The 543,894-nt window shown below is 41.7% G+C and overlaps 2 protein-coding genes and 2 long non-coding RNA genes across 8 annotated transcripts in view; all 4 read left to right on the forward strand.

Annotated features, from left to right (window-relative positions):
- Positions 1-708, forward strand: part of LOC142827916 (uncharacterized) — a 15,408-nt gene extending 14,700 nt beyond the window's left edge. The window contains exon 3 of the long non-coding RNA XR_012902723.1: positions 1-708. This exon is cut by the window's left edge and continues 7,353 nt beyond it. This is a non-coding gene — a long non-coding RNA (uncharacterized LOC142827916).
- Positions 709-18,321: 17,613 nt separating this feature from the next.
- On the forward strand, positions 18,322-26,456 carry LOC142827638 (uncharacterized). Its single transcript, XR_012902337.1, has 3 exons — positions 18,322-18,952; positions 19,033-19,071; positions 24,861-26,456. It is a non-coding gene; the product is annotated as an uncharacterized LOC142827638 (long non-coding RNA).
- Positions 26,457-30,076: 3,620 nt separating this feature from the next.
- On the forward strand, positions 30,077-232,596 carry PLEKHG1 (pleckstrin homology and RhoGEF domain containing G1). Of its 3 annotated transcripts, XM_075924430.1 has the most exons (20): positions 30,077-30,842; positions 66,906-66,982; positions 90,428-90,502; positions 145,484-146,022; positions 173,879-173,979; positions 178,810-178,879; positions 195,422-195,468; positions 195,898-196,048; positions 198,025-198,156; positions 201,317-201,499; positions 201,598-201,693; positions 201,912-201,998; positions 204,681-204,714; positions 206,325-206,420; positions 209,023-209,061; positions 210,210-210,232; positions 211,963-212,181; positions 213,692-213,796; positions 215,005-216,691; positions 225,499-232,596. In XM_075924430.1, the coding sequence occupies exons 2-20, from the start codon at positions 66,958-66,960 to the stop codon at positions 226,596-226,598; spliced, it is 4,809 nt and encodes a 1,602-aa protein (XP_075780545.1). In that variant the 5' UTR covers positions 30,077-30,842; positions 66,906-66,957; the 3' UTR covers positions 226,599-232,596. The 3 variants fall into 3 exon arrangements, with proteins under 3 accessions (XP_075780545.1, XP_075780546.1, XP_075780547.1); XM_075924431.1 differs by lacking the exon at positions 66,906-66,982; XM_075924432.1 differs by lacking the exons at positions 66,906-66,982; positions 90,428-90,502.
- A 3,390-nt stretch (positions 232,597-235,986) lies between these two features.
- Positions 235,987-482,826, forward strand: MTHFD1L (methylenetetrahydrofolate dehydrogenase (NADP+ dependent) 1 like). 3 transcript variants are annotated; one of them, XM_075924433.1, is made up of 28 exons: positions 235,987-236,398; positions 239,082-239,166; positions 241,409-241,459; positions 241,543-241,596; positions 246,891-247,015; positions 247,948-248,048; positions 249,480-249,616; positions 263,227-263,338; positions 272,161-272,249; positions 274,103-274,200; positions 282,635-282,808; positions 302,045-302,181; positions 303,386-303,432; positions 305,491-305,598; positions 307,063-307,137; positions 312,635-312,737; positions 319,010-319,086; positions 331,935-332,075; positions 344,395-344,463; positions 351,761-351,872; positions 386,552-386,691; positions 392,229-392,270; positions 401,254-401,354; positions 402,385-402,562; positions 416,564-416,671; positions 420,535-420,687; positions 476,176-476,283; positions 482,537-482,826. In XM_075924433.1, exons 1-27 carry the CDS (start codon positions 236,214-236,216, stop codon positions 476,263-476,265), a joined length of 2,892 nt encoding a protein of 963 aa, XP_075780548.1. In that variant the 5' UTR covers positions 235,987-236,213; the 3' UTR covers positions 476,266-476,283; positions 482,537-482,826. The 3 variants fall into 3 exon arrangements, with proteins under 3 accessions (XP_075780548.1, XP_075780549.1, XP_025036418.1); XM_075924434.1 differs by lacking the exons at positions 235,987-236,398; positions 239,082-239,166; positions 241,409-241,459; ... (6 more) ...; positions 274,103-274,200; positions 282,635-282,808 and adding an exon at positions 288,809-288,949; XM_025180633.2 differs by lacking the exons at positions 235,987-236,398; positions 239,082-239,166; positions 241,409-241,459; ... (15 more) ...; positions 344,395-344,463; positions 351,761-351,872 and adding an exon at positions 377,546-377,685.
- The last annotated feature ends 61,068 nt before the right edge of the window (positions 482,827-543,894 follow it).

Below are 543,894 nucleotides of genomic sequence, written 5' to 3' on the forward strand. Positions count from 1 at the left end.
TGGCCATATCAGATCAATCATCTGTTTATCCCAGTAGTCTCTTCTGATGGTCACCAAGACCAGATGCTTCAACAGGAATGAACAGAACAGGGCAGTTATCAAATGTTCCATCCAGCTCCTGTTGTCCAGTCCCATTATCTGTCAGTGTGAGGCTTAGGACACCCAGAGCATGGGGTTGTATCCCTGACTATCTTGACTAATAGCCATTGCTGAACCCATCCTCCATGAACTTATCTAATTTATGAACCCAATTACCCTTTTCACTTTCACAACATTCCTGGCTACAAGTTCCAGAGGCTGGCTGTATGCTGTGTGGAAAAAGTACTTCCTTCTGTTTGTTTTAAATCTGCTGTCTATTGATTTCATTAGGTGACCCCAGGTTCTCCCGTTTCCTGACAGAGTAAATAACACTTTTTCTTAACACTGTTTGACTTCTTGGCTCTCTGTAGCCATGTCTTCACTTGCTATGCCAGAGATTGCTCTTCTGGGATTAAATTTAGCGGGTCTAGTTAAAATCTGCTAAATGGAACACTGAGGATGGCCCCAGTCAGCACCTATACAGCTGACAGTGGCAAGGAATAAGGGAAGCTGACGGGAGTATTTAATCCCATTGGCCTCCTTTTGTGAAGATGGCGCCAAACTCTGCTTAAGATAAGCCAACTCCAGCTACGTACTTTACGTAGCTGGAGTTGTGTACCTTAACCTGACCTGGCCTCTATAATCTTCCCTCTCAGTTGTCTCTTTTCCAAACTGAACAGTTTGTCATTTTAATCTGTTCTCATAAGGAAGCTGTTCCTTATTTATAATCGTTTTTGTTGCCCTTCTCTGTACTTTTGACATTTCTAATATATTTTTAGAGATGGGATGTCCCGAACTGCTTGCAGTGATCAAGGTTATCAGTATTGATTGGCCCTTATTCTCATATTGTATATACAGTCATTTTTCATTCCTCTGTGATACTCATATGGGCTGCAGATGCTCAGTAATATAATGGGGGTCTTCTGAATTCTGCACAATTTGGGTGGTCTTCAAAACCAACCACAGAAATAAGAATTTCTGAAGTCTCAGTAGAATGCACTCTTCTCAGATAGTTCTCTCTCAAAGAAAATCATAATGAAAGCAGATACTTATTGCTCTTTTGTTTCAACCGTAGAGTCTACACAAACCAATTTGAAAATATATTGTGTAAAAGTCATATATAATGGCTGTCACTTCCAGTTTGGAATAAAGTATTTACTGATCCAGATCAGCGTAATAAATTCAAAGTGAATCTCTTTTTTTTTTTTTAAAGTTTGAAAGAGTTTCACATTTTAAATTTCTATCAATTTAGTGCATCTCTAAAGTTCTGGATTCCATCCAAGATCAGAAGCAGAAGTTTTAAAATGCCCTGAGAATTTATTCTTACGTCATTTGTAGTTTGACTGGCAGTAACAAGCACCAATGGATATTTGAAACTTGAAACAAATAGGCCTTAAAGGATTCATGTCTTTAGCTGAGACAAAAGCCTACAAATCTGAATATATTAACAAAGAATAACCTGTTCTTATCAGATCTCTGGCCAGATTGTTCCAGGTTTGAGAGATCATTTTAATGTTTACGTTGGCATTCAGATTCATAGGTGTTTATGTGAACTGAACGTTGGAATCCTTTGAGAACTACCCAACTCTAGTTACTTCATGATTCTGTGATTCTTAGATAGGACTGAGTAACCCACGTTTCTCCAAGTTTTGGTTGATATTATGAAGTTGTTAGGAAATGTATCATGGAATGCCTCTCTCTGTGGAGACAGTGTTACATGCAGATTTCCCTCCTCCCCCATAGTTCCCTGTATCTCTTGTGCTTTGTCCGAATAAAGTATGATTGGATAAGAGATTCCTCTGCTAAATCCGTTTTGTGAGAAATTTTGTTTCTGCATCAATATGGAAACTAATTTATTAAAAAATTTTGTGAAGAGCCACTAGACTGAGACTTCCCACCACCAACTCCAACCTAAAGTAGCTAAAAGCTGGTGGACAGGGCATTCACCTGACAGTGGGAGACAGAAGTTCAACTGCCCAGTCTGCCTGATTCAAAGCCAGTCACTTTTGAACCTCAGTGACCCACATCCCAAGTTAAGTTCCCACAGCACTGAGCTATCAGGTCAGTATCTCTTTTATGTGCTTCCCTGTTAGAATTGTTCGATTCTAAGTGTATATTATTCATGGGGTCAGAAAGGTCTGATGCTTTAGCCTCGTGGTTACAGCACTGGAAAATGTTTTGACCTGTGCTAGTTAAAATGACTCAATGTGATTTCTTGAACCTACCACAGTTACATGTAGGCCTTCAAACCCCAAAAATCTGGAACAGAGGAAACTAAATTCCAGCTTGAATGATTGTGTTCTGCTCACCTAAAAGATTAAACTGGAGAAATTATTTTTTACTTGCTGCTTCTTCCTCTTTTCTCTATTCTCCCTTTCCCCTTTCCCCTCCTCCCCCCCAAAAAATTCTGTGTAACCTTGCTGAAGATAACTGTAGGTATTTCACACCGGAGGTAAGTGAATTTCAGTCATCACTATGGGTTCAATTGTGATAGACATAAATCTAGACTAAGGGGTTGTCTTTACACTAGGAGCTAGGGTGTAATGCTCAATTTGCATAGACATATTTGCACTAAAACTGCAGGGTAGCTACACAAACAGCAGCAAGTGGCAATATGGGCTAGCCATTCTGATTACAAATGTGCTTAAACATCGTGGGTGCACATGTGGGGTGGCTTGCTCATGCCACCATTCACGGCTACCTCAGGTATGCTCTTATTTTTATCATGTTAGCTTAAGGAGCAATAGTGCAAGTATGTCTATGCAAGCGGGGAATCACATCTCAAGCTCCAACTGCAGATGTGGCCTGAGAGGGACATTGATTCAGACAGCAGGGGCAAACTGTGGCACCATGCCATGTTCAGCATATGTTCCTCGCACATTGTTGATGCACTGGACTCTGCTCTATGCCCACGCCATACTCCCCATTTTCATGAGGGAAAACATAGCTGCTGCTGTTTGCCTGATTCCCCTCTTGTACTGCTATGCAGCACCATATAATTAACAAGATCAAGACCACAAGGGCCCCTTGTGATAACCAGGCCATGGTTTAACTCTCTACATAAGGTCCAGTTCTTCACATCTCATATAGGTTGTTACTGAGGCAAAATTCTTGTTATCCCAGAGTAAAATCCACATGAGGATTTCCTTATTTGTCTACAAAGCTCAATACTTCAGGATGGCTTCATCGTGATGTGAATAGTAGACTAACAGCAAAATGTAAATTATTGCAAGAAGCTGATTTAAGCAGCTGAAATATGAATCTGTTCTTTCTTCAGGGTTAGTGTTTCAATAATACACACAGCATCCCCCTATGGGGTGCAATTTTAACTCTGCCAACCAAAACATGTATTTAACAGCTGTTCTTGTTATGAGTAATTTAGTGATGAAAAAAATTGAACTAATAGTTGACTTGACTTCATTATTGAGGATTACAACCCTGCAGTTGAGAGGAAAAGTGGCAAATTATCATATTACACTGAAAATGGTTAGCGTTTCACAAACTGCCTCTAAGTGCAGCTATTGCTCCACAATCCAACAAGTTGTTCTAGAACGTACAGGTTACAGGAATCAGCATGCACTGACACTCTCCCAGTCTGTGTTCTTTTTCTGGAAGATTGAGTCTTATTGGTTCATAGTGCACAACTTGGTTTACAAAATACAACATATAGCACAGGAAATTGTGAGCAGTGGTAACTGAATTACAAGGATGTGTTAAGAGGAAACCATTTCAGGGCCTTTTCTGGGAAGACTCCACCTAAGTCCTTGATGTATGGGAATTTCACCAGAGCCTAGTTGTTAAAAATGATTTTAAATATGATGAAGGATTTCCATTTTTTTCTTTTTTTAAAAAAAAACCCTGTATCTCTCTATCAACAATTATCTTATTAATTAAAAGGCCTTGTCTGCACACAAACTTCTCTGTTTAATTCAACTGATGCAAACTTCTGTGTGGAGACTTAGTTTGGTCTGAGTAACTTAGCTTTAATCACTCAGGACTAGGTTTAACTCAAAATAAACCACTCAGACTGAAATAAGGGTGACACACCAGCATATGCAGTGGTTCAATTAAATCCAGGGGTGAACGGAACTTATATTTCTTACAGGTATTGTCTCTGCCACCTCCTTAAATAGCACCCTGCTGGATTTTGCTGCAGCTCAGCTAGTTCTTGCCAGAACTACACACTGGGGTGTACCCCCTTACTTCCACCTCTGATTAATCCACTTTAAGATCTTCTTTCATGTGTGCCAAAAATCTACAGCTAGATTGTTCAGCCATCTCACTGCTTCATCAAGGGTAGTATGGTGTTAAAGTCCATCTTCTGATAAAGCACTCCTCCACCTCATGGTTGACCATCTGCATCATTGCTATGCAGTTACACCGTGACACCCAGGCTAAGCCAAATCTCTGCATTGTGGCAACCACTCTAGCCATTCCAGTCAGCAGCCTGTTAAGTCTAGCTCAGGATCTGAGTCCCAGGTTGCAAAGAGGTGGCTATAAAGACAGGCATGCGAACAAGCCCTAATATCAGAGTTGCTGCCACAATATGAGGATGGAGCTGTCAGCACAAATGTGCCATTGTTCACTTGCTGAGCCTGTAGCACTGCATGTAATTGCATGGGCTGCCACTGCAAAAGCATTTTGCAATGTCATTTTGTGGCAAATCGGCAGGAATTGTAGGTGTGGGTGTTTCCATCTGGAGGTGGGCAGGTCTTCATGTAGGAAGCGTGCACTACTCATTGTTTTCATCCATCATAGCTCTCCATGCAATTTTAAGGGTTATGGCATCTCATCAAAGTTTTGCAGGAACTATGAGCCAACACATAGATTATATGTTTATGTGTGGCTAAAGCTACCACTATGATATGGTTGGATGAGTTATGCTTTGCATCTGGAGATGTGCATGCTGATTTCTGCCCCCAAACTGCTGCACCATATTCCACTAGAATGACTACCAGTGCCAGGACTCACATGTTTAAAACACCTGCCTTTTAATGGATTCCTCTGAGCATCTGGTTCAAGGCAGTCTGGGAGGTGATCTTATTTTTTTAAGTGTGGTAGGTGGGATCAGTATGTTAGACTGCAATACAGTTTGACATGTAAATAAGTGAATACTGGCAAAGGAAGGGGATGATCCTCAACACAGACTAAATGGTTGTTTAGATGGGAGGTTGTGGTTACTATCTTAGACTCGCGTAAGTCTCTATGATACTATGTAGTGTGTAGGGCCACCTGCCAATTAGTTGCAGACTATTCCCTGTTACCCCATGTTGTGGTTCAACATGAAAATAATGGATCAGATCTTTATCTTGCTAGCTGAAGTCAGTCAGACAGCTTAGCTTCAGACTCCCTCAAAGATCCATTCTAGCCTTTCTCCTTTTCTACATACCTATGAGCCACCAATAACTCAGGTTGATATGTACATACAGATGACATCTTTCTCACTGGTGTGTATAACGATCTGCATGATAGCAAAGGCTCACAGGCAGGGATATGCATGCTCTGGCCATTGATTTGTATCAGTGGAGACTTGTATAACTTCAGTTAAATTGGTACAACTGTCCCTCTAGACACGCCCCTACGTGCTGCAAATACACTGAGCACTAAATATTTTGTATTGCTGTAAATAAGCTAGTATGTTCAGCACCTGTGATGAAAAATTAATCCTTCTGCTCTTTATTGTGTTTATTTGTCTGCTTGCTTTTTCATACCCTTCAACAATCTAGCTAAGGGTATGTCTACTCTACTACCCTATTTCGAACTAGAGTGGTTAATGTAGGCAACCGAAGTTGCAAATGAAGCCCGGGATTTGAATTTCCCGGGCTTCATTTGCTTCTTGCTGGGCGCCGCCATTTTTAAATCCCCGCTAGTTCGGACTCCGTGCCCGCAGCTACACGTGGCACGGAGTAGGTAGTTCGGATTAGGCTTCCTATTCCGAACTACCGGTACACCTCGTTCCACGAGGAGTAACGGTAGTTCAGAATAGGAAGCCTAATCCGAACTACCTACTCCGTGCCGCGTGTAGCTGCGGGCACAGAGTCCGAACTAGCGGGGATTTAAAAATGGCGGCGCCCGGCAAGATGCAAATGAAGCCCGGGAAATTCAAATCCCGGACTTCATTTGCAACTTCGGTTGCCTACATTAACCACCCTATTTCGAACTAGGGTGGTAGTGTAGACATACCCTAACCGAGTCTGTAGTAATTATAACCTTACAAATCTTCAAAGGAGCAATAGTGGCTTCCACTCTATGGGATGAGATCCTCTCTGTTACCTTTTCTGGTGGCAAAAGGATCCGAATGCTTCTCACTAATCCTGGTCTGTCTGTTTTGTAGGTGTATATCAGATATAAATGTGGGTTGGATTGCTATACAGCACAATGGAACAGAGACACACTGAAAGGGAGGAGGAGGTTCCTATCCATACAGTTGGCAGGGCTGGTTACTATTGTTCCAAATCATATACAGTTTGGCTCTTTAAAATATTTTTTTCTGAGTCTTATTCACAGTACAGGCTCTCTTTAGAAGCTGTTACTTACATAATGCACTCAGTTCAGAGTGGCCCACGGAAATACAAGAAAAACTCCTAGGATGAGGCCTCTCGGCAGTTGAAATAGGGGCAAAATCATTCCTGGAGCCATCTGCACCATGTCTCTCAAAGACAAAGCTGCCACCTCCACTGCATCTGACAGCTGCAACAGTCAGTGCTCTGTCATGCTTGCAACTGAAAGCAGCTACAGCCTTATAGCTGGAGGTCTTTTTTCACTGTTTAAAATATTTCACTCTTCGAGCACATTTGAAGTCATGTTACAAAAACACTTGCATACCAGGCTGATTTGCTAATCCTGGTTAGCCAGGACAACAAGGAAAGTGTTTGAAATACAGCCCCTCAACCTAAAGTTTTAAAATGTCAAATATACCAGGGAGTCTGCACTACTGTGTTGTTAATCCAGGCCTCCATTAAATGTCGAGACTCTCATAAGAGGGAGAACACTGAATGGATATGGGGTTGAGGGTGAGGCCTTTAGAAGAGGCCTCAAAGCTGTAAAAATGTTATTAAATGGTTGAATTGTTTCCAGATAGTTGAAGACTTCCATGGCCTGAACAAAGAAACAGCAAAGCTGGGCATAAGTGTGCGCACAGGTCAGCTCCCCTAATTAACTAAGCCCCTGTTATTAAAAGGTATCCTTGCTACCCTGTGTGCTCCCATCAGTCTGTATCCACTTATTGACTTTTGTCTTATATTTTGAATGGAAGCTCTTTTGGGGGAGGACTGTGTTTTGGTCTGTGTTTGTATAGCCCTTAGCATGGAGTAGGGATGTTAAATATACAGGCAGTCCCCGGGTTACGTACAAGATAGGGACTGTAGGTTTGTTCTTAAGTTGAATCTGTATGTAAGTCGGAACTGGCGTCCAGATTCAGCCGCTGCTGAAACTGATCAGTTTCAACAGCAGCTGAATCTGGACGCCAGTTCTGACTTACATACAGATTCAACTTAAGAACCCCAGGCATCCACAAGTCAGCTGCTGCTGAAACTGATCAGTGGCTGATTCCAGGAAGCCCGGGGAAGGGGCTTCCTGTAGTCAGCCACTGGTCAGTTTCAGCAGTGGCTGAATCAGGACGCCTGGGGCAGAGCAGCTGGCGTGCTGCCGGGTTGGTCCAGTAGCGCCCAGAGCGGCGCTACGGGACCAACCGGCAGCGCCCCAGCTGCTGTGCCACAGGCATCCGGAGCAAAGCCGCGGAGCACGGGGGCAGCGGGACAACCCAGACGCGCCATGGCTGTCCTGCTGCCCTCGGGCTCTGCGGCTTTGCTCTGCTTTGCTCCCCGTCTCCCTGGTCTGCAGACCAGGGAGACACGGAGCAAAGCAGAGCAAAGCTGCGGAGCACGGAGGCAGCGGACAGCCCAGACGCGTCTGGGCTGTCCGCTGCCCGCGTGCTCCGCTGCTTTGCTTCCTCTCCCAGGTCTGCTGGAGACCAGGGAGACGGGCCCCGTTCGTAACTGCGGATCCGACATTAGTCGGATCCGCGTAACTCGGGGACTGCCTGTAGATTAACTAATCGAATAGTTGATGGAATTTCCATTGACTATTTGATTAGTCGATAAGGACTAGCATGTGTTCCGCCTTTGAAATGCATTTTAAAGATTGGAATGCCGCATGGAGCCTGGTGCCAGCATGGGCTCTTGTACATTTCTAAGATTAAAATGCCATGTGGAGCCCTGGGTCAGCGGGGGACTTGGTGCCCCACTCGGGCTCTTGTACATTTCAAAGCAGAAGTGCTCACATGGAGCCTGGGGTAAGTGGGGGACTCCCCACAGGCCCCAGACTCCATGCGGCGTGCTCACTGAAATGTTCAAGAGTGCCTGCTGGGGCTCTTGTACATGTCAAAGAGAAAGTGCCACCCCTGCCCCATCCCACAGAGCTGCAGCTGGGGCTATCTGGCTTTTAAGCCGGCTTCCCCCAGTATACTGTCCTCTTCCTCTCCTTGCTGCCTCTTTATGATAGGCAGCAAGGGGGGGGGGGGTGAGTAATTGACTAATCTGTCAACTATCTGATAAGCTTTTGCTTATTGGATAGTCAATTAGTGCTTACATCCCTAGCACAGAGGTCCCCAAACTGTGGGATATGCCCCTAAGGAACAAAGGGAAATGTTCGGGGGGGGGGGGGTGAGCGAGGGGGTTGCATGCAACACAGGAGGTGGGCAGGGAGCAAATGCCACTCGGACCTACTCTTCTCTCATCTCTGCCCTAGCCCTGTCCCCACCTTCATTCCCTGACTACAGCCTGACAGGGGCTTCACACCTGGCCCTAGTCCCTGGTTATGGCTCTGTTTCCAGTCCCAGCCTTTTCCCCCTGCTTTCCCTCTGCTTACTATTAGCTATTTCCAGCAGTGATCTCTGGGGTAAGCAGGGGTACCTTGGTTCTGGCATCTGCTAATTCCCACTGTTGGTTCCCTAGCTGATTCACTGCCTATAAACAGAATTTGCCTAAGACAAGAATCCTTCATGTTCAGCTTCAACCCTTTCACACACCCCATGGAAAAAAGTACCACATTCAAAAAAGAGTTCCTGTGTCAGATGACCTGGTCACATGTTGTGGCAGGACCAACCACATTTCAGGCTTACAGGAAAACTAACATTATTCACAAATCCTTGAGCACTGGCCCATTAAGTTTCTTGAGTACATGTTGGACCTCCCTGGTCCTGCACTCTCAGGACCTGACCAGTCCCTAATGAGGCAATTTGCTGGATTGGGGAGATCTTCTGCCACTGTCTCTCAGGACACTGCCCCTCCCTCCGCATGGTTCCGCTCCATCCTTGCTACTACAGGGCTTGGCTCTGGCTCACTTCTGACAGCTGGCTGGGCCTCTCCAGGACAGATCTCTCCAGCCTCTGTGGTCCTGCTTCTGTCCCACCTGTCCAGGGCTTCCCAGGAATGGGCTCAGCAGCTGCCCTGCTTCTGTCCCGCCCAGCTGGGGCTTCTTGGGGATGGGGTTCCATAGCTGCCCCGCTGGGTTGGAGCTCCATGGCTGCTCAGCTGCTGCCACGCCCTGTGGGGTTCTGTGGCTGCTCTGCTGTGCTGCACCAGATCGGGACTCTCCAATGACAGGTTCCATGCCACATTTTCCATAAAGCATATGCAAATTAAGAATATTCGTATGCAAAAATATGTTTCCATAAAAATATGGTGGCACGTTGAGCCTGTGATGTCTGGGTCATGAGGCTGAATTCTTTGGCATTACTAGGCAGCCTGAGCAGTGCATCAAGTTAACTTATTTTCTACAAGTCAGTCGTGTCACCCCATGTTGACAATGACTCTAGCAGATCAGGGACCAGCATTGTTTGAGTATAGTTCATCACAAGGACAACAAAACTACTTCATGGCCAATTTAAGATTGCCTAAGGAAAAGACATGAATCACGGTTCCTAGCAAATAATTAAATTTCAAAATAGCACACTTCAAAATTTGGCACATCTACACAATGCCAAATTCTGAAATAACGTGCCATTTTGAGACATTCGTTAACCCTTGTGGAACCTATCTCAAAATAGCAGGTGCATTCAAAAAATAGGGGATAACTATTTTGGGATCCTTCTGGTATCCTGTAATAGTCCCACTAAGTAGACATATCCTAAGACTGTTTCAGCTATTTTAGTCCCACCTCTGTAATAAGAGATCAGCTCCAGGTGGTAAATATTAATCCGGTTTCTGTAGTCCACACTGTAACCGTCAGTATATTGCTTTCTTTATCATATTCATCCCAAATCCTGACATCAGCGATACGTTGTCATGCAAGTTAGTTACTAGGGAGGAAACACAGGGCTAGCAGTTAGAAGGCCTGTGTTCTAGTCCAGTGGTTCTCAACCAGAGGTATGAGTACCACAAGAGTACATAGAGGTCTTCCAGTAGACACATCAGCTCATCTAGGTATTTACCTACTTTTACAACAGGCTATATAAAAAGCACCAGTGAAGTCAGTACAAACTAAAATTTCATACAGTGATATGTTTGTACTGCTCTATTATACTATACACTGAAATGCAAGTACAACATTTATATTCTAATAGTAAGCACCTTTTCAGTAACAGTGTGCTGTGACACCTTAGTAGTTTTATGTCTCCTTTGTAAGGCAAGCAGTTTTTCAATGAGGTGTAACTTGGGGGTAACACAACAAATCAGACTTTTGAAAGTCTGGAAAAATTGAAATCCACTGTCTCATCTTTACTACCATTAATGGACTTGTTCATGGTATGAAGTTTGATGACACACAATTCACTATAATTGAATTTCCAGAAGTGGCAAGAACTGAAACGTAGACCATTACCACAGAGTAATCTACCACGTCTAGGTGTAACATTAGACAACATAGTAGTGTTTTGGTGCCTCTGATGGATCACAGTAAAAAATTCCAAACTCAGGACAGACTGACAGAAAACAGGGAAAATGCACCCACACTGGTGGTACATTCTACAGTTAGATTTAATGAATCCAGCACTAAATGAGTACTTCTCTATTGGTACTCCAGTTTAACATGGAGTGACAGTCTTTCCACAGGCAATCTGACTCCTGGTTTAGCACCCAGACAAACTGGATTTCTGTGATAAATGATTATTAAAAGCAGAAAACACACATGAGGTTCTTCCAACTCTAAGAAACTGGCCACATACCTCAGGTCAAAATAAAATTCAGGCTCTCACTGCACTCTCTGCTGCAGCCAATCTTTAGTAAATTTAGAGGCTTAGAGGTAGAGTTTCCATGAATCTCCATGAATTTTTCTGTAGGTTTTGCAGAAAAGCGTCCGTACCAATTTAGATGCGCTTTTGCGCAAAAAAGTCCCGATCACCATTTTTGCGATCGGGGCTTTTTTGCGCAAAACAAATCTGAGCTGTCTACACTGGCCCTTTTGTGCAAAAGCTTTGTGCAAAAGGACTTTTGCCCAAACGGGAGCAGCATAGTATTTCTGCAAGAAGCACTGATTTCTTACATGAGATCGTCAGTGTTCTTGCGGAAATTCAAGCAGCCAGTGTAGACAGCTGGCAAGTTTTTCCACAAAAGCAACTGCTTTTGCGGAAAAACTTGCCAGTCTAGACACAGCCTGTTAGTTTGGCTACTGGGGGGAAATCTTTCCTAACTTCCAGAGAAGAATGTATTAACTGTGACAGAATAACTGTGGCAGGGACTGACCAATTAGATCTTGATAGAGAGTTTAAAAGTGAAGGGATTGGAGAAAAGTAGGATAGTTAAAGAGATTTAGTGACAGGAGACAAGGCCCTTCCTTCTTGGGTTAGCAACTCAATCTCAGGCTTAGATCAGAGCAGCTAAACTGTGATTAGTTTATTTTGTGGACCTTGTGATGCTTCCCAGGCATATCCAGGGTTGTGAGGTACTTTGCCACTATTTGCTCTTAGAATGAAGAAATCTTGTTGGTGCCTGCTATGCGTGGATCAGTTGCCTGGGGCCATGGGCCTTTGGCCATACATCAGCTCTGATACTGCAGAGACTTTATATTTTATACTTTAAAAATGGCCTTGATGTAGAGGTAGTGGTTAACTATTATGCCTTTGCCATGGCTGACTTAACTTGTATGGCTTTGTCTGTGAAGAGATCAAGGATTTCACAGAAGATGTGCTAATTCAGCTGAGCACAGTTACAATCATTTATTCAATTAATTGGTCCTGAAATGACTCACAGTGCAGCTGCTCTGATTTACATGCAGCTAATGGATTTAAGGAGTTGTTGGCCTCCTTATCAAGTGAAACTGGTGAAATGGGACAATTTACTGGGTATCACAGTATTGAAAGAATCAGAGGGCAGGGAAGGAGAAGTTGAACCTCAAGCCTGAGGAAGCAGCACATGCCCACTCTCTCTCTTTCTTGCGTGAATCATATCATGTAGTTTTTAGGGCAAGACCGTTTTAACCTTCAATTTCATGGGCTAGCCAATTCTCACAGTAAATTGATAATAGTATCAGTATAAATTAGGCACCCTTGCTGCCAAAATGTAGTATTTCTTTGGAAATAGCAGACTAAAGACTCAGAAGGCTATATTCTTGGAAATAACTTGATTCTGAACTTCTTGCAAGGACAGTAAACTGTCAGTCACTTACTAAACCAGTGGAATTCTGCTGCGGAGGGGGATTAAGCATTATACAAAACAATCCCTAAGAAATAACAGAAAATTTCATCATTGCTCTGCTTTCTTCTAGACTCCCTTAGAAATACTGAATTTGAAAAAAAAAGCTCTAATCAGACCTACCAAGCATAAAGAGAGATTCTACAAGGTGGCATTATGACCTTCTAAAAACAGAAATCCAAACCTTATTTTTTTAGAATCATTCCAACAATGACCCACACTCCCCTGATGCTGCTCTAAACTAAACAAAAGGAATTAACAAGGCATACTATGCCAAACCTGCAACCATTGAATTTTTTGATATATTTTCCTTTCTTTCCCTCTGGTCTCATGTCATTGTCTCTCTCCATGTTTTGTCTTGTACTCACCTTCCTAGACTGAAAGTTTTTGCATCTGATTTTTCCGTATTTAAAATGCAATGCACACCCGTTGTGCTATATACACTACTTAAACTATCAAAAACATTTGTCTTTACTGGGATTTGAAACTAGGATCCTAAGAATGAAAAGAGCATTTTTTTCACTTTTGCAAGAGAAAAAAACTTCATAGCTGTAGCAATGCTCATATCTTCTCCTTGGGTATCCAGCTGCTAACCCATGAGATTACTTCAAGTTATCATTTGGCAAGTAACAATCCTGATCATTACAATGTCTGCAATTAGTCTTGGGGCTGATTCTGCACTACCTTGCATGTAGTTAGGGTTGCCAGATGCTTTAACTAAAAATACTGACACCTCCTCCCCAACAAAAAAAACACCGGGAAAAATTCTGTCAAGGGGGGTGGGGCGGAGAGGGGGGAGAGACCAAGGTTGTCAAGCAAAAAAAAAAAAAAAAACCAAAACAGAATTGTGGAGCAAAACCAAAAATGTTTAAAAAGGAGACTGCCCCTTTAAGACGGCCACCATCTTGGGCGCCATTTTTAAAACCTCGCAGCTCCCATCTCCAATCCGGTAAGCACAGGTAGGGTTGCCAGGTGTCCGGACAGTCTGGGGAAAAAAATTCAGAAAATACCAGACACCTAAAATGATTTTTTTCCTAGCCAAGAGGCGAAAATACCAGACACCTGGCAACCCTATGACGCAATTGGCAACTGGGCCCAGCCTCTGGCTTCCCTCCCCTGGGCCCCCGACACCCCCAGCCCCCGGACTCCCTGATTACCTGGTTCCACAGGGAAGCTGCATTCTGGCTTGATCAAGGAAACTAAATGGCCTCCAGCAAAAAGCCTAAAGTCCAAGGGGAAGCAATGCCTTCCCTGGGTCTTAGCACTCAACCACTCCCCTCTTCCTATCCGTATTCGGACTCTGCAGGCTCTCTGAAAGGGGCCATGCTGTTTTAATGCTGTTTTATTATTTAATTTTGAGGGGTTTTTTTTGGCTTAATAACTCTGAGTCCGTTTTTTTATTATTTTTTGTTCAACAACTTTGGTGTCCCCCCTTTTTTCCCCTCAACAGAATTTTTCCCCCTATGGGTTTTTTTTTGGGGGGGGAGGGTTCAGTATTTTTGGTTAATCCATCTGGCAACCTTAAGCACAGGGAAGCCAGAGGGCAGGGGGGAGCTGGCGGGGCACAGGGGCCATTGGGGGGCATAGGAGTGGCTTCAAGAGCTGCACTTTTGGGGGGCAAGAGCCACATGCGGCTTGCAAGCCATGGGTTGGCCATGGCTAGTGTTGAGTGAGGCATCACATGGCCAGCTCCTGGCTCTCTACTGGTCATGTGGGCCAGAGCAGCATGCGCTCCACTCCCACCCCAGCCTGGTGCCCTCCTAGCGTGGTGCCTGGCAAGTGCCTCCTCCTGCCCCCCTTCACTACAACTCTACCATGCTTCTCACTCCCCCGCATCCACCAGACGTGTCAGGAGAGAACTGTCCCCGCCGGGCTTCCGTCCGATGGAAACAGGAAATACCGGACATTTCACGTGTCCGGTATTTCCTGTTTTTTTTTTTTTTAACCATACAGAGCCTGCAACTACCAGACTATCCGGGTGAATACCGGACACCTGGCAACCCTACATGTAGTCACTTATATATGTGTAAATGAATCCAAAATTGGTATAAATAACCCATGGGCATCTGGTTTGCAAGACAAAGAGAGGCACAGCCTTCTGAAAGCAGGAACCGTGCTGGCCCTGCCCAACCCTCCCTGCCTCTGTCTGCCATGTGAGGTTGCTGCGGAATGTTTAGTGGGGGTCAGGCAGGATCCAGGACAGCTGGGAAGGCAGAGTAGCAGGAGCCTTCTCAGCAGCCCACCCCTGAACCTACATGGCACAGACACAAGGCTAGAATTACAGTCACATGGTTTCTCCCTGCTGTTGCAGCAGCCTCAATTGCATTCATCTCTCCGGTTCAAGGAGGATTGCTGGCCCTGCTCTGCAGAGACCACCGCACCCAGCTTGCTGTGTTCCTGGTGCTGCTGCTGCTTGCTTGCCAGTTTCTTCTCCTACTCAGCCCCTCACCCCATCCAGTCCCATCCTCTGCACCATGACCCAGGGTGCGCAAGCAAAGTGGGCTTCCTCCTTGCTACCTCCCTTTTCCTTTGAACTCTCCCTGCTCAGTTGGCTCCCCCCACCCTTTGTTAGGGTGTGAAGTAGGGGTGGGCTTGGTTTCAATTTCCCAGTCCAGCTGCTACTGAGCTTGCTGTTGGGGACTCTTCTCCCTTTGCCCTCCCTCCCATGCACACACACTCCCCATTGTCCCCCTCTCCCTTACTAGTGTGTGGATGGGGGGGGGGAGGTTGCGTAGGCCAAGGAGCCCTGCAGAGACAGCTGCCCGATCTCCTCCCCTTCTTGTCCTCTCCCCACATGCTTCCTGTTTTCTCTGCCTTGCAGTGGAGTTGGGGAGGGGGTGAGAATGAGGGAAGAGGGTGAGGAGGTGCAGGGGCAAGAGGCGGTGGGGGAGAAATGGAGAGTGTGGGGAGAGGAGGGATGGAGAAGAAAAGGGGATGAGAAATTGGGATGGGGGGAGCAGGAATCCAGCATATAGTGTCCCGTCAGCAGCAGCTGGGGCTCCCTGGTTAAGGAAGCCCATCTGACCCTCACCCTGACAAACCCTTCTCTCCTAAACCTGGACACATCCAACAAGTTCCCCACACCCAGACCCTCACCTCCCTGAGCCCCAGCAAGCTGCACCTGGATCCCCCATCCTGTGAAGTCCCACTTCCCCCGCACCTGGACCCCAATCAAGCCCACCTCCCTTTGACTCATCCACAGAGCTCAACCAGAGTCCCATTGTCCCTACTCCAGAACCCCGCAACAAGGCTTTGTGCATCCAGGTCTCCCATTGAGCTGCCCACACCAGGATTCCCCCACAATAATCCCCTCCACACTTGGATCATGAGGACTGAGCCTGCCCAGCTCCACCTGGTACACCTGGCAGAGAGGGGCAAAGCCAGCCCTTACACGGTGTCAGGGTCAGGTTGAGCCTCACTGCTGAGTTCCTGTATGGGGGGAAGCTGGGATTTCAGGGTGATCTTCCCACCTCAATGCAGCCAGTGGCCTGTGCTCTCTCCTCTGCTAGAAATGTGAAGATCAGGGGTTTTTCTCAATGGCCTTCCTGTCACAGACTTCCAGTATGACATTGGACCCATCATTTAAGGCTTGGACTCAAGGGGAGTTTTTCCACTGATTTAAAAAAAAAACAGTGAATAAGGAACTTGATTATCCTGTGCTTCGGTTTCTCCATCCAAAAAAAGGTATAATAATAATACTTGCCTGCCTCACAGGAGTTTGTGTAAATTCATTGGTTTTAGTTAGGTGTTAGCAGATGGAAAGCACTGAGAAGTGCAATTTTGCAAAGTGTTTTTTTTTATGATTTCAAACACTTTCTGCATTATTCATGCATTAGACACTACTCCTAGATTATAGGAGAATTTCAATTTGGGACTTTATGGGATGACTCCTCCTCCCTTTGTGTGATACTGGAGGAAATTGCCAGAAGAGGCAGTGGTAGTGAGAGCAGGGCTCCACCAGACATTGCCCATCATCACTTTTCAAAGGGCTAATCAAAGATGCACATAGGCCAGCCAGCCTTATGCTGTCTGTGTGCTGCAGGGAGAGCTGGATCATTTGTGGAGGCAGGTACCCTGTGCTGGCCTGCTAAGTGGGCAGAACAATAAATGGCCAGAGGAGCCCACAGGTAAGCAGTGGCTTGAGCTGGGGCAATTTAGGATTTTTGTTGTTGTTCAAATTGTGTGATGGTCAGGGCAGGGGGAGCACTTGCTTGGGGAGGGCAGTAATCTTGAGTGGTGGGATCCTGAGGAGAAAGTGGTGTGAAGGGAAGGGGGGGCAGAGGGAGGAGTGACATGGTGGCAAGGAAGAGAGAAGTCATTAGTAGAACAGGTCTCAACTCTTTTCAGTGATTGGAAGATGACATTTGCCTGGTGAGAACAGGGCTGGAGATTTGGTTCTTTTACCCCTGGAGATATTGGGTCTATCAGTCTGATATATAAAGCTGTTACTATCATGCTGCCTCAGTGGGACATTTTACCTTCTTGGTTCTGTGAGCTGAATGGGTTAAAGCTGCAGCCAGCCTGTATTTTTACTGGCATGTCCTTTGGGGCATTTGCAAGTTGCTTGCATGTCAGCTATGAGGGTATATAATAACCTGTAACTCAAATTTCTTATTCCCAAATTTAGTGCTGTTAATTAGCTATCTTCTGCATATCTGGCACATGATACAAAACATGCTCTATTTTGTTGAGAAAGAGAAATTGCAGAAAAATTGAGGGTTTTTTAAAAAATAATTTGCTTTGGGATTTGACTAGAAGGGGATAAGCCCGCAGTGAGCAGGGACATAGGATGTGCATGGAAGAGACAGTGGAGGGGGGAGGGGGCCTGGGCAGGGAACAGGGCAGAGCTTAAGCTACTGCCTCCCCAAGTGGAAGCTTCACCAACTGCTCATGAAATTACCATTCAGATTTGGTAGCATTTAAAATATCATTCTGTTCCTGCACCCTGGGCTGGCTAACTGCCAGTCACTAAATGTAATTTACAGCAGTCTGAGAACTGCTTTAAATTTGCTAGCTTCTAGTGACATGAATGGTCCATTATAGCAGCAAGGGTTCACCATTGAGCAGGCAAGCTTTGGCCAGTCCACGCCCCCTACTCTAGTAAAAGGGTGGTATGGCATAAGAGCCACTCTGCTGGCTTTTATCCAGGATTAAAAAAACCCTTTGCTGGTTAATCTTCCATGCATACCTGTTCACCTTGAGGATCTTTTTGTGCTGGTAGCACAAGGCAAAGCAGCCTGAATGCAGGGGAGAATTTAAGTCTATTGAAGGGTTTCCCAACCTATGGCTCAGGACCCAAATATGGGTCACCATTGTATTTCAAAAGGGTTGCCAGGTGTCTCCCCAGGTGGCTCTTAAAGAGCCATTCACGCATTTTTTGAATTGCCCTGGGTCACCAAGTCTTCCTGAATTGTCAAAATGGGTCCCCATCTGGAAAAGTTTGGGAACTGCTGGTCTATTGGGATATGTCTGCACTGAGGTATGTAAACACTGATAGCGGGCTTGTGTCAGTTGACATGGGCTTATGGAGCTCAGCTATGAGGCTGTTTAATTGTGGTGTGGATGTTCTAGGTTCAGCTTGGGCTGGGTCCCAGAGATTGGGCTGTAGCCTGAACTCAAACATTTACACCACATGTAAACCATCCCCTGGAGTGTGGGCAGTCTTGGTGGGCCCCTGGGCATGGGGGAGGAAGGGGCGGGGCTGAGGCAACTTGTCTTCCATCCTGCGGCGAGCACAGCACACATACCCAGCCCCGAGTTCTGCCTGAATGTGTGTCACAGTGCTCTGGGTGGTGATTGAGAGCATCTGGGATTCTGGCCACTGCTGCTGTTACATTAGTGATGGCAGCTGGGAGCTCCAGGCCCCTTTGAATCAGCAGCCCCTGGAGCAATTGCCCCCTTTGACCTCCAGCCCCCCTGTTGACAGGCCTGACAGTTCCATATCTCAAGCTCTGAAAACTTAAGTCAGTTGACATGGCCCTGCCAGGGGTATTTAGTTGTGGTGTAGACCTATCCTGGTATCCATAGAAACTAATACTTGGGTAAATACACCGGAATTACACCAGCGATGAATCTGGAGTTAGGCCAGGGACTAAAATTACTCTATTATCTTTTTTTTTAAATGGCTCTTACTCATTATTCACAGGGTAGTTTAAAGCAATTACCGGTAGTCTAATTATAATGGAAGATTGCAGTTTATGAGACACAGCTTGAACCTATGGACCCACAAGTTTTTAATTTAAATGGTAAAATTTCTTTTAATAACTTAGATGAGCAAGGACAGACCTGTGGTTGTATATTCTAAGATGTTTCTTTTTAATTACAGTGGACCCCTCTCATCAGGCTCATTGTTCCAAACCACTGTGTGAGTAATTTGTATTAACAGTGATGAAAGGTAACTCATAATTGCATTTAAAGAAACACTGCCTTTTCTTAAAACTTCACGCTTGATCCCCCCCTGTTTGTTTGGCACGCTCAACAAAGTCTATGGGGAATATTCAGTGGATAGCAATGCTAGGGAAAGCCCTAAAGCCCTATTACAAGACATAATCCTGAAGTCCTTAATAAGTCAAAATTCCAAATTAAGTCAATTAAAAGTTTTGTCTTTTCCTTCTTCCTGAAGTAATGACTGCAGGATATAGCCCGTGGCCAGGTTCCAGAGTGCATGTTGTTCAACTCTTTTGTGTATATCAAGGTGTTGGATGATTCATTATGGGCTAGATGTTTTTTAGGTTTTTTAGGCCTGGAATTATTTTAAGTTAAAGTTGTAGAAGCTGTCAGAAGCCTGTATCCCAAGAAAAGGGAAACAATTTATAGGCAGGTGTGTTAGACTACGCTGGATGAGCAAGCATCTCAGAGAGGTGATTAAGAAAAAGCAGAAAGCATATAAGGAGTGGAAGATGTGAGGGATCAGTAAAGAAAGCTACCTTATTGAGGTTAGAGCATGTAGGGACAAAGTGAGAGATGCTAAAAGTCAGGTAGAGTTGGACCTTGCAAATGGAATTAAAACCAATAGTAAAAGGTTTTATAGCCATATAAATAGGAAAAAAACAAAAAAAGAAGTAGGACTGCTAATTACTAAGGATGGAGTGGAGGTTAAGGATAATCTAGGAATGGCCCAATATCTAAACAAATACTTTGCTTCAGTCTTTAATGAGGCTAATGAAGAGCTTAGGGATAATAGTAACATAGCAAATGGGTCTAAGGATATGGAGGTAGATATTACCATATCCAAGGTAAAAGCCAAACTTGAACAGCTTAATGGGAGTAAATTGGGGGGCCCAGATAATCTTCATCCAAGAATATTAAAGGAACTGGCACATGAAATTGCAAGTCCATTAGCAAAATTTTTTAATACATCTCTAAACTCAGGGGTTGTACCATTTGACTGGAAAATTGCTAATACAGTTCCTATTTTTAAGAAAGGGAAAAAAGAGATCCAGGTAACTATAGGCCTGTTAGTTTGACATCTGTAGTATGCAAGATCTTGGAAAAAAATTTGAAGGAGAAAGTAGTTAGAGACATTGAGGCTAATGGCAATTGGGACAAATTACTACATGGTTTTACAAAAGGTAGATCATGCCAAACCAACCTGATCTCCTTTTTTGAGAAAATAACAGATTTTTTAGATAAAGAAAATGCAGTGGATCTGATCTACCTCAACTTTAGTAAGGCATTTGATACAGTACCACATGGGGAATTATTGGTTAAATTGGAAAAGATAGGGATTAATATGAAAGTTGAGAGGTGGATAAGCAACTGGTCAAAGGGGAGACTACAGCGGGTCATACTGAAAGGTGAACTGTCAGGTTGGAGGAAGGTTACTAGCGGAGTTCCTCAGGGATCAGTTTTGGGGCCAATTTTATTTAATCTTTTTATTGCTGACCTTGGCACCAAAAGTGGAAGTGTCCTGATAAAATTTGCGGATGACACAAAGTTGGAAGGTATTGCCAATTCAGAAAAGGATCGGGATATCATACAGGAAGATCTGGATGACCTTGTAAATTGGAACGATAGCAATAGGATGAAATTTAATAGTGAGAAGTGTAAGGTTATGCATTTAGGGATTAATAACAAGAATTTTAGTTATAAGCTGGGGACACATCAGTTGGAAGTGAGGGAGGAGGAGAAGGACCTCGGAGTCCTGGTTTATTATAGGATGACTATGAGCCGCCATTGTGACATGACCGTGAAAAAGGCTAATACGGTCTTGGGATGTATTAGGCAAGGTATTTCTAGTAGGGATAAGGAGGTGTTAGTGCCATTATACAAGGCATTGGTGAGACTCCATTTGGAATACTGTGTGCAGTTCTGGTCTCCCATGTTTAAGAAGGATGAATTCAAACTGGAACAGGTGCAAAGAAGGGCCACTAGGATGATCCAAGGAATGGAAAACCTGTCTTATGAAAGGAGACTCAAGGAGCTTGGCTTGTTTACCTTAACCAAAAGAAGGCTGAGGGGGGACATGATTGCACTCTTTAAATATATTAGAGGGATAAATACCAGGGAGGGAGAGGAATTATTTAAGTTTAATACCAATGTGGACACAAGAACAAATGGATATAAGCTGGCTAGTAGGAAGTTTAGACTTGAGATTAGACTAAGGTTTCTAACCATTAGAGGAGTGAGGTTCTGGAACGGCCTTCCAAGGGAAGTAGTGGGGGCAAAAGATCTATCTGGCTTCAAGATTAAACTAGATGGGTTTATGAAAGGGATGGTTTGATGAGATAACATGATCTTGGTAACTAATTGACAATTCATTATCAGTGGGAAATAGGTTAATGGAGGGATGATAGGAGTTACTATAGAGAACTTTCTGGGTGTCTGGCTGGTGAGTCTTGCCCACATGCTCAGGGTTTAGCTGATCGCCATATTTGGGGTCGGGAAGGAATTTTCCTCCAGGGTAGATTGGCAGAGGCCCTGGAGGTTTTTTGCCTTCCTCTATAGCATGGGGTACAGATCACAGCTGGAGGATTCTCTGCATCTTGGGGTCTTCAAAGTATTTGAAGGCTTCAATATCTGAGATATAGGTGAGAGGATTATTCTAGGAGGGAGTGGGTGAAATTCTGTGGCCTGCACTGTGCAGGGGGTCAGACTAGATGATCATAATGGTCCCTTCTGACCTTAAAGTCTATGAGTCTATGTGTCTGTACAGGGGTGCATTTAAGAGTAAGTACTGCGTGTGAACTTGTGAAAATGTCTGTATTATTAATTATGCTCATTTTCAATTTCATATTGCTAGCTGCCTAAATGCATAGTTCGATCAAAGAAAATTGTTAAGAATCAGAATGTAAAATCCCATTTAATCAGTTAACCGGTTAAAAGTTATGTTTAATCAGTTCACCACTTAAATGGGATCCCAAGGATGGGGGGCTGCTTCAGCCTAGTCGGACTAGAGCAGCCCCCTGCCTGCACCACAGTGGGCTCAGCCAGGCTTGAGTGCTCCCCACCCGCAGCATGGCGGGTCTGGCCTGCGTTGGGTGAGAGGCTGCTCCATCTTGTCCGGGATGCTAGTTAACCTGCAACTGCTAAGAATCACTTAATAAGTGTGATGCTAACTGGTTAACTGCTGACATCCCTAATTAAGAAACCCAGGAAAGGTAAAACAATGACAGAGATAGAGTAGACATTTCTCTGATTCAAAATAATTAAGACAATGGTGTCTGGGTCATTATTGGAGGCAGAATTTACCTGGCTGGCACCATTCAGATTAAAATGTGTTTCTTTTCCCAGGGCTAGGGCTAAGATTTTAAGATCCCTGGGGGGTTAAAAAGGTGTCCCCTGAAGAAAAGGAGGAGGAAAGTGATGGCTCAGCAAGTAGCTGACCTGGATATAAACTTAGCATGCAGCAAGAGTGACACACAGATTTGGGAGATAGGGTCTGGAACTGGCTAGCTGTAACTTGGTTCCCAGAAAGAACAGAGGACACTAAGGCTAAGTCATATCCACCTAGGGGCTTGAGAAAAATGCCAAGAATAGGTAATACAATATAGGTGTAGGTCAGGTTGTTATTTTTAAGTCCTCTTTTCCCAGTTCTCTGCACCAAAACATACTTTGGTAGGAGAAATTACGCGTGTAACTACTAAATACTAACCACGGGACCTTGAAGGAGAACTCTAGCAGGGTCCAAGCCCAGCTGAACCTGTTCAGTAACATGGTTGGCTGCCAGGCAAGGGGTAACCCAGAGTTGGGGAATGATGAGGTTGTCGGATCCCAGCCCAGACAGAAGTAGAAGCATGGGCCTGTCACGTGAACGGAGAGCACTTGGGATTGGCAAAGGGTCTTAGAAGAGGCAACCGACCCAGGTATCATGACACCTTCCCTGCCCAAGGCCTGTCTGAGTTAGGGCTTCTTGAATCACGGTTTAAGTAAGGGGAGTGGATGGACGGAGAGAACACAGATGGCAATGCCTAGTACCTGCCCCTATGAGCAAGTGAATGGGGAAGGGAAATAGGAAGGTCAGACAATGTGAGGTGCCATGGTTCTGCCTCTCTATATGTGCCGGGAAGCACAGCTGGTCAAGCATGAATCATAGAAATGCAGGGCTGGAAGGGACATCAAAAGATCATCTAGTTTATCCTCATATGCTGAGGCAGGATTAAGTATACTTAAGAGTCTAGATCAGGGCTACTCAACACGTGGCCTGTGGACGGCATGCAGCCCACAGCCCATTTGTTTGCGGCCCGCGGTATGGTTTGGGTGTACGCGGGGCTCAACACGTGGCCCACAGGTAGGATCCTTTGAACATGGCCTCCATTGGGAACACATTCCACAACGGCGAGGTGTCTCCAGCCGGGATGAGCTTTGAAAGACACAAGTGGACTGGAACAGAGAGGTATAGGATGTTGGTGTTTCTAGCCCTCAGGGAGGAGGTGCCAGGAGCGCCAGGGCATTGTGGGAAGTGCTCTGTATATTCATGCCTGTCGGTGTGAAAGAAGCTATTTGCACGTATATGCAACCACTCTTAAGTTGCAGCCCTCGGCATGTGCTGTGAGTATCATTGTGGCCCCTGGTCTAAACCATCCCTGACAAGTTTTTACCTAATTTGTTCTAAAATACCTCCAAGGATGATGATTCTACAATCACCCTATTCCCATGAATGGTGTGTCAAGCTGAATTCTGGAAAAGGAATGAAGTAATTTACTATTTATCTCACACACACTTAATCTGCAGTGGAAAGTAGCAGAAGAGAAATTGTGATTACCCAAGTCACAATTTCTTCCTGGAACACTTTGTTCAGCAATGTAGCATTTCTCAAATGTGCCACCCACAGGTTTTCCTAAATTCTTGATAGCCTCATGGGCAAAGATAGCCTTTTCCTGCAGCCCTATACGCATAGACTACGTCTAGACTGGCATGATTTTCTACAAATGCTTTTAACGGAAAAGTTTTCAGTTAAAAGCATTTGTGGAAAAGAGCGTCTAGATTGGCACGGACGCTTTTCCGCAAAAGCACTTTTTGCGGAAAAGCGTCTGTGCCAATCTAGATGTGCTTTTGCTCAAAAAAGCCATTTTCGTGATTGGGGCTTTTTTGCGCAAAACAAATCTGAGCTGTCTACACTGGGCCTATTGCGCAAAAGCATTTGCACAAGAGGGCTCTTGCCCGAACGGGAGCAGCATAGTATTTCTGCAAGAAGCACTGATTTCAGACAGTAGGAAGTCAGTGTTCTTGCGGAAATTCAAGTGGCCAGTGTAGACAGCTGGAAAGTTTTTCCGCAAAAGCAACTGCTTTTGTGGAAAAACTTGCCAGTTTAGACACAGCCTCAGTGTTAGCTGTGAGACTCCAGCAGTAGGCTTCAGTTCAGGGCAGTAGGGCTGTATATTATTTTTATTGCTGAGTTTGCAAAAGGCACCCTACGTAAATTGATTAAAATTATTTGGATATGTATATGTGCATATTTATTTGTTTTTCCTAAAGTTAGTTAAGTATTTTAGGAAAATTGGTAAGAGCGGCTACCAGCAACAGTTGGTGGCCATACTCAGAGGACACGAAAATGTAAGAGAACCCCATGCCATTCAAATTAAATATTCCATGGGAAAATGTATACTCTTACATTAAGTCTTTGTGTAACTTTAACATGCTTGGGTTTTTTTAAGTGTTTGGATGAACATGTTTTCAGAAATGCCAGATGAAAAACTATTTTTCTTTTCATAGAAAAGAAGTATTCAGTGAAAAATACAGGAGTTTGACTACTGAGAAGTGGAACATAAAACAATAATGAAATGAAGGATCTAGACTCCTGTGGAATTATGGACTTGGGCTAACAACAAAGTACAGTGTTTGACCTTGATCTTATCATGGATTATTTGAATCTGAAGTTGATTTTATATATGTATATATGTATAACAGCACTTACTGTGTTCCGTTGTGGAGCATATATGTTTTTGGGAACTTTTCCAGCAAATCTGTATATTCAAAAGACATGAAATATTAAAGAAAGCTTACTTGTATAGAGAAGTAGTCCCTGACAAATACAGTGTAAGGCCTTGATTCAGCAAAGCCTTAAGCATGCGTGTAATCTTACACAAGTCTTGAAGTACTTTCAGCATGTTTTAAACCTTTGCAAGATTTTGACATAAGTTGGGGCTGACCACTTAGAGCCCAGATTGCTCTTTGAAGTGACTATTGATGCTATTTGCATCTCTTCCTTTAATGCAGATCTTAGTGACTGAACTGACCAGAATTGTCAAATATTCAAGCAGTGCAATGAGTTTCCATAAAGCAACTGCTGAAAGCACACATACTATGGACAGTTGCAAAATTTCAAAATAACCTCCACTGCAAAGATGAACAAATATTATGCTGAGACCATTTTTAAAGAAAGTATTTTAGGGGTGCACTAAAAAAGGCAAGGAGAAAAAGATTCAAAAGTTTGATTGTATTTAGAGAGCTAAACATTAGACATAAAAAGGATATAGTGAAAAATAAGGGATAAATATAGTTTTGGAATGTAGTTTGATGACTCTATATGCAAAAATTTGGCAACTCCTATCTAGCCCTATTAACAATTATTTATGAAAATATTGTTCAATTTATCAATTTGAGAAAAAAGTTATGTTGCTGCTTAATTAACCTAAAAGGACCAAAATGTTCAGTCCTAGTTCCCTGCTGACATTTGAAGAGTTGTGTATCCTGACATAGAGCTAAGGATAGCCACCACTGTAACTATAAACAAAATTCTTAATTTAAATTAAATAAAGCCTCTTTTGATGTCAGATTGCTATTGACTAGCTCACGATAAAATGACACTACAATCATCCTAAAGCAACAGCCTCAACTCAGGAGAACATGAATTACTTTTGAACTGGTGAATTAGCATAAGGGCAATATTTTTCTAAACAACTGTTAATTTAGTTATTTGAAATCTGAAACTTTTAAGGATTGATTTTGAAAATCTTTCTCTTTTTGTACAAAACTGAACCCACAACTATTGCACATGCAAACACTAGGGCTGCATCTAGACTGGCAAGTGTTTCCACAACAGCAGCTGCTTGTGTGGAAAAACTTACCAGCTATCTACACTGGCCGCTTGAATTTCAGCAAGAACACTGACTTCCTACTGTCTGAAATCAGTGCTTCTTGTGGAAATGCTATGCTGCTCCCATTTGGGCAAAAGCCCTCTTGTGCAAATGTTTTTGCGCAAGAGGGCCAGTGTAGACAATGCGGTATTGTTTTGTGCAAAAAAGCCCCGATCACGAAAATGGCTATCGGGGCTTTCTTGAGCAAAACCGCGTCTAGATTGGCACAGACTCTTTTCCGCAAAAAGTGCTTTTGCCGAAAAGCATCCGTGCCAATCTAGACGCTCTTTTCCGCAAATGCTTTTAACAGAAAACTTTTCCATTAAAAGCTTTTGCAGAAAATCATGCCAGTCTAGAAGTAGCCTAAGCCTTACTCTATGAAATAAGGGATCTTTCGGAAAAGGCTTTATTTTCCGCAAGATCAGCGTCTAGACTGGCGCTTTTTTCCTGCAAAGCTCCGTGCCGAAAAAAAGCGGCAGCCATTTTTATGCTAATGAAGCGGGGGAGATTGTGATACGTCTAATTAACATCCCTTTTACGAAAAAGGGATGTAGTCTAGACATAACCTAATATTTTGTCATCTAAATGTCTATACCAACATAATTTAATGGTAGTATCTCTACACACAATTAATTGCAGATATAATTATAGATATACAATTGTGTTTACAGCTAAAGAAGACTTGTCTGCTTTTAAGATTTGCCATTCAATGTTACTGTGTGAGAAATACAAACACAGGATTTTATCCTGCAAGCACCTATGCAAGTGCTTCAGGGCAGTGTTTCTTAACCAGTGGTACGAGTACCCTAAGAGATACTTGAGAGAACTCTGCGGGTACTTCAACACAACTGAAATTTGGAGAAAACTGATTTTTTGTTGTAAGTTTTACAGTGCTGTATTATTTTTGTACTTTTTATACCCAAAAATTTCATCGCTACGATTAAGTCATTTAAACAAATGTGTTGCAATGGTAGAAAAAAAATTGTGTGTGTCTGAAAACTGTAGGTACTAGGGATAGAGATGCTGCCTTGTTAGTCTGGTCTAGCTGAAACAAAAGTGCTGCATAGTCCTGTCTTTTGTAGGTACTAGGGGTATTTCTAATTTTTTTTAAGGGGGTATTATAATTTTTTTTAAAGTGGCACTTTATAAAAAAAAGTTGAGAAACACTGCTTCAGGGTATGTCTATACTACAGAGTTTATGTGCAGAGTCAGCAGTTTTAAAATATAGCTAATTAATCACAAATCAACTTTAGCCATGTCTTTCCAAGTCTGTAATATGTTTATACAAATATAATTTAAAATCAATTGTGGCTGAAAATGGCTTTAGCTTTTTTTTTCCCACTTAGGGTGGACAGCCTCCATTTTTGTTAAGAAATTCAGTCATAACTAAAAGCATGAAGGCCAGATAGCCAAATATAATGGAACTTGTTTCAATAACAGACATGTTTTAAACCTGCTCACATACTGTTACTAAATTATGTTGAGGGTTTTTCATACAGCAGCAACCTTAGTATATTTTTCCAGGGCTATGGAATATTTTTGCACAAACTGTCAAAATATTGACACCTACCTTTATCACAAATAAACTTATGTATTTATTGCCTATGCTCATATTAACTCACTCTTCATTAACTTTTGCAATAGTAAGTGTAGGCGTGGCTCCAAAAACCTGTTTAGCAATTTGTCCCACAAAACAGGTAAGTATCCTCCACATGCCTGACAATGAATCTGTTTCAGAGGTGAAGTAGTTGACTTCGGATGTTATGAGGAAAATATATCATAGTGTTTGTCCATTTAGCATGGTTAGGGAGTGACCATGTTTACACAACATTCATTTTCCAAAGCCACACCCTTATTCATGGAACACATGCAGTTTTTTGTTTCTGCAGACATTTTTTTTTCACAAACAGAATTATGGCGCATTTTTTCCTTCTGCCTTTTTCATGTATAGTGGTTTTCTGCTATCAGAAGATTGCATATTTGTAACTTTTGTGTGTACATTTATGTTCATTTGGCTCTCCTAAGAACATTTGTTCCACAGACCCTGATTCAGCAGAACGCTGAAACGTATGCTTATCTTTTGGTGCAGCAAGGCTGAAGCAGGATGGATTTATGTACTGGGTTTAAAGATAAATGAATATCTATAACTATTTTAGAATCACTTTAGCAGCATAGGAATACTATATAAGCAAAATATTCCTAGTGTAGACACAGCTATACCAACAAAGTTGTGCACCCTTATGAGTAAAATAAGCTATTCCCGAAAAAGCAATTTTGCCAGTACAACTTATCTTCTACAGTAGGCCCTTGTGCTGGTACAGTCGGAGTCAGATATCAAATCCCTGATATGGATGTTAAAATGAGGTTAATTCTCTAATCGAGTAGTTGATAGAATTTTGGTTGACTACTCAATTAAGCGATAGGCAGTCAGCTCAGTCCTGGCTTGTGCCAGTTCTAGAACCAAACCCTGCTGCAGCTCTGAAATTTAAAAGGCAGTAAAAGCTGGGAAGCCTGCCTCCCACCTACCCTTTACCGTGTTTTAAATAGCAGAGCCACAGTGGGGTTTGGTCCTGAATCCTGCACAAGCCAGGACTGAGCAGGGCTGTCTACCCAGCATTCAAACACACTCAAAACTCCTTGGCCCAAGACCAGAGCCTGCACTCCAATCCCCTACCCCAGCCTGTTGAAAGCAAGTGAGAATGGTGAGGAGTCCGAGAACAGATGGAGCAGGGTTGGGCCTCAGAGAAGGGGCAGGAAGGAAGTTGGGCAAGGGTATTTGGGTTTGAGGTAGATCTTACATTGCTCTTAAATTGAAAAAATGATCTTGTGGTTAAGAAGTTTGGCGACTACTGCTGTAGAATGTACATTGCAGAATCCAGGTATTAGGCTACCATTGGCTTATATGTTTTCACAAGGCCTCCTCTGTTTGTGTTGCTTTGAGAAAAAAGCAACATAGAATTAAATTTAGGTTGCATAAAAACAAATTTTTACTAAACAAAAGATTAACAGGAATATTTTTAGGGACGAACAAACATTTCTCCTGCAGTATTTGTAAGACACATAGCATATGCCGGTGCATAAAGCTAGTGTTATCAATTATTGTAATTTTATCACGTCGTATTTGGTATTTTTCTTAAACCATAGCTCTCGGAGTCTTGTGATTTTGTAAGAAAATCAGTTTTCATTTTAAGTATGTTTTTTACCTTCATGATTATGAAGAAATGATTGAAACATAAAGTTTAAAGACTGAAAAGAAACAAAGCAAATATAAATAACACAAAGTTTATTATTTTAAAAAAATCTTTTTTAAAGTCAGTTGGGTTTTTAAACCCTTGATGGTGGCAAGGCTGAGAAATCTGATAGCAAAATTGACTAATGAAGGGTTACTAAAAGTATTCAAATAGTTTATTTAAAAAGTGAAAATGACTGATTGTCCAAGCTGAAAGATACAAAGAGTAAACAAATATAGCACAGGTAGAAAGCTATCAGTATTCAGGCTGAAGATTGGCCTGCTATGATTATTATACCTAAAATAGTATAAATGGAAAAGGATTGCAAGAAATCTTTCTCTACTTATTTCAGTTTATTAACTTTGTGCATTTGACCACAATGGTTCAGAATCAATTTTAATTTTTCTTTGTATGGTTAGGTTCTGATTCCACATCAGATCTTGATCCCTGTGCTCCGTGAGACTACTTAGCCACAGTTACAGGATTAGGGCTTTTGTTAGGCAGTTTCTTCTGTTTGGCTCTTTCTTAAAGCAACACAACATAGAAAAGCATGTTTTATAATAGAAAAATATTGTTATAAAGCCACAAAATTGCCAAGAAAACTCAAGGAGGCAGTCCGTAGAATGCAAAACTACTTTGAATTTTATAAAAACATTGACTATATTTCAACTTGACAGTGCCCCCTTTCTTTTGTTAATGGCCTGAACTAAATCTCAAGGGATGCAATTAGTCCATTAATCGCTGTCTTATAATAATTTAAAGGGACACGGGTTTATCATCATGTAATATGACCGAGGAGTGCATCTTCAGAAAGTGAGCTTCCTCTTGGGCTACAGACACTAGTAACGCGCTTTAAGAAGACGCTTGTCACTCCCATATCACTGGAGTTTCCATCGGGGGGATGGGGAAAGGCAGGGAGAGCTGTAAGTGTAGCCCAGGCTAGGAAGGAAGCCCCAGGAAAGTAGGGAAATGCTTGCTCGTGTGTGAAAACAGTAGCTGGGTTTTTTTTCCGCCGAGCTGTAGTTTGACTGTTCTCTTTGGCTTCGCTCCAGCGCCAAGTCCAAGCGGTTAATCTCACTCCCACCCTGGGCGGAGGGTAGGAGTCAGCTGCAGCAGGGCCTCCCCGGGGAGGGGCCGAGCCCGCAGGCAGAGCCGCGGCTGGCGCTGGAGGAGGGGAGTTTAACGAGCCGCACTGGAGGAGCAGGAAGTTTGGAGGCGCAGCTGCTGCCTGGGAGCCGCGGAGCGCGCTGCGGCTTGGGCACCTCGCGTCCGCAGGAGACCGGCGCTGCCCGCCCGCATGTAGCCTCGCCGGGGCGGCGGCATCCCAGGAGCGCGAGCGCTTTGTTCTCCCGAGCGGGCTGGTCCCCGGCGCTGCCGCTCGCCCTCAGGTACCGCGCCCGGGCACAGCGGGGTGCGGGGAGCTGGCGGGAGCGGGGCGCGGTCCGTCTGTCTGTCCGCGGCGCCTCGGGCTGCTTCGGAGCGGGCAGCGGCGGGGCTGGGAAGCGGGGCGGCCTGACTCCGTGTGTGGCAGCCGCTCCGCAGCCTCCCCCTGCCCGCTCGGTCCTGGGCGCCTGGGGCCGCAGCCGGGAGCCGCTCGTGAAGCGCAGAGGGAGGCGAGGCGCCCGCTTCCCCCTCAGCGGGCCGGGGCGGCCCCGCGGGATCGGGCCCCGGGCAGAGACGCGCCGCAGCCGGGAGCAGCTCGGAGCCCGCAGAGGTGCCGGTGTCGCCGCGCGCGCCCTCGGGGGTGGGAAACGGGGTGTGAGCGGGGAGGTGGCGCGTGCGGCTGGAGAGCTCCCAAGGCTTAAGGACTAGACCGGGGGAAGGCAGCAAGCGTGGCTGCCGCTGGAGGGAAACACCTGGCGGTCGAGCAGTTGCTGTAATGGGACGGGCTTGCCTAAGAAGGTAGCTGCTGCCACACTACGGCTGCTGCCACTCGGACCCGTGTAAGCCAGTGAGCCTACAGCGTATCTGAAACGGGGGGAAAAGCCCCACGGCTTGAAACTCCACCCCGTCCCTTCAGTTATGTTGGCTTTGAACGAGCAAACTCCATCAGCCCCAGAAGGTGGGACGGCCCCTCCCTCTGTGTTGCTCGTCTCGCTCTGCTCCGGGACTGTAAGAATCTGCGGTGTGTGAATAATGCACTGCAGGCATAGCCCAGCAGGTCGGAAAGCACGCTGTGTGTGTAAGCTATTTCTGAAGGGCACAAGCAATGTTCAGCTGTTTTTGTCCACGAAAGTACTTTTATGTTGGGCTACCGTTAAGTGTGGTGGTCTTAAAAAAATCGGAGCAAAGGAAATATTTTGTACCAATAGAATCTCAAGTAGTTTTCATTCATATCTAACATATTGCACTTTCAAATCTCTCAATATTGAATACAGGTAGCATAATGCCTCTGTATTTGAACACTTTACTGCTAAAAAGCTATGTTTAATTATTAAAATCCTACAAGTTTTAATGTATTTTATTAAAGCTGATTTTTAAAAAAATAAATGCAGTTAATATCATTTTGGTTCTCGTGGATGTTCCCTAAAGCATCTAAAATGTGACCATTCATATTCATATATATTTTCTTTTGGGAAAAGGGGTGGAAGTTGTCTTCCTGTTTCCCTTTTGGAGTTCTGACAGTTTCCCTATCCTTGCTTTCTTTTCCTGACCCTGAAGTCCTTATGTTATAGCCATTATCCTTCTGGAAGAACAGAGTAGATGCCCTGCAGAACCCATCAACTCCAATCTTTCAGTAAGCCAAAGGGTCACTGTTGAATTAGATGATTCACTTCATTTCTCCTTTTCTTTGTTCAGGGCCACAGCAGTCCTAGCATGAGGACCAAGGGGCTTGGAACAAAATATTAACTTCACATTGTGCGGGCATGTGGTATCTCTCTTTCCCCTTTAACTGTTAATTGGGATACTGATATAGTTGTGATTTAATTTATTTCTTGCCTTTCCATTGCTAATATTGTTAGTATCAAAAGTGTGAGGAAAACAATTACACGAAACTACATAAATCACAATGAATGAGTGATTTTAAGATAATTAATCCTAACTCTGTCTCAGTTTACTATTACTAATCTTCCTTGCCTTTGTTTCCTTCTTGGAGGGACCTGCCTAACACTTGTGGTTGTTGCTCAAGCCTCTAGCTAAATTTATAAAGGAATCCTGTTAGCTTGTACATACCTCAATCTGATTGTAGCAACTACTGAGTGTATAGATGGTTAGATAGGTACAGTATATAACTGCCTTATGCTTTATTTTGAAGCTCTGGGTTTTTGTGCCACTCAGTTGTCTTAATTCTGAAAGTTTTTAAATATATTCATGGATGCTTTGGCTGACAATATACACAAATAAATGAAGTTAAATCTCATTAACTTCATAGATACTTTTTAGAATAGAATGGGGGAGAGGAGAGCGGATCTCTTAAGTAGTTCCCTTTTACATTCAAATACTTAGTTATTTAACTTTCGCTCTTCACTCCCTGCTAAAGTTGGCAAACCGGAAACTATACACAGTGCTTTGAGACTGTTTCAGTTAGGGATGTTAACATGCATTTGTTAAACAAGTAACCACTGAAGCTTTCAGTGTTATATGCAGGGGATTCAATTGGCTCCCAAGGGAGCCAGTTCGTATGGGGACAGCCCTGGCACTGTTGCCTCTGATACAGGGTGTGTGTTGGGGCGGGGGGGGGGGGGGGGGAGAGGGGAGGGAAGGAGCATTCATGTAACGATGCATGGTAACCAATGAACGCAGGTTCATCGGTTAATAGTGTAAACGGTCACTCTCACATTCCTCGTTTCAGTAGCTTTAATATTGTCACATTCTCATGGTGTTAGCACATAAATATTTCTAAAAGCTCAAACAATGTATAGTGGGATGTTGACAGGTTTATATATATGTTATAATGTTTAGAACTTCTATAACTTCTCTGTCATTAATATAGTAGTGTTGTTCTTAATTATATTTATCATAATTCTTTGATCTTCTTTAAAAAGAGGATCTGTGTTAGAATTAAAGTATGGAGTATGCTTTTTCAAACTTCTTTGAGTTTGGGGTCAAATATTTCTTTGAAAATGCTATGTAACTCGTGGAAAGCTTGTCACAAATTTGTCTTCATTTTAATAGATAGTGCAACAAGATTTCTTACTTAGAGTGCCTTTTAATTGATAGAATCACATTTATGGAGAGAAGTTAGAAATGTAGCTTCCAAAGGGTTAATCTCTGTCCAAATTGGGGAGAGGATTTATTTAATTTGCATTTTTATATGCACCTTTGAAGTGAAGGCCATGTGGAAGATGATTTAATACATGGTTTTTGAGATCTTTTTAGTAGAGGACCTCTGCTTCCGTTTAACCTTTTTATGGAAATCACAAAGCAGTATCATTACTAGCTATGAATCATCTTCAACTTCTTTCTTTCCTAGAACAGGATGTAAGGATGGGAGCTGTGAAATGATCTAGGCCTGGTCTATGCTAAAAGGCTAGGTTTACCCATCTGTGTTGCTCAGGAGTGTGAATGGTGAGGCAAGGTTAAGAATTCTTCCATCAACCTAACTCTCACCTCTTGAGGAAGTAGATTACCTATATTAATGAGAGAACCCCTCCCATTGGCGTAGGTAGTGTTTACACTGAAGTGGTACAGGGGTGTAGCTGCAGATGTACTATTGTGGCGTTTCCAGTGTGGTCAAGCCCTTATGTGTTGCAGTGCTGAGCATCGTAGCACCTTGTAAATAGTAGGAACAATGTTGCAATTCACAAAGCTGAATTAGGCACCTATGATCTTTATATGATGAATGGGGAAAGAGAAACGTGCTAGACGGAGAGTTAGCTAAGCTAGCCAATGAGAGATGCTGATGAGAGGAGTGTATCTTAACCTTTACCCCTCTTGCAGAGGTAAATGACTTCCAATTCCCTGGATTTAATCCATGGACTGGTAAGCAAAGATAGGTGCCTATCTGAAGTCAAGTGTTCACAGTGTTTCTTGCAGGAATGTGTTAGGCAGCTGCTTTGCTTCATGCAAAATGGTAGAAGAGGAACTGGTGGTGCTCTTGCCCACCTTTGAATTTGAGCCTAGCTGTTAAGGCACTTGTTTGCCACTGTGGGAGAAAGGAGATCCATGTTCAAGTCCAACCTCTCAGGAGAATGCTCTAACTCCTGAGCTGTGGGTCTGATGTCAGGATTCCTTAGTCTCTCCTGTTCCAGGGTGGATAAGTAATTAGAGTGATTGAAGCAGGGGTCTCCCACTATTTTCATTCTTTTACTCTGCCCTCTCCCACTGTGGATAAATACATAAGTAGTCATTGGGCCAGAGAGAGAGAGTGACTGTATCCCAGATGATAGGGCACCCACCTGCAGTGTGGGTGATGCCTATTCAGAAAGGATGTTTAAGCCATATTGAAATAAATTGCATATAAGCATGTTTTCCTGCATTTGGGCTTTCAACTGCAAACTCTCCAGTGCAAGAATATTTTCTCTTCTGTATTTGTACAGTAGTTGGCACAACAGCGCTCTAATCCTTACTGTGGTCTTCAGATGCTATCGTGATATTGATTTACTGTGACTACCAATGTTCTGAGTGAAATCTGATGCCACAGCGGTACCCTGCCTACAGTAGCACAGCCATCGTCGGTGAGGCTATGTCTAGACTGTAAGCCTCTTTCGAAAGAGCGTCTAGACTGCAAGCAGTACTTTCAAAAAAAACAAGCCGCTTTTTCGAAAGAGAGCACCCAGGCAGTCTGGATGCTTTCTTTTGAAAAAGCACAGTTTGCATTACATAGCGCCTTTTTTTCGAAAGAGCGCTTTTGAAAAAAGGTGTTCTTCCTCGTAAAATGAGGTTTTCCGCGGTCGAAAAAACTGACACATTCTTTTGATTTACTTTCGAAAGAACGCGGCAGCAGTCTAGACGCAGGGGAAGGATTTTTTTTAGAAAAAAGGCCACTTTTTTCGAAAAAACCCCTGTAGTCTAGACACACCTTTTGGGTTTGCCAGGTTTTTGGTTTTCAATCCCATTTGAAAGGGACCCTATTGGCTCCGGTCAGCACTGTCAAAAAGGCCATTAAAAGTCTGGTCAACAATGCTTGTTATAGCTAAAACAGACTAATCCCTTCCTGTCCTGACTCCACACTGCCCTTGAAAGGTCTGAAAGGTTTAGCTCCTAGGCAGGAGGAGGGTCAGGGTGCTCTGCGCACTACTTCTACCCTGAGCACTGGCTCCGCACTTCCATCAGCCAGGAACCATGGCCAGTGGGAGCTGCAGGGGCATTGCCTGCAAGCGAGAGCAGCATGAAGAGCCTCTTGTCCCCACCCCACAGCGTAGGAGCCGGATCTGCTGAAGACTTCCAGGGTGCAGTGCAGAGCCAGGATAGACAGGGAGCCTGCATTAGCCCCTCTGATATGGAGTTGTCCTAAGTAAGTCGGTGCTCCAAGCCCTTGCCCCAGATCTGAGCCCCCCCAAACCTACAGCTGCCTCTTACACACCATCCCAGCACCTGCATCCCCAGCTGGAGCCTCACTCCCCCTTGCACTCTAAACCCGCCCAGAGCTCCCTCTCATACTCTGAAATCCCAGGCCCTACCTCAGAGCCCTCACTCCTGCCCCACCTGGAACTTTCATCTCTACCTGCACCCTAATCTCTTGCCTCAACCCACAAATCCCCTATCTGTATCCCTTGGTCCTCCCCCCACTCCCTCCCAGCTTGGAGCCCCCTCTCACATCCCAAACCCTGCACTGCCACTTCAAGTCTTGCTCTAGCCTTGCTCCTGCCTCATGAGCCCCTCATTTCTGGCTCCACCCTGAGCCTGTACCTCCAGTTAGAGCCCTTACTCATTCAAGTTCTCCAACCCTCTGGCACCAGTGAAAGTGAATGAGGGTAGAGGAAAGTGGTCCACCAAAGGAGAAGAAATGTCGTGTGGGGAGGGTGGACTTGCGTAAGGGGCAGGGCATGGGGTGGGACTTTGGGGAAGTGGTGGAACTATGCTAGAGTTTGTAAGGATGCCAGTTTTCTACTCACAATCAGCATTATTGCTGGGTCTGCATCACTGTAATCTCTGTCTATATAGTGGCTTCATCTGCAGCCTACAGTTAGGAAAATTGTTGAAGTGTAACCAAAGATATCACAGACTGGGGGTGGCGGGGCGGGAGGGAGCATAAATATAAACTCTTATAAGTGGTTTAAAAGAATACGGTTACAGATTATACACAGCACTTCAAAGTGAAATGAGTTTGTTGTATTGCATTTCTCTTTATGAAGTTCATAGGTGGCTGCTCTAAAAGACTTAAGAGTGCAGCCCTAAATTTAAAAACACACTTCAGAATAGATGTTACTAAATGTGTAATATACTTCACCTGAGGTATACAACTCTAAAAAACAGTCTGAAATACAGAATTCCTATTTTCTTCCTTTTTAAAAAAGACTCAAATCAAAGCATTTAGTAAGACAAAAGAAACGGGATTCCTCCTTTGAAAATAAGTCTGATAATGAATCTATAAATCAACATTTGTAAATTGGTTACTTTAAATGCATTTTTCCTCTGCATACAAACTACAAATATAAACAGTAACCTGCAACAGAATAATTTATAGGTTAGTATTAGAGGAATATGGCACTTTGTTATACAACAGATATATTGCCTGACACTTTTCAGTCTCTTCATACCTGTTGATGGTTTAGTAACAAAATAAGATTTTACTATTTATACTCACCATATGTTATTTCTGCAATTTTAAGAGAAAGTGAGTAGGAGTCACTCCTCCAAATTTGAAGAAAATAACACTGTAAGAGTGTCATTGAATACTTAGTTTGGCATGGAGAACCTATGGTGGTGATGAATATGGATTGAATATGCAGGACTGCCAAATGGAAAAGACACTGTTTTACTTTCAGGGTGAGAAACATCTGATAAGGGGATCACTGAGAGAGAACACACAAGCATTCCTATAATAACATTTAACTTATTTTCTTACGAAAATGTTTGAAGTCTAGTTCTTCTCTGAAAAACAGACTTTAAAAAAAATGAGTCTTTTGTTCTGGGGTCCCAGAAAAACTAGCGCGCGCACTCTCTCTCTCTCTCTCTCTCTCTCTCTCTCTCTCTGGGGTGTGTGTGTGTGTGTGTGTGTGGCTGGCTGGCTGGCTGGCTGGCTTATGGCTTAAAATTTGTGAAATTTCTCCTGGTCCCTTCTGAGTCTTGAGCCTTGAGGGTAGGTAGTGTTATATTTTCCAGTTTTGCTCTGCAATCATGATGAATGGGATTTTTTTTTTAAAAAAAAGCTTAGATTCCTATGTATTAACATGATTGCAGGACTTGGGGCTATAGGAGAAACATCAGAGCTGCAAGACTGGTAGGAAACAGGATCTCACACTAATAAATATGTTGCACTGGATAGCAGCCTTCGTGATGGCAAGAGTGAAATATCAGCATTTGAGCTTGGAAGTGAATGTGAGCTTTGTAAATGGTGTGTTAGAGGCAGACCTCAATAATTTAGGCTTTTACATTATTATTTAAACCAGTTCATGTTGCATCAGTTTCAAGAAGGTATGCTTAGTAAATCTGTTGGTGCCATGTCAGAACCAAATTCTAGCCTTTTTAAGGACTTAGCTAGAACTCTTTTATTCAGACATGATTCTGTTTTGGATTACATATGACAAGCTAGCTGGCTAACCAAATTTAAATGGATTTAACCTAACAGAGCGTTGATCCGTGACTTAAATGGTTCAGTTTATATTGGTAAAAGGTCTGTGGGATAAAACTGTTGCTGCTAATTTAGGAGATGTGAAAGCATCCTATGAACTGTGCAGGCAAAGGGTTAATCCATGTCTATGACATGCTCTGTTGATGAGTCAATCACTTTTGAGGTTCTTGTAAGGCACTCAGATACCACAGGTGTCAGTATTATGCAAATACTTAGACAATACTACCTGCACTAGCAGCTGTTTTGCAGATATGCCTACCTCTGAAATTGGGTGTTCCTTAAAAGGCTTGATCTTACAGGGTTCTGGGTGCCACACAACCACGTGGTCTCTGGTTACAGTTGATGCCTCACATCCAAACAATTCCGTCCGTAATATTGGATTAGCATTCCACGAAACCTTTGTATTCTCGCCTATCTGAGGTCTTAAAATTTATTTCTTAAATAAAACATTAAAGTAATTGGATTTGCAGAATTTTAGACTTTGCAAGGCCAAGTCCCAGTTGCTATTGTAGAGGTGAAGACAAAGATGCAATTCTACAGCAATCTGACAAACATACTGAGCACAGCCAAGAAGTGAGTTGTTGCAGGACCTGTTGAATTAGGAGCACAAGTGTCCAGTCGTAACTTTTGTAGATTGAAATCTTTTGATAGCTACAGCTGGGAAGAGGAGGTGTAGATTATTGTTTAGTTTATTCTCCAGACATGAACAACTTTCTCTGCGGGAGAGTGGTTCTGAGAGAAAGGGAGAAAGAGAAAGGACTGGCAGTCTTGAGAGCTGATTTACTACTGTACTATTAACCACATGTGTGACCTTAGATAAGTCACTTCTCTCTATGCCTTGATTTCCTATACCAAAAAACAGGACTATGTAGCACTTTAAAGACTAACAAGATGGTTTAATAGGTGATGAGCTTTCATGGGCCAGACCCACTTCCTCAGATCAAATAGTGGAAGAAAATTGTCACAACCATATATACCAAAGGATACAATTAAAAAAAATGAACACATATGAAAAGGACAAATCAAATTTCAGAACAGATGGGGGGTAGAGGGGGGAAGGGGAGGAGGTAAATGTCTATGAGCGCTCACAGACATTTACCTCCCCCCCTTCCCCTCCCTCCACCCCCCTTCTGTTCTGAAATTTGATTTGTCCTTTTCATATGTGTTCATTTTTTAAAATTGTATCCTTTGGTATATATGGTTGTGACAATTTTCTTCCACTACAGGCAGTCCCCGACTTACGCGGATCCGACTCACGTCGGATCCGCACTTACGAAAGGGGCTTTCTCGCCCCGGAGGTCGAGGTGGCGGATTGCTACCTGCGAGCTCCGGGGCGAGAGAGCCCCGTTCGTAAGCTGCTCCCGTGCCCCTGGTCTGCTGGAGACCGTCTCCAGCAGACCAGGGGCACCGGGCGGGTTCCCGCGCTTCTGAGGCTTTGCCAGAGCAAAGCCTCAGAAGCGCGGGAACCCGCCACGGCTGCGGCTTCAGTCCCGGTACCTGTGGTCTGCTGGGGATGGTCCCCAGCAGACCACAGGCACCGGGACTGAAGCTGCAGCCGCGGCAGGATCCCGCGCCTCTGAGACTTTGCCAGAGCAAAGCCTCAGAGGGGCGGCACCCTGCTGCCGCTGCGTTCTGCTCCCCGTGTGTCCCTGGTCTGCTGGGGGCGGGGCGCAGCTAGTGTGCCCCCCCCCAGCAGACCAGGCTTTTGTTTTGGACCCTGGGGCAGAGCAGCTGGGGCGCTGCCGATTGGTCCTGCAGCGCCGCTCTGGGCACTACTGGACCAACCCAGCAGCATCCCAGCTGCTCTGCCCCAGGTCCTGATTCAGCCGCTGCTGGTCAGTTTCAGCAGCGGCTGAATCAGGACGCCTGGGGCAGAGCAGATGGGGTGCTGCTGGGTTGGTCCAGTAGCACTGAGGAGCGGCGCTACTGGAGCAACCCAGCAGCACCCCAGCTGCTCTGCCCCAGGCGTCCCCAAGTCAGCTTCTGCTGAAACTGACCAGCGCTGACTACAGGAAGCCCAAGGCAGAGTTGCTCTGCCCCGGGCTTCCTGGAATTAGCTGCTGATCAGTTTCAGCAGCAGCTGACTTGGGGACGCCTGGGGTTCTTAAGTTGATTCTGTATGTAAGTCAGAACTGGAGGTCAGTTTCAGCAGTGGCTGAATCTGGACGCCAGTTCCGACTTACATACAGATTCAACTTAAGAACAAACCTACAGTCCCTATCTTGTACGTAACCCGGGGACTGCCTGTATTTGATCTGAGGAAGTGGGTCTGGCCCGCGAAAGCTCATCACCTATTAAACCATCTTGTTAGTCTTTAAAGTGCTACACAGTCCTGTTTTTTGTTTCAGCTGCACCAGACTAACATGGCTACATTTCTACCACTATTCTTCATTTCCTATGTCTGAAATGGGAAGAGTGATACTTATCTTCCATTGTAAAGCAGCTGAGAGTTAGGGATGTGAATCGACTATCTGATAAGCAAATGCCTGTCAACTATGTGATAAGCTAGTTGGCTAGTTGCTTTCCCCTCTTTGCTGCCTCTATCAGAAAGAGGCAGCAAGGTGCGGGGAGAGAGAAGAGGGTACTTCAAAGCGGCAGCACCACATGGAGCCTGGATCAAGACTTTGGGCTCCATGCAGCGCTGCCGCTTTGAAATACCACGTGCAGCCTGGGGCCAGCTGGGGAGTCCCCAGGCTTCCTGTGGTGTTTCAAAGCAGCAGCGCCTTATGGAGCCTGGGATCAGCTGGGGAGTCCCCCACTGACCCTGGGCTCCATGTAGCGCTGCCGCTTTGAATTGCCACGGGGAGCCCAGTGTCAGACTCCACGCGGTTTCAAAGTGACAGTGCCATGTAGAGACTGGGGTCAGTGGTGGAGACTCCAGCTGACCCCAGGCTCCACATGGTGCTTTTGCCTCTGAAGTGTCAGGTGCCTTATTGACTAATCGAATAGCCAATGCAAAATGCCTTGACTATTTGGTCAATTACTCGCAATTTCACATCCTCCTGATAGTAGCATTCTGCAACTTGCTAGTATTAATGAAATTGAATAACTCAGTTTACTTAGTTAATTAGTTTATCTGATTTGTGATATTTCTAAGGCAATTATGACATGTCTGTATCCAAATAGCTATATCATGGACGTTCACTCAGGAGCGCAGAGGTGGGTGAGAACAAGTCATGTGTAGGTTTTATGTTCCCTCCCTACGGGTGGTCAGTGAAGGTAGGGCTGGGGAAGGCAAGCCCCACCCCTTCTGCTGAAGCCTCGCTCCCACACAGGAGCCAAGCCACCCCCCTTCACTCTCCGCTCCCTACAATGGGAAGGACTTGTGGCCCCAGCTTGGAGCATGTGGTATGTGGCCCAAGTCTCCCTGGCCCCAGAGCACCTACAGTAGGCATTCTGGGGTATAGTGTGGGTACGGCCAGGCTGCGGGTTTAGGAACGCAATACCTTCCCCCACCTAGCATACTGGCTGCCCATGTCCCTCCTCTCCCCGCTGATGCCTCCTTTATGGTCCTCCCACTAGTTGTCCCTGCTTCTGGGCTGGGCCATCCTGCCTTGCAGGGTTCTAGAATCCAGACTCCAGCCGAAGCCTGGAAGTCTATACAGCAGTGAAAAATCCCTATAGCCCTGTGAACTCGTCAGTGGGCACAGGCCAGCCACAGGTGTCTAGTTGGTGTGTAGACACACCATAGAAATCTTCAGAAAAACCTGCTGGTGGCTAATTTGATTAATTCGCTACAACAGGGGTAGGCAAGGCAGCCTCCACAGGCTGGATGTGGCCCGCCAAGCCAGTGGATCCAACTCATATCTGCCCTACCACTCCCCCATCCCCAGACCAATTGAGACCTGAAATGGGGGACCACGCAAAGTCTCTCTAGCCTCTGTGTGTCCCTGGCAGGGCGGGGGTAGGGGATGAGGGACTTCACACACCACTCCCCACCCCCAGGCCCTGATTGGCCTGGGGGCAAGGGCAGCGTACAAAGTCTTCTCCTGCTGCAGTGCCTAGAGGGACCTACCAGCTGTTATAAAATAGCTGGTGATTCTCTCTAGGCACTGGGGTAGGGAGCAAAGATTTCATGTGTTCCTCCACCCCAAGGCCAATCAAGGTCTGTGGGCGGGGGAGCATGAGAAGTCTCCTGGCCCCGCCCCTTCCGGGGCAGCCCAGTGCCACTTCACAAATGTATGGAGTGGCCACCTTTTAAAATTATTGCCCACCCCTGAGCTACAAGCTCTGATGAAGATTGTCAGCAGCTTAACCCCATCACAACTGGCAGCTTCTGAAGACTTCTCGGTGTTGTCTCAGGCCTAAGTTACGAATGCACAACCTTCTTGGAGTTTACTTGTATTTTGAAGGAGTGTGTGATGACGACATTTGGGCTTCGTAGTTGAGAAATAAAGATGACTTTATTTTTTAATGTTACTCCTATATTTGGTTCTGTCAGGATGCCAGTTTCTCTTTATTACCATATAGCTTTGTGTAAAATAACCTAAACTCTAGTGCCTTTTTATAGAGTGCCATTAACTATCACTACATATGGGTTTTGTTTTGTTTTTTACTTTACTGCTCAATGCAAATTAATGAGCCTGCACTGTTGCTCTGTCTACCTAAATTAATTTCATGCATATGTAAGTAATATTAGGTGATTTTAAATATCAATGTACATGAATTGTCTTAGGAAAAATATTAGTGTGTTTAAATATTAGTATTTTCTTTAAAATTGCATTAGATTCTTACACCAAGGTTTTTTGTGGTGTGTGCAAATGAACCAAATGTGTTTGGACTTGTCTGCATATGAGACTTAGCTAGGGATTATATGGGAGTCTGGATTAACAGGCTGGTTTGATGGCCTGACATCCTATTTGTAGGAGTATTTTGAAGTCCAATTAAATTATTTGTAAGACTGTAGAATATCATTATATTGGGTCAAAAGTGACACAGTTGGGTTGTCTCAGTTTGGGGGGTGGTTCTGTTAACCACAACATATTAAAGGATCTCTCTTTCTAAAAGCTCTGCTTTTTAAAATCATGTATTGTGTTGAGACAGTTTACATGCTTTGGGAAAATCTTTTGAGAATATCCAATATTTCATTCAGCACCAGAAGTCTGGCCCATTTGTGTAGTCCAGTGACTATTTAAGTACAACATCTCAATGCTGATACTGGCAACAAAATGATGATTTTAAAGAGTGCTGTGAGAACAGTATATAGCACCTATAATCGTATTACTGGAAATCATTTGGGCTGTCATCCATCCAGAAAATATTCTGAAAAGAAAACTTTGTCCTGACACGTTTTTGAGAATGCTAGTGAATGTGTGTGAAGTCTTCCAAGCACCCAAAATATTTTACATAGTAGCTTCCTTTAGGTGTGTGTGTTTAACTTGGTCCCCATATAACGCTTCTTTTGGGTTTAAATACTCCTACTTAGATTTCAGCTCTAAGGGATTCTAGCGATATCTGTTGCTAATGTCGTTTAACTGCTATGTTTTCTAACAGTAAGTTTAGTTTGCGGTTTTTTATTAGCTGTAATGAATTTCCAGAATAACCATTTTAAAAATGAGCATGTTTATACATTTTCTAAATTATGTAAACCACAGTATCAAATTCTAATGTACTGGATGGCTAACTGGTTTAAAGATTCAACCTCCCAGCTACATTTTTTGTGCAATAGAGAAGAATGGCTTTTATGCTTGTGTATAAGAAGAACTTTATACCTGTTCACAGCCTAGCCACTACTAAGATGCTCAAACTGTCTCATTCCTCTAGAATTCAGAAAGAGTCCCTTATTTACTGGAAGTATTTCTTAGGAATAAGAGAAACACAGACACTAAATAGAAAATTAGGAGATAAAGTGTGCAGACCATTTTTTAATCTTGGTTTTACTTTAATTACTGCCAAAGTACAACCCGGTACTTGGAAACTTGAAAGGTTGTGATTGATTCTTTGATTATATTCTACCTTGTGAATTACTTTTGCATTATTGTTTTCAAACTCAGAGAAACTTTACTGGCAATTAGTCAACATATATAAATGTTGAAAGTAGAAAGCTTGCTGATGTCTTTGGGGCTAAATTTAAAAATATATTTTTCTCTTCAGGTAATTTTTACTTAAAAAAAATGGAAACAAGACTACTTTCTTGAGTGACATGAACAATGTGAAGTCTGTTCTGAGAGTAGTTTTTGGAATTGTGTTACTGCTGTAAGTTTAGTAATTAGGTGATGAATTTTTTTATTAGTGCCTTCTAACTAATGTATCTAAAAAGTTGGTATAGTTTGCTGGCTTTTTTTGTTCTTGTTTAAACAGAATGTCTTTATTTTATATGGGCAGCCTAAGTCTTTGGTAAGAGTGAATAGAAAGCAATACTGTATAACACAATTCAAGTTGGGAAGGCAAGTGTGGGTTTTTGTTTTTTTTTTTTTTTAAAGATGTAGAACTTTGCCTGTTTATGGTTTGGTTCCCCCTAAACCAAAGTAGCTTAAAAACTCAGCAGGGATTCTATTTATTCTGGCATAGACATAAGCATCATGCAGAGCTTTCTGGTCTCAAGTACTGGTAATGGTAGGAGGCCTCTGTAATATTGCCAGCCAGCTAAATGCCTGCAGTATTTTGCCATACAGGAAATCAATTGCAGCTGAATGTGCACAGTTTCTACTCCAAATATATAAACATACCTTACAGTGATTTTTTTTGTGTGCAAATCTGTTTTATATCTAGAGTCTTATTTAATAGTTACTTTAAAGTTCAGAGTCAGAACACTTGGTATTTTGTTTCCAAGGACTCTACCCACTCTCTGGTATCTTGGCCTTGGATCATGGTGGGATAAAACTATGAAACACAAAATAAGAAGGAGGGAGAATATCACTGGATTAAGAAATCTAAAAAGCAGGTAAACCTTAATGAGTGGCTTACTGATCCTGTATTAATTAAAGGAGGTACTTTTGTTATACCAGTTCAGTTCCTGATTGCATAATTGCCTGAAATATGATAACCTGGAGTTGACCAAAGATGGAGGAGTTGCTGAATGTGGATATACTTCAAAACCAGCAGTTTTTGGGAATGTATTTTCTCCACAAAGTCCACAATTCTACACTGTTGGAGGTTAGTAGTCAGTTGATCAGAATTTGTTAGAAAAGGCTGCAGAACCATTCTCTGAAAACAGATATCCGATCTGGCTTTTGACAGCATACCAGAGCATGTTGGTATTGATGTGTACAGGCCCACCGACAGGGAGAAACGGAGCAAGAAAGGTGCAGCTGTGCTGCTGGACGCTCTCTGTGTGTCCATTCTGATGTGTGAGAGCTTTCCCGTTGACTTAATTCATCCCTGAGGAGCAACAGCAGCTATATGGCTGGAGAAGCTTTCCTGCTAGTACAGCACATTCCACACTAGGACATACACTGGTGTAATTTACTTCACTCAGTTTGAGAGAGGTAGCCATGTTGGTCTGTAACTTTAGAAACTCTGGCACCTGTGGTCCTGTGGCACCAAAATATATAGGATCGTGAACATTTGTGGGTAAAACCCATTTAATCACTCCAACCCATCTGATACACTGGGTTTTACCCAGGAAAGCTCAGGATACTATCTATCGATTGATTGTCTCTAAGGTGCCACAGAACTACCCATTTCTTCTGTCACTTAAGAGTGGTTTATTCGCACCCCTAAGCAACTGTAAATTGTAGCAACATAAATGGTAGTGTAGACATAGCCAGTGTAACATCTGAAGGGCTAGGATGATAGGCACTGCCTGCTCAAGGACAATAATTAATTGCAACAACAGGCACTGTTGCCAGTCCCACATCTTCAAATATTGTGCTTGTATCTCCCATCCTCTCCTGTTCCCCCGAAATCATAGGCAGGTTCAAAAATCGAAAACAAAGAATTAAAAATGGAGGTTTGCTTTTATGTGCCTTCTGGGTCTAGAGCAGGGCTAGAGAAATGAAGGCTTGCATGGATCCGGTCCCTAAGGCTCGGGGCTCCCCCTCAGCATTGTTTCCTCCATAGGGCTGGAGTACACAAACTCTATTAGCCTGGGCCCAGCTGATTTTTCTGTGGGTCAGCGGCCCCTGACCCAAAAGAAGTCTAGAGCAGGCATGGCCAATAATTTTTAATGGGAGGGCCACGTCAAGATTTTGCAGGTGGTCAAGGGCCACACTTCTATGGAGGGGAGGTGCTGTCTGGGACAGAGGTTGGCTGCAGAAGGGAGCTTGGGGTAGGAGACTTGATGAAGGAGGGAGTGAGGGGTCTGAGAGGAAGTTTGGGCAAAGGAGGGGGATGTGATTTGGGGCAGGGACTTGGGGTACATGCTCCAGTATGGGTGCAGAAGAAGATTCTGGCTGGGGGGGAGGTTTTGGAGGGGGCACAAGGTCTGGGAGGGAGTTGTGACCTGGGAGAAAAGGGGTACAGAGGGTTTGGGTGGTGGCCTGGGGCAGGTAGTCAGAGGGGAGAGAGAGGATGGGGTGCCAGAGGCAGGCTCTGGCTAGGATGCACTTACCTAAGCAGCTCCCAGCCAGCAGCCCTGCAGAAACCTTAGGCAAACTGTCTGCTGTGGGCTGCTTGCTGATCCATGTGGCTCTGCTCTGGGCGTGAGGTAGGGAGAAGGCTTCCCACGTTGCTCTTGCCACCAGAAAAATTTCTCAACTCCTATTGGCTGGAAACTGGCCAGTGGGAGTTGAGAGTTTTTTTTTTCTGGGAGGTGGAGACAACGTACAAAGACTCTCTCCTCCTTCCCCAGCTGTCCAGAGTGGAATGCAGCTGGCTTTTTAAAAAGTGTGAGCTGCTCTCTAATTAAGGGTTCCAGTGAGGTGGCTGAATGCTGGATCCGGTGGCGTGGAGGGCTGGATCCAGCCCCTGGCAGCCTCATGCCCACCCTTGATCTAGAGAGACTGTAGGGAGCATTCAAGTAGTCTTTGCCTTTTTTTGTTTTTCCAGATCTATGAGGGTCGCTAGTATCTTAGCTTAAGAAAAAAAGAGGTAGAATCTTTAAATGAAAACTTAGCTTCTTTTTAAAGTTCTTCCCCCCCCCCCCGCCCCCCAACTGGCATGAAGTCTTAAGCACCTGTATCACAAGAGTTGGCAACCTGGCATCTCTTTGGTATTAAATTTGGTTGAACAGGGCCAAACGACATTTTAACCATGTTAAAAACCACATAATGATGAAGTACCAATGAGTACTGGTGCAACCAAAATGGGATGTAACCTGGTTGAGTCACAACAAAGCTTAATCATCATGGTTAAACTCCTCTGTCTTAATAGACCAGGGAGATTGTGTTCTGAGTGATCAGAATTGAGCATAGGGGGATGCATCAAGAAAGACTTCAGGTACGGATAGTGTGATTGAATCTGCTCAGGAGAATATGACGAAATATGTGCCTAATGGGAAAATGTGTGATTACTGATGATATTATGATGCATATTATCTGCATATTCCTCTGTGTCCTAGAACTATAACAGATGAAAACAGAGTGAAGAGGAAGTGCATTTTCTTACCAAAGGAGAATTAGTCCTGTGCATAGCTACATGACCACACTCAGGAGATCTGCTTTCTGTTCCTATCTTGTCCCGAAATTTCCTGCATGAATGAAAAACCAAGAACAAACTGATATAATCCTAGAGGGAAACTGTTATCATAGACCTAGCCCTGGTCTACATTAGGGAGTTATTTTGAAATAACAAGCAAAGTAACAATAATGCTACCATTATTTCAAAATAAGGGGTTGGTTATTTTGAAATAACTCCTGCTTTCCACGAGGAATAAGGCTTATTTCAAAATAGCGGTAGTGTGGATGCTCCACTGCTGCTATTTCAAAATAACTACTCACCAGAGTCATTCAAAGTAATTACTCCCAAGTGCTTCCTGGGACTCTTAAGTTGACATAGCACGTCCACATTAAGGAAACCTGGCTAGGACTAATTTCGAGGTTTCCCTATAGTGTGGACACACTATTATTTTGAAGTAATTTCCTAGTGTAGACATGCCCCTAGAGAGTCTATATCTTTGTGATAGAATTCTGGTTATTTGAAGGTCTTGGGGGACCTTGCTTCTTTTTGGATAGGAGGAAAAGTTGACTCAACAGTGTCTGAATCGGTATGACCAGAACAGACAACTTGTTCCCCAACTATTCAAAAGGTTCTGATTGTCCGGAGACCTTTGGCTTAATAAGGACGGAGATTCTACAGTAAACTTATTAAACATGGCAACAGAGCATAGAAATGACTTCACCCCAATTCACAAATTTATCTGACTTGATTCCAACAAAAGAGCCTTTTATTGTCTTGGAAGAAAGTGGGTATTCAGTGATAAGCCTTGTGGGTAACTCTAAGGGTACTGTAGAGGCAAAATATTTGGGGAAGCCCAGTTACTTGCAGATCTGATTTTATTCCTTTCAGCTAGAGTTGCTAAAGCTGAAACCAGTGGAATGTGTCTGTATGTAGAACTTTAATAGCACATCCTGTTTGTAATGCAGTGTTTTGGAAATCAGAGTTGCAAATAAAATATACCCAGTAACCCACTTCTTCAGATCAGGTCTGCCCCACAAAAGCTCATCACCTAATAAACCATCTTGTTAGTCTTTAAAGTGCTACATGACTGCTTTTTTTTTGTTTTGTTTTACTAAGATCAGACTAACACGGCTACCTCTCTGTTGCTTTTTAAGATGGTGGTGTTACAACATTAATTTTAACATCATCCATTACCAGCTGATGTCAGGATTTATAAAATATTTCTGTGCTTTGTTAGCAATTCAAATACAATTGAAAGCGCTCACTGAGAATTGCTTACAGCAGCTTCCTGGCAGAGCTAGTATATTGAAGAGGAATTGAGCGTCTGCTATGTTTTTGATTGTATCATATTTAATTAAAATAAATTCTTTCCATAATTTTCACTTGAGAATGAAAAAGGCCTCACGCTCTGATGAATCAAAAGAATAACTTCACTTCAATTAACAAAATATTTCATGGAGGCTCAAGAATAACTAGCAGAAATTCTTTGTCAATATTTTACTAAAGTAGCAATGATTAGTATGCTGCATGTTTTAATCTTCTGGCCTAAATTGTTGCTATGTTTTGTTTTGCTAAAATTCAATTACAAATAAATGTATTTGACCACAACTGTTCTTTTATAAACTGTATAGAATAAATAATTTTATCTATGTTCAGTATAACAGTATACACAAATGCAAAAATGCAAATTGAGCTTTTGCTTTAGATCTGGAAAACTATTGATTTTCATACATTAGTCAATTCAACGTGCCCATTCAAATTCAAAGCTGCTACTTTTCAAATGCTGATGTGTTTAATATGTTCCAATGCTGAACAAGAAATAAAACTGGCAAAAACACTACAGAGGCTCTGATATTGCCCATCTTTGCTGCTTGCTGAAATAGCTGTGCTCAAAGAAGCAAAAAGCTTTCCGAAAGTTCTTTGGGAAACATGAAAGGGACATTATGCAGGTTGTTAATGAAGCACAGTGATTACTGATATACTGAAAAACCTGGAGTGTGGGAATTAGGGATGTCAATGAGCAGTCACCTAGACAATTAACCGATAAGCCTAGGTTTATCCATTAATCCAGATTCTAGTTGACTGTTCACATTTCTCCCCCACCCCTCTTTGCTGTAAATGAGGCAGCAACCGGGGGAAGCAGGAGTCGGTGCTGGCGGGAGCTGGCTTAAAAAACAGTTCCCCCCAGCATTGGCTTTGCAGGGCCTCCTGCCCTCCCACTCGTGCTGCTGCCAGGGGAGGTTGCTGTGAAGCATCCCTGGCACTCCACAGGGCAGGGATTGGTTTCTGGGGGGGGGGGGGGGGGGAGGCAGTCTGAGTTCCCCACAGATGGAGTCTGTGGCCAGCTCAGGCCACTGTGGACAGAGGCTGCTTTGCAGTGGCTGCCTCCTCCCTCCCACCACAAGTAGCCTCTGACCACAGGGAGCTCGGACCTCCCCTCCTCCCATGGACAGTGGGTGCTGCTATCCCGCAGCAGTTCATGCAGTCAGTCAACTATTCTATTACCTGCTATCAAACATCCCTATTGGGAATATCTTAGAATAGGTTGTAAAAAAAGAATGAGGGGAAATATAGGGTTTAAAGATTGAAAAAAGAATGAATGTCTTGTGAGTGTGGGAGAAGAGCACGGAAATATGGTGCATTGATCCTACATTTCTGTAAATGCTCAGCTCAGTAGTTGGGTCTGAAATTGGCCCTTTATGGCTCTAATTTCTAATTAATTATATGCAAAGGTACCAAATAACTATTTTGCCAAATTCCTTCTGGGGAATATGCCACACACAATTCTGATGTTTTTGATGGCATTTCTTCTGTAAAAGATTGGGGTGGGGGAGGGGGAGATTGTTTGTTTGTATTCTGTCATATTAATTCAACTATTACATCTGCACTGTGGATTTTTTTTCTGTTTTTCTGAGTTTCTAGGGTTGATTCCTTTAAAAATTGTCACAATGTAACCCACACACCTGCTGGATGTAGTGTACTGTCCCATGTAGTGGCGCTCAGAGTGAGAGAGAATGAGTGTGCTCTATAGTCTTAGCTGAGAGACAGCTGGCATTTAGTTCAAGTGGAAGAGGAGGTCTGACTTGGGAAACTCTTGGGTTGGGAGCCCCTGACGCACAGAAAAATCAGTCGGGCACCATACGCAAATGAGAAGTAAAAAGGGAAAACCAAATCTTGACAGATGTACCCTCCCCTCCCCCCCCATAGAGAAGGAGAAAGGCCCTCCTCACTAGGAATGTAAGGGAGTAGTTGAGTAGTACTTGCATTTCTCCCCACACGCCTTGCTGCCTCTGTATCAGAGGTAGCAGCGTGGAGGTGGGGAGGGGAGGTTGCTGTGGAGCAGCTTCTTCCTGTGGCAGGTCCAGGCTCACCACAAGCGTAGTGGATCCAGCATAAGCCAGGACTGAGCGGCTTTTCCCTTAAGAACTAATCGTGTAGTTGATACAAATTGTAGTGACCACACAAATAGCCAATTACCTGTCTCTGAACATACTTAACTCCTCGCACACTAGAGCCTAGGGAGGCCCATGCTAATAGATTTTGTGTGCTCTAGCCCTACAAGGGAATTTTTGTGGGGGGCTGATGCATCAGTGCAGGCTTCCAGTTCTGGAGGGGGGAGCCCCAAGACTCGGGTCAGATCCAGGCAAGTTGGGGTCATAGCCGGCACTCAAGTTTCCCAGTTAGGTTCCCCACCCCTGTGATAGTCTCATGCACTAAGTTCCAGAGGTCCCAGGTTCGTTTCTGTCTGTCAGCACTACAACAGCAGTTTTGATGTGTGTGTATATATATTTTTTTGAGGGGAGTTAATGGAAGCGGCTAGTGCTCAGAACCTCTGAAAATCATGCTGTCTTTGTAACAAGAAGGAAATATCAGATCTATGCAGTTGCTCTGTGAATTTAGAGGACATTTAATATGAAATGTGTGTGTTAAAGTCAAATGCACTTTTTTAAAAAAAAAAGTTCACTGCTTATCTGTGCATCATTGTATTCTTTATTTAGGCTAGATGTAAGATTTATACCTCATACCTTAAAATCAAATGCATAAGGAGCTAGGAAAGCTGCATGGGAAGGGTGCTGTACAGATGTATGGAAGTTGGTTCTTTAGAGATGTGATCTGTCATTAGTATGTGGGAAGGAATATAGAATATGCAAAAACGGTTCAAGCTGTGGTGATGTCACTTTGTGATGTGGAGACCTTTTTTTAACTAGGACTCTACTCTGGAAACATACTTAACTTTTTAAGCACACAAATACTGTTTTAATGCTGTTTGAATGTTTATTTATTTATTTATTTATTTATTGCTTATCTCAGAATCCTTTTTAAACAACTCGCAATTGTCCCAAGACAATTTTTTCGTGTGTGTGTGTGTGTGTGTGTGTGTGTGTGTGTGTGTGGTGAGGGGGGAATAGAGTGGTGGTCGGTATTTTTGGTTCAACCATCTGGTAACCCAACTTGGGACCTAAATTTTTGGACTGCTTATTTACAATAGCCATCAATTGTAAATGATATACAGTTATTACTGATTCTGGTCAGATTGAAATAATGCCATTATAAACTGCCTAATCCATTTTGGCTTATTACTTCTATTGAGCCTGCAGTATTCCACTGATTAGACGAGCACATTGTATATACTTTATTTTTTTAAAAATAGGGTTTCTTATTCTGAAATTGTACTGAAATTCTGTCAGTGATCTGCATTTAAAGCTGATGATCTCAAAGAATGTAAATGAGAAAAATAAGGTGGTTTTTTTTTTTGAGGGGTGGGGGGAAAGAGCAGCGAATTAGGGACTTTCACTGTTTTGCAGTGTTAATAGTAAGACTTAAGACATTTTTTTGATTTTAAAGAAAAAGGCACCCTGGAAAAAAGTCACTTGAGAAGGAGAAGAAACCTCCTTCTCAACTTGCCTTGTTGCAAATAATGAGTTGTTAATAGAGTGACTCTTGTAAATTTATAACCCAATCCAGTTCGTTCGGTCCGTCATTCTACAGCAGGGCAAGAAAGACTATGCACAAATAAGACCCAATGTATTAGACCCACTTGCACCAGAACGATATTCTTTCATTTTAAAAAGGTGACCAATGAACATGACCCTTTATCTAAAGTGTACACTTACACAGCTGGAATTCTAAAGAGCAATACAGTGAGAAATGTAATGGTCAGATAAATACTTGTACATGCTTGAGTTAATAACATGTTCTTAGTTTTGTTTGGCATATATAAAGTAGAATTTTAAGACCATTTTTGTTTTAAGTCTGTTAAAAAATTTGTTTGTTTGAGACATCCATTTTTACTATGTATCTTGTCAATTTTAGTGAAAACAATTTCTGCCTTTTTTTAAAAGTAAATTCAGCAAAACAAGGTGGTCCAAATCCAACCACCATTACATAGTGAAAAGGATAGTTTGATAAATTCTTGCACATGAAAATGTCAAATAAAATGAATTCAAGCAAAACTGTCAAGACACACGCTCTACTTCCCTGCATACATACAAGTAGAGAGCGCTATCCCTCTGACATATCTATTGTTACAGTGAAATGATCAGGGAAAAGTGTACATTTCCTTTTATGTCCAGTAGATGGGAATTCTTAACTACTGCCCATTACTTTTTTTTCTCTCAAAGGAAATGAATAAGCTATTGTTGATGACTGCACATCTGTTGCTTTGTGTTTAGCATCCGGTACAGTGATGAAACTGTCTTGAAGATTTTTTTCTTTGTATTACTAGTTAATAGGAGGGATATTGGTTACATCTGATTACATTGTTTCATAGACACAGGTGTTGCCAGAACACAGGAAAATAAAAAGTAAGCTGGAGGATGATTTTGCTTATACTTTTCCAAACAAATATATTGTAAATAAATTCCAACATCTTGCAAAGACTTCAAGGGTATATACTGAGTTATGTTTGCGTGTCATTGTGTGGTGAGCCATGTCGTTGCAGTGTTGTTGATGTATTGTTTGTATATTGCTTCAAATCACAAACTGACCCATGTTTCCCACTTAGGAAAATATGAACAAATAATTATATTATGTCTCATGCAGGCAAATAACAGTGTCACATCACTTTTCACATAAGATTTTTAAGAATGCTATTTTTAAACTTACCAGGCTGTACAGCTGTATATTTCTCTGTGAAACTTGTTTTTTGTTTGACATTTCTGAAGTGTTTTAAAGTCTCTCTTTAAAAACCTTGTGGTTTGTTTTTGTGGAGTACCACTCACAAATTTGGATCTCTCTGGAAAGAGCTTAAGCAGAAATTATTATAGTAAGCTCCATGGCACTATCCTTTGAAAGCTGTGCAAATAATAATAGTGTGGAATTCAGTTGCACTGGTTGAGGCAATGTTAAAAGTAGGAAGTGTTATAGAACAAGAATTCTTATATTGCGCTTTCCATATATATGGAAAAATAGCTTCATGAAGTCCTCCATAAATAACTTCTGCTACAGTTAACATCAAATTGTTTTATTTGTCCTTGCTGTTCCATCAAAACAGGGATTAAATGTAGATGCAGTAAGGAAAAGCAAAGCAGGAAATATTTGTGTAGTTAGCACTCTGGAAAGTCTACTACAGTTCAGAATAAAGCTCAGATTTTTCTTTATTTTTACTGTGAAACACGGGTTCTCCATGTAAAAATGTCATCGTTTGCCAAGAGTTATGAAATAGAGGTGTCTGGTGTTACTGCATTTCCCTATCCTCTTTCTCCAGTAAGTTTATATGAGAGATTAATGGTCCTGTATGATTGCAGTTTACAAATATTGACTTATATAGTGGCTTTTCTTATTAATTCATACTGCCATGTTGGGGGTGGCACAGAAATTTTGCATGCATACATGCACACATTTTTGGCCTACATGTGAATTCATTTTCATGCCCACTATTACTTCAAAAGCCAGGGTTCAGAATGAAATGTCTCCGAACAACCAAATGTGATGTCAAGTTTTGTATGAAAGGTATTCTCTTAACTTGCTTTGATGCAATCATAAACTTTAATTTCCTGATGCTTTGTGATAGCAAGAAGTAAAAGTGGGGAGGGAGGAGGGGCAGAGGAGTGGTATCATACTAAAAGTTTATCCGTTTCTCTTGCTATTTACTTCTAAACAGTGGCTTGACTCTTTTTTTCACCTAACATAAAATTACAGCCAATACAAAATAACTGGCCCTATGACTTACTAGTATAAATAAAGTCTGTTATCTTGACCTCGTGCTCCTGCTGATGTGAATTATTATTATTGTTTCAGAAATATTTTTATGGCATTTATGGCTGAATGCATTCAAATTGTGATGAGATGTGGGTGTATTTTGAGCTCAACCTTCATAAAAGGGGAAATTCTCATATTCCAGGAAAAACGGAAACTGCAAAAATATGTAGTTGTTTTGTTTTACAGAAAACTGGGCCAGCTTTACTACTAGTAAACTAAATTGTCCATGAGTAGTTTAAACAATTAAATAATACCTTTGTTTTCTGAATGCGAGGTATAGATTTTCTATTCATGCCTCTCAACTGTCAAGACTTTTAAATATTTAAGTTATCCCCATAGGATTTCAGACTTACCTTGCATCTGTTGGCAAGTGTTACACTGTAGCTAAATATTTGACATGGCACCAGTCAAGTAATACAGGATAAACCCATAGAATTATCTATCTATTTGTACAATTTATAAGTATGGTAAATTACTTTTCAACAGTCACTTAGAGCCACTGTTAAACAGTGAATTCTTATATGGCATCTTAAAATTAATTTCTTTTTAAAATGTGAGAAATTTGTATCTCATAGATTGGAGAATACTCAAGGAAAATGTATTTTTAATTCAGAAACATTGTGTTGGATTAAGCTTGGTTGTTAGCTGCTCAGCCAGTCTGGAAACAGAAACATGTGACCTTGGAAGTCCAATCAGAATGAACCAGCTCAGCTGGTTTGAGGGGGAATATGATAGAGGTATATAAAATCATGAGTGGTGTGGAGAGGCTGAATAAAGAAAAGTTATTTATTAGTTCCCATAATGGAAGAACTAGAGGACACCAAATGAAATTAATGGGTAGCAGGTTTAAAACTAATAAAAGAAAGTTCTTCTTCACACAACGCATAGTCAACCTGTGGAACTCCTTGCCAGAGGAGGCTATGAAGGTTGGACTATAACAGAGTTTAAAGAGAAGCTAGATAATTTCATGGAGGTTAGGACCATAAAGGGCTGTTAGCCAGGGGATAGAAATGGTGTCCCTGGCCTCTGTTTGTCAGAGCCTGGAGATGGATGGCACGAGACAAATCGCTTGATCATTGTCTTCGGTCCACCCCTTCCGGGGCACCTGGTGCTGGCCACGGTCGGCAGACAGGCTACTGGGCTAGATGGACCTTTGGTCTGACCCAGTACAGCCATTCTCATGTTCTTATAGATATAAATATGAGAGAAAGACCCTAATGTGGTTTGTTTGTTGTTTTTACTTTGTCAAACTCTAGCTAAAATGCCCTTACTTATTGTTATGGTATCCTTCCTTCAGAAGCAAATGAAAACTTTCCTTATATATGGCAAAATAAAAAAAATCATCTTGTAGCAGTAATTTGTATCCTTACACTAAATGTGGTTAAAAGAAACTATTTTAAACTGATCTTGGATGGCATTAATTTACACTATGTATATAATACATTTCTTGTTCAAAAAAGTTGCATCAACTTTGACAAAATCTTGTCTTATGGAGCTGTAACAAACATGTGATCATCTTTAACACAGTAATTAATCTCTACAAAATATCAGTTTGGAGAAGAAATTAAATAATTCATTTTCTTTCTGGGAAACTGTTTTCTTCTCTTCACCTTTAGTAAAAGTAAACATATTTTATTTTGTTTTAGAGAACTTTTCAGAAAGTATTTTATACATGGAAAAATAAAACTACTCTGTCTACATATGCATAGCTGCAGTACCTCAAAGGTTTGCTCATAGGGCTCTGTGGTAATTCAGAATTATGCTAGCATGGAAGTTGGCAGAGCAATAACCACAGGTTGAAGCTCTAAAATCCAGGACACTCTGGTTTAGCAACATCCACGGTCTGGCAGAAGAGCAGACTTGGGCTGGGATGGCATGGTGGCGAATATAGCCCCGTTTGGGGCTGGAGGCAGCGGGGCTCGTGTGGCGGGATGCACAGCCTTGGCTGGGCTGGAGGCAACAGGACCAGCTCCAGTATAGGGATGGTGTGGTAAGGAATGCAGCCTCAACCAGTTCTGGCACAATGTGGGGCTGGATTCAGTGGGGCTGGATTCAGCAGGGCAGGCAGGAGGGAGTGCAGCTCCAGCTGCACAGAGAAATGCTGATAGCCAGGAGGCGAGTCTTGACCTCTCCTGGTCCAGCAAATTCTGTGGTTCAGGACCACTCATGTCCCAATGGTGTGTCTGACCTGTATTGTGTTCTTCAGGTGTGGGTAACTTCTCCCTTCATCCCTTAAACATTATGATGATGAGTTCAGCCTTAGGTGCTTTCCATAAGCTGTTAAAAATTTGAATTTAAGCCAGTGCACATTGTATATAATTTAGATACGTGAAGTCACTTGGTAAGAAAGATACTATATTCTGTATTAAGTTTTGTTGTGTTTTGCAGTCTAAATATACAAGAGTTTTATGGGAAATGGACAGCTAACCCTGTTATCAAGGCAGATAAGATACCATATAACTACTTTAAAAAACAGAAAGAGACACACATTACCAAACAATATTTTCAAGTTTTCTTCTCGTATAGACATCATTTAACCCTTCAGATATATTTTCTGGTAGCAGCCCTGCTGGTGTTTAGTGCTGTTGTGAAAATTCTCTTCCATACATTTGGAGAGCAGATTTCAACACTGTGATTGGTTTATAACCTTGGTCAATGTGTGTTTGTATGTGTATTTAAACTAAGGAAATGTATTGGCCTTTGAAACATAATTTTTAAAGAATATATCAAACAGCTTCTTTAAATAAATATCAATGCATATTTCATTTTAAGAAGAATTTTTTCTTTTTTATATACTGTAAATTGTTTCTGTTTTGAGTTTAGAAGTCTCCCTTTCGTACAATAAGCAAATATTCATTCTTTTGAATTTTTTGTTAAAATGCACTTTAACTGAGATTTTTTTAAGTAATAGGATTTGGAACAGATACTTATTTTCTTAGATAATCAAAGAGGGATTGGACTTTTAAAAGGGGATTTTTAAAAAAAAAGTTGTATTATGCCTAACCGTATTCTCTATTGACTGACTGGTGAGCACCAGCGTTTACGGTTCAACAAATAATACAGAGAAATAAGCATACTCCTGTCAAAAGAACCTGTGCGCTATTTATAGTTTGGAACAGAGAACTTTGTGTCCAGGATCATTACTGAAATATGATACCAGTTATATTTAAAATAGGAGCAAAAACCTGGTCAAATTTTTGTTGCATGTTTGCATTGGAAACAGGTTCACAGTTTAATTTTTGGCTTGTATAACAATACTCAGTTCTGGCCCCCTGCCCGCCTCCACTCCCGGCCTCAACTGCTGGCCCCTTGCACTGCCACCCAGAACACTCAGGGCTCCCGGCCACCGGCTGCTTTCACTATCTGGATGCCTAACTCTTGTGCTGCCACCCCTGCAGGGCTGTTGTCCCCTGGCTGGGCTGCCGCTGCTCCCCTGTGGTTGCTGGCCCCAGCTAGGCTGCTTCTGGCCCTGCTGGGGCAAGTCATCCTGGTGCTGGTGCCATCACCCTGGCAGAGCTCCTAGTCGCAAGCCTTCCAATGCCCTACTCCCAACCACTGAGGCTCTCTGGGCCAGGAAATCTATGTCCTGTTGAACCATGGATGTTGCTGGGTCAGAGTCCATTTTTAGAGGTTCAACCTGTACTGTATTTGTGGGAGGGTAAACGTTAGGTCTCTGCTGCTACCTGATCACATACTTCCCATTCCAGATGAGGTGTGTGTGATTGCCTCCTCAGACTGTAACTCTGATTTTTTTATTGGATATTTTTTGTACTCAAGCTTTAAATGGAAGGGGTTTCCTTATCTGTAATCTGGGATGGGAGCCTTAAAGACAGTTGATACAAAGCAGCAAACATGTTGTGTATGTAGTCACATTGAGATTTTGAGAGTTGTTTCTTTACTGAAATAATCACACGCAACTAAAATGTGTTTGTCTTTCTATGGAAGAAACGTGTAATGCTTAACTATAACGTGTCTTAAATCATTAAAAGTGAAAAATCAAATTTTACTTTCAACAATTTCTACTAATTTTTTGCATTTTCAGATTGGATGATTAAAATAAGATGGCGAAGTTAAGATGAAGTTGGCTCTCCTGGACAAGTCCAGTGTTGCATAAGCTGGATTGCTAGAATGCTATTTACAGCAGGCATTATAAAGGTGCCAATGGCCATCTTTTTTGGACTTGATAGTAGGGATGTAAAATCCTGCTTAACTGGCTGATCGGTTAAACATATTGGTTAACTGATTTTAAAGGAGGGCCAGGATAGGGCCTCGACTGCCACTGGGCTAGAAACCCCCTCCCCTTCCACTGCAGGAAGGGGCTGCTCCAGCCCAGCCAGAGCATCCCTTACCTGCGGGGTGCTCTGGACAGAGGCTGTTCCAGCAGGTCAGGGCACCCCTCAGGCAGGGATGCACCAGCGTTCTGGTCAGAGAAAGCCCTGTCCGTCGCAGCCCTCTGCCCACAGCAGGTGGGGAGAGCCTTCAGCCTCACCAATTAACCTTAACCAGTGAGCCTTAACTAGTTAAACCTTCATATCCCTCTACTCCATAGTAGAAATAAGAGTAGATGAGAAAATTCCCAAAGGGGTGTATTCTGTACTCTGCACAACATGTTGCTATTACTCAGAGTGTTTAATTTCTGCTGGTGGAATATTTGTTTTTCTTACAAACAACGTTCTACAATGGTAGGTTAGGTCATGCAGCTAGGATATTTTGATAACTGAAGCTATAGTTCAGAAATATTGCATCTTGAGGCTGGAGAGAGGAAAATACAGGAGTGTTTTAACTGGCTTTGTTATATTTGTTCAGCTTAGCCTGAACTTCAAAGAATTTTAGTGTAGTAATGTCTTGTGTTTTGATTACTTAAATCTGCTGACATTTCATGATGAACTTTGGGGGAAAAAAATAAGCAGACTTGTCTCACTAGAACATCACATTTTATATTGCTCATCTCTTTAAATTGTTATGGATGTTCAGATGAAACCAGAGTTGTCTAACTCTCATCAAAATCCAAAAAAACAGGAGGCGAGGCAAACTCCAACTTAGTGGACTGTTAAGGTTTTATACTGTTCCTTCTTAGCAAAATACAAGTTCATATGAGCATGTACATATATTATATGATATGTTTATTAAGTGTGTGTGTGTTTTTATGTTTATACTGTGAAGAGAATTGCCAGTCCCAAAAGTTAAAAAATCATAAGTGGCCCAAAACCCTTTCCCGGGAAATGGGCAAATGAGAAAGCATTCAAATAGAACTTCTCAATTGCTGCATACAGTAGTACACTACAGGTGACAGTGTCACTGTACTGTAGATAACGTGTGGGTAGAAAAAATATGTTCACATTTCAGAATACACAAGTGCCATATAAAAGCAGACTTTACACGATAAGTGCTTTACATACTTAAGTACATATGTACAACTTGTGTGGAGGGGAGCAGCCAAGTGGATGAACGTTGCATAGTATGTTGAACAATAGTGAGGATTGAAAATAACACACATCCCTGTTAAGACTATTGCTATGGATTCATTAATGTCCATGAAGAACAGACAGGACATCTGCTGCTCAAGTTCTAATAAAAGAAACAAAACTTTTTGTATTGTGCCTTACTACATTTTGTGTATCTCGGGCATAACCTGCACATGTGGCAAACTCTGGATCCAGATCTGAACTTCACATGCATGAATTTATGTGCATTACATTACCTGGAAGGATGAAGCAAAGAGTTATCCCTGCTGGGTTCTAAGCCTTTGGTTATAGGTTATATAGTTATTTCAAGTCTCCTAACCAATGAGTCACCCCAAACCTGAGCCTTTCATACACTGGAACCCCCCGTCCTGAGCTTCTCACATCCCCAAACTCCCACATCCCCGGTCTTCTGCCACAATACTGCAAATCTGTGTCCTGAGCCCGTCATACTCGCAGCCTCCCTGCCCTGAGTCCCTCATGCACCCCAGCCCAAACTCCTGAACCCTCACAGCCACAAGCCTGTGGCTTGCTCAGCACCCCTACCCACCACCTGACCCCAACACTCTCCAGCCTGGAGCCCCCTCCCTGAGCCAGCATCCTCTTCTCTAATTCCTCCTGCACCCAAATTCCCTCCCAGAGCTTTCACCTCTCATCTCGTCCCAGTGTTTTTTTTTTTTGTGACACACAAAAGCAGTGGAGACAGTGTGAAGAGTCTTGGCAAAGTTGTTGAGGCCCCCCCCCCCAAAAAGGGCAGGAGCACGAAGACCTGAGGAAAAGTTGTCCCTCTCCCTTCCCCCCCCCCCCCCCAAAAAAAAAAGCCATGCCCTGGGACGGATGTACCAGTACCTATTTTCCTCCAGCGTGGCGCTTTTTTTTTTTTTTTTTTTTTTTCCTCAACAACTTTGCCCTGGCTCTTCATGCTGTCTTCACTGCTATTGTGGCTCTTTGTATGGAATGGGTTGGCCACCCCTGCCCTAAATGAATTGTCCATTTGAATGTTCCACTTTTAAGTCTGTAATGCTCTTTAATGCTTTCCATACGTGCTTTTTCTCAGCTGAAATAAGCAGCATGTGATGTTCGTGAGTTTTGTGGGTACACTAATGGTCAGTCTCTCTAGATGTTTGAGAGATTCACTTGGAGGGGAAAAAAAGACTGAAGCTGTAGTAACACTTTGTTCTGTTGACATTTAAATGTTGAGATGTAACAAAACAGATGGTTTTCTTCAGGTTTAATGTCATATAAATCAGTGAACAGCTTCTTGTTCATATGATTGTGGAACCAGTTATCTGAAATGTGGAGTCACACTATTGTATTTGCTCAGAAAAGTCTAGGATACAGATTTATAGAGTTTGATTTGGTTTCTGGAAAATGATAGATGTTAAGGAAAGATGTTCTGAATTGTCCTGTTGAATTTAAAAACAAATGACTTCAATAATTAGCTAGATTCATCCAGGATATTGTCTGTCTTGTCTGCAGTTGACTTTTAATAATATAATAGCTTAAACACATCTTTTAGCTAAGTAAACATACGTATGATTAATGAAATGTGGAAAAAAATTAAGGCTCAGATTTGATTTATAATTCATGCTTTCTTATTAAATAAAGCCAAGAAGAACAGTTTCACTGATGCAATGTACTGTAACGATTTACAACATTGGGTCAGGTTTTTTTTGTACAAGTGACTAGTTAGTTTGGGCATCAAAATCAGTCCCTTTCAGATGTCTTATATTGAAGAAAGTGCTGAACATCCAGCCTCTGCAAATGTGGTCTTGCAAAGGTATAGCAAATCGGGCATTCAAAATAGCTACAGGTTGGACATCTATTAAACTGGACTTTCATCATCTGGCAACATCGCTGATCCAGCATCCCTGTGGATGCTCTGGGGCTGGAGAACTCACAGGGAAAAGTAGGGAGCTTGCATTCAGTAACTCCTCCACTCCCCCAGAGCTTCTGGAGTTCTGCAAATAGCTCATTTGCAGCATTCAATCTTGGGAGCGGCTCTTGGGGCTGTGGAGCCCCATGGCTGGTGGTGGGGGCTGGAAGTAGGGTTGCCAGATGGTTTAAACTGAAAATACCCTCCCCCCCAAAAAAAAACTTCGGGGAAAAAAATCTGTGGGGGGAGGGGGGGAGGTGGGAAAGGGGGAGACAAAAGTTGTTGAGCAAAAGTCAACAGAGTCAGAATAGGGATAGGAACAGGGGAGAAGTTGAGCTCTAAGACCCAGGGAAGACATTGCTTCCCCATGGTCTTTAGGCTTTTTGATGGTAGCCATTTTGTTTTCTTGATCAAACCAGATCACAGCTTTCCTGAGGAACCAGGTAAGCAGAGAGTCTGGAGGCTGGGCCCAGTAGGTATTTTTGCCTCTTGGCTGGAGAAAAAACTGGACATTTTAGATATCCGGTATTTTCTGAATTTTTTTTTACTGGAAAGGAGGCAAAAATACTAGACTGTCCGGGTCAATACTGGACACCTGGCAAACCTAGCTGGAAGTGCAGCCCAGCATCCGCAGGGCTCTGCTACTGGCCTCTGATCATGAGGCTCTGTAGCCTCTTTCCCCAAGTGATGCTACTGTCCCTGCTTTGTCGAGGCCAGCCCCTCTGCTGCCACCAGAGCGGAGCCATGTAGCCAGAGACAGCAGAGGGTGTGGTATAGACCTCCCCTGGTTCAGCAAATTGCTTGGTTCAGGGTCAGTCTGGTTCCAAGAGTGCTATACCACAGGAGGCTCAACCTGTAGTCACTTGAAAATCTTGGCCTTAGTTCCTTGTTAGAATGATAATGCATGTTAATGTATGTATGCACACTTAAGGGAAGGTCTGGTCCTTCATGGCTCTGTCAACGGGAATTGAGAAGCACTGAATATCTTTAAGGGTGAACATCATTTGTGCAGTGTTCTGAATATGCACATGTTGAGAAACTTTCTCTTCTCAGTTGGCCACAATAAACTGCCATCTGTTTGAAAATAGCATGTGCGGATGACTGACATTTCTGTATCCCCTGCTGGTGTTTAGCTGAAATGCAAACTTGTGACATTAGTGGTGTCTGTGGCCATTAAAGAGACTGCAAACTCATTAATCTCTTACTTTAGGAATTTTAGTGCAGCGTCTTAGTTTAAAAGCTGTGTCACAGGATTCTGAACTACATCTTAATGAAATTATTTATAGGGCTGACCTTTCTACCTTCAAGACCCTCCTCTACACTCTAGAATTGCCCTGTTATGAATAAATAAAACTGCTTTTCAACTTGTGTTACTGTAGACAGCTCCTGGGGCTCTTATTATGGATGAGGACCTCTTTATGCTAGGGGGCATACCAATGCAGAACAAAAGCTGAGGGAGCTATAATTTTTAACAGAACTGTTAATGGGACCATGTATATTAAATCTGTGTGACACGTACGCAAACAGCATTTCTTCTCATTCTTGCAATCCTAGTGGATTGTAGATACCTGTAGTTTCCAGCCTGGGTCCTCAAAGCAGGGATATGTGGCTGTGACAATCCAGAGTTGAAGAGCTGTTGTAAATTACTTTTTCCCTGCAGCAGTGACTGCAGTGGTACAAATCTACTACAATTACAACAATTCTGCAATTACAACAATTCTGGGAATAGCTGTCCATTTCAGCTACCTATTCTTCTGTAACATAAGGTGTGTCTTAAAAGCATTGCAGGCAGGTGCTTGCAGTTTTACCTTTCAATCTGAAACTTGGCAATGTGTGACACCTGCATTCCAGATTTGTGGCAAATGGATCAAATATGGAACTTGTTTATTTTTCTGCATGACACACCACAATTGAATGATTGCAATGGTTTTTAATTGTAAACAGTGTTTTGTCACTTTTTGTATTAAATAAACAATTAAAAGAAAACCCCTACTTAAATCCACTTGTATGTAGACATTAAAACTCCTTGTATGGATCATCAGAAGGGTTATTCCCAACCCAGGCCACTACTGGAATAATTGTTACCCTTCATATGCTGCAGGTACTAAAGTTAGTACTAAAGTTAGGAATTTAACTGGGCATTACACAAATATTTACTAAACAGCACTAAAATGTTGGCGATTAGGAAAGCTAGCTTCCTGTCATGGGCTTTGGGAGGTGAGTGAAATACAATGCCTGTCTAACTGACACATTCTTTCCAAAAAGTAGTGTGATTAGACTGACTTTGTCTCTGGATTCTATTACCAATCTTATCTGAAATAATCTTGTGCAACCTCTCTCAGCATCGGTGTTTGACTGCCTGCTAGGACTGGTGCATTGTGTCTTGAACATTATGAAGTGTGTAAAATACTTGAAAACAGTCAGTTAAATTTGAACTAGGGTCTTCTGGCCCCTGAAGCCATAGGGTGTTTTGTAGTGCAGAAGAACAGATTGATTCAACCAAAATGAAAACCATCTTTCAAAATCTAGTATGTTTGAGGAGTCTGTTTGCAATACCAAAATTCTCTAGCGCAGAAAAGACTGTGCATGGTGCAGTAGTTTGGACTACATAAATGCAAGGCTGTCTCTCTCCTCCCTCTGCCTCAAACTTGATATTTATACTTTCAAATAGAAATATTACTGAAGTCAACATAACTTTTAGCTTTATGAACTAGTATTGCCACTGAGGTAAATACCAATGGAAGGATCTGTGCTGTCTCAACAGTCCCAAGTTGGCAGTCTTTGCTTTTGTCAGCAAAAATAGCTGCAAAACTCTGTAAAGAGTTCAGTGCATTACTGAAAAATGAGTGGTATGCACTGAAAAGAGGGTTGAGACTTGGACAGCTGGGGCATGTGCCTCTTTAGTGGCTCCCTTCACATAGGATAGATGTTATGCTTTCCTCAGAGGTAGCTTTGCTGAAATTGGTTCAGACTTTGGCACAGATACTATAACACTTTTAATAGCGCTTCAGGACAAGTTTAATACCATTTTTTATTTTAAATGGTATTGGAATTGATTGGTTTGTTAAAATTCTCTAAGAAATCCCATGACTTGTGGAATGCCAAAGGGCCCCTGTTTAATTTTTGATATGTAGGGCTTTTCAGAGAATTTGCACAGGCTTTAGAGGGGGGTGAACTTTTAAACCATATGTCTTCTTGAGACATTTAAGTCCTTTCTTGTCAACAGTGCATGAAAAAATGGGCAGCATTATGTACTTAGTGTTACCTTATAATCTGACACTGGGCATGTTACAGATCATGTAATGGACTAGTTGTGTAACCGCATGAAATCTTAGCGGTTACACAACTATTCAATACCCCCTGGGGGCTGGGCTGGCAGCCAGTGAGCTTTCTGCCCCACTCCTAGCGCCCACTCCCGGGAAGTCCCCTGCCACCTCATACTGTTGCCTCTCTATCGGACCACCACAAACTGCTGCTGTGGACAAGCCTCTGTCTGTGGTGGACCCCGGCTTGTGAAGCAGCCTCAGTCCACGGGGAGCAGGAAGGGGAGAAAGGCGGAAGAGGCGGCACCACAGCTGGTGCTAGGGGGAAACTGGCTTTTAAGGTGTCTTCCGCCAGCACCAGCTCCTGGCTGCCCGTTCTTGCTGCCTCTGTAGGAGGCTGGGAGGGACGCAGGTCTACTGGAGCTGATAAGCAAATTTAGGGTGGGAGCGATTCCATTCACCCTCCATACATCCCACCTCTTTCTAGAGCTACTAAGGTACTGGAAAACTCTACATTTTTTGGCAGATACATTGCTCCTGTCGGCTAATTACAAAGGTATCTTATTCCCACTCAGTTCTAATATTAACGTTCTTACATCTTGTGGCAAGTCACTTACGGAGACACTGGTTAGCCTTAAAATTTTAATATATAGTCTTACTTTCATACTAACTGCAGAGAGAGACAGACAGACTGTCAGGGCTCCTGGGCTCTGTCTCCACTCTGGAAGTGGAGTGGGGTATAGTGGGTCTCAGCAGGGAGCAGATACATTTGGGCCGTATGTAAGATCAGAACGGCCATACAGGATCAGACTAATGGTCCATCTCTCTCAGTATCTAGCCAGGTCCTTCAGAAGGCATCAACAGAAGAGGCATTGGTCAAATGATCCATCCCGTCACCCATTCCCAACTTCTGGCAAACAGAAGCTAGGGACACTATTCCTGACCATTCTGGCTAATAGCCATTGGTGGACCTATCCTCCTTGGACTTATTTAGGTCTTACGGGAATCCTGTTACAGTTTGGGTCTTTCCACTATCTCCCGGCAAAGAGTTCCACAGATTGACTGACTGTGAAGAAATAATTTGTTTTAAATCTGCTTCCAATAAATGTAATTCTCGTATTATGTTAGTGAAGGAGTACATAACATTCCATTATTTTGTTCTTCCATTCCATTCATGATTTTTTAGACCTCTAAAATATGCCACCTCCTTTAGTCATTTATTTTCCAAGCTGAAAAGCCCCACTCTGGTTAATCTCTCATATGGAAGCTGCTCCTTACCCCCTAATCATTTCTGTTGCCTTTTTGGATTTGGAAGAAGTACAGAATATATCTTTTTTTAAAGATGGGGTGCACAAATCTGCAGACAGTATTCAAGATGTGGGCTTACCATGACTTTTTAGTGAGGCAACATGGTATATTTTGTCTTATTATCTATTCCTTTCCTAACTATTCCCAATATTCTGTTATTTTTTTAGCTTTTAGACTGCCACTGCACATTGAGCAGATGTTATCAAGGAACTATCCACAATGATTCCAAGATCTTTCTTGAATGGTAACAGCTATTTTAGTTCTCATCATTTTTGTATGTATCGTTGGGATTATATTCTTCCATGTGCATTACTTTGCATTTCTCAACATTGAATTCCATCTGCCATTGTGTTGCCCAGTCACCCAGTTTTGTGAGATCCCTTTGTAATTCTTTTCAGTCAGCTTTGGACGTAACTATTTTGAGTAATTTTGTAGTATCTGCAAATTTTGCCACCTCACTGTTTATCCCTCTTTCAAGAACATTTAACAATTTAACAGCACCAGTCCAGATTCAACTCCCAGAAGCACAACACTCATTGCTACTCTTCTCCCCTCCCCCCCAAAAAAATCTTTTAAGTATCTAGCAATGTTTTCACGATGCTCTAACTATCCTTTAATTACTTGAATGACCAGTCTTTTGTTAGCCTAATCATCTGCCTCCCTGTATAACAAACTCCCTGCCCCAAAGGCAAAGCCGCAAGCAGCTCAAATTCTGTTGTAGTTAAGAGCTGCCTTTGGAGCCAAGGCATGCAGCTTTAAGCAGACCTCTAGTATGAAATCCAGGGGTTCAAACTTTCAAGCCCCCCTAAACCTCCCATAAATGTCATGCTTGGGGCCAGGGTTAGAAAAATTAAGGAAAACGAGATGAGTTGGTAACTGATATAACTCTTGTTAAATTGGCATGCCCTATTTCGGTCAGCACTTCAGAGGCAAAGAGAACTTCAATAAAGTGACATGTGATACATCAGCCCATTGATATCATGGGAAGTATTACAGTGGATGTGGGGATGGTATGGTTGCCAACTTTCTACTTGCATAAAACCAAACACCTTTGCTCTACCTTCAGCCCCACCCCTTTTCTGGGGCCTCATTCCTACCTATTCCACCTCCTCCCTCTGTCGCTCAGTCTCCCCACCCTTACTCACTTGTTCATTTATACTGGGCTGGCTCAGGGGGTTGAAATGCAGGTGGGGACTCCAGCTGTGGGGGAGCTGAGGAGTTTTGAGTGTGGGAGGGGGCTCCAGGCTGAAACAGGTGGGTTGGGGTGTGAGGATTCTGGCTGGGAGTGCAGACTCTGGGGTTGAGCCTAAGGATGACAGATTTGGGGGTGTAGGAGAGGGCTCCAGGTTGGAACCCAGCAGTTAGGCAGGCAGGAGGAGGATCAGGGCTAGAGCAGAGGGTTGGGCAGGGGGTGTGGGCAGGGGGCGTGTCTCAGGGTGCTGGCTTCTGGCAGAGCTTACCTCAAGCAGCTCCCAGAAGCAGCTCCATGTTCTCCCCTCTGGCTCCTAAAAAATGGTGACACCTGGCAACCCTAGGGATTTGTAATGAAGAAAAAGTGAAAAGAAACCCAGAATGCTCCCACATCGTAAGAAGGTAATAACCTCTCCTATTCGAGTCTGCCTGATGACAGAAGATGCATTCAACTGCAGTTTAGATTGCAAGCTTTTTGAGATTGAATGTTAATGGTGTAGTGGTTCTTTGTTTTTTGGGTGTTTTTTTTTTTATTGTTTAGAGATGAATATACTGATGCAGTCTCACAAGTGGTAGAGGACTCTGTGGTCTCCTTGTAGATGTCAGCTCTGCCTTCCATTGATTAATTTAATGTGTACTGAATATGCTGAAATTCTTTGTAGTACAAATGGTGGAGTAGATCAGAAAAACTAGAAATTTATTAGGCTTTCCTATATACCAGCTATGAGATTACACTAGAAGCATTACTGGCATTCCATTGTGGTTAACAAATCAGTGCTTTGATTAAACTGTAATGTGTGAATAAACTAGCCAAACATGTAAAAACATTTATGTAAAAATTAATATGTACTGTATTTAATACCATAGTTAGGCTTTGGTTTGTTTGTTTTTCGTTCATTTCTTCCTTACTGATTTTTGGGTAGCTACTTGAGTTGCTTGTATGCTGAAAAATGGAAGAAATGCTTTCATCTGAATTCACTAGGTTTAACTGTGGGACATTAATAAATGCTGCTGGCAGTAGCTAAGATAAATCTCTTTACTTTTCTCAACTCTTAGTTTTAGTGCTGGAAATACAGTAGAAGTGGAAAATCATAGCTCATGTTACTGATTAAGATCTAAAGCATGTTCTCTCTTAGGAGTAGATGTTTCACGTGTTGTTGAATCTGAACCTTGCATTCTAATTCTGTATCAGATTTGATGGAATGAGTTTTGCATACAGCCCTGTGGTACAGCAGTATGCATTGTGTTACCAAGTAGAGAATGTAGAGTTAACCTATTGGCTCTAGTTGTCTTTAGCGTTTGGCCTATGGAAATATATGTTATGAAATATGACCTCTTTAGCCTCTGAAAGATGCATGCCAGATGGTAACTTATATATGTTTGGCTCTAGTATTCTATATAGTTCTATATACAGAGACTTGATGAAGTTAATTTCCTTGGCTTTTTTTGTAAGTCTTGTATGTATACTTTTTAATACAGTATGTGCAAACTTTCAAGGGAGTATAAATATTGATACTGTTCTCCCCCCTTTTTTCGCCTGTTGCCTAATTAGGAAATATGATTTTTTTCCCCTCAATGTTTTGCTTGATATTAACCTTTCTCCTGTATTTTTCAAGATGCAAATTAATGATCTGTGTGACAGACCGGGCTGGATCTGGGCACAGCTGAGGGCATCCGCTCAGGGCGAATTGCTCAAACTTGGGACTCCTTACAGCCCCAGACTGGAGACCTTCCCAAAGAGGCCACAAACCAGTCACACCAAGCGCTTCAGCTGCCAATCTGGCCAGACAGAAGCTTCACGAGCAAAACCCCTCTGACACCCCAGCTCCCTCCATGCCGCAATCAACCCCGGCCCTAACACACAGCTGAAGGGTTATAGAACCAATCTCACCTACCATGAATGGGTTCTTCCGGTCCAAGAAACCAGCCACAGTTCCCGGTCAATTTACACTCTGGACTTTACCCACAAGATCACACTGGCCCAATCCTTTAGAATCTAAAATCTAAAGGTTTATTACTAAAAGAAAGAAAAGCACGAGAATAAGGTTAAGGAGAATACATTACATGCATCGAATCACCCAGTTCTCAATACAGGCTCTTAGCAGAGATCTTATAAACTGCTATCTTAAAATTCTCTGGTGTACATCCTATGTCAGGACGGGTCCACAGTTCTTTCTAGCTCACTGTTCCTCGCAAGACTGCATCTGGAAACAGTAGCTGAACTGAAGACACAATGGATATTGCCACATGGCATTTTATACCCATCCCTGGTCTCTTCCAAACTGGATCAGGTCACATGGCCCAGTAACTTATCCTTGTGTCCCAAGCCAGCAATCACTATTCTGGCTGGTCTGCAGGTGCCAGACACATTCCTCAGGTGTGTATTGGCACCTATAGATTCATTGTCTCTGGAGCCTTGCTAATTAGCACAGACACTGAACGAACATTCCTGGCACATTGCTCTGCCTCAGACAGACAATTTTCCAGCATGAGCACAGAGTACATATTTATAACTCCACATACAGATAGTATACAAGCATATAAATAGCATATACAGATTCAGTGGAACATAAGCTTTCATTTGACACCTCACATGACCCCCTTTGTATAGACTTTGGGGCAAACACCCCTCCCCCCTGTGGGTGCAACAGTGATCTTTAAAATCCAATAACATGACAGCCTGTTTTTTAAAGTAACCCTGTATACACACAGCTTTGTTGATAATGATTTGTGCATGCTTTGCATGTCTTTAAGTTAGGTTCAAATTGCATAGGCTCTGGGTTAAGTGTCTGTAATGAACCACATGGAAAACTTAGTGTGACACATTCTGTATATGGTAGGCAAAGGAAAAGGCAAGGCATCCTTGTTTCAATAACAGCAACCTTGCAACCCCAATCAATATAATACAATTGTCTGTCTAGTTCAAGGATTATCTCTGGACTGATTAGGTAAAAAGGAAGGGGGTGCAACTCTGAAGAGGATGAAAACTGAATTGGAATAAAATTGACATGCATACAAATTGGTGCAGAAAAGAAAAAAATGTTTTGGGGTTAAAGATAGGACCAATTTTTCCTCTTTGTATGAAGTAAAGAATATCTGTTAGTGAGTCAAAGAACAGACTAGAGAAACTTAAATCCTCCAAAAATTGTAAGGTGAAACAAGTTTAAGGATGCTTTGTTACTGTCATCCAGCAATATGTCCACAAAACCTAGTATTCTGTAATGAATTATCAAATCACAGTGCAGAAAGATTTATTTGGCTTGGCTGAATATGGATTTAAATATCAGTATTAATAAATATTTTGGTATTCCCTATCTGCTAAGTGATGCACTTTACAGCTCCACTAAAATGATTAATTTAGCTTTCCTAGTACAGTTGTTACAAAGGTTTAATTATTTAACTATTAGTTTCAAGAACTTGAAGAAAATGATAAAACCCAAAAGATGTCCCAAAAAAATGAGTTACTTAGATACCGTCTATATAAAATGGAGTAAGCAAAAGATACTTCTTAGTTTGAACTTGATTTTTTTCTTTTTCTCTTTGTTTTTTTTAAACTGATGTGGGGAAGAGAAAAGGGCATTCAGCTAGAGGAAATTACCTTCACTAATACAACATTTTAAAATGATGTAATTTCCCCCCTCATGTTTTCTGAATAGAACTAGTGTTATCAATGCTGGGCAAGTAACAAGTCAGATTTTAACCATACAATGTTAAGCAATAGCTCTAGATTTTCTAGGTAAGCATATTGAAATAAGAAACTTAATTTATGGAATTAAAGTTTGTGCTTTTTTTTTCTTTTTGCTTTTTCATTAGTCAAATTTTATTTTCTACACAGATACTGGATGTCTATCGAGAGATTACTTTTATTCAACTCCCACGATGTATGTGGTTATAGTTTTATATGCAGTGGTCCTTAAAACTGCTTGTCAAAGATCCTAGAATGATGGAACTATGTCTTTAATCAGAAAGTTGAATGTGGAACACTGCCAAGTTTGCATTAGTTGTAAAGACAGCTGAGTATAGCTCTGGTTTAGCAAAGCACTTAAACATGTGCTTATATCCCTCCCCATTTAGCAAAATACTTCAGTACATGCTGAAGTACGTTGCTAATTTGGTAACTCTAGCACTGGATTTTTAATTGCAGTGTAGATGTCCACTGTATGTGAAGCTGATGCTTACGGAGGGAGCTTTGGCTTCCCCAAGAAAATCAGTCAGTGAATTCTCTAGATAATTGCAAACTTCAGCTTCAGGAGATAGATTATTTTCAAACCACATGTCAACAGTTGCACTTTTGTTGGAGTACAGGCAGTCCCCGGGTTACGTACAAGATAGGGACTGTAGGTTTGTTCTTAAGTTGAATCTGTATGTAAGTCGGAACTGGCGTCCAGATTCAGCCGCTGCTGAAACTGACCAGCGGCTAACTACAGGAAGCCTGAGGCAGAGTTGCTCTGCCCCGGGCTTCCTGGAATCAGCTTCTGATCAGTTTCAACAGGCTGAATCTGGATGCCAGTTCCGACTTACATACAGATTCAGCTTAAGAACCCCAGGCGTCCCCAAGTCAGCTGCTGCTGAAACTGATCAGCGGCTGGTTCCAGGAAGCCCGGGGCAGAGCAACTCTGCCTCGGGCTTCCTGTAGTCAGCGCTGGTCAGTTTCAGCAGCGGCTGACTTGGGGACGCCTGGGGCAGAGCAGCTGGGGTGCTGCCGGGTTGGTCCAGTAGCGCCCAGAGCGGTGCTGCGGGACCAACCAGCAGCGCCCCAGCTGCTCTACCACAGGCATCGGGAGAAAAGCCTGGTCTGCTGGGGGGGCGGGAGGGGGCGTACTAGCTGCGCCCCCCCACCCCCGCCAGCAGACCAGGGAGATGCGGGCGGCGGACCGAGACGCACCATGGTCCCGCTGCCCGGGTCCTCCGTGGCCTTGCTCCCGGAGACCAGCAGACCAGGGAGACGGGGAGCAAAGCCTCTGAGGACACTGGCAGACCAGGGAGACAGACAGCAAACCCCGTTCGTAACTGCGGATCCGACATAAATCGGATCCGCGTAACTCGGGGACTGCCTGTAGTTTGATAAATAACATGTTGCATTTACAGGAAATGCCCAATTTAAATTGAGACCATTTATTCAGGCAGATTAGAAGCTCGTATACAGTGTGGTGTTAGTCTGTTTTTTATTTCCTCCTCTTTTAATATACATCTCTATATCTAGATCTATAATATCCAAAATACCTTGGTGAAGGAAAGGGCATGAACTAGTTCACGAGTGAACTGCCCAGATTGAATCTGGGAAGCAAACGGTATCAACATTTCATTTGGATATTTGAAGCATATCTGAAGTTTTAATCTAGGATGGTTTTATGTTCTCTGTTGTGTATAGTTTTTGATATCATACAATTTGTGATCAACAATCAGTGGTACAACAAAATGCCAGAAATTTTTATGTGTCATTGAACATAAACAAAAGGATGGATAGTTATTTTTATTTCACTCAAATTTATAAATGTCTCACTTAGTCCATCTATCCGAATATCTATATTTGACTTTTTTCTCCTTTAATTTAGTTGATCAACACAACTGTTCTTTGGGGAATAATGCAAAACAATTATTTCTGAAAAAGGCTGTTTGAGTACTACATGAATTTAGTATGGCGCTCTAAGCCTTTTCAGAATACTGTACTAGTACATTACTATCCTTAATAAAACAAATCCATTTCAATTATACACAACTTACAAACCAGTCTGTCTGTGTAAACAATTTCTCTGCAATTTATTTATTTATTAAATCAAAACTTTTTACACTTCCTATCTTGAACATTATGTTAGGGAGAATGAATTAGTAAGTAGTGGAGTATGTGATTGTAAAGTAACAGTTTTCCATTATTACAGTGGTTTTAGTTATGAATAACCATTGGTAATGCCAAGCCAAATATTCCGTTTCATCCTTTTGCTATCGCTTTCCAAAACAATGTACAGTTATAAAAAGAAAATCTGTCTTACTCACTCCACAACTAATTCGTTTAGGAAATGGAGTAAATGGGCCTTCTAGACAACACTAATTTATTGGTTTGAATCAGCCTCTGCTGGAGGTTCCATAATTTTCCTAATGAAATAGCTGTGAAATTTAAGAACAACACAACACAGAGGGGAAAATACAACCAAGTAACTGAGACATTTTTAGACAGAAGAGAGAATTAAAACCTTGTCCAATGCATAGCTTTGGATGAATGTTGATTAAATATATAGGGTGATATGCTAAATAGTACAGGTTGAACCTCTATTAACTGCACTCCCTGGTCTGGCAACTTCCAGACCACGGATATTTCAGGACCAGAGAGTCCTAGTAAAGGGCTGCCCAGCTCAACTACCCAGCCAGAAGGCCGACAACTGGTTCAGGGCTGGGTGGAATGGTAGTGGGGGGGCTGGTAGCAAGGGGGCCAGATATGACCTCCCTTGGTCCGGCAAAATCCCTCATCTAGGACCAGTCAGGTTCCGAGGGTGCTGGATCAAGAAGGTCCAACCTGTAATATCTCTTTATTTTGGCTTGATGCACAGCACTAATTTTGTTATGAGTCAAACTACTTTTGAATTCTTAAAATGGTGCACAGGTGTATTCCTTTTTTATTCAGATGTTAATTCATTGTATTTATATGTCTTTAAATGTGTGGAATTTAATTCATAATACTTTGTTGTAAAAGCAGCATGCTCAGTGTTGAAGGTTGGTTAGTTCTATTAAAAGTCCATGGGCTGATTAAGACTTGTTGAGGCTCAGTAAAGGAGTCCTATTTCTCTCCCAAAGTAATGATGGCTTTAATACATGGTATATTATTAAATAAGGCATGTGAAGGCCTAGGGGAGAAAGCCTTTTACAACCCCATTTCTCAGTATTTCTGGCCTGAAACATTCAAAAACCATGAGGTACTCAAAATCAAGAGATTTGGTTCTAAAATCATGACCTGTAGCATCTGCCCTTCTACTCCCTCCTTGAAAATTGAGTTTTTATTGTCTTCTAGATCTTTGATACATTTCCAAGCTTAACACAAGTATTTCACTGAAACCATGAGGGCTAGTAACTTATTTTAAACAACCCAGACAGGAGAGGTATTTGGACCAAGAAATTGATCTGGATAAGTGGGTCTTTACTGGGAAAGGGGATATACATCTTCAATTTGTGTAGCAGCTTATAAAGGATTTTTTAAATACATTTTTGTATAGGCAGCATTTGACTGAAGGTAAGATTCTTCATAGTTTTGCTACTTAGGAAGTGCTTTGTTGTACGGTTAAGGGAAAAGGGGAAAATATGGGAGTTGTGTACAGGAATAGGTGATTTGAAGAGGAAATTATTAAAGAGGTTAATTTTATGGCAAAACACCAACTTCCCAGGCATCCCCTCATCTGCTTATTTAATGTTGTGGTAAAGCATTTGCATTTTTGAATGTATACAAATGTATTCTTTATTGTACTGCAAGACTCACAATAAAATCACAAAGTTGGTAATGCTTATCTGTTCCATTACATCAAACAAGGATATAGAAGCCTTACATGCTATAGTAGGGGTTCTCAAACTTCATTGTACAGTGACCCATTTCAGGAAAGAATGTTACTACCTGACTCTAGGTAGGGAGAGGGGGTGGAGCCCAAGCCCTGGGAAGAAGGAGGGGCATAAGAAGGGGCCGCAACTGGGGCAGTCTGACCTGGATGATGGTGGAGCTTGAGTTGAACTTGAGTCCCATGTAACAGGAAATCTAATGCTCACCTTGGTGATTCCATTAAAATTTGGGTCGGAACCCAAAGCATAAGAACTGCTGTTCTATAGTTTCAGAAATCTGAAGCACAAATGTCCCATGTAGTGTTAGCAAGTGGATTGCATTAACAAATAAATGTTTTCTTCATCATTCTTAAATCCTTTATTTACATTCTCTCTGTGTTTTTTACTGCCACATATCATTGTAGCATTTCACAGCCAATATATTGGACTCAAAAGCATTTAACATTCAGATACATTCCTGTATTTATTTCCATTTGTACATTTCCTCACAGCAGATCTTTTTCCTACTAGTGAATGCTGTGGTAAAATTGTCTGGTTGAATTTGTCTTGAAAGTCACTGTAGTGTCACAGTGAGTTGTGATGGCTTAAACACTGGCTCAAGCAAAAGGAGAAGCTTCTGTATTAAACACTCCCACACAGCTTTAATAATAGGAAAATAATCAGCAGAAGTCTAATCTGCCTTAAAAGTAAATCTAGGGGTCATCTTCCACATATCCTACCTCGCAGAAGTCTGGGACTTCTCTCTGTTTAAAGCTGTTTGCCTAAGATTACTGGGCAACTGTTTGCCATTTGTACAGGCAGTGTCTGTAATCCAGGATTTGCCCTTGCTGATGATCCCAACTCTTGACTCTGCTTGTAACATCAGAGAAGCAGCAACAGCCGCCTCTGACTAAATTCAGGAATCTGCGGTACAGATGCTGGGAATTATAAAACTGTATTTAAAATTATTTCTGAAAATGAAATGAGCACTCTTAAGTGTCTCTTTAGCCAAATCTGAGGTTATGGGAAAAGTTAAATGTTTTTTTTAAAGTATTTCTGGTATTTTGATATCAGTGAGACCCATTTTCCTTAAGGTCTCTCTACTCATTATTGCTGAAGGAAGTGACTTCCTAAATTCTGAAAGACATGTTATACGCTGGCATAATTTGTCAGCAGTGGTGGGGTCTTATTCTTAGAGGTATATTGTCAGTATGGATTTATGTGCGCCACACTTATTAAATCAAGATTAAATTGCAATCAAGCTTGAATATATACAATTGTTCTCTGTGTAATTCTGTCGTCTTGCATAGGCAGTGCATGTTTCGTCAAGATGAAACGCTGAAGATCACTTAATTTGAAATGTATGGTTTTGATATCAAAATGTGTGTGTTTAAGAAATAAATAAACTACTACTCTGCTTGTGTGTGTGTGACATTTTAACTCCCTCTAGTGACTGACTTCAGTTGCTATACTTCTAATTATGGTATTGTGGAGCTCAACAAAAATGGATTTGTGCCTTTTGTGTTCAAAGTTTCAGGTTCATGTCCAGATAACTGTCATGTATGTCTCCAAAGCTCTTTACACAGAAAGAAGAGAATGTATTCAAAACTGATTGAATACTTTCTACACTAGAGTTCCTGGCTTTCTTCTTTTTGAATTAACAGTAACAATCTATTTAGGCTGAGACTGAGAATAGATTGAAATGTGTTACAAAGCCCTTCCAGTCTAAAAATTCTAATGACTCTCTTGGAAAATGTCAGACCATTGTGTGCTAATTTTGCTTGAACTACATCCTTTGAATGGGTTTGTAGATTAGATTTTTAAATCTGATTTTCCTGATGTGGTCCTACATAGCATCCAGCAGTAAAATTTACTTTTTGTAATAAGCAAAGCCAGGGAACATAATGCAATAGAAATTTTCAGTGTGTCACAGTTTATTACCTTGAAAACTGTGTCCTAGGAAATTTTTATAATAAAACCCACATTGTTTGGATGTTACTTTGGAAGCAAGAGTCTGATGCAGTACATTACACCTCGTGATATACCTTAAATCCACTCAAATAAAGTTAACGCAGAGCACGCTTCCTGTTTGCTGGCCAGTGTATTTCTTTTTGAGCACATCAGGGGTATTCTGTGGTCTGCACTGGGTATATCAACTATGAAAATACTAAATTCTGAGAGAGTGCTTCTAGAAATTGTCAGTTGTGTTTTGTGTTGTGATAATGCCTTGGACCTGTGTTGAGGATAGTTGAGTCCATTAAATCAGTTCTTGCTGACAAGGCTTTGAAGAAATAGTATCAGATTTGTGGAAATTTTGTCAATTCAAAACATACAGCATGGAAAGAAAAAAAAAATCTAGGAATTCAACATGGTTTCACAGAGTTTAAGGCCACGAGCCATTGGACCAGCCGTGTATTTAACCCCAAAGATCAAAGGTTCACAGATTGAGAGGTAAAAATGGAAACAATGCCAGCTGAACATTCCTTTGAATGTAATTCACCTCTATGTAACATGACAGTTTGTATGACCACTTAAACACCTCTATTGTTAGAACTGTGAGGGAACTAGAACTTCTGTTTTGGTGGGACATCTTACAATTTCGAAATTGTTTTGTTTCAACTCAAAATAAAAAATATTAAAATTTCAAAATATCCTGTAAATTGCATTTTCTTTTTTGTTTTGTTTTTTGCTTCTTGCCAATTTTAATATTTATAATAGAAAATGCTTAATGAAAAATCAAATGGTTCCATTCTGAAAATGTTGAAACGAACTTTTTTACCTTCTCAAAATCCTTTTCACTTTTGTCTGGCAAAAAAATAATCTAAATCAATCTGCTCTTCCAGAAGTCTTGGTTTCAATGAAACCACATTTTTCTGACTAGTTTTAGGGATTCTCAAATTCCTATATGATAATGTAAAACTAACATAGGGTTGGTTAGTTTTTTATTTAAATAAGAGCTAATATGACCTGCCTACCAACAGTAGCATTGTATCTTGAAAAGTTTAATTAACCTTTTCTTCAATTTCCACATACCTCTACTCATCCTTCTTTTGGTCTGAAGTGCTGGTATACCTTGGAGAAATTTTCTTGGAATTCTTATGTACTACCAAACTGAACAGAAGCAGGAAGTGCCAAAAATGTCATAACATTTTCAGGCCTTTTCTGCAGACTCAATATATGTGTTTAGTTCAAATAAAAATGCAGACATTGGGAAGTGTTTTATTTCAAACTGTTGACCCTTTCTGGAGCACAGTTAGTGATCAATACTTTTATTTAGTCTATGCTTTAAGAGAGTTTACTTGCTGTGCTATTTCCTTTTGTAATAAATTAATTGCATTTATGTAACAAAAGCTTCAAAGGGGTAGCCATTTTAGTCTAACTGGAAAAACTTAAAGAACAACTAATAGTCTTGCATGACTTTAGAAACTAACAAAACACATAGATGGCATCATAAGCTTTCGTGGGCACAACCTACTTCTTAGGGTTGCCAGGTGTCTGGTATCCTACCGGATAGTCCAGTATTTGTGCCTTCTGTTTGGTAAAAAAAAAAAAATCTGCATGTGTCCGGTATACTCTGATTTTTCTGGCTGGGCACCGGTCGGAAGCCTGACGTGGGCGAGAGGAGTGGCTGGGACTCCCAGGCTGGGAGGCGGGGCCGCAATAGATGCTGGGAGCCTGTGATTGCACGGAAGCCTGGCGGGGGCGGGGGACTCCCAGCCACTCCCCCTGCCCCGCCAGGCTTCTGTGCAATCACAGGCTCCCAGTGCCGATCGCTGCCCCGCCTTCCAGCTGGGACTCCCAGGCTGGGAGGCGGGGCCGCAATCCATGCTGGGAGCCAGCCTCTGGTTGTGTCAGAAGCCTGGCGGGGGTGGGGGGAGTGGGTGGGAGGCGGGTTGCGATCGGCGTCTAGGAGCCTTCAGCTGGTTGTTTCTGGCCTAGGAGTGATGCCTTGGGGAGGAGAAGGAGAAGCCCTGTCCCTGAGTGCCGTTCAAGTACAGTGCGGAGCCGTAGTCCAGGACAGAAGCCCACAGGTGCTTTGTGGTTGTTTAGGCACTTTCCATGGGCTCCCAGCCAAAACTGAGTGGGGTGGAATTCCCACTTCTTCCCCCCTGGGACACCCAAAGACTTGGCTATGGGAAAGTCACTTTCCTACCCATGGTCGTTCCGCCCTGCCATTATGTTGCCCTGGGGTCTGCCTCTCTGCTTTGGGTAGCAGGCGGCTGCTTTGCAGAGCAGGCTCTGCTGCCTCCCCCTTGGTTCCCAGCTTGGTGGCTCTTGGTAGTAGCCACATATGGTCTGACACCTGCCCACTCTGAGTTGTGTAATCTGGCCGTGGGGAGTGGAGCTGGGCTGGACTTAGGTGCTTTGTGACCCAGGCTCCCTTCTATGGGCAGAGAGCACTGATAAGAGCCAAGCTATATGCAGAGCTCTTCTTCAGGTCAGGGTTCGGTTTTATGTTACACTAGTGTTGCACCAGCAGCTCTTTAGTAAAGGTGCTTGGGTGGTACCAGGAAGTATCTAAGTTGATGGGAGAAGGTCAATGTCTATACCAGGATTCCCAAACTTTTTGACACGGAGACCAGTAAATCCATTCACGAACTTTTGGAGGACCGGTAACATTCATTTGCATATTTGCATATTCATTAAGCAAGTGATGAATATGCACATAAGTTGTTTCTGGTCCTCCCAAAGCCTCCAGTGCCAGTTTTAGCAAAGCTTTTGATACGGTCACCCACAGTATTCTTGGCAGCAAGTTAAGGGAATATGGATTGGATAAATGGACTGTAAGATGGATAGAAAGCTGGCTAGACCAGGGTTTCCCAAACTTTTTACTTTAGTTGGAACCTGTTTTCTTTTCAGTACTGTTTTTTGCAGCCCAAAAATATAAACGCATATAAAAAAAAAGAATGAAAAATGAATAATTTTTCACTGTTTCACCCGGCTGCATCCTCTGCGCAGCCTGGGCCAGGGCTTGGGGGACCTGGCGCCACACGAGCACTTCAGGAGGCAGAAGCGGGAACAGATTGGGGGTAGGGTATCGGGCTAGGAGGGAGAGTGCAAGGAGGGGACTTGGGTAGAAGTTGGACCTCGCTGGTCTGGCACCCTCTGGACCTGACAGAAAAGGGATTTTTTTATACCAGGGGAGGTAATTTCAGAGCTCCTGATTCCCCCCCTTCCCACTAGGCTTCTTTGCACCTTGCTCCCCTGCAACCCAGCTGAGCTGTCCACCCCCTCTGGTTCCTTGCAGCTCCCCGAAAACCATCCCCCACAATCCAAGGGAGTGCAGCACCAGTGCCCTGCAGCCCCTCACGGCCCAGCTGAGCTGCCCTTCTGTTCCCTATGCCTTCCCCCATTCACCTCAGCCCAGTTGAGCCCCGCACTGGTTCCCTGCATGCCTCCCCCACAGCACAGCTGAGCCCCGTTTCCCTGCACCTCCCCCCAAGCCCCACAAAACTGCTGAGCCCAGTTCTGATTTCCTGCCCCTCCCTTCCCTTGAGTCTAGCCGCGGTTCCCGGCACCTCCCTCCTCCTGCAGCCAAACTGAGCTCTGAACTCTGCCCCTCTCCCCGGAGCCGAGCCCAGCCCAGCCCCCCGCACCTCCCCACTCCCGCAGCTCAGCCCAGCACCCCGCATCTCTTCACTCTCGCAGCCGAGCTGAGCTCCGTTTCTCTGCACCTCCCCCCAAACTGCGCAGACATGCTGAGCCCAGCGCTGATTCCTTGCCCCTCCCTCCCCTTGAGTCCAGCACTGGGTTCTCGGCACCGGCCTTTTTCTACAGCCCAGGTGAGTCCAGGGCCCCACACCTCCTCCCCCCTTTGCAGCCCAGTGCCCCGGAGCCCCCGCCCTCCCCCTGCTCCCCCCTCACTACGCCTCTTCCGGGAGCCCGGAACACCTGGCTGCATCCTCCACCCAGCCCGGCCCAGGGCTTGGGGCACCCAGTGCCGCACGGGCACTCCGGGAGCCTGGAACACCCCGGAAGCCATGCTGAGGCCCGGTACTTTTTCCCCGTGGACAGGTACTGGGCCACGGCTCATAGTTTGGGAAATGCTGATCTATTCTATCCCCCACCGCTGCCTCTGCATTAGCAGGGCTTTTTTTCTTTTTGCTCAACAAATTTTTAGCCCACGTGTTCGATATTTTTTGGGAGACCATCTGGCAACCATAACTTCTTCAGATGAATGGAGTTAAGTCTGCCATTAGAAAGTTTAAGAAATCTTGTTCCTAGACCTCCCACTGGGCCCATTTGGGTGGCCTTGGCTGATTATGGCATATAGAAATGCATGGCCACGGATCTGCATGCCTTTGGTTACTGTTAGAACCTTGCTTACTTTACTTAAGCTATACTGTTTATGTTTCTCATTTATTTATACATTTATCCATGATATTATGGTGTGTTTCACGCTTCTTAACTGGGTGATGATAATATTGAGCTCCTATGTAGCATTTTTCAATATTCCTACAAAAATTAATTAGAATCACAAATACTCTACCTTTGTAAATTGTAATCAACTCAGGAATTTTGTGTCATGTTGTTTAATAATTATAGCCACGAGGGCAGAAATGATAATGGCTTTTTCAATAACTGCAGTTCAAATAAAAAATGTTCACCAGTGTCATGTAAGATTATTTTTAATGAGGTCCCTTGGATGATTGAACTCTCAACTGTTTGTAACCCAGAGGTTCACAGTGGAATTATTGTATAACTGAGTTACTTTGATTAGAAGGTAAGCAGCGTTTCATTTTTCTGTCTCTTATCTACTGGTCATCTACATTCTACAGGCATATAACCAAGCACTACTTACAGCTATTGCAAAAAGAAAGGATCACTCCCTTAATTTGATTAATAGGTTTTATATCAGACTTCTGTTGGTATGGACAACACCAAATGATCAATGGTCACTCTAGCATCCCCTTTCAAACACCAAACAAACATGAGACTGGCTGAACAATTATCTACTATATATTTGAAAATTGTGAGTGAGTCTGTCTGTTCAAGATCTCCTCCTAAACGATAAGAGCTAGAACCACCAAATTTGGCATAAAGCTTCTTATCATAACTTAAAGGTCAGGGTTTGGTTGGGAGGGGGAGCCTGAAGCTCCTCTCCCCCCCCCCCCCCCAATATGTCTGAGAGCACATAAAACCGTATAGAAAAGAGACAGAATCACCAGGCAGGTAAAAGAGGCTGGGTAGGGATACACACTCCTGTCCGGAACTGTCCCAGCCCCAAACCCCCCACCATCCTGCTACCCTGGAGGGAGGACTGCAGTTCCCCATTCATATGGGAACATTGCTGGCTGTTCCCCTTTGTCAGGGATTGAAGGGAAAGTGCACAGTTTGCACTGTTCCTTGGTCTGGCTGGAGAGTGCCAGGGGCAGATAAAACTGGACCTGCCCCAGCCAGAGGACATGCATCCCTGACCCCAGCTGTGCCCATTGGAGGTGCAGTGGCCATGCGGAGGCACTTTTCACCTGGCCCCAACCTACTGTGGTGAGAGAGGGCTAGAATAGTCCTTTCTTCCCCCACCAGGGTAGCCTGCATACTGAACCATCTTTCATAGTTCCACCCCAGAGCAATGATTTAAGCAAAGAAAACCAAAAAATAATTGGCTTAAGGACCCAACCAACACCAGGTAAACCTTCTAGTTATGAATAATAAAAATTTTAGGATTATTTTATTTTAGTCTTTCAATTTTCATCCTTTTCCCCCTGTAACTATGAAGTTTAGAAACTTAAATTATTTCCTAAATGAAAGCTAAGAGTCCCTTCCTTCCAGGAGCTTTTAAATAGGATATGTCCCTGTTGATCCCTTGAGGTTAAGGAAGATACCTTTCATGGGTTTAATTTTTATGGGTCCTTTGATTCAGGAGTCTGATCCCGAAGTCTAATCCACAGGTTTATTTACAGACATTTCATTTGGGGTTGGAACTTGGGGTTGGGCCATAACTGCTGTGTGATGGTTATCTTTCCTTTCTTTTCTGGCATTCTTATTGTGACCAGGGTGACTTTCCTCAAGTGTCCATTCCCTCTCTGACAAGTCTTTGCCTGTTATTCCTGTGATAGACTGCTGTCTGAGGTCAGTTCCCCCATCTCTTAATGTTTACTTTGAGGATATCTTTAAAGTATTTTTTTGGCCTCCCTGTTTTCTTTCTCCTTTGGTGAATTGGGGATGGGGGGGTGGGGACAACCATTTTGGTAAGCATACATCAGGTATGTGTGTGCAGGAGCCTTCAGGGAATTCTGCAATCTCACTATGGCTCCAGCTGCAACAATTGCAGAATTCCCCCTGCACTAATACAGTGCCCTCTCCCAGTCAGATGGAGCTGAATAATCAGTGCCTCAACACTGAAGATGTTGGCTTCTGTGAGGACACTGACTTGAGTGCGATGATTTTATTTTGAGTAGTAATAGAGAGGTAGCCCTGTTAGTCTGATCTTGCTAAAACAAAAGGAAAAACTATGTAGCACTTGAAAGACTAACAAGATGGCTTAATAGGTGATGAGCTTCTGAAGAAAGAACTGGTGCTGGTGTTCTTCAGGTGTTTTCTATAGGTCCTCCAAGTCTCATAGCCATAGAGGAGAGTTGAGATTACCACTGCTTTATAAACAAAAGGTCTTGCCTGTATTCTGATGTGATTGTTGAACACCTGTCAAGACAGTCTGGCAAGGGCAAGGTTGGCATGGCAGATTCTGTGCTGAATCGTGACATCCACGTCTGCCCTCGGTGAGAGATGTCTTCCAAGATACAGAAAAGGTTCTATATTGTGCAGTTCTTTTATCAGTGTAAATCTTTCTTACTGGGTCTGATGATTGACCGGGGACTGGCTGGTGAAGAACTTTTGTTTTGCCAATGCTCAGAGTTATCCCTAGGCTTTGTAAGCCTCAGGGAAGCAATTAAGGGCTATTTGTAGATCCTCTTTTGAATGTTCAACTACAGCACATGCATCTGCGCACTGGAGTTCGGTTATTGTTACTGATATTACTTTAGTTCTGGCAAGGAGACAAGGAAGCCTGAAGAGGTTGCCGCCAGTTCTGTATTGGATGCCAATGCCCTGTGGCAAAGGATCTTAAACTATTGTTTTCATGGCTGCAACGAAAATGAAGGAAAGGGTGGGTGCTAGTACGCAACCTTGTTTTACCCCAGTCCAGATGACGCAAGGCTCAAAGGTAGAGCCACTGCGCAGACTAGAGGCAATCAGTCTGATCATAGAGGAGTCTTATAATAATAATTAGATTTGCTTTGGCAGCCATATTTTGATATGATTTTCTACAGAGATTTGCGGTTGGCAGAGTTAGAGGCTTTGGTCAAATTGACAAAGTACACAGTACCTAGTGATGGTCTTGGCATTTTTTCCTGCATTTGGTTGGCTGTGACAATCGTGTTGGTTGTGCCTCATGGTGATCAGAAGCCACACTAGGACTCTAGAATTAATCACCTGCTCCCTCTTGCAGAGGAAGTAAGATTCCATCAAGAATTTTCATAGCAATTGAGAAGAAGTAAATTTCTTGATAGTTGCCGCAGTCAGCCCTGTCTTTTTTTTTTTTAATAAGGTAATGTTAATGTTATATAACACAACATGTATAATAAGACTCACAGTAAACGTAGGTTAGTTGGAGCACCGTGTATACGTTCCTGGCTCAAAAAAAGTCTTAAAAGTGGGAAACATTTAATTTTATGACAGAGTTCATGCTATGTATTAATCATGATTTTAATCTAGTTATATTAACATCCTGTCCTGCAAGAGCTTGTGCCAGTAACTTTACTCATACAAAAAGTCTTATTCAGTTTGATCTGTCTGTACAGTACAGAATTCAGAGTTAAGGCCTTTGTACAATTCTCCTTCCTCCAGTCTTGGCATTCCAATATTAAAAATTATTATTAATAAGCTCTATTTTCTGAATTCTGTTTATAAACAGAAGTGATCTTAACTTCTTGATGTGAGTTGGAAAGAAAGAATTGCCTTTCTTCATGATCAAACTTCATTTAGTCCTGGTCAGTACTGGTCAGAGTAGGTATAGATAACGTTGGAGTAGAAAGGTAAAGTGTGAATAAACCGATGTTGCCACTGTGCTAGTACTGAAGTAAAGGGGGGTAGATGTCTTTAAATTGTCAGTGTGGAAAAATCTAGGGTGAAAGGTAGTGCATTTGATTAGATTTACTGGTTTTATAAAACAAACAAGTTTTCTAAGCAGTGTTTAGAATTTTCTTTTTTTCTACAAGTGGGTTTTCTCAATGTATTGCATATTTATTTAGGTAAAAAAATTTAACATTGTAGCAAATCACACACTTTATCAGCGCTGTATTATACTTGTATATTGTGAACTGGTAAATAGAGGAATGGTGATGTTGAAATTCATTTGGATTATCCAAATGAATTCTTCTTATAGACAGACATTAAAGCTGTTGAAAATACAAATAGGTGAAGTAAGCCCCGTTTCTTGTCTTGGCTTTCAATTTAGAACTCTATTAAGAAAAATGTCAAGGTCATTCAAAAGTTAGCTTGAATCTTGTTTGATTTTGTACATCAAACAAAAGGGCATGCTTAGTGAAGAGATGAGCATATACGAGTCATTACAATCTTAAAATGTGAAAATTGGCAGGTGTCTCATTTTAAATGCAATGTGTTCTGGTAATAGATTGGGGTGTTGCAAAAGCAAGGTTGTGACTTCTTTTTAAGATCAAACAGGTCTGCAATGTGAAGGGGCAGTGGCCTGAATTTATACTTTAGAAAAAATGGAAAGAAAAGGAAGACAGAAAATGAGGGGCCAGCAAAATAGTTTTATTTTGTAAAGCTTTTCTTGCTTTTGTTTAGTCCCTGTACAGCCCTTAAAAACCCCCATACATTTGTGAAAGAGATTAGGAATTTTATTTATTAAATGGTCCATCGGTATGTTAGTGATGAATGCCACTTGAATTCCATTTTACTCAATATGAAAAGATGCTGATATATTTTATTTGTAAAAATGTTGTAGGAGTTTGCATTTGAATATGAAACACGTAAAACATAGAGGTTATAAAATAGTTCTCTGTAATTCTAAAAGGAGTAATAGAATTTAAATACTATGTCTACGGGGGGCCGATGGGCGGCGGGCGTCAGTCAAACATACAGTGTAACTGACTAGTACCATTAGGCTTTACTGAATAACTACCATTTGACTCTGACTAGATTGCCTACAAACAATATGCATCATTGAATCCAAAGTGATGGCCGTGAGATGGCCAAGATTAGTGTCTATGTATTTATTCAACTGTTTCATGTTGATAAGAATACATAATTGATTTCTAGTGATATGTTTGAAGAGCAGATGGAGATGAAAAATTAATGTCTCCTTGAGAGTGGCTACAACTTTTCTGTTTTATTATAGATTTTGAATTTTTAAAGGATTTCTAGAAATATTTTCTTAAATCATGACCATGCTTATTTAAATAGTGTGGGAGTTCATACAACTGCTATCCATATAGCTACCTGTATTGTAATTCTCATTTGAATAAATATTGTTAGGAAGTCATAACTATTGAATTTAGAGTGGTGGGGAATTAGGAAATAATAATAAACGACTTCATAATATGTAGTAGTCTAATTATTTGTGGGTGAAATTTATCTGCTAAGTGCCAAATCGCACAGATCTTACTCAAACCAAACACTTTCTGAAATCAGTAGGAATTTTGCCTGTATATAGATTGTGTAGGATTTGATTCTAATACAAAATGAACAAAACTATTCTGTAAAATCCCTCTTAGTTAACAGAGCTTTTGGTGCTTTCTAAATAAGCATCAATGTTTATCCTATATTCTTATGTTGAATTCCATCCTGAAACTTGTAAGACTATGCCTATCATTTATAGTTTTGCACCAATAGCATTGGACAGTCATGTCTGGGAAATCAGGAATATATTGCATTGCTACATTTTATAGATACGGATGGGTCCTTTGATGGAGGACAGTGCTGAAATTTTTATTTTTGTGCTAGGTTTGGCAATAGGGATTTGAACAAAGCTTATGCATCAGATATGGGCCCCCTTATGTAATAACACTCTGTTCCTTAAGTTGCCATATCTCAAAAACATGATGCAGAAGTCTTCCAGAATATTGTCTTTGGTGATCTTGAAGTTCATCCTCTGAATTCCAGAGTACACCTGTACAAATAAACCAACCAAACCAACTTCCTTTTCTGAGGAAGCTATTATGGACAGAGTTCGGCAATTTTTATGCCTTCTAAATTTCTAATGCCATAAATGAGGCTGCTGATACTTAATACAAAAATGTCTGGTGACATAAACTGCATCACACTTAATGAACCACTATCAGACATGTTCCATTCATTCCCCAATGAGTTATCTCTGTTTTTCTGGTTAGAATGAAAGTTCTTTGGGGCTGAGAACTGTCGTCTTCTGTTTTGTACACCTGCTGTCAAAGGTTTACTAGTAATAGAGAAAGTCTTTTAACCAATAATGAGAAAATGTCAAAATGTGAAGAGACTTTAAAAGGAGGGTTTGAAAAATGTTTAACACATACTAAGTATGAGCCAATACAAAACGTGATCTATTGGCATAAACCAATGGCCAAATATTGTTGTGGAATCAATACAAGTTGAGAGAAAGATTGAGAGTTGAAAAAGAAGGAAAGCTTGTTTTTATTTTCCAAACTATGATTAAAAACTAGATGTGAAAGGATAACACCTACTACTACTAAAATCTTTAAAGTTATGGTGATTAGAAACAATCACTTCAATTCACTAACTTCAGATCATACTTTCTGTTTGTAAAAATGAGTTGGAATTTAAAAATGACATATTAAACTTAAGAAGAAAAAATGGTATCTAGAACATTTATGGTAGATTTACTTAACTAATGAGAAGCATATTTAAAATGCTATGGGTTTTTTACACGTTTAATAGCCTTCTAATATCCATCCAATTGCATCTTAAAATATTTGTAAATAAGAAATAAATCACGCCATTTTTCACTATAATAAAAATGCAAAAATTAAGAATCTGCATAAACATGTTAATCTATGCAATAGCTTAAAGAAATGCAGATAGACCTCATGTATCCTCCTGGTTAGCAATAGAAGTAGAAACTGTAGTGTAAAGACTGTATATTTAATTGGTAGTAACCTTTAAAACAAGTTGATTTCATAATGAGAATCAACCTCTTTCTTTAGGAACATAAAAAAAGTTTAAATGGAAAATAAGATAACAATAAATGAATTTTAAACTGAGATTTCCTGTTTGCTTATTTAAATACTGATTTTAATGGATATTTTAAATCACTTTATATTTAAAATCAGTCCATCATTTCAAGTAGATGAAATAATTATTGAAGAAAGGTTGAAAAAAAATCTTTGTGGTATTGCTAAGAGATGATATTCAGTATAGGGTGTGACTTGGAGGGGGTGAATAATGGCCTACAAATGTTTGAAGGGTTTTTGCCAGAGGAAAGTCAAAGTAGATGGCTGGTACAAACAGGCCAGGAGTAGTGGGATGCAATTGAGAGGGAAAACTGAGGATGAATTTCAGGAAATACCTCCTGACAGTTGGTTACATTAGGCTATGGAATAGTCTCCCAAGTGAAGTGATTAAAAGCCCTGTTTGAAGGAAAACACCTAAAAACAGGCTGAACAATACTCTAATAAATACTATGTCCTCTTCCTGTTCGCCAAAGGTGCTAACCCAGAAAATGTCCAGCATTAAACAAGGTTCATGCCCTGCTGAATACCATGGTGAACACAGAATTAAAAATCCCTTTAACCTTGTATTAAAGATAGATTAAGAAGGAAAACAGTTACATCTGCTGAAATTGAAAATCTTATTCAAAACATTACTTTTTCATTTTAACAGCCCATGTTCCTTTCCCCTTTAGTTAGAAGTTTTAAAAGGGAAAAACTGCATTGTTCAACAATCTGTTAGATGGTAATAACTGTCATTTGGGAGCAGAAAGAAGAAGTTAGCTGAGATTAGCAACAGTAATAAGAGCTGCAGCCAGAGTCCTATTTCATCCCAAGTAGTGGTTTTGGATTTAGCTGGAGTCAATAGAAGTCAACTGGGTCCCTCTTTCTGGCCTAATCTGGTCATGAAGTCTCTCAAGATCAGAAAAACAAAGACACGGTGTCCACAGAAATGGTGGGGGTGGCAGCCAAGGTGGTAAAGCTTGCTCTAATAGCCAGTCTTCTCTTCAGAGTCTTTCTTTAAGGACTCATAAAAGGAGCTCCTCTCATTACTTTGTATACAATCTAGGCCTACTTTCCAAAAACAATTTTGGCATTCAGTTTCTCTTTTTCACCTTTATCTACACGATGCTATATAGATATTCTGACATCTTGTGATAGTTGAACTCACAGCTAGGGTAAATGTTGTAGAATGAATTATTGCAACTGGCTCTGCAGTGAAAGAAAAATACTTTCCTCCCTAAATTCTGTGATTCTGTTTTAATACTCAGATCATAATACAGTGATTTTTTTTAAATTAGCAAATATTGCTTTTCTCAAAAGACTTAACATTTTATAAAAGCTTAAGACATCTATTTCATAGTCTTTCTCAGTAATGCGACCCACCCCCAGATTAATTTGTTACTGTATTGGTTAACATGGAGCTGTGAATAACCCTACGATTGAATGGTCACTACAGGGACTTGAGATTTGAGAATTCACTTTAAAATGTTGCAATAATAATACAAAAAAAAAAACCCAACCAACAAAACTATCCAAAATAATTTCTACTTTGCCTCTATCCCCTAAAGTTATTGTGCGTATCTGTCAGGTTTATTGCCACATCCAATTGTGTTTATAAAGCCTTAGCGCTACACTTATTATTCTGTGATTGATGTTATCCTGTTGCATAGCACTTGTTGAAATGGATGGCATTCTTTTTTTGAAGTGAGAGTAATCTAGGCTGAAATTGTATCCGTAACATGTAGAAGGAAAGGTGTCCTTCAGCTGGAATGTACTGACTTGGCTTTAGAATACTTTCTTTCTTTGTCCCTCAGGTTTCACTAAGTTGGTCTCAGCTGAGATGCCAGATAAAACACCAGGGGGTTCAGAAAGCATCCCCAGGAATGAAGGTTAGTATTGTTTTCTTACTGAGAAATCTTTCTTGTTTTCTCTGACTAATATTTCAGGCAAGAAACCTTCAAACCTTATGTGACTTCATCTTGTGATAGATTTTAAAATTAAATAAAAAGAGGGAAGATATGACTTCTAGAAGAACTAGGAAAGCTGTCTTATATTGATGCCTAATTCAAAACATTTACTTCTCAAGATCAATTTGTTTCATGGTGGCTATTCACAAATAAGTGAAAAATAACTCTTTTTCTGTAATTTTTATTTCTTGATAGTATATAAATGCATAGTATTTGCAAAGATTTTAAAGCTAAAAGTCTAAATAACCTGATAATTTTTCTCCTTTTTGGAGAGGATGACTAGTCTTTTGCAAAAAACAACAAATGGTCTGGTGGTCTTTTGCAGTAATCATAATGAAAATACGCTTGTTGGCTAAGACTGATATTTTCAGTTGTGGGAGATCTGTATTTAGGCACTTATGATCTGAATTTTCACAGGAGCTGAAAATTCTCTGAAAACCATCCACATATTTTAATGGGGCATTTACAAGTTTTAAACTTGATTCTTAGTGGTAATGTTGTCATTGTAAATATATTATCTAGTAGACATAGTCAGCATTGCAGTCTTTTGGGGCAAGCTTTGGAGATGGAGAGGTGTAGGAGGCTGGGGCCCAAGGGCCTGATTTTTCTCTCTCTCTCTCTCCTCCAGCACCCCTCCCACTAGGGTTGCCAGGTGTCCAGTATTCACCTAGACAGTCTGGTATTTGCAGGCTCCGTCCAGTTTAAAAAACAAAACAAAACAGGAAATACCGGACATGTGAAATGTCCGGTATTTCCTGTTTCCCTCAGACGGAAGCCCAGTGGGAACAAATTTCCCCCACCGCATCTGGAGAAGGTGGGGGAGTGAGGAGCGTGGCAGAGTCATAGTGGAGGGGGCACTTGCCAGGTGCCATGCTAGGGGAGCGCTGGGCTGGGGTAGGAGCGGAGCGCACGCTGCTCTGGCCCACATGACTAGCAGAGACCAGGGAGCTGGCCATGTGATGCCTCCCTCAACACCAGCAGTGGCCAACCCATGGCTCTTGCCCCGCAAAAGTGCGACTTGCGAAGCCGCTCCCAAACGGCTCCCCTCTCCCGCCTTCCCTGTGCTTACCGGGTGCAGCTGCAGGGTTTTAAAAATGGTGCCCAAGATGGCGACGATCTTAAAGGGGCAGCCTCCTTTTTTAAAAAAAAAAATATTAAAAAATTTTGTTTTGCTCCACAATTTTGTTCTGGGGGGCTTTTTCTTTTCTTTTTTTTTCTTTGCTTCACTTTGGTCTTCCCCTTTTTTTCCCCCCTTGACAGAATTTTTTCTTTTTTTGGTTGGGGGGGGGGGGAGTGTTCGGTATTTTTTGTTAAACCATCTGGTAACCCTACTACCCACCCAGGGACCTGATCTCTCTCTCTCTCCCCCTCTTCCCCGCCCCCATCCGCCAGGGGCCTGTTCGCTCTCTCCTTGCCCTGTTTGGTACTGGGAGCAAGGGCAGGTGAGGGGGGAGAAAAGGTTTTGGGAGGGGCTACTTACTGGTATACTGGCAGGCAAGATGGTAGAGCCCCAGCCCTGCTGGCCTCTCCCTTTGTGGCGTGGATGCCCCCAATGGACACTGTAGGATAGCTTGCCTCTACGCTTCCTGCCCCAAGTGACACCACTCGTATCATGTTGCTCCCAACAGCAGCCCCTACCTTTGCACATTATGGAACTGTCCTTTTCTGGGGAAGAAATACACAGCTTGCAACTAAAGTATCTTTTTTGACACTTAGCCCAGTTTTCACTTTGACATTTGAAAGATATTTATAAAAAAGTTGCATAATAACAGCAGACAAATAATTCCTTTTTTCCTTGAAAACTTGCTGTATTTATCTACAAAGAGCCTGTTAAGTTCTTGTTGATTAAATTATTGTGTGATTCAGTAGTCATTGCTAAGGGCATTCTAAATGGAAGATTGAGACACATGCATGCAATTTTATATCAAACCCTTCAAATGACTGCTCTCTTAGGACAAACCCACACATGTTTCTGTATACCTAACTGATGAATGATGCATCTTGTGCAGTAAAAGCATTGTGATTATTTAAATATACTTGGAATTGATGTTTGCATTCTTCTATCTAAAATTTTATTTGAAGCAGATTGTTGTATACCTTGTATTTCTTATAGTGAATTACAAAAAACATGTCTGTGAAGTAGCATTAGTAAAACATGAGTGGGTTTTATAGTAATAAACTACCTTAAATTCCATATAGAAGTATTAGATTTCAGTTTCTGAAGATGGGTTGAATGCAAGTATTGATATATCATTTGATTCCCAGAGAAGAATTGGGATAAACTAGCACTTGGACATAGAAACAACTGGAAGACTTTCAATGCAAGTTTGGAAGAGAACTAAGTCTATAAAAGAGAATTGTTGTTAGTATAATGCATTTTAATTCACTTCAGTATGGGCCAATATCCTAGCATATGAGGCTTGTTTGTTAACACTCCATCAGGAGGAAAAAAAGGGGCAGAGATTTAAGGGGACTCGGAAAGAATAGAGGGGAAAGAAATTTCAGTGTACATTTCCTCCTCTAAAGCTGGAAAGGTAATAGAGATCACTTTGACACTACTCATGGGTTTTTTTTGCTCACAGCTTTCTACCATGACTTGTTTTCTTTCTTTGTTCTTGCCCCAAAACAAAATGGTTGTTGTTATTGCTGTGCTGGGCTTCTGTCAGTTATACAATTCTCAAACATCCCCTCACCATCAGTGTTTCTTCCAGTCAGCCTTAAGCACAGTGCTTTAGACCAGTGTTTCTTAAACTTTTTAAGACCGAGGAACACCAAACAATATTATTTTTGAAGGGGGGAAAAAAGAGGAAGCTTGCCCCTTTTAAGGACGGCTATTTGAACTCTATTCTCTCTGTGTATGGTATATTTTCTGAAGCAAAATTAGGGACACATTACGTACACTCCCTGACCTCTGTTTACTATGCCCCTGATTCTCGGGGTCAAGATGGAAACATGACCAGAAGTAAAAGTAACCCCCTCTAAGAACTTTTCCCACCATCCTCCTACCCATAAGGGATGAGTTTGGCCCCCACCGAACCCTATCTCCTCCAGTGCTAGTCTCTCCCCTGCAGGTGTCTGCCCTTCTGCTTCACCGCCAGAATCCTCTGGCACCTGCACCTTCCCTTACCCCTGCACCCTCCTGGTACTTCCTCCTTCCCTCACTGGCCTTACCCCCTGCCCCTGTTTCTCTCTGATGCCCATCCCCTCACCGCCTTCTGCCCCAGTTCCTCTCATGCCCCTCTGTACCCTCACACATGACTTGTTCCATTCCTGCCTTCCTCATGCTCACTCCTCCTTTCAACCCTTCTCCCAGCACCTCCCCTTCCCTTGCTTCCTCTTGCCTCCAATGCCCTTCCCCTCTTTTTTCCCCAGCATCAACCTGTCCCCTTCACCCTCCCACCCCACTGACACCTCCCTGGCCCTGGCCTTGGTGCCTTTCCCTTTCTTCTCCTGCCCCGCCCCCTCCACTCAGCACAAGCCCCTTCCTCTCCCACCTCTCTTCCCTGTAATTCTCTCTGAGCCCCTCCTCCACCTTTTGCCTTCAAGTTTGCGGGACTGGAGTCCGTGGTTGGGCCCCAGAAGTCCCCATAGCCCTAGCCCCAGCTGCTTCCAAGGCAGGACCACTTACTGGGCCTGGAGCTGGGCCGCCAGCAGTGCTAATGTTAGTGCCTCATGTCAGTCCCCGCACCAACTTTGGCTCCCATTAAGAGGAGCATGGCAGGGCGGGGCAGGGAGAGAAAGACCCCACCCTCCCAGATTTGGCTTGCGGAGTGCGATAGAGCGAGCGGGTCCGTGCACTGCTGCTCCCCCGCAGCGGAATGGAAAGGTGCGGGGCGAGACAGGGTCGTGCACAGAGCACACCAGCAGAGCCCGAACGTACCCTGCTCTGCAGCACTCCAGCCAAGTTCTGTGCGGTTTCTGCCGGGACTCTGGTGGCAGCTCCCAGGAGTGGCCCACAGGCTCCAACCAGTGCCCTTCCCCCTCTGGCAGCAGTGGCAGTTGCCTGTGGATGGAGGAGGCTGGGCTGGTGGCGCACGGCAAGGCAGTCCCGCAGCGGGAGGGAAGGTCCACGCAGTGGGGCAGGGGGGCGCTTGCCAGACAGCAGCGCATGCTGCGCTGGAGCTCGGAGCTCCGGACGCTATGTGCCAGTGGCAGCAGCCCTGGCTGCCCGCACAAAGCACCAAGGGAGCTGCTTACGTGCTGGATGGAGGCAGAGAGTTGCTGCTGCATTGCGCTACCGCTGGGTGTCTTTAAATCCAGGACTGTCCCGGAAAAAAGCAACATATGGTCACCATATCTCCACGGCACACTCGGACTGCCTCGTGCCACGGAACACAGTTTGAGAAACGCTGCTTTAGACTATTTGCAACACAACTAAACAGGGGATTTGCCAAAAATATTATCTATACAGAAATTTGCATTGATGCTTTGTCATAAGGAGGTCCCTGCGTGGGATAACCTCTCACATCAGGCTGCAGCACAACAAATGGCACCTACTTCAGTTTCCTCTCAAGAGGTTCCCAGAAATAGTCTAAAAAGCCTTTGAGTTTAATTAGGGGGAAACTCATTGCAGAAGAAAACCCCACGCATATAAACCATAACATACCAAGTTCCCATTACCCTGAAGTGTACAGCCCTGGCCTATATCTCCATACACATCTTTGAGCTATGAGTCAGACATCTCTCACCATGCCCTTTGTGGCTCTCCAGCTTCAGCTTTCAGGCCCCAGAGCAAGCATCTCCCTTTACTGCTCTCAGGCTTCAACCCCTTGTAGCCTTCTCTGGCTGGGGCTCTTTCGTTCAGAAAGGTCAACAGCCTCTCTGGTGGCTTCCTGACCTCTCTCCTTAGAGGAAGGGCCTGTGCCCTCTCTATAGTGTTCCTCTAGTACAGTAATTACTCGTTTAACACGTGCCTGCTTAACACGTTTTCACAATAGCACAATTTTTTTTAGGGAATGTTTTTCGAATAGCACGACCGTCCCCGAAATAAAATGAAAATCATCAAATGGCAGACTACTTTGCTCTGCAGTATACGTAGGTGAAAACTGTTAATTCTCATGAGCGGAGGAATACACGTGGTCACAGTGCTCCTTTGCTCACTCATGTGTTAACTTTGTGTTTTAACAAACAGTGGCGACTTGTGTTGCTAGATATCTAATGTTGACATTGACGACCCAGCACCAACAAAAAATTGACTTTGCCACCACCTCCTGAAATGCAAAACCCGCCTTTTCCGTTTTTTTAAATGGGAAAATTGACCCCGCAGAGCACGTTTTCACTTAGCACGAACATTTTCAGAAATGTTCTACTCATTCTGTCTCTCTCCTGTGCTCAGGAGTTCTCGCTGTCCTTCTCCTGACTCTCAGCCTCCACACTCTAGGAAAGCTCTGACTTACCAGGCCTCTTTCCCATCTGAGGCCCAAGTGCTACTTCTAAGCTTCAGCTGGAAAGGATAGAACACCTGTCCCTTTCTTTATCTCTGTTACCTACTGGCCCAGTGGGGTTATAGCTGTCCTGGTCCGTATTTCTGACCCCTTGCTGCCTTCCTATGATCATTCTGCATATAATTCCCTCCTATCGGACCCCTCCCTTTCCATTTAATTAGAAACTGTCTAACTCCATGCACATCCCATTATCTTGGCACAACCATGCCCTGACCTTGCTTTAAATTACAAAAAGGTCCTAGCTCTTACCATTTAGGAGGAGTTCTTGAACAAACGGACTCACAGAAGGACAGACAAAAATATATAGTAAGATAAGGGAAATAGAATGTTTTTGTGAATTGTCTTAACTAATTACTTCCAGGCTAGTTAATGTTGCATTTTGTAATGTTATAATATTTTCAGTACAGTCCCTATTTTATATAGGATTTATTATACCTTAATTGTTAAGCAGTTGTGTGAGCATAAAGGTTTGGGGTTTGACTATTGTATCAATAAGATGCGAACTGAATTTTTAGATCTTTACTTAGATAAGAATATAATTTTAGTATGGTCTCTTCCCCCCCCCCCCCCCCCCCCCCCAAGTTAAATTGCACAATGAAGCAGACCAGTGAAAAATCAGTTTCCTGTAATTTGTTTCCTGGAACTTGGTCCTTGACTTGAGGGCCCCTGATGTTTGCTCTTCTATTACCTGCTCTGTCAAGCCCTTTAGAATCAGCAAATAAACCTATAAATGCAAGTGTTTGCTTTAAACCAGAGAAAAGCTTGAGGCATTATAGCTGGAGAGTTCTTATGAGTATGTTTACCACATATGTGAAATATTTCCCTGGGAGTTTGAGTGTGTAACAATGAATAATAAATAGATTGCATATTAACAAGAATCTGCCAAGATCCATTTGTATCCATTTTTCTACACTAAAGCTTTTATATTTCAATTATCACCGATGCATCTTGAACAACACAATAGCTGTGTCAATATAAGAAAGTGGACAGGAAAGGGTTCCGTGTTGTAGCTTGCAAAGGGAATTGGAATTTGTGTTGTGAAAGCAAGTTCTGTATTTGCTCAAGTGTCACTCTGTAAACTTGTGGCACAAATCTCATTGTGAGTATAGATCATGACAGCAGAATTCACCCAATATGCAAGTTTCTCTCCAGTGTAAAGAGCAGGAGGTCAGGTTCATGACCAGCATTTTTATTGTAATTTATTGGAGCTGGAGAGTTATTTGCAACTTTTTTTTTCAGTTAAAGTAGCCCTTTTTCAATTTGTGAATTATACATTAGCAGTTATAAATTAAGAATTTGTAGCGCACAATTTTTGGATGGTTGACTTATGGAGCCATACAGTATTTTGTCCAATGTGGTATTCGTGAGCTACTGATCATAGAAAGAGTGGGGTGAATATCTGATTTTCTTTTCCATTTTGACAAAAGGAGAATAAGTTTAAAAAGACAAATTTCAAGGCCACATCAAACATTTAGGTTGATATGAAATGAACTGTTATGTTCAGTTAATGGGCACCTTTTCACATGTGCAAAAGGAAATGAAGATTAGATTCAAATGACTGGAGAAGGAGGAGGCGCCAGTGCCTGCCTTAGAACATCTTGCCCAATGCTCAGGGCTCTCACATGACACTGGGTTTCAAGTCCCCTGATGTGGAGAAGAGATGTGAATTTTTGTCTTCCATTCTTCAGAAAAGTGCCCTGATTGCTGGGCTATAGGATATTGTGGTGTGGATCTCTGTTGGTCTCTCCTTTTCTTGCTGTTCCACTGTGTATAAAATACTGAAATACTCGAGATATAGATATAGATATAGATATAGATATAGATATAGATATAGATATAGATATAGATATAGATATATAAGAGCGAGAGAGAGAGATTGATATTGATATTGATACGGCATTCTCTGCTGTCACCACCACCACCACCTTCTTCTGGCTGTTTTATGGGTCATGCCGAAGTCCCGTTTCCCTCCTCTCTTCCCCTCTCCCTGTCTCTTTTTTGTGAGAGCTGTTTGGCAAATTTGTTTTTAATTCACTAATAGTTGTGGATACACTGAAACTGCAGTTTTTTAAAGGTTTCTTGATTGCTGCATAGTTTCTTCATAATTAGTTGTCTAGTCACACAAATCTCATAGCTGCTTCTTCAAGAAGTGTCCCTGTGGGTGCTCCACTCCAGGTGTTGGTGCATCCCTGTGCTTTTACTCAGAGGTTTTTGCAACAGTGCCTGCCTTGTGACCCACTGGTGTTTAAAAGTACAACATGTATGACCAGTAGTCCTCGGTTGTATCCCTGTCCTGAGACGGAACACAGCAGTCCTTGCTGTCAACCTACTCTCCTCAAATAATCCTTAAGCTATTTTAGTTTTCTTAGTTCTTGGGATAGCTTTTGTTAGTGTATTTGTTTAACAAAAGTAATTCCTTCAGTGTTTGTCAAACTGACACTTTCCATCAACAGGATGCTTGTCTCCTTGGGCTTTAAGAGATGCTCTACTTGCAAAGAGGCAATGCTAAACTCTGATGGATACAGTCTGGGTGTCCGATGTTTGTCTGGGAGAATCTCGTATTCCACCGAAATATGACCATTGCTTCAAACTCAAGGCTAGGGCCTGAAGAACTGAGGCTGAAACTCAAGCTAATGGGGAGGATAATCTGAATAACCTCTTATCTGGGAGAGGACAGACCACATAACTGATTTGAAAGAACACAGTCATCTTTGAAGGGGCTCGATCTTCTTAAAATCTTGTCAGTTAAAAAAAATAAGTGTAGTTACTACAACTTCTCTCTGCCAATTCCTGTGATTTTTTTTTTTTTAAATCAAGCTTTCCTTTTTCATGTTGCTTGGTGGAAAAATTCATATAAACAATAGAAGGAATTAACTGTTTACAGACTACTTTCAACTGCAGTATGTAAATACACTAAAAACAATAAATATTTTTCTCTAGTTTTTAAATTGTTAATCTAAACCTTAATTTGTACCAAAACTTTGTAATATAACTAAATATAGAAATAATTTTAAGTCAATAGTAGTCCCTTTTGATCTGCAAAACTTGCTCTGATTTCTTTTTGAAAACTTCCTCAGAATTTTAGCTCATGTCCTTAATAAATTAATATTCTATATTTCCTGCTTTATTAATTTTTATCTTTCTTCTGTGAAAAACCATATTTCTAATAAAGCAACATGAAAGACATGGAAGGATTGGGGAAAAGTATTGATTGATCGAATGCTGGATTTTTAAAGTGTGTTATCTTTCAAATAAGAGTTTCAAGGTCACCATTTTAAATATCTTCTTAGTTTTTGGTGAACCATACCCTTTTAAGTACTTTTAGCCCTTTGACAAAACGGAAAGGGGTGATGTTACAAGAATTGCTCCCTGTTATGCAGCACTGTACCCTGAAACATTTTACAGCATGACCAAAATTAGGTTGCAGATTCAGTTTTTAGTTTTTTCCCTTTCTAATGTTGTTTTCAGAGAAGAGGTTTTTAACTCACTTCAGTCTCCTAGCTATATGTTACTTCAAACTCTGATTACATTAGAATGAGGCCCTGATAAATCCTAAACTCAGAAAAATAAGTACAGAGGAAATCTTAGTTACTAGTCCTAACATATTTTTTTTAACTTGGCTCCCTGTAGTTTAATCTTAAAAGGGGAAAATTACTGCTTGCTGACAGACCAGGAAGATAGACATCTTTGATGTTTGCAAGAGCAATAAAATATTTATGGAAACATTGGTATTTTGTACAGAGATGTGTCAAACTACTAAAATATACTTTTGCAGGAGTCAGCAAACCGGAATCCTGGGTACAATGGTTGCAGCACTATCAAAGTAATTTGTAACCACAGGAGGAAGAGGGTAGCAAATTGGTTGTATCAGTCTATATTCAGATACATTAACATTATTGGCAAAAAACTGCACACTGGATTTATCTTCTACTAGGCTCCTTAATTTAAAAGCAGCATTGCTTTCTGATAGCCACTTGCAATGCTTTTGTTACAACATACTGTTCAACTGATTTAGCAATTTAAAATATAAACACATCTTTTTAATAGTCAACAAATAGTCTAGTAGCACCTTAAAGACTAACAAAACAAGTAGATGGTATTATGATACCATCTACATGTTTTGTTAGTCTTTAAGGTGCTACTAGATTATTCAATGGGTTTTGGGGTGGTTGTTTTTTTTTAAAGTTTTTCCTGCTATAGTTTAACTTGGCTACCCCTCTGAAGCTTTTTAATAGTAACAGTTATCTTTTGTTGGAATTTTGTTGTGGGGAAATATTTAACATGGATTCCATTATGTTTATTTTAACAGTAATCCCCACAAACTGTAGCTCATGATGTAATGCAAACATGGAAACAACTGCATTGTATCAAGAAGAATAAAATGATCTACACCCCCATCTTTCCCTGCACTAGCTTGTGTGATGGAATGCTTAAGAAATGGCATTCTATTTCTGTATAGTGCATATACAGGCAGTCCCCGGGTTACGTACAAGATAAGGACGGTAGGTTTGTTCTTAAGTTGAATCTGTATGTAAGTCAGAACTGGCGTCCAGATTCAGCCGCTACTGAAACTGATCAGTTTCAACAGTGGCTGAATCTGGACGCCAGTTCTGACTTACATACAGATTCAACTTAAGAACCCCAGGCATCCCCAAGTCAGCTGCTGCTGAAACTGATAAGCAGCTGATTCCAGGAAGACCGTGGCAGGGGCTTCCTGTAGTCAGCCACTGGTCAGTTTCAGCAGCGGCTGACTTGGGGACGCCTGGGGCAGAGCAGCTGGGGTGCTGCTGGGTTGGTCCAGTAGCGCCGCCGCTCCTCGGCGCTACTGGACCAACCCAGCAGCACCCAAGCTGCTCTGCCCCAGGCGTCCTGATTCAGCCGCTGCTGAAACTGACCAGCAGTGGCTGAATCAGGACGCCTGGGGCAGAGCAGCTGGGGTGCTGCCGGGTTGGTCCTGTAGCGCCCAGAGCGGCGCTCCGGGACCAACCGGCAGTGCCCCAGCTGCTGTACCACAGGCGTCCGGAGCAAAGCCGCGGAGCACGGGGGCAGCGGGACAGCCCAGACGCGCCGTGGTTGTCCTGCTGCCCTCGGGCTCCTTGGCTTTGCTCTGCTTTGCTCCCCGTCTCCCTGGTCTGGGGACTGCCCGTATGCAGAAGACATAATGAATGTGAGGAAGATGCTTCTTTATAAAAGAATTTAATGTGATAATGTTAGTTAAATTAAACTCCCACTTCCCAAATTTTTGCATATGTGGTGAATGACAAAGAACCCAAAGGGAGAAAGCTAACCTCCATCACACACTCAGGCTATGTCTAGACTGCAAGCCTCTTTCGAAAGGTACTTTCGAAAGAGCCTCTTTCGAAAGAGAGTGTCTAGACTGCACGTTGAACTTTCGAAAAAGCGGCTTGCTTTTTCGAAAGAAAGCATCCAGTGAGTCTGGATGCTCTCTTTCGAAGAAGCCCTATTTACATTGAAGAACGCCTTCTTTCGAAAGAGGAACTTTCGAAAGAAGGCGTTCTTCCTCGTGAAATGAGGTTTACCGCCATCGAAAGAAAAGCCGCGTTCTTTCGATTTAATTTCGAAAGAACGCGGCTGCAGTCTCGACGCAGGTGAGGTTTTTTCAAAAAAAGGCTACTTTTTTCGAAAAAAACCCTGAGTCTGGACACAGCCTCAGTCTTACAATAATACAGCATTATACCCCCTCTCCTCCAGTCCTGTAATCATATCCATTTGTGTAGAGTGTTGCAGCTAGATGGGACCTCAGTAGAGTTCAGATATCCACCCACTCAGATTTCATTGCAGGGTTAAGATTTAAGGGTACAGGTTAAAATAACATGCAGCCTGGCCAAGTTATTTTATCTATTTTATGTTATGAGTTTATTGACATCATAGTAACATTTTAATTAGCACATTTCACAAGGAAAACAGTGTTGTCATAACAGTGTTGGTCACAGACCATTAGAGAGGCAAGGTGGGTGAGAGAGTATCTTTTATTAGACTAACTTCTGGTGATGAAAGAGATGAGGTCATCTTCAGGAAGGCCTGACATGCTGTGTGTAGTTTGAAAGCTGGTTTCCTTCACCAGCAGAACTTGTTCCAGTAAAAGGACATTACTTCCCTGACTTTGTATCTTAATTTTTTTTGGGGGGGGGGGGGGGGGGGGGCATTTAATTTTCAAGGTTTGCTAAAAGGAAAAAAGTGAAAGTTGGCTAGGGGGAGAAGAAAAATCCAGAGCTCTAATTTTCATAACGATAGTTGTGGTAACGTGGATTTCATGATGTTCAGGAGTTCCTTAAATGCTGTTTATGCCTCATCGCTCTGATGTTGAGGTTTATCTGCTCAGCAGTGTTGTCAGTTCTTGCCTATTTATTGAGAGTAATGAGTTTTTAGCCTCAGTTGTCTCACTGATAGCTCTTAATTCTAAATATTTCAGTGCCCTTCTCAACACTTCTTATGCCCCTCATACTGTAACATTGAGGAATGGAGTGGTAATATCATCCATCTGTTTCACCCATAATCAAGAACTTGTACAATATTATTTCAAGCAGATTGGATAAGGGAACTCGGCTCTGTTTTATTACAGAGCTAAAGCTAAACTTTTTTTGAAGGAACATGGCAAATTAAATACTTCTGTAATATATAGAACAGTGTGGCTCTGTGTCTCAGACCTGTCAGAGGTTTGGAACTCTGCTCCTACAAACATTCTGAGAGATCAGGTTCTCTTGCTCATTTGCTTTTAGCAGGGGGTGGGGAACCTTTCTTGGGTCGGGGACCACTGACCCACAGAGAAATCAGTTGGGGGCTGCACGCAAGTGAGAAGCCTAAGGGGACCCAGCCTTGTAGATTTTTGTGTGTTCCAGCCCCGATAGTGGTGCAGAAGACAGAACTCCAGTGTGGGGCTGGAGCACACAAAATCTACAAGGCTGGGACCCCTAGGCTTCTCGCTTGTGTGAAGCCTCTGACTGATTTTTTCAGTGGGTCAGTGACTGCAGTAGTGCTGGCTCCCCAATGCGTGGGGGAGAAGGGGTGCTGAGCCTTGGGGGCTGGATCCAGGCAAGCCATGTGCTGTATCCAACCCCCCAGGCCTGAGGTTCCCTATCCCTGACTTACAGGATTATACAAAAGAGATTCCAGTCTTAGTCCCCTTAACTTACACAAATGGGTGTTGTTACAGATAGCACAGCCAAAAGTAATCATAGAATCATAGACTTCTAGGGCTGGAAGAAAACTCAGGAGGTCATGGAGTCCAGCCCTCTGCCCAAAGCAGGACCAACCCCAATTAAATCAATTGATCACAATCTGATTCTCAACCCAGCGGTACTTAATTTGTAATGAAAGAGGTCCTGGGTTTCAAGCCACTTTTTTACATTCATAACTGATGGAGGAAGCCTTGAGGTGCGAGGCATGTGAAATGCCATACCTAGAGTTGCCTGACACAATTTGAGCACTGGATCTAGTAATATAAATGAATGCCCCTCCTCTCACTGCTGTTTCTAAATACAGCACTTTATTATTTTTGTACTTTTTACACCCAAAAATTTCATCATCCATTTGGCTACAATTAAGTTTAAACAAATGTGTTTCAATGGTAGCATCAGATTGGTGTGTCTGAAAACTGTAGGTATTGGGGGTACTTTATATAAAAAAAAAGGTTGAGAAACACTGGTGTAACTCACTGATGATGTGCGTGTTGTGTCTTTCAGTAGGGACTGATGCACGTGTCAAAAAACATTCTTTGTCATATGGTTGACCTTATCTGGTTTGAGACTATTGGCCAGCAACATCTGTGTGCTGGTGGCTTTGAGCCTGGCCAGGGTTGTGAGCTGAGCAGAGCAGAGCCAACAGCCAGGAGCCTGTCCAGGGACACAGCCGAGTTGGGAGCTGACCTGCACCGGCTGCTGGAAGACTGGCGACTAGGAGCCTAGCTGATGCTGGGAGGGGATCCCACTGGCTGGGATCACTGCGGGGTGGTAGCCATGAGGGGAACTTGGGAGCCAGGGCTGGCAGCAAGGAGGGGGGGCTGGCTTCTGACCGGACCCTTGCCCTCCCGTTTAAAGTGTTTAGACGGAATGTGCCCCCACATGGCGCTCCGGGTCTGCAATTATTAAATAAATTTACTTTTTCAGAAACCAAGCCTTATCTTTGAATGTGTAACATGCATGTTCACAAGGCACAGGGTATGTCAGTGCCTATATGTCTCCAGTTAGAATCCTGTCCAGCTCAGTAAAGGTTTAAAAGTTGTTTGATAATTGTATAAGTCATTATATTTGTGAGGTGTTTTGTTTTGTTTGATTAAAAACACCATTTTCTGGTTTTCTGGTTGAGTAACTGAAAAATTCTGCTTTTTCTTTTTTAAACAAAAGCTTCTAGTCCTTTTGCTTATTAAAGCTGTTACCTGGCGTATCCTAAAGGTTCAACAGTCACAATGTGGGAGATAAAGAAGCCCAAATTTATTATTTAAAGTGAAAGATTTGGGGGAGAGAAGCCTGACTTGTGACTTTTGAATGCTTGGGATTAAAAGTACTGAACACAGTGTGAGTTCCAGTTCTACCTACATCACAAAGTCTGCACTATCCTTTGCACTAGATTACAAGTTCTTCTGATCAGGGTTTGTCTCTTATTATGTAATTGTACAGAGTTAGTACAATTGGGCCATGATCTTGTAATGAGAGCTTGAGTCAAATTGCCGTACTTGAAAGTAGCAAGAGTTGAAAATGCTATAGTTATGTACCTCCAATCTGAATGTGACACTGGGAATTTAAAAATCCAAAGACAGATAAAAAATGTGCGATTTCAACTTTTTAAAAGGTCTCTTTGATTTCTGACAGATGATATTTTAACTTTTGGGATTAAAGACATGTTCTGCTTGTATCTGAAAGACTTTTTTCTAAGTGAAGTTTTTTGTTGTCACATAGTAACATAGTGTTTATACATAAAAACATCATACACTTCCAGTTCCCTTCGCCCTTTTCCTCTTTTGAAGCTGTGGAGCCCTGTCAGAAAGTAGCATTCTCCTTCTTATGGAAAGTGACCCCTGATTCAGTTTCCCTTTTCTGGATTCTCCAAAACCTCTGCAAGTTTTTTTAATACAAGTAGATTTTGTAGGGATAGTTCATTACACAAGTCCCATAATCATGATCCAGAATCACCCAGCACAGTCCAGATAGTAATTTCAGTCTTAAGTCCTAATAGTCCAACATATCAAGTACAGCTCCAGCATCTCTGACCTCACTTCAACTCTTAGGTGTGCATTTTATGTGTCACAGCATGGCTCTGGTATCTCTCGCCATACCTCGCCCCAGCTTCTCTAATTGGGATGCCCCTCTGGTTTGGATTTAGCGCTTGCTTTGAGACATCAATAGGTTTAGCCTTCATTGTTCCTCAGCCTTCACCTCTCTCTCTGGCTACAGCGTTTTGGCTCAGAAAGGCATCAGCCCTCTCCATCCTCTGGCTGTAGCTCTCTGGCCTGGGGAAGTTTGCAGGTGAGCCCTGCATTGCCTTCCTGTCTCAGCTCGTCTTCTGAGATTTTTGTGCTCTCAGGGCTCAAGAGTTCTATTCTTGCCTTGCACTTTTGCGCATATTGGGCTCACAGCAACTGCCTCACTCTCCTCATCACCCCAAACGTGGTCACACCTGGATTGAAACAGGAAAGCTGGCTCAGTTTCATTGAAGGGGCAACTGCTTTGTTACAGGCCCATATTTGGACCTCTGCATTCCTGAACAATAGCATTGCATTCATATTCCTAGTGAGAATGAGAATTTAAGAGTAGTGCTGCAGATTAAAACATGAGTGTGTGAACTTTGAAGTTGAAGAATTTTTGAAAAGCATTGAATTACTGCTGTGATCCTAAGTGCTTGCAGTTAGCCATAGTGGGAAACAGGCTCTGTATTTTCATTGGTTCTAGCTATAGACAAATAACCACCCTTCATCAAATCTAAGTTTATATAGGCTAACTTCTTTTACAGCTACTCTTAAAGCTATCACACCCTTTTCTTTATCTGGAAAAAATAATTGGAAAGGATGCACACACACACAATGTCATACTAGGACACCCTTAGTTCACATTAAGAGAAAGAAAATACCTGTAATACAGTCATGCTGAATATAAAGAGATGGAAAAGGAGGTATGGTTCTATATTGCTTCTCTTTAAGGGTCTTACCTCAGTGTTTGTCTTTTTTATGATTTGGGAGTGAAACAATATTGTGTGAGTAGCTTTTCACGTGGCACCTATAAGTGCAAATGTAACTAGATTTCCTGGACAGTTTCTCTCCGAAGCCTTCTCTCTCTGATGTTTCTAATTCCTGTAGAGATGAGCTTAAACAAAAACATTAGTGTCTGCTTTTTCGTGACAATAATGAAGAGTTCAGCATTCTCTGCTGTATACTGACTGTACTTGAAGGTGCTAATTTTTCTACTTGCAAATCATTCAATGGGATTTATCCTGAGACAAATTAAGATTATAGTACAAAGATTCAACCCAATGGGTTTTTCTTGCAGTCTGCAAAAAAAGCACAGCTATTTGATGTTACAGTGCATAAGCTGAATATCCTATTTTTTATAATATATTATGCATGTGGAAATAGAATGAAGAGCTTAATTTAAAAAATGTAATAGTGTTTAAAAAGCTGCATGTTGGTTTCAGTTGGGCCATATTGTAACAGATTTGGCTTCTGCAAAATATGAGACTAATTAACTCTGAACCTCTTCTATCCTTATCCAAAAGTAATCAGTTTTCCCATGTCCTAGATTGAAGTATTCTACATGAATTTAAAACTTGGACTGTTCATACAAGGTATGTCTACACTGCAGAGTTTTTTTCCGAAAATGGCTGTTTTTCCGAAAAAACTTCATTTATGTCCAAACTGCACTCACGTTCTTTTGAAAAAAAATTGAAAGAACAAAGGTGTTTTTCCGACATTGGTAAACCAATTTGTATAAGGAAGAAGCTTCCCCCCCCCCCCCCCCAAAAGAGCTCTTTTGGAAAAAGGCGTGTGTGGACGGGGAAGAGGGAGTTCTTTTGCAAGAAGAGGAAAGTGGAAAAAGCACAAGTGCCCTGGTGGCCACTCCATCCATAGTAATCACAACTTAAGTGCGAGATAGCATCCATTCAGTGTGGATGCTGTCTTTCAAAAAGCAGATTGCTTTTTCGATGCGCTTTTGCTGTGTAGACGCTCTCTTTGGGAAGACGTTTCTTCAGAAGATCTCTTAGAGAAAAGCTTTTTCTCAAAGAAGCCTGCAGTCTAAACATAGCCACACAGACAACATCTTAACTATCATGAATATTATTTATTCAGCATGGCAAATGTTTTGATTCTTAGAATAAGGTTGGTTTATAAAATAATTAATAATTGAACTAATCATTCATATGGTTTTGATTGTTACACTGTCTCAGTATTTTTCAGAATTAAGGTCATTTAAATTTTAATGTCCCAGGAAATAATCTTTCAATGTGGAAAACACATTAGGTTTGAGGAGGATGGAAAGCAAAATGGAGTGTGGTGGGTTGTGTTTTTTTTTGTTTTTTTTTTTTAATGCTTTCTTTTCCCTAGCATGGACATATGTAACAATGTTACTTAGTTCTTGTGTTTCTGCTTTCAAAGTTTCCTCTTGGCATCTTGAATATCCCAGAAAAAAAAGACGAGCTCCTGTTTCTCTCTTTTTCCTCCTCTCCCAAAGACTAGCGTAAAGATTATTCACAGCTTTCCCTTTTCTTTTTTTAAAACCTCCTTCAGGACTCCATGTTGTGTGAGATATCATTTGCTCTGGAAAGCTGGGTGGACCTCCTTTCAGAGACAATAAATTACAATCCTAAAATCAGCCATAGGGGCCACTCACATATTTTAGAGCCAGAACACACTATTATGATGATCCAGTTTGCATAACATATACCACAGACTCACACCTAGTAGTTCCTGCACCAAGCCCCTAACTGGCTGTGAGAGCTACAGCACTTTTTTTTTTTTTTTTTTTTTTTTAGATAATCTACCACATCCGAAGGTAAATTATTCCAGTGGTTGTATGCTTTCACTTTTTAACATTTTTGTTATCCTAATTCTAGCCTGAACTTGTCTAACTTTAGCTTCCAACTATTGGATTTTTTTCCCTGCTAGATTAAAAAGACCTACACCGTCAGAAATTTCTTCCTCAGGCAGTACTTGTGGACTGTGATCAAGTCCCCTTTTTGCCATCTCTTGATTAAGCTAAACGGATTGAGATTTTTAAGTGTCTTGCTGTAAGCTATGTTTCCAGACATTGAATCATTCCTGTTGCTCTTTTCTGAATGCATTACAACTTAGAATTTTTCAACATCCTTTTTGAAGCGTGTATACCAGAAGCAGCCATAGAATTCCAGTAATGGTCTCACTACTGCTGTATATAGATGATGCATGACTTCTCAACTACTTGGTATTTCCTCCTGCTTTTTCATTCAACAATTGCATTAGCTTGCTTAGCTTCAGTTAGAATTATTCTTAAATTCTTTATTATGTTCCTGAAGAATGTAAACCATTTTCTGCTAGTCCAATGATTGAGGGACCCTGGATTTACAAACTAACCCAGTGGGTGATGACAACTCCGCCATATCAGAGCGGCCTAATGAGCTGTGTATGTAAATCCAATATTCTGTTCATTGTTCTTCATGTTGGATGTGTCACAGAAATGTCTACTATGGTATCATTTGCGTGAAATCCTGATCCTACTGAAATTAATGGCAAGACTCTCTGACTTCAATGGAGCCCCAGCTGCTAATTGTCTTATTTCAAACCATTAAATCTGATAATCCTTCTTTGGCAGGTCGTACATAATTTAAACAACACAATAAGACTCTATAGTTTGTTTTGAAGCAGGATGACAGTTAAAGCAAATATATGATCCTTCAGATTTTGCTTGTGATCAAGGGGGAAAATGCCACCCTAACCATCCGGAATTATGTATTGCAGGCAATAAATTCCATGAAGTGAAATATTACTGTGCTCATAAAATAGCCTTGAGAGGTTTCTGTACAAAGACACTATGCCTTTAGCAGAATGCAGAGTAAAGTGAAGTTTTTACATCCGATTCAGTAGAAATGACCAATCTGTTTCCATACCCATTTGATGTAAATGGTAGGAACTGTTTTGTGTGTCAATTTAGGATAAAGGCTAATCCAGGTGAATTACTAACTTGTAACGTGTACTATATATTTTAGAGAGTTTGTTTGATCAAGAACTCCTCCCAAATGGTAAGAGCTAGGACCACCAAGTTTGGTATACAGCTGAAATTCCTTTATCATAACTTAAAGCAACGCGAGGGTTTGGTTGTGTTGAGGAATGGGATTGTTTCTCATAAAGCCAAACAAATGAGGCAGTACCAAAGCAAGTACAGTCCTCAAACTTGTCATAACTGAGTAAATATTGAAAGATTGAATCAAGATGAGCCATAAATTTAGGATGTACCTGGAATAAATCTTACAGAAAAGTGGTAAAAACAGAGAAATTTGTAGTAGTGCTCTGTGTGGCATAGCTAAATCAATGCTTAAGCTTTGGAAACTAGACAACAAATTGACATAGCCCTTTTTTTGTTAAAACATAGTGAATGATAAGAGTTTATAGGGAAGAAGGGAAAAAATACATGTAGTAGAATTCCCATTTTAAAAAAGTACAAAAGAAGAAACAATTTTAACCATTTTACGAAATCTGAGATAAAAATTAACTTCATAAAAGTAACATTATTTTAGAAAATAAAATCATTTTAAATAAAGTATATATGTTTTCCCTATATGGTTTTTTAAAAAATCTTTGGGTTAAAGACCTGAGAACACAGGCTAAATCTGCTAGTGTGCATGTATTATGTAAGCTGTGTGTGTGTATTTAAAAAAAACCTTGGGAGCAATCTGTGATTTTTAAGCTCTGAAACAATCTAATAGTAATTTTGAAGGTTATGAATAGAGTTCAGATTACAGGTAACATGGCTAACAACATGAGAACTACCATATGCTGCAGTAGTGCCTAACTCTTGAACATTGAATGGTTTTTGTTAGAAAAGTTGTTGTAGCAGTTCCTAGGCAAACTGACACACAACATTATCAATACAACTACTGTAGAATATCCCTAAGGATTTTTAAAGGAAAAAACATGGAAAATTTAATGAATACTTTGTCCAAACCCTGGGCTCAGATCTTCAACTTTGATCATTGCTGTAGTAGTCCAGTAATTTGTAAACACATATTTTGGTGAAAAATTGCCACCTGCAGCTGTGAATATCAGAACATGTTGTAATCCAAATATTATTATTAATGATATAGGAATTCAGATTGGATGATCAAAATGGTCCCTTCTATCCCTGGAATCCATGAGAAACAAACCCCCTAGTTAAATGATTTTAAAAAACTTGTAAAATGGCAATCTTACAATATTATTTTCTTCTTAACTCATCCCGTTATACCTGTTGGAGAGTATAAATGTTGAACTATTTTATTTTTCTGAGATCTCTGCAATACCTTAACACAAGGAAAGGAGCAAATAGTTATCTGTCTATGCTATATGTCTCTGGATTTCTTTGCCTTTACTGGTATAATTGAGATTAAAGTTTCTCAGGCAGAAATTTTGTGCTATGATGTTTCCATCTTCTACAGAGTTATCAATGTTAGTTTCTTTTATACAACTTATTGAGTCCTGTGCCTTTCTGAATTACGGTCGAAACACCACTCTGCACAGCTCTGAAGGCTGAGAGAGACTGCCCTCTGCCCCCACTTTGCACCAGGGCCCACAGTGGCTATTGGCTCCGCTGTCTGGCACAACATGATTTGAAATGCTGCATTAAACACTAAATGATGCTTGAAATTTAAAGTAAAACAGCAGCTTTACTACTTCATGTTCACTTTCTTTCACAATTAGGATTGTATATAACATGGTTTATTAGAAATTTTAGAGCTAATTTTTGTCACAATTTTCACTGAAACAGCTCAGTTTCAAAGGACAAATATGTTACATGGAAGACTTTGAATATTTTAGACTGACCTGTGAACCATATATTTCATTATTGCTCTGCTTCAGCAAAATGACATACATAAGATAGCCAGCTTTCAGTTTGACCTTTTTAATGCACTCTGTGCAGGATCAGGGTCTATATAAGTACATGCAAAATGCATGGATTGCCCCCTACATTTATGTGAAGCCCATTGACTTTAATGGGTTTCTTTACAGCTGAAGAAGCCTGCTTGCATATATCATGTTAAGGATGTGGGCCATTACTAGTTACTCAGCATTTAAAATCATATGTGGTTCTTATTTTTTTTGTCCCCCCAGCACCGTCTCCGCGAGGAGGCAGGGGTACAGCGAGCTTGTGCCAGTTTCCACTGCTGCACTTCAGCCTTTGAAATGTACAAGAACCCCACAGAGCTACTTTACATTTCAAAAGCAGAAGTGCCGCAGGCAGCACAGGGCCAGTCAGGAGTCGAGCAGTCCTGCTGGGATCCCTGTGGACAGGAGCTTCCTTCCCTATCTCCACTCTCTCCCCCTCCCCCCCACACTGATGGAGGCAGCTTGGGGGGAGCAGACGGCAGCCTGGAGATGGTGCTGGGGTGGGGATAGGCTTTTAAACCCCCAGCACCAGCTCCTGTTCCCTCAGCAAGGCGGGGAGGGGGAGGCAGCTTTCAAGCTGGTTCCCGCCCCCCAGCACCATGTCTGGGGTGTTGCCTGCTCCCCCTGTGCTGCCTCTATCAGAGACAGGGGTAGGGGGAGATGGGGAGGCTGCCGCCAAGGAGCCCCTGTTTGCGACAGATAGGGCTGTCCGCCGCAAAAGGGGCTGCTGGACTCAGCGCAAGCCGGCCCCAAGCAGTCCTGGCTCTCACCGATACTTGCGCTTCTGCATTTTAAATGTAGTCAGAGCCAGAGCTGTAATGCAGGTGGCTCAGGGAGCCAGCACAAGCCTAAACTGCTCAGCCCCAGCTGGAGCTGGCTCCTGAAGCTACCCCCCACTGTGGCTCTGCAGAGAGGTCCTATCGACTAATCTTAGAGTCGAATCAAATTGTATTGACTATACGATTAGCCTGATAACCGCATTTTAACATCCTTAGTGTATACATATAAAATACAGGAATAAAGCAAAAGGAAGACCTGTGAGCTATAACAAAATTAAAAAGAAAAGGTTTGTAAATGTCACCTTTAAGTCATACTTTGATTTCAAAATTGTTCAACAGAAGAGAGATCAGTGCTACCATAGATTGCATATAAATTTTGAACACACCTATGGAAAGTCAATAGCATCCCTATTTTATACACAGAGAAGTGAGGTAGTGAGGCTGTGCTAATACTTAGTCCTGCTTCAGGGAAGGGGACTGGACTAGGTGATGTGCTGAGGTCACTTCAGAATCCATGTCATAGCCAAGACTAGATCTAATATCTCAGCAGGCTAGTACTTAAACCAGAGGACCATCTATCTTCTTGTATAACTACTAGATCATGTTTAACAAACACTCTATAGAATACTTCTTGTTCTGTGTACAATGAAAGTTAAGTCAAACCTGTATCTTACGATCTGTATGTCCCAAATCCTAATTCTCTGAAAGGTCACTTAAAAGAGCACACAGAAGCTCCAATTTTAAGATGTATTCTGTTTTACTGAGGCTATTTTAATTGTTTGCTCAGTAGTTACCATAGTCCCATTTTAAAAGTTTTTGCTTTTTTTGGAGCATGTTCTGTCTGGTTGACAATACCTTATCACTCCTTCATAACAGAGGAATTTACTTAATCTTTTTGAAATCTTACAAGGTTCCGAGTTTTTCACCCTAAGCATACTTCATTTTCTTTGTCATTCCGTTACTATTTCACTCTGTGTAAACAGGTTGCACTTTTGACAGCTATTATGTAGCTAACAATCACACTGAAAGCATATGAAACCAATTTTTATTCAGAGTAAACATTCTGTGGTTAGCAGGGCTTAATTATTGTCGATATATGTCCTTATCTTGAAAGCGGTATCTAGTGACTGACTAATCCTTTATTTTTAATCCGGTTTTGGAATTTCCCTTGCCATGCCTGTTTGTAACCTTTTGAAAGGTGAACGGGAAATAAACTAAATGTCAAATAAGTGGTAAGAATTGAAGATAAATAAATTAATAAAATACATAAATACAAGTATGAATAAATGAGTAGTAGACTGGTAGTAGGAATGTTAACTAATGTGTATTTGTGTAAGTGTATAACCACTGGAAATGTTAAGCCTGCCCCTGCGAGCACTGGCTGTTGCCTGCACACCCCTTCCCCACTGCTGCCTGTGATAGAGGCAGCAGCATGGAGGGCAGGTGGCTCTACAAGAGCCAATATACATGGGGTGCCAGTTTGGAAGCTGCTTCCTCTGTGTACCAGCTCCTGTCTGCCCTCCTCACTCCTCTAGGGTTGCCAGGTATCTGGTTTTGAACCGAACAGTCCAGTATTTGAGTTTTCTGTTCGGGAAACAAAAATTGAGAAAATATAAATGTCCGGTATTTTCTAAGTAAGATGTAATGTAGTTGTGATGTAATGTCAAGTGTGTCCTGTATTTTTGTTGAAACCATCTGGCAACCCTACACTCCTCCCCAGCACTGCTGTCTTTCTGTCAGAGGCAGAGGGTGGTACAAGCAACTCTGTGGAAGCCAGTGCTTTTAAGCCAGCCCCCTCTACCCCAAGTTGCTGCCTCTGTGGGAAGCAGCAGGGGTGGCTCCACAGGAGCAGACTCCCAATGTGTATCCACTCCCCCCCTACTCTCCGCCATCTGATTACGGGGGAAGGGGAGGAGTTAGGATTAATTGATAAGCCATTTTATCAGTTAATCGTGTAATCAGCTATGCACGAACATCCCTAATCCACGTCCATATCCACAAAAAATGAGCTGTGCATATCTGCATCTGCAGGTGTGGATATCTATGAATTTGTAGAGCTCTGCTAATTGGGCACCATGTGGCTTGCAGGCCATGTGTTGAGCCGCTGCTTGTGGTTTGCACTATATACTGTACTTGGGTGGCCATCGGTGCACTGATGGAATCTTTCCACTGCCAGAAGCTTTTGGTGTTTACCCCTGTTCAGTCTGACAGGCCCATGCTGAAGTAACTGACTGCTCCTGTGAATGACACAACTTCCATTTCCCCCCCCCCTTTTTCTTGAGGTATCAAACTAGAGTCTCAGTGGTCTCTTGGCAGTATTTCAGAATGGGGGCCCCTGTTATGATTTATTTCAATGAGTCAAAAGGTTGCTGTTGGACCTGCCCAGTTCTCCTCAACATGCTGCCTTGTGAGCTAATGTATAGGTTCTGCTCCTACAGCCATTTGTGGACAAAAAGTTAGACAAACATCATTCCTGTGAAGCACTGTACCCCTTTCACTTCCATGGAAGCTAGCATGTTTCAGATTGTGTTGGGATCTCCTTTCAGTCATTTTCTGTGGGCTGACATCCAATCTGTTATTCCATAGTGTTTGAACTCCATTTTTTTTCTGGGTTGAGTGTTTAATTTATTGTCCCCACATCACTGTAGAAAAGCTTGTCATTTGTCGGTTGTGATCTCATCCAGCTTCCGTGTCATTGCTTCCTTTGCCAACAATGAATCATCTGCAGTTATTTTCACCCCAGGCAGTCCTTCCAGTGTTTGGGTGTATCTTCTCTGGAACACCTGTGCTGCTGGACCTATGCCCATCAGCTTTCACAGCCATGTGTAGTGACAGAATGGTGTTGCTAGACTGTTTATCTAGGCTGATGTGCCAAAACCCATTTCTCATATCACAGGCCATGAAAGTTCTGGCAAGATGTTAGTAATTCTGAGTCATGGTGGGCATTTTTTTTAGTGGCTTTGGGTCTATGCATATACATAAGTTTTCTGATGGCTTCTTTGCCACCATCATAGTACTTTTTCAGACTGTACTGATTATGGTTGGGTGTTGTGATAACCTCCTCTGCAGACTTTAGAGCTCTTAGCATACTGGATTATGTAGTGCCACAGGAGTTGTCCTTCCTAAGTACATACATTCCACTGTGGGGTCCACTTCCAGTAACTGTTTTCTTCTTTTTTGAGACACCCTCTTGCCTTGGAAAACATTCTCATATTCTTTTTAAAACTGTCCCATTGTCCAGAGGACTGCCTCTTTTGCTTCTTGAACTTCAGCTATAACATTTTGATATTGCGCACTCATCAAATTCATGGCTAGTACAACTGTATTCTCCAAAAGTGTGTGAGATGTTTACCGTCCACTACCAAAAACTTCAGTTGATATACTCTGTTATTTTTGGGTCAATTGCTTACAAGGTCACATTTCCTTGTGGGCTGCCTTATATAGTTTTAGATTATGCCTGATGTTTACAATGAGTGTGTTTCACTCCAAGGAATCGCAATGCAGGAGACCCTGCAGGCCATCTTAAAATACATAGTGCATTTCCGTATTGCTACTGTTGTCTGTTGCTTTCCTGTTGTGCTGGTTTAAATTTGATATGCTCTTGGATTGGAGGAAAGAGTAATGATATTGCTGCTGTCTGATAGGTCACCCTCTTGTGTACAAGTCTGAGTGAATTTTTGAGAGCTTCCTCCACTCTTGCAAATAATGCTAAAGTGGTTCAACCTGCCAATTTTCTTGCAATGCTGCCATAATGAGGTGAACTTTTCCTATACCCACTTATGCCATCTCCCTCCAGAAAATGTGTTTTCATTTTGGGGTTACCCAATGCAGTTATTCAGGAGGTGGTCGGGATTTTCTCCTGAGGCGTCCTCACAAGTCTCTGGCTCTGTTGATGATAACTAGAAGGCTGCTTGCGTGTGTGCTCGGTGATGTGTGTTGTTTCAATTTGTGCACTTAGTCTCCACAGCAGACCCCAAGAAAGCCCCCAAAGACCACAAACCAGATAAGGATCCAAGGTGCCAGGCCAGGTTTATTGTTAAGCAAAGTACAGTAATAGTTGTCAGTAGATTCTATGGAACCACTACGCATATGTACCCCATAACAATGGAATGACTCAACCAGTGGGAAAGTTCCACTGCCCTCCAAGTCATCCAAAGACTGTCCCCGCCAAGACGCCACCTTATATACAGCTACAACAAATCACACCTCACTGCTGACCTATCAGGTTGCCACCCTCTGACACTTAGATACCACCCATCACCCTGTACCTCGGGGTTTGATTAGATCATCTCTATCTATCATGCTGTCATTTTAGACCCTTTCCTGAACCTGAGTCCGTATCTGTGAGGACTGGATACAGGGCCGGATTAAGACCTTTAAAGGCCCTAAGCACTGAAAAGATTATGGTGCCCCCCATCCATTTATATAATTCAAAATAAAAACAATACTATACCGTAAAATCTTTTTTTTTTTTTTTTGTATGCCCTAAGCACGTGCTTAGTCTGCCTATTGGGTAATCCAGCCCTGAGTGGATACCAAGGTTTTTTTTAATGTGCTACCATGTGATTTCAACTTATGACCAGTGCCCATTACTGTTCTGCACCTGGACCTATTACCAATAAGTGTTTTGCACTCTCAGCCCTGTTTGTGCCAAGTTCTGTGAACAAGGGCCTGTCTCCTTTTCACAGCTTAGCTTAGTTTAGCTTTGCTTTGTTAGCCATGTTTCGTCCATTGTTAGCTAGGCCACAAGCCTCAGACCAGGCCTGTGCTACATGGGCTTATGTTTTAGGCCTTCATCTTACTACACTATGGACACAGATCCCAGGCTATCTGTTCTCTTTTGCTGTTGTCTCACTTTATGTACTTCTGGGATTGTATCCCACCTAATGCTTTTATCATTTCCCTTGAGGCTTCCATTGCATGCCTCAGGCCTAAAAAACTGTCAAATGTGAGACCACTTTCCTGGAGCACTACCTCTGTAGGTAGTGATCCCGAGAGGATAGACTCCTTGATTCAGGACCAGAGAGTCTGCTGAAGTCCCCAAAATTGCATATAATAGTCAGTGTGTGTAATATAAAAGTCTGTCCCCACCTGGCAGACTCTGAAAAACATGTTGTTCCACATTTTGTTCTGTTTTGGGGAATAAGTCACCATGGCACCTAGGACTGCTGTGAAGGCAGTGGTGGGCTTTGAGTGACACAGATCTCTCTGCCTTGTTCCCCACTATATAAATATAAGCTTTACTTCCTTGTTGTTGTCGTGGTCCTGCATGGCCAGGTTTGGGAACCACTGAAACTCCTTCTATCAAGACCATCACCGGGCTAGGTTTGTGACTGTAAAATTTAGAGCTGTTGGGCTTTTTTAGAGAGAGTTGCCTGGCTCACCTCACCAGTTGTCACTGTTTTGGTTGCTCCTTTTCCACCTGAGCAGCTAATCAGAATTTGGGTCCCTGGAGAGCTTCCACTTGGAAGTAGAACTTAATGGATCTTGAATCAAAGTAAATACCAATCCTGGCTATTTACAAGTTTTTGAAGTCTTGCTGCTTCAAATGCAGGTAGAACCAAGAACAAAAGGAATAATTTCATAGCTTGCACTTCCAAAGTGCTTTAGCCCACAGACTCAGCAGCTCTCTAGTCTTTTCCCAGGGTCATTCTGAGTTCACTGGCTACTGCTTAGCTTTCTTTCTTTCTGCCTCTGCCCTTCTCTCTCTTCTGTGTGATTGATCTCTCCCCACTCCTTAAGCCCCAAAATATGCAGCCACAGGCTCCTGGGCAGGTTTACGGACACTATTTGTATTAAAAATACACACAAGCATGCAAATAGCCTGGAGTTTTTTATAATGAAACTAAACAATTCCATAATTCCACATACGTTATGTAGAAAGCCACTATTTTACAATTCTGATAGAGGCAGCAGCGCAGGGGGTGCTCCACCCCACCCATAGCATTGGTTCCTGCCTCCTCCCACCCGCTTCTGAGGGAGGCAGCTCTGTGGGAATTGATACACGCGGGCAGCTGGCTTGTGTGTCTATTGGAGGCAGTAGTATGAAGGGAGGCGAGGGGGCAGGCAGATCCACAGGATCCAGTGTTCTTGGGAGCTGGCTTAAAAGCTGGCTCCTTACAGACACTGGCTCCCACCTCTCTCTCTCTCTCTCTCTCTCTCTCTTCCCCCACTCCCACCTTGCTGCCTCTGATACAGAGGCAGCAAGTGGGGGAGCGGGAGAGGGAGTGCATGTAGTAGACAAGATTAACTGGTAAGCCAGGGCAAGTTGACATCCCTAGTTCTCAGAGTAGTTTCTCAGCTGTATGCTGCTTTGGAAGGTGGCTGGGCAGAAGTGGCGCCACACACAGCAGGGGAGGAGGAATTGTACAGTGGATGTGGTTGTGTTTAGATGCCAAAGTGTGACTTTCCAGTGGCAATGAGGACTATGGGTTAACTTTATGAATTGAAGCCAGATTTGAAATGTCCTGCGCAATTAAGGTTACCAGGTAGCTTCAGAAAAAATACCGGACACACTTGCTGGGGGGGAGGGAGAAGGGACCAGCTGGAGAGGGGGCAGGAAGCAGGGCTGGTGGCCGGGGTGTGTGTGGGGGGGGGGGGGCGGCGGGAAGCAGGGCGGCAGGGAGGCAGTGTGGCTGGCTGCGGGAGATCCGGGGGGGGGGGGGGGAGAAGGGGCTGGTGGGAAACAGGGCTGGTTGGGAGGAGTGAGGCTAGCTGGGGGAGGTTGGGGGAGCGGGACTGGCTGGGGGAGATCAGGGGGTCGTGGGGAGCGGGGCTGGCCGGAGGAGGGAGGGGAGAGAATCAGCTGGTGGGAGCGGGACTGACCCGTGCACATGAAGATCCCAGGGCTCTGCCTGTCCCGTGTAACTCTTTGTTCAACATTACAGTCTTTATTCCCAAAGTGTTCATAACTCTGAGGTACTACTGTACATTGTAGGTTAAGGACTTGTGTCTGTTGATGTACTCTAATGGCCTGAAGTCAGTGGGTGTTAGACTGAGCCCTGTCTTCAAGAATTTTCATAGATCTGTGAAAAATATATGGACTCGATTGGAAATTTCAACTATAGAAGTTTGGCTGGAATAAATCATGTGGGTTCCCAGCTAGCAGTGTATCGAACCGAAATAGAAATGCCTGTTTAAAACAAAAGCTCATGTAACTATTATTGTATTGAGTGATTAACCTGTAACAGTAGATGTGATGTGACTGGTCTAATGGAGGATTTACATTAAGATTTCCTTAGGACAAAAAGAGGCCTGATCCACAACTCGTGTTGATGAATAGGTCGACACAAGTGGATTATTTTTACATAAGATTGTAGTGTAGTCCAAGACTCATTCAGATTTTGAGCATCACAATTTTTTTAGGATAGCAGGAGCAAGAGTGTTGAATTTGGGCCTAATTGTTGTTTAGGGACTCAAAGGGAAAAGAATCAACAATATTCAGGGGGAAATCCTGGAAGTGTGGTATTCCAGTTCCTTTTAAAGACAAAGCCCGTTGACTTTTCTCTAAACACAAAGCAGGTCATAACCTCCTCCCTGAATTCTTTTCCTTAAAGATGCAGCTGTGTTGTTTCTGGCATAGACCCATTAGTAATCATAAGTTACCTAATTCAAAAATTTGGAAACATAGAATCAACTCTGAAGAAATTTTAGTAGATTAAGTTAAATTCTTTGGTTTCAGAAATATTTCCTTTAGACATTTCTTTTTAGACATCTCTTTCAGGTCTAGATCCAAAGATTTATGCACATGCTTACTTTTCATTTTAGTCCCATTGGATTTAGTCTTCTGTTTAAAGATAAGTGCATGGGTAAGTCTTCACAGGGTTGGGAGTTTCCCCTCTACAGTTGTCTATTACAAGTTTACATTAAGATGGCCTTATGTGGTATGGATTATTTGATATAAATGTGAATATGTATTTTTAGATTACACTTTTATAAGCTTACTTTGGACAGGAAATGTATATGCCATGCAACTTTGTGTGAAATTTGTGCCTTTAAAGGTAACTTCTTCTGTAATTTGACAGTAAGTTGAAGGAAGTTTCTATTGACTATATGTAAAATAAAAGCACAAAAAACCTTCAGCTTTTGGTCATAGCGGCTATAAAAATCACTGCAGCATTTAAAATATTCCTCCAAGTTAAATATTGATCTTTGGGTATGTTCCATACATGAGAGAGTCACATTTGAAAGAGTGTATTTGCCTTATATGTGTGCTTTATTACGAAAATAAGTAAACAAAAGTATTGATTTAGAGCATGAAAATACTTAAAAATGATAAACAATATCATCAATTGGCTCTCTGTCAGTTGGACTCATTTCCTCCTCCATTTTAAATATTAAAGACCCTCAGAACTCTCTTTAACTTAAGTGAAAACAACTATACGCGAATAAAGCTATTGGTTCCACAAAAAGAATAGCTGGAAACATTTATGAATTCCTGGAGTGTGAAGCTGATAAAGATATGCTTACTAGTATTATAATAAAATTAGGTAAAAGAATAAAAAACATTATGCTAGATGTGTATATAAAGATATAAGGAAAAACATATGATATTTGAATAATTTGCTGTTTGTCAGATATGATACAATTTCGTTATATAATAACACATTCTCACAAGGCAGTAAAATTATGGTGAGGACCGCTAAATGAACTTTATTTTTGACATTTACTACTTTCAGGTAATGATATATGAATGTTATTTGTGTGTTCTCTCTTCAGAGCTTATTTTGAGGATCCTTTTTGTTTTGTTACTCTTTGAAATTTTAATCTGTAAAATCCCACACTTATTTTCACGTAAAAAGGGTCAGGTTTTTTTATTCCGTGTTTGTGACGCCAAGCACGTTGGAGCCCTAATCACTCACTGGGGCCCTTAGACTCAACCATAATACATAAACATTAGAACTTGTCTTTGGGTTACAGAAACAGCTTCTAGAAATGGATGACATTTTTACTCTGACTAAAGTAAGTTCAACGTCAATCAGTTGTATAAACATTCAAATTAACATCAAGTTGACTGGGATGCTGTTAAAAAGAAGTTGCATAGTTGGATTCTTTTCTCCTAGCGTCTTATCTTTAGGCTTTAGGATTCAAATGGAGGAGGTGATTTCCTCACCCCCCGCCACACACACACTTTCATACACCGCTCTCACATTGGGGGAGGGAGATGAGCAACTAACCCAAACTCTTTCTGCCTGATACTCACTACCCTCCACACCTGGCTGGACCCCCAGGATGGACCTGCCTCTCCTGGTACGTGGGACAGCATCTTCCTATGGGAGGGCATGTAAGGTCACATGACTGCTCCCACATTTCTGCCAGGGTTTCCACTAGAATGTGGCCAGCAGCAGCCTTTTGCAGAAGGAAAGGAATGGGAGCTGCTTCTAACCACAGGCGAGGAGAAGTCGGGGAGGGATGATCTGGTGGAGCTCTTCTCTTCCTCTCCCCTACCACTGTTCCCAAGTAGCTAAAAGCAGTTTGTCCCTTCCTGCCCACACAATGTCAAAAGGCAGCTAACATTTGCTGGCCACTGGTACAACCCAGCTACTTCCTCCCGGTATACAGCATGAACAGGAAGTCCTAAGGATTCATTGTAACCAGGGCCCAAGAAACCTGATTGAAGTGGCTTCAGTGAACTCAGCCAGAGAGGAGGTGGGTGGCTAAGCAGAGGAGCGTACCCAGGGGATGGAGCAGCCCCACACTCCCTGATAGCAGGACCCAAGCTGGAAGGGGATGGAGGTAGGAAAAGAGGATGCTGTGGAACCTACAAGATCTGGTGGTGAACAGTTTAGAAATTCATCCTTCCCACACTGCTCCAGAGCTTAACTTGAGGGGTGGAGAGGTTTCACTGTGCCAGCACAATGCAGGGCTTGGCTCTTCCAGGCCAGTCCCCTAGGCTGGAGGGTCCTGGGTTTTCCCAGGGCTCTAGTCCAGCCAGAGACAGTGGTGGAAGAAAAGAGCCTGCCAGCTAGGCCATTGATAAGCTCAGGGCTCTGACCAGGGACTGGTTCGCCACACGGCGCTGGTGGAAGGACATGCTCTGCTGGAGGAGATATGGAGGAGCAGAGGGGAGGGATTTGAAGGGGCAAAGCCAGGAGACGATAGTAAGAGCACAGTGGTAGAGCAGGGCTTGGAACCTAAATGTCTTAAGTCCTAGTCATGGGACCATCCTTTTCCCTTTCCATCCTAGGAACTGCAATGATGGGCACTTGAGAGAGACTTAAAAATAAGCATTTATTGGCTTATGTTCTGTGAATCAATGTCAATGTCTGACTTTTTATTCTGAGTACTTTTTTTTTTTATCATTGAGAGAAGGAAAAAGGAAGGGGATCTATAATGTGATTATTCAACACGATTCATATTAAATATGATAATCAATTACTTAATTAGTTCTATTTTTTATGGGAGAAAATAAGATTTTGCTTCAGCTTTTCTCTCTCTTTCTCCCCTCGCCCCATTCAGTATAAACTAGTGATGGCAGAATGCAAAATATGTGAAGCAATGAGATTGTAGTTCAATGCAAACATGCATTAGTATTTTAAGCAGTCGTCTTCTCTGTCCTTTCTGCAGTTTAATACAGCGAATTCAAGTTAATATATCAGGCAAGAAATTTGAAAATTAGCAGTTCTTTGACAGAAAGCTTATGAAAAGAAAGGCATGAGGATTCTTAAATTTAAAAAAATGTGGGTTTAGATTTTTAAAACTTTCTGGCATGGGGAAATGTGAAACTGGCAGTGGAATAAACATGCATACGTAGAGAATGTTGAAGATGCTGTGGAGCAGCAGACTTAAAAAGAAATTGTTTCAGGAAAATTCTTTTTCAGCCCTTTACCACTTTGAGGCCTGCAGTGGTGGCAGTCTGCCAGGTATGGTTTCAAAACTGCAGTTTTAAAAGGGGAATCACAGGCTGTCTCTTAGCCACTTGTTAATATTGTATTAAACACCTCTGAGACGGTAACCAGTTGTACTGCTTCTTGGCGAATGAATTAATAATCACAGGAATGCACTCTCTGATCTGTCCACATTTAGCTCACTTTGCAGATGTATTTCTGGACAACAGGATGATGCATTTCTATATGTAAAATGCTTGAAAGCAACCTTAACCTAATTACCATTTATATGTCCAGTCTGTGAAAAATGAATGTGATTTTGCAGGAGCCTTTTTTTAGGGTAAGCATTTTTTTTTCTTGTTTCATTTTCAACTGTCTGCCCTACCTACTTATTTTTTTAATGTAAACCATACTACTAAGTTTCAGTTGTATAGAATCCTGTAATGGAGCATCTTGAAATGCTATGTTAAAAATGTATGATGTATTGATATTTATTGTCAATTTGTTATTAACATAGTCTTAATCTTATTACATTCTAAATAGCCTTGGTTTCTGTGTTGTATGCTGTCAATTTAAATGATATTTAATAAACATGTAACACAACTTGATGTACCATACCTTTTATTTTAATTTCTAATTATTATGGAACTGAATATTAAGAGAAAACCATAAAAGTAGTATTCTGTGATTTGCTCCCAAAAGTTTGAAGAGTGTTTACTACCCAAAAGTCAGCATTTTATGAGTATATCCATTGATCTTATTGCACCATCCTCATTTAGATAACAATTTCATATGACTGTGCTGTACACTGATAAGATCTCAGTCATTTATCAGGATTTCTTCAGTTTACAACCTGAGTTGAGAATATTAAATGTCATGTTGTTTTGATTTATTATACGAATTACCTTATGTACACAGCTTACAGAAAATAGTTTTGCATTTCAGTGCTTGCACTGAAGGGGAGAACAATATTGGTGGGGATGCTGTACATCACTTCTGTAGAAATTAGGGGGATTAAGGAATAGGTGGATGGCTGAGAGGAAGAGCCATATCACTATTTTCAATACTTCAAATACTTCTTTAGTCTGAATAATTCAGTGACTTGATCTGAAGGTTTCTCAAAAGATATGTGTTTTTAATTTTGACAGAATAAAAAAGCTTGCAAAGTCAGTCCTGGAATTGAAGTACAATTATCTTTCTGCATCAGTATAACAAATGTGTTATTTTTTGTGTGTGTGTGGGCACTTGGGGATGGATAGATTTATATAATATATAAATAGTCATAATCAGCATCAAAAAATATATCTGGTCTGCATGTTACCAAATTTATTCTACAGGCAAAGTTTCTGGCAATGTAAATTCTGCAAAGATGAGTCAGCCATTTCTGAATTAAGTCATAAACTGACCTGAAAATGTCTTTTATTTAACATTTATTTGTCTCCCTCTAATTTAAAAATAGCTTGTTTGTATAGTTTAAACTTTCCAAATAGCTACTACTCCTTGGAAATTTGTACATTTGATATATTAAGAGAAAATAGCTTGTAATTAAGCAGTTATTAATTATTTTTTGTTGTGGGCACTTCTAGGCACAGTCCTACTCCCTTTAATTTCAGTATGGGCTAGTGGTCCAATAAAGTATTCACTGAAGTCAGTATGAGTTTTCTTGAAATTGACTAACGTGGGGGCTGTGCTGTGGCCCTGAGTCAGCAACCACTAAACACATCCATAGCTCTGTCCATTATTGCAGTGAAATCAATAGGACAACTCCTGGTTAGTTATGCATGTAATTAAATGCTTTACTGAGTTGGAGTGGGTAGGTCCCTGTATGCATATGTGAACATTTCTCTTTCTAATGGCTTGTACTAGCTTATAAAGAACATAAAAGTCCATGGATGTTGGGTAGCTGTTCCTTTAGCTGTAATGTTAGATGCTGTGATCTTTGGAGCCAATGCTCCTGTCTTAAGTCTGGTTTGTTATATGTATAACAAATATACATACGTCTTGATACAATTTTTTAACTGAGAAAATTTGTTTAAGATTAAATAACTTTAAAATGGCTTCTTTACCGTTTTTCCCTAAAATGTTATACCTTTATATCTTCTACCTACCCAGTGAAATTATACCACAAAATTAACAAGTATAAGTGTATTTTGCTCTCCATTCAGGAGAAGGCTTATAACTGTTTTTAATCCATATGCAACTAGTAAACACTTCACAATGTCAAGAATTTTTCAAGGATAGGAATAGAAAAATGTTTAAGGACGTTTGTATTCTCTTCTATTCTAGAACCTTTCAAGGTGATAGAGAATGTACACTATGCCTGCCCTTGGTTTGTTTTTTTTTGAATTACAAAAGCAAAGGTGCAGGGACGATACGATGTTTGTATACAGTGTGCTCCTTCTGTAAAGTGCTTTCCTGGACCCTTAAAAGCATACTTGAGTTGATGTATTTAGCTAATGCTAAAAAAGACCTAGATAAATTCATGGAGGTTAGGTCCATCTAGTGCCTGTTAGCCAGAATGGGTAAGAATGGTGTCCCTAGCCTCTGTCTGTTAGAGGCTGGGATGGATGACAGGAGAGGGATCATGTGATGATTACCTGTTCAGTTCACTCCCTCTGGGGCATCTAGTAGCACTGGCCACTGTCGGAAGACAGGATAATGAGTTAGATGGACCTTTGGTCTGACCCAGTATGGCCATTCTTATTTTCATGTAGGCAGGAGATTTGAACCAAAATTTCAAGATTGCTAGAGGAATACAAGTGTTGATTTTCCCCACAATTATTATCTTGGCCACGTTTGCTCATTCTTTTAATTTTCTGGCCTGATAACCCTCCATCTTATTTCTAAAAGGAAGAAAATGTTAAGGTGCTAACTGCCAAAGGTAACTAACTGTCATATTTCCAAAATGCAAGGTCTTGAAATAACCAAACAATCAAGAGACTCATAAATCTGACTTTGTCCACATAACAAATAACCTTAACTCAGACCCATGGTTTATTTTTAGTATATTGTATTTATTATTTTGGTGTCAAGTAACTACCATTGACATTTTTTTTTCCTTAATAGAAGAGATACTTTGTGTGTGTCTATTTTTAGGTGCCTTTTCTTTCCAAACTGAAGGGAGATCATCCAGCCTTTTCAAACCCAGACCATTTGTGCAACCCTGTCCATGTTTATTCTTAGGCTGATTTTAGTTCACACCTTCCCTCCTTTAAACCAATACAAAACATTTGGTTTTATTGAGTTTATTTGCTTTGAATTTGTGAGTTTAGATTGTTTGCTGCTCTTCTGTAGTTGGAGAGAATCTGTGTCTCTTCTTGACCTTGGTGGTCCTGCTGGAGAATGGAAGTACAGCAGAAAGGAACATCTTCCGTGTATGATTGGTGTGTAAATCAAGCATAGCATAACAAGATATGGTACACTTATAAAAATCTGCTTATGAGACAACTCTTCCTTCCCACCCGGCTGCACAGTGATTTGCCACAAAAACAAAGTGCATCCTGCATAGATTTCTTGAGATGCCTTATAAATTAATGAATCACAATTAAGCCATTGACTCCCCCAACCCATATTTTGTGGTGAACACTCTAATCTGTCAAAAGGTTATTTTCTGTTTTATGGGAAGCTTTGAGGGGAGATAGTCATCAAGGAAAATCAAAGCAACTGACTTTTTTGTAGGGAGACACTGAAACACCTTTACCATTGTAATAAACCGTTTAATTCAAAAGTTCGAACATTTACAAAGGCATCCGTTACTGAAATGCTACACGGTTTGTATTTTAATGGCCTGGTGTCTTTTTGCTCCAAACTCTGTACTTAAAGCCAAGATTCCCAAATCACTGGTGCATGATGTTCTCTTTGTTGCTAAAATAAAAAGGTAGCTTCGTCTGTCCTCTCTGTCATAAGGTTTCTGTTCATCAAAGCAATTAGATCTTTCTGGAGGTTTCTGCAATTTAATACCAATCCTACTTTTATCACACCTGGAGCCCTTTAACCTTGAAAGTATAACATTAGAGCAACACTACTTAACCTTTTCAACATCTCCCATTATAAATGGAAGTTTTGTAACAGCTGGGTACGATGACAGATTAATTTTTCATCCACCAGTCTTTAACTACAAAGCAAGATCACTATCAGGTTGTAACAACATGTGGTGTTAGTATTTAGGACTAGCAGGGGTAAATACGTGAAAAGATGTTGGAAGATAGTAACAGTTTACAGCTCCCCCCATGCATATACACATTAAAACACAACAGTCTCCTCATACAGAAACTTCTTTGAAAGTATTTCAAAGACTTTCCCAATATTCGTTTATCCTCACACCCCTGTAGAGCTTATAAATTCCTACTGCAGCAGGAAGAGAAGCTACACCTCCACTAAGGTTATGGATTCTTTCTGGGTGCCCAAATGAATGTATTTGATACATTGTCCTAGTCTAAAGTTATGAACATTTGTACAGGTTGAAACTCTCTTAACTGGGATTCTCTAGTTGGATGTTGCAGGACCAGAGAGTCCTGGTGGAGGACCAATGGCAAGGATCCCTGTGGGCCTGGCAGGGCAGTGGGCTGCCTGCAGCAAGCTAATGGGAAGCCAGCCAGGAAGCCAGCGGGTCCAGAAATGACCTCTCCTGGTCCAGCAAAGTTCCTCATCTGGGTCTCAAGGGTGCTGGGACTAGGTATACCGGTAGCTCAAATTAGAGAGCCTAATTTAAACTACCTACTCCGTGCCGCGTGTAGCCGCTGGCACGGAGTCCGCACTAAGGGGAATTTAAAAATGGCGGGCTTCATTTGCAACTTCGAATGCCTACATTAGCTACCCTAGTTCGAACTAGGGTGGCAGTGTAGACATACCCTATGTTTCCATGTCTGTAGTACATAAAACTACATTATGATCCTGAATCATCTGTGATCTTGTGTTCCAAATTATCATGGAGGAAAAAACTACCACATTTATTGTTTTTGTCTTGTTTTTACAATCTTAAAACTGGTTGTGCTTACAGAATAAACTCCAAAATATTAGTTGCAGTAGAGTCTTAAATCTCATTTTGAATTTGATTAAGAAGTCTTACAGTAGAGAAGGAAAAAAGATATCAATAAGATTTTACTAGCTATACATGGAAAAAATAATCAAATAAAGTTAATTTATATGGCAGGGTAAAATATAGTGCCCCTTAGAGAATTTGTTTTTTATTTTATTGATCTAGTTAAGATTTTACATTAAAATCCCAGCAGCCATGCAGAATTTGTCGCTAAATGAATACAAAAGATACTCTTGAACTTGTAACTATAAGGAGAAGCCCTCCATGACTCTGGAGTTATAGGTGGGATTTGCCCCTCTGATACTTATGTCACTGTCAGTATTATAATTCTGTAATAACTCTGATGTGACTGGGTAGCAGTTTTGTTTTTCTGTGTTAAAACAAATGTTACAACTTGTCCTTTCAGTTCTTAGGCTTTTTCAGAGCACCCCCACAGTTGCCATAGTAATAGCAATAATCTGACCGTGATCATCTTGGCTTTCCTTGTTGTAGAGTGTCCAAGCTTTTTGTGCTTGGAAGCCATTCCCATTGATGATGGTTTTGAAATAATTCTGCTCTAGTTACAGGAAATGATAGCTTCCCAAAAACATTTTTTAGACTTGAAAATATCCTGCAATTAATTTATAATTGGCATGTTTAGTACATAGTTAAAATGTTTTTAGTACTGTATTTTGGATTAGTAAATTGGGGGTATTTTAGACAGCTGAAAGAGCTTCCCGGTTGAAACTATAGTAACTAGGATTATATTGGTCAAATACACAGACAAATTGAACTAGTTGTTCTTTCTTTGAAATCTATGGGCTTAAGAGAACATATGGTCCTGATGCTATAGTTTTTTTTATTAGGCCATTAATGGAGTCTGATTGGAAAATATATTATTACTATTGGTCACAATCATTGCTTAATATAAAATATAATGGAAAGAAAGAACACTGCCAGGGAAAAAATCCACTCGATTCTTTTTTTATTAAAAAAAAATTATATCAAATGGGATAACACTTCAAAAAATGTAATAAGTGTGAAATTACTTAAAATTGCTAATTCCAAATTAGTTCATGCATTTAAATATCTGGTAAAAATAGTCAGTGGTAATCTCTCACCTTTATTGCTGATGTGAATGCTTTGATAAAGTATACATATATGTTATATAGATACATTATTTCTATAGATTTACTATAAAAAGACCTTTTTTGAAGGAGAACCTGAATATATATTTAAAGCAAAAGAAAAGGAATAGGGGCAACCTTAGCCACTCCTTTTAACATGTGGCTCTTTGTAATAAAATAATGGTAGTCAGGGTTTCCAGAGAGATTGTGATTTGAAAAGTGAGCATGCCAGCTAATAGCTGTGGTAACAGGCTGTACTCTGTGAAATAATACCAATATAGTGACCTCCTAGAGATTCGCTGTGCTTCAGAGCTCAATAGTGAATGTGCAGCATTGTTCAGCAATGAAAGGTCTGATAGCTGTAAGTATGTCTGGACAGAGGAAGAGAAACTGATTTTAAACTTGTGGCCTCCTTAAAACTGGGCTTAGAGGAAGTGTGGCGTAGAAAGTAGGGGGGGGGAAGGAGGAGAATTTTTCTGTTTGTGCTATACAATCTGAAACAGGTTATCTTACCAGTCTCTCAGTTGTAGGTTGTGTATCCCCTAGGCGGGAAATTTTACAGCTCAGCCCTTTACCTACTACAGAAGAAAAGAGAATGTGGAAGGATTTATTTCTTTTCTTTCCAGTTCATGAGCTCTATGGTGGGATATTAACTGGAAGCTTGTCTCAGGACAACATAGGAAAACTCTACTTGGAATGAAGGAAAAGAATGAAAAAGACAAGAGGAGCTTCACTGAGGATTTGTAGTTTAAAGTTCTTATTTTGAGCCCAGGATTTAGAAGAAAATAATGTTGCTTTCTTGGTCTTTCTTTTAAGGAAAAATGCCTATGGGTAAGTGGCAAAATTGCCTCTTAAATGGCACGTCATACACTGAATTTGCAAAAAGTTCATATGTATGTAGGATGGAGTTGATTGACTCTTATTTCTTTTCAAACTTGCCTGAAACAAAAGTTGTTCTCCAACTTAGTTTGGGAATTCCTAAAATTATTACAGAAAAGGTTTAAAATCTGTTAAAATGTAACAAAGATTTGCCTGTACCCAGCAGTGAAAGTATCTTAAAATTTCTTAGAGCTAATGTCCTTGTCAGCTCTTTAAATAGCTCCCTGCTAGCTCTTGCTGGAGCTACACAACAGGGTGCACCCGCTTACTTTCACCTGTGCCTGTACCATAGGGTTTGCTTCCAGAGCTGAACTTACCCAGAGCTTGATGGAGAGGAGTGGGTTGCTGGATCATGATTGTGCTATATGGATCAGTGTATACCTTTTTAATTTAAAAATATTTCATTGTTTGAGAAATGTGATAGAAAAGAAGCATTACAGACTAATTTTCATTGGCGTAAATAAAGCGGAGAGATGACAGTTTCCTGCAATTGTCATATGACACATTTCCTCAACATTTTAGTTGGATTTTTCCTTATCTGATACCTCCTCATAACTTGGGAAGCACATTTTTATGAGCAATATAATTTCAAGATTTTCTTGTTCCTTCTGTTGTCTGATTTTTTTTTTTAATTTGGTTTTGCTGATTGAAAAATATTATTAAAAATCAAATTTCCAATGGAACTTTTAAGATACCCCTTTGCTATGTTTCCAGGTAGCACAATTAAGAAAAAGTGTGTGGTGTTTAATATAAGGTTCTATTACGTAATAATTGCGTGTAGTTGTCTGCAAAAGAGGAACAGAGTTCCTGCTCCTTAATATTAAGTTGATTTGCTCAATTTTAGCCAGAAGGTTCATTGGTTTTGTAAGAAGAAAGATCAGAGGAATGCTCTTGGCAGAAAGAATCAGCCAATTAGTTTCTGAGTTTTACATCAAATGCTCAATTTAATGAAATGTAGATTGTAATCTGTTTACTTGCTGTCTTATAATATCCTATTTTGAAGTGTGAATCCTGGAGTTTTTCATTTTAGATATTGAAAGGAGCATAGACTACTTGCTTTAAGTATTAATGTACATGAATGTTGTGGCACTGATCTTCTGAGATCATCTGTCCTGCTCTTGTTTATTAGTTGCAAAAGATGAGTGAAAATCTCCGAGGAAATTGTTTATGCCCTGAGAATTGTTGGTTTTGATGATTTGCCTGCAAATAATAATAGTGGTAAAATAGAAATACAAATAATAGAATATTATTATTAGAAATAATAGTGGTAAAAAGGAATGACAATTCTGCAGTATTAAACATGCTAGAAGTTTTCAAAGTAACTTCAAAATTTCTTACCTCTTTGATCAGATCTCATTGATGCTGTGATCTATTATTTTTTCATGAAACAGATTTCACAAGGCCATTATTAAAGCTTAGTAACAACACAGTGGAAGATACACAACACACAGGATTTAAGGGGAAGTTCAGGGTGGACTTTTTAGGATCAACAACCAAGTGAAAGTGAGGATTGGTTTCTGATGAAAAATTACAGGTGCAGCTCTCTTGTGTACTAATAGTGAGAGTAGATTGACCTTCTGGTATGGTCAACCACTTTGCTGCTATGCAGTTAAGTACAGAAGAATGGCCATAGGTCCATCTAGCCCAATATCCTGTCTGCTGACAGTGGCCAATGCCAAATGCCTCAGAGGGAGTAAACACAATAGGTATCCATCATGTGATCTCTCTCCTGTCATCTATTTCCAGATGAACAGAGCCTAGGGACACAACTCCTACCCATCCTGATGGATGGACTGAACCTCCTCTATCTAGCTCTTTTTTGAACCCTGTTAAAGTTCTAGTCTTCACAACATTATCCTCTGGCAAGGAGTTCCACAGGTTGACTGTGCACTGAGTGGGGAAAAAAAACTTCCTTTTGTTCGTTTTAAAACCTGCTGCCTATAAATTTCATGTGGTAATTCCTAGTTCTTAAATTGTGGGAATAAGTAAGTAAGTTCTTCCACACCAGTCATGATTTTATAGACTTCTGTTATATCTTCACTCCCCACCCCTCAGGTCTCCTCTCTTCTTAGCTGAAAAGTCCAACTCTTGTTTGAATTTTAGACAAAATTCTTGTATAAAATGCCCATATGTGCATTGGGGAAGAGGAGGAATAGATGGAACTGTGCTCATTAGAAACTGTTTCTGCAGAGTTTTCTTTTTAAAGAATGGTTTGCAAAATAATTGCCCAAACACTGCTTCCAATTTAAAATTACACATGACAGTTTATTGGGAAAAATTTTCTTATCTTACTTGCAATATTTCTTATTGTCAAAACCTGATGATATTTATTCTTTGCCATAACAATTCTTACATTATAACAATTATAATTTGAATGTCATCTTCCATTCTAAAAAGCTCATTGAAAATAATTACTAAAGGCCTGGCTTATCGGAAAAACTTCAGCTGACTTCAGTGGGTTTTGGAAGAGGCTCCAATTAAGCCCTGCAAATTAAGAAAAGTTGTTCCTCTTTCAGTACATTAGGCATGCAAAGTTAAGTGATTTACCTAAGGTGACAAAGTGAGTCTGTGACTGAGAGGAAACAGAGCCCATATTTCCTGATTCCTATTCCTGTGACTTAAGAAGAGAGCCAGCCTTCCTTCCAAACAGATAACTACAAGCTGTTTTTGTTTGTTCTAGTTATGTTTAGATAGGAAGTTCACAGGGAAGAATTGTTACTGTTAATAAATCTGAGTCAGTAATACTGTACTTCAGTACTGTTTAAATTACCAAACATTCTGGGACACAGAGGCTTCGAGAGAGTGCTTGCAGTTTAAAAAAAAAAAGTGAAATAATTTAGCTCAAAGCTGAGATCAACTTTAAATTTCAGTGAAACTCACCATTGCCACAAAAACTTTAAAGAAAGGCAGCCATTTCAAAGAATTGCTTTTTGTATGTGTCCAGGAATGGTGGTCTTATTAGTGGAAGAGCTTAAAAGTTTACACATTCTTAAAATGTTTTAATGGTAGCAATATCTGTTGTGGCATGAGACTTTTTTTACTAAGTATAAATATTCTGCTTAAGAATTATTTCTTAAAGCTGCACAATGCAGTTATTGATAGAGGCCTTTTTGGAGTTTTTGTAATTTAACATCTAAAATTCTGAAATGCCTGTTTGTTACCTGAGATTAAATTAATTCTTGGCTATAACGGGAAGAATAAAGAAATCAAGTAGTATGATATGTTTGTGCATGGAGTGACAACTCTGTGCACTAATGGTATTGTAGCTGAATTTGGAAGGTTGTGAATTTCAGCAACATTTGAGGTTGGTTGAAATGAGACTGAACGTGCAGATAACCAATGCTTTATCCGCATGGTAGGGGGGTTTGCTTAGAGCAGTAGAACAAGTAAGGGGCAAACAGAGAAGTTCTGTCCAGCCTCAGTTACAATGATGTAGAAGACACACCTAGTCTACATTACATCATAGCAACTGAGTACTGAGGTACAGGCAGTCCCCAACTTACGCGGATCCGACTTATGTCGGATCCGCAGTTACGAACGGGGCTTTTCTCGCCCCGGAGGACACAGACTGCAGGACCTCGCGGTCCCGCCGCCCATGTACTCCGGGGTGAGAAAAGCTGCTCCGCGTCTCCCGGGTCTGCAGACCAGGAAGATGCGGAGCAAAGCCGCGGAAGGGCTCAGGCAGCGGGGCAGCCCAGGCGCGCCTGGGCTGTCCCGCTGCCGGCTTCCCCCAAGGCTTTGCAAAGCCCTGCTGCCCCAGCCCCTCCGTGGCTTTGCAAAGCCTCGAGGGAAGCCGGCAGCGGGACAGCCCAGGCGTGCCTGGGCTGCCCGGCTGCCCGAGCCTCTCCGCGGCTTTGCAAAGCCTCAGCGGAAGCCAGCAGCGGGACAGCCCAGAAGTGCCTGGGCTGCCCCGCTGCCCGAGCCCCTCTGCGGCTTTGCTCCTTGTCTTCCTGGAGACCCCCCAGCAGACCAGGGAGACACGGAGCAAAGCTGGGAAGGATGCGGGCAGGACCGCCGTCCATCTCCGCGGTACCGCCGTCCGGGTTTCCCTGGTCTGCTGGGGGGCACAGCTAGTGCGCCCCCCAGCAGACCAGGCTTTTCTCGCCTGGGGTAGAGCAGCTGGGGCTGCTGGTTTGGTCCTGCAGCACCGCTCCTCGGCGCTACTGGACCAACCGGGCAGCACCCCAGGTGCTCTTCCCCAGGTGTCCCCAAGTCAGCCGCTGCTGAAACTGATCAGCGGCTGACTACAGGAAGCCCGAGGCAGAGTAGCTCTGCCCCGGACTTCCTGGAATCAGCCGCTGATCAGTTTCAGCAGCGGCTGACTTGGGGACACCTGGGGCAGAACAGCTGGGGTGCTGCCCGGTTGGTCCCCGCAGTGCCGCCCCTGTGGGGACCTACCCGGCAGCGCCCCAGCTGCTCTGTCCTAGGCGTCCAGATTCAGCTGCTGTTGAAACTGATCAGCGGCTGATTCCAGGGAGCCCAGGGCAGAGCAACTCTGCCTTGGGCTTCCTGTAGTCAGCCGCTGGTCAGTTTCAGCAGCGGCTGAACCTGGAAGCCAGTTCCGACTTACATACAAATTCAACTTAAGAACAAACCTACAGTCCCTATCTTGTACGTAACCCGGGGACTGCCTGTACTTAGAACAGGAAAAGGGTCGTGAATAAAGAATTACCATTAATGTAATGGGACAGAAGGTTTTTTTTTAAATATACATACTTGTTAAGAATTTAAGCAGCGTTCTGTTAGACATTGTACCATTAACCTTCTGAATTGAATGCCACTTGGGGAAGCAAGAAATATATTTTCTTTGCTAACTGTACAGTAAGAACATAAGAACACAAGAACGGCCATACTGGGTCAGACCAAAGATCCATCTAGCCCAGTATCCTGTCTGCTGACAGTGACTAATACCAGATGCCCCAGAGCAGTGTGTCCCAATTTTATTTGGCCACGGAACCCTTTTCAGCTTAGAAAATTTTCAAGGAAGCCCTAGGTTTGCCAAGGTAAAGTTTGTCAAACGAAAAAAACCAACCAACCAAACTGCCAAGTCCCGTCGCAAAAAGGCTGTCTCTTTAACAGGGAACGGAGGAGTGCCAAGTTCTCATGGAACCCTTACTTTCACACCAATTGGGAAACACTGCCCCAGAGGGAGGAATCACAACAGGTAATCCTCACATGATCCCTCTCCCGTCAACCACTTCCAAAGAAACAGAGGCTAGGGATACCATTCCTACCCCTCCTGGCTAATAGCCATTGATGGACCTATCCTCCATGAATATCTAGCTCTTTTTTGAATCCTGTTAAAGTTCTAGCCTTCACAACATCATCCTCTGGCAAGGAGTTCCACAGGTTGGCTGTGCGCTGAGTGACGAAAAACTTCCTTTTATTTGTTTTAACCCTACTGCCTATTAATTTCATTTGATGACTCCTAGTTCTTATATTGTGGGAATAAGTTAATAACTTTTCCTTATTGACTTTTTCCATATCAGTCATGATTTCATAGACCTCTATCATATTCTCCCTTGGACTTTTCCTCTCAGAAAAGAGAAGACTACGTTTTTTTAATCTCTCTTGATATGGGACCCGTTCCAAACTCCTAATCATTTTTATTGCCCTTTTTCAATGCCAATATATATTTTTTGAGATGAGGCAACCACATCTGTACACAGTATTCATGATGTGGGCGTACCATGGTTTTATATAGAGGCAATAAGATATTGTCTGACTTATTCTCTATACCTTTTTAAATGACTCCTAACATTCTATTGCTTTTTTCACTGCCACTGCACACTGAGTGGATTTTTTCAGAGAACTCTCCACAATGACTCCAAGATCTCTCTCTTGAGTAGTTGTAGCCAAATTAGTCCCCATCATATTGTGTGTATAGTTCGGATTATGTTTTCCAATGTTCATTACTTTACATTTACCAACATTAAATTCCATTTGCTATTTTATTGCCCAATCACGTAGTTTGGTGAGATCTTTTTGAAGTTCTTCACAGTCTGCTTTGGTCTAAACTATCATGAGCAGTTTGGTATCATCTGCAGATTTTGCCACCTCACTGTTCACCCCTTTCTCTAGATCATTTATAAATAAGTTGAACAGGATGGGTCCCCCACTGGTTATCTGTCTCCACTTGGAAAACTTACCATTTATTCCTACCCTTTGTTTCCTGTCTTTTAATCAGTTATCAATCCACGAAAGGACCTTCCCTCTTATCCCATGACAACTTACTTTACTTAAGAGCCTTTGATGAGGGACCTTGTCAAAGGCTTGTCCACATATTTGTTGACCTCCTCAAAGAATTCTAGCAGATAATAAGGCACAATTTCCCTTTACAAAAACCATGTTGACTTTCCCCCAACAAATTATATTCATTTATGTGTCTGACAATTTTATTCTTGACTGTAGTTTCAATTAATTTTCCCGGTACTGACGTCAGACTTACTGGTCTGTAATTTCCAGGATTACCTCTAGAGCCCTTTTAAAATATTGATGTCACATTAGTTATCTTCCAGTCATTTGGTATGGAAGCTGATTTAAAGGATAGATTACAAACCACAATTAATAGCTGAGCAATTTCCCATTTGAGTTTTTTCAGAACTCTTGGTGAATGCCATCCGGTCCTGGTGACTTGTTACTATTAAGTTTATCAATTTGTTCCAAAACCTCCACTAATGACACTCAATCTGGGACAGTTCCTTAGATTTGTCACCTAAAAAGAATGGCTCATGTTTGGGAATCTCTCCAATATCCTCAGCTGTGAAGACCAAAGCAAAGAATTCATTTAGCTTCTCAGCAATGACTTCTATCATCTTTGAGTGCTCCTTTAGCATCTCGATCGTCCAAGGACCCCACTGGTTGTTTAGCCGTTTCCTGCTTCAGATGTACTTAAAAAACATTTTACTATTACTTTTTTAGTTACTTTTTGAGTACTGTAGAACTGTAATCTAATTTAGAAAGAACAAAGTATTTATTCTTAGATACGTACCTGTATGAAAATAGCTTAGTTTAAACTAAACTGCAGATGTACTAACAGTAATGTGCTATAGTTTTTATTTGTCCAAAATGAATTCACAGTGAGAGCAATATTTTTGGAATGCCTGTAAATGGATTGTTAGGTGCATGCAATTCACTTGTGTTGCAATGCATCAGCAGCACATGATACGTGTCTTTTGTTAGAAATCTCTGCAGTGCTGTATACAGATTAAATAGCTACTGCATTGCAGAGAGTTATTAATACATTACACTGCACTTTCAGTGAGGATGTCAGAGTGTCCTACAGAAGAACTTGAGACTGAGTGTACTCTTGCCATTGAATTATGAGTTTTTAAAATGTTGAAGGGAACCTTTTTGTTTAGTAAGTTCTTAGCTAATCATGATGAATTATAGAATGACATCACCTCTGCCTCTGTAAACTGTTTACAAATTAATTTTAGAAAGACAAGACTTTGTTTAGAAATGAAAAAAATTACTAATTTTACTATACTTGATCATTACTTATGGCAGTCAACCCCAAAGACCTCTTGATATTTCATAGGGAAACCTCCTCCCCTGCCCCCATTACTCTCCCCACCAAAAAACAAAAACAAACAAAAAAAAGCTAAAATCTAAATAAAATGGAACATAAACTAGTATAAATTGTTTCCTGTACCATTATCCCAAATACCCTTTTTCTCTGCCACTTTGATGAACTTTATTACTATCATAAATATTTTAATAACATGGTATGAACTAAGGGCTAGAATTGGTTCATCAGGTTTATGCAGAGCAAAGTGCATTTAAAGTGGCCAAAGATTCCTATTAGAGGAGTCTCTCAGTAGGCTGAAACTCCCCTACTTTTTCCTAAATGCCAGGCAGTGGGGGTTTGAGGAGCAGCAAGGGAAATGGATGTATGTAGGGAGGTACGATAGGTATGACACAGCCAGGATCTTGATAGTGTTGGGTCTCTGGACCTTATGCCAGTAGCATAAATTAAAGCTCCAAGGAGCAGATTTAATTTGTCTGAGACAAGTGACTGGGAATCGAGGAGCTTACTATTGGCACACTGTCAGCCCCCACTGTACCCAAATCAAGCCACAAGATGTCTGTGGGTAAATGCTAAAGGATGCAGCAGCCTTTTCACTATGTAAATTTATTGTTGTTGTTAATTTGTATTACCATCACTCCTAATAGCATCAATTTATGGCTGCATTGTGCTAGACAGTATACAAGCACAGCAAGAGGTAATCTGTGCCCCCAGAGTGTTTACAACCCAAATAGATAAGATAGGGAAAGGATGTTAGGGTAAACAGGTGTGTGTGTGTGTGTGTGTGTGTGTGTGTGTGTGTGTGTGTGTGTGTGTGTGTGTGTGTGTGTGTGTGTGTGTGTGTGTGTGTGTGTGTGTGTGTGAGAGAACACTACTTCTTGCAGGGGTGAAGAGCCAGAATTTGGGTGTCACATCTTACAGTGTGGAAAATCTGGGACCCCTGACTGTTAGGGTGGGTCTAAGGGAGGAGACCATGCTGACCACACTGGAGGAAGAGAAAAGTGGTGCCCCTCTTCTCCACCAGACCATTCCAATGCTTTCTCCCATACAGATTAAAATTTATATATGACATAGCCAAGGGTGACAGCAGGGATACCAGGATGTATCTAGCTGTGCTCCTTATGCTTTCTTTCACTCCTAGCTCACAGTGTTTTGTACCTTCTGTTGATTTGTCTGGCCCAAAATATTCCCCTGCTCTGAGTCACATTTTATTTCTTGTTGTTCTCCACTTGTAACTCTGCTTCTCTACCTACTATTAAGTGTGTTTTCGTTCCTGTTTTGTTTTTATATTTTCTATTCTTTCATGTCCTTACTTTTCTCATTCTCTCTTCCTCTCTCTTCCTTTTCATGCTTCCCTATTCTTTTTCCTGTCTCCCTGGCCCCTAACCAAGCTCCTTTCTGTACTGCTCTGCATCACCGCAGTCCAATTAGTTTGGGTTTAATAATTTTCTAAAAATCTTTTTTTTAACTCTAAAAATGTTAAGATTTTACAAATTCACTTGAAAAGTTTTTCTGGACCTGCTATAGATCCATCATGAGATCCAAAATGGTCCTATTTAATTAGCAGCACAAATTCACATGGAATTTCTAGCACAGGGACTTCACAGTACCAATAAGTTAGTTATTTCCTTTGCATGCTTATCAGTATGGTATAGTGAATTAAAGGGTGAAGTGGAAGATGTGCTGTGGAAGTGTGGGTTATATTTGATGTTTTTACAGACTTGTGCCTGAAAGAATAGAAGTTCCAGTGTGTTGCTCAGTGCGGTGTGCATTTTAAAGTTACCCACTGTGGTGTCTATTGTCCTGTTACTGACTTGAATGATGTCATGTTTCATTTAATGCTCTTCGTGATGATGAAGACTGTGGTGGGTACACTGGGGAAAAGGCAGTGAGAAAGTTGTGAATCAGGTTTCTGTGAAGCTTTTGTGCATAGGGTTTTTATATAGAAAAGCTGACTCTTGCAATATTTCTACTGAGGGAGTTGTACAGACTAGTAAGAGCTTCTCATTTTACCTAAGTGCTCAGTGAGGTAATTCTGGAGCAGCTGAAGGCAGAGGATGCATTTATTCTCTGTTACACAGGTAGGCTGTGAGTTGTTCACAGAGCATTTTGAGATACAGAGAGGACTTGTTCATTCACTGTGTAAGGAGCCAGAGACATTCCACAGTGGTGAGATACTGTCGCAGAGGATTTTCCTTCACAACAATATTCTGGGACAATAGTGTGCTCTGATATGACAGAAGGCTATTCTACTTTAAATATGACACAGTGGGGAGATTAATTTATGGAGGCAAGCTAGCTGATGGGAAGGATACAAAATCCTTTTCTTGTGATCTCTAATAAATGGGATTTTTGTTGCTCAAAGTTCAGTTGAAGTACTTGTATGGCTGTTGTACATAAGGGTTATGAGTGAATCCACAATATAATGTGCTCTAATGTTACAAGTACTGTCTTTGCATTGTGATTTTGTGCACAGAAGGTGTTAATTTGTAGAAACCGTTTGTGTATGTTTATATTAAGGGCTCAGTAATGAAGTAAAAGCTAAAATTTGAGTTTTAATCCATGATAAGAAGGCTAGTTGTGTGTGTTTGTGTGTATTTTATTTTTTGTACAAAGGACTGTTCCCTTTACTAATATTCATAGCAGAGAATGGCTTCGTCAGACAAATGTTTTATTGTAAATAGTAGCATAGCAGCATCACTACTGTGTGAGCATTTGTATTCCTTTTTCAAATGGGAAACTTCACGGTATTTCTCACATTTAATTCCAGATACGGCTAGCCTTACATTTGAAATTAAATATGTTTAGCAGGTTGGTTGAGTAAAACTTCTAAATTCACATACAGCATGGACCAACTTGTTTTTATTATTAAAAACTTTTAAAAGCCCACAACTAAGAATAGTAAGACATACTATTTACTGATTTCAGGAACAGTGATTATGTGTATTATAACTTAAACTGAATTTTCATATGAATAATGGAAATTCTGAATAGTAAAATTCAAGTAGCTAATGGAGAATATAGCTATAAAATCATGTGCAGAAAATACTGAGGAATAAAACTAATACACTGAAAGGATTACTTTTTGTTTGTATCTCAAATTACGTTATACTAGTGTATATTTTACTAACTGGTGGGGTGGCGGGGTTTAGAACAGCCAAAAATGTGGCTTAGGGCATTTGAAATAGACAAAATGAAAGGGGATCTTTTCACAGTTATTGTAAGAACATCTCTTCAAATGCATCTATTAAAATATAGGGGGAGTTATGTATTAAAGAAATATCAACTATCACCTGCTGCATATCTGAGCAAGAAATGTTTAATAAATGATGGTTGAAAACATGAGTTGTGGTAAGATGTTTGCTTTGTCTGTGGCTATTCTAAGCACTAGACATAATATCCCAGATGCCTGTTGGTAGGGAATGAATATATTTTTTACCTTGTACTGTTACAGAATATGCATGTTGTTTTTATTAGTTAAAGTTCTCATATTGGGGAGGTGCTAATAGGTTTCATGTTGTTTCACTGGAGTGAGACAGACTGATTGGGAAGCCTTACTAAATTAATGGAAATCCATGAAGAGGAAAGTCCTTCAGGGGTCCTCAAGCACATTTCCTCACCACCATGGACAAACATGTAATTATCCTGCTGTCTATGCTGAATGAACAAGTAATTATTGTCATTCCTCTATTAAAGTATGCAAATTTTGGGTTGATAGTGTTTCAGTACACAAATTAATTACTATTATTCAACTCTTCCAAAAGATCTGTTGGTTTTTTTTTAATTTGTTGAAAAAGTTTCAGTAGACTAACAAAACACATAATGTAGTAACAGGCAATGCACGTGGTCACATATAGAAGAAAGAATACAACATTTGTGTAAGTCTATACTTCTCAGAAGACCTGGCATTAACACTAATTACCTAATCAAAAGATTAGAGCCTTTTTTGCCTCATAAGTACAGAGCACCCACACAATGTCCCGATGTCACTGGGGGTTGTGGGTGCTCAGCAGTAGTTTAAACCAGGCCCTCAAAGTGTTTGAAAAATGAAGTTGCTCGTTATGAAGAGAAGTTTGAGTATGACAGGACAGACACCATCAATGTCCCCTCTAATTTTTTCCCATCCATATGTAGAATACATTTTGTTACATGCGACGAGGCATGTGTGGATGTTGATCATCAGTAGAAACACAAGCTGTTGGTTACGGGCATGCTGCAAATTAGGTGGGTGGCATTTGAATCTCTCCTGAGTAGCGCCCCAAGTGCTCAGCTTACACGGGGCACTGATCACCATATTCTTTGAGGTGTACGCAATAAAAGCAGTTAAATCGGGGTGGGCAAAGGGCCCTCCACAGGCCAGATCCGGCCCACAGTAACCCTGCCACTCCACCACCCCCAGGCCAATTAGGGACTGGGGGTGGGAGAGTGCACGAAGTCTCCTCACGAGAGCATGCAGTGGCTAGAGACACGCTGGATGTTTTAAAACAGTTGGCTTATCTCTAGTTGCCTCATAACTTTGGCAGGGGGTTGAGTTTTGCGTGCTCCCCACCCCCAGGCCAATCAGGGTCTGAGGGCAGGGAGTGTGCGAAGTCTCTTGCATCCTTTCCCCACCCTGCTAGGAGTGCGCAGTGGTTAGAGACATACGCTGGCTGTTTTAAATCTTCTCTTGCAGGGGTGAAGAGATTTGTGCGCTCCCCTGCCCTCGGTCTCTGATTGGCCTGGGAGCAGGGAGAGCACACGAGGTCTCCTCCTTCTAGACACCTAAAGGGAATGCTGTCTGTTTTCAAACAGTTGGTGTTTCTCTCTGGGAGGGGCGGGGGGAAGACTTCTTGTGCTTCCCCACCCCAGGCCAATGGGAAGGTGAGGAGCACAAGAAGTCTCCTGGCCCCTGCCCCTTCTGCCTGAGGCCCTGCCCCTTTTGGGGTGGTCCCCTTTTAAAATTATTGCCCACCCCTTTTAAATCATTGGGATCATAATATATGACAGCTCTTTTATTGGGGCGGTGATGTTTTTTCCAGTGTTAACACCTTTGAGATTATTTTGCCAAAACTGTTCACCTCCTGACTGGCAATGAAGAGGTATTTGTAATGGAAAAGGGCCAAACTAACAAAAGCAGAAATCTGAACTTTACTGAGAGAAGAATTGGTTTGTAGTTATGGCCTGGAAGTGCATTCAGTTCTCAGGATTTTCTGACAGACTGTTCATGTGCCATGGACAAATTGGTTAATCTCTCTGTTCCTTAGTTCCCCATCTGAAAAAAAAAGGGAATAATACTGTCCCACCTCAATGGTTTTGTTGGGATGATTTGGGAAAAAGTCAGATCTGATGGTGATGGGGAATGTTAGAAGAACGTATAGGTGAGTTCAGCGGCATTCAGATTCAGATCCAATGTTTGTTAGGGCTAGTCTCTAAGCCTGTGGTGTCCAACCAGCTCTGAAGAGGTAGCCGCTATCGCGAACTAGCCACACTCAACTGGCCAAATAGCCACATTGTTCAAGCCAACTAGCTGCACTCAACAGCCACATGTGACTAGTGGCTAGTGCATTGGACATCACGGTTCTAAGCTTTCTAAACAAATTTTAAAAGCAATTTCATCTGTGCAAAATATTTGTAATAGGACACAAAACCACTGAAAACAAACTTGCTTTCTGGTTTTGTTTGAAGCTCAGATATCTAGTCAAGCATGTCATAGAATTTTGCTGAGATTCACAAACTTTTGTTGAATCTGAATCTGCTTGAGGTAACTTGAGATCATACAGCACCATTGAAGGTTTTGTTTTTTTTAATGGATTCAGCATGAAATTTTGAGAAGTAAATCTATATAACCTATTTTTTAAAAATAGTTCTCATAAACCTCTGTGAAGCCAAATTGAAGAGCTGCACATAATTGTAAAAGTACTAAGCATTTTAATTAGAGGAAAAAACTAGTTTCAGGAGAGAGAGTAAAACAGAACAAGATCTTTAAGGGGGTAAAAGGTTTGCTTGGTATACTTTTGTGTACCATTCAGTGGCATACTTTTACACGGTGGCTGCATGTTTACTTTAATGACTTTTGTGAAAATGGATAATTCTTAGTCCAATGAGTCTTATGCAAGTAATTCTATTTTCAGGTGTCCTGAACTTTCTTGAATTTGCCACGGTCATGCTTTTGTAGGTTTTTAAGAGGAAGTGCGTTTTAACTACTGCAACTAATCCTTGTTATTTCAAAGGCCTTTAAATTGCTGTAAAGTAAGCAAAGAGAACATTATAGAAACTTTTTGTTCTTATACTTTGTGTCTACACAATACATTTTTTAAAAACTCCTATTAACATTTCGTACTACTTCAATTGTACTGACCCAAATTGTGTGTGTGTGTGTGTGTGTGTGTGTGTGTGTGTGTGTGTGTGTGTGTGTGGAGGGGGGGAATATTAATGAACTGCACAAGTATTTGTGGAGCAAATATTACTTAGTAGTACCTTCATGTTATCTGAAAACCAGACCGCATATCAATGAAACAGAATTACAGTGTACAAAGTTCTTGAATGAAAGAGGAAACATTTATGTTCCAACCACCTTTGTGTACTTTAGTAATCTTTTATGATAAGTTAGTGTAAGGGTATCTGTTACATTGTTTCTCCTGTGAAGTTTTAAAGAGCGTCTAACTCTGCACAGCTAACTTCTAATTTCTAGATGAACTTGTGATTTCACATAAATACCAAAAATGCAGTTTTTTTCTTATCAAAATCATTAAGGATGTGGACATTTTTTGCTTCCCATGTGGGAAAAAATAAACTTCAGTTTAAATATTTTGTTGCAAAAAGTACCTGTCCTTTATAGTGTATAGCAGAAGGTAACATAGTCTTAAGATATGGTCCTTTGCTTCCTTTCAAGTGTAAGATGGGATATGGAGTCAAGCCAGTGTAAATGAGAGGATAATCAGGCCTTGGTCTTTAATGGCCAAACTCCTCTGATATACACTTGTCAGTACCCATCAATGTTGAGTGTGCATCAGAAGGAAGAATTTATTATAGACAAAACAGAACAACCCACCTTTATTTGTGTATTTTAAATAATAGTTTGTTGAGTGCCACAGTTGCTAGTCCAGCATTCTCTGAATGATATTCCTGCTATCTACAGACCAAGTGCAACATAACTGGTGGCAGTAATAGATTATTTCACCTATTGCCCTGATGCCTGAATTCTGACTTTCACTGGATGGTTACAAAAGTAGGAAGACTCAATTCACAAGCTCATTCATTTCTTGATTTTTCTACTGAGACTGCCAGCTTGGTTGCTCAAACATGGACAGCTGCCCAGTGAATTAAGTTGGGGAGTGGAGAGAAATTCAGCATGTCCAGCCTATGGGAAATTCTCAAGTTTCAAAAAGTTTCATGAAAAGGAAATTCTTTAAAAAAAAAAAAAAATGAATTGTGTAACCATTTTGATCAAAACAATTAAACATTCCAAAACATTCTCCCTCAAAATGAAACATTCCAAAAATGGGTATGTTTCTTTGAAATGACATGAAATGTTTCATTTTGAGCCACTTCCATGTTAAACTTAATTTTCTTCTCAGGGCATTCTCTCATGGAATTTGTACTTTGCCTTAATCTCTCCTATGGGCTAGACTCCCTGGTAAGTCTCTCTCTCTCTCGCTCATATGCTGCACCACACAGAGCTAGACCAGAGGTAGATTTGTTTCGTATTATCAGTGATGTAACCTTCCAGGGCACTCGGCCTATAGGAAAGAATGAAGACCTGACCCACAAAAAAAAGTTGGCCTCCAGGGTTAGTCTCTAATATAATTTATTATATTTACTTGCACCGCTGCAGGTATTGGGCAATCACAGCTCTCGTTGGCTGCAGATGACCATTTGCAGCCAATGGGAGTAGCGTAAAGTGGAACAGGACCAGGACACTGTTTCCTGCCACTCCCATGGGCAGCAAATGGCAATCTGTGGCCAACAAGACCTGAGGTTTCCCAATACCTATGGAGGCTCAGGTAAATAGAGAAGTGGGGGCCTGCCAAGGATTAATCCTGGTGGACTGAATCTGGCCCACTAGCCAGAATTTGCCCATCCCTACATTAGATTGTATCTCAGTGATCACCATTTGGCTTTTCAAAGCCTTCTGTATAAGTTGTCTGGGGGAAAAATAGATTTGCATTTGTTTTGTGTGTTTCAGTTGTGTGTATGTGGTTTTAGATGTCTGGCGACTTTGTATGATTTACCGTAACAATGAAAACACTTATTTATTTTTCAGATGACTACCATTTGCCTCTTGATGTCTTACCGGCTGTGACAGAGAGCACTGGCCCCAGAACAACAAAAGAAGATTTGTACAGAGGGAACAGATCTTTTCACTACTGTGGAATAAATACCATGGAATTGTCAGACAGCGACCGTCCTGTCAGCTTTAGTTCTACGTCCTCCTCTGTCTCCTCCAGGGATAGCCACTGTTCCTTTGGAAGCAGAATGACCTTAGTTTCGAACAGTCATTTGGGTTTGTTTAATCAGGATAAGGAAGCAGGCGCCATAAAACTAGAACTGATTCCAGCCAGCCGATTTTCCAGCAAGCCGCTACAAAGAAATAATCCCACAGAGCAACAGAACACCAAGGAAAGCCTTGAAAAAAGGCCAAATATGCCACGGAAAGCAGAATCTAAGGGAACAAACAAAAACTGTGCCATGTCCCTGCTCACAGAGCCCACAAGTCCAAAGCTCCTCTATGTTGACAGAGTTGTCCAAGAGATTCTGGAGACTGAGAGAACATATGTGCAGGATTTGAAGAGCATTGTGAAGGTATGAGGCTTGGTTAGAACTGCCTAATTTGATAAATTGTATAACACAAAGAGTTTTACAAATGAGATGCACAAAGAAATGGACCCACAAAATATGTGATCTTATAACTGGGGTATATAAACTAGGCAGTATTCCATGCAGCACTGGAAACATGCTACAACCAGCATATAAACTTTCTAAAACATTTGTGTAAATGTATTCAGAGTTGTAGCCTGTTGATCCCAGAGTACGAAAGACAATGGGAAGTGAGCAGTGGGGGCAAGATAATATTTTAATAGGCCAGTTGCTGTTGGTGAGAGACAAGCATTTGAGCTTCTACAGAGCTTTTCTTCTTTATAAATCAACACATGCAACACTGTAATTCCTGTTTTGTGTGTGTAGATCTTTGGTAGGTTAACATAAATTGCTGCTCATTTTAATTAACTAGTAGTAAAAAACAACAACAAAAAAGCCCCTCCTCTATTTAATATTTTTAACCTTTGGCTTCTTATTTAGGTTACCAATGTATTCAGTTTCTTGTTGGCTGTTTCCATTAGGAAGAAAAACTGATGGTGGAGTCTAGTAGGGTATGTCTACACTACAAAGTTAGTTCGAACTAACGGACGTTAGTTCGAACTAACTTTAATAGGTGCTACACTAGCGCTCCGCTAGTTCGAATTTGAATCGAACTAGCGGAGCGCTTAGTTCGAACTAGGTAAACCTCATTTTACGAGGACTAACGCCTAGTTCGAACTAGCTAGTTCGAACTAAGGGCTGTGTAGCCCTTTAGTTCGAACTAGTGGGAGGCTAGCCCTCCCCAGGTTTCCCTGGTGGCCACTCTGGCCAACACCAGGGAAACTCTATGCCCCCCTCCCGGCCCCGGACCCCTTAAAGGGGCACGGGCTGGCTACGGTGCCCGTGCCAGGTGCAAGCCTGCCAGCACCCAGCTAGCAGACCCTGCACCTGGCACGGCACAGAGCCACCCACCCGATGCCCCCCAGCCCTCCCCCTCTTGCCGGGACCAGGCTGGCGGCTCCCGGGAGCTTGCCCTGGACCGCAAGAGGCGGGCACCTTCCTGGGCTAGTGCGGACATCGTGGACCTCGTCCACGATCTCCGCACTAGGCACAGGAAAGTGGCTGTCTAGGGCAGGAGAGCTGCCAGCCTGGCCACCCAGGACCAGGTGTGCATGAAAATCAAGGGGGTCCACTGAGACCCCCGACACTGAGCCCTGAGCTTACAATGGCCGTCCTGGGTCAGACCAAAGGTCCATCTAGCCCAGTAGCCTGTCTGCCAACAGCGGCCAACCCTAGGGACCCTGGAGGGGATGGACCGAAGACAGTGACCAAGCCATTTGTCTCGTGCCATCCCTCTCCAGCCTTCCACAAACTTTGGGCAGGGACACCACTCCTACCCTCTGGCTAATAGGACTCCATGGACCCAACCTCCATCACTTTATCTCACTTCCCTTTAAACTCTGTTCTAGTTGTAGCCTTCACAGCCTCCTGCAGCAAGGAGTTCCACAGGTTAACTATTTGCTTTGTGAAGAACAACGTTCTCTTACTAGTTTGAAGCCTGCTACCCATTCCTTTCCTTTGGTGTCCTCTAGTCCTTCTTTATGGGAACTAATGAAGAGCTTTTCTGTATGCACCCTCTCCACCCAGCTCCTGCTTTTAGAGCCCTCTATCCTGTCCCCCCTCCGTCTCCTCTTTTCTAAGCTGAGAAGTCCCAGTCTCTGTAGCCTCTCTTCATATGGGACCTGTTCCCAACCCCTGATCATGTTAGTTGCCCTCCCCTCTCCCAGCCTTTCTCTTCCCCTCTCCCACCTCCTTTTCCCAGTCTCCCCCAGTTTTTTTCAATAAAGACAGAGTCAATGTTGGAAGAAACATTATCTTTATTTTGTACATCAATAAGAAGGGGGGCTAAGGAAGGGTAAGTGGAAGGAGGTGAGGGAGGAATGGGGTACGAGCCCCCGATGGGGAGGACTGGGCTGGCTCTGCGGGCTTCTGGGGGTGGAAGCTCTCCTGCAGCCCCCCGATTACTCCCTCTCCCCAGATGGCAGCCTGCGGCAAGTGCAGCCGGGCTGATGGCCGAGTGGTGTGATGTGCCCAGTGTGGGCACTCAGGGCACTCCAAGCCAGAACTTCTTTGCAAGCGGGCCACCCCTTAGAACTGTGTGTCCGGGGTGGGGGTCGGGACCCTTTAAGCGCAGCCCTCGGCTAGCCTGAGACAGCATCTCCACGCTCTAAGTCCTCCTTTTATGCCCTGCCGGCACTGCTTCCGGCCATCCTTAAGCCCTGTTCAGAGTCCACTCAATGTGGACTTGCTAGTTCGAACTAGCAAAACGCTAGTTCGAACTAGTTTTGAGTTCTAGATACGTTAGTTCGAACTAGCTTAGTTCGAATTAACTAATTCGAACTAAGTTAGTTCGAACTAGCGCTGTAGTGTAGACGTACCCGTAGTTATTTGATGCTACTCTATTTATTTACAAACTGTGTACTGTACACAAAGTCCTGTTTCCCTGAGCATAGTAAGCATTATACAAGAGGAGATAGGCTTGGAACAGTGAGAAAATACACTCTTTCTACCTAACATTTTACACAAAAACTTTTAGATCTCATAATCATCCTACAAATCTTTCTCTGGCTGTCCTTGGCTTTCTGCCACCTTCCTTGTCTGTTTCTGTGACTTCTGTCTTGTGCACGCACACACACAAGCTCAGCTGCTGTTGCGTCACTCTTCTACTCCTGCGTTTTGTATCAGATACCTTAGAAGTCTGGCTTAGCTTCTCCTTCAGCCTTCTACGTGACCTGTATTTTGGGCAGCTAATATTGTTATTGTTTCAGGTATGGTCTATAAAAGAGCTTAAAGGAGACTGTTATACACACCAACTTGAAAGAGATTTCACCAGGTTCTGAGACACACCCCCAAAAACCCACAACAACCACTGTTCCTTTCTAGCTGCAGGGAAAGGATCACTGTGACCTGCTTTTTAGGGATCTGTATGTAATTCTGTCTAGATTTTATACCATGCCCATCTCCATTGTACTGGCACACCATACCTGTTTATTAAAATGACCCCTCTGGTTCTTTGACCTCCTGCCCTGCATGTATAGGTTTACAACAAGATTTCACAGGACATGAATGTCTAGTCTGGTAACTTTATAGTGTATAGCTTTAGGCATCTCTATATGTGTTAGAAATACATCACTAATCTGGAAAAGAAAAGATGGTCTGTTACTGACAAAGCAAAAAGGATTTAGAAGAGAAGGGGAACATGATTACTGGGGCTTTGATAACACCAATGCATGTCTAAAAACAAATCTCCACACAAGTCTTTTCTTGCAGAATTACAGTATTTTCCATGACTGATGGGATTATGCTTAAATCAGTTGTTCAGATTTCATTTTTGTAAGGTTTCAAAGAAAGATATTGATACAGTGTTAGAAGAGTAAAAAATGAGCAGGTGCCTATGTGGATAGGGCAGAAAATACCCTGAATTTGCAAGGAGTGGTTGGAATAGGGGAAAAAAAACTACCAGAATGTGTACAAATTGAAACTTAAGGGCTATTGAATTGTGCTAGGAGGTGGGGGAAGTAGTGTCGGACTATGAAATAGTAGGGATTTCATCAAGTCCTGAAACTTTGCCTTCTCTAATATGAAATGGAAATACGCTTAAAGGAAACCTTTCCCCAAATGTTGTTTCTAAGATTTTGAAATGTGTGTGTTAGACATGGAGCTTTGAAAGTTTAAGAATGTCTTGCAGGTAACTATGCTGTATGAATCTATAATGTGAAACAGTGTATGCTTTGCTGGTCCAATATGTTTCTGAGGATATTCTTAATAGATAACCACCCCAAAGATATCTGTATTTCTGTTCCTCCATAAAAATAGAGGAGGGCTATATCTCAACAGATTTATTCTGACCTGCAAACTAAAATGAGCTATGAAAATAGTTGATTAACACTGGCTGGCTGAAGTTCAATATACAAACATGGTGATGGATAAACTTGGGATAAGACTGACCTATGTAATACCTTATGCATATCCTTTTTGCCCTTGCATGCTTAAGTAGAGAGATGACTGAATGGATCAGAAAAGTAAAATTTCCCAGGGGAGGAGGTTTCAATTGTGTAAATATGGAATTTTGACACCATTGCCTTAATCTTTGAAAAGCAGAGTGGTCTCAACACTAACTGCATCAAACTATTGGACAGTGACAAAACGGATCTTTGTGGCAAATTGGTGCTGTGATTTTTACTTGATATTGTAGTGTGGGGCCCACAGGGATTTGTCCTGGGTCTAGCTTTATTCACTGTCTTCATCAATTATTTAGATAATGGCACAAAGAGTACACCTGTAAAGTTTGTGGAGGATACCAAGATTCAAGCACTTAGGAGGATATGATTAGGATTAAAAATGATCTTTACGAAGTGGAGAAATGACCTGAAAAAATAGAATTAAATTGACTAACCGCAAATGCAAAGTATTCCACCTAGGAAGGAATAATCAACTGCACAAATAATAAAATATAAAATGACTGCCTAGGAAGAAGTACTACAGAAAAGGATATAGGAGTTATTGTGGATCATAATGAAATGTGAATCAACAATGTGAATCTGTTGCAAGAAAAGCATATGCGTTTCTGGGATGTATTAGCAGGAGTGGTAAATAAGATGTGAGAAGTAATTCTTCTGCTCTACTCAGCACTGATAAGGTCTCCGTTGGGGTTCTGTGTTCAGTTCTGTGCATCACACTTCAGAAAAAGATGTGGGAAAACTGGAGAAAGCCCAGAGGATAGCAACAAAAACTAAAGCTTTAGAAAATATAATCTATGAGGAAAGACTGAAAAAACTGTCTTGTTTTTAGACTAGAGAAGACTAAGGAGGGCCATGATGATGGTCTTCAAGTACATAAAAGTTTGTTATAAAGAGAAGTGTAATAAATTGTTCCCCTTAACCAACAAGAATGGAACAAGAACAATGATCTTAAATTGCAGCAAGGAAGATTAGATTAGACTCTAAGAAAAACTTTCTAAGAATAAAATAAGCACTGGAATGTGTTGTCTAGTGACGAGGTGGAATCTCCTCCACTGGAGATTTTTAAGACCAGGTTAGAGAAACATGTATCGGGTATTGTCTAGAATGATAATACTTTTCCCTTGTTGCAGAGACTAGACAACATGAGTTCCCTTGCGAACCTACATTACTGTCCTAGCTAGTCTCCACTCCTCACCATTCTCATCCAAGTCCTAGTCTCACCTTAGACTCCCTGACTCAATTCCTCTTTAGCTGGTAAAATACAAAACTCTACTGAGTGTGTGCAACAGCAATTTTTCAAAAAATTTAAGTTGGCCAGATTTGAGGAAATTTTCACAAGGATGGCAAATGTCACCTCCCCAACACAAAGGGATCTGCCAAATTGCAAGTCCCTACTCCAAAGCAAAGTGACACTAGAGCATTTGAAAGAAAAGCTTGCCACAATTGAACATGGGCAAAATAATGTAATTTTCACTAGAACTTTTCTCATATTTGTCAGAACAATTTGGGATGAAAACCTCCAGAAAAATGTAGCTTGAAGCAATGCCTAGCATTTAACATTCTGAGCAATTGAGATGTTTCTTGCAATGGTGTAGCTAGGAGAGGACACATGGGTGGACCCTGACTTTTGGTGTGTTGGCAGGCAATGATGGGGAGGGAGGGGAGGAGCAATGGGGCCTCCTCCCTCCCCAGCCAGTCTTACAAAGAAGAACTAGACGCTCTGTCCATGGTTCCCCATGAGAATACGTGCTTGTGCTGTGCCACTCCCCTCTGCCCATTCAGTATTCTGGGTTTACCTCACTCCGCTTGTGAGCCCTCCGGCTAGGGCTTGCGCCACTCTCCCTGCCCATCTAGTGCTCCTGCCAGAGATCATGGCACCAGGGATTGCAAGCTCCCAACCCTGCTCCCTGGTAGGAACACTAGGCAAGTGGAGTGGGGCAAGTCCCTGACAGTGCTCTCAGGACCTGGCTGGAAAACTGCATGGAGTGGTGCAAGCCCCCTCGTTCTGGTGAGAGCACTAGGAGAACAGCGTAAGTCCCTGATCCCACTCCTGGCTGGTTCACTGGATGAACAGACTGGGGCCTAGATGCTAAGTAGCTTAGTTGCTAAGTGAGTCCTCTCTGGCCCACTTTGGGCGCCCTCCTGGTTTCAGGTAACCTTAGGAAAACCAGTGCTACCATCTTGGTCTATAATAAATGGAAGCTCTGCACATCTAGAGCAGGGATGTAAGCGACCAGTCGACTAGTTGCTTTCTCTCCCTCCCCTCCCCCCCCCCCCCCCCCCCCCCCCCGCTTGCAGCAAGGGGCGGGGAGCAGAAGTCAGTGCTTGGGGGAGCTGGCTTAATGGGCCTGACGGGAGCACCATCTTGGAGGGGCGGCAAGGGCGCAGCAGGGAACTGGTGGCACTTCTGCCTTTTAAATGTAGCAAGAGCAGGGCTCTTGTACATTTCAAAAGCAAAGTGTGCAAGGCCGGGCCAGCAGGGGACTCGCTGGCCCTATGCTTCCTGCTTCTGAAAGGCTCTTGTACATTTCAAAAGCAGGGAGTGCAGGGCCAGTGGGGGACTGCTCGAATTCCCCATAGCCCTGTATTCCCCGCAATGAGATGTAGCAATAGACAGCAGGCATTAGGTTAAGGGTATTAAATTTAGATGAATCAACTTAGTGTAGAGTATGAAGACATTACTCGCAATAGAATATGCGTGTGTGTCCACATTTGTGCAAGGCCCCTTATATTCTCACTGTTTCTCACTACTATTTTGACTCCTAAATATGGTGTCTACTTTTGCCTTCACTATATATAAAGAGTGTGTGTATGTGTGTGAGAGAGAAATTAAGCCCCTCTCCTTTTCCCTCCCTCCATAGGCAGGCATAAATCTATTACGCTTTGTGACAGTGCTATAATCAGAAAATAGTAATAATTATAATCAATAACCTTCTTGGTGTTTGTGATCATCTGTTATGAGAGAGGGTGCTGTTGTGAACCTGTTGCCTAATCTCACAATTTGTATTTTCCTTAACTCATGGAACACAAAAGACTAGGCATGCACTAGTGTAACGATGTCTATAAAGTTGCAAGGGAATACTTTAGCTTCAGGGATAGGTGTTCCTGTTTTGCAACAGAATATGAGCTTCGGAAAGATTGCTGAGAAGGTTTGTTCATTTTAAATCTCCTGCAGGTAATAGATGTTTAAGCAATTCACTTTAATTTTTTCCAGGAACAGTGACATGCTTCAGAAACAGGCTTTCCCTTCTTTGGGAGGTCAGCTAAAGACTTTTACATTACCTACCTCCTACTGAGAGAAAAGTCATTCAGTTTAGATTTAAAGCAGAATAATAACTTTCTTATTGAGAGATCTTGCTGCTTAGTGCCACTTTCTCCTTTTCGTAAGATAAAATTCTCAGTAAAGGCAAGACTCTCTAAAAAGCAGTTATAAGTAAATTAGTTTTCCATTAGTTTTTTATACTTACCAGAAATAGCTCTGTAAGTCTTTACAAGATTTTGGATGAGCAATTTAAATTACTCCCAAATACATTTGTTCATGGGCATATTTGAACAGGGTTCAAAAAAGAACTACAGTAACTAACTACATTAGTCTGGCATCCAATGCTCCGGCACTCCTGATGGTCCGGCACCATCAGGAACCCGGAAGAGCTCGGGGCAGCCAGACAATTGGAGCTGCTCTGCACCCGGCTTCCCTGAAACTGACCAGCAGCTAAATCGGGGAAGCCAGGGGCAGAGCAACTGGGGTGCTGCCGGGTTGGTCCGGTAGCGCCGAGGAGCGGCGCTGCGGGACCAACCTGGCAGCACTCCGGCTGCTCTGCTCCAGGTGTCCCCAAGAGCAGCTGGGGTGCTGCCAGGTTGGTCCTGCAGCGCCGAGGGGTGGCGCTACCGGACCAACCCGGCAGCATCCTAGCTGCTCTGCCGCAGGCATCCCCAATTCAGCCACTGCTGAAACTTACCAGCAGCAACTGAATCAAGGACGCCTGGGGCAAAGCCGGACTATTGGAAGGGGGGGCTATGAGGGGTCTGGGGTGGCTTCCCTCCCACCCCGCCCCAGGCCCCCATAGCCCCCCCCCTTCTGATAGTCCGGCATATTTGATAATCCGGCATCCCCTGGGTCCTAAAGATGACGGATTAACAGAAGTTTACTGACGATAAATTCATGGAGGTTAGGTCCATCAATGGCTATTAGGCAGGATGGGTAGGAATGGTGTCCTTTGCCTTTGTTTGTCTGGAAATGGATGACAGGAGAGGGATCACATGATGACTTGTGGGGTTCCCTCCCTTTGGGGCATCAGGTATTGGCCACTGTTGAAAGACAAGATACTGGTCTAGATACACCTTTGGTCTGACCCAATATTGCCATTCTTATGACTATTAAAATATTTATACTGACAAGTTTTTTTTTGTAATTATGGATGGTATTTGATACACAGGTCTCTTATTCTGATGAACTTTCTCACTCCTGGCACACTGAGCCATAAAAGGAAAACATGTCAAATTTTGTTTTTATGTATACTATACTTATTCAGACTCATTGACTTTACTGAGGCTGTAAAGACAGTGAGAATTGTGATAGTGTTCAGATGTGAAATTGAGGTTAAATTCATTTTTGTTACCCCAATGTAAATTTAGAATAACTTCCTGAAGTCAATGTGGTTTTTTTTCAGCTTTTATATCACAATAATTTATAGCAGAATTCTGATACATTAACCTACTCTGTGTGGCTTGCCGTGGGAAATAGTTTCTTTAAAATAACCAATGAAGAGCTTGCTTTTCTAGAAAATAGCGTGTATTAGATTTTTATATAATCAATGTTTTTCTGTTTGCATCTTTGGTGTTCTAAAAGTTTATATTTGTAATCCATATTTAAGATTATTGGAGGGTGAAATGTCTAGTTGAGAAACTAGCTGGTTTTGTTACATGTGCCGAAAGTGTCCGTCTGCTATGTACATTGGACAAACATCTCAGACACTTCGCCAAAGGATTAATGCCCACAAAACAGATATCAGAAAAGATCACAAAGAAAAAACAGTTTCTTGCCATTTTAACCAGAAAGGACACTCTCTCAATGACTTAACTACCTGCATTCTGCTACAAAGACCTTTTACATCTGCACTTGAAAGGGAATCCTCTGAACTGTCATTCATGTTAAAATTCGACACCCTCCAAAAAGGAATGAACAAACACTCAAACTATCTTACCCATTACCAAGATAGCTTCCCCAATTATCACCTCTAATACCATTAACTCTCAAACATCCCACTCTCCCCACCTCTAACATCATCAATTCACAGACACTTACCTTCCTTCTTTCCCCCCCCCCCCCCCGCATCCCCCTCCTGTTCTGAAATGTGATTTGTCCTTTTCATATGTGTTCATTTTTTTTAATTGTATCCTTTGGTATATACGGTTGTGACTGTTTTCTTCCACTATTTGATCTGAGGAAGTGGGTCTGGCCCATGAAAGCTCATCATCTAATAAACCATCTTGTTAGTCTTTAAAGTGCTACATTGTCCTGCATTTTGCTTCAGCTACCCCAGACTAACACGGCTACATTTCTATCACTGTTGTTACATGTGTGATTCTTCCTGTAAGAATGTTGAGTCTTCCTGTAAGAATCAAGTGATATATCTTTGAGTACTGAGGCAAAATCTTATTGTTTTAAACAGATAGTTTTTTCAGTTTTTCTGGTTACAGACTGGCTTGGCTTTCCCTTTGAAACTTATCTACCCACTCTCTCTCTTCCCCCTCCCCCCCCAGCATCCCCAATTATTCTTGGTTCTGGACATACAACACTCCAGTCATGTGAAGAAGTGGGTTGTGCCCACAAATGCTCATGGTACCATCTACATGTTTTGTTAGTCTTTAAAGTGCTACCAGACTATTTGTAGTGTTTTAAGTTTTTCCTGTTACAGACTAACTCAGCTGCCCCTCTGAAGCTTCCTTGCTATAGCCATTTTTGCCCATGGAAGGGGCTTACTACAGTACAAATAAAATGTATTGTAAACATCAAAGGATATCTTCTAAAAGCGAAGCTCAAAACAGAGGTACAATATGCAAATTAGGGCACGTATTAGGATGGTTTCTAGGCTAACCTCATCCGAAATACATAAAGCTTGGACTAACTGTGATTAGCTCATAATAGACATAATAATTGCCTTATCTCATTACTCACAATAAGAGCTGTTCCTGTCTTGCTTAGTATGTCCCTAGTAGCTGGAAAACTCTGATGTAAAAATAATAATCCTCTTGGGCTTCGCCTTATTTGTTAGTTGTATCCATCTGCTGTGTGTTATCTTAAAATGTAAACTTATTGGGATGAGGAACATCTTTTTATGTGTTTGTTTAGTGCCTACAACCAGCGGTTCCCAACCTTTTCCAGTGAGGACCCATTTTGACAATTCAGGAAGACTTGGTGATGCAAGGCAATTCAAAAACGGGGGAAATAGATGGGGCAGAGCTACCTGGGGAGACACTTGGTGACTCTTTTGAAATGTAATGGTGACCCATATTTGGGTCCTGATCCATAGGTTGGGAAACCCTGACCTACACTAAGTGTGAGTTGGACCCTATGCACCACCACAAAACAAGTAGTAATAATAATGAATAGCTTAAAGCTGACTTTTAAAATCCACTGTCTTGGATCAGAATGGAATGGTAAGTTATGCTACAGTAATAAATAAGACTTCTACAAATCCACTGTTAATCTTTGTAAAGCTTTCCGTGGAAGATAAGTGGCCGAGATGGCTGCTCCTGCTGCTCCAACGAACTATCAAATTGCTGACAAGACTACTATTGTGCTCACTTTACTTGCAGTGGTGGATAAATCACTCAACCATGCTGTCTGTTTACAGCTTAGTAAATGCTGTTCTAAATGCAAATCAAAGTACATAAAAGAGTGAGAGTTAATCTACTTCTGTTCAGGGAAAGCTTTGATCCTTTTCTTTTGAAAGGAGTAGGGAGGAAGGGGGAAGTGTAGTTATAGGTGGAATGCATCATTTAGGAGTGCTTGTCATTCTGAAGAGAATCTAAGGGTGAAACTTTGTCTCTTGTAACTAAACTGAGGTTGGATGATGAGGTTGTGTTACTATTTAGTGAAATGCATAGAACCTCTTTGTCATTTAGAAAACCTATAGACAATATATCTACTAACTCCTGCCCTCTGGCGCTAATTTAATCCCTGCAAGCAGATGGGGTGCTCTGTTATGTACATTTCTATGAAGTCCAGCAATACTGGGAAAATAAGTTAACAGAAGGTAGGCAGAAGAACTTGACTGGTAGATTTATGCTTAGAAGTTTTTAGAGATGATTTTAAGGTTTGAATAGCTTTTGAACATGACAGATCTGAGCAAAGTAATTGTAATTTCCTTTCCTTCCCTTCTCCAATACAATAACAAGAAAAAACCCAAACCAACAAAACCACCAGAAAGATATTTTTCATTGTGTAACCAGTTAAAAAACAAAGTGAGTTCCCAATTGGATCATATCTTCTGAGACTTTTTATGATGACTGTTTTCTTTGGAGAATATAAAAAATTGACTATTGCTGTTTACATTTGCATTATTATTAAATATACATTCTGTCAGTAACAAGGAATACTTCTGACCTTTTTTATGTCAATAGATATTAAAGCAAAAACACATATCATAGTGCATTGCTTTTGAGGTGAGAGAAAGTACTGTCTTGCAGGGAATCTTTTTGGATTGTTTGGGGAAGAAGGAAAGAGTTGCCATTTATGTGATTTCACAAGAAAACTCTGTGCAAACAAAGAATCTTTTTTTCTTCAGTAACAAACCGTGCAACTTGCAAGTCCTGCTTCCGTATTTCAACTTATCGCTCACCTGAAATAGCAGTAATTAAATCCACTGCTAAATTTTTGGCTATGTGGCTAGTGAAGAACGCATATGTATTTGTTGTCTTCACACTTTTAAGTTTTTGTCTCTGTTTTCCTTGGAAAACAAACTCTTCAGATTTCCTCTGTGTATGTGTCTATATCTATATAATCTATATCTAATGTGTAGGCCCAAAGGTTGCTATGAATTTATATCTTCAGTCAGAAATTTTGGCATAAAAGGCATGAATAGAAGGAGAGAAGGCTAATCCCAAGTAATTCTGGTACCGTTTAAATGTTTGAAAAGACCTATCTTTGTCTTACTGGGTTTTTTTTTTTCTTTCCATATTCGCTTTTTGGACAAGTTTTACCACTCAAATAATCACATTTACACTGTTGGGATTTTAATCTGAAAATTTAATATCATACAACCAGGAAGCCTGATTAAACCTTACCATTACTGTTGTACACCCCAAGAAAGATTCCTAAACAATACATTAACTACTAGCTGCTTACTACAGTAAAAACTCAGCTTTTAAAGACTGACATTATTTTCCATATATCTAAGAAGAAAGGCATGTCTTAGTAGTTGACGCACAGGGCTGAGGGAATAGGAATTCCTGACACAATCTTGCCTAGGTTACCAAATCACTTGTATAAGGCCAGAGAGGTAAGTCAATGGGATTTCTCCAGATCTCAGCATTTCTGATTCCTAGCATCTATTTCCCTCTGGACAGTATGGATATGTCTACACAGCAGTGTTATTTCAGAATAACTGACTGTCATTCCAAAATAACATAGTCCTCGTCTAAGCTACAAGCAGTTATTTCGACAAAATGTAAAAATAATGTCAGACTGGAGGACTTCGACTCTGGTAACCCTCATTTTATGAGAAGTAAGGGAAGTTGAAGGAAGAGCACTCTTCATCGAACTTCCTGCTGCGTAGACAGTGCCCAAAGGTGAAATAAGATATTTCTACTTAAGCTACACAATTGACATAGCTCAAGTTGCGTCGTTTATTTTGGCTTTAGCCCTGCTGTGTAGACATACTCCATAGCTACGAGTTTTCTACTACACTACGAGTTTTCTCAGCAAAAAATATGCTAATGAGGGACATTTTGTTTAGCAAATATAGGACATGTCTATTCTCATTTATATTTTCTCAATTTGTTTCCCAAACAGAAAGCTCAAATACTAGACTGTCCGGTTCAAAACTGGACACCTGGCAACCCTAATTCCATACACTGTCTGTTTTTGCACAAAGACTAGGAAAGTTGCATGTAACCTTCAATACTAATGTAAAGGGATGAAATGGGGTTGTGTTCTTGTTTCCTTTATTTTTCCCTTGTAAATAAAAAAGGTCTGACCAGGGTTTCTTTCCCTTTCCTCATTTCTGCCTAGTAGTGTGTATATGGGGCAGTGGGAAGGAGAGGGAATTATTTTGTTTTGTTTTGCTTATTGTTTTGCCTTAAAGATACTGGCAATGTCAAATTATGGTCTTCTTTGGCTTTACTAGAAGTTTTTCTTGGCGGACCTAAAAAGCGATTTCAAATAGTCCAACCAAAATTAACTCTCCCGCCCCACTCAGGTTTTATTTGTTCGGTATATCCTACAAGTTCTGCACTTGTCTACAGTCTTGAAGAAAAACAAGATGTGACTTTATGGGTGTGTCTAGACTACATGCCTCCTTCGACGGAGGCATGTAGATTAGCCAGATCGGAAGAGGGAAATGAAGCCGCGATTAAAATAATCGCGGCTTCATTTAAATTTAAATGGCTGCCCCGATCTGCCGATCAGCTGTTTGTCGGCAGATCGGGGGAGTCTGGACGCGATGCCCCGACAAAGAAGCCTTTCTTCATCGACACAGGTAAACCTGGTTTCACGAGGCTTACCTGTGCCGATGAAGAAAGGCTTCTTTGTCGGCGCATCGCGTCCAGACTCCCCCGATCTGCCGACAAACAGCTGATCGGCAGATCGGGGCAGCCATTTAAATTTAAATGAAGCCGCGATTATTTTAATCGCGGCTTCATTTCCCTCTTCCGATCTGGCTAATCTACATGCCTCCGTCGAAGGAGGCATGTAGTCTAGACACACCCTTAGTGACTTTTTAATAACTCTTTAATGACATGTGATTGATTTTGTTACTACTTCAAAAATTGAAAAGAAAAGGGCGGGGTCACATAAAATCCTTTTTCATGGTTCTATGTGAAATGAGCAACCTAAGGATATAATTATCATGGCAAATGAGTGACAGGCTTCTACTGAGTCTGATTAGTACTTTCTGAAAAATATGCTTCCAGACTCTCTATTAAATTTTAGAGAAATCATGTGTGTCTGAAAATCATTTGCTTTGAATTCCTTTTTTTGTCCATCTTGTGGACAAAGATACCATCTTTCTTTTTCAATGGCAAAAAGTGCTAAGAATTTTCAGACATTTGGTTTCTTAGTATCTTATGTTAAATTAACTTTGTATGTAATAAAAGAAAAATATGGCATTTATGGCAATTATTACCTATATAAATACACATTTACGTACTAGTAACAACTTGTAAATATTTGGTAAATTATTATATTTTTACATTATATGTAACTGACCATTCATTTGGGTAGTGGAGCGAACTATTTTTAAAAACGTATAAGATTATTTAATTTGCTTAATCAAAATAAATTGTAGCAAAAAATCTGCCATCAAAATTTTATGGAAGACTCTTCGATTTTTTTAAGAAAATGTTAATGTTGGGAGGAGGCAGATATTAACAGGTTATATAGCAGAAAGCTTCCCTTAAGTAAAGCTGTTTTAAAACTGAAGGAAAATCATTGGGAATAAAAATAGTTCAGGAAGTTGTTTGATCACTGACCATATAAAATGCTAAGTAGTATATATTTTGAGGAACATACTGAATTAAATAGAAAATAGCCATAAATTGTCTGCATTTCAGAGGTTCTATGTAGTTGAGATGGTCTGATAATACCATTTTTTGGCCTTGTCATCTTTACTGTATGCTTGGAGTTAATTACATGAGAGAGTGAGTTAGAAGAACTCAATAGCTAGCGTATGTGACATTATGCTTTGTGTGCATCTAAAGTTGTGGTTTGTTTGATTCTGATAATACAGTGGGTTAAACTTTTAAAAACATCTTTGTAAGTTTTGACTCCAGCCCTTCAGTGGGGAACAAAAATCTCCAATTTAATTTCACGTGTGGTAAAAACTTAGATTCCATCAATCCTTCTTTGTCGCAACAAAAAAGCAGTTAAGGATTAGGATAAATTATTTCTCTTAGGATAATTTTTTGTGTGAAAAATTTGGTCCACAAAGAATATATGAATTTAATTTGGATGTTCTTGCTCATTGAATTGCTGGTTTTAAAGTAGGGTTGTCAATCACAGTTGACTCTTGGGATTAACGCAAAACAAATTAATTCAGTTAAAAATTAATTGTGATAATCACAGTTTTAATTACGCAGTTGAACAATAATAGAATACCAATTTAAATTTATTCTACCTTTCCAAATATATTGATTTCAGCTATAGCAGAGAATACAAAATGTACAGTGCTCAATTGATATTATTTTTAAAAATACTTGCACTGTAAAAAAAAAAGTATATAGCAATAGAGAAGTGAATCTGTACTACAAATCTAAATATCACTGGTCTCAAACTCCCAACCCGCAGTCCATCCCAGGCAAGAGTAGTTGCACAATCTGAGCAGGGAATCCCAGCATGCTAAGGTAGGGGAACTGTCTGTCTGTCCCCGTTCCCCTAGCCCTCCCTCTTCTTGCCACTGCCCCCCACTCTTCCCTTATGGCACCCAATCCCCAAGGATGTGGCTTTGTGAATTACTGGGGGGCGGTAGGGGATGGGTCCTTGCTGGCTGAAAGTTGGCACACACCAAGGGCTGCACTGATGAACCAGTAAGGGGAATGGCTGGCCTTGCATGCTGCATTTTTTGCCCCATCACCAGCTTTGCATCATCTGTCATCTCCATCAGCTAGGGATGTAACAGGGATGTTAGATATTGTGTAGTTGAATAGGCATGTAACCGCATGAAATCTCGGTAGTCCTCGGGGTCGGGGCCAGCACCCAGTGTGTATCAGAGGCAGCAGTGCAAGGTGACAGGAGGCAGCCAGTCTGCCAGGGGAGCCAGTTTAAAAACCAGCTCTGTGCAGACCGACTGCCTGTTGCCCTGAAATAGTTGACGACACGCTGACATGCCTATCGTCAGCCACTGGCACCCCCCCTCCCCATTCACCACTAACAGGGTGGTGGAGAAAGCACCTGGCAATCAGGAATCCAGCCAGCAGCAGGATATGCCGATACTGATGGTGTGGGGAGAGAGAAAAGATGGGACAGTTTTCCTGTTTGTCAGAAAAAGTCAGGACACTTGCAGAAAGGCTTAAATTCGGGACTATCCCTTTAAAAATGGGACAGCTGGTCATCCTAGTTAGATATATTTTCCATTAGATAGCACACCTTCACCATCTGTATAATAGCAACGTTTTCATGTGGAAGGAAATGTCCTCTCTTTGCGGAACATTTAAAAAAAATCTCAATAAATATGTCACTGAAAGCCAATTGAAATAAAATATTGATGTGCAGCTGCTGCTGCCACTGATGAGTTTTAGATTTGTCTGGTTAAGGTAGCTGATTATCTTGACACTTACCGATAACAGTGAGGACAGGGCTGCAATTCTGGTGAAGATTTAAAATTGAAAGGGCAGAAAGCTATGAGATTTAAAATAATTTGAGGAGGGGAGTGTGCCATTGGAAGAGTGATAGAACCTCACTTTGACTGATATGCTCATTCCTAATGGTATTCATAGTTTTACAGCCACTAGTGAATGCAAATGTGAATGGGGTTAGGGTGAATATAAAAAAGCCATCAGAATAATCTGCTAGCTACAGTAATGGGGAAATTTCCAGCAATTTAAATGCATATCCCAGCTAAAAAAAATAGTAAGAGGACCAAAAAAGAGCAACTGTGTCTAAACAACCAAGTATAAGAAGCAGCTGAGGCAAAAATTCATGCTTTTAAAAAAGAAGTTAAGTGCTATTGAGGAAAATAGAAAGGAGCATAAACTTGAGCAAAGGAAGTGTAAAAATATAGTTAGGAAGGCTAGAAAAGAACTTGAAAAACAGCTATCAAAAGAGTCAAAGCAAGAAGGGGGCAGGGAGGGAGGAAAGGACACCAATGGTTATTAGCTAGAATAGGCAGGGATGCAAAACTATGCTCTGAAGCAGGCCTGAGCAAAATAGGTCCCGTGGGCTGGATCCGGTCCACCAAGCCGCTGATTCTAGCCCACGAACATTGCAGGGAGTCCCAGGCAGGCTCCCCACTTGCCTCGCCCCACCCCATGCCACTCAGAAATGCAGGTGCAGGGTGGTTTTTCTTTAAAAACTGTGAGTCTGGAGGGGAGGGAGCAAAGTTTTAGGAGCTGCTCCAGCCCCCAGCACAATCCCATTGGCTGGTTTCTGGCTAGAAACCAGCCAATGGGAGCTGCCTGTTTCAATAACTGGCAGCCATAAAGCACAAGGAGCTCCAGAGCACAAGGCTCCAGCCAGTGTGGGGTCAGGGCAGGCAGGGAGTCTGATTCAGAAATGGCTGCTGACTAGTCAGTCTCCTGTCAGAGCCTACCTTTGACACCCCAGTCCCTTCCTTCCCAAACCTTCTCCCCTACTGCTGCCCCCTACTCTACATACCCAAATCCTCTGTCCCCCTCCTGTACCCATATCCCTCCCAGATCTGGCACTCCAGTCCCCTGCCCCAGATCACAGTCTCCTCCTGCCCTAGCTCATAACCCAAATCCCTCCACCCCATCCTGCATTCCCTGCCCTAGGTCACAATCCAATCTCCTGCACCCCAGTCCAGTGCGCCAGGTCACAATTGCTTCCTTCACCCAAACTCCCTTCCCTTATCCCAAGCTCCCTTCTGCACCCAACTTCCATCCCAGACCCTGCACCTCCTCCATTAATATCATGGAAGAGTGAGGCCCTTGACCACTTTCCATGTTCTTGGAGTGGCACCCTCATCAAAAATTATTATCCACCCCTGTTCTGAAGTATCCCAGCCTCTGTTTGCCAGAAGCTGGGTATAGGATGCTTCACTTGATTATCTGTTAATTTTTTTTTTCTCTGAAGCATCTGGCATTGGCCACTGTTGGGAGACAGCAAACGAGGCTAAATGAAACATTGGTCTGACTCCAGTATGGCTGCCGTTATGTAGTAGGTGAATTCATTAAACACCAACAGAGAAAGCGAGAGATGTTTTAAAATAGTGACATGTCTTCTGCTAATGTAATTGAGTAGACAGATCGATCCTCTCTTGTCCAGGAGTCTCTGGTCTGACAGGCTATCAGCTGGGAGTCCAGAGGCAGAGGGGCTGGTGCTGGCGACCCCGGAGGCAGGGAGAGGAGACCAACTGGCAGCCCAGGAGACAGCGGGCTGGGAGCACAACCTGGCCACCAGGACGAGGAGTGCAGCCACCAGAGCTGGGAGTGGAGCCTGGCCAGCCTGCCAGCCACCAGGGTCAGCAGTGGGGCTGGTAGCTAGGAGGAGAGGGAGAGCCCTGACCTTTCCTGGTCTGGCAAATTCCCTTGTAGGGTGCTAGATCAGGGAGGTCCAACCTGTACTATAAAGATAGGCCTTCTCATAAACAAAGAAACTAACTCAATAGTTTGTCTGTTTTTGAAAGGAGGGGATTGATTTCAACAATTTATTAAATTAACCCATAGACTGGTCACTTCTAGTCAAGCAAAAAGGATATAATAACAAGGAGCAAACCTGTGAATTACTTGCAACTGCATTTCCCCTGTACTTTATACTAATTATGATTAACTGAATCCAGCAACCAGATGTCTGATTCTGCTTGCTTGATATGGGCAACACATCTCTCAATATTTTTTTTATGGTATCCAGAAACTGTGACATTTAGGTGCCAGATACATCTGTAGATATAATCTATACATAATACAGGTTCAGCCTCTCAAATTCTCTGGTCCAACAGCCATACCACAGATGTTGCTGGACAAAAGAGCCAAGGGATCCCCAGCCATGCTGGCAGCAGAGGGGCTGGCTGTGGCCGTGGAGTCCAGGAAGCCTCAGCCATGCTGGCAGCAGGGAGGGGCAGCAAGCTGAGAGGCCAGTGGCAGGAGACTTCCCCTGATCTGGAAAAGATCCTGAGTGTGCCGGACCAGAGAGGTATAAGCAGCTGGTGCAGATGGCAGTTGCCCACTTGTTTGGCACTATTAGCCATAGGGTGCATCTTATGAGAATTGTCCAAAGGCTGCACTGGCTTTCCAGTTTCTTCCAACTGCAATTCAAGGTATATTCTCTACATGACTTAAGTCTTAGCATCTTACCACCACCTATCTTCCTATAATATGCTGCTACAACTCTTGAAATCCGTTTCTTTGCTAAATCCCTTGATTTGAGCATGTTGGAGGCTGGAGGAAAGGATTTGTAGCAAAAGACCCTCAATTGTTGAATTATGACACTAAGGGCATGTCTAGACTACCTTTGGCTTCCGAAAGAAGATATGCAAATTTGGCACAAAGAAGTTTATTTCTTTTTCGGAAGAGGTTTTTTTGAATGAAAAAAAAGCAGTCTAGATGGGGGGGGGGTTGCGCAAAACCCGCCCTTTTTCGAAAGAACCCTTATTCCTCAAAAAATGAGGTTTACAGGGTTCTTTCAAAAAAGTGGAGAGTAGCGCGAAAAACCCCATCTAGACTGCTTTTTTCCCCTCAAAAAAACCTCTTCCTAAAAAGGGATCAGAAAAAGATATGCAAATTCTGTGCGAATTTGCATGTCTTCTTTCAGAAGCTGAAGGTAGTCTAGACGTGCCCTAAGCCATTGAAGGCAAAATGTATGGTTAATCTCCTTTTTTTTCTCTCTGCTCATGCCTTTGTTGGAAGAGGATGACTGAATTTGATATCTGATTTTATTTTGTGGGTAAGAATCTTTATTAAAGTCTATATTGATCAACTGATGTCATGAATGTTTTATGTGCTTCCTTTTTTGCAAAGGGGAGGGTGTACATTGTTAGTTTGTTTTAAGTAGTTCTGCCCATTGACCTGTGTCTTTTTTTGGTATCCTCTCTTTAAAGATGTTCTATCCCATTCTGTAAATAGGCAACTGGAAGTTTCTCTCCCATGCATGTAATTTCTTGCAGAGCTGAATAAAAGTTGAGTATACTTTACAAGACAAAGGCATGAGAACACTCCTTTGCAGTGTGTTCTTACCCTCTACTAGTAGGTTTCAACCTTTTTTCACTTGTGGAGCACTATACATTTCAAAGGGATATGCGTATCTGTTGGAAATCATAAGACAATCTGAGGACTCGGAAGGATCCACAGACCACAGGTTGAAAACTACTGCTGCATGCCATAGATATTCCCATATTTTAGTCTGCCAATCTATTTTAAGGATAATTTTTTAATTAGATCTCCATATAGAAGCATAGATGATTGGTTTGGTAAAAGTGTCACCAATTAATTTGCACTCTGTTCCCTGAGGTTTGGATTACGGAGGTTAAATATCAGTTAATCGGATAGTTGAGTAACCTCATGAATTCTTACTTGTTACTTGACCATTTTATAGTTCCCAGGGGTAGGACCAGCAGCCAGTGCGCTCTGGCCTGACTCCCAAGGAGCCCCCCTGCCACTCTGTGCTGCTGCCTTTATATCAGGCTACGGCTACGCTGCTGTTTTTCTGTGGAAGAAGATACGCAAATTGCACTCACATTTGCATATCTTCTTCTGATTCTTTTTCTTGAAGAGGTGTTGCTGCTATTTGGCCCCATGTAGACGAGGAAAAAACCCTTTTTCGCAAAAAGAATCCAAGGAAGGTATGCGCGGAATATGGGGTCTGGGCCTAGGCTCGGGTGCTAGAGTTGCCAGGTGTCTGGTATTTTCGCCTCCTGGCCGGAGGAAAAAAATCAGGAAATACAGGACATTTTAGGTGTCCGGTATTTTCTGTATTTGTTTTTACCGGACAGGAGGTGAAAATACCGGACTGTCTGGGTCAATACCAGACACCTGGCAACCCTAGATGCCTCCCTCTACACCAGCTATGGCCAACCTGTGGCTCGCAATTGGCTCTTGCCCCCCAAAAGTGCAGCTCGTGAAGCCGCTCGTGTGTCTCCCCCTCCCTCCCATTGGCCCCTGCCACCTGGCTTCCCTGCGCTTACTGGGTCGGAGCTGTGGGGTTTTAAAAATGGTGGCCGTCTTAAAGGGACAGCCTCCTTTAAAAACTTTTTTTTTAAACATTTTTGCTTGAAAATTCTGTTCTGGGGTTTTTGTTTTGTTTTTTTTTCCTTGATAGAATTTTTTCCTGATGGGTTTTTTTTTTTGAGGGGGAGGGATGTTCGGTATTTTTTGTTAAACCATCTGACAACCTTAGAGCCAGGTTGCTTGCCAGCCTACCTCCTAATAACACTTTAAATGCAGAGTCGCTGTAGGGGTCCTGGACACATCGCGAACCAGGAGTGATACAGACTGTTGGCCAGCCTGCTAAAAAAATTACTTATGGTGGGGAGGGGGGAAATACATGTAGCCTATAGCATTAACCTATAAACTTTTGCTAATTGGTTTATCTACTAAACTATTACATCCCTAGTTTGGATGTCAAAAACTTAATTTACTCAAGATGTAAGTTTGCACAAAGCTCTTTTCTTACAAATTGACATTATATTCCATTTCCTCTATAACCTAATCATTTACTCTATAACCTGAAGTTAGTTTCCATCTCCTTTGCATAGCCCTGCAGATCATGCTCACGTGATTATGGAGGAGGACATGGAAGTGTGAGATAAGACCTTTTAAGAGATTTTCTTTTCAATAGATTTGAAGGGTGATGAAAGATAAATAGAGAAAATGTCAAATCCGGTAAAGAAGGCATGGTAATCCTTAGAGGAAATCTGACTCTTCTAGTTGTGGGAAGTTTTGAAGAAATAGGACTAAGAAATTGTGATGTCAGTAAAGCAATACGTGTTCCATAAAACGATTTTAGAAGGCTTCATTTTTTTCATAAAGTGAAGTCTGTGTTTTGCTCTCCCTTCTGGGAGGCAATAAAACAGCAATAAAGGCAAAGGTTATGAACAAATGGCTTAGCGTAGGCGGCAGGGGCCAGGAGTGCTGACAAGAAACAAATACAATTAATATGCCTTGTGCTCAGTACTAATAAATTTTGTTGGTTTCTGCACGGTGTCATTATGTCTGCAGCCTGGCCTCTTATCAGAGAGCTTCAAACCTTTCATTATGGCTTCAGATGATTACAGCTGTTGATATGCAGTATGTTGAAGTAGAATTCAGTAACTGATGTGAGGTTAAAGTGTCATATTCCAAAGAGGTAATTTAAAAATAGGGGAGAAAATCATTTCTGTATACTTTTGGTCTGCTTTCATCATTGACCCACTGAAGGTTTTTACATTTCATACCACATCTACTTTTTGACTGAGTTTATAAAGTCTTCAGACTTGCTTATATACTATTATAAAACTGTTATAAACTAGGGAGACATTTGCTTAAGGTGCACTCCATTTACTAAATACAAGTGCTGTCTTGTATTTTGTGCTCAGCTATTTTCAAATCCACCTTGTGATGATAGCTCAAAAATCACCTCATCCATTTAAAAGAAATCTAGAAAAGAGAGCTAAGCAGAAAACAAAGCTAAGCAGGTGGTGTGACAATTGCTCCTGATTGTCTCAGAATTGCATATATCCTATCTTTGTTGCCCTTTCACCTTTGTTGCTCCCCACTCTCACCCTGGCCTGCCTGTTGGTATCATTCACCTGTTATAACTTGTCCTGTTTACACTGACCGCTCTTTGGTGCAGCGACTGCCTCCTGCTATATATTTGCACACCACTGACTTGATTGGCTTCTGGATATGACAGTTATATAAATATCGCTATTAATAAAGCTAGCAAACTTCTTGTCCTGTTCTGGCTTATAACATCTCCATGTGCATTCCTAGCTTCAAGAAAAATTTGAGATTTTTCTTGTCTTTCTTCTCTCAAGTTTCTTTCAGACAAAAGAAAATAAGGGTTTGTTTTTTAATTGGGGAAAAATAAATTTCCTCCTCGTGATTCGATGGAGCTACTTTTTGGACAGGATTTCTCTATTCCCTTTCCTTTTCTGATTTGTTGAACATCACTTTCATAGTTGTAGGACTTTTCTGTGAGTGCAATACTATTAAAAGTCATTAGGATTTTGAAAGCAATCTTAAGAGTCTTAGTAGTTCAGTGAAAGGGTGATTGTATACCCTTCATTAAGTTCTTCATTAACTCTTTCAGTCATTTTTCTTTAACAGTTGCATTGTTCATATTAATCTGCAAAAAACAAACACAGAAATAATGAGTTCCTAATTTCTTTTTAAAGTAATTTTGGGAAAGGGAGAGCTATAAGGAAATGTAGCTATAAGGAAAACTTCTCAAAAGAGCAGTACCATAACTAGCTAATTTTACGCCTGAGGCAAGAATATAAAATCGCGCCCCCTCGTGTATATATTCATAGTAGTTTTTTCATAGAAAAAGGGAAAATACATAAATAACAAATAATAACACAATGTTTATTTATTATAGTTATGAGAGCTGCATAAACAATCAGTTAATACATATATAATATAATTATAAAATATCACCATGTCAGGTTCTATTAGGTATTTGTTTATAATTGTACTTTGCACGCTTTTAATGAGGCAAACTCATCAAGAATTGAGTTGAAATTAATATTATTCACTACCTCATATTCTGTTGATAAGATGGACATATTTGATAATCTTTCCTGACCTGTGGATGCTCTAAGGTAGTTCTTAATTCATTTTAGTTTACCAAAACGTCTTTTGCAAGAAGCCAGTCACTGCCTTGGTTTGTGTAGCACATTCAAAGCACTTGGCACAGGCAGCTCAGCAGCATGGGCTCCTGTTTTTGGAGGGGAAACCGACTCTAACAGGCTAAGGGCCTGGGCCCCGACACAGAGAACCCAAGGATGGTAGCTCCCAGACCCCCAGCTCTAATCACATACCTCTAAGACCTAGAGCCACTCCCCTGGCAGAGGTGATACAAGACTCAGGAGTCCTGGCTCCCAGGCTGACACCACCACCTCTGCCCATGTTTGGGGCAATCTGAGGTCTTTCTCCCCCAGCTCCGTGCCTGGAAACTGCACTAGGGCACCTTAAGGAGGCGCTTGGCGCGGCTGAGCCAATGCCCAGCCTCATATGCCACTTGGAAGCAGCTGATGTGCTGGGCGGTTGCCACTACTGGTGACTGTTGGATTGTGGAGCAGCAATGTGCAGCCTGACACGTAAACTGAGGGCCGGCCAATACTAATGAGGGGACGGGAAAGGAAAGCGGCGCTGTCTTAAAATAATTCGTTTTCTAAATTATTTTTCTGAGCCTCACTCGCCTCGCCCTTGTTACAGCCTTGAGAAAGAGTAAAGCAGTTTTTGGATCTATAGTTTCACCATACCAGTGAGCAGCAGCTGAAGCACCAACTTGTGTGGATCTGTTTTCCTTTTTGGCAAAGCCCTGGTTCTTTATTCTTTACTAAGAATTGGTGACAGACACACGTGTGTTGGGGTATATGAGAGAGATGTCAGGAGTATTACCAGAGGTGATGTGAACAAAGTCATAAAACTGAAGTCATTTTCTGTACAGTGGTGACAAGAAAATGTAAAAATTGTTGTGTAATATTACTTTTGTGGGGGGGAAATGGAACACAGGTAAGATTGCACTAATGTGCAGAAGAAACTTTTCCTTTATTTGGTAAAAATATGTGTATGTGTTTTCTTAAACTTGTTCTGTCGTGACTCATATAACACCAGGATTTCTGTTGCAATCCTTCCTGTAGTGCTAAAAATAACCTTAAACATTTTTAAAGGATGGGAATTGCATCTGAGATTTCCATATTATTCATTCTTACATGTTTGGTTTTACTAGTGGTGCAGGGAAGGTTAATTTATTACATTCATGCCTTCTTTAAATTTTGTTGAAAAGATCTACAACTTTAAATGACAGCTGGAAGAGTCATTGCTTCTGGCTCTTGGACCTAGCTAGACAGACTGCAGAATGCAACAATTTAAACTGCAAACTTTCCAAATTGTGTGCTCTGAGGTAGGTCCTGAGTGTAAAACCAAAAGGTCAGGTATAGGGTTTAGAAAGCCCCAGGGGCTTTGCACAATAAGTCCACAGAATACACGTGAAGAGCAGACTGGAACAGTGAGGTCACTGGCTGCTGGGGGGAAGGAGGGGTGGGATTGTGCCTTGCAGAGATGACACAATGGCTCTTTGAAGAATCAAGGCTGTGCTGGTTACTTGCTGCCTGCCATTTCTGAAGCAGTGAAGCTTTGCGTAGTATCGTAACAATTAGAAATAACAATTAGAAATAAGATGCTTTTTTTAGATGGTGCTGGTAAGAACCTAATAATGGTCACACTGGGTCAGATCAAAGTCCTTGTAGCCCACTATCCTGTCTTCTGATAGTGGCCAGTGCCAGGTGCCCTAGAGGGAATGACTAAAACAAGTAATCATCAAGTGATCTCTCTCTTGTTGCCTATTCCCAGCCTCTGATACAGAGGATAGGGACACCATTCCTGCCCACCCTGGCTAATAATAATTGATGGACCTATCCTTCATAAAATTATTTAGTTATTTTTTGAACTCTTCACAAGATCCTCTGGCAAAGAGTTCCATACATTGACTGTGAACTGTGCGAAGAAATACTTCCTTTTGTTGGTGTTATATCTGCTACCTATTAATTTCAGTTGGTGATCCCTAGTTCTTGTCTTATAGGAGCAAGTAAATAAGCTTTCCTTATCTATTTTCTCCACACTGGTCATAATTTTATAGAACTCTATCATATCCACCCCAAGTCATCTCTCCTTTTCTAAGCTGAAAAGTCCCAGTTTTATTAATCTCTCCTCATATGACAGCTGTTTCAAACCCCTAAACATTTTTCTTGCCCTTTTCTGAACTTTTTCCAATGCCTAATAGTGATAGAAATGTAGCCGTGTTAGTCTGTTGTAGCTGAAGCAAAATGCAGGACTATGTAGCACTTTAAAGACTAACAAGATGGTTTATTAGATGATGAGCTTTCGTGGGCCAGACCCACTCCCACTATTTGATCTGAGGAAGTGGGTCTGGCCCACGAAAGCTCATCATCTAATAAACCATCCTGTTAGTCTTTAAAGTGCTACATAGTCCTGTATTTTGTTCCAGTGTCTAGATATCTTGAGATGAGGTGACCACATCTGCATGCAGTATCCAAGATGTAGGCATACCATGGATTTATATTGCAGGAATAAGAAATTATCTGTTTATTCTCTATCCTTTTTTATTGACTCCTAAGATTTGGTTCACTTTTTTGACAGCTGCAGCACATTGACTGGATGATCTCAGAGAACTACCCACAATAACTCCAATATCTCTCTTGGGCTAATTTAATCCCCATCGTTTTGAATGTATAGTTGAGATTGTTTTCCAAAATGCATTACTTTGCATTTATCAGCATTAAAATTCATCTGCCATTTTGTTGCCCCATGACCTAGTTTTGTTACATCCTTTTGGTAAATGACGCGTTTAATCAGGGAGAATATTGGTGCTAGAATTTAAGTGAGGTAAGTGAAGATGGGAATGCAGATGACTGAATGGTGTAACAAAAAGGAACAGGAATGATTATACCTGATTTTTCTTAAATCTGTCATTGTGCTGCAGCTAGTTCAATTCTAGTGGAGAAACAGGGCTCAGTGGATAGAGACTCAGGTTCTGTAATTCAAAACACGCCTTGTAAGAACATCTGAATGACAAGGGTCAGATTATATTGGATGTAAATCCATGGTCTCAACTGGATTTACACTGACGATGAATTGGGTCCTGCATTGTCTGTTATAATATATTTTTTAAAGTGTTTGGAACGTCATTCTACTTAAAGATTTTTGTGGTCTATTTGACAGCTCACAGCATTCCTTCTTTTTAGTGACTGTGGAATGTTGTGTTGCTTTTGGTAGAGTTCCATACCACATTGTCTAGCCCCAGGGTAAGGGATTTTATTTATTTTCATTTCACATTGTTTCAGCTGTTTTTACTTTTCCTTTATTGTTTGCCTTCCTCCTGCGCAGTTTCTTTATAAATGTAGCAATGTGCCTGGGTTCCTAGCTTTATGACTTTATGCTCTGATAAACAACTCTTTGGATTTAGTTGCCCTTATCCAAGGAGCCCTAATACTACAGCTGCATAATAATGAAAGGCAACACACATTCAGAGAAGAGCCCTTATCAGAAGCAAAGAGAGTTTGGTAGCTATGATCTTTCAAGAATAATACTGTCCTGTTTTGAGTTATCTTTTTCATATGGCATTAAGTAAACAATTCTAGACATGACAATAAATCTTTGCTGGAGTATGTGTCAATGTTGCATGGAGTTTAACGGTCCATATGGTTCAGTTGTGTGCTCGTGGATAAAAATATAGGAGTTCTGTCCTGTGCAAACTGGTGGTGAGTGTGTGTTATTTCTTCTGGAATTAAAAATAAATCCTCTTTAAAGCTGTGAAGCAGTTGTATTTTCCAAAACTCCGTTTATGGAGTCACTATTAAATCCAACTGTTTTACCAATATAACTCACTACTTAAAAAAAAAATCCTAAAAAACACTCATTTAAAAAGAGAATGAATATGGAACAACATCACTGACATGAAGAATTATCTGAGACAATGCAACTGTAATGGGTGAAATCTGAACTAATTTGTCTGTCTGTAGCTATAAACATGTACACTGTCTAATCTAGGCAATACAATGTACCATTCAGTCTTTTTAGTTCTTTTCTTTGTTTGAGTGAACAGATAAGTATTATCTTTCATAATAGAATGACTGTTCAGAGAAGAGCTACTGAGGGGATTATTGTAATATAATGTGAAACTGATAGGAAGGGACTTGTCTCTTGCACAATTAATGAAAGCTCCATTTACTGATCCAGAAAAGGGATGGGAGTGTTTTAAGGCCTCCTTCTCATTTATTTCACAGGACTACCTTGATTGTATCACTGACCAATCCAAGCTTTCCCTGGGGTCAGAAGAACGATCAGCCCTGTTTGGAAACATACAAGACATCTACCATTTCAATAGGTAAGGTAATATTTGGCAAAGTGAAAACAAGGGAAGAGACTGTATTATAGGGAAAAAGCTCAAAAATATTCTTTCCTAGGTCAGTATGCTAATAAATATAAAACAAGAAACTGATACTTCTTTGATCAAGGTTTGTTTCATGTTTTCAGTTAGGCTGTCTGTCCCCACTCTAATAAATGTAAAAAAGACCTCATTTTTTGGGCATATGTTTTGCCTTTTGGAGGAAATCTCTAGTCTTGAAGTGTGGTTGTCAGGTTGTACAGGGCATGCAACATTTGCAGGCATAGGTCCACAATCCTGCCAGTTCTGACAGGACATTTGGAAAGAAATGCTACAAACAAACTTGCTTTTGAATTTCGTGTTTGGTATGTACTTTCTTCCCTCAAAAGAAAGGAATTTTGGCACTATAAAGATATAATTTTGTAAAGTACTAAAGTTTATTTAAAATTGCAAAACAATGTATAAAATACTTGTAAAATGTAAGTGTTTAAGAATTAGCTCTTCATTTATCATAAAGAATCATCTGCAAAGAGCTTGTCCCCCAATCTAATTTTGGTTTATATAACAAAAAGTTAAAAAAAACCCAAACCCCTCTATCGTACTATTCACGGACATTTGAAAACACTATTGATATAATAACAATTCTACAGGTTGGAACTCCCTGGTCCTGCACAGCTGGACCTGAGCAGTCCCATGATGGTTGCCCCACTTCCAGGCTTCCAAGGCTGGGTCTCCTACTCCTGCTCCTGGAGGTTCCCCAGCTTCCCCTGGTGGGGGCCTCCTGGATGCCACCTGCCTGCTGCCACTGGAAATTTCCTGGGGCTCCCTGGCCAAGGCTCTCCCACTGCCACTTGGCCCTGCTGCCACTGGGGGTTCTCGTGCGGAGGCCACCTGACCACCCTGCCCCACTGCCGTCTAGGGATGTTAGCGACTAGTCTACTACCCGATAAGCAAATGCGTATTGGGTGATAGAGTAGGAACTCGACTAATCACTTCCCTCCCCCATCCCCTGCTGCCTCTATCAGAGAGAGGCAGCAAGGAGAGGGGAGGAGCACGAGCTGCTGCTGGGTGGGAGCCGGCTTAATCCCCCCCTCCCAGCAACAGAGTGAGGGGGGGTTGTTGGGACCAGTGGGAAAATGGCACGAGCAGGGATTGAGTCCCACTCGTGCCGGTTCCAATGCAGCTCCTGTCCCTTTGGAATGTACAAGAGCCACCGCGAGACTTGTACATTTCAGTGAAGAGGCACAGAGGGGAACCCGTGCCAGCAGAACACAACCAATGACTAGAACTCTCCCCAGAAACCCAAAGCAGATCATGGAAAAACAAGTGCAATGTGCTCATAGCGAATTACCCTGTACACTAAAGATATGTCTAGACTACATAATGGTGGCCGCATGTTTTTTCAAAAAAAGGGCTTTTTGAAAGTGAAACCACTGTCTAGACGCCTTTCTTCCGAAAAAACCCTTTTTTTGAAAGATCTAGATGGCGGTTTCACTTTCAAAAAGCCCTTTTTCGAAAGAACGTGTGGCTGCCATTATGCAAATGAAGCTCAGGAAATTCAAATCCCGGTTTCATTTATCGATAGATAATAGATGCAGAAGATCATGGCATTGATATTACAACTTCTGGGCCAGACAGTGGGGGAAATGATCTTGATCATTGCTGTCACCTAATCTTCCAACAGCAAGAATTTACACTTTCCAAACTGAGTAAGACACAGCAGACACATGCTGTCAATTTAAGGGACCAATATAATCCTCATGCTCTGTGTTGAGGTTCTTTTCTGCAACTTACCAATATCACATCTGACTTATTTGGAGTGATCTCCAGCCAGCTTGCCTTTCTCAGTGCCTCAGTCTCAGCCTGACAGGGTAAAATGTTTGCCCTCCTCACCAGCTTGAGAAGTCAGTCATCACTCCCTACTTGTAGCGTGGCAATGTTTACACTATGAAACTTCTGCTGGCACAGCTACAAGGTCAGAGGTGGGATGAGGTGTGATTTGTGACCAAGAGAATTATGCTGGCAATAGCCTCTAGTACATATGCAGTTTTTCTGGCAAAAATGTAAATACTGTTTAGTCTAATGTGCTGTTTAGTAGTGTATCAACTGTTGCAGGGGAATAGCAGAATTGCAAAAAAGGAACTTGGGATATTAACCTTTTTAAAACACTTTTGAGGAGAAATAGTGCTGCTACAATTTTATAGACTCTTCATGTGCTTTACGTTGACATTTTTTCAAAGCTCTAATAAAACTATCTTTAATGTCTTTCAGAGCACCCAGTTTAAAGCTCTGTGTGGAAATAGTAGCTTTGAAGATTATGACTGGTTTCATTATAGATCCCAATATAGATTCAGGGATTCAGAGAGATTACTTCTCTGCTATAAAAATTCACTGCTGTCTGAAACTTGGCATCTGGGTCTTAAATGCACTCTAGAGTCTGTTTGGTTACTTTATTCATTTTTACATTTGAAAAACGTTTAATTTGGCAGTTATGAATTGGCAGTTGTGTGTCTCCGTGTGTGAACATTTGTGGTTTTATAGTTTCAAAGCGAATTTGTTTTTTCCAAACTTGTATTTGGCTTTTTATCTGGAATGAGGATTTTGATGCCTATGAGTATTCAGAGAAATAAAGATTGGTCAGTTAATTTTAGAAGGTGGTTATTATATACACATGGATTTATTGATGATGATGATTTCATAAGGGTTTGTTATACCAAGATTTTGTGGCCTTAACTTAGACATGACAGAGTGTGATCCAGTTCAAGTTTCTTCTTATGATTGAAACACTGTTGAGTTTTAGGCTGCACCAATTGTCACGATGGATATTGTGATGCTAGTTGCAGTGTTTGTGTCATGCTTCTCCCCCGGCACACTTTGAAAGCTTCCTTTGCTATTTCTCAGAGGAGAACAGTGTACACTTGAACTGTTTCTCCTGTCTTCCTTCATATCTTCAAGGAAAACTGCACTCCTCTAGCTTAGTCTACACTGCAGGGTTTTTGCACAAGAAGCCTTTTGCAGAAGAGTTGTTGTGCAAAAACTTCTTGGGCAAAAGTGCTTTCAGACCTCAAAGTGCATCACAAAAGCCATGTGCTTTTGTGCAGGAGAGCATCCACACTGCTTGGATACTCTTGCACAAGAAATTTCTGATGGCCATTCACATCTTGAGCACCTGTGCTTTTTCCAATAGGGGGTTCTTTCGCAAAATCCCCTGTGGAGAGTCCACACCTGCCTTTTTTGCGTAAGAGCTGTAGCACAAAAAGGAGTTATTCCTTGTGGGGTTGAGGAATAACTCTACAGGCAAATGCCCTCTGCTCTGTCAATTTTCTTGTGCAAAAACCGCTTGAGGTGTGGATGCTTCGCTGTTTTTTGCGCAAAAACCTTGTAATGTAGACCTACCCTCTCATAAGACTTTGGTTTCACACCATACATAGGGAAGGCAAATCCCCTCTTAATCAGCTTCTGCTGCCTTGCTCCTCTGCCCTGCTTCCAGAAGAATCCTTACAAATAAATGCTTTTCACTGTAAAAGATAATCTAAGGCAACCTCTCCCATCCCAATCAGGTATTGTACTTACAAATTGACATGAAGTTCTACAATGAAATACTCTTCAGTACTTCTACTAATCTTTCTTAAGCATGGTGGAAAGGGGACCAGCATGTGCCAAATCTGTGGTGGAATAAGGGAAAGCTGCTGGCCTAGATCCTGCACTATCTTGATGGTCTGGCCCTGCCATTATCCTGCTGTTCAATTACATAGATACTTGGACAGGGGCAGCAGTATCTATAAATATGTTAGATTATTGCTGCTCTGTAATCTTCATGATGACATCATTTGGATTATTATCAAGAGGATTTTTTAGAAGTAACTCTAGGTGCTCCAATTAGGGGAAAAAGTAACTTTGTATTAAAGTAGAAAAAACAGAAGAGAATTATGTATCTGCTAAGTACTTTTGGTCACAGGAACTTTCTTGGGCTATGTGTGGTTATGATGGTGATGTATTTCTTTCTTGATTTTTCTTTTTCACTGGTAGCCTGAAGTTTTCAACATAAACATGTCAAAACACTTGAAAAATGAAAAGTCAGTATTGAATTTCTAATTACTTGCTGGTACTTTCTGTTTTTCTTCCTTTGTTCACCAAATGGTTCACTCTGTTAAAAAGATGAATTTTTCATTAATGCTACTGCAACTGGATTACCCCGGTCTTTGATGTATATGGTATTCCACAACCATTTAATTGTTTGTCCTGAGTGGGAGACAAAAAATGCTGCCCCACATGCATTCATCGTCAGTAGTATGTTTATAAATTATGAACATAACAAAGGCATGTCTAACTTTACGTACAATCAAAAGATAATGCAAAATATTTTCAAATGCATGGGCATTTACTCTCATTGACTTTCATCAGGGTTTGGATGTCTAACTAGACTTTGGGTCTTCACCTGCACTAGACCACTCACAGTATTTTGCCTTGAAACCAATGCTTAGACCAGTTAGTCAATGAACCGTTGAAGGTGTTATAGTGAAAAAGCTGATGAGCGCAAAGGAAAAGGAAAATACTGTATTGAAAACCTGTCTGTGTATTCTGTTTCTCTCTCACTCTAAATCACTGGATTTTAGTACTTGTTTATTATTGCCCATAGCAACACATGCTGTACTAACTGGAAACAAGAAATGTGTAGGTGTGAATGTTGGTGTGGTTAAAATTAATGCTTAAAAATGGGTTTTATGATGTGAGAAGAGACAAAGATGAAGCATAGTCATGTATGACTGTGTAAAAATATTATAAATGTAATTTTTTCCCATTTTCCCCTCATTTTTTCCCATTTATTAGTGAACTTTTGCAAGATTTGGAAAACTGTGAAAATGACCCTGTGGCTATTGCAGAATGTTTTGTTTCCAAGGTAAGTGTTAAGATTCTTGATAGAAATACAATTTTCAGTAAGACACTTTGCCACTGTATGAAAGATTGAGGGCATGGCTTTACTATCCCCTGGATCAACAGGCAGCAGTCAATCCAGCAATGGGTTGATTTATCGCATCTAGTATAGATTTGATAAATCAACCACCAAGTGTTCTTGTATCAACTCTGGTAGTCCAACAGAATGAGAAGAGTAAGGGGAATTGATGGGAGATTGTCAGCTCTTCACTTCCCATAGTCGATTTCAGCTACATGAAAAACATAGCTGAAATTGTGTAACTTAGATCAGCAGCCCATGGTAGTGTAGACTAGGCCTCAGATAAACCTATTATCTTCTGAATACCTAAACATGATATCTGGAGTGATCTCAACAAGATAATCGTTGCAGAACAAAATTGAAAAATCACTTTTTTTTTCTTTTTTTTTTTTGTCCAGTGGGTTTCAAGCACCATTTTTGGGTTACTGATCATACTTTCTCCACCCTCTTTTTTCCCTTTTTTAAAATGCTATAGGGGTGATTGTATAATTGTCCAACAACTGGGTAATGGGTAAGCAGTCTCATAAGCTTTTGGAGTATGAACGCCAGCAATTCCTAATTTCATCTAGACAAATTACAGACTACTACAAACAAAAACAGAACTAAACAAAAATAAAATGAAAGGATATATGTAAAATACTTAACCTAGAAAGGAACAATCAGTTGCACACATACAAAATATGAAATGATTGCATAGGAGGGAGTACTGCAGAAAGATCTGTGAATCATACTGGATCTCCAGATGAATGAGAGTCGACAGTTGCAAAATATGAGTAACACAATTGTTCCCCGCCCACAAAAAGGCAATGATCATTGTGGGATATATTAGCAGAAGTTTTGTAAGCAAGATGCAAGAATTAATTCTTCTGCTCTATTTCATGCTAATTAGGCCTCAACTGGTATATTGTATCCAGTTCTGGCCACATTTCAGGAAAGATGTGGACAAATTTGAGAGAGTCCAAAGAAGAGCAACAAAAATGATTAAAGAGCTAGAAAAAAATTGGTTTGGTTTGGAAGAAGAAAAGAATGAGGGGGACATAAGAGTTTTCAAGTACATAATAGTTTTTGTTACAAGGAGGAGAGAGAAAAATTATTAACCTTTAAGGGTAGGATAAGAAGCAGTGAGTTTAAATTGCATCAAGGACAGTTTATGTTGGACATTGGGAAAAACTTCCTACCTGTCAGGAGCTAAGCACTGGAATAAATTGCCTAGGGAGGTTATGGAAGCTCTATCACAGGGATGGAAAACCTTTTTTGGGTTGGGGGCCACTGACCCACAACAAAATCAATCAGGGGTCGCATACAAGTGAAAAGCGCAAAAAAAAAAAAAAAAAAAAAAGCCAACCAAACCCTCACTAATATGGTCCCTGACTGAGAAGGCGAGAGACTCCTAACATTCCTCTTGCACACCTGAACCGAAGGGGGCCCAAGTTAGTAGTTTTTGTGTGCACCAAGTCCCTTGGAGAACAGCAGAGGAACTAGAGCACCAGCATGGGCTCCACAATGCTGGGAGGGGATTCCCAAGTTCCAAGGGCCAGATCCAAGCAACGTGGGGACTGCATCCATCCCCTGGGCCTTAAGTTCCCCACCCTCGTGCTATCATTTAAGATTTTTAAGAGTAGGTTGGACAGACATGTAGGGAGGATCTAGATAATGCTTAGTCTTGCCTAGAGTGCAGGGGATTGGAATAGAAAACCTCTCTGTCCCTTCCAGTCCTCTGATTCTAAGCCAAATTACCACAGCCTTCTATTTTTGTTGGGATAGAATTCAGTACAGTAGTCTCTGGCTATGTATTAGTAGATTTCAGTAGTTAGTTCTGGGTCTCTAGTATCTTCCAAGCCTAGGATCATGGAGATAAAATTGTCTCATTGAAGAACTGCAGGTGCTGGATAGGCTCATGTGGAATTCTGGCAATCTATTGATTGTTCCAAATATGCTACAAAGCAAGAACTTTGATGTGAAATAAACATGTTTAATCCATCACATTAAACATCATGGGTTAGATCCTTACATGGTATAAATTGGCAAAGCTTCAGTGTCTTCCATGGAGCCATGCCGATTTATACCAGTTCTGGACTTGGCCTGATAGCTTTTAAAAAGATTACTTTCCATTATTTTCATTGTTGTTTACTTTTTACATTTCATTAAGCTTTTAAAATGAAAGCAGACTATTCAATTCAGCTATGGTTTGCTTATAGTAAGTCACTTTCAGGCTCCAGTATTAAAATATTTGAGGGCACGGGATGCAGGGGAATGTCTGGGTAAAAATCTTGTACTTACTAGACTGGCACATTTTTGACAAATATAATATTATTATATTAGGGTTGACATGTATTTGTGCAAAATGAAACTTAGGAAAACAATTTAATAATGCTCCAAATTTACCCATAGTAAATACAGACAAAAACAGCAGCTTAGGTTTATTGGCAAGCCACTTAATAATATAAAGTCATTAGTAAACAAAAGAGGTAGGCAAAACTATGACACTACATACATATTAAATAACTTACGATACTGTTTAAATAAAAACCTGCTCATACTACTTAGTATTTTATTGTAAATAGCTACAGGCTGTCAATGGTTTTGCAAGAGACAAAAGATAATTTTCTATGTATTTATAGTCATCTTACAATTTGCGCAAATGGTCATTTGTTCACAGAACATTTATGGAATTTTTAAAACCCTGAACAATGGAGACCAATGATATTTTAATACACTGTGGACCAGATCCTCTGCTGGTATGAACTGGTATTGCTCAATTGAACCAGTAGTGCAATGCCAGCTTACACCAGTGGTGGGACCCACTTGAATATGTGGAAGGAGAAGTATGTTAACTTCAGTACATTAGTTCTCTGAATCATTTTGACTCATAAAAGGCTTCTACTGCAAGCTTAACTATTGCTTAATTGGTCATATAAAAGTTTGTTTATATCTTTTCTTGCCAGCTCTCACTCTTTCATGTTCATTGTAAGGATACCAGCATTAATTTAGAAGACCAACTTAAGTATTCCACACATTTACATTTAAGTGAGGAGTTGTAAGGGAGTGTTTAATTCTGGTATTCTGTCCTTCTCACTCAGCACTCAGAAATGTAGAAATTACGCTTCTGAAACGCAATCTGCAACTTAACGAGGATAGGGAGACTTGCTTTTAATTTGTAAGATCATTAATGAAAGAGAAGCAGGCAGTTGGCTTCAGCCTATCAACACCACAAATGTTTACACTGGCACATCTTTTACCTTTTTCTCTTTTTAAGTGCCTAAGTGCCTTTTATGTATATTTTAAATCACAGGGAGGCAAGAGTAGAGAAGACTGGAGAGGTGGTTGTTTACTTGACCTTAGGTGTAGGAAACACATGATTCCAAAATAATATTTGACATTATTCACCTTGCACATTAATCTTGGGTTGAGCTAAGCAAGAGCAAGATATAGTTTAGATGTACAGGTTGTCATATCGCATCTGAAATCCCTCTGAATTGACTGAAGTTTTTTCTTACATGTGGTATAGAGGTAGCCAAAGCTTGTTACTTAAGGAGGCTTTGTAGTCTGTATCAAGAGCTCTTTTTGGTTGGGGAGGGAACAAACATACTTCATGGCTCCTGTGGCCCATTCAACCTGATTTCAGACTCCAAGCAGAGATGACCACACTTTAAGTCTAGTTTTATGTAGGGATGTGAACAAGTAGTCAAGTAGATGATTAATCGATAAGACTAGGCTTATCAATTAATCTAATCCACTACTTGCATTCCCCTGCCCCTTTGCTGCCTCTGTATCAGGGGTGGGGTGGGGAGAGCAGGAGCTGGTGCTGGGGGGAGTTGGCTTAAAAGCTGGATTCCCCCCCCAGCACTGGCTCCATGATGCTGCCTGCTCCCTATTAAAGGTAGCAGTGTGGGGAAGGCTGCTGCAAAGCAGCCTCTGCCCATGGCAAGCACTGGCTTGTCACAGGCAGAGGCTGCTTCATGGCAGCAGCCCCTGTCTGCAGGGAATCCGAGCTCCCCATGGACAGGGGCTGCTGCCGGAGCTTAGGCCCGCTGCAAACAGAGGCTCCTTCGCAGCAGTCTCCCCTGTCCCCTCCGCCCAGCAACCTCTGTCTACAGGGAGCTTGGAGCCCCCATGGACAAGAGCTGCTGCCATCCCATGCAGCTGCCGCTGAATCAGAGGCAGCAGGGCAGTGCAGCAGGCAGCCATGCTGCAAGGGGAGCTGATTTGTAAACTGGCTCTCCTCACGGACCAGCTCCCGCCAGGCACCCCACACTGCTGCCTCCGATACAAAGGCAGCAGTGTGAGGTCTCAAGGGGCTCCTCAGGAGTGGGGCTGGAGTGCACTGGCTGCCAGTCCTGCCCCCAGGAACTATAGAATGGTTGACTAATGGCTAAGAATTCATGAGGTTAATTGACTGTTTTATCACCCTCTATCTTACATCCCTAGTTTGGTGATTGTAGAGGTCAGTGTAACAACTTTGGCTTGGTCAGGTCTTTTCCTGCTATTATGTAGGCCAGGGTTCACCTTAATTTCCACACAAGGATCCAACTGAGTTTTGAAACTCTCAAAGGGTATGTCTACACTTGCTCCCTAGTTTGAGCTAGGGATGCAAATGTAGCCGACCGAAATTGCTAATGAAGCGGGGATTTAAATGTCCCCAGGGCTGGTTCAGGACAGCCAAATGGGATAAGGGGCATCCCTGTGGTGGGGCAGGTTCCTGCATGGCCTGGGGGATAGGGCAATCGCCTGGGGAGGACAGGGTCGGGGGTTCAAGTCCCGCCTCCCCTGGGTGGGGACAGGATAGGACGAGGGACACCCGGATGGCCCAGGGGCAGGCGGGATAAGGGGCCTCTCCCCGATAAGGTGTTGGGGCAGGTTCCCGCGTGGCCTAGGGGATAGGGCACTCACCTGGGGAGAACAGGGTCATGGGCTCAAGTCCTGCCTCCGTTGGGTCAGGACAGGATGGGGGAAAGCCGGGCAGCCCTGGGGCAGGCAGAACAAGGGGCCTCCCCGCAGCACGGCTGTGAGGCAGGTTCCCAGTGGAACCAATGTTAGGTTCCAAGTGGAACTCATTTTTTGAGGAGTAACATTAGTTTGAACCAAGGGGTTTGATTCAAACTAACGCATCCTGGAGTGCACTTCCTGGTTCGAATCAGCTGTTGAGCAGAATAACGTGCAGGCGAGATTGTGCTAATGAAGTGCGGGATATTTAAATCCCCGCTTCATTAGCAATTTCAGTCGGCTACATTTGCATCCCTAGCTCGAACTAGGGAGCAAGTGTAGACATACCCTATGGGATTTAGTCCAGCTCAACATTCCGTAGACTCCCCAATGGCAGGTAATTAAAAATATTTGCAGAAACATGTTATTTCACCACTCTCAGGCTTCTTAGCTACCGTTTCTGTGTGCAATTCAAAGTGTTAGCTTCCATCTCTCTGAGTTGGGCTCTAAATCTCGGGGGAGGGGGGAGAGAGAGATTGATTCATGGCAAAGTTAGCCCAAGCTGTAACCCACATGCTTCCTCAATCTCCCTTCCATCCATGTAAAAAAACATCTAACCTGACCTTCACAGTGCTTTAAAGCCAAAGCTAACCTTCATGGCTGAGGGTACATGCTTTAATTGAGTTTCACTTCAGCACAGGCTGGCAACCTACCTGATTTGCTGTGAGAACACAGGCTAGTTATACATGAGCGCAGTTAGTTCTCCAGTCCTATCCCACAATGCTACGTGGGCTGGAGTTTCTTGTATAACTCCTTCCTTCATTTGCACGCATTTTAACCACAAGTTTATCAGCTCACTTTTGCTACATTTACACATGGGTACTGCCCAAGAAATCCCCCTGCCTGCGAAAAACCTGGCACCAGCCTTCTGATAAACACCTGCAAGATGTGAAGAACTCTGTAGAATTTCAAAAGCATATCCTTTTTTTACTTCACCTACTTTGCCTATCAGTAAGACCCATCATTGGGTAAATGTACCCAAATGAAACTTTTGTTCAATGGACAAAAAAGAGAGGGGCAGGAAGGTCACTCAAGTGCCCTGTGAATCACTTTGTGACTTGCAGACTGAATTCCTTAGTGAGAGTCTCATTAGAAGTTCATGCTGCCAAATGATGTTTGCTTTCACCTTCAGAACAGTCTGTATTCAAAATAAGTAGCTTCCCTTGGAAGTCATTTACACAAAGTATTTTTCTCCTGTCACTGGCATGGTTAGAGTACTTGGCAAATTATTATCCCACTTTCATATGCTGCTAAGAACCACGGGATACAAGTACCACTTTGCAGAGGAATTGTGCTGTCTGTGGTAGACCAACTCAGGCAAACTCTGTAATAAAGACATACCCCGGTAAAACAACCCTCTCCCTATAATCTATTTTAAAGCAGATTATATTAGCTGAGGCACTTGAGTTTACAGTCCTATTCTGTAAATGAAGAGAGAACCAAGCGATCTCAGTTGAGGAACATTCAACTCTGCAATTTTTTCATTCCTAGCTGGTCCAACGGAGTTTGATTATGTTAGTTTTAAAAGTGCAGCGCAATGCCTATCTGATCTCTCGGGGATTTCCTGTGGAGGGGACTGGGTGATTGTAGTGTGAGTACCAGGTCATGATATAGAAAGATTTGGTTTGATTGTTTGTAGGCAAGGTTGAAAGTAACTTACATTTCTTAAAGTTACTGTACTATCACATCTCAGGGTGTGTGTGGAGGTGGGTGAGGTGGTTGTGATACAACAGCACCTGTAAGAAATTTAAGTGTGGGGTGGAATGTGGAGGGTTCAGGACAGAGGCTTGGGGGCACTGTGTGTGAGTGTTTGTGCAGGAGTCAGAGTTAGGGTATATGAAGGGCTTACAATAGGGGATTTGGGTGTGTGGGTGCAGGAGGCAGGAAAGAAGAATTGTGATACATGCAGGCCCACTCAGAGAATGACAGAGGCCTGGGCCACTTTGAGTTTAGAATCCCCACCCCAGCCCCAGGCCTCTCACATATCTAACTTCTTAGCCACAGGGTCACACTAAAACGAAAAGAATATATGAAAATGAACACTTGAGACATTTATTTATTAACAATTAAGTTATTAGGCCAATAGTACGTATATTAAAATGTAACTTTACTTGTGAGTTTTCACTGTAAGCAAAACTCTTCATTTTAGGAATGCTCTTCTGGCTTTGCTGAGTGCAAACTTATTTATAAGTGAAGAAAAATCTAATTTATGTGCAATATCACTGTTAATGTTAAGCATTGTGAGCCCATTCAAATGCTCTTGTCCCATTTTAGAATGATGATAGTTCTTTACTTGTTTTAACACATTGAATGTTCATTCACCTGAAGCCACTGATGCAGGGAGACTGACAAAAATAGGTAATGCAATGGTGATACTGGGAAATACAGTCGACAGGCCAAGATCAAATATTTCTTGAAGCTGTTCATTTGGCTTGCAGTCCAATTTTTAAAGTTGGTGGGATATATACATTTCAGGAAGATGATCTCACCGAGATCTCTTGAAATTTTGTCGTGCCTTTATTGAAACTGTTTAGCCACTGAATATAGATCTTCATCACATAGTTCTCTGAACTCCCAAAGGAATCCCCAAAGGGTACAAATTTGTCGCAGTGACTCAAATTAACATGCAAGACCAGATTTGGTGGAGTCAATTATAACCAAAAAAAAAACAACCCCTGACTCAATAGTGCCTTTCTTTCTGCATCAGATTGAGATGTTGAGCTGGGATTGGTGGAAACTCAGATGAAATGTCAATACGCTGTGCTACTGATTTGGACATAGAAAGGATTGCATCCCACTGTTCACAGATACCTTTTGAATATCTTTAAGAAGTTGTTCAATGTTATCAATGTCAACATCTACAGTAGCATTGCGTGCTTCAATTACGAGATTAGTTTCATGATCATTTTTAGCAGCTTCATCCACATGGAAGATATTAAAGTGCATTTAGATTTGGATGTATACTACTGAATTGACTTAAGCTCAGTATGAGCCTGTGTGCTGAGAGAGGAAGGGTATGTCTACACAGCAAAGTTATTTTGAAATAACAGCCATTATTTCGAAATACCTTTACTAGCGTCTACACAGCCAAACCGCTATTTCAAAATTAATTCGAAAAAGTGGAGCACTTCTTTCGAATTTGGTAAACCTCATTCCAGGAGAAATAATGCCAAATTCGAAATAGCTATTTCGAAATAAGTACTGTGTAGACACTTAGGCTGTGTCTAGACTGCAGGGTTTTTTCGAAAAAAGTAGCCTTTTTTCTAAATAACTTCACCTGCGTCTAGACTACAGCCGCGTTCTTTCAAAATTAAATTGAAAGAACGTGGCTTTTGTTTCGACAGCAGTACTCCTCATTTCACGAGGAAGAATGCCTTTTTTCTAAAGTGCTCTTTCGAAAAAAGGCATTCTTGAATGCAAAGAGGGCTTTTTCGAAACCGAGCATCCATACTGCCTGGGTGCTCTCTTTCAAAAAAGCGGCTTGCTTTTTTGAAAGTACTGCTTGCAGTCTAGATGCTCTTTTTCGAAAGAGGCTTGCAGTCTAGACGTAGCCTTATATTGAAATAGGGGGCCTCCAGCCTTCCCAGGGTGCCCTGCTGGCCACTCCAGCCTCAACCAAGAACACTCCTCTCCTTCCCCCCTTCCCAGAGGCCTTAAAGGGGTAGACTCTGGCCACAGTGCCTGTACCAGCTCTAAGCCTGGAAGCCCAGAGCCAGCAATCACTGCCCCTGACGCAGTGGCCCCAAAACATGAGACAGCAAACCACTGGCAGCCAGCCCTCCGCTGCTCCCCAGGAGCAGTCTGCCAGCTCTCAAGAGCCTGCCAGGGCCTGGAGAAGGCGGGTGCCTTCCTGGTCCAGGGTGGAGATCATGGACCTTATTCAGGTTTGAGAGGGATGCTCCCAATGTCCATGATTTCCGCACTAGATGGAGGAATGCGGCCGTCTATGGCAGGATAGCTGCCAGCCTGGCCACCAAAGGCCACATGCGAACCCAGGAGCAAGTTTGCATGAAAATCAAGTTGGTCTTGGAGAAAATTCCTTCTCAGCCTAACACATTGTGATCAGTTAGACAGTGAGCGTATGAGCAAGCACAAGTCAGCTGAGTTCCTGAATGAAAAAAGATGCCACCTCAGAGCCTTGGCCCACCCCACCCAGTGTCCCATCTCCAGTCATGGCCATACTTGAAGCAGGGCCGGATTAAGGGAGGGGATAGCCGGGCAGCTGCCCGGGGTGCCAACGTATGGGGGGGTGCCTGATGGCAGCTGTAAGGGGTGCTGCGGGCTGCGCAGCGCCCCGTAGAGCTGTCATCAGACTCTGTGAGCCCGGGGCTGGGAGCTGTGCGGCACTCCTTAGAGGTGCAATCAGGCACTGTGCGCCCGATTGCAGCTGTAAAGTGCGCAGCACACCGGGGGGCGGGGCTGCACGTGCGCCCGGGATCGGAGCCGCGCATGCATCACGCTCTCGCTGACCGGGGCACAGGAATGGTTCGAGCCAGTCCTGATTTGAAGCTTCGAAGGAAAGACATTTAAAAAAAAAAACACCCACCTTCCCAGAATACATCCTGTGGGGAGAGGGGAACCGGCTGGTGGCTGGTTCCTAAAGCTATGTCCCTGCAGCTTTAGGAACACAAGCTTATAAATCAGAAGTGAACCTGAGGGCTATTGAGCTGTGCCCCCTGCCATTACAGGGAACCCTGTCATACAATTGTTTACTCCTGCAACTCCTAATGGGAGGTTGCTCCAGAATCTCACCCCTCTGATGTGAAGAAACCTTCTAATTTCCAGACTGAATTTGCTTATGGCCAGTTTGTGTCAGTTTGTTCTTATGCCAGCATTATCGTTTAGCTTAAATAGCTCTCAAATCTCCCTGTTATTTACCCTCCCAATATATTTATAGAAAGCCTCTCTCTGTTTAGTTTTTTTTACTAAACAAACAAGCCAAGCTCTTCCAGCCCACATTCATATGACATTCCTCTATTACTCTGAACATCCTCATAGCCCTTCTCTGCGCCTGTTCCAGTTTAAATTCATCTTTTTTGAACATGGGTGACCAGAACTGCACAGTTTTCCACAGGAGATCCTGCCAGTTCTTTGTACAATGGCATTAACACTTCCTCTATTGCAATTGGAATGCCTCACCTAATATATGCTAGTATTGCATGTGCCTGCATTACACTGGTTTTGGTTATGTTTCTATTTAAATTACATTTAATCAACTCATAGTCACTTGCTCCAAGGTTATTTCTTACAACCAGCATTTCCTCACTACCTACTAAAACCAAATCTAAAATTGCATTCACCCTTTGTTGATTTAGTGATGATTTGATAAAGGAAACTTTCATCTTACCAACCCAGGAACAACTGGTCTCTACCAGCCTCAGTAGCACTCATTTTCTAATCCAGTGGTTTCAAACTTTTTTTCTCACCTCCCAGTTCAAGAAAATTGTTGGTGCTTCTGACCCAACTTAATTTTGTCTTATTGACTAGAGTGTGGATTCTAGGGTGAGGCCAGGGATGAGGATGCAGAAGGGAGCTCTGGGTTGGGGAGGGGGCAGCTCAGGGCTGGGGCAGGCAATTGAGTCAGGGTTTGGAACTCTGATGGCTCCCAATCACTGGTGTGGTGGGGGAGCAAAGGCAGGTTTCCTGCCTGTCCTGGCACTGCAGACAATGCTGCGCTCAGAAAACAACCAGAAGCAGCAGCACAGAACTATCCCTATTAGTTTGACACTGGGGGTCTAGAGCAGAGCCTTAACACTATCCCAGCAGGCCCTCTTTTTCAGTCCTTACCCAAAGTGATTTTTACCCAAACAGATTCTGGGATTTCCCCCCCCCCCCCACACACACACATTTTATCACTTCATATTTCTTCACAATTTAAAGATTGTTTCATTGATGCATAAAACTATCCCACCACCTTTACCCTTATTCCCATGTCTGCTAAACTGCACATATCTTTCAATACCTGTGTTTCAGGCATGGATGTACCACCATGTTTCAGTAATCCCTATGGGTATGTCTACACTACAGCACTAATTCGAGCTAACTTAATTCGAATTAGTTAATTCAAACTAAGCTAATTCAAATTAGTGCATCTAGGCCTAAAAACTAGTTCGAATTAGCATTTTGCTAATTCGAACTAGCATGTCCACATTGAGTGGACCCTGAACCGAGGTTAAGGATGGCCGGAAGCAGTGCCGGCAGGGCATCAGGTTAGGACTTAGAGGGTGGAGCTGCTGTCTCAGGCTAGCCTGACCCCCACCCCGGACAGACAGTTCTCAGGGGTTCCCCGCTTGCAAAGCAGTCCTGGCTTGAAGTGCCCTTAGTGCCCACACTCGGCACATCACAGCACTCGGCCATCAGCCCGGCTGCACTTTCCGCAGGCTGCCATCCGGAGGGGGGGTCAATCAAGGGGCTTCAGGAGAGCTTCCACCCCGAGAAGCCCACAGAGCCACCCCAGTCCTCCCCATCGGGGGCTCGTACCCCATTCCTCCCTCACCTCCTTCCACTTACCCCTCCCTAGCCCCCCTTTCTGATGTACAAAATAAAGGACACGTGTGTTCAAAAATAGAAACTCTCTTTATTGAACAAAACTCGGGGAAACTGGGAAAAGGAGGTGAGAGAGGGGAGGGCAACTAAAATAATCAGGGGTTTGGAACAGGTCCCATATGAAGAGAGGCTAAAGAGACTGGGACTTCTCAGCTTAGAAAAGAGGAGACTGAGGGGGGATATGATAGAGGTCTATAAAAGCATGAGTGGTGTGGAGAGGGTGCATAAAGAAAAGTTCTTCATTAGTTCCCATAATAGAAGGACTAGAGGACACCAAATGAAATGAATGGGTAGCAGGCTTCAAACTAATAACAGAAAGTTCTTCTTCACAAAGCAAATAGTCAACCTGTGGAACTCCTTGCTGCAGGAGGCTGTGAAGGCTAGAACTAGAACAGAGTTTAAAGAGAAGTTAGATAAAGTCATGGAGGTTGGGTCCATGGAGTGGTATTAGCCAGGGGGTAGAAATGGTGCCCCTGGCCTCTGTTTGTGGAAGGCTGGAGATGGATGGCATGAGACAAATGGCTTGGTCATTGTTTCGGTCCATCCCCTTCAGGGTCCCTAGTGTTGGTCGCTGTTGGCAGACAGGCTACTGGGCTAGATGGACCTTTGGTCTGACCCAATATGGACATTCTAAGCTCAGGGCTCAGGGTTGGGGGTCTCAGTGGACCACCTTGATTTTCATGCAAACCTGCTCCCGGGTGGCCAGGCTGGCAGCTATCATGCCCTAGATGGCCACTTTCCTGTGCCTAGTGCGGAGGTCGTGGATGAGGTCCACGATCTCCGCACTAGACCAGGCGGGCGCCCGCCTCTTGCGGACCCGGGAAGGCTCCTGGGAGCCGCCAGCCTGGTCCCAGGAAGAGGCGGAGGGCTGGGTGGCAGCGGGTAGCTGGTTCGTGCCGTGCCAGGTGCAGGGTCTGCTGGCTGGGTGCTGGCAGGCTTGCACCTGGCATGGGCACCGTAGCCAGCCCGTGCCCCTTTAAGGGCTCCGGGGCTGGGAGGCGGGCAGACGAGTTTCCCTGGTGGTGCCCAGAGTGGCCACCAGGGAAAGCTGGGGAGGGCTAGCCTCCCACTAGTTCGAATTAAGTGGCTACATAACCCTTAATTCGAATTGCTTAATTCGAACTAGGCGTTAGTCCTCATAGAATGAGGTTTACCTAGTTCGAATTAAGCGCTCCGCTAGTTCAAATTAAGTTCGAACTAGCGGTTTGTATGTGTAGCGCCTATCAAAGTTAATTCGAGCTAACGGCCGTTAGTTCTAATTAACTTTGTAGTGTAGACATACCCTCTGATAGCTAGTTTGATCTCCTGCACCAAGAGTTTTTGTTCCTCCATTTTAGTGCTCAGAATCCATGCATTCAGGTTGCATTTCAGTTGTTTTCCTCAGACCTCTGTTTCTAGCTTATGGTGCTCCATTATCCCTTACTATATCTTCATTTAGCTGATTTTCCTGTTTATTAAAGGCAGGAATGAAGCTTCTGCAAATCTCTTTCCTCGTGTCCTATTTTAAAGTCCTTCTTAGTTGACCAGCAGAGAAGAATCTATTATAAATTCCTGGTGCTGTACCTCATTCATGTGGTGATGTTTATAAGATATATGTTATGATTAAGTGGTCATGGGGCCATGGGAATCTGCTTTTCTCATAATATTGTAATATTACGTTGCCTTTTCCTATTTGCATTTGATACTTTTTCATACTGTATTCATCTTACTTTAATTGAAATTGAATTTCATCATATACATTGTCATTTATAGCACTGCTCTCTTTGGGTACGTCTAAACTATGTTTTTGGTTTGTTTGTTTGTTTTCCAAAAGAGGATATGCAGGAAAAAAAAAAAACCCTTTTTAGAAAAAAACGTGTAAACCTCTTTTTTTTTTTTTTAAAGGAAAAGCGTTTTTTTTAAAAGGGGTTTTTTTTAAAAAAAAAAAAATCCACGTCTAGACTACTTTCACTTTCGAAAGAGAGCTCAGAAGAAGATATGGAATTTGCATATCCTCTTTTAAAAATAGAACATAGTCTAGACATAACCTTTATTGGAGTGACAGATAGATTGATAAGAGCTGCTTAAGAAAATTATGAAGTGTAATGTCTGCTACAGACTGAAGTTTGGTTGATTCCTAGTTTTTAGCTGAGATGATTTTAAGCCTTAATGGTCCATTCCAAGCATGCATATTAATCGGTTATGACACAAACTCATTGTCTCTGGATGTGGATACACAACATATGTAAGCCACTATGAAAACTAGCAGAAACAGCGAAATTAGTCCAACCATGAAAATCTAAAATAAATCAATGAATTAATCTATGTCAAGACCAAACCAAAATGATCAGTAATGGAGATGAGGGAGCATATAGAAGGATCATAGCACATTAACGATTAAATGAGTCCTGTGAGAACTTCATTCCTCTGGAGCAATAGGGACTGGAATTAGAAGGATTTTAAACAAAATATATTAAAATTAATTGATGAAAGCTGAAATAATTACTGAGCTGTCCCCAAAACTGGCTCCACTGATACATTCAAATTGCACCACCCTGTTGAGTAATATACCTAAATATGCAAATACCTCCAATGGATTAATTGGAGCTAATTTTGAAGTAACACATTACTCAGAGTGAAGGGGGCACAAGCTTACTTCTGATGAAGAGCCTGGAAAAGGTGTGGGGGGGGGGGGGGGGGAGAAAAGACAAGCACCTGAGTGGTCTAATGACCATTTTAAAATACCCATCAGAGCCCTCTGCTGAAGTAACATTGCTGTACAGGACTCTAAATATTTCAATTGTGACTTTCTTTCTAATATAGTACAGATTGCATTAATGAGCTATCAATGCTCAGAAAAAAACATTCCCGAAGCATGGTGATTATGTTGCATTGTGTCAGAATGGCTTCTGAAGATATTTTTAGTGGAATCTGGGTGTCTTGTTGATTAAGGGTTAAATTCCATAATAGCAAAGATGAAGTGCAGTTGCTTCAAAAATATTGTATAGTTAACACTTTCTTTTCACTCTCAGGTTACCAAAACACTGCATAGATTTCAGCTGTCTGTGGCATGGAGAGTGATACCCAGAAATCACCAAAATGCAAAAAACAATGTTGTTTTTAAGGTCCCATGCAAAATAAAGTAGTGATAAGTAGGGGGAAAGTTGTGAGCAAGCAGGAAAGCAAAGGAAACCAAACCACAGTGCCTAGAGCCCAATTAGTACAAACAGCTACTAGGAGTAGGAATGTAAAAGAGTAGTCAAGTTGACTACTCGCATTTTCTCCCTGCCACCCACTGCCTCTATCAGAGGGGAAAGCAGGATCCAGTGCTGTGGGAAGCCAGTTTAAAAGCTAGTTTCCCCCAGCACTGTCTCCGTGGTGCCACTTGCCCCCCGCCCACCCCCATCCTGTGCTGCTGCCTTTAAGAGGTAGTAGGGGAGGGGGGAAGGAAGGCTTTTCCTGGAGTATCCCTAGTGCACAGGGGGTCCCAGCTCCCTGTGGACTGGGGCTGCTGGACCTGGCATGAGCCCAGCTCGTCCTGGCTTGCACCGGGTCCAGGAGCTACCTCTGCTGAGGCTCTGCAGCTTAAATTTAGTAAGAGCCGGACTGCCTGCACACCTGGTTCTTACTACATTTTAAGTCCAGCACCACAGTGGGATTAGCTCCTTCTGAGCACCTTCCCTTCTCAACTAATAGTGTAGTCGGTACAAATTGTATTGACTACCCGATTATGCCTCTTAATATCCTTAACTAGGAGATTCTGTTTTTCAGTGGGTGCCTGGTAACCTCTCTAATGTTCAGTTACAAAACAGCTCCAGTGGTAACTTCCTGTTTCCATATATGTATATTTTTCTAAAATACCTACCTTTTGTTGCTAACATTTTTCATACTTAGTCTCTGCTCAAATGTGAAATTATTTATGACAGTCTGAAAACTGCATACTTAATGTGCCCAGTAGAAAATTTCCTTAAGTCTAAAGGTGCACACTTAAATACAGATGCACTGCACATGCATACAAGTTGATTGAGAAACAACTTGTAGAAAGGAACTTAATTGTACTGACAAGCAGCTTATATCCATATTTACTCATCATTTGTCTTTACATTTTCTTTATATATTAAAAAAAAGGCTAGCAACATAGTTTTAAAGTAGTGTTTGTAGATGGCAAGGTCAAAATGAACAACTCATTGCTTAGAAAATTCAAACATTAATTGCTTAAGAACATAAGAATGGTCACTCTTGGTCAGATCAATGATCTGCCTAGCCCAGTATTCTGTCTTCTCACAAAGTCTGGTGCCGGATGCTTCAGAAAAAGTGAATCAAGCTTTGTAAACTTCAAAGTTTGCCTCTCATCAACATAAATTGTTCTAGTAAAAGATATTGCCTCACCCATTTTGCTTCTCTCTTATCCTTGTACCAACCACATAGCTACAACACTGTATACATTATTTGGATAGAACTGTTATGTGGGTGGGACCATTGATAAATCAGTATGGAAAAAACAGTACGGTTTTCTATCTCCAAATAACTTGAGTCTGATCCTGCAAGGGTACTGGATGAGTGGGAGTTGAGGATAGTCCACATATCTACAGAAGGAATTCAGTGCTTCACATGATAGGACCCTTAACCTGCAAGTCAGTAAAGAAAGAACAGATAAAATAGTGTGATTTATTTCTTTTACTTGTATAGTAGTTGAATTTAGAATTTTTTGAAAGACGGGAAAGGAAGATTGGCAGATGTTTCAGGGGAGATTGATCAAAGGATGTGGAATGATGTGAAGGCAGGCATCGAATTAGAATTTGGGCAAAATGAGCAGCTAAGGAAAAACATTGAACACTTGGGAGAGGATAATAGAGTAATAAATGGCAACAGTATGGTTGAATTTGCATTGTCAGATGAAAAATGTGTGGTGATCCTGGTGTTTGAAGGTAATTGTGATAAAATCTTATTATTTAATCTTTCTTTCCTCCCTACACATAGAGTGAAGATTTTCACATATATACACAGTACTGCACCAATTATCCAAGGTAGGAATATTTTGTTCACTTTTTTGGAGGCCCTTTATTCCTGCTTTGTCCCTTTTTGGAAGGTGTATCAGTAAAGAATGCACTTAAAATTCAAGCAAAAATATTTTGTCATATACCTTTCCTCTCCTTTCAACTCATGATATAAAAAGTGAAAAGTGTCTACGGCAGTATTATTATTATTTTATAAATTCTTATTAGCCTCCACTAATAATAAGAATCTTATTCTGCTATGTCTAATTCCAAAAAGAGTTCTGCATATGAAAGGAAAGTAGATTTGGGCTCAAAACTAATATAGGAATTTCTATATAATGACTGGCAGGAGTTTGATAGTCCCAGTAAGGGGAAGGAAGGAAAGCCAATTCCTGACGACTGAAGGTACATAGATACAGAAACAGCATATCTTTAAGGAGATTTATTATATTTTTTCAGGTCAGTGGCTGTGCTAACAGAATGCATGAGGAACAAGACACTGGCCAAGTTCTTCAGAGAACGGCAAGAAGCTTTACAACACTCCTTGCCCTTGGGATCATATCTCTTAAAACCTGTCCAACGAATATTAAAGTACCACCTGCTACTTCATGTAAGTGCCCACTCAAAAACATTTCTCTCTAGCACTGCTGTGCCTCTTCATCCCTGCAATATTACTACACTGGGATATTAAGATAGTTCTCCTTAAAAATGTGTCTCCTTTTGTTGATCAATTTTTTACATATGGAAGCATTTTCTGCCTCTACTCTCTTGACAATATATAAAATACATTGTGAGTAGGGAGTGTATGGTAATTGTTTTAGACACATTGAATAGGTTAATGCATCCAAATAATTAGATTTTTTCCGGTCTGCAAGTCCAGTCTTGCTTGGGAGTGTCTTGCTGTCAGGAGTTAGCAATTTCGTGCAAAAAAAATTTTCAGATGGGAAAAGTTTTTTCCATGCCCAAATGCTGGGAGCAGTTAGAAGGGAAGATAAATATTTATAAACATCATTTATTTGATTTTTTTTTGAGAGGAGTAATGATTGGGGAAACAGGAAACATTTCTATATCCATTGGACTGAATTCAGAACATGCTCACAAATTCCTGCTTTATTGTTAACAGAAAACATGTGGAAAATGTTACAAGATCATTCTGTAATTAAAAGTAGACACACAGATCCTAACTTAAAGTGTCTAGTGAATCCCTTCTGTGTCCATCTCTCCCACCCCTTCCCCCCCCCCCCCCAGCCTAATGCACATATAGACAGCCATTGGTTTTCAGAAATCAAATAAGCATTGGCCTCCAAAGAGGCAGTGTGAGGGTGGTAGAGTGACCACCTTTTGAAAATGCAGAAATGGGACAGATGCAGGAGTTGTGCTTCCCTCTGGGGCTTTGTCCCCAGCTTCCCCTCTTCACCTTGAGGTCATGAGCCAGAGTTTGGGCTTTGAGTGGGGTGCCAAGGTGTCTAAGAGCAGCCGCTGTCCCATATTCTCTCCTCCCGCTCTGCCCCTTGTCCCAGGCAGGTGGAGGGTCCAGAGCTTCCTGAGCACACCTTGCTACTGCCCAGTTCTGGTTCGAACAGAGACAAAGCTTTGGGGGGAAGAGAAGGAGTAGCAGGCCTTGTGGGTAAAAGTGAGCTAAGCCTGTCTTGGCACTGTCCCCCATGCCAACTTGGGAGAGGCTAGCATCTCGTGTTATTACTTGGTCCAGTATTTGAGCACCCTGGCTATTTGTTTTATGAAGTTGCCACTTTCCAGAAAAATAATCTAATCTGCTGTCTTGTTTTATGTGGGTCCAAAAACTTGCATTATCATCACAATACGCTGGGATATCTAATGTTAAATGTATGTGTCCAGCTAAAAAGGCTGCAGAGTTCCCACTTCCTTCTATAGTTTCAGTGATAACAGATCAGAACGGTTGAAAATAACAGCAGATGTTTGCCTGCATCCAGCCAAGCGCACTGTGAATGTGTGGGAGGGAGGGTTTGAGCCATGTAAGAGTGAGATGTGCAATGTTATCCCTCTTGTTTATCCTATCAGTGGCTGTTGAACGGGGCTGTGGAGTTCCTTTATGGTTAGGGATTAGAGTTGCGGTATGCTTGCCTTGTGGGTAGGTGAAGGTTTTTTGCATTTCAAATGTGGTAACCATACTGGTACCCCAGCCTCGGAGTCTTGGGAAAGCACAGAGCAGAACCATAGGAATCCAGGACAAATTCTGTTCCACAGTCATTCAGCCCAGGACTGAGACTTGAAATATACATTTTGGGGTTGTCCTGTCAAATTAGGGGTGGGTAGTAATCACCTGTGTGTGTGCACATGCATATGTTGACATATACTCTGTTGATGGCTTAATGTCTCCTTCTGCTAGTGTGTGCATTTGCATGAGCAATGGTACTATGGACTGTAAGACTTGGCCTCGCCTCTTCTGTCTAGCCCAAATTGATAACAATAACAGAGTAATAGCAGAGGGAGCAACACTGTATTCAGGTGATTTTGGTGCCAAGACAATAAAAGCTGTGTCAACCTTGTATCTGATTTGAAAAGTCAAGCTGAAAATAACTGGCTTTTTATTGGTCTCTTCACTAGGAAATAGAAAACCATCTTGACAAGGACACTGAGGGCTATGATGTAGTGCTAGAAGCCATAGATACAATGCAGAGAGTGGCATGGCATATTAATGACATGAAGAGGAAACATGAACATGCTGTTAGGCTGCAGGTGAGTTTACAAAGAGATTTCAATGGTTATTGGCAATTTTTCTCTTGTTTCTGTTAGGATTGCCAGTTTGACTGGATGTATTCCTGGAAGTTTGATCACATGACATAATCTTTTATTAAAAATTAATCTTCAATTCCTGGAGATTCTAGAACAGGGCTACTCAATAATTGGTCCATAGGCGGGATCCTTTGAACATGACCTCCACTGGGAACGTGCTCCACAACAGCGGGTCAATATAATGGTCTTCTGTTGACAAGCATTTTAGTAGTTAAATTTCTAGATTGTCATTGCTCATTAAAAATGCTGTCATATGGGTGAAAATAGGGTAACTATTGCATTTCATTAATATCAGCAGAACTGGATTAAATGGGGCCTGTGTGTTGTGTAGTCTTGCCTTAATCTTTGTATTCATGCCCATCAGTGTGAAAGAAGCTATTTGCATATATTTGCATATATATTTGTATGTACATGCAATCACACTTAAGTTGTGGCCGTTGGAATGTGCTGTGAGTATCATTGTGGCCCCTTATGCTTCCAAAGTTGAGTAGCACTGGTCTAGGACAATATTGAAGGGTTGGCAACTCTGTATATGCCTGCTTTTGTTTTTAAAACATATACCATTAGCATTTCCTACTACCCTTTAAATTTGTGCCTGTATTTGCTGTATCCTAGACTATTGTATATTGTGAGTGTTCTTTCTGAATTCAGAAATTTTGGTCATAGCTGCTACAGAAGAGCCTCAGAATAATCTGTCCTGCTTGCAGCATCCTGTTAAATATTTGTTTGCAATGGTACAGAATTAGATAACTTTTTTATTTTCTTGACACCTCCATTGTACACCACTACTATTTCATTGAAGGGCATATTGTTTCTGAGAACTCTTGTGGTTTCCTATTTCAGACTTTTGTCCCGTTTAATTTTGTCTGGTTGGAAACATTTCTCCTGTCTTATTTTATCTTTTCCTCTCAGCTGTCTGCCTATGAGTTGTTGCTTTGTAAGTATACAGAGAGATGGTCAGATCCAGCCTTATAAAAAAATCCATTGCTCTGCAATGAAGCATTTATTGTAAAGCGATCGACTCTAGGAAGTCACTGTAGTCTATATTAGATTTTCTTGTGCAGACTATGTATGAAGAACCATCATTCCCTCTCACAGTTAGACTGACTCCAGACATTCTCAAAAAGAGTTGAATAGACTTTCTGTTGTGTCTGAAAACCAGCAGGGATAAGCAGATAAGAGTATGGGGAAGGAGACATCTCCCATTCAAGTGATCTATAAATAATTTGCCATTTCTTCTATTTCAAAGTAGAGATGGCACTCACTGAATCCTATATTTGTTTAGTAATTGGAGGATTTAAATAAATGAAGAAAAGATAATTCATTTTAAAATGCCTTTTCTGAGCCCATGTAACCTTACCTAAGTCATTGACATAAATAGGGATATTGATACCTGGAATACTTGACAATAAAGTTGGTTAGATGCTTTTGGACAGCTGAGTTTCATAATTTACAGTCTGAGCTGGCAAACGTGGGGTGGTGAAACCTTTTTGGCTCAGTTTCTCATTTTCAACAGTAATTTCTGTGTTCTACAGGGGCACTGATGTCTCTGTGCTATCATATAATGATGTGTCTGTAATTCTGTGGCTACTGTGGCTGCATTTCTGCATGAATTCTCTTCCAAAGTGGATAAATCAATTTCTGGGGTTACACTGTAACTGATTTACAAGTTACTAGAGAGAACTTTTCCATTTGTTGTATTTTTAATCGCAGTCTTGAGTATATTCCAAAAATGTTGTTTTATCTGTTAATTTGTAATATGTTGCATGGAGGTGCCATGCATGCTTTACTGTCAGATGTACAGCAATCACTGTGCTATTTGAAAGAAGTTCACAGCTATGAAATAAAATTCTGTAGGGTAATATCTGTAATGAGGACATTTCCCCCTCATTGCTATCACCATCTGGGTTAAAGCAGTGCTAACCCTGGTTGGAAATTTTTTTGAAAATGTCCTTAGTATCAGTGGAGTCTACTCATGGGTTACTAGCACCTGACGTGTAAGATGAAGTGCTCTTAGGGAGTTATGCCAAGGGAGTTGGAGACCAAGTAACTAGAAGAAACAAGGAAAAGGGAGAGCACTACTGTAGAACTTCATTTTCTTAAGGCCATCACTGGGCTAACCTATGTTTATCTTTACATATTGTTTATTTTGATTTAAATCAGAACTGTGTTGCCACTTGAACAGACCATTAGCAATACAAATATAACTCAGTCACATTAAATTATCAATTCAATAGAAACTCTACCAGCCATCTCTTCCGTTGTCTAGGAAACATATTTCAGCTTTCTTCCCAAGCTCATTCAAACAGATATCTTTTGCAGTCTTCCCAGAAGTTTATTATTATAGACTATTTTGGATTTGATGGGGGGAACGGCACAAATTGGAGTCAATATTTGCAAATTATTTTTTTATTCTCCAAGTTGTAGACATCTAACCTGAAGAAAAATTGGACCAAAATAGGGCAACTAAAAAAGTTGGGGTACGTCCACACTGCAACAATATTTCAAAATAACTAGCACTATTCTAAAATAACTTAGTCCACATCTGCACAGCAGGCAGTTATTTCGAAATAGTGTCAAAATACCATCAGGCTGGAGGACTTCTTACTCTGACTCCTGTAATTCTCATTGTACAAGAAATAAGGAAAGTCAGAAGAAGAGTGCTCTAGTTTGAAATAAGCGCTGTGTAAACGCTCCCTATTTCAAAATAAGATAGGCAATTAACGTAAGCCATGCAGTGAAGACGTACCCTTAGTGATTTTAGTCTTGGTGAGAAGTGCTAGATTAACAGTCCTGACAATTGAAGCTTTGTAGTTCTTTACAGGACAAGTGTGGTTCTGCGAGATAGCAACGTTACCAGAATTCTGTATCCATGCCCTTTAGTCCTTGTCTCTCTTTTTTTTAACCAAAATAATTCAGCAGAGTCAACAGGAATTTGCTAAACATTTTGGTGTCAGAACATTTTAATTTTTCATAGAAAAAGGTTTTCACCCAGCTCTAGTTAAAACAGAACACGTCCTAATGTCCTCAGTAGATTGAATTTTTGAATTTAAAACTTGTATAATAAAATACTGTTTAGAATTGCATTGTTTTTCTGTTTCAGGAGATACAAAGTTTACTTACTAACTGGAAAGGGCCGGATCTCACTAGCTATGGGGAGCTGGTTTTAGAAGGAACATTCCGCATTCAACGAGCCAAAAATGAGCGCACTTTGTTTCTCTTTGACAAACTGTTGCTTATTACAAAGAAGAGAGAAGAAATGTTTACATACAAAGCTCATATATTGGTATGTCATGGAGCCCATTGTAATGTGCTGATTGAACCAATTTCTAGCTTTCTTTAAACTCTCCTCTGTGAGATTCACTATGTCTTCTCTCTGTACAGTGTGGCAATCTCATGCTTGTTGAAGTAATACCAAAGGAGCCACTTAGCTTTAGTGTCTTCCACTACAAAAATCCCAAGATGCAGCACACTGTGCAGGTATGACAGAAACCTCCCTGCTCTGAACATAACCTGACATGTTATACATGATGTCAAATAAAACATTCATCCAATTTTCTGTATTGAAAATCCATCTCCCCTAACTGGGGGCTTGATTCTGCCCTTAAGTACTCCATCTACATCACTATATCTATAGTCCCCAGTCCCTAAGTGGTTATAGTAATGAGTCATCTGACCATTTTATAATTTTACAACAGGCTAAATCACAACAAGATAAACGCCTTTGGATTCTTCACTTGAAGAGATTAATTCTAGAAAATCACCCAGCTAAAATTCCTGCTAAGGTAAATAAACTTACTCTCTCCTCTAAATACTTGTATTATTTAAGGAACTTGTATTAGCAGACAGACACAATGACAATTTGGGAGATATTTTTATATAGAAACACTCCTCTGTACACTAATGAAATGGAATTCATGTAATATATTGGTACTTACACATCTTCAGATGATTTCATTAAAGCTAAAAGGGAACAGCTCCAGCAAAAACAACTACTGGAGTCTGTACACACAACTTAGAATCTCATCAATTTGTTAAACCCTTTGTCTACCCTGGGATTTGTCTTTTGGTACCTGTGGTTATACCAGGCGCGGCTGCACGTAAGCAAATCTGTAGATGCATTGCCCCAGTGTAAAAAGTGACTTGTGTCAGTGTATTTTAGCTTGATTTGAAACTTGACATAAATCCCTTTTAATGCAATACTTGTGCCCTGTGAGGTTGCACTGATGCAACTACCTTGATATTGCAAAAGCAATGCATTTCTGGAAGTGCCTACACCCAATTGGTAGGACTTAGAAAAAGGCTATGTTCTCCATCTATGTTTTGCTTATAAACCAGTGTTTCTTAAGCTATGTTCCGTAGAACAACTCGCAGGTGTGCCATGACCTCTTCTTTGTTTTTGTCTTTTTTTGTCTGACAATTTTTTTAAAGAAAATTTTCCTAGGTGTTCCGTATAAAAAAAATTATTTGTTTGGTGTTCTGTGGTCTCAAAAAGTTTAAGAAACACTGCTATAAATGCTCATGATACTGTTCATATATTTTTGTTAGTCTCTAAGGAGCCCCAGGACTACTGGTTTGTTTTTTAAAAAGATGTTCTTGATCTGTTATTCTTATATGTAGAACTCCCACTGAAGTCAATGGTAGTTTTGCATAAACGCTGACTAAGAATCCCATATTTGTAACACAGTGAACGTTATAATAGTAAACTGGACACACTGTAAGATACTTTAGGATGAATTAAACTTTCGTACCAAGCTACTTACTAATCTTAAACTCTCTTTAGTTCTTAATGGATTTAAAAAAATATTTCTACCCAAGACTCCATCCCGAATACAAAATGTTGCTTATATAACAAACAGTAATCTTAGTTATCCCTTTGCAGCCCTGAGCAATAATTTATACTTATGACAAAGAAGAAAACAGTCAAACATCTATTGTTGTCTGCTCACACCTGTGGATCTTCCACACTCCAACTTTTCACAGTTTAGTGGTAGTCAATTCATGACACCTAGTGGAAGATAACTGCATTGCGTCCTTGGAAAGGCAAACTGTCTACTCTACACTTTTAATTTTATTTTTTGGTTTGTTACAATATGCCTAATGATCGCTCATATTTTTTTTCTTTAGAAAGATATTAACACAGGAAAAGTCTTGGGATATTGACTTCATCTATTTAAACAGTAATATAATATTTTGGTAGTGCTTTTTATCTCTGGGAAAGATGATATTCAATAATACATTTAAAAATAAATCTGGTTGGAAATTTCTTAGAGGGAACAACGTTGATACTTTTTTTTTCATGGCACACAATACATTTTCTCCTCTTAACAAATGAGTAGGCTTTCAATTTAATTTCTTTGAGAGGTTTTTGTGGTTTTTGTTTTGGTTTTGGTTATGATAACTCTCAAGAGTCCAGAATGCATTTATAGTCAAATGGACATATATTTACAATCCCCAATTTATGTTTAAGATTCTGAACAGGTAAGTAGGTAGTGGGAGGAGCTGTCAGAGAATGAATTACCACTCCCAGATCCTGATGCCAGTTTTGTGCAGCCAATGTGTTGCTTTAAATTCCACCAGCTGACAACTATTACTGGAGCATATGACCTATGAGGAGAGACTGAGGGAGTTGGGTCTGTTTAGTCTGCAGAAGCGAAGAATGTGGGGGCATTTGACAGCAGCTTTCAACTTCCTGAAGGGAGCTTCCAAAGAGGATGGAGAAAGGCTGTTCTCAGTGATGACAGATGGCAGAACAAGGAGCAATGTTCTCAAGTTGTGGTGGGAGAGGTCCAGTTTGGATATTAGGAAAAACTATTTCACTAGGAGAGTGGTGAAGCACTGGGATGGGTTACCTAGGGAAGTAGTGGATTCTGCATCCCTAGAGGTATTTAAGTCTTGGCTTGACAAAGCCCTTGCTGGGTTGATTTAGTTGGGATTGGTCCTGCCTAGAGCAGGGGGCTGGACTTGATGACCTCCTAAGGTCTTTTCCAGCTCTTTGATTCTATCTATGACAATCCTGAAAGAGATTGTCAAGCTAAATCTAGCCAAAGGGCTACATGTTCTCAACATAACACACTTGAGGGGTTGATGTGATCAGGTATGCCAGCTCCACGCCTGCTGGTATTTCCTTATACTAGAAAGATGCCTAGCTAATACAATGTAGTCAGTCACTCACTGCTCCTTTTGTACTGCTAGGATAGTGGGTAGTAAGGTGAACTATGGTGGGACTTGCACAATGAACAGCAGAAGTTATTTCCTACCTGGAAAATTTATCTTACTAAAATTGGAAGAGTAAAATGTCAATCCAGTATAATGTATACAGTGTGGAACAATCTATTCTGTATTTAAAGTGACCAAAGAAAAATTGACTATAATGTTTGTTGTGTTTTTTTAATCATTGAGCCATGTGATGTAATTTAGTATATTTGTATAATATGACCTGATTTTGCATAATTTGTATCTTTCAGGCTAAGCAGGCAATTTTAGAAATGGATGCCATACGTAAGTTTTTTCTTTCATAATGTAATTTTTTCAAACAGTCATCTTTAGCTACATATTCTCTAGCTTCCATCTAAAATATAAGAAACCTGTGTGTATTTTTTTTAAAATAAGACCTGATCCCTTGCAGATCAATGGGAGTTGAGGCTACTCAGCAACCAATAGGATGTGACTTATAGCAAATGCAAAGGTTAGATCAGATCTCTGATAGTAAACACAGCAACACCACTCCATCATACTCTTTCTTATCCTGAAGAGAGACAGGGCATGGTTGATCCTGAGTCTGAGCAATGTTGTGTTGAAAAGCTGAGAATAGGGAAATGTAGTTTGTCTTTAACACTTATCTGGTCTGCATGCATGCTGGCAAACCCACAAAAGCAGGAAATATGGGGGACCTTCCAACTAAGGATTCTCTGGTAATATAGCAGTCTGGAATCCAGGCAGAGCCACTGGGATTCCTCATCCATAAGGCTTCCTCGTGGATGGCCTTGTCCTCTTGCAGTCTAGGAAGATCTTGAGGGATACAAGGGCAGCATTTCAGGGAGGAAATTGCTCCCAAACTACCACTCCAAGAAAACACCATTATAGGACCCTTCCAGGATTTCCCTTTCCCACAGAGCTCTTCCCATAGATATGTAAGCACCAAAAGGGTGTTACAAAGTAGGAGGGGGAGAAATTATTCTGCTTAATGTCTGATAGGGTAGGCTTACATTGTGGCGAAGTTTAGGTTGCACATTAGGAAAAACTTCCTAACTCTGAGTGGTTAAGCACTGGAATAAATTGCCTATGGAGGTTGTGGAATCTCCATCACTGGAGATATTTAAGAGCAGGTTAGATGGACACCTGTCAGGGGTGCGCTAGATCAGAGATGGGCAATAATTTTGGCAAGGGAGCCACTTAATGAATTTTGGTACATGGTCATGGACTGGCTCCACCTCTAAAAAGGGGTGGTGTCTGAGGTGGAAGGGGTGGGGCAAAGGGCTCGCAGCTCCCAGACCTGCTGCTACCGCATTGCGTGGCAGCTGCCTGGAATTGCTGCAGCTTTTTAAAGGGCTCATGGCTCCAGCCTCTGCCAGGGTAGTACCATCATGGGGAGCTCTGAGCCATTTAAATAGGATCCTGCTGCCTGAGCCACTGCCTGGAAATTCAGTAGCTTGAGCAGCAGGATATAAATAGAAAGTGGCCAGGTGCAGTCTGTGAGCTAGATCAAAGTGTTGGGCGGGCCAGATCCGCCCCCCCCCCCCCCCCCCCCCGCCACATTCTGCCCAGCCCTGGTCTAAATGATGCTTGTTCCTACCATGAGGGCAGGGGCTGGACTTGATGACCTGTTGAGGTCCCTTCCATTTCTAGTATTCTGTGGTTCTGTGCTTCTAAGTTAGACACGGGAATTGAGCAACAATGTTGCTGTATTAGCAATCCATTGGTAAAGTGGTATGAAATATGTAATATTTTTAGTAGCTAGTTGGCAGCACTAGAGTTAACATTATCAGTTATTGTTTGTCTGACAGTTTCACAATATAAGACACAAAAGGGAGGTAAATTTTTCGCAGAAGAGCTGATGTGACTTATCAGATGACACTTAATGGTGGTTGATACCTCTGACTATTTTACAGATCATCCAGGATTCCATTATAGTCCGGAGGGAGAAATGAAAGCATCATATAATTCTAAAGAAGGTCTTACCCCGCGGAGGGTGAGAAGGAAGTCAGGTAATTTAAAATTTGTACTACTAAAGAAAGTGGAAAGAAAATGTATTGAAATGTTTTAAAATTATGCTTAGCGTGGAAGGGGATAGAGATTGAGTTACTGGAAGAGGCATTATGTGAAAAGAAAATGACATCCACTGGTTGCTGTTTTAAAATTGCTTCCTACAGAGTGTCATGTTTGTTTACAATTAGTAGGTTAACTCCTGATTTAAAATTCTCTGGATTTGAGAGGAAAATTATTGATAGAGCTGGCTAGAAAACAGACCAAGCATCCTATCAGAAATTCTAAGCTTGAAGATTTTGTTTCATTCTGAATCAGAACAAAATTTCAAATCTCAGAATTTCTGGCAAAAGGGAATATTCCATGACCGAAAAATACTGGTGCTGCACCTACCTGTTTCAGGTTCCTGACCTGCAGGGCTGTTTGCTGGGCTAATAGCAAGGGGCAGGCTACTGAAGAGTTGGCAGGGCCTGCCCAGGAGCTGGGAGGCTGGCTGTTGAGTAGTTGGGAGCTCAGGCTCCTGTGGAGCTAGGCAAGCAAGCTAGCAGGTTTCAAAACCTAGCTGGCAGGCAGAGTTTCATGGGAAGCCTGCCTTGTTTCTGTAGCAACTGGACATTCCCATTGAATGGTGCAAATGGCATTTTCTGGCAGAAACACACACAATCCACTGGAAAATTTCTACCTTCTTTTTATTGGTTTTGCTCTTTCAAGCTCAAAACTCATACATATTTATGAACACAATAAAAGGGCGTGTGGGTTTTTCTTTTGTCTCTCCTCACAAGCTTGTAGACTAGTATAAATGGGGGGTGTAGGGCAAATGATGAACATTATTGTTGTTTCTGACTACTGAACATAGTAGGAAAGTAGAAATATGCCAAAAACTAAACTAAATTAATTTTCCAAGAAAAGAAATTGAAATTAAAATATTTTAAAAAAAACTTAAAACTTTTCTGTGCCTAGTATATGTACAAGTGATAATGCCTCTCTTGAGGTCCATGCGTGAGAGGGAAAGACACATGGACACATACACACACATTACATACAGCTAAATTTGCTGTGAGGTAATAGTGGGCTTCAAGTGAAGCTGCATATTTCCATACCTAGGATGCACATTGCAGTATGTCATGGCAAAGTGAGATTTTAAAGCTATAGTGGATTGGTTGGAGGAAAAAATACAGGCATCTTTTAACACATGGGTTCCCAAATTGGGGGGCGGTCCCCCCAGAGGGGGCATGAAGAAATTCCAGGGGGCGACCCAGCCGCACACACCCCGTCAATCCCACCCAAAGTTTTGCTGCTATTTTTGGGGGGGGAGGGAAGGTGAAGGTTTCTCAAAAACCCAAAAGGGGTCATGATTCAAAAAAGTTTGGGAACCACTCATTTAACAGGTTGTTTTGATAGTCTTGTGCCATTTGATTTTATTACTTTAATAAAAAATTCAGACTGCAAATTTTAAAACAATGGATGTTTGTGTGTATATTTAGGCATACATAAGAATGCCAGTTATTTTATGTAACACTGACATGCTTATTTTTTTTAAAAGGTGAACAGTTAATACCTGGGAACCTGTTTTTACCTAAATTAATATAAGCCAGGTTTTTTTACTCCAAATCCTACCAGCCTTCTGAAAACTAGAGATTTGATTACTACTGTTAAGATTGGAGTAGTGAAATATTTGTTTCAGCTCTAATAATCTTTTCTGGTTGCTTATTGTTTTTCTTGTTGCAGTTAAAATATTTACATACTTTGACTAGCTTTGAATCCCACTATGTCACTATGGGCATGTCCACACAGCAGAGCTAAACTCAGAATAAGCTATGCAACTTGAGCTATGCTAATTGAGTAGCTTAAGTTGAAAAAGCTTATTTCAACTTTTGGTGCTGTCTACACAGCAGTGTAGAAATAGAGCACTCCTCCCCTGACTCCCTTTACTCCTCATGCAATGGGGGCTATAGGAGTCGGAGTAAGAAGTCTGTTTCAAATGTATTTCAAAATAACGGGCTTGCTTTGTAGACTCGCACTATGTTATTTCAGAATAAATTACATTATTCAGAAATAACGCTGCTGTATAGATATCGCCTATCTGTCCATCTTTAACTGCTATTAGAAACACAGTGGTCAATTAGATCAGAGAAACCATAATATTCAGTTTATACTAAGTCATTTAAGTAAGCAAGACTACTGATGTAGTGACTTAACATAAAGCAACATTTATCACTGAGAAACAATCAAGTCATTAAAGATTTTCAATTGTTCTGCAAGCAAAATCTCTCCCTTTCCAAGGTGAAAAATTATATTGACAGTGTGAAATATTAACTGAATGGTCCTGTTTGGAATATTCAGTACTTCTGCTTTTAACCAACATTAAGAAATAAATCTCACCAAATATTTCTAATAGAGCAGTAAATCTCCAGTGATTTAGACCAAGATTTTCAAAAGAGAAGGCCTCGAAGTAGGCTTGTAAGTATAAATTATCCAACCCATGGTCTCTGTATATAGAATTAGGGGTTAAATTTTGGCATTCATTTTTTTTTAAAACATTGGCCAAAATATCAGTGACTTTCTTTGGAACACTGTAGTGTTAACTACATTTATCTTTTTCAGAACCTTCATCCAGAGTTCATAAAGTTATGAAGCCAAGCGGTAAGTTATATTGCATCTAATAGTACATGCTATTAAAAGTTTTTTAAAAAATCAACTTTCTAAGCTATACATACCTAGAATAGGTAAACCAATATAATGGAATTCAAAGATGTGCTGTCATCTTCTTTGTGATTCTTACCATTGTGCTTAAAATTTGCAGCACACGTAGGACTGGATCCTCAGCTTTTGTAAACTGATATAGTTAATGGAGATGCACTGATTTTCATCAGCTGGATATCTTACCCATAATATGTAACCTCAAGCCCAGCCTTGAGAAAAATGCAGTGCAGAGAAAGCAAAATGAGTTACTGTATTTTCCTTACCTTTAGGCCTGATCCTACAAACACTGAAGCAAATAAGTAGACAATATGAGACTACTCATATACATAGTTATTAATGTGTTTGCAGGATCAGGAGCTTAATTGGGATCCATCAGTGTGTTATGCTGAGACAGACTGGGAACTCATGGAACACAAGCCTGTCGGGGATTGCGGTGTGAATACAATTCCAGTTAACATCACGGTCCGGATAAATTAATCACAAGTCCCCATCTAAGACAAAATGGCCTGTAAACCTGCCCAGAGGTTTCTGAACAAAATGGGGAGAGGGATTTTGTTGAGTATCAATTTGTGTTGAGGTGAATGGAGGCAGAATACATAGAATAGATGGAGATGGGCCAGCAAAAAGCAAGAGTGCTAAGCAGTAGCCACTGAACATAGAGCAGGACTGTGGGGAAAAACCTAGAGAGTTTTGGGTTTTTTGATAGCTAAAGAGGTTTGTGAATCTAACTGCCCTTGGTTCCTCTTACGTTTGGAGAGTCAGGATGTTGTACATTCCTTGCAAGTAAAGATGGCATCAAAGAACATACTAGATTCCATCAGTTTCTGTTTCCAGTTGGAACATCCCGAAACCCCAAATATGGACTGCCGTTCAGGTCAAAAGGGAGCAACAATAAAATAAACCTTTTTACTTTATTATTTATTTTAATTCTGTTTGTGGGGAAAGTAAGGTTTTAGCGCTAAGCAAACTAATTCTAAATGTCAAACAGGATTCAGGCTTGAAATACTGATAAACATTAATAAACTTGCACAAATTGACACCTCTATGATTATTTATCGTGCTGTATGTATTTTTGTATATATTTTCAGAAATAAGTCCAGAGATGCACAAGGTAAGTCCTTTTTATATATTATATCTCAGTAGATTCCAATAGCACCTGAGGTTTTTTGAATCCAGAATATTCAAAAATTATAAAAGTTTCAGAATATATTGTATTTTATTGATTTTTAAAAAGGATACAAAACAATACATTTCAGAGAAACTCCAATAACATTATAAAGAAGTATAAATTTTATTTCAGGAATACCTAATAAATAGAACTTGATACATGTCTGGATGAGTAGATTTTATGATACAATACAATACAGGCAGTCCCCGGGTTACGTACAAGATAGGGACTGTAGGTTTGTTCTTAAGTTGAATCTGTATGTAAGTCGGAACTGGCGTCAGCCGCTGCTGAAACTGATCAGTTTCAACAGCGGCTGAATCTGGACGCCAGTTCTGACTTACATAGAAACCCAGGCGTCCTCAAGTCAGCTGCTGCTGAAACTGATCAGCGGCTGATTCCAGGAAGCCTGGGGCAGAGCAACTCTGCCTCTGGCTTCCTGTAGTCAGCCGCTGGTCAGTTTCAGCAGCGGCTGACTTGGGGACGCCTGGGGCAGAGCAGCTGGGGTGCTGCCGGGTTGGTCCCGAGCAGCGCTGCGGGACCAACCCGGCAGCCCCCAGCTGCTCTACCCCAGGGGTAGGCAAGAAAAGCCTGGTCTGCTGGGGGGGGCACTAGCTGCACCCCCCCAGCAGACCAGGGAGACGGGGGTGGCGGGACCGCCCAAGTCCTCCACGGCTTTGCTCCGTCTCCCTGGTCTGCTGACCTGGGAGATGGGGAGCAAAGCCTCAGAGCACGCCCGCAGCGGGACAGCCCAGGCGTGCCGCGGCTGTCCCACTGTGGGCGTGCTCCCAGGCTTTGCTCCCCATCTCCCTGGTCTGCTGGTCGGGAGACGGGGAGCAAAGCCCCGGAGCACGCCCGCAGGGGGACAGCTCAAGCGCGCCCGGGCTGTCCCGCTGCGGGCGTACTCCAAGGCTTTGCTCCCCGTCTCCCTGCAGACCAGGGAGACGGGGAACAGCTTTTCTCACACCGGAGGACAGGGGCGGTGGACCGCGGCGCATCTGGGTGTCCTGCTGCTCCCGTCCTCCCGGGCGAGAAAAGCCCCGTTCGTAACTGCTTATGTCGGATCCGCGTAACTCGGGGACTGCCTGTACATCTATAATAAAAAAAATATTTAAAATGCAGTTAGGATAACGAAAGTGATATGCAAAGATGGCATGTTTAACAGTTCTGTTACTTATAACATTTGACTCAAAATGCACCTATTTCTGGCAAAAATAGGCTTGTAGTACACATTATTCTGTTATCCATGCAGAGTCAATATGGAGAAGTATGCTTGACAAGCCAGAGTATCCATTTGCAAAAAGAATTGTTCATTGCCTTCCAGATGAAGCAGGAAAAAACACTCACCTTAAGTTTCAGAATTTAAGGGGATTTAGCAGGGCTAGCACTTAGAGGATTTTTTTTTACATGCAAATGGAGTACATTTTATCTGGCATCACAGCATGCGTCACTGACATAGTAACATCAAGTCCCATTATGCCATTTTTCCATAGCTGTTCTAAAGAGTATATCATATGATCCCTGTGCAAAGTGTAGTGATCCAGGTTTTATTTGTCACTTAAGTTTTCACCGCATTGATCTGTATCTATGTTGTATTTTGTTGATCATGGCATGTTAAAATATACAGCATAAAGGGGCTACATGAATTAGTTTTACTGTTTTTTTTGTTTTTTAAGCGGAGCAGTATTGAAGGAGCCCTACTATCTCAAGCTGCCAAATTGGGATCAAATGAATCCCTGCTCGGTTGTAGGAAAAAAGGTTCATTGACTCTCAGTGGGCTTGTGAATGAATTTCAAGGATCCATAGAACCAGCCTACAGCAGTGATCAAGATGAAAATCTCCACCCATGTGCTACAGAGCAGACAGATGCTGATGATGAGGATGAGTGTGAACAGGTAATCTCTTTGCTCTGTGTGTGTGGGAGGGGGCTTAATTTATTCACAAACTATTATGTCAGTGTAGGGATCCCACAGGTGGGGGGCCGCTTGGATGGGGCTGAAGCACTCTTTGGGTGTGGCGTGGGGGGCTTGGCTAGGCTGGAGCAGCCGGTTAACCAGTTAGTGGTAAGCATCACCTAGTTACCCATTAACATCCCTATGGCAGAGTGAATGTTTTACCAATACATATTTCAAGTAGATGTATTGCTTACAACTGCTGCTGCTTCCAAGTATTTTTGCTTAAGCCACGGGATATATCCTAAATACTCATTGAGCTTTGTTGGTGGAGTTTTAGGCATTCAGTTGTGGAACACTGTAACCATAATAACAGTCACATCCAAAAGAACCATTTTCATTTAGACGACATAAATCCTTTGTTGCACTCCAAGAAAGGAAGGAACTGAATTCTTTCTGTACTAGATTCTGGGGATTAAATTCACCCCTCTGTACGGGGACCAGGGCACTCAAGCCCATCTCCACTGAAAGAGCTTGTTTTTATTTGGTCCTACTGCAGACTGCCTTCCACTATTTTTACTCATTATATATAAGGACTAATTTCTCATTGCTCTGGTACTTATCACTTTTATGATCTTAAGGAAGGTGATTAGATGCCATTGTACGAGTGGTACCCTTTCCACTCTATAGGATATCTTTGTGCACATGCAGCTGTTTTAAAGACTCTAGGGCCACTTTTTAAATGTGGACATATTAATTAGGTGTCCAAATCCCACACTTGATTGCTTTACTCTATACAAGGGAACATCCAACATTCCTAAATGCCAGTTTGAGTGGCCAGATATGTGACTTTCACATATGTGTAAGGCGCTCACAGATTTAAATTGAGCTACTCGTCACTGTATAAAGGAGTTATGATAGGGCACACAAGCCTCCATGCATGCATGGAAGGAAAGAAGGGCTGCTGAAGGTCAAGTTAGCCCAAACTAAGACACCTGATGCAGGAGGCAGATTTCCAAGGACAGGGTTGGAAGAAGCAGGTGGAGAGAGAGAGAGAGCACTCAGACATGGCTCTCACATTGAGAAAGAACAACCCAGAAAGGTGTTAGGGGCTGGATGGAACTGAAGAAGAGCAGCTGGGAAACTAAGGCTAAGTGGGTGTTGCACTGCAGAATGCTGGAAGGGGAGCTTTGGTAAGGACATGCTGTAACAGAGTCCACTCAGAAAACTTTTGCCCAAGTCTGCTGTCTGCCATGCCATGCCATGTTAAGTTGCATTACTCTGATAATTGTATTATGAATACTAGAGGAAAGTAGCATTCAACAATGAATGCTGTCTCTGACATCTAGCATTGCAAAAGGGATAGCACAAGAAAATGTCTCTTCTGCAGCAAATTCTTATTTAGTTGGTTCACGTTGAACTCTGGCATTTCCCAGATTTGGCTGTGACTAAATACACTGCTGTTTAAAGAACTGTAGATCATAATATACCTATTTTTTTTTTTTAAACACAGAGTGCACAACAAAAACCAAAAGGAGCTAGGAAAAGACTTAATAGCCAAGCTACTGAAAATGTTGAAAAACGAAGAAGTGTTAATCTCAACAAATGTTCAGTGCAGGTATTTAAAACTAAATGTATGAAGACTGATCATGTTTCTTATTTGTAATATCCTATATATCGGAGCTACGCCATAGGCCTCTATATGTGTCTTTCTAGATGGACAGATGTAGATAAAAAATTGCCATATCTAAGTAATGACTTATGCTCAAAAATGTTTCTCTAAAGCTTAAAAGAATAAGCCAAATCTCTATAAAAATAATGAATCAAATAAATTGCAATTAGGTACCCAGCTGTTTCTACAGGTATTTCACAATATGTGCTCTTCAGCATTTATTTAGATTAAAACTTATCACCCCAAAGTAATTTGCTACTTAGTTGCTATTTTGTATATATTACAGTTTTAATTTATTGAAATCTTAATCATACAGTCTAAAATTAAAAACTGAACTTTTTAGTGTAAAATCTGTTGGGTAATGAGAATTACTAGATATGCCCATTAATCCGATGCTATTACAAAATAGCTTGATGTAATATTGGGAGGCTGAAAACAGGCATACAATACTATACTTTTTTTTTTTTTTAAAGACTCAATCGTACAAGATAATGAGCATCAAATTCCCATGAAAGGCCAGAGTCAGCAAAGCATTAAAGTACATTGTTAACTTTGCAAGCATAAAGTCAGTGGGAGGTTAGGATGTGCAGCATCTTTCAGGGTATTAAGTAACATGTAGGATCAAGCCCATGCAGATTTAGCACATCCTTGGGACGCTTTGAAAAGTTTTGGCAACCACTTAAAAGTGAAGTAATTGATATTTTAGAATCCAGTGAAGTGTCATAAAATGATGCAAGTGTTCAAGGAAAAAAGTTTGCCTTCTGGAGTGAACTTTGGTTAACATATATGATATTAATTCAAGACCATGCCCTGTGATGTGGACGTAAGAGACCCCAATACATATTATTTAGGGGAAAAGATGACTAAGGGGATCAGTCTTACCTGCTTCATTGCCACCCCCATTGTACTCCACCTATATTTAATTGCTAGATAGAGGACAGGCCTGAGGATGGCCACTAAAGTTTTACACCTCCATCTCTGTTTGCAAAGGCTGATAAGTGGTCTGGAACAATGGAGCCAGATCTCCTACATTCCTCTGCCAAGCTCCACACTGCACAATGTTAGGGTCAAGGTTTTATAAACCTCAGTAGCAAGGAAATTCTTGCATCACTGCAGAGAGACTTAACAAAACTGTATATTTCAAATCTCCACAGAGCTCCAAAGATCCTTCAGATGAAGAATCTACCCAGCTGAATACAGACCTTTCCTTTTCCTGTTCTGCTAGACAATCATCTAGACAGTTTAGCACACCGCAGAACAACTCAATAATCATGGATATGCTGGGGGGAACTCCCACGGTGAGAAACATCTGGACTGACCATCAAATCAGACAAGCCTTGTTTCCCAGTAGACGGCCATCTCAGGAGAATGACGATGATGACGATGATTATCAGATGTTTGTACCAACAGTATCTACATCCAATTCAAGCTCAACTGTGTGTGAAGAGAGGGGTGCTTCCGGTCGTCCGTGTAGCTGGCATGTGGGATTAGATAATCAAAATGAGATCTCCAGCTCTAGTCATCACAGAATTGTTAGACGGGCCAGTAGTGCTGGTGAAAATAACTCTTGCCTATATAATGCAAGACATAGAGCCAATGACATTATCCAGCATGGTTCCCGGAGGGAAGTGAAAAGTAGTTCTAGAACTGATGTGGGCAATATGAATACTTATCCAGAATCTTCAGAAGAGCTGACCATTGATGATATAGAACATGTCTATGATAATATAAGTTATGAAGATTTAAAACTGATGGGGCTGACTAGAAGGGAAGAGCCTGATCATGGCCCCCAAAGATCTTCTAAAGACTCTCTCTACAAAAGTCAAAGCAAAAAGACCTTGGAGGAAGCAGCCTCTGAAAAAAAGCAAGCAAATCAAAATAGGACCTCTCTTCCCGCTAGCAAAGATGAAATCCTGTTCAATAGAGAGGCACCAACTTTAAGTTCACACGAGCTTAGGATTGTTGAGGAGAACATCTATGACACTATAGGGCTTCCAGAACCACCACTATTGAATTTCAAATGTAATCGCATTAAATGCACTAAAAGGAGAAGTTTTTTGGGCCTGGAAACAGACTTCGCATGTTGTGACAATCTAAGGCAGTTTGTTTCTGAAGAGAGTCTCCAGTTGAGTGAAGATGAAAGTCCATACCATCATGTTCCTTTAGATAATGACTATTTGAGCTTAATAGATAGTTCCTCCAACTCTGATTCACTCTCCCACAAGTCTGCAGCTGATAAACTATCAGAAGAAGTAGATGAGATCTGGAATGATCTAGAGAATTACATCAAGAAGAATGAAGAAAAGACAAGAGACCGTGTCCTGGCCGCCTTTCCTGTTTGTAAAGATGACATGCAGGAAAGACTCCATACTGGAAGTACACCTAAACTGAGTAAAGAAGTGGAGTATTCACTTTCCACACTCTCACTGCCAGAAACGCCCGTTTTCCCTAAAACTTTGAAACACAAGGTAGCTAGATTAAGTGAGGCCAGTCTCGGATTTGATGAAGCAACACCATGCAAAGATCATTCATTTCTGAGTCTTAACAGATCTTCTTTCTCCAGTGATTTGCCTTTTATAGACAGCCCTTATGAATCTGCCAATAGTATTCTATCCAATGTACATACAGAAAGCACTGACAATGAAATGGATGTCGTGGATAAAACAAAAAACAGAGTCTTTATGATGGCAAGGCAATACAGTCAAAAAATTAAGAAGGCCAATCAGCTTTTGAAGGTAAAAAGTCCAGAGCAGGAACAGCCTGGCAGCCAGCAACAGAAAATGAGACACAAAGACCTTGCAGCCATTTTAGAGGAAAAGAAACAAGGTGGTCCTGCTATTGGTATGTTTAAAATATTGTCCTTTCTCATTCCTACTCCCCTAATAGATTTCTTCAATAACTTTGGTGACATTTCTGTGTTGATTTAAAATGCTATTATTCTCTTGATCCATCAGTTGCGTGATGACAACTTTAATGTGTTACCACTGAGATGAGATTGAGATCTTTATGTAGTGCAAACAGAAGTATAAATGCATATCCTATGTTAAGAGTAAAATCCTTGGATAGAAGGAAAGAGAAAAGGATGGCACAATGTCAGCCATCTTGCTTTCAGGTTGGTTCAGAGTAGGGATGCTAAATTTTGATTACTCAACTAATTGAGTAGTTGATGGAATTTCCATTGACTACTCAATTAGACAATAAGGGGGGCGCTCACTATCCCGCTGTGCCTCTCCCTTTGAAATGTACAAGAGTCACCTGCAACTCTTGTACATTTCAAAGGAAAAGACTCAGTAGAACTGCTTTCTCGCTCCTGCACCTCTCCCTTTGAACTGTACAAGAGCTGCAGCTGACTCTTATACATTTCAAAGAGAGAGGTGCAGTGCAGCAGTAGGGATGCTTCTGCCTCCCCTACCCCAGAGACAGTGCTGGGGGGAACCAGCTTTTAAGCCGGCTCCTGCTCCCCCATTGCTGCCTCTCTCTGATAGAGGCAGCAAAGGGGGGGGTGAGAGGCAGAAGCAACTAGTCAAGTGACTACTCGACTATCTAATAAGATAGTCAACTAGTTGCTCACATCCCTAGGTCAAGGTAGCCTGGGAATAAAAGTGTGATCCTGGGCATTCTTTAGCCTTTTGCATAAAAGCAGTTATTTCTTGCCTAGTGAAGTCTTCAGATTTCAGCTGAGGTGCGCCTAGTCACTCTTTTGTGCTCCTTTGAGACATAGGACATCATAGAAGCCAAGTCCAGCTTTTTATAGAAACTTCCTGTTTGTCGCTTCCGGCATCGGGATGCGGTCTTTGCTTTCTAGAGCACCTGCACTGCACAGAGCAGGATGGAACAACAAATATTTGCTGAGAGAATTTTCTATGAACTATTTCAAAGTAAGATGTATTTTAAAGTGGATAGAACTGGATTCAGTGAACTTCCAGTCACTAGAATCATAGAATACTAGGACTGTAAGGGACCTCGAGAGGTCATCGAGTCCAGTCCCCTGCCCTCATGGCAGGACCAAATACTGTCTAGACCATCCCTGATAGACATTTATCTAACCTACTCTTAAATATCTCCAGAGATGGAGATTCCACAACCTCCCTGGGCAATTTATTCCAGTGTTTGACTACCCTGACAGTTAGGAACTTTTTCCCAATGTCCAACCTAAAACTCCCTTGCTGCAGTTTAAGCCCATTGCTTCTCGTTCTATCTTCAGAGGCCAAGATGAACAAGTTTTCTCCCTCCTCCTTATGACACCCTTTTAGATACCTGAAAATGGCTATCATGTCCCCCCTTGGTCTTCTCTTTTCTAAGCTAAACAAACCCAATTCTTTCAGCCATCCCTCATAGGTCATGTTCTCTAGACCTTTAATCATTCTTGTTGCTCTTCTCTGGACCTTCTCCAATTTCTCCATATCTTTCTTGAAATGCGGTGCCCAGAACTGAACACAATACTCCAACTGAGGCCTAACCAGCGCAGAGTAGAGCGGAAGAATGACTTCTCGTGTCTTGCTCACAACACACCTGTTAATGCATCCCAGAATCATGTTTGCTTTTTTTACAACAGCCTCACCACAATGTTGACTCTTATTCAGCTTGTGGTCCACTATAACCCCTAGATCTCTTTCTGAGGTACTCCTTTCTAGACAGTCGCTTCCCATTCTGTATTTGTGCAACTGATTGTTCCTTCCTAAGTGGAGCACTTTGCATTTGTCTTATTAAACTTCATCCTGTTTACCTCAGACCATTTCTCCAATTTGTCCAGATCATTTTGAATTATGACCCTATGCTCCAGAGCAGTCGCAACCCCTCCCAGCTTAGTATCATCTGCAAACTTAATAAGCATACTTTCTATGCCAATATCTAAATCGTTGATGAAGATATTGAACAGAGCCAGTCCCAAAACAGACCTCTGTGGAACACCACTTATTATACCTTTCCAGCAGGATTGAGAACCATTAACTACTACTCTCTGAGTACGGTTATCCAGCCAGTTATGCACCCACCTTATAGTAGCCCCATCTAAGTTGTATTTGCCTAGTTTATTGATAAGAATATCATGCGAGACCATATCAAATGCCTTACTAAAGTCTAGGTAGATCACAACCACCGCTTCTCCCTTATCCACAAGACTCGTTATCCTATCAAAGAAAGCTATCAGATTGGTTTGACATGATTTGTTCTTTACAAATCCATGCTGGCTGTTCCCTATCTCACCTTGCCACCTTCCAAGTGTTTACAGATGATTTCCTTAATTATTTGCTCCATTATCTTCCCTGGCACAGAAGTTAAACTAACTGGTCTGTAGTTTCCTGGGTTGTTCTTATTTCCCTTTTTGTAAATGGGCACTATATTTGCCCTTTTCCAGTATTCTGGAATCTCTCCTGTCTCCCATGATTTTCCAAAGATCATAGCTAGAGTCTCAGATACCTCCTCTATCAGCTCCTTGAGTATTCTAGGATGCATTTCATCAGGCCTGGTGACTTGCAGGCATCTAACTTTTCTAGGTGATTTTTAACTTGTTGTTTTTTTTATTTTATCTTCTAAATCTCCCCCCTTCCCACTAGCATTCACTATGTCAGGCATTCCTTCAGACTTCTTGGTGAAGACTGAAACAAAGAAGTCATTAAGCATCTCTGCCATTTCCAAGTTTCCTGTTACCATTTCTCCCTCCTCACTGACCAGTGGGCCTACCCTGTCCTTGGTCTTCCTCTTGCTTCTAATGTATTTATAAAAAGTCTTCTTGTTTCCCTTTATTCCTGTAGCTAGTTTGAGCTCATTTTGTGCCTTTGCCTTTCTTATCTTGTTCCTGCATTCCTGTGTTGTTTGCCTATATTCATCCTTTGTAATTTTTCCTACTTTCCATTTTTTTATGAGACTCCTTTTTTATTTTTAGATCATGCAATATCTTGTGGTTAAGCCAAGGTGGTCTTTTGCCATATTTTCTATCTTTCTGATGCAGCGGAATAGCTTGCTTTTGGGCCCTTAACAATGTCCCTTTGAAAAACTGCCAACTCTCCTCAGTTGTTTTTCCCTTCAGTCTTGATTCCCATAGGATCTTACCTATCCGCTCTCTGAGCTTACCAAAATCCACCTTCCTGAAATCCATTGTCTCTATTTTGCTGTTTTCCCTTCTATCCTTCCTTAGAATTGTGAACTCTATGATTTCATGATCACTTTCACCCAAGCTGCCTTCCACTTTCAAATTCTCAACCAGTTCCTCCCTATTTGTTAGGATCAAATCTAGAACAGCTTCCCCCAGGTAGCTTTTTCAACCTTCTGCAATAAAAAGTTGTCTCCAATGCAGTCCAAGAACTTATTGGATAGTCTGTGCCCCGCTGTGTTATTTTCTCAACATATCTGGATAGTTGAAGTCCCCCATCACTACCAAATCTTGGCCTTTGGATGATATTGTTAGTTGTTTAAAAAAAGCCTCATCCACTTCTTCCACCTGGGTAGGTGGCCTGTAGTAAACTCCTAGCATGACATCACCCTTGTTTTTAACCCCTTTTAGCCTAACCCAGAGACTCTCAACTCTTCCGTCTCCTATGTCCATCTCCACCTCACTCCAGGTGTGCTCATTTTTAATATATAAGGTAACACCTTCTCCCTTTTTCCCCTGTTTATCCTTCCTGAGCAAGCTATACCCTTCCATACAAACATTCCAATCATGTGTATTATCCCACCAAGTTTCTGTGATGCCAACAATGTCATAATTGTACTTATTTATTAGGACTTCCAATTCTTCCTGCTTATTCTCCATACATTTTGCATTTGTATATAGGCATCTAAGATACAGATTTGACCTTGCCTCCCAGTTTTGCCCTGACCCTCCTTTCTCTTTGCCATTATAGCCCATTCTTCCTCCCATTTCCGACCTATCTCCCAGGTCTCCATGTTCTCCACTTACCCGTGGACTTTGCTCACTGGTCCCCATCGAACCTAGTTTAAAGATCTCCTCACTAGGTTAGCCAGACTGTGTCCAAATAGGGTCTTCTCCCTCCTCGAAAGGTGAACACCATCTCTGCCTAGCAGCCCTTCCTGGAATAGCATCCCATGGTCGAGGAATCCAAAGCTCTCTTGGCAACATCCTCGCAGCCAGGCATTCACCTCCAGGATGCACCTGTCTCTGCCCGGGCCCCTACCTTCGACAGGAAGGATCGAAGAGAATACCACCTCTGCTCCAAGCTCCTTCACCCGTACTCCCAGAGCCCTGTAGTCACTCTTGATCCACTTAGTGTCACACCTTGCAGTATCATTTGTGCCCACATAGATGAGTAGCATGGGATAGCAGTCAGAGGGCTGGATAATCCTCAACAATGCCTCCATAACATCTCGGATATGGGCCCCTAGTAGACAGCATACCTCGCGAGATGAAATGTCAGGGTGACAGATGGGCGCCTCCGTCCCCCTCAGAAGAGAGTCTCCGACCACCACTACCCTACGTTTCCTATTTGCAGTGGTGGCAGCAGACCTCCCAGCCTTGGGGGTACGAGGCTTCTCCTCCTCCATTGTAGTGGGTTATTCCTTATCTTCTATATAAAGAAGAGCATAATGGTTTCCTAGTACCACGGTGGGAGGGTTCGGAGCAGGAGTGGAGCAGTGCCTGCTGCCAGAAGTAACCAGCTGCCAGTGTCCACCCTCAGCCATCTCTTCCTCCATCAGTGGTGTGTCCACAGTCCTGTGTACTGGGACAGCTACCTCAGCTGTCTCCTCATGAACACAGTCCAGGAATTGCTCGTGGATTCGGGTGCTTCTCAACCTAGCCACCTCCTCCTGTAGCTCTCCCACCTGCTGCCTGAGAGATTCTACCAGCAGGCACCTTTTGCATTGGATGATCTCCCCATCCTGGATATCAGTAAGTGGGAATTGCAAGCCACAGTCCCTGCAAAACCACACCAGGATCTGGGTAGAGGCATCCATGCTCAGGTGCTCTGCCTGGCTACAGGCGCAGGTGGAGGAGACAAAAACAGTGCTGGCACAGGTGTTGCTGGTCTTCCTGACCATAGTAGGCCTCCCTCTGTCAAACTCCCTCTTAAACTCTCCTGTCTGCAGCTTCTGTCTGCTTTCGCTCCCTGGTCGCTCTGCCTCTGGCTTTTAAATCCTTAAAATTTATCATCTATCTGTGATAGGTGATAAATAAGATCTGATGCAGTTTTCAGGTTGCTCTTCAAGATCAGATATTTTACCAGCAAAAAAAATATTCATCAAATACAATAGTATTTTTCTGTGCTCCATTATGTTGCATTGAGACTGCTAGGTACCAGCCAGTGGTGATGTTTCATCAGAATGATACAATGTTGAAAAACATGAGATCAGCAAACCTTTCATCTATTTTAGCAATATGAATCTCATGGTGGGAAGCCCCAGAGTTAGAATAAACAACCCAAGTTGCAGATGTTTAATCAAATCTCCAAGGTTCTTTGTGTGTTTGCTCATATCCAGCCAACATAGGTGAGGGTATGTCTACACTACCCAGCTAGTTCGAACTAGCGGGGGTAATGTAGTCATCCGCACTTGCAAATGAAGCCCAGGATTTGAATTTCCCGGGCTTCATTTGCATGAAGCCGGCCGGCGCCATTTTTAAATGCCGGCTAGTTTGGACTCCGTGCTGCGCGGCTACATGTGGCACTGACTAGCTAGTTGGGGTTAGGCTTCCTAATCCGAACTAGCTGTACACCTCCTTCCACGAGGCGTACAGCTAGTTCAGATTAGAAGCCTAATCCGAACTAGCTAGTCCGTGCCACATGTAGCCACGCGGCACTGAGTCCGAACTAGCCGGCATTTAAAAATGGCGCCGGCCGGCTTCATGCAAATGAAGCCCGGGAAATTCAAATCCCGGGCTTCATATGCAAGTACGGATGACTACATTACCCCCGCTAGTTCGAACTAGTGGGGTAGTGTAGACATACCCTGAGTGTGCTTACCACATTCACTGGCTCTGGAAGATTTTTTTCCCCCAGCAGTACCCACAGGGGACTGGATCCAGTGCCACCTGAAGCTGTGCTATACAGGACACTCCCCAGAATACTGCTGCCTCAGTTCCTTCTTGCCACCAGTGACATGTACTTGGAACAGTGTGCTCCAGCCTTAGCAGTAGCTTCGGTTAAAGTCTCTATTCAGTTGTAAATAGTTTCCCCTCTAGTTAAGTGTAAATAGTTAGAAATTAGCAGTCCATTCATCCCCTGTAGGGACTTAGCCCAGGGACAGCAGTCCATTCATCCCCACTTTCCTGACTTTATAGTCTGTGCTGCCCGGGGTACCTGAGACACACTCCAGGTCATGAGCTTCGACCAGCATCCATTCAGCAGGCACCACATCAGACTTGGCCTCCCTTCTCCCAGTGCAATCCTCGGCACCGCTCTCAGCACCTTCCCAGCTAGAGCAACAGATGGCTTCACAAGGAATCCTGTGGCCTCAGCTGCAATGGCTGGTACTGGTGCCCATGAACCCTCTGAGATTTCCATGTTCAGCCCCAGGTGCCCGATTAGTGGCCAGAGCATCGCAGGCCCTCTTGGTGTCCCCTGCAAGCTGTATCCCAGCTCCAGAGATGGCCAAGCAGGTTACTTCTCAGTTGGAGGAAGGAATATGAGAACAGCCTTCTCCCTTGGAAGAGGGCCAGTTGGGCCAAACCTCATCTTCCGCATCACCAGACGAGGCTATAGAGGCTTCCCCTCCTTTGCTCCTCCCCCCCTGCCCCAATGACACAAAGGCACATCAGGACTTTCTCAAGAGGGTGGTGACCAACCTGGATCTCCAGGTTGAGGAAGGCCAGGAGACAGCTGATATTCTCTTTGGGGTTCTGGGCCAGATGGTACCAGTCAGAGTGCATGAAGGAGTAGCCAAGATTACTAAAGCTCTGTGGCTGTCTCCCTCATCTATCCCACCTACCTCCAAATGGATGGGGAGAAAGTACTTTGTGCCTACCAAGGACCATGACTACTTGTATATCCACCTTGTACCCAACTTCCTAGTGGTGGAATTGGTCGACCACAGGGAGCGCCATTGTCAGCCTACCCCTACACCAAAGAATAAGGACTCCAAACATCTGGGCTTATTTGGGAGCAAGCTTTATTCCTCAGCCAGCTTCCAACTCCAGGTGGCAAACCATCAGGCCCTCTTTGCCCCACTCAACTGCCCAGCCTCCTTCCCCTCTATAAGTTTCCCAGCAAGAAGGAACTGGGTAGGGAGGGATCCAAGCAGAGCCCTACGTAGCATGTCATGTGCGCATCACTCCAGGGGCACTGGACCTGGTCCATTATGCGTACTGCTGAGGGAAAGTCTTCCGGCACCAGCGTATGTGGTAAGCACACACACCTATGTTGAATGGATATGAACAACACATCTTGAAGAACACTAGTTACGGAAACAAGTAACTGTCTTTTCCAAGCACTCTGCATAACCATCAGTTCCCTTGGTAACTTCTGGAGGGAGCCCAGTGACCTGCTACCCTGGCTGGCATGAGCTGAAGCCATTGTGTAGGCCTGCTCCCTGTGGCATCTTTCTGAAACATAGACCTCTCTCCTCTATTTCCAGCCCATCCGTGGGGGCATCTCTCATCTCTTTCTCTCTCTGCCACTGTTGATGGATTCCATTTCCTCCTCTTCCACGAATGCAGGAGTCTGTCTTTTCTTTCACCCCTCTCCCACATATGTCCTCTCTTTTTGGAGGTGTGGCAGGCTGACACTCTGCCTATAGAAGCCAGTACAGGAGCAATGAACAATTGCAGAAGACTCCACCTCTTGTTGCTCAGCAACAATAGGAGGAAGAGACATTTTAGTGAAAAATGTGAGCACTGTAATGAAATATTCTTCCCAACCAGTCACTTACGACAGGACCAAAACCTGAGAATGTCCCATCCTAAAATGGGGGTGTTGTCAGTATTCCTTAGAGTTGCAGTCATTTAATCTATTTATTAGAGGTTCTTAAACTGTGGCCCATGGAGCACTTGCTGGTAGTCTGCCGAGAGCTGACTAGGCACATGGTACTGGCTCTTCCTTTCCCCAGCTGCTCAATCATGTTGAAATACAGCTAAAAATATCGCTTTACTAATGTTACTTTTCCATATATGGAGTTGCTGTCAGAGGGATGGGCTGAAAGATGATCCATATGACTGCAAATGAAAGGGAAGGTATGCCTGCCACACTTGTGTTTTTAAGACTGAGAGTGTTTGAACTATTAAAATCAGTAGAAGAAAATATATGTGAAATAGTTTTCTTTTAAGAAATACATTCTCCAGTAACTTTGAAATGGTAAACTAAAAGGAAAACCAACTGCTTGATGTTTAGCAATAGTGATGTTTATAACTATTACTTATATAACTGTACCTTTTCATAAGTATAGATCATATTGATGCTGGCATTTTATTCCCAGAATGTATGGTGCATGGTTGTTCACTGCTTTGGCACAGAACATTTCACACTTGTCAATTTCATTTTGAAATATCATGAATGGCTCAGTGTATGTCATTGATCTGAAATGTTGGAGTCTTTATGAATTGCATTGTTCTGTGGACTGTAAGGTTGAAAAAGTTGATCTTTTAAATCTTTGTCATTGACCTTTATAAAGTATTAATTTGTCTGAAACTTTAAGTTTCTTATAACTTGTGTTTTATACAGTGTTGTTTCATTTTGAAAAGTTTAAATATTTCTTTTTTCCAGGTGCCAGAATCGCTGAATACTCCCAGCTTTATGACCAGATTGTTTTTAGAGAGACTTCACCCAAAATGCAAAAGGATGCATGGGCTACCCCACAGAAGCCATCAGCCTTAAGGTATTCAATCCCAGTATCAACATCTCCTTCTCATGTTCAGTTAGCTAGTGAACATTTAAGGGCAGAAGACTTGCTTTTGCATGCTACGTACAGTAATGGAGAACTAGCAGATTTCTCTTCCTGGCCTGAAGTTCAAGATGTGAAGTCCAAGAACGCCCCAGCAAAGACTGGTCCAAAAAGCAATCCAAGACCATTGCCAACAGCTTGTTCAGTGCCTTCCCTTCAGATTTCTACACGTCTGCATGTCCCAACACAAAGGTGGAGTGCTATTATTAGTCAGCCTAACAAAGAGAATTTACACCAAGATCATATTTATAATTCTCTAGGAAGAAAAGCAAACCATACAAAGCCACAAGCATACAACAGGTCACAGTCCTCTTCCTCGGTTGTGGACAACAGGTCTGAGGAACCAATAACTTACCTAAATGAAATGGACAAGAAACAGCTGTATTCAAATAGAAACTTCAGATCTGACAGCCAGGAGTCTGTGCCAAGTGCTGCTTCAGGATTCACAGTATGTGATATAAAGAAGGAGCTCCCTGAAAACTGTTCAGAGATGATTCTTCAGGACTCTCAAAAAGTTCTGAGAGTGAACAAGAACTTGCCTCTAAATGCACAAAGAGCTACGCTGAACTATTTTTCTAATTTCAAAGATACTGAAGGAGAAGATGACGATGACTATGTTGAAATAAAGTCTGAAGATGAGGGGTCTGACTTAGAGACATCCCAGAACCAAACAAAGAAATCAGACCCAAAGATAAACAATGTAGACTCTGCTTCTTCTGAGACTCTCTGTAGTAAAAGCATGTCTTGTACTCCTGCAAAATCAGTGACTAGCAAACTTGCCCTTACCCCATACCTGACTGCATACAATGATTCAGATAAGCTGAATGACTACCTGTGGACAGTTCCATCTCCTAATCAACAGAATATTGTCCAGTCTTTAAGGGAAAAGTTTCAATGTCTTAGCTCAAGTAGCTTTGCTTGACTCTGTCAGTAATTTCTAATTGTACTGTACATGTACATATCAGAGTATGCATTAGTACAACCAATACTGGCATCATGTATTTTAATGTTTAAACACCAAGCACTGTATTGCAGTAATATAGGACATGTAGATGTGCAATGTACCTTTTTTTTTTACTGTACAGAAAGTTCAAGTGACCATGTGTGCACTGTCTGGAATTAAGATCTACTTAGATCTTTATAATTTGTCTCATTTAACTTTGCATATACTTTACATCTTTCTCTCCTTTCTCTCTATGTGGTAATCTTAGTATGCAGACTGTTGGAAGATAGCCGATGCTGAATCCAAAAAATGCATGCATAATTACTGTAATTACATATGGGAGTGCGCAGTTGAGCATCTAGCCATCTGAGTAAGCAAATACGAGTTTTTGGAGCACACTTGTGGAAACTGCACCAACAAACTGAGTTTACAGCTGCACATGCATTTTTGCACATGATCATATGAAAACCAGGCTCCAGGTCTGTAGGACCAGTGCATAAAACAAGTACTGTAGAACACAGAATTTACATTTTTAAGTAAATTTGTTTGTGAATGGTGCCAGATTGATAACCTTGGTGTCTGAAGACATTACCCATAAATAGCTAAAGCACACGTAGTACTGTAGCATCTTCCCCTGTATCAGCCTGGCAGAGTGCCCCAGTCCTCTTCTGGAGACTTTTAGCTTTAGAGAATGGGAGGGTAATTTAGTTTCTTGATGAACTCAATATTTGAGCTTGTGGAGGTAGCTAAGGCCTGTTGGGATTGAGGTGGTTATAACATGGACAGCTTTTTGTTAAGAACAAGACCATCAAGAGCACATAAATGTAAGTTGTAGGTGAAAGCTCTTAGGTTTTTTGTGTTTGTAAGACGACAGGTTCCTTTGGATATATTTATAGATAGTGCAATCTTGTCATTCAGTACCAAGTGCTCATGAATGTGATTATTGGGCTTCTTGCAATCGGATCCTTTCTTTGTTATGAACATACTGTAGTTCTTAATGTCCATTGTCAGCCTAATGTAATACAAAAGATAAAAAGGATTGTGCTACCTATATAGAAATGAACGATCATCTTCATACACTTCCATTATAACCAATAGAGTCTGATCACTAGAAGACTTTTTTAAAAGACCTTCTGAAAGGGCGTGTTTTATAAAAATGGTAAAATTTCTGTCTTGACTATCAGAAATGTTAAAGGAAACAAAATATGATGGCAAATATGCTTGTCAGAAGAATTTAGCTCATATCATTTTAAAGCAAGAAAGAAATACCTTAAGGTTGGGTTCACGTTTACTTTGAGGGCCAAACTCAACTCTCATTAAAAGTTGTCATCCTCTATTTCTGGCATCTTTACTTTTTGATTAGCAGCCATTTGTGAACAAATAGGAGATGGTCATGTAAGACCAAAGTTACATACATATAAATAAAAGGCATTGGAAGAAAAATTGAGAGCGTGATGCATGGGCAATTTTTTTCCTGAATAGAATATTTTTCAAGCTTTTCACTAATGTATCAGATTCTCTGTCAAGGTAGCATATATGAAAAGATCTCCTTTCTCTCCCTCTGTTGCCCCCCCTGCCTTTTTTTTCTTTTCTTTGAGTGTGAGACAGACAACTTAAAGATATTTTCCACTAACATTTGTTGGTCCAGCTTTTCCATTTTCCACTGCTGGATGAAAATGTACATCTGGCTCACAGACCAAAATGAAATATCTGGGACTAGATTGAAGATGTCATCTGTACCACTTATAAACATCAATCTCAACATGTGATACAATTCCAAAATGATTGTGCGCGCGTGTGTGTGTGTGTGATATTTTTTCCCCTGTATCTCATCATCCATTCCTAGTTTTTCTTCCATGCCAGCAGGACAGATAAATAATGCCATCTTGTACTAGTTCAGAACAGATGCTTCTTCCTTCACACAAAAAAGTTTTTTCCTTCTTACTCGCCTCTCTTCTGTTTCTGGCAAGATTTATCCCACTGTCCTCTCCTTCTGATCACATAAATCATGGATTTTAAAGTGGCAAAAAAAGCTAACAAACCATTCCTTTTCAGTTGGTGTACCTGAAACCCTTGGAGATGGGATTCTTATATCTCACTAGCTAAAAGAGGAGACAAGCCTGGCTTTATCCATTAGGAATCAAATGAATAAAGCCCATTAGCGCTCCCCAGAATGGGTGAAAAATACAGTGGAAGTACAAACATACAAAAATCTTCCCACAATTTTTGAGGCCCTTCAGATGGGAAAGCACAAATTATTTTTATATTACTTCATCAGGATCTATGCAGGGAAAAGTTAGTGTAGTCATTAGCTCAGAGCCCTCAGTGATGACACATTTGTCAGAGGTGTGGTAGTGTGCAAAGTATCTACAACCTCTAGAGTTGCCACCGCCAAGATGGAGGAAAACTGGCCACTGCCCTCTCCAGCTTGGTTCCCCCACCCTTTACATTTCAAATGATCACCCTACACCCTACCAGCACCATGCCCCCTTCCTGTCTGGCTGGGAAGGAAGGTGATTCTGAGTCCTGGTCAAATCCATATGCAGCTGATGGGGAAAGTGGCCCCATAACAACAAGTCCTCTTGTCCCCTTTCTCCTATCTAGATAGAGCCTAGAGCATCTCGTTGGTTCCAGAGCAGGCCAGAAAGAAGGGGAAAGGAGTTGAGTCCCCATGGCAGGTGCAGCTCTTAAAGGGAGAAGCCTATGGGAAGTCTCTACAGAATATTTCCTCTCCCTTTACCCTCAGGGTGGGGGTGGCCCATTTAAATTGTTTCACTGGTGAGGCCTGTTTTAAAAACTGGCCAGGTGGCAACTCTAGTAACTTCCTATCTGCTGAGGCCTTCAGGAAATTTACTCAGCCCCAAAATAGCTGATGTTGGCAGAGTGAAGGGGCTTGACCAGGCTGACTAGGGGATGTGTTAATTAACATATCTTTGCCGAAGGCTTGGCTAGTAGGGTGCTCCTATAATGCCTCTGACTGAACTTCAAGCTTCCCTTCCTGGTAGGGTGAATCCTCTGTATCAGAAGTGTGATTCTTATTGGCACAAGCAGGTAAAATTTGCACTTTCTGAACCAAAAAGAGGTGAATCTGGCTTACTGTCTTTAGAAACAATGTTTCAAAACAATGCAGCTTCCTTATAGATTCAGAATACATTCCATTCTTTTGCAAATGATACATATTATACTGATCTCTGTTTAGCTCCCTTTATTTTCTTTGTTGCACAATTTTGGGTTCTATTACTTTTAAATACTGTACTTAAAAGAAAGCCTAAATGTGTGTATTGTACAGATATGGATATATCTTGTAAAACTGTTTTTGTGGTGCTTTAATTTTTCCAAACATAGATAAAGTATTACGAAGTTAAATGTATTGTACTAAGCATGGTCTTATTATTGGAAATAGAACATTTGTAATGCATTACTTCCCTCTGTTATAAAGCACAATAACCCACCAAATTATTTTAGAAGGATCAGCTGTTACTGTATTGGTTATTCTGAGATACATCTGAAGTTGCTAGGGTATATATTTAATGGCTTCTGTTTTAATGAGACACAGATTTCAGGAGTTGTGCTTGTTGATTATTTTGAAATATTACTACACAAGTCTTTGCTAAGGAATGTGTATTTTGGAGTTTTATTTTTATCAGTGTACCATAAGTTGGAGTTTTGTGTTATGCAAAGTAATTTTTTGTTATAGCGAATGTTCTAATAGATTTGGAACCTGCATCTAATGAAACACAGTTGAAGAATAATGTATATATTTAAGATACTGAAATTTAGTAATGCTGGTATTTATTTAATATAGCCTGTAAAATAATGTAAATATGAATAGAAAGTAACATTTGCGTATTAACTATAGCATATATAAATTTGTTTAAACTGTTAGGAATTCTGTTTAAGCTTTAGAAGTTAATGAAATCTCATGTGGAACAAAATGGGACAAGAGTTAAAACAATGTGTAACTGTTTCCAGGGATCAATATCATATGACTTTTAATTTTGGGTACTTTAAATAATTTGTTTGCTATTTTGGAAGACAGGCAGCTGCAACTGACAAAAGGCTGAGCACTGCAGATATTTTGGTTGGTAAAAGAAGATGAACAGCTTTCAGCTCTTCCATGAGTAAAAAGATCTGCAAAGATAAAAAAAAAAAATATTTCCTAGGCTTTACTAGTAGGAAGTATGAGATGTGCTGGCAGCTCTGGATACAGTTTACAAATAAAATAAAATGACCAGTAACAGGAATAAGGAAAGTCAGTATCAACTGCAAAATGTTGATCCATTAGGATTAAGTGTAGTATCATGGTTCTTATGGTGATTCCCATACAAAAAACATATTACAAAGACATTGAAATAATGCCAGTAAAAATCCATATTAACTCTATATACTTACTTGACAAATGAGCGGCATTGGAGTTACTGTTCATATCTCTGCAGAGAAACACTTTTCTGCATATTTTCTCAGATTGTGTTAGACTTCATTGTACCGGACTCAATTAGCTTGATGCTAGTTTATTTTGATGGGGGAAGAAGGAGTGAGGAATTAAGAATAATTGCCTCAAAGCAAAAGTTAAAGTTAATTTTGTCAGTGGAACAAAGCTGATGTGAGTTTGTCAATGTGAATTAATCTTCAGCCTCAGGGCAACAAAAATGTGAATGGAATACACATACCAGTTCTGTAATACAGGTGGTAAAAATTCTTTTTTTTTTTTTTGGTAGCATTTGTCTCTTTCTGTTGTTGCTGTCCCCTTAGGTCATTTCCTCCTCCCTTTGGCAATAAACCCATCTTTTTTAAAGCAAATTTGTTTGAAAGAGAGAATTTATTTTAATCCTATAATATTTCCAGGAAAATGCTCACTTTTTACCATATTGTTTAAACTTCTGTATTTGTTGGTAGTTCCTGCACTAAGCTACCAGACAAAGAGTTTGAACAATGAAGTTACTTGTTCCAAGTTTAACTGTATTTATATTAATTTCTGCATATATATGTAATATCATGTTCTGTGGATAAGAGATTAAATGTGTATAGCACTTTTTAATTGTGTTTTGTAAAAACTATGTAAAAATATCTGTACATGTAGGTAACTTCATAAGACAAACATTTCACCATTTTAAAAGTTGAGTTTAAAGCATGCCAAAACTAAGAAAAACATGCAAATATGTACTGCTTAGGGGGGAAAAGCAATAAATACAAAATCTGTTTGCAAGAATCAAGCTGTATGTTCACTTTAAATGAAATGTTTATAAGACAGTACAATCTTGTAACAGCACTCTATCTCTTAGTATATGTACAGCCACTGACTTCTCTGTCTGTGTTTTACATCCACCCCTAAATGCCATGGAGAGTTGTCAGAACTAGAACCTTGAATATAACTCTTTCAGATACTGGGAGTATGGGTGAATTTGAAGCCTTGGATCCAAAATCTCCCTTTTTACCTTAGTTTGTTTGGATGCAAAACCAGAAAGGGCCTATTTTCTACTTTAAGTCCAGCTAAATACTTGTTGACCCTATAAACATTGTGCCAAATGTTTCCTTTTTTATAAATCTAAAATGTCAGTGGCTAGACTACAGCATAAAGGCTACCAGTGATAAAATAAAAATGGCACAAGACTTGAAAAATGGCGTCGTAAAAATGAGAAGTGTCAACATGCTTGAAATCATTCAACCACCATAGCAGAAATGGTGATAAACTAAACTGGGGGGAAGAAGTTAATTCTTGAAGTGACAGGCACTATTGTTTTCCACGGTGGGTTATGCATGTTCACCATGAACCCAACATGAGAGAATCTGAAATTACTGTCCATTGGCTAGCGCATGCATCCTATACAAGATTCAGCTACTGACACCTCCTTTGGGATGGCGGTTCTCCTCTTGACCCTACCATTCTCATCCTCACACCTTTCACTTGTTTAGATATGATTTATCAATCAACCACAATGAAATACAGTAGCGACCCATCACTCGAAGAGGAAGTTAATTACCTGTAACTGGAGGTTCTTTGAGATGTGTGATGTGTCTATTCTATTACCTGCCTTCCTCTTTCTCTGTTTTGGATCTTCTCTGATTTGTGGTGGTGAATGAACTAAAGAGGCAGACAGTATTGCCTCAGTTAGAAGCATGAGACGAGCAAGGGCATGTGAGCCATAGCCATTATTTTCAAATTCTTTGACTTTGGGCATGTGTGAATGAGTAACCAACAATGGCACACAGATAGGGACCATGCATCTTGAATAATGAAACTCCAGTTACAGGTAAGTAACCCCCTCTTCCTATTCCTAGATTTTACACAGTGAAGTTTTAGAGTCACTCCTAGTACCTTTTCAAGCATTCAGATGTTGACAAAAGACTCAAACTACTCCTGATGGCAGGGCTGTCTCTAGGGGAATATGGAGGTTAGGTCTATCATTGGCTATTAGCCAGGAATGGTAGAAATGATGGCCCTAGTCTCTGTCTGTCAGAGGCTGGAAATGGATGATAGGAGAGGGATCATTTGAGGATTCCCTGTTCTGTTCATTCCCTCTGGGGCATCTGGCATTGACCACTGTAGGAAGACAGGATACTGAGTTCGATGGATGTTTAGTCTGACCCAAAAGTCAGACTGTTATGCTCCTTGGAAACAGTGAAAAGGGTTAGTGTATGATAGTATTTCAATAAGTATTTCACTACAAAAGGCCTGGCACATGTCTGCTAGGCCTAAGGCTGATTTTTGCATACAGTTCTCTTATGTTGCATGTAGCAGAGTAATTCACTATATTCCAAGATGTCTTGGATGTACAAATCCTGGGTTGTATACCATTTATATTAAAGTGGATCATCAGACTCTGGGATTAGTTTTGAGCCTCTGAAGAAAGAGACCAATGGTGCTAAAATGTGGAGTGCGAGAACACCCCATGGCTAAAAGGGCTTTCCATCATATCCAAGGTTTACAGTTTGGTTCAGTGGTGCTCAGCACCCCCACTATAAAAATTGTTTCAGCACCCCTGGGTCAGAGTATGGATGTTAAATTGCGGTTAATTGACTAGTCGAGTAGTCAGTGGAATTTCCATCGACTACTTGACAGGCACTTCTGCATTCCTCCTTCGAAAGGTACAAGAGCCCCCACTGGAGGAATGTAGAACTCCGCATGCAGCCCGGTTCCAGTGGGAAGTCCCACTGATTCCAGGCTGCATGCGGGCGTGCCTGCCTTGAAATGTACAAGACTCTACAGCGGGAGCTCTTGTGCATTTCAAAGTCACAGCACTCTCATGGAGCCTGGGATCAGCGGGGGACTCCCCTGCTGACCCCAAGTTCTGTGCTGCATTTCCCCGGAACCCGGAGTCAGCTGGGGATTCCTGGTCTTTAAGGAGTCCCCAGCTGATCAGGTTCTGCTGAAATGCCGCATGGAGCCTGGGTTCAGCTGGGGAGTCCCCAGCTGACCCCGGGGTCCATGGCACTGAAATGCTGCTGCTGCGTTTCAAAGGGGCAGTGCCACACAGCTGCCAAGGTGGCATTTTAAAGGGGCAGTGTTGCACAGCTGAGCCAGGGATCAGCTATGTGGCTGCTGCCCCTTTGAAACACTGCCATGGGGGTGAGCCCCAGCTCAGCTGTGTGGTGCTGCTGCTTTGAAGTATCTCTTCTTCCCTCCCCCTCCCCCCCGGCCCCCTTTGCTGCCTCTATCTAATAGAGTTGACTAGTTCTTAACATCCTTAGGTCATATAGGACCCTTTTTAGGGCTGCAGAAGGGATAAAGAAAACTGAAATTTGTTAAAATAGTTAGTGACTATAACTGGTCTGCAGAGAACTTACATCCAAGCAGCAGCCCTTGTTTCTGAGAGAAATAGAAGGGAATATGAAAGTAAAAGTAAAACATGGTTAGCTGTTTTAAGAGACAAAATACTGATTGTACTAAAGACTGTAATAATAAGCTACATTCAATATTTTACTTTTATTTTCCATGGTAGGAAATAATGTAATTCTCTGAGATACTACGTTTGTGATCATAAATGGGAAGGGAAGGGTTGCAGGGCAAGTTTAATTCTTATGCAACTGATATTGGATGGCTAGCACATTATCTTCCATGTCTTAATTGCTTAGCCAACCAACCAATGATGGTGCTAATGGTTCTTGATGTCTGTGTAGAATCTGGTGTTGGTCATCTTCATTTCCAAGTGCAAACTGGTGGTTCTTGTCAGCCTCTTGTAACTATTTAGTCTTTAAGGTGCTCCTAGATTATTTGTTGTTTTTCCTGTTACAGACTCACTCAGCTATCCATCTGAAGCTTACCTACTCACTGTCTTTTTTTTTTTCCTTCTCTCTTCTCCTCCCACCCCCGTTCCCTTATTTATTCTTGGATCTGGACTTCCAGCACTCCTGTCAGCTGAAGAAGTGGGTTGTGCTCACAAAAGCTCATGATAGCATCTACCTGTTTTGTTAGTCTTTTAGGTGCTAGTACACTATTTGTTTTAATTTTTTTCAAAGTTATTTTATTATTGATGATGGGTATACATTCATCTTCCTACAGGACGAGCCTGTCTAAACTGGGACTCTCTGGTCCAACCAACATCCATGGCTGGGCAGGATCACTGGTGGATGACCTGGACCAGAGAGCCAAGTGGCTGGGAGTACGGATGTAAATAGGTAACCGCTCAATGGAGTAACTGGAATTTTACATCCCTAGTCAGCGTCTGGCAGCAGGAGTGCCAGCACCAGGAAACACTGCTGGGGGATGGGAGAAAACAAAACATTTCTATGTGTCATAATACTCTTAATATTAGAGGGAGGCTGTTTACATTATGCATTTATTTTTAAGCTCAAAGTAATACTTAGTTTTCATCACAAATTTACAGATAAACCTTTGATGAACACAGGCTTTTTTATATTGGATTATAGAGGGAAAATGTACTTTGTCTAGGCTAAGCAAGCTGTTTGTTCCACTGAAGTGGGAGCTAAAAACTTACAAAAACAGTGTCGTCTTAGTGGGGCTTAGGCATTCTGCCCATAGGAAAAATAGGAACATTGAGGCATAATATAGCGCAAAGGTAGAAGGACACTGCAGTGTAAACCTGCAGCTGTAAGATCCCTGCCTATAGAACGGGGGTTTCCAAATCAATTCTTAATTATCCGCATGGTAGTGGAAGCCGGGACTGCAGCTGTGGGAGCCTAGGACCGTACGGTGCTCTCTCTAGTGCACAAGGTCCATCATCCAAGACTCAGGGCTGGAGTCCCAGCTGCAGGCTACACTGCACCACACGAGGCTTGGTTGTAGCTAAGTCTTAACAAGCCGCTGCGGCCCAGGCCGGGCTGTTAAAGGCGCGTTGCTGCCCCCGCCACTCCGGTGCCTGGCTCAGCCTAGCGTTGCAGGGCAGACTCCTCCGCGCCTGGGCTCCCGCTGCTCCAGACGAAGGCAGCAAACGAGCCTGCCCCAGCCACCCGGCCCGCTCTGCCCTGTGGGCGGGACCTAGCTCCCGGCTGCTGCCAAGCCCGGGCGCCCCTAGCAGCTGGTCCGCTAGAGCCCAGTCTGCGCCCCTCCCCCGGCTAGAGCCCGCCTCTCCAGGCCATGAGCGGGCTTGGCACGACCTGCCCCCCACGCCGCACTTCTCCAGCCGCGGCCGCAGCATGAGGCTCTTCGCGCTCTGCCGCCTCAGCCGGGGGGCCGCCGGGCCGCTCTCCCTGCGGGCGGGGCGGGAGGGGAGCGCGGCGCTGCAAGCCGGCTCGCCCCGCCGCGGCACGGCCGGCACCGGGGGCTGCGGGGAGACGCAACAGGCTGGCGGGCGCTGCAGCGCGCGCGGCTCGGCTGCCGGGTAAGCGGAGCAAGCGCCCTGCCGGCTGCTTCCCCCTCCTTGCGCTGAGCGCGCTTCCCGCGTGGAGCCGGGCCACAGCTCCACGTGGGGGCCCCCTGCGCCCCGATGCGTCTCCTGCAACAACTTGGCGGAGTGGAGGCCGGGGCGCTCTCGGGCCCCCCGGGGCGAGGGGGTGCTGCCCTCCCGCTGCCAGGCTCTCCGCTGCCTCTCCCGGCGCGCGCCGGCGGTGCCTTTGCTGCATCCCGGCAGCTTCGCCTGCTCTGCGGGCTCCCGTTGCACAGTCTGGGCCGGGGGGGAGGCTTTGCGCCTTCGCCTCGCGTGTTTCCCGGCACGACACCGGTAACTGTGCACGTAACTTCCTGGGGAGAGCCCAGCGCGCTCTGACAGCGGGCCAGGGAAAACGAAATGAGTGGCGGCCTGAGTTGGGCTCACGGCCGCCAAGTTGCACGTAGCTCACGGGCTCTGTGTAACTGCATTAAAGGGTAAAACCAAGTGCTGCTCTCCATCAAGTCACTGGGAATAATGGGTTTTTTTTACAAAAACCACGTTATACATCAGCTGCTGTGAATTGATTCCTTTGATTACTATAAAATTGATGCCTCACTACACATATTTCCTTCAGTTTGGAGAGGACGAATCACTCAAGCTTTTGTTTGTACTCGTTTCACTTCTCAAGTTCTTTGATGGTGTATTGCTTGTCTTTCAAACCCTGCAGAGAGGTGGCAAATTTCTGTTGCTCTTGGGGTTTTTCTAAAGCTTGCTTTTACAAGCCCTGTTTTAAGCTGTATTGCTTAAATGTTACTGTGAAGACTAGACTTTAAAGTTTGTAATGTTTACACAAGGAGGATCCTGTGGCAGCTAGGTTTATTTGGGCCATAAGCTTTGGTGGGCAAAAACTTGCATCCCATTAAAACAGCAGTGAACTAGACAAGACTCCATTTGTTTCAGTGCTGCTCACAAGAAGGAAATGGCAGCACTTAAGTCTAACTTAGCAAGTTCACTTTGTTGCTGTTTAGGGAAGCTATAGACAGGCCTGGAGTTATGGAACTATCTGTGGTCTCAGAGAGACCTTTCTTGTTTGGGTCATGTTTGTAATATTCCCACTCCTGGGTGCTAGGAAGAGGGAGACTTGAAATGAAACAAAATATGCAGAAAGTGCTTATCTTATGTTATTGATACTCCTCTCTATCTAATAAAGTACAGGCAGTCCCCGGGTTATGTGCAAGATAGGGACTGTAGGTTTGTTCTTAAGTTGAATCTGTATGTAAGTCGGAACTGGCGTCCAGATTCAGCCGCTGCTGAAACTGACCGCCAGTTCTGACTTACATACAGATTCAACTTAAGAACCCCAAGTCAGCTGCTGCTGAAACTGATCAGCAGCTGATTCCAGGAAGCCTGGGGCAGAGCAACTGTGCCTCGGGCTTCCTGTAGTCAGCACTGGTCAGTTTCAGCAACAGCTGACTTGGGGACGTCTGGGGCAGAGCAGCTGGGGTGCTGCTGGGTTGCTCCAGTAGCACTGCTCCTCGGCGCTACTGGACCAACCCAGCAGCACCCCAGCTGCTCTGCCCCAGGAGTCCTGATTCAGCCGCTGCTGAAACTGACCAGCAGCGGCTGAATCAGGACGCCTGGGGCAGAGCAGTTGGGGTGCTGCTGGGTTGGTCCAGTAGTGCCCAGAGCGGCGCTGCGGGACCAACCGGCAGCGCCCCAGCTGCTCTGCCCCAGGGTCCACAACAAAAGCCTGGTCTTCTGGGGGGGGGGGGCACACTAGCTGCGCCCCCCCCCCCAGCAGACCAGGGACACAGGGAGCAAAGCGGCAGCGGGGAGGGGGGGTGTGCCTCGCCTCTGAGGCTTTGCTCTGGCACCAGACTGCTTTGCTCCCGGTGCCCCTGGTTTGCTGGAGACGGTCCCCAGCAGACCAGGGGCACCGGGAGCAAACCCGCAGCCGCGGCGGGGTCCCCGCGCTTCTGAGGCTTTGCCAGAGCAAAGCCTCAGAAGCGCGGGACCCCCCGCTGCTGCGGGTTCGCTCGCGGTGTCCCTGGTCTGCTGGAGACGGTCCCCAGCAGACCAGGGGCACCGCGAGCGAACCCGCAGCAGCTGCGGGGTCCCCCGCTTCTGAGGCTTTGCTTTGGCAAAGCCTCAGAAGCGCGGGAAGCCGCCGCGGCTGCGGGTTTGCTCCCGATGCCCCTGGTCTGCTGGAGACGGTCCCCAGCAGACCAGGGGCACCGGGACAGCTTTTCTCGCCCCGGAGCTCGAGGTGGCTGACCGCTGCCTGTGAGCTCCAGGGCGAGAAAGCCCAGTTCGTAAGTGCGGATCCGGCGTAAGTCGGGGACTGCCTGTATCCTGTTCACTGGTGAGTGGATTTTCCAAGCCTTGTGGAATAATTAGAAGTGCATGATCTAAAGGACTGGGCATGTCTGAGCAGTGGTAAAGGCAAGTTAAATAAGGAAGGTATTATGGCTGGCTTTACTTTATTTTGTTACTTTCGCTGCCAAATGTTACCATATTTATTAATATACACATTGCCTTGAAAATGAAAACCTTTGAATATGCTTACATATTTACTCAGTAATTCTGAATTCTGTCACCAAAGTGGTGTGGAAAATTAATGTCAACAGCTTTCTGCTAATGTTGTGACAGGGAAATGTGTAACATACCTTGATACCATGTTACTGTTGTGTTCCAGTGAAATCATTCAGAGTTCTAAGAAAGTCCTGGCATCCTTGCAGAAAGGACACCCTACATTTAAGCCAACACTTGCCATTGTACAGGTAACGTATGTATGTATTTATTTATTTATTTAAAGGATTGTTTCATCTTATTTTTTTAAATATATACTGTCAGTAGAGAAGCAGAGAGGTTTTTAATAAAAAGGCAATTGGTATTTCCTAGGAATGAGATCCAATAATAAATGCAATAGAAGTACAAAGTAATATTGGTACTTTGTAAAAGTAGCAATAAGGTCTGCAATTTAGGCATCTCATGAGTGATCACAACTAGCTTTATTGCCAAATCTTAAAAAGTCCTCCCAGCAGAGTTGCTGTCTTTAAAATATACAAACATAATTACTGTTGTATGGCTGGTTTCCATACAAAGTAATGGACAAGCTCTTTAGGTTTCGTATGAAACCAATTTCCATTGTCAGAATTGGTGTCTCATGCTTCCAGAATGAGAAAATGTGTAATAATCCATTACACCAAATTACTAAAATGCAAAAATTACAGGGACTGGTACTGCCAGAAGGATAGCGAGTAGGATGCAGATCCTTTTACTTCTAAGTCATTGGTTCAAATCTTTCCCAAATCAGTAGTTGCTAAGAGCAATTGCTTTAAGATAAATTTCTGTTGGAGTCTGTGACAAGAATTGATTACTTTAGTCCAGTTCCCTCTAGAGAGTGGTTCACATTAGGGATGTGAAAGGTTATCCAGTAAACTGCAGGAGTTGGCATAGCTGAGTAGGGGGCTGCTCCAGCCCTGCTAGGCCTGCTACAAGCAGGGGCTCCTCCAGCTGGTCAGAGCAGCCGCTTCTGGGGTGGACCCAGACTGGCCTCTCCACCCCAGGTTACACACTTGCCGGCTCTGCTCCTGGGGAAGTAGTTTTCCTGTAGCAGAGAAGCCTTCTCCTCGGGAGTGAAGCCAGCAGCCTTCTCCTCTGCTGGCCTGGCTCCAGAGCAAGAAAGCCTCCTCCCTGGGAGCAGAGCCAACAGGGACTGGCAACCCCATTTCCAGGTAGGCTTGGCTGTGGACTCTACAGTATAAAGCATTTATACTGCAGAGCCCACAGCTTATGTAACTGCTGATATTTTCAGCAGTTACCTGTTTACATGGTTACCTATTTAACTGACCTTTTATATCCCTAGTTCACATCACATTCACAGAGATGGAAAAAATTTGAGTTGTGGCATATTTTGGGGACAGTGTAAAGAATACTTTTATTGCTATTGACTAAGTATGCTTTATCTGTTATAGGGATGCAAAGATGATTTCACTTTCAAATATTGTTGGCACCTTTTCTAAAAACTAATCAGTTTGTTTAAAGTAGGTCAAACATCCAACTCTTATCTTTAAGATATATTGAACACACCAAGCCAAGATAAATATTTCAAAGTGGCCTTCTGTCAGATTCTTGTAGACAGGGCAGCTTTAGCCTCCTTTCACTATTGAAAGAGAAGGGGTCTGTAGCAATTTGTATAGTAGAGGTGCTGAGAACCATTGAAACAAACTGCAAACCCTGTAGTGTACATGATAGGGATGTAATAGTCTAGTCAATTAACCAATTAACCGATAAGCAAAAGCTTATAGGCTAATGCTATAGACTACATGCATTTCATCCCTCCTCGCCCCGCCAGTAAATTTTTTAGCAGGCTGGCCAGCAGCCCAACTCCATCTTGGCTTGCAACAGGTCCGGGACCTATCACTGCTGCGGTTCTGCATTTAAAGTGTATTAGGAGCCAGGCGGGCAGGCAGCCTGGCTCAGTTCTGACTCAGGCGGGGTCTCTCCCCTAGGCAGCAGTACAGAGTGACAGGCAGCCGGTCTGTGAGGGGAGCTGGTTTTTATACTGGCTTCCCTCGTGGACCAGCTTCCGCCTGACATCCCATGCTGCTGCCTCTAATAGAGAGGCAGCAGCGTGGAGTGGCAGGGGGCTCCTCAGGAGCGGGGCCAGAGTGCACTGATTGCCAGCCTTGTCCCAGAGAACTATAGAATAGTCGACTAACTGATAAACATTCATGAGGTTAATTGACTATTCAATTAACCAATATTTAACATCTCTAGTACATGAGGGAAATTTCTTCAAGCCAGAGGTGCAGCAGCACCTTTAGGTCTAGTTTCTCACCTATGGAGAGACATGTTTGTGCTGCACTTTCCTTCTGTAGATCCTTGTATCAGAGCATACACAATGTTTTAAAAAGTGTAATACTATATAATCATAGAATTCTCTTTGTTGCTAACTTTTGTCCTTCAATTACTTACATTCTGCTTTTTTTTTTTTTTTTTTTTTTTTGTCCCTTTAAGGCAAGCGATGAAGACTTGGTGCAAAAACTAAACCAGAATTTTGCTGAAGAGGTGAGGGTAGGAGATGTGGTTTGTTTTAATTGTGAGCTCCTCTGATCTTTGGAGTAACTTAAAATGTTTTGTTTTCTTGACAGATTGGTCTGCACGTTGTTCATATTTGCCTCCCTCAGAGTAGTAGTGAAGATGAGGTAACTATAGCACATTGTGGAAATCTTTTTCTTTACATTTTATTTGAACATAGAAACTTATAAAATTTATATTTATCTATGGCATTCATCACCGTTGAATCATTTGAGCACTTTGCATACATTGCATAAATGTATAATCATAGTATGCCTGTGTAGGTAGGCATATATATCCATTTTTAAACATATGCAAGACGTGTCAAAGCAGAAAACAGAACTTTGATCCTCTAGTTCTCAGGTTAGTGTCTTAACCACAAGAACAGAGTGCATCCTGGGCATGATCTTGCAAACACTCTATGTGTGGAATTACTGTTGAAGTCAGTGCAAATTCTGCATAGAGAGAACTTTTATGATTGAGACCCTCACTTGAAACCTTGTCTAATGCAATTTCTGTTCCCTCTCTGTTCTGTAGAATATACATACTCCCCACTGTATCAGACTAGATTTTAGTTAGGGAAACTTCTAAACTAAATTCCCACTTCCCTGGGAGTGGAACCGGGGAACTAAATGTTAATGTATTTGGTATTGGCTGTTTAAATCACCACTACAGGTAATGTTAAAAATAACAGTAACAAATGCCTTCATTTGGTAACCGGAGAATTTGCCAAACTGCAGGACGTCAATATTGTCTAGCAGCGTTAACAATACTTTCACTGCTTACTGGCCTCTTAGAAGACCTTTACGGGTAAATAGGAGCTAAATAACAGCACAGAACACTGAGAACCAGGTCTGGTGACTGGAAACAAACTTTATGGGTCCATGGGAAACTTGGCCACATCCATGATAAGTGGACATCCAACTAACTAAAAGCATGCTGGACCATGGATGGTGCTGGACTAGAGAGGTTCAACCTGTAGTAATAAAGAGGGAAGCAAATTTTCACTTTGGTTCCAGTTATGTCAGAGACACTGAACTAATTAATTGAGATTAGAATTTGGACCTGTTTATATAAATACAGAATCCTTTATTAACATTGTGAAAGGGCCAAATTAATTAAATAAAAAGGAATTTCAGAACTAAGGGTTCTACTCTCTTCTTTCCTCATCTCATCTTTTTGTGTGTGGGAAGGTCAGGTTGTACAGGAGGTAAATATATTCATCTGACACTTCATTATTTCTAAATAACTCCCTACTTGCAAAGCATAACAAAAATGTAGGTATCATATACAGTTTGGGTTTTGAAAATTTTATTCATTCCAGAATGTTACTATTTTTTGTTTTACTAAAGTCACAAAAATAATTTCCAAATGTTTTCTGTAACAAAGAGATTTTTCTGTGTAAAAGATATATCCGATAGAATCTGTTTATCTCAACCTTCTGGTTGTTAAGGATCCTTAATTTAATATTTTTGGTAAGCCATTGCTGTAAATGATACACTGCATCTGTTACCCATTTAAGAAAACCAGTCCTTTCAAAAACAATCAAGATATGTATTGCTGTCTTCATAATAAATGAAAATGGAAAAAATGTGCTTTTTTTTTTAAACTATAGGGATCCCATAGCCATAATACAGGTTGTCATGATTACAGAGCTAGCTGTACCCCTCTTCTGATCTCTTTGAGTGTCCCCTCAAGTGATACGCCTTTTGCCTTCACCTCTCCAAGGATGGAATCTTACATTTCTCCCCCTCTAGGTCTGGGACCCGAGCTACAGCCCCCTGCGTACTAATCATGATTAATCAGTTCAACTAAGTTTAGCACCTGCAAGTCTTCCTTTTGAGAGCTGTGATCAGTGACTAATACACTGACCAGACAGCTTCCTCACACAAAGTACTATTTAATCTTATAATTGGGAACAGAGCATAACATAAGAGGAAAAGGATTTTACACTTCAAAAGGCCTACAACATGTCTGTCTTACCGAAGGGCTTTACTGTCTCTGGGACAGAAGGTCAGGCAGGTTTTGTTTTTTCAGATTCTGCAGCATACTTGGCATCAGTCTGTCATAGGTGGTGTAACTATGGCTGGCTCCCTGCTCGCATTTACTTAGACATTTTTTTATCAGGAGTCATTATGTTGTCTTTGGGCTAGTTTCTTAACAGCCCTGTTGCTAAACTAATCTAAAGTGCTTGCAGTAAGCATTCCGGTAATCCTATGTATCCATAGTATCCCTCTGTGTCTCACTAGTCAGATCTCGTAGAGTGTTTGTAAATTATTTCAGCTTAGCCCCACATTCTTCATGCAGGTTCATCTAGTACCAAACCACTTTCATGCTTAGCTTAAAGTTGTCTTCTGACTGAAAGCATTAAACTAGAATTTGGAAAATGTGTTTCTCTGCCTGGATTTTCACAAGATTTACTGAGTGCCAGCCTTACTTTCCATGATAAACATAAACTAAAATAAATGTAACATTATACAACTTTGTGCATCAGAAAATCGAAGAAAGTTTACTATAAAGGTACAGCTTAGCTCAGGTAATGCAGAAGAGTGTGCTGGTTAACTTTTTTTACAGGAAATGGAATGTATCAGGTGTGATATAGATGTTTTTATTAGAGATGGACTCAATCATAAAATTAAATCTGGATAGAGAGTGTTTTTGTCTGAAATATTGTAGGAACCAGCTTTAAAGATGTAGGACCCAACTCTTGTGCTTCTTGCACTATTTAAGGAGATTAGTGGTAGAAATGTAGCCGTGTTAGTCTGGTGCAGCTGAAACACAGTCCTGTTTTTTATTTAAGGAGATGTGACTGTATCACTTGTTTGTTATTTGGAGTTGAGATTACCAGGTTAAATACTTCATAATGCAGGAAAATACAACCTTTTTTCCAAGTTTTATTTTATAACACCAAAGGTCACCTCCTGCGCTGGATATCAGGGGACACATTCTTATGTACAGAGGTTTACCTTTTCTTTGATGGAGAACAACGTTTGCACTGGCTCTGTTGATTGTTAACTCAGACCTTACTTTCAGTCATTTTAATTCTTCTGGGACTCTTTCCCTTTTAAAAAAGTATTTTTTTATTCTTTTGTTTCTAATTCATCATATGCTCCATAACTTCACTTTATCCCAATTTAAAATCCAAACACACAGAATTCCAAAAGCAAGTTTTTACATTTATTTTGGTAGGCTACTGAAAACTAATTTGTTTTTAAGAAATAATTTATTAGGCTATACCTTAAATTATATTGGGATCTTGATATTTTGGAAAACATGGGACAAGTAACTGAAGTTTAAAAATAGAATCTTCTTGTGATCATTTAAGTGCTCTTTTATTGTAACACATTTTTATGTTCTTATTCAGATGAATGCCGTATAAAACTACATTTATTTAAACTGTGACTTTACTTCTGAATGGGATCTTTGGAGCTGTTATAATGTCAAGGTTTTGTTAAAATGCTGCATAGTCACAGGCCAAATCCTTTTAATATTAAACATCCAATACATGGAATGAATGAATGCTATATGAAATGTCAATAAAATGCTGAAATTACAGAATGCCTACAAAGGAAACCTAGTGATTTAATTAATATATTAAGCTTAAAGGAACGACAGAAGATTTAAACAAAAGCAAACATGTTTTTCTCCTTTCATCATTTAAAATAGAAAAAAAGGAGTTAAAGATGTCCACTAACCAATCATAGAAGTGTATTGAAATCCCCTTTAATTAGGGTTGTATGGGCATGAATCTCACAGATATAAAAAATCATTTCTTATCCTTTGTTGTTTCCAGGTCTGACAAACTTCTTTGACCAATTTGATATAGTTATTCCAGAATCCAAAGCCCTAGGTCGTTGTTATGAAAACTCAGAGCCCAGGGGTTCATGCGCCTTGGTCTTTTGTGTGTGACACAGATTTTCAAGAACTTTTTTATAATTGTTTTAAACATGCCGGAGATCGGAATATCACAGTTTACCTTGGGCTATTCCAATAAAACGTGACATTCCACAACAATTAATTCTAAGATATCTGTAGCAAAGCCCCAAACAAATCAGTGGGCCTATCAAGAAGATTGGTGTGGGGGAAGAGTTAGTTAAAATGAAATTGTGTGCAGAATATCTTTTCCCCTGCATTTTGAACTAAGCGTAGAATGAACAAGTTAGGAGATGGCAGGAGGATTGCAACAGATAGGAAGATTGCAGGATCAAGGTTTTGTTGATGGGGTAATGAATGGATTTTAGAGGTGTCAGAGAGCAAGAACTGACCAGGGTTTGGTGGCTGCATGGATGCAAGAGGATGAGAGCAATGAGCCTGAGTACTTGGGGTTGTGGTGCTTCAGACTCTGAAGCTAGTAGTACCTTGCTTTGAACTGAATGTCTCCTTTTAGGTTCTTAAAATTCTGAAAAAGGGATTGTGATCCTGTGACGTTTTGTCTCAGGTCATGGTTTCAACTGCTAGTTTTTATTTTTACTTCCTGCAAAAAGTTTAGTAGGTGCAGTTTAGAACAAAGAAGAGTGGTGCCTGGTGCAAAGAGTTTACAATCTCTATTCTGGATGTGGCATAAGAAATGAGAATGATAAATAAAATGTGGAGGTAGAGTTAGGGGAGGAAGGGAGGTAGGACAAAGGTTACAACAAAATCACACAGTTACACAGGTTTAACTATGTAAACATTTTGATGGTTCTGAATTCTAGTTAGTTTTGGTTTTAGTATGGCCAATGGAAATTGTTTTTGCAGGATCTTATTCTGTGTTCTTGCCCTTGAAATATCACAGCTCTCTTTTCTTTTATTCATAATGGAACAGGTCTCTTTACATACACTTATCTATTGACCATCATTACAGCAGTGTTAGGGACAAATTCTCTTAGAGAATTGCACCCTCTTTCGAGAGACGGATGCAACAAATGAAGACATTCGAAATTGCAAATGAAGCTGGGATTTGCATATTCGCGTTATGGCGCTATTTCTCATACAATGAGGTTTACCAGTTATTTCGAGAGAAGGGTTTTCTCTTGAAATAACCGCAACTTAACAGCATCTGTTATTTCAAAATAGCGCCATTTCGAAATAGCGCCAAAACACAAATATGCAAATGAAGCGTGGGATATTTAAATCTCTGTTTCATTTGCAATTTCGAATGTCTTCATTTGCATCCCTCTCTTGAAAGAGGGTGCAAGTGTAGACATACCTTTAGTTATATCCCTGCAACTCCATGTATGGGAATAACTGTTAATGTACATACACTTTTGCAGAAAAACAAGCAGGCCACAAATCTGTGGGAGTATACACAAGTTGTAAATTGTAAGAGAAATAGCCAGATGACAAATGCCAAGGGTTTACCAGCATTAGTTTACAATTACACCCATTTTTTATTTCATAATGTTCTGCCTCTAACTTCTAAAGCATTTTATTAACTTCCTAGATTGTTGGTGAAATCTTGAGACTCAATGAAGATCCTATGGTTCATGGCATTGCCCTTCACCTCTCTGAAAATGCATACAACAGCAAAGTATTAAATGCAGTAAAACCAGAGAAAGATGTAGATGGGTAAGCGAAGTAGTGAGAGGTAGCCAGAGCGGTTACAAGTTTTATGGCTCTAAAATCTGCTTCCACCATTGCTTTTCACTAATGGATTTTTCGGTCACTGCTTAACTGTGTCATTAAATGTAGACAAAAAGATTATAAAATCAATCAAACTGTCTGCTTAAGTAATTTTGATAAGACTGTGCTTTAATCTTTACTAATCATAAGCTTGGGAAATAGTGTTTATAGTGTAGTTTTATTCTCTTCCAGTGTTACGTTGTTATCATTCTTATTGATTTCATTGACAGCATTTTTTAAGAAAGCTTCAGGGGGAGAGCCTTGGCTGAATTTCTAGAGGGGAGCATGGGTCTAGGGTAATTTTAAGCCAGACTTGCACCCTCCCAATCTATCCTGAACTGCTCCTAGGCCCCTAGCATATCTTAAACAGACCTAGGGCCTGTCTAATTTGCAGCAATTTTTTCCCTTTTGTCGTCTCCTCCCACTCTTGCCTTTTCTCATACTGCTCCAACCTTCTGAAATAACATTACTTCCTGTAAATCAAATATCATGAGTACTTCTAACCCCCCCCAACACCCATTGCTTTCATGACAGACGCTCCTTTGCTTGTTTTTCCTTCCCTCCTTATTTCACTCATATTCTGCTTGAATATGTCACAAATTATCTTGCACCCACTTTTTCTTCTAGCCCTTGTTCCTCTTCCTTTTATCTATCTTGATGGTTCTGTGTTTGTCTGAATTCTAAGATCTTGTGGGAAGTGCTAGATATAGAAGTTTAGAGATTAAAATAATCTCGTAACCATATATTATTACTAGTTCTATGAGACATTCAGTTTGTATTTTAACACAGATAGGGTATAACGTACAGGGCAAGCTCTAACTACAGTATATCTCATGCTCACTTTCTGTTTTATATGTTTCCATATTTTTCTTCCCTAGAGTATCAGATGTAAACCTGGGACGGTTGGTGCGTGGAGATACTTACAACTGTTCAGTTTTTCCTACTGCCAGTGCTGTGATTGAGCTTCTTGAAAAACTAGGTAAGACAGTCTTGTGCAATTCTATTTCTAATATTATCAAGTACAAGTTTTTCTATTACTGATGATTTCTGAGATCCTGTATAAGAACCTTGGTAATCAAATATCCATTTTTTTTCATATATTAGTCTTGTTCTGTATTTCTTTATCCATTTTTCTGATCTACACAAAATAAGAACCTGTAAACTCAGTACACTGTAGTGGATTTGACACCCGCAAAGCCATGGCAGCAAGTTAAAATAAACTCTACAAACACCTATTTGATTAGGTTTTTTTTCTTTTATTACAAAAATATAAATGTAAAATGAAGACTGGTTTCAGTCATTGCAGCTCAATGGAACACACAAATTTTATGGACATAGAGCTGAACCATAAAGCAAAACTTTGTTTTGCTGTTTGCTGCTCTTGTACTATGTACAGATACAGCCTCAGATTTTCTGGCTTAATTTTGCATTTGAAATAACAGGTCCTTGCTTCCTTTATCTTGCTGAGATTCTCCATCAAAGAGTTGAATTCAGAACTGCAAATTTGTTTCTAGGAGTAGTGGTGTGGCCTTTGTCTATAAACCCACATATTATTGAAGCAAAATGCAGGACAATGTAGCACTTTAAAGACTAACAAGATGGTTTATTAGATGATGAGCTTTCGTGGGCCAGACCCACTTCCTCAGATCAAAAATTATTGGCTTGGATGCTGCTACAGGTCTCCACGGAAAACTTGTATAAAACCAAAATTGACATAGTTTTTTGCCTGTGAGATCAGAGACGAATTTTGAGTCTCTCAAAAATTTGGACAAATCAAGATTATTAATGAATGGACTACATTTTGGACTACATTGTATATTTGGTAATTGAAATTACAGATTACTTTATCTGTGAACACCCTAAATATTGTGGGTTTTTTACATCTTTTGTAAAGATACTGTTAATGTACTGGCTTAAATCAATTACAGCAATCATTCAAGAATAGTCTTGTATCTCATTGCACTTGTGAATTTTGGAGGCAAACATCCTTTAAAAGTAGGTGAATTTTAAATAAAATGGGGAAGTATCTGGCACAGCTGGATACATTAAATGATTATATGCAAACAACCCAGATCCCATTTAATTCAGCAGTATGTACTGAACATTCACACTAATCAGGGTAAGATTGTCACTTGTCACATAAACAAATAGGAACCTAGGTTTGGGTGGGTTCTTCCAGAGGCAAGTGTATGTGATTTTCAACCTTGTGATGATGAGAAAAATACTAGCACTTGGAACCATCTTTTAGGGCTTCTGGTAATTACAAACCTTGTCCCTCAGGAAGGCGAATGGCAGAATGTCCACTTAATCGAATTTGTGGGCTGGCTGCTCGCTCCAAAGAAGTTTAGTAGTAAACGTCTGTTACAGCAACAGACAACTGAACTGATTGTTGGCTTTTTTTGTCGAGCAGTTAAAACTATAGATGGAAAGAAGGTGTTACTGGTAGGAGCTTGTGGGCCACTGGAAGCCTCTTTGCTGTGCCTCCTTCAGAGAAAAGGTGCCATGACTATGAGCTGCCAGTGGAAAACACAGCAACTTCAGAGCAAGGTAAATATCTCCTTAAGCCAAATGATAGGATGCCACTTGGAAACTCTGAAGTCTTTTTAAAATTTTATGACATTGTAGGATAATTCTGACAATTTAGGGGGAAAAAGCAGATAATTTAGGAAGGCCTGGGTTCCATCAAAGTGTTAAGAGAGACCCTCTGTCACTAGTAGTGGCAGGGAATATTTTAACTAGTCCCCATTATTACAAGTCATAAGATTTTTATGCTTTAGACTTGGTTTGGGGTAGGGATCCTGGTTAAAAAGTTAATGGAATGCTTAACCAGTTAACTGTGATCCCGTGGTGGGGGGATTAATCCAGCCCGCCTGGGCTGTAGTACCTCCCAGCCTGTGGCATGGTGCGGTGGGCCTATTCAGGCTGGAGCGGCGCCCCGCTGGGAGCAGAATGCAGGCTGCTGTGCTACAAGCTGCTCCAGGCCTGTTCGAGCCAAGCCGGCTGCACTGTGCTATGGGTGGGGGCTCCTTGGGCTGGGCAGGGCAGGGCCTGCTGAACAGTGCCAAGGGTGGGGGCTGCTCCAGCCCAGTTGAGCCTGTGGGCCTTTTGATTATTAGTAATGAGGAAAAAGATCAATTTGCCCATACTTTGAACTTGGATTTCTCTCATAATTTGACTTACCTGATTGAAGGAAAGGTTTGAGGAGGGGCCTGCTGATAATGATTGGAGCAGAGGAGATCATAGCAGAAGGAAGCTGGGTGCCTAATACACTTAAAGAAGAGAGATATGAAACTGTCCCAAATAGAGCTAAGTATAACCCCAAAAGGGAAACAGCCAAATTCTCTGTGAAGTTCAGAAGGGACCTCTCTGTCAATCTGTTTTGTATGGAAGGTGCTTTAGTACTGTTGTGGTGGATGGTAGAACAAATATCAAGCTATATAACTCATGAGCAAGCTCATTGTTCCATTGCTGGGGCTGTTACGACGTTGAGATAATTTTCCTTCCCTTGCTCATTGAAAAGCTGTAGCTCTGTGAGACATTAAGAGCCTTGTTTCAGAATGTAATGTGTGGAACCACTCATGAAATGTTTTAGGATGTGTATGCTAGTATTCAAACACACACACACACACAATTTAAAACAAGTTTTGTTCACTCGTGCATTTCAGCCAACCCTTTTCCTCAGTGCTAGGGGCACCTGTTTCTCTCCAGCAAAGCAATAGAACCATTTGCACGAGGATACTGTTACATATTTTATGACCTAAAGACATTCGTGTATGCTTCCTTTTCTAGGACAGCGTGGATCTGAACTCTTTCTAGTACTGAGGGACAGTAGAAAAGGATTAATTAAACCCTTAGGCTACGTCTACACTCCTAGCTGTTCTTGTGCAAAAATTTGCGGAGCGTCTACACTGCACATGTGCTCTTGCGCAAGTAAATTTACAGTAAAGCGTTGGGAAAGAGGGCTGCTTGTGTAAGAGTTATTCCTCTCCCCACGATGAATAAACAGTTCTTGGGCAAGAAGCCTGCATTGTAGATGTAGCCAAAGAGTATGCAGGACTTGTTACGAAACATTCCTTTGAAACTAGTAAATGTTTAATTCTTTTTTACAAAATTGTTAGCAAATGGGACAATTCTAGGGTCTCAAGATTCTCCTGTTTTGCAAAAAATAACTGCTAGAGAAAAATACCTTCTCCAACTGCCTTGTTTTTAATTTTTACATGCATTGAGCAATTTATAGTGAATATTCCTAAACTGATGTTTCATATAGAATACCACAAGGTGGCAGCCAATTCAAAAATTTAATGCAGAGTATTTGTTTTGGATTCAAAACTAGAGTGAAAGAAGGAAAATACACTATGTATTTTAGTTGAGCCGGTGTGATGTAGAAATTTTTCCTTTGTCAAATAGTGGTTTTATAGCTGATGATATCACTGTTAGGGCTATGTCATTTTTGTGTTTTAAGAGCTAGAGAACATTTTTAAAAGCGTACAGTTCTTTCATCTGTGGAGAGAAGTTTCCATGGTTTAAATTAAAATCTGTTTTTTCAGTTTCATTCTTTAATCGTGTTTTATCTTGATGATTTATGACCATGTACTAGAGGGGGACATTTTATACATATGTGGTGATGTCATTACTAATTATGGTAAGGGGTTGCCTAAAGTACAAAATTAGGTTGACTTAAGGTAGGTTGACCTGCAGCCACCACAGTTATTACATCAGTTATTGGTATCCATAATACTCTCCTTCTGCCAGTTGTTTGTGTCCTTACAAGGAATCGCTGCACCAATGGAGGTGGGGTAATGAATAGCCACTTGGGGCTTACAGCTGGTTCTGCCAACTTGAATGGGTTTGGGCTCAGTTTCACAGCAGGCAGCCTATCAGCAGTGAAACTGACATTCTTGACAATTTCACAGCTGCTATTTCACATTTGATCTCTGGCTGTGGCTGTTAGCCTGTAACAATGCTTAGCTTTCTGGCATTTCCTGTGATTTACCTGTCCCACTGTTGGGAAATAAGGATGTTAACTTTAGATTAATCAATTAATCGAACAGTTGATGCAATTTGCATCGACTATTCGAATAGTTGATAAGGGCATCTCCATCTTTGAAATGTAGCAAGAGCCCTGCTGACTCTTGCTACATTTCTAAGGCAGAAGTGCCGCCAGTTCCCTGCTGCACCTCTGCCCCCTCCCCTGCACAGAGATGGTGCTGGGGGAACCGGTTTTTAAGCTGGCTCCCCCGCAGCACTAGCTCCTGCTCCTTTCCCCTTTGCTGCTTCTCTCTGATAGAGGCAGCAAGGGGTGGGCAAGTGACCCCATATGCTTATTGGGTAGTCAACTAGTCGCTTACATCCCTATTGGGAAACAGAATTAAAGGCTGAGGCAAGATGAGAGGTTTTACATTGTCTTCTCAGTTCATTTTAACTTTTGTGCCCAAAGGAGTTTTTACAGGTTGGACTTCCCTGTTCTGGCACCCTTGGCACCTGACTGGTCCCAAATAAGGGAATTTGCTTGGGACCTGACTGGTCCTTTGCCACTGGTCCCCAGCCCGCTGTCCTCCCCTGCGACTGCGTTCCCGGCTGGCTCACATTTCCAGGTGCCAGGGCTCTCTGTTCTGGTAACATCCAGATCTGGTTCTGGTTTTGTTGGACCACATATGTTGCTGGATCAGAGAGTTTCAGGTTTAGGAGGTTCAGCCAGTAGTGTGTCTGAAGTTATGATCAGGGGGGTTCTGGAGAAACTTGCCTTCATTTATCTCAGCGGCAAGCCTAGACTCCCATGGCACTCGATCAGTAACCCTCTGAGTTCTAAAAAAACTTTCTCTTGTAGTTGTGTAAGCTTTATTGCTTAGCACTTGTTCTCTAGCTTATTGCATATCTAAAGATTTTCACTTTTCTCGTGTCTCAAGCGAACCCAGACATCAGGAGTTAAACATAGGGTTTCTTGCTCGCCATTAATAAGCATTAATGACCCCATATTTATAGTGTCATGTTACACGAACTGTGGTTATACTGGAGGATTGTGACTTGACAGTACCTCTTTTCTCTGCAAGTTGAAAGGTCTGACATGCTTTGTGAAAATTTGGTAAAATGCATTTTGCTTATTGATGAGGTATGTCATAAATATTCATCAAAGTTTGAAATGAAGAGAAAGGCAAAAAATAAATACACAATCGTACTTCAAATTTCTTGACTTCTGTATACTTATATCTACAGTTGAATGTATTATGGAGATTTGCTGTCCTAGAGCAGACAGGTTTGCTTTGTGTATGTACCACGGCAAGGCAAACTACTTTAAACTAATGTAGTGATGGCTGCGCTAAGTATTTTATTTTATAGATCAGGTTTTTTTCAGATTAAGTTAATGTGTCCATTTTCATTGAAACAAATCTCAGGTTTACCATTTTTTGATATAAATTGTTACATGAGCTAGGTATTATTTACACATGTAACTCAAGATGTAGCTTTGTTACTTTAGCATTTAAAGAGAAAGGTATACTAGTAACTTTTCCTCATTTGCTTTTATTTACTAATAGATAATTAATTTATTGGTGCCTGAGCCAAAGAAATTGAAAAATTTCCCTGGATTTTAATGGGCTTTAGATCAAGCCTAGTACCTCTATTACTTTAAGTATTGTCTCTTTTTGTTTCAGACAGGTTCTGTTACAGGAACATTTTGAAAAATTTGTGAAATTGGGGTTTACTTTAAGCTGGTTGGTTAATTTCAGTGTATATTTCTCATTCGCATGTAAATACCTAAATGTTGATTTTGTTACCTTAAGCATTATGCAGAAGATTTCTAAAGGAACAAATAGCAGTTAGCTGATTAATCCCAATTACATTGTCTGCTTCTAGATACTAACTTTCATATTGTCCTTCTGATTATTGAAATTATTATCCTGCATCCCCAGCAAAATAAGCAATCTAATAAAGTTTACATTCCAATTGTACTGTGAAAGCAGAAGGCTCATAAATGGCAATAAAGTGCTTATTTATAAGAATTAACCAGGGCACAGTAAGAAGAAAGTACTTGAAACATGTAACAATTGTGTCACAATTGATAACTCATGTTCTAGATACCCTGATAACCAGTCCCTTTTAAATAGGTTTCTTAAAATAGAATATATTAAAGACTGGCATGGCCCTAAGCTAGACTTACCAGCTGCATTTTAGATTTATTTTAATGTTTTGGTAAATTGAATCTTTCCCTGCCCCTAATAACATACCATAAATAAAGGGACACTTTTAACGTGCTTGACTTTTTTTTTTTAATTAAAGGTGACTAGGGGGCTGCGCTACAGTCACCAACCCTGCCCTCTTTCCCCCCCTGAGATAGGCAGCCCTGGCTTTCCCTCCCCCACTGCTCGGGAAGGCCAGGCAGAGGCGTGGCAGCCCTGGCCTGCTCCCTTCCTCCCTCTCCCCCCCTTCGCCTGCCCCTGCCCAGACTCAGCTCTCTCCCCCCAGCTACCTGAAGAGAGGGGGCTGGACCGAGGCCTCGCTAGGCCCAGAGGAAAGCCCTGGCTCCTGAGCACTGGAAGAGGGAGGCAGGCGGGATGCAGAATGACATGATGATATCACTCTGTCATCCCACAGGAAATTGTTTTTATATGTGTGTATATATAGAGAGAGATGTAAAAAATGTAATCTTTTATTCTGCTCCTGTTTATTTCTTTTGATTTTGGTGCATTGAACAAGTTTCTATGTTTCTGCATTAGAATGTGAGTCAACTTGATTTTTAACTATTCTAAAAATAATGGTCCTCTCACAGATGAATTATGACTCCATTGTTAAAAACCCCTGTATTTTCAAATGGTTATAAATTACAATTCTAATATTTCTGATAATTCTAGAATAAATATGTGCAACTGTTGTAAAGAGGATCAGTTTCCACTTACTTTATGTGTAAAATGGGAAATCAATAAATGTTTAAGGCTTTAGATACAATTAAAATCACCAGTTAGTTATCCTTCTGTTGATATTTATATAGAAAGCTGTTGCAGATACTGTCCCTTCAGAGTGAATTTGGCTTACAAAGACTTATTCACACAATTGTAAAAAAAAAAGCTAAATTTTGTTATTTTAAAAGTCAATATTCTGTTCCACTGTTCATAAAGAGAAAAATACAACATTTTATTGCTGTATAGCTTATTAACTTTTGGCCAAGATTAGGTTATCCAGTTGATGGAAAACTGTTGTATTTTCTGATGAAAAATACAAATGCTTATCTTGCCAAAACATGAAGAACTCTTTGCATTCATGAGAAAATTTACTGAGACCTTTCCTTCAATTATTTCTGAACATGGCCCATCCTCTGACTAATTTAAAAGTCTTTGCCTTGCATTCATGTTTATTGTGAAGAAGCCTAGACACAGTCCCACTTTGTTTCCAAATAATAAAAGATGGGAAAACCCCATGTGAACTCACTTTCACATTTTCAGCCAAATGCAGGTTTGATTAGGGTACCTCTTTCCCTCTCTTTGGCTTACAAACAGGCCTGTTATCTTTGCTGAAACTCATTCTGGAGTCTCCACCTATTTATCTGTCTTTTGTGGAGCCAGCTGTGGACAGCCCTTTCAAATCTCACAAGAATCAGGGTTTGTAAACTGGGTGGGACTCTCTGGTGTCTGAACCAGGCAAACATAAAAAAGCATGACACATAAATGGAACAGCTGTCTAGAACACAGCAGATACAAATATAGAGGAAATTCTAGTGATATTACTTTGTTAGATTACTCTTCTACTGTGTGGCTGTGTCTACACTGAGCCACTTATTCCGGAAAATCAGCCGCTTTTCCGGAATAAGCTGCTAGCTGTCTACACTGGCCCTTGAATTTCCGGAAAAGCAACGACGCTCTACTTTACAAAAACAGCCGCTATTCCGGAAAAATTATTCTGCTCCCGCTCGGGCATAAGTCCTTATTCCGGAACACTGATCCGGAAAAGGGCCAGGGTAGACAGCCCAATAGTCTTTTCCGGAAAAAAGCCCCGATCGTGAAAATAGCGATTGGGGCTCTTTTCCGGAAAAGCGCGTCTACATTGGCCGCCGACGCTTTTCCGGAAAAAGGGCTTTTCCGGAAAAGCAGCCTGCCAATGTAGACGCTCCTTTTCCGGAAAAACTGAAAACGGAATAGTATTCCATTTTAAGCAGTTCCGGAAATTCATGCCAGTGTAGACACAGCCTGTATGTTTAAGACATTAAAATGTTTATTTGATTATTGCTGTTTCTTGCATGTTAAAAAATCAGATATTCCAAAAGCGAAAGACTAAGGACAGTAGAAGCTAGGAGGAGCAAATGTAGCAATCTGAGCTCTGGTCCCTGCTCTACATGCTGGTAGGACCTGGAAGTACAGCATAAGGATCTTACGCAAAACAGGGTTTTTGCACACACAAAAAAGTCCACACTGCTTCTTTTTGTGCAAAAACCCCTTGCTCAAAAAGAAATGGTAGAAAATATGCTAATGAGATCATGACTTATGCTAATGAGTCTCTCATTAGCATATTTTCTGCCAGAGGAACTAACAGTGACGATGTAGCCTTAGTGATAATAACATCGTCCCCTATTATCGTGGCTTATTTTGATCCCCTTTTGATGAATAAGAATGATGTCTATGTTATTATTGAACACTTTAATTAGTCAATTCAGTTGTTAAACACATATGCTACAGATCCTAATGATTTTAAAGTGGGGAACACTGGTTTTTAATGTTCTGTGAAATCTTTGAAAATGCCTTCCCTCTCTCCAGCAGGCATGTGTTTGAATATCTTTCTTTCCCCTCCCCAAAAAATCAGAGTAATGCCATTTGTCAAAAATAATACATGTTCATTGTGTAGGTCAATGGTGGACAACCTATGGCCCCATCAGCCACATATAGCCCATTGGGTTTCTGTGTGTGGCCTATAAGACATTTTATTTGCTGTTGACCACACACAGGGTTGTCCGATTCCACTGGTTCCATCTGCATAGGTTTTACTCTGTCATTATTACCAGAGTGATATGCACATAAAGCAAGGGCACGTGAAGTGAGGTTCATGCTGTTTCCCCCCACATTGATTGTAAAATCTACGCATGCCGTCTGCATTCAGTCAAAGTGCTGCAATGGTTCAATTGGCATACCCTGCAAATTCTAGGTACGAAACACAGTTAGCAAAACTACCCTATTGCAGGAGATCATCTTGTTTTTGTCAAACTTGCAGACCACTAAGATGGAGGAGGGCCACTCATATGACCTACTTACTAGCCTTAAGTTGCCTATTGCTGGTGTAGGTGTGACAGGAAGAAGGTAAAGAGGTATGTATGGGTGAAAAAATAGGAAAATTTACTAAATCAGTGAAGTTCAGATAAAATTTAAACCATGACACCTGCAGTGGCCACAGCGTTTTAAATGATCACTCTTTTTTTCTGTTCAAATCATATTTTGTATATTTCTTTACACTAAACGTGGCTGCAGGGAATTCAGTATCCATTTCTCTTTTTCCTCTGTACTAAATAGTCCTACATCAGAGCTAGAAAATCCATCTTCATTATGCCCATTTATGTTTGTTTTAAATGATTTATTTTTTGTCTTTGATCATATGATTTAAAAATGGATATTGTAAAAATTACGGAAATTAAATATTTATGCAACCCTTAGAGCAAAATAGGTTTTCAATTATCTGGAATATACAGTTACTCCATATCATTACCGTTAAACATTTGGCTTACCCTATCTGCATTGTTACTGTTGTTTTAACATTTTGTCTTTTGCCTTGGGAATGGGTGGTAGTACTTAATCTGCTTCTACTTAAATCTTATTGGAGAGGGTTGAATTTTTGTTCTGAGGTAAGGTTTCAAAGTATTTATTGGAACATGTCTTCCCGAATGAGGAGATTTGCCAGTGAGAGTGCAAGATTCACTTGAGAATCAGCCTGTGAAGATCTTTGACTGTCCTTAAAATAGTGTGTATTATATTAAGGATTATTTCAGTTGATGTTTGTCATTCTTTCCGGTGTAGTCTGGTAACAGTGTTATTTTACCCATTTTCTAATGTATATTTGGCTGTACAATGACTGTATGTTACCATTTTTCAATATCTTCTCATCCTTTTGGCTAAAATGAAGAATTGCATCTGTTATGCATCTGATGCATCCTCTGTCTCTGGACTATATAATACACTTGCAGAGGGATAGACTTGATGATAATACATCTTTTCCATTTTGAAGGTCTGATTAATATCAATTTAGGAGATTAACTGTCTGCATGCCTCTTTAAGCCTTTTCAGAGTGTTTTATAAGCAATGAAAAAATAGGTTATTGGGGGGGGAAAAATCATCCTGTGTGAAGTGAAATGGCCTGATGGGGTTGTGTAAGCTTCTTTAACTCTCCTTGATCATTCCATCAAGTAAGTTTATAGGAAACTGATTACAAAAATTTTCACTGTAGCATTGACATTGAATATTTTGTGTGCTTCAACTATTGGTTTTCTTTTATGAATTAGTTTTAAAACCCTTGCAAGGAAAAAAATTGTCTTTCTCTTAGTATAATTAAACTTACAATATGAGATTTTTTTTTTTGCATTTTCTTTCTTTTAAAAATGGGGAAAGGAAATAAGTTTACAAGTTTTATACAGTTGTTTTATACAGTTATAAATCACCCACTGGACAGCGGTTGGTTACATATGAGGTATATAAAAATTCTATCTGTTTTTATGATATATTTACAATTATGTACAATTTTGGCTGTCCAACCTGCTATTAACATTGGCTACAGAAATATTATGCTACTCTTGTTAAGACAGTTATGCAGTGTTATGATCTGTAGGCATAGAGATGAGAAGAGTTGTTTAGGTCAATAGTTTTTCAAACTTAAAGTTGCATTATTACAGAATTGATCAAATGTATTGAAGGAAGCTTCTTGAGAATTATCATTTTTTGAGATCACATGTAGAGGTCCCAACTAATATGAGGCCTCAGTGCTAAGCACTATGCAAATGTATAATCCTTATTCCCATCATATAGGATATACTAGTTGACACTACATATTTGAATTGTACCTTAATTATAACAGCTTCAGTATTAACCTTTACTGTTGTGGAAGAATGTAGCTGTGTTAATTGAGTTTCATGTGCATACAGTGATATGTGTAGATCAGTTTGTCGTATGGATGTAAAATCCCAGTTACGCAGTTAACCGGTTGAACTAAGTGTTTAACTGCTTAATTGCAGTGGGGGACTGCTTCAGCCAGGCTGCCGCACTGCTGGTTGCTCCGGCTGGGCTGGGCCGGGCCGGGCCTGCTGCAGTACACTGTGTGTGTTGAGGGGGAAAGGGGAAGAGGCTGCTTGGGCCAGGCCTGCTGCAGCATGCCGCTGGTAAGGGGCTCTTCTGGGCCCATTGCTGCATTTTATAGGTGGGGACTTCTCCCTCCAGGCCAGGTCAAGCCCTCTGCAACACGTTGCAGATGAGGGGCTGCTCTGGCTTTCTAACTGATTATCTGGTAAAAGGGCATGTTTACCAGTTAATCTTTTACCTTCTTAGGGATCAAAAAAGTACCAGTACCCAGAAGAGATGGTAGTATAAAAGGCCTGTATGGTACCTCAGTTTTCTTGAAATATTTGAGTCCCTAATTTGGAATACTTACCCCAATTCTTAACTGAGCCATGGTTATAGGTACTTATTTTATTCCCATATTAAATCTTGTAATGTTACACAATGCAAAGTAAAGCTTTTCTCATTGAAAATCTTTCTAACCAAAATGTAAGTAAATAACTGCAACATTGTTAAGATTATGAATCTGGTAAAGTAGATGTTTTATTGCTAAGACTCACATTTTATGTGGAGAAAGCCACTGAATAGCCCAAAAGTATGTTGTTCACTTGTAATGTAGAGTATTCATGTTGTTTTCTGTTCCAGTAAGGGAGGGATCATGAGAAGTCATCTTAAAATTTTACTGCATTTATTATTGAAATGCTAAGAAAATGAAACTGAATAATATAAACAAAACCAAGAACCAGCTCCCATTGCACAATAGCTCAGATTAAATCAACACTGAACTTGATAAATACCTATTCTAGCAGTCGCCATACATGAGCTAAATGTCTCTAATTAGGTGAATCTTAATATCCTAGAATGAAGATCAGGTATGCTATTGATTATGGTTTGACATAAGAACAAAGGTCAAGCTGATGAAAGCAACTTGCTCCCTTGTCCAAATAAAGCAGTCATCTGCTAAAGTATGCATGAAATTTAACACGCGAGACTGACTTCCAGTGTTGAGCAATATCACACAAAGATTGGGGACCAGGGTATTCATTTCCTTTCCCTCATAAGAGAATTCCATATTAGAATGAATTATTAAAACCAAACACAATAGAAGCTAATATATTGTGTTGGTGCCCTTGATCGTTTTTAATTTCTGATTTTCTTTTATCTCCTGAATAAATAGGACTAAAATAAGTTCTGCACAACTTATATAGGTTAATCATACTTACGTTTATTTAACATGTTCAAAAATACATCAAAAGTATTTTTAAAAAACAGTGCATTCTCAGTTCTGTAGTACAACGGTTCACCATCACCTGGAATACTGATGACAATATTGATCTACAGAGCCAGGCATATCTGCAGATATCCACAGGCCATTTCACAGTTAGTGGAATGGATGTGCTATCTACATAGAGCTCTCTCCCCATCCATCTGCCCGGCAACTGGGAAGAGTCCTATTTATTCAAAATTAAATAAAATACCCTCACACCATGAATGACAAGACTGTGGAAGTAACTGCTACTAGGGATGTGAACAACTAGTCGACTATTCGATAAATACTTCTCAGATAGTCAACACACTAGTCGTTTCCCCCCACCCTTGCTGACGCTATCAGAAATAGGCAGGGGGAGACGGTGTACTTCAAAGCGGCAGCACCATCTGAAGGTCAGGGCCAGACCCTGGACTCCATCCAGCACTGCCACTTTGAAACACCACGTGCAATCCAGGGTCAGATGGGGACTCCCCCACTGACCCTGGGTTCCATGTAGTGCTGCTGCTTTGAAACGCCGCGGGGAGTATGAGGACAGCGGGGGACTGCTTGGGTCCCTGGCTGGCCCCATGCTCCCCCAGTGCTTTCTTTCACCTTTGCTGCGGCTGTTGCTACACTTCAAAGGTGGAGGCGCCCTTATCTACTAATCTAATAGTTGACTGTTCAATTAGCCCATTAATCTAAATTTGTCATCCCTAATTGCCATAGGATGTTACTATGGAAGTAATTGCCACAGGAAGCCAATTAATTTTGGAAGATCCAAAGGCTTTGGGCATTGGTTTGAATTACAAGACTATCCAGTGTTCCAGTAGTTAACGATGAAAGATTTTGGAAGGGACGTAAAAACTTGTACTTCAGGGTTAATTCCAAGGGCTTAGGTGAAACTTTATTTGGAGATCGATTATTCCATATCTATTCTGAGGCTTTTCATATCTTCCTGTGGAATTTCTGTTACCAGCAACTGCCTGAGACAGGATGCTGGACTGGAGAACAATAGGTCTGATGCCCTATGGCTGTCCCAGTGTTCATCAGGACTCAATCTAAAATATGCTGGGTCAGTAGGTAGATGGGAGACCTCCGAATGAAAATGCCGGGAGTCAGTAAGGATGTAAAATCCTGTTTAATTGGTTAAAAGAGGGGTGAATGGGACAGAGGGCTCTCCAGCCCCAAAGGACTGATGCTGCCCTCTGCCAGCCAGTCTGACTGCGGTAGGCCCTGTGGGGCTGGAGCAGTTCCCTGCCTATGACATATGGGAAGCTGCTCCAACCCTTACTGGTAAACCAGAACCGGTAAGCCTCACCTTTTAAGGTTAGCCTTTCACATCCCTAGGAGACATAGGAAATTGTGTTGATCCTTAACTCTGTAGACTGTTCTTAAATTTAGTAGCTGTGTATTAATCAAGGAATGAGGCTGGATGAGACAGAAATATTACCTGTGCTTATCAAAGAAGATATTTCTCCAAAGCATGGATGTTATCTTGTTCTGATGACCTGGCGTGTTCTGTTTTGAATAAATGTATTTTATACACCTAAATGTCATGTTCTTTTAATTAGAGAAATGTAGTAATCTTCACTTACTGTCTTAGCTCTTTGTTTAGTGGTGTTATGCACTGTTAAGTGGCTGCGCGATTAGTGTAGTTAGTGGTAGGTAAAATGTGAATTTAGGTTGCTATGAGTTTTAGGATCTTACAGGGTGAAAGATGGTCTATAAATGTAAGGGATCTCCTAAGACCTTTTAAAATAATTGTAATATTAGAAATGCAAAAATAATTTGTCTGGAATACAGTATACAGTGACATGATTTTTAGCCAGCGATAGAACAAAACTAAGCTGGAAGCCTTGGGGATCCTGATTACTCTAGAAAGGAAGCTGCCTGTTGTGTCAGTCAATGTTTCTTAACAGCTATACTAAAGTTGTCCTATTTTGCAGTTCAGTTTGTGCAATACCACTCTGATTAAACACTGCAAGTAAAGAGAAGTGCTCTTCTTCTCAGATGGCTCTCTAAAATGGTAATAAGAGTTTAATACTGGCCCCAAATACATCCACTGTAGACTGTTCATGTAAGGCTGTGTGACTCCACTGAAACTGCAGGAGTGATTAGAGCATAGCCATGAAATCAGAGGCTGCTTTTGGTAAATGTAAGGTTTTAATTGGAATTTTTTGAAGGCATTGATGAATGTAGAGAGCTGATGAGCTCTCAAGTTGCCTTCCAACTAATGTGTCTTGAGTATGTGTTTTTTCCCCCACTTTCACAAATCCATCTTTGAACAGTTCCTTGTATTACTCATGGATGTGGTTGCTTAACAAATGAGAGTACTTTTGAATATTTAGTTTCTTCCATAAAACAGAAGTTCCTCTGAAATATCCTGTCAGATAATTCTTTTAACCACAGTGGGCTTTTTCAGGGTATGATCTGCATGTGATATTATAGGCCCTGATTCCGATTTTTTTTTCTGACTTTACATCAGAATGTATGTATTGATTTCAATGGAGTTAACCCTGAATTTCAGTAATATAAGAATCAGGCCTGTAGTCTGGGTTTTTTGCATCCATGTGTGGATACTGTGAGAAGTTTAACTATAAATTGAGTCTGAATGTTAAGTCTACACTACATGACATATTTCTAATTTTAGAGTATTGTTACTTATTTTTTAGCTTCATCAGGCAGATGTGGTGGTTGTAGGCAGTACCAAGCCTAAAGAGATTCCAGTAAGTTGGATAAGACCAGGAACAACCATTGTCAATTGTTATCTTGACTTTTTATCAGGTAAGTTCAGTTTAAAATTGTATGCTGCTTTAAAGAAGTGTATGGGCTATAAGTACAAGGTGTGGTAGCAAATAACTAGTGTTTAGAATAGGGTATGAAATAAATGTATATGTATTGTATGCATGTGTATCAGTTCATCCTTCATGTACCTGACAGTTATGAGCTTGGGTTTATGCATGTAACAGCTGGTGAACTTAATAGCTTAATTAGTGGTATTATAGAATGTATACTGTATATTTCTCAAATTAGAAGGGTAAAAAACAGTCATGTTATCCTATAGATTTGCTTGTGCTCCAGGATTGTTCCCTACTTATTTTCTTATGCTTTATCCAGTTTAGTTTTATGCAGAATGACAAGTAAATAAAAACTTCCTCTGTGGAAAGGGACTTCAAAACTCAGCGAGTGTGTCAGCCACAAGGACACACTTTCATAAAAAATGTACAAGAACATAATGAAATGAGTCCCATGTTGTAAAAAGCAGAAAGTAGATGCCAAGTAACTTTTTTAACTTAGGATTGTTTACACAGGAGTACACTTAGGATTATTTACATTTGGCCTGAATTGCCACTCTGTTGCCAATGTAACTCTATTGAAATCAGTGGCTCTTTGAAGTCCGTTGGGGTAAAACCGGTGTAACTGGCATCAGGTAAACTATAAAATAAATTATGTAATTAATTAGTTAATTTTACTAAAAGATCCTATTTCTTGATAGTAACTTCACCAAGCATTTATCCATGAAGTGGTAGAATTTGGTTATGATAGAGATGTGATTTTTTTTTTAAGCTGCCAGTAAGTGTTGGCCATTCTTTGGTGATTTTTATGAAAAAAATTACCATAGAGATTTATTTGATGATACATATTGAAGAAGAGTTTGTGTAATAGTCATCTAAGAGTCCATTCAGCAAACATTTCTGCAAAGAACAGTACAAATGTGAGAATAGACCTATTAAACTCAATAGGACTACTCAGATTTGTAAAATCATTCACATGCATAAATGCTTCCAACATCAGCATCAAAGGATTATGATGAAACTAAGTTTGTTTAATGCCATGCAGCTCATCTTCTTTTAGTATAGGCGCTTGGGTCCAACAAGCCTAAGTTTCAAGTCATTAAAATAACCTTGTGGGAATTGAGTCAGATTTATAACATCAAATAACATCCCCAAAAAGTTCTACGTATTATCACATAATATTATCACAAATCAGGAAAGAGATCTTGGAGTTATCGTGGACAGTTCTCTGAAAACTTCCACACAGTGTTCAGCGGCGGTCAAATAGGCTGCTAGGAATTATTAGGAAAGGGATAGAAAATAAGACCCAGAACATCTTACTGCCGCTGTATAAAACTATGGTACGCCCACATCTTGAATACTGTGTACAGATGTGGTCTCCTCACCTCAAAAAAGATATTTTGGCCTTGGAAAGTTTTCAGAAAAGGGCAACTAAAATGATTAGGGGTTCGGAACGGGTCCCATATGAGGAGAGGTTAAAGCGACTGGGACTTTTCAGTTTAGAAAAGAGGAGACTGAGGGGGGATATGATAGAGGTATATAAAATCATGAGTGGTGTGGAGAGGGCCGATAAAGAAAAGTTATTTATTAGTTCCCTAAATAGAAGAACTAGAGGACACCAAATGAAATTAATGGGTAGCAGGTTTAAAACTAATAAAAGAAAGTTCTTCTTCACACAGCATGTAGTCAACCTGTGGAACTCCTTGCCAGAGGAGGCTGTGAAGGCTAGGACTATAATAGAGTTTAAAGAGAAGCTAGATAATTTCATGGAGGTTAGGTCCATAAAAGGCTATTAGCCAGGGGATAAAATGGTGTCCTTGGCCTCTGTTTGTCAGAGGCTGGAGAGGGATGGCAGGAGACAAATCGCTTGATCATTGTCTTCGGTCCACTCTCATTGGGGCACCTGGTGCTGGCCGCTGTCAGCAGACAGGATACTGGGCTGGATGGACCTTTGGTCTGACCCAGTACAGCCGTTCTTATGTTCACATAATACTATTTAGAACTTGTATGTCATAATAAAAGGATCTTACTTTCTGATGTCAAAGCAGTAGACTTTTTAAAATCATCTTTGTTGTTCAGAGTAGAGCAATGTAATAAGTTATTAGAAAATATGTCATCTCACGCTCCTCCCAAGAACAAATTAGTTGGGTTTTTAGTTTTATCCACATACTTTCTGTATTATTTCATATAATTCTAAAGATTTGTGGTCACACCACCACAATAGTTACAAAACCAGTTATTGCTCCCAAGTCACTCATTGGCTTGTTTTTTAATGTATAATTTAGCTCTTTTAGGCATGAAATCCACATTTGATCTAGTTTTTAAACAGAAGAGAAAGCTGAGACTCCCTACGCAGATGCAAAGTCCTAGCAAAGCTAGCAGGCTATTTTCAGAAAGCAAATCCTGATTGAAAATATTGTAGGAAATAACTATTTTAAAAAACAGATTTTTAAATAAATTTAAATAAACAGATCCAATTCAAAGCATATTAGGGAATTTTTAAAGTTCAGCTGCAGGGTATACTTGGACAGTTAATGTGTGGCATGCCAGAGCACTACAGATTTACACTCCGCTTACTATGCTGCTATGGTGTATAGACATTTCCTTAGCTATGGTTGTCAACTTTCTAATCTCACAACACTGTACATCCCTTTCCTGAGTCCCTGCCTCTGCCTTGCTCATTCTCTGAGGCCCTTTTCTCACGCATTCCATCTCCTCTTTCTCCATCACTCACTCTCCACCACCTTAAACTGGACAGGAGCAGCAGAGTGGTGTGTAAGAGGGAGTGAAGGTTCTGGCAGGGGCATGCAGGGTTCAGGGCATGGGTTCTTGGTTGGAGCTGGGGGGGTGCAGAGACTGGCTCGAGCCCAGGGTTGAGGGTTTTAAAGTGCAGGAAGAGGGTCTGGGCTGGAGCCTGAAGGTTCAGAGTGCAGGAGTGGGTTAGGGCAAGGGGTTGGGATGTGCAAGCTTGGGCTAGAGGTATGGGAGGGGTTTGGAGTTCAGGCTCCATCCAGGTAGCCCTTACATTAGGCATGGGGTAGGCAATAATTTTTGATGGGGGTGCACTTCAAGAATTTGCTAAGTGGTCAAGGGATGCACTCTCCCATGATACTAACGGAGGAGGTGTGGGTCTGTGATGGAGGTTGGGTGCAGATTAGAAGGGAGCTTGGAGTAAAGGATTGGGGTGCCAGAAGGTGTGTGGGATCTGAGAGGGTGTTTGAGTGGGGGGGGAGTTGTGACCTGGGGTAGGGGGCTGAGGTGCAGAATAATGATGTTAAGAAGCAGGTACCTGGCTAATCGTGTAATCAATACAGTTTGTATCGACTACACAAATAGTCAGCTTGTGCCAGGTCCAGGAGCTACTCCTGCTGCAGCTCTGCAGTTTAAATATAAGAGCATTTTAAAATGCAGAGCTGCAGTGGGGTAGCTCTTGGAGCTGACGTGAGCTGGGGCTGAGCGGTCACGGCTCGTGCTGGCTCTGGGACCGCTGCAGCTCTGCCTCCTCTGTTTCCCCCCCCCCCCCCCGCCCAAGTGCACTGCAGAGATGGTGCTGTGGGAACTGGCTTTTAAGCCTGCTAACCCAGCACTGGCTCCTTCCCCTCCCCCCACTGCCTCTGATACAGAGGCCGCAAGGAGGGCGGGGGGAGTGAGTAGTCAAGTGCTTAACTAGTCACTCACCGCCCTAGTGCAGAAAGGGGTGCAGGGTACAAGAGGGGGTTGTGACCTGGGGCAGGAGAACAGGAGGAAGAGCAGGACTCTGGGTTTTGACCAAGGGTAGAAGATTGAGTTACAAGGTCTGGAAGGGGGTTGTAATCTGAAGGAGGGTTGTAGAAGGGGGAGTGGATTCTCGGAAGTGGTTGTAACCTAGGATGGGGGAGCAGGGTCTGAAATGAAGTATAGGGCAAGAGGGGAAGAACTGGAGTGCCAGAGGCAGGGTCTGGCTGAGAAGTGCTTATTTGGGCGGCTCCCAGCCAGCAGCCCAGCAAGTTCCTCAACCATGGTCCCTGTCTTCCATGTCCCTCTACTGGCTGTGGGGACCATGTATCACTCTGAATGCTGCGAGCCAAGAGGGAAAGGGCTATTTTGTGCACCGCCTATCCTGCAAACAGGCAGCTCCGATTGGTCACAGCATTCTGAGTGGTGCACAGGGGCGGAGCAGGCAGAGAGCCTGGCTGAGGCTCCTGCAGACCAGGTCCTGCCCATGGGCTGTATTTTTCCTGCCCCTGCCTTAGGCAGCTCCCAGAAGCAACTGGCATGTCTGGCTCCTAAGTGGAGGGGTTAGAGGGCTATATAAGCTGTCGTGCCTGCAGGTGCCACCGTCTCAGCTCCCGTTAGCTGTGGTTCGTAGCCAATGGGAGCTGCAGAGCCAGTGCTCAGAGCAGAGGCAACATGTGCCTGCCCACCCCTCAACCTCCAGACACACACACATGGCTGCCCCTTCATCTAGGAACTGGACATGCTGTCAGCTTCCAGGACTCAAGCGATCCAGGACAGACAGGGAGCCTTCCTTAACCACGCTTTCTAACCGACCAGACTTTTACAGCCGATTGGAGCTGCCAGGGTCCCTTTTCAACTGGGCATTCGGGTTGAAAACTGGATGCCTGGTAACCCTGTCCTTAGTCTCATTGTACTTTAGTTCCACAGCAGTACCTAGTAGATCAAGGCTACTCAACTTTGGAAGCTCTGGGGATCACAGTGATACTCACAGCACATGCCGAGGGCCGCAACTTAAGTGTGGTTGCATATACATGCAAATAGCTTCTTTCACACTGACGGGCATAAATACAAAGATTAAGGCAAGACTATACAACACACAGGTTCAATTTAAGTCTGTTCTGCTGATATTAATACAATGCAATATTTATCTGATTTCCACCCATATGACAGCACTTATAATGAGCAATTACTGTCCAGGAATTTAACTACTAAAGCATATCAACAGAAGACCATTATATTGACTACATTTTTGTTTCGGCTCTAGGCTGCGTATTGAGATCTGCGTAAATCCAAACTGTACTGCAGGCTGCGTGTTGAGTAGCCTTGTAGTAGATAATAGTTCTCTTCTGTTCCACAGGAATACGGTGAAGATACATACATTAAAAGATTGTGAGGTGCTCAGATGTGGCAGTGTGGTCCATATAGGTACCTAATATAGATATGTAGAGTGCATTGATTTCAATCCAACTCTCCATGAACTTGTGTGTCTCTACATGTATCCAGTGCAATTATTGCATTTAAATAGATGCATATCTCTAACATTTCTTGAGGGACAACACAGGATTTTAAAAAGAAAACGTCTTTTATTTAAGCCATCTATAAATATCCATCTATCTTCCTGCCTGTGTTTCTGTGACAGTCTGTCTCATGGAGAAATACTGGAAGATAAGCAGAAATAGTTTACCTATTTTTTTTAATTCAGTGTTTGTTGAAATTTTTGGGAAAGATATACAAAAGATACTTTTGTTATGTCGGACAGGAAGAATTCACTTAGCTGAATTTCAAGTTATTTAATAAAAGGCCTGTTGTTAACTGTGTGTGACATCAGGGAGAACACAATCTTTTATTTGATTTTTTTTTTAATTTTAAATGCATATTAGAATCTTATTGTTAGATATGCCCAAAAAGTTATTTTGGTTTGTTTCACACTTTAAAAATGTCCTATTATTAACATTTGAGAAGTCAGAGTGGTAAAATGCATCCTGAAGGCAACAACAGCCATGAAATAACTTTTTATTTCTGCATGGTGGTAGCTGCATTGTTATCTCCTGGATGTAAATACCCATTGTCACACTGGTGAATGTTTTATTTCCCAGAATAAAAGATAAGTACCAAGAAAATGTGAGGACATGATTTTCTTGTGTTGTCCTGATTATATAAACTAGATGGCTCTGAAGCATTCACTTTTGATGATGGAATTTTCTTTTAGTGCAGCTTTTTATATATTTGAGATGGGATGTGTTTTTCATTTAAAATGTTTTTTAAAAAGCAGTTTCCATTGATATGGCATCCTGCTTATTCGTTTGAATTACTATGGTGTTACATTATTAATAATAATAATAATAATAATGACCTCTTCTATGGGATTTTGCTAACCTTTGAAAATCCCAGCCTAAGTATATAGTTGTGAAATTCATCCAGTTAGGAACCAATGGGACTGCCTGGGAGCACAAGCAGAGTCTCTGCAACTTGGGATACAAATCATAGAACCATAGAGCTGAAAGAGACCTCAGAAGGTCATCAAGTCCAACCTCCTGCTCTAGGCAGGACCAATCCCAACTAAATCAACCCATCCAGGGCTTTGTCAAGCCGAGACTTAAACACTGCTAGGGATGTAGACGCCACTACTTCCCTAGATAATCCATTCCAGTGCTTCACTACCCTCCTAGTGAAATAGTTTTTCCTAATATCCAACCTGGACTTCTCCCACCACAACTTGAGACCATTGCTCCTTGTTCTATCTGTCACTACTGAGAACAGCCTTTCTCCATTCTCTTTGGATCCTCCCTTCAGGAAGTTGAAGGCTGCTATCAAATCCCTCCTCACTCTTCACTTCTGCAGACTAAACAGACCCAACTCCCTCAGCCTCTCCTCATAGGTCATGTGCTCCAGCCCCCTAATCATTTTGGTTGCCCTCCACTGGACCCTCTCCAATGCGTTCACATCCTTTTTATAGTGGGGGATCCAGAACTATGTGCTTGGGGGAGTTAGGCTTGGAGGAGGTCTTGGGTCAGGATGGAAGAGGGGCCACACAATGTACATTTATTCTGATCTAACAGATCTAAACTTCTGCAGAGTGGGCGTGGTGGAGTGATAAGGGAAGCTATTCTAGTCCATCTGTTGTAATATCTACTGCAAGTGAGATGTCACAAACATTAGTTTTTCCCCTTGGCTAGTGTGTGAATCTCTCTAATTTCACCATGGTCCCTGCAAAAGCCTGGTGAGTCTGACTTTGTGATGTAAGTACATACTGACTGAGAGAACGCTGTTAAAGGAAAATCTCTAAGTCTAATGTATATTTATACACATGCTAATCTCTGCATTGATAGGGAAGGCATAGTAAGCCAAATCAAATAAAAACTTGAAATGTTTCTGCAAAGCACAGATGTCTAAAAGAGGGGAATTTAACTTCATCCCTCCTACTTTGTTTGTTGTTCTGGCAAAAATCCCAGCATGGTCTCAGTGCAACCATAGTCTGTTTATGATTGTCAGACTCTTATAACTTTCTGTAAATTACTCAGGATTCTAGTCTAAAATTGAAAAAACAACAGAAGATCTTGTTTAAAACAAGAAGCTTTAACAAAAACAGAAGGCCTTTTAAATGTTTTTACTATGTGATTAGTGTTAGGAATAGGGATGTTAACTATAGGTTGATTAATTAAGTAGTGGATGGAATTTCCATTGACTACTTGATTAGTCAATAATGGGGGGGGGGGGGGGGGGGAGGCCTACTGCTGCAACTCTCCACTTTAAATGTAGTAAGAGCCTGCTAGGCTCTTACTACATTTGAAGTGCAGAGCCGCAGTGTCCTGGGGGTGGCACGAGCTGGGACTGAACAGTTCAAGTGCAGAGCCGCAAAAGGGTTAGCACCCACCCCCCACTGCGGCGATGGCTCCCCCCCCCCCCCATTCTGCCTCATGGGAGAAAGCAAGTAGTTGAGTAGTTACTCAACTAATCGTTAGGAGTATACTCTCTATTATTTAGTTAGTTTGTCACTAAGGTAAATGTACTTGATGTGGAAGCATTTGAGGAAGTGTTAAAAGATTAATTGAATTAGGCTAAATATGTATGCAAACAAGGTCTTTGGGTCTTTCAGTGACTTCAGTGTTCATGGGAATGAGTGGGACATGATGACTAACAGCACTGGCTTGAGTCAAGCATTATGTGGGCAGTTGGTGTGGAAGTTTCTCTCCACACTTATGTCAGCACGCCTTTAATTCCCATCCACAACATCCCTGGTGTTTTGGTTCCGAGACTCTTTAAGATTGTGCCAGGTTGTGTGGATGTTTTTATGATGTGCACAGATGGGGATTAAGAAGAGACAACCTGGCTGGGTCAGGGTTTGAACTCCCATTCCCTGAGGTATAAGGCTAATGCAGCAAATGCCTTATTATTATTATTGTTATATTGTTGTAACTATTATTGTAATGCCTAGAGTCTGCATTTCAGATAAGGGCCCTACTGTGCTAGCTAAAGTTTAGATTGAAAGATGGGACTTACCCCGAAGAAATTGCTGGCAAGAAGCAACAAGTGGGTTGAGAAAACAAACAAGGATAATGGGAACAGTGACAAAATAATACATCTAATCTAATTCGTGACCACTGAAAGACATCCTACAGGAAGCCGGTTATAACCATTGGGTTCATTTGTACAGAAAATCTACATTTAAAGTAACAGTGCTGAAGGAAACTTGCTACTCATTAATGCATTTCTTAATTTCATTACCATCTCAAAATAATATGCACAGGGAAAAGCAGATTAAAAATCTTTTCCTTATTTGTCCAATGGATTATTTCAAATACAGGATTTGGAAAATTACATAACACATTCTGTTGCTTTTTGCACAAATATCACAAATTAACTGGAACTGGTTTCCTCTGGATATCCAATACAAATACACTCCCACATCACTGTTACAGCTGGTGTCTGCTTAAAATTAAGGCGACAGTGGTAACTTGGCGGTGAGGTTGTTAAATTGGGAATACACATTCAGACATCAGATTTTTTTAAATAAAGAAGTCTCTTCAACATGTGTCTTCCCATTCCTACTCTCAAAGGGCTTGTGAATCACTGGTGCAATGTTTTCTTTTACAGGGGAATATGGATATGGTCAAGATTTAAAGTACAGTAACCAGGCTGCTATAGAGGCTGTAGGTCCTCTGACAATAGCAATGCGGATGCAGGTTAGTATGACCCAAAATGGTGTAAAATTCACTGTGTTGACTGACCCTAGAGTTCATAGTCTGTACACTTACAGCTGCAGTTGGACAAGTCTGGCAAATTTAAAAAAGGAGAAAACTATGACCTGCAGCTGCTGTAGTAATATAATCAATGAAATGGTAATTTGGGGTGTCATTCATTCCTGTTTTATTTCAAGGTAAAGCTAAATGAGAAGATACAATCAAAATACAACAGCTTGATAAAATCTGTAGGTTGATCTGTAAAAATAAATTAGACATTAAGTGTCAGTGAGGGAATTTTATTTATGGCTGCAATCCAATGGTTTTTTTGAAGAGTTACTCGTATTTGTGAAGCGCTACAGAAATGGAGAGCCAGGAAATCTAATCTGAGTGAGTCTCACATATTTTTTGCCTCCTTTTATTTCACAGTCAAGCAAGTTTAAAGACTGAGCACATACTTCAACTTTGCCATTTTTGGATTTTGTTTGTGTTGTTAGGAGCGATGTTACCATGTAGCCATTAAAAATTTTAGCGGTTACACGCTGGCTCCTAGCTGCCAACTCCATTCCTGGGGAGTTGGCTTCTGCCCTGCACTGCAGATTCTCATATAGAGTCAGCAGCACAGGGTGACAGCTGGCTCCCAGGAAAAAAGTGCTGGCTCCCCTTGTGTACTAGCTCCCGCCTGCTGCCCGCACTGCTCCTTCTGTATCAGAGGGATGGCAGTTGGCTCCCCAGGAGCTGGTGCATGCCTGCAGCTGGCTTTTACACTGGCTTTTGGCACATACCAGCTCCTGCTTGCCACCCCGCTCTTGGGGAACCAGACTAGGAGTCCATGCGTAAGCTCATGCTTATGGCTTACCCATTTAAATGGTTACTCTTACATACCCGGTCACTACTTTTGCCTACATGGCTAGTTGAGTGTTAGTTTTATTCATTTGGAATTTTTTTTAAATAGTATAATACCCCAAAATAAATGTGTTCATTTAAAAACACACAAATCCTGCATCAACTCTCCCTCCCTCATAATTCTCAGCTCAGATGCATCAGGCTTGGGTTGTGTCACCTTTGCCACATCAGCTTTTGAGGACAGCATTTAAAGAAGAAGGCCAACTGAAAGGCCCAAAGGAGTGGTAATGCTAGATGAAGACTCCCTCATGGTGACTCCTTTACTTATGATGCCGTCTGCTTCAATGCACAAGCCCCAGCTTTCTCCTTCAGTGTGGATTACCTCCTGCTAACAGTGCCAGTTCCTTGAATTAACTAGTTAGTGCTCTCAGATATGTTGACCTAGTTGTAGAAATGTAGTGCTTAAAGTCAGTGATAATGTGTGATGTCACACTGGAGGGAAGCAGCCAGTTTTTAGTTTTATAGCATGTGACTATTAACTGAGAGCTTAAAAGGAAATCTCAAAGGTTAATACATTTTCTTGCCCTTTTGAAATGGAACAAACCAGCACTGAGGATCCGAGAGAGCAAGAGGAAAACAGCACTAAATAGTTGACACATTTTGTAATTATTTAAAGAGAGAGTTCTGTTTGTGGAAAGAATGGTAAAAGTCTGGCCTGGAGGAGGAATACCTCCAAGTGCTTAGCCCGAGGTTTTAGTGCAATTTGTGCTGAATGACCCTGCTCTTCCTTGAAATCTTGAGTAAACAATGCAGTCATTGTTTTTTCTTTATTCCCGAAGACATGGAATTGGAAGATCCTTATGTTGTAGGTATGCTTGTTAACAATTCTTTGTATAGAGATTATTTTAGCAGTTATGAAATCATGTGTTTAGGCTCTACCTAATTGAAATCAAACTGTTGAATATTTATAATGCCACTGTCATTCGGTGTTTTTCTTTTTTCTGTAAAAGAACATGGTTAAAACCAGTGAGAGATGGATCCAGTCTCAGCAATACAGGCAGTGGAACCTCCATTGCTTAAAACTTCAGCCCCTCTCTCCAGTGCCAAGGTAATAAACATAATAAGCTTTATGTCTCTTTAAATATGTTTGTCTAAAATATGAAAGCAGCAATTTTGCTTATTTGCTTCTTCTGTTATAAGTGGAAACAAGTTTATGAATTCTAAAACTGAAAGGTGAACTGAAATTGTTCCCTGAAAAATACAGAAAATTCCTAAATCAGTGGGACCTTTCAGAAAATACTTCAGGACATTCTTAGAATTAAGTATCTGTGTAAATCCGACTTCAAAGGCACCTGAACTCATGCTTTCCTGTTTAGCCAACTTTTCTGAATTGAGGCCCAACAATATGTCTGCAGGCTTTAAGGCTACGTCTGCACTTCCCTCTCTTGTGCAAAACAATATGCAAATGAGGCGAAGTGTGGAATATTGCCGCACCTCATTTGCATCATTAATGAGGCTCCATTTTTGCACAAGAGGCTTTTCCTGAAAAAAAGCGGAAGAACAGCTCTTGTGCAAGAGGGGGTTTTTGCACAAAAAAAGCCATGTAGACGGCTCCTTTTTTCGCAGAAGCCTCTTATGCAAAAATGGAGTCTCATTAATTATGCAAATGAGGTGTGGCGATATTCCACCCTTCACCTCATTTGCATACGTTTTTGCACAAGAGAGGGCAGTGTAGATGTAGCCAAAGAGTTACTGATACATTCTTTTGTATAACTGATTTATTTTCGATCAGTTCCTCTCTTATTTACTGCCTATGTTCATGGCTTCAGGGATCTATACTTGCATTACCACAGTTGCTGACAGCATGAGAAATGTAGCTTTGCTTTGCTATTAGTATAGTGTGTGTGTTTTGTGGGAGAGGGAGGGAGAAATGGATGGATTTGGGTGGGTGCGCACATGCGAGAAACCTGAGGGTTTGAACCCAGATTATGGAGAGTAGCCTTGGAAAATTCATTTATAATTTGTATAAATCTGCTTCTGAGAGTATTGCATTTTTAACATCTTAATGTTAAAATTAGTGCTTCTTTTAAATGTTTCTTGTTTTAAAAATTTCATTGGGACAGATTTGGTTTGTAACCTAAAACAGATGTCAAAAGAACAAGCATTTTATAGAGTGCAGATAGAAAGAAAAAAGTTGATATCCTGAGGCTTTTAATAGGCAAATATATACAATTTCAGACTTTTCATCCTTGTAAACCTCCCATTAAAATGTAGTTAAAGAAACAATAGATCAAACTATGCTTCATACCATGGGTTGATGATGATAAAACTTCTACCCAACAAGAAACCTGCTTCCTTCCCCTGCCACCATATATAAAATGTTACCAGTGATAGGTTTTCCATTTGTTTAATTACTGTAACTTTATGGTTATATTTGTTTCCCTTTTAAATGTACAGTTACTTGCCATGGGGAAGGTATAAAATATTCTTTTACAACAATATACAATTTTATATGGAGACAGATGGATTTTTCATTGAAAACAAGAAGGAAAGAAGCATAGGAACTAAAATAGGGAACATCTGCTTTTCACTCTCAAGGAGCTCTGGGGCATTAATTAGATTCATTTCCAAATAAAATCCGTAGTGCATTTCCATGGACACTGTAATAAAATTCTCAGTGTGCATACTGAGTAGATGTAGAGTTTTTTTAAATCTTGTATTTTATAAATTCCAGTGCCGTGGTTCACTGTGGTCAAGAAATATAGTCTTGTTCTGACAGAAAACCTGTTCTAATCTTTTAACTTAGTATCAAATATGAAACACTTATGCATATTGAAAATATTAAAATTAACTATTTAAAAACTGTCCGTCCCTGTCAGATGCTGAAAAAAGTTGGTACATATGAATATATTCTACTTAAACTAATAACACCAAAAACTTCTGCAGACTTTAACATGTTGATTAAAAGTTGCCCTTTATTTCCCATGTTTCTTTTGTATAGAAATCAAAACAAGACATTCAGCAACAACAACAAAAATATAAACCTCATACTTTTTTCTTTTTTTTTTAAAGGTATCAATAAAATAAATTTGTGTAACATGGGCATTGGAATTTTGATGCATGTAAAAAAGTAAAATTGGAGACCTTTTTAACTTTTTAAAATAAAGTAACATCTTTAAAGAGCTATGTTTTATACACTGCTGTATTCTATCTATTTGGAATATATTAAAACATGGATGTATAAATTATACTTTTGCCTTGTCTCCTTTGCCACAAAAACACATACACAAATTCCAAGGAGAACAGTAGATGGTAGGATTAAGCTGCTGGTGGAGCTATCTACCTGGGAATTGTGCCAGTTGGAGACATTAGGGTAACTTTTTACTAGGTAGACATTGTAATGGAATCAGAAGAGACAGTGAGTTCGGTGAGATCATAAGGGGTAGATTCACAATCAGTCAAAGTCTATGGAAAGATTCAGTGGGTTGTGAATCAGTTTCTAGATTCCCTGCCCCTCCTCTACTCTGCATGCTGCTGCAGCTCTCTGTAGGACAATATGTAATTGAATGAAAGTTGCTCTGCCGATTGGTTTATATTCCCTTTAACTGAGGAATCCTGCCTCAGGCCGTCAGCCTTTCCCTTAGCTGTTTCTAACGCTGAATTTCAAATATGCAAAATTCCAAGGACAGTTAGTAATGAAAACTGAAATACGACGCTGGAAAAAACTTGCACGTAGCCCTGATTGTAAGAGTCATAAAGGAAGTTGTGTGTTTCATAAGCTACTGTTCAATTATACTTTGAAGAAATAAAGCATTTTTGTATATAGGGTCGCGTGTGTGTTTAAGGGCTGTATTTCTCAAAGTGGGCCACGAAACCACTTTGAGAAACCTGATAACTGGCCACTGTGGTGTATTTATTTATTGGTACCACAGCCACAGAGCCTCATAGCTCCCATCGGCTCCGGTTTGCTGTTTGCAGCCAAGGGGAGCTGTGGGAAGCCCACGTTCCCCTTAGATGCAAATTGTGAACTGGAGCCAATGGAAACTTCAAGGCTCTGTGGCTGCGGTACTGGTAAATAAACACACCAAAGCGGCCAGTTGACAGGGTTCTCAAAGTGGTTTCATGGACCACTTTGAGAAACACTGGTTTAAGGGTGATGCATTTTTGCTCAGGTAGTTGCTTCCAGAACTGAACCACGGAGAACACAGACTGTAATTGGTTCTGATCTCAGCAACAATGTGTTTTCTGTAATTATGTAATATACCCAGCACCAGCAGGCAAGCATGTGATGGTTTCTGGATGCTGATTATTATAATCTGTGTGCTAGAAGTATTGTACTTGTGTTCATTATGCCATAGACATATATTGATGCCTAGTAATGTTTGCTGCTAAAAACATCGTGGAACATATTTGATGATAAAAATAATTAGGTGACTAGACATAAACACTAAAAGCCTTTTCCACCAGTTACAATTAAGTTGTAAATGCCAAAACATTAAGTCAAGTCTTTCCTTGCACCATCTTAATAGAAAATTGTTCCTGTTGTGTTCAAAGCTAATTATTTTCTGTCTCTAATTACACTATGGTGAATGTCTCCATCTGTAGTCTCCTTGGTAAAAGGCTGTCCTTTTTATATTAAAAAGTTGTTTTCCCCAAATGTTTTTAAGAGCTCTTCAATGAAAGAATAACAACAGTAAGCAGTTATTTTGCTTAGGCAAATCAACTGACAGCTTAATTGATCCCTAAAAAGAGATTTCTAAGTTGAGTGTATAAAACTGATTTCACCTTGGTGTGTTATTCCTGAGTATCTGAAGTGTCCTCGCTATCACTGATGCATTATAATGCTCTAAGGCTTTGTCTACACTGCGAGTTTTTGCAGCAGAAAACATGCTAATGAGAGACTCATTAGCATAAGTTATGATCTCATTAGCATATTTTTGCCGTTTCTTTTTGTGCAAGAGTTTTTTGCGCAAAAAGGAGCAGTGTAGCCGCTTCTGTTTTGCACAACCCTCCCGTTTTGCACAAGATCCTTATGCCTCTCTGGGACAGGAACAAGGAGCCAATGGTCTCAAGTTACAGTGGGAGAGGTCTAGGTTGGATATTAGGAAAAACTATTTTACTGGGAGGGTTGTGAAGCACTGGAATGGGTTACCTAGGGAGGTGGTGGAATCTCCATCCCTAGAGGTTTTTAAGTCTTGGCTTGACAAAGCCTTGGCTGGGTTCATTTAGTTGGGATTGGTCCTGCCTGCTGTACTTGATGACCTCATGAGGTCTCTTCCAGCTCTATGATTCTATATTTTCTGCTGCAAAAACTCACAGTGTAGACCTGTTTTGCGCAAAATGGACCTGTCTACGCTGCTTGTTTTTGCGCAAAAACCTCTTGCGTAAAAGCATCGGCAGAGAATATGCAAATGACAGTGCGACAAATGCTAATGAGCACTTCATTAGCATACTCTCTGCTGGCAAAAGCCTGCAGTGTAGATGTAGTCTCAAATTTGGAAAGAGATGGAGGAAGCGGATTCCATAGAATAGGAGTCACTTCTTTCAGGAGTGGTGAAGGAAGTAGAGAGAGTTTAGAGTGCTGCAAGGAATTCAGGAAGGCTATGTCTAGATTGTCATCTCTCAAATTACTAGAAAATGCTAATGCTGTTTTTAAAAACAAGCATGTATAGGAATGTCAATATCTTAAAAATGAAACAGTTGAAAAAAAATATTGCCAACTACACTTCCGTTTCTCTTTGTTGCTCCACAATACCATTTTGCCCATCCATGTGCAAGGGTGTCTCAGCTGCTGAAATTTTCATGTCTCACTCTCATAAATAAATTATTCACTTTTTAAAAGTACATATTTATAGCGTTTGATGCAATAAACCATAGAAAGACAAAAACTATTTTTCATCCAAGACGTTTCATTGGTTTACGCTTCTGTTTAGGGAGAAGAATTGATTCAAGGGGAGACAGTGAATTTAATGGAAGGGAATGAGTAGAAATAGTCTGTAGCCTAATCATCTTTTATTGTGATTCTGTGACATCCCACTAGATAGAGCCAGACTTGTATTCGAGACACCTGAGTGCTGCAGGAAATTATGATGGTTAATTAAGTGGTACCCTTTTCTCTGAATCAGCATTGAACAAATCCCCCAGTCTAGCATTAGTAAATGCTAAGAAATTACCGCTGCAGTAGAGTTTTCATATTAGTCTTTATTCATGTACGAATATTAAAGATCCCATGACAAGCAATCAAGGACGATAAAGCCATTGCAGAGAAGCTAAATGATTTCTTTGCATCAGTCTTCATGGCTGAGGATGTTGGGGAGATTCCCAAACCTGCACTGTCCTTTGTGGGAGATGCATCAGAGGAACTGTCCTGGATTAAAGTGTCATTAGAGGAGGTTTTGGAACAAATAGAAAAACTTAACGTTAACAAAGCACCAGGACTGGATGGCATTCACCCAAGGGTTCTAAAAGAACTCAGGGAAATTGCAGAACTATTAACTGTGGTTTGTAATCTGTCCTTTAAATTGGCTTCTGTACCTACTGACTGGAAGATAATTAACATGACACCAATATTTAAAAAGGGCTCTAGAGGCGATCCTGGCAATTATAGACCAGTAAGTCTAATGTCGGTACTGGGCAAATTAGTCGAAACAGTAGTTAAGAATAAAATTGTCAGACATGTAGAAGAACATAATTTGTTGGGCAAAAGTCAGCATGGTTTCTGTAAAGGGAAATCATGTCTCACTAATCTATTACAGTTCTTTGAAGTGGTTAACAAACGTGCGGACAAGGGGGATCCAGTAGATATAGCATACTTAGATTTTCAGAAAGCCTTTGACAAAGGCCCTCACCAAAGGCTCTTGTGTAAATTCCATTGTCATGGGATAAGAGGAAAGGTCCTTTCATGGATTGAGAACTGGTTACAAAACAGGAAACAAAGGGTAGGAATAAATGGTAAATTTTCAGAATGGAGAGGGAGAACTAGTGGTATCCCCCAAAGGTCAGTCCTAGGACCAATCCTATTCAACTTATTCATAAATGATCTAGAGAAAGGGGCTAGCAGTGAGGTAGTAAAGTTTGCAGATGATACTAAACTGTTTAAGATAGTCAAGACAGAAGCAGACTGTGAAGAACTTCAAAAACATCTCACAAAACTAAGTGATTTGGCAACAAAATGGCAAATGAAGTTTCATGTGGATAAGTGTAAAGTAATGCATGTTGGAAAAAATAACCCCAACTATACATATGGTATGATGGGGGCTAATTTGGCTACAACAAATCAGGAAAGAGATCTTGGAGTTATCGTGGATAGTTCTCTGAAAACTTCCACACAGTGTGCTGTGGCGGTCAAATAGAATGTTAGGAATTATTAAGAAAGGGATAGAAAATAAGACAAAGAATATCTTACTGCCGCTGTATAAAACTATGGTACACCCACATCTTGAGTACTGTGTACAGATGTGGTCTCCTCACCTCAAAAAAGATATTTTGGCCTTGTAAAGGGTTCCGAAAAGGGCAACTAAAATGATTAGGGGTTTGGAACGGGTCCCATATAAAGAGAGGCTAAAGTGACTGGGACTTTTCAGTTTGGAAAAGAGGAGTCTGAGAGGAGATATGATAGAGGTATATAAAATCATGAGTGGTATGGAGAGGGTGAATAAAGAAAAGTTATTTATTAGTTAAGGACTAGAGGATACCAAATGAAATTAATGGGTAGCAGGCTTAAAACTAATAAGCGAAAGTTCTTCTTCACACAGTGCATAGTCAACTTGTGGAACTCCTTGCCAGAGGAGGCTGTGAAAGTTAGAACTATAACAGAGTTTAAAGAGAAGCTAGATAAATTCAGGGAGGTTAGATCCATAAAAAGCTATTAGCCAGGGGGTAGGAATGGTGTCCCTGGCCTCTGTTTGTCAGAGGCTGGAGATGGATGGCACGAGACAAATCGCTTGATCATTGTCTTCGGTCCACCCCCTCCAGGGCACCTGGTGTCTAGCCACTGTTGGCAGACAGGCATCTGGGCTGGATGGACCTTTGGTCTGACCCAGTACGGCCATTCTTATGTTCTTATGACATTTCTTTTGTAAGGCGAGGCCGGTTAAGTTGGATATTAAATTCCAATATAGTATATGATGTTTAACCCACACTAAATTCTCTGCATTTTCATTGTGTTGCCTTGTTCTTCTTTCTATCTTATCTTTTACCTATTACAGTGGTCCCCAATGCAGTGTTTGTGGGTGCCATGGTGCCCGCCGGGGCATTTGTGTGGCCGCCGAGTGACCAGGACTGGCCCAAGCCATTCTTGCACCCCAGGTGCGCGGTTTATGCGTGGCCTCGGCCCCCAGGCACGCGGGGCATGTGCGGCCCTGCTCCCGGGCGCTCGGCAGCCCTAAAATGTTGGGGACCACTAACCTATTATGTAGTATTATGAGTGATTAAACAGCCACTGTGTACTATTCCACATATAGGTCTTAGAGGGGTAGCAGTGTTAGACTGTAACTTTAAAAACAACAAGTAGTCCTGTAGCGCCTTGGAGACTAACATACATACATATATATGGTATCGTGAGCGTTCATAAGCAAAATCCACTTCTTCCATATGAGGAAGTGGGTTTTGCTCACAAATGCTAGTAATACTATATATGTTTTTTTGTTAGTCTCTTAGCTGATCCGGCACAGCGCGGAAGTCTAGATGCGGATCGGTCGACAAGGGAAGCCTTTGTTTCACGAGGCATAAGGGAGTGATCGACAAAGGCTTCCCTTGTCGACTGATCCGCATCTAGACTTCCGTGCTGTGCCGGATCTGCTGATTGTTGACACAGCACGGCGGCCATTTTTATTTTAATGGAGTGGGGATTATTTAAATCCCTGCTTCATTGACTATGTTGGGTAAACTAGTTTACATGGCTCTGTCGATGGAGCCATGTCGTCTAGACACACCCTAAAGCGCTACATCATTATCTCACATATAATCATATTTCAATAGTGAGTGAGCTGAGCCTTGTATATGTTACCTATCTCCTTACATTACCTCATAGGGAAGTAGTGAGGCTTAAAGTTGGCTTTCACATTCTCTGATGTGCAGGTATGTTTGTCCATATTTATATCAATTCTATCTATAAGGAATGTATATGCTTTGCAGTAACATGTACTTATAAATGCTGAAATGTGCTAAATTGTACTGCTGTAGAGGAGGAAAAGAAATGGACAGAAAAGTCAGTTCCAAAGTGATATTCTTAAATATCTACCAGACACTGACTAGTCTGATATGAAGTCATTGGGCAATATTTGGAACACAATTAAAGGAAAGAATACAATGAAATAAATGTTAGTAAACACTGCTTGGAGAAAAATGGATAACACAAACGATTTCCAATATTACATTAGGCGTTAGCTAGTATTTAGGTTCAGATAACAAAATCTGGGAGAAGAGATCATAAAGCGGTTACAATAACTTTATTGTTGCAGTGTTTGCTGTTATTTTGTATTCTGTCATCGACCACCTAAGCTGAGAGAAGTCTCTTGGCTCCTATTTGTTTTCTTTTCCAGTGATATTGAGATTTCCCGAGGACAGAGTCCAAAAGCTGTTGACGTACTTGCCAAGGAGATAGGATTGCTTGCAGATGAAATTGAAATCTATGGCCAAACCAAAGCCAAAGTACGTTTGTCCCTGCTGGAAAGGTTAAAGGATCAACCAGATGGAAAATATGTTCTAGTTGCTGGGTAAGAATATACACTAGGCTTCCTCCTTCTGCCCTCTCTCCCCCCTTTCTCTCTGCTAACACAAACATGTGGTTTGTATCTTTTAATTTACTGAATAAATTGCCCATTATAAACTTGTAGTACTTGATGCTTTATGAAAGCAAGCATTTATATTTTTCTCCCCCTTTTTAAAATAACCTTTTTTTCCTCCAAGCTGTGATTACAGAAGTTAAGTATGTTTTATGGAAGGTACATTGATTTAAGCTTCTTAAAATGTCTTCTGTAACTATTTGATTTTTTCTTGACTCATCAGCTTTAAAGTATTTGACTCAGAAGTGCAGTCACTTTGTTTATAAACCATTTTAAGGGAAGCTACATGGTAATCTATTGGTATTAATGGTAAATACTTTTTTATTGAATAGCAAACTGCATAGTTAAATAAAATCCATGTTTTTCCTTAAAATGTAGAAATGTCTCCAGGCAGGCTTATCATATGCTTTGTTCCCATGATTTTTTTAAATGTAATGCTTCATCTAGAAATACCTGTCTCTTTCTTACTCTTTCCTTTGCTTCCTTTTCTCATACATCTGCTTTGTAAAATGGAAAGTTCATCAGATGTTTGTTGTTGGATCACCGATGTAGTAAGGTCAGGATTTACTGTTGTGATGTCCTGACAGGTCTCTGGCTCCGCTGATGATGATAACCAGAAGGCTGCTTGTGTGTGTGTTCAGTGATGTGTGCCGTATCAACTTGCGCAATTAGTCACCACAACAGACCCTGAGACAGCACCCAAAGTCCACAGATCAGATAAGGGTGGACCGTTTTATAGTCAGCACCTAGTACCAATTACTGTTCTACACCTGGGCCTATTACCAATTAGTGTTTTACATTCTCGGCCCTCATCATGCCACGTTCTGTGAGTAGGGGCCTGCCCTTGCTCGCAGCTTAGCTTTGCTTTACATTAGCCAAGTGTCCGTTGTTAGCTAGACCTCAGGCCTCAAACCAGACCTGTGCTACATGGGCTTATATTTTAGGCCCCCATCTTACTACAGCGTGCACTTATCTGCAACAGTTTCCACGCAACGGTAGATTGCAGCATATCTTTTTCTTTTTATAACAAAAGCCTCATTTTGTGAATTGATAAGGTTTAGTTGGTTTTCGTAAAATTCTCTTAATGGCACTTTTCTGTTTGTCAGTCCCCGCAATACACAAAGTTCGAAAGGGATGCTGGAAAGAGTGAGACCATGACTTGGGGTAGCAAAAAGAAAAAACTGATTTTATTTTAATGATGACTCTGACACCTAATGTCTGTGAATTCAGTCACATGCGCGGGCGCCAGACAATCATCAGAATAAAAAATAAGCAAATCGCCAAACAATATAAAATAATTCCCTGAGGCTTTTCCAAATCACATTAATTCTCAATAACTGCCTAGGATTTAGGAACAGTTGAATTAACACTAATGTTGTTCATAAAGTTAACTATTTACACTATTTTATACAAGAGAACAGTTAAAACCTTACCAGCAACTATTTGTGAACTAACACAATGTCTGTTTAACCACTGTCACTTGACAGGCAATAAGGGCAACTGAAAAATCAATCAGGACAGGGATAATGGCGGGGGAGGGGTGTTATACCAGTTCTGGAGACAGCAGGAACACAAGTACCAGTCACATGCTCATAAACTGTCTCCACTCGGGTCGACCAACTCGGAGTACGCTCAGTAAGACTTGAGAGTGGGGGGTGCAAGCGTCGGGTGATCAGGCCAGGCGTTCACACGATGCGATTCTCCACTCAGAGGGGGTTCAGCTGCTTGTTTTATTGCCCGGTCACTTGTCACCTCATTGGTTAATCTTTGTCGCAGTGGGTGGAGTAAGCAGGCCTGACCACGAGTCAGCCCATTGGCTGATCTTTACTGCAGTGGGTGGAGCGAGCAGGGGAAGATAATTATTCTGTATGCCCTTATATGGAAAGCGCTCCGCCTCACAGACAGAGCCCCCTATACCAGCCTTTGTGGTATAACAGGCTATGGCTAACCTGCGGCGGGCAGCCATTGTTGTTGTTCTGTCTCGGACACTATTTAGCACCTTTTTTCTAGCAACCAAACATAATAGGGTAGGGGGGAAAGGGAAGGGAGAAGGGAAGATATATCACATTTTTTTTCATTGTGAAATTTAATCCAGTGCTAGTGTTACATTCTTTTTTGTTATTTTTGGCAGTAGTGTAACAAAATCTGTAAGTTAAGATTTCCAGCTGGTCCAGTGGACAAAGCCATTCTTAGATGCCTTTGTCCTGCCACTTCCTTGATCAACTAGTGTTCTCCATGTTCGCACAAACACAGTTAGCTTTTTGTATGTTTGTACTGGGAAATCTGGATTCCTGGCAACAGTGCAGTGTGTTTCGATCACATCAATCTTCACAGAATTGCAGACTTTAGAAGTAGCTCAGGAGGGAACATGGATACGATGCGGAACTCTATTTAGATGGAGTTTGGGAATTCTGCATATGAGGAACTGCCGCCTATAAGCTTCCTCTTTTTGTATCACTCTTTCTGTTCTGTTTACCAATGTGTCCTTTTAAGGGCAGCAGTCTAGAAGAAAGTGCACTACATATTCTAAATCCATGATGTCCATCCAGTTCTGAAGCAGTAGCTATTGTAATATAGAACTATATATAGAGAGCTAGTCATGCTCAGCCAGCCAAATAGTCACATTGTTCAAGCCATCTTGCCACATTCAACTGGCCAAATAGCCACATGTAGCTAGTGCAGGGTTTCCCAACCGATTGGTTGGGACCCAAATATGGGTCACCATTACATTTCAAAAGGGTCACCAAGTGGCTCTGCTCTCCCTTGTCCCCCTGTTTTTGAATTACCTTGGGTCACCAACTCTTCCTGAATTGTCAAAATGGGTCCCCATCTGGAAAAGGATGGGAACCGCTGAGCCTAGTGGATAGTGTGTTGGACACCACGGCTCTAAATGTTGCTTTGTGGGAGAATAGAGAAATCATGGAATCCTAGGACTGGAAGGAGCCTTTAGAGGTCTTCCAATCCAGACTTGTGCATTCAAGGCAGGACTACGTATTATCTAGGGCAGGAGTCTCATACTCCCAAGCCCCCAGGCCTTCTACAGGCCAGAGCATATTCGCAGTCCAGCCCGGAGGGGGGAATGGATGTCCCTTGGGACCCAGGCTTGGAGATTAGCAGGGGGGCCTGGTGCGGGCAGCAATGGGTGGGCCCCCTGCACTTCATGGGTGCACTCACTCTGCTTTGCTCCCAGTTCAAGACTGATTGGGTCTCCAGGGTGGAGGACCAGGAAGGTTTAAGGCTATTGTAATTCAGCAAGTAGCTGTAGTAACTCTGTTACATAAGGGTTAACATAGAATGCTTCCTTACTCATGGGTGTAGAATGTTTTCTACTTTTTTTCCCAGTGCCAGTAAGGTTCTCAAATGCAATTTTTTTTTCATATTTAAAATGCACTGCTTTTTGTGTGTGGTCTTCTCAATAATGAGAGTGGGAATAGAGATCAAGTTCCCCACAATACAGGCAGTCCCTGGGTTACATGGATCCGACTTACATAGGATCCCTACTTACAAACGGGGTGAGGCAACCCCGCACTAGCTGCTTCCCCCCAGCAGACCAGGGAGACGCGAAGCTAGTGCCCCTCCCCCCCCAGCAGACCAGGAAGACGCGGAGCGGCTTTTCTCAGCAGACACCTCAGCTTGAGAATAAAGGACTGAGGGAAGTGAGGTGTGGGAGAATAAAACAGCTCTGGAGAAATGTTTGGCTTGAGTTTCCCCTACAATATGTACCAGTTCCGACTTACATACAAATTCAACTTAAGAACAAACCTACAGTCCCTATCTTGTACGTAACCCGGGGACTGCCTGTACTTATTTGTTCAATTGACTGTAGCTGATAATGATGTGAGGGAAGTGAGAAACAATGCCTGTTGCAGGGAAAAGGCTTTCAGGATGGTGAGAGAACAACATGGAATTGGAGAAGCTGGAATTGGAAATGATCTTGTTAGCCATCTGGTTAGACCCCCTGCCAGACAAAATTAATAGCAACATTTTTATATTGGATTTTTGTGTTGCTTTGAAATCAAAGAAAAATACAAACAGCTTTAAAAAGCTGTAGTTTTGGCCACTGAAGCAAATGTGCTCAAATGGCTAAGTAAAATGCATGGCTTCACAGGGAGCGATTGAGAGTTTTGTATGCCTGCAATTTACAGGTTACCTCTGTTTATGGGGAGTTGTTAATTATGCATGATATTCAGCATTTCATAAGCAAAATTGATTTTCTGGATAACTGCAATCTTCTCTGCATTATACATTTCTTGGTCATGATTCTGAGCTTTTTTGTACCCTTCCTTGTGCAGAATAAATTTTATGTGCACCAAGGTATGTGCAGATGTGCACCATCAGTAGAAACACATGCTGCTGGCTGTGGGCAGTCTGCTCATCATCTGGGCAGCATTTGAAACTCTCCTGGGTGGCCACCCAAGTGCACAACTTTCAGGGAACCCTGGCTCCCCTCACAGGGCTGAGTTGATGCTTCTGGGGCCCCAAGGCTAGTAGATTGTGGGGCTCCCTAGGCTGTGAGGAGGGACCAAAAATGGAGGGGATTCATGTGTAGGATGGGGCTGCCAGGGAGCAAGCTTGGGATGAGTGTTCAGGGTCTGGGAGGGAGCAAAGGATTGGAGTGCTTACCTGGCACAGCTGTCGGAGGGGCACAGGTGGCTTGGTGCTGCACTTGCAGGCACCTCCCTCTGCCATTCCAATTGTCCGTGCCCCTAGCCAATGGAAACCATGGAGGAAAAGTCTGTAGGGAGCGCATCCCTATGCTACAGCTGGGATGGGAGAAGGAATGGCAGCACACTGAGCCACTTACTTCTTGTCCCCCCCGCTACACAAGGGCTGTAGCGTTGGCTCCCCATGGCTTCTCCCTCACTATGGAGTGGGTAAGCTCTTGAAATTTAATATTTTTCTAATGTAAATAGATGCTACTTGAGATGAATTAGGATGTTATATGTTATGGTGTTTGTCAAAAGTGTAATTTATATTTTATCCAATTATGTTTCATTAAGCATCACATATAAACTACACTACAGCCACGTAAAAGATGTGTTTCTGGCTAACTTCTTAATTCCACGAGGGTCAGGATTTACAGATGCAGAGTTCTGAGAATTCATTTTTGCTTCCCATGGGGATATAGATATGTGGCAAGTAATTGATTTATCCCAGCTGACTGGGAGGGAGCTGGGGGAAGAGAGGGAAAGGGATATTTATAGAAATAACTTGCAAAAATTCAGTCTTATAATGATGTACTTCAACTTTTAATTGTCCAAAGTAAAGATTGTTCACTGAATAATTAGTCATGTACCTTGTATACTAGTGTGTATTTGTGTAGTTAGATCGTGTTATAAATCTACATTTAACACAGTGTAGTGATTGGAATAAGAGATGTGTCTCATATGAATCTGTATTGAGTTGGAGGCTTGGCCTATATTGAAAGGTTAAGTCTACATAGCTTCTTCAATCAGGAGTGTGAATTTCATTAATGTAATTAGGCCAATTTACCCCCAGTGTAGATGCAGGAATGTTGATAGACTAGTGCTTCTGTCGGTTAGTTATAGCCACAGGAAGGTGTTAAAATCCTTTCTGTCAGTATAGGATGCTTCTACACTGTGAGGTTATGCCAGCATAGCTATACTGTGACGGACCCGGCGGCCAGGAGAGAACCCCCCCCCTCCCTCGGCCGGAAAAGCGGCCGCTGCGGGCGGCGAACACACCAGTGCGGCAGCACCGGGGTTTGGACGCCCGGCATCCCCGACGGGGACAGGGAGCGGGAGGCGGGGCAGAACTCGGGCGGCAGGGAAGCGGCCGGCTTTGCCGCCCCGGCTCACGCTCCAACGCTGGGCACGGGAGCATGTCGGCACAGGCGCAGGGGTAGGGACGCTGCGGGGGCGGGGCTCACCGCCCAGACGTCATCCCCCAGCGACCACAAAGGCCGGGGACGGACCGGCAGGAGGGGAGGAAGTGCAGCAGCAGATGCCCTGGCGTCCCAGAGTACCAAACCCATGGCCCCCCGGGCGATGAGGAAGGACGGGCTCGGCACTTGGCGGCTCGCCTTGGGACGCGCCCGACGACTTCGGCGTGGTGAGTGACCCCAGCCTTGCTCCGCTACCGGGGCAAGTCAGTGGGGAGTGGAAGGAGCCCGAGACGGGGCACTTTTGGCGCCCGTGGGCGGGCGAGTTGAGGGCAGCAGCCCCGTCCGCCGTGGAAGGCGACAGCTGGTCGCCAACCTCCACTTAGGGCCTCGGGCTGGGACCCGGAGGTGAGTGAGGGCCCGGGTCCCCCACTCCCCTTCCCCCCTCATCGCTACCTATAAGCAATTCCCCGGAATCCTTAAACCCGCGTGGCCAAGACTGCAGGAGGACATTGGTCCAAAGTCAGGCCCCGCACCAACACGGCGACTCCCCCTACCCCGCAAGTCTGGGGAGGAGGGGCCCGACGGAGGGGCCGCCGAACCCCCTCAGCCATTAGGGGCAGAGGGGTGATCGCCCCCTCATTCGGACGCCAACCCAAGGACCCCAGGTAGGGGCCAGAGAGACAAGCCCAGACGGTGGGTTCGCAGGGCCCCGCTCCTCCCCAGACCTGCTCTGGAGCTGAAGAGGGAGGGAGCGAGGAGCTTGCACCCGCAAAAGCCCGTCACATATACATTGCCATACCTATGTTGATATAGTCTCCATAGACCTACTATAACATCCTCTAAGCTCAAACAGTAGAGACTCATGCTTTTAGATTATTTACACCTAATTCAGTCTTTGCCAATGACCTCCGCAGGATATTGTAATACCATTGTGTGATAACATTTTATAAAACCAATAATGCAATAAAACCAATATGTTGTTTTTAAAACAATTCTCTTACAGCTATTAAAGGGATAGTAAGAGTGGCCAGAAATACCACTGTAACCATTTCAGTGAGGCTTAGTCATTCATTTAACAGAATCCCACATCCCATCCATTCAGAATGGAAACACTGCAATATCAGAGTTTTGTGAACAAGAGCACTGTATGGGTATGTCTACACTACAGCGCTAATTCGAACTAACTTAGTTCGAATTAGTTAATTCGAACTAAGCTAATTCGAACTAACGCATCTAGAACTAAAAACTAGTTCGAATTAGCGTTTTGCTAATTCGAACTAGCATGTCCACATTAAGTGGACCCTGAACCGGGGTTAAGGATGGCCGGAAGCAGTGCCGGCAGGGCATCAGATGAGGACTTAGAGCGTGGAGCTGCTGCCTCAGGCTAGCCGAGGGCTGTGCTTAAAGGGACCCGTCCCCCACCCGGACAGACAGTTCTCAGGGGTGCCCCGCTTGCAAAGCAGTCCTGGCTTGGAGTGCCCGAGTGCCCACACTGGGCACATCACAGCACTCGGCCATCATCCCGGCTGCACTTGCCGCACGCTGCCATCTGGGGAGAGGGGGCAATTGGGGGGCTGCAGGAGAGCTTCCACCCCAAGAAGCCCGCAGAGCCAGCCCAGTCCTCCCCATCGGGGGCTCGTACCCCATTCCTCCCTCACCTCCTTCCACTTACCCCTCCCTAGCTCCCCTTCCTGATGTACAAAATAAAGAAAATGTGTGGTCAAAAATAGAATCTCTCTTTATTGAACAAAACTCGGGGAGACTGGGAAAAGTAGGTGGGAGAGGGGAAGAGAGAGGGTGGGAGGGGGGGGCAACTAAAATGATCAGAGGTTTAGAACAGGTCCCATATGAAGAGAGACTAAAGAGACTGGGACTTTTCAGTTTAGAAAAGAGGAGACTGAGGGGGGATAGGATAGGGTCTCTAAAAGCATGAGTGGGGTGGAGACGGTGCATAAAGAAAAGTTCTTCATTAGTTCCCATAATAGAAGGACTAGAGGACACCAAAGGAAAGGAATGGGTAGCAGGCTTCAAACTAGTAACAGAAGGTTGTTCTTCACAAAGCAAAGAGTCAACCTGTGGAACTCCTTGTTGCAGGAGGCTGTGAAGGCTAGAACTAGAACTGAGTTTAAAGAGAAGTGAGATAAAGTGATGGAGGTTGGGTCCATGGAGTGGTATTAGCCAGGGGGTAGGAGTGGTGTCCCTGCCCAAAGTTTGTGGAAGGCTGGAGAGGGATGGCACGAGACAAATGGCTTGGTCACTGTCTTCGGTCCATCCCCTCCAGGGTCCCTAGTGTTGGCCGCTGTCGGCAGACAGGCTACTGGGCTAGATGGACCTTTGGTCTGACTCAGTACGGCCATTGTAAGCTCAGGACTCGGTCGGGGATCTCAGTGGACCACCTTGATTTTCATGCACTCCTGCTCCTGGGTGGCCAGGCTGGCAGCTCTCCTGCCCTAGACGGCCACTTTCCTGTGCCTAGTGCAGAGGTCATAGAATCATAGAATAATAGGACTGGAAGGGACCTCAAGAGGTCATCGAGTCCATCCCCCCGCCCTCAAGGCAGGACCAAGCTCCGTCTACACCTTCCCTGACAGATGTCTATCTAACCTGTTCTTAAATATCTCCAGAGAGGGAGATTCCACCACCTCCCTTGGCAATTTATTCCAATATTTGACCACTCTGACAGTTAGGAATTTTTTCCTAATGTCCAATCTAAACCTCCCCTGCTGCACTTTAAGCCCATTACTCCTTGTCCTGTCCTCAGAAACCAAGAGGAACAAATTTTCGCCTTCCTCCTTGTGACACCCTTTTAGATATTTGAAAACCGCTATCATGTCCCCCCTTAATCTTCTTTTTTCCAAACTAAACAAGCCCAGTTCATGAAGCCTGGCTTCATAGGTCATGTTCTCTAAACCTTTAATCATTCTTGTCGCTCTTCTCTGTACCCTTTCCAATTTCTCCACATCTTTCTTGAAATGTGGCGCCCAGAACTGGACACAGTACTCCAGCTGAGGCCTAACTAGTGCAGAGTAGAGCGGCAGAATGACTTCACGAGTTTTGCTTACAACACACCTGTTGATACAACCTAGAATCATATTTGCTTTTTTTGCAACAGCATCACACTGTTGACTCATATTCAACTTGTGGTCCACTATGACCCCTAGATCCCTTTCCGCCATGCTCCTTCCTAGATAGTCGCTTCCCATCTTGTATGTATGGAACTGATTGCACCCACCTTATCGTGGCCCTATCTAAGTTATATTTGCCTAGTTTATCAATAAGAATATCATGTGAGACCGTATCAAATGCCTTACTAAAGTCTAGGTATATGACATCCACTGCTTCTCCCTTATCCACAAGGCTCGTTATCCTATCAAAGAAAGCTATCAGATTAGTTTGGCATGACTTGTTCTTCACAAACCCATGCTGGCTATTCCCTATCACTTTATTACCTTCCAAGTGTTTGCATATGATTTCCTGAATTACCTGCTCTATGATCTTCCCTGCGACAGACGTTAAACTGACCGCTCTGTAGTTTCCTGGGTTGTTCTTATTCCCCTTTTTATAGATGGGCACAATATTTGCCCTTTTCCAGTCTCCTGTCTGCCATGATTTTTCAAAAATCATAACTAAAGGCTCAGATACCTCCTCTATCAGCTCCTTGAGTATCCTGGGATGCATTTCATCAGGACCTGGTGACTTGCAGACATCTAACTTTCCTAAGTGATTTTTAACTTGTTCTTTGTGTATCCTATCTTCTAAACTTACCCTCTCTCTGCTTGTATTCACTACGTTAGGCGCACCTCCAGACTTCTCGGTGAAGACTGAAACAAAGAAGTCATTGAGCATCTCTGCCATTTCCAAGTTTCCTGTTACTGCTTCTCCCTCCTCACTAAGCAGTGGGCCTACCCTGTCCTTGGTCTTCCTCTTGCTTCTAATGTATTTATAAAAGGTCTTCTTGTTTCCCTTTATGCCTGTAGGTAGTTTGATCTCATTTTGTGCCTTTGCCTTTCTAATCTTGCCCCTACATTCCCGTGTTGCTTGCCTATATTCATCCTTTGTTATTTGTCCTAGTTTCCATTTTTTATATGACTCCTTTTTTATTTTGAGAACATGCAAGATCTCCTTGTTAAGCCAAGCTGGTCTTTTGCCATATTTTCTATCTTTCCTACACAGCGGAATTGTTTGCTTTTGGGCCCTTAACAACGTCCCTTTGAAATACTTCCAACTCTCCTCAGTTGTTTTTCCCTTCAGTCTTGCTTCCCATAGGACCTTACCTACAAGTTCTCTGAGCTTATCAAAATATGCCTTCCTGAAATCCATTACCTCAACTGTGCTGGTGTCCCTTTTACCTTTCCTTAAGATCATGAACTCTATTACTTCATGATCACTGTCCCCTATACTGTCTTCCACTTTCAAGTTTTCAACTAGTTCCTCCCTATTTGTTAAAACCAAATCCAGAACAGCTTCTCCTCTGGTAGCTTTTTCAACCTTCTGAAACAGAAAGTTGTCTCCAATGCAGTCCAGAAACTTATTGGATAGCCTGTGCCCCGCTGTGTTAGTTTCCCAACATATGTCTGGATAGTTGAAGTCCCCCATTACCACCAAATCTTGGGCTTTGGATAGTTTTGTTAATTGTTTAAAAAAGGCCTCATCCTACAGGTGGCCTGTAGTAGACTCCTAGCATGCTATCACCCTTGTTTTTTACCCCTTTTAGCTTAACCCAGAGACTCTCTACACAGCTATCTCCTATGTTCATCTCCACTTCAGTCCAGGTGTGTACATTTTTAATAAACAAGGCAACTCCTCCTCCCTTTTTTCCCTGTCTGTCCTTCTTGAGCAAGCCGTACCCTTCCATACCAACATTCCAATCATATGTCCCATCCCACCAGGTTTCTGTAATACCAGTGATATCATAGTTGTATTTATTGGTTAGCAATTCCAGTTCTTCCTGCTTATTACCCATACTTCTTGCATTTGTATATAGGCATCTAAGATACTGATTTGATCTTGCCTCCCTGTTGTGCCCTGACCCTCCTTTCTCCTTGCCATTATAGGCCGTAGTCCCCCCCATTTCCAACCCATCTCCCAGTCCCGCACATTCAGCACTTACCTGTGGGCTTTGCTCACCTGTCCCCGTCGAACCTAGTTTAAAGCCCTCCTCACAAGGTTAGCCAGTCTGTGTCCAAACAAGGCCTTCCCGCTCCTGGAAAGGTGAACTCCATCTCCGCCAAGCAGTCCTTCCTGGAAGAGCGCCCCGTGATCAAGGAAGCCGAATCCCTCCTGGCGAATCCCTCCTGATGAGGTCCACGATGTCTGCACTAGACCAGGCGGGTGCCTGCCTCTTGTGGTCCCGGGCAAGCTCCCGGGAGCCGCCAGCTTGGTCCCGGGAAGAGGGGGAGGGCTGGGGGGCATCAGGTGGCTGGCTCGAGCCGTGCCAGGTGCAGGGTCTGCTAGCTGGGTGCTGGCAGGCTTGCTCCTGGCACGGGCACCGTAGCCAGCCCGTGCCCCTTTAAGGGGTCCGGGGCCGGGAGGGGGGCAATAGAGTTTCCCTGGTGTTGGCCAGAATGGCCACCAGGGAAAGCTGGGGAGGGCTAGCCTCCCACTAGTTCGAATTAAGGGGCTACACACCCCTTAATTCGAACTAGTAAGTTCGAACTAGGCTTAGTCCTCGTACAATGAGGTTTACCTAGTTCGAACTAAGCGGAGCGCTAGTGTAGTGCCTATCAAAGTTAATTCGAACTAATGTCCGTTAGTTCGAATTAACTTTGTTGTGTAGACATACCCTATAAGAGAAACTGTACATCAGTTTCACCAGAACCACTGGTTCTGAGGATTTAATAGCAAGAAAGCAAAGCAAAAAGCTTAGCTCCTATTGTGGTATCATCTTAAAATGTATATAGTTCCTTTCTTGCTGTGTTCTTAACAATACCCTTAACTGTGTGGAGGTTACAGCTGGTGCAGCGTATCATCTCAGTGTTTGTATGTTTATTTTTTCTTTGTCAGACCTCATGTGGCTTTCCCACAGAAATATTTCCACTCTCAGTTGAATGCAGACTTCTTTACGATCGTAGTTTGAAAAAACAAACTTTCCTAAGTTATGGAATTCATATCTTACCAGGAGATTGGTGACCTGATGGTAGAAGAGGACGTTAGAAATTATAAGGAAAACAATGATTATGGGCTTTTTATGTTTGTATTCAAAACTCTACTAAAGGAAACTACAAAGAAGAATATAAACATGAGCGTTACTCCACTCTATCAGAGTAAAACTAACTGGTTAAAATTAATTATTTCCGGTATTACTTAAGATCAAAGCACAAGCTTACATTCCAAATGTGATCTTTCTAAAAATGTGCAACAGAGCTATAGTCAGTCATTGATAGCCATATTGTAATTTGCAAAAATGAGTAACACAAGTGAGAAGGGAATTTATAGCATATATGGAGCTAGCAGAAAGAAAGAAATGTTTACTTATAAAAGTTAGATTATTTTAAACATAAAACTAATCAAATAGGCTAGGTGCCTAACCTCTGTCATATCTACAAGTATTAGGCTCTTGCCTCACCTATGCTGGGGTATAACCTCACTATTTTCCCACACTTAGGGTGCATCTACACTGCGGCACTAGCTCGAAATAAACCATGCAATTTGAGCTATGCAAATCACATAGCTTATTTCAAGCTTACTTTGAAGTAGACCGCCATTCCGACAAGTCCTTTAAGCCTCATGGAATGAGGTTTACCAGGACATCAGAATAGTGCACCCGTTATTTCGATTACATTTTGAAATAACAGGCATGCTGTCAAGATGCAAAAAATGCTATTTTAGGATACCAGAAGTATCCCGAAATAGCACCACAGTGTACACATACCCTTTAGACTTGATCTTGGATTACAGTACCATGTGTGTCCAGCAGGAAAACTGGGCATGGCACCTATTAATCTTCCTTTTGGGAGCTGGTGATCACTAAGTATTGTTTGATTTTAATAGCCAGAACATAGCAAAGCACGGGAGAAAAGGATTTTTAAAGCAATAAAGCAGTCTATATGCAGGTCTGTCTCCCTAAGTTTTATCATCCCCTAGAACTGGGCTGGGCAAGAAGCTACCCGGGGGGCTGGATGTGATCCACCTAAGACTTTGATCTGCCCATGGATTGCATCTGTCCACTTTCTATTTGTATCTTGCTGCCCACGACACCAAATTTCCAGGCAGTGGCTCAGGCAGCAGGATCCTTTGCAAATGGCTCACAGCTCACAGAAACAGCACTACCTTGGCAGCCGCCAGAGACGCGAGCCTTTTAAATAGCTGCAGCAATCTCAGGCAGCTTCCTGGCAACGCGGTAGCCGTAGGGCAAGGAGCCATGAGCCCTTTGCTGTGTTTTCAATTGAAAGCCTCTGGCTCCAGACAACACTGAGGAGAGTCTACTCTCCAGCCCTACCCCTTCTTCCCCAGACTCCTCCCCTTCTGGGGGAGAAGGGGGAGATGGCCGGTGACCACGTAACAAAATTCATTAAGTGGCTCCCCTGCTAAAATTATTGCCCATCCCTGCCCTAAAAGTTTGGTTGTCCACTTGTTATAACTTTGTGGAAGTGTGTGATCCTTAGTAAATGCTAAAAGGCATTCTCAATCTTGCACGGTTTGTTAATGTGTGTAGTAGTAGCACTTGCAGAAGAAACTTGGAGATTATTAAACCGGAGATGCTTGCTTCCTTATTTAATGAATCTTACTCTCACACCTACTTGCACAGCATTTTTAAATAAGCAATCTGTATTTGGGTTCATATTTATTTAGCTCTATACTTTAGATTCCCTTTATGGAGAGTTCAGAATGGATGTGAAATTTTGCTTATTTACCAACAATGTTCAGAAATCTGAGTAAAATATATAGCACCTATGGTACTTTTTGGTTTTAACCTTTTTTCTTCGTAAGAATTTCAGGAATTTTTCTTATCAGTCACAAATATGATATCATTTTAGTATATATTGAACTGATTTTTAGGGTCGTGTTCATATACCCCAAGAAAATGTTTAAACTCAAGTGAATTTAAAGATGTTGGTTGGTATCTTGATCCCATTGAAAGCAAGAGCAAAACCTCTTTGGCTTCAGTGAGGCAGGATTTCCTTATTGGAAAGTGCTTACATATTTCATATTAAAATAGAATAAGAACATAAGATAGTATTTTTAAAATTACAGTGTAAAAAGCAGCAAATAAATTGATTTTTCTACTTTGCTCAGTCATAAAAATTGTTTCTGTCTTTGGATGTGTCTGTTAATATTTATATTTCCAGGACCCCAGCCTGCAATCTTTACTTATGCAGAACTCTTCTTGGGCATACGTTACATTTTTGTTGAAGGTTATAATAACCTGAGTATTTTGCCACTGGTATGTGACATAGGATATTGTTGTCGTTGGTTTTTTTTTTTTTAATTATTTGTCTTGTTTGTTTTTAAAGAAAGAAAGAAAGAACCTTTTTTAAAAAACAGGGAAGTACAGCCCTAGGAGATAAGGAAGTGGGATGAGCGGAGAATGTTTACTTCAGAAATTGTCGTTGTACCGTATGGTTTGGAGGAGAAAATTCTTGTCTGTCATTCAGAATTTTCAGTCTTGGAAAACATGACACTTTTGTAGACAGGGTTGAATATACATTTTAAATTGACTATCCAATCTCTACCTAAATTGAATCACAAAAGTTTAAAGTGGCCACTTCTGAATTGTTCAAAGTGATAACTAATAGTGGAGGGGATGTTTTGTCTTTTGAGCTTCAAGAGAGCTCTTTAATAAATGCTTAAGCCTCTAAGAAGTCAATATGTTAAATTTCTTTGAGCAGGAGAATTGCATGTGTTTTAAGTGCTTTTCTGAATTGGGGACATAAGGCTATTCCTATTAATTCACCTTGCATACATCATGAGATGTAAATCCATATCATCCTGACATTTAGAGATTAAAAAGTAAATATGTGACAAACGGAGTGTTTTTTGTGTTTCTTTATTATACTGTAAACTGACAGGTTGTCATCTTAAATACTGTCAAGAAGAGCTTAAAAGAATTTCTGGCCAATTTAATAACTTTCTGCAAAAAGAGGATTTCAGTTTGATTTTTGCCTTGTTACGAAGTGAGCTTGCATTGGACAGAAACACTTTGCAAAGTTGCTAGAGTAGGAAAATGAAATGTTTTAAATTAGATTTGTATATTTAACTTGAGTCTTGAAGAGGTCATAATATAGGAGTTGCCCCTTTTGGCTAGCATATGCATGCATGCTTATATTTCCACGGGAATGAAAATGTAATCCATAATGTCACATAGCTTACGTAAACTATTCGTTTCACTATAAGCAGTAAAGATACCACAGATTTAAGCTCTGAAGTGTTACTTTTTTGGCAAAGCTATTCCTTGAGGATTCAGTGGGAGTGATGTGAATGAAAATGTACTCTTGGTTTTTATTCGTTTTTCTCTTGCTGATGAAAGAAAGACCCCAAGTGAATAGTTTTCAGTGTGTTTGAAAAATTTTCTGAGCCATATGTTGTTTGTACTATATTTTAGATAACATACTTCTCGTAGTGTCCCTATGGGTGTTCCACTTCATGTTCTTCTTGAGCCCTCGATCAGAGATTTTTCCATTAGCACTGTCCATTTGGCCTGCACCTGCACTCTGCACAACCTCATACTACAGTATAGGGGTGCTTACGTGTGAACCACCCTCGGGTTTCTCTACTGCCTTTGCCTGAGATGGCAACTAAAGTATCTGCTTTGTGCATGTTTTCTAGTTATTGTGTAATCATTTCAGTGTTATTGTTAGTGTTGCTAATCCAGATTTAGATAGTTGTGAGAAGCTTCCATTTTTCCTTTCTTATTTTATTCTGGAGAGTTTACTTGGCCTGGCTGGGCATGAGTGTCTCTCTATGTTTCCAATGCTGCCTCTCTTGTCCAAAGGCTATTCTGATCAGTGACAGCCATTTTGAATGTATCTGTTGCTTGAGAGAGTTCTGTATGGTCCCATAGTGTAACTTGTGCCTGGTTCTAAAATCTAGATTCTGGAGCTTGGAAGAATTAGGAGATCAAAACTAAAGCTGTTGCTGGGGTGCTCCCTTCTGAATCAGACCAAGACTCCCCTCACATGTATATCTGTGTCTGGACACATCAAGGGCACCTTCAACTTCAGTAAGGCTATGTGTACGCAGCAGGGTTATTTCGGAATAACGTCAGTGCATGTCTACACAGCAAGCCCATTATTTCAAAATAAATTTGAAATAACGGGCTTATTACTCTGACTCCTGTAACTCTCATTGTATGAGTAGTAAGGGAAGTCAGGGGAAGACTCTATTTCAAAATAACTGCTATAGACAGCACCCAAAATCGAAATAATCTATTTCGACTTAAGCTACACAATTAGCGTAGCTCAAGTTGTGTAGCTTATTTCGAGTTTAGCGCTGTTGTGTAAATATACCCTTTAGGTTTTTTCAGAAGAAGGAAGATCTTAAAGGACTCTAAGAAGGCTCTGAAAAAAAAAAAGAGCTCTGTATCCTATCACAGGAAGCCAGCTCCAAAGAAATCCCAATCTCTTGCTAGGTCTGTGGTGTTGAAGGCCTTGATTTCACAACTCAGTATATACAGGTGAAAGATGGTACTGGTAGAGCAGGAAGATCCTAGAGTATTCCGTGGAAATACAGCCGTGGTACCAGATTGGCATCATTTATTTCCAATTTACAAGTGGTGTCATCCCACTTGGCTCCGTTGGTACCAACAAAATCAAAACTCAGACCTTTTGGCCCAATACCTTCATGCACGAAATCAATAGTACTGCATAACTGAACTGTTGTGTTGATAATGACTCACTCAGTACTGTGGGAATTCTGTTACCCCAGGGTCTTGTCAGAGTTGGACGAGCCAAAGTCTTTTCTGCTTGTTGATATCAAGACACTTGTGTCCAGATTAGCAGGGCTCCCAGATATTACAGGATTCTCCATCCATTTCTATGGTTTCCCCCTCCCCCTCCCCTTCTATTGAAGGACATTGAGGAGAATGAAAGCAACATTTGATCAGTCTCCTCCCAATCCACGCAGGGTACCCCTCCACATCGTTATGGGAACTCGTGTGTTGACAAAAATCTTCTGTGTCAAGGATAAAGGGATTAGTCCGGGGTGGCCCTCCTGTGGCCACACTGGGATTCTCGGATGGTGTCTTGGCTGCAAATTTCCAGAACACCTGTTCCTGTACACTAGAAACTCCTAAAAAGAGGAGACTTTTAAGGAACAGGGGGATAGGGAAAAAAAGGCTGTCTCCCCACACCTCTGTATTATCTTTGTCTCTGAATGATAGGTCTTCTGCAATTTAAGATTGCAATCAAGCAATCATGATCAAGCGTGACTATATGAGTTGCAACAAGTTTGCATTCTTTATTCAACATATTAGCTAGAACCTTTCTCCAAGCATCCTGGGATGCTACAATTACTGTCATTAGATCCATCCGCAAAACATTTGTGATGTGCAATGCATCATGGCTGCAGTTGTCAGGATTCCCAAGAAAGATTCAGAATATGTTTGAGGATCTCCTGTTTGGTCAGAAGCTCTCCTGGGGACCTCCAGAGCCACAAATTAGGTCTGTGGGTATTTACATTTCTACAGATAAGAAGATATAGCAGATCTTAGATTGCACAGAGATTGTGCCTGCCACAGTTCTTCGTTCTTCTCATAACCACTGAATCTACTAGAAAAAGACACATTTCAGGGTAAAATGGCTTCCCATCCTCCTTCCACTAGGGTCTAGTTGTCATTAAAACAGCAATTTTGAAAGGTCAGTTGAGGGCTCAACTCCTTCCCCACCTCTAGTCCATGAGCTGCAAACCTTTGCCCACAACACATTTTCAGATTCCTCTTTTTTCCATTTCCAGTAAACCTGGCAGTATATTATGACAGGTGGGCTCAACTTCAACAATAACTGTGGCAATAGATGTATCACTGTTACAGTGGGGAGCATGCCTTAGGACAGTTGGTCACTTCAGAAAACTAGTCTCCACATCAACTTGTTGGAACTCAGGAATATCTGCCTTCAGCTCTGACCCCTCATTATGTGCAACTTAGTCAGAATCATGAGAGGCAGCATGGCTCACGCGTTCTGTGTCGACAAACAGGGAAGAGCATGATCGCTCCTCCCTGTGCAACGAAGCTTTAAATTTATGGAACTGTTGTATAGCCCATCAGATTAAGAGATTTCAGGCTTTTATCTTCCTGGAGTTCAGAATATCATAGTTAATATGTTCAGCAGGTGTTTCTCAGTCTAGGGACTATGAATGGGAGTGGGACTTGCAAATACTTCATAGTATGTGATAGAAGTGAGGATTTTCACAAGTGGACCTATTTGCCATATTCAGCATCAGGAAATATCCTTTCATCTGCTCAAGAAGAAACCTTGATCATCTTTCTTTCCTAGGCCCCTTTCTCCTTCCTTCCTTGATCAAAGGTTCTATTCTTGGAAGTCCCTCCCAACACCACTAATTCTCAGAGTGGTGAACAAGACTAGGCAGGACAAGACTGAACGCTAAGAAAATAAGAATCCTCCATTACTTGGCATCTTTTAAGTCAAGATTGAATTACTTTCTAAAACATAAATGGGGTAATTCAAGTACATGTTTTTGAGTTAGGTTCAGCAATCTAAGCATTAAATCTTTGACTTATAACTCTGTTTTATGTAGGAGGTCAGACTACGTGATCATAATGGTCCCTTTGGGCTCTAAATCTGCAAAACTCTAAGAGATCATCATGATGTTTAACTAAACACAGTGACTAGAGTAGGTTCATTTTTTTTCTTTTTTTTTTTTAATAAATCTCCCTCTTACATTGTTGCTGAGAGTCAGAGGATATGGAAGCTAAAGAACAAAATAATCAAGACTTTCAAACAAGTTTTAATGAAAAATTGAGTAGCTTTTTATTAATATATTGAGCAATAAGAAAGCCCCATGATTTACTACTTCAGACACTCAATTGCATGCTTAGTTTTTGATGCATGACTTGTTCATGGCACTGGTGAGACCTTTGCGTCTCCATAAAATCTATATAAAATTCAGCAGTCCTCAGAATTTTTGCCAAAATAACTGTTTTTCTGCTGTCCTAGTAAATAGTTCAAATAGAAGACACATATACATCAGTATTTCAGCTTTATCTAGGGCATAATATATATTGTGGTAGTAGTGCAATCCTGTTGAATTCATTGTACCAGTGCTGTTAATTCAATTAAAAATACGTATGTTTTGATATCCTGGCTTGGCTGGCATCAGTCAATAAATACTGATGAATGAATTGCCTTCTCTTTATATTGTTTTGTTAGGATAACGCCTACACCCCTAGGAGAGGGGAAAAGCACTGTCACAATTGGTCTAGTTCAAGCTTTAACTGCACATCTTAATGTGAATTCTTTTGCATGTCTGAGACAACCTTCCCAGGGACCTACTTTTGGAGTTAAAGGTACTTAGTGTTTGTAAAACTTACTTCCTTTTTCATATTAAAATGAAATATTTGCATTTGGGTTTCTTCTTGGTTTTCAACTCCTTAGTTGTTTTATTGAAGTGTGGATTGGCTGGAAGGTATCAGTTTTCCAGGCTAGCATGACTAATATTTGCAGACTGATCGTAAGATCCTTCAATGAGAAGGAAATGTGTGTACAAAACGTTATAAAACATAATGCAGGAGTCAATATTGAATTAGTAAGGAGTTGTATTGAATGTTTAACAAGTTTTTACCTTCTCTAACTTGTATGATTCTATGTTTGTTTAAATTATTGTGTAAACAAGTGTAGCAATGCTGCAAAATATAGATAAGGGCTGGGCAAGATGCGGCCTGGGGGCCAGATTCGGCACACCTAACACTTTGACCTGGCCCGCAGACAGTATCTAGCTGCTTTCTAGTTATATCCTGCTGCCTGTGCCACTGAATTTCCAGGCCGTGGCTCAGGCAGCAGGATTCTATTTAAACGGCTCAGTCGCAGTGCTACCCCAGTAGGGATTAGAGCTGCAAGCCCTTTAAATAGCCACAGCAATCCTGGGCATCTACCAGGCAATGTGGTAGTGGCAAGGTTGGGAGTTGTGAGGCCTTTGCTGTATTTTTACTTAAAAGGCTCTGGCCCCAGACAACTCTGGAGGGGAGACTAGTCCCCAACGCCTCCCCTTCCACCTCAGGCCCCTCCCCTTTCAGGGGTGGAGCTGGCCTTTGACAACATAGCAAAATTCATTGTGTACCCCCCTGTGAAAATTATTACCCACCCCGATATAAATGGTAGTCTGAGATATTCATCACGTAAACTGATGAAAATAAGCTAAATGGCTCAGGATTTATTTAATTCCTTGTATGGGGCATGCTGTGTCTTTTTCAGGTTTCATAATTAATTAACCTTGAGGGAAAATCTTAAACATATTCACATTTATTTGAAATAGCAAATTTGTGAAAAGTTGATATTTTGTGCTTGAAGGCCCACTGAGATCATTGTCTAATTGCTGATGCCTACTGTTGTTAATACGCTTTTTGGTTTGAGTGTTTGAGTGAATTCCACAATAGAAATTAAAATATTGATTTTAATTGTGTGTTTATCAAAGTTGTGTGCTCTATTTCTTGTGTGTTTCACATCAATTCTGAAAGAACTCAATTTGACCTGATCATATTCTTAATTGCTCAGGTGGGGCAGCTGGCGGTGGATATGCTCAAGTCATTCCAATGGAAGAGGTAAGACAAACAATAGAAATAAGACCAATACCAGCAGCTCCCCTTTGCTCTCAGGGTGTGCTATGTGTGCAGGCAGCCAGCTAGGGACATGATCCAGAAAAGCACTTGAAGCGTATGTTTGTCAGAGGGTAAAGTTGCAGAGGGATTGCTTCCCCCTTCCAATCACTGAAAGTTCAGGCTGTCCACAACAGTTACAGAGAAGGCAGGCTTTCATGGTCTTCTAGTAGGGTGTGAATAGACTTTTCACACAGTAACAGTGGGCAGCTGCTTCAACTCCAGATTCATGGTGATTGACCCTGTCACAAAATAAACTGTGAATACCTGCATAATAAATTGAAATACAGGCAGTCCCCGAATTACGCGGATCCGACTTATGTCAGATCCGCAGTTACGAACGGGGCTTTTCTCGCCCCGGAGGACGGGAGCGGCCGGATGCCCAGATGCGCCGCGGTCCGCAGCACCCGTTCTCCGGGGCGAGAAAAGCTGCTCCCTGTCTCCCTGGTCTGCAGGGAGACGGGGAGCAAAGCCTCGGAGCACGCCCGCAGGGGGACAGCTCAAGCACGCCTGGGGTGTCCCGCTGCAGGCGTGCTCCAAGGCTTTGCTCCCCGTCTCCCTGCAGACCAGGGAGATGGTGAGCAAAGCCTCGGAGCACGCCAGCAGTGGGACAGCCGCGGCGCGCCTGGACTGTCCCGCTGCCCGCGTGCTCTGCGGCTTTGCTCCGCGTCTCCCAGGTCAACAGACCAGGGAGATGGAGTAAAGCCGTGGAGGACTTGGGCGGTCCCGCCACCCCCGTCTCCCTGGTCTGCTGGGGGGGGGGTGCAGCTAGTGCCCCCCCCCCCCAGGAGACCAGGCTTTTCTTGCCTACCCCTGGGGTAGAGCAGCTGGGGGCTGCCGGGTTGGTCCCGCAGCACCGCTCCGGACCAACCCGGCAGCACCCCAGCTGCTCTGCCCCAGGCGTCCTGATTCAGCCGCTGCTGGTCAGTTTCAGCAGCGGCTGAATCAGGACGCCTGGGGCAGAGCAGCTGGGGTGCTGCTGGGTTGCTCCAGTAGCGCCGAGGAGCCGCGCTACTGGAGCAACCCAGGAGCACCCCAGCTGCTCTGCCCCAGGCGTCCCCAAGTCAGCCGCGGCTGAAACTGACCAGCGGCTGACTACAGGAAGCCTGAGGCAGAGTTGCTCTGCCCCAGGCTTCCTGGAATCAGCCACTGATCAGTTTCAGCAGCAGCTGACTTGGGGACACCTGGGTTTCTTAAGTTGAATCTGTATGTAAGTCAGAACTGGCGTCCAGATTCAGCCGCGGTTGAAACTGATCAGTTTCAGCAGCGGCTGACGCCAGTTCCGACTTACATACAGATTCAACTTAAGAACAAACCTACAGTCCCTATCTTGTACGTAACCCGGGGACTGCCTGTAATCGAACTGTAGAAAAATTGCTGTAGATGGTAAAGGATGTTACATGATGTCCCAACTATTATTTAGACACTACCAGATTTCAAGTGTACTGAAGAAAGTCTGCTAGCTATGAATAAGGTTTGGAACAATGGTATCTGATATGTTGCTAAGTATTCCTTGTCTATATATTTCTATTACAAAAAGTGTGTGAAATATGTTTTGTGGATGAAGGCCTAGACAGAGGCCTAGCTATTTCAAGAAATTATTTAATTTTAAATGCAGATTTCCTATTTATTTGGCATAAAAGTCCTTCCACTAACTATAGCCAAATGACATTATATTCAACCAGGTTGGCCAGTCTCTAAAATCCTGATGCATGTGTAGGTGGGTGTCTCTTGCAGCAGCCTCGTGCTAAAATGTCCCACTAACAAAATGAAAGATTTTTTTTCTTGTTGACTGTAGTCTATCAGACACTGAGCTGACACCAAGTAAATTCATTTGAGTGTTATATTTTCAATCTGTCTAATCATAATATTTTAGCAATACTGCAAAGTGGCTGATTTGATCTGTAATCCCAAAGGTGAACAACTAGTGATTGTTTTCATTAATGTGTACTAAATTAACGCAGCATGTTAAATACATTCTTGTATTTCATCTTGACTCTGTAGTTCAACCTTCATTTGACTGGAGATATCCATGCTATTACTGCAGCTAATAATTTGCTTGCTGCTGCTATTGATGCAAGGATCTTGCATGAAGGCACTCAGTCTGATAAGGTGAGCTTTACTTGTGCAGTTTTTAATTTGTGATTTCCTTGTAAGGTTTCCTGTAAACAATTACTTACATATTTTTGTTGATTATACATTTTTATAGTTTTTTGGATCGTTCCACCATTATTTTGTCCTTAACAGTCTATTCAGGGGGCTTCCAGACTTATGGTTCTCTGCCAAAATCTTTCTTTTTGGATAGTCAAATTATTTCCTATATAGTCATACTAGAAGATTTACCCAGCACTGCTTGAGTCCTTAACTCAGTTTTTCTTCATTTAAATCATTGCTTTGCAATGGGGGTGGGGGATTAGGGGTTCAGTATGCATTCTGTCCTGGGGAGAGACCCCAGCCCTCTTTCCCTGGAGCAGCTTGAGGCGAGGTGAGAAACACCTCTCCAACGCCATTGCACCCCACCCCACCGTCCCCGTGACTGTGCCTGCTGGAGCTGCATGTTCTCCAACTAGAGCAGGTCCAAGTTCATCTGCCCCCTGTGTTCCCCAGTCAGAGTGAGAAAAGAAGAAAACAGTGCACTTTCCCCTCACTCTGTGAAGCCAGTGATGTCCCTATATTCATTGGGGGGCAGCTTCAGCCCTCCCCCACTTCCTAAAAGTCATCTGGAAGGTAGGAGGCTCAGGGCTGTGGCAGCCAGCCCCTTTCACCTGCCCGGTGTTTCTGTCTCTTTCCCATTTGGTTTTCTAAGAAGCGGTCCCATTCTAAGACACCCCATTTTCCTGGCACAACCAAACCCTTATGTTGCTTTAAGTTGTGGTAAGAGGAAGCTATATACCAAATTTGTTGGCCTTAGCTCTTACCATTTAGGAGTTCTTGAACATGTGGACAGACAGACAAACTTTCTCATACATATATATAATCAATTCTTGCTTTAAAATCATGGATAGGGTCAACAACTCACTTATGGAGAGCTTCTACTAGGAAATAAGTTACCATTTACCTTTTCTCTAACTTAATTGTTACCTGGTAGTTCTGAAAATCCATGTTAAGAGAAATAGAACCGTCTTTGTTAATGGTTGGTCTGTTCTATCCAAGGAGCACTGCCTTATGTCCCTAATTTGCCCTTCATTGACATGACAGACTTTTGAATCCAGAAAAATGCACTTAAATCTCTTTACAATTACTGATTAGGAAATGGTTTATTTCGGACCTTGGTTTAAAATTTACAAAAGCACCTAAATTCCCAGGCATTTAGGAACCTAAGTCTCAGTGAAGTCAATGAAGTACCTAAATCACCACTGAAAATGTGACTTAGATACTTTTAGTCACGCGAGTTTGAAAACTTGCTCGCTAGTCAGAATTCTTTTTTATTGGCTAAATGTAAGTAAACACTAACAATTCTCATTGTTCCAAAAATGTGCTGAGATTATAATCTATGTTATTTGAATCAAGTTATACTTTTATTGTATTTGGGTATTTTAGCTGTAACATTTTTCTCGTCTGTGTGGTTTTTTTTAGGCTTTATATAATAGGCTGGTTCCAGTAGTTAATGGTGTGAGAGAATTTTCTTCTATTCAGCTTTCCCGCTTGAAAGTAAGTTGCTAAAGTATTTTTTCTTTTTTCACTAAGTATAAAATATCTTATAAAATAGCTTTTTTAAAATGCCTTAATGTGGTGCAGTCTTTTCTCCAGAAGCTGGCTTTCCTTAAGGATTTAGCAACCTTTCTAGAAGCTTCCTGTTTTGCAGCTAAAGTCAAGTTCCAGGGTTGTTGGTTTTTTTATGAACTAGTATCTCCTTTATTTCGAAGCGAGACAGTAATGTTTTATAAGCTGTGTCTTTTATGAATAAATGTCAAGATTATTGTTTTTATACTTTCCATTATGGCATAGTTACACGAAAGAGCTGAATTACTCTAGTTATTACATTTTTATTTTATTTTCTCATTTTTAAGAAGGACTTATTGGAGATTTGTTGAGATTGCTGGCTATCCTCACATTTCTCTGCATATTTACTTTCATCCCAAATGTTCCCTGAGCTTGCCAAGTTATTATATAACACAATCCATCTATGTTGGAAGAAGGGAGATTTTGACTACAAGCATCCAGGATGTGTGCTGTTTTACTATAACATGTGAAAGTTCCATATTACTTCTCTGTTCCTGTGAGGAAAAATGCATGGTCCCGATTAGTGTATTTGACAGCCACTGGGTGGCAATGGATGTTTGCAAAGTGCTTATGGAACCATGCAACGCTTTTTTGTTAGGTTAAAATCATATTGTTAAAAAATGGTTCTTTTAAATTATGTATTGCTACTTATTGTGCTACTCAGTTGTCTTGTTGAAACAAAAACAGGATATGTGTGGTGTATGTTTACCTCTGTTGCAAAGTGGCTCTTTCAGAAATTTGCCTGAGGGAATCTATTGGAGAGTATTTTCAGTTTTCAGATTGTCTTTCTTTACATTTGGGTGCCTGGAGGAAAAAAAAGAAAGGTGCTGATATTTGTTATCCATGACAAATCAAATAGCTCTGCAGGGAGGAGTGGGTATCTTTGTGTTACTAGAGCAGCAAATGAGTTCTGCTTCTTAATTTAAAATCTTCTGAGAATTCACATTGCAATTCCATTGTTTTGCTGTTAGTTATTTGTAACTTTAAAAATAATTATTTTAAAATAACATTATATTAGAGCCACAAAGTCAAGCACCTACAAGTTAGGCAATGCCAGAAGTGAGGGTGCCTGTGCCCCTTTTGTACATATGCAGGGCTCGCCGAACCGTGGCAAGCCCCGCTCGCCAGCTGTGCTGTCTTGCAATCTGCGCATGCACAGATCGTTCTGCGCAGATCGCCCGAAACTGGCTCTTCTGGGTTGCAGTCTACTCGCCACGGGCGAGTAGATAGCATTATTTGTCGAGCCCTGTACATATGCATTATGATACAGTCTTTAACTATGTCATGACTAGGGCTCTACCAAATTAATCCATTTAGGTGAATTTCACGGTCCTAGGAGTTCAAAGTCTTTCAAGAAAGCTTGTTTCAGTAGAGATTGATATAGAAGTGATCTCTATCTAGAATCGTGACTCTTATTATTGGTGAAGTCCTTGCTGGATTCAGGCAGTTCCATAGTGTACCTTAACTGCTGACAGTCCTTCAGATGAATTGTATCTGACATGATTACAGCTCTTCTGCTGGTGAATGCCCGTTTTAAGCAGACATTGTTCTCTTAGGCCTGGTCTACACTAATGGGGAATGTTGACTTAAGATATGCAACTCCAGCTATATTAATTATGTAGCTGGAGTCAACGTATCTTAAATCACCATTCACACAGTGGGAGGTTGTTGGGAAAAAATGCTCCTGTCAGCTTCCTTACTCCTTGAGAGGAACAGGAGTACCGGCACTGCCAGAGGCGCACACTCAGTTTGAATTAGTGATTCTTCACTAGACCTGCTAAATCAAAACCCAGAAGATCGACCGAGGCAGCATCAATCTTCGAAGTATTTATTGTAGACATACCTTCGTGCCTTGTTGCGTGTTGGTCCATACTCTTATTGTCTCTGAAGAGCTGCACTATAGACTTTCCCCAGAAGTGCAACATGTGCCAGTAAAAAATCTCAGATCTTGATGAACAGTGTTTATGTAAAAATTTTAACAGGATATTAGTGTTAGCTCAGTAGATTTGAGTTTTCACGTGATACCTCATGAGGCACACTGTGGACCAAAATAGCATAGAGAGTCACACATGTTCATTGGGTGCCAAAGCTTCTGGGGGAGTTTAGCTGCCAAGGTTAAGGAAGCATGTGTAAACTGATTTTTCCAAGTCTTATAACTTGGGGTGTGTCTAGACCACATCCCTCTTTCGACAGAAGGATGTAAATTAGACACTTTGAAATTGCAAATGAAGCCGGGATTTGGTAAGGTTTACAGGATCTTTCGAAAAACGCTTCTATTTTTGAAAGAACTGCGTCTAGACTGTGGTTTCACTTTCGAAATAGCGCTTTTTCAAAAGAGTACCATGATGTGATTATGCAAATGAAGCACGGGAAATTCAAATCCCGACTTCATTTGCAATTTTGAAGTGTCTAATTTACATCCCTCTGTCGAATGAGGGATGTAGTCTAGACACACCCTCGGCCAGATTTGGGCAGATTTTCATGAGGACACCAAAGGGCTTTACCTTGATCCAAAGTCCCTCTGCCAGGTTTCAATACTATGCTCTGAAGTAGGGATGCGCTAGAGCATCTCAAAAGAAATGGTCACCAGATCTTTTATATATGGATGAAACAATATATTTTTCACTAGTCTCGCTCTGTTCTTCTTCGAGTGCTTGCTCATGTCCATTCTGATTAGGTGTACACGCGCCGTGTGCACGGATTCCGAAGCTTTTTTCCCTTAGCAGTATCCATAGGGCCAGCAGGGAGCCCCCTGGAGTGGCGCCGGTATACCGGTGCATATATATACCCCTGCTGGCCCCTCCACCGCCTCAGTTCCTTCTTACTGCCCGTGATGGTAGCTGGAGCATGCTTTCAGGCTGTTAGCCTATCTCTTAGCAGCTGTATTCCTTATCTGTTGTATTATAGTTCTAGTTGAATTTTTATCTAGTTAAGTAGTTGTTAAGTGCTGTAAATATTTAGTTAGATAGGGGAGCACAGCGGAACCCTCCCGTGAGGGGAGGCATGCCAGGGCCCCAGGGCTTTAAACCCTGTGCTTCCTGCTCCAAACCTATGCCCTGCGGAGATCCCCACTCCGACAGCCTAAAGTGTCTGGGTGAGGCCCATCGAGCTGAAAGCTGCTCTATCTGTAAGAGCTTTAAGCCCCGGACCAATAAGGAGAGGGACTCCCGGCTAAAACTCCTACTAATGGAGTCGGCACTGTAGCCTCAGAGCGAGGAGCGGCCTCACTCAGTCCGCAGCGCACCGTCGGCGGCACCCGTGTTGGCAGTATTCCCTGAGTCAGACAACATGTAAAATTTCATTCCAAATAGTTTGGAGTTTAGCAAAGTTATAAGCAACTGAAAACAGGGTCCTTCTAATGAAAAGTGTTAGACAGCCTTAATACTAGGCAGAGCTATTGGCCTACCTATAATGAATACAGATTTTTAGCGGTGGGGTGAGGTATCTTCAGCAACTTGATCTGATAGTCAGTTTTCCAAGAAAAGACTTAAGATTTGATTTTATCCAATGTCGTCATTCACAAATTTCCTATGTGAACAAATTTCTGTGTATAAACATTCATGAGCTGTATATTGAAGTAATGCTTTGAGTATTCAGTATCTGTGATGGGTCGCCTAAGTAGTAATAATACTGTTTCTCCTTCCTGATTGAACGAAACTCTTGTAACAAGGAAGTAGGTTTGAACAAGTTATTGGTGATGCAAAAACATCCATGTGAATATTCACAATACTTTTGCTCTCTGCAAATAATATTGGGTAATGAATATGTATTCAGTTGAATATAAATGTTTGCAGAAAGTGAATAAAGAGGGGGTGAATGTTGTCAGAGCAAATCTGTGGCTTTATTCAAATGTTTGTGACCATTTTTTCACAATAGTCCCCCAGCTTTACACCTACTGTTTGGAAGAAGACTATACAAATGCTGGGAGAGAGTGCTATTTTCAAAGAAGTACAACATATCTTGATTTTTAATGACCGTCTCAAAGTGGACAAGGAGTCCTGTAGCACCTTAGGCTATGTCTAGACTGCAAGCCTCTTTCGAAAGAGGCTCTTTCGAAAGAGAGCGTCTAGACTGCACGTTGAACTTTCGAAAAAGCGGCTTGCTTTTTCGAAAGAAAGCATCCAGTGAGTCTGGATGCTCTCTTTCGAAGAAGCCCTATTTACATTGAAGAACGCCTTCTTTCGAAAGAGGAACTTTCGAAAGAAGGCGTTCTTCCTCGTGAAATGAGGTTTACCGCCATCGAAAGAAAAGCCGCGTTCTTTCGATTTAATTTCGAAAGTACGCGGCTTGAGTCTGGACGCAGGGGAAGTTTTTTCGGAAAATGGCTACTTTTCCCGAAAAAACCCCTGAGTCTGGACACAGCCCTATAGACTAACAGATGTATTGGAGCATAAGCTTTCGTGGGCAAAGACCTACTTTGTCAGATGCAAAGGGGCATCCATAGGCTTTATGAAATATTGGTTGGTAAAATGGGCAATGGGAACAAAGGCATTTTTTTGTTTAGTACACTATTGCAAATTCATTTAAAATATTTAGTGTAGCTAACATTCACATATGTGAATTGCATTTGTGTGACTGAAACAAATATTAAATTAAAAATTATAAATATTAACAGGGCAAATCAGTGAATCCGGTCACCCCATTTACCGACGGCACGTGCATGTGCAATGCGGGTCTTGTGGCGAGTAGATTTCGCCACAGTTGGTCAAGCCCTGAATATTAATATTAAAACCACAGTGTTCTTAGAGAACTCATGCTAGAGCCAGAGAAGACCCAACCATTTTGGATAAATTTGGGATTTTATTACACAGTTTTCTCTTGGGTCATCTCTGTGCAGATTCATTTTTAAACATTTTTTTAATTTTGCTGAATTAGGAACAAATGCTACGGAACAGTCATACGATCTTGTGCTGCTCTTTCTAAATGGCAGGGTTTAGGGTTTTTTTTACTGTTATACAAGGGCTGTTAATATAGCACATCAGTTAGGCAGACAGGAGTTTATATCTCACTGCACATAATACTCATGTAAAGCCACACATAGATATTTGCAAGGACATATCCTTGGCCAAGACAAAGAGTTATCAGGCATAAATTATTTCTTAATTATCTTTTTCATACTGTGTCTTATGTTGCCTTTTCTCTTTTGTTTATCTTAAGGGGTTGGTGCTATACAGAGACATTTTGGGTAACTGCCTTTGAGTATTTATCTTTTTTTCTCTCCACATTTTTCTCCATTGTTGCTATAGGATCATTTTCTATGTAATTTATCAGCTGAGCTTCAGCCTGCATGTTGTGATTTTTTAAAGTATGTTTTAAAAAAAAATTAAAGTTTGTAAAAATAGGAGAAAAAACAGGGTGGTACATGTTTGTATAACTTTGTAAGTAGGAAATCTGCTTTATTGTTTTTCTTCTAATTTTTGTATAGATGATGAGGATAAACAAGATCAATCCAGACACTTTAACAGAAGATGAGATTAGTAAATTTGTACGCCTCAATATTGACCCATCTACCATAACATGGCAAAGAGGTAGGTCAAGAAGGCCTCACTTCAACAATGTACTTGATCATTAGCCTTCCTTTAAGTTTAAAGTGTTTAAATGCCTGTTTTGTTTCTCTCTCCTCTGAAAAAAACTACCAGATGCTTACCATATTTAATATTAACTAAAAATATTCCTTCCTGTAATCTAGAATAGGGAAAGATCAGGTTAAAACCTATTTAGATAGCTGTATTCAAGTCAATAGAGCTCACAAAATTCACAAAAGGTTGCTTAAGGAAATACCTGAAGCAATCTCGGAACCATTTTGGGATTATATCAGAAAAGCCATGGAGGATGGCTGAAACCCCTGAGAATTGGAAAAGAAAACATAACACCTGGTTTTTTTAGGGGAGCAAAGAGGACCCAGAGCAATTTGGCCTGATTTTCATAACTTATTCCAGTATCTTTACAGATACTACACTCTGGCTACGTCTAGACCGGCATGATTTTCCGCAAATGCTTTTAATGGAAAAGTTTTTCCGTTAAAAGCATTTGCGGAAAAGAGCATCTAGATTGGCACGGATGCTTTTGCGCAAAAGCACTTTCTGCGGAAAAGCGTCCGTGCCAATCTAGACGCGCTTTTGTGCAAGAAAGACCCTATAGCCATTTTCGCCATCGGGGCTTTTTTGCGCAAAACAGTCCTGAGCTGTCTACACTTTTTCCCGAACGGGAGCATCATAGTATTGGCGGAAGATCACTGACAATCTTACATCAGATTGTCAGTGTTCTTGCGCAAATTCAAGTGGCCAGTGTAGACAGCTGGCAAGTTTTTCCGCAAAAGCAACTACTTTTGCAGAAAAACTTGCCAGTCTAGACACAGCCATTAATCAATTTGTAAGCACTAAAGGATAATAGAGTGACAAATAACCAGCATGGATTGGTCAGGAACAGATGTTGCCAAAACAGTCTAATTTCATTCTTTGACAAGGTGCTGGCCTATTGGATGGGGGCGGGGGAGAGAAGTAGATTTGCTAGATCTTTATTTTAGTAAAGTTTTGGGCACCTTCTCACATACAGTCTCATAAATTAAAAAAGGGAAACGTGGTCTAGATGAAAGTACTATAAAGTAGATGCACAACTAGTTGAAAGACTGCACTCAGAGTTGATATCAGTGATTCACTCTCAAACTGAGAGGGTGGGTATTCTGTGAGGTCCTGCATAGATCCATTCTGGGTCTAGTTTAGTTTAATATTTTCATTGATGATTTGGGTAATGCGGTGGAGAATATGCTTTTAAAATACATGGATTACACCAGTCTCTGTGGGTGTGAGATACTGGGGTTGCTAGTACTTTGGAGGACGGGATTGGAATTCAAAATTACCTTGATAAATTGTACTTGGTCTGAACTCAACTAGATTAAATTCAATAAAAGTAAATGCAAAGAGTCACATTTAGAACAAAACAATCAATTGCAGAACTACAAAATGAAGAATAACTGATTAAGCAGTATGACTGCTGAAAAGTGTGTGGTGGTTCTAGTGGATCACAAATTGAATCTGAGTCAACATTATGATGCAGTTGTGAAAAAGGGAAAATATAATTCTGTGGTTTCTTAGTGTCACATTTAAAAGAGAGGTAATTTTCTCATTCTGGCCCTGGGAGCCATCTATCAGCTGGAGTATTGTATTCAGTTCTGGCTGCCATGTTAAAAAAGATTTGGGCTACTTGGAGAGAATCTAGATGTGAATAACAAATACAGTAAAACTCCGATGGTCCGGCATCTGACGGTCCCGCACTCCTGATGGTCCGGCACCATCAGGAACCCGGAAGTGCTCCGGGCAGCCGGACCATTGGAGCTGCTCTGCCCCCAGCTTCCCCGATTCAGCCGCTGCTAAAAATGACCAGCAGCTGAATCCGGGAAGCAGGGGGCAGAACAGCTGGAGTGCTGCCGGGTAGGTCCAGTAGCGCTGCCGCTCAGGGCTGCGGGACCAACCCAGCAGCTCCCCAGCTGTCCCGGATTCAGCCGCTGCTGAAATTGACCAGCGGCTGACTCCAGGAAGCCCGAGACAGAGCTGCTCTGCCCCAGCTTCCTGGAATCAGCCACGGGTCAGTTTCAGCAGCAGCTGACTTGGGGACACCTGGGACAGAACAGCTGGGGTGCTGCTGGGTTGGTCCCTGCAGCGCCGAGGTTTGGCGCTACCAGACCAACCCAGCAGCACCCCAGCTGCTCTGTCCCAGGTGTCCCGATTCAGCCGCTGCTGAAACTGACCAGGGCTGACTCCAGGAAGCCCGGGGCAGAGCAGCTCTGCCTCTGGTTTTCTGGAGTCAGCTGCTGATAAGTTTCAGCAGCAGCTGACTTGGGGACACCTGGGGCAGAGCAGCTGGGGTACTGCTGGGTTGGTCCAGTAGCGCCAAACCTCGGTGCTGTGGGACCAACCCAGCAGCCCCCCAGCTGCTCTGCCCCAGGCATCCTGATTCAGCCGCTGCTGAAACTGACCAGGGCTGACTCCAGAAAGCCCGGGGCAGAGCAGCTCTGCCTCTGGCTTTCTGGAGTCAGCCGCTGATCAGTTTCAGCAGCGGCTGACTTGGGGACACCTGGGGCAGAGCAGCTGGGGTGCTGCTGGGTTGATCTGGCGGCGCCAAGGGTCGGCGCTACCGGACCAACCCAGCAGCACCCCAGCTGCTCTGCTGCAGGCGCCCCCGATTCAGCTGCTGCTGAAACTGACCAGCAGCGGCTGAATCGGGGACTCCTGGGGCAGAGCCGGACTATCAGAAGGGAGGGCTATGAGGGGGTCTGGGGTAGCATCCCCCCACCCCACCCCACCCCAGACCCCCTCATAGCCCCCCCTTCTGATAGTCCGGCATATCTGATAATCCGGCACCCCCTGGGTCTTAAAGGTGGCGGATTATCGGAAGTTTACTGTATGATAAAAACCTCACCTATGCAAAAAGATTAAGAAACTAAGTATGTTTAGTTTTCAAAAATGAAGACTGAGGAAGACCGGATGATGGTTTTTAAATATGTTAAGAGCTGTTAGAAAGAATAGCAGGGATCAGTTTTCTTTATGCCCACTGAAGATAGGACAAGAAGTAATCAACTTCTTCATCAGCAAGAGACATTTGGCATGTATATTAGAAAAAGGTTTCCAGCTGTAAGGTATGTCCTGGAATAGGTTAGCAAGAGTGGTTGTAGAATCCCCATTATTGGAGGTTTTTAAGAGAAGACTAGATGAATACCTGTAAAAGTTTGATCCATGATTTAGTTATAGTATAGAGAGTACTATTATTATGTTTGCAGATGGTACCAAACTGGGAGGGTTTGCAACTGTTTCGGAGGATAGGGTCATAATTCAAAATGATCTGGACAAACTAGAGAAACTAGAGAAATTATCTGAGATAAATAGGATGAAGACATTGAACAGAACTGGTCCCAAAACAGACCCCCGTGGAACCCCACTTGTTATGCACTTCAAGCAGGATTGTGAACCATTGATGACTACTCTCTGAGAATGGTTATCTAGTCAGTTATGCACTCACTTTATAGTAGCCCACTCTAAGTTGTATTTGCATAGTTTATTGGTAAGAAGATCATGCGAGACCCTATCAAACGCCTTACTAATGTCTAGGCCTGATAATAGGTTCCTTACTGAGATGTATATAAGTTGTACTAACAATAAAATTGGTGATACGCAAACTTTTTGAGTTTTATTTTATATAGACAAGTATACTTAAAATTATAAAAAATAAAATAAAGCAAAATAAATCCAATAAAATGATCCCCAATATTGTGTATACTCACACTCTTGTGGAGACTATTAGAAGAGTAGATGGAAAGAAAAGTAAGTGGACAACACCATAAAAAGGCATGATGGTACTAAGGCTTCTGCCATTCTTTCATCTCTAAAGATTGATCTGCCTATCTTATATTTTATGTCTGAGATGGCCAGAAAGGATAATGCATAATGGCATAGTTAAGAGCCATCTGTATTTTATGCCATTTGCCAGTTCAGATACTCCTGCCTTAGTTGCATATAATCTTAATTATTTTGTTCTCAGAATGTAGAGACTCTGATACCAGAAACCAAACTGAATAAAAATCAGACCTCCATGTTGTATTCCATGTGTTTAAAAGAAGCAACTAAGTGGGAGTTGGTGTAGCTGATCATAGAGGATGTTATAGGAGTACCCAAATGGTAACCGTAAATTCAAAGGCACTTTTGGTAAAACTGCATGAGCCTATGCCTGGGTAAATTCAAAGCTGCATCACTGTGAACACCTACTTCCACACTAAGTTGCTGGGCTCTTCTCAGCAGGAGCTCTTTCAGAGCAATAGGTCCTTATTTTGGTGCTCAAAAATGCATGCTTGAGGTTCAGTGCTGCCAGAAATGCACAAGGACCCTTTCCTGAAACTGGAAAAACAAAGTTTGCTTCAGCATAAACTTAAATAAAGAATGGGGGAGGGAATCCATGAAGTGGATTCGGCTGCACTTTAGTTATTGTGAATATATTTCTCAGTTAAGAACAGAGTAGGTGTTTAAGTAAGGGTTAAGTACATTAGTAAGTGTTGCTTTGGAAAACTAGCGAACTAGATAATTGGAAAAGACTTCCTGCCAAATGATGTCAGTGAGACATGGAAGTAAAATAGGAGATGGTAACAGTAAATTGAGATGCAGAAAAGTGACATGGGGCCTAATTTATGTAATGATATTTCTGAACTCAAACTAAAGGTACATTTACCCCATGGGAATACTTATGAGTGGCCATCATATAGTCTAAAAATCTGTTCTCAACACCTTCTCATGAAGAAGTGTTGTGGGTACAGATGTTAGCTATCATATATAATTGAATAGTTATGTAACCACACAAAATATTGTCAGTTACATGACTATTCGATAGTCCCTGGAGGCGGGGGCAGCAGCCAGTGCAAGGAGGGCTGGTTTGTGAGGGGAGCCAGTTTAAAAACCTGCTTCCCACGTAGACCAGCTGCCTGCCACCCTATGCTGCTGCCTCTGATACCACACAGCCAATGCTGGGAGTCAGCTGGCTTTTAAGCTGGCTTCTCCCAGCATCAGCTCCCTCCCCCCCACCTCCTTGCTGCCTCTGATATAGATATACAGGCTTTTCTTATACCTGTTGATAGAGATTAAGATTTTGATGTAGTTGCTAAACAGAGGAATTTCAGTAAAATCTTACTAGCTTCCAACAGAAGAAAAGTACAGTTGTGAGTTCTCAGACTGGACATTTAAAGGTGTAAAGCTTAGCATATCTAGGAAAGAGCAGCAAATGTGCATGATTGCAGTGACTTTACATGTAGAAGTACAGGCAGTCCCCGGGTTACGTACAAGATAGGGACTGTAGGTTTGTTCTTAAGTTGAATCTGTATGTAAGTCGGAACTGGCGTCCAGATTCAGCCGCTGCTGAAACTGACCAGCGGCTGACTACAGGAACGCAAGGCAGAGTTGCTCTGCCCCAGGCTTCCTGGAATCAGCCGCTGATCAGTTTCAACAGCGGCTGAATCTGGACATCTGGGACAGAGCAGCTGGGGCGCTGCTGGGTAGGTCCCCGCAGTGCCGCACCTCGGCGCTGCGGGGACCAACCCGGCAGCACCCCAGCTGCTCTACCCCAGGCGTCCCCAAGTCAGCTGCTGCTGAAACTGATCAGCGGCTGATTCCAGGAAGCCTGGGGCAGAGCAACTCTGCCTCGGGCTTCCTGGAATCAGCCGCTGATCAATTTCAGCAGCAGCTGACTTGGGGATGCCTGGGGCAGAGCAGCTGGGGTGCTCTGCCCCAGGCGTCCTGATTCAGCCGCTGTTGAAACTGACCAGCAGCGGCTGAATCAGGACGCCTGGGGCAGAGCAGCTGGGGTGCTGCCGGGTTGGTCCAGTAGCGCCGAGAGCGGTGCTGCGGGACCAACCGGCAGCACCCCAGCTGCTCTACCACAGGCGTCCCGAGAAAAGCCTGGTCTGCTGGGGGGGCGCACTAGCTGCGCCTCCCCCCCACCCCCCAGCAGACCAGGGAGACGCAGAGCAGCTTTTCTCGCCCCGGAGGACGTGGGCGGCGGGACCGCGGCGCATCTGGGCAGTCCTGCCGCCCGCGTCCTCCGGGGTGAGAAAAGCCCCGTTCGTAAGTACGGATCCGACATAAGTCGGATCCGCGTAACCCGGGGACTGCCTGTGTGCTCATCTGAGTATAGAAGCATATGCTGCAAAAATAATGTATTTTTATGTTAAACATATGTGAAGAGTGAATAGGTGGGTGATTTTCTGTCAATGTAAATGTTTTGTTTTTCTTCTTTCCTCCTTGCCCCTCTCCTGCCTTTCCAGTATTGGATACTAATGACCGATTCCTACGAAAAATTACAATTGGACAGGCAAATACTGAGAAGGGATTTTTTCGACAGGTATGTACTATAACAGTAGATACTGATTTTTTACCGAGCAGAATTTGCTTTGAAACGTGAAGAATATTTTCTCTTCCACAGTCTTTCCAGTAAATTGTTTAGGATTAGATTATCAGAATCTAATTGATATGTGTGTATCCTCACAATGAAACTGGAAGCACTAACGAAGAACTAAGACTAATTCTACATTGCCAATTTACCGTGCTGCAATTTTCTGGCTCTGTCGTGTGAAAGAACACCCTCCCCCCTCGAGGACAGTAAGTTACAGCAGTGTAAAGCGCCACTGTACAAGATCTCCCTCCCAGCACTGTTAGCTGCTCCCTTTGTGGAGGTGGTTTATATAGAGTTATGGCAACGCTTTCACTTTAAAGCCATAGCTGCACTTCAATTTTTGAAATGTAGACAAAGCTTAAGGGTATGCTGCCTGGTGTTCCAAAAGTAGAGTTAAAAAAATCTGTTGATATCTGTAAATAGTAACTTCCAGAGTCTTGCCCCATATGCTAAAGTGAGCCTAGCAATGAAATAATGTATGCAACATTTTATAGTTATTTGAAAATTTATAACATTTTCTGCCCTACTTAAATGTTATTATCTTTTGCTTAGGTCCTCAGTTGAGTTTTGTTTAATGATTATTAGGTCTGTCAAGTGATTCAAAATTTTAATTGCATTTTAAAAAATTTTAAAAATTTAATTGCGCACAACTCTGGCATTCAAAGCTGTATAGAGCCCGGGCTCCACCTTGCTCTGCCTTTTTGAAATGCCGTGGCGGTGCTTCCATGGGGCAGCACAAGACAGAGCCTGGTGTCAACTGGAGTCCCCAACTAACCCTGAGCTCCATGCAGTGCTGACCCTTTAAGGCGCTGGAGCAACACTTCAAAGAGTCAGCACATTAGGAGCTGGGGATCAGCTGAGGACTCCAGCTGATCCCCAGCTCCACATTGCAAAGCCCCCTTGAAGTGCTGGAGCAGAGTCTCCAGCTGATCCCTGGCTCCTAACGTGCTGCTCCTTTAAAGCACCAAAACTGTACTTCAAAGAGGCGGCGCAAGTGGAGCTGCGGATCAGCTGGGGACTCCAACTGATCCGCTTGCATTGCCCCTTTGACATGCTGCTCCAGCAACTTAAAGGGACAGTGCTGCATGTTGCCCAGGATCAGCTGGGGAGCGGCACTTCAAAGGGGCTTTGCAAAGTGGAGCATGGGATCAGCTGGATATTCCAGCTGATCCGTGGCTCCACTTGCGCTGACTGGCACTTCAAAGAGGCAGCACAGCATTAACACCTGCGATTAATGTGTTAATCCTGTCCTGCGTTAATTGCACGCATTAATGCAGGTCAGTTGACAGCCCTAATGATTAGTTATTTGATTTGAATGTGGAAAAAAAGATGATTCTTCATGTGCTTTATTTGCTCTCAGTATAACTTACAATGCATTATAATTTTCTTTATTTTCTCATACATTACAGACTTGGGTCCTTAAACTGTAGACTTAAGCATGAGCTTAATTTTAATTGAAGTCAGTGGAACTGCTAAGTATATATAATTTAAGTATATGTGAGAGTCTTTGAAGTTTCAGCAGATTGCACCATTTCACAAGAGCCAGTTGGAAACAGTTAATACAGAACTTTCTACTAAACTTAAAACTAACATCTATTGATTTTAAATACACCAGGTTTCTTGAGCCAAGGTTTATACAAATGGGATGCGTCTAGACTGGCAAGATTTTGCGCAAAAGCGGCCACTTTTGCACAAAAACTTGCCAGCTGTCTACACTGGCCGCTTGAATTTGCGCAAGAACAACTGACTTTGTAATGTACAAAATCAGTGCTTCTTGCACAAATACCTTCACTCTCCCGCTCATGAAAAAGCCCTCTTGCGCAACAATACTTGCGCAAAAGGGCCAGTGTTAAAAGTATTTCTGCAAAATCATGCCAGTCTAGGTGCAGCCATGGATTTTTGTTGATCCAGTGCCCCAAAATATCCATAAGTCACTAAACATTTCTGCAAGATAATCGGTGGTAATATTCTGACCCGTATCCCCACTACAGATAGTTTATGACTAAAATTATCTTCATTTGATAGTATTGAGAGTATACACAATAATTGAATCAAACTGGAAATTGGTGAAAATGTTCCTTGCAAATATGACGTATATCAGGGGTTCCCAAACTTTTTGACACGGGGACCAGTAAATCCATTCATGAACTTTTGGAGTACCAGTAATGTTCATTTGCATATTTGTATATTCATTAATCACATGATTAATATTCAAATAAGTTGTGTCTGGGCCTCCCAGATCTCCCAGTGCCAGCTTTAGCAAAGCTTTTGATATGGTCACCCACAATATTCTTGCCAGAAAGTTAAGGAATATGGATTGGATAAATGGGCTGTAAGACAGACAGAAAACTGGTTAGACCAGGGTTTCCCAAACTTTTTACTTTAATTGGAACCCTTTTTTTTCAGTTCTGCTTTTTGCAGCCCCAAAATATAAACACATGAAAAACAAACTGAGAAAATACCAGACATATAACATGTCTGGTATTTTCTCAGTAGGTAAGTTGAATTATTACTAGATGTATCAGTTTGTAGTTTCGAACTGCCTGGCTGATAAATGTGCTCAGGCTGCATGTGTGTGTCTACCAGCCAGATAGTTCGCAACTACTTGAGGGTGTGTGTGTGTGTGTGTGTGCGCGCGTGCGCGCGGGGTGGGGGCCAGTAGAATCCCTGTGCCGGACTAACTTGTGCTTTGTGGGGGGGGGGGGGGGAGAACGGGGTTGGGTCGGTCCCACTCACTGCAGGCCAATTCATTGCTCCCCTTGCTGCGCCTCTGGCCAGTCCCACTTCCCCCAGCCCACTCCTGGGCAGCCAGTTCTCCCCCGCTTTTCTTCCCAATCTCCCTTGGCCAGCCCAACTGCCTGCATCCAGCCCTCCTTCCAGCGGCCGCTTCTCCCACCCCGCCCATATCTTCCCCGGCCAGCTCCCTGCCCCCAACCTCACCTCCCCCCAGCAGCCCTGCTTCCACCAGCCCCCCAATCTTCCCAGCCTGCCCTGATTCCTCCATCCAGTTCTGTTTCTGGTGGCCAGCTCTCCCGTCCTTCTCACCCCAGAATCCCCTGGCACCTGCACCTTCCCTTAGCCCTGCACCCTCCTGGTGCCTCCCTTTGCCCTCTTTTTCCCCTAATACCCACCCCCTCACCAGTCTCTGCCCCATTCCCCTCCTGCCCCTCTGGGCCCTAACACACAATTTGCTCCATCCTGACCTTCCTCATGCCCCCAGTTCTTTCAAGCCTTCTCCCAGCACCTCCCCCTCCAGTCCCCAGTGCCCTTCCCCTCTCCCAGCATCCCCCTGTTCCCCCTCCCACTGACAACTCCCCTCCCGCCCTTTCCCTCATGGTCTGCACTTGGCCCCCTGGCATTTGTCTCTCCTGCACCCCTGTCCCTTGGTGCCTTTCCCTCCCCCGCCCAAGCCCCTTCTCCTCCCCCCCGCCACCACATAAGCTGGTTCCCTACCTTCTCCTTCCACGTTGCGGGTCTGGAGTCTGCACTCGAGCCCCGGAGGCCAAACCCGGAGCCAGCCAGCCCCCGCAACGTGCCTCCCGCAGGTTTCAAAACCCCGGGCCGTGACGTCTTGTCACTCCTGGGCGTCCTCCCCGCCCCCGCATGGGCAGCAGGTGGCGAGGAGGAGCTGCGCGCGGCAGGGAAGGGGTGGGGCCGAGGGGAACGCTCTGGGGGTGGGGTGGGAGGACGCATGGGGAGGCCGGCAGGGGTGGTATCCGGGGCCTGCTCCAGGCAGAGCTGGGGAGAGACCCAGCTCCACATAGTGGTGGAGCAGGGCCCTGGCTCTTAACTCGCCGGCACTTACGGGTGCAGGGGCGTGGGCAGCTACCAGGCACGCTGAGGCCCGGGCCGCGGACCATAGTTTGGGAAACGCTGACGTATATTAATTCTTTCTTTAGTTTCAAGCATTCATCATGTGTAGGGCTTGTCTCACTATTACTACAAGAAAGTTAGTGTCAAGTATTTTTCAGTACAATCCCAACAGTTTATTAAAAGCATGACATTGCTAACATTAGTGAAGCAGGTCAAACAGAACATATTGTGCTTGTGCTGGTTAATGCATGGGTAGATTGAAAAGAGTGACATGAAAAGAAAGAGAATAAATGCACAGATAGTGTGAGGAGAACATAAGACTAAAATAATTTTTAAAAATAATCAAAATCCATAAACCTGAAATTCAGGTTTTTGGGGGCCAGGAAAGATCAGAATTTGGCCAATTCTTATTGCTTATGAAATCCCATTCTTAATCTCTTATTCCACAACTGCTCTGAGTTATGAGACAGAAGGATGCAAAATATGCAGTACTATAAAGAAGACTTTAATGCCTGTATTCAGACTAATGTTTTTTCACCTATCAAATTGCTCATATGATTTGGGATATAGATCAATGTTCACTTTGGATTCATACATATATAGAAGAGACTTCCCTTTCAACACCTGCCTTCTATGACATAAATAGAAAATTCAAAATTAACTGATATTCATCTCTGATGGTTGGCTCTGACTGAACCAAATCCTTTCAATTCTTGGAAGGAACATTTTTCAGCACTTAGATTTGGTTCAGTCATTCATTGTAACAATTTAGCTCAAAGCTAAAGTCTATGCTGGAAAAAAAGCATGTTTTAAATTGGGTTAGCTAACTCAGATTAAAATAGCAACGAAGACTTGGCAATTCAGATTTTAATTTGGTGAGCAGCTGCGGTTGAAGCCTGTAAGACTACAGGAGTCAAGCACTGACAGGTTGATAGAGAATAGAAGATGACAGGTAAAGTGGAAAATTATTCTGAAGGGCTTTCAAAGTGAATACAAACAGTTATGTCTGATATGGTGAAGGAGTGGATATGCCAGTGGAGGGATTAAAAGAGAGAGGGGTGACCTGGTTAAAGCAACAGGCTAGAAAATTATTTCTGGAACAGCATTCTGGATGGAAATGAGCCAGGCAAGACACAGCTGACTGTGAGGGTTAAGGACTACTCAGCATCACAGTGACAAACGCTGGCTCTTAAAATTTAGGGATATAATACTAAACTGACAGTTGAGGTGTTTTACATGAATCTCTCTGTCCTGTATTTATCTTTTATGTGTTCTGTCATACTCTGACCTGGTTCACTTGAGTATAGAAAATAGAGTAGTGTTAAAACTAGCTTTCACAGCATAGCCAGAGACCCAGCTAAAACAGCACTCTTGTCACCTAACACATGCATTCAAAAACAGCGATGCCCATATAGAAAGACTCATAGACTTTAAGGTCAGAAGGGACCATTATGATCATCTAGTCTGACCCCCTGCACAGTGCAGGCCACAAAATCTCACCCACCCCTCCTAGAATAATCCTCTCACCTATATCTCAGATATTGAAGCCTTCAAATACTTTGAAGACCCCAAGATGCAGAGAATCCTCCAGCTGTGATCTGTACCCCATGCTACAGAGGAAGGCGAAAAACCTCCAGGGCCTCTGCCAGTCTACCCTGGAGGAAAATTCCTTCCCGACCCCAAATATGGTGATCAGCTAAACCCTGAGCATGTGGGTAAGACTCATCAGCCAGACACCCAGAAAGTTCTCTATAGTAACTCCTATCATCCCTCCATTGATCTATTTCCCACTGATAATGAATGGTCAATTAGTTACCAAGATCATGTTATCTCATCAAACCATCCCCTTCATAAACCCATCTAGTTTAATCTTGAAACCAGATAGATCTTTTGTCCCCACTACTTCCCTTGGAAGGCCGTTCCAGAACCTCACTCCTCTAATGGTTAGAAACCTTCGTCTAATCTCAAGTCTAAACTTCCTACTAACCAGCTTATATCCATTTGTTCTTGTGTCCACATTGGTATTAAGCTTAAATAATTCCTCTCCCTCCCTGGTATTTATCCCTCTAATATATTTAAAAAGTGCAATCATGTCTCCCCTCAGCCTTCTTTTGGTTAAGGTAAACAAGCCAAGCTCCTTGAGTCTCCTTTTATAAGACACGTTTTCCATTCCTCGGATCATCTTAGTGGCCCTTCTTTGTACCTTTTCCAGTTTGAATTCATCCTTCTTAAACATGGGAGACCAGAACTGCACACAGTATTCCAAATGGGGTCTCACCAATGCCTTGTATAATGAAACTAACACCTCCTTATCCCTACTGGAAATACCTCGCCTAATACATCCCAAGATCGTATTTGCCTTTTTCACGGCCATGTCACAATGTCGGCTCATAGTCATTCTATAATCAACCAGGACTCCGAGGTCCTTCTCCTTCTCCATTACTTCCAACTGATGTGTCCCCAGCTTATAACTAAAATTCTTGTTATTAATCCCTAAATGCATAACCTTACACTTCTCACTATTAAATTTCATCCTATTGCTATCACTCCAATTTACAAGATCATCCAGATCTTCCTGTATGATATCCCGATCCTTTTCTGAATTGGCAGTAGCTCCCAACTTTGTGTCATCCGCAAATTTTATTAAAACACTTCCACTTTTAGTGCCAAGATCAGCAATAAAAAGATTAAATAAAATTGGCCCCAAAACTGATCCCTGAGGAACTCCGCTATTAACCTTCCTCCAACCTGACAGTTCGCCTTTCAATATGACCCGCTGTAGTCTCCCCTTTAACCAGTTGCCTATCCACCTCTCAACTTTCATATTAATCCCCATCTTTTCCAATTTAACCAATAATTCCCCATGTGGTACTGTATCAAAAGCCTTACTAAAGTCGAGGTAGATTAGATCCACTGCATTTCCTTTATCTAAAAAATCTGTTACTTTCTCAAAAAAGGAGATCAGGTTGGTTTGGCACGATCTACCTTTTGTAAAACCATGTTGTAATTTGTCCCAATTGCCATTAGCCTCAATGTCTCTAACTACTTTCTCCTTCAAAATTTTTTCCAGGATATTACATACTACAGATGTCAAACTAACAAGCCTATAGTTACCCGGGTCACTTTTTTTCCCTTTCTTAAAAATCGGAACTATATTAGCAATTTTCCAGTCAAATGGTACAACCCCTGAGTTTAGAGATTTATTAAAAATTTGTGCTAATGGGCTTGCAAGTTCATGTGCCAGTTCCTTTAATATTCTTGGATGAAGATTATCTGGGCCCCCCGATTTACTCCCATTAAGCTGTTCAAGTTTGGCGTTTACCTCGGATATGGTAATAGCTACCTCCTTATCTTTAGTCTCATTTGTTAACTTACCGTTATCCCTAAGCTCTTCATTAGCCTCATTAAAGACTGAAGCAAAGTATTTGTTCAAATATTGGGCCATTCCTAGATTATCCTTAACCTCCACTCCATCCTTAGTAATTAGCGGTCCTACTTCTTCTTTTTTTCTTTTTTTCCTGTTTATATGGCTATAAAACCTTTTACTATTGGTTTTAATTCCCTTTGCAAGGTCCAACTCTACCTGACCTTTAGCCTTTCTCACTTTGTCCCTACATGCTGTAACCTCAATAAGGTAGCTTTCTTTACTGATCCCTCCCATTTTCCACTCCTTATACGCTTTCTGCTTTTTCTTAATCACCTCTCTGAGATGCTTGCTCATCCAGCTTGGTCTAACACACCTGCCTATATATTTTTTCCCTTTTCTTGGGATACAGGCTTCTGACAGCTTCTGCAACTTTAACTTAAAATAATTCCAGGCCTCTTCCACTTTAAGATCCATAATTTCTTTAGTGCAATCATCTTCCCTAACTAATTTCCTTAATTTACTAAAGTTAGCCCTTTTGAAATCAAAAACCCTAGTCTCAGATTTATTTTTGTTTATCCTTCCATTTAATTTAAACTGAATTAGCTCATGATCACTTGAGCCAAGGTTGTCTCCTACAACCATTTCATCTATGAGGTCCTCGCTACTCACCAGAACCAAATCTAAAATAGCATCCCCCCTTGTTGGTTCAGCAACTACTTGATGCAGGAATTCATCAGCTGTCACATGTAGGAAAATCTGAGCCCTATTATTATTACTAGTACTTGTTCTCCAGTCTATATCTGGACAATTGAAATCTCCCATGATTACACAGTTTCCATGAGTATTTACTTCATTAAAAACATTAAAGAGGTCTCTATCCATATCCAAATTGGATCCTGGTGGTCTACAACACACCCCAAGCACTATCCCAGGGGAGGGTCTGATAGTTTTCTTCCCTAATGTGATTTTTGCCCAAACGGACTCATGTCTTCTCCATTCCATCACTTTTTATTTCTTTACAATCTACCTCATCTTTGATCTACAATGCAACTCCGCCACCTTTACCCTTATTTCTGTCTTTCCTAAACAGCACATACCCTTCAATACCTGTACTCCAGTCATGCCTAGTATTCCACCATGTTTCTGTTATTCCTATAATATCTGGTTTCACTTCCTGGACCAATAGCTCTAGTTCCTCCTTTTTGTTACCTAGGCTCCTCGCATTGGTGTATAAACATCTTAATTTTTGCTGTTTGGCCTCATTCACATTCTTTACCCCATTTGGCACAGACGTTATTCCTCCAATATGACCTATTAGACTAGTATCCACCCCACCCTTCCTCATGTTCATTCTCCTACCCCCAGCTATATCCTTTCTTACTTCGTTTTCCTCCCCCTCAGTGTTAAAATCTGGCGTAGAGATTACCTGGGCATCTCCCAACCGTCTCCCCCAAATTCCTAGTTTAAAGCTCTCTTAATAAGTTGAGCCAGCCTCCATCCTAGAAGTCTATTTCCCTCCCTACTTAGGTGAAGTCCATCTCTAGAGAACAGTCCTCTGTCAATAAATGCCTCCCAGTGACCATACATCCCAAAGCCCTCCTTATGGCACCACTGCCTAAGCCATCTATTGATCATCATAAACCTGTCACATCTTAGTTGCCCTTCTCTAGGTACAGGCAGAATCCCACTAAAGATCACCTGAGCCTCAATTTCCTTGAGCATCCTCCCCAACGTAGTATAGTCTCCCTTAATTCGTTCCAGCGATAATCTAGCCGTATCATTTGTTCCTACATGAAGGATGATCAATGGATTCCTTCCTGCTCCCTTAATAATTCTCTTCAACCTCCGTTCCACATCTCGTATCTTAGCACCTGGCAGACAGCACACCCTTCTATTCTCTGGATCAGCTCTGGTTACAGGCCTATCTATTCTTCTCAATAAGGAGTCCCCAATCACATAGACCTGGCTTTTCCCAGTGACAGTGAAATTCTCTGGTCTATCTCTAGCTTCCTCTGGCTGCAAGTCCTTGCCATTCCTATTTTCCCTTGTAATCCTAATGCTCATTATTGGTGTTGTCTCCATTAAGTCTTCCCCTTTATCTTTGGGACTAGCCACTCTTCACTTCTTCCTTACCCTTCCCTCTTCATTATCTACCTGCTGTATCCCTTCTTCATTTTCCAGCTCCACATACCTGTTGTTGAGCTCCATTTTTCCTTCACTGACCCATCTTTTCCTCTGCCTGGTCCTCTGAGTCACATGCCTCCACTGTCCATTTTCTTCGCCCAGCAAGTCCCCCCTCTGAGGCCCTTGATCCTGCTTCCATCTGCATATCTAAGCTTTCCCCTTCAGCCACGTATGCCTTTGCCCCATCATCTGCTCAAACCCCCTTCTAAACTCGACCAGAGTTTCCAACTGCATCTCCAGTCCTCGGATCTTTTCTTCCATCATCTCTATCAGGCGGCACTTCATGCAAACAAAACTCCTTTCAGGTACCCCCTCCAGAATCATGTACATACCACAGCTACCACATCCAATCATCCTCCTTGTGTTCTCTACTACTTGGGCCATGGCCACTAATGCCTCTCTGTTTTATCTACTTTCTCACCAGAATCCTATTAGTCCAGTGAACACAAAAACAAACCAAAACACCCTCTCCACAGCAAAAACAAACTCCAAACAAGTCCCAATATCCAAACTCCCACTCAAACTCCCCTGCTTACAGCTCTGTTTGCTTGGCTCCTGTGCCGCTGCAGCTATCTGGGAAGACAGAAGAGAGGATGTGCATTTTAATGATGCTGCAGTTTCCAAAGATTATTTTGTGAATTTTGCATTGATTTTTGCAATTGGATCCATACGGGGGTAGATCTTTATATTGGTAGAGATCTGACTTCAAGACTCATGCTTCTTTCAGTGCTTCATAGGCATGTGAAGAGGGTCAACCTAGAGCAATGAGAGATTCTGTTACCACCTGACTGGATGCCTTGAATGCTTCTGAGCTTTGGCTCAGTGCTTTGACATCAACAGCAGCATGATTCACAGCATGATAGCCTTACCTTGTCATTCAACAGTCCAATTACTTCTTGCAGGGTAGCACCAGCACCTTCCCTGTTCCAAGTTGTCCCACAGCTGCTTGCTATGTAATCCAGTTCTTCTGATGATGTGCCCATAGAACCTTATTGAGTTCACTGCTTCTTTAAAGAGGCACTACACAGCACCAACCAGATTTAGCTGAGGACTTGCACATCTTGTTATGATATACCACGGGGGTGGTTTATAGTTACACTAAAAATAAGTTTATTAACAAAGAACATAGGGTGAAGAGATTTCTAGTGATAGTGATAGGTACAAATGGTTACAGACAAAACAAAATACACTTTTTATTGACTAAATTTAACCTCAGCAAGTTATATTAATAGTTGAAGCAAGTTTCTCACCTGTATTCATTTTCCATAGCCTCTTTAGCTGAAAGATCCACTGTTCTGTGATTTGAAGAGCTCTAGCCTTTTCAAGTGTCTTTTTGCCTCCCTTATGTTACCGCAGATTTCACTGTCTTTATTTCAAATGCTAGGAAGGCAACCTGTTGTCCTTCTCTTCCTGTGAACTTCTCATCCTTCTGATGATTTCTATGTAAAGGGAGCTTCCATTGTTGTTGGTCTCTCTTGCTTACTTTATACTGGAGACAGGTAGACAGCTGCCTTTTCTCCAGTCTGGGAGAAAACTGGTTTCTCCTTTTGTCTGATTACAGTCGTTAAAGCACAGACATTTCACAGTGATATTAATTACTAGTGTGTCACTAGCTTCCATAAAAGACCTTACTTGATACACTTTTATAGTACAGAAATATGGCATAGAATCAGTTGATTCAATTGCTTATGTTTGGAAGTTCAGGTTCCCTGGGGTGTCTAGACCTTTTCTGTGTCAGAGGAAGTAACATTGGTAGTATAAAATACCGTAGTATGTATTGTAATAGTTATGGTGGTGGCAGTTTTTAAATAATGTTACAGCATTCCTCAAACAAATTCCAGGAGTGGCTTCTTTTCCCTTTCTATTTAATTTATATAAAAAATGAAAACCTAACATGCCAAAGGAAAATAGGTATTTTAATTTTAATGATGGTGATATGAACTCTAAAAGCATAAACTGTGTTCTTACAACCATCCTGATAAACTTAGGTGGTATTGCAGTTTATGTGGTGTCTGAAATCTCTCCTTGATCACAGATTCATTCATTGTCTCTCAGTGCTACATGGTATGTTAGAGTAGTATCGTCCTTAACCCCTGGATTTTCTTCTTTTTGTTAGTTCTAGGAAGGCTCGAGCATATGTTTTAACAGAACTGGGAAGATCTAACCATGTACCCCTGTTTTGTTAGATGCACACCTTTTTTCTCAATTACTACTGAGCTAGCTCAAATTAAAGTTTGAAAATATCTGTTTTGTAAATTCATTTTCATTTGTGCTCCCAATCCTATAAATAGTCTTTATTTATTTGTGTACGTACATATGCCTCTTTATATCCCCAATCCAGAAAAGCTTTCAAGAATGTATTTAACTTTGAACAAACAAGTTGCCACGTTGGCAGCACAACTATTCACATATTTAAATTTAATCAAGTGCTGAGAGATTTACTCTAGCAACTTGAATGAAAGTGGAAGAAAGAGGAGCATGGATAGCAGGAGAGAGGAGTTGGGAGGAACATCAGGCAGTCGTTCCTTGTGGCTTGTGCAGATGTTTAAAATATTAAATTGCGGCTGGAGCAGCTCTGTATACAGTTCTTTAATAAAGAGCCAATTTAGTTTATTAAGCCTAGAGTCTTCTCATGTTAGTACCCAGCATGAGGTACATGAAATAAGGGCCTGTTGTAGGTCCTGATCCTGCCATCTTTGTAGAACTGGGGCCATAGATATTTACAAAGTGCCTGTCATTTTGGCATGTAAGTATCATCAATGAGATGCTTCTTTTGTCAGGGGCTTGGTTTGGATCCTTCTAAAGAAGTAGTGCAGATCTCTTTCTACAACAGCAATAGGACTGGTGTTGCACAAAGTTCCTGTGTTTTTAAAATTATGTACATGTTAATCTATGAGAGGGGGGAAAGCACAAATTGTATATGCTAAATCTAAGAAAATCCTATTTTAAAAGAACATTGTCAAGTTGTGTAGTCCCCATTTAGAATTTCGTAAAATATAAATATTTTCATGAGCTGCAGAGGATTTTTTTAAACATACCAATTCCTGAGCAGTATTATAAACCCAAATTTAAAAGCACTGTGCTAGACCATGTGACGTGGAAAGTGAAACTGACTAGTGTTGTTTCACTGACCACCCAATGGCCTGTTCTGTCAATGGGTAAGAAACTTGAACTCTCATTAAAGAAAATAGCAATTGAGGGTTCAGTACAACAAGGTGCAGAGTCCCCAAATAAGAAATGACAAAACATCCCCCTCCCCAATTTTATCACTTTAAACATCTAATTTCTGTTCCACTGTTAGTTATTTCTGTTGTTGAAGAACTTTTTAAATTACTTTCAAGGTGTAATATATTAAATTTCTTGTAGTTTTTCTCAGAAAGTATCTTCTTGCCTGCTTCTGGTGTGGCTTACTACTCTTGTTTTATCTTTGTAGGCTCAGTTTGACATTGCTGTTGCCAGTGAAATCATGGCAATCTTAGCACTGACCACAAGCCTTTCAGATATGAAAGAGAGACTGGGGAAAATGGTGGTGGCTAATGACAAAAATGGACACCCAGTGACAGCAGAAGATTTGGTATGTACAATATAAAAGCCCTGTGACTCATTTACTTTGCCTTTTTTACTTTGAATCAGTAAAATGGCAGATGCACACTATGTCTTTTAGTTTTTAAATTTTGCTTTTAGCAATGCATGTAGAGCTTTAAGGGATAGGTTTATTTGATCTCAAATCTGGCCACAGTTAGAATAGGATGTAAAACTTACCTTTGTCTAAGCTTTCTGTTTACTTGTGCATCTGAAACCAGTTGTAACATAAGCTACTTGAGTAAGCTTCCATGTATCAAGGCAAGATAATAGGGTGCTACAATGAATCAAAAGGCTCCCTTTCAGATGGTAATGTTTGTTATTTTACTGATACAGTAGTCTCAAATATTACAGTGGCAGCTACCTCATGAATACTCACAGCAGTAATCTTAAAAAATGTTCTTAAGTTAGTGATAATGCATTTGAAGGATTGACTTTACACATCTGTAAGATCTATTTTTTTAAGGAAACACATTGGTTATTTTTATTCAACTGTCCGTACAGCAGTCCATGCTGTCTGCTAACTTGCTCCTTCCCACTTTCAGCTATGAAAGAAGCCTATACACATTTTTCTTGGTACCAAATCCTAACCCCGCTATAAATACCCAGAATGTTGTCGTCAGCAGCCAGAATTCTGCAGTGTATGTGTATTTCTGATGTCTAGCTAATATCCCTGTATCTATACAAATCCTCCCTCTTTTCTCTTCTTCAGTCTGTGGGATCCTGAGTGGGTAATAGCTGTCAGCAGGTTTTCCATGAGCAGGAAGTGCATTGTGTCCTCAGGAGTGACAGAAGGTTCCTAAAAGTAGGGGAAGGGTCCCTGAACTGTGGCCTTTTCCCCCCTGGAGATGCCTAATGGCCCTTCTCTGCCCCCAGGCCATGGCCCCCAACTTGCTCCTCTCCACTCCCTCCACCCATTACTCAGCTTAGCGTTTAACTGCTAAAATCTTAAGTGTCTGTGAAGCATGTTTAAACTGTGATTTTACAAAGCAGATGTGGACAGTTTTTCACAGGGACAGCAAAAGGCTTGGCCTGACCATTTTTCATAGGTCCATTCCACAGATTTCAAGTGCTTGCCCCCAAAGTCTTAGGAGATTAGAGCTTTTCAAGGAGAAGGTCACCAGAATTATTTAATGTCAGTAAAGCAAAGTTTTCAATAACCTCATTCTCAAAAACAGGTCAACTGCTAGGACTTATATTTTTCCTAATAAATAAAATAAAATAAATATCTGCCTGAGACAGACACCCAGCATGGAAAATTTCAGCCCAAGCAAGTGAATTTTTTCAAAGCTATAAACAACTGAAAGCAGGGTTTTTGTAATGGGAAAACTTAATAATAGGCAACACTATCAGCCACACCTAGAACTTGTATCAATAAACCAAATTCCACTAATTTGCTTGTCCAAAATTTATTTTTATACATTAAAATGTTTTGACAAATAGTTTTAGTTCATTATTTAATATACGTTAATCTAAACCACTAACCCTCTGTCTCTTTCATTTGTTTCTGGATGCAAATAATGTTTAATATGCTGTACAAAAATGCAGTTGCTCTTAATTTCATCTTTCTATGCCACATATTTATGGTATTACAATAATGAAACCTAAAACATACATTGGCAGATGGAAACCAGATGCAGAGGGGGTTGGAAAGCAGGAGGAGTGGTGGAGAGGAATTAAATATTTTGTGAATCGAGAAGACAGCTTCCACAAGTGTAATGAATTCAATATCTAGGATCTGTAATGGAACATAAAGAATCATTTGCCAAAAATCGAGGTTCGTTGTACAACAAACTGAAGGCTGAATTGCTTTTTGGCAGCTGTTGTGTAGTAGAACTTTGATGGACAGGTGCCATATCTCCATGTCAAATTAAATGGGTATGTCTTAGATTTTAGCAGCCGTGAATAATATTAAATACATATGTAGCTATTTGTTTAGTAAAAGAAGCTTCTCAGGTTATTATCCAAGGATTTTTAACAATTATTAAAATCTATTAGATTTTACAGTGTCATTTTTATTTTATAAGTAGTTTATAGCCCGAATATTTTTTCTGCAAACTTAGGCACCAGTCTATCAAACGTATATGTGCTTAACTTTAAGCACAAATAGGTCTTGTTGAAGTCAGTGGGACTACACAGATGCTGCTATTCAAAGTCAACTTCCTTGTGTTTAATAAACTGCTTACTGTTCTAAAACTTCAGAAAAATATATCCCACGATTGGTTTTGTTATAAATGGAAGAAAGAAAAGTCACAGTTATCCAGTCATCCTCCTTAGGAACTGTCTATTCTCCACTGTCCTGTGACCAATGTTCTTGTAATGTCTTTAAAATCTGTAAATCAGCTATTTTCATGGAGTCTAACCACCTCTGGATCATCTCTGGTGCTTTATCCAACGCTCTCATGCACTTTGTTCTAGGCATTGTCTCAGAGGAGCACAGCTGCCTCATTGGTTCACAAATTGAGATGTGGGGTAAAATTTTCAAAAGTGCCTAACTGCTATTTTCAAAAGAGACAAAGGCACTTGAAAGTCAGTGGAATATAAGGTTGTGGGTGTTTAAGTCATTTTTGAAATTGTGACTTCAGCTTCTAAGTCACGTAAGTGCTTTTGTAATTTTTTTCCCCAATGGCCTCTAGTATAGCTGGAGCCTGATCCATGAATGGCTTTGAAGATTAGCCCCCAGACTTTGAATTGGGTTTGCAAGTGGACTGGGAGCTGGTGGAAATACAACAGTTCAGCTCTGAAGTATTCATGGTGGTATATGGAGAAGGTGGACAGGCACATTAGATACCAGCTTTAGGCTTTACATTATCATCACATTCAGATTCAGATACAGAAATTGTGTTCTGAGTTGACAAACGCATGGATAACTGTGGTCAGGTCCTTGTCTGGGAGGAAGAGATGAAATTTCCCAACCAATTGGCAGGTGTAAGGTGTCGTGTTTTTAATTGAGTAGCATTGTTAAGTCTTCTAAACTTAGTCAAACAAACTAGATTTTGAACTACCTTGAAACATGGGGATTGCCAGTGGAAATGGTGGGAGAGGTGTTTCTTAGTCCTCCAGAGCATTTCAATATTAATATTTTGTCATTTGTTCTCTGAAAATGTCAATGTCTATTTCTTTCTTTTGATGTGGAGTAATGATTCCGGTAAAATAAATAAATGCATTTCCATTACCTTCTATAGTATGAAAGTGGCAAACCTGTAATGAAATACAGAATTGCATCATAGAAACAAAAAATTGCCTTTGTGTCCTTAGTTTCCTTTTTAGCCAGCGTTGAAACATACTGCCTAGCATGTATGTATTGCACTGCTCTTCACGGGGTGGAATCTGAAATGCTCAGCTATGTGTCATACTCCCTATGTTACTAACCTCTAATGTTATGTTAAAATGGTAAGGGAACAGGAGAATCAGAGATCTATCTTAGCCCGTCACTGTATGGTTCTGAGTGGCCGTAATGTGTAGCATAAGCAAAAAAGGCTTTTATGTTCATTACCATAAAGTGAAAACTCTGTGTTAAAGTCAGTACTGGGACTTTTCATCTTAGAAAAGAGGAGACTAAGGGACGGATATGAGAGAGATCTATAAAATCATGACTGATGTGGAAAAAGTGAATAAGGAAATGTTATTTATTTGTTCCCATAATATAAGAACTAGGGAGTCACCAAATGAAATTAATAAGTAGCAGGTTTAAAACAAACAAAAGGAAGTTTTGTTTCATGCAGCGCAAAGTCAACCTGTGGAACTCCTTGCCAGAGGACGTTGTGAAGACCAGGACTTTAACTGGGTTAAAAAAGAACTAGATACATTCAGGGAGGATAGGTCCATCAATTGCTATTAGCCAGGTAGGAATGGTGTCCCTAGCCTCTATTTGTCAGAGACTGGAAATGGATGACAGGAGAGGGATCACTTGATGATTACCTGTTTTGTTCACTCCTTCAGGGGCATCTGGCATTGGCCACTGTTGGAAGACAGAATACTGCTAGATGGACTGTTGATCTGACCCAGTATGGCTGCTGTTATATTCTTACTACTTTAAAATACACACTTGTTTAACTTGAAAAAAATTAATAAACAATGAGTGGTCCTGTAACACCTTAAAGACTAACAAAAAAAAGTATATATACACATAGTATTAGGAGCTTTCATGGGCTACTTGTTCTTCCTCCATTTCTTCAGATGAGTGGAGAGAGAGGCACAGAAATTCCAAAATGTAAAGCAGATTTAAAGCAATGTTGAGGTTTCTATGCTTCTTGCTCCACTCATCTGAAGTAATGGGTTGTGCTCACAAAAGCTCATGATTCTCTCTCTCTCTCTCTCTATGTATGTATGTATGTATATATATATATATATATATAGTTTTGTCTCCTAGGTGCTACAGGACCACTCATTTTTTTAAGCTTTTTTTTTAAGTTACAGACTAAAGCAGCTATCCCTCTGTGATTTGTTACCTAGGAAGAACAATGTTCTGTATTTGATTTCTGATCGAACTAACTCAGTAAACCTGAGATTGAATGGAGAAATTGCTAACAATTGTTTAGATTAATTTTAAATTGTTAGGCATTGGGTTAGAAATTTTGTACTTAAGGTTTTAGTTGGTAAATGCTTCAGGTTTTGTAAATAAATCAAATGGTTTCTTTATACAGCAAGTAAAGCCAAGTTGAACAGATAAAAAATTTAATATCCTTTTTTAAAAAAATCTAAACTATACAAAGATTTTTTTTAAATGACCGGGATCTAGGGAATCAAAAGCAACAATATGATCAGTCATTTTTACTAAGTAGCTTGGGGACAATAAAGAGGAAAAATCATTAAATCAAGTTAAAATAAACTTTTAGAATATAGCATATGAGATACTAGTTGATTGAGCACTTAATGCTGACTTCTCACTGGCATTTCATCTCTTTTTTCCTCTGTCTAAAATAAATAACGTATGTTCTTAGCTACAATGTTATATTAGTGTGTGTTGGTGGACAGAAAGGAACAATGAGACATGGTGGCAATCTGATTTCTTTTAACATCCCTATGTCTATTTCATGTGTCTCAGTTTATCAATTAGATTGTTAGTCATAAATGGAATAGCACCTTCTTTCTCTTCGTGTGAGAAATGTTAGACCTTTATCCATTTTGTTAAACGTCAGAATTTTGGTGGTCTTTGTTTCTGATCCTTAAAATATAAGCGAGACCTTTTTTTTTTCTTTTAAGAAACTAACATGCAATTGAAAATCTAGTCATTGTTAATCCACAGACAAGGGACAAATATAGTATTTCATTACCAATGTCTCATCCCATTTCAGTGTAATTTATTTTGTGATGACTGTGGTTAGACACTTGTAACAGACAAAAATGTGGAAATATCTAACAAATCATAAAGTGTGGTCTCAGGGATGTTAAGTTTAGATTAATTAACTATGGGATTTCCATCGATTATTCGATTAGTCTATAAGGGTACCTCTGCCTTTGAACTGTAGCAAAGCTGCAGGGAGCACAGGGCTTCCTTTTGAAATGTACAAGAGCCCTATTGAGTCAGTAGAGGACTCCCATGCTGGCCCCATGCTCCCTGCAACACCTGAGCCTTTGACATGTACAAGAGCCCTGCCGGGTACACTTCAAAAGCAGAATCGCAGCAGAAGTAGCTTGAGAGGACACTGATTTAGTCCCAGCTTGCGCCATTTTCTGCTGTGCCTCTTCCTCCCCTACCTTCCTCGAAGACGCTGCTGGGGGGAACTGGCTTTTAAAATGGCTCCTCCCAGCACCAGCTCCTGCTCTCCCCCCTGCTGCCTCTCTCTGATAGCAAGGGGGAGGAATGACTAGTCGCATCACTAGTCGACTATTCAGTAAGCTTCTGCTTATCAGCTCGTCGACTAATCTCTTACATCCCTAGTCTCAGTTTCCTTAACTCATCATTATGAGAGGGTAAGTCCTTTCTCTTCTGAAGATCTGAATTCAATTGTTGTGTTGCAAATGACAAATTAATTTGATGCAAACTGTGGTGGTAATAATTATTATTGTAAAATTGCCTCATAATATATTCATTTCAGTGTTTGCATTGCTAGCTCTATTGGTTCAAATTTAGGCTCATTGACAGAGCTGTTGGAGGAGTTCTTTTCAGTTGGTATGTCGGGATTATAAATGAGAGATAATCTCGTGGTATCTGTTTACATTCTTTTCTCCACCATATGCTTATATAGGTCTTTCAGGGACTACATTTTCATTTCTCCACTTTGTACCTGGAAACCTATGATATTGATGGTCATTCCTCATGAGCAAAGTACACCTTTCATATCCTCGGCAGTATTGGCAGGCTTATTGCCCCTTTGCTTTCTCAGTGTTTTTGATGGCCCGTCTACAACATCTGAAGAAGTGGATTGTGCCCATGAAAGCTCATGGTACTAGCTACGTTTTTTGTTAGTCTCTGAAGGTGCTGCAGGACCATTTGTTGTTTTTAAGTTATTTCAGTTACAGACTCACACAGCTTCCCCTCTGAGAATAGGAACAGAAAGGTAATAGTTATGAGGGATTTGATCATTAGAAACACAGATAGCTGGGTTTGTGATGACCAGGAGAGCCACATGATGCCTTACATGACTAATGCGAAGGTTGCAGCTTTCTTGAAACATCTAATTAGACTTACATGATGTGCTGGGAAAGAGCAAGTGTTAGTGGTACATGATATATCAATGGTATCAATGACATAGGGAGGATAGATGATCAATAGATGGCTTAAGCAGTGGTGCTATAAGGAGGGCTTTGGGATGTATGGTCACTGGGAGGCATTTATTGACAGAAGACTGTTCTCTAGAGATGGACTTCACCTAAGTAGGGAGGGAAATAGGCTTCTAGGATGGAGGCTGGCTCAACTTATTAAGAGAGCTTTAAACTAGGAATTTGGGGGAGACGGTTGGGAGATGCCCAGGTAATCTCTACGCCAGATTTTAACACTGAGGGGGAGGAAAACGAAGTAAGAAAGGATATAGCTGCGGGTAGGAGAATGAACATGAGGAAGGGTGGGGTGGATACTAGTCTAATAGGTCATATTGGAGGTATAACGTCTGTGCCAAATGGGGTAAAGAATGTGAATGAGGCCAAAGAGCAAAAATTAAGATGTTTATACATCAATGCGAGGAGCCTAGGTAACAAAAAGGAGGAACTAGAGCTATTGGTCCAGGAAGTGAAACCAGATATTATAGGAATAACAGAAACATGGTGGAATACTAGGCATGACTGGAGTTCAGGTATTGAAGGGTATATGCTGTTTAGGAAAGACAGAAATAAGGGTAAAGGTGGTGGAGTTGCACTGTAGATCAAAGATGAGGTAGATTGTAAAGAAATAAAAAGTGATGGAATGGAGAAGACATGAGTCCGTTTGGGCAAAAATCACATTGGGGAAGAAAACTATCAGACCCTCCCCTGGGATAGTGCTTGGGGTGTGTTGTAGACCACCAGGATCCAATTTGGATATGGATAGAGACCTCTTTAATGTTTTTAATGAAGTAAATACTCATGGAAACTGTGTAATCATGGGAGATTTCAATTTTCCAGATATAGACTGGAGAACAAGTGCTAGTAATAATAATAGGGCCCAGATTTTCCTAGATGTGATAGCTGATGAATTCCTTCATCAAGTAGTTGCTGAACCAACAAGGGGGGATGCTATTTTAGATTTGGTTCTGGTGAGTAGCGAGGACCTCATAGATGAAATGGTTGTAGGAGACAACCTAGGCTCGAGTGATCATGAGCTAACTCAGTTTAAATTAAATGGAAGGATAAACAAAAATAAATCTGAGACTAGGGTTTTTGATTTCAAAAGGGCTAACTCTAGTAAATTAAGGAAATTAGTTAGGGAAGTTGATTGGACTAAAGAAATTATGGATCTTAAAGTGGGCGAGGCCTGGAATTATTTTAAGTTAAAGTTGCAGAAGCTGTCAGAAGCCTGTATCCCTAGAAAAGGGAAAAAAATTATAGGCGGATGTGTTAGACCAAGCTGGATGAGCAAGCATCTCAGAGAGGTGATTAAGAAAAAGCAGAAAGCGTATAAGGAGTGGAAAATGGGAGGGATCAATAAAGAAAGCTACCTTATTGAGATTAGAGCATGTAGGGATAAAGTGAGAGAGGCTAAAAGTCAGGTAGAGTTGGACCTTGCAAAGGGAATTAAAACCAATAGTAAAAGGTTTTATAGCCATATAAATAGGAAAAAAACAAGAAAAGAAGTAGGACCGCTAATTACTAAGGATGGAGTGGAGGTTAAGGATAATCTAGGAATGGCCCAATATTTGAACAAATACTTTGCTTCAGTCTTTAATGAGGCTAATGAAGAGCTTAGGGATAATGGTAAGTTAACAAATGGGACTAAAGATAAGGAGGTAGATATTACCATATCCGAGGTAAACGCCAAACTTGAACAGCTTAATGGGAGTAAATCGGGGGGCCCAGATAATCTTCATCCAAGAATATTAAAGGAACTGGCACATGAATTTGCAAGCCCATTAGCACAAATTTTTAATTAATCTCTAAACTGAGGGGTTGTACCATTTGACTGGAAAATTGCTAATATAGTTCCGATTTTTAAGAAAGGGAAAAAAAGCGACCCGGGTAACTATAGGCCTGTTAGTTTGACATCTGTAGTATGTAATATCCTGGAAAACATTTTGAAGGAGAAAGTAGTTAGAGACATTGAGGCTAATGGCAATTGGGACAAATTACAACATGGTTTTACAAAAGGTAGATCGTGCCAAACCAACCTGATCTCCTTTTTTGAGAAAGTAACAGATTTTGTAGATAGAGGAAATGCAGTGGATCTAATCTACCTCGACTTTAGTAAGGCATTTGATACAGTACCACATGGGGAATTATTGGTTAAATTGGAAATGATAGGGATTAATATGAAAGTTGAGAGGTGGTTAAGCAACTGGTTAAAGTGGAGACTACAGCGGGTTACATTGAAAGGTGAACTGTCAGGTTGGAGGAAGGTTACTAGCGGAGTTCCTCAGGGATCAGTTTTGGGGCCAGTTTTATTTAATCTTTTTATTGCTGATCTTGGCACCAAAAGTGGAAGTGTCCTAATAAAATTTGTGGATGACACGAAGTTGGGCGCTATTGCCAATTCAGTAAAGGATCGGGATATCATACAGGAAGATCTGGATGATCTTGTAAATTGGAGTGATAGCAATAGGATGGAATTTAATAGTGAGAAGTGTAAGGTTATGCATGTAGGGGTTAATAACAAGAATTTTAGTTATAAGCTGGGGACACATCACTTGGAAGTAACGGAGGAGGAGAAGGACCTCGGAGTCCTGGTTGATTATAGAATGACTATGAGCCGCCATTGTGACATGGCCGTGAAAAAGGCAAATACGATCTTGGGATGCATTAGGCGAGGTATTTCTAGTAGGGATAAGGAGGTGTTAGTTCCATTATACAAGGCACTGGTGAGACCCCATTTGGAATACTGTGTGCAGTTCTGGTCTCCTATGTTTAAGGAGGATGAATTCAAACTGGAACAGGTACAAAGAAGGGCCACTGGGATGATCCGAGGAATTAAAAACCTGTCTTATGAAAGGAGACTCAAGGAGCTTGGCTTGTTTACCTTAACCAAAAGAAGGCTGAGGGGAGACATGATTGCACTTTTTAAATATATTAGAGGGATAAATACCAGGGAGGGAGAGGAATTATTTAAGCTTAATACCAATGTGGACACAAGAACAAATGGATATAAGCTGGCTAGTAGGAAGTTTAGACTTGAGATTAGACGAAGGTTTCTAACCATTAGAGGAGTGAGGTTCTAGAACGGCCTTCCAAGGGAAGTAGTGGGGGCAAAAGATCTATCTGGTTTCAAGATTAAACTAGATGGGTTTATGAAGGGGATGGTTTGATGAGATAACATACTCTTGGTAACTAATTGACCATTCATTATCAGTGGGAAATAGGTCAATGGAGGGATGATAGGAATTACTAGAGAACTTCCTGGTGTCTGGCTGATGAGTCTTGCCCACATGCTCAGGGTTTAGCTGATCACCATATTTGGGGTCGGGAAGGAATTTTCCTCCAGAGTAGATTGGCAGAGGCCCTGGTGGTTTTTCGCCTTCCTCTGTAGCATGGGATACAGATCACAGCTAGAGGATTCTCTGCATCTTGGGGTCTTCAAAGTATTTGAAGGCTTCAATATCTGAGATCTAGGTGAGAGGATTAGTCTGGGAGGGGTGGGTGAGATTCTGCGGCCTGCACTGTGCAGGGGGTCGGACTAGATGATCATAATGGTCCCTTCTGACCTTAAAGTCTATGATAGGAGAGAGGTCCTGGTGACCAAATTTAGGCTGTTCGATCAGAGATCTGGACATAGACTCATAGGGCTCGAAGAGACCTCAGGAGGTTATCCAGTCCCATCCCCCTGCTCAAAGCAGGACCAGCCCTAACTAAATCATCCCAGCCAGGGTTTTCTCAAGTGGACACTTCATGGTAACAGTCTCTGAAATTCTTCCAGTTCCATGCGCAAAGCTAGGTAGACATGCAGAACTGCAGGGTCTCAATGCATGGATAAAATAATGGTATAGGAAGGAGGAGTATAGATTTATTAAGAACTGGAGACATTTTTGGGAGGGGAGGAGCCTATACAGGAAGGATAGGGTCCACCTAAACCAAAATGGAATCAGATTGCTGACACTGAAAATTTAAAAGGTCATAGAGCATTTTTTAAACTCGGGTGGGGGAATGCGTACAGGTGCAGAGAAGCACATGGATCTGACCAAGACATCTATTAGGGAGGGTCTGTTGATGGAGATTCTCTATGTCCTAGTAAAGCGAAGATGGAAGATGACAAAATACGGGTAACATCTCATGAGAAACAGTGAAATGAAAGAGTCCCACTCAATCACATCATGTAATGACAGAAAGCTAAAAAGTGACAAGTTTTTAAAGTGCTTATATACAAATGCTAAAAGCCTAAAGATGGCTGAACTAAAGTGCATCATATTAAATGAGGATATTGATACAAACCTAAGTAATATCAGGGTACAGACTTTATTGGAGAGACAAAACAGGTTGTGCTGGTAGAGGAGCACCATTATATGAGTGCCTAGACTACACCTCTCTGTCGACAGAGAGATATAGATTAGGCACATCAAAATTGCTAATGAAGCAGGGATTTAAATATTCCGTGCTTCATTAGCATAAACATGGCCACCGCTTTTTTTTTCGAAACAGAGCTTTTTCGAAAAAACAAAACAAAAACAAAACGGCAGTCTAGACATGGATCTGTTGAAAATAAACCCTTTTTTTTGACAGATCCTATAAACCTCATTTTTTGAGGAATACAGGATCTGTCGAAAAATGGTTTGTTTTCGACAGATCCATTTCTAGACTGCCATTTTTTCTGAAAAAGCTCTGTTTCGAAAAAAGCCGTGGCCATGTTTATGCTAATGAAGTGTGGAATATTTAAATGCCTGCTTCATTAGCAATTTCCATGTGCTTGATTTGCATCCCTCTGTCGACAGAGGGATGCAGTCTAGACGTAGCCTATGTGAAAGAAGATACTGAATCAAATGAACTAAAAATCTTAAATGAATCAAATTATACCATAGAATCTCTATGGATAGTAATTCATGTGCTAATAAGAATATAGCTGTAGGGATATGTAATTGAGCACCTGTTCAGGATGGTGATAATAAGTATGAAATGCTCACGGAGATTAGAGAGGCTATAAAAATAAAAAGCTCAATAATAATGGGAGTTACCAACTATCCCAACATTTACTGATGCATGTCACTTCAGGACGAGATTCAGAGATACAGTTTCTTGACTTTTCTTAACACAAAAATTAGGGGTCACCAAATGAAATTAATAGACAACAGGTTTAAAACAAACAAAAGGAAGAATTTTTCCACACTGTGCACAATCTGGGCACACCTTGCCAGAGGATGTTATAAAGGCCCTGATTAAAACAGGGTTCAAAAAATAACTAGATACATTCATAGAGGATAGGCCTATTGATAGCTGTTATCCAGCATGGGCAAGAATGGTAGCCCTTGCCTCTTTTTTCTAGGACCTGAGAGTGGGAGACAGAGGAGGGATCACTTTAATATTGCCTGTTCTGTTCATTTCCTGTTGGGTACCTATCAGAAGTCAGGGTACTGAGATAGATGGACCTTTGGGATACTGGGCTAGATAGGCCTTTGGTCTGATCCAATATGGCCATTCTTATTTTATGAACAAATTTTCTCTATAGAACTTTAGTTTCATATTTCAAAGTCATTCAACTTAAACTGTTTGGATGGATGTAAAATGAATTCTTACAATGTGTACTCTTTGTTTTTTAGGGAGTAACGGGTGCTTTGGCAGTTTTGATGAAGGATGCAATTAAACCAACCCTAATGCAGACTTTAGAGGTAAGTTCAACTTGTGAACCTTTTTAGATGTCCTGTTAGTCCTTGCTTTAAGATTCCAAATTACATCTGCAATTCTTCCTGCATGTAACTTTTTAGAGGTCAAAGCAAATTTACGTGCTTTAACTAATCAGCTTCAGCTGTGTTAATTGTCGTCTTGTATTTGCTTTCCATGAACCTTTTAGTTTCACTCAAGGCTTTGACATGAGTTCCAAACAGGGAGCAGTGAATTGTCACAATCACAATCACAATCTTTTACTACATTTTACTGCATTTACTACCTTGTGTGACCAGGCTTTCCCCTGCAGTCTGACTCTTGGTTGGCATAGTGCTTGTAGAGAAGAAATTGAGTTTTGTTGCTTTTTTGAAAAGAGAATTTAAATTTTTCTTTGGATCAGTAGTTTTTCCCAGAAATCTGATTAGGATTATGCTTCTCTTGCCAGAAACAATACAGGGCAACTTCTGACCAATCACAACAAGTGAACAATATTTGTAAAAAATGTTTTCAATAGTGCATGTATTTGGGGGACATTGGAATAGCCACAGAATTCTTTGAAATAAATTATTAGTTGTAGATTATTCATTTGGCTCCCTAATAGACATTTATGTTGAGAAAAATAAATAATTGAGTGTTAGAAACTTTGTGTCATCCTAGAAAGGTTTGTGCCAAATGCAAGTAGCTCTCCTGCTTTTTTGTAAGTAGGTTTTTATTGCTGAAAAACTTAACTGTAAAAATATTTAGACATTGCCATGATACACACAATTCCCTGCCTGCTGAACATATTGAAATCAAGCCCCCAGTTTCTAAGAACTTCAGCCCATGAGAATTCAAAACATCATCAACTTTTTTGTTTTGAGTTTTTTAATGGATTATTGTTAAAGGCAGGAATTTGATACATGTTTTTCATTTCATCCAAGGAATGTTATAATATTAAAATAGAGTTTGGCATGCCATGCATTTCACTGCAGCTTGCCTTCTGTGAGCTGAATAGGTTTCTCTTGCAAAGGTTTTTCTTTCATTAAGCTGTATAAGTAAATGGTGTATGTTTCAGTACCAATCAATAACAGAAACCAGAGATTGCCCAGAACCATGAAAAATGCTTCCATGAATTTGGGTATTACACTGCGTACACAAATTGATTACCTTTTGGCTACATCAGTCTTGAAGTAGCTTTGATTGTATTGTCTAGTTCATATCACACTATAAGAACTGTCTGTATATGTTTGGAAATGATATCATGTAAAGAGTTGTTTTGCAGTGTTATTTTAAAAGAAAATTATATATGTTGGAAAGCTTTTATTTGATTCATTGGCATTTGGTCATGATAACCACTCTTATTTTTTAATTATTCTTCATTGTGTATTTCTTTATTCACACTTCTAAACAGTACTGATTTCTGGCCTTGTGTGGCTCTTGTCTGTTCTGGTCCATTCCGGGCTATGCTGAAACACTCTGGGATGGTTTTCAAAGTACCTAGGATTGTGAGCAATGTTCACTCTACTCTCTTTTTTTCTTTTTTTTTTTTTTTAATCCATCTGTGGATTTTTTTCCATCCATATGCAGAGTAAATTTTTCTGTGCATCAAGGCATGTGCGAATGTGCGCTTCTAATAGAAGAAAAATCCTCTCCTCTGGGCAATGCCAGCCCCCACTTTGCCTTGCAGGTTAATAAACAGTGCACCTCAGTCCCTTCGATGCATTCCCCTGTTATGTTCAATTCTTTCTCCACTGAACACTCACAGAAATAGCTGGTCTGCTGACTCCAGAGGGACAATATACATGATTGTAAGATTCAGTTCAGGATCAGCTACTCACTTATTACTATAGCATTGAGAGATGCTTCTAATGAAATCAAGGCCAAGTTTATTTCCGAAGATTCCCCCACAGTGTCTTCCCCTTGTTGACTTTGCATGTAAATATGTTTCCATTATGTTACCTTGCATCCTTCCAAACAGAGGCCGTGTGTACATTAGGGATGTAAAATCCTATTTAATTAGCTAACCCTTTAACCTCCAGCGACGACCCCAGAGCAGCCACTGCCTGTGGTGGGGCATGTCCTGCTCTGGCATCCTGATCAGAGCAACCCCTGTCTTAGGAGGGCCCAGGCCCACCGCATACAGAGGCTGCTCCACAGGATGTCCCTGGAACAGCCCCAGTCTGCAGCGGGCCCCCTGCCTATGGCAGTCCCACTAATTAACCGGTTAAACCTTCACATCCCTAGTGTACACTGCCACTTTTCTGCGCTGCTACTTTCTAGCTCTGCCCCTGCTGTAAAGCACCACTGATGCGCTCCTTGTTTAATTGGTTTACGGCACTGCTTTCTCCCAGCGGTGGTGCCAAAGCACTATAACATTTTAACAGTAGACTTAGCCAGAGAGACAGCTGAATAAGCATTTTTATCTGATAGGAAACCTACTTGTCCACTTCTGCTGAGATACAGAGCATATTTTCAGAATATATCTAATTCCTTGCAAATTATCTGTCTGTCTATACGTTTTACAGTAATATTAATGACCAGTATGACTCTGGCTTTCCTTTAAGACCCCCTGAGACATTCTTTTGAAAATCAGAATGTACATACCAGAATCAGGGATATTCTTGTAACTCCTTTGCCATCTGACACTGAGGGCTTCTTGTGTTGCTACCCTGTCAATAACCATGATCAAACACCATTATGAATAGTAAGTTCTAGCATCATTTCCCTGTGTCTCTAGGTGCCTAGGGATTCCCTTTCTATTCTCACCCCAAAATGCATGTTGAAATAAAATATCAAAACATTCACTACCAACCAAATATGTATTAAAGGCAGCAGTAGTTTTGCAATCAGATCCTCACATGAAGACAATTTGTGTCACTTTGAGCCCCTATTAATTTCAGTGCTAATTTGAGCCACCCAAAAATATGTTGTTGTTTTTTAAATCAAATTACCTTGAATTAACTAATTCAAGTTAAAATCCTGGTTAGGACAATACAGATTGATTGTAGTGTTCACATGAGTAAGTAGATAAAGTCAATTGGAAAAAATAGAAATTCCATCATGTGAAATCATCCTACCCAATACATGGCTCATCAGTGCTGGAATTTTTAGAGCCATGGCACAGATCTTTGGTAGTAGAGCTGATGGAGTAACTGATAGCAGTAGTAGGTTGTCATCCTTTATGTGGAGCAACTGCTAAAGAGGAATGAGAAAGAGACTTGTGCTTTGCATCATAGATTCCATGGATATTTGCTGACAGCAGAGTTATGTTCAGACTCTAAAATCTTGGGTTGAATATTTTGGTGGCAAATGTGCTCCAGTGATTATAAACCCTTGTAACCTGTCCCTCTGAAGTGTGAACCTTTTCTGATTATGCCCTACCTCCCTTACAGTTCTTATATCTGTCCTGTTTCTCACCCCATCTCCTGCTCCTTGTTTTAAATACCTGGCCCATTTCCAGTACTCACTTCAGGGTTCCTCATCTAGTTTCCACCACTCCACTCCCCACTGACTCCCAGTCATCCTCTCATTCTATTCCCAGTAATCCTGTCCTCCCATTCAAGCTGCATCCTTCTTCTCTTGCTGCCGGGGTGGAAGCAGGGGAACTGGTGAAAGAGCACAGGATGGACAGTCTCCTCTGCCCAGCTCTTCAGTAGCCTGCCGCAGTTGGAGAGAAAATACTGCTCAGCCCCTCTGGTTTGAAGCTGGAGACTTCTAAGTGCAGTTAGAATCTTCTAAGAACATAGCTGCAGAACTTTTACAAGTCTCTTAAGCATTTGTCAGCTGAGATTTTCCAACTCTGCCAAATTTATTTTTTTCATGGTGACAAGAAAAAGCATCTTCCTGAGATCAGTGCCTGCTCCAAAGCATGGCGCTGTTGGAGCTGTTGAGTTAAAATATCATTCCCCTAATTTCATTCTCAGAGATAACTGAATCTTTTTGCAAAACTTTTAAAAATAAAATAAAATCACTCTTTGGCCTACACCTGGCATGGAAATGTCAGCCAAAAGCATTGTTACAGTTTGGCAAATTTGTAAGCAACTGAAAACAGGAGCTTTAAACAATAGGTAATGGTAACACTATGCCTATAATAAATATCATACTTCAGCAATTTTTACATCTGATGAATGAGGCTTGTTTTAGCTGTACTTAATGGTTTCATAGTTTTTTATCAACATTTGTCATGCAGGATACTGTTATGAACTGCACTTGTAATATTTGACATTTATTTATACCACATGTAGGAGAGAAATGATAGTATCCAACCACTCTGTGGAGTGGTAATATGGTTTGCTTTGTAACTCACGTTATTTTTAAATTACCATTCTTAGCAAGGACTGCAGTAATAAATGCCATAAACTTCTTGTTGACTATTGATAATCTTGCATATTTTGCTTCATGCCTCATTTTATTCTGCAATCTTTTGGTAAATAAGAATTTCCCTTAATAAGTGTATACACAGAACTGTTGATAGTTTGTATATATAGTTTATTGGGAATGGATTGCAAAATAAGTTGCAGCTGTACATTCTGAGGCATTATGAGTTTCTCATAAATTTTTGAGGTAGCTTTGGAGATGTCTGATGTGAGTCCTTTGGGGGGAAAGGGTTGCTTTTATAGCAATGAGCATCATTCTGAGATTTTTAATTCATTTATTGAAGTGCGCGCCTGAGGCACCGAAGTTTTCTAACCAGCCAATGCTTTTTTGAATTTTGTTGACTATAGAGCTAATGAATGAATGAAACATTGAATTGACTCTCATCTATTTTCTGAAGTTTTGAACACCATTGGACTGCTTTGGGGGGGGGGGGTCTTTGTTTCTGTAGGAGCCTTCTTTGATTAAAAGCTGCAAGATCAGGCTCTTTATGTAGCTACAAGTCTGTCACCTTAAGGTGCCTCAGATGCAATAGACTGATTAAACAACCCCTTGGGGTTTTTACTGCTTAAAGTCATGTGAATCTAGCACTTCAGGACACATGATAACTTTTAAAAAGTGCTTTGTGAGCAGACACTATGCAACTCTTTTTCAGATAGCTTTAGCTGTCATTTTAAAAAATAGATGGCTAACACTACTATATGTAACACTACTGAGCAATAAAGCCCATGGTAAAAATAAATTCAGAGGACTAGAATCCACAGCAGACTTCGATGTATTAGTTTTACAGCTGTGATAGTTGTACAGGTTATTCATATAATATGAGAAAAATTGGAGATTATAGAAACAGGCTAGATATGCAGAAACTATTAAAAGCCTTATTAAAAACAGCATTGGAGGAAATGGTTTGTTGTTTGTTTTACTTGGATTGTAAGCTGTTTGGAGCAAGGGCCATCTTTTTGTTATGTGTTTTATAACATGCCTAGTGTATGATTAAGACTCCTAGGACGTGCTGTTATTAATAACAAACTTTGAATAGAGGGGAGGATCATATGTTTAGAAGCTCACTTGCAATTTGAAAGTTTCCCTAGTTCAAGCTGAGTATTTTTTCATAAATTAATAAAACTATATTGGCGTTTCACAGCTATGGTCCCTCAAGGACGTAAAGGAACACTGTCTTCAGGGAGTGAGAGTATAGTGTTGTTGATAATCTATTTCGTTCTTTTTGTTTTAAGATGTGACTTTTGTTACTTTTTTTTTTTGTCTCTTGTGCCACTATTTCATCTTTAATGTATAGCAGAATAGCCATCAGATGGTTCATGGGAATTGTCTATCTTTTCAATAACATTCCTAACATGCATATGTGCGCTCACATGGATGTACACACTTATCTTCCCACAAAGACAAATTGTGTTTTCACAGGTGGATCCTGAAATTTTATATGTGGGAGTCTAAAGTACAGCTTTGTCTGCTTGAAGAAAAGTAATTGTGTGTTTGGAAATCACTCAGATAAGATTAGATAAGTGTGGTTGGCATTCTGTAATGGTGAGGACTACAAATAGTGTCATTAAAATGTAAAAGTCATTTAAAGCATTGAGTCATCTAGTCTTATTAATTTTCTCAACTGTTTTCTCTGATCAGGACTGAAGCATTTTAAATAATGTAAAGGAGATTTAAATACCCACATTACTTCACTATCCATACTCAGTTCTTTAAGAACATAGACGTAGTTGGCATTAGTTCTCACATATACTGGATAAACTATTTTAAACACATTTTAGTGAAAATAAAATCAGGAGCAACCATCTTTGCTCGGGTTGTTTGTGTCTTCTGTCCTGTAATCTTGGAAGCATTAAAATATTTCATACAAAACATTTCACTTTACATCATTGGTGCTAAAATTCATGTCCATTCAAAGAGTGCTATAAGCACAAAATTAAAGATATTTCCAGGCAATGAGTTGTCACATAGTCTCATTCATGCAAAAGGTTTTTGTCAATAGCGTTTACATAACACGCTTCATTTAATTCTAATCCTAATTGTGGGTCTGCTTTTAAAAGTTTAAAAATCTTGACAAAATTAGGCTGCTGGATAGGATAGCACATCCTATTAACTGGACATTGTTTCACTTCACTCCCTCGGGATGTTCCTCCATCTGTTTTCTTGTTTTATGCTTAGGTTGACTCTGGGGCCATCTTTTATTCTATGTTTTGTATGGTATCCTAGGCACTACAGTAATACTAATATAATACAGCATACCATTGTGTGTGTAATCCTGCAGTTTAAATTTCTGTCATTTAGGCTATGTCTAGACTGCAGGCTTCTTTCGAAAGAGGCTCTTTCGAAAGATCGCGTCTAGACTGCAGGCGGATCTTTCGAAAGAAAAATCCGCTTTTTCGAAAGAGAGCACCCAGCGAGTCTGGATGCTCTCTTTCGAAGACGGCCTCTTTACATTGAAGAATGCCTTCTTTCGAAAGAGGAACTTTCGAAAGAAGGCGTTCTTCCTCGTGAAACGAGGTTTACCGTCATCGAAAGAAAAGCCGCGTTCTTTCGAAATAATTTCGAAAGAACGCGGCTTGAGTCTGGACGCAGGGGAAGTTTTTTCGGGAAAAGGCTACTTTTCCCGAAAAAACCCCTGAGTCTGGACACGGCCTTAGTGTTCTCTGATCAATGAAGATCCCAAAACCAAAAATGATTGTTCATTGCTTCTTAACAGCTAGAATTTCATCTGATTGGAATATGCCCCTGAAATGTTGCTAATCATTCCCTCCCCTCTCCTCCCCCCCCCCCCAAAAAAATTATCTATTAACATATAGTTTGCAGTCCCTCTGGCCCCTACACAGTTTTTTTCAAAACTGTGTATATCAAAAAGTACACATCTATGGAGACAGTTCCCTTTTCTGGATGTTGTATAACCAGGAATATAAATTCTCTTTTTGTATCTGTCAGGGGACTCCAGTATTTGTGCACGCTGGACCCTTTGCTAATATTGCACATGGGAACTCTTCAGTTTTGGCAGACAAGATTGCCCTTAAGCTGGTTGGAGAAAGAGGATTTGTGGGTAAGCTGGTATTTTTATTGTTGTTGTTTGTTTATTATTAGTGTTGTTGTTAATACTACTACTCTTTTATGACCAATTCCTGCCAGTTGTTGGGTTTAGTGTGCACATGCTGGGTGATGTTGGTGGACTGTGATAATAGGAGGTCAGACTAGATCATCTGATGGTTCCTTCTGGCCTTAAACTCTGACTGCCAAACAGTAGCTTTGTAGTTTCCACAATCAGCAAAATAATATTGAAGGATAAAGTTGCACTGACAAATTATATATTACTGTTTTCCAGACTGAAGTTAAGAATACTTCTTCGAAAGTCATAGTATAAAAATTGGAGCTGCTTAGTTTCTGTTTGACCGGTTCACTGTACTAACTACATTCCTAACCTTCATTGAGTGTCACATCGATGGATAGAGCCCCATTAACCCCAAATAAATGCTGCCAATTTCTTCCTGATATTTCTTTCTTGCTTGCTAATTATTAGCACTGCAGAATAATGACAAGTAAATTAGCTTTTAAATAGTCATTTGTTTTTAATAATCTCAAAATTAAAAGTAAAGATTCTTTTTTGGTTCCTAGAGTTACATTGATATAGAGTGATGATTCAGGTTAAGCAAGCATAAAGATTTTTTTGGAAAATAAGATGCTATGTAATTATAAGTTGTTAAACAGATACAACTATATTTATAACTTCACTTCAAACATGGGAGAAATAACCAAAATTAGACTTTTTCTCATTAGAACAACTTCGTTCTTTTCCGTTAGACATTTTCATAAGGTGGCATTACCTACATGCTCATTTGGTTCATTTTCATATGCAATGTATTCACTCCTCCCTCGTCTCTTCTTCCCCCACCCCCCCAAAAAAGAAGGCTGGGCTACATACCTTAAACTTGATAAGTAAGAGGTAGTATTTCTGCATGTGGCAGCATGACAGGTGGTCAGTGGTAGTTTAAACATTCTTAAAACAAGTTCATGTGCCTTCTAACTTTTGCATGCACATCTACATCATGCAGAGGGATGAAGCTTTTATTTTGTGAAAACATTTCAGTTATTGCTGCCTATTTTATCTGGTTCATGCTGAGTTCTAAAATATAAACATCTTATGTAAAGTAAGATTTTATGTTAATCTTCACCACAGGTATCAAAGGTAACACTGAATTTCTTACAATTTAGTTATTTTTACCCCACTCTGGCACTCCGAGTGCAGAAGGTGAGGGCCTGCAAAGCTCAAAAAGAAGGAACAAACCTCCTTAGCCTCTATAGGCACTGGTTGGAAAAACTTCCCCCCAGATTCACAATAGACAGATTTTGGGGAATCACTGCCACCATCAAGTGAAAAAATCAGGAGTAAACACTTGAACCTTCCTCCATGGGGTACTCCAAGCTCTTTTGCCCTAAAAGAGATTGAAAAAAAAGAAAAGAAGAAAACAAGCTGCAGTCTCTAGAAGCTGATCCCTCGGTCTGAGGCATGCAGATGCACACAGACAGACAGACAGACCTTCCAGGACACAAGAATCAAATCATCACCTTTTAAAAAAGTGATTTTTTTATTACAAAACAAAAGATAAACTTGATAAAGTATACTTGTTTGCCAGATGTTACCAAGCAACTAAGAAAAACAAATTAAAACACAGAGAAAAGTCTCCTGGCATAGTGCTAGATGGTAAATGGGGAGGGGAGGCATAGATTCACACAGAGCAGTTCAAACCAAACCACAAAATGAAGAAAAATTACCCTGAATGCAACTAGATTCACTTTTCCTTTTATTTACTTTCAATTTTCTCTTTGTTCAGTCCACTCCCATGCCCCACATTTCTTGGAGACATAGTAGTCCTGCATGAGTTTAAATCCTTCTGTGTCTCTCTCAAATCCTGTTTTTTCTCTCCCACAAGAAGAAAGCAGGTAAGGAATCTTTGTCCAAATCAAATCTGAAACTCTATCTCGGTTGATTCTCTTGGCCCCCTGGCCAACACCTTTGCTAGCTCCCTGAATTTAGTCACCGGGTGCTTTTCTAACTTCTCACATTTTGGAATCCCTAAGAATTTTAGATGCAGTTTATTTTTACTATGACTGTGCTGGAGAACTGAGTGACTTACTGTCTAAACTATTTTGTTACCACATAACACCACAGATGAAGATATCAAGTGTATAGATAAGTGCAAGTGGTGTGTGTCTGCTCCCTTTAAGGCGTTGTGCTTACATTTTGTCAAGGAAGTTACCATCCAAGGATTCTCTGAAACCTTGCCTGTCCTTGGATTCACAAGTAACAATGGAAGAACTAGGATGTTGACTTTTAACAGTTATATTGATATGGAGTTTGCCAGAACTGAATTCATTTGACACGTTCACGTTAAAATCCTCCATAAATAGTACCTTGCTCTTTAGGGAGACTATACAAGCTGGAATTCAAAACTGGCAGTGAACTCTTTGGAATATTATCTTCAGGAACAGTTTCTTCCATGTCTAATTTTAATGCTGGAGAGATTCATATATATGCATATTTTATACCCACATGTTGGTATAAAATGCATACAGAGGGCAAGTTTTTTTTCTCAAAAGATGTTTACAGTATTGAATTTATCAACTTACCACCAATTCTGAAGAATCAATAGGGTATGTAGTTATCTGAGATTGTTACAATCGTTTGTCATTCACTACACTGTAAACCAAACTACATTAACCCAGGTAGGGAAAAACAAAGTCTTGCATAAGATGATAATGAGTCTTATAAAATATTTCAAACACTAGCCAATTAGCCCGTTATAAGATGGGATTTTCAGGTCTCCCATGTCAGTTTTCTCTCCTGAGCCTCCGGTCTCTCTCTCTCAGCTCTCCTCCCCCTCCTGCCTCTCACTCGGGGGACCGTGGAGCCCAAATGGCCGTTTGGGCTCCGCACTCCCCGTGCTACATGGGGAGTGAGGGGCCCAAATGGCTGCTTGTGCCACTTGCTCCCACGCGGTGGCCTGGCTGAGCGGCACAGAAGTCAGCTGAGCGCCATAGCAGGAGGTGAAGGGGGGCGGGGTGGTGACGTACACGGCCAGGCCCCGCCCCATGGCCACGTACGTCACTGCCCCGCCCCCTTCCCCTCCCACCATGGTGCTCGGCTGACTTCTGCATTGCTCAGCCGGGTCGCTGTGGGGGAGCAAACGGCGCGAGCGGCCGTTTGGGCCCCACACTCCCCATGCTGTATGGGCTGCCCAGAGAGAACAGCCAGCATTTCGGGCAACAGCACTGCCCAGAGGGAACAGCCAGTATTTCAGTGTTACAGACTCTCAGATATTGGGCTACTATATATATATATGATATGAAAAGAGGGAAAAAAATTAAAAACATATGAAAGCTGAATAGTCAAAAAACTGTGAAGAATTAAATCCTATTAAAATCAACATTGAATGTAACAATGTATCTGTTTGTTATACCATTTCTCTACAATTTAAGTAGTAATGGAGATTAAAATTAAACAGATGTAAGGGTCAGGGACACAGGTGGTCTGGCCTAGCAGTAACAGTTCAGCTGCAATCCACATGTTAGAGATGGTAGACAGTAAGCAGGAGTTGAAGAAACCACTAGAGCCAGTTTTGGTAAACAGGAATCAGGATTGGAGTCAGTTTAGAATTAGACATCAGAGGTGGTACCAAGTGGGAATCAGAAGGCAAGTATTAGAGACAAATTCGGGCTGGGATCTGAGACTAGAGATGAAAAGACAAAGTGAAGTCTGATCTCGGAGCAGACCCAAAGCCTGTGTGGTTGACCAGCAACTTCCTGAAGCGTGATCCAGGGTTAATTAGGGTTCTCAGCCTATCAGAGTGATGCAGGATGATGTCACTTTAAGTCCTCGGGATTGTAGTTCCTGGCAAGTCTTCTCTTCAGAGTGCTCCATGGTTCTGCATCTGCATGGTCTCCCAGTGGCATTGTGAGAATGTCTGCAGACACAGGTCCACGGACACAGTCCACAGATCTTTACAACTGTTAGGAATTGCTTGATTTGTCTGTGTTTCATTTTAAAATTTTTGAAAGATTGAAAATCAAAGTTTTAATCAATGGCTACAATATCTGGAGTCATTGCAGGCCTTTTTTTACAGTATGATTAGGCAGTGGTTGCTGAGCATTTTAATTTTTTGCAAGAACATTGTATACAATATTTAAGTAAGCCTCTGGTATCTCATGTTTAAGTGAATATCAATAATTAAGAAAATGGTAACTTATTAAAGAAAATGTAGAGTTGTCATAAAGGAAAATGAAAATTTCTAAGTAGACTGTATGCATTTAAAAATCTTTAGTGCAATGGTGGCTATCTGTTTTAAAGTGCATTGGTTTTGCAAGGGGTGTGTTTTATTTATTACCAGTTTTGCTGATGTACATCTGGACAAGATCTAATCATTCCCATGTGATAGTCTTAAAGTCATACTAGGTGGGAACACTTTGTACTCTTGATACATTAGTTATTCGATCAAAATGGAATCAATATTGCATTAAGATGTATAGCAGACATGAGCCCTGTTCACTGTTACAACCTTTCTTCTAATAAATCAAAACCTTTTTAAGGGTTTAACATTTTTAATTGTGTTCATTTTAGTGACTTCTGTTGCTATCCAGTAACCTTTCCATATGGCAGGTCTGTTTCATATTTTCACAATGGAAGGAGGATGTCACAAATATATTGCAATCTTTATGCAAGATATAGAAGGTGAAAGAATCACCTTCGTTATTACTATTTCCGCATTCAGTTCAGCATAGTGTTGCTCTCAGGCAGTCACAATCTCTATTTGCATTTCAGATAATTTTCTGTACATTTGTCTGTTTAAAATGCTTTTCTCTTCCATTGTTGTTGAATCCACTTTCTCTGCTAGAGTGTGAGGCAATGTAGTTAGTATAGTTTTTGTTAATTCTCGATTTTCTTTTGAAGCTACTCATCAGAGGTGCACCTGAAATGCATAATATAAATCTCTATAAAAAGTAGACTATTTTTTCGTTTCAGTTAATGCAGTCTTTGGTCCGCTAAAAGAAGGTTTTCCTCTAAACTCTGAATTAATAGACCCTTATGCCTCGATTTACCAAAACACTTCAGCACATGCTTAACGTTATGTACAATTTAGCATACATTTGTTCAATTTAGCACTTAGGCATATACTTTAAATTAATAACATATATAAATGGTTTGTTAAGGTGGGACCTTTAATTTATCTAAGGTTTTTGGAAAAAAATCTCTCACTGTGCTAGTAAATAACAGTAGCAACAGCTAGAGCTTTTTAAATATGTTATCTGATTTCATGCAGAATAGGTTTAAAACAAGTGGGGTAAAAACTGTCCTAGCCCCCACTGGGGCTCTGTCTGCATTAGTGCTGTGCCACTAAAAGGTGTACACAAGGGTGCATTGTGCAATGTTTGCTAAAAGCCCCTGCTTTGTGTCAGTGACTTCTCAAATCTGTGACACAGATATTATTCAGTTGCAGACCCATGGCATCAATACATGGAGGAGGACTGGCTTGTAGTTAATACATAGGACTATGAGTCAGAAAAACTGAATTCAGGGTTGGGCTTTGCCACATGCTTTCTTTGTGACCTTGGGTAAATCACTTACTCTCTCCATACCTCCACTCTCTATCTGTAAAGTGTGGATAAAAATACTTTGTCTGTCTGTCTTGTCTAAATTGTGTCTTTGCAAGGCAGGAGCTGCCTCCTGTTGTTTGTCTGTACAGTGGCTAGTGGAACAACGGAGCCTTGCACTCAGTTGGAGCCTTTAGGCACTATGATAGTATAAATAAATAATAATAAAGGAAGATATAGAAGTATTGTGAATAGCTAATTGTTGTAGAGGCTTAGCCAGGCTCTTCATTTGCCTTACATGGAGCTGAATGTTATTCCGTTCATGGGATAGTGTATTATTTATCCTTTTGGATTGACCAAGAGTGTTTTTGTCTGCAAGCACAATAGAACACCTTGCCCAAGAGTCAATTTCTTTGCATAAACTGGTGTTAGCTTTGTTGTCCTTTCAGGTTATACAAAGAGTTGTCATGATGAAAAATCTGCATGAAAAAGGCTTCTTCTTGAGTTAATAGTTTATATAAAAATAGGCACATGTTGCAGTAACTGGTAATAAGTGGCAAAGAAGGTGTGTTCGGTCCTGTAACTTGAGTTTCGAGAAATATGCATCCATTTTATGTTTTGTTTTATTACCACCCTTTGCCAAATATCACAAAATTTAGCCATTATTATCATTGTAAAAAGATAAGCAAGAGTGTCCTCAGCATCCTATTTATTATTACTCTTCGTCCTTAGGGGTTACTATTCTACAGTGTATTATCTCTAACAATTTTTTATTCTAGAAATGAGTTGGAAATGTGTGGTGCTGTGCTTTTGGGTGTTTTGTTTTGTTTTGTTTTTTGAAATGGTGATTTAAAATTAAGTCTTTATGCATCATTTTAACTTAGACTTTCTGATCAAAATACAGCCAGAGCTGAAATTAGGCCTCTTGTAAAGTCTTGTATTTGTCGAACTTGTGCTGGGAGTTTAATATCTGATTCATTCAAGAGAACTGAAGTGTCATATGGGCAATCATGGTGACTAGGTCTTGTAGGTCACTTTGTCCATTTCCTTCCCCAGAGCAGGATTGTTCTACATAGTGTAATTTTACATGATTTGTCCCATTTATTTCTAAATGTCTCTCTTTTAGAGCTTTTCTTTTGCACCTGTATCTCTGATACACCAATTAGCATCTAGTTCTTCAGTTGTTTGCATCCTCAGATCTTCTCACTGCTTCACCCTGGTTCTGTGCACTAATTAACTACAATTTCCTTTTGTTGTTTCTATTAGCAGAGTTTATAATTTAGTGTTGTTCTAAGGAAGTACTGTAGACAGCTCTGGAGAGATGCCAAACAGCTTGTTTCCAATTTCTGTCTGCGCTGGTATGTTTCTTGCACACTCTATAGACAAAATTAGCTTAACTGTAGAAGGACACTAACCAAACTAATGAGCCCCATATTTTCATGCTCCCTGGCAGGTCTGCAGTACTGATCTTTATGTATTATATTTTAGACCTTTGCAATCTCTCCCATGCCTCTTTATTCTGTGTGCCAGAAATGTACAGTCCCTTCCTGGGTTTTCATTTTCCTTTTATATGAAAGCTTGCTTGAATTGATTTCTTAAATCAATTCTAAATCATTTCCTTGTGGTTTAAATTTATAGTTAAACAAAGCAGACAGCTGGTATGGCAGAAAAAGACGTTATGAGTCTAGTTTGTGCATCACGTATTGTTGTTCAGGAAATATAATGTCTTTATTTGTGTTCAGTTACAATGTTTTTCAGATTTCCCTTTTCCCCCAGTTCTCTCGGGCATCTCTGTTCTAGGAGTAATGCCATACTCAGGCCTGATCCACAAAAGCTATTCAATAATGTTCATGGGCTCTGACCTCAACCTTGAGGATAAGCAACCTTGTTCCAAGGAGTCTTTTTTACTAATCACACCAAATTTGTCATTTTCCTTCATAATTTTGCTTCCTTTTAGGATTAGAGAACTGGCAATTAATAAAAGCCATATCTTGAATCTGCTGTCAAACATTTGTACACTGAGTACAAAATACCTTTCTCTTCCTCGGGATCTCTCACACGCATGTGGAAGATTCTCTTTGTAAGTTCCTCCTCTCCCCTCCCCCAGATATGTGAATGAGAATGTTTGCAAGCATAAGCATTTTAACAGGCTCTGTCTGTCTATAACATTTGTTATCTAGATTAACCATTTTAAAGCAACACTGTTGTTTATATAAAATCTGACCTTGAATAGTACAGTAGACAACCCTACACACATTCAGCCCCTGGACCTAGCCCCCCTCCATGCCCCCACTTACCCGGTTCCACAGGGGAGCTGTCTTCTGGCTTGGAGCAGGAAAACAAGATGGCCGCCGGCAAAAAGCCTCAAAGGGGCCAAGCTGGGTTTTTTCCTCTCAATAATTCTCAGAGTCTTTTTTTCTCTCAACTTTGGTCTCCCCCTTTTTTTTCTGAACAGAATTTTTTCCCCAGTGTTTTTTTTTGGGGGGGGGGGGGGGGGAAGAGGGTGTTCGGTATTTTTGGTTAAGCCATCTGGCAACCCTACGACTGGGAGCAGTACAATTGCACTGCTGGAAAGAACTGAAAGAGCTGACAGTGTGACAGCTCTGGCTCCTGGGCACGACAGGACCATACTCCTCTCTGTTGGCCTCATTGGTTCTTGAGAGTAGAGTTCTGTGGATCCTGATATTTATCTGCAGATATACGCATCTGCAGATAGCTAGAGCCCTGCGCGGATAGAAATGTCTATCAGGAAGAAAACCATGCTGCTCAACAGCACTGAAAGCAGCCTATAATCAAGGAAGATGAGAGGGAGCACTGATTCTGAACTTTGGCAATGGGGTAGGCCATTAGAGTGTCATTTTAATTGGGTGCAGGAGGACAAGCAGACAGGAGAAGATGAACTTCAAGCAGTGATTGTAGAAAGCACAGTCACTGAATTCTTGATGGTTTACCATTATTACTGCTCTTTCCTTTCCATGAGATACAAGAAGATATAAGCCAAAATCCAGTCAAGTCATACTCCACAACAGTCTTGTCAGCCACTATTGGGGTACTGCAATGTTGTGGATGTGTATCTGTCAGTGCCCTAATTATTGCACCTGAAGAATGCTGTGTAGAAATTTGGGGCTTCAGTTGTCATTGTGCCTAATTACACTCAATGATCACCTCTAACCTTTAGACCATCACTGGAAACTGGAGCTGTTTGAGTTGCATCAATCTTCCAATCATGGCTAGCACATGAAGGCAGGACCTTGGCCACATTACTGTGCAGTTCATTTCAATTTCATCTCAAAGTGTCATCAGAAATGCTGGTTAAAGTCATAACACATTATTCCTGAAATAATTAAGTCTCTCAGACAATACATTACATGTTACCATGCTAAGGAATAAGGACAACCACTGATGCAGGACAATGTTCCCAGTAATTTTTTCTGTGCAGGTGTGGATTTTTTTTCCATTTTTCCATGTGAAAAATCATTTGTATGTGCACCGAGGCATGAATGAATGTTCGCCACCAATAGAAACACAAAACCTAGCCTGTGGGAACTCTGCTAATTAGCTAGAAGGCATTTGAATTTGAGTGGCTGCACAAGTGCATAGTTTACAGGGAACACCAGTGCAGGACTCTTTATTTTGGATCTTTGGCACATTTCCTGGAAGATAGACAATTCAGACCTGTGTGCCCTAGTCTCTCTGGATTATCTCTCACATGTATGTGTCTCAGAACAGCCATGTGAACTGGAAAGATTCTTCTTTGTTGCAACAGGATATGTTGTTGTCACAGGTAGTTTGACATATGTTTTTACCATGCATGAGGGTTTTCTTGAACTCCCTGTCTTGTCCCAATTGAGCTCAAGGATAGCCATCTGATTGTGGACTGCCCTCATTATCATCTTGATAAATGGATGGAGCCACCTGCTGCTGCATGGTGTGGGTAGGTCACTTACCCAACATTTAATTCAATGGTATGTGCCATCAGAAGCCATGTACCAGAAGATAGGCTGTTTTAATAATAAAGGTTGACAGGGTGTGCTTCCCTGAGTCAAGGAATTTGAGTTAGGTACCCATCATGTAAAAAATAGAGTGAGTGGCCTAACAGATTGCCACATCTCTGGAAACTCTAGGCTGAGTTTCTGCTAAGAATGCAAATGAGACAGTGAAGTTGATAAGTTTGTTTGTTTGTTAATAAAAAATGTATCCTGAATTCTTTGGGCTATGGTTTGTATACTTGCTTGCTTGTTCAAGCTATTTTCCTGAACTGGCTGCCTTATTCCATACAGAAGTCATTAGAATGACTAGAATATAACTGTCATTTTACGTGTAATTTGAGAGGTTCTTTGGGAGGGGGAGAGTGGATTTATTGTGAGCCATATTGGTTTTTTTTCCTCTTCAGAAAAGATTTTTTTGTTGTTGTTCTTGCTCTTAGCTGATGCACATAGTATAATTGGAAAGACTTTGGCAGACATTTTTACTGGTGTAAACCTAAGTAGAAACAGTAAAGTTTTATAAGCTGTTTAAATAATTGACTTTCTTTATATTGCACTTGAATTCTTGTTAGAATAAACAAACTAGTGATGCTAGCTTCTTCTGTTCTAGCAATATATATGCAGTTGTATTTCAAAAGGGTATCATTTTTATATACACTCCAAGCAGACACTGTGTAACAAAAGTTTATAAACCACCTTATAAAAGTATGTGTTTAATATACTACATGAATAATTTCCAGTAGATTTTTTTTAATGTTGTAAAATGCTTTGAAGTATTTTCTTAGTAATAGTCTTCTTCCAAAAAAGGAAATAAAGCCTAAATGCTTTGGCTAAACATCTTTTGGTTCCAGTAGGATATGATACATTAAATTTGCATGTTGAGTACATACACCTTTTTTGTTTTGTTTTTGTTGTTACATGTAATTGAAAATGTTCCATATAGTTGCCCCCCAGCTTCTAGTTTTTCCCCAGCTTCTAGTTACATGTCATTATGACATTCCATCTCTAACTTCTTCAGACCTTCTTATTTTCACAGTAGAAAAAAGGTTGTGTCTTGACAACATGCTACAGTGCTAACAGAATTCCTTCTTTCCTGATTTTGTTGGGAGTAAGGAATTTGTTAATTTAATAATATGGCATAATGATACTGTATGTGCAGTAAGTTTTATCACAGTAGTTAGGAAAACCTTATAGGTCTTTGAGGGGTAGCCGTGTTAGTCTATAACTTTAAAAATAACAAGTAGTCCTGTGGTACCATAGGATATGTCTATACTACCCCCCTAGTTCGAACTAGGGAGGGTAATGTAGTCATACGGAATTGCAAATGAAGCCCGGGATTTGAATTTCCCGGGCTTCATTTGCATGAAGCCAGCCGGCGCCATTTTTAAATGCCGGCTAGTTCGACTAGCTAGTTCGGATTAGGCGTACAGCTAGTTCGAATAGGAAGCCTAATCTGAACTAGCTAGTCCGTGCCGCGTGTAGCCACGCGACACGGAGTCCGAACTAGCCGGCATTTAAAAATGGCGCCGGCCGGCTTCATTCAAATGAAGCCCGGGAAATTCAAATCCCGGGCTTCATTTGCAACTCCGTATGACTACATTACCCCCCCTAGTTCGAACTAGGGGGGTAGTGTAGACATACCCTTAGAGGCTAATCAAAATATATAAAATCATGAGCTTTCATGGGTAAAACCCACTTCATCAAATGAATTGGAGTGGAAATAACAGAAACCAAGATATATAACAGCAGAAGGAATTACCTGTCAATTGTAGGACCCGTATTAATCAGGCTAATTACAGGTCTTTGACTGTCTTTAACATGTAATTAAAACATGGTTTATATCACCTAGCACATTTTCCCTTGATTCTGCAGCCCAGCATCTCCACCAGTTGTGGACATCTGAGCTACCTCCCCTTCTCTCTGCAGTTCACAGAGACGGATCAGAGTCTCATGCATACTCTAGCCGTGACCCCTATGCTCCTACTTGCTGCTAAATTGTCTGCCTCCAGGACAGCGTGTGTACAGTAGTTCTGTTGCTGATACCTACTTTCCAGATGGTTGCCAGATGGTTTAACCAAAAATACCAAACCCCCTCCCACCCAGCCCCAAAAATATCACTGGGGGGAAATTCTGTTGATGGGGAAAAAAGAGTGGGGGGAGACCAAAGTTGAGGGGGGGGAAGAGAGAGGGGAGAGGTTAAACACTAAGACCCAGGGAAGGCATTGCTTTCCCTTGCTTCAGGTCTTTTTGCCAGCGGCCATTTTGTTTTCTTGATCTAGTCTCCCTCCCTCCTCCTCCTCCCCAGGTAAGCAGAGGTGGGGAGAGCCGGGGGCTGGGCCCAGTGGCTGAGTGTGTCGTAGGGTTGCCAGGTGTTTGGTATTTTCACCTCCTGGCAGGGATAAAAAACAGAAAATACCAGACATTTTAGGTGTCCAGTATTTTCTGAATTTTTTTTACCGGACAGGAGGCGAAAATACCGGACACCTACCAACCCTAGCCCTCCCGGGCAGCCCCAACCTCCCCAGCATATGGGGATGCTCTGATCACCCAGTTTATAGAAGTGCGACCTGTACCTTTTTTCAGCCATGTCTGTTTAAATATTTAGGGTCTTTGGGCAAGGATTGTCTCTTACTATATGCTTATATAGTGCCTCACCCAAGGAGGTCTCACTTTTAGTTGGTATCTATATTGTTCTAAATTGTGTCAAAAGAACCACAACCAGTACGTAATCCTATAAAATAACACAGGATTTATCCCCGTCCAGTTGTTGATTTTATTCCTTTCATCCCCTGACCTCCAAAAGAAAATTCAACATAAATATATTGAAATTTGTCTTTGGGTATAATTGCCCCACGTGGCAGAAATATTTTAAATACAAAGGGATATAGTTTGGAGTAACATGATATTGAAAATGAAGACTTGCCTAGCAGACTTGTTTCTTGTGCTCAGATACTGTGGTGACAAAACTGATAAAAAATGTGTTTAAAAAAGAATTCTTATCCAGCTGTATCTCTTTTCTAGCCAAATAAGAAGGATAGCTGGATTGTGGATTGATGGAATTAATCAAGATTAATTCTGAGATGATGCATAGAATCACAGGAGAAAAAAGCAGCTACCATTGGAATTTTTTGTTAAATTTTATACACACACACACACACACACACACACACACACAAATATTGTGTGTGCATATAAAATAAAAATATGTATGATTTTGGTAGATTCAGTTGTATGACCATTATCAGAATACTCTCACTGAAACTAATGAACAGCATCCCAGCGTAATATTGATGGAGTAGAAGGCCTGGAGTCCCCAGCAGATTGCATTATTCAAACATTACCAGTTACATACTATGGTTTATGGGTTATATTGATTGATTGATTGATTGATTCTTTAAAGTAATTCTGTAGGATTATTTGGCAGGACATCCTTCATTCTGCCTGCTTCTGAGTATTTTACATTAACCTATGTCCACCCACCAGATTCTACAGAATATTGTACATACTATGTTGAGTCCAGTCCCTACTGCTGACTTTTTTTTATTTTAGTAGATAGGGTTTTTTTAAATATCATTCAGGAATTAAACACCTTAAATAGACTTGTTTGATTGAATAGCTATTTTTTAGTCTTAGAACTGGAATGACTTAATTATGGGCAGCTTGTTTGTAAGTTAACATTGCCTTAATATTTTCATTGTAAAGGGTTATTTTCAGTTGCTTTAAGCTTTCTCAGTCATTTACCTTTTCAGCTGAAATTCCATAGGTGTATGTTCAGGTAGAGAGTGGTTCCCCCCCCCCAAAAAAAATGTTTTAATAAAAAATGACTGAGTAGTTTTCAAACATGCAAGAAGGGGTCGGGGGTGGGGGGGATGCAGTTTGCAAAGAAAAGAAATGGTGACTTTTTCAAAACAAATGTTCCAGCAACTCAGCAAATGTGAGTGGGACCTTGAAACATGACAGAATAGAGCTGTGCCTTTTACTGGGAATGTGGAATTGATTGGCAGAGCTATAGATATTTGGAAAATATACTTTATGCCTGTGCCCTGGATTATGTCAAAACCAACAGTCTCAATTTTCTATTGGCAGTGCCTATGCATACATAGATGAACTGAATGGGAATTTCAATTGAATGGATGTTGCTTTGGGATTCCATTGGATGTGCACAATCTAAAGCCCGCTGCTTGAGAATTGTTTAAATTTATAGATGGAATCGATGTCTTCTGGGATTAAAACTCAGAAATTCCAGGTCCACCAGTCCTGTGCTACATGCAACTATACATGCATTGGTGAAACAGTATCACGATTTGACAGCTAATTTCTGGGATACCTTTATGAGTCTCAAAAGCAAAAAATAATTCTAAGAGTTCTCTCTGTGTTGATATTTTCTGCTAATCTGTTTTGCTCTACACATTTGAGTGGTCGGAGATTAAATGAGTGTGAAAGAAAAGGCAAAACAATGAACAGCCAATTATATGGACTTAAACTGTAGGTAGCGTATGCTGAAAGTTGCATAGGCAACAGTTGGTCATCGGCATTGTATTATACTGAAAATGGAATGATGGTAACGTGGATAGAAACCTGGCTAGATTGTCGGGCCCAACGGGTAGTGATCAATGGCTCAATGTCTGGTTGACAGTCGCTTTCAAGCCGAGTGCCCCAAGGATCAGTTCTAGGGTTGGTTTTGTTCAGCTCTTTATTAATGACCACGATAAGGGGACGGATTGCACCCGCAGCAAGTTTGCAAATGACACTAGGCTAGGGCGAAAGGTAAGTACGTTGGAGAGTAGGGATAGGGTCTAGAGGGACCTAGACAAATTGGAGGATTGGGCCAAAAGGAATCTGATGAGGCTCAACAAGGACGAGTGCAGAATCCTGCATCTGGGATGGAAGAATTCCAAGCATTGTTACAGGCTGGGGACCAATTGGCTAAGCAGCAGTTTGGCAGAAAAGGACCTGGAAATTACGGATGAAAAGCTGGATATGAGTCAACAGTGTGCCCTTGTAGCCAAAAAGGCTAATTGCATGTTCTGCTGCGTTAGGAGGAGCATTTGCAGCAGATCTAGAGAAGTGATTATTCCTCTTTATTTGACACTGGTAAGGCCACATCTGGAGTATTGCATCCAGTTCTGGGCCTCCCACCATAGAAAGGATGTGGACGCATTGGAGAGGGTCCAGCACAGGGCAACCAAAATTATTAGGGAGTTGGAACACATGACCTATGAGGAGAGGCTGTGGGATTTGGGCTTATTCAGTCTGCAGAAGAGAAGAGGGGGGGATTTGATAGCTGCCTTCAACTTCCTGAAGGGAGGTTCCAAAGAGGATGGAGAGAGGCTGTTCTCAGTAGTGATGGAAGAAAGAGCAATGGTCTCAAGTTAGTGGGGAAGGTCTAGGTTGGATATTAGGAAAAACTTTTCACTAGGAGAGTGGTGAAGCACTTGAATGAGTTACCTAGGAAGGTGGTGGAATCTCCATCCCTGGAGGTTTTTAACTCCCAGCTTGACAAAGCCCTGGTTTAGGATGATTTAGTGGGGGCTGGTCTTGCTTTGGGCAGGGGTTGAACTTGATGACCTCCTGAGGTCTCTTCCAGTCCTAGGATTCTATGAAAAACATACACTGTATATAAACAAAACTATAGAATTTGTCTTATGTCAATAAAACTAGGTTATATTAAAAACATAGTGACCATTCTGTTGATTTAGTGAGCTAGGCTCAATTGCTCAAACGCTGCTACTCAATCCAGATAGGTTGGTAGAAAACACTTTTCTGTAGAAACATTGCAGGCTCACTAAAGCTACATTGGGCCACATTTCTAGCACATTCCAAATCAACATTTAATAAACTCCAGATAGACTGTGGCTCTTACGTGTTGAAGAAGGAATACACCGTGGAATCTCTTCAGTACACACATTATGGCTAAACCAGTTCAGGTGAACAGCAGAACTGAGCAAATTGGTGTATGTTTTTGTAGATTGGGTGTTCACATTAGATAGTGACTAAGGATTGTTTTTTTGTTATATAAAATTGTATTAAACTGAGTTGTCCCTCCTACAGGAGGGGAACAGACATCTCTTGAAAGTATCATTAAAATAGTGAATTGTGGTGCGATTCCTACTCTAATACCTTATTTTTCATTTTGGCATTGTTTTCATTTTATACCTTTTTATAACTCTTGTGCTTAACTTGATGGTAATAAAAATGAGGGATTAGATTTGAACGCATTAAGAGCACGTGTGCTACAACTTTTAAACTTTAGGCAAACTTATATGTCATTGTTGGCTTGTATGTCTTATTTTTTGGCTCTATTTAATGCTTGATTTACTATGTTGATAACATTATTGAAGTTGACAAATGCAACTTTTAGAATGTCTACACTGCTTCACTTTAAGACTACAAGGGGTGAATTGTAACACAAACCAAAGTTCTGTAACTTTCCTATGTAGATGCTGCAGGTTCAAACAGGGCTGCATTAATGCAAAATAAGAACCTTTAATTTCATGGCTGCTACGTCCACATGGGGGAGTTACAGTGCAGCATGCTGATGTACACTGCCAGCTGCACTCCCATAGTCCAAAGTGTGGGGTTGTATAGACATGCCCTTTGTTTCCTTGCAAATATGTAATGAGCTAACGCTTCCAAAAGACCATCAATGTAAACTCTGATTATAATTTCAGAGTGGGAATGTAGCTCAGGAACAGGGCAGATGCTTCTCATGCATGAGGACGCTGCCTCCATCCCCGTAGCACAAGCAGAGGTCCCAAAGGGTTGGATAAATAGTCTCATCAATCAGGGATTGCAGACTCAGTTTTTACTGCAGCCAGTTTGGCATTCAGCATGCAATTTGGGTCCCTTCATTACAGCATTTGTAAAAAAAAGTACACAAAAAGTTAGAGTTCAGAGAAGGTCATGTATAATTTTTTATCCTTTATCATTTTGAAGAGCGTGTGAAAGAAATGTATATGATACAACTGTAACCCTAGGAAAAGGTGAATAAAGGAGGGACCTGAATATTGTACAAATACTTGAGTGATTATTAATAGTAGGTTGCAAAGGGACTTCTCTTGCTGAGTTGGCTAAATGAAGTTTGATGATCTTAAATCGAAAATGGAGAAATTCACATTAGTTATTAGACAAATGGCTTAACTAGGAGGAGAGGGAGATAAATTGGTTTGTACTTTAGCTGAGTTAGCTAAAAATCGTGGTAGGTAATGTTACAATCTTGTTCTCTGTAGGAATTGGGGACTGTATGACCCAAATGGTTTTATCTCACCTATCAGTTGTGATTCTATAGTAGGATCAGTATAGTGTTCTACAAGTTGAGTTACTTTCCCACAGTGATTTTCAGCAGCTGAATTCTTCCTTCTTTCCCAAGAATACTAAGTAAAAAAAATAAAAGTCATTTCAGTAATTTTATGAGGCAGGCTGTAGATGTAGTTTGTGTCTGTATCCTGAATGATAGGATTTTAAAAATTTAGCAGACAACTTCTAATTAAACAACTAACCCCACTAGCAAAGTTCATGGGCAGCCCTGGAAGTTTCTAGAATTGGCCATGCAGGTCAAGGTTCCTCTGCATTTCTCATGCATTTAGCTGGTTCTTTTTCTTGTTGAACAGTGTATGAAAAAGCATGCTATTTGTTCATATTAACTTGTTCGTGAGTTCAAAACATTTATTTTCTTCCTTGCAGGCTCTCAGCAGCAAACTGCTCTCTTTCTAGGCTCCCTGCATAATCTTGAAGAGTAATTTATATATTGTGTCATACATTTCAACATATTTTTCCCATCGAGACCTGTTGCTAACACAGTGAAATACTGTTCCTCCTGCAGGTGATTACTAGATGTCCCTTTTCACAAATTCATAAAACATGGGTCAGTAACTTTGTCAAAATTGCCATTCCCGGTAACATCCTCATAATCAATTCATGTAGAGAAGATACCCTCCAGCTAAAATTAAATATGAATGAAAATAAAAAAGAAGCTACTTTCCATTTTTATATGTTTCACCAGACACAGGTTAAAGGTTGTGCTTAAATCATGATGAAGTCTCCTGTCCTTGCCAAGGTAAATTGGCATTAACCTGCATTATGGGGAAGCACAGAGTTGAAGAAACTGTCCCTTACAACATGTTTGTCTTAGTGAATGAAGAATGTGGGGGATTGAAGCACTTTCAGGCCATTGGGCAGACAGTGGTTCAGTAATCCCCAGAACCCTAGAATGGCCTTGCCAGGCAGTCTCTGCATCTAGTTGCCAACCTGGTGCTCCCTGAGTTTTCCCAGATGTTGGGAGGGGAGGAGGAGGGAGATAGAGGGCCAAAGATCAAGGGAGGAGCATCTTAGGGTACGTCTAGACTACCCTTCTGTCGACATAGAGCATCCAGACACATTGAGTTCTGTCGACAAAGCAAGCTGCTTTGTCGACAGAACCCCGTAGTCTGGACGCAACCCTACAGGCAATAACACCTTCTGTCGACAGAAGATGTTATGCCTCGTAAAATGAGGTATACCAGCGTCGACAAAACTGCTGAGTTCTGTCGATGTTATGTCGACAGAACTCAGCGGTAGTGTAGACGCTGGTATAGTTTTGTCGACAAAAGTCCACTTTTGTCGACAAAACCCGGTAGTCTAGACGTACCCTTAGAGTCACCTCTTCCTGATACATCAGACCAGCCTTTCCTAGACTACTTTCAACCTCTCTGCTCTCTGTCCAGTTTGGGGTATGGTTGCTGCACTCTCCCTACCTCCAGCAGAGGGTTCCCAATCAGTCTCAGCAGTAAGATGGGTATACCCCATCCCAGTTATTCCCCCCTTGGCAGGGAGCAGGGGAAGGAAAAGGGTCAGGCCCTTGGTTTACCAGTTGGCTCCTATGTACTGTCCAGAGTCTTCTGTGAATCGCTCTGTCCAGAAGCAGCAAACTGGCTTCCTCCTTTCAGATTCACTCTCCTCTCCTTGATCGGCTGAGTCCCCTTTTAAGCTGATCCTTCATCTGGAGCATGCTCTGTAGCTGCTTAGGTATGGGGACCTTCTTGGGCTAGTACAGCTCCTTCACACCCTTAACCTCTTTAGACTCTGTGACCCCAGTACAGGGAGGAAACTTCTAGCTTTAACAGCAACCTGATATATATCTTAGAATTTAACTTTACATAGGAGTGATTGATGTCTCAATATTTGGCATGCCTTGAATGATTGGACCAGAAGATAGAAATATTGATCATTCTCATCAACACTGCTTTCTGCAGTGTGACCTGTGGTCTACAAGCTACACTGCCTGTGTACAAACAAAAAACAGGACTGTGTAGCACTTTAAAGACTAACAAGATGGTGTAATAGGTGATGAGCTTTCGTGGGCCAGACCCACTTCCTCAGATCAAATAGTGGAAGAAAATTGTCACAACCATATATACCAAAGGATACAATTAAAAAAATGAACACACATGAAAAGGACAAATCAAATTTCAGAATGGAAGGGGGACAATGGGGGGGGGGGTAGGTAAATGTCTGTGAGCTAATGATATTAGAGGTGATAATTGGGGAAGCTATCTTTGTAATGGGTAAGATAATTAGCGTCTTTATTCAAATTTGCATGTAAAGTGTCGAATTTAAGCATGAATGACAGTTCAGAGGATTCTCTTTGAAGTGAAGTCTTAAAAAGTCTTTGAAGCAGGATGCAGGTAGTCAAGTCATTGAGACAATGTCCTTTCTGGTTGAAATGGCAAGAAACTGTTTTTTCTTTGTGATCCTGTCTAATATCTGTTTTGTGGGCATTGATCCTTTGGCAAAGTGTCAGACATTTGTCCAATGTACACAGCGGACGGACACTTTCGGCACATGATTGCATAAATTATATTTCTGGATGTGCAGGAATATGTTTTCTTGATCTTATAACTCACTTGGTTGGGACCAATAATGGTATCAGCAGAGTGAATATGTGGACAAACACTTTTTGTTTTATAACCAAAGCAGAAGTGTCAAGATACACTGCCTTCTCCCTTCTGATAACTGTGCACATTTGAACACACACATACACACACAGCCTAACCTTTCATGTTAGTTGATTTAACACTGTGTTCCCGCTCTGTGATTTATGGCAGTCTCCAAGGATATTACTTGCTGCTGCAGAAAACATGCTTAGTCAGCACACTCTGTTTCCCTTTGCTATCACTTCTGTGTGTTTCCACTGCTATTAAAAAGCCATTGTATTCAAAGATGCCTATTAAAATGTTGTTCTACTTTCGCTCAGAACAAACTCCTCGGTCATCACAACATTTTCATGAGATAAACAAAACTGTAAAATCAATGGTTAGAAGAGGTTCTCAGGCTAATAGCCCTGGGGCTGAATGGAGAGAGGACTGATTTTTCAGTGAAACTGTCCTAGGTCTCTCTCCTTCCCCTCCTTGATTTTTTTCAGAGCCAATGTTGACTTTTCCAAGCACAGTTGCAAAGCCTCTCTCTCTTCCTAGATTTTTTTCTGAGGTGGACTAGGGGTCTGAAGGTTGAAGGGAGAAGGTGTTTAAGTCCCATAAAATTATACTTTATGCTCAGAGATTTAGAGTTGTAGTTTTACAAATAAAAGTAAATACCTATATATATTCCTGATATTGAGATGTCCAGAATTAAAGGACAACTTAGTTGTAAGAAAACCCATTTCACCTGAAAGTATTGAATACATTACTGCTGTAGTTAAAAGGAAAAAAGAAACAGTTATAAAATTACAGGCTGTCCCCCAGCAGAATTCTTTTAAAGGTGTGAACAGCACTGGTCAATAACCTTGTCTCTCAAATTGCTCAGTGAGATCTCCTGATGCTGCTGTTGTGTTAACTGTTGTTCTATACAACTCCACATAAAAAGTAAAGAGGTTTTATTTTTTTAACACTGCAATAATTCTTCTCTAAGCTGTGATCTATTCAGCAAGAGAAAATATATAGTTACCTTGGTAATGTCATTAAGTACACTCTTTTGAAAGGCAGGGTCATATGTCCTAGAAAAGGGAAATTTTAACACTTTAGAGGAAAGTGTAGGGTTTTTTTTCCTTGTAGCAAAGGTATTAAAAGGACTGTTGGGAAAAAATCACAATTCTGTCTGAATTCTTCTATCTACTGTTGCTACAAACAAGATCTAAAATTACAGCTGGCATTACAGAGAAAGTACTTTATTTCTATTTTTCAGTTAATTCATTTGTGATGGGGAGCAGTCACAGAAGACCTCCTGGATTGTGCACTGGTGTGATGATTATGCCACTGACATCCACCACCTTGCTCCTTAGGGCTCCATACCATCCTGTCCTGCTGGGCCAGATTCTCTTGTCTCCAACAAACAAGGCACAGAGTTGGGGTTGCTGCCCCACTGAAGAGCAGTGCAGACACTGAACTACTTCAGCTCAGGGAGAATTCAATTTAAAGCTGTTTTATGGGCCAGTTTTCTTTCTGAAAACTGGCCCATAAATCAAATGAAGAGGAAGCATAGTCTCAGTGGTGTTGCAATCAGGAGATCACAGTTCTGTATCCTGCTAGCTGGCCTGAATAAATAGGTTTTCTTGTCTCAGTTTCCCCATATATAAAATGGGAATAATAATACTGACTCACATTAATTGTTGCGTAAGTATTAAATGTATGTGTAGCATGTGAAAGCACTTAACTCAATTAGCTAGAGGTGGTTGGAAAATGAGCTGACACCCTCTCACCTCCAAGAATTTCAATGAAAACTTTTAAAAACATTGTTTCTGGTGATATTTTCAATGGGAAAAGTTCTGCTTGCTGGTAGAAATCAGGAAACATAAATTTTCAGTTGAAAACATAAATACTTTGATTCAGAAATGCTGCTGTGGTGCCTAGTGTTAATTGTAGCTTAGGTACTTTTACTGGATCACCTTCTGCATAAAGTCGTGAAATGAACTGGTGGGGGTCCTGCCACTGCCAATTATCAGAGCCCATTTGACTCAAGTGCATGCATCCTTGGCAGCCTTCCTACCACATCTCCCTATCCAAGACATCTGCAAAGCCACACGTTCATGGTGCCAGAGATGAAGCTGGGTTCAGCAGAGCTGTGTTGCTGTCTACACATCCATTAACTCCTACCTGCCTTCATTGGTACTGCTTGGAGTCACCTACTGTGAATGTGAACAAGCACTTGAAAAAGAAAAGACAGTTACCTTTTCCCATCTCTGGTGTCCTTCGAGATGTGTTCCTCATGTCCGTTCAACATCCTGCCCTACTTCCCCACTGTCAGAGTTTCTGGCAAGAAGGAACTGAGATTGGGGGAAACAAGTGGTGCCTGCAGAGGGGATGGGGCAGAGGCAGCTTTGTGCTGCCCTTCCCCCCATCACCGCCTGAGCAGCTTCCATTAGCCAGGAATTGGCTAATAGGGGTGCAGGCAGCAGCACAACACATGGAGACCCTCTGCCCTTCACAGCCAGGTGCTGCACATAGAGAGAGCATAGGGCCAGCAGGCAGAGGCAGCTTGCCTGAGCATGGCTGCACTGCTGACTGGGAGCTGCCTGCAGAGTACAGCATCTTTCAAAAAAGTGTTTTGGTTTTTTTTAAGAACCACCTCTAGACGGCAGTTTCACTTTCGAAAAGCCCTTTTTCGAAAGAATGCACGGCCGCCATTATACAAACGAAGCACGGGAAATTCAAATCCTTGCTTCAGTTACAATTTCAATCTGTCTGATTTACATCCCTCTTTCAAAAGTCTAGACATGACTTCTGGGAGTGAGTTTGGCTCTAGGCTAAGGCAAATTCCCTCCCAGAGCTTGTACTCCTTACTCCTGCACCCCAACACTCTGCTCCAACGTGGAGGCTCCTCTTTCCCTCCTGAATGCCAGTCTCCTGCCCCATCTAAATGCAAGTGAGTGAGTTTCTGGGAAGGAGTAGGTGGTGCTTTGGGAAGTGCTTGAGGCCTCCGAGAAAGGGCATGATGAATCCTGAGTTGCCCTTAGCGCCAAAGAACGATTTTAGGCATGGAAAGGTTGAAGACCTCTGGCATAGGGCATCTTTCAGTTGATACTGTTACAGTTAAGGATAAGCAGTCCTGTAAGTTTGGAGGTTCAAGTGAATGACCACATATTCAGCCAAATTGAGTGGTAAAATGCTATATCTTTGGTGTCCAACTAGTTCTGAATCAATACCCACTATAGTGGCTACTGCTATAGCAGACTAGCCACACTCAACCAGCTAAATAGCCACATGTGGCTGTTGGGTTTCCAGGTGTCTGGTTTTGAACTGGACAGACCTGTATTTGAGCTTTCTGTTTGGGAAACAAATTGAGAAAATAGAAATGTCCGATATTTTCTAAATACGATGTAATGAAGATTGTGATATAATGTCAAGTGTGTCCGGTATTTGTGTTGAAACCATCTGGCAAACCTATGTGGCTAGCATGTTGGACACCATGGTGCTATATCTATTCAGTGTGGTGTGCCATGCAGTGAAACTGGAGCTTAAATCCTTTAAAGCAAGTTGAATTACTAATTCCTTACAGAATGAAAAATGTTTCTCGTGTCCATTAGAGTATCCTCCAGAGTGTGTCCCTCAACTGTCTGGTAGCTGCAACATCCTTCTCTTCTAGATCCACAAACTGTCATTTCAATATGGTGCAGTAGACATGTATGGACAATGAAAATAGGACCATGTGTGTCAGAGTATTTCAGAGAACGAGTACTAGCTGAATTGACTGGAATCTGAGGACACATCAGAAGTAAAGGAAACAGAGAAACTTCATTTAAAATTCTGAATAAGATAGAGCTTACTAAATTCCAAAATCAGTCATAAGGATAGAGCGACAGGTCTGATGAATTGCAAGAGTCAAAATGGACAAACATCTGGTTTATTCATCCCTAGTAGCAGTAACAAAAATGTGGTATCCTGTTAGATAAATCATGGATCCAACCTAGTTTATTTTGGCATCTTTGCACCTCGGTACTTGTGGCTTAAACAAGAATTTTTCAGTACATTACAGCTAACATGCCTTGAGCTCCAGGTTCAAAGTTCATGTACGCCTGTGACTTTGAACTCTTCTTTTCCTGAGTTTACCAGGAGACAGCTGCACCAGAACAGATATGTTTACATCAGAGGAGTAAAAGGCAGCTCACTGTTCATAGTTTCCATTTCCTTTTGCATTGTTCAGGAATTCAGGTTCACAATTCTGTGTCCTGAAACTTAACTTTATGTGTATGTGTCTGACTTGGTGCTTCCAATACAAATGTTTTGTTTTGATTTTGATTTGTTGATAGAAAGTGTTGATAGGAGGGAAGATAGTTTCATCTGAAATCAGCCTCCATTTACAAGAAATCCTATTGTGGAATTCCGTAGCTTTACTGATTAAAAATGCTTCTCTTTTTGTAACAGTCCATAAACCTAAACTTGTGTACACAGCTTAATGTGTAACTGTTTTACATATTGAGTTATAGCTTGATAAATGTATTTTTAGGTGAAGAAACTTTACTATTTTTCTAAAGTGGTCATGACTATGAAATCTGATCAGCTGCATGAACTATAGAACTGTTCAGATATTTCTGACATCCTTCATACTGTTCAAGAAATAAAATATCCCCAATTGTGTATAGCAAGGCAATAATTCCATTGAGAGATTCTTGTGATGACATAAAATCATGATAGGGAACCATTAGAGAGGTTTGCACATACCCATCCTGACCCTAAAGTAGAATTATAGACCGTAGTGACAAGTACCTACTTGTAGAAAGTTGGAAAAGAATCATTTCCCTTTGGTTTTTCTTTTATACCTCTCCCACAAATATCTCTTTCTTGTTGTTATCCTTTTTCCTGTCTCAATGTGTTTCTGAGCTTTCTCTTATTTCCCCTGTCCCTATGGCCAAACCCTTAGGGGTGTTTCGTTTACATACTGCATCTGTTTCCTAAGTAAGCTTGTTTTGCTTTTTAATTGTTTTGGTGGCTGAATTGACCAAAGTATAACGAAATTAAGTGACTTGTCTAAGGTCCCATAATAATTTGCTGTTTTGGGTTTTGCCCAGTATAGAGTATAATCCTCTTCCAATCTGCTCTCACTTTATTAAAATGTACCTGCTTTTTAGATTAAGTGAATTTTAAGCAAAACAGAAAAAAACCATTGCTATTTGAACCTGTTTTAGCCATTTGATGTAGGATGAATGTATAGATCATCCCTGTGAGATTTAAGTGCCCTTTATATTTCTATATTGTGTATATGTTTAATATTTTTTCTCTAGTAACAGACACCAGATACTACTACTGTACAATACAAAATTTAGAGAAGCATTAAACCACAAAATATCAACAGAAAAAGTTTGTATTCCTGTAATAGATTCTCGTTTACAATAGGATCCTTTTACACATGTGTGCAAGTGTGAAGTAGCCTTAATATGGCTGTAAATTGCTTTTATATGCCGGTTATGCTTGAGGTCCATTTACACTATCATCAATTTTAAAGAGATCTTAATGTGACCAAGAATCCAGCTTTAAGTCTTCTCAAAGAAGTTAAGCTGCAGTTCAGATAGTTCCCTACCATTTCAGCTAATTAAAGTTAACCTTATTATAGTAAATCTAAATGAAAAATGTTCATACAGCATCTGTTGAGTTCTGATCTCTTGAAAAAGGAATCCTAAATTATGAATATGTTTGCATTCTGTGTACATTGTAATATCTGACTGCCTTCCAGTAGTGCGTTAAGCCATGTGACTAACATCTGTCATGTAGCCTTGGTTCTCTCATCCGCTCCCCAGAGGAAGATGTGCAGTGAGTGTCTGGATTTGTTTGTTTTGGTTTTAATTATTTATTAAATAAAAGTGAACTAGTAAACTGTACACTTGTGAACAGTCCATTGTGAGAGGGAAAATGTACGTAGATGCTTCATTTATGGAGTCAAAGGTATAGATGTTAAAAATAGAGTAATATGCACTCTAATTTTTTAATCAAGCCCCAGTTGTTTTAATAAAAGCTCAAAGCTGCTGCAGTTTTTTTATACACATTTTTAATGTGCACTGTCCCAAAAGCTGTTTTCAAATGTTTAGTATACAATCTACTGCAGGAGCTTTACAACAAATCATTAACAACAAAGAACACAGATGGGGGTTTTTAAAAGAAACAAATCAAAAGTGAAAAATCTGGGATTATTCTACTGTAGCTTTCTTTACAAAAAACATAATTGTGTTCTGTTCTCTATAGGTTCTTAAAGCACATTCATCACCATATCTGAGCACCTTCCAATAGCGCATGGAGCAACATGACTAGCCAGCAGTCATGTGGTGTTTCTTTCTCATAATCTCCCCAAAGGGAAAAAGCATGGGGAGCGGAATGTCTTATTTTGGTATGTTGGTTTCTTAAATAAATATGCCTGTTGTTACTTGTTTATATTAGACAAGGCAAGGTCAAAGAATGTGCCTTGCACTTGGAGAAGAAAGTGGTGAGGATTTGTTGGTCCTTAATTCCTGGAAGCGTTCATTCCACAGCATTGAACTATCCCCAGAGAAAGTTCTTTCTCCTGCACAGACCAGCTTTACTTCGATTGTTAAGAGTTCCATTCTGCCAGAACAGCTGAGTTGTTAAGCACGTTCTTTATTTTGGATGGTTATTTAGATATCCTGGGCGTAGGCCATGGAGAGCTTTGAAGAGCAGGGTCAAAGCCTTGATTTAATTCAGTGTTTTATGGGAAGCCAAGTGTAGAGAGCAACAACAGGTGTAATGTGTGCATGGTAGCCTATCACACTGAAGAGACATGCTGCAGTGTTTTCTACTTGTGATCCCAATAATGAATTTGATTTCTAGAGACCTGCTAAACTTTCTTTATTTTAAAACCACCATGCTGAGTGTTTTATTTGAAAAACAAAACCCTTTTGAACCCTTTTCTATGAAACTGGCCACCTAGTCTGTTTCCTCTGAGAGAATGAAAAGTGACAACCTTGCTACTGTAGTATATTTTGCCTCCTTTGGAGGACTGGAACAAGTTCAGAAAGAAGAACATTCATAAAGACTACCTTTTTACTGGATATACTAATGCAAGATTCAAGGGGGGGGGGGGGCGTTGTTTTTTGTTTTAAATCTGTTTTAAGGTTGGTTTTTTTTTTTTAAATTCTGCTTGTGGAAAAAGTCAGGCAGTAAGCGAGTCACCTTTCCAGAAACAAATTTTGGCTGATTTGACATTACACATTTTACTGTGTAATTGACTTTGTAGTATTTTTCTGATGGAGAAAAACTATGATTAGCAATTACTTGTCATGAACATGACTTAGCAAGGGGTTATTTATTATATATTTATTTCTTGCTGAAAATCCTTTACATATCATGTGCAATAGCTAATTGCACTTTTGTTTTGGAGACAAACATACACAATATAAATTATAATCCTGAAATAAAGCAATACTTTTGCCCTCTTTTAAGTTAATAGTTTTTTTCATAATAGCTGGTTAAATGGTTTCCTTAATCTTGTAATCATTGAAATAAAACCAGTTTGAACCTTCCAAAGTCCCCATAGACTCTATTTTCTTGTGTTTTCATTGGCACGCTGATTTGAAAGCAGGAAATAATATAAAAGTGATTTCACTGATTATTTGAACACAAACAGGATTCAAAGTACAAGAGTTTGGCACATTACTTAATCTTCTCGTTACTCTGCATTTTATTTCCTTTGCAGTTGGTAGCCTTCGTCCCAGCAACTTTTCTACTGCATCCTGTTTCCTTCCTCATACAGAAGTCAAGCTCTGACATACCTGACTTGTCTTTCTCCCACTTTGGCCTTTAAAATAAGAAAATCCATCCTGCCTTTATCTGTATTGTCAAAAACTAGCTTTATTCAGATTGTACAGGGTTAAATGCATTTATAAAATGTTGAGTTTTTAGGGCATGTGATCATTTGAAGGGAAAGAGGACTTAGAAAGTTGAAGAGTTGTAGATGTCTAGCTGAACAAATAAAGGTGTTCCCCTTCACTGAATTCTGGGATTTACCGCCATCTTTTAATGCAATGGGACTCTGGAAAGCCAAGGAACATCATGCATGTTGGTTTGATGTCTGGCTGGGAGACTGCAAAATCTGGTGTCCCCCTTTTCAGAGATAAGATACAATTGAGATGAGAATGTGCAATGAGTAGTTCTGTGGCACCTTAGAGCCTAACAGAAATATATATAGTGAGTTTGTTGGGCGAAAGAGAAGTTCTGGGGAAGGGCAGTCAAGAAGCAGAAACATTCTTGATTTGTAGGGAAACAGTCATACCCAGATCAATAGAAACCTGAACAAAAGATTGGATGTAGTTTAAACGTTTGTGTGTGTGTGTGTGTGTGTGTGTGTGTGTGTGTACGCACAATATTTGTGGACCTTGTAATAAACAGACATGACTGTCACTGTTGCTGAAGTCAAATGCAGAAAGGTGATGAGACCTTTTTCACATTGTATGTCAGATTTGTCTTCTGTGGCTGAAGACAGAAAGTGGTCCAAAAAGTGACATAAATCTTTATATGGAGTAGGGATGTATAGTGTAGTTGATTAACTGGTAAGGAAAAGCTTATAGTTTAATGCTATGGACTACATGCATTTCCTGCCCCCTCCCCTCCACCAGTAAATTGTTTAGCAGGCTGGCCAGCAGCCCCACTCAGTTCCAGCTCATGCCAGGTCCCGGAGCTCAGCCCCACCCCAGACAGTGACTGCTGCCTCCCCACACTACTGCCTCTGTATCACGGGGCAACAGGCAGCTTGTCCGCGAAGGGAGGCAGCATTGCAGAGAGGCAGGGGTCTCCTCTGGAGTGGGGCCAAAGCACATTGGCTGCAACCCCACCTCCGGGGACTATAGAATAGTTGAGTAACCAATAAGGGTTCATGAGATTAATCAATTAACCGATATTTAACATCCCTTATATGTATCTTAAGGACTTTTCTGAGGTTATATTTACATGTCAATGATGGGCAAGAATGTAGTGAAGTTGTATTCATCTTTGGCAATAGGTAGAAAACAGAGGGCAAGCTCCAGTTCAAAAGTTTGCCACAGTTAGCCCCTGGTGGGCTGTCGCCACTATATATAAAATGTGCTTCTGCGGGTATGGGTGCCTGTATCTCCCATTGCCTGCGGATCATCCTTTCAGGCCAGTGGTGGCTGCAGGAAGTGGCACAAACCAGGACACCACTTTCCACAGCTCCTATTGGCCGAGAATGGTGATCTGCGGCCAGCAAGAGCTGTAAGCACCCATACCTGCAGAGGCACAGGTAAATACTGTGACAACAGCCCATCAGGAGCTGATCCTGGTGAACCAGATCCATTCCATGGGCCGATAATCGCCCTCCAGTGCTCTAGCTATATTTGTAACATGGTTGTGACTTTGGTGTCCATGTTGATTATGCAAGAATTATGACTAACTCTGGGGTAGTAAGTTGCAAATGTGTAGCAGATTGATGTAATCAAAGCAATATTTTGGAGAAGTTGTGACACTAGCCTATAGTGAATCTGGAAAATGATGGCAGCAGGCTTATGTGGGGAAATCAGGTATTGAAGATGCAAATTTTTCCTGATTCACATTGGACCTCAGTGAAGATCATTTAGAGTTCATCAAGTATGATTTCAACTGGGTTAAGGGTTGGAGAATGAGTCTGTAAACACAGGTGGTACTAGAACGAAGGCTCTCTGCCTTACCCCATCTGCATCACTCACCACCCCAGGCTGGAGCCACAGCTGCAGAGCCCCAGGAGCGTAATCTCTAGGCCCCCTGGCCAGCAGCATGGCTAGCAGTCAGGAACCCCATAGGCCGTGGGGCAGGTGACCAGGACCCTGGGTGGCGGCAGGGATCGTGGGCTGGCGTCTGGGATACTGGCATGAGGCACAAAATCTGGTGTGTGTTGGACCATCCCCCACATCTCTGCTTCCCAGGTCTATGGTAAACACTGTGTCTTTCTGTATTTATTGTCAATGACTGGATGTTTAAAAAAATATTCAGTTCATAAGTAAAAAATACTGAAAATCCATGTGGATTCTTTCTGCTAGCATAATACATATTTTGTATTCAGAACTTATCTGAAAAACTGGGTTGGTGCACAAGGCAAAATAGAATCTAGCTTCAAGAGATTCAAACAGCAATTATCTGTAAATACCACTTGTTCCATAGTCTCCTTTACTTACTGTAGCCATTCTGTGAGTTGAATTGTTTTTTCAGATTCCTCTGTATCTTTGTGCAGGAACTCACTTTTATTATAGGAAAAATATTTGATGCAGATCAGATCCCTGACATTTTAACAATGGAAATCCTTGACACTGACTTTCAAAGGTTTATATGATTTGGCTGTGTTGCTTGAGACCTCTTTTTAAATCTTTTATTAAATATTCATTTTATGTACAATATATTTCTCTGTTGTTCCACTTCATAATGCTGCTAATGTTGGTTTAACTAACTGGCTTTGGAATGTTAGACCATGGGCCACTCACTAGGAACAAAATTCCCACATGTTAAATTAACGTTAAGCCACTTCTAAAACTATTTTAAAGTTATAATGAACCATTGTGCTTTGTTTCAGAGAGCCAGTTAAAGAACTTATCACTTTTGCCCACACCTTACCTGCCATCTAAGCAAGTTCCAACTCTGCTGAATATTTATGTCCAATAAAAATATAAGACAAAAATAAACATAATGTATGGCTTTGTTTGTAAAACAAGTGTCTTGACATAAGTTGATGCTCATGCGTGCATCTGTGATGTCTTAATTTAATTTTGTGTATTAAGTTTGGAAAGTGTGGTATTGTGCTAAGCAGAGATGTCAAGGAAAGAGAATTTTCATCCAGAAAATGTTTTTGAACTTTTTGGGGACAACATTAGTCCAAAAGCAGAATGATGGTCAAACATTCAAAATCATTCACAGGAGCAAGATTTTTCATAAATTTTGGTTGGATCAAAATTAAACAGAACCTTTCGGCTTGCTCAGACAGTGTGGCTGACTCTGTGGACTGCTGGGGAGATGGGGATCCTCTGGAATCTAGTACCCCATCAGGTGATCTGCCAGGGAGCTGAGGGATTTGCTCAGGAGAATATAGGCAGGAATTCAGGGCTGGTTTAAATCTAAACTTTTGATGGAATTGCCATTTCCTATGCAACATTTTGATTCCATCAATTCATTATTTTCTGGCAGGGAAACTATTCTACCAGAATTTTTTTTTACCGGCTCTAGTTGTAAACCTTTGATTTGCTAAATCAGTAGTGTACTTGCTTTAAAAAGAAATTCTTACTTAGTATATTTAAATTAGAATTACATGAAAAGCTTGGTTTGAAGCAATAGAATATGTAGCAGCTGGGGAAGAAAGATACTAGTACAAATGGCTCTACAGTAGGGATGTAAAATCCCATTTTATTGGTTAACTAGTTAAATGTAGTACAGCCCAGGCTGGGTCTGCTGGAGCCAGCTGGAGCACCCCACCTGCAGCAGGTCCTTCCGGGATGGAGTAGCCCCCTGCCCATGGCAGACGGGGAACTGTTCCAGCCTCCACCAGTTATCCAGAACCAGTAAGCCACACACATTAAGAATGAGGGTTACTGGTCAACCCAGTCACATCCCTACTCTACAGATACAACAATATTATTTCACTTAATATAGACATTTTCCCTTTGATATTTTTAACTCATAGATTAATAGTTTCATAGATTCCAAGGCTAGAAAGGATCATTGTGATCATCTAGTCTGGCTTCTATAACACAGGCCATAGAACGTCCCCAAAATCATTCCTAGAGCATGTCTTTTAGAAGAAATATTAAATCTTGATTTAAGAATTGTCAAGGATGGAGAATCCACCGCTACCTTTGCTAAATCATTCCGAAGATTAATTACTCCTACTGATCAGTTGCACCATATCAATATGATATGATAGGGGTTTAGTGTTTTAGGGTATGTCTACACTACAAAGTTAGTTCGAACTAACAGACGTTAGATCGAACTAACTTTCATAGGCGCTACTCTAGCGCTCCGTTAGTTCGAATTTAATTCGAACTAACGGAACGCTTAGTTCGAACTAGGAAAACCTCATTTCACGAGGATTAAGCCTAGTTCAAACTAGCTAGTTCGAATTAAGGGGTGTGTAGCCCCTTAATTCGAACTAGTGGGAGGCTAGCCCTCCCCAGGTTTCCCTGGTGGCCACTCTGGCCAATACCAGGGAATCTCGTCTGCCCCCCTCCCGGCCCCAGACCCCTTAAAGGGGCACGGGCTGGCTACGGTGCCCGTGCCAGGTGCAAGCCTGCCAGCACCCAGCCAGCAGACCCTGCACCTGGCACGGATCGAGCCACCCACCCGATGCCCCCCAGCCCTCGCCCTCTTCCCGAGACCAGGCTGGTGGCTCCCGGGAGCTTGCCCGGGACCGCAAGAGGCGGGCAACCACCCGGACTAGTGCAGACATCGTGGACCTCGTCCACAATCTCCACACTAGGCACAGGAAAGTGGCCATCTAGGGCAGGAGAGCTGCCAGCCTGACCACCCAGGAGCAGGTGTGCAAGAGAATCAAGGGGGTCCACTGAGACCCCCGACCCTGAGCCCTGAGCTTACAGTGGCCGTCCTGGGTCAGACCAAAGGTCCATCTAGCCCAGTAGCCTGTCTGCCGACAGCAGCCAACCCTAGGGACCCTGGAGGGGATGGACCGAAGACAGTGACCAAGCCATTTGTCTCGTGCCGTCCCTCTCCAGCCTTCCACAAACCTTGGGCAGGGACACCACTCCTACCCACTGGCTAATACTACTCCATGGACCCAACCTCCATCACTTGATCTCACTTCCCTTTAAACTCTGTTCTAGTTGTAGCCTTCACAGCCTCCTGCAGCAAGGAGTTCCACAAGTTGACTCTTTGCTTTGTGAAGAACAACTTTCTGTTACTACTTTGAAGCCTGCTACCCATTCCTTTCCTTTGGTGTCCTCTAGTCCTTCTTTATGGGAACTAATGAAGAACTTTTCTGTATGCACCCTCTCCACCCAACTCCTGCTTTTAGAGACCTCTATCCTGTCCCCCCTCCGTCTCCTCTTTTCTAAGCTGAAAAGTCCCAGTCTCTTTAGCCTCTCTTCATATGGGACCTGTTCCCAACCCCTGATCATTTTAGTTGCCCTCCCCTCTCCCAGCCTCTCTCTTCCCCTCTCCCACCTCCTTTTCCCAGTCTCCCCCAGTTTTGTTCAATAAAGACAGATTCCATTTTGGAAGACACGTTATCTTTATTTTGTACATCAAGAAGAGGGGCTAGGGAAGGGTAAGTGGAAGGAGGTGAGGGAGGAATGGGGCACGAGCCCCCGATGGGGAGGACTGGGCTGGCTCTGCGGGCTTCTGGGGGTGGAAGCTCTCCTGCAGCCCCCCAATTGCCCCCTCTCCCCAGATGGCAGCCTGTGGCAAGTGCAGCCGGGCTGATGGCCGAGTGGTGTGATGTGCCCAGTGTGGGTAGTCCGGGTACTCCAAGCCAGGACTGCTTTGCAAGCGGGGCACCCCTGAGAACTGTCCGTCCGGGGTGGGGGTCGGGACCCTTTAAGCACAGCCCTTGGCTAGCCTGAGACAGCATCTCCACACTCTTAAGTCCTCCTCTGATGCCCTGCCGGCACTGCTTCCGGCCATCCTTAACCCCGGTTCAGGGTCCACTTAATGTGGACATGCTAGTTCGAATTAGCAAAATGCTAATTCGAACTAGTTTTTTAGTCTGGATCCGTTAGTTCGAATTAGCTTAGTTCGAATTAACTAATTCGAACTAAGTTAGTTCGAATTAACGTTGTAGTGTAGACGTACCCTTGTTTGCTTGAATGTTGTCTCGGAGTAGATCCATCATGAATACACCCTGTTTTTCAATTTTGAAATTGCGTGTTTGTTCTGTGCAAACATGGGCCACACGTTAAATTTTCCCAAAATTCAGGGGGTTTCAGATCCGGATCCATCCCTATTTAGTAAAAATATGTGATATGGGAGAATAGAGAAAAGTAGGATTACCATATGTCCAGCTTTTCTGGACATGTCCTCCTTTTCACTTATTAAATCTTCGGCCAGACGGCTTTTTTAAATGGCTAAAAATGTCTGGGATTTTGCCCTGCAAAAGGGATCATGGAGGAGGCACGGCATGTGCCCATCCTTCAATTGAACATTCGGAGCCGTGTGCCCAGACATGAACAGCCGCTCTGCGTATGCGACCCAGCACCTGGAGGGAAAAGCACATGGCTATGGCAGTGGCCACTCTGGTGAGACCCAGGGCAGGTCCGATGTTGGGGAGATTGTCTCCTCGATGGAGTCACTGCCCCACTAGGTTCTGTCCCCAGCTCTGGGGGAGGAAAGGGACATTGGGTTAGAGCAGGGAGCTGGGGATGCCAGGCTCTGGGGGAGGGGTGGACTCATTGGGTTAGAACAGCAGGGCTGGGAGAGTGGCTGGTTCTGGGATAGGGGAGGGTCACTGGGTTAGAGCAGGGAACTGGGCATTAGAATTTCTGGCTTCTTTCCTTTCCTATAGCTAGGCAGTGGATCTGTTAGTTAGATTTGGGGGTTCCAGTCTCAGCTCTAAGGATTGTGGGAGCTGGTGCTTGGTGGGGTGGGCAGGGGAAAGGAAGGGATTCTAGGAAGCAGGATTCCTGGGTTCTTTTTCTAGCCATGTCACTTCTCCCCTCGGTGCCTTTAACTTCATGCCCCAGGACGGACCCCAGCCAGCAGCCTTCCTGGCCCCCACTCTCTCCTCCTGGCCTTTCAGTAGCCCTGGCACCCCCACTGCCACAAATCTTGGGGAAGTGGGAGCACAGCATGTGGCCATGAGAGCCAGCGGGGGCAGCGGCAGCCCCACCAGCAGCAAGGCAGCAGTCAGAGCCCTGAGCTTGGCATGTGCGGGGATGAGTTTGCCAGCTCTTGAGCCCAGCCTCCTGTGCAAGTGGAGCAGCCGTGCCAGCAGGCACCAGGTGTCTTCTGTTTTGAAAGTTCAAATATGGTAACCCTAGAGAAAAGGTTTGTTTGTTTTTTAAAGTAGTTGTAACAGAGGACTGGATGCTACTAAACTTTTTTTATGCAGCCCTCTTGAGTGACATATTTTACTTATCAGGAAAAAGAGAACTTATTGTGAGCAGTGAATGGTTGAAGATAATCAAAATCAGTCATGTAAATAGAACTCTATCTGGGGGGTTGGCAAAATGAATGCAGTTGCATTTTGAAAAGTATGCAGCATACAAGAATAAAGTGAAGTGTCCCTTGCCTTTAATTGAGTTCTCTATCCTTGACAGTAACTGAAGCTGGGTTTGGTGCTGACATCGGGATGGAGAAATTCTTCAACATCAAATGCAGAGCATCTGGCTTAGTTCCCAGCGTAGTTGTGCTTGTTGCTACAGTGAGAGCTTTGAAAATGCACGGAGGAGGGCCAAATGTAAGTGTCTTCACCATTCTTGAAACACAAATGATAAGCCTTAAAAATTACTATTAACATTTGAAATAAGTATAAAATTCTGAATTTTAAAAGGTGTCTGTGAAAACTTTTGAGGTAAACAATTACTTAGAAATTCTCCTTCCTAAACCATGTCATCACACTGATGTCCATTCTTGAATTTCCCTAGTAAATTATAGGAGTCAAACCATATGAGAGAGGATTAGATAGCTATTGAGTACTCATTCTTAGAAAAGGGAGTGAAGTTTGTTTATGTTTTTAAAAACCCTTTTAAAATTATTTATATACATTCACTCCCATGCTTCTTACCATAGTAATTTGTACATCTCAGTGTTGTTAATAATTGAGTGCATGCGAGCAGTTATGAGCCAGCGAGCTTGGCAGCTGAGATGGAGAGATGAATTCAGATTGCAGTGTGCTTAGTGGAATCAAAATACAGGATTATGTAGCACTTTAAAGACTAACAGGATGGTTTATTAGATGATGAGCTTTCGTGGGCCAGACCCACTTCCTCAGATCAAATAGTGGAAGAAAATTGTCACAACCATATATACCAAAGGATACAATTTAAAAAATGAACACATGTGAAAAGGACAAATCAAATTTCAGAACAGAAGGGGGATGGGGGGGAGGTAAATGTCTGTGAGCTAATGATATTAGAGGTGATAATCAGTGAGTTTTGAGACTCTGGCTTGTGACTGCCACTAAGAGAGAACTTACTCCCTCTCCTTTCCCACTCCCCGCCTTTTGTTCTCTAAACTGCCTGATATCTGTTCCCCCATTCCCAGTGTATCACAGTAATCTTTTGCTCCCCCTGCTTTTGTAGATTGCTAATGGCAGAGATACTTCCCACTCGATTAGGCAGAATCTGTAAGTGACTGGCACTCTGCTAACCAGCCTAGCAACACGTTTCAGCTTCTCTGTTCAGCTCACTCTGAAAGGATCTGATACTGCCCAGAGAAACAGCTTTCTGTGGAGCCTCATATTGGGGGCAAATTCCAGAGCTGTTTCCACAACCACAGAATTGTGGAATGCACAAAGCCTTCCTTATATCTAATCACAGGGAGAATAAGTGCTGAGATTTTCCCTTATTCATACCTTTGGTGCCAGGCTTTCTAAGTTTAAATACCCAAAATATTTGTTATCCTAATTCATTGTTATCCAGCACATACAGCGCTTTTGTCTAGTGACGTATTGTTCCTCCATAAATTTCACAGATGGTACATTGTACTGACATTTTTCATTCATTCTATCAAAAAGAGAATTTAAAAAAACAATGTGTTTATTTTATCTAATCCTTGTCTTTCAAAAATGTACATAATATACTATACTAGGACAGAATGGACCAAATCATAGATCTCAAAGGCTAGCTACAAAAGTGGCGATATAAAGCAAGCCTTTGTGACTCCTTGATACTTGATACAGATCACAAGAAGTCATGTAAAGCAGCATTACAGTTGGCTCTGAATTGCAGCTGTCCACAAGCACTGTTCCAGCAGCCAGAAGGGTGCTTTGTCTATTCCTGTTGTCAACTGCATTTGCCCTCTGTGCTGGGTTGTTATACCTTCAGGCAAGTTCCACCTTCCTTGTGCTGCTGGAGTGCAATACACATATATATGAAAGATGGCAATATCTGTATCATCTATGATTGATTATTTAGTAACTTTACATCTAAATCTATATACTAGTTATGTGGATGAGGGAAAGGCAGTGTTTCTAATTCCTGTCATCTGAATATATGTTCTTTATTTTATAGTTGGGAACAGGGATGTCAACGTCTTGCCGACTACACGCACTCCACCCCACCTTGCTACCTCTATATCAGAGGCAACGGACGGGGACGGGAGAGGAACAGTGGCCGTGAGGCGCTGACTTTAAGCAGGTTCCCCATGAGCATTAGATTCACCTGCCCTCTCCACAGCCTTGCACATCTGCTCTGCTAGAGAGGCAATATCACAGAGGGTGATGAGGGGGACAGGTAGGAGCCAATACACATGGGGAGCCAGTTTTCAAGCAGGCCCAGGCTCACCTTGGACAGAGGCTGGTCTGTAGCAACAGCCCCTGTCCATGGGGTGGTCTGAGCTCTCTGCAGACAGAGGCTTCTCCACATCCCACAGAGCATCCTCTGTCCTCAGTGAGCCTCAGCCTGCAGTGGACAGAGGCTGGTCCGCAGCAGCAGCCCCTGTCCACAGGTGTCTGAGCTCCCCGCAGACAAGTGCTGCTCTCATGGACCAGCCTCTGATACAGCTTTTGTATCAGAGGCTGCAGTGCAAGATTGCAGGCAGCCATTGTGCGCGAGGAGCTGTTTTTTTAAACTGGCTCCCCAGGCGGACCAGCTCCCGCCTGGTACCCTGAGGTGCTGCCTCTGGTATGGAGGCAGCAGCATGTGGTGCAAAGGGGCTTCTTGAGGGTGGGGGTGCACTGGATTCTAGCTCCGTTCCCAGGGACCTTCAGATAGTCATGTAACTGCTAATATTTCATGTGGTTACACAATATCTAACATCCCTAGTTGAGTAGCAATCTCTGGTATAATTTAGACCACCCCATAAGAGCTGTGCAAGTAACACAGGTGTCCCTGTGTGCTGCAGCCCTGGTTTTGGCATGCCTCTTTACACCAGAATTTTCCAGGGGTCCTTGGAAGGCAACAATATGTCAGTCTTCCACAGTTCTAGCAATGGGAGAATCTTCCAACAGCAGATGTAGGGGAGTCTCTTCATTCTACTCCAGCATTTTTCCCAGTGTAAGTGACTACAGTTGGGGCAAGCATCTCATGTGGATTTTCCATTTTTACATGCTCTACTCCAGAGTGATTAGGCCTCACCTGGAGTATTATGTCCAGTTCTGGGTGCCACATTGCAGAAAAGATGTAGACAAATTGGAAAATATCAAGAGAAGAGCAACAAAGCATGAGAGCAGGTTAGACAAACACCTGTCAAGGATGGTGCAGGGGAATGAACTCTTGTTCCCTTCCCATCCTGTGATTTTATTATTTCCATTCTGAAGAAATCCTAAAGGAAACTAGGCATTTTATACATGTTAATAGTGATTTCTAAGCAGTAGAGCTACTTCAAATTTGGTGAGGAACCAGCTTTTAAACTGTAATTGTACACTGGAAATTGACTCTGAAATGGCATCACAGTCTTTTATGTTTGTATTTCACTGACTCTGTATCCATTTTCCTTCTTTTATATGCCCCACAAACTCGGCCTGAAATTTGAAAGTCACACAGGTTTTTTGACGTGTCTCATATCATCACCAATAAAAACAGGATTCTACAATCAGAACCTAGTGAAAGTTTTAGATGCCCAAGTCAGAATTATATCCAGCTCTCTCTTCTATAGTTGTCATGGTTTGTGAAATTACACCTCCTTCCTCCCCCTTTATGGTCCCTCTGGCGTACCCAATCTATACACCCTGCTATTCAGGTGTTACATCATTAGAAATCCATGTCTATTGATGACTTGAGCAGGATTTTTCCAGGCTGCACAGTTCTCTGCCTACACTGTGATATTCCCCAGTAAGCCAGAATGCCTAACAAAGCCAATGTTTCTAGTTTGCTTTCACTCTAAAGCTGTGGTTCTCAACTGGTGGTCCATGGTAACTTTTTCAGTGGTCCATAGGAACATTGTCCAAAGTCACACACCATTAGGCACAAGCACTCAGCACGTCATCCATAGCATCACCTAGGACGCAACCATGTTGTGCTGCCAGTAACTTCCGTCTGAGGCTCTGAGCATCAGTGTAGCTGCCACCGTCATGCTGAGCGGTTGCGCTCTCATTCATCCTGTGCTACATGTGCTGGAGGTGGTCTATGAAAATTTTTTGATTGGCCTGGTGGTCTATGGACTGAAACGAGTTGAGAACCACTGCTCTAAAGGCTGTAAATTGCCCAATTGACATACGTTACCACACAACACTTTATGAGCAAGCTTATTTATTCTGAATGTGAAAGCATTCCAGAGGAAAAAATAATATTGAAAACAAAGTAAAAGGATCTACACACATATTAGAATACTTTCCAGCCAAGGAGCTGGTAGGAGTCAGTCCTTTCAAACCCGTACCTGTCTCAGAATCAGGACACTCAAGAGGAGATCAGTCTTTCCTTTATCCAACTAGGTCCTTTGAGCGTGGCTGCATATAATAGTGATCAATAGACCATGGCTCATGTCTCAGGATGAAGCTTCAAAAGGCTAGATTTTAGTATAATGGAAGGTAAGGAATTTGCATTCATCTCCTGCTAAATATTCCCCAAGAAAACTACTTCACTCATTTTGATCCAAAAGTCCATTCTTGTGTGGCATATTGTTTAGCATAGTCCTTTTGAATCTTCTGGTCTCTCAATGATCACATCCCCCGTTAAAAGGTTACATACAGTCCCGCCCCACAATAATATATAAATCATTGAATATGATGGATCCCAAAGATACTTAATTCAAGAAGGTCTCCCAAGGCTATTATAGGAAATAGCTATTGAAACAGATATGGCAATCTTAGACTTCAGTACAAACTAGAGATGTTAACTATCAGTTATTTTACTAGTCAAGTCGTCAATGGAATTTCCTATTGGGACTCTTGTACATTTCAAAGAAGGAATGCAGAACTCTGCATGAAGCCTGGGGCCAGAGGGCAGTCCCGTTGACACAGGGCTGCATGCTTGTGTACCAGAGCCCCCAGCGGGGACTCTTGTGGATTTCAAAGCAGAAGCGCAGCATGGAGCCCGGAGTCAGTGGGAGACTCCCCAGCTGATCCCGGGCTCTGTGCCACATTTCAGAGGAACCCAGGATCAGCTGTGGACTCCCCAGATGATCCTGGGTTCCATGGAAATGCCGCATGGAGCCCGGGATCAGCTAGGGCCCCGGGCTCCATGTGGCACTGCCCCCTTGAAACTCCGCCTCAGCATTCAAAGCAGCAGCGATGCACAGCTGAGATGGGGATCAGCTGTGCAGCGCTGCCAGTTTGAAGTACCCCCTATCTGATAGAGGCAGCAGGGGGAGGGAGAAATCAGTTAGTCAACTGATTATGCGATAAGCATTTGCTTAGTTAACTATTCCTTAACATCCTTAGTACAAACATTATATACAGTTGTAAAAGCTCATTTTTTACACCAAAATCAGCAGAAAGAATTTAAAATGCACACAGAGAACCAATGTCTCGCATAAATACTTGCCGTTTTTACCCAATAATTTTCTAACTGTAACTTCTATTTTTCTTTTTTTAAGAAAACCCTGACACTAAGTCACTGCTGTAATAAACTGAGAAGAGAAGAATTATTATCTTTTGTATACAGGGAAAGTGATAAATTTTTCCTTTCTCTTTGTATGACTGTAAATTTCTGTAAGGCTGTGATGTGTGGTTGTACTGAACTTTGTCACCAAAAAGGAAGATAGTGGTCTTATTGTTGTTTTGTATTGGCAATGTGCATTATTTTTTGCAGCACAAAAGTTACGTTACTTCTGACAATGCATGCAGTTAACTAGCACTGTTACATGATTGTGAATTTTATTTGCCTTCAATTTCAGGTAACTGCTGGTGCCCCTCTTAAGAGAGAATATACAGAAGAGGTAAGATCACTTATTGTAAAACTTAATCCTGTCCTTTTAAAAAAGTTTTGATTTGAAAAGATAATAAAAAAAATCTGCCAAACCAGTTGTCAGTTACTTTGCAAACAGTAAAGCAAGAGCAGAATGTTGATTTTCTCAGATACAGAGATGCTGCCAGTATGTAACCAGTGCTTTGTGATTGAGGTTTTATGATACAATCATATATATAGTAGCCCAGTGTCTGAGAGTCTGTAACGCTGAAATGCTGGCTGTTCCCTCTGGGTGGTCCGTGCTGCATGGGGAGTGTGGGGCCCAAACGGCTGCTTGCTCCCCCATGGCGGCCCGGCTGAGCAGCACAGAAGTCAGCTGAGCGCCACGGCGGGAGGGAAAGGGGGGGCAGGGCGGTGATGTGCGGCATGACAGCAGCTCCAGGCCCCGCCCCCGGCCATAAACTGGAGGCTCAGGAGAGAAGTCTGACGTGGAGAAGAGACCTGAAAATCCTGTCTTATAACGGGCTGCTTGGCTAGTTTAAAAATAAACATGAAAACTATCTTCAAAGGGAAGAAAATCTTCCTATTTACCAGGTTGTGTAGATTGGGAGCAATATCATAGTATGATAACAATAGAAGTGTTCCGATATAAGATGTCATTTCTTAGTGTTAGATATCTTTGATCTTGAAAGTTACTTCAGTTGAGTGGTTGTTGTCCGGTATTTCTAGAGCACCTATTGTTATAATACTGAAATGCTGAGCTGTCTAGAGAGATCCACTCTGGACTGTAGCTTCCTTTTTCCCCTTGATAGGGTTAAAAATTGAATGTTTCTATTTACATCAAAACAGTTACACTTGATTTCAGATTATCAGACAGATATGGTAACTATAGTAAAGCTGTTCTGGAAACTTTTTTAGTTTTCCAAGTTTCAGGAGATGAAAATTGTTCTTGGTATGTTATTTGAGTTCATGGGCTACCCAGAGTACCTAATTATTCGTTGTGTTTATTCATATATCCTTTTTCACTGGCATTTGATTTGCCTTTGGAGAGGTTAATATTTTTGTCTAAGGCCCTTTAACCTTATTGGCTAAAATGTTGGCATTTCTTTCCCTTTTTGTATCCCTCGTTCCCTGCCATTTGTGTGTAAAATTAAAGTATGAATGAAAATCTTCAGGAAGTAATAGTATAGCATCTATACAATGATAAATATGAACTGTGTTACAAAGAATTAAAATGTCTATATATTTGTCTGTTCATGCTAAGGACTGGGAGCCACTATTTCCAGGTCTCACTTTGTACAAAAGCCCATAAACAAATGTCCCAAGGAAATAAGACAAGAAAAAGTTCTTTAACACATTCAGAATAAAGTGTCATGTCCACCCTCAAGCAACTTTTAAGGCTTAATATTAATCTGTTCTTCATGCTGGGTGTTAGACAGCAAGATGGCACAGTTCAAACGTAAGATATAAATGTTTAAAAAATAAATACATGGGCTGTGTTTTATCTTTGTGGAGAAAGCTTTTGTATAGCCTATTACTTGTGCTTTAGCTGCTGTTTACTTTTTCTAACAAAAGTTTTGCAACAGCTTATTAATAAATCGTTATTATTATTCTTCTTCGAGCAGTGTCCCGTGGGTGCTCCACTGTAGGTGTCGGGCCTGTCCCGACGCCGCAGATCAGAGATCTTTTCTAGCCGTAGTCTGCCGGACCACGCATGCGCGAAGTACGGCCCATGGCTTTTCACGCCGTTTGAGCGTTGGTGGTCCGGCTCCCGCCAGTTCCCCCTGACCGTCCTCGGCCGTGGACGGATTAACGTCTCTCTCGTGAACCCTGTTCACTAGAACAACAGAGACACAACCCATAGTTATTATATACATAGTTTAAAAGTTAGTTATATTTCTTATATAGTTAATAGTTCTAGTAGTTTAAAAAAAATCTTTTTTCTTCAAATAGTTAGTTTATTCTTCTTAAATGCCAGGGTTCAAGAAGTGCGGCGAGTGCCGCGAGGCAATGCCTGCCTTTGATGGCCATTCCCTGTGCATCAGGTGCCTCGGGGAAGGCCACATACCCCAGAAATGTCCCCATTGCTCCAATCTGACAGCCAGAGCAAGACGGGACAGGGACATGCGCCTAAAGATCCTCTTGTTTGAAAAAGCTTTGCAACCTGAGGTCAAACAATCCAAGGGGCACGCGGAGCAAACTAAAAAAATGAAGAGGAAACCATCACCGGCGCGATCCCTTCCACCCTCAAGATCGGGTGCAGGTGACAAGCCAGGGACATCAACGGCACCGCCTGCAAGCGTTGGGTGGCGCCTAAAGACAGCCGGAGTAAGTTGGCTCCGAGCCCTTCTATATCGGGCTCAACTATCTCAGCCATTCCCTCGGTCTCCAAACCACTTCCAGGGACTTCCACGGCTTCGAGAACCGCTGCCGGTACGGAGCGCTCCCCGGCACCGAGCCGCTCCCCGGCACCGAGCCGCTCCCCGGCACCAAGACGCTCCGAGGCGCGCAGCCACTCCCAGGCACCGAGACTCTCCCTGGCACCGACGCGCATGCCCAAGCCGCCTGCGGAGATGAGCCATTCCTCAGTGCAGGACCGCACTCCGGCACCGGCTCATTCTAAACCTTCGGCGAGACGACGCTCGGTAACTCCTGAGCATCCTTCTTCTCCTACATGGTCGGCACCGAATTGACCATCGCCTCCCACAAAGCTTAAACATTCATCGGCACCTGAGCGTTCCCCGTCATCGACTGTACCGGCACCGAGCCACCCTTTGATACCGAAAGGATCGTCTCACCACAGGCTTCCCTCAGAAGGACGTCCACCAGCACCGTGACTGCCTTCTCCTTTGAGACGATCCCCGGAACTGAGGCAATCATCGGTACCGAGACAATCAACTACGACGACACGGACCAGCTCGGTACGGATTCCTCCAATGCCAGTGGAGATAATCCCTCACTCTGTGCTTTCCACTCCGACTTCCTCTCCACCGGAACAGTTGCTGGCACCACCGGCCCATTCATCCAAGAGATTATCTTCTTTATCACCAAGTCCTGAGTTCTCTCCTGAAGTACGTTCACCATCTCCGCCGTACTCTGAATACTCTCATACCGGCCAAATCTCGCCACGTTCCGGTCACTCCTACCACCATGATCGCTCACCCAGTCGCAGGACATATTACAGAGGGAGATCACGATCATCAAGATCGCCAGTGTTTTCAACCCATTCCAGATATTGCAGGAGACCCCGTCGTTCCACGTCGCCCTACTATCATCATAGGTGATCCTCTCATCAGCACCGGTCTACACAAACCTCTCTCGCTCAAAGGCACCATGCTTCCTCTGCCCCTTCAAGGCCACCAACTCCCTCCGGGTTTCCTTCTCACACCGGACAACCTCTTCCCGTTCGGGATCCCTAACCTGATCAATCACCCATGCATCATTCTTCATCGTCTCCGGACGATGCAGTTTTTCAAGGAGACACCTCACCATCTGACAACCTACGCCAGTTTCAGGAGTTGTTTAAAAGAGTGGCGGAGAGTCAAAACGTACAGCTGGGTGACGTGGAACAAAAACAACACCATCTCCTCCGTAATATCAAGCACACTCACCAGCCCAAGATTTCGTTGCCACTGGACGCAGCCATTCTTGAAATTGCGGATGATATTTGGCAGTTGCCGGCATCCGCCCCGCCGACGAATAAGAAGACAGATAAAAAGTATTTTGTCCCTGCTAAAGGGATGGAATTTCTCTTCACCCATCCACAGCCTAACTCCTTGGTTGTGGATGCAGTACAGCAAAAGGCAAAGATGCCGCAACACAAGCCTACTGCCGCAGACAGAGATAGTAAGAGTCTCGATTTATTCGGACGTAATGTTTACTCCTCGGCAACACTCACTTTACGAATGGCCAATTATTCTGCATTGTTGGCGAATCACAACTTTGACAACTACGCCAAGCTTGTACCACTGCTTCAACATCTTCCAGAAGTGAAACGAGACATTTTAAAGGCTGTTATACAAGAGGGCTACGCAGCCTCTGGAACGGCCTTACATATTGCCCTGGATACAGCTGACGCTGCAGCACGCACGACTGCTACATCAGTCGCTATGCGCAGAGCATCCTGGCTGCAACAGTCCTCTGCTCCCAAAGATCTGTTCTCGAAGGTCGAGGACCTACCCTTTGACAGGCAGAACCTCTTTTCTGATAAGACTGACCAACTTCTGCACTCGGGGGAGGACTCCAGAACCACTTTAATAACACTGGGCATGTACACTCCTCCATATCGTTGAAAGCGGTATACCCCCTACCAGAGGCAGAGGCCCCCCCTACGACAATCTCCTCAGTATAGGCCTCAAGACCAACAAAGAGGTAGACAGCGGCAACAGCTGAGACGCCCGCCGCCCAAAGCAACTTCCCAGCAGGGTACCAGACAGCAAGTTTGACGCATCACTCGAGGGGTTGAGAACCATTCCTATCAATACCATTCTGAGTGCTACGAAGGCAATATTTCATCACCGTCTGAGGCCATACCTCCATCGATGGGCCTACATCACCACCGACAAATGGGTCCTTCAGACAATTCGTCTCGGTTACACCATCCCATTCACGTCGCTACCCCACCCATCCCCCCCGCCCCATCCCTTTTCAGGGACCCATCTCACGAGCTCTTGCTCAGGCAAGAAGTTACCCGTCTACTCGTCGTCGGAGCAATAGAGCCTGTTCCGGACGAGTTCAAGGCAGAGGTTTTTATTCCCGCTACTTCATAACGGAAAAGAAATCAGGGGGATGGAGACCAATACTAGATCTTCGCGACCTCAACCGTTTCTTACGAAAACAACGGTTTCGAATGGTTACCTTAACTACAATCATCCCAGCACTTCAGAACGGGGATTGGTTCACATCCCTCGATCTTCAAGACGCATACTTTCACATTGCGATTCATCCGGCGCACAGACGATTCCTACGCTTCCAAATCGGTACAGACCATTTCCAATATAAGGTCCTGCCGTTCGGTCTCTCGTCGGCTCCACGGGTTTTCTCCAAGACCCTGGCTGTGGCGATCACATATCTTCGTCGTCTACATATAATGATCTTTCCATACCTCGACGATTGCCTAATCAGAGCCCAATCGTCACAGGAAGCGCGCAATGCCACAGAGACAACACGCACGCTTTTCCAGGAGCTGGGTCTCATTCTCAATGTTCCACAGTCATCATTGGAACCACACCAAACAATACAGTTCATAGGCGCTCGTCTAGACTCTATGACCGAGCGTGCATCATTACCGATGGAAAGGTTCCAGACAATGCAGGACTTGATCCAGATCTTACTCATCAGTCCAACGGTTCCCATACTACGGTGCCTACAGCTTATGGGACACATGGCCTCCACAACATATGTGGTAAAACACTCACGGTTACATTTTCGATGCCTTCAACATTGGATGGCACGAATCTGTCCCCCCAATGTACGCGATGTCCACAGGACAATAACAGTTCCCACCCATGTCAAGAAATCACTGGCTTGGTGGATAAGTCCAGACAATCTGTTGTCGGGCGTACCCTTTCATCGCCCTCAGCCGTCGGTGCAGTTGACAACAGATGCGTCACTCATCAGATGGGGCGCACACCTCAGCCCCGAACAAGTACAAGGCCTATGGTCGCCAGACGAATCGTTGATGCACATCAACTTCCTGGAGCTCAGGGCAGTGTACAAAGCATGTCAACACTTCCTTCCCATCATTCGGGGACAGGTCATACGAGTCCTTACAGACAATATGACAACCGTTTATTACATAAACAAGCAGGGTGGGGCCAGGTCCCACTCCTTGTGCGCAGAAGCGATTAGTCTATGGAACATGTGCAATCACCACAACGTCTTTTTAATAGCAGAATATCTCCCGGGCCACCACAATGTAACGGCCGACGCCCTCAGCAGGCATTTTTCTCTCAATCATGAGTGGGAGTTACATCCCACAGTGTTTTCGGTGATATTTCAACGATGGGGATTTCCGCTAGTAGACCTCTTTGCCACTTCTCACAATGCGAAATGTCCTCAGTATTGCTCGAGAGCGGGAATTGGGCGAAATTCAAAAGGCGACGCTTTCCTATACAACTGGGGACATCACCTACTTTATGCATTCCCACCCACACCCCTGATTCCAAGGGTGGTGGAGAAAATTATTCGAGAAAGGGCCACAGTAATCCTAATAGCCCCAGCCTGGCCCAGGCAAACGTGGTATCCATACCTCTATCGCATGTCGATACATCCTCCGTGTCCTCTGCCAATTTGACACGATCTGCTCTCGCAAAGTCACCGCTCCCTTCTCCATCCGCAGGTGAACCATCTCGCACTCACGGCATGGTACCTAGTTGGTTCCAACAGTCAGAAGTATTATGCTCACAATCTGTCAAGCACGTTTTACTAAACAGTAGAAAATTATCTACATGAACTACTTACCTTTCAAAATGGTCACGCTTCTCATCATGGTGTTCCCAAAAGGATCTGAATCCAGTCTCTACACCTCTGCAGTGTATCCTGGACTACCTGGTACACCTCAAGAGTACTTCCATTAGAGTTCATGTCGCCACAATAGCAGCCTTTCATCAGCCAGTCGACGGATGTTCCGTATTTTCCCATCCGACAACTAAAAGGTTCTTGAAGGGAATGTCCAACTTGTATCCACAATATTCTCAACCGGCGGATCCTTGGGACCTCGAAATGGTCCTGAATTCCCTGACGGGCAACCCTTCGAACTGCTAGCGACATGCACTTTATATGACCTGGCCATGAAGGTCATTTTCTTGTTGGCCATTACTTCCACGAGGAGAGTGAGTGAGTTAGCTGCTCTATCAGCCTCTCCTCCTTATATAATTTTTACACACCAAGCGGTAATATTGCGAACGCAACCACGTTTTCGCCCCAAAGTGATCTCTCGTTTTCACATCAACGAGCCTATAATCCTTCCTATATTCCATCCCAAACCACACGCTTCACCAGAACACGCACGCTTGCATACTTTGGATGTCAGACGGGCTCTCGCCTTCTATATTGAGAGAACCAGACCCTTTCGAGTGGCGGACCCGTTACTAATATCAATGGTGGACCGCTCTAAAGGTCGCTCATTGTCCGCTCAACGCATCTCCTCCACTATTGTACAATGCATAAGAACCTGTTATAAACTGCGTAAGAAACCACTGCCTTCGACCCTGAGGACCCACTCGACTCGGGCGGTCGCTACGTCCACTGCATTCCTCAAGGGAGTTCCCCTGATAGATATCTGCAGAGCTGCTACGTGGTCTTCCAACCTAACCTTCGCTACACATTACGCCATCCCTAATCTATTAATACCTGATTCAGTGGTGGCGGCAGCGGTGTTATCCTCAGCTACGGCATGCTAGCTCCGAACCCTCCTTCATTCGCGAGCTACTGCTGTACATTCACCTACAGTGGAGCACCCACGGGACACTGCTCGAAGAAGAAAAAGAAGTTACGCACCTTGTGCAGTAACGATTGTTCTTCGAGATGCGTGTCCCGTGGGTGCTCCACGACCCGCCCTCCTCCCCTCTTCGGAGTTTTCTCTACTTTGTGTCTTTCAGAGCAAGAGGCAGGAGGAACTGGCGGGAGCAGGACCACCAACGCTCAAATGGCGCGAAAAGCCATGAGCCGTACTTCATGCATGCGTTGTCCGGCAGACTATGGCTAGAAAAGATCTCCGATCTGTGGTGCCGGGACAGTGGAGCACCCATGGGACACGCATCTCGAAGAACAATCGTTACTGCACAAAGTGCGTAACTTCTTTTTTGCTACTCAGCCTATTTAAGGCTAAGATCGTGTGTTTGGATACTGAAATATTCCAAAACTTTACTTCTACAAGCCATTACCATGTTATGTGTGGCCTATAATAATACCTAGCTCTCATACAGTAGTTCTACACAGTGGATTCAGTAATGAAGAGATTAATACAGATAAAATATTTTAATATTGTTCCTTATATGGCATGATGAAAGAATTCCTATACCAATGTACTTTTCCATGGAAAATCAGAATACATCCTTTCTAAAGCCTAAAACCAAAACAACCTGAGAAACTCAACAGGAGTAAATCACCTGGACTTCGCTTGTTTGCATGTGTGGGAGAGAGGGAGCTGTGTGGGTGAACTAGTTTGATATTTTAAATGTCATAGGTTTGAGAGTCTTATGAACTATACTTCTGTGGGCCTGATGGCCTGCCACTGATTCCGTGGGAGTTGCAGTTCACTTCAGTGGGAGTTGGATGGGCCCTTTTATCAGCTTGCATCCCTGTCAACTATCCTCTCTGGGATTTTGGGATCTGGGCCTTTAATGGATGACTAGAATGCCCACATTAGTGTTATCTCTCACAGTCTAAGTGGCATCACTCACTGGATTTTGATTTGAGTGAACTCTCCCTGCATAGAGCGTGGAAGGCGAATGAGAAGGCTAGTCCATCTCTTCCTGCCAGTGTCCTCCCTGGATCTGGATGCGTGGTGAAAAAGGATCCTAGGAGGAATCAGATGAGATAGCACCAGTCCTTGATGGAAAGCTTCAGCAGCAAATGTCTTAGTGATTGCATTACTGTGCAACTCCTTCGGATGAACTACGAGTTAGAAGGGCAGGCAGGGAAAGAGAGCAGTCCACACCACTGCCAATGTCAAACAGCCCACAGATATTTTCTGGAATCTTGTTTATTAATTAGCAGCCAGTCAGCAGCATCTCTGTCTTGCTTGTGTCCTAGAAGGGAGCAATCTGGCAGCATGCTCAAATAAACAAGATTTAGATCCTGCTCAGTTGTATAAATGTGGCTGCTGCTACTAAAATTAGAATTAATAGGATACGTCAAAGTGTTTTGTCTGAAGTCTATTATAAAGGTTACCCATAAATATCAAAATAATTATAACTAACCATGTCTGTTGTAATTTAGGAAAATTCTTTGGCTAGAAAAGATGTGACACATATTGCCATTTCTATTCTGTTTTTTGTTTAATTATGTAGAATCTCCAGCTGGTTTCTGATGGCTGCTGTAATCTACAGAAACAGATTCAGATTGCTCAACTCTTTGGAGTTCCTGTTGTGGTTGCTTTAAATGTCTTCAAGTAAGTCAACCCATCCTTTACTCATATAAGTAGACCCAAAGATCAAGCTTATTGGCTTTGCATTAGGTATAATCATTTAATCCCTGACCTCATATAGTATGTTAAATATAGTATCACTTACAGATGGATGAAATCCAGGAAGCACAAACAATATTAACTTCATATGCCATTTAAAAGAATTACAAGGATTCTGCTGATGTAGTGACCTAATTAAATATACTTGTTTAGTCCTGAATTTTTTTTTTAAATTCAGAACACTAATTTGTTTTTCAGTGGTTCATTTAGAGCAGTGTTTCTCAACCAGTGGTACGAGTACCCTTACGGGTACTCGAGAGAAGTCTTGGGGGTACATCAACACAACTGAAATTTAGAGAAAACTGAATTTTTCTTTTAGGTTTTACAGTGTTTTATTATTTTTGTACTTTTTACACCCAAAAATTTCATCGCCCACTCGGCTCCAATTAAGTTGTTTAAACAAATGTGGTGCAATGGTAGAAATACATTTTGTGTGTCTGAAAACTGTAGCTACTGGGGGTATTATAATTTTTTTATTTTTTTTTTGAAAAGGGGATACTTTATAAAAAAAAAAGTTGAGAAACACTGATTTAGTGCACCTTCCTTTTCATTTGTTTTTTAAATTATCTAATGTCATGAAGAGAGAAGCTTTTAAAGGCAAGAGAAAAAAAGTATACATTTGGCTTATAGAAAGGATATTTTAGAGGGGGGAAAAAAGTAAATTCTTCAAACTTCCTTTTATACATCCTGAAGAGTATAAAGGTTTAAAAGTGTCTGTAACTGCCCCTCTTAGAGACTTTCAAATCACATAAACAGAGAATGGTATTGTATGTGATTTGTTATGAAACTTTTCTATTTCAGTGTACTTGAGACAGTTGGGGGTTTTATAAACATTTAATAATTTTAAGACTTCTATCATTTGGTTCATAACTATCATTACAGAGCAGTGCTTAACAAATAAGGCTGTATAAGAGCAAATAAACAAAATAATGACATAAAACTGTTTGGTTGGCAGAACTGACTCCCATGCTGAAGTTGATTTAGTCTGTGAGATTGCAAAAGAAGCTGGAGCATTTGATGCAGTGCCCTGCAATCACTGGTCAGCTGGTGGCAGAGGAGCTGTGGAATTGGCTCAGGCTGTGAGAAGAGCTGCCAGTCAGGAAAACAGTTTCAAATATCTGTATAATTTGGAGGTAAGATGATTAAAAAGAAAGAAAACATGAAAAAATGTTGCAAGAGTTTCAGATGCAGAACAAAGAGGATGTTGCAACAAATCTAATGATTGTTGCTTTTAGACATCACTTGTAAGAAGGTGCTCGCTTTCCTTAAAATCTCAGACAGTACTGATTTTTTAAAAATAGCAGTTACTGAAGAGAGTATTTCTGACGGTACAGGATTCTCATTGCACAACTGCATATTTACTAGTGCTTTGTCTTGTTTAGCTTTAAATATCCCCTCTGATGAGGCCTCACCACACAGTGGACACTTTTTGTTGCATTTAGGTGAACTTTCATTTTCTTAATGTGTTCCTGTTTGAAATGCATTCACCTGTGGCTCCCTAAAGTATTGCTTTCCTTCTTTAGGGGAAGCATAGTTTCTCAAGATTTAGGTTGTATTCCCATCTCTAGTTAGAGACCTTGAAAGTCACTGTGTTTCAGTTGCTTGTTTGCAAAGTTTCCTGTGTTCCAACATCGCCATGTTGCCAGGAGGAGGAATTGAAGGCAAATTCCACTTAGGCCCCTACAGCTCCAGGATGGACACTCTCAGTGCAGACAGAATATCTGGAGAATTATATTGCTAAGAATTTTACTAAAAAGTCTCTACTGAACTAGTGCAAATAATGTTTTTCATAGGCTTATAATTTGGCCATGTCTGGATGGATTTTCACAGGGACAGCAAAATGCAACTGATTCTGTGCTGACCCCTTGCCAGTCCTGCCAAATTTCAGTCCCTGTTTCAATGATGAAGATGTGAAGATGCTAGAACTTATCAAGAAAAATGTTTGTAAGACTTCTAAGACAATCAGAACTATTGTATTTTCCCTAATTTAATTTTTGCAAATGACTGAATTTTTTCTGCTGAAACTTTGCTAAAATTTCAGCCTATGGCAAATACCCAGCGTAGAACATTTCATCTGGAATGGTTGAAGTTTGGCAGAATTACAAGCAACTGAAAATGAGATCACATAATGGGAAGTGTCAGGCAGTGTTACTTAACTCTTAAGTGTTGCTTCCCATCTTACCTGTAATGATTCGGCATGATCATACTTAAAGCTGAGCAAATAATTTATTTATTTGGTTCAGTGTATGATCTGAAAAATTAAAACAATCTGTTGCCTTTAAACCAAAATTGATTTCTCTCCCCCTCCCGTCCCCCTCCCCCCCCCCACCCCCCGACCCCTCCATTCCTCCTAGTTTTCCTTGCAGAAATAAAAAAAACCCAACATTTTATTTAGTACTAGGGAATGTTTAAATGCCTGTCTGGAATGACATTTTCTAAATGAAAGGGTGATTTGAAATGACGTGTTTGAAATGGTTCATTTCCAAAATGTTTTGTTTTGACATTTTTTTTAAAAAAAAATCGTTTTTTTCTCTAGATAAAAGTATTTGGTGAATTGATACACATTTGCAAGTTTCAAGGGTTCTCAAAGATTCATTTTTCAACAAATTTACTATTTGCCCCCCAAAATTGCCCAGTTCTAGTCACATTACTTGAAGAATCCATAGTACTCTCCTCTATTTCTGATGGTGGAAGCAGGAGAAGGACTTTCTTTGACTCGTTTCTCTTGAGTCTATGCCTCAGTTTTTGTTTTCCTGATACACACACCCCTCCCCTGCAATCATATTTTGATTTTTTTTTTCCACTACTATTTGTCCACAGGTATCTCAGAGAGGGCAAGGGTCTGTAAATGGGCCAACCAGTAACTTTATAATCTCCTTAATGGAATGGGAAAAGGATATCTGAACACAGGGCAATTTTAGTGTGGCAGTGCTGGGCACTGAATTCTTCTGCTCAGAAGAAGAACAGATTCCTTATGGTAACTGTCCCAAAGATATCTCTCTATATAAAAAAAAACTTTTCCTCTGAGACGACAGAGTGACAATCTGTATCCCACAGCCCCTCCCTACAATTTCCCTATGCCTTCAGAACCACAAGGCTTCTCCCCTTTTGGGGGGGGAGGAAGAGGGAGAGGAAACCAAGAGCCGTGAGGCCTCCCACCTAATGGGGGGAGGGGATTTTCACTTTCTTTCTGCCTCAACCTTGTCCTAAAGGAACTCAGATGAGAGGGTTAGTTGAGTTTTTTTTTCATGTTCCAGTCCTATCCACAGACTGCCAAACTCAATGAGTGTTCTGGTTTTGTTTCATTTTTATTGGAAGGCATTGGAACATGCTCCAGCTGAACTCTGCCCCTTCCATTGGAAAATGGCTGCTTCAGTTGTGACAAGATCTATGGATCCCAGATCAATCTCATTAGTCGCCAGTATATCTACCAGTGATAACTGGCTCTCATTTCATGAAAGGCTATCATCTGTGAAATTCACAAGAGATTGCCAACAGGGCTACCTGGGAACAGGGTGTAGGGACGAGTGAGAATATTGCAGAAACCTCTTTATTCATCTCTTCCTCCTCCAGATTCCATCTTCATCTGTTTAGTCTGTAGATGTTCATTGATTACTATTGTTCTGGATTACTTTTAGATATGCACAAAGTCATGATGACTCCCAACAAGTCAGGTTGTTTTCAGAGAGTTTAAAAGTTGATCTTTAAAAGTCCCAGGATAGATTCTTTTAACATCTTAACATTGTTTCCAAATGTTGCCCTGAGTCTTGGTTTAAAAAAAAAAAAAAAAAAAGAACTTTGAATCTGATTCTTAGATTGTTTTTCCCTCTTAGCTTGTGCAGCAAAAGAAAAGTTTTTTTGTGTTTCAAATTAGGAGACTACTCCAAATCAGCTGAACTTGATTCCTCTGGATTTTTTTCCAAGCAGCCTGTTGAAATGTGTGTTGCTTCACATCATGTTTACAACTTTAGGTCTTCTAAGAAACTCTGTTTTCACATGTTTTGAAATATACACAATGTATTAAAAGAAATATCTTGACAAGATGAACTGGTATATGTCATGTCACATATAGTCAAAAGATTATATGAATTGAGAATCATAGTTACACTGTTGTATCTCAATCTAAATATAGTAATATGCATGTGTGAAATAAGGGATTATTTTCAAACTCTTGAGTTAATTCCTGTTTATAAAACAAACTACATTAAATTTGATTTTTCCCTCTAGTGGTTATTTTTTAAACATTAGATTTAGCCAGCATTTAGCACCCTCTTAATGCAAATTACTCTGAGGCAAATGCCAGTAAGTTCAAATTAGTGTCACCAGAGCACCCATGCTAATGTTTTTTCAAAATTACTGTTTCAGAATTAGCGTTACTCCTTGTGAAAAGCAGGATTACAGAGTTGGAATTCCACCACCCGTTATTTTGAAATAATGGTCTTGGTAGTATGGATGCATCACTTTTATAAATTCGAACTGGGGTAAGAAGGTGTATTTTGGAATAAGGTCCTAGGGCTAAAAAGGAGATGTGAACATCAACATATCTGGTGTCTAGGACAAGGAACAGCCTACACAAGTTTCCCAGAAAGTCTGTCACATTAAGTGTCAGGAGAGGTATATGTAATATCCAAAATCGCACACCCAAAAAAGGAAAAAAATAGTTAGGCTGAGATTTTATATGATAAGCTTTGAAGAGCCATAACTTTGATTAAAATATTGCCAGCGGTAGTTGTAGTTGTAAGAAATCTTTTATTAGCATGTGAATTTTAAGAAGACAAAGTTTGCTCTTGCTGCATATATTTACCGATTTTATTTTGTTGTTTGAGTGTTTTTTCTTGTCTTTTTGGGGGAGGATGGTAGTTGGAGAATAAGGAGGCTCAAAGACCTTCTGAACTCTTTACATACAAAGTAATCTGTATTTCATTGTGGTTTTTTAGAGAAAATATATTTGACACATATGGAAAATATCAGAATTTCAATTCTTATCAGTGTAGACTTCCTTTCTGGGTTTGCTTTTCTTGAAGCAAGAGTCTTTAAATTACAACAGAAAACTATTATTCACAATAAACTGACTGAGCAATTAAGGAAGTAAAATCCTATTTAAAAGTTAACCATTTAAACAGTATGTGTAACCGGTTCACCAGGATCCTACGTGCAGGACACTGCTCCAACCTGGCTGGGCCCACTATGCCACAAGTTGCTCTGGACAGGGTGGGCTGAGCCCACCCTACCACAAATGGGGGAGTTGCTCCCACAGGCTGGACAAGAGTCCTCCACGCCATAGGTGGGGCCTGCTTTAACTAGGCCAAGCTGCCAGTTAACCAGTTACCTAGTAAGCATGCCAGTAAGGCTAATGATTACCAGGTAACTGGTTAACTAGTTAACACTTTATATCTCAACGACCTATTAACATAAGCTTAGATAACCTGGGTTATGAAGGTAGAAGAGGGGGATGGAAGCATGTGTATCCCATTCCAAAATTTTCATGGCTTCAGTAATTAAATTGCTCCTTTTCAAAAATCAGAACCAAAAGAGAGGTAACTTGCTGCAGTAGTGCATACCCAGTGAAGTATCTTGGTTCTCATACTGCCCCTTTGTTTTGACTAATTAGAAGATTCAGGATTGAGTCCTCTGTATTTGCAAACTTATGCTACAAAAGTAAGCTAAATTGACAGAGGGCAGGCGGAGGGGGAGAAGCAGGAAATCATAGGAGAAGGAAGGGAAAGAGTTTCTTTGGCATTTCAGACTTTCCAGATTACTTCTATTTTTTCCAATATTTTTGTCAGCTTCCCATGTTAGCATGACATCCATATGTCACAAATGTGGTGTAGAGTCAAGCACAAAGGTATTTTGGAACCTTTCCAAAGACCAGCATTGGCAGAACTCAGAACGCCTTTATCAGAATCAGGGCTTTCCTGTGAAATCAAGCAAAAGGGCAACCGCTCTTAGGATACATCTACACTGCACAGCTATTTCAGGATACCTCCGGTATCCCAAAATAACTACCCCATGTCTACACAAGCCACCCATTATTTCAAAATATTTTTCGAAATAACGGGTGCGCTGTTTCACCATCCCAATAAACCTCATTGCATAAGGATTGAGGGATGGCTCGAAATAGTGCATTATTTCAAAATTTGGCGCTGTGTAGACATGCCAAAATTCAAAATAAGCTATTTCGAAATAGATTCGAAATAAGATACGCAATTTGCGTGTCTTATTTTGAGTTTAGGGTGCCGTGTAGATGTGCCTTTAGTGACTATTCAAAGCCATTAGCACCTTCAGCAATGGTGTTCAAACTGAGCCAGGACTTTCACTGCTCTAGCAATTTTATGCTCCTGTGGCTGCTCAGCACACATGTTGATGCCCGTTCTGCCTATCTAATTTCAAGTGAAAGAGAGCTGATGACAGCCACTAGGGAGGAGCTCAGTAAAGCATCAAACAATGCAAAGACCCCAGGCAGTAGCTCTGCATTCTTTGTCTCCTCTTCAGTCTGCACCTTCAAGCCTCAGAAAACAGCAGAGAATAAGAATGAGTTGGAGTAACAGAGGAGGGGAGACAAAAGAGTGTGTACATTGAAAGTGTGTAGGAGAGGAAATGGGAGGGAAAGCAGAAGCTTAGAAAAGTGGTTTTCAGCCTGTTATCCATGGACAACTGGGGGTCTGCAGACTATTCCTAAGATTTACAAAGGGATCCATGGAGCCATATGAAATATTTTAGAGATCCACAAATGAAAAATGGTTGAAAATCACTGATCTAGACCAATAAGAGCGGCATAAAGAAGAGGGACAGAAAAGCAGTAAGACTTCAGCAGGGGAGAAAAAAACAGTTGTTATTAAAAGAGTTAGGTTTATGGGATCCTGGTTTGAAAGTATATTAAAGAAACTGGGACTAGGGATAAATAGTAAAGGGGACACGGAATGAAGTATTCCTGATGCTTTCCTTTAGAGTGACATGGTTGTATTTTTTCATTCTGAAAACTGAATGGAAGAGGTAGATAGCTGGGGGGAAGAGGGAGTTGGAGTTGAATGAACACTCTTTTTTAATATCTTCAGAGACAGCCCCGCTATTCCAAACAGTGTTCCCTCTAAGATTTTCCATATGAGAGTGGAATGAGTTTTGTCTTGTGCACCAGTATTGATGTCATGTGCTCTTTTTCTGATGTGTGCCACTGTGGCACCCATCAGTTAATAACAAAAATTTATATATAACCCTGCACCCACCCAGCGTGGCACCCAGGGTCGCTCCCACCATTCCTGCATCCATGGGTTCCCCAGCTCATACATCCCCATCCTGTGCACCCTTTACCACTAATCTGCATTGTGCCCCCTTTGCTCCTAACTTCTGCACAGTGTCCACTTCATCCCAACCTCTGTGCTTTCCTCCCAGTTGTGCCCCCCAATCCTCACCCTGTGCTTCCAGCATGTCCTGCCATGCTGCCCACCAACCCAGTAGTCTCCCCACCCCCTTTGCCCAGCAACACACATGCCTAGTTGCCCCTCACTCTCTGGCTATGGTGCCCTGGGCGTGGGCTCAGAGCAGGGGCAGCCATCGCCAGAGCAGCCATCACTGCCCACCATGTAATGGCTCTGGCCCCAACTGCCAGAACAGTCACTACAGTCTACCTTGGCCATATTTCCAGCCCTGGAGAGAGGCTGAAGCTAGGGTTAGGGCTGTGTGATGGCTGCCCAGCTGCTCCCAGGGTGAAGCAGCTGCTCCCCACATGATCCCAACCCAGAGCAGCTGAGCAGCCACTGTGCAGCCCTGCTGAGGAGGTAAGTGGGACTCAAATTCTTGTCCCACAGTCATGCACATTAGAGGGAACTATGATTCCAAGGTCACTGTATCCTTCCATTTGTCTGTTTTGTCTCTTGTTTCTTTTTGTCCAAGTCCTAATGTAAGGGAGACAGGGAATGTTTAGAGAGGGTTTTATGCTATACAGAAGAGACACCAAACCCTGAAAGGGTCGTCCGATGCTATTACAAAAGAAATTAATAATAATATTCCATTTGTCCCGTTGTTGAAAAACCTCCCAACCCTTGACTTATGACAATTTTTCACTCACTTTAAAATGCTGTTTTCTCTTCCACCCATTTGATCAAAGAACCAACTATCAACATAGCCACACTGGGAGAAAAAAAAAAAAGCCTATTCCCATACTGTTATATAAACCCCTGTCTCCCTCAAGAGATTCAGTGAGAATCTGGATGTGTTTTGCACCAAATCAAAAGTTCTGAGGTTGGAAATTCTTTGTTCCCATCCCTCTTGCTTTTTTTGGGGTAGGCTCTTGACAGCTCGGCCGTTTTATATTTGTTTTTATTAAATATTTTCCCTATTCTTTGTGTGAAGCAATTTTTTGGCACAGCTGGGGCTTGAATGTTGGGGAGATGAAAATAAATCTCCAAGGCCATGGGCTTAGGTGTTGTTTCATGAACTGTTTAACTCAACTAGATATGAGCTTTTCCACAAATTAAAAAACAAAAATCTATCCTATGCCAACAGAGAAAGCATGTACAAGGGCTTGGGAATCATCTGGTCAACCAGAATATACAAATGGAATAAAAAACATATTTAAGTGTAAGGAAAAAAACGCAAAGAAATAAAAGCTTAAAAATTCGATCAGCTGTTATTTTAGCATGGTACTCTATCACCCCACAACACCTTCAACCATACTATAGTCATGTGTTTTTGCTTAGAAGTGTTCCTGATATGAAATGAGAGGGATGTATAAAGATGGTTTCATTTAGTTCAGAGATTATTATTTATTATATTTTGAGTGCATGTATAAGTTTAAAAAGCATCAATTCCAAGCACTAGGCTATTTTAAGAATTTTTTTAAATATAAGCCACATAACAAAATAACAAATCCAGGGAGTTGTTCTCATCGCAGAACAATAAACCAAGTCAACATATTATCAATATACAACTGGGCTGTGACAGAATGTTTAAAGTGTGTGAACTATAAAACGTAAAGAAGAATCAAAGGCCCAACAGCATGGACATACCCAACAGGGGTGTTTAGAAAACTTCCAGGTGTGAGCACCATCACTTTCTGCAAAATAAAAACTTAAAGATAAAATATCCTGAAATCTCTATCCCTTATACTTGTGAAGAGAGCCTTTCAAACATGATGCAAGAATGAATCAATGCAGTGCTGTTTTCTTAAATCTAATCCAAATAACTCCTGTGTTTCTGCTGCTGCTCCTACCTTTGCCAAGTTCCGCAGAGTGAAGATTGACTAGAGTCTTGTCAGTTTTCACTCAAGCTATTCAACAATGTTGGATTTGACTCTGATGCTATTTGGGAAAGGTGCTGAGGGAGAGGATTTAAAAACTAAACTGCCTAGGCAGTCTTTAAGGTTGGATGCAGCGGGGGGAGAGGGAGAGAATTATCCTTCTTCCAGGAGCCAGTGAGGTTGAATAGACTTCAAATCTGTTGGCCAGTACCTGAGACAAAGGTGGGGTTTCTGAGCAGAGTCGACACCCTGGTAAGAATATTACTATCTTTATTTTTCCTATCAGGTAAGGTAGGGAGTTGAATTCTCACCTTGAAGTTGCCCTGGAACACATTTCCTTCTCCTTTTCCCCCTTAATATTCATCTTTAAATAATAGATTTAACTCTGGCTCACTGATATCTGGTGACATTTCCAGGTATTACACATAAGAGGATAGGATTGATTGGATGAGCTTGTGGATTGGTGAGAGACTAATACGATTAAGTATACAATATTGAAAGGGGTGAGCGTCGAAGTTTTTGATGAGAAGAAAAAAGATGAAAAATGTGAAGAGAGAACATCCGAGTAGTAGAAGGAGAGAGAAAGAAAAGGGGAAGTACACTGGAAACAACTCAGAAAAATATAGCCTATGATCTACTATTATAAGAAAGCAAGTGGGGAGTCGATGAGTAAAACCAGGATGTAAGAGTCTATTATGAGTGAGAGCTACTGTAAATTACATTTCTGAATAGAAAGTATGGTGACAATGTTAAAATTAAATACATTAAATAATAAGTATGGCTCTGCCAAATTCACAGTCCATTTGGTCAATTTCACAGTAATAGGGTTTTAAAAATAGTAAATTCAATTATTTTGGCTATTTAAATCTGAAATATGGTGCTATAATTGTAGAGGGGGTTGCAACGTTATTATAGGTGAATTGCGGTTCTGCTATCCTTCTGCGCAGGGCTGGCAACAGACTTCGCTGGGTCCTGGACAAAGTGTGTGTGGGGTGGTCATTGGACAGAAGTGGTGGGGCTGAAGGAAGGGGTTAGCCTCCCCCCACTCAGCCCACAGTACTGCTCAGACTGTACTGTACAGGGCCTGGGGCTCTGGCTACTCCTACTGCTGTGATAGCTGCCCAGAGCCTCAGGCGCTTTTAAATCACCAGGCCCCGGGGCAACTGCGTTCTTTGTCGCCCTTCCCTTCCTCTCTCTCTCTTTCCCACCACTCAGATGTACCCGCCCTACCCCATCAGAGGCCCTGCTTCTGCACAGCTGCCTTCAGAGCTGGGCAGCTGGAAAGCAATAGCTGCAGGAGCCCAGTTCTGAAGGCAGAGCTGCCACCATTAGCAGCATGGAAGTAAGATGGCATGGTATGGTACTGCATGGCATGGTACTGCCACCCTTACTTCTGCACTGCTGCCTGCGGAGTCGGGTCTCAGTCAGCAGCCATCACCAACCAGCCACCTCTGAAGGAAGACTGCAGAAGTAAGGCTGGCATGCTATGGAATTACCACCTTTACTTCTGTGCTGTGGCGGGCAGAGTGTTGCCTTCAGATCTGGCCATCCTGCCAGCAACCACCACTCTCCAGCTGCAAGCAACTCAGGAGTAAGGATTGCAATACCGCAACCTCACTAAAATAATCTTGTGACACTCCCCTCCTCCCTCACCACAACTCCTTTTTGTGTCAAAACTCCCAATTTGGAAAATGCTGTTCTTCCACATGAAATCTGTATAGTACATGGTAAAAGCACAGAAAAATCCAGATTTCACAGTCCGTGATATGTTTTTCATGGCTGAATTTTGTAGGCCCCTAGTAATAAGTAGTACCAAGCTGTGATATTCTTTTGGAGTGACATGCTGGTGGGACAGAGGGCACATAGCAGCCCTGGCTAATTGTTTAATCCTTGGGCTAGTAGGTGTTGGGAAATTTTTCAAGCCTAGCTCACTAGCAAAGGTAATGAGATCTAGATTTCTTTGAATGACACTGATTATTATAACTTGGTTTGGTAAATGTGGATCCCTACACCCATCAGTTACAAGAGCTAGCCCTATGAATGTTGTTGCTAACATCATTAAAAGTACTGGCTCCTACACTGCAATATGCTGAATGCTCTCAACTTCTGTTGAATTGCCATAGCATCTCTGACTATTATTGCTCCTTACCGCTGTTTAAAATTCTGTTTGCCTCTTAGAATTCTCTTAACAATGCCCTCTCAATATCCTTTCCCTGATTTGGTGCCTCTTGTTCACCAGAGTTCTTGCAACATAGGATGCATCCAGTTTCTTCTGACTAGTCCTCTCCACTTAGAAAATTCTGTCTTGCTGGATTTTCTGCAATCATTTCAGTATGGAAGAGAAACAAGAAATTCGGTGTTAATTCTAATTTTAACTGGCAAAGTTCATAGCCTAAAGCCTTTGTTATGAAAAAACAGTTTTGGCTATCATTGTTTCTCTGAATGGCCAGGTGTTTGTAGATATTACTTAGTGACCCTATTGGAGTTACAGGAATTTAGTAATAAAGCATTTGATAACTTAGTGTCATTATTTTCTCAACAAAGCCTTCTTAAAAAGCAAATACAAGGAAAATAATGAACTATTAACATGTTATGCAGACATCCTGCTTGCTGCTGTGGTAAATCAGTGAAAACTGACTTCAATTAGTAGAACTTCAATCTAGACAAATACTGTTTTTTGTTGTTTTAATTGAATCAAGTGTATTCATCATGCACTGTATCTTGTGGTTTCTATTTAGATAATAGTTAAAAACATTACATTCAATTGTTTAGCTATTCTATTTAGAATATAAGTCATGGAGGAAAACTTCTAGTTCCAAAGTCTGAACTGGCATTAAATAGAGATAGCCATGGTCTCTAATATCTTTTGAGATCCCCAAATAGTATACTCCTTTTTTAGAAGATTTGTTTTAGATAAACAGGGGTATCCTGCACTCAGTACAGTGCCCCTCAAACTCAAGCAAAGTGTGTGTGAGAACAAGCTCAGAGCTGATTAGAGAGCTCCTAGTTTGCTCCTGCCAGGACCGTGCTTAGGCCAAACTGGATGTGCACAAGTTAAGTTCTATGCCATTCTGAAAATAGGCTCAGGCATATATGCAAGCCCACAGCCATTAGCCTCCCCACTGGTGTGTACGTGTCTTATGACAGCCTCTTCCACCTTTGAAAATAGTGTGTGTAAAAGTTCCCATTTGCACTCACACATTCTTGTAGTTTGTTTCCTCCTGGCCAAATGTTCAAAAATGTGGGCATTTTCATTACCCAAGAGTAGTTTAAAAAGAAGCTTGAGGAGTACAGGAAGTCCCCGGGTTACGTACAAGATAGGGACTGTAGGTTTGTTCTTAAGTTGAATTTGTATGTAAGTCAGAACTAGCACATATTGTAGGGGAAACTCTAGCCAAACATTTCTCCAGAGCTCAGTTTTATTCTCCCACACCTCACTTCCCTCAGTCCTGCAGACCAGGGAGACACGGAGCGGTTTTTCTTGCCACGGAGGACGCGGGCAGCGGGACCGCGGCGCGTCTCGGCGGTCTGCTGGGGGGGGGGGGCAGCTAGTGCGGGGTTGCCTCACCCCATTTGTAAGTAGGGATCCGATGTAAGTTGGATTCATGTAACCCGGGGACTGCCTGTACTCTAAATTCTTACGAAGCAGTATACTGTTTTATTTCATACCACTCCGTTGACAGGCTTGGACTCAATCCTGCAAGTTTTTGAGCAACTTCTGGGAGCAGCAGGACACCCTCTGCCCTGACTAAAGTAATCAGCATTGGTAGTAGACAACACCTGGCAGGAATAGGCCCTTTGTTTAGAAATTTTAAATATGGTCACTTGAGGAATAAGTACAAGAATTGTCTTGGAATGGCCTGTTTCTGGAGAAATAGTCTGCAATATTGTAAAGCAAATACAGTTTGACTCTAAATGAACAGCACTGCCTTTTGAGAAGTTTATTGTGACTGTAACACATTCTGCTGCTTTAAAAAAAAGTTAAAAACCAGACAAAAGCAACAGGAGGCTTTCTGTTCTCTGACAGTCAGCTTATTGACAGTAGACAGTGGAATGTTTTCTTGTGCTGTGGTTTACTTGGCTGCATCCAGTCAGCACCCAAAAGACAGTTAACAGAGATATTTTGCATTTTTTTCCTCTGTATTTATAACTGCAGCTGACATAAAAGTATCATAATAATGGTCATGGGAGAGGTTTAGTCTCATGATGGCTATCTATGCCAGCTGAAGTATTCCACTCAGTTTAGTGTTGCTAGGATATTTATGATGCATTATCTCCAACCTTTATTAAATTTTATTGAACTGGTTGGAATCTGTTAGAAAGCCTGAAGTCAAGAATGTGACATAATCCCATGCAATTAAACTGCATTAGCCAGGTAGTCTTCATGTTCAAAAGATATCCAGTGGCATGGTTTTCATTAGACCCCATTTTACCAGACTCTTGGGGGGGGGGGGAGCAGGGAAGTCAAACCCCTTTTGTGCAATTGATATATAAGTAATAGTAAGTGTAATATCTTTAAAGGGACACTGGATCTCTGAAACAAAAGCTGATGCACACAAGCTCTGTGTGCTAGTATTCATGAACTAAATTCTTGACTCCGAGAGTGAAAATATTTATGCTTTAAAAGCTTAGGGAAAATGAGAGGTTACCAGGACCTTCTTTACATTTTTTGAATTATTGTTATTTACCTGTTTTCACCTCTTCATGTACTTACTTTAAAAGAGATCTGAAGGTTTCATGGTAAAACTTTTAAAATTGGACACTTATCAAGTTAAACGTGATTTTAAAATACAACTCAAGAATAAGTTGTGCTTCTATAACTAGAACTATGCAAATCTGTGGGTATCCACTTTATATCTGTGGTTATCCTCATTCGCAGATGTGGATGCGGATATCCGCAGCTCATTTTTGTGGATGTGGATACAAATTTTGTATCTAAAACCCTATAAATTTGCGGATATCTGCATTTTATCAGTGGGTGTCTGCATCCAAATTTTGTATCTGCACCAGGCTTTAGGTATAAAACCTTTCCTCCAACGATTTCATGGTGCTTTACAAAATTAGTGCTTACAAGTGGGAGGGAAAGCAGGAGAGGAGAGAGTCTGAAAGAATTTTGGTCAATACATTATTGACCACTATATGGTACCCTACTACTGTCTAAAGTTCCTTTTTATTCCTGAAGAGCATTCACTACTACTCAGTGTCCTGTCGTATTAATTGCAGTTTTTGTTAATCATGATATCAAACACAATTATGTAGTGATTAGGTCTATTTGGAGCCCCAGTACATAGTTGTTGGGAGTCCCATTTCAGTTTTACACAGACATTTTAGAGCCCCCCCCCCCCAAGTCCTGATTTAATTCTCCCTTTGTCTCCCCTCTATCCTAGTCAACCATAGTAATGTTCACAATAATCCACTGCAGCTTTTTGGCTCATGTCAACTCCTGCTTCTTAAAACTAAGCCAAGAATTTTCTCTTTTCTTGGAGGCCTGCAAATGAAAAGTAAATTTATATTATTTTGTTTGTGAGACTCCCTTGCACCCCGGGATCCCTTCTGAGATGATATTCCAGTCCCCACTATTTTGGGATTTCTGCCAGAGGGAAGGGGAATCAGAGGCTGTGCCCTCTGTCTGGCTATTATTGCCTGGTTTGGGGGACTGCACAAATCATCTATGGCTTCCATCCTCCCAGAACTGAAGATCAGTCAGAACCATTTTCCACCCTGCATACTCATGCTGTATAGTACTTTTTCCATTACAAAGGCCCTCCATTTAGCAGAGGACACCTGCTAAATCTAGACTGAAACTGATTGAGAGGCTTGGACAATCTCTCAGTACAGAGTATCTGATTCCCTTAATGACCTCTGTTAATATTTTTTGCACTTTTCTTTGTTTCTACAGCTTCCTATTATTGAAAAAATAAGGATTATTGCTCAGAAGGTTTATGGCGCTGATGATATAGAATTGTCTCCTGCAGCGCAATCTCAAATCAACCGTTACAGCCAACAGGTAAAAGTGCCATCAAAGTCTACAGTCAAGAACACTTGATTCTCCATAGTCTTGCACGTTTTATACTTATGTAGATGGAATACAAAAGTGACCATTTTAGGGCTTGTCTACATGGCAAAGTGCATTAAAAAGGTGTGATTTGTAAAGTACGCTAATGCAGTTAATGTTAATTGCTTTGGACAAGACTATGTACCTGCAAATCATCAGGGCCCAAAAGGAACAAACAGAACACATGTAGAGTCATAGAAATGTAGTGCTGTAAGGAACCTCAACATCTCCTCAAGTCTATTTCCCTGAAGTATGGCAGAACCAAATAAACCTACAACATCCATGACGCATGTTTGTCAACTGATTTTCAAATGATTGCTACGATGGGGACTCCACAACCTCCCTTAGAAGCCTATTCAAGAGCTGAACTACCCTTATAGTTAGAAAATTTGTCCTAATATCTCACCCAGCAATGGGCAACTTAGGCAAGTGTGTGGATTGCCCTCTTTCATCTCAGTGGACTGCAAGATTGTCATAACCAAGACGATCTCCTGGGATATAGCAGTTTTGCTAACTGTACTTGCATACCTAGAATTTGTGGGGTGTGCCAACTGAACCATAGCAGTGCTTTGATTAGATGTACTGCCCTCAGTCAGTGATGTATGAAATCAGCATGCACCTTGCTTTGCATGTGTGTCACTACAGTAATACTGTTATGCAAAATATCACACAAATGGAAACCAGTGGAATCTGGCAACTCTGTGTGTGGGCAACAGTAAACAATACGTCTCTCAGGCCACATATAGAACCCTGATGGGCCACAGGTTGCCCACCACTGGTGTAACCATAGGTTCCCAAACTGGGGGGTGTGCCCTCCCTGAATGGGCATGAAGAAATTCCAGGGAGGGCTCAAGGCGACCCAGTCCCATCAATTTCCTCCCCCCCCCCTCCCCAAGAAAGAGCCGGTCCATCAAGTTTTGCTGCTATTTTGGGGGGCGGGGTACGTGAGGGTTTCTCAAAAATCAAGAAGGGGACATGATGCCAAAAAGTTTGGGAACTACTTGGTGTAACCTAAATCTCCTATTTTGTAAATTAAACACATTATTTCTGGCCCTACCTTCAGTAGACATGGCAAACAGTTGAACACTGTTTATAATTTTTGTTGCTGTCTGGATTCTTTCAACTTCGTCTACATCTTTCCTTAAGTGTGATGCTCAGAACTAGACACAGTATTCCAACCAGGGCCTTAGCCCCATGCTGAGTAGATTAGGGCAGTTACCTCCTACTTCTTAGGTAATATAACACTCTTGTTACTACACCTCAAAATCATATTCATCTTTTTTGCAGCTGCATCATATTGACAACTCCTATTCAATATGTGATCCATCATCATCCCCAACAGTGCTAGCACCTAACCAGTTATTGCCCATTTTGTAGTTTATGCATTTGGTTTTTCTCCTCCTCTAACTGCAATACTTTGGATTTGCCTTTATTGAATCACCAACCCTGCAATTTGTCAAGGCCCATTTTGAATTTTAAAGTGCTTGCATCCCTCCCATCTTGGTGTCATCTGAAATTTTTATAAGCATAATCTCTATTCTGTTATCCAAGTCATTAATGAAAATGTTGAGTAGTACTGGCTCCAGGACTGACCCCTGTAGAACTCAACTAGATATGTCCTCCCGATTTGATTAAAAAAAAAAAAACTTTTGATAACTGTTCTTTTAATATAGCCTTTGAACCAGTTGTGTACCTACCTTATAGTCATTTCATCTAGAGCACATTTCCCTAGTTTGCTTATGAAAATATAATGTGGAACTATGTGAAAAGCCTTACTAAAATCAAGTTATATCATATTTACTGTTTCTCCTTGTGGCGGGATTACGGGTGTGAGCACCGCTCCCCTTCTTCCCCTGGGAGGTGGGGGGGAGGGCTCCGCGAACCCACAGCCTTGGGTTTGTCCAGTGAATCCCTAAGCAGGGTCTGCCTGCGGTAGAATGGATGGGTGCGACCGCCCCTCTGCCCTAGCCGGCAAAGGGGGTTCAGCGGACCCTCCACCACCTCACCCCTAACGGGGCTAGAGGTTTAGCCCGATCACGGGCCTTGGGGTCCTTGCCCCTGTCCCGCCCCTTCAATGGGCGGTTATGCGTCCGTAGGGCTGGGGTGTGACCACTGTCCTCACACTGCTCTCATCGCAAGAGGTTAGGTTACTTGGGATGCTTTCGTGCGTGTGGGGAGTGGGGGACCTGGGCCCTCTCTCTCCTCCGGGTCCCAGCCCGGGGCCCTAAGTGGAGTATGGTGTCATTGAGCCACCCTCCACGGCAGATGGGGCAGAGGCCCTAAATTCGCCTGCCCACGGGTGCCAGAAGTGCCCTGCCTCGGGCTCCTTCCACTCCCCGCCTTCAGGCTCTCCCAGCGGGACACCCGCTGTGTCACTCCCCTGCCGGAGCCGCCGGGTCTGTCCACCCAGGATCCGGAGTCCGCTGGAGCCGTCCTTCTTCGCCCGGGGGGGCGGGAGGCTTGGTGCTCCTGGAAGCCAGTGTGGCCACCTCTCTGTCCCCCCGCTGCCGGCATACTCCGGCCATTTTTCAAGGCACCTGGGGAGTGATGTCAGGGGGGTTAGCTCCGCCCCCCTTCTGTCTTCCTCTCTAGGCTCGCCCCAGCGCACGCCTGTGGCTCCGCCCCCTAGTGCGAGGCGCATCCCCGCAGCCCTGGTCAGGCCCCGCCTACCCCGCCACGGGCTTGTCCAGCTCTCTCACACCGGCCGGTCGGGATCGGCCCCTCCGCTTCCGGCCGCGGCGTCCTTTTCCGCGCCCGGGGGTGGGGTAACTCTCCCCCCGGGGCCAGTGCGGACCCCGCTGGGTCCGTGTCACTCCTCTATTCACTAGGCCAGTAATCCTTTCAAAGAAGGAAATTAAGTTGGTTTAGCATAACTGGCTCTTGGCATATCCACGTTTACTTTTCCTTATAATCCTATGATCCTCTAGGTACTTACAGATTGCTTTTTTAGTAATTTTCTCCAATATCTTGCCACATATTGAAATTAAATTTACTGGTCTATAATTTCCCAGGTCTTCCTTGTTCCCCATTTTAAAGATAGGTACTATATGTTAAAATACTTTACAAAGCACAGCCCTTTATTGTGCTTTGTTGTTGCCATGTAGGCATTTTCTGAAGACTCACTTTGCACAAGCATAAATATTTACACAAAGTACAAGGTAGTAGAGAATTGGGTCAATTATTGGACAGGTTTGATTTCATATTTCACAAAATATGATAAATTCAGCTTTATTTATACCTGATACCATCTACATATGTGTGTGGTGTTTGATTTTTCAAGCTAGTGTATAAACCACGGCACATGGATTAATAATACTTTTTTAGTATGAATTTCATATGTACAAACTCCTCCTTTTATGTGGTTAATCACAATCTCTTTCCTGTTAAAGCAAAGCATCAGTTACTGCTAGGTTGCATATCATGGTGCTATTTGTACCAAGGTTTTCCAATCAGTCTGGTGAAAGGCAGCCTTCTCGCTGTTAAGTATCTCTTTTAAATATCATGTGTGTGCCTACCCATTTGAGAACTAGGTGCCTTTATTTAATCCTAAAACAGGGTGACTGAAAAGATACGTAACAGGTGAGATGATGTAAGTGAGGGACTTCATTTGCAATTTTAAAAATCAAAATGTGATGTTTTTTCTGAAAGATAGACTCTCATTTAACCAGGAATTATTTGGGGAAGTTCTGTGACCTGTGTTATTCAGTAGGTCCAACTAGAGGATCACGTTGGTCCCTTCTTGCCTTGGAATCTAATGAATTTATTAATCTGTGAATAACCTTACAAATATTTCTTCCTCCTTTGTCTTCTGCCAGGGTTTTGGAAATCTGCCAATTTGTATGGCAAAAACTCATCTGTCCCTCTCCCACCAGCCTGAAAGGAAAGGAGTTCCAACTGGCTTCATTCTGCCTATTAGTGATGTGCGGGCCAGCATCGGAGCTGGGTTCATCTATCCATTAGTAGGAACGGTGAGTGATAAATATTAGACTTGAAATGTATGTTCTCTCTCTCTTCATAGCACAGTTGGTCATAAAAGAAAATTTTCATGTGTTATATAAGTGATTGCAGATAGTTCATGTTTCAAATATTGTATTCTCCTGTGCCTTTGGCTCCTGCCAGTAGGACAAGATGGGCTAGTGTAATTCCTCAATTGGAGTTTTACATTTAATTTGAAAAAGTAACTCTTCTGCTGGTGTTTTGGACATTTTCAAGTGATCTTAAGAGATTTAGGCACCCAGATCACACAAGTGAGATTTACAACCCTGGCGTCCTTGGTTTCCTGAAAAAAAAATCAGTTAATATTCATGTTCTGCTGGATTTAGATGGATGGTCTGAACCCTTTGCATGTGTATTATATACAGCTGCCAGGATCAGGAATTTCTAAATATTAAATACTAATAAGTATATAGTATTGCATTTTTAGTAAAGACTTTGTAACTCTATTCGTTGTAGAAATATTTTCTCCTACTCAGCCATTAAAATAACAGCTTAGAGTACAAGGCTTATAATATGTAACATTACACTTTTTCATTTGGTGTACTGTTGTGATTGGCTGCTGTCCTTATCACTAGCCACATAATTTTTTTTTGTCAACAACGGTTGGACAGCTACTGACATAACATGGTATGAGCTGTTCCTAGTCATGTAGCTGAATCATGGAATGATGCTAGAGAAGGGACACAGGATTGACTGGATTTCCGGAGGAGAAAACTCTCCTGGTGTTATCTCATCTTCCCAGAGCGCAGCATGATTTCCTTACATGGCAGCACACGGGGGAATGACTGAGAGCATCAAACTTATTGTTTTAAATGCCCTCTGAAACAATCAAGTGTTAGAAGCAAGGAAGGAAGTTGTTCCTGAGAAGGAGAGTTCCTGGAGGTCAGGAAACTCTGTCATTAGGACTCACTAGCCTTGGGGTATGCTTTCTATGTACATGACCAGGGTGAGTGCATTCACCACAAGTGTGGTACAGTGGCTACTAGGATCCTGTAAGAGTGCTATCAGTCACATGGTTGGACCCTTCCATGTCATTAAATGACAAGCTCATAACATCTGATATATTAATAACACTAAACGCTAATTACTGAAAGTAGAATGAAATAATTAAAAATTCTCTTCTCACTGCCAAATTCGAGCTTCTACTGCACATACATATGGCTAGCTAGGGAAGTGACAGTGAGATAGTATCTGGTACCTCTTCATACCCATAGAAATGCTACTCTTACTGTTGCCACAGAATGACATGGTGAGGTTGGACTTAGTAGTGCGTCCTGGTATGCGTATTTTAATGCATACTAGCCGTGACTTACCATAAATGTATGTCCTGTGCAGATTACTGTTAGGACTAACTTGAGTAAGTGCATAGGGAGGGTTGTTCCTGGGTCTGTAGTGGCCAGAATAAAAGGAACACTTGAGCCTTTATATTGTTTACCCACCTGGAGCAGTTATGCCAGTTTCAAGCCTGGAACCAAAATGTAGATAATTATAGAGCAGGTTTTGCATATATAATTTGCAACAGGCCAGCCTTTGAAAGGCTCATGTGAGCCAGGCACTCGATCTTTAATGAAAGATACATAGATCATCTGCAGATCTCTTTTGTAAAAAGAACTGAATGAACAGTGTAATTTGTAACCTACAGTCTCTTTGTATGTACTTTTAGTCATTCTTTATTATTATGTATTTGTATTGTAGCAGAGCTAGAGACACAGAACAAGTGTCCAGAGAGCTTACAGTCTAAATAGACAATGGATGTAACATACACATAGAATGATCATATGATTATATGCAAGAGTCATATTAGTTCTACAATTTGCTCTTTTCGTGTTTGGTTGATTGTTTTCAGATAGGCTAAACTTCTAATTAGTTTTTCTAATATTGCTCACATATTTTATAAAGTAATTGTAACAGCACCTTTTTAAACAATCCACTGCTTATAACTCTGCTTTAATTGGCATGGCTCAAAGCTCTTTACAATAAGAACAAAGTTAACCTAAAAGAGTATTTTGAAGGGGGGGTAAAGTAATACAGCCTCTTTCAGCAAATTATTTGAAACAAACATCTAATTTAATCGTATATCACTAGCATGTATAAATTAATACAATTCATATTTAATCTATCATTAAAATTGGACATCAAGCTTCTTGTATACATAAACATGACATGTTGTCTTCGCATTCTATAAGCAATGTTATTTTTGTGCTATGGCTGGCTCTGTTTCCCTTTCAGTGTGGAAGTCTTTCCAGGAAAAATGAACTGAGCCTTATCAGAGGAAATCAGCAGTAAAACATGAGGCGTATGTAATTAACAGTGGCATGGCTTTTATCACAGTTCCCAGTGGCCCTGACTTAGGGGCAGCATCGCTCTCACAGGTGGACAGTTGACATCACTGCTTGGCTTTATAAAGTGGAGGCAGGAAGACTATTGGAGTACGTTTAGGAAACCGGTGAAGTCATTCACTAGTAATGCTTGGGTGGAGAATTACTTGATTTTGTTGTGTGATTCTACCCACCCTCAGAAAGCCACTGTTTTTTTGTACTTTCTCACGTTTCAGTTAAGCCACTTTTGTTGTTGATCTGTTCCATATACTGCACAAGTATGCAAGCTTCTTCTATTGCAGTCCAGTTCAGTTAAGAAACAGTATTTTCAACCATTTAAAGAATGTGTCCCTCCTTTAACAGATGAAAAAGCAAACTTATTTGACTTTGCCATTAATTGTGAGGTGATTCAAAGTAAAAGTCCAATTTTGCTGTGTTTCATCTCTGATACCATCACTTTGAACTTGAAACATTTCCAACCCAAGTCAAATTTGAAATAAAGATTTTTAAATACAAGATCCAACTGAAAATATGCACCATGCGAACCCTGGAGTGTCACAGATGCTGCATACTGACCTATCTAGAGGAAAGGTCAGCCTGTCACAGAACGTTATTCCTCCGTGTTACACAAAAAACAGCTCCACACTTGGTGTGATGAGTTGTGAAATGATATGCTCTCACTCTGCTAACAGTGATTCTTGGGATAGCCCATCTCCTTGCTTGGCTTGACAATAGCCATAAAAATTATAAAGTCCTCAATAATTTCCCATTGTGTCCCACCAAGAGGAGACAGTCTGCCCTAGGACCACTCTGGCCTGTAATCGAACAGGCCTGCAAACTAACAAAATCATCCAAAGCACAGGATTTGGTGGTGATGGGGGACTTCAATTATCCAGATATATGTTGGGAAACTAACACAGCGGGGCACAGACTATCCAATAAGTTCTTGGACTGCATTGAAAACAACTTTTTATTTCAGAAGGTTGAAAAAGCTACTGAAGGGGAAGCTGTTCTAGACTTGATTTTAACAAATAGGGAGGAACTGGTTGAGAATTTGAAAGTGGAAGGCAGCTTGGGTGAAAGTGATCATGAAATCACAGAGTTCATGATTCTAAGGTATGGTAGAAGGGAGAACAACAAATTAGAGACAGTGGATTTCAGAAAGGCAGATTTTGGTAAACTCAGAGAGCTGATAGGTAAGGTTCCCATGGGAAGCAAGACTGAGGGGAAAAACAACTGAAGGGAGTTGGGTTTTTCAAAGGGACATTGTTAAGGGCTCAAAAGCAAGCTATTCCGCTGCGTAGGAAAGATAGAAAATATGGCAAAAGACCGCCTTGGATCAACCAGGAGATCTTGCATGATCTAAAAATAAAAAAGGAGTCATATAAAAATGGAAAGTAGGACAAATTACAAAGGATGAATTTAGGCAAGCAATACAGGAATGCAGGGGCAAGATTAGAAAGGCAAAGACACAAAACGAGCTCAAACTAGCTTCAGGCCTAAAGAGAAACAAGAAGACATTCTATAAATATATTAGAAGCAAGAAGAAGACCAAGGACAGGGTAGGCCCATTGCTCAGTAAGGAGGGGGAAACAGTAGCAGGAAACTTGGAAATGGCAGAGATGCTTAATGACTTCTTTGTTTTGGTCTTCACCAAGAAGTCTGATGAAGGAATGCCTGACATAGTGAATGCTAGTGGGAAGGAGGTAGGTTTAGAAGATAAAATTTAAAAAGAACAAGTTTAAAATCACTTAGAAAAGTTAGATGTCTGCAAGTCACCGGGGCCTGATGAAATGCATGCTAGAATACTTAAGGAGCTGACGGAGATATTTGAGCCTTTAGCTATCATCTTTGGAAAATAATGGAAGATGAGAGATTCCAGAAGATTGGAAAAGAGGAAATATAGTGCCCATCTATAGAAAGGGAAATAAGAACAACCCAGGAAACTACAGACCAGTCAGTTTAACTTCTGTGCCAGGAAAGATAATGGAGCAAGTAATTGAGGAAATCATCTGCAAACACTTGGAAAATAATAAGGTGAGAGGGAACAGTCAGCATGGATTTGTAAAGAACAAATCATGTCAAATCAATCTGATAGCTCTCTTTGATAGGATAACGAGTCTTGTGGATAAAGGAAAAGAGGTAGATGTGGTATACCTAGACTTTAGTAAGGCATTTGATACAGTCTTGCATGATATTCTTACCAATAAATTAGGCAAATACAACTTAGATGGGGCTACTATAAGGTGGGTGCATAACTGACTGGATAACCGTTCCCAGCGAGTAGTTATTAATGGTTCACAATCAGGCTGGAAAGGAGTAACAAGTGGGGTTCCACAGATGTCTGTTTTGGGACCAGTTCTGTTCAATAGCTTCATCAACGATTTAGATATTGGCATAGAGAGTACGCTTATTAATTTTGCAGATGATACCAAGCTTGGAGGGGTTGCAACTGCTTTGGAGGTTAGGATCATAATCCAAAACTGAGCAACAGTGACTGATCTAGTCCATACGTACTGCAAAGCTTTGTTACAGAGGAAGATAACGACAGACCTAAAAATTAAGCATTCGCTGTTGGAAATCATGTTTAAACTGCTGTCACAGTGTGTGGCAACTACATCCCACTACTTCTGTCCTCCCTTCTCAGTTTAACACACAGCAGTTTGAGAGAGAACCTAGCAGCTCAGACAGCCCAGTCTTGAGATGTCTCCTAATCCACCCCGCCAACAACTACTTTGCTAAGGCAGAAATACTTACATTCCTGGAATTCCTCCCCATGTGTGCACAAAGTTTCAAAATCCATGTCTTACTCGCTTTCTACTGGGGAAACATTCAGCTACCCCTTCACAGTCTGACCTTTCTACCCTAGAACCAGTTCTTCCAGCTAATGGATTTCTCTGTTGGTAATCTGAAGATTTAGAGCTATTCATATGATCAAATCAGTAGCATTTTAGACCAGACTTGAAGAATTCAGTGATAACCCTTTAGTTCTCTAATTAAAATACACAAAACTACATACATTTATTTGTAACTCAACTTGAATTGAGTTGACAGATCTTTCCATTCACTTGTGGATGTCCAGGACAAAATCTTAATTCTGAGACTGAATAGCTAGAAATAGACAGTCATTCTTTGGTTTCTATAAACCATTTATCAGGTGGTTGGTTGTGTTCGGAGGGACACATATCTGATATGTCCCTTGCAGCCAGAAATTCAAAGAGTGGAGTTTGTGTCTGATTATTCGAATTCTTCCTGTCTGTATATTACAGAAAAAAATAGTGTGCATATGTCTGAGTTTGGAAACACATTGTTTCAAGTTTAAAAGTGATTTAAGGGCTGCTAGCAGGAATCTAGCTGGAGGCTGCTAGTTTGTGACTGAACTGTTTTATTGAGACTGGATAAATAAGGCAAAAGATTTGAACTTAATGTCCCTGGCAACTTGAGTTCCTTCATTAAATTGCATAATATATGATCAATAATGCACTAATTGACAATAAAGAGGACTTGAATATTTGTGCCTGTTGGTCATGGGATTATCCTTGTTAAAACAGGAAATGGACTCTGATTTCCTGTTGTAAAACTATTTTGTGCTTAATTTTTAAACGAAGATGTGGGGTTAAAAATAGGTTACTCTCTTAGAGGTTTTGAGGGAAAGGAATGTACATTTGGCAGATTAATCATCTTCAATTGAAAAATGAAGCATGTTGTCTCATTATGTGTGAAAAGAATATAGATTCCAGGAACAGCTCTTATGATTTTCATGCTATTCCGGTTTTATAATTATAATGTTTTATACATCTGTCCTTCAATTTAGGCTCTTAGTATTTTGCAAGGAAGGCATACATTGACCCCATTTTAGAAATGGGGAAACTGAGACACAAAGTTTAAGGTCTTTTACAATTCAGTGATAGAGCCAGGAACAAAACTCTAGTATCCTAACCTACAAAGCCATTCTTTAATCACTGTATATGCTACTTGTATAAGACTTTTGTTATAAGAATTTGAAATATCAAACTTGGGAATCCTCTCCATTGAAGTCCCTATCTTACATTCTGTGAAGATAAGATGGAATTTAGAATACTAGAAAAAATTGCCCTCCCCAGAAAAACAGATCATAAACATTGTCCCCTGCCAACCATTCATTTAATCTTTGCTAAGCAACTTAGGACAAATTTTGGCATGCTATATCCTGGATATCTGGTATGCACTAAAGACTTGCTTTGCAAGGATCAAAAATTTAAGGGTTTCAGCCTCATTCTTAAATTTCATACCTACTTCAAGGGAGAAATGTTCCATAAAGATAAATCAGAAACTGCATCAGAGGCATATAAATCTAGAAGAACGATATATGCCACCAGATTAATTTCACAAAGCGCTCTAAAATTTTTCCAAAGGCACCTGCAGATACATTTGAGGTCCTCAGTGCCTTAACATGTCATGGAATATAGAATATCCCTTTTTGTCTTATCTCTAATTTGGCCTTCCTATCTAAACTTGCTGGTGATTCCTTCCCCAAAACAGGAAAAAAAGTAGAGGCAAAACCTCCTTAAAATATTAACAGAAATAATAAGATATTACATTTCTCATCCTTTAGGGCATAAGCCAACCACTTACTGCCCTAGGTGAGAGAGAAATTTTCCCAGTGGGTAGATTTTTCTATAAATTATCACCACAGAGTTTCTTGTATCTTGCACTGAAGCCTCTGGTATGGGCCATCACTAGAGGTAGAATAATGGATTAGAAAGATGAACCAATCGTCTGGCCCAGTTCTGTTCCCAAATTCTCTTCAAGACTAACCTATCTGTCAATCGCCTCTCCCAACTCTCTTCTGTCCTTGGACAGAGATACGTTTATCTGCGTGCCAAAGTTAACCCTTCCATCCAGTTTAAATTAGGGGTGTAATAATGTTGTTGATTAACTGGTTATCAGATAAGCAAAAGCTTATAGGTTAATGCTATAGACTACATCCATTCTCCTCGCCTCCCTCCTCCCGCCCCAAGACGGGCTGCTGCCACCCCACGCTGCTGCTTCTGTATCAGAGGCAGCAGCACAGGACGACAGGCAGCCGGTCCATGAGAAAAGCTGGTTTTTAAACTGGCTCGCCTCGTGGACCAGCTCCCACCTGGCACCCTGCGTGGAGTGGCAGGGAATTCCTCAGGAGTGGGGCCGGAGTGCACTGGCTGTCAGCTCTGCCCCCAGGGACTATAAATTAGTCGACTAACCGATAGAATCCATGAGGTTACTCAATTATTCAATTAACCGATATTTAACATCCTTAGTTTAAATGCCTATTCTGCATTATTACATTAAAATGCAGTAAAATGTTTCTTTAATGTTGTTGTGGTTAGTCTTGGAAAAAATCTTTTTGATAAAAGATAGAGCTGGGCCCTCCCACTAGCTGCCTCTGTGGTCCCATGAGAAGGAAATCTAACCCAGCTGTAAAAACTGGTGGATGTTCCTGAATCTGAGAAGAGGAATTGATACATAAAGCAAAAAATTGTCTTCGGCTCTTCTTACTTTTGCCCTCCAGCACTAACATATGGTGACTGCGTAGTAGTATTGCCAAAGAAAATAAATGTGTACAGGGATATTTGCAGTGGAGAAGAATGTATTATACCATCTTGTTGTCGCCCATATAGTTAAAGAACTATGTGTATTTTTTTCTTCAGGAACAGTGGGTTTTGTTTTCTTATTTCCCCATTAAATTGTGCTTCAAGATAAAACGTGAGACATAAGCTCTAGACCCAGACTTAATAGTTTTAAAAATTGAATTCAATTTAAACTAGTTGCCCATTTTTTATATTTTAGGAATTGGAATATAAAATAAAAATACTTTAAATACACACAGAGAATAAGGGATTTACATTGCCATGAAAGCTTTTTCCCCAGGTTGTCTTGGATACCTTCTTACTTTCTTTGCTTTATTGATAAAACAGCATTCAGAGGCAATGTTTAACTTCCCTAGGGCAAAAGCCTGAGGGAGTGGAGAAATAAGGTATTAATAGTGACCCGTTACCTCGGAAATTCAGTTCCCAGCAAAAGTATATTTGAACCCCAGCCTTGCTAGGGGCAATAAGGTACCTCTCTTTAGTCTTTTTAGTAATGGCAGTTGCTTGATTGAAAATTAATCCACTACACCCTGATAGCATTTTAGGTCACTTAATGGAAACCTATCTAGTTGCTGCAGAATATATGCTTCCTAGTTTAGAAGGATAATATTTGGTAATGTTTAACAAATGTGATGGTCAACTTAAAATACTCATAATTATTGTCTCTGTAGGCATCCAGTGGGCTCCAGTGACATAAAGTATGTATATCATGCTGTGATATTTTATCGACTATAACAGCTAGCAAGCAGCAATGAATTAGGACTGAGGACTTGCTTAAAGAGCAATTCAATTCTTTTGAAATTACCTGAATAATTAAGTGCTCTCTTTCAACACTTCAGATCACTAAAAGAATTTAGCATTCTTTAAGAAGTATTTTTTTAAATGTATGACAGTTTAGAATTGGCTGTACTGTACACTTCTCTCTGCCTCTCAGCAGGTACCCCTGCAAGTGACTGACCAAGAACTTGCACTTCTCTCAAATAGAGTCTCAAAGTTTAGCCCATTTTTAGACTCGGTCTCCAGGCCTCAGCATCCTTGTTCCCCATCTGTGTTTCTTTAACAGGTCTAAGTGGGTTTGGTGCTTGCAAAAGAAGTTCCTTTGTGAGCTGTAAACAGTAGGAAAATGAAGCGAAGTTGACAACTCCTTCAAAACATAAAATATTATTACTCATGTATAGGAACACAGCAGTTGGAGAAAGAAGGGTTAAAACAACAAATGACTTATATTAATATTGCATCACCAAAAGTTTAGCATTTCCCAAGCGTTAGGAAGGCTCATCTTATCTTACGTGTCCACTTTTTTCTGGGTACTGAGTTTCAATCTGCTGCCCTGAAGATTCTGTCTTTCAAATTCTGTTTATTAGGGCTACTAAAGTTCTTAGTTCTTAAACTATTTTGTCAGTTTAGCACTGGTGATTCAGCTCTCTAAAGCTTTGACTCCTGTGGATGAACTTGAAAGGATCTCCTCTGTAAGGGTATGTCTACACTACCCCGCTAGTGCGAACTAGCGGGGTAATGTATGCATACCGAATGTGCAAATGAAGCCCGGGATTTGAATTTCCCGGGCTTTATTTGCATAAGCCGGCCGGCGCCATTTTTAAATGCCGGCTTGTTCGAATCCCGTGCCGCGCAGGTACACGCGGCACGGGCTAGATAGTTCAGACTAGCAAGCCATTCCGAACTATCTGTATGCCTCGGCTACACGCGGCACGAGGTTCGAACAAGCCGGCATTTAAAAATGGAGCCGGCCGGCTTATGCAAATAAAGCCCGGGAAATTCAAATCCCGGGCTTCATTTGCACGTTCGGTATGCATACATTACCCCGCTAGTTCGCACTAGCAGGGTAGTGTAGACATACCCTATGTGAAGCTGTGATAGTAGCCAGGGTAGGCATGTCTGTACTAACATTCATCTAGCTAGCATCAGTAACAATAGTAGTCTTGACGTAGCAGCACAGGCTAGCATTAGGTACATATCTGAGGTGGGGATGTCAACATATAGACAACTATATAATTAACTGATAAGCCTGGGCTTATTGGTTAATCCTGTCCACTACATGCATTTCTCTTCCCCTTGCTGCTTCTGTATCAGAGAGGAGGGTGAGGGAGGCAGGCAGGAGCGAATAGGCAAGGGAAGCTGGCTCCGTGGACCCGCCTCCTCCCCCCTTGTTGTCCCCTATAGAGCTGGGTGAGCAAGCAGGAGCTGGTGCCACCTGCCTCCCCTCTCCCCCATGCACTTCCTCTGTCAGGAGCTTGGAACCCCATGGACTGGGGCTGCTGCCTTTCTATCAGAGGTCTGCATGGGAAGTCAGCTCCCGCCTGCCACCCCGCGCTGCTGTCTCTGATAGAATGGCAGCAGAGTGGGGTAGCAGAGCAGAGGTTCCCTGGGAGTGGGGCTGGGAGCACACTGGATGCTCGCCCTGCCTCTGGAGACTATTTTGAATAGTTATGTAACCACTAAATTTTGATGCTGTTACACGACTATTCAGTTACACTCTATCTAACATCCCTAGCCAGCATTGGCTGGCTACCAGAATGCAAGTACACCAGGGAAGTACACATTAATATGCAGGGATCACGTAATAGTAATAAAAATATGGCCGTCTCTCACATTCTTCACAGAATGTTTTTCTGATCACCTTTAAATTTGGCTCTACTCTGAAAAGTAGTTGTGAAAAAATGGCAATGAAGCTGTTACTACTGGAAAGTTTTAGTGAATACACAAGAAAGAATTGAATCTAGTTTTCAGAGCTGGGTAGGCTCTGTATTGCTTACTGTAATGAAAAAAATACAATGCTTTTGTGGCTATACTAGAAAAATGTGTGTGTAAAACTATTCAGCCCCCCTTTTTTGTACTGTAGAATCAGTGGATCTCAATACACTTGGAACAGGTCTGTTGAGCAAGGCAATGAATGAGGCCTATTATTAATATTATGTAGTAATGTGCAGTTATGTATTTACCTACTAAAGATCCTGAAGAAAGTTAATTTTAAATGTGCTTTTAAATTCTTTTGCTTCTAGTATTGAGCATAATAAAAAGCACAAAATACTGGGGAATAACAGTAGAATGTAGGTAGTATGACATTTTACTTGCTACAAGATGGAGGAAGTCACAATTTCCATGTAATGCTATTTTGAGCTGATACTTAATTTTTTAAAGGAAGAAAAAAGGTCTAGGTGAAACAGGTCTGTGGATTAGACTAATCTCTGTCCTATAGAAACCAGAGTTTTTAAAATCTTCATTTTTATGTGAAAGTAAGTGTGGTGATCACATGTTATCTGTCATATGTCTAAACCACATGATCAAGGCCAAATTAAATAGGCTTTGAAGATCACTTTTGACTCTTTACGTCTTATAAATCATTAGAGAAGTAAAGATTCTGCAGAATAGATTGTGCATTCATTGTCGTTTGTGCAACCTCATTGCAGTCAAGTTAGACTCTTAAAAGTATTTGACAGAACTATAGCAGCAGTGTTCATAGATCAGGACTGAGATGCATTGGCACAGCTTTCATTATGCTGTTTGCAGTATATCTGGTTTAAACCCGTGGTATTTATCCCTTGCTTTAGCAAATTAATCACAAAATTACAGAGGAAAAAAGTTAAACCAAACATTAAACATAACTGTCTTTATAGTTTATATCACTAAATTATTGTTTTCCCCTTGGCTTTGGTGGCACCAAGTTCTTGCCACTCAACAGTGATTTATTTTTGCATTATCACATACTACTCAAAACTTCTGACCCTCAGAGGCAAAGCGTTAACCTCTGCACTTGTCAATAGAGCTATACAAACCAAGACCATAAAATAGTTGTAAAATAGTTATAATTGGTGATTAGATGAATATCTCAGTCATAATTTGCTCTGTGAAGAATTTTCTTGTAATATCCTTAAGTAAAGAGGGATGTAAATCATGAGCATGAACCTGTTGCTAAAAGAATGGTAATAGTTCGGCTGACTTACTGGTATTTGTGCCATATTTCAATATAATTGAATTATAAAGGGTCAGTTTTGCTGCTGACACATCAGCAGTATTTTCAATTCCATTTTGTCAGTCCATTGTCTATCCTCAGTTGGTACTGATTATAGAATGTGAAGACAGCATATATATTTATTATTTAATCATTATATACTGTACTAAACCATGCAGCATTTCTGGCTTTTGTTTCATTTTACTGTGCTTTGCTGCAGTAAATTAAAATAATTCCACAAATGACCTTAGGTCTTTATTGTGTAATGAAAGCAATAGTTTTTGAAAATAATATTTTTCTTTGTTATGTCAGATGGAAATAGTTGTTATTTTCACAGAAGGAATAGAATGTGTTCAGTTTTGGAAACAGAAAATGATAGAGGAGGGCAGGAAAAGGGACGTATCCCCTTCATATGAAAATAATAATATGCTCCCCTCTATGTTGCCTCAACACACTTTTAATTTTCATTTAAGGCTATAAATCAAAGACCCTGCCTTTTTGGTGCTAGAAGCTTTCTGTAAAGACAAATAGAATTGAATGATGCTGTTCATATTGCAAAGATGTATTTGCAATTAATTTATTGGAAGCAAGATGGAAACAAAAGTAAAGATCGTGGAGTTTACTGAATTGTGTAGAAATTATCTAATCAGGAAAAAGTTCAATGTGTAAAAAAACACATATGGGGCTCTTGGGGGGAACCCTTTTAGATCAATAGAGATGTGCATGCAAAACCTGGCCAAGCTTTTTCTTTTGTGGGGTCAACGATTCAAAATGCATATGCTAATGGATTGCACGGAGATACAGTACTTGCTCATGCTAATGGACACATACACATAGGTGCAGGAACAGCCCCCCGTACTTGGGTCTCTGCTTCTCATCCAGGTCCACCACTCCCAGAGAAACAGCCCTGCTACCAGTCTCAGCTTTGGTAGCAGGGCATAGTCTGGGATAAGGGGAATGGCTTTCAGCAACCCTACTAGTAAGTGTTGCAGTATGACTGTTTATATATTCACCTAACAGGTTTTCCATACAGAAGTGATGGAGCATATACTCAAGGGCTGTGTCTACACTGGCATGAATTTCCGGAACTGCTTAAAACGGAATACTATTCCATTTTCAGTTTTTCCAGAAAAGGAGCGTCTACGTTGGCAGGCTGCTTTTCCGGAAAAGCCCTTTTTCCGGAAAAGCGTCTGTGGCCAATGTAGACGCGCTTTTCCGGAAAAGAGCCCCGATTGCCATTTTCGCGATTGGGGCTTTTTTCCAGAAAAGACTACTGGGCTGTCTACACTGGCCCTTTTCCAGAACAGTGTTCCGGAATAAGGACTTATGCCCGAGCGGGAGCAGAATAGTTTTTCCGGAATAGCGGCTGATTTTGTACATTAGAGCATTGTTGCTTTTCCGGAAATTCAAGGGCCAGTGTAGACAGCTCGCAATTATTCGGGAAAAGCAGCTGATTTTCCGGAATAAGTGACCCAGTGTAGACACAGCCAAGGAGAGAGAGCGAGAGTGTGTGTGTGTGTGTGTCCCTTTTTTGTGCTGTATTTTTAAAACATTTTAAAACTCTGATTGAACCAATGACCCCTTTCTAGATACAACGCATCAGTTTAGCCCATGCGTTAGTCCCTCACTGTTGAATGTTATATTCTCTTGCATTAAGGCCTCAAGAAGGATTGTTTCTTTGCTCTGCCAAGCATTGTAAGACTTGCCAGACAGAGCAGAGGATAACTATGGTGACTGAAGTGCTTATGGTTGTGCCTGTGAAAATACTAGCCATTGGAGTACTGATCAGAAGATTACTTCTGACTCTGCTTTCCTGAGCAGTAAGCACCTATGACATGAGGACTCCCTGAAGTCACTGAATTCCATTTCCCTCCTCCTCCAGTTTCCAGCCCTAGCTCTCCTATCCTCTTACCGAAAAATATTTGAGTTATTACTGAAGAATCAGATCCTGCAGTCTGCTCTGTAGGGAACTCTTATTGACTTCAAAGAGAATTACATATGTAGCTTATACCTTATAAATTAGGCTCTAACAGGCTGGGCCTACGGATACTATTTGAAAATATCATTTGACCTTCACTATATAATGTGTCTGACATTCACGATTCAGTTTCCAAATATTTTCCTTCCCGAGAAGCTTGTTTTGTTCTAAGAAGTGAAGAATCTGATCTTTCATGGACGTGACGACAGGCTAACATAAGAAGAAGCAGAATTTGTAAATAAATCATGGTGGTTTCTGTGTGGACAAATAGTATCGGGGTAGTTCTTGGGTATTAAAATATCCAGAAGGAAATGAGTACATTATAGACTTTAAGTGCTACAATGAGATGAGGACAGAAATTAAGAGTTTTGTTTACCGTATTATGTATACTTTATTAAGTGGCCATAGGAGTTTTGTCAGTGACTGAGGGGTTTTTTTTTTTAAACATGATTGATAAGCAGAATGAATGCAGTAGATCATAGAATCATAGGACTTGGAAGGGAACTTGAGAGGTCATCTCGTCCAGTCTCCTTCACTCAGAACAGGACTAAATATTACTTGGATCCTCCCTGACAGATGTTTGCTCTTTAAAATCGCCAATGGTGGAGATTCCATACCCTCCTTAGACAATTCATTCCGGTGCTTAACCACCCTGACAGGAAGTTTTACCTAATGTCCAACCTAAATCTCATATGATAAAATTTAAACTCTTCTCTGAACCTTCTCCAACTTGTCCACATCTTTCCAGAAATGTAGCATCCAGGAGTGGACACAGAACTCCAGTTGAGGCCTAGTCAGTGCTGAGTAGTATCGAAGAATTACTTCTTGGCTACGTCTACACTGCAGGCTTCTTGCGCAAGAACTGTGTTGCGCAAGAGTTCTTGCACAAAAATTCTTGTGCAAGAGGGCACCCACACTGCCATGTGCTTTTGCACAAGAGCGTCCATGGCAGTGTGGACGGTGCACAAGAAATCTCTGATGGCCATCCACACTGCCTTCTTGCACAAGAGCTCTTGCACAAGAGGGCTTATTCCTCGTGGGGAGAGGGAATAACTCTTGCGCAAGAAGCCCTCTATTCCGATGCCTTACTGTAAATTTACTTGCACAAGAACAAGCACGCAGTGTAGACGCTCCGCAAGTTTTTGCGCAAGGACAGCCATTCTTGCGCAGAAAGCTGCAGTGTAGATGTAGCCCTTGTGTTTTGCTTATAAAACTCCTGCTCGTACATTCCAGAACAATGTTTAGTTTTTTGCAATAGTGCTACATTATTGCCTCATATTTCCCATTTTGTATGTGTGTAAATGATTGATCCTTCCTAAGGACTAGTCCTTATTGAATTTCAGCCTATTTGTCAGACCATTTATCCAGTTTGTCCAGATCATTTTGAAGTATAATCCTTGCCTTCAAAACACTTGCAACCCCTCTCAGCTTGGTATCATCCACAAATTTTGTAAGTGTACTCTCTACGCCATTATCTAAATAATTGATGTTGAACAGAATTGGATCCCTGCAGGATCCCACTCGTTATGCCCTTCTAGCATGACTGTGAACCACTGATAACTATCTTCTGGGGACAGTTTCTAATTTTGTCCCTATGTACTTGTGTTAATTTTTTATATTCATCCTTTTGTAATTTAACCGAGGGGGAAGATATTCTGGGTAAATAAGGGAACGAACAAGGGGTCTCCCCCCACCCCCAAGCTAATTTTCCTTCCAATCAAAAGCATAGGGCTATAACAATTTGTGTGAATTCCCGATTGGGTGTTTTCTAGAGAATGGACACTCACTCAGAAAGGCCTATTACCAGGGCTCGCCAAACTGTGGCGAGCCCCGCTTACCAGCCACGCTGTCCGGCGATCTGCAGATGCGCAGATTGTTCTGCGCATGCATAGATCGCCCAAACCCAGCTCTTCCAGGTTGCAATCTACTATGCCTAGACAAGTACTCCTAGTAATTCCATTTTGGCTCTGTGCACCTAATATGATGGTTATTTTTAATAGAGCAACCTGGGTCCCATTGTTCTTGGTAAAATATGGCTGAAATAGACAAGACCAAGAAAAGGTAGGAGGGAAATCAGAGGCCCAGAGGGATGAGTGACTTTCCCAAGATCACTCAGCTGGTCAGTGCCAGAATTTGGAATAGAACCCAAGTTTGCTCAATCCAGTGCTCTATTCACTGACCTCACTCCTTTCTCAGAGTTCTGAGCATGCATAAGCCTGGGGGGATTCTTACTGATTGCTAATAAGCATTCAAAGAACTTGCCTAGTGTGCATTTTAGAGCTGGACTGCAGGAGTCCTGCATCAGTATTATTACCTTGTGACTTGCATCTGTTGTCACTATAGGTAATGATGTCACTATAGGTATCCTATAAAGGATAACAAGGAGTCTGTTAAGGATAAAAAGGATCAAACGAGCTGATGAGTATATAAAATATGTTTCATCGGGTCTCTGAGTTACCTAAAAGAAGGCAGTTACAGCTGCTGTTGTGTTTGTATTTCAGTCACATCTAGAGACTCTGTTTATGGATCGGGAACCTATTATAGTCTCTGAACAAAAGTATCAGAGCTGGGAGAGATGTACTTACCACGGAATACAATTGAAATGCTACATAGTAATAACATTGATTATCAGGGTGGTCAAATATTGGAATAAATTGCCAAGGGAGGTGGTGGAATCTCCCTCTCTGGAGATATTTAAGAACAGGTTAGATAGACATCTGTCAGGGATGGTGTAGGTGGAGCTTGGTCCTGCCTTGAGGGCGGGGGGCTGGACTCGATGACCTCTTGAGGTCCCTTCCAGTCCTATTATTCTATGATTCTATGATCTAATGAATCATCAAACATTCATAGAAAAATAATTAAAGATATTTGACTTTTGAGATGAAGTTTTCCATTCTAAATAGATGGATTGTGTGTTAACCAACAACAACAATAAGCCACAGAGTTCATTTTAGCCAGATAATTCATTTTAGCTCTGTTCCTTGCATATAAAAATTGCCTAATGCAACTCAGCAAGATGAACAGTTCAGAACATAAATTTTGCATTGAGCAAATAAAAGCAGCTGCACCAAGAGGTTACATTATGTGAGAAATCACAGATACGCTGTGACAAGAGCTATTGAAGTTGTGTAGAAGGAATCACAAAACCAGAGAAGGTTTCAGAAAAGGTTCTAAGTTGCCTTTTACTGTTCTAAAATTACAAACCCCTCGCTTTAAATTAAAAAACACTGCTCCTAATTTTCAAAAGATATTTTATTAATTTGTACTGTGGTAGCACTCCACAGCCCCGCTAATGGACCCCTTTGTGGTAGGTGCTGTACAAACATAAAACAAAAAATAGCAGACAGATACAGATGGGAAAGCTGAAAGGAGCAATGAAATAATATTAATCAGCATGATAGGTTGTAGTCTCAGCTCATCAGTTGCCTAACCATTAAGAAATGTTGAGTACCCGGAGTTTCAGCTAAAGTCAAATGGAGCTACAGGTGGCTAGCACTTGTGAAGAATGAGGCCTACACGTCTTTAAAGTGTTAATGTATTGTGTTACATTTTAACCAGATATTAGATCTTTTTAAAATCTGAAACTAATTTTTTTCCGGTTTCTCAGCAGCTATGAACTAGCTCTTTGAAATGTCCCTTTTTATGCATCCTGTTTCATTTGGTTTACGTTGTGTTCAGTAGCATTGAGAGAGTGTTAAAATTCTTCATGTAATTATATTCGCTTGTTAATTAAACACCCGCCAAAATCATAACAGGGCAAGAGAAAGATTGGGAGTGAGAGAGGAAATGTCCCAAAGACATTTCAACAATTTGGGGAAATGGTGCAAGAAAATTATCCTAAAAAAGAAAAGGAGAATGTTAAATGTTTCTGCCTCCATATTACTTTGAAGGGTGATATTTTCATGCCACCATATCCATTGATACATGCTATCTCCATGCATTAAAAGACTAACCGTAATGCAATCCTATGCCAAAACAGGCAAGTGGAATTTATATTTGGGGTGTGGTAATATCTTGATTTCCAGCTCCATTCAAATCTGATTAAGAATTAATTACATGCATCTTTATGACATGGTTCCTTTTAAGTAAATCATCTCTAGTTCTGACTAGAATGTATTCTCATATCCTTCGATTGTTTTGTCTTATTTATTTAGTACTAGAAGATTTACCCAGCTCTGCATGGATCCTTAGTGGGGGGGAGGGGGGGACACGTTAATAAAATGAAAACGTACATGCTTCATTTAAATTATTACTCAGGTGTGAAGTTGGAGATGAGGGATTCAGTATGCAGGCTGCCCTAAGGAGAGAGGACTGCCCCAGCCCTCTCTCACAGCATCACCTCTCCATTGCTGCTGAAGCTCTAGCAGGCACAACTAAGAGTTTGCTCAGTCCCAGCTCGTGCCAGGTCCAAGACCTATCCTTGCTGTGGCTTTGCAGTTTAAATGTAATAGGAGCCTTCCTGAGTGCTCAGCTCCTGCTGAATTTTAACTGCAGAGCTGCAGTGAGGGTAGCTCCTGGATTCGGCACAAGCTGGAACAGAGCACCTCCCATTATCGACTAATTGAGTTCTCCCCCATCCCCAGGTCAATCCTCCTTCAGAAATTATTGCCCATTCCTTCCTCAGCTAATTGAAATCCTGCAAGCAGCAGTGCCCCTCCCTACCAACACTGCCAAGCTGCCAGCCTCTGAACAGTGGAAAGTGAAAACAAGGTAATCTCCCCAATTGGGCAGCTCAAACCTGGATTAAACAAAGCAGAGGAACAGAGGTCCTCTTCCCTAGGTCCAAGTAAATCTTCCTGGGATTGCTTCTGCTTTAGGAAACAGCAACCCCTAAATTTGCAGGTTTCCGAGGTTGAATGCTAATGACATAGCAGGCAACTCACTGAGGAATATTGCAAAGGCAACTGGGAACAGCTGAGTTATCATTTTAAAATATCTGAGCCAAATAAGTCTAGTGAGTGATAGCAGCTGCCTTTAAAGTAAAGCTAGACTAGAGAAATATCTAATGGTAAAAACAAATCCAACTCAAAATAACCAGATTTGCAGAAACTTAGGTGAACTGAAAAGTATTTCACACATCAGTAGTGGAAAATGTTGTGCTCTTCAGGAATAGACAGACAAACTTTAAAGCTCCCAGTAATGGGTGGCACATGTCATTTTAGTTAGAAATAGGCTCAACAGGTTCAGGTGCCATCAAACCTTAGTTTTTTATTACCCTGCCCATATTTTATTACTCATTATCCATTTTCCCACTGCCAAAGAGGCTGCCAACTCGTGCTCCTAATCCAGTCCAGCACTGGGAAAGTTTGGCAAGTTTCTGTGCTTATGCTAAGGACTCCCCTTCCTTTGAAAAGTCACCCATCTGTTACTTGGCCTCTTCATACTTATCCATGTATGCGTGCTCTTGTACAATTTATCTTAATTTATCTTGGGGTTGGGGTGCAGGATTGCATGACAAGAAGGAATCGCTTCCCTCGTTGTCTGGAGGGAAACACTTCACAGAAGAGAAAATGTAAAAAGAAAACATTAAGATTTCCAATTATGGTTTTCTCCATTGATTGAAGGGCATAACGAGTGGGAATCCGTATTGCTGAGGTAGTTAGGCTGTATTTGACAGATTTTATTTACTCTATATCCTATCCTACTCACAATTTGGTGCTATAATTCTGTAAAGGCAGGATTTTTCCTTAAGAGCAAGAAGAGAAAAAAGAAAAACACATGTACTTTTATGTTGTTAGGCACATTGATTTCACTGCTGTACTGGTTTGCAAGCTCTACAGATAACAGTTAACACATTGTAAATCAGAAAATACATTCTTTTGGGTTGTTTTTGTTTAAGAGCCTACTTTTATGTAATAAGTATGATGATAGTACTGATTATGGGTAGGGATGTAAATTTCCAGTTAAAAGTTAACCACTTATGTTTAACCAATTAAGCCTGGAGCAATGTGCCAGGCCTGGCCAGGCAGCACTACAGGCGGAGGTCTGCTCTGGCCAGGCTGAGCCTTCAGTTAACCAGTTATTGGGTAAGCATGCCTAATTAGGGGTTTCTGGGGAAAACCTGTAGTTTCCATTATGTGTCTTAGGCCTCTGTTCAGCAAACCATTTTAACCACCAGTTTAAATACATTCCTGAGTGGCAAAACAGTTAAGCACATGGTTGTACATGCTGTAATGCTTTGCTGAATAAGAATGGATGTAAATACAGATTGGAAGATAAACACATTACTTAAGAGCTTTACTGAGTCGAGGTCGAAGGCAGATATAGCATAGATTTAATGGTGATTTTTCTCTGGTTGAAAGGAATATTCTGAATTCAGTGCTTTGCATAAATGTTCTGTCTGCCTTTGAATGAGATCTTCACATTTGCCCCTCATGTCCTACATCCTGTACGATGGTTTGTTTAGTCTGTCTTTAATGCTATATTTAGGGTTAGCTTCAGTGATGTTGCTGGTACTAACTTCCAACTTTAAGTTGTTGAATGAAAATATTAGCTCCCCTGTTCCATTTTGTATTGTATTGGAGAATATTTACTTGATGTGAACCTTACTAGTGATGCGCACTTCTTACTACATGCAAGCTAAACCATTTCTATCAAACCAAAAAAATAGTCTTTGCACACCATTCCATAGTAGAATTCTTTCTTACTTTCTTTTACCCCTCTACCTTACTCTCCTGAGATGAATTCATTGAGGATAAATTAATTTTGAACAGTGGGCAAAGTACTGCTATCTGTCTTTCCAGGCAAGGTCTGTTTGTTATCCTTTTTTTTAAAAAAAAAGTGTGGATACTGGCCAGACAGCAAGCAAATGCAATCTCATACACCTGTATGCCAGATGTTATGCAGCTGTGTGCATACTTCTGATGATCTTTCTTTAGTAAGTGCCACAAAACAATGTATTGAGGATGGGTATGGGGGTTTTGTTTTACGGGATTTTTGTATGAGAGAGAAATTGTCAAAGAAATTACATGGCACTATTAAGAAACAGCTCTGGAACAGTGATCTCTCAGCCCTACCAATTTTATGAGTTCCATAGTAGGTTTAATGTTAATACAGTTTCCTTTGCATTTTAACAAGTTAACCAAATATCCTTTAGAATCTCTCATTTTATTACAGTTTGAAGCAAGGTTTTGTGAGGGCTATTTTGTTCAATTAGACATTGAAGAAGTGGCCCTAATATTATAAGAAATATAGGCTGAGATTTTTCAAAGCCATATGGAAAATTTGGGCACAAAATGCCTATTAGTTTTAATGGTAATGGGGCTACCAGATCTCTTAAGCAGTTCCAAATATCTCATCCTTATTGAATTTTTTTTAAACAGATCTTTTAATTACTTTTTTAAAAACTGTTGAGTTCTATTTGATTAAAGAAAAAACTTCTGAATTACTTTCTTTCATGGTGATCATGTTTATCGAGTCCAACCCCAACTGCTCTTTTTTCCCCTGTCCTCCAAAATAAATAAATCCAAGCAACCCTTTTTAAAAATTGCATTTCAAGATCTGTTTGGAGTTTTTGGTGATCAGAGGGGAGGGGTACATTTTTGCTACAGCACTTCCAAATTTAATCTTTTCGTTTTTTCAGCGATAATCTCACAAGTTTAGGCACCGATAAATTCTCAAGTGGTTTGAAAGCTAAAGCTCATGAGAAATACAGTGAAGATGAAGCTGGGCTTTGGATCATATCTTTAAAGAGGTGAAGAGGATATCACACTAGTCTTGGAAGGAAGCCAAAAGATTGCAAATGAGGGTGGCTAGGCAAATGGACATTTATAAGAAGGAGTGAAGAAAAGCAATAGTCACAGAAGCCTAGATGAGGGGAGAGAGAGGCTTTCTGTCACTTCAGAAGTAGATTTAAATTTTGAGTTTATTATCCATATTCCTGGACAGTTACGTCTTTGTTTCCATAATGGTACTAGTGTCAATAACATGTTTACTACCAATTTCATGATTTGAAGTCTGAAATAATATATTTCCCAATCCATCAGCGCTTTGCTAAAATGCCCGATTGCCCCCTCTTAGAGTCTTGAAGACACTCCACAGAACACATCCAGTGTAGGTAGCAGCAGCATAAGTTTTCACACCCCATCCTGCGAAGTACGGTAGCTTTAACTTTGGGGAAACTAGCTCTGGCAATGAGAAGATGGCTCGGGCTCTGTGCCTCCTCACTGAATACTTCTGTTTCCACACCCTGATGTGTAGTTAATTTTTTTTTCCCCTTTGTGTGTGATATTGTTATAGTAGCTTTGTAGATAGTACCCTAAATTGACACATTTTAGGCCGTTTGTGTAACGTGTCAATGCTCTTAAGGTGCTTTTTTTAACAAGCAGAAGTGTCATCGGTTATTAGTTTCATATCACTCTTGAATGAAATAGAGAATTATTGAAGGCTGCAGAAAAATGTGTCAGCAATAGTCCCTTACATCAGTGGTTTTCAAAGTACAGGTCATGACCCAGTACTGGAATGCCAGAACTGGGTTACTTTGCTGTAGGGTGACCAGTTGACTGGTGAGGGTTGCTAAGACAGGCTTTTTGCCTGTCCTATCACAGTGGACCACACTGCACCCCAGAAATGGCCAGGAGCAGGTTCAGTTCCTAGGCAGGAAGCCATGAGACTCCATGCACTGCTCTCCTCATGAGCACCGGCCCCACACTCCATTGGTTCCCAGCCAATGGAAACTGAAGAGAATAGTGCCTGTGTGTGAGAGCAGCACTCAGAGCCACTTGTGCACCTCCGCCTAAGAGTCAAACTTTCTATTGTCTGCTTCTGGGGTGCAGGTACAGCATGGCCTGCGGTGACAGAACAGGCAGGAAACCAGCCTTAGAATCCCTGCTGCTCTGCTGACTGAGTTGCTGGTGGTAAGCCTATGACCAGCCTCCTGCCCCAGCCCTGAACACCTCCTGCACCCCAAATGGCTCATTCCTGGTCCCAGCCCAGAGCCCACACTCTAGTCAAATATATAATTATGTTGGGACACAAGCATCAATAATTTTCTTCAGCTGTCTCATAAGAAAAAAGGTTTCAAAACCACTGACCTACATCATGTATCAGCACCTCAGAGGATCCAGGCTTGTAGCTCCATTGCTGTTTAATGACAGTAAACATGTGAAAATATGACTATAACTTAGAAAAGGGTATTTTTATGTATGTGCAAATCTTTCCAGAGAAACAAATGTAAAAACAAACAAGTAAATTACTACTAAAAAGAAAGTTTCTCTTTTTTACCATCTTAAATCAAAAATAGCTAAATATCCATAATCAACATTTTCTTACCTATTGAGAGTGATAAGAGAAGGGGAAAGTATTCTGAGAAAACCAAGCACACTACTGACAATGTTTTATTATATCAAGTGCTGAATTTCATAATATGAATTGCTTTCACATGTACTTGGATCATAAGGTTCCTGAAACAGAATTATTTGGATGTTTACAACATATCTGTAATGGATCACATGACATTTAGATTTGTCTGCTGATTCTCATTTCCTAGAAATAACTACCACTGTATCCTGCACAGTCATCTTTTACCATTCGCTTGCTAAAAAGCTAAAATTCTACTATTTCCATTAGTGATTCAAACATATGGAGATGTAAATCCAAAGCAGGTCCATATAGCATTGCACCTGAAATATTTAATAATTTCCATTATAAAAGAATCTGTTCATCAGTGTGCATTCATAATTCCTGTTACTAGCTCTCGAGCATTAGGTTATAAGTCAAAGTTCAACATCACAACCAGAATTTATATTCCATGTAGAACAGTACTACGGAGATGCTGCACTGTAGATTATTGAAGTGGCTGATAAAGATCAATTGTTTTGAAAAGAGGTGAACATAATCTAATTGGACTAACATTCCATATGTATATAGTTACTATATTTATTTTCTTCTCTCCCATATATATATAGAGAGAGAGAGACAGAGAGAGAGATAGACACTCTGGCTGACTGACTATAGAACCATAGAGCTGGAAGAGACCTCAGAAGGTCATCAAGTCCAGCCCCCTGCTCTAGGCAGGACCAAGCCCAACTAAATCAACCCAGCCAGGGCTTTGTCAAGCCGAGACTTAAACACCTCTAGGGATGGAGACTCCACTACTTCCCTAGGTAACCCATTCTAGTGCTACACCACTCTCCTAGTGAAATAGTTTTTCCTAATATCCAACCTGGACCTCTCCCACCCCAACTTGAGACCATTGCTCCTTGTTCTGCCATCTGTCACTACTGAGAACAGCCTCTCTCTATCCTCTTTAGAACCTCCCTTCAGGAAGTTGAAGGCTGCTATCAAATCCCCCCTCATTCTTCGCTTCTGCAGACTGAACAGACCCAACTCCCTCAGCTTCTCCTCATAGGTCATGTGCTTCAGCCCCCAAATCATTTTGGTTGCCCTCCACTGGACCCTTTCCAGTGCATTCACATCCTTTTTGTAGTGGGGGCCCCAGAACTGGACATAATACTCCAGATGTGGCCTCACAAAAGCCGAATAAAGGGGAATATTCACTTCTCTGGATCTGCTGGCAATGCTCCTCCTAATGCACCCTAATATGCCACTAGCCTTCTTGGCTATAAGGGCACACTGTTGACTCATATCCAGCTTCTCATTTACTGTAACCCCCCGGTCCTTTTCTGCAGAACTACTACTTAGCTGGTTGGTCCCCAGCCTGTAAAAATGCTTCCGTCCCAAGTGCAGAACTCTGCACTTGTCCTTGTTAAACCTCATCAGATTTCTTGTGGCCCAATCCTCCAATTTGTCTAAGTCACTCTGGACCCTATCTCTGCCCTCAAGCATATCTACCTCTCCCCCTAGCTTAGTGTCATCTGCAAACTTGCTGAGGGTGCAATCCATCCGCTCATCCAGGTCATTAATAAAGATATTGAACAAAACCGGTCCTAGAAACGAACCTTGGGGCACACCGCTAGAAATTGACCGCCATCCTGACATCGAGCCATTGATCACTACCTGCTGGGCCCAGCCTTCTAGCCAGCTTTCTATCCGCCTTAACATCCATTTATCCAATCAACATTCCCTTAACTTGCTGGCAAGAATATTGTGGGAGACGGTATCAAAAGCCTTGCTAAAGTCAAGGTATATCACATCCACTGAATTTCCCATGTCCACAGAGCCAGTTATGTCATCATAGAAGCTAATCAGATTGGTCAGGCAATGTGATGATCTTATTGAAGGAAAACTATACTGAAGAAATCAGTTTTTCATTTAGCTTTGAAAGTGGAGAAGTAATTCTTATGTCTTGCAGGAGTGTATTCCAGAGCATACATAGACCCAGCTTCTATTCAAGTCCTGGCTTCTGCATATCCTCTCTCTGTTGGCAAAAGTTTCATTGTTGCAACAGAATGTAATTGTTGTGGGAGGCCACCATAGTCAGTGAGAAAAAGATGATTGCTCAGCTAGCTAGGGCCAATCCCATGCAGAAGTTGCGGTATGAACACACAAACCTTGCACTGGACTTGGTATTCAGAGGAGAGCCAGTGCGGAGAGAACAAAACACCGGAATGATTTATTCATACCAATCTATATATTTTTGACCAGGTAGGATGCTGCATTTGGTATCAGATGAAGCTTTCTTGGGCTGTTTGGCTGCATTCCCTGATACACAGTCTGACACACATGGATTGCTATGACCGATACTACGTGTGATGAACTGGGAGCACAGGTTGAAGGGGACCCAAACTACTTTTAACAGTCCAGTGACTGCTGTGTGCTTGCCCATTCAGTGCCCTTCCTACTCGTCCTCTAACTCATTATTTTGTGAAGTGTTTTGGAACAGTTGGAATAAGGAAAAGCACAATATAAACCTAAATTGTAACCTGAGTTTTTAAATTTACAGCAGGAAATACACAGACAGGACATTCAGAATAAAACATGACCATAGTACTCGTAAATCAGTGCATTTTGGCAAAGCAGAGCACAGAGGAATGCCATGTTCTATCTACAGATGCTCAGAACAGTGGGGGAATATTGTGCTTACTCACAACAGGATGAGTTCAAGAAACTTTCAGCCAAGATGATGTATTTTCTGGCTTTTGCTGGCTTAATCTGGTCCTTTGGGTCAAATTTTCACACACTAGCCTCTAAATTGCAGCTGGAAAATGTGCATGTTGTGTCAGCAAGTAACTGTGTTCACAGAGGGATAATTTCCTGCACAAATAGCCATTTGCAAATGCAATTATAAATCTAGTTTGCATGCACAAATACATCTGCATATTTTGGGGGCATAACTGAAGTACTGTTGATTTTTTTTTTTGTTTTTTAGTCCTTGATATATTTAATGTGTGATGGAGTAGGGCTACATATTTATAAAGTTTCCTTAATTCTCAGGATAAAGTATATAAAGATTTTTTTGCCCTGTTTTGGAAAAAAATCACCAGTTTGGAGAGTTTCAAACTAAAATCTTTGTTATATAGTGAACTTAGATATTTTTAACCCACTTAAGTCTTCAACCTGACAAAGTGAACCTTTTTGTGTCACTCATTCCCAGAATAATAGCAAAAAGACATTTTAATTCCTCTATTCCTTCCTATGACCCTCAGGTAGGTGCTGGAATGAATTTCTGAGATCTTCATAATCGGCACTTACCTATTACCCCTCTTTTTTTCTTTGTTCTGTTAGTTTCACCCTGGTCTCTTTAAATCCATATTTGTATCATATCTTGCTTTCTACAGACTGAGTGGTAATAGTGAGGAAATTTCCCTGAACCAATTTGTGGGCACCTTTCTCTAATAAGCTTGATGAATTGGGGGAGAAACAGAGAAGTATTCAGCATTTTTCTTCACTGTCTCATTACCCCATTGGAGACCTATGGAATGTCTTCTGTGTGACACTGCACTGTGCTGTCGAAGAGCTAACTGAATTCATTTTCATTGTCTTTCCCTTAATTGAATTTTGCAAGACAGATACAATTACAAATTCAGCACAGGAAGAATTTAAGAGGAATGCACGGCACAGCTATGCAAATAGATAAATGTATTACTACTTGCCTGTTCATATATGGGACACGTAATTTTTCTGTGAGGCAAAAAGAGATAAAGACAGGGCAATATTAAAGTTTACCCAAGTGGTCTGAAGCCCAGTAGGGGAAAAGAAAACTTTCTAATATGCGAGGGAGACATTACATTACATGAGAATATTAAAAGGTTGCTGGCTAGCCTCCTGTCTCCCAGAAATATGATCAAAAAAAGAAACAGTCATTCTAATGCCTTTTGTTTGATCATCATTTCAAAAGAAAAATTCAGCATAACTTACCATTCTGTCATACCAACTGGATTCTCCCAGGGCAATTACAAGTTAGAATTCCAGTGGTGAGACTGAACAAAGGCAAGCAAAAGGGACACAATTCTATGTTTTATTAGTTGAACTTAAGTCATTCAAGAGTAAAAGGAAAAACAAAAACAAGCAGTAGATAGGTGCCTTAAATTCTTGTGGTATTTATTTCCCTTTTCTGCATGTCACAATGTGAAGCAAAATCAAGTCCAAGAATACACACAGACTTACAAACTGTTTTGATTTGAGAGGGCACAACTTATAAAACCCATGCTAGCTGTATGGAGTACTGGGGCTCATAACTATGTCCATAATTCTACCTCCTCATGTGCAGAAAATTACTGAAGCTTGATTCCTTATCCTCAGATGCCAGTATTATAAATGAAATAACTGGTATGAAAGGAAATTCATGGGTACTGACTTGCAGATGGGTATGCCAGCCCATGTTTAAAGGAAATAATAATAGTTTCAAAGAATTTAAGTGCCTTTTAAATCCCAAAACTCTTCACAGATCTTTTCAAAATGCAAAACTGAGTAGATTAACCTATGTTATCACATTGATCTTATGTAAAATGAGAGCGAAATTAAGATTCTGGCCTTCCTTATATACAAACCTTATTCCAGAATAAAGTAGGGTATGAATTTAAGGCAGAATAGTTATTCCAGAAAAACTCCAAGGAAGCTGCTAGACATCATACAGTTTTAGGCATCACTAAAGAACATTTGATATGTTTCATAACCTCATTTTTGAAAAGGGTGATGAGTCTATTTTCCTTGGATTGTTTGTGACAAATGGACAATTTCATTAAATCCTTATTCCAGATTTTTCTCTACAGATTTGACAGCCATGGCGATCTAAAATGTTTTTATTCTATAGGGCTGTCATGATTATTCCCATCAGTAGAAAAGAGGCACAAAGCAGAAAGTATTTTATACAGTACATACAAGACTGTTACTAGAGACCTGCATGCCCAGTAACCTCTGGGGCACCAGTTTCCAGGGATCTATTCGTAGAAGCAAGGCTTAGTGTGAATAAAATCTTTGATCTTGTGAAGGATTTAATGGTCCCTGATTTGATGTCAGCATGTGTCTTCGCTTGGCCTTGAACCAGACCTAAATACTGTATATACTGTAGAAGAAAATGCAGCTTCATACTTTTACCCTTTGCATCAGTTGTGACCAGTCACGTTACTGCTCCCAGATGGAAAAGAGATTTACTGTGAAAGGTTTTATAGGATTGTTTTACGGCTAAGTATTCTTCCTACTCATCACAATAGGCAGAAATAAGGTTGACAGTTTCTTGTGTCTTTACACTTGAGAAATCACAATCTTATGTCACTATTTTTTGACATTCAAGTTAGAGGGATTCTTAAATTGCCAAACATTAAGGGAAGGTAGGAAGAATAAAGAGTTTCAGCTAAGTAAATATCCAACGTTGCACATGATGGAAGTTTAGTGTGAGACTTAATGCTTGTTTTTATCTTTTCACGAAAGAGTGTAGGGTATGCAGTTTTCTTTTTTATTATAGGTTCTTCCTCCCTTAACCAGGGCTCCCTGGTCCTGCATGAAACATGGATGTTCCTGGACAACAGAGCCAGGAAGAGGGAGGTCTGGCAGGCAGGAGCGCCATAAGGGGCACCGATGGCTAGCAGGGAGTCCAGAGTGGGGGAGAGGGAAACAAAGGACATGGCATGGAGTTCTGGCCCCAGCAGAGCTCCCTGGCTCCAGAGGCTGGGGAACTCTGGCCCCAGCCATGGAGCTCCAGCTGTGCTCTGGCTCCAGAGGCCAGGGAACTCCAGTTCCAGCCACAGCCATGGAGCCAGGCAGCTGCGAGCTCTGCCCTGGCTGCGTGGCTCTGGCCGTGGTGCTCTGGCCCTGGCAGTAGTGGGGCCGGGGAGAGCCCTGGGAGAACTGAGACAGCAGCGGGGGCAGGCTGGAGGCCCTAGCCTGTTGGCAGCACAGCCACGAGGGGAGGGACCTTTCGTGGTCTGGCAAATCCCCTCGTTCGGGACCACTCAGGTCCCGAGGGATATGGACCAGCGAGGTCCAACTTGTATTTGATTATGAACTTTCACAATCATTTATCTCCAGTTTTTATATTTACTGAAAGGACTGACTTCAGCAAGAATTAAATACAAATCCAGATGTACTCTTATGCTTTTTGAAGGAACTGTAGGTTAGTAGTTAAGGCAAAGGACAAGAAGTCAGGTCTCCTGGTTTCTGTTTCCAGCCAGTGGGACTTTAAGTGCTTTTGAAAATATACACATGGAGTATGTCTACAGTTCAATTAAACAGCCGTGTCTGGCCTGTCTCAGCTGCCTCAGGCTCTTGGGGCTCAGGATATGGGGTCGTTTAATTGTGTTGTAGAGTAGACATTCAGGTTCAGACTGGAGCCTGAGCTCTTGGACCTGGCACAGTCCCAGAGTCTGTTCTCCAGCCTGAGCCCCCCACAACTCCAAATCTCCTGACATGGGCCAGCCTTACAATACCCTTAGTGGCTTAGTCAAGATTGTACAATGAGTGGTAGAGCTGAAATAGTATCCAAAAGTCTTAAGTCCCATGGCACTTGGGAGCATTTGAAAAATTTATCCTGAGACGTCACACATCATGCACTAACCCTAATGTACTTGCTTCTCTGCAGGAAGCTCTAGCTGCATCCACTTCACGCCAGCTCAGGATTCCCCTCACTGGGAAATCTTGCTTAGCAGCAGCTGTGAGCCTCTCAGTGTCTGTAGCAGGTGGACAGTATTAGCAATATTTTTTGAGAGAGAGAGGAAGAGTGAGGCACAGGGGCTATATCCCTGGATTCCCAGCCCTATATTTGTGAAAGTTCTTTCTTGTCTAAAAGTCCTTTTTAAATAGCTTTTAATGACAATAAATGGATATAAGTATATGCTAGCTTCTGAATGCCACGTTCCCTTTTGTTCTGTGTCCATCTTCAGATTCAATTATAAAACCATCTGCTTTCAAAACTGGCTTCCTGACCCTGTCCTGTTTTTGTGGACTCTGCCAGACTTCTAATCTTCCTTCTCCACTAATCCCAAAAGATACACAAAGAAGCAAAGATCTTTAATTACATAATATCAGAGTCACTTCAGCTGTACCTTTGGAATCCATAAGGTATTTAACAACTAAACCAGCAAAGCAGTTGTATCCAAAAAACAAAAACTATTGGCGATATGGTAAACTTGTGACAGCTAGACTCTGCAATGTGTTCACATTGTTGAGTGATTCAAACATTTTGACCTTCATAATTAATTTATTACAATGTGTTGACAAATCATTAGGTTACCCCAGCAGCTCTATGTCCCTTTCTTATCTTCTTTCCTCCACACACAGTCCTCTCCCTTTCGGTGACCATACATGCAGTGGAGGCTTCTCCTATTGCTAGCTGAAACATGTCATGATCACTACTCCTACTGCTCAGTTATCAATTGGCCAAGTTGTAAAACTAATAACTTAATACAGACTGGTATGTTGCAATCAATAATGCAGTAGCAGTCTTAGGACTTCTAATGTGTTAATCTTTTGTATATATATATATATATTGAACAGACCAAGGATTTGTAAATACCACTGACTTTGCATGGAGATAAGCTTCTATGCTGTGCACTTCACGGCCTTTATTATATGTGAAATTGTCTGGATTGTCATGCTATTGATGATCATTTGGCAGCCACCTTAAGCTTTCTTCTTCTTACTTTGTGGAAACTGATATTTTATTAAAATACAATGAATGGTCCTGCAGCACCTTATAGACTAACAAAAAATGTAGATGGTTTCATGAGCTTTCGTGGGCACAACCCACTTCTTCAGATGAATCGAGCAAAGGGTCCCGAGGTACAAATAAATAGCAGAAAAAGAAGGGATGGGGAGGGAAAGAGAAGGGGGAGAAATCTTGTCAATTAGAGTGTCCATGCTAAATGAGGCTAATGGAGTGGGCTGTAAGTGCTCAGTACTTAGCTTTTGATGTCATTAGGGCGTTGAATATAGAGGCCCATCCAATTCATGTCTTTGTTCAAACCTTGATTAAAGATGTCAAATTTGCAAATGAAGGCAAGTTCCTCAACTTTCTCTCTCCAGCTTGTTTTTGAAATTGCTTTGTAAGAGGATAGTCACTTTTAGATCCATTAATGAGTATCTAGGCATGTTAAAATGCTCCCCAACAGGTTTCTGTGTGTTACCATTTCAAATATCTGATTTGTGTTCATTAATCCTTTGTCGTAGAGACTGTCCAGTTTGTCCAGTATACATGGCAGAGGGGTATTGCTGGCACTTGATTGCACAGATCACATTAGTGGCTGTGCCTCTAATGTGGTGGCTTATCTGGTTAGGTCCTGTGATGTTGTCGCTTGTGTAGACATGTGGACAGAGTTGACACCAGAGTTGATTGCAGGGGTGAGTTCCTGGGTGTGCTCTGTGGTTGCTTGAAAGAATTTGTTTCAGGTTAGGGGGCTGTCTGTAGGCGAGTTTTGGCCTGTCCCCCAAGGCCTGTGAGAGCGAGAGATTATTTTCCAGGATAGGTTGTAGATTGTTAATGATGCACTGGAGGGGTTCAAGTTGGGGGCTGTAGGTGATGACTAGTGGTGTTCTGTTATTTTGTTTGTTTGGCCTGTCTTGAAGAAGCTGATGACTGGGTAATCGTCTGGTTCTGTCAATCTGTTTTTTCACTTCCCCAGGTGGGTATTTAAGTTGGAGGAATTCCTGATAGAGATCCTGCAGATGTATGTCTCTGTCTGTGGGATTGGAGCAAATCTGGTTTTATTTTAGGGCCTGGCTATAAACAGTTGATTAAGAAATGTGTTTTGGGTGGAAGCTAGTGGCGTGTAGGTAAGCGTAATGTTTAGTAGGTTTCTGGTATAAGGTGATGGAAATGTGGCTGCCTTTTAAGTGTAGTGTAGTATCAAGGAAGTAGATCTCTTGTGTGGACTGGTCCAGGCTAAGGTTGATGGTGGGGTGGAAGCTGTTGAAATTCCTGTGGAATTCTTCAAGGGTCTCCTTCCCATGGGTCCATATGCTGAAGTTATCAGCGTAGTGTAAGTAGAATAAGAGTACTAGGGGGCGAGAAATGTTGTTCGAGTTCAGCTGTAAAGATGTTGGCATATTGTGGGGCCATGCGGGTTGCCCATAGCTGTGCTGCTGACTTGAAGATATAAATTGTGACCAAACTGGAAATAGTTGTGGGTGAGGACAGTGTCACAGAGCTCAGTAATCACGTGTGCAGTGGTGTCATCAGGGATAGTGTTCTGGACTGTGAAAGTGAGGGTAAGAGGTGCCCATGTTCCTCCACCAAACAAGCTTCTCCTCTCCCCCAAATAAATAAAGAAAATACTTCTCCACACAACATGCAATTAAACTATGAAACTTGTTAACACAGGAAGTCATTCAGACCAAGAATTTAAGATGGGACATATATGTGACTATCAAGAATATCCAGAGTTATAATTAATAACAAACTGGAAGGAATATTAAACCTCAAACTTTAGGGCTTCAGACAGTCTGCTAAGTATTGAAGACCAGGATGAAACCAGCAGTGCTGGGGGAGAAGAGGGTTGGGAACTGATTATCACACATTTACCTTTTGCTGGGGTTCTTACATGTCCCTCTGCAACATTTGGAGACAGGATACTTGACTAGAGGGACCTTGGCCTGATTCAATCTTGCAGTTCCTATTACAGGCAGTCCCCGACTTACGCGGATCCGACTTACGTCGGATCCGCACTTACGAACGGAGCTTTCTCGCCCCGGAAGTCGGGGCGAGAAAGCCCCGTTTGTAAGCTGCTCCGGTGCCCCTGGTCTGCTGGAGACCGTCTCCAGCAGACCAGGGGCACCGGGCGGGTTCCCGCGCTTCTGAGGCTTTGCCAGAACAAAGCCTCAGAAGCGCGGGAACCGCTGCTGCTGCCCCTTGAGACCCGGTGCCTGTGGTCTGCTGGGGACGGTCCCCAGCAGACCACAGGCCCCCGGACTGAAGCCGCAGCCGCGGGGGGGTCCCGCGCCTCTGAGGCTTTGCCAGAGCAAAGCCTCAGAGGCGCGGCACCCCGCTGCCGCTGCGGCTCTGCTCCCCGTGTCCCTGGTCTGCTGGGGGGGGGGGCGCAGCTAGTGTGCTCCCCTCCCCCCCAGCAGACCAGGCTTTTGTTTTGGACTCTGGGGCAGAGCAGCTGGGGCGCTGCCGATTGGTCCTGCAGCGCCCGCTCTGGGCACTACTGGACCAACCCGGCAGCACCCCAGCTGCTCTGCCCCAGGTCCTGATTCAGCCGCTGCTGGTCAGTTTCAGCAGCGGCTGAATCAGGACGTCTGGGGCAGAGCAGATGGGGTGCTGCTGGGTTGGTCCAGTAGCACCCCAGCTGCTCTGCCCCAGGCGTCCCCAAGTCAGCTTCTGCTGAAACTGACCAGCGCTGACTACAGGAAGCCCCAGGCAGAGTTGCTCTGCCCCGGGCTTCCTGGAATCAGCTGCTGATCAGTTTCAGCAGCAGCTGACTTGGGGACGCCTGGGGTTCTTAAGTTGATTCTGTATGTAAGTCAGAACTGGCGGTCAGTTTCAGCAGTGTCTGAATCTGGACGCCAGTTCCGACTTACATACAGATTCAACTTAAGAACAAACCTACAGTCCCTATCTTGTACGTAACCCGGGGACTGCCTGTATTTTGTGTTTAGGTCATCTAAAATTGACCACTCTCTCTAGCTAAATCATGTTCTCCTAGTTTCTTGCCCATATGCACTGCCCTTATTCTACATGCACCTGAGAGCAAGGAAAGGGAGCAAAAAGCATTTACAATTATATTATGGCTTGGGTTGCTGCCAGTGACTGATTGAATGTTGTTATTCATAATCTGCCTAGTGACACTGTGCAAACTCATTTGATTTCATCTGTCTAATTTCCAGCCAGTAGGCATCTTTGTTACCAAAAACACCACCAAAATATTCACCTTTATTAGAAGGCTTAAGAAAGAAGCAACAGGCTGAGTTGATGTGGAAATATAAATATCCTACCACTGTATAGGTGTTCTCTCCAGATAAATAATTGAGATGCATTTGTAGAACAGTGTGGAGACCCCCTATGTATCTGTGAAGTGATATTTTAATTCACTTTTTCTTAATTTCACTTTCCAGGACTCTTAGTTCAGTAACTTTTGTAAAAATGTCACTCAGTGTTTAACATTTATATAGTATGCAGTGGAAGAGAAGTAGACAAGGTGAAAATAAAGGTTTAAAAAATTCACTAAGCCAGAGATACACATGAGGAAAGTAATATACACGAATCCTGACTGTTTAGAATGATGTTTACCTCTGAACATGGATACTCACTGATACATACAGAGAGTATGTATTTGGAAAAACTGTAGACTTTCTTGGCTAGCTTCTGTGGGAAAATACTTGATCAGTTGATGGCATTACTCTACTTAAATATGTGCAGAATAACTTAAACTCTGGAGCAATATATTTGTTTGAAAATGTGCCATCATGGGAAGCTTTCATTCACCAAGGTCACAAAAAGGGGAGTAGGAGAAGCAAGTTGAACTTTAGATGCTTTCTGGCTTGTTGTGTTTCTATTGTGCCTGTGGCTAAGCAGTGAAGTTGTAAACGGTTTGTTTGCCAAAACTGAAAGTTTATTAGAAATGTGCTTGTTTTGATTAAAGGGGGAGAGGGGGAGCTGTGACATCATAAAACCATAAGCTGTTATTTATTCTTTACTAGTTTGTTTAACTTAGCCTTGTAGATATCTTATTTTAACCCTGTGTTAATTTCAAGCTATTATGGTTCATGCTGGACATACTTTAAGGATATTAGATATTGTGTATTTTAGCATTTGTATAGCTGCAACAATTTCTAGCAGTTACACGGTCTCTAAAATACTCCCTGGGTGTTGGCCTGGCAGCCAGTGTGCTCCCAGCCCCACTCCTGGAGAGTCCCTTGCTATCCCGCGCTGCTTCCTCTACAGCAGAGGCAGCAGTGCGGGGTGGCAAGCAGAGCTGTTGTGCGAGCGGGATCCGGTTTAAAAATTGGCTCCTCACCATACCGGCTCCTCCCTGTCACCCCTATCCAGGGTGGGGGAGGGGAGGGTGAGATCCCCACAGCCAGAGGCTGCTCCAGCATCCCACCTCCCGCCACCCCAGGCAGCAGTACTGGGGGAGGGAAGCAGGTGGCTCTGTAGAGCCGGCTCATGTGGAGTGCATATCAGCTCCCACCTGCCCCACCCCTGTGCTACTGCCTCTCAATGAGAAGCAGCAGTGTAGGAGGGGAGGTGGCTACACAGGATCTGGTGCTCGTGGGCAGCCAGCTTTGAATCCTGCCCCCTTCACTACTACGTCTGTGGGAGGCAGCAGGCAGGGGGCAGGCAGTTCCACGGGAACCAGCCTGCATGGGGAGTCGCCTTTAAGCCAGCTCCCCATGGGCACTAGCTTCCACCTCCCCCACTCTTGCTACAGGAAGCAGGAAGGGAGGACGGGTTGCGTGTAGTCGTTTGGATTAACCGATAAGCCTAGGCTTAAAACAGTCAAAGAATATGCACAGTATGTCATAATCAAAGAGAGGTTGGAGAAGTTCTTCCTGCATCATTCTGCTGTTCCCTTTAACAGAATACCTATCTTCCAAAAAATGGAGGCTTGGAGCGTGCAGCAGTGGCCATAAATATCAAGAATATTCTAAGTGGCCTCCTTTTAAACTTAGCCACATTCCACACTGTTACGTAAGGGTTGTGTTATCCTGACACTCTCTACTGTGGTTTCAATTAAAACACTTGATGCTCCTCACAGAACATCCATTCATTTTTGATACCCTGGCAAATACAAAAATGAGTGTTTCCAAACTTTGATTTAACAATACTGTTTAGCAGCATTCTTTGGTTATTTATAGGAAAATATAGTCCCCTTTTTTTGTGTAACATGAACAATGGTTTTTAAAGTGTTTTATAACAGAGATTCAAGCATTGTACTTCCTTTCAAGGTACAAGGACTCTAAGAGGGTTTCTTTTATTGAGGATCTGCAATATGAAGACTTCATAGGATGAACCATTTGCTTTCTTCATGGAAAGTGGTTTTCCTGACGTAAGAGGTAGTGGATTCTTACGGTATGAACTAGGATTCCCTTGAAGCTGGGTGGCTGCTCCACTGCCTATTAAGTTTTAAAAAGGTGCTTGGTGCTCTCCCACCATGGCAGCTCCCTGCTGGGGCTGGAGGAGTATGCCTGTCCCTTGACCATGACAGCTCATTGCTGGAGCCAGAGGAGAGAAACACTTCTTTGGCCCCAGCAACAGGACTGGATTAAGAAAGGGAATTTAGAGATGCAGCTGATAAAGTCCCAGTGTTTGAGGCCAGCACTTCCAGCAAGAGGGTGGGTAGGGAAGCTCCATGTGCTGCCATTCCATCCCCCCTCCCTTCCAACGGGAGCCGCGTCACCAGGAGCGTCGGGAAGGTCTGCCCCCATACTGCCCTCAGCTGGAGACTCTGCTCTTGCAGCTACCATTGATCAGGCATCATCATAGCCAATGGGACCTGCATAGAGTGGGGCTATGCAGAGCTACCTGTTCTCCCCACACATACACACACAACAAATGGGAGCTGCTCCAGGTATGCACCCAGCCTTGAGCACCCTCCTGCACCCTAAGTCCAATGCCCTCCTAGACCCCACGCTACAACCCAGCACCCCAGTCCTGAGCTCATTCCACCACTCTAGTTCCCTTTTAGATGCCCAGCCCTGAGCCCCCTCCTGCATCCTAACTCCCACACAGACCTCGCACTCGCATCCCAACCTGGCATGAGCCCACTCCTACACTCTAAATCCCTTGAACCAAGCCTGGAGCCTTCTCCTGCCCCACCAAACATCTCATCTGAAGCCCCATAACAGAGCCCACTCCCCAGCCAGAGTGCTCATTATCCCAACCCTTCCTACATTCTGAACCCCTCAGTTCCATCCCTGCCACAGATCGTCCATGCGCAGAATGAATTTTGTTACGTACACCAATATGGAAGAGATGTCGCACATTGTCTCTATATTGGTGCACATAACAAAATTCATTCTTCACATGGACATAAAAAATGATAGGGAACTCTGGTATGAACCCAGGACAGGAAGCTGCCTAAATTTTAATCTCGGCCATGAAACTGACTCCTTCTGTGGCCTTTGGCAACTCATTTAATGTTTCTGCCTCCTTTTCCCCTTTATAAAATGGGGATTCCATATACATGTTCTTTAGCTGTATTGAGGGTGAATTATTTCATGTTTGTAAAATGCATTAAAAATTAAAACCCATAGGCTTGGAAGGATTAGATATTTATCAGTAAATGTCGCTAAACATTGATGTTGATGTCCACACACTAACAAAAAAATCAATCAGTAATAATCAGAATTGACATATGCACAATGCAATTGAGGACTGATTAGAATTTGATTTTAGGATATTTACTGTTGGTAATTTCTTTTAATGGTTATGAAACCCTAATTTTTTTTAATTGATCCTGTCAAGCCTGTGTATAATGTTTGTTTGTAGTATTAAATGTGCGGTACAAATTTTTTAATTTGCAAAGTGTGTGTGTGTGTGTGTGTGTGTGTGTGTGTGTATATATTTATATAAATGGTATTTTGTTTGTCCCATGCTAGATGTGGCGTGTGTGTTCAGCAAATAAGAGCATTTATTTTAGTCTTTCATTTTAGAATAAGTTTGTTTATTAATATTGCAGCAATGAGATATAATTAAAACAGACATCATTTCTAAATATTTTTTTCTTCTTGAATCCATTATTTCTATTTGGGAAATTTCCAAAGTGTGATTCCATTAATGTGCATTAGCTGCCTGCCCTTTGGATCATTAGCTTGATTGCCATCTGGTCATTCATACTCCCTATTAAGCTATGTAAAAACTCTAGATTTCAGCCATATTTTGAGTTGACATCAAAAAGGGAGATTGTTGTTCCGTAATGGAGTAGGAATGGGCAGATTTGTTTTATCCTAAGCAGATAAATTGGCACCAGCTACAAGGCAGCCTGTAGTTTTTCTGCATTACTACCATATTTATCAGGCACAGTGGGTAAATTATTAGTACTTTCCAGTGTCAGAATGCATATTCATCAGAGTTATTTTAAAAATGTCTCTAAGACTAGCTGGCCATCCACTAATAAAAATTGCAAAGGCCTTTTTATTTGAAAACCTTTAAAATATTAATGTAAATCATTTTCTACATTAAACCCTGCTCATTTTAATAGCTTCATTTTCACCTCCAGGCACATGTATCAGAAATCAGACAAGCCTCATCATTCAATGCAGCAGGCATCTAGCTGTGCCTGCTCAATAGATTGCAGCCATTAAACATCTTGATATCACACCCTTAATTAGAATGCAGGAATATAGCCAAAAATGTGAGTCAGAGTTTACCCAGAGTTTAAAAGAAAAAAGCTTTTAATTCTGAATCTTGTATGTAGCGCTCTCTTGCTCCCTCTCCCCTAGTCCTACAACATCTATGTTACAGGACTCTCCACTTAGTTCCCACTGGGGATGTAAAATCCTTCTTAACTTGGTTAAACGGTTAAACATAGTGCTGACACTGCATTTAACCAGTTAAAGAGGGTGTGAGAGGTGGAGGTGCTGCTCCATCGATGGAGTGGCTCCTTGCCAACACCGTGGCTCCCACCCCTTTGGGGGCTATCACTGACACTGTGGGTCTCCCCCCCCCCCCCCATGAATGCTGCCACTATGACTCCCAACTTCTCGTCCCTCCCCTCCCCCCCCATCCCACGCACACACAGGGAGCCCGGTTGGTCTAGTGCAGCCTTGAATAGCTGCAAACAGCTGATTCATGGCATTCGAGGGTGGGAAGGGGAGAAATGGAGACTGAGTGCCTACCAGCTGATTCATGGTGCTCCAAAAGTGTTGGGAGGGAGGCAGAGGAGTAAGAAGTGGGGGGCTTCAGTGCCCCAGTACACAAGAAGGGTTTGGGGGAGGAGGGCAGAGAGGGACTGTGCAAGCTCCAGGTTGCCCACCACTGGTCATGTGGCTCACTGAGATGGAGGGCCACTCATGCAGCCCACTCACTAGTCTTGGTTGCCCACCCCTGCTGTATCACATGCAAGACCATAAATAACTTCATCTCCCTCCTCCCCGCATTTTCCACTGCAATTTCAAACTTCTTGTCCTCAATTTCAGGACCCTTCATAACTCTGACCACACATCCACTTCCACTTATTTGTCCTTGCTACTCTCTCTCTTCCATCCATCCCACAGCCCACTTGGCCTTTATTCATGGAACTTTCCACTCCTCTCCTTTTGGTCCCACTTTTGCCATGGCTCTTATAGAAAATCAGCCAACTAATACCTCATCATTGTTAAAATATTAATACAATATTTCTCATGGTTTGGAACCATCAAGCCTAGCCCAGTGCAAGTTTGTGCAATCCCATAATAAACTTACTACTGAGACAGGCTGTGAACAGGTTGAACCTCTCTGGTCTGGCAACATCCGTGGTCCGGCATTATTTTAATTAGCTGGATGTCCGCATATCATGGGGGTGGCTAAATTTCCCAAGGTTCCATAAAGTTTGCTTACAGCTACCAGTGCTGGTTCTTAGTGTTCTGTGCTATTATTTAGCTCTAAAGTCTTCTAAGATCCCAATAAGCAGTGGAAGTATTGGTAATGCTGGTAGACAATATTGACCTCCCATGGGCTGGCACATTCTCTGATTTGGCACAAATCAGGTCCCAAGAGTGCCAGACTTGAGAGGTTCAGCCAGTACCAGCATCCTCTTTCTCCCCTTACCTCTAGTTTTGTCAGAATCATTTGTGCCTTGTTTTTAATTCAAAAGTGCTTCATGACAGGGACCATGTCTTCATGCAGCACTCAGCACAGTAAAATCCCATCCTGACTAGGGTCTATCACACTATAAATAATGTCTCATTACTTTGAAAAAAAATTATAGATTTTTAAAAGCTCTTTTCTTTTTGAGTCAGAGCAGAAAGAAAACACTTTCAGAGAGTATATCGTGAAAACACTTTCAGAGAGTATATCGTATCGGGGTGATATCCCATGGAAACAAAACACTGAAGACGTTACCATACGAAGTTGACATACAGCAGAGCTATAGTTTGTTTCTGTATTTTTACCTACCTGTCAATGGGAATTGCTGTATGGTCTGGACTGATATAAAAAATACGGCAGAACTTGACATTCAGCAGAATTATCAGTTCTGAGAAGAATACTCATTAGGGAATCCAGTTCACGAAGTCTGAGAAGTCAACACTTTAATGTTCATATGCCCAGACAAATTGGTTCCTTTCTGGATCTTCTCAGTTAAGAATGAGTTGAGGTAAAGCTTACAAGTCATGGAAAAACTGGAGGAAATTAGTCTTCAGAAAAGGCATTTAGCCTGGGCCTAGGGACGTAATAGTGTAGTTGATTAATTGATAAGCAAAAACTTATAGCTTAATGCTATAGACTACACATTAAGTAGTCTCCCTTCATCAGTAAATTTTTTAGCAGGCTGGCCAGCAGCCCTGCCCAGTTCCAGCTCACGCCAGGCCCGGGAACTTAGCCCCCGCAGGACAGGGGCTGCTGCCACCCCATGCTACTGCCTCTAAGACAGAGGCAACAGCATGGAGTGGCAGGGGTCTCCTAGAGAGTGGGGTCAGAGTGCACTAGCAGCTGGCCCCACCCCTGGGAACTATAGAATAGCCAAGAAACAGATAAGAATTCATGAGGTTAATCAACTATTCGATTAACCAATATTTAACATCCCTACTTGGGACATGATATTTTAGCACAGATGCAGAACACCCTGTGTTACTACACTAGAAGGTCAAGAGTATAAAACCTTTGTTGTTGACCCTAGACTAAAAATAAAGTTTAAATATATTTTATAACTATGGGGAAAAATGAGTTCTTAGTGGAATTAGAAGACAATATTTCCACTTCTTTACATATGGAATTCATGGCTTATTTAATAAAGATAACTGATATTTTTTTCCAAAAAAGAACATGTGGTAGATTTTATCTATCTGGACGTCAGTAAAGCATTTGGCTTGTTACCACATTGGAAATTAAGCTGCATAAGGTAGGGATTAGTACAAGAACTATAGAGTGGGTAAAGGAGTGGCTACAGGAGAGATGACAATGAGTTATGCTGAAAGCAAAACTTTATGCTGGAAGGAAACTATCATTGGAGTTCGAGGATCAGACTTGGGTAGGGTAGGCAATAATTTTTGCAGGGGGTAGGGTGCCACTCCATGAATTTTGAGAAGTCATCAAGGGCTGGCTCTGGACCCCTAGCAGAAGAGGCGGGCCCCAGACAGAAGGAGCAGAGCTGGGGGCTAGAGTGTGTGTATCTGACACAGATTGTGCCACATACAGACTAGGAAGGACTGGTGGCCAAATAGAAATGTTTGGTGGGCCAGATGCTGCCTTGGGACTGATCTTGTTTAATATTTTGATGAATGTCCTTGAAAAGTAGGTATATGCCAATGAAATTTGCTGGTAACAAGTTGGGAGGAATCATCAGTACAGAGGACTGTTGCAATATTCCCCAGAAAGAATGGGATGACATTGAGACCTGGGATAATAGATTAGGAGTGAAATGTAATAGTACAAAGGGCACAATTATGCACTTAGGGACTAATATCAAAAAATCTGCTGTAAAGCAGACGGCTCATCAGTAGGAAATGACAAAGGAGGAGAAGGAACTGGGTGTATTTATTAGTTTATCATGGGATGAGTATGAGCCATGCATGTTGGCACTAAAAAGGCAAATGCAATTCTAGGACATATCAGCTGACACATTTCCAGTAGAGAGAAAGAAGTATGAATGCCATCTTACAAGGCACTGGTAAAAGACTTCATCTGGAATACTGCATACAGTTCTGGTCACCCACGTTCAAGAAAAGTAAATCTGGGCTAGAACAGGTGCAAAGAAGAGCTAGTAAGATCATTGGGGAAAGGAAAGGCCCATCTAATAAAAAGAGATTGGAAGAGCTTGACTTGTTTATTTTAGCAGAATGAAGGCAGAGAGCAAAATGGTTCCCCACTATAAATACATTAGAGGTTAGCCCAAGGCAGGGAGAAGAGTCATGTAAGCTAAAAGACAATGTTGGCACAAGAAAACATGGGAAGAAACTGCCCATGAAGAAATTTATGCTAAAAATTAGAAAAGGAGGAGTGAGATTCCAGACCAGCCTCCCTATAGGATTTGCGAGGGCAAGTGACCTGGCTTCCTAAATGTAGGAATAGTTTTGTATGCAGGGTTGTGTGCAATGGCAGAGTACTGGACCCTGGGACCAAGCCGTTTCCTTACAGTCCTATGTTTCTGATCAGTGATACAATAATCACAATTTGCCTGGACAGCAGAGATGAGGCAAACAAAATTTGTTTTTCAATCAGCAACGTCTCTGTCCACACTTAAATCAATGGCTCTTTGCAAGAGTGCATATTTCCCATTACCTTCCTTTGCAGAATCACAAGCATCTTATTTAGATTTTTTTCCTGCTCTTTTAAGAAGAAAGGAGGAAGAAAAACACCTCTAATCTATTAGTCCAGGCAAGCAATGACTGAAAGATATTACCATCCTGTGGCTATTAATGGCTTATATAAAATAAATTGGTGGTGTCAAAGCAATTCCTAATGGATAGGTGCTCACATCACTAAACCACATGGATGCAGAGCCTTAACCCATGTGATGTGTAAAGATGATTCCCCAGGTCAAAGCTGAGGCACACTACACTGGTGGTGCAATAATGAAGAATTGTGCTATTGCTGTCTGCAGTACACCTGTTCTTTAAAAAATAGATTTCAGTCTCCAGAGCTTTCAATTAGGCACCATTCATGAGAACTAAATAATGACAAAGACAGAAATCGAGCTGTTCCTGTGAAATCTGCATCCTGGATTTTATTATGCCAAAGTCTTGAAAGCTAGGTAATGTTTGCTGAAATGAGATTAACATGATGAACTCAACTCTTTCTCTCTCTCTTCCCGCCCCCTATGAATACCTCTCATTTCAGATCTTTTCCAAAAGACTGCAACCCTTTTGGTAATTAATAAATGGCCACTAGCTCTTTTTAAGTACTTTAGAAGTTAAATTATGAGACCATATAATCAACCAGATGTCAGGATTAAAAATGAAACAGGACTGTGTTTTAAAAAAAAATAGCAAGCTGATCCTCTGCCATATTCCCTCTCTCGGTAACCCCTACAGGTTGACATTGTACAGAACTAGCTTTTTTTTTCCCCCCCAGTATCTTATACCCTCAGAATTCAGAAAACTGCATCTATTCAGACACTGGTGGATCTAGTTAACTGTACATGAGTGAGTCGCTTTATCAACAGTTACATATTCTTCTACTTATTAAAAGTTTGCTTGCTGCTTGGGCTTTGAAATTTGGTGTCCATTAGGGACAGGTCTGAATATTTGAATCGGAGTATTTTCCTAAAGCATCTATAATTGGAAGGAGTGAAATTTTCTTGATATTGAGTACACATTGTGTCTGTTCTATGCAAGTCAGTCTGTCAGCAGCAGACTCCTCATGTGAAAGAAAGAGACTTTTAACCAAAATATCACTAGTAGAGGGACAGAGTGCATGCACTTGCCACCATGATATCTGATTTATATACATAACTGGCCCTTGTGGGAACATCGTGGGTATGAAATGTACAGGTTTCAATAAATTCAGAGAAAATTAATTTGAGACACTATAGTACAACGCTGGGATTAGCCTCACCTGGAACTCTCCTTCCTACAGAACCTGGATGCCAGGTGGGGAGAGGGTACCGTTGGCAAATTCTCTGGACTCCTGTGATGTCAATGAACTTGTTATTTGACATTTGGTTCTGGCCATCAAATTACTCAATTGACGGACAATAGTACCAACCATCAGTGGTAACCTGGTTCCCTTAAGCCAGATAGGGGCTTTTCCCACCACCTGTCGACTAGTTCTTCCTGAAAGTTTTTCTCAACATTTTCTAATCAACAAGGCGCACCTTTTCAGGAATGGAAACAGGTCAAGAGGCTCTGGTTTCAGAGGTGATGTAGAGGGAAGAGAGCTAACATTCATGGGAAGGTGTAAATGCTGTCTACCTGAAGTTGCTGTGTGGAGTCAGACATTGGATGCTGAGGGAGGATGTGGGGATTGAATAACAGAGTACATTGTGTTGGAAGAAGATTATAGTAGGTTCTGAAGGGATTTTGAGGAACATACTTGGAACAAGTCACCTTATATTTTTAACCCTTGTTTTCTCACCCTCTGTTTCTCACCCTCTGATTGTAGCTCTCACTTCTGGCATTTTGTCCTTGACTGTGAGCTCAGGACAGGCAACATTTCTGTATTATCTGTAAAACATCCAAAAATATCATGGATGCTGTGGATAATATTAGGATAAGTGACTGAGAATTGTGTGTTTCAAAAAATAGACATGTGAATTTAGTAGCTGCATCTGAGCAATTCACACTCGTGTGATTATTTTTTAAATAAAACCTAAAAAGTTGATATTGTATTATGGTTAGAGAGATCATTTTCTTTAGCTTCAGATGTGCTTTTGTGTCCTCACAGATGAAAATGCTACTTATTTAACTGAGAGAAATGGCTGCCATGTTATGTGATGCACCAATATAATTTGGGTCAATCACCCAACTCCTCTCTGAGTTATAGTGATAGACTTTGCATATTTATTCATTTTTCTTTAAATAACTAAAGAGATGCCTATCCAAAAGCTTCCAGGTTTCCTAATTCACTATGAACAATATTATTTACATCTCAACAGTGTTAAAATGATCAATTCAACAGGAACTTAGCTAGTCATCTACCTACAAAAATCTCTTTCTGCCCTTTTATCATCTAGGAGGAAAAATAACCTGAGTCTTCTCCAAAAAACAGGTGAAATAGATGTCTTTTGTGGTGTTCCCAAAATGTCACCAAAATCTGGATTATTACAGATCAAGGGGAAAGCAAATTCCAGATTTCTAGGGTGTTTCTAGACTACTCTAGACTTTCGAAAGAGGATATGCAAATTCCACGGGAATTTTGAAAGTGAGCTTGAAAGAAGATATGCAAATTTCACGGGATTTGCATATCCTTTTTTGAAAGTCTAGCGTAGTCTAGATGTGCCTTTGGAGTCCAGCCACTCACCCCCTCTCTTTTGCATAAGGACAATCCAGTTTAAACAACCTAATAACTGGAACTGCGACAATATGATACTGACAAAAAGAGTTGATCCCTCAAGTAAGCTGGTCCCAGGCCTATAGGACTTTCTGAGACAAAACCAATATCTTAAACCTCAGCTAGATGATGAAAACAGATGAGACACGCCTGTCTCTTTTATTGCAGAGATTATCAATGCTTTTCCAAGGCAGAGCAACTGCCAGCAAATCTCAGACATGGAGACCAAGCCTTTGCTTAAGAAGCCATCACAAAAAAAAAAATCAATGGAAAAACTGATATCAGGTATTAGTCAGCGCCTGAAATAACATTCCAGTGAAGTAGAGCTCTTCTTTCAGACAACAGAATGTGATTAAAGTTGCAAATCTTCTTTATAAGCATTATTTTGTATTTTTGGGAGTAGTTAACATTTTAACAGTATCTTCATATCAAGAGTATGAGTGTAACAAGCCTCCTTTATGTTAGTTTTCTCAACAAAAAACAAAACAAAAAAAAGAGAACTTCATTTTATTGTCTGTGTTTTACCAGGTTTGGACAAATCTTCATGAAATCTTATAATATACTTTTTTTATTAAGCGTTGACTAAAAATTGTTGCTGAGAAACTTTCATAAACCACATATTTGAGTTGAGTCGCTAAAACATTTGCTGGAATTATATTTTTAAAATATTGTTTCATTACTACAATAAGTGAGTTTTGTTTTGTTTTAGAAATTATGCCATTTCTAGGTCTAAATGTATTAGGGTTTTCTTTTTTTCTTTTTTGTTTTTTTTGAGCTGTTGATTCTTTTCCAAGAAAGCCCCAACTTTGCTTGCATTATGCATCTGTTTTTCCAATCTGGGGGGGTTATTTTTTAAAAGACAGGATGAAGGTCACTTAAGAAAGCTTTCTGTCTTGGGGATAGCTCTACAGCATTCCCTTTGTAGGTATATTTTCCTCTGTTGCTTCAAACCAAGCAGCCATATCATCTGTATTTCTTTTCATTAAACACTGTGGCTACGTCTACACTGGCCCCTTTTCCGGAAGGGGCATGTAAATTTCACTAGTCGTCGTAGGGAAATCCGCGGGGGATTTAAATATCCCCCGCGGCATTTAAATAAAAATGTCCGCCGCTTTTTTCCGGCTTTTAAAAAAGCCGGAAAAGAGCGTCTAGACTGGCCCCGATCCTCCGGAAAAAGTGCCCTTTTCCGGAGGCTCTTATTCTTATTCAAAGTAAGAATAAGAGCCTCCGGAAAAGGGCACTTTTTCCGGAGGATCGGGGCCAGTCTAGACGCTCTTTTCCGGCTTTTTTAAAAGCCGGAAAAAAGCGGCGGACATTTTTATTTAAATGCCGCGGGGGATATTTAAATCCCCCGCGGATTTCCCTACGACGACTAGTGAAATTTACATGCCCCTTCCGGAAAAGGGGCCAGTGTAGACGTAGCCTATTTTTCTTCTTCTTTTACTTACTCTCTGCTTTTACTTTTATACTATTTTCCTTTCCTGCTGAAAACATGCACTGTTACTGAAGTTTTATAGAGCCCCAATTCTGTAAATTGGCCTGTATGTATGAGTTTGGTGGATGTCAGAGAGATTACTCCTCTGCTTAAAATGAAGAATGTGTGTAAGTGTTTGTAGTATCAGATCCTCATGATTGCTTCTGGCCAATGAGTTCACTTTATCTCCATAGGCCTTAAGATTGTGAGTAATTCAAGTAAAGAAAATGGTTGGCCAGATCCTCAGCTGGTGTAAATAACCATAGCTCCTTTACATCGGTTTAGAACAGTGTTCCCAAATTCTGGTATGTGCCCCTTTAGGGGGGCATAGAGGAATGTGGGGGCACGTAGCAGGGTCCCCTTGCCAGCTTTAGCCCCAGCTCTTCCCCCCACCTCTAGCTCTTCAACACAGCTCCAGCCCCGTCCCCCAGTTCCACTCTACCACTCCCCCCCAGTCCAGCTCTGCCTTTAGCCCCTGCTCATCACTCAACCACAGTTTATCCCCCAGCAATGCCTTCAGCTCAGCTGGTGAGCCAACTATTCAGTAATGGAGGTGGGTGAGACGTGAACTGATTCCATTATTTTGGGTGAGGGGTGGCAACAGGAAAAGTTTAGGCACTCCTGGTTTAAGAGTTGGCTGGGTGTTTGTATAATAATAAAATCAAGATAAACTTAATGCATGTGTGTGTTGCGGTGATCTTCATAAGTGGAGTTTTTCTGTTGTATTGATTTTAATGGAGAGGGTAGAGAATATACAATCCTCTCTTCTAGGATTTTATTGCTAAACCATCCAAAATTATAACTCTACCATATTCCCTTAGGAAACACCATCTGCTTTCTGCACAATTTCAGTTTCAAAGGGTTCAGAAGTGTCTTAGTTTATCTGATTGTGCCCTTTTATTAATTAAACAATGTGAATAACTCAGATTCCACAGCGAGACTAGCATAACTCCATAAACCACAAGAAGGAGAAATTTACTTCCTGGGGTCTTCAGAGATTTTTCATATCCTGTATTTTTTTGGTTTATTTGTTTCCATTCTTTGTCTGAGATACATAGTGTTTGTTCCCACCACATCCCAATTTATAGATCTTATTCTGCTTGCAAAGCAGACAAATGTTGAAATGCATCTGAAAGACACTAAACACAAATTGCTTATAAATGTCAAATCATCTGCTTTAAAAATACATTGTCGAATCCTATAAAGATTTTTAATTTTGTTTATATATTGGAAATAAGAGACAGGTTATGTCAAGCATGGATAGGAAGCTGTACAATAAAAATGGAAGCTAAACAAAATGGTTCATGCTGGGAAATCTTGATCTGGCTAATAGAATACCAGAACCTGATCGTGCAACTTGTAATCATATTCAGTTGAAATTCATCCCGGTACCTAGGCCTTATGCATCACTTAAGGCTTCAGTTTAGCATTTAGTTGAGATTTAAATTGTATACAGGTCTTCTATCACCTTTGCATAAAGATGATGCTGGTAAGGAGGCAACTGCTGATCATTTACTCACCCACATAGTCACGACTCCAACACATTTCTCTGTAACGTTAGAAGATTAGTTTGCCTGTAAGTGAGTCAGAAGATACACCAAAGCCTATGTCTTTTATTTGTCAGGAGGATGCCTAACTATTGTTGCAATAAGCACTTTAGAAATGCCTAAAGTGCAGGTGCATTGAGGCTTAAAGATTATGGTAAGTATTAATTACCGTATGGTGTAGCAAATATCACATCAGTGCTGAGCAAAAGTGAAGTGATATGGAGGAAAATAGAACTATAGCAATGCCAAGTACTGTATCTACTATATATTTTAGCTTGTGCATGTGTCTATGTGTCCGTCCATCTATTCCAGAATTCCTCCTAAATGGTAAGAGCTAGGACCACCAAATTTGGTAGGCAGCTTCCTCTTTATCGTCACTTAAAACTAGGTCATGGTTTGATTGGGCCAGTACAATGAAAATGTACATGGAATGTGACTGTTTCACATTGAAAGGGAGGGATGTGATAACAAGGACAGTTATACTAATGCATGACCACAGGAGGGCAGCAAGCACGGGGACAGTTATACTCACAAATGACCACAGAGGGGCAAAAAGGGGCCCCAACCCTGGGGAGTAGCCACTGGCTGGCAGTACAGCCCCCACACCCCAGGCTGCCCCCAGGCCACCTTACTGCAGAGCCACAGGGAAAAGCCAGCAAGTGGCTTGGATGCCCTCTCCTCCCCATCCCAACCAGCCCCAGGGAGAAGCCAGAGGGTGGGCTGTGTTCCCTGGGCAGCCCCAGACCTGGGCAATAAAGACATTTAGACCAAATAATATTGATTGAATACTATGCACCCAAGGAAGTAAGTAAAACTGATGCAAAATCTCCAACCAGTACAGTACATGGCAGAAACTAGTGTATCCTCTAGAGGAGATCTGTATGTAAATAGTAATTGAAGGTGCTAATTACATTTTCTGGGTTATCACATATAAATATAACAAATTATCTGTAGTGGACATATCCAGCAAATACATATACTTAACAAATCTGAAATTTAAATAGCTTAAAATGCTACCTTTGCTAGCATTTGGGATTCTGCATGTGGAATTCAGTTCTAAAAGTGCCACAAACAATTTCACAAAGCTTCTCTCTGGGACCATATGTCCCATTCTGGCTGGGACAATCTCTTTTTTAGACCCTGTCCCAGGCATCCTGACTTTTTTTGATGAAAGTTGGCATTGGTCCTGTATGCCAACTGATCATCACCAGTCCCAGAAGAGATATGGGGGGCTCAGCCCAGCCCCAGACATCAGTCAAAAGGGGACCTGAGGCTGGCCCCACATGGGCAGGAGACAGAGAGAGCTTTGGGCTGGGCAAGGGGAGCAGTTTGGACTGGCCCAGGGATATCCTGTTTCCTCTTTGGGAAAATATGGTCACCCTACTTTTCATGAAGAAAAAACCAGACCATCAAGCATGAGTTAGTGCAACTCTTTTAGGGATTGAAGACATGTCAGCATTACCTTGTGGTATCAAAGGCAAAAGATGCTCTGAGAATCAATGGTAAAACTGCACTGATCTCAATAATAGCAGAGTTAGGCTAATACTGAGAACTTTTGAAAATCCCATTTTTAATCTTCTGCCCATTAAACTCAACCAGAACATTTCCTGCCCAATATCCAGACCTAAAATAGGATTGTCTAGAGTTGAGGAGATCTGAGTGAGGATTGCAGAAACTACCACAATGCTATAATCACATCTTTCTAAATGAACTTTCACCATCCTTCCCCAAAAAGGAAAATTAGATGTAGTTCAATATTAGCAAGATTTCTGAGAGCATCCTTAGTTAAAGCTTCCTTAAGAATAATTGACATGCTGCTCTTGTAAGAAAGCATTAGTATCCTACCTTTTTAGTAGGTAGGTGTCTAAAACTCTGACATCATGAATACTTAAGACAGGCAGCAGTTGTATTAGTCCTTTTTCAACTAAAATAATTTTACTTTTATTAGTGTTGATTTCCAAGAAGTATAATTAACAGAATCCACACAATAACTTATATTTAAACCATATTGCTTTTTTCTCCAAAAAACAGTACAGTACATATAGTACTGTACAGTATACATTATATATAGTACTGTAACTGTATGTCTGTAATAGTGTAGGCATAAGCACAAATATTGCACCTATCGCAGAATCTTTGTAAAGGATGATTTGCAGAAAATGGAAAGTTGCAAGAAAGCTTTCAGGGGTGTGTACAGAATTGCAAATGTTAAACATTATTTACTCAAGTGAGTTCCTACAAATTTGCCCCAATTCCCTTCGTGTATTTCATAGCAGATGTTTAAAAGGTTCATGAATTCTTGATAGGTAAGGTTTCTTTTATGGAAAAATCATTCAGATATATTGAAAGAAGAATATATACATAAAGTCTGCCCCACCTGTGGTTACTGATGTTTCATTGCACTTTGGGCTAGAGAGGGTGTAATAGCTATAGTTTTGGTCAAATTTCAGTTTGGGTAATTTTATTCTGCCTCCATAAATGCCACCGGTAGTTTAATTGGATAACATTCTTATTCACGGCTACTTACCCCAACCTGTTTTTGTAACCTTGCTGTGGGGTATTACATAGTTGCCATATTACATTTTAGAGGTCACTGAGTATCAGTAGTGGGTGAAGTGATCCCTGGGTGAAGTGATCCCTGACTAGTATATATGATGTATAAACTGTGAGACACATTGGAATCTGTTGTGCATGAAAGGCACTGTAGGAGTGTGAAATTCTGATTTGCTGTTTCAGTGCATTTTTCCTTCTGGACAGACTGGCTAATTACCAAAGTGATTTGTTTTCAGAGGAGAATTTGCTCTTTCAAAGCCTGTTATCTGCTTCTGTTATTTACTTTTAAAATACTATTTAGTGCTCATTTAAGATGAAAAGGCTTTGGAGATTGAAGTATTTTATTTATCCACTGAGTATCTTCGGCATCTATAGCAATACAGCTGGCTTCTAATTTCTGCCAGCTGGGTTTGGGGTAGAGTGTAAAATCCTGATTAATGAGTTAACCGGTCATTAGGTTAACCGGTCTGGGGCTAAGTGGGATCAAGCACCATAACTGGCAACAGGACGCATTCAGTCCCAATGGCAGGATATGCTAAGTGGCTTCTGCCACTGCTGGTGGCAGCAGGCTCCTGGTCCCAGGGCTGCTTCTGCCACTGACAGCAGGAGGCTCCCAGCCCTGGGGTTGGGGCTGCCATGAGTGAGTGGCTACTCCCAGGCACTGGTTAACTGGTACCTGGTAAGCATCACCTGGAAAGGGTAACGCTTACCAGGAACCAGTTACCTGTTCACATCCCTAGTTTGGGGTCAACCTATAAACTCACAAACACTAATCCCTCCCTCTACTTTGGAGGAAATATAAGGCAGGGGAGGGAAAGGAGTGTTGCTTCTGAATATGCAACCATGCAGAAAGTAAGCTTGTCAGGCCTATTGACTTTGCTTTGCAATCTACTGAGCAACCATCTCTCTATCATTCCTTTTAATTTTCATAAAGTGGAGCACTAATGAGGGAGAACTCAATAGTAATCTCTAAGCCATCTAGCCATCTCCTCCTATTTGACCCCTCAGTAAACATAAAGGGCCAAATTCTGTCCTGTGTTACATCGGTACAGCCAACTGGCCACAGCAGAGAACTGACTCCAGGTCACCACTGCTATTCAGAACTGCCGGCAATAGTGACAATGACGAGGCACTTTAGTTTACTCTGTGATTCATTTAGACAAAAGATCTTTTCTGTACTGTGAGTTAGACAAAGTATACTTCATTTGATGCAGCAGGAATTTTTTTAATACAGGTGACATCACTTCCTTTATTCCTCAGTGTCAGAAGAATCACAGCCTCTGTATTAATATTTAAGTGTTCGGAATTCAAACTTCAGAAAATTCAAATGTTTGTCATCCGTTAATGCTGCGTTTCTCAAACTGTGGGTCACAGGCAACTTGAGGGGGGGCACGGTATCACAACGTTTGAGAACCCATGCGTTAATGTAAATCATGTTGGGTGTCACTTTGCAAGGAATTAGGAGCACAGGGACTGATCATCAGGTAGTGTAACTCAGCATCACTCCATTGACTTTAGTAGTCTCTGAATGATTTACATGGGCAGAGAATCTGGCCACAGTATTAACTAATTAACTTTAATTTAGAATCAGTGATTTTAAGAATGTTATTTGTTAGCATGTGGTGTTTATATGGTGAATGAAGACTGTCCATGTAATAGGATGTACATATCTGTAGATCTACTTTACAAGTTATAGGGAACTTGGGAGATAACCTTTTCTGTGTTATAATAAGGTCATCTCCAACACAGCCAGATGCCAAAGTTTCAAGGGAGCTCTGTATGCATGTAATGTTTTTAATTTTATTATGGCAGTTTTCTATCAAGGGTAAATCCTTAAATTTGAGATGTCCCAAACAAACAAAAAAGACCCTGCTATCCCAATTAGTGCAGGATCTGGTCCCCAAAGAAAGAACAATATTGAACTAATCCCAGATATTAGCCTAGAGTATGTCTGCGCTGCAATTTGAGGTGTGATTGCAGCATAGGTAGATGTACCCATTCTAGCATATCTAAAAACAGTACCATCAATATGCTAGCAAGGGTTGTATGAGCACTCTAGAGATCTTAGACACATACTTGCATTGCTAGCCCACACTATGCCAGTCCTGCTATGTCTACTCTGTTATTTTTATCTGCACTAGCACACATAAAGCTAGTGTCAATAAAGTAAAACAGCAAAGGGCTCAGAGGTCCTGGCTCAGGCTCAGCCGCTACTGCATTGCCTGGCAGTCGCCCACGGTTGCTGCGGCTGTTTAAAGGGTTTACAATTCTGGCCCCTGCCAGGGTAGAGTCACATCCAGGAACCCTTTAAATAGCCTCAGCAACCCCAAGTGACTCTCAGGCAATGCAGTAGTGGTGGGGCCTGGAGCTGTGAGCCCTTTAAATAGCAGCAATTTAAAAGACTCTCGCATTTCCAGCCTCTGCTGAGGTAAAGCTGAGACCAGGAACTGTGAGCCATTTAAATAGGATCCTGGTGCCTAAGCCACCTCCTGCAAATTCAGTTGCATGGGCAACAGGATATAACTAGAAAGTCACCAGATGCAGTCCGCAGACTGGATCAAAGTGTTAGGTGGGCCAGATCTGGCCCTCAGGCCGCATCTTGCCCAGCCCTGGTCTAGCAAAAGAAAGACACTGAATATATCACCAATCCGCTCATGTTGTCTGAACTCCTTTCCCCATGGAAAGTAGAGTTACTTTATACAGTGTACATGGATATGTACGTTTCTGTGAGGGCATCTTAAGTTATATAGTTTCTTTTCCACTATTGTAATAGTAATATTAAATTAGATTTCAGAGCAAAACTGCAGTGTAAAGCTGTGGATAATGCTGAGTAGGTCATGATCCATGCATTAAAACAGGCTTATAAAGAAATAGAAGCAGCTCCAGTCTGAGAGGGGCCATTAAAACTTGGGTCTCTGGGGCTAACATATCAAGAGTATGTTTTCCTTTTCTGAGACCCATTAGCATAATACAGCTTGCCCTGTGGCCGGAGAAAATGTCATTTCCCCTACTAGATACATACATTTATTTTAGGCAGAGACCCTATGGTGATTTATCCTAGCTCAGATCTTGGACCTCAAAAGTCGATAGAACAGTTTTGATGCAAATAGGTTCAAACCCAACAAAACACTTGAGCACATGATTAAATTTGAGCACATATAGGGTATGTCTATACTACAAGCCCAGGGGTGTGATTCCCATCTCCTAGAAATATACTCCTGTTACTTCTTGTCTGAGCTAGCACCATAAAAAAAATAGTATATCCAGGGTAGCACAGACGGCAGCAGTGTGTTCTAGCCACCCTGTGTGTGTACCCTTGGCAACTAATCATACTATCATGGCTACACTACCATTTTTAATGCACAGCTCAGAGGAAAGCTAGAGTGAGTATATCTCTAGGAATCACAGCTCAAGCTCAGAGTGTAGCTGTAGCATCTAGATTGTGAGCTCCTTGGAGCAGTAACCCTTTGTTGCATGTTTATACAGGTCCATTACTGGGATTAAAATTCTCAAAAGTGTTCAAATGGTTTAGGAGCCTAAGTCCTATTTTCAAAAGCAATTTAGGAGCACAATGATACGTAGGGTTCCTCACTGCCTAGACTACTTTGGGAAAATGGGCTCCTACATTTATATTTCAGCCCACACACATGGGGTATGTCTAGACTACATGCCTCTGCCAACAGAGGCATGTAAATTAGATTACCCAACATAGTCAATGAAGCGGAAATTTAAATATCCCCGCTTCATTAAAATAAAAATGGCTGCCGCACTGTGCCGGTTCAGCTGATCGTCGGCACAGCGCGCAAGTCAAGATGCAGATTGGTCGACAGGGAACACCTTTGTCGACCGCTCCCTTATGCCTCGTGAAACGTGGCGGCCATTTTTATTTTAATGAAGCGGGGGATATTTAAATCTCCGCTTCATTGACTATGTCAGGTTGTCTAATTTACATGCCTCTGTCAGAAGAGGCATGTAGTCTAGACATACCCATGGAATTGAATCTTCTGGTGGAACTATTATTGAATTTCTGCTGGAACTATTATTCACTACAAGTTCTATAACTTCTTGGTGCAGTGAATTCTCAGGGAACATGCATAGAGCCCAAGAGCTGGGAATGCATAAATGATGTATTAGGAATCACACACAATTTATTTTAATTAGCTCAGTTCACTCTCAGTGTTAATTAAGTATCCATAGTCATGAAGGTGTTACGGCTCATTCCTTTTCTGTGTCCTGCTTTCATTCACAAAGGCATGCAGTTTAACATGTTTGTAACATGAGAGGAATTCATTTGGGATGGCCTTTTACTTTGATGTACAAAATTCCTGGTATCATAACTTTAAATGGATAAATACTCTAGGCAACTCTTGCATCTTCCTAGTTTTCAACTGTGTCTCAGTTTTATTTTCCCCTTTCCTGTCTCCCATAAGCTCAGATTTATAAAATGAATTGAAGTAGCAGATGGTTTGAAATTTAATTAAAATAAAATTGCAGCTGTAGCTCAGTCCATGACGAACAATCTGGGCCTTTCACTTCATCAACAGTGTGCATGTCCAGTACGATTATCTGCTTACAGTTGCAGTAGTGTAACTTTATTTTATTATTCCCACAGATGAGCACCATGCCAGGACTTCCTACAAGGCCTTGCTTCTATGACATTGACCTTGACCCGGTTACAGAGCAAGTAAAAGGCTTGTTTTGAGAGATGTGCCAAGTTCAGGTGGGTCACGTGTAAGCGTGTATAATGGACTGTTTTCTTTCTCACTTTACAAAATTACTACTTATTTTCAGGAGTAAGAAATTGGTAGGGGTTTTGTCATTGATACATTAAGGAATCAGTATAGAGCAGTGGTTCTCAAAGTGTGGTCCATGGACCACTAGTAATGCACGACTATCTTGCAATTGGTCTGGGGTCTTGCTCTCCTCCCACACATCAGGGAGCCTGTGCTGGCACTCCAGCCCTGCACCCACCAACAAAGTTTGAGTGCCAGTGCCGGCTTCCCGCTGTGGGGGAGAAATGTGGCACGAGCTTTGCGGATTGGATCTGGCTTGTGGGAGCCGCGGAGAAGAGGCTCCACATACTTCAGATCACCACCAGTGGAACAGTGAGAGGCACGGAGCCCGGTAAGCATCCTCCATTTCCCTCCCTTCCAGACCCCATGCCCTCATCCCTTCCCCCCAGACTATCCTTCATCCCACTTCTGCGCCCAAGTTGTCACCCAGACTTCACACCCTCACCCACTTGTTCACCTATTTTGTCATCATAGGTGGTTGGCTAGTGGCCCGCAGACAAATCTGCCTTGAACTGCGTGGGCTGTGGGCCAAAAAGTTTGAGAACCACTGGTATAGAGGATCTAATAGTTTAAGAAATTTTCCTCATCATAAACCCATTATTACTTTGTGTTCTGTCCCTTTACACAGAGATTACAACTGATCTCTGTCATACAACAATATATTTGAGAAGGAGATTGGAGTGATCTCTTTTTATTTGACCAACTTCTGTTGGTGAAATAGGGAACAAGCTTTCAGGCTCCGCAGAGCTCTTCCTGAGGTGTAGGAAAGGTAATTAGCATGTCAGGGCTTCCTGAGTACTTTTAACAGACCCAAAGAAGAGCTTGTCTCACTCACCAACAGATATTGGTCCCATAAAAATGATTGCGTCTCCCATCTTGTCTGTCTATCACTGGGACCAGCAGGGTATCACCATCACTGCAAACAGTATATTTATTGTATGTATTTCAAGATGTTTTTCCCCCTCCATGTGTTTTTTCTGCAGACTTTTCAAGTCTAAATTTCTTCCTCTTTCCTCTGAAGGTGCATTTTCAAAGCCCCTCATCTTTTCTATTCTAAACTTGCTCTAGCTTGTCTTTCTTTTTAAAAACAAAGTGATCACTGAAACTGAATTCAGTACTCCAGTTGAGGCTTAGAGCATGCCAAGTCATGTTGAATATTTACCTCTCTTTAGACATAATAACCCTGAATAAAAATCAACAAATATGACATTTGACCTTTTTTTTGTTAGTTACTCATTCAGTGTATCATTCCTGGCAACTCTTAGATTCTTCTCAGAGATGCTACTTTCTAGCTACTCTGTCCTGTATTTAGGATAAATTGATTTGCTACTTTTTTGGATGCCCCAAGTACCCAGAGGGAAAAAAATTAACAGTTAATTTGCCTGTGAATTTTCCAGTATTCTTTTCTATTACAGCAATAAATGGTTAGATTGAAAGTTAAATGATGGTATATAAGGTAAATGTCTGAACCGAAATGCTATTGGCTATATTACTGCTGTGTAGCTCCGTGCATAGCATTTCTTGGTACTTACCCTGTTATTTTGGGAGGAATTATTAACACTATAAACTGGATGTCTATTTGCTCATAAAGTGGCATGTTATCCTCTTTGAACAATGTAAAATGACAGCAGAAGCCTATGCTAAGACCTATAAACAGATGAATGTGTGCTTTCTTAGGTGAAATTGTTCAACAAATATGTTTGCTACATAGTCTTATCAAAGTTCATCATACCCAAAGGGTATAAAAAAGCTTTCCTTTTGCTAAATATATCTTCAAGAACAATAATCAGAAAACAAGAGATTCTGCTTCTAGCTATGAAAGAACTTTGCTTTGGAGTAATGTACAAAGGCAAAATATTAAACTTGGATTTTTAATCAGATTGGGTATCGTTTGGACTTGAAAAGGAAATACCAGTATATTAAACTTTAATCTGTTTTTTGTGAATCATGTGCATCCCAGCATACGTAGGCTGTGTATGCTAATATCTACCACATGAGGAGAGAACCCTATCAGTGTGAGTTCTGAAGACATTTTGACCATAATATGTTGAAAAATGAGTCTAGATGTTCCAGCTTCAGTACCTTTAGTTAGGCCCCTAATAAGTGTTCTGATTATCCACAGTGCATTGGATACACAGGTATCATTAATGCCAAAGTGGCAGGTGCGCAGCACCTCTGGAAAAAACTGTTACCCTGTAGGGGTTTTTTGCATCTTCTCTTCACTCATAAAATGCTGAGATCTGAATAAGAAGTTCATTTAGATTTTTAGGGACCTGAAGGGGAAAAAAATGGTAGAACTAAAGATAGAGAAATAAAATATATGGCAGAATTAAAAAAAAAAACCCTCAATTTTGATATCTCGTTTTTCCCACCATAAAGTATATGTGCTAGCATAAACATTAATTTTACAATAATATTGTATTTTGCCAGCTAAGATGTGGCTATTGTAAAATATTCAGAGATTAGTCCAAGAACTACAGATGTTTCATTATGAACACACATGCCTAGCTTAGAACAGTTGTGCTAATGTGCATTCTATATCCCATTCTGCACAGTGCTTAACCTCAGGAGGCTTTATAAATATATTAAAACAGGCGATGTTTGTGTCACTAGAATCATTCTGTTGCTATCACTGAGCTCAGCTTTGGACTCCATCGATCTGCCCTTACTTGTCTGTACCGTTAATAAATCTGATGAAAGTTTTCACAAGATTCTGCAGAATAGTACAAACCACGATGTGTACGGGGGGTGTAACTTGGAGTTTGAATTTTTAGAATATAATCTAATAAAAAAATTAATTGAAAAGCAATCAAGGTTGAAAATGTTTTTCAGACAAATGCAGCCAACACACTAAGGAAAACTTTACACTTACTTGGTAAAAAATACTGTGCACCATTTAAAAACATTCAAGCCTTTAAATATTTGGCAACAAGATTTCAAGGGAATGAGCTAATTCTCGACATCCTTATAATTCTTCATCACTCGTTATTGCCCCACCCAAACGCCTCTACTTAATGAGATACTTAAGAGGGAAAGGCTGACCCGGCCTCCCTGAACAGAGATGTCTATCCTCAGTATAGAGTTTCTTAGGGAGATGAATCAGTGGTAGATAGAGGCAGTTTTGCTGGCTGGAGGAACTAAAAAACAAGCAAGCCATTAAGTTATTTGTGCTCTGGATCTGGAAGGATCCTGGAAACACACCCCATCTTGGGAAAGAGAAGGCTAGAGGGATCCCATGCTATGTGTGGCAAGAAGCCATTTTCTGTGTGTGTGTGTGCGTGCGTGCATGCGTGCGCACACACATGTGCAGTTGCAAACTAAACTGACATAGTAAAAAAGTAGGGATGCCACGTGGCCTTTCTATCTTCTGAGCTTCTGCATGTACTTGTCATGTTTGTGTATTTCAATTGCCTACCTAACTCCTTTAGCATGCAGAGTACAGTCATCTGCTGCCTGTGTTAGTACATTGTATGCATATTGTTAGTACACTGTATTTACAGCTTGGGTAGCAAAATGTTTCCTGACACACTTTCTCACTTCCATTACCTGTTACCTTCTATACATTTTACTCCTTGGAAAATCAGTCCTATCCTATTCAGATGTTTAATTGCTTTGGATGAAATCCTGCATAGACCTACAAATGACTTCATAGGGGCCACGGCTTCATCCTCTAGTTCAGGGCTTTCAAACTGTAGGTCGTGGCTTGTAACTAAGAGAAAGCCGCTAGATGGCCATGAGATGCTTTGTATACATGCAGGTATGGGCGACTGCAGCTACCCTTGGCTGCAGGTCACTGTTCCCAGACAATGGGAGCTGCAGGAAGTAGTAAGGACCAAGATGCAACTTCCCGCAGTTCCCACTGGCTGGGAACAGTGATCTGCGGCCATTGGGAGCTGCAATTACCAGAACCTTTGGAGGTGCAGGTAAACAAAGCATCTCATGGCTAGCTAGTAACTTGTCCTTACAAGGCACAGTGTGAAAACCCCTGCTCTACTTATAAGCCCTTTTTAATAACCTTTCCACGTAATGATGAACATGATTATGCCCTTTCAAAATCCTTCCTAAGTTTTCAATAGAATCCCTATAATATGACTCCACACATAATTTTTTAAATTTCTAAAAAGCCTGTCTATCCTTTCACCATGGGTTCACATGTATTTAAATACAAAAACAAGTGACACGCAGCAAGTCCTCTTTATCTCCATATGCACTACCTAACACAATGGGATCCCATTATAAGTTATAAGCTGGGTTTGTGAAGAACAAGTCATGCCAAACTAATCTGATAGCTTTCTTTGACAGGATAATGAGTCTTGTGGATAAGGGAAAAGCGGTGGATGTCATATACCTAGACTTTAGTAAGGCATTTGATACGGTCTCACATGATATTCTTATTGATCAACTAGGCAAATATAACTTAGATAGGGCCACGATAAGGTGGGTGCATAATTGGCTGGATAACCGTAGTCAGAGAGTTGTTGTTAACGGTTCTAAATCCTGCTGGAAAGGGATAAAAAGTGGAGTTCCGCAAGGGTCTGTTTTGGGACCCGTACTGTTCAATATCTTCATCAATGATGTAGATATTGGGATAGAGAGTACGCTTATTAAGTTTGCAGATGATACCAAACTGGGTGGGGTTGCAACTTCTTTGGAGGATAGGGACATAATTCAAAATGACCTTAGCAAGTTAGAGAAATGGTCAGAGGTAAACAGGATGAGGTTTAATAAAGAGAAATGCAAAGTGCTCCACTTAGGAAGGAACAATCAGTTCCATACATACAAGATGGGAAGCGACTGTCTAGGAAGGAGCATGGCGGAAAGGAATCTAGGGGTCATAGTGGACCACAAGTTGAATATGAGTCAACAGTGTGATGCTGTTGCAAAAAAAGCAAATATGATTCTAGGTTGTATCAACAGGTGTGTTGTAAGCAAAACTCGTGAAGTCATTCTGCCACTCTACTCTGCACTAGTTAGGCCTCAGCTGGAGTACTGTGTCCAGTTCTGGGCACCACATTTCAAGAAAGATATGGAGAAATTGGAAAGGTACAGAGAAGAGCGACAAGAATGATTAAAGGTCTAGAGAACATGACCTATGAAGCCAGGCTTCATGAACTGGGCTTGTTTAGTTTGGAAAAAAGAAGATTAAGGGGGGACATGATAGCGGTTTTCAAATATCTAAAAGGATGTCACAAGGAGGAAGGAGAAAATTTGTTCCTCTTGGTTACTGAGGACAGGACAAGGAGTAATGGGCTTAAAGTGCAGCAGGGGAGGTTTAGATTGGACATTAGGAAAAAAATTCCTAACTGTCAGGGTGGTCAAATATTGGAATAAATTGCCAAGGGAGGTGGTGGAATCTCCCTTTCTGGAGATATTTAAGAACAGGTTAGATAGACATCTGTCAGGGATGGTGTAGACGGAGCTTGGTCCTGCCTTGAGGGCGGGGGGCTGGACTCGATGACCTCTCGAGGTCCCTTCCAGTCCTATTATTCTATGATTCTATGATTCTATATTAGATGCCTCCTCATCAAAAATAACACAATACTTTACTTGTGATTCCACCAGTCCCTTTGCTACATTGCCCTCACTGTGTCATCTGAATTGTGCTTTACTCTCTTGTTGATGCACTGTAGATTTCTGTTTGCTTTCCTAATTGTTAGATACTGGGTTTGGGAGATTGTACTTTATTATGCATTGTTTCCCCCAGTTCTGTTTGCAGGTGACTTTCTCCCCATATAAACTAGTAGAGATTATTCTTAATCGGTCTTTACTACTAGTGTATCATTTTTGTTTTCCCACTGGAAAGGTGACTAAAAGTTATCTGAAAACTACAAATGTTTATAATGTTTGTTTCTTGATCAATTCTTGTTGTTACTTTAAGAAAACTATTCCAAAATTCTGATGACCAAGTTTTAAATCAATTTAAATCTTTATTGCAAAATGTGAATTCTTGCAGAGCCCATAATGGTGCTAGCACATATGTGAATTTTGTGTGTTATTTCCAATGGGTGTACACACAGAGTTTGTATTAAGAGGAAATATGTTGTTTGTAGCATTTGGTATAGCTAAATATTTTATCTATACACTGAAACATTACAGAACCTTGTTATACTTTTACTTTTGTTCTTTATTCCTGTTTCTTCAGCTGATGAAAATTATCACTGCAATTCTTTTCTTTTCCAGAATTCTGAAAATACAAACTGCTACTTCACTATTTCCTGCAGTAGGAGAAAAGAGTTAATATGAAGCATTTCTGTTATGTATTGCTGGAGGGATATATCAAGATAGACCAAAGAGCAAAAATCTACTCTTCCTTCAGCCTGTTTGTATGAAAAAAAAATTGTTACAAACTAATTTATTCTTGATTCAGTGCAGAGAAATCTTCTGCTGCACTTACTATTGCTTGCTATTGCTTGCATTTCTGAATTTTTTTTTTGTTGATAAAATGGTGTGAACCCACAAGTGAAATTTTCCACTCCAGAATTTTGTATTCTTCATTTAAGCTGCTACAAAAGTATTTGCCTCATCAATGGCCATCTAAAAAATTAACATAAACAGGATTACACTGCCTGATAAAGTCTGCTGCTCTTGAAAGAGTACAGTTCAGCTGCTGGTATTCAGGAGCTGAAACCACACACAAATTAGTTGCACATTTCTAAGTTATCAGTAAGTGTTGCTGTGGGCACTGCTGGGGAACAGCCAAATTTCAAATGAGAAAACTGTTGAAGAATAACAAGCAAGAATTTTTAAAGACAGAATTTGTGTTTCCTCATGGACAGTTCTGAAAAACATAAAACACAGTGCGTCCCATAGTCAGAGACTTTTATCTGCCAAAGGCTCTTGGTACCAGTTTTATGATGTTTTGGTCTACTTTGTACAGTATCTTGGCTATGAATCACAAATGTCAAAAAGCTTTGTTTCTTTTTAAAATCAGCTGTTTAAGGAGCTAGAATGAATGTCTTACTTGTCAGGTTTTTGAAGAATGTTAATCTTCAACCTTGAGTTATTGTCATTCTGTAGGGTTTTTCTTACAGTGCAAAATTGAGGGTCCTTTAATTTTAAAGAAAAGGAGGAGCCAAAACAGTAGACCTTAGGGGTTGGTGTTGTGTTCACAATCAGCAGGTGGTACTGGCTGTGAAAAGTGACCATTCTTTCTTTGAGGTTTGGGGTTTGCTATTCCCATGCTCCAGCCAGGGACAGCAGTAGCCTATCAGAAATCCAAAATGAAGCAGTTCTTTTGATTTTTCTTTTGAGTGTCCATTGAATTAATCACTGCTATAATAGGATAGTGATAGAAATGTAGCCGTGTTAGTCTGGGGTAGTTGAAGCAAAATGCAGGACAATGTAGCACTTTAAAGACTAACAAGATGGTTTATTAGATGATGAGCTTTCGTGGGCCAGACCCACTTCCTCAGATCCAGGAAGTGGGTCTGGCCCACGAAAGCTCATCATCTAATAAACCATCTTGTTAGTCTTTAAAGTGCTACATTGTCCTGCATTTTGCTATAATAGGGAAAGCTTTCAAACAGAACACATTTAACAGGTTAGTTTTGTGTGTATTCTTTCTCATTGTTGCTGTTTATTTTCCAAATATGTGCCGAAAAGAAGGGTCTTCATCCTAAAGCACATAACATGATTTATTCAGTGAACTCCTTTGCACAATATTTTGGACAGTGAAAACACATTATTACATCATCACCCAGTAAAGTGGAGAACAGCCCAAAATGTCATGCTAATACATTATACATCAACAACCAAGTTCAAATAATTATCCTACAAGATACAAGGACCAGCTGCTAAAATGTCTGGTGTCTTATTCAGAAATAATGCTAATTTTTTAGCACATTAATATAGTCTCATTTAAGTTTCCAGTAGCATAACGTTGACCCCTTCCATTTATTTTTGGACACAAACAAAAGACCTGAACCTCCAAAAGTGACACTACTGAGTTCCAGCTGTTCTATATCACCCGAGAACACACTGGACTAGGTCACCCTGCTGCCATGGAGGTCTGCCTGATCAGAACTCTAAGCCAGTTTTTATTCGGTTGATTTCCTCAATATTTCAATATTTTGATCATTATTAGGCAATGTATAATAATAATAAAAAAATTAAGCCAGTTTTATGTTCAGGAAATTCAAGCTGGTAGGGCTTGGTCTCCAAAAAAAAAAAAAAAAGGCCCATAATGCCCAGCTGATGATGTGGTTAGAATGGGAGGGTTGTTTTCTGAAGAGTTTTGCAATTTGGGGGGTTCTTGGGCACATTCAGGCACATGATTATGGCTTTCTCCTAATATGCTCATTTTTCTACAGTGTGTCACCTGTATATAGTAGACAGGCTACATATGTGTAGTCACAAAAAGCAGAGCATTCTCGAAACCATAGCGCTTTCACATGACACAGAAGTTTGGGCCTTACATGATCTTAATCCTCATACTTAACATGTGACAGTGAATCATAGCAGAATTGGATATTTATTTAAACAAGTATCTAGCAGATGGCGGAGTAGAACCTCACGCTGTGTGATTTTAGACCAGCACAGTAACTGACTCTTCTTTCTTTGGACCTTTTTCTGGCAACAATCCAGAATAAAACAAAAGATTCTGAAAATACACAGAATATTGGGCTTTCAAGCTTTTGAAAGTGCTCCTTCTCAGGAAATGCTGGTTCCTTTAGTAAAAGAGCCACAAAACAATGGGGTCCAGAGAGAAAATATGTCATTAGCCTTTTCAGTGAAAACAGTGAAGTAATGACCAGAAATTGTATATTTCCCAAGTGAGATCCTCCAATGATGTTCCACCCAGCTTACACATGTTGCTATATTTGTTATAGTTTCGAACAATGTCTCTTTGGTCCTGTTTAAACTGCCACTCCCACCATGTTTTGCAGCACCGTGCTATCACATGGTTCCCAAACCAGTTTTTTTTAAACAGAGTTGAGTTTTGCTGGGATTGAACCTGATTTTAAATATGTTCCCTAACTGCTCCAGTGCCTTGGACTTTAGTAAGACAGCAGCACATGTGGGGGGGGGGGGGGGGGGGGGCACGGCTGAATTAATTTTCTTCCTTAGTGCAAGAATGAAACTCATTTTAACTATGAGGACTGCTGTGTTGAAACTTTGACGTCTAGCATGAAGTTACAGTACAGGTGAGACTCTGGTTCCAAAGAATTTGACATTTTGTGTTAACAAGTTCACCTCACCAATTTAGCTTATGCCAGGCTAGACTCTGGGCACTCTGTGATTATGTCTGTACTAGCTACAATGACGTATAAACAAGGTGGCTATTTGCAAGATTTGAGCTAGTTTTCCAGACAATTGCAGGAAGAGGGTTTTGGTCTGAGAGGATTCATTAAACTGTGCCATAGGCTCAGTCTATGCCACATGTATACCTATATTATAGCCTAATCCCACAATTCATTTGTGTTAGTAGTGTTGAAAGGTCAAACGCTACCTGGGCAAAAAGTACAAATCTGTACTTGCAGGTTTCCTAGAATGATTGTCAGAAAAAAATTCTGCTCTACTCTGCTTAAAAAAACGGCTAGCAACAGCCGTGTTCTATACATGCCTCTACCACAGCAAACTCAGTTCTGACCTCGATGCAGTAAGGATTCTAAGCACTCCTGGTTTTCAAGCATCCACTACTGTTGACAAGTGATGAGAAATGTGTCTTTCAGAGTGATAGAATTTAACAAAGGACTCCAAATTTCTACTTTATATACACAGAGGTGTAGTATATTGTCCCCATAGCAGATGTTCCAGGTACATATTTTTAATTTTTAGACCATGCTGTCTCTCCTCCCTCAGCAATACCCCTGGTCCTTAGTTATCTTACTGCAGCACAAGACCTAGTGAAGATAGTCAGGCGTTAATGAGGCACATGTGATTTCTAGACAGTCATCTGGGCAGAGGATTTTTTTTTGCTGCACTATGTTGATATATTCATCCCTACACAGTTTTTGAGACATTTAAAACAGCTTTATTTCCCAGGTTTGCTTTTCCCTACACAAATATCTGCAGAAATCTTTTGAACTAACCAGTTTCAGCTTCTTCACCTATTTATCCTTTCAAAATATAGGGAGTGATATTTTCTGGCACTCAGCACTGGCCTCATTCTAGGCCCATTGACATCAGTGGGAGTTTTACCCGTGAGAGAGTGCAGAGTTAAGCTATCCCTGAGCTCTTTGGAAAATCCTGCCCTTAGTCTGTTGTTTTTTCTTTCATTTGCTTTGTTTAAAATGCCTTCTAGGTTATTTATTCTTTAAAGTGGGGGAAAAGTATTATGTATCAGTATCATTATTTATATAGCGCTGTAGGTGTTCCTGGTATTTTATGGACATCTAGAAGGATATGATCCCTTGCCTGGGGACTTTTCATACTACAACATAGCACGGATAACCGATCTTGGTTGGGGAGAGAATGTATTAGAAAGAATTTAAGTTGCAGAAGAGAAGGCAGTGAATATTGCTCATTGTAGAGACTCTGTTATGAAATATTACAAGTGATATGCATACTATGCCTGCAAGTTGCAAAGTATTGTGGAATGTCAGAAGCTTTTAAAACATACTTCATGCTGAAGTATGACTGTTCATGAACATATTGCTATAAAAGGTTTGGAATCTTTTCACATTCCATAGTACATAGCAATATTTGTGAAGTCTGGGGCTCTTTATAAAAGCTACTGCAGACTCAAGATAAATCCAGAAAAATATCCCAGATGGCAAGAGGAAATGAAGCAATGATATACTTTTATAGAGGATATACCTTTCGTGAGGATTTCAAATGAGTTTGTAACAGTAGGTAGACTAGCATTTGCAGTATGGGCACAGAGAAGCAACATGACGTGATTGGTCACAGTGAATCTGTTGCAGAGCTAGATATACAATCCAAATGTCCTGACTCCGTGTTCTGCGCTCTCACTGTTTTTCTTTGCTTCCTAATGTGGATCCGAACATCAACATGGTCACTTTAATATAATCATTTATAGCAATAGATCTGCTTTTTTGTACTCCATATTTGCTACTGCTGGAGTAAAAGCCTGACTGCACAGAAATATATTCAAGCTACTTAAAAGTTTTGCTGTCATTTTTTGTGTGTGTATTTTAAAATTCTAAACTCCAAAACACTCAGTGGTGTAAACATAAAACAATTAAAAGTACATTCCTTCTTATGGCAATGAGTTCCAGAGGTGGTCAGTGCTGGGTTCAACAGAGACTAATTAGATTAGTTCCTTGATGATAAATCCCACAATGGCTATTAGCCAAATGATTGAGGATGCAACCAAGTTGCAAAACCAGCTTTTTTCCTTTCCTGACCCTTTTTCTTGATGTTGGCAATGTTAACTGGAACAATTATAGAAGTGTAGGACTGGAAGGGAACTCAGAATGTCATCCAGACCAGTCCCATGCACTTAAGGCAGGACTACATAATAACTAGACCAGCCATGGGCAACCTAGGCTATTAAGTGGATGCGTGAGTAGCCCTCCATCTCAGTGGGTTGCAAGGTTGTTGCAAGAGGGTCTCACAGGATAGGACACTTTTGCTGTTTGCTTGCCTAAAATTTGCACGGTGTGCCAGTTTATCAGTAGCAGCATTTTGATTGGCTGTAGTGGAAGCACAGAGCTTTTACTGTCAATATTGTGTGCAATCAGTATGCACCTCACTTCATATGCCCTGGATTTATGTGCAAGTCACTTTAAGAATACCAAAGTGGGACTCTGGCGTATGAGTGCATGAGTAAACGTCTCTTAGGCCACACACAGAACCCCAATTGGCCGCGTGCAGCCTGTGGGCCGCAGGTTGCCCATTATTTATCTAGACCATCCCTAACAGGAATGATAAACAGCTAACTCATGAACCTGCTGGCTTTGTCAAGTGTGTTTGTCTAACCAATCACAGATTTAAAAAAGAAGAGACACCAATAGGCGATGGAAAAGAAAACTAGAAGGGGAAATAAATGCTCTTTATAGTCCAGTAACTATAACTGTTTTAATCCAGGATTGTGGTTCTTTCCTTGGGCAGTCAGCATCACTAGTATATCAGTCAAGTTGGAAGAGTGGATCAGAGGTGAGAAGTCAGTTTTTTGGGCTAAGTTTCTTCCTCCCTTTTGGTAGCTGGAAGCACATGAGGAAGCATCAGTTGGGTAAACAAAATTGAAATTCAGGATTATTTAGGGTATGGTGTTTAAACCCCAGCAACAACAGGCACTGAGCATTAGCTGGCACAGAAAACAAAGGGAAGACACAAAACAAATAGAGAAAATGAAGTTGTCTCCTTTCATTTCTGTCCACAGAAAAATACCCAGCTTCTCTACAGCGGTCCTTACCAGAGTTTAATAGTCTTTTTAATCCAAACAATATTAATTCATAAACAAAGTGTCTTAAATACAATCTCAGAATATATATACAAAGCCCAGTCTCAGAGCCAAGTTCCCAGCATGCACTGGGAGTTCCTTAGCATGACTTAATTGAAGTGAATTGTTAGGCTTTTCTCAACATTCAAGGATAATAGTCTGTAGGCCATAAATCCAATCAGCATTCCATTGTCACAACACTCCCTTGGATACTGCCTATTCAAAGCAATAACTAATCTCCTCTCTGTGAACTATAATAGAAAAGTTGTGTTGGAGAGAGTGGTACACACAAGCAGTCCCTTTGATTCCCCAGGGCACTTCAGATTTAAATTTGAACCCTAATGAGGCAATGATGGTAACCTGATACAGTTGGCAGAAACATGGAACCACATGCTGATTGGAAACTTTCCCTAACAGAGTATCTCTTTTCAATGTACTCCACAGTTCTGTTGGGTCGATGGAAAACAAATATTAGTGTAGGCACCAACTCTGTGGGTGCTCTGGGACCATAGCACCTACAGGAAAAAAATATCGAGTAGTCAGCATCCACCCACAGCCCACTGATCAGCTCCTCCCTCTCCCACCCAGTGTCTCCTGGCTGCAATTAAGCCCCCCTGGAGGTGATGGGGGTGGGGGAACAGGGCGGAGCATGTTCTGAGAAGGCAGGGTGGGAGATGGAGTGGGGTACTGGTTAAGGGAAGGGGTGACGTGGATGCAGGGCTTGGTGCAGAGTGGGGGTCAAACACGCCCCAGGAAATCACAGTCAGTGCTTCTGAACATTAGTATATAAACACGTTCCCTACATCCACTTGCATAGGTAATGCTATGTATGATGTGTTTTCCATATCAGATCCACAGCATGGCTCGGCAGGGAGCAATGTCTAATGCCTTATGGGATAAATGTTTTAAATCTGTAACTGAGCACCGCTTCAAGTGAGAACAATGTCCTGATTTTTGCAACAAATCCCATACAAAAAATTGGCATCAAAATTCCCTTTGCAGACAGATTTTGCAGTTCATGGTGAGAATGCATCAGATGTGTGACTGTCCATGTTATTTCATGCTTTCTGGCATAGGCAACTATGAGGGGAGGAGTGCAGAGAGAGCCACCAAGAGGAACAGGGAGGGGACATGAGGGAACACCCCATTTAGCAATAAATTTTTGGCTGGGGCACCTCTTGTGTGATAGCAGAAGTCCTGGTCTCTCCCCCTCTCAGGAGGCTCTAGCCCGGTGAGTTTTACAGTCTTCTGTAGTGGGTGCTTTCCAATAGCCTGTTCACACAATAAATGTTGCTTTGCCATCTGAGCAGCATTTTCAGTTTAGAAGGGAGATGGAGGAGGGAAAACACGTGTTTGTCTACTTGCAAATGGTGGGGTTAATTATTTGGGTGGGTCTGGTTTAAGTCTCTTGTAACTTGTCGGGATTGTTGGGTTCATTTGTAGGATTCTGTTGTGTAGCTGTCTCTGCAAAGCACCTGTATTTACCTCCTTTCCCCTACATCCAAGTTTCTAGGCCCCCTCAGAGAAATTTTCCCACAATTATTCCTGCTTTTCCCAAAACTTCAGTGAGCAGCTGCACCTAACTTTCTCAATCTTCTAGTTCTTACCTCACTTTACATTTGATCCTAACTCTTGTCAGCTACGAAAACACCACCAACCTCTTCGCACTCGCAGCCTTGTTCCTTCCAATGCCCCACAGCAGTGGTGGGCAGCCTGTGGCCCATGGGTCACATATGGCCCTTTGGCGTTGTGCGTGTGGCGTATGAGACATTTGGTTTACCATTGCCCACACGCAGGGATGTCAAATTCCACTGGTTTCTGTCCGCATAGTTCCTTTCCTGATGGTATTACCAAAGTGACATGAATGTAAAGAGCATGTGAAATGAGATGCATGCTGATTGAACGCAACCTTGACAGCTGTGCACTCCCTAAGCAGACAATAAAAGCAGTACTACGGTTCAATCAGCTCCTCACACATCCAGGGGCGGCCCATGAGGCTAGGCAAACTAGGCAGTTGCCTAGGGCGCCGCCGGACCAGGCGCCCGATGATGACATCACGGCCATTGACAGCCATGCAGGTGGGGGTGCCAATCGCACCTTCTGCCTGGGACGCTAGCTGCCGCAGCCGGCCTCAGACCACTCCTGCACACGTCAGAGGTACACAAGTGCAGTTAGCACAACTACCCTATCCCAGCAGACTGTCTGGGTTATGACAATCTTGAGGCCCACGGATGAAGGAGGGCCACTCATGCAGCCCACTCACTAGCTGCTTCACTTCAACACTCCTTGGAGGACATAATGTGTCATTGGGGGCTACCACTAGATGACACGAATTAGAGAAGTCCTTAGAGTCTCTTACAGAGAGCACAGGTGTTGTGCAGCTGAGGTTCTGCACCAAGCCCAGTTCTGTACAGGGCCCAAAGATTGAGTCTTAAAATCAAGGAGACCAAGTGGGTTTGAAATTGGAGGTTGGATTTTTTTTTATTTTTCCTCATTCCCCATCACCATCTCATTGAACTCTAAGGATTTCAAATCCAACCCTATGTGGTACTTTTTACGTCTGGAGGCAATTTGTCTCTTTTTATAGTTTTTCACACAGGGAGACAATCCTTAAAGCTTCCAATTATAGGGGCTGAACTAGAATCCCCAATTGAGGGGAATCATAGAAACAATTAAAGTGCCTTTGGCTTTAGAGCTGAGAATAGGACTGCTCTAATGGAGTGGTATGATTACACTATGCATGAGGCCTCAGTGTTTATGTAACAAATCAGTCAAACTAAAATATTTCTACAAGTGTGGTCATAATAGTGTTCCTCTGTCCAATACACTTGAGTGTAATGGATTATACACACACAGCCATATGTGAGCAGATATGTATTTGTGTGTGTGTGCGGTTTTCATGTAAAAACTTAAATATTTATTCACCCAGTAAACTTTTTAATTCTCAGACTTTGAGAAATGTTTGGACAAAGTTCCACTTTGCTACACTGCAATGCAATTGGGACCTGCTAGAACAATGAGAGGAATGAATAGTGCAAAACCTTATGGAGCAAAAAAGGACTTTAAAAGAAGTATAGGAATTGTATATTTTTGTTCCTAGAGAAAAGTGTTATTGAAGAAAAGAACATTTGAATAACTCATCCAGCACCCATGTATAATCTGTTCCTTCTATGCCACTCACAAGGAGTGAGTTTATAATTATAGGAGGGAGGAATGGGCGAGATGTACTTGATCCTGTCTCAGCAAATGGCTAAGTATAAAATGGCCTCTTGTGATCTCCTCCATCCCTACATTTCTATGATTTGATTTAAAATAATGAAATATTAACTTAAGAAGCTAAAGTGTTCCCATCTTTTTTCGATAGTGCAACACTGACTGCACTGTTGACACTAAATTATCATTTATTGCTAATTGCCATCGGCGGTATAATGCCAGGGCAATAATAGGATGTATGTTCTCTAGAGGTACATCTAGACTACACATTTCTTTCGAAAGAAGCTTTTTCGAATGAAGCTTTCAAAAAAGCTTCTTTCAAAAGAGATCATCTAGACAGCCACAACTTTTTTTGAAAAAGCGATTCGCTTTTTCGAAAGAGAGCACCCAGGCAATCTGGATGCTCTCTTTCAAAAAAGCCCTGTTTGTAGTCAAGAACACCATTTTTTAAAAGAGCTCTTCTGAAAAAAGGCATTCTTCCTTGTAAAATGAGGTTTACCACTGTCGAAAAAACCGCCACATTCTTTCAATTTAATTTTGAAAGAATGCAGTGGCAGTCTAGACGCAGGTGAAGTTTTTCCAAAAAAACCCTGTAGTCTAGACATAGCCTAAAGAAAGGGAGTATTTGTTTACTGTATGGCTACGTCTACACTGGCATGATTTTCCGGAAATGCGTGGCCAATCTAGACACGTTTTTCTGCAAAAAAGCCACGATTGCCATTTTCGCGATCGGGGCTTTTTTGCAGAAAAGAAATCTCTGCTGTCTGCTTTGGCCCTCTTGCACAAAAGTCTTTCGGAAAAAGACTTTTGCCCAAATGGGAGCAGCATAGTTTTTCCGCAAAAGCAATGACAATCTTACATGGGATCGTCAGTGCTTTTGCGGAAATTCAAGTGGCCAGTGTAGACAGCTGGCGAGTTTTTCTGCAAAAGCAGATGATTTTGCGGAAAATCTTGCCAGTCTAGACACAGCCTATATGTGTATCATACCTAGTGCAAAGGAGTTTGGATCCAAAGTGAGGCCTCTGGAAGCTACCATAAACATGGTTATTCTTGAGACCAACAGAATTTATTGAAACAGTTCAGTGTTATCATAATTTTTTAAAAGTACTTTAAACCAAAGTGTTGCTATTTCTCAACATATGATACCAAAACAACCCATTGCCAAGCAATACCTAAAGCCTATTCCTGCACTATGCTGTTACGTCAACATAAGCTTCTTAGCACCAACCTAGCTATGGAAGTGTCTTTGCTTAAATTTGCTTAGATATAATAAGGTTGATGCAGTGTCTGTGCAGACTGCATAATGACTGTTACAGGCTTTCAAGAGCTCTTCCACAATGCCTCCCACAGACAATACAAGATCTAACAAATTAAGATGGTTAAAAGCAGTGTTTTTCATCTGCCTAGTGAAGTGTCAAAAATGTATCAAGTCAATAGCTTACTTTGGCTTTTGGCCTACACAGCAGTTATTTCGAAACAGACAACTCTTCCCCTGGCTTTGCTTACTCCTCATGAAATGAGGTTTACAGAAGTTGGAGTAAGAAGCCCATTATTTCAAATTTATTTTTAAATAATGGGCTTGCTGTATAGATGCACACTACAATATTTCAGAATAACTGACATTATTCCAGAATAATGTTGCTGTGTAGACATAGCCTTAGAGACTAACCATAAAGGTTCTACAAGACTACTTTTTTTTTTTTGTAAACTTACAGACTAACACAGAAACCCCTCTGAGACTAACGGAAAGAAATATAAAAGGAGATAATGAAGTTAGAAATATGGACAGGGATAAATAAAATTAGATTTAACAGATAAATTCAAACTGTAGGAATAAATCCCATAATTCAACAGGAAAAATATATTTGGAAAGCTCTGCCTCAGAGTAAACAATTTAGATATGCACTTGCAGTGTGATTTTGCCCCGCTACAATTTTTAACAATTTATAGCGAAGTGTCTCAGCTTTCATACTGTCCTAGCAAGATTACACCTGGATACAGCATACAGTTCTGTATAGGTCAGCGCCAGGAAGTTACTAACAAATTGAAGAAATTAACAAAAGTACAACAAACGATTAGTGGGGAAGAGAGAGTGACTCATATTCAGGCAATTCTTTCATCCTACAGTTCCCAAAAAGCATTACTCAGGTTACTTCCTCTGCTGAAACTCAGATGCCTGTGTACTAACTAAACTACAGCAACTGGTCAACCCTGCTTAGTAATACTACAGACCACTTGACAAGAAATGAAAAAAAAAATTCCCACAGGAGATTCAAACTGCAGTGGGAATTTCAGTAGGTAAATGACCTGTGCTGAAATTAGGTTAGGACACCCTGCTCACTATCCCATAGTCTCTTGGAAAGGGCCATGGGCCCTTTAAAACAGCAGGTAATTTTAGTTTGACATTTCATTCAAAAAAGTAATTGTCCCAGCAACACCATGTGTCCTGCCACCAGTCTAGCATAACAGTACACTACTGATCTGGAAAAAACCTATAGACTTGTCATAACCAATTCCTGTAGCAACTCTGGGGAGAGGGTTGGGTTTTTTTCCCCCTCTTACTTTCTTTATCCATGCAGTGATTTTCTTAAATCTGACAAGAGATTCCAAGGTTCCTTCCAACAATTCCAGAGTTAATGCAAAGAGCATGCCAGGATTTCATGTCTGTTTCTTGCATTAACTGTCCAATCTTTGAGCTTTTGCCAATATAGGAAGACAAGCGGTAGGAAGCCAATTCTCGACTTTTAAGCAAGTTGTAAGTAGAAACAGTAAAAGAATATGCCTGCATCGGGGGAGGAGAAAGGGTGGACAAATGATGCTATGGGATAAGATCTGAGCATTTACATTAGGTGCATGCAAATGTGTGTGTGATTACACATGCCTAACTTTGAAAATATGGCCCAGGAGGGCTTTTTCAGTTCATAATTGCTGAGAAATTACCACAGTACCAGATAGAAAGAAAAACTCACCATTGTAAAAGCCATACCTTATTTAGTGTGCTTAAAATTGACCCATTCCAAATAGCCATTTGTTCATGCACATAAACACTAATCTCAAGTTTTGCAGTGTGTTTGCCTTTTGACCTTGCATTTCACATTGCTACAGCCAGCTTGACTTGAGCTTGAGCAGCTACAAAAAATTTTACAGCCATTCCCTGTAGCAAAGTTGAATTACATTTTGCTCGTATCTTGAAGAAATGGTAACTTACTCAAAACACTGGCACATGTTTCATCATTTACTATTCACCTAAATATTAGATGTTGTAGCATCAATATTAGTGATGAATATTAATAGTATCAATATTAGTGATGATAAACTGAGGGATGGGATGTTTATCCCAGAATTTAACCACCATTGGGAGGCTTCTGTCATCCATATAGCTGCCTAAATATTCTGGTTGCTCCTAGGATGTGGCAGTATGGCCCAGTGAATAGGGCATCAGATAGGGAGTGAAGACAACTTTTTTTTGAAAAAATATTGATGTCAGAACTGAAACTGTTTGCAAATCAAGCACAAGATCTCCTGACTCAAAGAAAAATTGGGGAAGAAAGTTTGTGAAATTGTCAAAATACTGTTTTGACATAAAATTCTGATTCAAAACACTTCTCATTTAGAAGTGCACACTAATTAAAATTAAAAGCAAATAAGGTCAAAACCAAAGCAGTTCAAAGTTTGTTGAAACTAAGCATATTGATTGACCAGAACCAAGACAACTTTGAGATTTCACATTTTTATTCCAAGTTTAGATAAAAAAAAAATCTTTTACACACCTGAAAATATTTGAGGTAGGAAAACTGCTTTCCACCTCTTTGGGACTGGTATAAGGCTGACATGTCTGTATTAATACTGTGTGATTTCCTAAACCGGTATTGAAGAAAGCACGACTCCACACCATCATACATTTTGTTTATGATGCTTATTAAATTTTTGCTCTTTTTAAAATCTTCAATGTAATTCATACTTTACTATGAACACACTTGTGCCACAATGAACACAGAATGAAGCTCAGTAGATCACAGTTTGAAATGCACATTGTGAAATTCAAGAGTTTGGGATGGTTATTGTGGTCATCTACACTGAAGCTAGGACATGCACTGTAATTAGCTAGTGGCTATGTATACCACTGCTGTCTACTGCATGAAATTAGAACTGATCAACCATGTATCATAGGCTCAATACTGCTAAATCTCAATAAGGTGTCAGAGGCATTTTTTAGTTCAAGTGTTTTAGTGCATGGGCAGTGCACGATTCCTGCATTTGGGGGATTGAGTCTGAGTGCCAAAAGCTCCCCAGAAGTGAGGGGGCCACTGGTGCACAGATCATGCCCCCAACCTCCTCCCCTGAGTCCCTGCTCATGATCCACCTCCACTTCACCCCAGACCTCACTCCCACTCGGCCCCTCCCCTGAGGCCCTTCCACCAGCTCATGCCTCTCTGCCTCCTCCCCCATGGGGCCCCTGCCTCTTGCACCTCTCTCCACCCCCATCTCCTGAGGGATCCTTCATCCCCAACACTCTGCACTCCTCCCCCAAGGGGTCTCAACCCCAAACCTCTCTTTGCCCCCTCCCTACTAATACTACCTTGTTCTCTCTGCCTCTCAGGAAGCACAGAGGCATGAGCGGCACAAGGTCAAAATCAAAGCAGTTCACATTTTGATTGACCACAACCAACAACATTTTGAGATGTCACATTTTTATTCCAGATTGAGCTGAGCGCTGTGTGGGAGGGGCAAAGAGGCTGGAGAGGCAGGCATAAGGAAAGTGGTGGAGAAGAGTGAGTGGCAGGTGTGGGGGGCTGTGCAGGAAAAGGGAAGACTGGGGATGGGAAGAGCAGCATGGGCAGGGGGGCAGGGGAACAGTGGGATGCTAGACCAGGGTCTCATGGAGGACTCCAAAGACAGCAGGCCGGTTGTGCACTGTGTGTTATTCGTTGTACTTTGGAGGAAAAGGAAGTCAGTTCTCATAAATTTTGTAGTGTCTTAGGTATGCAAGAAATGTTATAATCAAACAGGGGTGACTCAAATTCTTATTGTATGGCATTACTGCAGTTAAAAATCTGCTGCCAGCCTGTGCCAGCTCACTTACGGTCATGGGGCATGGGCTACGGGGCTGTTTAATTGCAGTGTAGATGTCTAGGTTCAGGCTGGCACCAGGCGCTGGACCCTTCACAGCGGGAGGGTCCCCAAGTTCAAGTTGCAGGCCAAACACAGAAGTCTACACTGCAATTAAACAGCCCTTAAGCCTTGTGAGCTTGACTGAGCCTGCATGGGTACGTCTACGCTTCATGGGGTTTTGAAATGAAGTGTAGACGTACCGTTAGTGGGTGATTGGCAGAAGTTCTCAGCACAGACCTACATGTACTCCTACTGAAATCAGTCACAACCATTAATAAAATGAAACTCACCTTCCAGTCCAATGGCCAACTCTCTAGGCCTAGTTCAAAAAGTGTGAGGCCATAGTGCAAATCACCGACCAACACTCAAGGGTTTTTCAAAGGCTTCAGGAGAAGCTAGTTTTATTTGTAAAGCCTAGTCCTTACAATTTGGTCAGGCTTAAGTATGCCACTCAGGATTGTGAAAAATACAACAGATAATCCAGTCTAAATCCCCTGTAGACACTGGTAATTCTCCCATTGAACTAGATACTGCGTCTCAGGGAGATAGAGCCCTTTCCACTGGCACTGGCTACAGTGCAGCGGTAGCATTTCAAGTGTAGAAGAGCCCTACGAAAATTCATCAAAAAGTATCAACGTACAGCATGCTCTGTATTGTTCCTATCTGGGCTATAAGTGATTTGGTACATTTTAAAATGTTTAACAGCCATCTCAAAAGGAGACAAAGGTTTCATAAAAACATGGTCTGTGTTTAGGAACAAAAATAAGTCAGGAGGAGATGACAGAGGCCTATCTCTGCTGTGTTCTTGAATGAATTACAGATGAGTCTGCTAAATTTAGCTTACTATGTATTTATTTATTTGTACTGTGACAGAGTGTAGGAGACTCAGCGCCCCAGTATACTGGGTGCTGTATACAAACATAGAACAAAAAGACAGCCCTTTCCCTAAAAGAATCACTGATCTCTCCAGTCACTTGAAGGATCAAGGTGTAGGGATGGTAACAAAATGGATTTGTTGCCATATATTCATTCGCGTAACATCTGATTTCATAATGACTCTGAGCTTTATAAAGTTACACACTAAACTCCAACATTCACACACACACATATTTAATGTATCATTAGTTTGTTTAAACTCCAGTCCAGTTACGTAAATGTATGCGAGCCATGATTTACACGAGTATTGTTGCTGACATGTATCAAATAAACATCTCTCTTTCTTCTTAAACCAGATGCTAGATTTTGTCAGATTTACCTTTGGGCTCTTCTGCATGTCTATGCAGAAACCTTGAAGCTGTGCCAGAAACCTGCAGGTGTCATTAATCAGAAATAAACAAAGATGATAAATTGTATGTTCACAAATAGACACCAGGGCATAGTTGTGTGTACTTCTTGGTTGGTAGGCAGCTATCATGAACCAAGTCAAGTTCTGTGTATACACCGTAGACTTATGTATTAAGAAGGTGACAAGGAAAAACCACCATTAGCTAGCCTAACTCAACTCCTTTAAAACAGCACATACACAGACACGAGTTGATCTATATATTTGAATTAAACCAAGGAAAACAGCAAGTGTGTGTTCAGCTACAAAACACATTGGCATCTCACAGTTATGGAATCTATTGTATAACAGTTAAAAAAAATTAGACACTAATACAAGCTCAGAAGGGAGAAAGGCCACTTTGAAATCAGTGTAAAATTGCATGTAGCAGTTTTCTGAAGTCTGTTTGTGCCAAATATGAGTCCTATTAAAGTAAATTGGATTTATTATCAAGAAAACCGCAGTTGCCTATTGCGATTCTTAGCTGTGCATTCAGTCCTCTCTTTCTGAGATTTTACACCCTATTTAAAATCTATTTTTTCTAATATTTTAAGCATCCAGTTTGTTTTAAAATGTTCAATTTTTAACAAGGGTTCTATGTATGTAATCATTTCAAAACCAAAAAGCTAGCAGTTGAAAGTTTGTATTTGCTTTTGTAATGGATTAATACAATATTTACTTAGAATTTTTAAAAGCATATATTTTTCAACAGGCACCCAGTTCAGACCCTAGTATTAGTAACTGTACTTAATTACTAGCAAACAGAAGTTCCAATGCTGAGCAAGTCATTGATACAGATAACAGTCAGCTCTCCCCCACGCCCCTTAAAAGTGTGTTGCTTTGTTCTGGGTGCACTTGTCAATGAATTGTGCAGTTTGTAACATCATTTATATTTCAGCACTTATTCATATATATGAAGAATCACTGTTTGCAAGAAAAAAGTGGGGAAGAGAATTGATCACTGAGGTCTAGGCTCATTAGCAGTCAAACAATATTCACCACCACCACCATTTCTGCAAATCTAAACACTGCTTCACCAAGGGACTGGGATCTCTCCTAGGATCCTCAGCTGTGTAGGTGTAAAGTAGTGTAGCTCCACTGACTCAATGAGATTCCACAGGGTAAATAATAATAATAAATTATAATAAATAGCCAGATATAAATCCAGGGATTTACACACAGGATTGGCTTATTTGTATATGGACTCTACCACAATGGTCAAACATTTCTACATGACAGACCATTTTAATATTAGCATGCCGTGGCTCTGTATTACATTCATCATCAGACATTATATATGAACTTAATTCAAAATTCATTCTAATGATTGTATCACTCATCAGTTAATTCAACTAAGCTTGTCTGGATTGGTACCTGACTCCAATACAGGCACTCCGCAGGTTACAAACATCTGACTTACGACCATCTACACACACAAACAAAAGCTCACCTGCAGCCTTCAGAGAGCAGGAAAGAAGCACAAATGAGGACAAGCAGCACAAGCACTGGCTGGAGGACTCCAGAGGAGCAGGGGATGGCCAGCAGCTGGAAAGAAGTGCCTCTTGGAAGGGGAAGCCACCTCTTCTCCCCAGCAACCAGCTATACAGCTGTCCCCTGCTCCTCTGGAATGCTCTGACCTGCGTTCATGCCACTCATGGCCTCCTGGTGAGCCAGGGCTGGGTTCAGCCTAGTGGGGGGCAGGAGGTGTCAGGGGGGATAGGGATGCAGGCTGCCAGAATCAGTCCTGAACCTAGGGTGGGAGGGGCGGGTGACCGGGGGATGAGGCTGGCCAGAAGAGCTGGCACAGAGCCTGCAGGAGGAGGGTGGCAAGGGCTGCCCAGAAGTCCCCTTCAGACTCTCCACCTCCTTATCCCCCTCTAATTAAACCTGCCTTTCCTCAAACACCAGCATTCAAGGTTAAATAAATAAAAACATTATTTCTACTATTTTTTATTGCAGATATAAAGTATTTCAGCTACCTTATGGGTTAAATAGGCTTTTGTGAGCTTGCCTGGGAACCTACCTACTATTTCTAGCGTTTCTTCTGTGAGAAAATGCGTTCTGAGTTCCAAACAACCAACTTACAAATGAACTTTTGGAACACAACCCATTTGTAAGCTGGGGACAATCTGTACCCTCTCCCAAGGTGACTTTATCACAGCGCCAATGAAAACTTTTCTTTACCCATATAGGCCAGGCCAGATCCTAAAATTTCCCAGCTTCTACAGACAAACCACCAGCCAACTCAGAGGTGATATATAAAGTAGCGTAACTCCGGCTTCCTTAAAGTAACTCAGGCTCTCTTACAATTATATTCATTTACAATTACAGTCATTCAATTTTGTCCAAGGAATCTATCATTTACACCGCTATAAATAAGGAGCAGCTCTATTGAAGTTGTTAAAAGTACCGTGATGCAAAAATTGTTCATGTGAAAGGAAGGTCAGTGCCTTTTAATCATATTTACAACCATTTAGTGTTGAATATTAGAGTCTAAAATTATAAATCTAGGTGCCAGGTGGCACACTGCTTTAACTAGTGCATTTTTATAACTTGACAAGCAAAATGTAAAGGAGGAGTTTACATTACACATTGACAATCGGGTATGAATCCAAGCCAAGGTAAATATGTCTAGAGCCACAGCTATAATCTATGGGTGCTACAGCAGCACAACTACAGTGCTGTAGCAAGGTGCTGTACTGCCATAGTGTAGATGTATCTTACAGAACAGGTTTTGCTGTCACTGTAGGTAATCCCCCTCCCAAGCTGGCAGTAGCTAGGTCAGCTGATGACAGCACTGGTTAGAGGACATCTAAGATGTTGTGACATATGTAGAGGACACAGAAAAAAATGCCTATTAAGCCATTTAAGAATCCCACTTGCCTCATTCATATTGGCCCCATAATAGTGCGTAGGGCACCCAAAAATCTGGGGCACCACTGGATCTTAATGTCCACTCACTTCCCTCTTCCTATCCCTGTTCTGTGGCTCTGCTTCCTCCAGAGATAATTTAGTTATCTTAAAAGTGAAAAACCCTGCCAGGCCTATTAGCAGACCACTGAACCTGTGAAAGAGCCATTCAAGTGTTCATGAATTTAATAGGCACTTGCCAACTCCAGGTATATACTGTCAGTTTGGGAATTTACTGAGTTAGGCAACAATTTGCTTTAAAATTTGCTTTAGTGTGTTGCTGAAGATTAAAAAAGCTCATCTCTAAAAAATAATCATCCCCCTCCCTCGGCTGCCGTTGGCTATAGGGGCACCAGGTTACTAGTACTGCATAGGCCCCATAAATCCTAAGGATAGCCCTGATTATAAGTAGGAGTTTTGTAGTATGACTTCAGCTTTTTGACATAGAAGAGGAACACAATCTGTAGAACTGGGTGATATATGTGTGACATCTCACTCATTTGGCCATGATAGACTCTCTGAATTAGACTAGATGCATTTTTCCTACAACAAGAAGTCTATATGGATTCTTAGAAGTAGAGGGTTTCTAAGGTTAAAATTTAAAATAATATGTTCTGGAACATTGATATGAAATGCCTCTTTTGCCACTGGGTTAAGGAGGTGAGGGGATTAGCTTTTGAAAATGGTCACAAAACCGGGCCTAAACATGGGGTTGTTTATAATAATGAATATCTTGAAAAACTGCTTTGTGTGCAAACAGATCAAGTACAGGTATTCAGATGTCATTTGCATCCAATTAGATAAATCAGCTGAGAGGAATCACAGGCATGTGACTTGCATTCATAATTCTAGAGCGGGCATGAAGGGAGGAGATGGAAAGCCTGCTCAGTTTACTTGGGTTTGTATGCTTTGCATCTGGAGTCAATACAGTGCTCATTGGTCTCTTGGTGTTTGGAAAATGTCTGTTTAATCCCTATACTTCTTCAGAGATGCAAACCCTTGCTCCTTAACAATCTGTTAATTTAATCAACTATGTCTAGTTACTACTGACTAGACAATGGTTGTCAGAGGTCTTGGCACTGGGTTATTCAAAATGTAATTTCTCCTATATGTAAAATAAACCTTGAATTTCACCTTTCACTTTTGGGTAATTATGATTTAATGATTCTTCATTTACAATTTATATCAACAATTGTGTGTATGAGGCATGATTGAACTCATACACATAATTGGCCACATTACATATGAGTTATGCGACTCGTGAGTTATGCAACAAGAACTAATACATCTTTTTTTTTTTAATGTGTACAGAGAGGGGGCTTGGGTTGGTTGGTTACTTTCGTTTGTTTTCAAATTATATGGAATTTGTTTATGACTTTCTACTTGTAAACCAGGGATGATATGTTAGTACCATGATCATTATTCTACAGGGTTCATACACTGGTTAGAAGCCACTGCTGTGTGTCTCATCCAGAAACTGGAAATATGACTCATAAACTAGGAGGGGACCTTGAGAGGTCATCTCGTCCAGTCCCTTGTACTCGGGGAAGAACTAATTATTATCTACATCATCAAGATTGGGATCTTCTGGTAGATCTTGGAACCGTTGACAGGTGATTCTGACAGGTTTGGCACTTCATCTGCCCCTTTCAGCACTGCTGTGCTGCTCCTGTCCTCTGCCCTGGAGGTGCCCCCTATCCTTGGTTGCTTCTGGTTGCTGTGCAGGGCATGGAAAGAAGGGGAGTGCTGATGCCAGGATGCTCCTACCACCCACCCAGTACCCCATTTCCACAGAGCGGGGGAGGGGCGGGGATGGAGAGAGTTTACTGTCCGCTTTCGGGAGTGGTGCGGGGCCAGGGTCAAGGTGAGTCTGCATTAGCCCCCTGCACTACCACCCAGAAGTCTCCTGTGGTAAGTAGTGCCCATCTGGAGCCCGCATTCCAAACCCCGGCCCAAGTCCTGAATCCCCCTGCATCCAAACTCCCTCCCAGAGCCTGCACCCTGAACCCCTTCCTGCACCTCAATTCCCTGCCCCAGACTCAGCTCAGAACCCCGCCATACTCCAAATCCTTAGATCAGTGTCTGCTTCCCCCACACCCAAACCTCTGCCCCAAGTCTGATAAATGTGAGTGAGGATAGGAGAGGACTGAGGAAGGCAAGATGGAGTGAGCAGCAGCGGGGCCTCAGAGAAGGAGGGGGAAGGAGGCAGGGCAAGGGTGTTTGGGTTTGAGGTGGATCCTGGATTGCACTTACATTTATAAAGTGATCTCATGCTTAGAAAGGTTGGAGACCACTGGTCTAGCTTGATCTTAAAAATCTCCAAAGATGCAGATTCTACAACCTTCCAGGCAATTTATTCCAGTTCATAGCTACCCTCTCAGTTAGGGAGTTTTTCCTAATGTCCAACCTAAACTTGCTGCAATTTAAGCCCATTGCTTCTTGTTCTATACTCAGAGGCTAAAGAGAATAATTTTTCTCTCTCTTCCCTGCAATTACCAATTATGCACTTCAAAACTGTTATCTTGTTGCCTCTCTTCTCCAGACTAAACAAACCCATTTTTTTCAGTCTTCCTTCATAGATTATGTTTTCTAGACCTTTAATCATTTTTTTCTGCTCTTCTCTAGACATTCTCCAATCTGACCACATCTTTTCTGAAATGTGGCACCCAGAACTGGACACAATTATCCAGTTCAGGCTTAATCAGCACAGAGGAGAGCAGAAGAATTAGCTCTCCTGTCTCACTTACAACACTCCTGCTAAATACATCCAAATACTGTTTGTTTTTCAGCAGTATTACACTGTTGACAGTTATGTTGCTTGTGGTCCACAATGACCCCCCAGATCCTTTTCTGCAGTACTCCCTCCTGGGCAACCATTTCTCATTTTGTATATGTGAAACTAATTGTTCATTCCTCAATGGAGTACTTTGTATTTTTCCTTATTTAATATTATCTTCATACCATCTCTCCAGTTTAGCCAGATCATTTTGAATGTTAATCCTATCCTCCAAAGCGTTTGCAACATCTCTCAGCTTGATATCATCCGCAAATTATTTCTATGCCATAATCTAAATAATTGATGAAGATATTGAACAGAACTGGATCCAGAACTGATCCCTGCAGGACCCCACTTGATTTAGATATAAAACTCCTAAAGCCATAATTTCAAAGATCTGAAAAGAACCTGGATCCTGGTTCCAGTCACAGCTTATAGATGTAAGGGAACTGTTAGCCCCTTACTTAAACTCTGTGGCTGTGTCAACACTGGCATCCCTTCCGGAAAAGGGATGCTAATATAGCACTTTGGAATAGGCAAATCCTCCGTGGATTTGCCTATTCCAAAGTGCTACATTAGCATCCCTTTTCCAGAAGGGATGCCAGTGTAGACACAGCCTGTGGGAGTTTTTTGGCTTGCCAGCTCCCAGTATCAAAAGGGGAAGGGTCCATGAGACTGACAGACCCCAGCGACAATGGAAAGCAGCCAACACTCCAGCTCAGCCTGATTGACAAGTTGGACAGGCCAGTGAGAAAAGCAAGAGGCCAGGACCCATCCTCCCTGTGAGCTGGGATTGTTCAGGGTCTCTCTGAGCAAGGGGAGAGCTGAGAGACTGCTAAGAGGAGTGCAAGCTGTGCTGAGGGGCAGTTTTTGCAGCAGCAGAGCCAGACACACACAGCTCAAGGAGCAGCAGACTGGCAGTGCTCAGAGAGCCAAAAAGAACAGAGAAGCAACGCAAGGAGCTAGAGACTGGCCAAGCAGCACAGCCTGCAGCTGGATGTGGTGAGCAGCTGGGAACTGCAAAGTGTGGGGAGAGGCTCTGGACTGGGAGAGGGGTCTGGCCACTTAGAGCTTGAGGCTGCAGCACATCCAAGGCCTCTAAGGGGCCTCTGAGAGAGAGACTGTGGACTGTCCTTACACTCTGCAGACTGCTGTTTTGATGTCCCTGTGCTATAGAGCAGGGCTGTGTGTTCTCATTTAACCATTCTCATTTTTTTCTTATTCTTTTCTCTTTAATCAGTTGATGTTTAATAAATTGTATTTGCTTTGAACCTGATGAAATGATCACTGGGCCAAGAAAGCCTGCACCTCAGAGTGGTGAAGAGAGCACCTCAGAGTGGGGACACCCTAACTCCTGCCCCTAGTGACTACAAGGTTGGGGATTAAGCCCCAGGAAACTGGGCCCAGCCTTGTTGGGGTTTCGAGGACTCTGCTACTCAGGAGAGTGGAAGGGGAGCCCTCAGGATCAGGGGAGCCGTGGGGTAAAGGAAGTGGGAGTGGGGATTCAGATCCTTTCACTGGTCCATTTCACCGGGGTATATAGAAGCCAGGAAAGTTCCCCACAATAGTGGGACCATTTTCCCGCTTACATAGACTTAAAAAAAAAAAAAAAAAAAAAAAAAAAAACCACCAACCAACCAAACAAAAAACTGCTGTATGTATCCTCCTCACCTCAGTTCTGTAACTTCTCAATGTTTCCCCCCCACCCCTTGCAGCATGCCAGCTACTGTACAGAAAGAGCCAAAGAACACCCCATACAACACAGGCCTGATCTCTGCTCCGCACCTGGAACTGAAGCCTCTGCTTCCATTTTGTCACAGTCCCACTGCTAATTAAGGGCCTGTCTCCTGGACCTGCAAACACATCCTTCATGCCAAGGCTACAGAACAGTACATCCACAGGAAGTCACAATCGAGAATAACTCATGGAGCTGTTACAGTCTTGACTCAGTCTATCAGAAGCATGTGGCTATTCACAGATTTTTTATTAACTAAGTCAAAATGAATCAGCCTGCTGAGTCTCCATCCTCACTATTCACTACCCTTTTTCTTGGGAAAGAAAGACTGGTTCTGAGGCAGCCCACCAGTGCAATACAACTACAATAAAAAGAGGAGAAATCAAAGTTGTAAACCACATGCTCAACATGTTATTTGAGCAAAATGCTAAGTAAATGATGTCCTCTCCATGGGAGCAAGATTAATAATTGCCCTGAGTTTCCTTTGGAGTAGGCATGGAGCCTGTGTGGGAGAGGATTTGTCCTCCTTGATCCATGATGAGGTGGGGTCTGGGAAAGTAACGGAGGTATTTTTATTCCCTGACCTCTGTTGCTTCAGAGAGTTTCAAACACATACTGCCCCCAAAGAAATAAATATTCTAGAAAGAGGTACCATTCTCTATCACAGAAACTTGGGCAGCTTCTCTCTGCAAATCCTTATGCGTGGATGAAGAAGGTAATAGGACGGGCACTGCAAGAAAAGTGCTGCCAATGTGCGAGAGAATTGTTTATAGTATCTTTTATCCTGAAGGACCCAAGCCACTTACACTTATATTACTAAGTCTATGAGTCATGATGACCGCTACCAGTGTGTAACCAATTACAGTATTAGGGTACAACGCAACAACTTTTTAACATCACAAATAAAAAGTACACAACAGTTCAGGAGAGGAAGTAAGGAGAGACATACCATGTCCAGCTGAATCTGGAATTATTCCAGCTGGAATTTGGCCAATATTCCAGCATTAGTATCCAAACTCTTGTGAAAGTGCCAAGGGACATTTTGTGTCAGATTTTTGGAACGGGAGGCTAAATGTCTGCATGCGAAAATATGTATGCAATTGCACAAATGTATTTCCCATCCAAATACCAGGACTAGTGCTGCAAATGAAGGTGAGCAAGTGTGTGTGCAGACCTCAGTCTTGCCTTTCAAACTATAGTGCACTAAGTCATTTCTAGACTAGATACCACAGACAGGCTAGAAAAATTAGACACGAGGGAAAACAATGCAGGTAAGTTATGTAAGTGAGGATGTGTTACATATATTCCAGCTATAGGCTACCTTGCAAGTCTGTAAACTGCATGCCCTCCCCGCAAGCATTACTGTTGGTTTGCTAGCTGCTACAAGAGTCACACACTCACGTTGAAAAATACAACCACAAAGAAGGGAATACTTTAGTATAAATTAGGACACACACCCCCAATAACGTACATGACTAATCAAGGGGTTACGGTGGAGAATTACACCCAAGGGAATTAATCAGACATCTAGCCATAGCAAAGTAAGGGCTGCTCTGCATTGAAAAGTTACCTATATATAGATACTTCTCACAAGAATACAAACATACAGGCAGTCCCCGGGTTACGTACAAGATAGGGACTGTAGGTTTGTTCTTAAGTTGAATTTGTATGTAAGTCGGAACTGGTACATATTGTAGGGGAAACTCTAGCCAAACATTTCTCCAGAGCTCAGTTTTATTCTCCCACACCTCACTTCCCTCAGTCCTTTATTCTCAAGCTGAGGTGTCTGCTGAGAAAAGCCGCTCTGCGTCTCCCTGGTCTGCTGGGGGGGAGCGCTAGCTTCACGTCTCCCTGGTCTGCTGGGGGGGAGCGCTAGCTTCACGTCTCCCTGGTCTGCTGGGGGGAAGCAGCTAGTGCGGGATTTCCTCACCCTGTTTGTAAGTAGGGATCCGATGTAAGTCGGCTCCATGTAACCTGGGGACTGCCTGTATTCATAGACCTGAGGGCTTGCCTACTCTTGGGGTATGTCTAGACTGCCAGCAGAGGCATGTAGATTAGACTACCCGACATAGTCAATGAAGCGGGGATTTAAATAATCCCCGCTTCTTTAAAATAAATATGGCCACCGCGCTGTGCCAGCTCAGCTGATTGTCGGCGCAGCGCGGCAGTGAAGATGCAGATTGGTCGGCAGGGAATGCCTTTGCCAACCGATCCTATAAACCTCGTTTCATGAGGCATACCCTTACTATGCTGCAGCCTCACATCTGTACCCATATCAAGGAGAGCGTTGTCCATACCAGGGGTTAGGTTGACATAATTATGTCACCCAGGGATGTGGATTTTCTCACACCTTTGAGCCAAAGTTGTTATATCAACCTAAGTTTGTAGTGTATACTACTGCTGAGAGAAGAAGCTGATGTAATTCCCAGTGACTTACAGACAGTGCAAGGTTCATGGTGCCTCTTGGGAACATGGATAACTGTGCTGATAGGAAAACCCCTCCCATCCACATAAGTGGTGTCTACAACACTAAAGTGGTGCAGCTGAACATTGAAGCTGTGCTAGTGCAGCATTTAAGTGTAGACACATGTAGATTAAGAAGAATTCTAGGCCTTTTTCTTCCTTTCATTCCTCACTATTACTTCTAAAAATGAATGTGGAAGAAAAACGTGTATCCATCTGGTGTAAAGTCCCAACATTGCACTGTCATAACCACTTCCATATGACTTTTGGCATGGCACGAGATTCAGCTCTGATTTTTCAAAGACTAGGAACCTGAGTAACAAGCTTAACCAAATTAACTACATTCTCAAGACAGTTGGCTCTTTTAAATATACTTCCTTTAATTCTAAATTAAAAGATATAATGCTTTAAGGGGTACAGAATAGGCTAGTTCCTTAAAGAAAATGTTTTGGAAAGAATCCTTAAAATGCTGCTGGAGGAAGACCGATTGTATATTCTCATTGTCTAAAAGCTGGCAATTTTGAGAAATGTCAGTTGCTTTGCGAGTAAGGTCACTCAGTATGATTGTTCGTATTTGCAACCTCTCTTACTGACGTTTCACTATGCGGGCCTTGTCTAGACCAGGAAGAACTATACACAGTTATACCAATGCCTATCTGTCATAACTTAATTGTGAGTTTTACAATATTTGAATATTTTACTAGAGACAAGAGAACAGGTGAGTCTCTTAGCTTTCATTTCTTAAAAGAAGGAAGCTGTGTGTTTTCAGGGGAAAGCTTAGAAACATGAAGGCTATGAATTCAGACAGCAAATAAGAACCCATAATTTAATATTTTCTTAAATGTCTCAATTTTTGGAGTCGTGGCTCGCCATTTCAGAGCATTTGGGATTGGCAATACTGCACCTCAGAATAAAAAAAGGCTAAAACTAGCTCAGTCTGCCATAAATTAAGGGGATTGAATCGTAAGTCCCAAGGTCAGAAGGTGCCATTGTGACCATAGCTGGACCTCATGTATAGCAGGTCATAGAACTTCCCCAAAGTAATTTCTAAAGCAGAGTTTTAGAAAAACATTCATCCATGATTTAAAAATGATCCAGGGTGGATAATCCACCATGACCATTAGTAAATTGTCCCAGTGGTTAATTGCTCTCACTGTCAAAACTTTAGGTTTTAGTTCCAGCCTGAATTTGTCTAGCTTCAGCTTCCAGCTCCTGCACTGCTTGGGCTTGAGGTAGATCCAAGATTGACTTAAATTCAAAGAGTGATCTTGTGCTTAAAAAGATAGGAGACCACTGCTCTAATCAGTGACCTGAGCTCTTTGTTATTGCCCACTCCCACCTGCATAAAAATATTAACTCACATAGAGCCAAGAACTGTTCCAGACAAGATTCCACTGGAACTGTACCCCACTTTATGACAATTCCCCATGTACAGTAACATTTTGAGAAAAATAAGCACATAACAGCCATTCTGTCAGTAAGCTAAGTTACTCTATGAATTCCTTCCCAGTGGTTTGGGGAAGAATTTATCAGTCCTTTCTGAGCATATGGGGGGGAATTCTAGAAACATACTAGATGACTAGATACACCTGAGGAGAGCTAGTCTGTCCACACTTCAGAGCAGCTGTGTTGCAGCTGATTAATTGTGTTAACTCAAAATACATCCTATGTCCCTTTCATGGACCCAGCAAACTTGAATTAAAAATACCACCACATTTGAGTTTTTGTGTGTGAACAAAAATCAAGTTAGGAGCAACACTTAAGGCTTCTCTTGAGTTGACTGTGCAGTGAAGACAAGCCCAACAACGTAATGCCATTTAAAAATTTCTGGGAAGACTAGAATAATTCTATCCATGTGAGGGTTTTAATTTCGCAATGGTCTGCAAAGGTAGTTGGGCTTGGTCCAGAATAAGGATGTGACTGTTTAAGTGGTAAGCTTCACCCTTAATGTTCAAGTGACAAGTACCCAAACCCCTGGGCTACAGGGAGACTAATAGGTTGCTTGTGTCTCAATGATTATTTAATTCTTTAATTACAGTGGCCCAGCCTCAAAAAAGAAACACTGAGGTAGCCAGTACTCTGGGATATCTGCTAGCCCAGCTCTTAAGACAGTCATCTGAGAGGTAAAAGATCAACAAGAAGGGGATGTGAACCCCAACCACCCACCTGTTGGACACACACACCGAACTACTGGTAAGTTACACAGGGTTGCTTGTTATAACTGTGGCCCAATGAATATGGAGTGAAAGTGGAGTAGTTCCAGCAGGAAAGAGCAAGGGAGGTCCCATGTTAGAATAGTGCCTAGCCCAGCATTTAGGCCGTTCATTTGAGAGGTAAGAGACAAAAGTGCAAAATCCTTCTCAGCAAGCATAAAGGGGGATTTGATTGCCAAGTCACACAAGCTAACCACACCCCCAAACTACTAGGCACCATGAGGCTGCGTTGCGTGCCCAGTGCCGGTGCCACCCATGCACTGCACTTCCAGGGCCGGCACCACTCCTGTGCCGCACGACCAGGAGCCGGCATCACCCATGCGCTGTGCGCCAGAGGCCGGCGCCACTCCTGCGCTGTGTGCCCGGCACAGCCCATGCACCATGAGCCTGGGGGCGGGGCTGCCCATGTGCCACGTACCCGGGCCAGCGCCACGCCTGTGCCGCGTACCCGGGGCCAGCTCCATGCCTGTACCATGCACCCAGGGGCCAGCACCGCCCATACGCCGCGTGCCCGGTGCCGGCACAGCCCTTGCGCTGTGCACCCAGGGGCCGGGGCCGTCCATACACCGTGTGCCCAGACGTTAAGGGAACTGTAACATTCAGTTTTAGGGAAAATGGAAAGTTGGCATCCCCATGTGTACGCCTTGAGGCACACACAGATCTTCCAAGAGATACTCAGCTCCTCTAAATCAGTGTTTCTCAGCCACTTGCAACAAGGTTTATGGGATGGGCTTAAGGGGATCACAGTTGCAGGGCCAGTATTAAAGGGTGGAAGCAAAGCAATTGCTCAGTGCCCCATGCTGCAGGGGGCCCTACAAAGCTAAGTTACATACTTCAGCCCTGCTGCCTGGGCCTGGGACTTCAATAATAGTGTGCTGAGACACTTAACTTAGGGTGTATGTATGACACTTCTGGCTCCTTAAAATGGTACAATAGTCTGGGAAGGTTGGGAGAGCCATTGGTCTCTGAGCCCTGGCACAAATTAAGGACTAGAGTCAGGAGAAAAGGGAGGGTGGGGCTGCAAAGGAGAAGTTCTCAAACAAATTCCAAGGAAAGCCTTGTTATGAGACCTTTAATTGAAGGTAAATGTTGCCAGAGAGGACTGCAAGGAGGTGAGGAATGTGTCCCCTCTCATCTTTCAAACCCTTTTGTTTTCTTGGTTAGTAATTAAGGTTTGAAAAAAATGTAAAGACTGGCCACAGCTATGTGCCTATTTTTTCCTATTTAGCTAAGGATTTAAGATAAGATAAAACACAAGGTATGTTTGTTGACAGATGTGGGGGGCGGGGAGGATGATTCCTTCACTCCAGGTATCTCTGCCATATAAGGTCATGACTACCTGGAGAATGAGTGAATCATTTATTCTTACAAAGGCAAGCAGAGGATAGTGTCAGAAAAGGGTGTGTGGGGGGGTTGTCACAAAACAATGTTTTTGTGGGAAATTTCTATTTTCAATTGATTTTTGTTTTGTGTTGAAAATACAGCACTTCAAATGAAACCTTTAGAAAAAAAAAACTTCTTAATTGTTTTGGTTTGGAATAGTAGGGAGTATCCCACTGTCTTGGTTTCTTAAATCCTCCCTTTCTCCTATTAACTTTTTCTAACCTGATTTTTTTTTTCAGAAAGAGTAAGGGAAAAACCTTGTCATCTCATTTTTTTCATGCAAAAAAGTTTGTTTAGAAAGTATTACTTCCTCACATGTTTCAAGCTCTTTTCCCCTCACCTCACCCCCGAAACTCCTTCTTGGGAATCATTTTTTTTAAGGGCAGTACAATCAGTATAAAAGAAAGAGTAGTGAGACAAAAGCTCAAAATGAAAATTTTCAAATGAAATGAAAATGTTGGATTTGGTTAAATTATTTTTTTAATCAGAAAATGGGGATCAAAAGTTAAAAATTGCAAAAAGTTTGAAAATAAATTAGTTTTATTCTTAATTTTGTTGTGAGGATGGGGAAAGGAAGAAACGTGAATGACTGAAGGGGTGTGTCTAGACTACGGGGTTTTTCAAAAAAAAGTGGCCTTTTTTCGGAAAAGCTTCCCCTACATCTAGACTGCTGTCACATTCTTTCAAAATTAAATCAAAATAACGCAGTTTTTTTGTCGACCACGGTAAACCTCATTTTATGAGGAATAATGCCTTTTTTCAAAAGTGCTCTTTTGAAAAAAGGCATTCTTGAATGCAAACGGGGCTTTTTCGAAAGAGAGCATCCAGACAGCCTGGGTGCTTTCTTTCGAAAAAGCAGCTTGCTTTTTCGAAAGAAGTGGTTGCAGTCTAGATACCCTCTTTCAAGAGAGGCTTATAGTCTAGACTTAGCCTAGAATAGACTCTGCATGAGGGAATGGATGCTCCTGAGTTGGAAAGAGATTCAGGACATATGAAAGGACTGGAAAATTTCCAAAGACAACTTTGTTTTGAGGAAAAACAAAAAACAGGACTATGTAGCACTTTAAAAGACTAACAAGATGGTTTATTAGATGATGAGCTTTCGTGGGCCAGACCCACTTCCTCAGATCAGATAGTGGAAGAAAATTGTCACTACCGTATATACCAAAGGATACAATTTTGAGGAGAGTGAGGAATCATGCTCAAAGAATGTCATAAGACTCTGCTGCATTTCAGCTCTGGATCCATCCTTGACTACCCTCAAGGCCCATATCCCGAGACATGGGTGGTCTGTAATGTAGGCCAGGGAAGGCACAGCTTTCCCAACACTACCTACATACCTGACCACTGAAGGCTGGGGCTGCTGCTGGGGAAGGCTAAGGCTGCCACTGGGGAAGGCTGGGACCATGGTGCAACAGCCCGGATACCCCTACCCACCCAGGAAGGCAACCCAGCTCTGAAGCCTGGTCGCCAGTGTGGGCCAGGGCTGTGGCACAGCAGCTCAGCTTTGCTCAGCTGCTGGGGGAGACTGGGACTGCGGCAGCCTGGCTCCCCACAGCCTCCGGGAAAGGCAGCCCATATCAGCAGTCCAGCTGCTGGAGAGGGCTGAGGCCACAGTGCAACAGCCCAGCTCTGCCCAGCCACCACAGAGGGCCAGGCTGGTAGCACAGCAGCCCCAGCTCTCCACATGGCCACCAGTGAGGGCCAGGTCGGTGGTGCGGCAGCCCCAGCTCTCCACATGGCTGCTGGGGAAGGCCAAGCTGGGGTCATGGCACTATAGCCCTGGCTCTCCATGTGGCCACCGGGGACGGCCAGGCTGGGAGTGGATGGGGCTTGGCTCCAGGGGCGGTGTCTTAGGCAGAAGGGGTGGGGCTGACGCTTGGGCTGGAGCTTGCCTTCCCCGATGCCCATGTCCTGAGAACAGTCAGCGTACACAGACACACAACTTTATTCACGTAAATAATACCACTGATTTCAGTGGCAGCCAACTGCTCAAGAGATTGTAGGATCGGGGCCTAAGAAGGCCACTACAACAATATAGCATTTCCTTGCTGGCAAATTAATTTTACTTTGATAGCCACACCATTCTGTTTCCTAATGAGATGCTATCATCATGAACCAGTGATACAGACCTGGCATTTTCTTTAGATCCCTTTTAGCTTTTATTCTATGTTTCTATGTCTGTAACCCAGCCTCTAGGAACCCAGGAAGCCTCTGACATAGGAATTCACAGTTCTTTTTTTTTTCTTCTTCTTCTTACCAGTGCTCACTTTATAGTCTGCTTGGATGTAAATAAACGATTTTGTGCTGAATTTTGTGGAGAAGGTAAAGACAATTGTCATGAACAGGGCTCGACAAATAATGTAATCTACTCGCCTGTGGCAAGTAGATTACAACCTGGAAGAGCCGGCGCAGAACGATCTGCGCATACACAGAACCACGCGAAACCGCGCAGCTGGTGAGCAAGGCTCGCCACCACTTGGCGAGCCCTGGTCATGAACCATTTTGCCTCTTTTAAGACAAAAAATTGAGTGAACTCTTGTCCCCTTTGAAAGCTTTAGTAACACTTAACTTCATTGGAGCCAGATTCCATGCTGTTTCCTAATTGGAAAAATTAATTCCCAGAAATGAAATTAGAATTTTGACTTATGAACATTTTAGTAACTCCAAAACAATTTCAATTTGCAGAGAAGGCTGAGAAACTTGAAAACTTTTCCACTGAAAATTTTTAACAAATGCAATCCAACATTTTCATTCACAACCTTAAAATAAAACCTGTGGAAGACTAAGGGTGGCTTCTGTTAATAGCTTCTTTTTGTAGCTATCTACGGGTTGAAGCTCTCTAATCCTGCACCCTCAGGACTACACTGATGCTGAACTAGAGAATTTCCTGAACCATGGGAGGTCAATAATGTGTAGCAGTAATTAACAACACTTCCACTGCTTGGTGGGCTCTTAGAAAACATGTAGGGGTAAATTAGAGCTAAGTAACAGCACACATCACTGAGAACCAGGTCTGGTGGCTGTAAACAAACTTTATGGGACTGTGGGAAACTTGGCTGGACCCAGAATAAGTGAATATCTGGCTAACTAAAATCATGCCGGACTACGGATGTTGCTGGACCAGAAAGTACTGCACTAGAAAGATTCAACCTGTACTTTGTATGAGTGAAAGTTCTGTGCCTTGAGCCTACAGATTTCTCAGTTTTGTTATGTTAGAAGTGCACTTCTTAGAGAATATCTTGATATGCAAATAACATGTTAAATATGTTATTTTCTGTCTATGGTATTTTATAAATACGTACACATGCAGTTTAATGAAATAGGAAACTACATTTACTGTATTATATAAAGCATGAAAAATACTTATGGTGATAGTACATGAACTATAAACTACAACGTGAGATTTATGAGACTTAACTGAATTGTAGCTTCTTAAAGCAGAAGTGAGATGAAGGTACTGTAATGCTATGAATAAAACTATTTAGAGGCCACTATTTTAATAGATTTTAAAACCTCACAAATTTTCTTATGAAGTCAATAAAACAAATTCTCAGCTAATTTAAACTGACATAGCTCCTTGAAACTGTTCCTAAACAAAAGGACTGGATGGGGAAGGTGGTAACAGGGAAGCTACTGGTTTGCATTCCAGTCACTGAGTCAGAAGGGAGAATAATTCCAGTGATTATTCTTGTTTGCAGTAAATATCACAAATGAATCCTCATGACAAAGACTTGGCTTTAGGCTTTTATTCAATTACTTACCATAAAAAAGCAGTTCACACCAAACTAAAGAAGCAGATAGCTTTAATCCAGGGCCTTTGCTGCAGGATTGTTTTAAATGAACTGAAGAACCATGATTAAGAAATGCTTGTGCACATCTGGGAAAGCTTGACAGGACAGCTTTTCTTGACAGATGCATACTCTATCAACGGAGCTTTATACATCATACTTTGTATCATTACTTTAAGGGCCAGGGAAGATGATTTGTTTTGGTTTTTTTCCACCAAATTTTGGTGGTGGGTTGGGTTTTTTTTTTACTGTTTGCATTTCACAGCTGAGCTGAAAGTATTTTTTTAAGTCTGTAAATCTTCTTTTAAATGTGGCAGAAAATGATAAAAGGTTTCTGTAGGCCAAGCTTGTTGTCATCCTGTCTGTACTGCCATATGGGAGCCCTCAGTAAGCTGTGCTGTCCTTGAATGTCACTTCCCAGGCCAACAGAGGAAAGAAGTGTTCCTCTCTCTCTGACAGATGCTTAGTTTCTGAAAGGTGAAGGGCACGTGGCATAGATAAGCCCATGGGAGGAATGAGGGGAACAAACTCTGATCTGCACATCTATATCCATAACTACTGCCTGGCTGGCTGCAGCTCCCCAGCCCCCTCACACTCCAAATCCCTTAGCCCAAGACTAGAGCCTGTGCCCCAACCCTCTGTGCCTGGTGAAAGGGAGGGAGAATGGGGGAGGGAGGACGGAGTGAGCAGGGGCGGGGCCTCGGAGAAGAGGCATGAAGGAGGCGGGGCCAGGGTATTTAGGTTTGAGGTGGATCTTATGTTGCACTTAAATTCAAAAAGTGATCTTGTGCTTTAAAAGGTTGGGGATCACTGATGTACGATGTGGCAGGGACTGAAAGGAGTTCCTGTGACATGAGTCACAAAATCTCACTGCCGGATCTCAGGAATCAGAAGAGAGGAGAATGTGGGTAGTGAAGAGACTGGTGAGGAGCAAGAGGAGAGCAAAGAAACTGGAAACAGGGAGGTGAGAGGAGAGAGACATTGAAAGTTTGTTTGTGTGGAGAGCACAGGGGGAGGAAATGGGGCCTGAGGAAAAGAACAAACGTGAAAAATAAGAATCTGTGTTTCTTCAACCTGCTCTAAGTTCAGTAGTAATCATAGATGCCAGTTTTATTATGGCTCAGATCAGGCAGCAAATCTCCCAGCAAGGTGTACGAGGCAGAATCTCTTATATTTGTAGTTGGGAATGAAGCCCCCTAGGTAGGAGAAATATTTTAAAATAATCTCCAGACAAGGCTCCCTCCTCCAGGAGAGATGGTATTTTGGTAATCTTGCAGACCTCAGGGGTCCTCCCAACCAAGTCCTAGAAGCAGAGATGGTGGCTTGATAACCTGGGTGAACTTCAAGGGAGCTCAGGGGATCCCCCAGACCTAGGTCCCTCCTCCAGAAGCAGAGATGATGGCTCAGGTTTCAAGGTGGCGAATTACCAAGTACCAGGATTGCTGACTCAGCTGTCCACTCCAGAAGTACCAGAACACAGTTCCAGCTCCCCCAGAAATGTTGGAACACCATTCTGCTCCCACACAACACAAGCACTGGTGTCAGACTATTCTCCTTTAGGGGATGCCAACTCCAATCCCAGCTGCCACTTCAAAGATAAAATGGGATAAAGCAGGGAGGTGTTTCCAGTGCTCCATCAGTTGCTCCTGACACATGCTATCTTGATATTCATCTTAACGGTAAGTATCCAAGATGCATTTCCTCTAGCTATAGCATGAGTTCTCTTCCAATACATTACATAAAAAACCAGCACAGCACATTCATTTTTGCCAGTTTTGCATGTGATTTGTCAGGTTCTACTCCATCTTCTGGCACAGGCTCCGTCACATCTACGTAGTTACAGGCTGTTGTCTGTTAAATGAAGTGTAATGAAAGACTCTCTATTCCTATACAAACCCTAATTTTAGGTCCTTGATAGATTTCAGCATAACCTGACTAAGTATGCTACACTCTCTATGAAAAGCAACTCCAGCCTAATAATGCCCCTCTTCTGACAGTGGAGTGGAATGAGGCACTACCAGCAATGGGCTGCTATGGATCAGGACTGAATACAGAATTTGAACAGTGTGGGGTTATATAGGATGACTGAATGAAGAAAATAGACTTCCACTTGCTCTCTGTCATCACATGCTCTCTGACATCACTAGTCAGTCTTGGTGCTGTGCTTCCTGGTATGAAAGAGGTAGGAATTCCTCTCTTGCTACCCTGTCACAACAGCTACCATGGCACAGGCACTTCTGAGCTCTCATTCCCTTTTCTTTTCCTCCCCCCTCTCCTCTCACCAACTGTGTCTGCTCGAGTCAGATCATAATCCTGAGCCCGCTTGAGCATTTTAAATGAGAACTCTCTAAAATGCCGCCTAAAGACACTATTTTGCTGTTTTTTGAACAGCAGGGTGTTATAGAGGGTATTTGCTCACACCACACGGACACACAGGGTCACAGCACCACTCAGGTTTGTCCCAACCACGCCTATCATGAAGTAGGAGCAGCTGGGAAAACTGAGTAGCACTGTATGACCCGAGGCACCAGGCTGCTGTACTCAGAACAGAGAATGGAGTCCAGCCCCATGGGACAGGAGCTGTCATTACAGGGTGAGTGCAGGGTAGGTTCCCTCTCTAACTACAGCTTCCCCTCCATACCAGGTCAGGATTAGGGCTATGGTGCTGGGGCAGAGGTTGAGAATAGGTACCAACGGGTTACAGAAGAAGACAAAATGCAGTTGGTGGATTGCTGCGATGGGGTGTCCACCCCACATACGACTTAAAGAGGTGGAGGTGGGTAGGTAGGCCAGTTAACTGCCCAGGATGCACATGAAGGAAAAGCCAAAGAGTGTGGATTAATTAGCTGAGTCTCAGTTGGCCAAGACCAGGAGGGGCCTATATAAAGCCAAGGAGCTGAGAGCAGCTGTGGGTGGGTATAGGGAAGTAGTCTGCAATCCCTTCCTGGAAGAAGGCAGGTGTGTTTAGCAGTAGGGGAGGGAGAGAAGCTATAGAGGCATATAACTCACATTTGTTCCCTGGGAGAAGGGAATTGTGAGGCTGGCAAACCCAGAGAAGGGGGGAGAGCTAGAAGGTACAAAGTGACTATGGGAAAGGCAGCAAGATCCAAGAGGGAACAAAGTTTGGTTGCTGCCTAGCCCTAGACGGTCCCTGAGCTGGAACCCAGCATAGAGGGCAGGCCTGGGTTTCCTATCTAGGGAAGTGGCAGCATGGGGCAGTGAATGGGAAGACAGCTAGTGAGGAGAGACTTTGATACTCTAGAAGAAGGAAATGTGCTTAATGACTTGGCAGAAGGGCCAAGTAATAAAGATGAAGCTGCAGCTCCTGGAGCAAGAGAGGACAATGGGTGGAGAGTCTGCCAGAAGAGGATATAGGACCTGGGTGTTGCTAATTCCCAAAGTGGACTTTAGGTGGTGCCCTGGTAAGTGAGTGCCCAGGGTCTGCTGTTGGGAACAGGACTGAGCAATCCAGAGAGCTCCATTCCCATCTGGCATACTCTGCCACTGTCCCTGGCAGCTTTCTCTGGCTCCCTTCCTGGCTGCCGGGGAGAGGGGAGGTGTGGGCAAATAAAGACAGAGAACCCCCTCCTGCCCTGCAGGTTGTTTGGGGTGGGGACAGAGAGTGTTGTGGCCTTGGGCTGGGTGGGGGTTCACTGGTCAGGTGACACACATAGGACAGTGACTCATTCTCCCCTTTAGATTGTGTGCCTCCCTCTATGGGAAGGCATGAGCCCTCTATGGGTCAAGGCAGTGGCTCTCAACAGGAGGTCTGAGGCCCTGTAGGATCTGTGAGCAGGTTTCATGGGGTCTGAAGGAGGGGAGGGCCAACACTAGACACACTGAGGCCCTCAGGAACAAGCAGAAGCTGACTGATGCCCAGGTCTCTGACCTGCCAACCCGGAGCTGAAGCCAAAGGCTGAGCCATGTAGCTTCATGAGGAGGCCCTGTGGCATTTGTACTCTGTGCTACTCCCTAATTACTACCCCAGTCTTTTATATGCAGAAAATCAGTTATTGTGGCACAGGTGGGCCATGGAGTTTATAGCATTGGGGGTTGGGTGGGTGAGGAGGACGCTCAGAAAGAATAAGGTTGAGAACTCTTGGGTTAAGACACCAGACTCAATGACACCCCCGCCCCCCATCTGTTTTGCTATGTGCTCCTCGACTACAGCTAAAGATATGGCTCTTTGTGTGCTTATTCCATTTGTAATTTAATGTTTTTCCTTTAAAAAATCCAAATGAAGATTTATGATACCTTTGTCAGATTGATGGTTTTCCACATTGCCCTAGCAATACAGCAGACTACAAAAGCTGTTTATTGTTTTCTTGACTCAGGATTGTATTTTATTTAACTTGGAAATCTCAAATCTCAACTGCGTGTTAGAAACAACACAGACCGCAAAGCCTGACTTTGATAAAAATCCCATCTATTAACATTACCACAGGACCACAACAGGGGGCCAGTATCTGGATCACACATGCTGACTAGTGGTTTATGTATCATCATCATCATCTTATAAACCACACTTTGCAAACTCTGGACCTGATTCCGCAAGGTGCGGAGTGCTCTTACTGCAGGAAATGGGGGCTCTCGGTTTCACACAAGACCTTTACTATACACCTCATAGCATCTGGCTCCAGACAAGCAAACATTCTGTAGATTTCATATTGAAGAAACAAAGCTTTTGACAAGGAGCCACTTTGGGTCAGGGACGGAGCCTTCTGAAGTCAAAATGTCACTTGAAAAACGTGAGACTATTGCACAGCTCTGCTTTCATCTCAGTTTGTTTTTCCATTTTCTTTGGTGCGGAAACATTCGTTACATTATGAAATGATGGTGAAGAAAACTAATTAAACATTAAAAATTGTCTACTGCCATAAAATAGGGCTATGGCCTGATATCCCACCCATATAAACCAGGAATATCTGCCCTGCAGTCAGTTATTACATTATGTAACACTGGTATAAGATCACAATCAGTCCATATGTTTCTTGTTACTCACAGGCCTTCCCCTGAAAATTGCTGAGCCTTTGCAGCTCCCCTTGGACAGTCTTACCCAGTTTTCAGCATCTACAGAGCTGGCTGTGGTCCAGGATCCGAACAGCAGGGAATGAAAGCAAAGGAAAACAGGGGAATCCTCTGGTTTGCAATGCAGATGCATATCAAAAACCAAATCCAGATGGTTTAAAAGCTGTGAGCAAACACAAACTTTAACCCCCTCTCTCCTCAGTCTCATATTTCATCATTATGCTTAAGTGCACCCCTATCTTCTGATTGTTTTCCTTAGGTTCAGGCATGATTTAAAATGTTATATATAGACTAATAGATGACCCGAAGAGCTGACTCCCTAGGCTATAGACTAAGGACATACTCATACATACAGACACAAAAGTAAACATTTTAGCTCCAAACTGCTAAGTAGTTTTCACATTTCACTATGATTAACCCTGACTACAAGAATCCTGTCTGCAGGGTATCCTTAAATTCAGTAGAAATGCAGAAGTCAACATCTATATAATAGATTTACACAACAAATACGTCCTCATTAGGGGGAAAAAAAGGTGTTAGTTTTCTAGACACACTCTAGAGCCAGATTCTCAGATAGTGGGGCTCTACACACCATTAGTGAGCTGTCTCAAGGAGCGTAGTCTATCTGCAGGAACAACCAGGATTCCTGTGGCACTACAGAAGCTAACAGATTCAGTAGGGGATAAGCTTTTCTGGATAAAACACAATTCAATCTGTCAGTCTCTAAGGGTATGTCCTTCGGAATAATGTCAACAAAATGTGCATCTACCCTACAAGCCTTTATTTTGAAACAATATCGAGCAGGATGACTTCTTACACCAACTCATGGTAACCCTCATTTTATGAGGAGTAAGGGAAGTCGAAGGCAGAGTGTTCTTCCTTTGACTTCCTGTTGTGTAGACAGTGCCAAAAACCTGAATTGGGTTATTTAAACTTCAGCTATACAATTGACGTAGCTGAAGTTGCGTAGCTTATTCTGACTTTAGCCCTGCTGCATCGACGTGCCCTAACATTCCACAGGACTCCTCATTTTTTCATTAGTGAGCAGTTAGTATGCTGGTATGTGCCTATTAATTGCACAAAAACTGCTCCCAAAGACAGAGGACATGAAGCATTGTGATGAATGGTTATGCCTTGAATTTAAACTGTATTGCTTCTGAGCCAGGGAACATGCTTTTATACACATTTTATATTCCTCATTAATGTGTGTAAAACGAAGTACAAAGCCTGAAAGCATGAGTCAGTGCCCAGTGGAAATGCTAAATACCAACCATTTCACGTGCATTAAGATGCCTTATTAAAGGAGGGAAAAAAGATCTTTTAGGAGTGTTTGATCTAATCTGTTAGAAGGACAATTATGTTGGGAGTGGGTAGAAGGCAATGTTTATCTTCAACACTTTTATAATCATCCCTTCTCCAGAATGAACAGAAAGTGAGAAATTAGAGCAGCTGCATGTGTTTCAGCAGTTCCTGATTAGTTGGTGTTTGTAAAGCTGTTTGAAGATGCAAATCTCTTTACAAAGTGCTAAGTAGAGTTATTAATTATATCCTTGGGGAATAGCATTATTTATAGAAATACATTCTTACTCATGTCTGGTATTGTTCCCATGGTGCACATTGATAATATTTTCAGAGGGGTAGAGGAGTTACTCTGTAACAGGAAAAACTTAAAAACTAATAAATAGTCTAGTAGCACCATAAAAACTAACAAAACATGTAGATGGTATCATGAGCTTTCCTGGGCACAACCCACTTCTTCAGATGACAGGAGTGATAATATTGTCATTCAAATCCAGTTTCGGTAACCCTGGTGCTCTGCTACCAAACAGACACATTCTTTCACTGGTAGCTGATTAGAAACTGATGCAAATCACTGAGATCAGAGGAAATGAGGAGGCCTCAGTTTTTAAGAATTCCATCTCAGACCTGGGAGGCTGTCCCCCCAAACATGCCCGGCATCGCGTTTGCTAGCCTCTTCGATTTGTTGTGAAAAATCTCCTAGGCCAGAAGCCTGGAGACATGGCCTACTGCTCTCCTGAGAGAGGGAGTTGTCTCCTTCTCGAATCTGTAATAACCTCACCAGATAAGGGGAACAGTATACACATCATGTCTCCTATTCTTCTCCAAGCAGGTCAGCAGCCAAAATGTTCTGCTTCAAGGGATAAGAGGAAGAGGGAAATACAACTCCCTCCTCTAATGAGGACTCAATGTGCATCAGTATGTAAATACCAAGCCAGATGTGGCTATTAAATCATAGCCTTATGCTGGAAGCAGAATTAAATTCCTCCTCATGCCCTCAAAGAAAGAGGCACAATACCTGCCTGAGCACAGGAGTGTTCTGTTCCTGCCACCCCTTAGTATACAGCATGCATCCTGCCCTTCAGCTGTGGAATGGGAGGAAAAGAAGAGAGTATTTCCTTCCAGGTCTGTTTGCAGGTAGCTTGCATCAAGGTGGCGCTCACAGGGTACTCCAAGTATAGTGGTGATGTTATAGGTTCAGAATGCATGGCATGTGGATTTAAAGCTGTTTCAGAGATTAGATAAAATAAATGTCCCCTTATAAACTTGAATAGCACTAGTGCTGTGTAGGTGTGAAATCAGCACTCCTTCCACTTCCGCCATGCTTTTGAATTAAAAACAGGAGTCGTGTACCCTGATGGTGTGCGCCTCATTCCCAATTAACTTAACATACAGATATATTAGTGTTTAGTCAGCATTGTTGTACACTGCCCTTTGCATACCGTTTTGGCATTGCACTGTATACAAGCCAATTGCTGTGCTCTCGTAAACCAGCTACCAACCACAGAGGATTATTAGTCAGCTGCCTTCCTAGGAAAGGGGAATTGAAGGAAATACATTTAGATTTGTATATCAAACATTTGAGCATGAAGATTAAATCTGTGAAATAAGGAAGAACTTGAAACTCCAATGCCTGCCTCTCCATAAACACACTCAATACACATCTACAACCAAAGAAAGGGAGAGAGAAGCTAATCCATTCTCGGTTCTCTGCAACATGTGCAAGGGCTGCAGACATAATTTTTGCAGCCCCCATTACATCTCTCAGGCCCACTGCTCCCCTTAAAGGCACTGCTTCGTTTGTAATGAAAAAAGTGCCAGAGCTCAAGCAGGTTTTTTTAACTTTCTGTCATGGCAAGCCCAGAGGAGTCAGGGCTATGAACTGCCAAGTCTAGAGGTGCCAAGGCTGAGCCCTGGCACAAATTAAGCAGCCCTTAAAGTATTTGCCTCTGTTCTCTTACCTAGTCTCCCTGGTGTTATTTCACCCAATTGTTTTTTCACCCTTTGTTTCTCTTCTCTCGCCCTGTTTTTGTTGCAATCCCATTGCCACTCTCCAGTTTCAGGGCTTCTCTTCTCATCTTTTTTCTGCACGTTCCCCCTTTGTTTGTGCACTTGTCAGGACAACTGTCCCAACTTTCCTACCTTGCAAGGATGGGCTTGGTATCTGATTTCTGGTTGTGTATCCAGATTTAATCAAAACCAATGGAATGTTAGGATGACTGGTCTGCGTTTGGCACACTAGAATTAGCAGGGCTCGCCAGCTGCGCGGTTCGGGACGCTGCGCATGCACTGACTGCGCTGCGTTACTGTGCCAGCTTGTAATCAACTCACTACGGGCGAGTAGATTACATTAATTGTCGAGCCCTGAGAATTAGGATTCGTCTACACTAGGGATGCAAAAGTGTAATCGTTTATATGGTTAACTGTTAAGCCTCAGCTTATCAGTTTCTCTTACAGATACACGCTGGCTCCCCAAGATGGGCTCTTCATTATAACTTTTGTATTGTAGAGTGCACAGTAAAGCCTCCCTAGGACTGGGGTTGGCAGTACTGGGGAGGCTTCACTGTGGGCTCTGCAGTATAAACCTTATATAAAAGCTTGTAACCATGTTGGATTTTAACGGTTATACGGTTACATTTTTAAATGATATTTTATATCCCTGGTGTAACAGAGTCCAGGGACCGCTCCAGGGTCCACTCCACACCGTATTCCCCGCTCTGTCCCTTCTGTGCTTCTTATCCCTCTATGGCCTCCCTTCCCCCAATGTCTATGCCCCAGAGTTCTGGCTGTCTCCATCACTCAATGTCCGAGTGGGTCTCTCCTCCGGGGTTCCGGTCTCTCCACTCTCCTTGAGATGGGTGCGGGTGCTCCGGGTCAGGATGGGGGTCCTCTCGGCTCACCCATGTCCCTCGGGTCTCCTGCTGGGGAGAACACAGCTAGTTTCTGCTCCGCTCCTTCCGGTCTCCCGCTCTCTCCCCCTCTTCTGCTTCCTGGCCTCCCTTTAAACTACCCGTGCTCAGCGGACCATTGGGGCGACAGTGCGGCTTCACCCGCCTTCCCTCTCCTCCGGGTCCCAAGCCCCACCGGTTCTGGGCGCACGGCCGTGCATGCGCGGCAGACCCAGCGTGACTTGGAGCCTGCTCCAAGGAGTGCCGAAGCGGCGTTGCTCTTAGTACAGGGGCTCAAGTCCCTGTCACACCTCGTCTACATGAAAAAGTTTCATATAGGTTAACTTTTGTGGACCTAGCATGTGTCTATATAACAATCTGTTTCTTGTGGGCATAAATGTGCTATGTGACAGTGATGCAGTAACACCACCTTCCCAAGAAACACAGATCCACAGTCTACCTACTTGGGGAAATGACATCACATGGTTAAGGCCAGCACAACTTGTCTGACAGCAGCTGTCCCCCCATTCCCCTCTCTCCATGACAGTGACTATTCTGGTCATTGCCCAGAGGTCACAGAGACCAGAAACTGCCCTCTGCCTCTTTTAAAATTCTGGTGTGCTTTTGAAATGCCTTTTCTTGGTTACTCACCTTAGTGAGCACACTGACTGCCCAGCCACGCCTTCTTCCATGCCCACAAAGGTCATAGATGCACTCTTCTCCCTGGGGCAGGGAAGCAGTATTGGATCTCCTCGGCCCCTGGGGAGAAGAGGCTGTGCAAGCATAGCTATGGACCAGTCAGAGAAACATCAACATGTATTGCACAAGGGATGCAGGTAAAAGGGCACAACAGGGATCAGCAGTAGTGCCGCATCAAAGAGAAGGAACAACACCAACCAAGCCACAAAGAAAGGGAGGACAAGAATAAATCCTGTGCTGCCCTGCAAACCCATTGATTTTATAACTGCCCTGCAGATGACTATGGATGCCTTGGTGGAGCTCAAGAGGAGACCCTGTAACATGAACCCAGTAGAGGAAATGGAAGATGCAGTAAGAGACTCAAACCATACCATAGCCAGGAGCGCTGCAAGGCTTTAGTCAGTTCCACCAGGAGAGTGCAGATCAGTCTGTTACTGAAAGAGAAGGGGACTCAGGTAAGTGTGTACATCCATTATTCCTTGCTTTTCCTTTCCCTCAAATCTTGTCTTCCTCCCCATGCCTTCCTCCCATGTATCTTGGTTTCCCCATGTAAAAGTGGAATCCGGCCCACCCGCTTGTTGAGACAAAAGTATTGACTTTTCATTGCTCTCCTGGTTTAGTATTAAAAATAAGTCAGGGAACAAATTCTAAGAAGGATGATAGGGCAGGCCAGTTACACAACCCAAATCAGGTTAGTGTCTTGAAACAGGTGGAGTAGTCTGCTTATCTGAATAGGGCTGCACCTTTTATCCTCCTGAGAATGGAAATCTTTATGAATTCATGGAAACACTCTGCAGTCCTCTCCCGAAGACTGGCAGAATGGCAGCCTGGTAATCCTTTCACAATGACAAGACACTTGCCCACACCACTCTGCCATGAGTTTTCCTGGCACCATTGTGGTAAAGTCACTACAGGTTGCCCCTCTATAAACTGGAACTCTCTGGTTTGGCAACATTGGATCACAGATATGGCTGGACCAGAGAGTCCAGGTGAACTGTGAGGGGTGGGAAGCGTGAGGAGTGGGAAGCCTGTGCAATGTAGGGGGTGAGGGATGGTGCATGGCTCCGCTGGTCTGCTGGGGAGGGTGGGAGAATGGTAGGGAGCCAGGAAGCCCATTACAGGGGCAGGACAAGGAATGGGGCTGCCAGCAGGGGGGCCAGAAATGATCTCCCCTGGTCCAGAAAGATCCCTCAGCTGGGACCAGTCAGGCCTTGAAAGTGCTGGGTCAGGGAGGTCCAACCTGTAGTGGCATCCAGGTCTGGGAGAGCTTTGGGATGCCAGCAACTGTATTGTTTGTTCCTTAGAGATCCTCAGAAGTGAGAGATCAGCTGAAATCACCCCTGAGTGTGAAAACAGCCTGAAATAAGTCATTTCTGTTGCCTGACCACTCAGAAGAGGATGGACAGGAGAAGGTAATTTGCAGCATTTCTTCATATGGGAGATCCTCCACTAATGTTTAACTTATGAAGGGTTTGTCTTCAAAAGCCATGTGTTTTCATTGCCTTGAGAATCTATTTTGGGTAACCCTATCTGTAGAAAACTGTCTTTTGTTACTGTTTACTGCTCTTAGAATTATATTTATACTAAGCAGGGATCTACCGAAGAGGCCAGAGCTGGCCGCACCAAAAGCCTTTCTATTTATGTGGTCTCTGGTTCCCTAGCAGCACCGCTCTATTGGAGCCATGCTAAGAGCGATTCCCCCTGGTGAGCCTGCAAGAGGTAGAGACCATATAGCCCATTTTGTAGTGGGCAATTTCCCCTCCCCACCACCTGTCCCTTGATTCAGCCTGCTTACTCCTTCCCTGGCCTGCCCAGAGACTCTTCACTCCCTCCACCAGCATTGGCTTGAGAGCCACAGATACAGGTTCTGGTGGAAGGAGAGAGAGCACTGCAGAGGTAGCTGACACTCTATGTCAGGAGAGATGTAAGCAGAGTGTCTTTCCACGTATACTGATTTGGAAATGACAACCGGGCTAAGACGTCTCAGTGGTTTATGATGAAATTAGGGATAAAACTAGATTAAAAAGAAAAATTGCCAAATGAGATTTTAAAACCAGACAGAGTTTCTAAATTCTTGAGATCGAAAGATAGCAAGTTCCATAAATAAGGGTCCAACGCCAAACTCTAGGCACAGTAGGAATTTAACCCTTAGAATGCTGGCTTTTTCCATACTGCCTAGGGCTCCCCATCACCCTGGAGTGCAGGGAAGGGGGCCAAAGGCCTTGATTCTGGTTTCTGTGCTGACAAGTCTACACTGCAACCCTGTCAACTAATAGACCTTCTGTTCTACCTGCTGGATGGGAGTCATATCTACCTACGGATGGGAGTGCAGGACCAGTGACTCCCCACACCTTTGTGACACCCAGTACAAGGTAGTATGGTCACCCTTCCTAGGGCCAACCCTTGCTTAGACTTAAAGAACAAACAAGGCTATTTACAAGTTGTTAAGTTGATCACCCACACGTTAAGGCTTCCAGAGCACCTTTGATGGCTCTCATTAGCACATTTAAAACCATAAACAATCTCATACTTCATATCTCTGAGTCTAGCTTGACATACAAGAATGAAACATGCACCAAAATAAGATTCTCAGACCTAGCAGATTGTAACATTAAAATTGAGAGGTTACATGATATATTTTGTCAAAAGCACCTTCATATTCATAAGCTAGTTTCATAAAGCATGGGGGGAGGAACTATTAACTTCTGGAATGTAAATGTATACTCAGTCTGCAAGGAGTCAAATTCAAGGATGAAGCAGATCAGAGTACTGTGAGGGCTGCTGTGAGCATTAGTTGAGAACTGGAAAGAGACTAGGGAGCAGGAAAATCAGAAATAAATGAAGGACCAGTCCAGGACATTTCTTAGAAGACATAAAGTAGGACATTAAAGTCCACATAAAATCTTGCTAAAAGCCAATACAGTGGAGGTGCTAAGTTCACCCAGACATACTCTAAAATCTAGCAGCTGAATTCTGAATAAACTCAAATTTAGAGATCAGTGTGGAAGAGTCAAAGAAGGAAAGATGTAGTAATCAACTGATATAAAATCATTAATTAAAACCAACCAGTTAACTCTGATAGGATAAATTTCCTGACAATATTCTTGAGATGAGGATCGATCAGTCAGGTCTGATTATAAAACTTTCACTATCCAAGACAGTTGCACTAGTTTAACTAAAATCAGTTTTTAAATCAGGTTAAATTGCTGCAAACCCCTATGTGGATGCTCTTATTTCAATTTAGGGGCTTGTTTCCATACACAAGGGCTGCAACTAGATTGGCATGATTTTCTGGAAATGCTTTTAATGGAAAAGTTTTCCGTTAAAAGCATTTTTGGAACAGAGCGTCTAGATTGGCATGAGCGCTTTTCCTCAAAAACACATGCTAATCTAGACACGCTTTTCCGCAAAAAAGTCCCGATCACCATTTTTGCGATCGGGGCTTTTTTGCGGAAAATAAATCTGAGCTGTCTACACTGGCCCTTTTGCGCAAAAGCTTTGCGCAAAAGGGACTTTTGCCTGAACGGGAGCAGAATATTATTTCTGCAAGAAGCACTGATTTCTTACAGTAGGAAGTCAGTGCTTTTGTGGAAATTCAAGCAGCCAGTGTAGACAGCTGGCAAGTTTTTCCAGAAAAGCGGCTGATTTTCCGGAAAAATTGGCCAGTCTAGACACAGCCAAGTTGTACATTAACTATACTTCCATTCAAGAAGGGGAATAAGCAATGCAGATATATAGGCCACTTTGATATTGGCATGATTACATCCACACACTAGAACTGTTGTCTTTTGTATAATTATTTTGATTAAGAAAAACACTTCTAATAAAAATTATACACAAAAGTATGTGTAGACCAAGCCTAAGAATAGTTTAGTTCAGCGTAGCTTAAACCAATTTGCTAACAGACTGATGTTAAATCAAAATAAACTTGGTTTAAATTGAAATAAGTGCTATGCTAATATTGCATTGACTTAAAAGTTTAAAATCACATCTTTAGTTAAGAATCAGTGCAACAGCCTCATGGCATAATATTATAGACATATTTAACAGAGAAAAAAACAATATTACAGACTTCAAATGGAAATATTACAAGGGCATGAAATAAAACTGTCTAATTTCTAATGACACTTTATTTTCAAAAGTTATTCAGCACCCAAATATTTATAGTGCTTAATATCATGCAAAATATGTATAAAATATAATATTATACAAAAACACGTATAAAATATTCTCATTGTTCCTTCTCAATAGGCCCTGTGAAAGTTAGTACAAAAAAACTTCCCTCCCACTACAAGCAATTTTTTCTTCTATAAGAGTATGACACAATGGCCTGTTAATTCCTTCAAGTACCAGAAACTCCTTTTAAGGTAGCAACCCTGTACCTAAATACCTTAAGAGGCTGTACTGGAGTGGTAAACCTGCAGGATTTCATCACAAGACGAGGACCATTCATCAGGATTTAATTTATATACATTTTAATTGCCTTGGGAATCTATTTTCCCTTTGAATAATGCTGTCCTTGGAAAATTATCATTTGTTTCTGGCAGACTGAATCATAGATAGATATAGATATATATAGATGTAGAGATTTATCCTAGCTAGTATAAAACATCTCACCAGATCCCTCTACATAGGATTTTGAATCTTCCCTTTTTACTGCTTGGCACAATTCAGGGAATCAAAAAGAATCTTCCCCAGGCCTCTATTTCTGTTCCAAGCATTCTCCATTAATCTCTTGTGCAGGGATTTTTTTTTTTAAATCAATTAAATAAGATTACATTGAAGTTCATACACAAAAGTAAATTTCCCAAGTCAGGCATGCAAAAGCTAACATTCCCAGCTCCACAAGGTGGTCTTGCTTTGCCTGGGAGGTCAGCCTCAACACACATAATTCATATTTCAGATATCTTCAAACATTCACATGTTTTGACTAAGTTGTTGACAGAATGTAATGCTTAACTGCTCCCCTGGATTGTTAAAGAAGGCTTCTTTGAAAGGAATGGTGTCAGGTTAAACAGCATGTTTAAAAAAAAAAAAACCCTGTTTTATTAGATTATTAAAAGTGAATAACTTTTGAAAGTCTAATTTATTTCTTTATTATTTATTTTGTGTTTACTTTTTACATTTCACTTAGCTTGTGCTGTGAAATTTTATTTTTTATTTTTGCTTCTAGTTTAATTTTGCTTCTAGTCTTTCACTTCTGGTTGGCACACAAAGTACACAATGTTGCAATGTGTTGCCTTAGCACAGCAAGAAAATGTTTAAATCCAACGAAAATGTCTGTTGTCACTGGGATAAAATAAATAAAAGGAAATACTTCTATTGTCCAAGGATTTTACCAAACCTACATAAAGCCCCTAAATCAACTGGACAGTTTCCTTCTAAGCATACTTGATTGCTGAAAGTTATTACTTCGTTACTATGAAACCCTCAGAAACTGGCCTTCACTAAAGAAAACCTTGTAATCAGTTGTGGTTTGTGCATGAAAAGCTTCATCCTGCCTCACTGATTTAGCAATTTTAACTTTTACATCAATGACAATAGGATCAGACACTAGGAAAGGATTTCCCTGAAGAATAGGTGCTATTAGAAAATCAATGAAAGCTATTCTACACATCATACATCAAGCATGTGCTCACATTGAAAAACAACTTCACCTTTAACAACATTGTCTCACATGTTCGATCAATTTTATATCCCTCTGCAGGGTGGTATCCTCCTCCCCTCCCATGGCCCACACGCCCATCCTCCCCAAGAGATGGAAAATAATGTTGTTCTGGATTATGTGACCACTCATAGTTCAGAAAATTAAAGTAGGAGTATATGAAAATGCAAAGAGAAAGCTTGTTTATTGGTGTTATCACCCCTCCCTCCCTAATATTTATTTTTAGTCTGTGATACAAATGCATAATTTTACACCACAATCATATATTGGAATTTTGCTTAAAAGTATATTGTTATCTGATCCAATGCTTCTAAGTGAGCTCCTTTTTAGATACACTGTGGCTACGTCTACACTGGCCCCTTTTCCGGAAGGGGCATGTTAATTTCACCTATCGTAGTAGGGAAATCCGCGGGGGATTTAAATATCCCCCGCGGCATTTAAATAAAAATGTCCGCCGCTTTTTTCCGGCTTTTAAAAAAGCCGGAAAAGAGCGTCTACACTGGCCCCGATCCTCCGGAAAAAGTACCCTTTTCCGGAGGCTCTTATTCCTACTTCAAAGTAGGAATAAGAGCCTCCGGAAAAGGGCGCTTTTTCCGGAGGATCGGGGCCAGTGTAGACGCTCTTTTCCGGCTTTTTTAAAAGCCGGAAAAAAGCGGCGGACATTTTTATTTAAATGCCGCGGGGGATATTTAAATCCCCCGCGGATTTCCCTACTACGATAGGTGAAATTAACATGCCCCTTCCGGAAAAGGGGCCAGTGTAGACGTAGCCTGTATGACTGTATGGGACTTTAGGCAACAACTCAAAAATGTCCCTTAAAAATAGGATGTATGATCATTTGGGCTTTCTTCAGTCTGATTCTGCCTTATATCAGATTTCAATAACCAGTGTTGATTTTGGTTTTTTTAAGTGCAGAGCTGTGGATTCTCATATTCAGTCTAGACATGACTAGGAGAGCTGGCACTGAGTAAATATTTACCAAATCCACCCTTGTTCTGAGAATTATTATCATAACAATGACAGGATATTAAAAGACATCTATTCCCAGTCACTGATCCATTAGTTTCTATTACAGTGGTGGGCAATAAACACCCATGGGCCAGACACAGTTCACCAGGGTTAGCCCCTGGTGGAGTGCCAGATGCTTTATTTACCTGAGAATCCACAGGTAGGGCTGCTCACAGTTTGCGGTTCTTGGCCAGTGGGAGCTGCGGGAAGTGGCATGGGTTGGCCATTGCTTCCCACAGCTCCCATTGGTTGGGATTGGCAAATCATGGCCCCTGGAAGCTTCAGGGTTCTGTGTCTGCAGATGCTCAGGTAAATAAAGTGTCAGGCGCCTGCCAGGGACTAACACTAGTGTACCCCTTCTGGCCTGCGGACCGCTTGTTGCCCACCCCTGTTCTATCACCTGGGTAAGTATATTTGCAGTACAACGATAGCTAGCCAACTTAATAGAGTTATATTTAATAGTCACACAAAAGGTATGTTGTATATAAATCTGTAGAAGGGAATTTTCAAAGTAAAAATGGAAGTTGGGTGTACAATTCCCATTCACTTTCAATGAGAACTGGATACCAAACTGACCTAAGTGCCTTTGAAAATCTCCCTTTATTTCTGGGTGTGAGTGATCAAATCACTCTGGTTCAGAATACACTGCACACTGGAAATGGCAACATTTGAAACAATTCCAGACCCAGAAGTTGATGACATTGAAACTAAAATTATCAAAAATGAAAATAAAGTACATTTGCAATGTAAAATATCCCTATGTACTGTATTAGCAACAGGATGTTCCTTCTGTTTGGATAAGAAATTAGTGTGTGATTCAAAGAGAAACATGTTGAACATAGCTATACTCACTACAGCTTCTGTATTTCTGGATTTATCAACATTTCCAGTCCAGGGATTATTCAATATCACAGATAGAATGTGGGGAAACTTTTATTTTACTTTGTCTCTTCCTCCCGTCCCCAACAGGGTTTAACTTAATCTGGCCATTTTTCAAGTTATGTGAGTGGGTTTTTTTTTAAGTGTTATGATTTTGGATGTTTTTTGAGTTCTTATAAATCAAAGTCAGTTCAATACAGAATAAGATTATGTGGTTAATATAAGCTGCTCTCCCATGATGTAGACCCATGCCTCCCCCCCTTTTAAATTTTTAAAATGTAACAGTTTTATTAAGATTAAGGCCAAGGTTGTCTTTTTCCTTTGCACAGCTGTTCGGGAAAAGAGGGGCCTTTCCTTTCTGTATATCCCCCACATAAGACCCAGACACAAAAAAATTAAGCATGCATCCTATTCTACCATTAAAACTTTGATTGGTATCTGTCCAGTCCTCACCTGGTCACCTTATTGTTCATTCTCTGCCAATTTCATCTGCCATGATCCTGCAGTGATATCTAGCCAGGCAGACTTTATAACCATGCAGAGTCCCACTAAAGGCACGTTCTGCACAGTCTCAGGGGGTCCAGTCAAGCAGATTTGAGTGCAGGATCAGGGTCATGTCCAAATTAGGAGAACAGTTTTTTTAGAAAAACATATCAGTTTATGTATTTTAACTAACATGTTTATAAGCCCTAAAGTAGACAGGGTTTAAGGCTTTTAATGTTAGGGAGTTACAGTCAGCCGTAGAAGGGAATAGAAACTGGGCCCAGCAGAAAATCTGCCCCACTATTTCCCTAATTGCTTGCACAATTGTATGCCTTCTCGTAAGCTGCAAAGCACTCACCTGGGTTTTCTAGTTTCCATATTTATCTGTTCACAATAAAGTAGAGGTGTATTGCAAACAAAACTTGTATACACATCTTTGGCTAAGTCTCCACTCACACAGGAACCCAAAGGGCTGAAATACAATCTCTAGGTTTCTGAGGAATCTTTTACAATACAGCGTGGACCGAAATGTTAACCAGTTCATAGCACTGCTGATTCTGTACAACGTTTTGGTATTCTTGTTAGCCCCTTCCTGTGTGCTGACAATGTACTCCATGCTGTAGCAGATACATGCAGAGGCTGCTCCAAAAAGCTTTCCATCCAAATAGGACTGAAATAGACTGGCCAGGATGCAGTAGGAAATCCATTGGAAGGCATGATCAGGATTTTAAAAGTTAATACCATTTCAATTATTGAATAAGTCTTTTTGTAACTGTCGATGCGTCACCATGGCACCTCCTGCTTTGCCGTTTTGGATTAGCTCAATCCTTCCACAGGGCATCCTCTCCCCGTGGTGTCTCACCACCATCATCACTTCTGCCCCAGACTCACAGCACTTTCCAGACCATGGGATCCTCTTCAGGACACAGCCCTCCGACCAAGCCCCATTCTTCTCTCCCTGCTTCCAGGAATGAGACGAGCAGGCCTCTGTCCAACCACTCACCTCAGTGGCCAGCTGTAATCCAAGTTCTAGCCACTGGCCTCAGTGGCATATTGCAGCCCTCCACTGGCCATGCTCCTCGGTGGTAAGTGAGGCAGGGGAAGGGGACCCAGTTTCACCCACTACTCCAAATCCCAACCCAGGGACTCTATGGCTGATAGTCCCACACTGCCCCTCTCCCTGCCCCCTCCCAACTCCACTATCTGCTTCTCTGGGGCGCTTCCCTGCAGCAGCACCCTGCACATTCTCTGCCCTTGTGTCAAGGCCTCCCTCTGGCAATAATCACAATGGAGCTTCCTCTCACTCCACCTGATCCTGCCACTGCTCTGTCCAGGGTGCTGGCAGTTCCCTCAGCCCTTCAAGGACCCAGTTCTTTCCTGGGCTCCCAAGAGAGAACTGACTCCTCTGCCCTGGCAGCTGACAGACACCCTGACAGCCACCTTGGGCTCCTGGGCAAGGTGTGTGGAGGTGGGGCAGCTCTGTGCTCCCAGAATGGGGGAGGGCTCAGGCAGAAGGGGCAGGGCCAGACAGACAGTCCTCAGCGTCACTCGGAACGTGCCAGTCTATGTCCCCCCCACAGCCATTAGAGTCACCTGAAGCACACTGCATAGTGCAGCACTCTGGTGGCAATTTGAAAGGCCTGGGCTCCAGGTGCTGCCACTGCTGCAGTAGCAGTGGCGGTGGCTAGGAGCCCCGGCCTTTTAGAATCACTGGTCCCAAGGGAAGTGGACTGCTTTGCCCCACCCTCCCCTTGCCTGCACCTCTTCTTACACATGGGCCTGCTCTGCCCTGACAGCAGGAGAGGGGCTGTAAGGAGCAGCCTATCTACTGCATAGCCTCTCCAGGGCGGCTTTTATCACTTTCCCCACCAGTGTGGGGCAGACACCCCATCACAGTATTATATTTATAAATAATTATTTATATGGTTAACACATCATCGTTAAATTTGTAGATGGCCAGTGTTTCAAGCCAGCTTGTGACAAGAGCTTCATCATCATTATCAGACTCTGAGTTACAGTATGATACTTCTGCAATGGAAAGATCAGCCCAGCTGTGTATGTGTATCCAGCATAGCTACTTTCTGGGATCAAAGATCTCTCGGTGTTGTGAGGTTCTCCTGAAGTCGATTGCCCATGGAGAAAACACCATTTTTATCTCCCTTGCCATCAGTAGATACAAACACAGTTGTGTAGGATAGCATTCAGCCTAGCCCAACTGACATGTGGCTGTGCTAAGAAAAAGTCTGTGTTATTGCATTGTTAATCCTAACCATGAATGTGTTGGACTTGCTTGTATTTAATGATGTTTTTAGCCAGTCTTTGAATTTCAGGGGGGCTTGGGGTAGGTGGGTAGGCCCCATTGCTACTTTTAGGAGCTATATTGCATCTGCCTCATAGCTCCCTCAATTCTCACAACTATTTAAACTAAAATGAGTCATTTGAAGTTCAGAGGTCCCCTACTTTCCCCCCTTGAGTACAGCATTTAACTATGTTTGATAGCATGTTCACTTTGGCAACATGCACAATTTATATTGTTAGAAAGAGGTTTACAATCACATCAAGGACTTGTCTGCAAGGGGAAACGGGAAAAAGGGCTCTTATTCCCACATAAGGGTGTTGAGGTGGGCACTGCTACCAACTCCACCAATAATAATCTGTACAATGTATGGATTACAGATGTATCTTTCATTCAGAGATTACCATCTAGGTCAGGGGTGGGCAATAATTTTTGCCCGGGGCCACCCCAGAAAGGGCAGGGCATAAACAGGAAGGGGCGGGGCTACCCACTCCAGACCATGATTGGTCTGGTGGTGGGGGAGCCTCCCTTCCCACTAGGCACCCATGCCCTGGAAGAGGCTTGGTATGCTCTCCCAACCCCAGGCCAATCAGGGTTGGGGGTGGAGGAGCACGGGAAGCCTCCTCCCACCCTGTGAGGAGCACGTGGCACTTTGAAGTGCTGCAGGCTCCTCGCAGGGCAAAGGAAGCTTCATGCAGCTACCCTACCGCCAGACCGTGATTGGCCTGGGGGCGGGGAAGCACACGAAGCCTTCTTTGCTCTCCCCCCACCCTGCAAGAAGCATACGGTGCTTTGAAGTGCCACATGCTCCTGGCAGGGTGGGATTTGGCCCACGGAGGCCCTTTTGCCAACCCCTGATCTAGCTGCTCCAAATGTCCTTTCAAAATATCAGGACTACTAACAGAGTGGGAAAGGAGAGAAAGGGGCAGCTGGCCAAAAGGTTTAAAAAGGCCTGAGCTTGCCACTAGAGCACTGTGCAGAGCAGTCTGGGTGATGCTGAGGACTGGCTGGGGGAGGCAAGCTCCTAGTCCCTCCCCTTCCACCCAAGGCTCTGCCCCTTCTGAGGGTCCCAGAGCCAATCTCCCTCACCAGGGGCCCAGGACCTGGTAAAGTCTGTTTCTTGCCCTGCAAAACATGCATCTATTTTTCAATATTTTCAATCTTGTCTATTAATACTACATTTTGGGACCACATTCACAGGGATCTTTTTTCCACTAGTGAAGGCTCAGCATAATTTTTTTCTATTTTGGTTTGTTTATAGGGCATAAGGAGGAAAGTCAGTGATGACATTTGCCCTATAAAGACAAGTGATCTTAAAAGGCAAGGCATATCTTTGCCTTTTAAGAACACTTTTCAGTCAATCAGAAAAGGAACAATGAAAAACTGGTTCACTAAATCCACAACTAAATTTAAACTATTCTCTTATTTTCAGTACACTTACCTGTTTTCTTCAGATAAGGCTTTTCTGCATAAACTAAGTTAAGGCAGAATCTGATATTTTATAATGCCTAAAACAGACCAATTGCATTGAAACAGCAACTGGAATCTTTGACTCCTTGATGAATGGTCTTGTATAACGTATGTAGTGGCAAGGCTAAATGTCTAGTTACTTTCCTTTTTAGGGATGGAAATGCAAACGTATATTCCTGTCACTTCTCAGCTCCCATGAAACAGAGCCATAATTTTTACATGAGATGCGCTGTGCTGACAAAAGCAGTAGCTATATCTTGTACTGAAAGGCAACTTTTGCAAGCGACAAGACAAGCTCTTTGTATAAACTGTCTTCTCTCACTTTTAACGTTTTGTGAATGTAATGTCTCTGTACTGTTTATGCTCATATGAAGATAGTTCGGGGCTGATCTCTATCAACAACATAGCCAGGTTCTGGTGCAATAATTAATCTCTTTGTTTCTTTCATTCTTAACAAGAAAAAATACAAATAAATAAAAAAGCAACAAAAACAGTTTGAGAAAGTTGTTTGGCTGTCTAGAATACAAACAAACCATTGTTCTTTTCTCCCTCCTCGAATTAAATTATCCCCCTCCAGTGTTTCCTCTTGGTCAGTAACTTCTATTCACAACTAGATCTCTTCATTCTTAGTGTCCCTTTACCTTGCCAACTCTCCCAATGTTTGTGTCTTTTTTTTAAGCCTCAGATACTGGAATCATATTCTGATGTTAGAGACTGAGCTTGCATTTTAAAAGAAGTATATTTCTGGCCCTCGAGGTTTCAAAGAAAAGCTTGGAAGTATAAACTAAGTAGGCAAATATAGAGAATCCCAATCTTACTATTTTTGAAAATCTCATAATTTTAAGGGCAACACCATGATTTTTGAAGAGTCTTATTCAGACTCATAGTTTTTGAATTAGGTTTAGTAATACTGAAGGATAAGCTTTCAATGTTTATAACTTTGTTGCATTTAGGTTAGTATATCCTTTACAAGTGTGGAGACAGGGTAATTACAATATTGCATGAATGCTACACCCTGCCTCACATGAATAATATTTGCTAGCAACAACATCAGCAAAATATCCCTAAAAAATATACTCACACTACCCAGCAAGTTTTGATTTAGGGTAAAATTCACACATAAAAGCAACAGGTTCTTGTTTCACCTTCCTGCTATGCAGAGATATCCAAATGCAAAGAGAACCCTCCCAAGTAATAGATTCTAAGCAGTTGTTGTCCATATTGTCATATAAGCAAACAGCACAAATATCTTATATGTTGTAATTGTCACCTCTCATAGGGACACAGAGGCTCCTCTTAAACAAATGTGAGCTTTTTAGAATATTCTTTCCCAGTATTCCTGCTAGTATTGGATTCCAGTTTGCATGCCAGGCCAACTCAAGAACATAAACAGAAAATCTTCTAAACAGCAACTGAGAAAACGACATTCATACTCATTCATCCTCATGCATCCTACATTTGGTGCCTTGTATTAACTCTTTCATGCAACATTAGCCAATATTTAGGGAAGATATCAGATAGTTGAAATTCTCTTCTTTCCTAAAAATACCAATTGTTCTTGTAAAGGTCATAGGCTCCTATAAACATTCCCAACACAAATATACAAACAAAACCACATCTGGACACTTCTGGCGGAGCAGAGGTTTCAAAGCTTCACAAGGAATAGCTAACATAAGATGCCGTATATTAGGCCCCATCTACACTATAATTAATGATGTGTTGTAGGGCCTCATAATTCAGAGACCTTTCAGGTGGGTAATACTCAGGTCATAGGATGATCATTTTGGGCTAGTGTGATGTGGTGTATCAACCTCCTACTGGGGCTGAGAGAGTTAATTTGGCTTACTTGGCCAAGGAGGCTCTGCCTCCACAGCCCTACTGGGCATGCTCCAGCTGGAGGCCAACTATAAAGGCCTATGGAGCTAGTCAGCCTAGGCTGACTGCGGCTAGGGAAGGAAGTGCTGGTGGAGCTCCTGAAGAAAGACCTGCTGACGGACCAAGCCACAGTGGCCAATTAACAGGAGACTGCAGGGGAGGCTCCCTGGTATGGAAGAAAGTGCTGAAGAGAACTACCTGGAAGAGACAGGTAGGAATTAGCCCACGGTGGAGCATTGATCCCAGGAGCTTGGTGTGGTGCAGTGCGATTTCCTGCTGAGCTAGTGGTGGTTCACTCTACCGTGACAAGGCCCTGGGCTGGGACCCAGTAGAATGGGTGGGCGTGGGTTTCCCCCACCCATCCTGGAAAAGCTACTGCCAAATCTGACTAGTCCCCTGGGATCCAAAAGAGGCCACAGCCATCTATATGGAGAATGTGACCCCCTGCATCATCTGTGTTTGCCCCCCTCCCAGAGGCTCCCTGACTTTGTCAACTCCATTGTGGGACCGCTCAGAAAAGTTAATATAGACCCAGGATCTATTAACTTTTCTGTGCATTCTCACAATGTAGTGGGACTCCTCCATTGGAAATGGGAATATCCTGGGGCTATATTAACTTTTCTGTGTACTTCTGTGACACCAGAGGAGACATGATACATACCTCCTGCCCCAACACCATTTTCTCTCCTTGCATATGTCCTGGACTGTGGAGCATCTCCTGTAAGGTCTGGGTGGGAGGCAGAGGTGGACAGTACTGCAAGGACATCTAAATCTTTGTACTTGTGAAGGGGTTAAGAAGACACATTCATGAAGCTCCGTTTCATACAGGACCTTTGGGCAAAGAACATTCTGACTGCCTGCTTACCTGCATAGGCATCAATAATTATTTCACTGTCATTTTTGCAGAGCTATTGTAAAACTTAGGATTGTGGTTACAACATGGCTCACATTATTATAATAGCATGGCAGGTAGTCAGAATACTGCAGACCCCATGGCAAATGGCAGGCAGATCAGGACTTCAAAGTTATTTGCAAAGAAGGTTAATACCATTTAGCAGCCAAGGAAATAAAATGTAAAATGATAAAACCATACATTTGAATACAGAGTGGATAAAAGCTGGAAGGTTCAACCACCTTTTCTCCATAAGACTTATTTGTTAGCATTGTAAAAATAAAGTTAGGCCATTCTTCACATATGTTTGTATTGGCCTAAAATGAGGTTTAAAATAAACATTAGATAGGATAGAATAAATAAATTAGCAATATAAACTACTATTCTTCAAGGCGTAAACCAAGTGCTAACTGATAAGGTTTAGGAAGAAATTTATTCTATGGGTAAATTATTCCACAATCGTCTGAAAGGTCAGGCACTGAATGTTTACAGAGACAAGACTAAATGGACTTTGGGTCTGATCCATTATGACAGATCCTCCATTGCCATAATTTCTGACCTGCGATTCACAAGTTGATGGAACCTTTATCTGTTTAGGCCTCAAACTATAATTTCCTTTGCACAGACTGACCTTTGCACTTACACAGCAACCTATGTAACCCTGTTGGGTTGTGAGTATAGGAGTTAGCCACACAATCAGATGTGGGGTCAGAGCCTTCATTTTGTTGGTTTTTTAAAGATCTCAACAAAACAATTTTTTGTGTGTGTTGTGTGCCTAACAAGCTGGAACCAAAAAAGTATCTTTTTTTAAAAAAAGGCCCTTCTCAGAAAATAAACAGACTCTAACACAACAAGCTAAAATTATCATTCACAAGAAACCACAAACTAAAAAGGAAACCACAAAGTCATGAACTCCCATCGAAAGGATACTTCAAGATTTACACTTGAGCATGCTGAAGGAGATAGCATTCCTAAGTTGGAGGCCTGTCCTTCCAAGAGTACATCAAGAGAGTCAGCAGTTCTAACCCTTCCAATTTCAGTTGATATAGGAAATAAGGCAATAGATGGTACCTCAACTAGATTGGCCCACATCATATGAGACCTTGTAAACTAATAACCAGTGGCAGATTTAGAGTTCGAGAAGCCCTGTGCTCAGCCTCATTTTTTGGGGGGGAGCCCGGGAACCCAGACAAAAAAAATTCACTCTTCCTGTCCCTCCCATTTTTCTTTTTTTTTCTTCTTCATTCTCCTCCTCTATTATAAGTAATAAGAATTAAATGAAAAAGTAAGGTACCTTGATTGTTTTTGTAGTCTAACTTATTTTCACAGACCACATGAAAATTGCTGAGGGTCCTAGTGGACCACTTAATGATCTTTCCACATATTGTTTGTACCATTAGCTAACTATTGTAGAGGGCTTTGGATAAAAGTGATTTATATTAAAAAACAAAACACATAACCTTTCCTCAGTCCACTGAATGGAGTTCTCGGAGTACAGCTTGAGAACTTCTGGTCTAGATGAAAGTTTGTATTTGCATTAAGCTAACATGGAAAATATGTAAAAATAAAATGTTTAGATGATGCATGAATGGAAAAATAAAACTCTGAAGAAACGTATTCAACTTACTTACCTGAAGGTGAGGGGGGAGGTCACAGTTCCATCAGCCACCTGCCCTCTCCCCTCACCTCTTCACAATTACAGGCTGGATCCCTAATTTCTTCCAAGCACTGACAAATGTTTCAGTGACTTGTAGACAAGCAAAGCCACTGTTTCTCTGGAGGTAATTAGTGACAGACATATCCCAAAGAGAAATTGTTTATTATGGCTACCTGTATACTTAGAACACAACATTCCTCTGTCAAACTTATTGCTTTGTCATAACCTCTAATTCTACTAGTAGTGTCACTTTCTATAGTATGAATGTTAGCTATCAGGATACTTCCCAAAGGTGGGAATACAGAGGCATGGGCTAAAATGTCTCTGTAGCTGATCTGTCTATTGTAACAGCCTCTGGGAGCTCTAATGTATGCTGGGCACTAATCTGGTGCCTGGATAGCACAGGATCACAGGAGGAGGATGGATCATGACACTGGTTTAATGCCACTTTTGTCGCTTTCATTCTATTCATTTGCCAGTCACTCCTCTGTCCTTGTGCAAGACTGGAAAACTGGGGAGGTTGGAGGGGTTATTGCCCCTAAAGAAATCTTCCGGAAGTATACATGCACTTGAATCTAAGCCAACCGGTTTTCAATGACCAACACACTGCTCAGAATAAACCTGTGTGTTTGCATTTGCTTCACCAATCATTGCAAGGTGGCAGCTTGGAATTGCTAATTGTACCTTTAATGACCTTACCATCTTTAATATTAGTAAGACTGGTGTACCTTCTCTTGTAGCCAGCTAGATAAAACAGAATTGATTTCTCTCAGCAATGCTTCCACTCATCTCTGCCCCTCCCCTACACATGCAGTAAGAATTCAGTCTATTAATCATATTACAAATTGCAGGGACAGAGACAGACCAGTGATTAGCAATTCAACCAGAAAGTGAACATTGGCATAGTAGCAAAAAAGATAATCAGCTAGACTGATTAAACCTCTTCAGTTTGCTTATTAATTTTACAAAGAAAATTACTATGTATTTGCAAAAACCCTATAAAAATGACCCCTCTTCCTCCTTGTCTTCTCTTACCTTTCTGTTTCTCTCTGCTTCCATTTCCTGCCTCCCCTACTGCTGCCATATGTCTCTCCTCCTATCTTCCCCCTCCCTCTCATATTTCCCTCTTTGAGGATTTCTTCCCTCCCTCCTACTTCTCTGCCTCTCTTTATTTCTCATTCTCTCTTTTGTCTCTGGTCAGTAATTCTCCTTTCCCACTGGAGAGACACAAATGTTGACTTCCAGTGTAGTGAGGCTTCATACAACTACTTCTATTTAAACCAGGGTAAGTTTCCCTGCTACAAAGATGCCAGGTTGAGTCTTTACCTTCATAGTGAAGGTCAGCTGCACTCCTAAGAAGCCCAATAACCAAAGCAGAATCTCTGTTTAATGTTAATCTGCTGTAGTGTGTGCCCACCAGTAGGTAAACATAGTAGTTGTGTCCCTCCTGTGCTACTGCACATCTTTCCCCAGCCTACTCTGCTGCTCATCTCTCTCATGTACATTAGGGGATTTTGTTCAAAATATTCCACTGCTATCAGCACTTCAGTTCCCTTGCTATTAATAATGTTGGGAGCCTGGATATATGTGGACTGCTGGCTGTCAAACAGTGTTTTAAGCACTATGTTGGTAAAATGGGCACTTAAAACAGGTAGTTGGCCCACACTAGGGCTCCCAACACTGGTGGACGTGGATTTGGTCTTGGCAACAGTGGGGGAAAAAAATTGTAAATATTTTCAAATGCAAATAAAGCTAGAGCCAGGATATTTGGCTCTATTCCCAAGCTCTACCACAGACTTCCTTTGTGACCTTTGGCATGCCCCATAACTGCGGCTTCTCAGTCTCCTCGTATCAGTGTTTCCAGGCTTTGTTTATAAAGCATCTTGAGAACCTAGTGTGTTAAGATGCTGTAGAAGAGCAAATTATTATTTTTATCCTTTCCATGCCTCCCTGCTCTGTTTCCTTTCCCATTCCTTGTAGCTATTGGACATTTAAAGAAAACATGCTTCCCACTGAGCAAGTTGCCTACAAATGCAGATTAGACTAAGAGGTAAGAATTCTAGGTCGCTCCCAAAGCCAAGTACCCACCAGCAATGCTGTTCCTCAGTTTCACATTGATTTGAGGAAAAAATACAT

This window comes from Pelodiscus sinensis, chromosome 3 (genome assembly GCF_049634645.1).
Source record: "Pelodiscus sinensis isolate JC-2024 chromosome 3, ASM4963464v1, whole genome shotgun sequence".
In the NCBI taxonomy this organism is placed as follows: domain Eukaryota; kingdom Metazoa; phylum Chordata; order Testudines; family Trionychidae; genus Pelodiscus; species Pelodiscus sinensis.

What these genes read in the sequence shown, in the direction of transcription:
- MTHFD1L (XM_075924433.1), top strand. Translation starts at nt 236,214, where the DNA reads ATGAGGCTCTTCGCGCTCTGCCGCCTCAGCCGGGGGGCCGCCGGGCCG. An exon ending in ACCTACTTTTGGAGTTAAAG is followed by an intron (nt 302,182 to 303,385) that starts GTACTTAGTGTT and finishes TTAATTGCTCAG; the next exon opens with GTGGGGCAGCTGGCGGTGGA. An exon ending in AATATCTGTATAATTTGGAG is followed by an intron (nt 402,563 to 416,563) that starts GTAAGATGATTA and finishes TTGTTTCTACAG; the next exon opens with CTTCCTATTATTGAAAAAAT.
- PLEKHG1 (XM_075924430.1), top strand. Translation starts at nt 66,958, where the DNA reads ATGATTCCAAGATCTTTCTTGAATG. An exon ending in ATGAGGATGAGTGTGAACAG is followed by an intron (nt 212,182 to 213,691) that starts GTAATCTCTTTG and finishes TTTTAAACACAG; the next exon opens with AGTGCACAACAAAAACCAAA. An exon ending in ACAAGGTGGTCCTGCTATTG is followed by an intron (nt 216,692 to 225,498) that starts GTATGTTTAAAA and finishes TCTTTTTTCCAG; the next exon opens with GTGCCAGAATCGCTGAATAC.